The sequence below is a fragment of the Felis catus genome, chromosome B1 (genome assembly GCF_018350175.1).
Source record: "Felis catus isolate Fca126 chromosome B1, F.catus_Fca126_mat1.0, whole genome shotgun sequence".
Taxonomy (NCBI): Eukaryota; Metazoa; Chordata; class Mammalia; order Carnivora; family Felidae; genus Felis; species Felis catus.
Window position 1 is genome coordinate 173110904 of NC_058371.1, and position 576716 is coordinate 173687619.

The 576716-nt window shown below is 43.9% G+C and overlaps 2 protein-coding genes, 5 long non-coding RNA genes and 1 pseudogene across 17 annotated transcripts; 2 read left to right on the top strand and 6 right to left on the bottom strand.

The window, feature by feature from the left end:
* Positions 1 to 98275: 98275 nt before the first annotated feature.
* LOC109499373 lies at positions 98276 to 98756 on the bottom strand (annotated as a pseudogene).
* Positions 98757 to 180012: 81256 nt separating this feature from the next.
* On the bottom strand, positions 180013 to 188571 carry LOC109499214. Of its 2 annotated transcripts, XR_002741905.2 has the most exons (4): positions 188377 to 188571; positions 185426 to 185521; positions 180883 to 181089; positions 180013 to 180196 (listed from the first exon to the last, which is right to left on the bottom strand). It is a non-coding gene; the product is annotated as an uncharacterized LOC109499214 (long non-coding RNA). The 2 variants fall into 2 exon arrangements; XR_002156427.3 differs by lacking the exon at positions 180883 to 181089 and having other exon boundaries at positions 188377 to 188566.
* A 95-nt stretch (positions 188572 to 188666) lies between these two features.
* LOC109499213 lies at positions 188667 to 193252 on the top strand. Its single transcript, XR_002156426.3, has 3 exons — positions 188667 to 189791; positions 192221 to 192551; positions 192758 to 193252. It is a non-coding gene; the product is annotated as an uncharacterized LOC109499213 (long non-coding RNA).
* Positions 193253 to 213358: 20106 nt separating this feature from the next.
* Positions 213359 to 239871, bottom strand: LOC102900581. Of its 3 annotated transcripts, XR_006597144.1 has the most exons (7): positions 239143 to 239788; positions 237095 to 237554; positions 226265 to 232552; positions 225797 to 225969; positions 223154 to 223920; positions 218783 to 218854; positions 213359 to 213670 (listed from the first exon to the last, which is right to left on the bottom strand). It is a non-coding gene; the product is annotated as an uncharacterized LOC102900581 (long non-coding RNA). The 3 variants fall into 3 exon arrangements; XR_006597145.1 differs by lacking the exons at positions 218783 to 218854; positions 239143 to 239788 and adding an exon at positions 239796 to 239871; XR_006597143.1 differs by lacking the exon at positions 218783 to 218854.
* A 1470-nt stretch (positions 239872 to 241341) lies between these two features.
* Positions 241342 to 251937, bottom strand: LOC109499216. The gene is made up of 2 exons (XR_002156431.2): positions 249076 to 251937; positions 241342 to 241621 (listed from the first exon to the last, which is right to left on the bottom strand). It is a non-coding gene; the product is annotated as an uncharacterized LOC109499216 (long non-coding RNA).
* Positions 251938 to 256089: 4152 nt separating this feature from the next.
* TBC1D1 (TBC1 domain family member 1) lies at positions 256090 to 482664 on the bottom strand. Of its 8 annotated transcripts, none has more exons than XM_023253205.2 (22): positions 482527 to 482664; positions 472710 to 473217; positions 375217 to 375735; positions 372281 to 372370; positions 368845 to 368949; positions 367728 to 367860; positions 361554 to 361645; positions 354941 to 355051; positions 348911 to 349039; positions 347378 to 347464; positions 343486 to 343727; positions 341323 to 341484; positions 340366 to 340485; positions 339287 to 339426; positions 302436 to 302621; positions 296151 to 296312; positions 290329 to 290487; positions 275945 to 276189; positions 273788 to 273947; positions 266940 to 267109; positions 260241 to 260414; positions 256090 to 256590 (listed from the first exon to the last, which is right to left on the bottom strand). In XM_023253205.2, the coding sequence occupies exons 2-22, from the start codon at positions 473124 to 473126 to the stop codon at positions 256366 to 256368; spliced, it is 3828 nt and encodes a 1275-aa protein (XP_023108973.2). In that variant the 5' UTR covers positions 473127 to 473217; positions 482527 to 482664; the 3' UTR covers positions 256090 to 256365. The 8 variants fall into 8 exon arrangements, with proteins under 8 accessions (XP_023108973.2, XP_023108972.2, XP_023108974.2 ...); XM_023253204.2 differs by having other exon boundaries at positions 343447 to 343727; XM_023253206.2 differs by lacking the exon at positions 340366 to 340485 and having other exon boundaries at positions 343447 to 343727.
* LOC109499218 lies at positions 322256 to 329183 on the top strand. Its single transcript, XR_002156438.3, has 3 exons — positions 322256 to 322451; positions 326446 to 326537; positions 327563 to 329183. It is a non-coding gene; the product is annotated as an uncharacterized LOC109499218 (long non-coding RNA).
* Positions 482665 to 518160: 35496 nt separating the features above from the next.
* Positions 518161 to 557306, bottom strand: PGM2 (phosphoglucomutase 2). Its single transcript, XM_019829651.2, has 14 exons — positions 557150 to 557306; positions 551946 to 552113; positions 547405 to 547511; positions 543609 to 543693; positions 541590 to 541673; positions 541261 to 541454; positions 537136 to 537325; positions 535840 to 535937; positions 534559 to 534739; positions 534377 to 534470; positions 532802 to 532931; positions 531525 to 531714; positions 525588 to 525721; positions 518161 to 519545 (listed from the first exon to the last, which is right to left on the bottom strand). The coding sequence occupies exons 1-14, from the start codon at positions 557198 to 557200 to the stop codon at positions 519443 to 519445; spliced, it is 1809 nt and encodes a 602-aa protein (XP_019685210.1). The 5' UTR covers positions 557201 to 557306; the 3' UTR covers positions 518161 to 519442.
* Positions 557307 to 576716: the final 19410 nt, after the last annotated feature.

A 576716-nucleotide genomic window follows, 5' to 3' on the forward strand; every position in this document is an offset into this window, starting at 1 on the left:
ACTAGGAAAAGTGGTTGATGCCGCAAGAGCAAGAGAAATGGATCTTTCTAGAGTGGAGTTGTCTTTATATTTTCTTTAGGTAAAATCAGAAAAGTGTTACCCAGAGGCATTACATCCGGTCTTGTTAGACACCAACTCTCTATTAAATTGGTTAGTTGTGGAGAGAGGCATTACCATCCGAAACAGTTTTTGAAGGGGGGTTCATTTTCCACTTTCCATTTACCTATTTCTTGAAGCTAATGAAATACATTGTACTTATATCATTGCAGGATCAAACAGAGCATCATTTTTTGGGAACATAGAACAGTGAAGGGATCATAGGATTTTAAAATCTAGCTCCAGGGGTGCCTGGGAGGCTCAGTTTTTTGTTTTTGTTTTTTTTAATGTTTATTTATTTCTGAGAGAGAGAGAGAGAGAGAGACAGAGACAGAGACAGCATGAGCAGGGGAGGGGCAGAGAGAGGGAGACACAGAATCCGAAGCAGGCTCCAGGCTCTATGCTGTCAGCATAGAGCCCGATGCGGGGCTCGAACTCACAAACTGCAAGATCATGACCTGAGTCAAGGTCAGACGCTCAACCGACTGAGCTGCCCAGGTGCCCCAAGAGTCCCATTCTTGATTTCGACTCAGGTCATGATCTCACGGTTTGAGCCTCACATTGGGCTCCTGCTGACAGCATGGAACCCGCTTGGGATTCTCTCTCTCTCTCTCTCTCTCTCTCTCTCACCCCCCATATATATAAATAAATAAATATATATAAATATATATATATATTTATATATAAATATATATTTATATATAATATAAATTATATATATTATATATTATGTATTATATATAATATATAATATATAATAATTATATATAATATATAATATAATATATTATATATTATAAATACATATAAATTTATATAAATTTATATAAATATAAATAAATAAATAAACTTTAAAATCTAGCTCTAGATCTTGCCAAGTTTAAACTTCTAATTTTTTAAAGTGAGAAAACTCAGACCCAGAGGGGCTGAATGACTGACTAAAAATGAGTCAGCAAGTAAGCTGCAGGACCAGGTCAGAACCCAAGAGACCTCGTTCCCGCTCCATTACTTCAAGTGCATCTTTGTCAGAGATTCATTTCGGCCATGGGTGGACTCCCATTCCCTTGTGGGAATTTGTAAAAGAGAATTTAAGCCACAATCACACTAAAGACAGAGGATTTATACTGAGGATGCACCCACTATGCTCATCTCTTAAAACACTTTGTAAGGACTGGGATGCTGGCAGAAAGTCCTGTTAACAAGACCTGGTCATTTCTGAGAAAAGCAGAAATCCTTAGAGGGGCAGCCATAATCCCTTTGACTGAGAACACCAAGGGGACCCAAGAGCCAGCCCTGAAACCTTGATATTTAAAGCAGTTGTCCGCAGACATAATGCCTTTAGTTTGATCAAAGAGCCAGGCCACACAATCCCCAAGAGCAGGAAGGCTGACAAGGGTGGGGGGAGGGTCCTTTGTCCTGGAGGCCTGGAATCCGGATGGGATGCCTTGGCAGGCAGGGCTCCTGGCTTTGCAGGGAGAGCTGAGGCCCGGCCTGTCCCCCGAATTCCTCCCCTTGCCCTCCGATGAAGAAATCAGCCGGATCCTTGCCCTCTCCCCACCCTTAGTCTCTGTCCATTTTCAGCAACACGGAAATAAAAACAATCTCCCCAGCCCCATGGGCTTTGCTGGAACTTTCCTTGTTTGATTCTGCAATCAGAAAAGGTAAGCGCCCCAGTTTAACTCTTCGAGTCTTTCTCCCAGTGTGTGGTTTCCTACACAAATATTTCATGTATCGTGCAGGTCACATTCTTGACCTTGTTGTTTCAGGTGCCTGATAATTCTGGGCTGATGACAGCCCAGGGAGCACACTGGTCACCGCTCCCCCATCCGCCCGGTTCCCCTTTCCTCCTGTCCCCTGGCAGCTTTCCCTGGGCCCATTTTGTCCCTATTAATTGCTTTCCCCTGCAGCCTTTCCCTATCAAAGCGCTTGCTCTGAAGGCTTACACTTGAGATTCCTGCCCCTGGTGCCCTTGGCTCGTTCATTATTTAATTTTTCTTTCAGTCCCCTGCCTGTCAGGCAATGTCTGCACACTGTGATTGTTTTCATTTTTGGAAGTCTCCAAACACAGATTGCAGCCTTGGAGATAAGCTTTAAAAAAAAAAAAAATTTATAATGCTCTTCAGTACATGTGAGCATGTGTGCACCCACACTCAACCCCTCCCCCCCCCCCAGCACACAAATGAGTCAAAAAACGTATTCTTTGGATGCACCCACACTCTTAGAAACACAGAATTTTAGTGATGAAAAGGCTTTATGCCCTGCCCTTTGGCCCTGACAGCAAGACTACTGTTAATGGTCTCCTGCTTAGCAAGTAGTTGGAAAGACTACTTACTTTCTTCCAGTCAGTCAAACAGATATATATAGAAAGTATCTTCTCGAGGCCTCTCAGCATTATACTAAGCTGGCTGAAGGCACTTTAGAGATCCAGTCTAGTTGAGGGAAGGCATTATCATAGAATGAGGCGACGCTATCTGATAGCTGACAAAGGTCTGGTGACACAGTAAAGCATTCAGAAGAGTCAGGAAAGATGAGACTAGATTGGACCTCTGGGCAGGAGTGACATTTGGATTCAGGAAAGTTCTTTCTCTGACTTTTTTAATTCCTTCTTTTTTTTTTTTTTTTTTTGTTTCTGTTTTGTTTTGTAACCAACTTCAGATACGTTCTAAATCTAAACTTTAGATATGTTCGACATTGCCATGGGCCGACCTGTGTCCCCTCAAAACTCCTATGTCAAAGTCCTAACCCCCAGGATCTCAGAATGTGACTGTATCTGAGGTAGGGCTGTTGTTGTTAATTTTTTTGTCTTTTGAGAGAGATAGCATGAGTGGGGGACAGGCAGAGAGAGAGGGAGGGAGAGAATCTCAGGCAGGCTCCGCTGCGGCAGCAGTGAGCCCCACGCGGGGCTTGAACTCAGGAACCGCGAAATCATGACCTGAGCTGAAGTCGGATGTTCAACCGACTGAGCCACCCAGGCACGGCTGGAGGTGGGGTCTTTAAAGAAGTAATTAAAATTAAAATTAGTGTGGGCCTCAGTCCACTATGACTGGTTATAAGAAGAGGAAATTTAGACACAGACATGTACAGAGGGAAGATCTTATGAGGGAGAAGATGGCCTTCTGCCAGCCAAAGAGGGAGGGCTGAAAGGCCACGCCAACACCTAGATCTTAGACTTCTGGACTTCCAGAACTGTGAACAAATAGATTTCTGCTGTGTAAGCCACGGTCTGTGGTACTTGGTTACGACAGTCTTAGCAAACCAATACAAACATTGATATTGCAAGATGGTGTTAGTTGTAGGTGGACAGTAAACTTAATCAGAAAGTAAGTTCTGGGCAGAGAGTGGCTCTTCTGCCCCTATGTGGGCTCCCAGGCACTTATTTCTTGTTTGTTTCATGCGTTTTCTGGGCACATACTTCACACAGGAGCTGTGCTAGGCCAATGAACAGACACTCAGAGGCAGATGACCAGGTCTAGATTCCAGATGAGATTAGTGACTGAAACTGGCAGTGGGCGGATGTTGGTGAGGGGTCCCCAAGGCAATCTCCAGGTATCCTGAGCAGAGACCTATATTTGTTTGCCTGACAAGCTTTTACAATTTTAAAGAATTATTTGCCACACTTCAAAATTGGGAAGCATCCCCAAAAGCTGCATGTCCTGATTCTCTTGAACAATTAGAAGTCCTAGCAACAGAGACCTATATTCCTGCGTGAAAGAGATTGGTTAGAGCCGAATGGTCACTAGTTTCTTTCGAGGGGCGCTATGTTCTCCATTTCCTACACCCCACACAGCCCTCTCCACTCATTTATGCTACTTGCCCAACCATTTCAAGCATCTGAGTTTGCAACCCCCGGTGTAGATCAGTGTGTGTCAAACTATAGGTCGTGGTCCATTTGTAAGTAATGAAATCGGTGTAGTGGATAACCTACACTGATAAAAAAAAAAGGGGGGGGGGAGGTGGTGAGAGAGAAGGAGGAGGAGGAAGGGGAAGAGGAGGAAATAGAAACTATTAGAATATATCACCTGTACTAAGGGTTAGTGCTATTTTCTGAAACCTTTGTTTCAATCGCATTTGTGTGTGTTTGTACTAGGTTACAATGTAAAATATCTTTCCTCCTATGAGTTGCAAGGAAAGCGTTTGAAAGCCAAGACTAATGAAAATTTCAATAATCCAACCTTTTTTTGTCAAGCATTTAGCTGGCCACGTTTGCTTACTATTTTTGTTTTGTTTTCCCTTAAATAATCTGGGAGGTAGGAGGGGTATTTGTTAAACACAATCACAGAATTCATACAAACATGATAATATGAATGCCTGTAGAAGATCCATAATAAAGGATTAAAGCACCTAATTGAAATGAAAGACGAGGCATATCTTCTTGGTGTTCCTAAGACCTATGGTCCGCCAGACTGCATAGTTGTATGATTTTAAGTCAGATCATATTAAATAATAATTGGATTAGTTACCTAGGTCATCTCGGGCAACTAACACTCTAGATGAACACTGTTCAATAGAACTTTCTCTGATGATGGAAAAACTCTATATCTGCTGTGTTCAATATAGGAACCCCTAACCGTGTGTGCCTCTTTAGTATTGGAAGTGTTGCCAATGTGACTGATGGTCTGGATTTTTAATTTTGATTGTAATTAATTTAATTGCAAAAAGTTAATTAATTATTAATTAATTACTACCCATATGTTTAAGTTTCATTAATTTAAACATATGGGTAGTATGTGCCATATTGGACAGCAGGGCTCTAGACTCTAGAACGAGGATCTTGACAAATCCTGTTTCTGCGCTAGAAATGCCCACTGGTCTGATGGAATCATCTTAGGCACCGCACACCAAAGAGTGTAGAAGGCTAATCGTCTGCTAGATACAGTTTACGTTTCTTAGTCGAGCTTATTGCTGTAGACAAATGATCCAACTTCCAAATGTGGGCTGTCTAAATTCTCATCCTCACTGATTTTGGGGTTGTTTTTTTTTTTTTTTTCAAATGAAAAATTGCTTAAGGCAGATTGTGTGATTTTGAACTATAATGGGTTAAAAACTATGGTACCTGTTAATAATTATCATCGTAATGATAAATGTAAGAAAAATAGTAACGAGAAGAGGAGTCATGTTTCAAGTGCTGACTACATGTCCGGTGCTGTGCTAAGCATTTTGTATACCTGGTCCCACTTAGGCACGCTCATCCTATGAGATGGGAGGTATTATCCTATATGGTGAAACCGATGCTTGTAAAGGTTAAGTAACTTGCAAGGTCACTCAGGTAGTGAGGGAATGAGCTGGAATGTGAATCCAGTTCTGTCTGGCTGCGAACCACCCTGGTGTCCTGGAGGGTGCTAAGCAGTTGTTTTTCTTCCATCAGCCCATTATTTCCTTGGTAAAAACTGGGCTGAGGTGAATTATCAACATCAGTGCTAGGACGAGGGCCTCATTCCTGTGATTCTGAGGTGCATCTTCTCTGCTGCAACCCCCTTATCATAGATTCTGCTGTGGCCACATTGTAGGAATGTGCCTGTATGCTTCACGGGAGCCTAAGAATTTTTTATTTGGGGGACCCTTTCCTCCATAACGGTACAAGTTATATCTTGCTCTGCTGGTGTAAAGGCAAGCGTATTCATATTCTATATTAAACCATTGTCTTCTACCTACACATTCTTTTTGCTCTTCCTTTTCTGGTTTTAAGAGCAATTGGGACACTATCCTGAGCCCTATAGTAGGCAGAATAATGGCCTCCTAAGACGTCCACATCCTAATCTCCAGAACCTCGACTGTGTCACTTTATATGGCCACATGAACCTGGCAGATGTGATTACATTAAGAACCTTGAAATGGGCAGAGTAGCCTGGACTATTCGAGTGAGCTCAGTAGAGTCCCAGGGGTCCTTAAAGGAGAATCAGAGAAGGAGATGTGATGGCAGAAGCAGAATGCATTGGATTATGAATAAGACCCAGGTGGCTTCGAAGAGGAGGAGGGTCACAGCTAAGGGATGCAGGTGGCCTGGTGAGTAGTGCCTGGCACCATCCGTGTGTAATGAAGGGAAGACAGAAATCAGGAGAATTCTCTTCACGCTTCCGAGGAATCATAGGATTAAAGGTGGCCGTGAATTCCAGCTCAACTACTGAGTGGCCCCATTTCCTCCTAAATAGTCTGCCATCAATGTCTACCCATTTTTTCCCCAGAATGCCCAGCATCAGTGAAATTGTTGGCTAGCCCTGTTTGCTTTCACCAGCGTTTGTGATTCTGATGCTCTGAAGGGTCTACATTTGGAAGAAGTTGAGCAGCATCTGGGAAAGGTGCCTGAATAAAAGAAACAGGGAAGAAGAATTGAAAAGTGACAACTCATAAACAGGCCTGAAGATGTCAAGAGAAAGGGGAATCAAAAAAAGAGAGACAGACTATAAAAATGAAAGAAGGTGTTCACAGAAAAGAAGAAGGAAGGAAGGAAGGAAGGAAGGAAGGAAGGAAGGAAGAAGGAAGAAGGAAAGAAGGAAAGAAGGAAGGAAGGAGGAAGGAAGGAGGAAGGAAGGAAGGAAGGAGGAAGGAAGGAGGAAGGAAGGAGGAAGGAAGGAAGGAAGGAAAGAAGGAAGGAGGAAGGAAGGAGGAAGGAAGGAAGGGAGGAGAAAGGAAGGAAGAAGGAAGGAAGGAAGGAAGGAAGGAAGGAAGGAAGGAAGGAAGGAAGGAAGGAGGAAGGAAGGAAGAAGGAAGGAAGGAAGGAAGGAAGGAAGGAAGGAAGGAAGGAAAGAAAGAAGGAAGGAGGAAGGAAGGAAGGAAGGAATCTGAGATTTGAAGGGACCCAGGAGAAAAGGTAAGGAAAAAAGGGAGATAAAAAGCAAAACCAGTCATGGGCCTAAGAGTAACCTTGCTTTTTTTCGTAATTGATTCTGAGTACAGAGCTGAACTTTGCAAGCCAGAGGCCATCTGCAACCATCAATCCGAGCCCCATGCTGCTGCCATGGTCAGTGGGATTTGCACACGTGGGACAATGGCAGAATGCAGCCTGAGAAACGAAGAGGTTCCCATATGGTCAGAGGCTGCATTTTTCTCTGCTCTCCTTACACAAAGCTGCTATTGACATCAAAGTGGCTCCCTATGACCCGTGCTGTTCTCTGCCCAAGCTCAGAGGCTCCCGTTTCAGTCTCAGGCCATTTTTGCAATTGTCTGAACCACTTACTTTTAGGGGAGTGGACCCTATGCCCAAATTTGTACATAATGTCTGTGTTTTCATGGATGGGGGTCATCATTTAGCTTAATGTCTATAGCCAGTTGTTTCCAGGGGACTTTTCACCTCTTAATGTCCCTTGGTAAAGAATTTGAAAAAGAACAAAGGGAGATACTTCTTTTAAAAAATAATATCAACATATATGTATATATTGAATGTGAATGTATTGAATATGGAAGCATATTTTGTGGGTTTACACACGTGCGCACACACACACATGCATATAACCACATGATGCTTCCATTTCAGTTCCTAGGAAACCGAGAACAAAGCATGATGGCGTGTGTTTCAATAATCCGGATTTTTCTCTTTTGTTTCTATTTTTATATTTTAAATGAGTACCTCTCACAATGAGAGGCATTCCTTAGCTCTCAAGATGATTGAGTGAGGCGGCCCTCAGATGGGCCCCGCTTGTGGTTTTTAATTGTACCCATTTCAGCTGACTTCTGCACGTACAAGCACTCATCTTTTAAGAGTTACCCGGAGAACATTTTAAGCAAATTTTGTCCGTGTGCTTTTGAATTGTCCTCCCCAAATTGTGTTTGCTACATTGACACTCCCCAGGGTTTTGGGGTTTTTAACTTACTGGTTCTTTCTTCCATGCCTGACGTTGGGTGGTCTCTCAGCCATGGCTGGCCTTTAAGTATCACCGACAGTCCTGTTTTATGTTCTTCACACAGTTCCCTTTTCCATGTTGGCTTAGGGACTGAGATATTATTCCTTGTTGTTTCTCCTTCTCCTTCTTCTTCTTCTTCTTCTTCTTCTTCTTCTTCTTCTTCTTCTTCTTCCCTCCTCCTCCTCCTCCTCCTCCTTCTTCTTTTAACAGTTCATTCTTGGGGTGCCTGGGTGGCTCAGTTGGCTGACTGTCCAACCCTTGGTTTCAGCTCAGATCATGATCTCATGGTTTGTGAGTTCAAGCCCCACATCGGGTGAGCTCAAGCACCACATGGGGTGAACGTGAGCCCCACTTCAGATGAACACAAGCCCCTCTTTGGGTGAGCCCCACTTCTCTCTCTCTCCCTCTCTCTCTCCTCCCTCTGCACCTCCTGGGATTCTCTCTCTCTCTCTCTCTCTCTCTGCTCCTCACTCACTTGCACCCTCCCCGCCAAAAGAATAAAATAAAATAAAATTTGTTTCTGTTTCTCCTACCCTCAAAAGTTGATATGTTTTAGTCTTCTCTTAGACAATGTATTCAACAGTACTTACAGTGTACTGATCCTGTACAAGGTTTTGGTGCTCAGTGATCCCCAAATATTGATTAATTCAATACACAGGGCAACCCCAGGAGGACGGTGCTGTGAGTCTTCATATTTTGAAGTTGAGGAAATGGTGGCAGAGAGGTGAGTCACTTGATGAAGTCACACCTCTGGCAAGGAGCGTCGAGATTCAAACCCAGACAATTAGGTCCCGTCTTCAAGCTCTTAACCATTACCCCAGAAAAAAAATGGAGCATGGATTTCTTGCATTAAGACCCCTCTGATGAGTTGATTCAGTGCTTGCAAGACTAACCCAATTTTGTTTCTGTTTACATTTGACTCAAGTGATTTGTTTTGTTTTGTTTTCAAAGCACGTTATAAAAAGTATTACAATTTATAACCAATGCAGAGTCCTGGAATCCTGCTCAGGTATTTTATTTACATCTTTCCCTTTTTTAGGCAAAGTCAGGTGGGCTGCGTTCCTTATTCTGGGAAATCTGACGGCATATGTGCCCCTTTTCATCATTTACTGCCTTTACCCCCCTCTGGTAACTTTTCATGAGTTTTTCCATCAACATGCAAAGCCTGATTTATGTTTTGAGAGCCACACCCTTTTCAACAAAACACACACAGATGCCATACATAAATGAAAGGTGACCTTTACCCATGAAAAGAATTTTGATGAATCGCAGGAAGTAATATACTGTGCAGGGAAAAATAGTCTTCTGATCTTTTTTTTTTCCAATATAAATCACTTCCCATGAAGAACAATCGGAGTCTAACGAGGTTCGTTAACTGTAGACTACAAAGACCCCCAACTATGGGAGAATAATTCCACTTGTGCTGGTCTCTGATTTACTCCTAAGAGGGGGGTGTGCATATTGGGGAGACAGGAGGAGGTTGAGGGCTCTTGGAACGAACGACTAAAGGCATTTAGATTAGTCAATTAATATTTCTTAGTTACAGAACATGAGTTTGGAGTCTCCATAGCAATGTTTTCAAACTATGGACTGGGACCCATTAGTGCCCTCTGAGATCAATATGGAAAGAAATGGAAAAATAAAAAAGTAGAGGAGAAGAGAAAACATCAGCAGGCATGACACAGAGTAAAGACAGAGAGTGTTTTGTGAAATTTTCCTAAATGTATGTTTAGTTGCGTACTAAGTTGCAATGTAAAATGTATCTCTTACTATGTACTCCATTCCAAAAAAAGTTTGTAAAACACTGCTCTGTGGAACAGAACCAACCACAGGCATCGCCTCCACCTTCTGAGAACTTAAAGTGCAAGCCAAAATGGTAACTCTTGAGGTTCTAAAAATATTAGGGGAATTTTATACTGGTGATTCTCCAGGGAGTACTAAGAGGGATCAGTGGAGGGATCAACTGTAATGGGAATAAGTGCCATTGCTTGTTAATGAGAGTGCATTTCTGAGGTGAGGTCAAGAATTCTGGAGAGAAAGAGGTCAGAGTCTATGGAGATGTGAAGCCATTCGTTGTTCCAACATCACAGGCTGGGAGAAGACCCATGTAGCGAATGGCTGATGAAGGCACATCGTGAAAAAGTCCTCCTGGAGGAGAGAAGGAACAGATATACGGGAGAGAACAGGGTGAGGAGAATGGACGAGATGCCTGTTGGTCAAAGCAGAACCATGAATGTGTGTGTTTGACTGTTCTGGCATTTAAAACCTTAAGACATTCCTATAGAAGTTGGGATTTTCAGTTTCTCTAGAGAAATCAGAAGACCTGGCATCTCTTGAGTCTGCAGGCATGCGTGACAACACTTGGCTGGAGGAACAAGCACGGTCTCCCTCTTGGGATGGCCACTGGCACGTTTGGCCCTTTAAATTAAATTACAAGCTCAGTACCTCAGTTACAGTAGCCACATTTCGAATGTCCAATAGCTACATGTAGCTAGTGCCTGCCATATTGGACAGTACAGGTTTAGACCATTTTCATCATCACAGAAAGTTCCATTGGACGGTGTTGCTATTTTAGATCCTGTGTCTCACTGGTTATACTGCTTTCTCACTCAGGGCCAGCCCCACTGCTCTATGTTACCTGGCTCACTTTTTAGGCATTTCCTCTTGCAGCTCCCATAATACAGTGCTTATGGTAGGTTGGCTGAAAAGCTCTGTGATTTCATCTTGGGAATTGAAACCTATCTCAGTTGACCACAGACTCACTGAAGTATCTTGAATTGAGTGTGTGTGAGAGTGTGTGTGTGTGTGTGTGTGTGTGTGTGTTTTCTTTGCAAAGTAAAGAGTGACATGAGAATTACAGAGACTGTGCAAATGGTGTCTTAAAAAGTTATCAGAATAGAAGAAAAATGGGTTCCAGTTCGAGTTCTTCACTACAGGGAACAAGTATAGAGAAATAAATCCATTTCCTGTTCTCTACAACTACGGCATCCCCTGGGGTGAACAGGACAGAACCAAAGGGACCAAATCTGATGAGAGGAACTAACAGCAAAGCAATGGAGAACTTTCCAGATAAAAGTTACTATCCTGTTAGGATAGGTTAGGTGACTTCTGACTCTACCCACATATCACAGAACATACAGAAGAACTGACAACGATTGGGTTTATTTGATCAATGAGGGAAGCCATTTAGGACAAATCAGATTTGAGAGAATCATTCTGCTTGAATCATCTGACACTTCCAAATTAGTCAGATAAGCATAAATATCATTTGTGCAGGCATAGTCATTAAATATTCATCTTTGAGCTCAGGAAAACATCATATGTGTGCACATGTGTGCGCGCACACACACACATGCAAACACACTTTTGATTTCTAAGAGCAAGGGTGCCTGGGTGGCTAGGTCAGTTAAGCATCTGACTTTGGCTCAGATCATGATCTCATGGCTTGTGAATTCAAGCCCTGCACCAGGCTCTGTGCTGACAGCTCAGAGCCTGGAGCCTGCTTTGGATTCTGTGTCTTTGTCTCTCTCTGCCCAACCCCCCCTCTCCCCGCTCACACTCTGTCTCTCTCTCTCTCAAAAATAAATAAATATTAAAAAATTTAATTTCCAAGAGTATAATGCGGTTCCTAGGAACCTAAGAGGGAAGCAGAGTGCTCTTAGAGTCATTACAGGTTAACAAATTGGGGGGCCATGCTGTATTTTAGCAAATTTTAAGTGTTGTTTCTTCTGTCTTGGTTAACTTGCCATGCCATAATCTCTTTTGCCATAGAAACGTATGGAAAATACGAAAGGATCCTAAAAGAATTCTCTTGGCAGCGAGAAAATTTTGTTTCTCAACCTGCATTTGTTCATTGTCGTCACTACCTACCTTTCTCCAGGTTCACATATGAAAATAATTATTCCTCACTTCAGGAAGTCTGTTTTTAAAAAGCCAGTTTGGCTTCAAAGGATCCAGCACCCTTAATAGGGTCAGCCAGCTCAGGAGACAGCTGGACAGGAGCCCTGGCCTGGGGGTAATCTGTACTTTCCTGGGCTGTTAGCTCCTTGTGCTAGAGTCCTGGGAATAGGGGCTGAGCTGACAGGGTACCTATACATGTCTGTCCCTGAGAGCTGAGAATAGGCTCGCAGGGGAATAAAGTCCCTGGGGACAGTTCTTTCACTCCTTCCTTGAGTCAAAGCCAAGTGCTTTGACACCAGACCTTTTCCAGACATGGTAGAAAGGGCCCAGGTCAGGGTCAAGGCAGCAGCCTTCTTGCCCCTGATGTGTGACCTTAGGCAGGTCTTTTAGCATCTAAGAGGTACTGATTGCTCCGGAGTATGGAGGATTCCAAGTGGATTAGTCTCCCTTTTGATAATTACAAAAATCTCATGTTCTTCTTATTGGGTCTACATTAGTCACTGCAAAATCGATCTCTATCCTAAAACATTAAGAGAAGTAAGATCAGTGTTATGCTTGGGTGAATAAAACAGAAAACATCCACATTTGTACACATAATAGGAGTTAAGCCTACTGAATAGCCCTATAACAGCGCTTCTCAAATTGTACTAGGTGGAAGAATCATTTGGGGGCAAGAGGGACTCATTTAAAATTCAGATTCCTGGGTCTCTCCTCAAGAGATTCTATAGTCGGTTTGAGGTGGTGCTGGGAATCTGCATTAACAATCACATCAGGCGATTCCGAGTCCAGAGGAGATATTTTGGGAAGTCCTGGCCTTGGCTCTAGGTTTCCAGACGGGTAGCAACCACATCTGTCTTGTTCCGCATAGCACCCCAGTACGCCCAGTGCAGCACAGGGCACTCAACGTTGGTCATATGCCTTCTTAATTTAATCCCTCCAAATACTTTCTTGTAACACCCAAGAAGAATATGTCAAGCTTCTTTGTGGTAGCAAATATTTGAATCCGATTAAATGTTCAGCAGTGAAGATGTAGCTGGCACATTGTATTTGCTCAATAAATATTAGTTTAAGGAATAGATGATTCTCTATTACACAATGATTAGAATTGCTTTTCATTTTCCAATATGAAATTATGTGCTCTGAAATGCTGGCTGCTTTGGAAGGGTGAAGCTGGTCTCCATCCCAGGCCCAAAACGAGTGAGAATGCTGGATGCGTTTGCTCGCTAAAATGTCTTCCCATCAGGAGTGTCTGAGTGGCTTAGTCGGTCGAGCCTCTGACTCTTGATTTGGCTCAGGCCATGATCGCATGGTTCATAAGATTGAGCCCTGGTAGGGCTCTACACTGAGCATTGAGCATGGAGCTTGTGATTCTCTCTCTCTCCCTCTCTTCCCTTCCTCTGTTGGTGTGTATGTGCTCTCTCTCTCTTTCAAAATAAATAAATAAACTTAAAAAAAAACCCAACTGTCTCCCCATCAAAGGTGGTGGTTAAGGGATTTAAGAGCAGAATCTCAATGAGTCTTAAAGTAATGGCTCAGCCTTCTCACTTTCAGAAAGCATAGCTTGGGAACAAGGCATCGATCTTCCCTTTACTCCTCCATTTCTACTCCCACTCCAGTGGCCTTCCCCAAATCACTCCAGCTGGCACCTGTCCTCACACACTGTGAAACTCATTAATAAAAACTGTCCAGGGCCACCTGGGTGGCTCAGTTGGTTGAACAGATGTTCTTGATTAGGTCATGATCCCAGGGTCATGGGATCAAGCCCTGCATTGGGCTCCATGCTGAGTGTGGAGCTTGCTTGAGATTCTCTCTCTCTCTCTGCCCCACCCCTGCTCATGTTTTTTCTCTCTCTCTGTCTAAAATAGTATTTAAAAATTAATTAAAAAAAAGAAAGAAAATAAAAAAAACTGTCCCAATAGGCATAATCAGCAATCCCTGTGCCACCCTTCCTCTGAGATCATATACCACATTCATTGTCAAAACCCACTGATCCATCCAATCACCGCCCCCCCCCCCCAACACACACATGCACAAGGAGGCAATTATGGCTTCTCTGTGTTCCTAGCACAAAGCACAGTGCCTAGTGAAGGATGGGGGAAAGGCAAGGTGGGGGCAACCTGTAGGCTAAAGGGCTGGGAGTGACTGGGCCACTACTCCCTGGTCAGCCGCTCTTCTTTCTTCAGACTCAAAGGACACCTCCTCAGAGAGGTCGTCACTGCCCCTGAACTAAATTTGCCCGCTTTTATTATTCTCCCAGAACACTCATTCTTTTCCATCATAGCACATAACAATGGGTGATTATAGGTTTATTGGTTTCCCTTGTTTTTTATCTGCTTCTTCAACTAGATTGTAAACTCCATGGGGACAAAGCCATGTCTGTTCTATGCTTCCTCCAGAATCTCAAAAAAAAAGCTCCTAAGTGCTCAATACATGTTTACTGAATGAATGTTTAAATGGATGGATGGATGGATGGATGGATGGATGGATGAATGAATGAAAAATACACCAAATGATTTCCTTAGGCTATTATTATAGACCTCACTCAGGGCAGAAAGTCTCGATTGCCCCAGGTCTCACTTCCCCTTCACCTTCCACCCACTTCTCATAGCTGGGAGGGGAGTCCCATAACAGGTCAGAGTGACAGCTCTGATTGATTATTTCCCAGAGGCACCTGCCAGTTGACAAAATTAAAGTATTTACTGACTGACACAGGGTCTTAAAAAAAGACACTGTGACCCTCTGTAGATGGAGATTATTTTATCCTGATAATTCATTTTTAATGAATAAATCATATTAATGGCTCTCATTTTTGAGCATTTACTCTAGGTCAAGTACATAATGATATCCAGTCTTCAAGAAGCATATGTACCAAGCATTTTAAATGTATTACTTGATTTAGGCTTTATAAAACCTATGACAGTTACTATCATTATCTTCCTTCACATTACAGCTAAAACTGAGCTTGGATCAGTTGAGTCTTTTGCCCAAGGTCATACAAGTAGTAAGTGGTCAAATGGGATCATTTCTCTCTGTCTGACCCCAAATCCATGATCCATTCCCTTCTTTCTACTCTTAAATCTGCTCTAAGGAGGAGGAAGAGGTACACTCTTCCCCAGATGGAAATGATGAGTGGTAGAGGGGAGGGATGGACAGAAAAGGAAACAAATATAGGGCAGGTCCTACTTTGCATCAGGCACAATGTGATTCTCATGGGCAGAAATTATAACCTCCCAGGGTGCCTGGGTGGCTCAGTCGGTTAAGTGTCTGACTTCGGCTCAGGTCGTGATCTCGCGGTTTGTGAGTTCGAGCCCGCGTTGGGCTCTGTGCCGACAGCCCAGAACCTGGAGCTGCTTTGGATTCTGTGTCTCCCTCTCTCTCCGCCCCTCCCCCCACTCTTTCTCAAAAATAAATAAAGACATTTCAAAAATTAAAAAGAAAGAAAGGAAGGAATGAAGGAAGGAAGAAAGAAATTATAATCTCCCTTTAGGAGAGGAAAACAAGCCTCAGACAGAAGACACAGTTCAAAGGCTTTCGTTTGAACAGGCCTTCCTCAGCTCTGCTTTCGCACTTGGGTCTCCCCAAACATGAATTGCTCTGCCTAACTCAGGTCTCAGACACTTTAGGGACAATGCTGGGCCTAAATCTTCTTGTCCCTGGCATCCTTGCCTTGACAGGAACACCCTGCAGCAGTGTGGCCGGGTAATCAACACTGCTCAGCCAAGTGACGGAAAATAGTACAATTCTGAGTCTGTCTTTAGTCTAGAGTAAATTCCTTATTGTGTGTCACGGAAAGTTGCTGTTATCCAAACATGTTCCAAAATATACAGCCTCGGTGATGCTTTTATTTATCAGACACCATGGAGGTGAAGCATCTGCTGTTAGTTACAGGGGACAAATGATACTTGTTTTGCTGCTACGTTTGAAGCATTACAGTATGGAAGTTAAAGAAAAGAATAAAGTACGGAAATTTTACATCTTTTCTCCCTCCCTTTTTCCTTCCCTCCCTCCATCCCATCCTTCCTCTCTTCCTTTTTTTCTTTTAAAGATAACATTAAAAGTTAGGTGTCGTTTGCAGAATAATTTTTTTAAATGATTACTTATTTATTTTTGAGAGAGAGGGTGAGCAGGGGAGGGGCAGAAAAAGAGACAGAGAAAATCTCAAGCAGGCTCTGCACTGTCAGTGCAGAGCCCAGCATGGGGCTCGAACTCACGAACCATGAGATCATGAGCTGGGCCAAAACCAAGAGTCAGATACTTAACCGACTGAGCCACTCAGGCGCCCCTGCAGAATATTTTAACTTTGAACCCTCTTGACCTATTGAAAGTAGTCATTATGAAATTATTGATTCAACCGTATACTGATAGAATTTTCGACAAGAGCTTTTGTAGAACATCATTCTGGATGCATGTATTTATTACCAGGGGATTTGGCCCAGTGCCTAAGGTAGAGTTCTCAATGTGTCCCAGCGCTGTTTTAAAAAGTTCTGTCTTAGTCATTAGGGCTGCTGTAACAAAATACCACAGACTGAGTGGCTGGTAAACAATAAACATTTACGTCTCACAGCTCTGGAGGCTGGTAATCCAAGACCAAGGAGCTGGCCAATTCAGTGTCTGGTGAGGTTCACTTCCAGGTGCATGGACAGCCTCCTTCTCATTGAGACCTCACCTGACAGAAGGGGAGGGAGAGCTCTCTGGGGTCTCTTTCCTAAGGGCACTAATCCCATTCCCGAGGGCTCCCCCCTCACAACCTAATCCCCTCCCAAAGGCCCCTCCTCCAAATACCATCACATGCAAGATTCGGTTTCAACATCTGAATTGTGTAGGGACACAACTTTCAGTCTAGAGCAAGTTCCTTCTCAATAATGGAACTTTTCAATGTATCCTCAGAAAGTCCAATTTGCAGGTTGGGGATCTTATCCATTGCTCAAATATTTTTTTGGATCTCAGAGAGAACAGTGCAAGAGAAACAGCAGGAAAGGTAGACCACCCAGACCTGCTGTCCCTGCACACCTCACCTTCAGCCCCGCCCCCAAACACACTTCCTACGTTGCTGCTCTGCCCTAAGGACACGGAATCCATGGGCCAGTTTTCTGTCTTACAGGCTTAATCTGGGAGCAAGGGACCACATGACCTTCCTTAGCAGCTAGGAAGGGAGATAAAGAGGGAAACAGAAACACATCTATTTTAATAACGTCTATTTTACAAAACGTTCACACCCATTTCACATGAACACTAATCAAAGCATGCAAAAGATCATGGCACGTCGTGTCTGAGGATAATATGTGTTAGAATAGACCCGATTTCCATAATTCTAACATGCTGTAGTCACCATCAGATGAAATACAGCTATGAAATTGAAAGTGCTATTTGATGTGTGAAAGTTCTAAAACTAGACTGCGGGTGGAAGAAGATAATTTTTAGAGTTTTGATAAGAGGGTAGAAATACAAAAATTCTCTTGAAATTTATTAACAATTTAGGAGACATAGTAGGACAAGCAGCCAAAACTTTGCGCGATCGCTAAGAGACAAAAACAAAGGTCTTTCAAGACGGTACTATATCCCCAGAACAGTGCCCACCACGTGGTAGGGCCTGAATATAGGCTTACCGAATACTTTTTTTTTTTTTTTTTTTTTTTTTTTTTTTTTTTTTTTAGCCCAAGCTGAGGCAGACAGCAGGAGAGAAAGGGCAGAGCCGCCCGGGGACCAGATTCCATGACAACCCAGAAGGAAGGCCACTCAGATAGCTAGACCCCAGAGGAAAGGTGGCTGTGGTAGTTTCCTAGGGCTGTCACCACAAAGTACCACAATGTGGGTGACTTAAAAAAACAGAGTTATTGCCTCATAGTCGTGGAGGTTAGAAGTCCAAAACTGAGGTGAGAGCAGGGCCATGCTCCGTCTGAAACCTACAGGGGGATCCTTCCTTGCCAGTTTCTAGCTGCAGCTGCGCAACTCCAATCTCTGCCTTTGTCGTCACGTGGTGTCCTCCCCGTGTGTCTTTATGTCTCCATGTGGCTGTCTTATTCACAAAAGCCAAAGGTGGAAGCAACTCAAACGTCCATGTCCATCAAGGGATGAACCTAAAAACAACATGTGGTAAATACATACATGTAATCTTACCTAGTCTTAAAAAGGAAGAACATTCTGAGGGAACCCGGGTAGGTCAGTCAGTTAAGTTTCAGACTCTTGGTTTCAGCTCAGGTCACCATCGCCTGGTTTCGTGAGTTCGAGCCCCACGTCAGGCTCTGCACCAACAGCATGGAGCCTGCTTGAGGTTCTCCCTTTCTCTCTGCCCCTTCTCTGCTCACACTCTCTCTGTCTCTCTCAAAAATAAACAAATAAACTTAAAAAAAAAAGAAGTAAAGGGGAGAACATTCTGAAACACGCTACAATACCGGTGAACCTTGGAGACATTTTGCCAACTGAAACAAGTCATTCGCAAAAGCACAAATACCGCGTGATTCCACTTCCGTGAGGCATCAGTCAAATTCATAGAGACTGAACATAGAATAGTAGTGGCAGGGGCTGGTGAGAGGAGGAATGGAGAGTTAGTGTTGAATGGGTACAGAGCTTCAGCTGGGGAAGATGAAAAGGTTCTAAAGATGGCTGGTGGTGACGGTTGCACAGCAATGTGAACCTACACTTAAAAGTGGTAAACTTTATGTTATATATTTTTTTAAAGATTTATTTATTTTTGAGAGAGAGACAGAGACAGATTCAGAGAGAGAGCATGAGCAAGGGAGGGGCAGAGAGAGAGAGAGAGGGAGAGGGAAGATCCAAAGTGGGCTCCATGCTGACAGCAGCAAGCCCAACACAGGGCTCAAACTGATGAACCATGAGACCATGACCTGAGCCGAAGTCAGATGCTCTACTGACTGAGCCACCCAGGTGCCCCTATATTACATATTTTTTAGCACAATAAAACATACCGAAAAGAGGATTCCGCAGAAGGATCATTGAGGGCAAAGAATAGATTAAAAGAGACCCATGAAAGTGCTCTTATGAAGTGAGCAAAAGCACCAGGGCACCTGGATGGCTCAGTTGGTTACGCATCTGACTCAGCTCAGCTCAGGTCATGATCTCACGATTTGTGGGTTCAAGCCCCACTACTTGGGATCCTCTTTCTCCCTCTCTTTCTGCCCCTCCTCCATTCACTCACTCTAGCGCAGTCTCTCCCTCTCTCAAAAATAAATACACTTTAAAATAATATTTAAAAAAAAAGAAGTAAGGAAAAGTGCAGCCAAAAGGGAGAGCTAAATGGTAGCACGTTACTCTAGTTGGGAGCTTAAGAGCTCTCAGAGGCCTTTCTCACACACTGACTCACAGTGTTTCCCCAGCAGGTCATTATTGCCAGAAAAGGAAATCGTTTTTGTAAAGAATGCATTTCATAGGCCGTTATGCACGTATGTAGACCCTAAATTCTCTGGAAGTTGAAGGACATGACTTTTAAGATCCCTCTATTCTCAGAGATTCTAGGTAATGTGATTAGGTAAGTGGCATTGGGCAAAAGCTGGGTCAGTCATGGTTAATGGAAAGATCCCAGTACTTCCATCAAAGTCCTGGTTTGGGTCTGGACAGCGGTTTCTCTGCCTTTAATGACCTCAAGTTTCTCTTCTGTAAAAGTGGGTTAATAATTCTCAACTTCCTGGTGATTATAGCGATGCAATGAAATATTATATATAAAAGCAACTTGTAACAATTCAAGGTGCAATTTATTAGACCTTATTTGAGACCGTTCATAATTCACCTTAAAGAATCAGGATATAGGAGTGCCTGGGTGGCTCAGACCGTTAAGTGTCCAACTCTTGCTTTTGGCTCAGGTCATGATCTCACAGTTTGTGAGTTTGAACCCCTCATGGGTCTCTGCGCTGACAGTGTGGAGCCTGCTTGGGATTCTCTCTCTCCTTGTCTCTCTCTGCCCCTCCCCTGCTCTCTCTCTCTCAAATAAATAAACTTAAAGAAATATTTTTTTTTTTTAGAAAAAGGTCAAGATAGCTAGTAATAATTAGCAAGGAGACTAACTTCATTTAGTGATTTTAATGCCATAATGCTTAGCTCTCCACCCAGAACTCAAATCTCACATTAGGATGTTTAGATATTCTCACAATTTTCTGGCTTTATCCTTCTTGTATGCCATAGATCTACAGTAGCTTTTTACACTATATGGGCCAATAAAATGTTCTTGTTTTGCAAGAACAGCACAAAGAACTTTTTTCCAGAACCATTTGAGAATGAGCTGCCAATACAATGTCCCATCACCTTTGATACTTTAATGTGATTTGCCTCCGCAAAAGGACACGTTCCTACATAATCATAACACAACCATAAATATCAGAAAATTAACACTGACATATCACTACCCTCGAATCCTCAGACCCACTCTGGTTTTACCAATTATCTCAATAATGTCTTTTATAGCAGAAGGATCCCATCCATGATCACATATTACATTGAATTGTCATGTCTCTGTAGCCATCTTCAATTTAAAACTGTCCCCTAGTCTTTCCTTCACTTTAGTGACCTTAATATTTTTAATTTTAATATTTTTTATATTTTAATATTTTTAAATATTAAATATTTTAGTATTTTTAAACAATGGGTCATGCACCAAACGCTGCCTAGTCACTCATTTGGGGGAATAGTATTTTATCAGAACATAATCACATACATTCATTGTCTATGGCTGTTTTTTGTGCTACAACAGCAGACTTGAGTAGTTGTGACAGAGACCATATGCTCTGCAAAATCTAAAATATTTATTACCAGTCTCATTACAAAAAATCACTGTCAATGCCTGTGCTAAACGGTACTAGAAGGCAAGGAAAAGAAATGTAAGGAGTAAATACTGAAAAGGAAGAGACTGATTTTAATGTATTTTACTGCTTACATAGACGGTCGTAAGCAGTCTATAAAGTAACTACTAGAATTAATAAGTGAATTTAGCAAAGTTGCAGAATATAAGGCTAGTATAATAAAGTCAATTTTGTTTTTCCGTATTCAACAAACAATAGGAAATTATATTTTAAAATATCATTAAAGTAACATTGGAAAACATAAAATACTTAGAAATAAATTAATGAAATAGGTGCATGTTCTCTGCATTAAAAGCAAAAAGAATATTGCTGAGAGAGACTAAGGAAGATAAAATAAATAGAAAGAAATTCCCTGTTCATGTTTACATACTGGAGGACTCAAAACTGATACAATGTTAACACTCCCTAAATTGACTTTAGACTTAATGCCATCCCAGTGAGTATCCGACGAAGATACTTTTTAGAAATCAACAAGCTTATTCTAAAATGCATATGAGAATGCAAAGGATCTAGAGTAGCCAAAAATACCTTGAAAAAGAAAACCCAAGTTAGATGTCTTACATCACATGATTTGAAGATTGTGATTTCAAGACTGTAACCACCCTACAAGATGGCCCCCAATGATCCCCACTTCCTGGTATTAGTTCCTTGTAGAGTCACTTCCCACATGATATCAGGGTTGGGCTGGCAGCCAAAAGAATATGGCAAAAGTGGTGACATTTTGCTTCCTAGATTAAGTTATAAAAACATTGTAAAACCTCTCTGTCTCTGGTCACTCGTTCTAAGGAAAGTCAGTCATTCTGTCATGAACAATGCTATGGAGAGGACTGTATAGTGAGGAACTGAAACCCAAGCCCAACAGCCAGCAAGAAACTGAGGCTTCGCTTCCAACAGTCAACAGCTGCATTAGTGACCTTGGAGGCAAATCCTCCAGCCTTAGCCCAGATTTCAGATGACTTCAAGCCCGGCTAGACGGAACCACCCAGCTTAGTTGCTCTCAGATCCTCAACTCTCAGAAACCGTGTGAAGTAATTGTTTTACGCTGCCAAATCTGGGGATATTTTGTTATGCAGAAATAGCTAATGAATATAAAAACTTACATTTAACTTATGGTACTCAAGACACTGGTATTGATGTAAAGATTAACAAATAGATCAATGGAACACAATAGAATCCAGAAATAGACCCACATGTGTAGTCAATTGATATTGGACAAAGGCACCAATATAATTCAAAGAGGATACTCTTTCCAAAAAGTGATAGAAGATCCCTTTTCATACCAACCTCCAAAAGTAATTCAAGGTAGAACATAGATAATATGTCTGGATAGGCAAAGATTTCTTAGGATGATGGATGAATGGATAAAGAAAGAGTGATAGATATATATATATATATATATATATATATATATATATCAATATATATCACAATGGAATATTATTTGGCCATGAGGAGGAAAGAACTTCTGTCATTTGAGACAATGTGAATGAATCTTGAGGGCATTGGTGAGATAAGGCAGACAAAGACATATACCATATGATCTCGTTTATATGTAGAATTTTTAAAAGTTGAATTACTAGAAACAGAGAGTTGAATGATGATTACCAGGGACTGAGGATGGGGAGCAAATGAAGAAATGTTGGTCAAAGGGTACAAACTTCCAGCTATAAGACGAATAAGTTCTGGGGATCTAATGCATAGCACAGTGATTGTAGTCAGCAATACTATATTATATACGTGAAAATTGCTAAGAGAGAAGATCGTAAATGTTCTCACCACAAAAAAGAAAAGGTAATTCTGTGAGGTTAGGGAGGTGCTAACTAGCCCTACAGTGGTAATTATCTTGAAATATGTGTGTGTCAAGTCATTGCGTGTACACCTTAAACGTACAGAATATTATGTCGATTATATTTCAGCGAAGCTGGAAAGAAACTCCACATGTGTCCACAAAAAGAAAGGTTTGTACAAGAATAGTTATAACTTTATCATCATGACAAAAGCCTGGTAACAAGCTAAATGTCCCTGAATACTTGCTGTGGATAAGCAAATTGCAATATATTCATACAAAGGAATACTACTCAGCAATAGAAACAAACACGCTACTGATATATACAACAAAATGATAAATCTTAAAAACATTACGTTTCATCAAAGAAGCTAGACACGGAAGAGTACATACAGTATAATTCCAGTTACATGAAAAGCTACGGGCAAAACTAAGCTACAATGATGGAGATCAGAATAGCAATTGCCTCTAGATGAGGGGTAATTGATGGAAAGGGATGGCAGAAAATTTCCTGGGGGATAAAAATGTTCTATATATCCACAAGAGTGGTTACATTTGTCAAAAATTCACTCAACTGTACACTTAGAACCTGAGCGTCTTATTGCATGTAAATAACCATGTAAAAAATAAATGGGAATGCTTTAGACAGAGCCTGCACCTTCTAGATCCCGGCTATTTATAGTGTAGCAAATATGTTCATTGGTTTACGCAGGTCCTGAGAAAGACCTAGAAATCAGGGAGAGGGTGTGGAAGAGATTCATAGAGGAGAAGGATGCTGTGGCAAAGGGAGCCCCTCAAATGGAAAAGAAACACAAACGAAAGAAGTTGAATATTCTCTTGGCATTGGGTCTTACACGACCTTGGACTATTTCCCCTTGCCCATACATCTTCTCTTTAAGGTGAAATTTCAGACTCTTCAAGGGCATTGATGTGCTTTATAAGCCTTTACATTTCCCAAAGCTCCTAGCACTATTTTATGCGGACAGGGTTTGGAAACTATCATAGAAAGAGAAAGACAGACAGAGAGAGCTGTGATTTCGAATATTTTCCAATGGGTTGTACATGACTTTCCTGGAATGGCTGCAATGACATCAAAACCAAGACTGTTCTTTGTTTCCCAGAGTCTAGCACAGTGTCTGGCCCACAGCATAGTGTATTTTTGTCGACTCACTGACGTGTACACTAGAGAGAAAAATAAATAATCTTCTCCCAAAGCCTTTTTGTCCGTCCCCATCTCTCCCAATCTCCCAGCTGTGGAAATCTTTAAATATGCTTTTTTGTTGTTTTACAGCCGTTTGCATTTAAATTGGGCGTGTCACTCTCACATTTTATTAGCTATTCCTCATACCAGCCCTGTGAGGTTAGTGCTGTTATCTGCGCCTTCCAGGCGAGGGCACTGAGAGGTGAAGCAATTTGCCTGGGTCGGATAGCACGGGGAGCCCCGGGAAGAAGAGGGATTTGCGTGCACAGGCTCCACCTTCCAGCCTGCTTAGCGAGTCCGCAGAGCCCTTTGGCTTTGAACCTGATAATGAAATGTGGATTTTCTGTACTGCACTTTGAAAATCATGTTAAAGTCATTAATTCCTAACGAAAGAGTTAGGATTGTAATTCTTTGGCCTGATTATTTTTCCTGAGAAGATTTTTTAAGATACTTCACTGGGCTGCCTAGACCCAAGGTCCTGGAAATGACTCACTCTATCCAAAGCTTCACACCGTTACTTCCTGTCCAAGTACTGCACCGCTCAGATGTCCCTCTCCCTCCTGTAGAGCCCACCCATACAGCATAACACTTAAACAATATTTTAATTGGAGTAAAATAAATCTATCGAGTCGGAAGGGGATTTAGGGTTTATCCAATTAAGAAAAAATTAATGTGGTCCATGAACTTCCCTAAATATAAAATGTATGTAAAGTCATACCTATGGATGGATATGGCTTTTTTTTTTTTTTTTGCTTTTTTTCTGAGAAAGTCAGGCTTTCAGATAGTTCTCCTTAGAAGTGGGTATGTCCCTAACAGATTGGGAAACTGAAGCTCAGCGAGTTTAAGGAACGTGACTTCAGCATCACACAGAGAGGGGACGGCAATGCTGGATCCAGAATTTTAGTCTTCCGGTAAGACAGCAGGGCTGTTATCTTGGTTCCTGGAACATACATTTAGTTAGAAGAATTACACCCACAGGCTCTTTAATGCATATACTTTGTTCTAAAGAATTGGTTTGCCCAAAATGGTATCCTTCATCAAGAGAAAACCACTTGTCTGGCTTTTCCTTCACGTGCATAAATGGATTCCCCTGGAGGACACTGGGCCGAGGGAGCTCAGGCTTGCTGTGTCCTTTCCCTTAATGGCAGGAGGGGACATCAGCATTCCCAGAATTCCCCCGTCTGATAACTCTGCCAATATGATTAACAATACAAGCATTGCATCACCCACTAACTCCCTGTGTGATGTTAGATGATTCAATTAAGACAAGTGGTTTTCAACCTTGGCTGTACTTTAGATTCACCCAGGGGGAGCTTTTAAAAATCCCCATGCCCATGTCTGGGCTGCACCCTGGACCAATTAAATCCAAATCTCTGGAGGAAGGGCTTTTTCAAGGGTATTTTTTTGAGCTCCTCAAGTGGTTGCGATATGTGGCCAAAGTTTGAAAACCACTAATGGAAGCAAGAGGGGGGAAAAATCATATTGATTAGGCACCTATTATGAACCGGTGTTTTACCTACATGCTAGCCCATTTACTCCTCCCTGGCTCAGAGAGGCAGTAGAACTTTCCTAAAAATCACACAGCTGGAAAGCGGCAAAGTCCAGTTTTCATCAGAGACACAGATGGTTTCCTGAATGCTCTCAGTAAACCACAGATTTAGTGGCGATTAAATGTGGCAACATCTATGAAGCACCTGGCACCTAGTGGGTGGGCCTGAATTATCTCTGTCTCCATTTTTCAGCCTATTTGTTTATCTAGAATGTTCCTCCTGGCCCATACTATGATTTCACACCTCCAAGACTTTAGTGTAGGGAGTGTGGTGTTAACCCTGCAGCTATGCAGTTATTTGCCTTCTTTATACATAAACCATGTTAGATTGTAATTTCATTGTATAGGGCTGTTAGGTTTTAGGGAACTTAAATTTGGGGGTTATATAACTGAAAATATGTCTCACCTATTACATGCATTTTATAGATGACCTTAGTTTTATGTATTTTAATGTTCTGTAGCCATTACTTCTCTCTCTTGTCATTACGGAATGGGAGGATTCCTCATTTAACTGATGGGAAGTTGAAACCTGATGAAACCAGGTCATCTATCCATCCAGCACTGTTTCCATCAGACTGGAGCAAGTGGCTGTGCCCTAGTAATTCTGAAGGTTTTCCCTTTCAACTAGTCTATTTGTGAGGCTCACAAATTATTTAAAAATAATTTCTAAGTTGATAATTTCTGAGTCAATAATTTCTGAGTTGATGGCATTCAGTCAAATAGGGCAATGGATGGAGGGGAGGGGCTTCAAGACAGGATGCCTCCTTAGGGTAGGACCAGTGTTGGCTTCTTCCAAGGAGGGAGGTAATGACCATGTCCAGAATATCTCGGTGTGCTGACAGGTACTGAAGGGTTTGACTAAAGCCATTAACAGTTATAATAGCTCATGTTGATAGCAGCCGCTTACTGGAGGCATTGTCCTAGGTGCTCTGTGGTGAGTGAGATGGCCAGTGTTCAAACCCAGGCAGTCTGAATCCAGAGTCTAGTTTCTAATTCCATGCTACACTCTGGGAGCCACCAGGGGGCTGGGGACTCTCACCGAGGGAGGGGTCTGTGTCGGTCTCAGAAGAGACATGTGGCTGGCCACGGCCATGGCTTTATTCCTTGTCCCCCTCTTCCTCCAAATCACCATCCATCAACCCCCTTCTGAGACAGAAGGAAACTCAGGAGTCAGAGAGACCCCTCGTGGAAGGGAAAAGAGGGGAGGAAACGAATAGCTGTATCTTTTTCTCACTTTATTCTCTTATTCATCAAGCCTTCATCGAGTGCCGCCTGTGCATCTCACACGGTTTCAGTTCTTTGTATATATTAACTCACAGAGGCTGAGTCCCTTGCCAAGGTCCACTGCTCTAAAGGGGAGGGATGAGATGTGAACCCTCACTGTGCATTTATTTGTTGCCATTTATGCTGGTCTGGGTCCTGCCCAAATATTTTACAATATCTCTATGTTTATATTTATTTTTATATTATATTATATAATAATATGTTTGGTCTTTGTCTTAATAATGGAACCCCTAGACGCTACGGCAAGGAAGTTTTACTATGTCACTAGCTAACCACTATCACACTATTTTGCATTTCCATAAAGAGCCAAGTAACTTCCAAGTCAGAAGGAGGTGGATGGGGTGGGGGCTGTGTTCAAACACAGACTGGGCAGGGGCTCTGTCTCTCAAAACAGGAACTCTGAGGTTATCCTGTTCATTGACACGGAGCTGGCAAAAGCAGAGACAGCATGTAGACTGAATGCATGTGAGAGGTTTTCATGGGCCAGGCCTGGAAGTCATGCTCAGCACCTCTGCTCAAACTCCATTAGCTGGAACTCAGTCATATGCCCAAACCCTAGAGCAAGGGAGTCTAGACAATGTGCCCCGCTGTGTACCCAAGAAGAAATTGGTTTTTCTCCTTTCCTTTTCTTTCTTTTGTTTTGTGTTTTGCTCTGTTTTTGTAGTTTGTCACTGTTGTGTTATGGTCACTGGTTTGAGGGCCGAGTTGCCAACGGAAAAAAACGTAAGAAGAAGAATCTTTTGGAGTGACCCATGTACAGTGCTAATTCTAAGTGTGAAAACAATAATAACGTATTTTTATTGTGCACCTACAGTGTGCCAAACTGTACGAAGCCCTTTACCTGCCTGGCTGCATTGAATTTGATAGCAACCTTGCACATGGGGTTTAACGTGTATCAAGAGTTGGTTGCAGAATGATACAGTTCTGCTCCTCTAACGGTAATAAAGAGCAAATGTGTCCCTGAAGGGCCGTTTCTCCACCCTTCTTTTCCTTATTGTGTGTCCCAGAGATTGATTTCCATGGATGACTCATCCAGGCCTTCTTGTTTTCTGGCTTCCAGTTGCGTTTGGCCAATGGGAGTCACCAGCAGGGGATCAGAGTTGGGTGCATAGCTGTGTCCTGTCTGCTCCTTGGCAGTGGCTGTGCTCCTCTAGGGATGGCCACAGCTTCTGCGAGGCAGCCACCCTCCTGTGGCTATAGATATCACCAGGTTCCCATAAGAGGTCTCTCTCTCTGCCCCTTCAGGCCTGGCTTCCTGCCATTGATAATCCCTTGGCGCTTCATCAACCCGTGACTGGTCCCTTAAACCTCCCCACACTCCTGTAAATTGTTCCTTCCATGGAGTCTTCAGTTATCCCTTGGAGAGTTCCATCTCTTTCCTACTGATTCCTGGCTGATTCAACTAGGACTTAAGAACTTATATAGCTCTCACCCCACCCCACCCCTTTTTTTAAACTATATTTATTATAGTGGTTGTATTGGAATCAAAAACACCTATTTATGAAGCCCAGTTTGATCAGTTACTAGTTGTGTGATCTTGAGCAAGTTACTTAATCCCTCTGAGCTATTGTTCACTCATCTATAAAACAAAAGATAATGGATTTGTGAAGATTAAAAGAAACAACATATGTAGGGGCGCCTGGGTGGCTCAGTCGGTTAAGCGGCCGACTTCGGCTCAGGTCATGATCTCACGGTCCGTGAGTTCGAGCCCTGCGTCGGGCTCTGTGCTGAGAGCTCAGAGCCTGGAGCCTGTTTCGGATTCTGTGTCTCCCTCTCTCTGACCCTCCCCCGTTCATGCTCTGTCTCTCTCCGTCTCAAAAATAAATGTTAAAAAAAAATTTTTTTTTAAAAAGAAACAACATATGTAAACCACTTAACCCAGTGTTTGGTTGAAAATAAATAATTAATAGAATTGGAAATGGCAAGTGATGTCATGGAAATATGTCCAACTCACTAATTAAATGATTAAATTAATCTGCATATTGTCTATTAAACTGACATATTTTTAAAAGATGATCACTACCAGTATGGACAATGATGTGAAGGAAAGGTACACACTTCAAGTGAAAGCATAAAATTTGATAAAACTTCTGAAGGGCATTTTATCTTAGGTATATAAAGCCTACATACAAAATGTATGTTTTCTCTGAACCAGCAATCCACAGCAATTTTAGGAACTTATTCTAAGGAAATAATCCCAAGGTATTAGTCAGACAAAAATGCATCTACATAGTCACACCATTATTGCTTACAACAGCTGGAAATTGGAAATAACAAGTGTTCAGCAATAGGAAATTGGTTAAATAAACTTTGGAACATCGATATAGTGACCAGTAGGTTATGATTGATAATTATTAATATGGATTAATGATTAATATAGAAAGATGGGCATTGCACATTGGTAAGTAAAAGAATCAGTTACAAGAGATTGCTCATAGAGCTTTATTCCATATTTTTGTAAATCTACAAAAAGAGGAAAAATGGAAAAGATATATATTGAAATAATATTTTAGTTATTTCTGGATGATAGGGTTATTTGTGATATCCCCCTCTTTTTTTTTTTTTCTGTATTTTCTAACTTTTACACAATGACCATTGCACAGAACATTGAGTAGATAGGATTGTCTTGCGAAATAAAGCATTTTACAGACAAGTGACAAGTGACAAGTGACAGAAATCCAAATATATATGAATAGTGGTTCAGCAGCTCAACAGGGCCTTGTCTGAAATTTGCACGGCTACGTCTTTGTGGCCTTAAAGTGGCTACTGTCTCTCCAGTCATCACATGTGCATTCCAAGAAGAAAAGGGGACCAGAAGCACCAGAGCCTGTCTCAGGAAAACAAGAGCTTTCCCAGGAACTCCATAACAGGGTTAGTTAGAAATGGCCGGATTTGTGGGGCGCCTGGGTGGCGCAGTCGGTTAAGCGTCCGACTCCAGCCAGGTCACGATCTCGCGGTCTGTGAGTTCGAGCCCTGCGTCGGGCTCTGGGCTGATGGCTCTGGCTGATGGCTCGGAGCCTGGAGCCTGTTTCCGATTCTGTGTCTCCCTCTCTCTCTGCCCTTCCCCCATTCATGCTCTGTCTCTCTCTGTCCCAAAAATAAATAAACATTGAAAAAAAAGAAATGGCCGGATTTGTGTCCTATGACCATCCCTAGCTGGAAAATGGAAGGGAGAAGGGGCTGGGAAGTAGGGTTGAGCCAGCCCTTTTATAATGTCTGCCACAAACACATATTGCATTTGTGATATATATATATATATATATATATATATATATACATAAAAGTGATCGAAATTTTAAAACAAGTTACAGTTAACCCTGGAACAACATGGGTTTGAACTGCATGGGTCCACTTCTACATGGGTTTTGTATCGATAAATAGAATACAGTACTGTAAATAAATGTACTTTCTCTTATGATTTGCTTAATATTTTCTTTTCTCTAGCTTACTTTATTGTAAGAATACAGCATATAACACATAAAGCATACAAATACGTGTTAATCAGCTGTTTATATTATCAATAAATCTTCCGGTCAACAGTGGGATTTAGTAGTTAAGTTTTCGAGAAGTCAGGTTATACATGGCTTTTCAACTGTGCAGAGAGAGTCGGTGCCCCTACCCCCTGCGTTGTTCAAGGATCAACTGTGTTTCTTTTTTTTTTTTTTTCTTGATTACTGCAATGGTCCCCTCCTTTGCTGCCTTCCCATCCACACAGGCTGCAACAGTCAGCAAATCCATGTTCACAAAGGGGCAGGGGATGGCGGTGGGGCGGGAAGGAAGAAGGCGGGAGAGCTGAGTGAGGCTGCTCCCTAGGAGGCAGAGGGGGTGGAGAGGTGGGCCTGGGAAACTGGCTTGTTGCTTGCTCAGCTCACCTCACCCAGGTATCTCTGGTCTAAGGCCGTGGCCACGCAAAGCTTATCAAAAGAGACTTTTGCAACTTCAGTGCTTCTGGCCCTGCTGTTATTTTATAGAGAGTGCAGAACCTGGTATTTCATCTGGCTTGCTTTGGTCTCAGCAGGCCTTTCCTGGGAAAGAACATGCCCATGATCTGCACTGAGGGAATGGACCCGATTACCTGCACTTGGATCCTGGCTGTGCCACTTACCTGCTCTGTGACTTTGGATCAGTTACTGAAGCTATCTATGTTTCTGCTTCCTCAACTGTAAAATGGAATGATGATAGTATACATTTCATAGGGTGGTTGTGAAAGACTAGATGAGTCAGTATCTGTCAAGTGCTTGGAATGTGCCTATCCTATGGTCAGTGCTATAGAAGTACTTAATTAAAATACATATTTATTAAAAGTAAATAAATATGAGAAAGGTAGAAACAGCCACAGCTGTCTGGGCCCTGTTTGTTTGAGGTCACATCTTACTTGACATAAATCTGAGAAACCTAAAGCTACAAAGAAGGGCTGAATTTTTGTTGTTGTTCCCTGCTGGCTGTCCCATGTGGTCTCAGAGGTGGGAAACGAGAACCCAAGGGAAGCTAAGAGCCACGAAACACCTACTGGGTGGCAGGAACACCCCGAAAGCTTTATGTGTAGCAAGCAGCCCATTTAAATCTTATAAGGCAGGGACTATCCTGCCCTCACTTTACAGATGGTGAAACTGAACCTCAGCGGGCTAAAGTAGGTTGGCCACAGTCCCATGCCTACGAGTGGTGGGGCTGGGATTCAACCCTAGGTGTGTGCATCTCCAAAGCCTGCATATTCCACACTAGAATAAGGTTTATGCAGGGAACTTCCCTGTACATGATTCTAAAATCATGATATTTACATCATGATATTTACATGATATTTACATCAATCCCTGGCCTAAAGATACTTAAGCAGTTTTTATTTATAAGGCATACTTATTTATAACAAATACTTCTGTAAAATGCTTTATTTCGCTATATTTAATTTGGTAAGTTTGAATCTTCATGTTGTATTTTCTGACAATATATACTGCATCTCTTTTGTTCAAAAAATAAATTCCAGGCCTGAAACTTAGCTAAAATTCTTTTTTGGGGAGGAGGGGGAATGTTGGAGATCCTCCCCCCCACCCCCACCCCACCCCCCACCCCCACCTTTCTTGTTTGTTTGTTTGCTTGTTTTTGGAAGGGTGGAATACAGGATCTAAATACAGGACGTGTCTTTCTAAAATAGCTGAAGTTCAGTAGCCCTTACTAGCACTAAGTGACCGTTGTGTTGCCAAGTCTGGGCATATTGTCTTGAAGATCAAAGCCTGGCTTAAGCCAGCTGAAATCTTCAATAATTAACATCATGAGTATCTCTCAGGTCCAAATTCCTCTGTGAGTAGCCCAGAATTCCTCTCTGCTCTCTGATCTGTCCATACCACCTTTGCAAATGCCAGCTCCAAAGAGACACAATGTCCAAAGACATTACGCAGTGGTTTTATTCTTGACTGCAATCAAGTCCAAGCAAAGTGCAAACGTTCAGACACTTCCTTGTTCTTTCCCTTTAAGAAAAAAAAAAATCACTAAGCCCCACCCAACCCCACCCTTAGCTTCTAAAGTTCTGGAGTCAGTGGTGCAAGCAAGAGATAGAGCCAAGATAAAGAGAATTAAAAACAAAATGGGCTTTTTTTTTTTTTTTGAAACTTCTGTTCCCAGCTCTTGCACTGCCCCACCCCACCCCACCCAAGGGACTCTCCTTGGCTCTGGGCCAGTTCTAGGCAGGGTGAGATCTGTCCAGGTCAGCCCACACTGCCCTCAGAGGGGAATTAACCCTTTCAGAAGAAGCCAGTGTGCTAACTTCCAAGGGCTCCACCTTCCGGCTGCAGGTGCTAATCTTTCCCCTTTTTATGCTCTTGGCTTCACAATGGTTGTCATTCTCCTGCCTGGGGCTCAGAGGGTGCAAACAGCCCAGAAGCAGCCCTGAGGAAGCTCTGAAGTGCTCCTCTTGCAGGTAGAGGCCGCTGGCCAGAGTCAGGAGAGGGGAGACAGGGAGAGAGATTGGGTGAAATATTAGCTTCGGCCTTTTGGATCCAGTCCAGTGTCTTACAATTATTTCTTTATGTGCTTTGGTCCTGGGCTTATTTGGCATGGGACAGGCATCCATTAGAAGATTTCACAATGATTTGCCATGTTACAGTTCTAAACAGATGTGAACTCGTCACCAAAGGAAATTTATGTTTTACCATCTTTCCCCCCACCTCTCCCTGGGGGGCTGCAGGGAAAAGCACTCCAAGCGAATTAATCAAAATGACTAGGTAATGCTCTAAAAATAATAAACGTTGTTGTAGCCTGGATCTCTTTCAAGTTGGAGCTCATTTTGTGAGCTTCAAGATCCATACGTCAAATCACACGTATATATTTTTTATTCGAGTGAAGTGGGTTATCGCATAGGGATAGGTAAGTTATTAAGACACATAAATGCAATTACTCTCATAACACTGGCCTGCATTTTAGCTGAGTTAATTAAGCAACTTGGTCAAGGCAGGGGCAAGGGTTAGGTGTCTTAATGATTCCCTAGCTTGTCTCCATAAGTCAGCTATGCAAATTAGGACAGACTACAGGTTTTGGGCTCTGAAATCAGGGCTGGGCAGAAACTAAGGTGCAGAGTTAGAATTAGAACCAGAAGGGAAAATATATGTTTGGTCTCCTTGGGCTTCTCTCATGTGCTAACAATAGATGTATTATTGCTACATGAAGGCAGGAGGTCTAGAAATCTTTAAAACTGCTTGAAAATTTGGTGGATAATAATGAAAAAACAAAAAAGCTAGCAATTATTATCCCATTTTCAAAATACCTTCCAGAGATCAGCTCTTTGAAAAGAAACTTGTAGCTGGGTCCTGAGTTTTCAAGGCCTTCATCCACCATTAGAATGAGATTAGATAAAGCTCAGGGTGAGGTGAAGAAGGGAAATCCTGGACAAAAAAGGAAAGCATTGATGATCCAAGTAGATTCTTTCCGTATTTTAACTGATACAGTTATCTGATTTTCAGTTGGTCTCTTTCCCCAGTATATGTCCCAAATATCCAAGGCAAGGTGTTCTTTGAAGAGCTGGAACCAAATCACCCACGGCCCTTGATGATAAGTTATCCACATCAGGCAGGGCTGCTAGGCCAGTGTAATTGTGGGAAAAACAGAGGCAGGGACTGCCCGCTTTACCGGGTATGCCTTTTGTCTCCAAATCTGAGCCCTGCTGTTATTAGCCTAAATTACAAGGATATTTCCAACCTACGAAATCTCATCCAGCCTCAGAATGCTTCTTAGGTAATTCCCACGTCTCCGTTCTCTTCAAACTCTCCGAAGGTTGATTGCACTGTTACTAATCCCAGCCCACTTTAGCCAGCCTCCATTAATCATGGCTGGCAGGAGAGACTAGAGGGTCATGGGTAATTGAATTCCAGCCAACCTTCAAACCTAATTTAAGTCAACCCTTTGACCTTTTTCCTAACCAAATCTGCTGCTACAGCTAGTAAATAAATATTGTTTTTAAATTAGAAGAAGCCTTTCTTGAATGCCTACTATGTGTTAGCTTTGTGAGGGATGCCTGCATTATGTCACTTCATTCATTCATTTTGTCAAAACTTCAGTCGGAACCCAGACAAGAAATTAACAGATAGTGGAGATGAGCGTAAAGGTCATCTTGGGGTCAGTCCAAGGGGGGGACATGTGTGCTTTGCAGACACTCTGACTTCCTATCTTTGAAAGAAGATAAATCTTTAGCACTGATGGGGAGCCTGAAGCCCCTTGCACACAGGAAAATGGAATGATAACTACTTCCCTTCTCTCAAGGAGAAGCCATGTAGGGTGTCTGGAGTCCAAAGACCTCCATTCAAGTCCTTCTTCCACCGTGAAGACATGTAACGTCAGGCATGCTACTTAACCTCCCTGGGCCTGTGGGTTCTTATCTGTGATAAGGAGCGGGGTGAGTGCATGGGGGTGTGAGGGGCGGTATTAGGACACTAACCCAGCAAGGCTATCATGAGGATTTGGGGATTAAGTGATATGATGTGGAGGGAAGCGCCTTGTAAACTATAAGGCTCCTCCCACATAGGACGTTACTGCTAATTACTCTCACACATTCTCTGTTAAAACTGCCAGCTAGCCATGGGGCCTGTAAAACACAGGCCTTCAGATCAAAGGCTTAGGCAGACAGTAAACACTCTTACTTTAAATAGTGGGAGTTTCAGTGGAATTGATCATCAAATCGTCTTCATTTATTTTCTTTGGTGAATCTCTGGGTCTCCATCGTGCCCACTAAGTGTATACGTGATCTGGATTTTGTTGCCAGAATGCTTTTCTGGCATTTCCAAGTCTCCAGAGACCATCCCCCAGTCCCCCACATCTTTCTCACCCTCGAACAGTTAAAAGCCAGCTCACCGGTGACTCGTCGTGTTCAACTATCACCAACCCTTGAATCCATAATACAGCTAGCACTAAATGCTACAGATGACATTCGCGGCAGCCATACTGTTTTAAGAACGATGAGTCAAGGATGTGCCGAGGTTTGTTCAGGAAAAGAGATGAATGTGAGAGAGTAATTTACTTTCTCTTTTTAATTCTAAAATGATACGAGGCCTCTAAGATTTCACAAGCACCAGAGGACCCTGAACTGCCCGGAGAGGCTGGGTTTAAGTGGCAACGTTAATGGAATTATGCGTTGAATGCTGGATGGCTGTCTGCTGGCGAGAGATAATTACCCAGGCAAAGATGAGGTATCGTTGGAAGATAAATAAACTCCGAAACAGAGACCTCAGTGTTTATTTTCCATGCTGCAGTGTAATCTCCTCCACCATGTAACTTCATCAGCATCGCTGCTAACCCCAGGCCACGCAATTTCTCTTAAACAAAATTAAATAACCTGAACATACATGCAGCTGTAAACACAGTCGTGGGAGGTGTGGGTTGGCATGTTTTTGCCGCCGTAGTCAGTGGCAAAGATTCTCTTTTTACCTCAGCCTTCTCCTCCGTGTGATAAAAATGGGAGTGACTTTGGGGTGCCTGGGCGGCTCAGTCAGTTAAGTGTCTGACTTCATCTCAGGTCATGATCTCAACGGTTCGTGAGGTCAAGCCCCGCGTTGGGCTCTGTGCTGACAGCACAAAACCTGCTTGGGATTCTCTTTCTCCCTCCCTCTCTGCCCCTCCCCTGCTAGTTCTCTCTCTCTCTCTCTCTCTCTCTCAAAATAAATAAACTTAAAAAAAAAAATGAGAGCGACATTTGTCAAATGCTCACTGGGGCCCTGCCCTGAGCGAAGCATTTTCTATACAAGGTCTTATGTCATTTTCATGTACAATTCCGGGAGCAAAGTGCTAGTGGAGGAGACTGGGGTGTTCCAGGAGTTCCGTAAGTTGCCCAAGGTCACACCACTCGTGAGCAGTGACTGAGGTTTTAAGCCCTCGCAGACCAGCTCTAGCTGTTCACAGGAAATCCCTGGAACTTGTATCCACCCCCATCTAGAGTCTGGACTTCTTGACTTTCCAGATGAGTCGCAGTTTTATTACCTCTACAGCTGCCCCTGCTATCTTTCTTGGAAAGGCTGCCAAATGTCCCATCCGGCTCTCAGTCCAGCTCTGTATTTGTTTAATTGAGGAGGTACTTGCATTCAACCCATGTGGTCAAGCCTGAGCTTTGTAACTTATCCCCAAAGGCCCTCAGGTTGGCCAAGTTCCCTGCCTTCTTTCCTCCAATCTGGAAGCAACCACTTCTCCTCCCTCTAGGTTCTCTCCCTTGAAACTCATTATTATGGAAAGAAGATACAGAAAACCTGAAAGAATCAGTGTACATCTATCTGCCTAGCTTCCACCGAATTTGACAACTGCTAACGTTTTGCCATGTTTGATTTACCAATCAATCAACCTCTCCGTCTTCTTTTCTTTCTGAACCATTGGGAAGTTTGTTTCATGATACTTCAGCCCTAAATGCTTCATTCAGCATGCATCTTTTTCAAATGTGGAACATCCCTACATGACCACATCACCGTGATCAGACCTGAGAAAATTGGTACCTCTAAAATCTCTTGACATCATCTATAATCTGGTCCGATGATACATTTCTTAACCATTCTCCAACTGTCTTTTATAGCTGTTTTTTTTTTAATCACGTTTCATGCATTGGGTTGGTAGTGATATCTCTTTAATTACTTGTAATCTAGAAATGCTCTCCTCCCCATTTTTTTTTTTTTTTACCCCCCTCTACCACATTTAGATTTTAAAGAATCCTTCTAGTTTCTGGACAGTGGAAATGTTTCCTATTCTTAGTGGTCTTCACAGGTTTCTACCTTGGACTCTCAGCCAGCTGTTAGTAAGATGGCAGCCCTAGGTTTCCACATGGGAGGGTCTGAGAGGGAGCGAGATCTGGTTATAAGCATGGGGTGTGTGTGTGAGAGAGAGGACTTTCATGAAACAACAACACTCAGGGGGAAAAAAAAAAAAAACCTTAAATTGTTGATTTATTTGACATGGCTGCTGCCCTGACAAAGAGGTTGTCCGTACTGCAGGAGAGGTGATAAATGGTAACAGTGAGTGTTACAGACTCGAAGCAAACTGCCTAGATTCACACCTCAGCTTTGCTGCTTACAAGCTGGATGACTTTGAATAAGTCACTTCACCCCTCTGTCATTCAGTGTTTTTACTTATAGAATGACGGTGAATATTCTAACAGTAATAGAATCCAATTCACAGAATTGTGCTGAAAGGAATCGGTAAGCACAAAAGAGTAAGAATACAGCTTGGAATGGAATATTATCCATAAATGGTACTGTTATCCTTCTTGGTATTCTTCTCCCACCTTCTATCAACATCCTTCTCCAGTCACTTCCTGGAACTGCAGCCTCCAGCATTTCTGGCTGCCTGATAGCTTTGCCCTTGCCTTTTACGCTATGTTCAATTTATTCTGTTGACCTGGGGAACTTCTAGTTTGCCTTCAACCTCATCCTCTTTCTTCTGTCTCTAATTCCCCGTTGGGTTTATTTTCTCCAGTCAAGTTATTTTAAGAATATCCATTTGATTCTTTCTTTTTCTCCTATTATCTTGTGTGTCTGGAATAACTTCCTTCCTCTTTACTCTAAGGCATAGATTATCTTTTGATTTAAGATGCAATCCCATCTGTTGTTTCTAGTCCAGGGACACGTCTTTGCTTAAGTAAACAACAAAGCTTCTTGGTTGCCATTCATTCATTCATCCATCCATCATTCAGCCAGTCATTCAATATACTGGACACTGGCTAGCCACTGGGGATACTAGTGAACTCATATCCTGCCACTAGCAGTGAACTAGATGTGGTCCTGGTGTGAAAAATGAGCCAATTACTCAAAATGAATTTGAACTACATTTAAGACAGGTTGAACCAGGTAGCTCTGGAACCTCCCGGTACCCTGACCACATATGAAAATTCTAGGAGAATGACTGTAAGAATGTTAATGGATCCCTTTCTCCTATGGATCCTGGAATTCCTACCATGAGAGCACCACTACAGTAGCTCTAGCTGCTTCCTGTTTTTCTAAAAGTCCTTTAAACATTTCTAGAATAATTTAAAGCTGTGGCTGTCACTGCCTGTTTCCACAAAAGTGCATGTATTTTATTTGAATAACTGTCATAGCACAAATTGGTCATCTGAAGAATGGGGATAATAATACCTACCTTGGGGCACCTGGGTGGCTCAGTCAGTTGAGCATCTGACTTTGTCTCAGGTCATGATCTTAGGGTTCATGAGCTGTCAGCACAAAATCCACTTTGGATCCTGTGCCCGCTCTCTCTCTGCCCCTCCCTCACTCAAGCTCTTTCTCTCTCAAAAATAACAGTAATAATAATACCTACTTTACAGGATGGGGTAAACATTATATGAGTTAATATTAGTAAAATACATATAATGCAGCATGAATTCATATGTTTGATAAACAAAAACTGCTGTGAGATCATTATGGAGTCAAAAGACATTAAGACTCAGAGCAGGTAAGATTTGAAGAAGGTAAGGAAGGAAAGGTAGGAAGGATGAGGCCTGACTCAAGCAGCAAATAAAGGCAGGAAGCACTTGAAGAAGTTATAGAGAGGTCAGAGGAAAGGTCAAAAATTAACTTTGACTACTTTACAAATTGAAATCTATAAAGTGACCTCATGTACTTCCTTTATTTTGAGTTACGGACTCTGACCGACAAACACTAGAGCAAATATGTCATTTGCTGTGTATTGGAAGAGAAACTTGTTGGGAGAGACAATTCTCCACGGGTGTCTCGAGTTTTACATATCTTGTGAGCAGGGACAGTAACCACCTTTGTTTGGGAATATCCTTTCAAGGATTTTTTTTTTCCCCAAGGATGCCTTCATAGTGAACACCCTTGGAAGATAGAAATAGTCTCTCTTTCCAGAGCAAAGGGCAGAATGCATACTACCGTAATAAAATGTTCAGGTTTTCTAAACTCAGATTCCTCTTAGGTAATGAAATTTCCTCTGTGTATAGGGTCACCTGGCCCTTTTCTCATCACTTTGTAGAAATTGGAGGTCAGGAAGCTCACACAAATGCTGATGTGCTGGCTGCTGCTATGGCTGTGAGTAATAAACTGTCCTTTGTCTCTGACCTGGGAGTCTTATGTCTTCTACCAGCTTTCATGAAACTGCGGCAGGCTAATTTGTTAGTTTGTGAGTAAGGTAAAACCTCAGACCCTTCTTGACACAACTGTAACAGTCTGAGTCCTTCTATTCTCACAGTCGCCTGCTGGGGCAAGCAGTCCTGCTGTTCCTTGAGAGTGGTGGCCAAGTTCTATACCATCAAGATCCTGATGTTTGGACAGGAAATGCAGGTGGACAAAAGGCAGGCAACTTGTTGGCTATCTAGTGGTCCATGAGGCGGTCTACCATGCAAGTTTTGTCCATGGGTGGCAATAATGACTAACTGAACCAACTAGATCCTCTGTCTCAGGAATTTGAACTCAGGATACAGAGAATCTGCCAGTTATCGTAGTGGAGGTTACCATGGACTGACCTACAGAGGCAGAAACAAAGAGTAGCAGAGGTCGGCTAATGGTGGATCACTAGAATAGTGATGAAATTCTGTCAGCCAGGGGACATGGGGAAAAAACATTTGTAAGGCTTCTCTGTAATCTCCACCCTGTAGAAGTCTTCAGGAGCCCTGACCTCAAGATTGCTCTGTGTCTTAGTCTGTTTGGGCTGCTATAACAAAATGCTGTCAACTGTGTGGCTTGTAAACAAGAGAAATTTCTCACAGTTCTAGAAGCCAGGAAATCTGAGATCAAAGCCCCAGCAGATTCAGTGTCGGATGAGAACCAGTTTCCACATTGACAGCCATCTTCTCACTGGAACCTCACCTGTCAGAAGAAGTAAGCTAGCTCTCTTTTCTAAGGGCACTAACCCCAATTAGGAGGTTCTGCCTTCATGAGCTAATCACCTCCCAAAGGCCTTCCCTTCTAATACCACAGTTTTAAGGGTCAGGATTTCAACACAGGAATTTTCGAGGGAGACAGCATTCAGACCTCACTCTGCCTCTTGCCTTCCTCTTAGTGAGGCGTGATTGCTCAATGATTTTCTTTAACGCCTGGCAAAGAGGGTAAGAGAGTGGTCTCTTTTCCTCATGTCTTTGTCTTTTCTTATAAGAAAGCAAGGGAGATCTCACTATCATATAATAGAATTATTACTGCCTCCCCACACCCTTCATTCTCTTCCTTACCCAGGCCAGGATACTACCTAGAAATGGTAACTCTATTCTTTTTCCTCTTCCCAATGTCCCCACCCTCTCCTTACCCCAGTTCCTCCATAACCTAAGCTCATGTCCCATTTCAATAAGAAGGGCAGATTGTACATTTGACCTCCTGCCAAATGTGCCCATTTGTGATCGTAGGCTTGTAAAAAGGAAAGCATGAGGGTTTCTTGCCTTGATGGCTTCCTTCTCCCTTTCTGACCTAACAAAGCATTCCTGTTCAGTCACTCTCTGGTGGATGTGGGCTTATAATGTCCCCATTTGCTGTCTTTGTTCTTTTTTCTTTGTGCCCTAATCCTTCTCAGTATTGTCTGGTCCTCTCTAAGCCTACTGTGCCCCCTGCATTAATGGGAAGTGCATCTCAGCACCTGGTTCAGCAACCAGCACTCGATAATTACACACTCCCAGGCTCTTTTACTCCACCCTTCTTTCTTGATATAATCCTAACCCTTCTCTCCCATACTCCCTGCATCCCTTTTTACTCTTAAAGTGCATCTAGGAAGAATCTAGAAGAAGACAATAAATCAAAAACGAAAATCCATTGAATGCAGCATAATTTTATTTTCTTTTTTTAAGCATAATTTTATTTTCTTTCTATGCAAACAATGAAGCTACATAATGTGCTTTTTTGCAAATGGTTTTGCAGATGACAGTGATAATCTAATAAGTGTTTGTGGGACAAATAATTGTATTTCACAGCCTTCTACTCAGTGAACATTCAAAGTCTTGCAAAGCAATCTCTACCACCAACATTCTGCACAGAATTAGTTATGGGTGATGAAGTTTGGATCTGTTGTACAGAATTTGGGCAACTGATATTGACACACCGCTATGGAATAACATTTCTTTTTCAAGTAGTATTGTTGAAGTATGAGTCAGCTGAGTGAGTTTGGGCAGATACTAGGTGACAACTAGTATCAAATAGATACAAATGCATGTGACACACTCTCTGGGGGACTGATGCAGACCTAGTCTGTAGGGACCATGTTCTCAATGTCCAGTGGCAAGGTCTGGGTCTCTGGACCATAAGCAAGACCCAACCCACTAGAGGTCAGAAATTATCATTTACAAAACAAAAAATAAACCAAAAAGCCACAAACAAATTTTTAAAAATTACTCATATTATGTGTGAACATTGTAGGAACATTAGAAAATACAGTTAGGAGATTAATAAAGAAAAGAATATCTATGATTTCACTGCCAAAATCTAATCACTGTTAACATGTTGATGTATATCTAGTTTTATTCTCAATATGTATGCCTACTTTATACACACACATACATCCACACACAAATGGGAGCACATTACAAATTCTCCTGTACATTCTTTTGAGTTTTTGCTTAGTGTCCCATGAACAAAAATTATGTATCAACAGTGAAATTTTAAATGGCTACATAGTATTCCATTAACTAACCTACTACCTATTGATCAGTTAGGTTGTTTTCAATTTGTCACTATTATAAATAATGCTGTAATGAACATCCTTGTAGATACATCTTTGAACATTTGTCTGATTTGAGATAACTTTCTAAACAGGAAATTTCTAGGGGCACCTGGGTGGCTCAGTCAGTTGAGCATGTGACTCTTGATTTCAGCTCAGGTCATGATCCCAGGGTCATGGGATGGAGCCTCCCATTGGTCTCTGTACTGAGCATGGAGCCTGCTTAAGATTTTCTCTCTCTCTCTCTCTCTCTCTCTCTCTCTTTTTCCCCCTTTGCCCCTCTTTCTCATTCATGTGGTGTCTCTCTCAAAAACAAATACATATATATGTATATATATAATAATACATAAAATAAAAAGGAAATTTCTAGCTCAAGTAGTATGCATATATTTACAGCTTAAATACATATTCAACCATAGCTTCCAGAAAGTTTCAATAAATTTATAGTCAGCCAGCAGTCAGACTGGATTTTTTAAATCAAATTAAATTAAATTAATTAATTTGTTTGTTTCCTTTTTTAAAGTAATCTCTGTGCTCAACATGGGGCTTGAACTCGCCACCCTGAGACCAAGAGGCACATGTTCTACCAACTGAGCCAACCACGTGCCCCCAGGTTGGACTTTTGAGCAAATTTTTCATGACTAGCTAAAGTCTAAGAAGGTCTTTGAGAATCACTTGCTGCTAAAAATTACAAATGGCTTGATATATGTGCAAAGTTGAAAATACCTTGTTTACACAAGAATCTTTGATGCTGTGACCTAGGTCAGTTCTACCATAAAGAAAAAGAATATCCTTGTCTACATGGACATAATATATATTGCTGAAAGCAGCCAAAACCCAACAGTTTTCAAACTCTTAAAGAGGTAAACACAGTGCAAGAATACTTAGCCAGAAAAAATAAGCTATCAAAGGGAAGCGTATTCACTTTTTTCTTCTCGTGGGAGTGTATTCATTTTTCATTGTTGCATAACAAATTACTACGAACTTGGTGAATTCAAACAACACATATTTGTGATCTCACGGTCTATGTAGACCATGAGTCTGGGCACAGCTTAGCGGGGTCTTCCAAAAATCTGCAATCAAGATGTCAGCCAGGGCTGGCTTCTTATCTGGAGGCTCAGCTAAGAAAAGATGTACTTCCATGCTCATTCCAATTGTTGGTATTATTTCTTTTCTTGCAGCTGTCAGACTCACAGGAGCTTGATTCTTCAAAGCCAGCAAGGAGAGCAAGACCCTAGATTGTATCTGCTAGCAAGATGGTCTTTCATAATGTCATGTTAGTCATGGGAGTGACATTCCATCAACCATACTATATAACATCATTTTTAGAGTGGCATCCCACCATTTTTTGCCATATTCTATCAGAAGCAACTCATAGGTCTTAACTACCTCCTCCTTGAAAACCTTGAAGTTCCTCCTTCAAGGGGAGGAGATTATACAAGGGCATGAACACCGGGAGCCAGGGATCATGGGGGCCACCTTAGAGTATGTTTGCCATAGTAAACAACTCTGAAATCTCTCCCCTTACACTGCTTTTCACATGAGTAATCAAGGGAGCCAAAGACTCAGGAAAATGTAAAATATGAAACTCATTGACCTAAAAATATTCCTCTTGTTTCAACTGGAGGTGAATAACACAGCATTCTGTAAACATTAGTTGGCCTGAGATAAATGTGGCGTCTTCAAAGGTGCACCCTGGAACATATGTTTTATGTTTTCCTGGGAATTCAGTTCTACATCCCTATGACTAAGTTATTTTCTTTCAATTTTGTCTTGTGGAATGAGGTGGCTTATTCCCAAACCCATGTCATGGTGACCACAGTTGAGACATTTTCCATGTGAAATTATGCTAGCTATTCTTGTGTCTCTAATTACTATGTCTCCCCCAAGACCTAGCCATGAGTCTCCACAACACTTAAAAAAAAATGTTCCAAATACAAAAGGAGGTAGGCTGTTAAATAGATTCTTTGAAAGAGTAATATGAATTACGTTATTAAAAATGAGCACGAGGGGTGCCTGGGTGGCTCAGTCAGTTAAGCATCTGACTTCAGCTCAGGTCATGATCTCACAGTTCGTGAGTTCGAGCCCCACATCAGGCTCTGTGCTGACAGCTCAGAGCCTGGAGCCTGCTTCAGATTCTGTGTCTCCCTCTCTCTCTGACCCTCCCCTGCTCATGCTCTGTCTCTCTCTCTCTCGCTCTCTCTCTCAAAACTAAATAAACATTTTAAATTAAATTTTTTTCAACGTTTTTTATTTATTTTGGGGACAGAGAGAGACAGAGCATGAAGGGGGGAGGGGCAGAGAGAGAGGGAGACACAGAATCGGAAACAGGCTCCAGGCTCCGAGCCATCAGCCCAGAGCCTGACGCGGGGCTCGAACTCCCGGACCGCGAGATCGTGACCTGGCTGAAGTCGGACGCTCAACCGACTGCGCCACCCAGGCGCCCCTAAACATTTAAAAAAATTAAAAGATGAGCATGAAAGGAGTTCTCTATGTCCATATTTTTATCTTCCTTTTTAAACTCCAAAGGGAGTTTATATTCTATGTTTCATACCTTCTTTTTACTCCCATTAATTATTGCCTTAATTGTGGGGTGCTTGAGTGGCTCAGTCAGTAAAGCATCCGACTTTGGCTCAGGTCATGATCTCATGGTCCACGGGTTTGAGCCCTGCATCAGGCTCTGTGCTGACAGCTCAGAGCCTGGAGCCTGCATCAGATTCTGTGTCCTCGCCCCTCTCTTTGCCCTTTCCCCCGCTCATGCTCTGTCTTGCTCTGTCTCTCAAAAATAAATAAATGTTAAAAAAATTTTTAAAAAATTATTGCCTTAATTGTAAAGCAGCTGTAATGCAACATTTTCTTAGGAAAACATTGTACATTTAACGTATCTTCTTATCCCTACTCAGAATTAACATTTGAGATTGCATCAAAACCTGGGGCAGGAAAGAGAGGAAGGGAAGGGAAGGGAAGGGAAGGGAAGGGAAGGGAAGGGAAGAAAATTCCTGTTAAAGCCCCTGATTCTTAGTCCCCTTGTCTTCCGAAGACTGGCTCCCTTCCTAGACCTACCTTTAGAGAAACACAGAGCCTGACAGTCCATGGGTGAGAATAATAAATGACTGGGGAAGAGTGTGAGCTTCAGTCAGTTAATGAATACTGGGGGGATTTCTCTAAGGCTTCATTAATCAAATCATTTCTTCAAAGGGATCAAAAGTTCAACATCGGGTGCCCACTGAAGGTGGTGTTGCTGGAAGAGCCCAGTTCAGTGTGTAGTGCTCAGAGCCGGTCCTCTCCTTCACTGCTTAGCTTCTTGCCCCGGCCCTATTCTCTAGGGAAAGGAAAAACTTTGCAGTCAGATTGGCCAAAGACTAGCTGATAAGAAAGGAGAAGTATGTTCCCAGGGGGCTGGGGGCAGGAGCATGGATCTGGCGGGGACTGTGTTTTGGGAATTGAGCTTTTCGTGGGTTGGTAAGACGAGAAAAAAACAAAGGAGGGAAACAGAATGCCCTTGGATAACAGGGTTTGGGGGACTAGGAGATCGGGTGGGGGAGGAAGATAGAGCGTAGGGCAGGGCAGGAGGTTTTAGTAACAGTTGCTCCAGACCTTATATTGGACCCCCCCTTAAATGTTAGAGGGAAGTGTTAATGAAGACTAGTGTTCCTTTTTAGGCTGGGCTTCTGTGTTACATGATTCTGATCCCTGCCCCACCCCTGCTCACAAGCATGTGTTATTTATAAGTAAGCATGTATTAGCATGATCCATCCATGATCCTACCCTGTATTTCCTAGGGCTGCCGTAACAAAGGACCACAAGCTGGGTAGCTTGAAACAACAGAAATGTATTCTCTCACAGTTCTGGAAGCCAGAAGTCCAAAAGCAAAATGTCAGCAGGGCCGTGTTCCCTCTAAAACCTGTAAGAGAATACTTCCTTGACTTTTCCTAGCTTCTGGTGGTTGCCGGAAATCCTTGGCATTCCTTGGCGTGCAGACACATCATTCCATTCTCCGCCTCTGTCATCACATGTGGGGTGTGTGTGTGTGTGTGTGTGTGTGTGTGTGTGTGTGGTGTTCTGTGTGTCAGCCCCTCTTATTATAAAAACACCGGTCATATTAGTTTAGGGAGTACTAACCCAGTATGACATCATCTTAACTAATTACATCTGCAAAGGCACTATTTTCAAATAAACAACACATTCTGAGGTTCTGGGTGAATGTGAATTTTGGAGGGACACTCTGACGCAGGACAAAGCAGAACTTAGAGAAATGCACACCCATACAATTGAAACTATTAGCCAATTAAATTTGGTTTTTATGCTCTATTTAGTTAGACTTAGAAACAAAGCCAGTGAAATTCTGCTTGGGGAAGGAATCTTCTGAAAACTTCAACTTCTCTAGTCCTTTCTTAGCCAGCAGACCTCGCCTCAAGCAATGTGTATACCTTCCTGCTGGCTCTGTTCTCCATATCACCTCTTTCCTATATATCCTGCACACACACACACACACACACACACACACACACACATACCACTGCTAGAAGGAGAAGGGGGACCCGGATGGTTGTCTGTCTATACTTGCCTCCTCCAGCACCTGCAGACAAAGCACTTTGCTTCCTGTTTTGGAGAAGTAGGATGCTCTCCCAATGGGTGTTCAGCAGCACACAGAGGTAGGGTCCCTGAAATGTATGTATTGTAGGGTTGGTGAGAAGCTGGGAGGCCTGGAGGACCAGGGGCCACTGGGCAATCTTGCTGTGGGGGCACAGGGAGATGGAAAAGGTGCAGTGACGTTGGAATCAGTCACTGCTCCAGTAAATGACTCCTCATCACCTTAGCTGAAGAGGTCTCCCGGGGCCCTTAGTCACTCACGGCCAGAAGATGTCTTAGGTCCAAGTTTGCCCAAACAGGGACCTCTGTGATTCAGGACGGGTCGAGTTCAATCTCAGACGCTCACACCAGCCTCAGATGTGCAAAGAAAACATAGCTTCTTAACTTTCAGTAACTGACCGAATTGTCCTTAAGTGTCCCCTGATCCCCACACCACTGACTAATGAGGGGTGTGGGTAGAACCGAATTTTAGTCCAATCTGTTAGACTCAGGCTATTCCAGTAAGCAATCTCTTTTGAGTGAGTCAGTTTTTCCAATTTACATCACTCTCACTGTTTCTCTTCAAGATGGTATCTGGGCGGGAAGCTCAAAGACTTTGGGCCACTGGGGGAGAGGGAGGCTGCTAGAGTTGTGCTAGTCCAGAGCTACAAGCTAGTTGGCATCTGGAGGGGTGCTTGGTCTATTAGCCCAGACTGCTCAGAGGAAGTTCACTGCTCAAGTGTGCGGCTGGGGCCCTTGTAGCCTGTGGTCTCCTGGCTTGGATGGACTCAAGGTCCTTCCTGCTGACTCAGCCCCCTGCAGCCCTCCCTGGCACTCTAGCTGGGACTTCCTCTCAGGCCCCAGTTGGGCGGCAGGGGTGGGGTGGGGAGCAACCCTGTCCCAGCATGGCCACTATCCCCTCTGTGGTCAGGGGACAGGTAGACAGTGCCTTATGTCTCCAGTCACCCCATTCTGAGCAGTTCCTGCTGTCTTTAATTATTCTTAGCTATAGCATCTGCTCAGGATCAAGGCAGGAGCCTGAGAATGACACAAAGGAGAGACTGTCATCCCCTCTGATCCACAGGTTTGCTTTCCAAGGTTTCAGTCCGGAAGCAGACCATCATTTTCTGAGGAGGTGCTATCGGGAGGTCAAGAGTAGCTAATGCTACACCATTCACCTCACTTCATCTCATCAGGTAGGCATTTTATCTCACATCCTCACAAGGAGGGTGAGCGCAGCACAGTGAGGTATTTAGGGAAAGAAACCACGTTCACACAACTTTAATTGCAGCATATTGTTATCATTGTTCTCTTTTATTATTGGTTATCATAGTTAATCTCTTACTGCGCCTAATTTATGCATTAAACTTTACCACGGGTAGGTATGCATAGGAAAACATACAGTATATTTAGGGTTTGGTGCTATCAGGAGTTTCAGGCATCCGCTGGGGGTCTTGGAAGGTGTCCCCCGTGAATAAGGGGGGGACTACTGCACACAGCCCTGGCTAGCTCATCGCTCTGAACCGTGAGGGAGGGCAGAGACTGGTGATGGAGGAAAGGCTTAAATATAAACAGGAAAACAGCAAGCATCAACCCAATCCCAGTGTCACTGTTTGAAAACGGTGCCCATAATATTGGGAGTGGGCTGAAGGTGCAGGTGGCAGTGCACAGATGATCAGGAAGTAAGCAGTAAGCTCTAGACCAGTGCTACCAGACAGAACTTTCTGCAATGACGGTCGCGTTCTGTACGGTCAGCTATGGTGGCCACCGGCAGCAAGCATGTGGCTCAAGGCTATCGAGCACTTGAAATGTGGTTAGGGCTACTGAGGATCTGAATATTTAATTTAATTTTAATTCACTTAAAATTAAACTTAAACAGCCACATGCGGCAGGTAACTACCATATTGGACAGTACAGCACTATCCCTTGACTTTTATGTGTCCCGAACCCCTTTAGGACCCTGGGGAAGCCCATGGACTCCTTCTTGGACGGATGTATAAAGTGTATAGGATTATAAGAAAAACTAATCAGTTGAATATTTATACCGCTATTTAATTTGATTTAAAAATTTTTAATTGTGTAATTTAAAAATTGGCAATACAGTGCTCTATACCCTTATTTTATTAATACATTACATATCAATCTAGCAGTGAGTATAATCATAATTTTGAAGCAGTCATGAGCATAAGCAATAATTTGAGATATCTAATACAATGTAATGTGGTATGAAAATATCTCTGATTTATGTTTGTGATAAGGTCACAGGTGCCGCCAATGCTACTATGCCCTGGGTTCAGTTAGGAGTTAGTGAAAACAAACATGTAACCTTTTCCCACCAAAGTTCACAACCCCCCTGAATTTTCTTCAGAGACCTGTTGGGGAGACATGGACCCAGGCTAAAAATCCCTGCCGTAGACTTTTGTAAACAAGACAGATTGATAAGTAAGGTTAGTGCAGTCAAGAAATATTTCTGGGATGCCTACTATATGCCAGGTACTGTTCTAGACTCTTGGGTTGGAGTTTTCAATAAGTTTGTATTTCCATGAAGGAGAAAGATAATGAATCGATAATCATAATTTCAGATGATAGTAAATGCTATGAAGAAAATACGGCAAAGTGATCTGACAGAAAGTGACTCGGAGGGACATGGCTATTTTTGATAAGCGCAGTCTTGAGAAAGTGACATTTGAGTTGTGGCTTGAAGGAAAGGATGCAGCTATGCAAAACCTGGAGACAGAGAAACTTCTGAGCTTGGGAATAATAAACATAAAGGCCCCAAAGCCAAAAGGAGGTGGTGTGATAGGAAGAGTGTAATCAGCAACAAAGAGAGAACCATCAAAATGAGATCAGAGGGAGGGTCCATGTCAGTGCTGGAATTGGTGAGTTGTCATATCTGGGCAGGGTATTTAGATTTTATTCCCAGTCCACTTAGTATAAAAGGTGAGTTACATGACCGTCTTGGTAAAGAATGAGTTAGGGGCACCTGGGTGGCTCAGTCGGTTAAGCGCCCGACTTCAGGTCATGTCATGATCTCCTGGTTTGTGAGTTCGAGCCCTGCGTCAGGCTCTGTGCTGACAGCTCAGAACCTGGAGTCTGCTTTAGATTCTGTGCCTCCTTCTCTCTCTGCTCCTCTCCTGCTTGCACTGTCTCTCTCTCTATCTCTCTCAAAAATAAATAAATATTAAAAAAAAAAAAAGATGGGGAAATGGAAGCAAGGAGTTTTACTGAGATGGAAGAGTGGGAGGGAGGTAGATTTGGGGCAGGATCAAGACTTATATTTTAGTTTTATCAATGCCTTTTAGGTATCAAAGTAGAAAAGATTGGATATATGAATTTGAAGCTCAGTGGAGAACTCAAGATTTGTGCTATAAATGTTGGATTCATCATCACAAAGATGGTACTTAAGCCATGGGATTGAGATGAACCAACAACAGTGTTTGTTTGGACAGAAAAGAAAGGGCTGGGTCTGAACCCTAGGGAAATCAAGTATTTAGGATTCTTTTATTATTATTATTTTTATTATTATTATTATTATTTATTGTGTACCCTTTTTTGGCCTCTACTTTCAGGTTACTTTATTTTTCCAAAGGCAATAAAGTCCCTCCAACCCAAATAGCTTCTCTGCTGATCCTGTAAATTGATTATGGGTTAAAATGATGACCTCACCAAAGCTTCTGATTAAGTACAACTTCCCTGTTTGCCAGGACCCCTCACCACATATTTCTACAACTAACATCACAATGATGCTTCCATGGGCGTTTGCCATTCCTTTTTGGAGTCCATCATCTTTGACTCTCCTTCCTACATCAGAAGAATTCCCACTTCATGAGTCCACTCTTCTTCTAGAGATTTCCCAAAGTGTAGGCAGGTGATGTGGTTTTTGCCAATCAGATATGCCCATCCCCGACTTTGACCAGGAAGCTGGAGAGGCAAGTGACAGATCCTGAACCCAATCCATTCCGGAGAAGGTAGTTGCAGCCACATTCACTCCAGAATCAGGAGAAGCAGAAGTCCCAACGGTGTGTCCGGTGTCCTAGCAGTGTCAGTGATGCAAACTATAGAGTCTTTGCACAGGGAGGAGTAGAAGCATTTCCACTGGAGCTGTCTATGGAGTCATGGAACATTCTTTCTTAGAGCACATTCTCCATGCCTGGCTTGCTGGCCATCCTGGAGATTCTATGAGCTACTTCATATTCTTTAATAAACACTTTTTTTGCTAAGCCAGTGTTGATGTTTGGGTTTCCCAGGAAACCGACAGAGATTTGTGTGCAGGAGATTTTTGGGTGGAGTGGCCTCAGAATCAACATCTGTGAAGGGCGAGGGATGTAGTCTAGGGTAGTGGAAGAGCCTGAACTGTGTTGTTACAGTAGAATCCTCATCTGATCCCAAGGGAGCTATAGAGCTAGGGAGTCCTTTAGGGTTGCCCTGAATTGAGCCAAAGGGACTGAGTTGGTTTTTTTGTTTTGTTTTGTTTTGCTTTTGTTTTTCCCCGCCTCTTTCATTGCCCCATCTTCAGACACAGCCTGCACCAAGGAGGGATATGTCCCTGGGTAAGGTGATCCTCAGATTGACAGCCACTCCTGGGCTAGCGATGGAGCAGAAACCTGTCAACCTCCATTACTCCCAGTCTCCACAACAAACTTTACAGTTTGCAAATCTCTTCCTGCCCTCACATCAAATAATAACCTGTTCATTTTCTTCATAGTTTGAGTGAGAAAAATGAAACTCTGAAATATCAAAAGAACTGTTAAAAAGTGGTGGAGGTCAAACTCAACCCCCAGTCTTATGATTCCAAATCCTGTTTTATTTTTGCCTGCACCATATGGAAGGTTGCAGAGAACAGACAAACCCTCAGGAATTGGCAAACTATCCACGAGCCAGAGGAGAGCCTGGGTAGCTTCAAAATGTTGAGGCATATCACTTTTGGAGCTTTCCTCGGGAACTCTGAGATTTAGCTAGGATTTGAGACAGTGGAGTCTGGTTGAAACCACTATTTGTGAAGGAGTCTTACCTTAGACTCCCCTGCAAAAAGCCACTAAACAGCAACCAGAGCACCATGCTGGTTATTACTTGTTGACATGAGGCATCTATTCCTACCTTCACTTATGTGAGGTGACCTCCTGGGGTCTGAAAGGCATCTGGGGTTCTGGGTGAGATTAAGTTCTACTTGCGAAATGCACTTTGACGACATCTGGAAGGCAGAAGAGAGATGGAGACTGTTTTCCTACAACCAGGATGGCAGACAAGCAAGCACCAAGAGAAATAAATAGAGGAGGCCATACTCCACGCCCGCTGCCAGGTCACCAGTGGCAGAAACAAAGATGGCGGTAGCAGCGGCAGTTTCCAGACTTCTGCCTTGTAGCCACAGCGGTTGGTCTTAAAACCAAAAGGTCCCCTGATTTCTACTCCTCCACCCCTTCCAAAGATTTTGTAAGCACTTAATTTCCAATTCAGTATTAAACCAAACTCTTTCTGTTTGAAATGCTTACAATGACTTTCTTCTTCCTGTGCAAAACCTGATACAGCACCCCAAGAGTGAAGCCAGGGTCACTGACTCGGCTTTCCACACCCATACACATGACACAACTGGAGAAAAATGTTCTTTACCTGGAGAGCAGCACAGAGAGTAACACTGAACCAAATCCCTAAATGCTCGATGATTCCTCCAGGGAAACCAGTGACAATGGGCCAATTGGAAGTTTCTTGTTGGAGTAGATGGGCTTAGAGTCTTGCCTTGCTGTCTGGATTGTACTACGTCATAACCTTTGCAACTATGACGCTTGGTGCCAGGACAGAACTATCCAACACCAAGGAGCAGTAAGTCATGAAATCTTTCCAGGTAGGTAGAAGCCTTGCTGGTGCATCATGTTGACAAATACTTTTCTAGTAAAGCAGATGTGCAAGAGCCCACAACTGTTGGTGATTAGCTACATGTCAGCCACAATTGAAGGTACCAAAGGCAGAACATACAATGACGAAAAAAGAGCACTTTGTGGACTCTAAGATCCCCTGCCCCCAAGGAATGGGAAGTAGCAGTGGACTTTGGATATTGAGTCATGTGGATTCATAGACATGAAAAGCAGAGACGCTTTTCAAACAAAATGCCAATTGTAGAAGAGGACAGAACCGATGGTGGAGAGTCTTTGCCCCCACAAATGCAGGTGTGAAATAGATATTCAATGACAGCCTGCCCACACGTACAGAGCCTGGGACAAGGAAGGTGAGGTGCTATGAAACCATTGGTTGAATGATACACAGTATAAGAAGGGATTAAGGTAATGTGCAGGCACCTTCAATTTTTAATAAGAATCACTAAAAAATCCAGTTTGTACTTCATATGGCTATTTCCATGTTCTGGGAAACAGCTGGTCCCACTTTATTCCTGTGGGTACAGTGAGTTCTAGTAAATCCTGTGTAATAGATGTATTCATATGCTCCATCCTTTTAACAATCTTCTTAATTAGGGTGCTGTCCTTTTAAGCAAAACATTTATATAGTGACTTTATTGCATTTGGATACAGTGTTAGCTTCAATAGACAATATAATTTTATGAGTTTTTTTTAAAAAATTGCTTTACAGTGAAGGGAATTTATTTTATCAGCAGTATGGAGTTATTCCCATGGGTATTTAAGAGCCATTGGTGGTGGTTTGGCCACTTGTTAACGTCTGTGAATGTCAAAGTTTTTATCTATAAAATGGGAACAATATCTTTCTTGCCTATTTCATGGAGTAATTGTGAACAAATAAAACCTTATACATCAAAGGACTTTATAATGCATCAAGAGTTACATGCATTTCAAGCATTATTATCCTCCCAATGGAAGCTCTTGACCTCACACTCCATGTGGAAATGGCGCTGGTGCTTGAGATTTAGAGGCATTAGGGTACATTTAGACGGTCAGGGCCATGGAGAGCAGGAAGAGCTTGGATTGTTTGGAAAAGATGACAGAGGATAAGCAGAGCTGAGAGCTTCAGGCGTCTAGGGAGTGAGGGACAAAGGACAGATGTAAAGTTAGCTGTTAGCTATGAATACCCACTGACAGTCTGATACCTGTCTGTTATATGTTGTTTTCCAGGCCTCCACACAGATGTTTCCAGCCTCACCCCAGATATTCTTAATCACATGAGAGGTCAAACGAACAACTCTTCATTTAAGTAAATGAGTGCTCTGGAAAATCCTCTTGGTACCCTAGAGCACTAAGGTTCCATTCACCGGGATCAGATGTCCTCATCTCCCATTAAATGTACATAAAAATGGAACTTGACTGACATTAGATTTTAGCTACCTATACCCAAAAAGATATATCCTGCACAGTGTAATTTTCAAATTTGAAAGACAAAGATTCATGAAGTAGGCGCTGCTGTCTTTGGAATGATACTACATCACCAGGACTCCAATATCAGTCCGTATCATTTTTCTTTACCATTATGCATCATAGAACCAAAGGAATATTAGCCACCTTTCAAATCATGGAGTGCAATCCACTGTGTCATCCATGACACATGCAATAAGAAAATATAATTATTTCAAGCCCAGTTGTTTTTCCAACTTCTTTTAAGCATATCAAAGTTTCGAGGTATCCTCAAGCAGACCAGGCAGTGGTAGCAGAGTACAAAGATCACTGGGCATGGATTCAGAAAACATAAATTTGAATCTGATTCTAACATTTCATAGCTAGACAAGTTTGAGCAAGTTACTCTATCCCTCTGAGCCTCAGTTTGCCAAGTTCTTAAAAATCAACATCACAGGGCAAGGAGCAAATGAGATAATATGGACAAAAGAGCTTTGAAAAAAAATTATATGTTGACTCGTTGGTTAGATGCTATGATAATGGACAGATATTCTCATTTATTGGTATCCATTGATACTGGAAAATCTCAAATATATTATCACCTCAAACACTGATTTGCACACTTCTTTTTTTTTTAGTTTTTATTTATTTCTTTAGACAAAAAGAGACAGAGCATGAACGAGGGAGGGGCAGAGAGAGAGAGGAAGACACAGAATCTGAAGCAGGCTCCAGGCTCCCAGCTGTCAGCACAGAGCCTGATGCAGGGCTCAAACTCATGAACCATGAGATCACGACCTGAGCCGAAGTCAGAGGCTTAACCAACTGAGCCACGCAGGCGCCTCTGACTTGCACATTTCTTAACTGCACATCAAGGTTGGGAGCTATCCTTTCCTTCTTGGCTTCCTTCTCCTCCTCTCTAGTTTTAATATTTTATTTAACTGTGGCCATGCCCTCCTTGGCTGACCTCTCCATTCACAATCAAAGCACAGAGTCTCACTGCCAATTTCAAGTCCATCCAACTACTGTCTAGAGATACAGGATTTTATATCTTCCAAAATGACCCGGAGATCTAAGTCACAGGAAGAGTAAAGGGAAATGTGGATTAATCCTGGAGCTCTGAATGAATAAGAGGACGTGCCAAGGCTATAGAAAAATGTAAAAGCCAAATGATTTTTCACTACTGCCTAACTGATTCTGAGGGTCTGTTTGCCTATGCAAGTCTAAAACTGAATACCAAGCTATTTCTTTTAATTTAGTGGAGAGTGAAGGAAATATTAATCTACTGATAAATCTGGAAAAGTAAGTAGAAAAATATGGGAGAACATATTTTCTATCAAATGAAACCTACTACCAGCTAAGGATCTGTTGGTGTTTGTAGGGAACCACTAGTCAACACCACTTTGTCTTGCCCTTATTTGGAACCAACTGAGAGATAAAACAGAAGGTTAGGGCAGGTAGAGAACCAAAACATCACCTTTATTACTGACGATACTAATATTAAGAATGTAGCTAAAAACTAAAAATAAGTGGACTTCCTAATACTTTCTAATATTTAAGAGCATGCCTTATACGTACAAGTATATGAGCTTCTTCCCCTGCAGGCTTACGGCTTGTCTGAGAGCAATGGTGACTTATGCTCTCTGCAGTTGGGCTTTCTCCCCAAGGAAGGAGTTCAGGAATGAATTTCCGGTCCCTCCTTTCAAACTCATCCTGAGGAAGAATAAGGAATAGGGAGCAGAGAAAACCCAAGAATGTTATGCCAGTGGAAGTCCCTCCTTATGGACAGAAATAACAACTCTGGAAAAGAAGCATTCCTCTACAACAGAGCAACCATTCTTTCAGCCTGAAAGCAAATTTCTCTAAGAAGAGTTAACTCTGAAATCCACAGTATCACATAATTGTGCTTCTTGAAGATGATGACTCGGCTGAAACATCCATATTTTAAGAATACTTATATGTTGCAAAATATTTGGCTGCCACATGTTTCATCTGCCTTCTTACAGTGCATTCTCCTCTAGGCTATCTACCCTGCTAATTATAAAATCATCCATCAACTCAAGTCTAGGAAGGCAAGAAAGAGTTGAAGAGCAGTTGGAAATAGAGGGATTGAGCAATGGCTGGTTTCCAGATCACAGAGTCAACACTATGAAACGCTTTGCAAGATGGCATATTTTTTTTCCCTCCCTCAGCCTGGATTACTTCTCAGTGTTCCTGATTCTGCTGGCAGGAGTCCTGTTGAATTCAGGAAAACCATATGAAACCCATCCCGGGTGTTGCCAAAATAAATTGTTAATCATATCAGATGTAGCACCAAAGAGTGTTCCATCATAGTCAATTTTCTGTTTTGTAACTGTTTCCCTTGGCTTCATTCAGGATCTGCCAGGAGGAAAGGAAGCCCATATTGTACATGCCACATCTCGTTATCTGCTGGAGAGAGGACAATAGGTAATGCTCAGGGGGTCAGGGTACGGGTACCCCTAACACTAATGAGAGATGTTTGTTACAGCTCAATTTCAAATATCCCTCTGGAAATGTAAAGAGTTTGGGATCTTCTACAATATCCATTACAGCTTGAAAGTATGAGAATCTCGTGAAGTTGCAATTTTCACAGAATGGGGATAATCGACAGGATTTGTGCAGGCATGTTTCAAAAATGGCTTCCTAACATGCAAAAGCTGTATATTTCCACTATCTGGTTCAATTAAATGGAGCGACGCTACTGGGCACTTGGTTATCTGGAGTGTTGTTCATTTCTCAATCATAGGAGAAGGAAAGAAGCAAATGATAACCAGGAGAGCAAGATTCCGATTTTTTTTTTTTTAAATAGAGCAAAAGCAAAATAATTCAGCAACAACTAAAATCTGTCCTCGGGTAGATACACTGACACATGTAGCCTAATCATAATAGATCCTTGGGAAACAGATTGAATTCCTTTGAACGGAATCTGCACCCACTCCACATTTGTAGTATTCTACAGGTGTTCACATTAGTGAGCTAGAGGGCTATGCAGTTCTTAAATGTTAATTATGGCATAGGACCTTTGTACAGCGTGCCCTTGAGCAACAGGGGGTTAGGGGTGTCAACTCCCTGCACGGCAAAAAATCCACGTGTAATTTTGCCTCCCCAAAGACTTAATTAGTAATAGCCTGTTGACCGGAAACCTCACCGATAACATAAACAATTGATTAACATATATTTTGTATGTTATTTGTATTCTATCCTGCATTCTTAAATAAAATAATATCTAAGCTTATTGGAAGACCCCAGATTTGGAGATAGGACACGTGGAGATGATCAGCCATTGCATGAGTAGGAATTTATTTAGCAAAACTCAAAGAAAAATGCACCCCAGCAAAGCAGTGTGGATACCGTTTCGCTGTACTTTCAACATGAAACTTCCAAATCTGAAGTGTCAGTCCTCCAGCTGGGCTTCTAATAACGGTGTTCCCAAGTATGGATGGGTTGCAGGAAGTAGACATATTTTGTGAAGAAGTTAAAAGTAAGAATTCTAAGGGGTGGGTTACTTCTTATTATCACCATGTGTCAGATAACTCTCACAATTTGAGAGAGAAATCCATTTCCTCAAAGAAGTATTTTATTGGTCTAAATTCTAGAAGAGTGCCGCTATTACTGTTGAGTTTAATCATAGACAGGAAGCCTCAGTTAACACGTTTTGTTATTTAGCCTTTAAATAACATTGTGCGTAGAAGTTAATTTGTAGAACTCACAGTGATGCAGTTGCCCCTGACATACCAGATGCAGTTCATACACTGTGTGTTTTGAAAGTAAGTTCCTAGTGGCTCCCAGTAATTGTACCTCACTTCCGATGGCATCCTTTCTTCCGTGCTTGTGATACAAAGTTTATGAAAAGAAAAATTTCACACAAACAGTGTTGTTACTTATTTCATTTCATGATTTTCCCTAAAAATAATTTTGGGGGAGGGAGCGTTACGAAATGACCCACTTTGGGTGTCAAATACATGAGGTACACCACTGTGGTCTAGGCAAAAATACACAGTTGTTTCTACTCTTTGAGAAAGTACAAAAAGTGATCAAAGGGAGTAAAACTAGTGATTTATTTGTGGATGAATATATGTGAATATATGTGAAGGAATAAATCCAACTTCCATTATACAAAGTCTTTTTTTTTTTTAAGTAGTCTTCGTGTCCAGCACAGAGCCCAATGTGGAACTTGAACTCACGACCCCGAGATCAAGATCTGAGCTGACATCGAGTCAAGTGCTTAGCTGACTGAGCCATCCAGGTGCCCCTCATTATACAAAGATTTGATGTAGCTTTTTAAAAAAGGCCTACATTAAAATAGCAAAATGCAAAATTATAGGAAATATAAGTTAAAGAGACAGACTAGGGTGAAGTACAGGGGAACATATATGCATCCTGTAAAGTCTTCTTGATTGCTAATATTAAGCTTTTCCTTTAGTTCTGAGCTACCTAGCGGTCAAAGATAATAGGCAAGAGGAAACAAACATATTCCACCAGCCTTTGACCGACGTAATATAAAATAACAGAAACAGAAGGTGCACTAGTCAGAAGTATTCAGTAAGCAAGTATGTTCCTTGAGGTCCCAGGAGTCATCATTTGTGATCACAACTAAGGATAATTTTATGTTAATTAATGAATAATTACAATACAATGGCATAAATGTTGCCACTCATACAGAATGGTCTGCTATCCCGGGAAGGTTGCTAACTTGACTGCCCACGTGACAAGAAACAGAGAAGGGCATGCAAATGAACAGAATAGCTTATGCAGAGATGCAGAGGAATAAAAGGGCATGTGAGTTTGAAAAGCACAAGCACTTCAGCGTGACCGGAATGAAGCACATAATTCAGGCCGTGCAACACTCAGCTTTGGAATGACGGTAACATAGGCAAACCTTAGCCTATCTGGCTATGGTCAGATCTGGCTCCTATACTGTTTTTGTACATAAAGTTTTATTGGAACACAGCCACGGCCATTCTTTTACATATCGTTTCGGGCTGCTTTCTCATTCATTACTACCACAAGGTTGAGTAGTGGAGACAGACCACAGAGCCAACTTAAAATATTTACCATCTGGCCCTTTAGAGAAAAAGTCTGCCAACCTCTGATGGAGAACATACTAAGGAGCTTGAATTTTATCTTATAGTTTCAAGGGAAACAGTGAAAGGTTTTTAAAAGTTGGGAGAACTAACAAGGTGCCCTTGGCAAGTTTACTTTACAAATACTAACCTCAGCGCCTTAAAGGTAAAAATGATTTGACGTGTCACTGAGCCCATACACCTCAGGGAAGCCCATTTCATGGCAGAGTACATCCGGGGTCTCAAGAGTCACCTGTGTATACAGATCTGTTTTAGGTAATGAAATCTTGAATCGCTGACTTCCCAAGCAGGACAGATTTTGGATGTTCTAAGATTCTAACCAAGAGCAAGTTGTCCAGCAGAGTCAGTTGAGACAGACTCCAGGCAACAGTGAACAGAAGGGTCAGAAGTAAAGCGAGTAGCTGAGACATTTTATTTGCTTAAAGGAGTCATTCCGTGTGGCATCCCTGTGTTCACGAAGCATATAGCAGAGACGTGAGAAGTCTGGGCTCTAGAATTAGCTGCTGGGTCAAAGCCTGGCTATGGCCACTTAGCAGCCATGTGGCTTTGAGGCAAGGCTCGGTTTCCTTGTCTGGCAAATGGGACTATAAAAGCACCAACCCTATAATAAGGTCATTGTGAAGATTAATGAATTATACAGTTCCTGTCACACAGTAAGCAATCAATAAATGTGCATCATTCCCATTACTAGAAGCATTCTTAGATGGATTTAATCCTGACTTTAAACATGACATGATATATATATATATATATATATATATATATACATATATGATGTATATGATATGCATTATATATTACACTATTTTACATCATACCACACCACCTTTCACGCACATTTGCAAGTAAAATGAGAGATTCTCTTCAGTTCCAGCTACTTGGCAGCTATAGGAACAGGAAGTAGATACAACCCCATCCCCCACACTCAGAATGGAAGAGAAAACTGATATTTGAAAATAAATTAATCATGTTTTTTGATCCAAGACCCAGCTCCCAGTGTTTCTTAGTTATTATATTAGTTTCTTACAGCTTCCAGAAAAATTACCAAAATTTTAAGAAAATGGAAATGTATCATCTTGCAGTTCAAGAGGCTGGAAGTCTGAAATCAAGATATTGGCTGGGGCCCTCTGAAGGCTCTAAGGGAGGATCCTTCCTGCTTCTTCCAGTGTCGGGTGGCTCTTGGCAATCTGTGACATTCCTTGGCTTGTAGCTGCCTCACTCCAGTCTCTGCCTTAGTGGTCGCGTGGGCTTCTTCCCTGTGTGTGCATCTCTGTGTCTTCCCAAGGCCTTCGCACGAGAACACCTGCCATGGGATTAGGGCCCCTCCTAATCCACTGTGTCCTCATTTTAACTTAACACATTATATGTGCAAAGACCCTGATTCCAGATAGACTCACATTCTGAGGTTCCAGGTGGAAAGGAATTTTAGGAGATACAATCGAACCCCGTACAGCTATTTATAGTCATATTTTCCCAACTGCAGCTTCCGGTCAGCGCTACCTTTTATGTACCAGTCCTCTGACATTGGCACTCTGTCCCTCTCACTCTTTACTACCCCTTGAAGCATAGTCACCTCTGCAAAAAGAAACCTTCAGAAGTCAGCTCCTTCACTGTTTTACGTATCTGTTGGCAAAGCAGAACACAAGTAGATAATTCTCTGCCTTGGGCCTTTGCGTTGTCATTTGGAACACTTCCTATTGGAAAAGGCGATATTTTCGCTTAGAAAACACATTTCAAGTTGCAAACAATCAATTTACAAGCTATGTTTAGGATTGGGGCCAGCTTAAAGTTGGGGAAAGCCTGCATTGTTAATAAGACACCACGCAAGGCTTTGGACTATCATCAGAGCCACAGTAGGCGTCCAGCTTTAGTGTAATCCCCGTGGAGCATGATGTCTGTTGGATTTTTAAGAAACGAATGTCATTGTCGAATATAAACACTTTATTTGGGGCAGGATCATATAAAGAGTAGTCCATTATTAGACAGGATTCTGACTAACATGCAAAGAAGTTAAGTATTAGATTTCTCAGTATGAGTTCTTCTAAAATCAGAGCCTGGGACAAGGTCTTGGGTCCAGGTAGTTTATTTGGGAGATGACCCTGGGATGTGAGAGTGAGGGAGCGAAGAGAGTAAGAGAGACAGAAGGAAAAGCCAAGATTAAATGCACAGTGGACGTCTCTGCGGCGTGCAATGGAGCTTTGGCCCTCAAGGACTTTGGAAGATTGTAGAGAACACTTCCCAAATCCTCTTCTTGAAAGACCAGGCTGAAACATCCTCTAGCTCTTTCTCACCATCAAATGAAGACTGCCTCTAGGCATTTAATCTTTTACACTCCTTAGTACCTACTTGGGAGAAGGTGTTGGGGCAGAACTTGCTTAAAACAGGTGCTGGCAGGGTGGCTCAGTTGGTTGAGTGTCTGACTTTGGCTCAGGTCATGATCGCATGGTTTGTGAGTTCAAGCTCCACGCTGGGCTCACTGCTGTCCCTGCAGAGCCTGTTTTGGATCCCCTGTCCCTCTCTCTCTGCCCCTCACCTGCTCACGCTCACTCACTCTCTGTCTCTCTCCCTCCCTCTCTCTCTCTCTCAAAAATGAATAAATGTTTAAAAAAAAAAAACAGGTGCCGACAGTATATAATGGGATATAACTCATATGTAACTGTCCACCACAGCTGTGGCTTCAATCAGAGGTGAGCCAAGGGAAAGTGACACAGGCACCAGAAACATCTGCCATGTGAGAATTCCTTCTTTTCATCATGGATATGACCTTCACTGTGATCATCAACTGAAAGTTAACTGCGCTATGAATTAGGAATGGTATATTATACCTTCCTTTTACAAGTGAAATATAATTAAGGTATTGTAATCTGAACACAATTGGTGTAAGGTATCAGCTAAGATGCTTTTGACTGCAAACGCAAGAAGACCCAAGCCAAGAGCACAGTAAGAGAAGGACGGAGTCTGATATGGCATCCCGTGCTATGAGATATTAAACCTTCTAGCCACAGAGAGCTAGCAGGGATCCTTCTGCAGGTTGAACACTCTGGTGAATCATTCGTCCGTATCTTGGATTTTGAGGCAGTCAGATGTTCAGGTTCCCAAACTGTCAGGCTGTAAATCACACTTAGACTCTGCTCAGGCACTCAAAACTATAAAGTGCTTGGGGAAGAGGCTCTACCTTATTCCTCTTCATGTCCGTCCATCTCTCACAATGCCCTGCACACACAAGGTGCATAGGAAACGGTGGCTGATTATTTGATGATATACAAACACAATTTAATGTTCTGAGCAGATTATGTCCTCATAAATTGTTAATAGACAAAGAAGATTGACTAGGAAGCAGTTTCCTCCCAGCTATGGAAGAAGAAGAAGGGGCCACTGGACACCATTGACATATAGAAGCGTTTTCTTTTTCTTTTTTTTTTTTTATTAAAAGAATTTTTTTAAAAGTTTTATTTATTTCTGAGACAGAGAGAGACAGAGCGTGAGCAGGGGAGGGGCAGAGAGAGAGGGAGACACACAATCCGAAGCAGGCTCCAGGCTCTGAGCTGTCAGCACAGAGCCTGATGCGGGACTCGAACTCACAGACGGCGAGATCATGACCTGAGCCGAAGTTGGACGCTCAACCGACTGAGCCACCCAGGCGCCCCTAGAAGTGTTTTCAACACTCCACAGGTGATAAGTAGAGCCGTTTCTTACCACCTCCCCCAGCTCCTGCCACACCCCTTGGAACACTGATTTTTAAACTCTTCACCAATTTTCCCAGATCCTTTTCCTTTCACTCCACCCGTATTCCACGAGCAGCCCAGCATTTTTCCTAGTTAGAATCAGTGCAAAATTACGTGCATGGAATTCTAGAAGAGGCTCTTTGTCACCAGTGTTGATATGGCTAGCATTTTTCTTACAAGAATCAGACCCGTGAGAAGATATTATGTTGCTGTGACGTCTCTTTGATGGTCTTGCCCATCATGGAGAAGGGAGCAAACAGCCTACTTAACATTCTGCAATGGGTGGTTCTTTCAAATGCAGTTAGTTTCACACGATATTTATCTGTTCTTGCATTTGCTAAAGGACAAGATAGCCTGTTAGTTCATTGTGTCTCCTCCACCTTTTAAACCACAATGAGTGTTTTAGCAGGAAAAGAGCTGAACCTCACTTTCTTCTGCAGATTGTATAATTGGAAAGCAATAAATTTAAAGTTCCAAAAGGAACAGAATAAAGAAAGTGTCAAACAATAACTTACTCTAATTAATAACCATTTATGTCTCCCATTTGGTAAAGTGCTTCGCAAATGTAATCACCTTTTAGTTTAAAGTACTCTATTCATTTTGTGAGTAGAATATGATTTCATTTGTGAGAATGAGAATTAGATATGACTTTTAATCTACCTGGAGCTACTTAGTACTAAGAGCTATTTAACAGGAGTTCTATAAATTATAGCAGTATTGTGAAAAGTTAATTTGCTAGAGTAGTTTAAAATCTAATATCACCATAGAAGCTAACTTTTTACTTATTTTTAATCAGTAGATGGTTAAAGTTGGAGGACAAAAGCATATATATACATACACAGTATTAAAACTGTTGCAGTGTTTAAAGGTCTCAAGTGTTAGCCCTATTTTTGAAAGTCAGGTCTTTAGTTGTGACTTGATTTTTCATGACTTATTGTTTTAAGTAACATGCTGTTCTAGTTAGAACCAGTATAGAATCATTGAGTTCCAACCATAAAAAATTTCTAAAGATACTGCAAAAACTAATAATATCACATTAATTGCACTAAATGTTTAGTACCTGTCTTACTAGGGACAAACATCATTTTCTGGAAAGCTTAGTGATTTTTTTCCCTACATCCTACTGGCTTGTAGAGATCTTTGAAATCTGTTTTTAAGAGATGTGTGCTATGTGGGAGTTGAGAAGACATAACACTCTATGTGCTGAAGCAATAATATATGAGATGTCTTTGTAAGCTTTGATTAGATTTTCACTACTACTGTGGTCCAATTGGAAGGAAAGAGAATAGTGGCCTTATTCCCTCCAACATTTTACAGTGAAAAATTTCAAATATACAGAGCAAATTGAAAAGGTATATATATATATATATATATATATATATATATATACACACTATATATATATATATGTATTCACTATATATACATGTATATATAGTATACCTCTAGAGGCTACAATTAGTATTTTGCTATATTTGGCTTACCACATAGTTATCCACCTATTAATTTCTCTATTTGCCCATCATTCCAGTTTATTTTTTAATAAAAATCAAAGTAAGTTGCAAATATCAGTACACTTCTTTCTCAGTACTTCAGCATGCATATAATTAGGTAGAGCTCTATATTTATTTACAGTTCTTTGAGAGGTTTTCTGGGTAAAATTTATGTATTTTTACATACATAAGTCTTAAGTGTTTCATTTGGTAAGTTTTGACAAGTACCTGTACCTGGATATCCAAATAGTTATCATAATATAGAGCTTTACCATCACTCCAGAAAGTTCCCTCTTATCCCTTTCCAGCCAATCCCTGCACCTACTCCCCCACTCCCAAGCAATCTCCATTTGGATGATTTTCACCATAGACTCATGTTCTCTTTTCTAGAACTTTATACAAACAGAATCATCTAGTACATGTTTTTCTGTGTAAGACTTCTTTCACTCACATAATGTTTCTGAGATTTATCCATATTGCTGCCTATCAAGTGGTCTGTTTTCTTTTTATTATGTTGTGGTATTTCTCTGTATGAATATAACAGTTTTATTTATCTGTTTGGTTGCTGGACATTTAGGTTGTTTTCCAGTGTGGAGCTATTATGGATATAGCTGCTCGTGCATGGTTTTTGTGTTGCTGTAGACAGGTGCTTTCATTTTTCTTGGGCCGCTAGAACTTCCGGAAAGGAATATCTCTTTGATTTTTAGTATCTTTAATTTTAGCCAATGAGACCTACAGAACTTTCAGGTAGTAAATCTGTATTGTTTTAAGCCACTAAGTTTGAGGTGCTCTGTTATCGCAGCTGTAAAACACTAATATAGATCTTGGTACTGTGAGTGGAGGTGTTGCTATAATAAATACCTGAAAATATGGAAATGGCTTCAGAATTGAACAATAGCCAGAGGCTGGAAGCATTTTTGATAGGAAAACTTTGGTTGCTTTGACAAGATTGTTAGTGGAAATATGGATGTTAAAGACTGCCGGTGAGGGCTCAGAGGAAGTGAGGACTATGGTAGAGAAAACATAAATTACCTTGAGAATACCTACACTGTGGGGAACAGATTGTTGGCAGAAATATGACTTCCAAGGCGCTGCTGAGGAGGGTTTTGGAGGAATATATTATTGAAAACTAGAGGACAGGGACTCTTTATTACATATGTGGTAGAGATTATGTCCCACGGTTATGTGAAAAGTAGAACTTAGAATTGATGAAATTGTATTTCACTTGATGAGCTTTCCAAGCAGAGTGTTGAAGGTTTCTTCTTGATATTATTAGTAAAATGTGAGAGGAAAGAGACAAAGTGAGGGCAAAACTGGTAACAAAAAAAAATTAAAAGGAACCAGGATGTGGTGATTTGGGAAATTCTCGGCTTACTGAGATTGTAAAAGATACTAAATATAAGAGATTCACTATCAGGAAAGCATGCTGTAGAGATAAATGGAGGATGTGGCAAGACAACTTTTGCTAATACCTCAGAAGAAGTGAAAGGTCTGAGTATTTAATCATACAAATGCTTTTTGAAGACAGTAAGTGTGTGACTCATAGATCTCCTCAACCATCAGAAACAAAAGTAGATATGGGTTATCTAGAAAAGATCTGTGGAAGAAGGGCTTGTGTAATGGACTTAATCTCTGTGACAGACACAAGAGACCCACAGCATTTTTGAGAAAGTTATATGAGCAGACACTATGTCATTCTGGACTGGAAGGGGCAGAGAAAATATGGAATGAGACAGTTGTGAGAAGGACCTGATGTACCTATACTAGCTTGACAGAGAGAGAGGGAGACCAAAGCAGGCTCCAGGCTCTGAGCTGTCAGCACAGAGCCCAAGGTGGACTCAAACCCACAAACTGAGAGATCATGACCTGAGCCAAAGTTGGAAGCTTAACTGACTGAGGCACACAGGCACCCTGGAAAATTAGTATCTTAACAATATTCAATTTTCTGGTCCATGAACATGGTATATCTTTCTGTTTATTTAGATCTTCTTGAATTATTCCCAGCAGTATTTTTTTAGTTTTTCACGGCAGATCTTATATATCTTACCAAATTTATTCTTAGGAATATTTTCTGAAACTATTGGAAATGGAATTTTAAATGGTTTTATTTTCACTTGTGTGCTTTTTTTTTTTAATGTTTATTTATTTTGGGGGGAGAGGAGCAGAGAGAGAGGAAGACACAGAATCCGAAGCTGTCAGCACAGAGCCCAATGTGGGACTCAAACCCATGACGAACTGCGAGATCATGACCTGAGCTGAAGTCAGACACTTAACCAACTGAGCCACCCAGCCACCCATCACTTGTGTGCTTTTTAAATTTTTATTTATTTATTAGATAGAAGAGAGAGTGCATGTGTGAGAGAGTGGGGAAGGGGAAGAGAAAGAGAGAGAGAGAGGATCTTAAGCAGGCTCCACACCCAGAGCAGAGCCCAAGATGGTACTCAATCCTGTGAAAGGATCATGATCCCAGCCAAAATTGAGTCAGTTGGTGAACTGAGCCATCCAGGCACCTCAATTGTGTGCTTTTGAATGCATAAAATTACATTAGTTTTTTTATATTGGTACAAATCCCTGTAACTCTGCTAAATTCACCTGTTAGTTCTAGTAGTTATTTTGTAGATTCTTGAATATTCGATTGTGAACATTCAGGTCATCTACAAACATAACCGGCTCGACTGCTTCCTTTCTGATCCTTATGTGTCTTTTTCTTTCTTTCTTTCTTTCTTTCTTTCTTTCTTTCTTTCTTTCTTTTTTCATTGCATTACTGCATTGGATTTAACATCCAGTACTATGTTGATTCAAAATTGTAAAACCAAAAATTCTTGCCTTGTTGCTGATCTTAGGGAAAAGTTTTTAGTACTTAAACAACAGGTATAAAACTACTTATAGGTTCTTTTGTAGGTGTCTGTTATCTGACTGAAGAAGTTCTCTTCTATTCCTAATTTTCTGAGACTTTTTATCATGCATCAGTGTGACTTTTGCCAAATGGTTTTTCTGCACCTATTGGTTTTTTTCTTCTTTGTTCTGTTAATGTAGTGAATTACATTGATCTAAATCAATCTGGCATTCCTGGAGTAAACCCAACTTGATTTGTGACAGTAGATTTTTTGTATCAATTTGACTGGACTTAGGGATGACAAAAGACCTGGTAAAACATTATTTTTGTGTGTGTCTGTGAAGGATTTTCTGGGACAGATTGGCATTTGAACTGATGAACTGAGTCAAGCAGATGGCCCTTCCCACTGTGAGTGAGTGTACATCATCCAATCCACTGAGCCCTGAATACAACAAAAAAGGGGACATCAGTGCTCCTGGTTCTTAAGCTTTTGGACTCAGATCAAGACTTACACCATCAACCTCCCTAATTCTCAGGCCTTCAGACTCAGATTGAATGATGTCAGTTTTCCTGGTTCTCTGGCTTGCAGAGTGCAGATTGTGGGACTTCTCAGCTTCCATAACCATGAGTCAATTCCTGTAATAAATACCTTCTTGTATATAGCTACATATATCCTATTAGTTCTGTTTCTCTGGAGAACCTTGACTCTTAAACATGGTCATAATGTAATATTATATTTAATATAAAATATATTTCTGAATTGACTTTGTCAACATTCTGTTAAGAAAGTTCATGTAGGATATTTGTCAGTATTTTTATTTCTAATGTTTTTATCAGATTTTGGTATCATAGGATGCTAGTCTCATTAAACAAGCTTTTGGAGAAAGCTTATCTGAGACTGATGTTCCTCAATCCTATCTTAAGATTCCTTAACTATTTGATAGAACTCACCGGCAAAATTACGTGGTTCTAGAGGCTTCTTTGGGTAAAGATTTTAGATAAAATTTCAGCTTCTCCAATAGACATAGGACTATTCAGATTTTCTGTTTTATCTTATGTCAGTTTGGGAAAGCTACTTCTCTTAAGTTTTTTTTCTTTTTTAAGTTGTCAAATTTATTGCAAAGTTTTCTCTGAAATATTCCTTTTATTCTTTTGTTTGTAGGCTCTTTACTGTTTCTTCCCTCTTTAGTTCCTGATCAATTTGTTAATGATTTTTATTATAATCATTATAATACATTATAGAAATTATAGAAATGGCAGTCAGTTATAAGGGGCGGAGAAAATGGAGATGCTGCATAGTCCAGAATGCTGAGGCTTACGGGTGGGCTAAGAGCTGACACGTATTGCTTCCCAGAACATTTTTGCTAGAGTCTCATACAGAGAAACATGTATGGTATATAAAATCATACATCTATTTCACTATTTCACAGCACTTTTTCATTTATCAATCCATGGGTAATAATGCCTGAGCACACAACATATGTGGGGTGGCAGGGGGAGAATTTAACCAAAATATATCATTATAGCATCAAGGTTAGGCAGTGTATCCTAGTGGTTAAGAGCTAAGACTTTGGAAACCAGACAAACTTGTGCTCACATCCTGCTTTCAGTGCCTGCTAGCTGGGGCCTTTAAACAATTTACCTTATTTTGGGGTCCATAGGTGGCTCAGTCATTGAGCGTATGATTCTTGATTTGGGCTCGGGTCATGATCTCACTGTTTGTGGGTTCAAGCCCCATGTCAGCCTCTGTGCTGACAGCGTGGAGCCTGCTTGCAATTCTCTTTGTTTCTCTGCCCCTCCCTCATGCTCTCTCTCTCTCTCTCTCTCTCTCAATTTCTCTCTCAAAATAAATAAATAAACATTTGAAAAGAAATGCAATTTACCTTATTTTTCCAAGCATCTGATGTTTCTAGGATTAAATAAGATATTACACATAAAGCATTACATGCAATTATGGAGTCAGTGTGTTCAAAAAATTTTTAGCTATTATTTCAGTTATAACCTGGTCAGATTTAATCTTAGATAACAGGGTGGTTTATTTGTGTGTGTGTTTTTCTCCTGTTGCATTGTCTCAAGATTTTTACTTCCTGTCCTAAACTTTGTAAAATGCTGTTCAGAATTATTTTACCAGTATTGTGGCTGTAAATTATCTCCAGAGAAAGTTTTGACATCAAATGGAGTGTTGTCCTAGATTGATTGATTTCTGTACCATTTTCCTTTGCATAGTTCTTTGGGGATAAAAGGGTATTAGCCAAGACTTTTTCCATGTGTTCTTGAAAATTATCTAGTCCAAAAAAGACATTAAAATATAACCCCAAGCAAACAGGAAACTGGCTTTTTCTTTTGGGAACTTAGTCAAAAGCCAACTTTTTGTGGTTTATGTGAAGGTTCCTCTAACAAAGTTCAGAAATTCATCTTACATTTGCAGTCTCTTATTTTCCTCTTTTTCTAGGCTACCTGCAAAGATACCACTCCTTCTTTTATGTTACAGAAGCTAACTACAGAGAAATCTGTGCAGACTTTTTTTTTTCCTGGTGTTTTTTCCTTCTTCTTACAAAACAAAGCTTTTTGTTTTTTACTTTTCCTTCGGAGTTGAAGACAATCCCATAGAAATACCAGACAGCCACACTGGCTTCAGGCAACTATAAATAATTTCCCTGTCCACAACCAAATACAAGTACCTGGCATGTTGTTTATATAGCCTATTAATCATTACTTAGTCAAGGGAAATGTCAAGCAATGGGCAAGCCTGGACAGAAGAGGAGTCTTTTGTAGAGAGTCGCTTTTGGCTTATTATATAACTACCTATATTTTATAGCCATCGCATTTTAGGATAAGACTGTTGAGCTATCCTTTGAAGACATGGTAATTTTTTTCCTATCCAAAAGTGACACAGATGGGCAATTTTATTTGGAGGAAAAAGAGAACTTGATGGGCATACACATCTACTCATTTTCCTCATTGCAAGTCCTTTAAATATATACATTGATACATTTTCATATGACTATAACCTGGGTGTGTTTATTGTGTTCTGTTTTTCACTTGCTACTACTTTCTATCTGCATTTCCATGTAGTGATGCTGATTGTACATTTGCCGTCATTGACTAAGGAGCATTCTATCGTGGTAAGATAATTTGGTGTGCTTAACTATTCTGTCATTGAGAATTTGGATGGTTTCTAATTCACTAGCTACTCTAAAACATATTGGGCAGTAAGGAATTGACCGTCCTCCCTCTTTTTGGAGATTATTTCCAAGTGTATTATAAACAGTCTTGTGTATCATATTAAAGCTTTTGGGGGGGGGGTGATCAGAAGGAAAGCTTTATTCTGAGATAATTCTTAGTTATCAAATTTTACTTCAGATATTCGAGTAACTGTACTTTTTATGATCACATTCCATATTTTTTTCTACTTATGAGATATCTTAGAATCATAAAGTCAAAATAAGAACTTTGGAAAAACTTAACCAAAAAAGATTTATTATGCACTTATTATACACTGGGAATTATGTTAATCTAAGCCCTTTCACCTTTTATAAATGAGGAAAATGAGACCAGAAACGCTGAGATTGAAATGCTAGTACTTTGGTCTTGTATTTGAATTTGACTTGCTGTATTTCAAAAGTTTTACCTTTAATTATTACCTGTAATTATGCCATTGTATTGTCTTAGGGCTCCATAAAGTAAAAGGGGATACATTCACTGTCTTTTGTTTTATTTTGTTATGTTTTACAGATCAAATGTGAAAAACTTATCGAACTGATCCAAAGTCACAGAGTTAATTCTTGGTCAAGCTAGGATATATTTTACTGACTTCTCTCCCATGATTCTGTCCTTAAGACTATGCAAATCTTCCAAAAGTAAAAAGATAAGCCAGTTCACATATATGGGAATGTAACTTGAATGCTACTTTTTATAACTGTATTATAAACCCTTAGTCTTCCCAGTACAGGATCCAATCATTTTCAAATACCAGATCATTAAATACATTATTTCCTAATAGATAAGTGAGCAAAGACTATAATTTAAAAATTCATTTCAAAACGTATTTATTGAATGACTTTTAAAAAAAAATTTTTTTTTTTAATGTTTATTTATTTTTGAGACAGAGAGAGACAGAGCATGAACGAGGGAGGGCAGAGGGAGAGGGAGACACAGAATCGGAAGCAGGCTCCAGGCTCTGAGCCATCAGCCCAGAGCCTGACGCGGGGCTCGAACTCACGGACCGCGAGATCGTGACCTGGCTGAAGTCGGACCCTTAACCGACTGCGCCACCCAGGCGCCCCAACGAATGACTTTTAGATGTCAGGTACCCTTCTCAGTGCTAGAGATTCAGTAACAGGCAAAATAGAGTCCCTTCTCTTGTGGCCAATAGATATTGAATTAAAATGTTCAACTTTATTGATGTTCAAATGTATACGTAATTGTAAACAGTAATTGTGTAGTTTTTATTATTGTTGTATCAAATCAGGTCTTTAAAACTAAAAGAGAAAATGCTCAAGATCTGCAGGTTCGTATGAAACTAACACTGTCATACAAGCTCCTATAAGAGGAACTGTGATAATAGAATCCCTTTCTGGGAAAGACATTTTGCAATATATAGAGCCTTTGAAATTACACTTTTTGATTCAAAAGTCTCACTTCTGGAAATCTTTCCTAACAGAAGTCCACGCACAAAGATGTTCATTTCGGAGTTATTTATAATAGTTTTTTTTTTTTAAGGGAAGTATAACAATGAAAACAATGAGAACAATATGGACAATAGTGTAAAACATAGGCTTTCATATATAGTAATTATAAACAGTTTGGGTAGAACAAAAAGACTATATAAAATGACATATTTAGTATAATCTAGAAAGAGAAATGCCAAAATGATAACAAAATTGTGGATGGCTTACTTTTCTCCCATGACCTGTTCTGGTACTTTCCAGATTTCGACAGCAAGATTTTGCTACTTTTATAATCAGAAGAAAACTGCAGCACATCTGCCCCCCAAATAACGTGTTGGCCACAGATATATTTGTCTTCGTGGATACACAACACTGAAAATGCCCATGGGAGGCGAGTATCAGAGGATGGATGAGTAATGTGTTTTATTTTTCTCAATTGTTATCTTGTTTTATATTTAACTCCGAATAGCTCCTCTTATCTTCTTTGTGCTGCTTACATATCACAGGGTTTCCAAAAGACAATTTAAAAATTAACGTTAGATTGAAATTTCATCCTCTTGCCTTAGAGACTAGATTCGAGCCCACATTTGGTACATATTTGGGGACTCAAAGTCAAGGATCTTGGGGCAACTAGAATCATTCTCTTATTCAGTAAGGGTGGAAATTCAAATTCTGGCAAAAGGGCTCAAGAAAACCTGCTGGAAGGCTCAGGAGGAGATTTCTTCATTCGGCCTCATCTTTCCATAGCTTTTCTTTTTTTTTTTTTTTTTTTTTTTTCTGGACAGAGAGAGACAGAGCATGAACGGGGGAGGAGCAGAGAGAGAGGGAGACACAGAATCGGAAACAGGCTCCAGGCTCTGAGCCATCAGCCCAGAGCCCGACGCGGGGCTCGAACTCACAGACCGCGAGATGGTGACCTGGCTGAAGCCGGACGCTTAACCGACTGCGCCACCCAGGCGCCCCTCTCCATAGCTTTTCCATGAGCTGCTTGTGGGTTTATTCCGGACAGAATGCTCAGAGCTTGCAAAGGCAATGTCAGCTCAAGAGTTAAGTCCGCCTGGGCCAGGAGAGTGCCGGGGAGGGATCTAAGGAGCTGGGGGCACGGGAGGGGGTGGGGAATAAGCAGTGAGGGGATTGTGATGCTGACCAGCTGTTCCCAGGGCCTTGAGAGATTTCCGATGACCTGACCCTCCTCTCCTCCAGTCGCGTCTGCTTGTCCTGATGCCAGATGCCATGTGGCTGTTAGGATCAGTGATTTAAGTGGAATGAAACCGTGGAACAAATCTTAGCGACGGATAGAACTCTCACCAAGTATCAATTTGGTGCTGATCCATGCTAAATCCTTAAAGAAAAATCCTCTGTAAGCCACTGTATGTTTAATATTGCCATTTAGTTGGAAAAATTGCTAGGAAAGCCTAGCTCTGAAAGATTTAGATTATATATGTTTATTTCTTTTATTATTAATACATGTTTATATGTGTGCCTGCATTACTTAACAACTACGTTTAGAACAAAATATTACGCGATGCTACGTCATGTTGTGTTACATTATGTGGTACTGAATAACACCGTCAAGGTGAAACTAATTCAGAATGCCCAAGTATTTTCCAAAAGAAAATAGTCAATTCAACTCAGGACCCTGACAATGTACAAAAAGCTCTGTGCCTCGCATCAGGTAAGTTCTACTGAAATGTTTGTATTCCATTGAGAATGCTCTGGAAAGTGGGGCAGGGGGCCATGGGACACTGTGCAAAAACTTGGCAAACACTCTGGACCGGCTAACCCACTGCGGAGTTTGAGGAAGACGGTTACTCTCCACCTCTGCGTCTCAGTTTCTGTTATCTGTAAGATGAGGGCATTGAATGAGGAGACCTCAAAGTCCCCTTTCAGCAATCTGGCACAGGATTGATGTGCTGAGCTCCCAGGAATCCAGGCATATCCATACTGTTTACCAAAGAAAGGAACTTCAGGACCTAGACTCCACTCTGCCTCCGTTCCGGGCCTCTAACTAAGCATGTGCTGTGATTACGGAAGTGTGTGTGTCCATGACTTCAGGCAGATACACATGTCCCAAGGGATAAGAATAGTAAGACACAAGGGAGGGACAGGAACCAGAGAGAAAAAGATGGTTCTGGCATCGTAGGCAGGGTCAAACCTCGTGGGATAGAAACACAGTACTGAGGAAGCAATCCTGAGTGTGACCACTCCCTCTCTGTAGCCAGAGCCAGAAGCCCCTACCCGGGGAGCCCCGCCTCTGTCATCTCTTATCAAGGACCACTGAAATGTGCTCTCACTTAAAGCAACCGATCCCTTTTATCCTCCACAACTCTGAAGCGGGGTCAGGATGAGAACAGCCTCCAGGGTGCAGAAGGGACCCTTGAAACCTCAGTGACAAAATACAGGTAGCCTTACAATGCCTACGACAATAGAGTTATTCCTTTGTTTAATCAGCCCTTGTCGGGCATCTTTCTATTGCCAGGAAGGTGTTGGGGACGGAAGCATGAAGAAGACATAGTCCCTGCCCCCAAAGATATACACACATAACCATCAACTGGCTTCTCAATTCTATAAAACTTACAACATGCAGAGTCATCACAGATATGACCATATAGCACCCACAGTGTTGTTTTCTTAGGTCCGTACAAACGCCTCCTGATAATTGCCTTTCAGTCTGAAGGCCACTCTTCTCCACTCTGTTTTGCGATGCCGCATCTGGGTGCCTGCAAACCACCTTTCTGCTCAGCCGGGCGGCCCCATGTGAGGTCCCGCCAACAGGAGGGCTGAGGGCGCCACAAGGTGGAGGGAGGAGGAGAGTTGCTCCTTCCTGTCTGCTCCCTGCTCCTGGGCGGGTTGCCTCAGCCGAGGCAATTCCTTCCCATCACAGAGGCTGAATCTAATCCACACTTTGCAAACACTTAGAACCCACCTTATGGTATCCTCCTCAAAGACACCACCAAGGGGCTGGCTTCTCAGAGTCTGGGCCCCAGACTCTTAAGCTCAGAGCTGCCAGCAACGGGCAAGGAGCATCCACTCTGCAGAGGCCCAGGTACACCGCATGGCCTTGGCCAGTTCTCTCAATTTCTAAGATTTGCAAATAATTACAATCTCCGCCCTTTGTTTCCTCAGCCCTGGGGTATAACAGTGCTTCCTATGGTTGCTACCTCCTTGCCACCTTAGCAGTTCCCTGATTAACCTGCTAGTTTCCTAGTGAACAGCTTCTAATAAGGGGTCTGGCGTCTGTCTCCTGATAAGACCCGGACCGAGAAGGCTCCCAGGCTAAACCTGGAGACAGTGTAGAGTCATGGAAAATGGCATGAGCTTTGGAGTTAGCCAGACCTGGATTTGAATTCTGGCTCTTGTAATCTATGGCTTTTTGACCTGGAACAGCTACCTAATTTCTTCCAGCCTTATTTGCTGGTAATAAAGAGATGGGATTTCCAGCTGTTGGGAGGGTAGCTGCCTTGCTTGGCACAAACGTCCTGCTCGGTGGTTAACAGCCAATATGATCACCAGATTGTTTGCTTCTAAGGCCAAGGCCTAGGTCTTGTACAGTTTATCCTTCCCGCGGTGGGGGGGGGGGGGTATCGTAAATGTATTTCTTTAATATATGCTTAATAAGAATCTGTTGCATGGGGGGGGGGTCAGTGCTTAAGATAATTATGGTTCAGTGGAGTAATTAACTTTTAACTTTTCTAACACGAAACCCATTGTGGCAGTCAGATTTTGTCTTGAAGTTATGGTTAAAACCTTTTTTACGTTATTATTTTTTTTAATTTTTTTTTTTTTAATGTTTGTGTATTTTTTGAGAGAGAGAGAGAGACGGAGACAGAGTGCAAGCTGGGGAGGAACAGAGAGAGAGGGAGACACAGAATCTGAAGCAGGTTCGAGGCCCTGTATCAGCACAGAGCCCGACGTGGGGCTCAAACTCACAAACCATGAGATCACGACCTGAGCCGAAGTCGGATGCTTAGCCGACGGAGCCACCCAAGCGCCCCTTTATGTTATTATTTTATTTTTTAACTTTTTTTCCAACGTTTTTATTTATTTTTCGGACAGAGAGAGACAGAGCATGAACGGGGGAGGGGCAGAGAGAGAGGGAGACACAGAATCGGAAACAGGCTCCAGGCTCTGAGCCATCAGCCCAGAGCCTGACGCAGGGCTCGAACTCACGGACCGCGAGATCGTGACGTGGCTGAAGTTGGACGCTTAACCGACTGCACCACCCAGGCGCCCCAATGTTATTATTTTAAAATGAGGAGCCATGAGGTTACCTGGAGGATGAAATAAGAAAATCCATGGCATTCTTCTACCAGCCTGGCAAACCTTCTCGGAGCCTGGATGAGGGGATGTGGGAACCCACCGTGTCTTCAGAAAGAAGCCAAATTGGGTGGGTGAGTGACCCGGTTGTGGCTCTTTCCAGCAATACGGCAGACGCCGTTTTATGTTTTGCTTCACAGTACACTTCACGAAGAGAAAAGATTGCCACTGCTTTTATACACCCGGTGACATCTCTCCTGAGTGGTGAATTCAGGACTCTAATGAGCAAGGTCCAAGGGTCCTGGGCCTTCGCTAGTCAACGTGGCTAAAAGTCATTCCACACAGAGGGGAGAACAAAGCGTCTGTTCTTTTTAGCACGACAGAGAGATAGACACCCAATCTGGGTGACGGCTGTGTACACAGGAGGAGGAGGAGGAAGTCAGCAGTGCTTTCTTGTTTCCTATTTAGGATTATGCAGGGCTGGGCCCGATAAAGGTATTTGTGTCTGAGTCTGGAGGGAATACTGTCCAGCCCGAGACTTTCCCCTTCCAAAAGACCTGAATGGGGATGTGCAAGAACTCGGTTCATTCCAGAACCTTTCCTACCCACAAAAGCCTAAAACCTTCTACGAGGAGAAAGACCGCTCCATGAGATCCAAAGCCATTCATTTCTTCAACAGACCACGGACCTTACAGCTAAGCAGGGAGGAAGGTTTGAGAGAGTCAGAGCTCACCGTCCTCTTGAGATGGCTTTCCTAGCCCCAAAGTAGCTGTTTGTTTCTCTGTGGAAGGGCGGTGACTTCTACACACAAGAAAAGAGACCAGCAGTTTGCAGGTGGAGCCAGAGAACCAATCATTCTGTTTTCAGAAGACTTTTCTTGTCTCCATACCTGCTTGGTTGAGGGGCCTCCCAGGAGCCTTTTCTGAACATGCTCCCTTTTCAACCAGGCAAGGACTTCCGGCAGGCATCATAACGAACACCGAGGCCCATTTTGGACTGTGTGCAGGCCCTATGTCTAAGGAGGGTAGAAGGGAAAAGAGAGAGGCAGAGAGAGAGAGAGAGAGAGGAGGGTGGGGAAATCATTCAGAAACAAAAGTGCTATCAGGCTGTGAGAGCCAGCCCTTTGTAGAGACATTGCTACCACATAGGCTAAGATTATTTCTTTCTGAAATTAATTAAATTTTCTTAAATGATTTCTTAATTAATCATCCCCCAGATTCAAGGTGAAGTACTTGAATTATCTGCAGAAAGCACGTGGGGGAATAAATCTTGGTTACCTGAGAGGAGAAAAAGCTTTGAACCCACCTCAGGTCTCTAAGATTCATTAGGTTGGGAGTGTTGGTCACCTTTGCTGTGCTGATTAGGTGCAAGCCTGAGGTTTGTCCTCTGGCAGACTCTGGGCCAGCGGTGATTCACTAGGACCCCAGGCAGAGGTGGCCTCTTTAAATGAGCCAGGGCCAGGGTGTGAGGTGGCAGCCTGGGGAGGCCACATACCAGCCTAGATTCAAGGCAAGTGTCTCCAGGCGAGGGGGAACGAGAGAGAGAGAACATCTAGCTAATGACTATGCCTCAGGCAAGTTCAAGGACAGCTGGTTGAAGGCTGGGCAAGGCTCGGTGTCCCGGGTGCCCTTTCAATTGAGACTTCATGTCCTCGATCTCTGTGTTGTCCGAGCCCAGGCAGTCCTCTGCTGGGCGTGAGTTATCTCAGGACACTCAATCTGTGCTTCTTCTCCCAGCCATTTCGTTACCTTGTGGTTTCTTTCTCTCCTTGGTTTTCAGCCACACTTATTTTGACAAAAAATGTTAACTCTTTCTTATCTGACATAAGGTGTGAAGGGTATGCCTGCATCTTAGCTAGGAAAAAGAAAAAGAAAGAAAGCATTTACGGCCTAAGCATGACGAATGTATCATCCAACTTCTTTATCCTCTGTCCTTGGTGGGCGGGTCATACAGGCTTAGGAGCCAGCCGTTGGGTCCCAATTTCTTCTTTGTTAATAGCTGTGTGACCTTAGGCAAGTTAACCTCTCCGAGCCCCAATTTCCTCCTCTATTAGATGAGGATATCAATCCCATCCAACTCACAGGATTAAATGATAATAAGGATCAAGTAAGTTAGGATTGTGGTAGACACCACTCCATGTCTACCTAAATACCTATTTCCTCTTTCTTCTCTAGGCATGGAGTTTTCCCTGGGCACATGGCAGCCTGGAATAAAGAGTACGTTTCTAAGGATCCCTGGAGCTAGGTGCTCCATTCAACTGACTTCTGGCCAAGGAGTTCCACATGGAAAAGTGGTGGTCAACTTCTAGGGAAGGTCCTTGAATTGGAAAAGAAATGCCTTCTCGCCCACTTCTTTCTCTTGCTGGTTAGAATGTGGAAGTGATGGTGAGAGCTCAAGCAGTTCTCTTGGCACCAGGAGGCAGCACACAAAAGACGGTGGAAAAGCAACAGGAAAGAAACCTGGACTCTTGTGAAGTTTGAGAAGACCACTATACGGCCCTTAAACTGCCTATCTCTGGATTCGTTACAAGAGAAAGGAATGAACTAACCTTTGAGGGAGTTTTCAGTTACTCGTTAGTGAACTTAAATCTACCTAAGTCTAGGGGCGCCTGGGTGGCTCAGTCAGTTGAGCGTACGACTCAGGCTCAGGTCATGGTCTCGCAGTTCGTGAGTTCGAGCCCCTCGTCGGGCTCTGTGCTGACAGCTCAGAGCCTGGAGCCTGCTTCAGATTCTGGGTCTTCCTCTCTCTCTCTGCCCTTCCCCTGCTCACACTCTGTTGATCTCTGTCTCAAAAAATAAACATTTAAAAAAAACTCGAACTGAGTCTGTGCGACATGCAGAGCGCTTAGCACAGTGTAGGTAAAATCTTACCATTTTTCTGCTTTAAGGAAATACATATCAAAGATCTCAAAAACACAGACATAAAACAGAAGGACCAAGAGGGCCAAAAAGGGAATATTGGCTCACGCCTTCCTGGCCTTGGTGCCACTCTGGAGCTATGTGAGTGGGACAAGAAATACAGCCTTTTCTAGGCAGAGGCTATGGGCCACTAGGGCAAGAGGGATCACCTAGCCTCCTGGCCTCAACTTGCTCACCCTGCTAAGCCTCTCCTGCAAGCAGCAATGGATCTGAAGAAGAAAAAGGAGAAAAATAGCCCCTGAGAAGCACGCAAACTTTGAAAGTTAATAGACCTGGGTTGGTCTCCTGGCTTCTCCTCCATTAGCTGTGTGACTTTGGGCTACTTATGACCTCTCTGAGCCCCAGTCTTCTCCTGTTACAGTGGAAGATGGGCTAACACTGGCCCCGCAGTGCTGTTGTAAGACTCAAAGAAAATATTAGTCAAGGTCTGAATATAGTGCCCGTCATAAGGTAAGAATTTGGTAAATGCTTAGAAACGAAACGTGAACTTCATCTTGTACCATCCCCGGCCCTGGCCCCAGGCTTCCTCCAGACCCATTCACTAACTGCCCCCGGCAGAGATTGTCTTTTCCCCATGCTGTGCCTGTGCTTACTCTGTGGAGGCCCACAGCCCCCCTCTGGCTCTCCCTCTCTTTTGCAACTTTTCAGGGCAGTTCTAGGCCTTCCTTGACTTCCAGCTCTGGGTAATCTCTGTGCCTCTCCTCTGAATGGTACCAGCATTTGATGGCCAACCACTCAACATTTACTGCCTTGTTTTGGTATTTAATTTTGAAGTGCTCCTCTCATATGCTCCTCTCATGGCCAGCCTCGCCATATGCCCTTCAAGGATGTGGATCATGCCTTTTCCAAACTTCGTGTCCCTTCAGCCCTTAAGTCAGTACCAAGTGCAGACTTCAGTGAATACTTGCTGAACAAGGAAACCAAATCCAATTATCGAGACCCCTCTCATTTGTTTTTCAGAATATTTTTTGAACCTATGTGCCTACTGCTTTTCTATGTTCCTCAAAGCACTTTGACGATGGTGTCTTTCTGTAATGTTATCAGGAGTTCAGTTAACTCTGCACAGCAATCAAACTTAGGTCTGACCACACAGATTGCTTTGCCGACCTTGATCAGTCATTGGACATAAAGGGAGAGGACTTCATTTAGGAGAAATCCATTACTCCAACCAAAATAACCAATCAAAAATGTTTCATGGGTGGTGAGTCAATACCACTATTTGGAATTTAATTTGTCTTTTGAAAGAGGAATATTGTAAGATAATCCAACACTATTATTTTGAATATGAGAATGCATTTGTCTTTTTTTTGTTTTTTGTTTTGTTTTTTTTTAATTCTCATTATTTAGACTTGTTTATTATAAAATAAGATTTTAAAAATCATGCAAAACAATACAGAATTTAAGGAGAATATACTTGTCACCACCACCCAGGTAAAAAAACAAAAAACAAAAATCCACCCCCCGGCCCCCTGTGTAACTTTTCACAAACCCAACTCCCTCCTATCCTCCCAAATTAATCACTATTCTAGCTTTTATATTAATAACTTTCTTTCATTACTTTATAGTTTTCACCTCTCAGCTGAATCACTAGATTTTTACAGTTTAGTCATATGTCTCTCACTTTTGTGGATGTTTTCTTAATAAGTTGGTCTAATATATCAGCTTTAACTTTATTTATTTTTGTGTGTGTGTCTCAAGTTTATAATTCTTTTTTTTAATTTAATTTATTTTTTTAATTTACATCCAAATTAGTTAGCATATAGTGCAACAATGATTTCAAGAGTAGATTCCTTAATGCCCCTACCCATTTAGCTCCTCCCCGCCTCCCACAACCCATTCAGTAACCCTCTGTTTGTTCTCCATATTTAAGAGTCTCTTATGTTTTGTCCCCCTCCCTGTTTTTATATTATTTTTGCTTCCCTTCCCTTATGTTCAACCACTTTGTATCTTAAAGTCCTCATATGAGTGAAGTCATATGATATTTGTCTTTCTCTGACTAATTTCGCTTAGCATAATACCCTCCAGTTCCATCCACGTAGTTGCAAATGGCAAGATTTCATTCTCTTTGATTGCCGAGTAATACTCTATTGTATATATATCCCACATCTTCTTTATCCATTCATCCATCGATGGACATCTGGGCTCTTTCCATACTTTGGCTATTGTTGATAGTGCTGCTATAAACATGGGGGTGCATGTGTCCCTTTGGAACAGCACACCTGTATCCCTTGGATAAATGCCTAGTAGTGCAATTTCTGGGTCATAGAGTAGTTCTGTTTTTAATTTTTTTGAGGAACCTCCAAAAATTTTTTGGAGGTTTTCTGGAGAGTGGCTGTACCAGTTTGCATTCCCAGCATTTGTCTTTTTCAACAGATATGTTGGACTTGTTTTATGTACTTGTGCTTAATTTGCCTGCTGCCCCCCCCCACCCCCACCCCACTGCCGACCATGCCTCCAGGAAATGAACACAACAGCAATAGCACTGACTTGGTAGCCTCTAGAGTGGATGTTCTCCCCAGGGGAGGATGCACTGCCTTCCTCCAAGCAAGCTAGAAAAGTCCACAGGGGTGAGGTCATTCTAGCTGAGTAGCAGGTCAAAAATACCAGAAAATTCTAGTGCCATCGCTGCTGCTTTTCAGTAGGTAATTTGAAAGCATCACTTGGGGATGCTTATTAAAAAAAAAAACATCACTGGGGGATGCTTATAAAAATATAAATTCCCTGGTTTCTAACCCCACTCCCTACTCCCAGTGATTCAGTAGGTCTATGGTAGGACCCAGGAATCTGCATTCTTACCAAAACCTCAAGTGATTTTGATGCAGAAGGCGGGCACACAGACCACACTTGAGAGACACGGCTTTAAAGGAAAGATGCGTCATTTTTATGGGATCCAGGAATACCTTCCCTCTTGCAGTCTCTCTACTTTAGATGTGGCAATAATAAAGTAATAAGGATTAATAGTGTGAGTTAATATGTAGACAGAGCAATCGTGTGAGGATAATTTTGGAAAGATGGGTGGCCGGCCCTTCTAAGAGAACTCACACTAAAGGGTAGGTCAAAGTGCTTTTTGCGGGGGTAGGGGCAGGTCCTGGTAGTGCTCCCAAACTGTGGAAGAGAGAAGTACAGTGGCCACCAGCTGTTCTGGGAGAGTGAGTCATCCGCCTATGTGGCAGAAACCACGGCTAGTGGAATGACTCCCTGGGCTGTGGGGCCCTGGGGGAGGTGATGTCTGTGGTTGGAGAGCACAGTGCATTCCAGAGGGGAACCAGACCTCCTGCACAGATGCCAATCTGTGCTGTCAGTCACCTTGGCAGCGATGAAGGAGGGAGAGGGAGGGGCGCAGGAACGGTCTCAGCAAGACCACAGAGGCACTATTTAGTCACTGGTATTAAAAGCCCTGTGTTCACTGTCCCTGGGCTCACCCTTGCCTCCTCCTTTTCCTCACCCCTAAATCCAATTACTAAATCTGGTCTGCTTCATGCTTTAATGTCATCTACCTAGCCCCTTTGCCACTGCCTTTGTCGCCATACCCCTTCTACATATTCCCACTGCCATGACCCGAGCTCGAGCTCCCCATCACTTCTCCCTTGGACCCCTTGTCCTGCCTTCCGGTCCCCCATCTCTGATCCATCCCACAGACAGCCACCACCCCCTTGTCTCCAAACCCAGAAATCCAAGCACATCATCCCCTTACTTAAAATCCACAGCTTCCCACAGCTCAGTGGTTCTTAGACCCCAGCGCACATCAGAACCACCTGGAGGGCTTGTTAGAACACAGTAAGGGGCCTCCTCTGGAATGTTCCTCACCCTTCCGCAGGTCCCTCTTCCCCCCCTCCCACCCCACCAAAAGTCCTGACCCTGCAGGTCTCTGTGAAGCCTTCTCCATCTCCTCTCCCTCATCCTGACCTCCCCTCCACCACCACCGCATCATTATCATCCGCAACACGCACTGAGTGCTTACTATGGTTCAGCTCAGTGAATCCTCTCAGGGAAAAAAAAAAAAAAACAACACACACACAGAACATGCCATGGTTATCGTTATTCTTCCCATAGTATAAAGATATTGAAACTGAAGCTCCGATAGATTCAGAAACTTGACCCAGCCACACAGCTCATCAATGCTGGAGCCGGGATTCAGTCCCAGCAGCTTGAGCCCCAACCCCTGCAAGTACTGACTCCTGCAGGTGGATTGAAGCTGTCTCTGTCCCATTTTCTCAGAGCACTCTTTCGGTCACAGACATGCGTAAACACACATGCAAGGAAACGTGAGGATTCGTGCTAGACTGCGAGTTATCCAAGGAAGGATCTTCACCTTTGTTTCCTATGCCTGGCATAGTGGGTTCTCAATCAAGAGTGATTAAATACATGAATTACTGGGGCACCTGGGTGGTTCAGTCGGTTGAGCATCCAACTCTTGACTTTGGCACAGGTCATGATCTCACCGTTCCTGGGTTTGAGCCCCAGGTGGGAATCTACGCTGACGGCGTGGAGCCTGCTTGGGATTCTCTTTCCCTCCCTCTCTGTCTGCCCCTCCCCTGCTCACTCTCTCTCAAAATAAATAAATAAACGTTAGTACATAAACAAACAAATAAATATATAAATTACTTGAATGAGGGTGCTTGCAAATGTTGATTCCCTAATTGACCATGAGAAGTAAGAAACATTCTAGAAGATTATCTAAATTCCTTATGCTATACCAAGTTAACATACAGGCATCATTTTGTATTGAGGATACATAGGTATCATTATGGTGAGAACTATAAATGAGGCATGGGTATCACTTCATATTAGGGGAAACCTGGACAAGAATGGAGACCCAAAGAACTTTAGTAGCCTATACCCTCAGTGGGCCGCCATTTTGTCCATTTTCATTTTGGTTGCCCTAATTACACCTTTTTAAACTTATTCACAACGAAGGGAGTTTTTATGTTCAGAACAACATGCAGGCAGAGATGCCCACATGGTAGTTTTACAGGAAATTTTGTTTATTTTTTCTACTGCTCTAGAAAGATACCTTAGGAAGTCAACATTTGAAACCAAGAGAAAGAAAAAAATACAGAAGCAAGTGCATTAGAGTACAAATTTCACGTGCATTTGTAACCAAGACCAAAACAATGTTTTCTGTAAATAACCCCCATTCACAACAGAAAATCAATTATCTTCTATATATACAAATCCAAAGCGGAGGCAAGCGTCGACTTTTGCTTCTTCTATCTTTCACTGGAAAGGAAACTGTTGCCAGCCAACCCTCAGGGTATCTCCCCTGCTGCAACTTTTCTCTCCCAGGTTAAGAAATTATAGTTTGGGTCCAGAAAGGGAAAAAGAGAGGATGCTACACCCCAGAAGAAAACCAGCCTGTCAGCATGCAGAGCTATTCCAGAAGGCGCGCAGGCCTCAGAACTCACTCCCAACCTCACTCTGGGCTTAGGGTCATGCAATGCCAAAGGTATTTGTTTTTTTTTCCATCTGACTTCAAGGCCCTTGTCAAAATGTACAATAAGTTAACAGGCTCTGTCGAAGCGAGTGCCTTGTAAAGGCACCTGAAAACCAAGCCAGCCACCTGCACTGTTTTGGAAGGCAGAAATATCGTGAAAAGAAAAAAAAAAAAAAAAAAAAGGCACACATCTCCCCCCTCTGCAATGTACGTTCTAATTCTCTTGCCACGGGCCCTACAAATTCTTGTCTTCTCAGGACCCAGGACAACCCATCGTCTGGGCCTCTGTGTTTTCTCCCCTGACACAGAGACAAAGCTTCAAGGGCCTTCTCTGACTTGCAGAGGCCTAGAGCTGGGGGGCCTTCCCAGTGACAATGTGGAGACCAAGTTTACTCCCTTTGACCCTGTAGGCATAGAGGTGACTAATTTCTACAACATCCTGAGGCTGATTTTTCCCACCCCACGAATCAGTAAGTACAAACCTTGCAGAGAAGGCTGGAGTTCTAAGCATTAGGCTTTGGGGGGGTGGGGGTGGGGGGGGTAGTGGGGAAGGGGGGCTTTTCCAACCCGGGCCTGTTAAGGACACATGATCTCAGACATTTCCTGCCTGAGCCCCAGTGGCTTCCCTCCTCTTACACACATGCTCCCCCTAATGTCTGTCACTGACAATGCACCCCCTGGGTACAAGAGAAGCAGGAACACCCTGGCCTGGCCCTGGAAATAGCCATGTTGTAAGACCGCCCAGGAGCTGCCAAAAAATGAAACAGCAGGGCCTTAAGAACTGTTCCATTGCTCTGCTGAAGGGCCTAAGTGAAGTCGTTGTTTTTGTTTTGTTTTGTTTTACATTTCAGAAATAAACTCTGTAATTAAAATTGAACAAATAAATCCTTCAGAATAGAATTTTGCCAGGTAAATCAAAGTTCCGCTTTCCCCTAAGAGTTAAGCAAGCGAAAGGAACTTTAAATTTGGATTCAGAAGCGGGGAGTCAGATTCGGGTTCCTGCTCCTATAGTTGATGAGTGACCTTGAACATTTTAACCCTTTCAAGCCTCAGTCTTCTGCATCTCTAATTCGGGCATAAGGATATTGCTTATCCCCTCGTGCTGTTGTAGAAAGTAAACGAAAGGAGCTGAACATGTGAGGAAAGTGTTTTATAACACGGAAATTTAATGCGAGTTATTATTTCTTTCCCTTCCAATCCAACACACCCATATACACATACCCCTTTTCCGAACATCTAAGTGGAAATGGTAGTCCTGGCGACCTAACACCCCCCAACTCTGAAAAAAAGGAAGTAGGGCAAGGAATACTCAGTCACAAACAGGAAGTAACAGAAATGCCACCAGAAAAATTGGCACAGGCCAAAAAAAACAAAACAAAACTAAACAGTCCTGGGTTAAGTTTTAAAGACCAAGTTAGATTTAGTTAATGATTTCAGGTGTTGCCAGCCTGGCTCAACCCCTCAAAAGAGGGGGTTTAGACATGATTAGGTAATTCTCTCGACCTCCATTTGACCTCACAAGTGGGAATTCGCACTGGGCATTTTAGGATATCTGCAGTTGGTAGGTTCCTGCCTTTTTAAATGTAGGTCTCTCCTCCTTTTCCCCTGTGGCAATAGGAGGGGCCCAGCTTGGGGCCCCGAGGAGCTGGGTCTCCGCCTTCCCCACACCTCCTCCTCCTCCTCCGGGAGCCGCCCTGCAGCTCCGCTCAGATTACCGCCTCCCTTCCTGGCTTCCAGAACTTGCCACATTGTAGGTTGGCTTCTTGAGGGAATGTGAGAAAAGCACTCCAGTGATGACCTGGCATAAAGAGGTTTCACGGTTCTGGGGATTATGTCACCCTTTCCTTCCAAATTTTTGTTAAAAGGAGACAAAATCCTGGATATCTTTCTAGGGGGGCAAAAAAAAAAACCAAAAAACAAAAAACCCTACAGGGAAACCTATCAACGTGTCAGGACACATTGTATTCTTTATTTTCTTGTTTTTCCTGTCTCACTCTTGAAACCTCTTCCAGGTGGGGCGCCTGGGTGGCTCAGTCGGTTAAGCGTCCGACTTCGGCTCAGGTCATGATCTCACGGTCCGTGAGTTCGAGCCCCGGGTCGGGCTCTGGGCTGACAGCTCAGAGCCTGGAGCCTGTTTCAGATTCTGTGTCTCCCTCTTTCTCTGACCCTCCCCTGTTCATGCTCTGTCTCTCTCTGTCTCAAAAATAAATAAATGTTTAAAACAAAAAAAAGAAAGAAACCTCTTCCAGGAATCTTACCACCTTCCTCACCTCTTCCTTAATGTTGTGTTCTTAGGATAGGGAAGTGAGAGAATTAGAAGCCTAAACATTTTAAGCTGTCGCTGAGCATTCTTACTACTTCCTACTCGTCATTTGTTCACAGGACCAGAGTTCCTTTTCTGGCCCAGATGAAGCGACTACTTTATGTCTCCCTTTGCCTCCACCTTTTTTTTTTTTTAATATAATTTCTTTTAAGTTTATGTATTTTGAGAAAGATAGAGGGAGGGGTGGAGAGAGAATCCCACACTGTCAGCACAGAGCCGGACGCAGGGCTCGATCTCATGAACCGCGAGATCATGACCTGAGCTGAAATCAAGAGTAGGACGCTTAACCAACTGAGCCACCCAGGCAGCCCTCCCTCTTATTTATGAAACAGCCCCTCCAACTGTTAACAAATTCCTTGGTGGGAGTGAGAGCCAGAAAAAAAAAAACCCTCATCCATCCTTTGAGTGACTCTAGTCTTTGGACAGTGCCATCGAGACACGCACGAATATTGGAAAATTTGTACCAGGTCTCTTTTTGGGCTTTGTAGGTTTTGCAGTGGCTTTACTTGTACGTGGTCGAGTGGATACTATACTGTCAAGATGACGGTGATGGTGCTTTCAGAGTATTTTCACCTGGGAGCCACGGGAAAACCTAAGAGCACCGAGAGGGGGTGGAATTAAGCTGGAGTTGCATATAAAGAGTTGAGGAACAGAAAGGTTAAGTGATTCGCCCAAGGCCACTCAGGTTTCCTATGAAGTCCAAGCTATGAGGTCAAAGTCTTCCAAATCCTACTCTCGCATTTAATGCCCATTCTGGCGTTATCACCAACATGTTCTACAGGTTCTCACTTATGCCAAACAAAAACAGACTGTCACCATTTTAAAATATAGGGTAAGGTAAGCACTTAAAGGAAGATCATGTTTAACAAATTACATAGGGTATATTTCAGAAACAAAAGTGGGGCTCTGGGGGCCTTTTCAGTAGTGCCTTTTTTAAATTAAAAATTTATTTTTAATGGGTAATTCATGCATAAGATCCAAAAGTCAGAATTCTTATTGAATCATTATATTGTACACCTGAAACTGATACAACACTGTATGGTAATTATATCTCAATGAAAAAACGTTTTCTACAAAGAGCAAAAGTCAGGGGCGCCTGGCTGGCTCAGTTGGTTAAGTGTCTGACTTTGGCTCAGGTCGTGATCTTGCGGTTCAGATCATCAGGCTCTGTGCTGATGGCTCAGAGCCTGGAGCCTGCTTCAGGTTCTGTGTCTCCTCTCTCTGCCCCTCTCCCACTCATGCTCTCTCTTTCTCTCTCAAAAATAAACACTTAAAATTTTAAAAAATAAATGAACAAAATAACAAGAACAAAAGTCAGAATTCCAAAGCACAGTATACCTGAGATGTCACTACCTCCTGCCCCTTCATCCCTCTTCTCCACTTCCTTCTCTCCTTTGTTGGTGATCATTCTTATTTTGTCTTCTCACCTATGTTTCCTTATGAAAATACAAATAAATGCAAGTGTGTATTCATGTTATTTTCAACACAATCTCCAAGTAAGGTTCTTCCACCAAAGGAACTTTCACATCTTTTCCATTGTCACCAGGCACTGAAGACCGAAGGAGGTCAAACCCAGGTCACTCCCAGGAGAGGAAGACCAGGGACTATCTGTGAGTAGAAACACCAGGCTGAAACATGAGTAATGGAAGGTCTGGTGTAGGTCAGACCACCTGGGCCACAGCTTCTCTGGACTGAGGGAAGGACTCCAGTCAGACCAACAAATGTAGACTGTCTCCCCAGCCCCACTAGTCATGGGCTTACAATGGTTCTTCATGAGGAGGGACTGGAGACAGAGCTGAGACCCCCAAGATTCTCCACACCATTGGTCAGACAGGCCCTGAGGAGACAGCTGAGGGGTACATCACAGAATTATTTATTGTTGCTTGTATTGATTTGCTACGGTCGCCATAATGAAGTACCACAGACTGGGTGGCTTAAACAACAGAAAGGAATTGTCTCACAGTCCTGGAGGCCAGAAGTCTGGGATCAAGGTGTCTGCAGCATTGCTTTCTTCTGCAGACTGTGAGGGAGGGATCTGTTCCAGGCCCCTCTCTTCTTGGCTTGTGGGTGGCCATCTTCTCCGTCTCTTCATGTTGTCTTTCTTCCTTCGTATGTCTGTCGGTGTCCAAATTTCACTTTCTGTAAGGACGCCAGTCATACTGGATTAGGGCCGACCCGAACAACCTCATTTACACTTGATTACCTTTTCAGGGGTGCCAGGGTGACTCAGTCGGTTAAGTGAAGGATTCTTGATTTCAGCTCAGATCATAATCTCATGGCTTGTGAGTTCAAGTCCTGCATCAGGATCCATGCTGACAATGTGGAACCTGCTTGGGATTCTCTCTTTCTGCCCCTATCATACTTATGCTCTGTCTCTGTCTCTGTCTCTGTCTCTCTGTCTCTCTCAAAAGTAAATAAATAAACATGTAAAATAAAATTAGAAAAATAAACTTGATTACCTTTGTAAAACCCTATGTGCAAATACGGTCACATTCTGAGGAATTGGGGATTAGCACCCCAATATATCTTTTTTTTTAAGTTTAAAGAATTTATTTAAATTAAAGCTTGCCCCTTATGGTCAGCGTTAATAGTAACACACATTTTGGGTGTTTGGGGTTTTTTTAGCCTTTTAAATGAAAATATCAAAAGCAAGATTTTATTTATTTATTGAGCATAGCACCACTTACTGTTCATTAATAAAGATTTCTGATGTTGAACGTGAACAACTTGAAAAAGCATAGTCTACATTTTTTTATTCTCATGGTATTTACCTGGGACCATAAAGTTTTAGAGAAGATTGTTCTCTTTTTTTTTTCCCCTCTTATTTTTTTGGTAGTAAAATACACATACCATAAAAGTTACCGTCTTAACCGTTTTTAAGTGTCGATTCAGTGGTATTAAATACATTCATCTTATTGTATAACCATAACCTCCTTGCATTTCCAGAACTTTCCATTTTGTAAAACTGAAACTCTATACCCCCTAGACCTCTATAGCTTCCTTCCCCCAGCCCTGGTGACCACCATTCTACTACTGCTCTAAGTACCTCACATAAATGGAATCATACACTATTTATCTTTTGTGACTGGCTTATTTCACTTAGCATAATATCCTAAAATTTCATCCATATTGGAGCATATTGCTGAACATGTTGAATAATATTTTTTAAGGCTGAATAATATTCTACTGTGTGTGTGTGCGTGTGTGTGTGCACTACATTTTGCTTATCCTTTTTCCTGCTGATGGACTCTTGGGTTGTTTCCATGTTTTAAACATTGTAAATAATGCTGCAATGAACCTAGGTGCTCAAATATCTCTTTAAGACCCTGCTTTCAATTCTTTTTTTTTTTTTAACATTTATTTATTTTTGAGACAGAGAGAGACACACAGCATGAACGGGGGAGGGACAGAGAGAGAGGGAAACACAGAATCGGAAGCAGGCTCCAGGCTCTGAGCCATCAGCCCAGCCCACGACGCGGGGCTCAAACTCGCAGACCTGAGCTGAAGTGACCTGAGCTGAAGTCGGACGCTCAACCGACTGAGCCACCCAGGCCCCCCGACCCTGCTTTCAATTCTTTTGGGTATATACCCAGAAGTAAAATTGCTGGCCCATATGGTAATTCTATTTTTAAATTTTTGAAACTATTTTAGCAACAGCTGTACCATTTCACATTCCCACCAACAGTGCATAAGAGTTCCAATTTCTCCACATCTTCACCAACACTTATTATTTTCTTTCTTTCTTTCTTTCTTTCTTTCTTTCTTTCTTTCTTTCTTTTTGATAGCAACTGTCTTGATGAGTATGAGGTAGTCTCACTAAGTTTTCATTTGAATTTCCCTGATGATGAGTGATGAGCATCTTTTCACATGCTTATTATCCAATTGTATATCTTCTTTGGAGAAATGTCTATTCAAGTCTTTTGCCCATTTTTGAATTGGTTGTTTGTTTTTGTTGTTGTTGTTAAGCTTTAGGAGTTTGCTATATGTTCTGGATATAAATCCCTTATCAGATTCCAACTTACCTTTTTTGTGGGACACAATTCAGTGTGTAGCATTATTTTTCAGATGTACAAGTGTCCTCTCCATTTCCAGAAGTGCTGGGGCCTCACGTTCCCATTCCTCAATTGAGAACAAAGCCATACAGAGGAAGTGTTGCATTGCTTGGGCATACTATGGAAAGTGGGAGGCAGTTTGAAACCCCCCGCTTCATAATACGTTGCACATATACTTTATGTATACTAAGTCTAACGTGGCTCTCATTATGGAGAATGGATTCTGTTATTTTCAACAAGTCCTTTGTCTTTATAAAGTCCAAGGCAGAAAAAAATTTCTCCAACTATTGTGCTACAGACCAAACTCCCTCACCACCCTCTCCCCCCTCAGAGACACACCTGACTACTGATGCTGAGACCCCGACACTCAAATTACACAAAATCACATGATCCTTTTACTCAGAGGCAGATTTTTCTCTACCTACACTTCGGAAGATACACTAAAGTAAAAGTTTTATCACTAGAGCTGGGCTTTGGGTGTTGTGGTTGTTAATCATTTCACCTTTGTTTCAGTTAAGTCTGGCCTGACATCTTTGCTGAAACACTGTGACAAACACTTTGGACCCAGGACTTGGCACGACCGGGTGTGGCTTGGCCCACCCCTTGTCAGGCAGGTGAAAACAGCCAAGCTCAGTTCAAACATGCTCGAGGGATTCAGCACCTGGAAATCCCCACAAAGCTAATTCTATTCCAGATCTTTCTCAATACCCAGAGGAGGGAGCACAAGGGCTATTTGTCTTTACAAGTTTCCCAGCCTGCAGTTTTATAGTTTGGGAGGTTGGGGTGGGGAATGGTGTGGGGGAGTGGGGGGAGAGGAAAGGGATGGGTAGGAATGCATATTTATTAGCTTGGGGTCTCAAGTCAGGAAGTAGATCTGATGCCTTAGGGGAGCCCAGTGACTAAATGTCATGCTCTGTGTTCTGAGGGATGATAACAGGAACTAGATGAACCCCAGGCCCTGGGTGCCTACATCAACCCCCCGGCAAGCTCAGACCAAGGGCCTATTTTCCACAGGGCTATTACCTTCATGATTCTGGCCTCTTGTTGCTTCTCATTATTCTTATTTTCCACATTTCTTGGGTTCCATCCTTGTTTTGCATGTTTCTTGGGCTCCTTCCAATGCTGAGTAATGATTCAGAGCCAAAAGCTTTGAGGTGTTAGCTGCCACTCCACAGAGGAGGGTAACTAGGAGCTCCAGGCACCAAACAATGGGCCCCCACCTGACCCGCGGCCTCATGGCTCAAGGCACCTCTAATGAGGGGTTGGGCGTAGCCAGCGCAGAGCAATGTTTTCTTCGACAGGACTAGGGAGAAGCCAGGATATTCCTAACTGAACCTCCATCACTGGTCTTTCTGGGGAAGTTCTCCTACTGCACACGCAAAATGTGACCCTCCGTAGGCCATTGCTCTTCCTCCTCTCTTCTCCCTGGTCCATCCCATCCCAGGTTCCTCTCTGGAAGAGTCTTAGCCCCAGATTGCCTTAGCGTGAAGGAGAGACCCGAAATCAGGAAGGGCGTAACACAGCGTTTCCTCTTGTGTGACTCTGGTCTGTGCCACACCCACCGGACACAGTGCTGGCCTGAGCTCCTGACGGTGGACCCCAGAGCCGGTGTGGGAATTCAGCAGGTCCGAAAGCAGGCCTTACGTGAGGTGCCAGGCACACGACTGAGCTCTCAAAGCGCATTGTGCAAAATGATGGCAATGATAAAGACGGTAACAACAGCCAACAAGTGCCGAGCGCCGTCTGTGTGCCAAGTGTTGTTCAATTTAGTCCTCACAATGATCCCATGAGGCAGGTACTATCACTGTTTCCATTTTACCAGTGAGGAAACTGCCACAGAGAGGTCCTAGATTGGACAGTTAATACAAAAGCAGAGCCAGCCAGGACTTCAACCCCCAGCAGTCCAGCTCCGGACTTGCACTCTTTTTTTTTTTAAGATTATTTATTTATTTTGAGAGAGAGAGAGAGAGGGAGGAGGGAGAGAAAGAATCCCAAGCAGGCTCCACACTGTCAGCACAGATCCTGACGTGGGGCTTGATCTTACGACCCTGAGATCATGACCTGAGCCAAAATCAAGAGTCTGATGCTTAACCGACTGAGCCACCCAGGAGCCCGTGGAGTTAGCACTCTTAATTACCACGGCTTGCCCACACTGCCAGAAGGACACAGAGCCGAGACAGGATGGGCACCTCCCTTTCTGCCCGTCACTACACCCTCCCCGAGTAGGAGTGTGGAGGTTGAGGAGGTGGAGTGAGGATGTAACTGCATCCTTACTCATCCTTCTCCATCCCAAGTTTCTGCCTGCGTCCTGAAGCTTTGAGCTCTTGTTCCAGGTGACAGGAAGCTACCAGAAACAGAGCCAGAGAGTGAGTGGGCAGGTGAGGAAATCAGAAACCTCCACCTGCCAATTCAGGAATCCGTCCAACATGCCTTATGGAACTGACACCTGGCCACCCAGGTAAAGTGTCCAGATGCCCCGGGCAAAGGGAAGTGAACACAAGAGGAAGTTAGAGTTTCCAGAAAGGTGAACAAGGAGGAGTAGAGAAAATAAAGAGGGCCAAGATGTGATAGAAACAGGCTGGAATCAGATGCTCTCTCAATTGAAAGGAGCCATAGAGATGAATTAGTCCAAAACTCTTATTTTATTAATAATGACAGCTAACATTGAAAGGGCACTAGTGCTTTCCTTGTGTCTACAACAATCCTATGAGGCAGGTGATATTGTTGTCCTCATGGAGAAACTGAGTCAAAGGTTAATTGGCCCAATAATAGGTAGAACCAGGCAACCCTCCCTCTTTCCAGAGCCCACATTCTGTTGCACTCTTTAAGTTTTCATGATGAACCATTCCAAACATACACAAAATCAGAGAGACTATTATAATGAACTCCCATGAATCCTTTGAACAGTTGCAGTAATTATCAACACAAGATAGATCTTGTCTCATCATCTATCCCCCGTCCACTCTTCCTCTACTAGATTATTTGGAAGTAAATCTCATACATATTGTTTCTGTATCATACCATCCTTCCATTATCTGTGAATACTTTGATATTTAAAATCTCTAAGAAAAAAAGGACTCTTTATTTCTTATTTTTAGAGACAGAGTGTGTGAAAGTGGGGGAGGGGGCAGAGAGAAGGTGGGGAGGGAGAGAGAGAGAGAGAGAGAGAGAGAGAGAGAGAGAGAATCTTAAGCAAGCTCTACATTCAGTGAGGAGCCCAATGCAAGGCTCAATCCTACGACCCTGGAATCATGACTTGGGCTGAAATCAAGAGTGTCTGACTAAAAGAAGTGACTAAAAGGACTAAAAAAGAACTTTCTTGACATAATTGTAATGATAGTGTTATATTTAAGGAAAATACCAATAATTACTTGATATCAAATATCCAAACACTTTTCAAATATCTCAGATTGTCCCATAAATGTATTCTGACAGTTGGTTCACGTGCATGGGAACCAAAAATAGTCCACACATTGCATTTGGTTAATAAGTCTCTTAAATCTCTAATATTTAAGGTCCTTTCTCTCCCCTGTCATCCTTTTGTTGAAGAAATGAAGCCGTTCACCCTGTAAAATTGCTCACATTTTGGATTTTGCTGTTGTGTCATTTAATATGTTCCTCTATCCCCTGTATTTCCTGTAAACTGGTAGTTCGATCTAGTTGTTTGATTCAATTCACATTTAATAGTTTGGAAAAGATACTTCATAGGTGGCACACAGAGTCAAGTCCCCCGTGCTTACATCCACTTGATGAAGAGTCAAGCCCAGCTCACAAAGCTAATGACGGGACGGGGACAGGACCTGGGTCTCCTGACTCTAGGCCTCTGCCCCGCTACTCTACTGCGGGGCTTGGATCTGGCCTTTTCTCCTGGAATGGAAGGATGGTTTGGCTGTCATGTAGCCCTCCTCCTCTTCTGACTCCCTCTGTGACAGAAGCCAAGAGGTGCAGCGGGGAAGTCCAAACCTTTTTTTGGCAGATGGCAACATTTTAATTTTAAACAGATGGTGGCAGGGAGGGGTCTCCCCCAGCCTGGGTGGGGCTATGCACCTTCTGCTTTTGCCAGAGGACTAGAAGCTCGAGAGCCAGGACTCTGGCACAGAACGCCCTGCTTCTTCCCTCTCTCTCCCTTCCAATATCGAGAACCAATTGACCCGAGTGAGTGCTGACAGGAACATTTCATCCATTTGACTCACTGTGCATGCTCGCAGTGCTGGATGCCTAAGAGAGGGGTAGACTTCAACTTGGGAGACCAGGAGAGAAGTCGCTCACGAAGGTGCATTTCAGAAGGGGGGGGGGGGAGTTGGGGGGATCCCCCCATTCCTGCTACACTGACGTGCAAGTGCCAGAACCAAGACTGTGGAACAAAGAGAAACAAAACTATCCCCATCACAAAGGAAGAAACCCGCTGTGTACCAAAAATTGGGGCAGTGGGGAAGCAGGGGGGTAGGGGGGAAGTGGCTTAAATGCACAGTGACAGTGTGAGTTCACGTTTACCGAGCACTTCGAACATGCCAGGCACTTTGTGTGCAGGACCTCATTTAATCTTCACAACGGTGCAAGGCAGAAGGTAGGAGTTTTAATTACCTGCATCCGAGGAGGAGGAACAGATCATGCAGATATGACTAGTGAAGGCAGAATTCAACCGCACATTTTTCTGACTTAGTTTCTGTGGCTTAACCATCAGGCTGCAAGATCAGCTACATTAAGATAGCTATTTGCGAGGGGGTAACCATGTGGAAGGGGGGCTTTAGCGGGCTTTAGGAGTGAGTGGCTCAGGCAGTGCACACTGGGGTCCCCAGCCTTTGGGGACCAGTCACCTTACGTTTTAACACTGGTGTCCGGAATCCACAAAGCAAATTTCACAGAAGGATGGAAAGTTCCACAAGGAGCTGAGGGTGGGGAAGCAATAGTTAAGCACTCTCCAGCTCCCTCTCTTGTCAAGTTTAAGGCTCCTAACTGGGAAGGATTATCAGGGTCACATCTGGCACACACAAAGCCTTGGTGTGAATTCGAAAGTGACACCTCCTGTGGGTGGATGAATTGCATAGCCTGCCCCCCTCCGGGAGGCCCCTCCTCCAGGGGTGACATCTGCAGAAGGGCTTAGCGCTGGGCAGGGCGGCCGTGGGTCCGGTTTCAGCCACGGTCACCTGGCAGCCACACTGGAGAGGGGGCAGCGGGGCCCTGAGAGGTCAGTTGTTTCCCCTCCCAGCACCTTGACACTCCTCAAGCCCAGGTCACACTTGCTGAAGCTGTTAACCATCTTTTGGTGGTTGTTTCACGTGACTGTGGTCTCAAGTCAGCTCAGAAGAGGGCAGAACCCAATTACTAGATTACTCAAAGTGCTGGGTGGGGTGTTTTTTTTTTCTTTTCTTTTTTTTCCCACCACAATGAAGGCTGTGGCAGTCACATTCCCCACCTCCCTGCCCAACCCCCCCCCCCCCCCCCCCCCCCCCCCCCCCGCCCCACCAGTTTGACTTCCAAGGCCAGGCTGACGCTTTCGCACATGGCCGCCCAGAGATTGTGACCGTATTATTCCGTCTCTTATTAATAGAGCCAGCCGATTCTTTTTCAGCCATTCAACAAATGGCTTATTTTCGTCACTGGATTTTGTAAAAGAACATGAACAAATATTTGGCCATCTATGAACATTTTTTGTAAACCGTGCTAAAGTCTCAAGGTAAATATGAATCAGTATAAACCACTGAGAAATAGGTTTGGTCATAACTTGGATACGGTCATCCCGCTTTTGGAAATTTATAGTAAAGAAGTGTAAGCGCAAAAGGAAAACAGAAACTTCTGTTCGCAAAGATATTCACGGCTGTATTATTTATAATAGGGGAAGACTGGAAATCACCCAATCTTTATCAGAGAGCATGTAAGTTGGTAAATTATGGTACATACCAGGGTAGAGCCTGTTTGAGATTCTCTCTCCCGCCCCCTCTACCCCTCCGCCCCTCTCCCCTGCTCCAGCTCTCCCTGTTTAAAATAAAAAAATAAATAAATAAAAGAGAGCGAGAACTTGTATTTGTTAAATGATACGAAATGCCTATGTTGTTAGGTTTGTGGGAAAATAAAAGGAAACAAATCAATATGAAGTATGATCACAAGTATATCAGACAATCTTAAAAAAATTCAGGATGATATACTGAAAGCAGTCTTAATAGATTTAATGATAATACTAACATTTGTTGAGTTTTTGCTGCGTGCCAGGTACTGTTCTAAGTGATTTACATACGTTAATTCAGTTTATCCTTGTAGCAACACCTGAGGTAAATGCAATTATTATGGCCCTCATTTCATAGATGCGGGGACTGAGGCAAAGCCAAGTAATGTGCCCAGGTCATGTAGCAAACCAGGTAAAAGCAGAAGATGAATCCAGGAAACCTTAATAACCATGCCTTCTAGCTGTAGATCAGCTAATTGAAAAAGAATAATATGGAGACATATCATTAAAGGCAATATATACAATAGAGTGAACCTGGAACATTCTAGTCAATGTGGAAAGCAAGGAAGCTACCGAAACTGAAAGTGGTGTCAAAAGGACTCAAGAGCCAAATGGAAGCGTTTCCCTTGGCTGCACTGGATGGAAACACATCAATTTTTATTGCATTGTATTTATTTTAAAGATTGTATTTTGAGCTTACGCCAAACGTGGGGCTGACACAACCCCAAGAACAAGAGTCATATGCTCTACTAAGCCAGCCAGGCACCCCAATATTTTAAACCTAGAGGTTTAAAATCACTTGTAAAAAAGAACCTGCCTGGTTACCTTTAGAAGAAGATTGTGCTTCTAGATATGACTCCCAGTTTATAAGAAATACGGAAGACAGGAAAATGTCTTCAACGATTCTGGGAGTGGGGGGAGGGGAGGCGGGGCAGCATGGAATCAGCAAAATCCATACTGTGGGAAACTATAGGACACAGGATCTGCTTTCTTCAACACATAAATTGCAAGGAGAAAAGGGTAGTTTACAATTAAAGATAGTAATTGCAATGATCTTATCTGGATCCTATTTGGAGGAAAAATTCCTGCGACAATCAAGGAAATTCAAATAGTGCCTGGATATTTGATTGAGTTAAGAGATCATTGTCCATTTTTCAGGTGTGATGATGGTATTCTAGTTACACTTTTAAAAAGAAGTCCTTGGGGCACCTGGGTGGCTCAGTTAGTTAAGAGACCAACTCTTGATTTCGGCTCACGTCATGATCTTGCAATTTGTGAGTTCGAGCCATGTGTCGGGCTCTGGGCTGACAGTGTGGGTGACACATGCATGCACTCTCTCTCTCTCCCTCTCTGTCTCTCAAAAAAAACTTAAATCTTTAAACATAAAAAAATTTTTAAAAAGGAGTCCTTTTCTTTTAGAGATGCACTTTGCAATATTTGTGGATGAAAATATGATTTCTAGGATTCGCTTTAATATATTCCAAGAGCAGGAGGGAGTGAATGGGGGGTAGATGCACTAGAGATTGGCCATGAGTTGGTCAATGTTGAACCTGAGTGAGGGGTACATGGAACTCATCCTAGTCGTCTCTCTACTTTTATACAGGTGTTAATAATTCTGTAATAAACAATTTTCATGGTTCAAACATAGCTTAATTTTGTTCTTATTTAAAACCTTTAAATCTTTCACTGTAAAATTGAGGGCCAGAGGAAGGCAGTGGCTACTGGCATGTGCTAAGGGCCACACCACCTGCATTTGAATGGAGCAACTCTCTTTCCGGTTGGGTCATCTAGAGTAGGGAACTTTGCGTTGCTCTATCTCAGGAAAATGGGGATAACAGTACTACCTCCTTACTCCTTCATCGAGTTCTTATGACAACGAAATGAGTAAAATGTTTCCAGGGTCTAAACAATCCATGACACATATTAAGCACTATATGGATTTACTATTTGTATTGGGGTTTTGTTTTTGGTTTTGGTTTCTGACACAAAGTTGGCTTTAAATATTTCTTTGGGGAAGAGGACCCCACACTACTACTCAATTAAGAGAAACATTTTTACAGTCTTGAGGTCGTTACTTTTTTACGTTTATCATGCTGTGAATTCATAGAGTGTGGGTTCCAGCAGCTCAGGCTCCTTTCCATGAGTTCTCAGGAAGTGTGCTTCTCCAGGTGGGGCAGGCTGGAGTTTCAGTTGAACCTTAGTACCTTCCTCCTTGGCTTCCTTCTTTTTCTGATCATTTTCCTTCACAGGCTTCAGGAAGCTATCTCGACTCTTTGAGCACTTAATATGCTCAGCATGTACATTAATTCTCTTGGCAAGAATCTTGCCCTTAACTTATTTGTTTACAATAATGCCAACAGCATGCTGGGTAACATTGTAGACTCTTCCAGTTTTGCCATGGTAACATTTGGGGCTGTCCTTTTTGAACAGTGCCCATTCCCTTGATGTCCACAATATCACCTTTCTTGTAGATTCGCATGGACGTGGCCAAAGGAACAACTCCACGTTTTCTGAAAAGCCTGGAGAACATACAGCGAGTACCTCTCCTCTTTCCCTTTGTCTTGGTCATTTTGGTGAATTACCGGAAGACGGCGGTTCCTGGGTTTCTTTCTTTCTTTCTTTCTTTTTTTTTTTTTGCCTTCAGACATAAGTTTCCTGATAAGAGTGTCTCTAGTCATTTTGTGTTGTCTACCCATAGTTCTAACTTTCATCCCACTTTGGATCACCAGCTCCATTTCTAACACGAACTAACAATTCTGGTACTGATTCTGACATGTGGGCTCCCCCCCACCCCCACATCCAAGCAATTCTCTGACACTAGCTGGGTGTCCTGCAATTCAACTCAATTCAGACACCATCTACCTGGAGATGGTGTCAGATTCCTACAAGACTGCCCCCTCCCGCAAAGACACACCTTCAGATGCTGATCACAAGTCCACATTGTCACCTGTGCTTCTGACCCACTGGCTATAGATCAGAGGTTCTCATGACCCCCTCCCTGGGTTCAGTTAATTTGCTAGAGCCTCTCACCGAACTCAAGAAACCAGCTTACTTACTAGATTGTTGGTTTATTATAAAAGGTTGTGCTCTAGGAAAAGCCCAATGGAAGCGGTACATAAGGCACGGTATGGGGAAAGGGCACAGACTTTCCGTGATCCATGGAAGCACCAATTTCCCTGAATATCCATGTTTTCAACCAGCCCATAAGCTCTCGGAAACTTCTCCTTTGGGGTTTTAAGGGAGGTTTCATTACTTAGGTATGATTGATTGGATCATTGATCATTGGCCACTGGTGGCCCAGCTCACCTTCCACCTCACCTCCTCTCCCCTCCCAGGAAGCCGGGGACTGATGGCCCAGTTGGTTCTCTCAGCCAGCCCCCATCCTTAGGTGCTTTCTGAAAGTTACCTCATTAACATAACAAAAGATTCCTTTAGCACTCTCATCTCTTAGAAAATTCCAGGGGTTTTAGGAGGGCTGTTCCAGAAATAGACAAAGACTAAATATACATGTCTTATTATAAATCACAATATCACAATACCCACCTACTCAGTCTCTCACTCTTAATGCATCAGCTGCAATTTTCCAGGTTTTAAAAGTGGAGCAAAACTTAAAGACGCTCGTGAAGCAATCTGAGGGCAATCCTGCTAGATTTTAGCAATGAACTTTCAGTCTTTTATAGTTGTTTGCTCACTCCGAATCTGACAGTTTTTTTGGTTTTTGGTTTTTGGTTGTTTTGTTTTGTTTTGTTTTGTTCTTTCGGTGTGCCTCACCTTTATCAAGTCTTTCCGAAGCAACCTGATTTTCATAAGAATGTTCCTTCTGCGACATTTTTCATCATTTCCATAATTCCTAATTACATTGTAACTTTTCGACTGCAACCTTTTAAATTGTGTCTGGGGGCAAACAAACTGACTATTGGCAAGCAGACATCACAACTGGTGGAAGAAGGGCCCAGGTACATGCTGAGAATGCCAATGGCCTGTGTTAAGCTTGCTGAAAGCAGCAGATAGATGATGCTTTACAGAGAGAGTGGAGGCTGCATCAGTTAACCTAGGGGGCTGGTTAAGTGGAGGTTAGCCAGGGGAACCTGTGTACTCAAGTCAACAGTGGTTGCCTATGGGGGGTGATTTGTCTTAACGATGAACATGTATTATCACTCTTGTCCACCAAAGAAAAAATCCAACCTTTCGTATGTTGGAAACGACAGTAAAAAAAAGTTTTTTTTTAACATTTATTTATTTTTTTCAGAGGCACAGAGAGACAGAGCACGCGTGGGGGAGGGGCAGAGAGAGAGTGAGACACAGAATCCGAAACAGCCTCCATCCAGGCTCTGAGCTGCCAGTGCAGAGCCAGAAGCTGGGGGGGGGGGGGGGGGGGGGGGGGGGGAGGGGGGGGCTTGAACTCCCAGATTGGGGGGATCGACCGAACCACCCAGCCACCCCATCTTTGAAGCTACTTTTTAAAGTAAACCCATTCGCAGGGGACTAGGGTGCAAAGAAAATGTGTCGTGAATATCGCTAATTCATACACCCTTGTGTGCAAACAATGGGTTGCTGGATCCTATAGAACCCTAGGGTCTGAGCATGAGCAATCATGGTCGTCACTTGATGCAGGGACAATGTATATAGTGAGTGCTGCTACAACACAGCGCGCTTCCTAAATGCCACAGCAGTCAGGCTTCATCCTAAGAAGGTTCACACACTAATATTCACATGCTAGTTTCATTTTGACTCGAAAGTTACACAGAAACCAAATGATCAAATCTGCATTTCCTTCTCAATCTATATGCAAATAGTGAAGCAGGGATTCCCCTGGTCGCTGGCATTCCGTAACAAAAAGGGTTCCGGACAGCCTCAAGCTCTGCCCTGACACAGATCTAGGCTAGCTGAATGGACACTGGCTGTGCTTTGCCAGCTGAATGGACACTGGCTGTGCTTTGCCCGATTTCACAGACCTCGCTGCGAGTTTGTTCTGCCGCGACATCCCATTGGTTACTTTGCTCTCTGATCAACTGTTAATTCTCACAGTCCTCCTTGAACAGGAGAGAGGAAGTGAGAGAGGTGTGTAGGTCCTGCTACATTCATTTACATCACTGGACAGAGGGGGAAGCCAAAGTTACAAGTCAGATCTGTTTTTATCACACTGGGGCATTCCACATCTCTCCTTTGACTTGGAGATTTATGGTAGGGGCACTTCGTGGCCTGTATTTGCAAGAAAACTATTTGGAGGAAGCTCATCCCATTGCAGTGACAATTTCGAGTACAGGCACAGAATCTTCTGTTCCTGTCCCTTGGCACTCACCTCCTGCTTCTAGAAATCTGGGCCTTGAGTCCTTTCAGAAGAGTCCCACCACTTACCAATTGTGCAGACCAAACTGAAAGACTCTTGTCCCCAGATTCCTTAAATGTAATGATGTCACTCACAGATAATACATTCAAAAGCAATCCCATTCCCATTCAATCAGGGAATGTGTTTCCTTGTAACACACGACGGCAAGGTCAAACAAGATGAAATACACAGGGGCTCCCCTGAAGAATCGGCCCCAACCCAACATTTCCCGGACCCTATTATTACTGCACCTCATTCTGTTATTCTTTGGATTGCTAGCAGGTCACTCTTTCATAAACTTAACCAACTGAGCTGCCCAGGGACCCCTACTCTTTCATAAACTGAAAACCTGCTGGCATTATCCAAAATAACTCCAAACCACAAATATTTACCTAACATTGGATTCATGTAGTCGCTTCACAGCTATTTAAAGATCACCAACAGTTTAAGCAAGATGCATGAGAGCTAGGCTCAGAAAAGAGAGATTACCATGGGGGTGCCATTTCTGAAGTTAAGGAAAAATAGTCTCTGATTATGCAATCAGATACTCTTGAAATTAAATTATTGTTATTATCACAAGACTCTACATGTATAATCATATTGTGTGTGCGTGTGTGTGCGTGTGTGAATTTCTGCAATACAGAGATCTAGTTAAAGGCAATCTAAAGTCATAAAAACGTGGAATATCACTATGGTTTCTTTGGACTCTAGAAGCAAGAAAGAATCCAACAGAACCCAAATATGTGAGTTGCTTTAAGCCAAAGCCTGAAAAAAGTCATACATTTATCGCGAATATACCACTAAGTAAGGAGGACTCACTTTTCTCTGATGTCCAATAACATGTTCCCTTAAGTTTACACCAGCAGCCTCCTCAAAGGTCATCGGACTTCTGCTAACAGTCTCTTCAAAATCCCTTAGATCTTCACTTAACACTCTTCTCAAAATCCTTTTGACTTCTACCCTCGGATCAGTTCCAAAGCTTTCTCATGTTTTAGATTTTTGTTATAGCAACACCTTACTTCCAAGTACAAAAAAACCTGTATTGGTTACTATTTCTTCATAACAAATTACCCTGAGATGAATGGCTTAAAGCAACAAGAAATATTCATTTAAAAAAGAATTCACATAGTCTGTGGGTCAGGAATTTGGAAAGAGCTTAGCGGAGTATTTCTGGCTTGGGATCTCTGTGAGGTTGTAGTCAAGAGGCTGGCCAAAGCTGCAGGCCTATGAAGGCCTGACTGGGGCTGGGAAATCCGCTTCCAAGATGACTCACTCATATGGCTGACAAAATGGTGTTGGTGGTTGGATGGAGAACTCAGTTATTTGCCATGTGACCTATTTCATAGGGCATTTGACATTGCCTCTGATTTCCCCCAGAGACAATGATCCAAGATAGCATGGTGGAAACTGTACTAGCTTGTATAATCTATTCCCAGAAGCCACACATCATCACGTAGTCTATTGATCACACAGACTAACCTTGATACATGTGAGAGGGAGACTATACAAGGGCATGACTAGTAAGAGATAAGGATCATTGGGGCATACATTGGAGACTAGCTTCCACCGTATACACCTTTAATTCACGTGTTTATGTATCTTAATTGTGACATTCCACTACATTTTTCAGCACGGAGTTATTGTCTATTATGCTGTTCTTGGTGCTAAAAAGTACTCATTTCCAAAGCCTGCAAAAATCCCTACTCTCGTGAATCTTAAATTGTAACGTGAGGACAAAAACAACAATCAAATAAAGTGTATGTCAGTTGATAACGAGTGCTCTGAAGGGAAATCGAAGCAGGGCAAGAGGACTGAGATTGCAAGGGGTGGGGTGGAGGACGGCACTTTAAATAGGATGGTCAGAGAAGTTCCCTTGAGAAGGTGACCTTTGATAAAAGAATGTGAAGGCAGAGAGGGAGTGGTATCTGGGGGAAGAGCCTTCCAGGACAAGGAGACAGAACACACAAAGACATTGCCGGGAGTGGGGGTGAGGGTGGGGGTGGGGAGGGACAGCCTCTTTGGGTTGTTGGAGGAACAGCAAAGGAGCCTGTGGGCCCAGAGCAGAGTGAACAAGTGTGAGAGTAGTGATGATGAAGTTAGAGATGGTGGGAAAGGATAGGCTTCATAGGCAATTGGAGGGACTTTGGCTTTAATGCCAAGTGATTTGGGAAGCCTTGAAGAGTTTGGAGCAAAAAAGTGACGTGGTTGGAATCAAGCATCAACAGGATCACTCTGGTTACTGTGCTGAGAAGAGACTAAGGAGGGACAAGAGACAGAGAGTTGAGTGATGACAATAATAAAGTAGAGAGGTTATGGAGGCTTGGACCAGAAGGGTGATGGAGGCTGTGAGGTTGGCAGATTATATTTCCAAGGAATTGCCAATGGGATGTGCTGATGATGCCATATGGAATATGAGAAAAGAAGAGCAGTCAGTTGTGAGCTTGAGGCTTGGCCTGAGCAAGATGAATAACGGGGCTGCCTTTTACTAAGATGGGAAAAGCAATAGGAGGAGTAGATTGGAAGGTGAGCATTATGAATTATGAGTTCTGTCTTGGACATATTTCCTTTGAGATGTCTGTTAGACACCCAAGTGGAAAAGTTGACTAGGCAATTGGATATACAAGTCTGGAAATGGAGGGAACAAGTGTAGTTAGAGATAAGATCCCCAGATTAAATCATAATCATTAATTATGTTAACAGGTTGGGCAGAAGAAGAGAAATAAACAAAAGCAACTCACAGATGCAGCCAGGGAGGTAGGAGAGAAACCAACCTAATACGATGCTCTGGAGGCAAAATGAAAACAGGAACCTGTTTTGTCAAGTGTTACACTGATAAGCCACATAAGATGCAGACTGAGAATTGACCACTTTTTTTTTACCCCCAAAATGGGAGTGTAAATAGACAACTTTTAAAATGGCGTGATGTTCTGCATTCCCATGTATATGAGTGTTTTTATATATACTTAAATTGTACAGTGGTAAAAAATACATATAACTATATACACACAAACATACCCAGGCTTATGATTATTTATAAATATTTCCTCAGCGTATTCAGTGAACCTAAATCATATACTTCTTACTATAGGCTAAAGTGGTCTTTGTCAACTGTTAACCCTGGCCCACGTAATCATCACCCACCCCTAAGCAAACTGTGCTTCTTCGAAAGAATAAAACAATCAAATTTGAGGGCACCAGGAAATGAATCAGCAGAATACTCTCTGTAGGAAACTAAGCTAAGGATGTGGCCAAGAAAGTTAAAGGTGACTTTTTACTGGAGTATTTCGGGTATTAAATCACCAACCTTATGCATGGTTCGGAAGGTAATGTCTGTAACAATAGGCAAACCAGCATGGACATTTTAATGCATCCATCCCGTCATGAGTTAAAGGCTGGAATAAATGTGATGAAACAAATATTAAGCTGGCTTAGTGTAGCCCTTCACTTAGAATGTGTGCCAAATGACATATATGGCCTACAATGTGTGGCTATTAATTCACAAGATTGGATTTTTTTAAAAAAACTCAGAATTTAGATAGTCTCAGTTTTGTCCTTCAAAAGAAAAATTATATACTGATTCCACCAGTGCAAATATTTAACAACTGGCATAGCAAAGGTACCAACCAACCAATCAAAAGAGACACTCAACCAATAAAAATGGCTGCCCAACCAATCAGAACATCGGGAGGTTGTAAGCCCCCTGTGCATCCATTGTGGGGCAGTTTGGCTGTGATATCTGCCACCGTTGCCAAGAAATTTGTAGAAACTCTCCATCTCGTGCCTTAGATGCATTTATGACTCAAGCCAGAATGTCAGTCGTGATATGTATTATAGTTAGCCATAGCTTTTGATTCTCAACAGTAATTCCCCACTCGATCATAAACTCAGTTCACTAGAACTGGCCCCAAGTGGTCTGGGATCTTTCTAAATTCATTCCAAAGAATGTTCACAGGCAATGCAAGCGAGTCTGGAAGAGAGGTTCCACTGGCGTACAGATTCTGTTGGGGGTTTGCTCTTCCCCGTGCTCCCTTCTTTCTCCCTGCCAGAGACGAAGCTTGGAAGTTAGGTTGAGTGGGGAGGGTCATCAGTCAAGATTTTCCATGAGTGAATCACCAAAATGGAGAGATAAAGCCCATAATTCAGAGAGATAGGACATGCATCCCTCCAAGGGACCTAGTGAAGAAAATGAGGGCAGATCAGTTTCTCAAGAGCATGCCTAGGATGATTGCAACAGAAATTACTGCAGTGTGTCTTTAAAATGCAGATTCTTGGGCCCCGCTCCTGACCTAATGAATCAGAATCTCTAGAAGCAAGACTGGGATCTGAATTTTACACCTGCTCTCCATGTGAACCTTATGGAGGCTGAAGTTTGAGAACCACTGAGTTCATGCAGTAAAACTGGGAAGAGAAATGACCCAAGGAGAGACCTACTGGCTGAGTCAGGTGGAGCTGAACTCCCGGCCCCCATAGCAGGGGCAGTGTGGGGATCCAGCATTGCTTTCCAAGTAGCTTCTGAAAGCAGAAGGCAGGAACGAAAAGAACATTTTACAGCAGCTTTTCAAGGAAGGATAAAAGTGTATCTAACACCACCCTTTCTTTACTCCTACTTTGTTTATTTACTTATTTTACCTGAAATGTGAAACGAAAAGACGATTGTGCATGGGAATGAGCTGGAAGGCATATTACGAGCTGTCTCAGTAGATCACCATGGGTATTACAGAGGATGACAGTAGAGACTTTCCTAAGAGGTCACCAACGTAGCATCCAGATAGTCTGCGTCTACCAAGAGACGGATAACAATGTTCTGAGCTCCCTTTTGTAGCCCTATAGACGTGTGACACAGAATGCCTGCCCTCTGCTGTAGACCTAATGCTTACAACTCCCCCCAAATTATATGTTAAATACTAATGCCCAGTGTGATGGTATTTGGGGGTGTGGCCTTTCGAAGTGATTGGTTCTTTTTTTTTTTAATTTTTTTTTTTAACGTTTATTTATTTTTGAGACAGAGAGAGACAGAGCATGAACGGGGGAGGGGCAGAGAGAGAGGGAGACACAGAATCGGAAGCAGGCTCCAGGCTCTGAGCCATCAGCCCAGAGCCCGAAGTGGGGCTCGAACTCAGGGACCGCGAGATCGTGACCTGAGCTGAAGTCGGACGCCTAACCGACTGAGCCACCCAGGCGCCCCTCGAAGTGATTGGTTCTTAAGGGGGAGCTCTAGTGAATGGAATTGGTGCCTTTATAAAAGCGACTTCAGAGGGCTACCTTGCCCCCTTGTACCATGTGAGGTTATAGCAAAAAGATAGCCATCTATGAACCAGGAAGTGGGCTCTCACCAAACACCAAATGTGACAGCACCTTGATCTTCCCAGGCTCCAGAACGGTGAGAAATAAATGTGTGTTGTTTATAAGCCACCCAGTCTACGATATGCTCTTACAGCAGCCCAAGCGGACGAAGATATGCTGCTTTTCAGAAAACTATAACCCTTCTGTGTGAACTTAAATTATTGATGAAAGTGATATTCTACAAAGAAAGAGTGTGGGGCAGAAAACAAGACCTCTAAGAGGTTTTCAGAGACCTGGACCCCTTTCATGTCTGGAAATTTCAGAATATTAAAAAAATAAATAACAAAAACTTAAGGCCAAACAGGGTTACAGAAACTTTGATGTCCTAAATATACACATGTGACAAATTAACTTTCAACAGCAAAAAAAAAAAAATTAATAGTAAATGACCCAATATAATTGTTCATACAATATCAGAATTTATTTTAAAACTATTCATTTATATGGGCGCCTGGATGGCTCAGTGGATTAAACGTCTGATTTCTCTGCTGTCAGCATAGAGCTCACTTTGGATCCCATGTCCTCCCTCTCTCTGCCCCTTCTGTGCCCAGGGTCTCTCTCTCTCTCTGTCTCTTTCAAAAATAAGTAAACATTAAAAAAAAAAAGTACGTATTCATTCATGATGCATCGAAAATACCATGGTTTGGTTACGCAGTAGCAGAACACAGATTTAAAGTTACATGAACAAGTCTAGATCCATCAATGTGTTGCTTTGACTGTATACGTTATGACCTCACTTGAGGGTAAAGTACAAACACTAGAATAAATGTCTCCGGTGAATCGCGGTCCGGGCCAATGCCCCAACACTTGCCTTTTAATATGGCCTGGTAGTGATGAGTTCTCTGGGCCTAACGGATGCTTGGGACACCATCTAGACATGTGACCTTGGGCATTTCATTTATGCTCTGTTACATGCGTTTCCCAATCTGTACAATGAGGGAAGATGATTTCTTTCCAGCTCTATGCGTCTATTATAGCTTCATCTCTTCTAGCCTGTTTACTATGCATTTCTACAGTACTTCTCATCTGGTACCAAGAGGGTAAGTTGCTAGAATTTCCTTGGTGCCAGTCAACTGTGTAAAAAGCTCTCTCGTTCCTTTTCTTATCCTTCAATTCAGCCTCTTGCTCTGAGTTCTTTTCTTTACCAGCGGGCCAGCTCTTTAATAAACATTTCACGAGCTGTCTCAATAATTAACAAGTAATTAACAAGAAGGCCTTCCTGCTAGGGGTTGACGCTTTCAAAGAGAAATGAGCAGGAAAGTTGCTTTGCTTTCTGTGTTCACAAGGTCCTGCCATTGTCATTGTAATATGCTGGAGATTGTGGTTCCTGAATAGTGTGAACAATCTCATTAAAGGTCTCTGCTGGCACAATCAATTCCCTGTCAGAGGACCATATCGATCCTCAAGAACTGTCAGTGAGCTCCAGGCTGCTTGTAAAAAATTGACAACCGGAAGTGTGGTTCAGTTTGGGCTATTTATTTCTGGGAGAAACCTGTGTAATCATATGGAATCTAAGTGGCTCCCTCGGTTGCCCTGGCAGGCTGGAAACACTGACTGGCGGTTTTCCGTCAAAAGTTTTCGCAGGATGTCCTTTCCGGATACAGAGGCATGCGAAGTGCCTGCCAGTTACTCCGTCCCCTTCTAACGTGCCTCTGAATGTCCACGATGTCCGCCTTCTTGAAATTCCTCCATTTGCAAGCCTCGTGTCATGTGCTCATGCTTCCCTGGCCGCAGCTGACAGGACCAGGAAGGAGCACCTGACTGAAAGGAGCCTACCTATCCAGTGATGGACGAGATAAGCCTCGTACCGGAGCTTCGCCTGGCCCAAGTGCCGAGTACTTGGAGGGTGGACGGAGGGTGTGCTGTGCTGGAGGGTGGTTTGGACAAGAGAGAGAAAACGGTGTAGTTGCTGGTGGTAGAAACAATGGAAGCAGAGAAAAAAGCACGACTGGTAAAAATGAAGAAGAACGACTCAAAGTAAAGCAGAGGCTTGGCATCTAGAAATGGGGAGTCCTGATAGTGTTGATGGTCATGTCTACAGTTGGTCACGGGCAGATATGGATGGCCCCACTTCCCATAGTGGCTTCTTATAAAGCCTATATGTTTGTAATCTTGAAATGCTGTGCCTGGAGATGTAAGGAAGGATGTCGTCTGTGGCACTGTTTATCAAAACAAAGAGTTATAAAACAATTTAGCTGTATTATCATGAAAATGGTTGAATAAACAGTAGTCCATCCATATTATTGATTTCTACACATCTATTTTTCAAAGTTGGGTTGATCTACAGGTACTAAGAGGTAGTGATTTACAAACTATATTAAGTAAAAGAAGACGATATCATAAAGTCAACTTCAATAAAAGTAAAACGTACACATTTGTACTTTCACAAGTATACGTATATGAACATGTAGAAAATGGTCTGGAAGGATATACCCTAAACTTAACTATGAGCAAATCTGGAGAAGAAAGAAGGATAGTAGTATGGGGTGTAAGGCAAGACAGAATTTTTTTTTACTATATATTTTGTATTGTTAAATATTTACAGCAAGTATGTATTTTTAGATTTCTTAATACAACAGTTTTTTCATAATAGTTTTTTAATGTTTATTTATGTATTTTGAGAGAGAGAGAATAAGCATGAGCAGGGGAGAGGCAGAGAGAGGGAGAGAGAGAATCCCAAGCAGGCTTCATGCTGACAGCACAGAGCCTGACGTGGACTCAATCCCACGAACCCCAAGATCTTGATCTGAGCTGAAACCAAGAGCTGGGCGCTTAACTGACTGAGCCATCCAGGCATCCCTATAATAGTTTTTAAATAAATTTTATTAATGTATTGATCTCTCTCCCAGTTCTGCCATAGGCAGCTATTTGTCTCAGGAAGGTTTAGGATTATTGCAGTGTGTATTCAAGAAAGCCCGTGCAGGTTTTGACATTGAAAAGAAATGTAATGGCCAAGACAATACTCTTTAAAGTCAGTTTGAAATCCTTTAACTCCCAATACATACCAGGTTTGAGCTTGGAAGATTCTAATCTATAGTTTTTTCCTAATGCAGAGACAATATTCCTACTTATGAACCAGGATAGGGAGAAAAAAGAGAAACGGTGAAAGAGAAAATAGGTGAGAGCCAACAGCTCAGGAAAGAAAATTCAAGATGAGCATGGAATGCTTTAGAAGCACTTGGACCATCTTGGAGATATTGCAGGAGAGGGTGGATGACAACTTCTCCAGGCCTAATGCAAGGAGGTTGTACACTGTGAGTCCAAGACTCTGTTTCTGGTCCCCCACAACAAAGGAGCCCTTGTGTCCTTGAGAGGGGACCCAAAGCATCTGAGTAGATGAGGGGCCAGCAAAGCCATAGGGTTGGAGGAGATGTTGCAGTGTAGAGTGACAAATGACCAAGCTATAGGCTACAGCAGAGGGATCAGCATGGTAGGATCAGGATGCCACACGGAACCCTACTCACAGTCACCAGTCTGGGGAGATGGTCTGTCCAGAGGACAGAGACAGTTCTCCACCATCCCCCATTCTGGGGAAGGGAAAGGAAAGGGCACACTCTGAAAGGGACTTATCCCAGGGCATGGTTTTATCCTGAAGAGACTTTTTACACCACTCCAGATGATACCCAACTGAATTTGGAATAGACTGTTTAAGTGGGAAGGACACTGTTTAAACCAGAAGAGATTGGAATATTGTTTATGGCAAGTCTGAATTTTCCTGGATATTCTGAGGGGTGAGACTTATGAAGAGCTATGAGCAGTGCTAAAGGAAAAGAAGCACATTTTCTTTGCACATTTCAGTTGTGACTAGAAAATTTTGTGACTGCTACATTTATATATATTTTTGACTTAAATTTACAGCCACTCTGAAGGTTATTCTAATTGGTAGTCTCCCTTCCTTCCTTCCTCCCTTCCTTCCTTCCTCCCTTCCTTCCTTCCTCCCTTCCTTCCTCCCTTCCTTCCCTCTTATCTTTCCTTCTTTCCTTTCATTCTTTTTTTTCTATTTGAGGTTTGATTTATTTTATTTTATTTAAATCCAAGTCAGTTAACATACAGTGTAGTAATGGTTTCATGAGTAGAATTTAGTGACTCATCACTTACATGTAACACCCTTGTGTTGCTCATCCCAACAAGTGCCTTCCTTAATGCCCATCGCCTATCTAGCCCTTCCCCGCACCCAACACCCCTCCAGCAACCCTCAGTTTGTTCTCCATAGTTAAGAGTCTCTATGGTTTGCCTCCCTCTCTGCTTTCATCTTATTTTTCCTTCCCTTTCCCTATGTTCATCAGTTTTGTTTCTTAAATTCCACACATGAGTGAAATCATATGATATTTATCTTTCTCTGACTGACTTATTTCACTTAGCATAATACACTCTAGTTCCATCCATGTTGTTGTAGATGGTAAGACTTCATTCTTTTTGATCTCTGAGTAATATTCCATTGTATCTATATACCACATCTTCTTTATCCATTCATCAGTCAATAGCCATTCAGGCTGTCTCCATACTTTGGCTATTGTTGATAGTGATGCTATAAATATTGGGGTGCAAGTGCCCCTTCAAATCAGCATTTTTGTATTCTTTCATTCTTTAAAGTTTTTCATTTCTTTTTTTTTATTTTATCAATCTCTATCCCAGCATTTTAAAGTAAGCCAACTTGTTTATAACTTTTCTTTTTTCAATTGTCTGGGATTCCTCCCCTGCCCCCCCTTTCCATTTCTAATGTTCTTGAACAGGGTCATTTATCTCTACTGGAAAACTATTTCTGACCCAAGAAATAGTATGAGTCCAAAATGGCATAGAAATTAAATTCCATCACAAAAAAAAAATGGGGAAAAAAATGTCCAAGTTCATTTTGGATTTTAAGTTGAATATATTTCCTTTTCTTTTCTTTCTTTTTTTTTTAAATTTTTTTTTTCAACGTTTTTTATTTATTTTTGGGACAGAGAGAGACAGAGCATGAACGGGGGAGGGGCAGAGAGAGAGGGAGACACAGAATCGGAAACAGGCTCCAGGCTCCGAGCCATCAGCCCAGAGCCTGACGCGGGGCTCGAACTCACGGGCCGCGAGATCGTGACCTGGCTGAAGTCGGATGTTTAACCGACTGCGCCACCCAGGCGCCCCTTTCCTTTTCTTTTTGATGGACTATTAGATAGTTTCTGAAGGAAAAAAAATGTACACACACATACATATACACACGCACAGATTTCTGGTAACCTTATTACTGCAGAATTTGATCTGTAATAATATAAATGAATATGATAGTGTCAAGTCTTAAGATATTTCTTTGAGAGAAGTATATCTTCTGCAAGGAAGTAAAAAGTTAAGAGCAGAATATGCATCAAATATTCAGAAATAAATTAGAGCAGAATCGTTATTTTATGCCTGGAACCATTAAGTGATAAAAAGACTCTGGATCTAGAGTCACGAGATGGGTTCCAATCTTTTTCCGTCCATCAATTAGAAGTGTGCAATTGGGCTAGTCATTTGATCTTCCTGAGTTTCAATGTCATCACCAGAAAATGGAGAAAACACCATGCAATCCGTCATCCCATAGGGTCATTATGACTGAGAATGAAGTGAAACCATGCACATGTAGGAACTCTGAAATGATGGGCTGATGATGGTGATGACCGCCATAATCATCTGAGACATTCACTTATGATAGTGCAAGATGTGTGTTGGAGGTGGAGGGTGGAGCCTGCATTTTACGCCTTTATAGCGATTTCCCCACTTTTCTCCTTCAAAATTCTGTGACTATTCTGTAACATTTAACGCTGTCTCTAGATAATTTTGGAACACTGGTATGACAGTGACAATATAGTCAGCGAATAAATTACTTGGCTAAGTGGAGTCAGGTCACCAACTTCTACTCTTACTTTTCACCGCATGGACTCATCACCTTGTTTTCACAGACCAACTAGGAAGAGTCAGAAGAAGAGAGGTAACTTTTATTGAGTGCTTGCTGGGTGCCAGGCTTTTTATGTACATCACTTCATTTAATATTCACAGCAAGATGGGCATTATTTCCATCTTACCGTTGAGGAAACTGAGGCTTAGAGAGACTTGGTCAAGATCACAGAGATAGTAGTGAGTAGAGGCGCCACCTCGCAAACCTGGGGCTGACCGTAACACCTGTGCTTTTCTCCCACCACAACACTGTCTGCCCAATTGCCCAGCAACTGACATCCGGGCAAATCTTCATTTTCAACTGCAACAGAAGACAGAGACGACACACGATGGCTGAAATCTCAAGTGCGAATAGGTTAGTGCTTTCACCCTCTTCTTTCAACCTTAACTAATAACAAGTAATAAACTTAACTATCGATTTTCTCTTTCTGTCCTCTGCTGTTCAAAATCCTTCTCGAATTTTGGTGAGAGGAGCCAACAAGTCATGAAACAGACTTGTGAAAGCAGGAGGAAGCTGGGGACTGTCCTCCATTTGAACTGCAGTCCCCAAGTAACCAAGGATTGATTGAATAATTGGGGTAAAAAGCCAATCGGTACACAATTTGTAAATACCCAGAACCCTCCATGGCTGACATTAGGCTAGTCGTTTTATTCCTGGGGTCCCAAGATAACTGGGTTTCCACAAAGGAATAAGACAAGGAGCAGTCATAAATTCTTTTCAAGATTTTAACAAATTTAGGGGCACCTGGGTGGCTCAATTGGTTAAGCATCCAATGTTGGCTCAGGTCACAATCTCATGGTTCGTGGGTTGGAGCCCCACGTAGGGCTTTGTGTTAGCAGCTCAGAGCCTGTAGCCTGCTTTAGATTCTGTGTCTCCCTCTCTCTGCCCCTCCCCCACTTGTGCTCTCTCTCTCTCTCTCTCTCTCTCTCAAAAATAAACATTTTAAAAAAGATTTTAACAAATCTATTATAATTCACATATCTTAATATGAATAAGGCGACACAAACGTCTAAGTATCTTTACTTTGGGCTAGAGCTCAAGACAAACCCATATGAAATAACTACCATTACCTCCAACCTAATCAGAACAACAGCAAAAACAAATATTTACTGAGCACTTTCTCTGTGCTGGGCACTTTGAACTCACTGTCTCATCTGATACTCAAAACAACTCAGTAAAAGAGATAGCATTATTCCCCTCTCACAGATGAGGAAACAGGCACAGAGAGGTTAGGTGCCTTGCCTAGGGTGACACAGCTAATAAGTGTAAAAGCTGATGTTCACTGGTTACGATTAGTTATGGCCTGGTGATCACAACCAATGTTTGGCAGATGTCCATGTCTTTGGTAAGAAACATGGGAGGGAAAGGAAGCATTTGTTTTTACTTAGTCAAGGTCAAGGAGTAAGGACAAACAGTGCTTCGTGGGAAAAAGTTTGGGAAGAGCTGAGTTATACCATTCTGGAAACGACAGTCATTCTGGGGGGCACATAGGATCCGAAGTTTGTCTTGGGCACCTGGAAATTTGGCTTCATTGGTTTTGGAGGAGATCGCCAAAGGTGATGCTAGACAACTTAACGTTGAGATGAGTATCATGTCCAGAAAGGGCACACACACACACACACACACACACACACACACCTAAATTGGTTTCACTAAAGATGAAACAGGGTTGTGTTGCCTCAGTCATGAGGCTATTCTGTTGCTGCTATAACTACTCAGACTTCTCTTTACACACCTGTGAGAGAGACCTCACACATATCACAACTATTCAGTGCAGCTCTAGATCCCGTTTGATGAGAAGCAGTATAGTCGACTGTAGACAGAACGGTCTTGGGAGCCAGACCACCTGCGTTCAAATCCAGACTCCTTACTGGCTGCGTGACCTCGGACAAGTTACTCAGACTTCTTGCCTCAGTTTCCTTATCTGTACCACTGGGATAACAAACCTAATGCCGATCTGCTAAGGTCCTTGTAGGAATGAAAACGGTTGGAATTTGTCTAGCACCTCAAACAGCACCTGGTACGTGGGAAACACTGGTAGGTGGCAGCTAATATTAGCATTGCGGGAAGAAGTCTATGGACACAGTAAAGAAATCTGTGTCTGGCTTTTGAATAAAGTAAAAAATGTTTTTTCAAAAAGTCAGGATAATGGTTACTACTAGGTGGATGGAAGAGCTTGCTGTCAGAAAGGGCAGCTGGGAAGTCTCTGGAGCAGATAACATTTTGTTTTCTTGACCTGGGTAGTAATTACACAAGTATTCATCTCACAAAAATTTGTGAAACTTTTCTTGAGGTTCGTGCACTTTTCTGCATGTTTTTTTTTCCTAAATGTCCCATTAGAAAAAGGTCAACTAGAGGAAGGGAAAGGAAGGAGGAGGAAGAGGGAGGAAGGGGGGGGAGGGGAGGGGGAGGAAAGGCAAGGGGAAGCTCCGTGGAGTGTGACTTCCCCGACACGAAGCACTTTTGCAGCCAATGGCCATTTCACAGAAAATCTAAGGCAAGATCTGTTTTGTTTTTTTTTAATTTTTTTTCTTGTGATGAGAACTTTTTTTTAAATTTTATTTTTTTTAATTTACAGCCAAATTAGTTAGCATATAGTGCAACAATGATTTCAGGAACAGATTCCTTAATGCCCCTTACCCATTTAGCCCATCCCCCCCTCTCACAACCCCTCCAGGGACCCTCTGTTTGTTCTCCATATTTAAGAGTCTCTTATGCTTTGTCCCCTCCCTGTTTTTATATTATTTTTGTTTCCCTTCCGTTATGTTCATCTGTTTTGCTGAGAACTTTTTTTTTCTAACGTTTTATTCATTTTTGAGAGACAGGCAGAGCGTGAGCAGGGGAGGGGCAGAGGGAGAGGGAGACACAGAATTCAAAGCAGGCTCCAGGCTCTGAGCTGTCAGTGCAGAGCCCGATGTGGGGCTCGATCCCACGAACCATGAGATCATAACCTGAGCCGAAATCAAGAGTCGGATGCTCAACCGACTGAGCCACCCAGGTGCCCCAAGATCTGTTTTTAATTCCGGCTTTCCAGGCAAGAAAACCCTGGCGTGGAGGGTGGGTGAGTAACATCTCATTCAAAGTACATGAATAGCTGAGTTGAACAGCAGTTCCTCAGGGACTAAATCCTAATCATCTGCTCACTGACGGATCTGCAGGAAGCAGGTGAGTCCAGGCAGGGACTACCAGCTGGATGTCGTGAGTCCAGCTTTAAAACCAGACAGTGAGTGCGCGCCCTCCATGAATCACTGTGACCTCTCCAGAGGAGTCAAGGTCTAGAAGAGAGCTAGACGCACAGCACTCGAGCGGAGGTTTTAGAGAGTCTTTTTGTGGAGCATCAAAGAGGAATCATGAGTGTGAGGACGTCTAGACGGCCAACTTGTAGGTGAGGAGACCTGACGTGGTGGCAGGCCTGGAAAATTATCTTGACACCCTGTTGGTCAGCAGAACTGGCTGCGGTGGGCTTCTGGAGTGGGCGGTGCTTCCCCTGACGTCACTGCAGAGGGCGGGGGGAGCGATTCGGGTAGGGAGCAGTGACACTTTATGAGGATGATTATCCTCAGCTCCAGGAAAGAAACTCCTGGAAAACTCCCACTGTCCATTACCATCCTGGCAGAGACAGAGGCGCTGCAGAAGTGCTAGGTCCGGCTGAATAGCGACGGCATTTAGAACTGAAGGAATCATACAGACCAACTCCTTTTACGAGGAAGGATGGTCGGAGGCTGGCAAAGCAAAGGCGCTTCCTCTAAATTACTTAATTAAGTAGAGGCAGAGCCAGAAGCAGACTACAAATTTCCCGCTCTGGGGAAAACTAAAAAGGGCAGTGACTGGGGCGCCTGGATGGCTCAGTCTGTTAAGCGTCTGACTTTGATCTTGCAGTTTGTGGGTTCGAGCCCCGCGTCGGGCTCTGTGCTGACAGCTCAGAGCCTGGAGCCTGCTTTGAATTCTGTGTCTCCCTCTCTCTCTGCCCCTCCCCCACTCATGCTCTGTCTCTCTCTCAAAAATAAAGAAACATTAAAAAAAAATTAAAAAGGGCAGTGATTACTTTTAATGAAATAGCCTTGCTCAAAAACTTGAAAGAAGAATGTTAAAGATATTTGCAGAGGCTCCATTAGGCCATAAGTCTCCGAAATAAAACTCACCGGCTCTAAAATAAAAACATCACATGCAGTGGCACGGCGGGTCTAAGAAAAAGCCCCGATTCATCCCCCACCTCCACCGCCCAACCCTGATTTTAAGAGTGCCACCTAATAGGCTTCGAGAGAGAAGCAGTGAGCAAGATAGAGGAAGCCCTGTCCTTGATCAGCTCACAGCTCCCAGAGGGACAAGAGGGAGGGAGGAAGGGAAGGATGGAGGGAAGAAAAGAGAGAGAGATTAAACTAATAATCATATAAAAATGGAGCGTTTTGAAGAGAAAGCCCTGGCCGCTAGATGAGCATGTACCAGATGGATTACACTGGAGGATGAGGAAGTTTGCTCTTGGCTTCCTTTCCCATCCCCAGGTCTCAAGTATAGAACATTCTCTTACAATACCACATCCTAGAAACAAGAGACCGATCCTCAGGGTATTATAGCCTTGAGCTCTTAGAGAAAACTGACCGGATAACCCTAAACCCCACAGCTCACTTTCAAGGAAAAACAGTTTCTAATATCTAGCACACAAGTTACTCTGTCCTTTTAATACCAATGCGGAGATGTTCCTTGGAATGTAGGCCTCATAGGGCGAGGGTCTTCAGTCTCGTTCACCACTCTGACCTTGGCACGTGGGAGACATCTGGAACACAGGAGGTGCTCGGGCACTACTTTGCAGAACGGATCAGCAAGCTATCAGGAAGAATTCCCCTGCTCTGATCGGATGTCAGAAAACCTAAAGCTAGGAATGAAACCACTCGTTATGTGTCAGGAAACCAAAAGAAACCAGGGAGAGTCCAATGGAAATCGGGCTATTATCAAATAGCCACTCGGAAACTAGCCAGCAGCCATTTTGTCATTTACCATGCAGGCCAGGCTGTAAGCTCTGTCTGGCAAGTCGAGTCAGTCTGCCAGAAGCCCTATAGCCAAGGGCTCCCCGTGCCTGTGGAAAGAAGCCATGAGTAGGACCTGGAAATTTCCAAGCTCGGGGATGAAGACACCTGAACAAAGGGTGAGGGGTCCAGGGAGGAAGCGGCCCTATGATGTTGCAGGCACTGACACCAGAGAGGCAGGAATGCACATACAATCCCAACCCTTGTGGAGTTTACAGCCTACGAGGGAGACGGATACTGTAGATAATGTGGACAGGGTCAGATGATGACAACTGTGACCAGTGCCACAGGGAAAGAGCACTGGAGGCGCCGGGGGTAGGGGTCTCACAGGGGTCCTCCCCCGTGTGTTTGTAGGGGAAGATTAGAGCAGGCTTGCCTGTGGAAGTGACATTTAAGCTGAAAGCTGAAGGTTAGTAGAAATTAGTAGGTGAGTAGGCAGGCAAAGTGACGGGAACAACTTGGCCTTGGCTTGAACCAAGAAAGCTTTGGGCATGTTTGCAGATCAGCAAAAAGCGTGGTGGTCAGAGTATCGTGAGCAAGAGGCAGAAGCCAAATGCGCAACGACATTCAGGGCACCGTAAGAAACAATGGGAAACCATGGCAGGGTTCAAGGAGAGGGGATGGGGGGAGCTCACCTACCAGATTTTTCCTTCCAATTGTCATCCTGTCCCTATGCCTAGCTTGGGACTACGAATTAGAGATGCAAAGAGGAATATGACACCATATTGCCCCCAGGGGCCCACACACCACTGTGGAATACAGATGAAAACACAATCTAGGATGGGACATGGACTAATTCAATCCTTCCCACACTTTGGCGTACATCAAAACCCCATGGAGGGCTTGTTAAAACATAAACTGCTGGGCCCTGTCCCCAGAGTTCTGATTTCACACTTTGGGGGCGAGGCTTGAGAATTTGCATTCTTTTTTTTTTTTTTTTTAATGTTTATTTATTTATTTATTTATTTTTTAATTTTTTTTTTAAATGTTTATTTATTTTTGAGACAGAGAGAGACAGAGCATGAACGGGGGAGGGGCAGAGAGAGAGGGAAACAGAATCGGAAGCAGGCTCCAGGCTCTGAGCCATCAGCCCAGAGCCCGACGCGGGGCTCGAACTCACGGACCGCGAGATCGTGACCTGGCTGAAGTCGGACGCTTAACCGACTGCGCCACCCAGGCGCCCCTAATGTTTATTTATTTTTGAGACAGAGAGAGACAGAGCATGAACAGGGGAGGGGCAGAGAGAGAGGGAGACACAGAATCGGAAACAGGCTCCAGGCTCTGAGCTGTCAGCACAGAGCCCGACGCGGGGCTCGAACTCACGGACCGCGAGATCATGACCTGAGCCGAAGTCGGCCGCTTAACCGACTGAGCCACCCAGGCGCCCCGAGAATCTGTATTCGTAACAAGCTTCCAGGTTGACGCTGGTGCTTCCCGGCCTGTGGCCCACACACCGGAGCCCCGGAATGAGCCAAATCCTAGGCATGGAAGTCATTCTGACTGGTGGGGAGGAGGGCTTTTCTGGAAGGATCAGAGCCTGAGCGGAGTTTTAAGGGATGTCATTAGACCAGGCAAAGGAAAGGCTACCCTAGGTATGGGGAAAATTCACGAAGAGGCCAGAAATAGCTTGATTGGGTCTGAGAAACCACCGGTGAAAGAGGGAAGGCTGGCGAGTCCCTGAGTGAGCACAGCAAACAGGGTGACGGGGAGGACGCTGCTGACATCCCCAAGGGAAATTTCGCTGACTCGACCAACCCTGCTTAACAGGCGTCCCCCAACCCCCACCCCGTGGGGAGGACGGAGCATTTCCAGAACTCCAGCCCCGAGCAGAGACAGAGGCTGGCTCTGGGGAGGCTGGGTCTCCCCTCTATTTCTTTGGGAGTCTGAGCAGTATAGCCTGGGGTTAAGGGCAGCTGCGCACCATTGTTTTCTCTCTCTCAGAAAAAGACCCGGGTCTCTTTTCTCAGGTGGCTTAGCTGAGGCCCATAGAAAAGGTTTCTATATTGACTAGGACTCTTGACTCCACCAGCCTGGGAGAAATTAGGTCAGTTTAATCACCGCTGATGTCATAAAAAAGCAGCTCTCTTAATGGGAGCCCTGATGGAGGGTGTGGTAGGGAGGGGAGCTGAGGTCACCATCGGCTGCTAACGAAGGCTCAGGAGGCAGGTGGGTCCATGGGCAGTGCCTGCCTGGGGCCTTTGAAGTTTCATTGGCAGTGTTTTACGACATGTGAGGAGCAAATTGTACCTGCAGGCTGCTGCACTTTGCCCTCCCTGGGGAGGGGCGGTGGAATCCACCCTAATGATGTCTGTCGGGAGATAGGAGCACAGGATCAGAGAGCAAGGAGATGAAGTTGGCCCGTCCCTGCCCTGCAGCGGGGAGCTCTGGGGTCCCCTGCTACGTTTCTCGGGGCTCTCTGCTGCCTTGGCTTGTGTCCCGCTGCAGCTAAGACACCCTCTCAGGGCAGTCCAGTCAAGCCTTCGAAGTGCCTGTGGTCTTCACCAAGAGGAAGAAAGCACTTTTTGTTCCCAACAGCGGCCCCAAGTCCGCGCAAAATCAGGCGGTGGCGGTGACTGGTGGAGGAGTTGTTTGCTTTTGTGGTTTCAAGCGGTGGCATCCAAGCACCTGTGCAGGGACCAGCCGCCTCAGAACTGAGGCACCTGATAAACGTGTGGGTTCCTGACTCCACGGGCCTGGGGTGGAGTCCGCCTTTTTCGAAAGGCGCCCGAGTGAGGCTAATGACCCACCCGGTGTTGAAAGCCTTTGCCCGGAGGTCTAAATGCAGAGGAGACCTTGACCGAAGTGGTGGTCTCTGAGGGGTGTCCACAGCTTGCTGTTCGAGTGCCTCCCCCCGCTCAACAGCCAACAGCATCACCTGGGGGGAGCTCATTCGAAATGCAGAAGGCCAGGTCTTCTGAAGGAGAATCTGCTTCTGATGAGCTACCCAGGTGACGTGTATGCACAGCACAGCTTGAGAAGTGCTGGTCTGTGCTCCAACCTCATTCCAGCGGCCTCCACCCTCTCTGTTGCTTACTTGCTGGAGAAGGCCAGGCTGGCCTCAGTGGTGGTGGGTCTCTGAACGAGCTTGCTGATTTCAGCAGCTTTGAGGCCTGGCAGCTCTGGGCGTCAGCTTTGCGGCTTCAAGGTGAATGTTTGCATAGACCAAAACCTGTTGGAGGATTTTTTCCAACAAGGGTCCTGCCCCCCACCCCCCCAGCCCAGTGCTTCAGAAACTTTGAACAGGTGTGTATTTCTCAAAAGGGCGGGGGGGGGGGGGGGGGGAGGAGTTCTGAAACAGAACATCACAGGATGAAGCGTGCTGTGGTTCCGCCTTCTCAAGCATTGTCATGCCCGTGAGTTAAGTGCGGATTCTGATCTAGTAGGTCTGGGATGGGGCTTCAGATACCGCTCCCGTAAGAAGTTGTCTGGTAACACCGCTGCCGTCCACAGACCACACTGGGAGCGTCAAGACTCTAGGAGGCTTGGAGGCGCAGACCTGGGTTTGAGTCCTCTCAGAACTTCCCTTTCCTGATGTCAGAAGAGGTGCCTTACTTAGTTAGCTACCAGGGCTGATAGGCATCACTGTATTAGTGTCCTATTGCTGCTGTAACAAATTGCCACAAACACAGTGGTCTAACACAACACATATTTATTATCTTATAGCTCTGGAGGTCACAAGTCCAGAATGGTCTCCCTGAGATAAAATCAAGCCAGACTGTGCTCCTTCTGGAGAGTCTAGGGGAGAATTTCCTTGCCTTTCACAACTTCTGTAGGCAACCTGCACTCCTTGGCTTGTGGCCCCTTCCTCCATCTTCAAAGCCAACAGTGTAACATTGTCATATCTCCTTCTCTGACTCCAACCCTCCTGCCTCCCTCTTATAAGGACCCTTGGTGAGTACATTGAGCCCACCTGGATAAATCCAAGATATTCTCCCCACCTCAAGATCCTTAACTAAATCACATCTGCAAAGTTCCTTTTGCTTCAGAGGGTGACATAGTCACGGGTTCTAGCGATTTGGACATGAGCATCTTTTCTTTTTTTTTTTTTTAATGATGTTTATTATTTTTGAAAGAGAGAGTGTATGCATGCGAGTTGGGGAGGGGCAGAGAGAGAGGGGACAGAGCATCTGAGGCAGGCTCTGTGTTGACACCAGAGAGCCCAATGCAGGGCTCAGACTCATGAACCATGAGATGGTGACCTGAGCAGAAGTCGGATGCTTGACGAAATGAGCCACCCGTATGCCCAGAGACATCTTTGAGGGGGGTGGGTGTTAATGTGCCTACAACAATCATATGAAACAAGTTAAATGGAGGCAGTCAGCCACATGCCTGGCACATACGTGCTTAATAAGCATCAATCCGCCTGCTTTCTTGCTCAGCCCAAGGCAGAGGTTCTAGAACTTGGGCCGTATCGCCATTCCCTCTACTACTGTGGCAAAGTTTCTGCCTCAGTCAGTCTGGGGTGGGGCCTGCAAGTTTGTATTTCTAAGTCACCAGGTAATATTGATGCTGCTGGTTGTGGCAGAATAGCTTGCATACTGCCAGCCTAGTGGGAAGGAGGTGGGCTCCAGAATCAGGCCAACCCTGATTTGAAACCCGTTCTACCACCTGAGAAATTACTTAAGCACCCTGGGACTCGGTTGTCTCATTTGCAAAGGGCTCTTGCAAGGTTTAAATGTTTCAGGATTTACTGTGGTGGTTTGTATGGCGCAGAGTAATAAATCATTGAGCTATATGCTGTGGATTATTTTCTACCTCTTGTAGGCATGAGATTTTCATGTTATCACGTGGCGTAGGCATGCAGTGGACAGAAAGAGCCCCTATAATTAGTTGAATTGTGTCCCCCAAAACTCATGTGCTGAAGTCCTGACCTCCAGTTCCTCAGAATGTAACTTTCTTCCGGAAATAGAGTCATCGCATATGTCATTAATTAAGGTAAGCTCATTAGTGTGCATCCTAATCCAATATGATGGTGTCCATATAAAAAGGAGAAATTTGGACACAGTCATATACAGAGAGAAGACAATGTGAAGACACAGGGAGAAGAAGGCCATCTACAAGCCAAGGAACTACCAGAAGCTCACAGAACACCTCCCTCAGAGGGAGCGGGGCCCTGCCAACACCTTGATTTTGGACCTGTAGCCTCCGGAACTGTGAGACACTGTTATTGAAGCCACAGTTTGTGGTATTGTGTCACAGAAGCCCCAAGACACTGACACTGCCCCCATCAAAGTCATTTATTGGTGTCTTCACTACTTACTAGAATACCCTAGAGGGGTTTTGGCTCAGGTCATGACCTCACGGTTTGTGGGTTCGAGCCCCGCACTGGGTTCTGTGCTGACAGCGCAGGGCCTTTCCCTCTGCCCCTCCCTTGCTCGTGCTGTCTTTGTCTCTCTCAAAATAAATAAACTTAAAAAAAAAAAAAAAAGAACACCCTAGAGATTTGAATTCCAGAAGGGTCAAGAGCAGAGAGGGACTGCCCCGGGAAATCTGAAAAAGCCCAGTGTCACAGCAAGGCTCCCTGTCTATCTTCCTGAGGCTGCCGTGGACATGCTGGTTTCCCTCACTGTGCTGCTGCAGGCCTGTGGCACCCAGGCCTGTGGGACCCATCAGCTGCGAGGCTGGGCCCTCAGGAACCGGAAACACATCCACACAAGCACCTGCAAGCAGACATTTACGTCAACTTCATTCACAATTGACAAAACTTGGAAACTAAAATGTCCTTCAGGAGGCAGATGGATATATAAGCTGTGATACGTCCAGACGACGGAATAGTATTCAGCACTAAAAACAGATGAATTATCAAGCCGTGAGAAAGCACGGCTTTAGTGGTTGCCAAGGAGGGAGGGGAGGAGCACAGGGGAGTTTTAGGGCAGTGAAACTATTCTATCTGGCACTTTAATGGACGATACATGCCGTTATATATTTGTCAAAGCCATAGAATGTATACCACCAAGAGTGAACTCTAATACAGACTCCGGATTTGGGGTGATAATGATGTGTCAGAATAGGTTCATTCATTCTAATGGATGTACCCCTCTGGTGCAGGATGTAGACAGACGGTGGGGGAGGCTGTGCATGTACGGGGCCAGCGGGCATATGGGATATCTCTGTACTTTCTGCTCTATTTTGCTATGAACATAAAACATCTCTAAAAAATAAATTTTATTAATGAAAAAACTGAAATGAAAACAGGCAACAGGCTGTATTTGGCCTGTGGGCCATAATTTTCCAACACCTGCTTGAACGTATCTACTGATTCCCACCACTGAGACCTGCAATTTTGCTTCAGACTTCCTTTGGCAGTCCACGCGGCCAACATGCACCCCAGGCAAATGGTTACCAACATAAGTTAGAAATCTATGACCACAGCGGGCAGCACAGGGACGTTGGATGGGATCCAGCAGCTCCCTCCCACCTAGAAGCAAGAATTCCTGGTCTTAAGGACATGTGATAAAAGTGGGCCTTCAGACTGTGCAGAAAAATCAGGGTCGTAGGCTCCCAGTAGGCAGCTGTCTGAGCGTTTCAGCCCCTCCACAAATCCCTGGGCCGCCAGCACTGAGTGAGTCAGTAATGGGTTAACTGCCAAACCCGAAACTAAAGTTTTAGCTCCAGTGCACCTTGAGAATAACAACCTGGGTCTGGATTAACATTCGAGAAAATAACCCCTCAGGAAAGTGTTCTCTAATAAAAGGATCTTATTTCCACTCCACCCTCCACCTTTTTTTTTTTTTTTTTTTTTTTTTTTAAGTCTCAAACAAGCTCAGAAAGCTGTCAAGCTATGAGTGAGTGATGAGTCAGACATTTAACCAAACAAGTTTGCTCTCCTCCTGCTACTCCACACCTGCATCAGGGCTCAGTGGTGAGGGTGTGGCTTGTGAACAGGCAGCAGCCCTGATGTATGAGGTTCTGTGCACACACAGGCAAACAGAGTTCATCCAAATCAAGGAGGTGGCACAGCCACAGCTTTGGCGCCATGTTGTTCAAAGCTTTGACCTGAACTGTGCAATCGCGGACCCTCCTTAAAGTAACTACTTACACCGGGAAAATGCTTACGGCAGTAAGCCAGATGCTAAGACAAAGGAAAGTCCTGGCCTCTGTGCCTTGAGAGGTATGAGGTGTTTGTGGGCTAATGAAGGATTTGTTCTGCTTTCCCTACCTCTTCTGTCAGCGAGGAACAGTCTCCAAGCAGTAAAGCTGAGAGTAAAGAAAAGAGGTTACGTTTACTACGTTATATTAAACCATATTACGTTGAATCCTCACCTTGACTATATGAGGTGGTTATTATTGTCCCCGCTTTACAGATGATAAAAGTAAGGCCCAGACAGATGATGATTGTCCGATGACCCACAGCTAGTAAGCAGCAGAGACAGGGCTGTCCCTGTCTTCTGGGGCACTGCCCCAGCTGGTAAGTGCCACCACTCTGATCTGGAGCAGCTCATGAGAATCCAGAAGTTTCTAGGGAAGTTGGAGGGGGCATGAATGTTGGGTTATATCTCAGAGTAGCTCCACAGTAATTCTGGGGCTCCATATCAAATCCAAGTACTGACACCACCCTCCCACAAATCTAATCTGCTGAGTTGGGCCCTAAGCAAAATGGAATTCTCAGACTCATGTGTGTGGTTACCAGGTTGAATTTGTTGAGTACGGACTGCATAGATTCATCTCACAGATACTGCAGTCAATGAGGTTTTAAATACATATTTCCTATAATTTTATTCATGATTACTCCCAGAGATTTATGCCCAGATAAAAATAAAATACAGCCTATTTACACTGAAGGAATTATAGTCAGTCATATGGGAGAAAATAGAATAAAAGAATGAGGCCCTCCAGTACACTAGAAGCTTTTAAAGGCCCATATGCTTTGACCCAAATTTGTAGATGGCTTACAAAAATGGCCCCAGTTCTCTGCCTTCCCCGTATCCAAGTCCTTTGCAATGTGACTTTATAATGCTCCCATCTGAGGGTGGAGTCTGTTTTCCTAGTCTTTGAATCTGGGCTGGGTTTGTGACTTTCTTTAGCCAATAGAATGTACCAGAATTTATGGTGTGCTGATTTCAAGTGTGGCACACTCTGCTTGCTCTGTCCAGTCATCAGGTGACAAGCTGGGGCCATCCTTCTAGAGGATGAGACCACGTGAAGCACAGACGACCTGTCCTAGCTGATTCCACCTAAAATAAGCTGGCCTCCACCCCATCTAGCAGATCACTGCAGATGTGTGATTCAGGTCAGTCTAGATAGTAAGAACCACCTAGATGAAGCTGAGACCGAACTGAGCTAAACAAATGATGGCTGTTTTAAGTCCCTAAGTTTTGGGCTGGTTCGTTTTTGCGACAGTTATATAACATACTCAATAACTTTTTGATAGAAATCCCTCCTAGTAACAGAAACTCTAACAAAAAACGTACATATGGAAAAGCTCGTCTCAGTGTTAATTGTAACAGCAAAACAACGGACACAAACAACGGACACAAATCAAAGATGGGAAAATGTGAGGGTCAATAGGGACTTTTCCTGCAATGAACTAAATTCATGAGTTCATAATGATAACGCTTTTTGAAAATCCACTGTTCCTGTTAGCAGATACTAGGAAACCGGCTTATTTTCAAATAACTACTAAATAAAGAATAAAACATTTATCTTGTCCTTTCCTTATGAAATGTCCTTCAGGGTACCAAAGAGTTGATGGGAAGTTTATAGAATTATTCCAGCTGATACATGAAAAAAATTAAAATACCAATATTTTGGAACTCCTAACAAATGAATGGATCTAGGCATTTGTGAGGCTGACGCCACAAAAGGAGACAAGCAGACCCCATGTGCTCCCTTATGGAAGTTCACACCACCATTGGGGAAGTAGTCTTACCAAAAGAATTGAATCTGAATCTGATAGGCCCTCTAGATCTGCTTGCCAATGTCCTGAAAATATGGGGGAAACAGGAACCTGTCAAGCGACACTGTAGAAATGCAATCAGCGAGAGACATTCTCCAGGAGAGATGAACCTGTTTCTTCAACAAATAAGTTGCAAAGAAAAGAAAAATAGAGAAAGAAGATGGAGAGGGAGTTTGTAGATCAAAAGAGGCTTTAAGGATTTATCAACCAATTTCAATAACAATAATAATAAAGAACTACGATCAAATTACTATTACTGTTTGAAGAAAGAAATCGCACAAGTTGTCCTTTACTGGGAATCTGCTACGTGCTTCAGCATCAATCAAAGCACCAGACTTTCAGTAGGTCATTTACTCCTTTTCTTTTTTTTAAGTTTATTTTGAGAGCGAGCGAGCGAGCGAGGGCATGAGCAGGGGAGGGGCAAAGAGGGAGAGAGAGAGAGAATCTCAAGCAGACTCTGCACTGTCAGCTCAGAGTCCAACATGGGGCTCTAACTCATGAACTGCAAGATCATGACCTGAGCTGAAACAGACGGTCAGATGGACGCTGAACAGACGGAGCCACCCAGGCGCCCCAGCTCATTTACTTCTCACAGCAACGCCAGAGATAGCAGCTGTCTCCTTTTCAGTGAGGCCCCCGAGACCTGAAGGTTTTTTCTGAAGGCCATTCAACCGCTCAGGCACCAAAACTTGGGCTCACTATAGTACATGCTCATTTAGCTCACTTGCTGTTATAGCAAAGCATTGGCTGCGGCCAAAATGCTTAACAGTGTGGAAACATTTGGTACATTGTGGCAGATTCTCTCGGGGAATTACTGTGGAGGAATTTAGGGTGATAATGATAAAGACTTGGTAGCAACTTGGGAGTATGTTTATGATGAAGCAATCACAAAATTTCACATATGTCCCAGTTTCCACATTTTGAAAAAATGCATAGGACCAAGTACTGAAAGAGAGCAGGTTCAAATGACAGACATATTGCCTTGAGGTGATAAGATGAGTAAATTTTAGGGGCGCCTGGGTGGCGCAGTCGGTTAAGCGTCCGACTTCAGCCAGGTCACGATCTCGCCGTCCGTGAGTTCGAGCCCCGCGTCGGGCTCTGGGCTGATGGCTCAGAGCCTGGAGCCTGTTTCCGATTCTGTGTCTCCCTCTCTCTCTGCCCCTCCCCCGTTCATGCTCTGTCTCTCTCTGTCCCAAAAATAAATTAAAAAAAACGTTGAAAAAAAAATAAAAAAAAAAAAGATGAGTAAATTTTATTTTGACTTTGGAGTTTGTTCTTCAGTGCTGTTCGTTTGTTTACGATACGTCGACCTTCAGAGAATGTTTTCTGGCCCATGTTTTATTTCTTCAGGATTCCATTTCCTGTTGAGATAGTACATTAGTTTCCTGCTGTCACTGTGACAAATTGCCACAAATGTAGTGGCTTAAGACAACACATATTTGTTTTCTTACAGTTCTGGAGGTCCAAGTCCGAAGTACATTCCGCTGGGCTAACATCAAGGCATCACCAGGCCTGTGTTCCTCTTGAAAGCTCCAGGGGAGACTTTGTTTCCTTGCCTTTTCCGGCTTCTAGTGGTTGCTCACATTCCTTGGCTCATGGCTCCTTCCTCCGTATTATGACATAATGGCACATTTCCTTCTCTGACTCTAACCTCCTGCCTCTCTTTGTGACTATGTTGAGCCTACCTGTTATCCAAAATAATCTCCCCGTCTCGAGGCCCTTAACTTAATCACATCTGCAAAGTCCCTTTTGCTGCATAGGATAACATAGTCCAAAGTTCCAGGGATTAGGACATGGGCATCTTTGGGATACCGTATTTCACCTACCACAGGTAGACCATGTCACCATCTGCTCTGTGCTCACATTGTGCAGGGTACTGCGTTCTTGCACGATGTCAACCAGGTCTTAACCAAACAGGAGAACTGAACAGAGGAAAAAGTAGGCAACTGGCTGGAGGGCAGATGAGTGGCCAGTGAGCATCCCAGAGCAGTGTGGAATCCTGGGGTCACAACCAGTGCGCAGAGTCCGTGCTTCCTGGAAAGCAGCAGGAATGGGGCTGGGGACAGGTTTGGTATTCACCCAAGAGTAGGCCAATTCCCATCAGGGGTTTGGGAGCCCTGCTCAGGTCAGCTGATGCTGGGCAGTTAAAAACAAACAAACCAAAAAAAAAAAAAAAAACCCCACAGTTTTCTGTAACTACAGGTGTCACAACATAAAGGGTTCTTGGAATCAGGAGTATGAAGCAGGAACTGGGGGCTCTTGCAGTTGGGAGTGACTGGTAGGAACCTGAAGAGAGTCCCTGAATGCTTGAAGCTTAGCAAGTGGGGGCCTGGGAATGCCAGGTTCCCATACTCATACCAGTGCAAAGGGAGAGATGTGGCAATAACCCCAATGTCAACATAATGGGGTATCTGGGGGGCAGTAAAATTGTCCAACCCCATTCTCCATGCATGGTAGCACGCATGCCTCCAAATCCTCTGGGGATTCTTGGTGTTAGAAAAGGGTCCTCTGGGGGCCCCCTGGGTGTCTCGGTGGGTTAAGCATCTGACTTCGCCTCAGGTCCTGATCCCGCTGTTCATGAGTTCGAGCCCCGCGTCTTCGGATTCTGTGTCTTCCTCTCTCTCTCTGCCCCTCCTCCACTAGTGCTCGGTCTCTCTCTCAAAAATAAATAAAACTTCAAATAAAAAAGAAAAGATTTCTCTGGGTCTTCTCTTTTTCCCATTTCTGAGCTCATTCCCCCTGAGTGAGTCCAGTGAACGAGTGCCTTGCTATTGTCCATAGGCTGCGCGTGCCAGGGCACACATCTTCTCTCCCTCAATTTCTCCAAAAACACCGCTCACACAAGGCTCAAATTTGAGGCTAAGAATTATGGCACCAAAACTCTAAACGTCTTCAAGTTGAACAATGGATCTTCCTATTCTTGCTATCAATCTATCTCAACACCAGTGAATCCCTGCCACGTGTCTTTGTGCCCTCAATCTTGCTTTAGACTCCCTTATCCTCTGTTCTCCCACCACCACCCTTTGATTTCCCCTCACCTTTGAACTCAGTTCTCCGCACTTTTTGACGCGGATGAATTCACGTCTACGTCCCCCAGCCACTGCATCACTGAAGGTTCACTGCTGTGCCTGGGCAGTCCACTCCAGGTGCTACCCTCTCAGCAGCATCAAAGAACTAGAAATCAGCTTTGAAATGTGATTTTTCTTTCTATCTCCTTCTGTCTCTGTGACAGAAAGGGAGCAGTGTACAGGTAGATTCTCTGTCTGAATGTATGTGGTATCCCATAGGTGCTTTGGGTTTTAAAATTTCAATTTTCCTCCTCACATTATTTAGACAGCAAGGTAAGGAAAGCCTCATTTTAGGGACCACAATACCCAATTTCCAGTCCCAACACTGCCAAGCGACCTTGAGTAAGTCACTTCACTTCCCTGAGACTCAGTTTCCTCACTGGTAAAGGGCCGCAGTTAGGTTTCACAGAATTGTTGTGATGCTTAAATAAGAAAATATGTGGGATCATTTAAGAGTGGAAGGGGGCTCCTGGGTGACTCCTTCCACTGAGGGTCCAACTTTTGGTTTTGACTCTGCTCGTGATCTCGTAGTTCATGAGTTCAAGCCCCACATCAGGCTTTACGCTGACAGCATGGAGCCTGCTTGGGATTCTCTCTCTCTCTCTCTCTCTCTCTCTGTCTCTCTGTAAAACAAAATTTAAAAAAAGAGTGGTAAAAGACTACAGATGAATGGAGGATTGTTAGTGTCTTTAGCAAGGAAACTACTGTTTATGCAGTTGGTGATCAGCCAATAGGGTAAGTGGTTGGTTGATTGGTTGGTTTTCCCACACTGTGCCTCAGAGATCTGAGTGACAAGAAAACCCAAAATGAGTTGACGAAATGGCCAGTTCAGCCCCTGCTAATTTGAGAGTCAGGCTGTCCTGCTGCCAGGTACAGATAGGCCACCCACACGTACAGGGTAATGGGGCGGCTGTGGGTGGTCCTGAGAGGCTACTGGCATTTTCTGTAATTTCAGAGAAAAAGAAGAGGGTGACAGTGTCACCAGCTGGACCCATGTGGGGGCTGAGGTCATGGGACTTGGCCAGGCTTTCTTTACACTCTTTCATGTCAAAGCCAAACACAGGCTGGTAAAATACAAGGTGATGTTCCCTTTTGGTTTTGGGTCACTGTTCATTAACAGCTGAAAATTATAGTGTTGCCTGTAACTTAGCAACACCAACCTCCAAGATTCCCTGACTCTTTTATTATTGTTTCAGTCTTTTTGTTTGTTTTTGCTTTTAATCGATTGGTGTTTAACTAAAGCAAGTTGTTGATGATGCAAGAGCTTCTATGAGACGCTTCTTAAAATAAAGGATCGCGATCTTGGCCAACTAAGTCTGGGAAATAGATCATTTCTATTCAAGAACCATATTGTGCATTTGCATTTTCGAGCTCCTAAGAAGTCCTGGAGTAAAGAGGTCAGTGTTTTGCAAATTTATCCTCTCATTCAACTCTATTATTTCTAAAGAGTACTTCTTCGCATCCAGTAGAGATCATTTCCAAACAGGATGAATTGAGGAATGCTGCTTTTGGTAGACACTTCTGTGTGCCTGCCGGTCTATTCTCACCCTTCTGACTGCCCTGTGCTTGAAGAGGCTAACTTGTCTGAACTGTATCAGGAGTCTTTTGCCTTCTGACTCTTAGCTGGGTCCAACCAATGGGAGGAGACACGAGAGTAGGCAGAGAGTGAGGTCAAGGTATTGGTTTCCCTCATCCATTCCTCTCAAGGATGCTGCCTATTGCCACTTGAAAGAAAGTCACAGTGGCCCTTGTACATAATTATTGCCTCCAGGTTCTAGTAACCAGTTCTTCTTGCTCCTTCAGGCCAAGGGCGGTGCCTACCCCACAGTGTTGCTAATCCCAGGTTCCTGCTCCATCTCTTAAGTCTGTTTCCCTTGACTCTGTCCATACCTTGGTAAACTGTCCCTTTGATGTGGGATGGGAGGGAGGGGAGGTTGGGTGATGGGCATTGAGGAGGGCACCTGTTGTGATGAGCACTGGGTGTTGTATGGAAACCAATTTGACAATAAATTTCATATTTAAAAAAAAGCCACTTTCTCAATTACTCCATTTGCATATATCACCCTTTCCTGCCAGGCCCCTGACTAATGTATGGCTTTCAATCCATGGGGGGCTAACAAAAAGCCTAACACAGTAACACAAGAGAAATATTTTAAAAGCTAGTTAATAGCCAATTGCAATTACTGTCTTATAAGATATGCAAAACAGAGCATAGACTGCCAGTGTGATGTTTAGATCTCTGAAATGGCTCTGCCTGATGTCACTGGGCCATCAGTTCCTACCCTGACTCATCATGAATTACAATCTCATAGACTTGAAAGGGCTTTGACAGGCGAGGCCAAGTCCATCAGTACCTAGGCATATCCTCAGCTATTGACAAAGACCTCTGGTTCCTTTTAGGATATTCAGATTTCTGGGGCGCCTGGGTGGCGCAGTCGGTTGAGCGTCCGACTTCAGCCAGGTCACGATCTCGCGGTCCGGGAGTTCGAGCCCCGCGTCAGGCTCTGGGCTGATGGCTCAGAGCCTGGAGCCTGTTTCCGATTCTGTGTCTCCCTCTCTCTCTGCCCCTCCCCCGTTCATGCTCTGTCTCTCTCTGTCCCAAAAATAAGTAAACGTTGAAAAAAAATTTAAAAAAAAAAAGCAAATTCAATAGATAGATCTCTTGTCTTCTGTTGGTAATCAAATATGTACTAATAACTAGTGAGTGCAAGCATGGGATGTGCTAGAACCAGGGGGCCGGGTGGGAGGAGGAATAGAAACAAATGAAAATGATGGTCTCTTCCCTTGAGGAATTTACAGTATCAATAAAAGAAAATTTATACTCTCAACATTTGAGCCCCGTCATATAAAGCTTAAAAAATGATTATTACAAACAGTATAACATTATACCTAATGTAGGTATAAATAAAAATATTTATATTTTGTTCATTGTTGAGGCTAGATTTTGAGTGTATGTCTGTCTACGTGCATGCAAAAAAAAAATGAGCAGGTTTAGAAGTCGTATGGAATAAGGAAAGGAATATGACTTTTAGAGTTCATTATTTGGGTTCATTTTCATGACTATAGATAAATAATTTCATCCTTCTAAAACTGCCTCATCTGAGAAATAAATAAAATAGATGAAATAGACCAGGCACAGCTATCAGGAAGATTTGATGGTGTAAGAAAAAACAAAAGAGCCTAGGCTGAGCTGGTCCTTTGGAGACCCTTATGAAATATCAATTCCCTTCTCTTCCTTCAGAAAAAAAAATAGGCCTTAAAATCTATTTCTGACTTGTCTATAAAGACTTTGTGGGGGTGAGACTTTTAAAGGATTTTGAGTGTACAAGGGAGAGGCCAACAGAAATCATGACCCCTTCAGGTACTGCCAGAAGGAGATATCAGCATTGGAAAAAAAAAAAAATTGGCCACATAAAAGTTGTGCTGTTCATTCTGTTGCCTCTACAGAGAATTAAACAAGTCCAGAGAATGCTCTCTTTTCGAAAGGTATTTCTAAAAAAGTAGTCCCATAACCTACCTAGCTAATATGTTCAAGAGCCACTCAAATTTTGTCTGTAAACTCTTACATTCAAGCACTTCTATGTGCAACACAGCTTTCTGACCTGCAGTTTAGCTTCGCTGCCCTTCCCCCAATCCTCTGCTCCCCGAGACAGCATAAGTCACTTACACGTCTTACGGTGTTCTCCATTTCCTTTTACACCATCATCTGAACCTCTTTTTTCCAGTCTTTGAGAAAGTGTTATGTAAGTGCCAGACTAACACAGGAAGGAGACTTTGGAAAAAAATTCAATTTGAGCCTGAAGGTACCTTAAACCCAGGGAAACTAAAACTCAGCTGGAGAAGAACTGCCCACTTTGTTTAGAAGAGCTGGAAAGCCTCCAAAGCCAATTCACACATCTTCCATGAATGTGTGTGTGTGTGTGTGTGTGTGTGTGTACAGGACTTTTGTGAACTGCTTGCTTCCTCAAGGACCGTATCCCCTGAAACAGCCTAAGAATCAGCCAACTGGCGAGTGACCTCTGATGACTGCAAATACTGTCATACCCAGAGCTTCAAGCATAAAAAGAGGCAACAATTCATCCCCAAACCACAACATAGTTTATTTAGCAGGAAGAGACAGGGCCACTCTGTAAACTGGCAAGAGACTGAGGAAGAGCTGGCAGTAAAGGTCTTCCTTGTTTGTTTCCTGGGGCTGTGCCCTGTAGCCCATGGTAATTAGGGGACAGGGTGGGGTCCTCTGGCCTGAAAATGATAGGAAAGGTGCTGCCCTAATTACTGGATTTTATTGGGATGATACTTGAGGTGTGGCTATTACCAACTGGTGAAGTTCATTAACTAGACCTCATAAATGGCAAGCTAGGGCTCTAAAGGGAAATGGCAGCAATATACACTGCCCTGAAGCATTGAAGTAGGATGTCATTCGAAGACCAGGTCCAAATGGCCATTTTAAATGCAGAGATGTATTTGGTGTTTTTTGCAATGAAACCATTTTTGGAAGAAGATACCCCTGAGTGCATGCCCCTCATTTGTATATCCAGTGAGCCTTGAGCACCAGGATATAGGCAGATGGAATCCTGGCCTCATGGAGTTTACTGTAATTGCCCATTGAATTGCCCATCTGCCCTGCCTGGTGTAAAACGTGGCAGTTACCATGACCGGGAAAGTGTAGGGTACCCTGAAATCACATGGCAAGGACAACTACTGGAATTAGGAAGGTTATGAGAAGCTTCCCTGAACAGGTGACATCCCAACGCAGACCCGAGGTGGGGCAGTGTATCCAAACCAAAAGATAAGGATGGCGGTCCCACCCACCTCGGCATGATTCATCACATGGGTGCTTCTCAAACTTTGATGAGTATCCATATCACAAGAGGATCTTACCTAAATGTAGGTTCAGATTCAATCGATCTTGGGGACCCTGAGATTCTGCACTTCTAAAAAGCTCCCAGTGATGCTACTGCTCCAAGAATTACTCTCTGAGTAGCAACGTGCTAGATGAACTTCTGAAGTACTCAGCTTCTCTTTGCCTTAGTTTTCTGGTCTGTAAAATGGGCCTCTAGGGGTTGGAGAAACATGAATAAGGGTCCATCTGTAGCATATTTTGACCTGATGACACTACTGCCCATATACTTGCTGATTGAATAATTGTGTGTGTGTGTGTGCGCGCACGTTGTGCATGCTTGTGCAGCCCTTGCTCGTGTGTTTCAAGTTGCCGAAGAGACTTGCCAAACTGCTTTTTCTTATATTTTGTCAGTATTTTCTTCACCTGGTTTAAAAAAAAATTTTTTTAAATCATTTCCTATTTCAGGTTTTGTACTATTATTAGCCAGACATCAGATCCTAAAGTAGAATCCATTATACAAAGGAACTGAATTATTTAAAATGTTAAACTTCTTCAAATAAAACTTTGAAAGTTGTTGGTATCTTGTAATTTCAGAGGTTAACTGATATACTGATACCTGTCATAATCCATGAGCAAAGGCAGGGACTATGTATGGTGATTGCACGACCAAGTGACAAGGATTTGCTCTCATACAGCCTTCTTGCTATAATTAGCTTTCAGGTTAAACAGCGTATCATTCATCTCAAAATTGCAAAATTTGTACTTGCGATCAAACAGATGTTAAATTCAGGGGCTTCAGGACTAACTATGAAATTTCACCAGTTGTACCTTGACACCTTGGTTTCCTACAGCATCTCACCGAGAGCCTGAGTCAGGGTGTGAAGGGAATTTTTACGAAAGCATCCATGACTCAGGAAAACCAAAATGTAGGCTGGGTTCATCTCAGATATGAGAGTGATAACAAAACGTAAGCAAATTCAGGCCAAACAAACTTAGTCACTTTTTGAAGGGAAATTATATATTCCATTGATGGGCTTACTAAAACTGTTTCCTGTGAGAATACCTTGTTAGTATCATTCTTTTCTTACCTTTATTATCTTTTTAAAAACTCCCAGTTTCTCAGGCATCTGGGTGGCTCCTTCGGTTGAGTGTCAGTCTTTGGCTCAGGTCATGATCTCATGGTTTGTGAGTTCGAGCCTCACATTGGGCTTGCTGCTATCAGTGTGGAACCCGCTTCGGATCCTCTGTCCCCCTCTGTCTCCCCCTCCCCCACTCACGCTCTTTGTCTTTCACAAAAATAAATATTTAAAACAAAAAACTCCCAGTTCCTAATTTCTGCCTAATTGCTCCTTCCATCACATGCCTCCTCAGAATTATTTCTTAATGATTGTGTCGTATGAGGATGAGAACATGTTTTATGTAGTTCAATGAGAAGACATCATCAGCTCCTTATTTATCCATCCTCTACTATGCACTAGATACCCTTCCGGACCCTGAGCAACCAGTGGTGAGTAAAACAGATGTGTGTTCTGCCTTCTTGGACTTTTATCTAGTCGAGGAAGGCAGAGACCATGCAAGTAAACAAACAAATACATGACTTGAACAATGTGCTCTGAAGGAAGTAAACAGGGTTCAGCGCTCGAGAACAACCGAGCAGGGGGAGAGATCTGATTTATAAGGACGGGCAGAAAGGGTCTTGCTCAGGTTGTAGCATCAAAACCTGAACTGAAGAATGAATAGAAGCCGCTGTGCAAAAGTCAGGGGATGTGTTCTCGACAAGGGAACAGCGTGTGTAAAGGCCTGGAGTGTTCAAGAAACGGCTTAATATGCACTACTTAATATCCAAGACCAGCTTCCTGAGAGGCTAACGTTCTCTGCAGGAAAACAGTCAAAAAGTAATATGTGGAGTTACTCTACAGAGGGAGTTATGTGATGTGGTGATTCACAGCATAAACCCTGAAGGCATCCTAACTCCTAACTCCACTATTCACTCGCCACGTATCCTTGCACAAAATCATTCAATGTCCCCACACCTCAGTTTCCGCATCTGTGATACAGAGACTATTAATAGCCCCCCACCTCGTAGGGTTGTTGTGAGAACGAAAGGGTGAACAAGTTCATACTTTTCTGGCACGTGGTAAGTGCTTTGTAAGTGTTAGTTCTTATTAGGACGTAGGAGACGTGGGGTGGGTGCTATGAAAACACAGGGGCAAGAAAAAGAATTTCCACTGGGGATATCAATGGTGTGGACCTCAAAAAAACAAAAAAAAAGCCAGTTATCATTTACCAACAAAACGAATTTTTTCAGGAATAGCAGAGGAATTGCTATTTGGGGCAAGCAAAGATGACAAATCCCGAGGCAATCCAGAGGAAGAGGAGAGGAGCTTGCTTTTCTAGGGGAAAGGAGGAAGCGGGGAGGGGCTATTTTGCTGAGCTCCCGCTGGCTGGGCTGTTGCTGAGCAAAGAGAAATCCTTCCTCCTCTTGCTGTAGTATGCAAACAGGCTTCTTCCTGCTGGGGAGTTGGGGATGTGCTTCCTCAGGCAAGCTGTAGTTTGCCAGGGCTCCCGCTTCAGGCTTTCCTGGCTCCATTTTGAATGAAGTTTTTAAGTTGTTTTCTTCTTTAGAGAGAGAAAGAGAGAGAGCTAGCGGGGGAGGAGGGCAGAGGGAGAGAGAGAGAATCTCACGCAGGCTCCACGCTCAGCACAGAGTCCCACAGGCTCGATCCCACAACCCTGGGATCATGATCTGAGCCGAAATCAAGAGTCTGACGCTCGACCGACTGAGCCCCCCAGGAGCCCCTTAAGTAAGATTTTTAAAATTTATTTTCATAGTAGAGAAAAACATGGTCGAGATAGCTTTTGAACTGCCTTTTGCAGGATGGAGAGAACTTCACTCTCTAGAGGTGGTGAAAGCAGAACTGGCCACCCGTGGACTTTTTTCAGCTCCTCTCTTCCCTCATCTTTCACAACCAACTGACCATCAAGTCCTTTCCCCAGTCACCCACCACGGCTTCCGTTCAAGCTTAGTGAGTCTTCAAGTCTGGACCACGGCAATGGCAATTGCTTCCTCTCCGGCCTCATCGTCACGCACACGCCCCGAGGTGCACTTAGCACACCGGTCTACGGAACCTGCCCACGGGTGTGCTCGTCTTCCCCTTGAAGACTGGGCCTGCGCCCTCAGTTTCTTTCTAATGACTGCCTGTTGAACTGAATTGCTGTCTGCTCTTGTCCCCTTCTTTGTCCGTCAGAATCCAATCAGGATAACAGAAACCTTTCTAGGTATTTCTGAAAGTGGGAACTGAACACAGGGAATTGGTTTGCAATCGACAGAAGAGCTGGGAGGCCCAACAGGAGGTTTTAGGCGATTCAAAGATTAGCCTCTGCAGGCAGTTGCAGGTTCCTAGGGTGGGGAGACGGGTTGGCCAGAGTCTGAGGCTCTGTGACCAGCACTGGAAACAGCTGGAGCTGGAATGGTTGGGGAAATGCGGCCTCTAAAGGAGCCCCGCCAGAGAGGGAAGGAGTGAAGGTATCCTGGCTTCTCCCCCATTTGCTCCCCTAAATGTGATCAGAACAGCCCCTCACCATCTACAGGATAAAGACCAGACTCTGAAGGGAGTGTATCTGAGAGGCTGCTCAGAGAGGATCTCTGAGAACTCAGCCCTCCGCACCCCAGGGTAAGACCCCAGCAAGGGAAGGGGTGATCGCTCTCCTGCACCCCCCCCCCACCCCGGGGGGAGTGGAGCTGAGTGTGCTTGAGCACCTGAAGCTGGTCCCCTCTGGAATACTCTCCACCGTTATCACAACAAAAATAGGAAACATTCAAATGAATATTCGAATCACACTTGATGCCTTTCAGAAGACTTGTCTGAGGCTACTGGAAGGTGCGATGTTGGTGTGAGCTCAGAACTGCCCAGTGACAAGGAGGTCCTTAGAACATGGGGCCCCTTATTCCTGCTTGTTCCCACCAGCCCCGTGGGCTGGCCTGGGGTCTCCAACCTCTGAGAGTCCTTGAAATCAGCACAGGGCTCTCTGAGGGTTTTTCAGTACACAAAATCAGAAATCACGCAGGAGGGGGTGCCTGGGTGGCTCAGTCAGTTAAGCATTCGATTTCAGCTCAGGTCATGGTCTCATGGCTCATGGGTTCAAGCCCCGCATCGGGCTCTGTGCTGACATCTCGGAGCCTGGATCCTGCTTCGGATTCTGTGTCTCCCTCTCTCTCTGTCCCTCCCCCACTCTCTCTATGTCTCTCTCCCTCTCTCTCTCAAAAATAAATTAAAAAAAAATTTTTAAAGCAGTCACACACGAACATAAGTTTGTATACTGAATTCAGTGTGAAGCTGATTTTTTTTATTGAACTTCAGTCCCCTTAGCTTGGTAACTAAAATTATTCTGTGAGAAAAATGAATTATTAATAAATAAATTCAGTTTATTTAGTGAAAAAAAAGTAAGCTCCAACCCATGGGAGGTGAAGAGGGCAGGAGAAGAGAGAGGGCAAGGCCTGGGAACTATGATAGGATACTTTTATGGGACCCCCTTCCTCTATACGCAGCCCTTCGAAAAGTCCTTTTCTGCTTAGTTTCTGGGCTAGAATTTTTCTATTAAGAGGGGGCAGGATGAATTTAGAAGGGAGGCTGTGAAATGGAAGTAACATAGAGCCTAAAAATAAACTTACGGAAACTGGTGCAAACTCTCTGCAGGGCAAATTGGTAACACTTATATAAATATCCCTAAAAATGGGCCTTTCCTTTGAACCAGCAAGGTCATTCCCAGGAATTTATCCTAAAGAAATAAATCATGGTTGTCCACCAATATGCACCTAAGAATGCTTATTGCAGGACCACTTACGAAAGCGACAAATTACAAATAACCTAAATGTCCAATAGCAGAGAATTTGTCCAATCATCTGTGGTACGTTTGTACAATGGAATCCCACGTGGCCAGGGGAAAGGACGGTGTAGGGGAAAAGGGTCATGCCAACATGTTGAGAAACCAAACTGAGCTATAAAACTTCATATAAAAAATGTCTATACCTCAAGCTGTTAACACTGACCGTCTGTAGGAGCTATAATTATAGGTGATTAATTTTTTTTTCTCGCTTATTTATGTTCTAAACTTTCTACACTCAATGTGGTTCGGCTCTCTTTTTCTTTTAATTTTAAGTGCACCTATTAACGTTATGGTAAAGGTGGATAATTCCTTTTAATCGGGTTTCATGAGGTATATTTTAGATATACAGAAACATTCCTAAATTAATTTTGGTACGTAATCCTATAAACTTTTAAAAAAAAATGTTTTGTTTCTTTTTTTTGAGAGAAAGAGAGCACGAGTGCACGAGTGGGGGTGGGGCAGAGAAAGAAGGAGAATCCCAAGCAGGCTCCACACTCAGCACCCAGCCCGATGCACGGCTGGATCTCACGACCATGAGGTCATGACCTGAGCCGAAATCGAGAGTCAGACTTAACCCACTGAGCCACCCAGGCGCCCCTATGATCCTGTAACTTTTGACAAACACATACAACCCAATCAAAGTATAAGTTTCCCATCAGCCCAAATAAGTTCCCTTGAGTCTCTCTCATAAATCCTTTCTTCGCCCTCAATCACTGATCTGTTTCTCTCACGTATGTGGAATCATGTCATGCGTAACCTTTTGGGCCTGGCCTCTTGAGCTCAACATCAAACTTTTAAAATTAATTCGTACTTTTGCATAAATCAATAGTTCATGCTATGGATACACCACAATCTGTACATCCACTCACGAGTTGAGGCACGTCTGGGTTGTTTGTAGTTTGGGGCTATTATGAATAAAGCGGCTATATTTTCATTCAGGGCTTGGTATGGACATATGTTTTCATACGTATTATATAAATACTTAGATGTGGGATTGCTGCGTCATATGTAAGTATATGTTTAGTTTCAGAAGAAGTTGCCAAACCCTTTTGCAAAGTGGCTTCACTGTCCCCAGCCTCACCAGCGCTTGGTATTGCCAGATTTGTTTATTTTTCAAAAACCATTCTGATAAGAATATAGGGGTATTTTATGCTTTTAATTTGCATTTCTTTCATGACTAATGCTATTGGGTGTTCTTTCATGTGTTTATTTGAATCTGTATCTCTTCTCTGGTGCAGTTCATTCAAATCTTCCACTCATTTTTGGAGGGATTGTCTTCTTATTCCTGAGTTACAAGTCTTATTTGTTCGAGACATAAATCCCTTAGCAATATGTGATTGGTAAATATTTTCTCCCAGTTTGTGGCTCATTTCTTAACAGTATTTTTTGAATAGCAGAGGTTCTTCATCTTGATGAAGCCCAACTTATTCATTCTTTATGAATTGTGCCTTTCTATGGAATCTAAGAAATCTTTTCTGTGCCAAGGTCACCAAGATTTTCTCCTGTGTTTTCTTCTAGAGCTTTATAGCCTCAGGTGTTACATTCAGGTCTCTGATCATGTATGGATTGCAAATATTTTCTCTCAATGTGTGTCCTGTTTTTCCTTGTTCATCACATCTTTTGATGAAAAGAACTATTTAATTTTGATGAAGTGAAATTAACAAACTTTTTGATTTGCGCGAATGTTGTTACTTTTATATTTTAAAAAAACAAAACATTTTTTCTGTTTCTCTCTTCCCTTCCCTCTCTGTCCCCCTCCTCTCCTTTTTTCTTCTTTCCTTTTCTCCCTCCCTCCTTCCTTCTCTAGCCAAGAAAAGCCTGGGAGATGCACAGAGCGTAAGGTAATGGTCAATGAAAGCCCAGCTCTTCTTGAGGGGCTGTGCACACTGGCTTTCAAGACATAAGTCAAAAGCATATGAAAGGTACATGAGCAAACAGGGGGGGAAAAATCACAGAAAGATGCAAATTGCAGCCTTGGGATTAAGGGGATTATTAAACTCACACACTTCATAACCAATCTTCAAAAACGAGGTGGGCACGCATTTTTCCTCTTGTGTCTCAAAATTCAAACAAAATGGGGATTGCTCTGTAGAAATAAGTGGACACAAATAAACTTACTGTTACTTGGTTTTGAAGGGCGTATTTCATCACTTTCAATCCAAAAATTTGTGGAAGTTAATTGAAACCCCAGTCAGTATAACCCATTTTCCAGGGTAATGGAGTGTTTGGACAGGTATCTTATTTCAAGAATCAAATAAGGCCAGAGCTACTCCACAAGTGTTTTATAACCTGTAAGAATTCAAGTTCCTAAACTGACCTCCATTTTACAGAGTGTTTCATATGAGTTAAGGGGATATATATTTTAAAAATATGAAAAGTATAATGTGTCTGAACAAAAATACTTGAAATCAATAATGAAATGGCTGAAAAACCAAAATGGGGGGGGGGGAGATCTTTTATCTCTAGGATATCATTCAAACAGAAAAACTCAAGGTCAAATGTAATTTTTTACAGCACTCCTATTTCAGGAACCACACAGCATCCCCCTCTCTCCCCACCCTGGTCTCAGACTTGGGATTGGCAAAAACAACAGGGTCTTGAAAGGAAATTAACTTCCAACTCCCTTTCCATTGTAAATAGAAATCTCCATGTGTAAACAGAAATTGCCTTAGTCCCCTTGGACAAACAAAAAAATCAAGACACCTAAGTATAAGGAGGCAAATGGTTTTGCGAGCATTGGTGCCAAGGCTCTGAACCAACATCTACTTCTATTGGGCTGCACGCCCTGGTCCTTAGAAATAGAGAGTGAAGGAAAGAGGAAAGGGAGAGTCAGTGACATTAAATAGGTTCACCAAATCAATAAAGTGCAACACAGTTTGCTCCCTGCTTCTCTAAGGAACTTTTGGAGTCCTAGGAAGTGATGCAATGTATGACAATCCACATTTCTTCTCAGTGTCTGAAACAGATCTTCAGACAGGACGTGAGCCAGATACAGAGGCATGTGGAGGCATCGGGGCTGTATGATGACTAGTCCGTATAGATGTTTTAATGGCAGGTCTCTAAGTATTTTTGCAGGACAAAGGCATAGTCCAGGCTTTCCTTGAAAGTCCATTGTCCTCTCAGCTGTCTTTTGGCGCTTGGCATTTTCTGCTTTGAGTTACAGTTCGTTGTCCTCATGGAAATGCCTTTCTCCTCCTGGCTAAATCTTAAGTTCCCAGAGGGCAGGAGCCCCCACAGTACAGCATGTGAAGTCTTGTATACAACAGGAATACAGTAAGTATTTACAGATTGATATCCACTGATATAAATGTGAAGAGCATATACAGATTTTTTAAGTGACTGAAATATTTTCAGACAACTCTTTGAAGAACAATACAAAATATCTGGACTCTTTCCATGGCGGATTTGGTTTTTACACAGAATTTAAAAATTTGAGTGCCTTTTGCAATATCATCTCATCACATGTGTAACTTCCAGTATCCTTTACAATCCTGTAAGTCTAAGCAAAAACCAGTTTGAATGTTTATATCTCCAACCATCCTTAAATGCACAGAAAAGGCATTACTAAACCTGATGTGTCCATATACACAAAATGGTTAGAAGAGTGCTTTGTGTATACGTATGTGTGTGTTCACAATTATTACGGAAGGTACCTGTGGCAGATTGGATTATAGGCTCTTCTCTCTATCCCTGTAATGAAATTACATGTCTGTAATCTTCCATCTGGCTTTGCTGTATCTCCCAGAGTAGCCAAGAGGACAATGTAAAAGTGTGTGTGTGTGTGTGTGTGTGTGTGTGTGTGCAAAATCTCCCCAGATAACTTTGGGCTTTATGACTTACTTTAACCAGTGACATGTTACAACATGTATCGCAAGCAGAGGCTTTAAATATACTTTTTTGGTTTGGCTTGGGCTCTTAACTTTCCAAACCCAACACTGAGAAGTTTTTGTCTCTGGTAGCTGCTCATCTAACAATGACAGATTTGGGAAATAGACTTAAGCCCCAACTAAGATAAAGTCACCCAGTCAACCCACAGACCCGTGACCCAAAGATCACTGAGAAAAATAAGTACTTGATGCTATAAGCCACTAAGAGTTTTCGAGTTGTTTGTCACATACCATTAACACAATGGAAACTGACTAATACCTGTTTTTCAAAGAAAAGGACATGGTCACAGTATTGAGATATATATATATGACATAGAGGGAACATCCTTTCTTCTCAAGTTTAGGCATTCGTTCATTCAACAAATTCTTAATAAGCACTTACTGTGTTCCAGACATGACAACAGAGATTTAAAGTGAATACTATGAGGAGAAAAGGGACCCATATAAGAGCAGAAGGTTGTTTTAGTTGTTTTTCTTCACATCATGACTGGGTGTCCAGGTCATTCTCTTCCATGCCTTTCTCCAAACACCTGAACCCTCATAACCACCGCACACGCAGCCTTTTCATCTCCCTAAGGGCTGCCTGCCATTTTCCCTGGGCTGGGAGATCTCCAGCTGAGGACAGAGGCTCCACAGTCTCCTGTCTCTTCCCATGTGAATGCATTTGCCTGTCACATAAGCCTAGTTTGGGGAACCACAGGACACTTGGGCATGGCACGCCCCAAGTACTGCCTACTGTCCTGCCTGCTGGGCACATCTCAACATCCACACTGCCATATCTCCCTCCAGCCCGTAGCCCCACGATTACTGAAATGTCTCACAAATTTAGCTCTTAAGAGCCAAAGGATCTCTCAACATTCAGCCTGTGGTTTTGTTGTGGTTGTGTTGTTGTTGATGTTTTTAGCTCATTTCCCTCAGCGGGCTTAGAGTGCCCAAGAAACCCTTGAGAAGGCCACATCATGGACATGAGAACAGAGAGAAAAATTTTGGAGGGTTGTTGTTTGTTCCTCATAGACGTGGGTCCCAATGCCTTCTGACTGTAAAATCTGCGTGAAGCACAGACTTCGAAGAATATTAGCAGGGATGAAGAGAGGCATTAGGGAATCAAAGGGGATCAATTTATCAGAGAGACATAACAATCCTAAATATGTACGCATCTAGCAACAGAACTCCAAAATATATAGAGTGAATATCAATAGAACAGAAAGGAGAAATAGGCAGATCTTCAATTAGAGTCGGAGATTTCAACACTCCTCTCCCAGTAATCAATTGAACAAGCAGACAGAAAATCAGTAAGGCTCAGAGACCTAACACCATTATCAATTAACTTGACCTAATCAACATTTGTAGACGACTCCAAAATGACAGCATATACTGCTAGGAATTCTCTCTCTCCCACTCTCTCCCTCTCTCTGCCCCTCCCCTGCTCGTTCTCTCTGTCTCTCTCTCAAAATAAATAGACTTAAAACAAAAACCATTTGAACTAACACGCGAGTTTAACAAGGTCACAGTATATGAGATCAATATACAGAAATCAATGGTATATCCATATACTAGCAATAAATAATGCAAAATTGAGTTTCAAAAAATATTATTTACAATGGCACCAAAATACAAAATACTTAAGGATAAATCTGGTAAGTTACAAATATTGCTGAAAGTAATTTAAGAAGACCTAAATAACAAGTACATGATACTGTGTCCAAGGGTCAAAAGACTCAATTTTGTTAAGAAGTCCGTTCTGCTCAAGTTGATCTACAGATTCAACACAATTCCATTCTAAATGGCAGCAGGCTTTTTTTTTTTTTGGTTGAAACTGACAAACTGATTCTAAAATGTACAGTGAGGTGCAAAGAATGGGGAATAGCCAAAGCAGATTTTAAAAAGAACAAAGTTGGAGGGCTAACATTACTTGATTTCATGACATTATAGAACTACAACAGTCAAGACCAGTGGTATTAAAATCATAGTAGGGAAATACATCAGTATAACAGTAACAGAATGTCCAGAAATAGATGCATGTATATAAGGATAACTGACTTTGACAAATGTACAATAGTAATTCAGTTGAGAAAGGGTAGTGTTTTCAACAAATGCAAATTTTCTTTATGCAAAAACAGCAACTTCAATAAACGCCTTGTACAATATACAAAAATTAACTCAAAATTGCTCTTCGACATAATTGTAAAACCTGAAGCCATGAAAATATGGGAGAAACATCTTTGTGACTTTAGAAATCTTAGGCAAAAATTTTTTAGTTACAACACCAAAAGCAGAATCCATTAAAAAAAAACACTGATAAATTGGATTTCATCAAAATAAAAAGTTTCTGCTGTTCAAGAGACACTGCTCAGAGAATAAAAAGACAAATCACAAACTGGGACAAAAATATTTGCCAAGTCTATATAGGTTAGAGGACGTATGTCCAGTAAATCCAAATAATTCTCAAAATTCAATATGAAGAAAATGAAAGTCCAATTTTAGAAAGTGGACAAAGGGTTTAAACTGACGCTTTACCAAGAGGGGCATCAAAATGGCAAGGAAGCACATGAAAAGACGCTCAACATCATTAGTAGTCAGGGAAACAAAAATGAAAACCATAAGAAGGTGCCACTTCACATCTCTTAGAATGTAAAGAATAAAATAACTGTCGATATCAGGTGCTGGTAGAACTCTCATTGGCCACTGGCAGGCATACAAAGTGTGCAGCACTTTGGAAAAGAGTATGGTAGTTCCTTCTAAGGTTACTTACCAGGGGCGCCTGGGTGGCTCGGTCAGTTAAACGTCCAACCCTTGGTTTTGGCTCAGGTCATGATCTCATGGTTTGTGGGATTTCAGGGGATTGAGTCCTGAGCCGGGCTCTGTGCTGACAGCTTTGAGCCTGCTTGGGATTCTCTCTCTCTCTCTCTCTCTCTCTCTCTCTCTCCTCCTCTCCCACTCCCGTGCACACACACTCTCTCTTTCACTCAAAAATAAGCTTTATATGTTTAATTGTTTTTATTTTTAAAAAGATCTTAAAGCATTTTTTAAAGTTTATTTATTTATTTTGAGAGTGACAGAGACACTGCACGCAGGGGAGGGGCAGACAGAGAGGGAGAGAGAGAATCCCCAGCAGGCTCCACACTGTTGGCACAGAGCCCCATGCAGGGCTCCAACTCATGAAACCATAAGATCATGACCTGAGCCAAAACCCAGAGTCAGTTGCTTAAGCAACTTAGCCACCCAGATGCCCCAATAAATAAAACTTAAAAAAAAATAATAAAAGTTACTTACTATATACTTGCCTGATGTCTGAAGATATCACTTTTAGGTATTTTCCCAGAGCAAAAAAAGCGTATGTATGTGAATATTCACAGCAGCTTTATTTTAATAGTCAAAGACTTGAGCCCACAGATACGTCAGTCGGTATGTAAACTATTTGCGATGTATCCATGCAATGCTAATATAAAGAGCCCACTACTGACACGTACAAAAGTTACTGATACGTGAAGCAGTTACTGATAAATCTCCACTGCATTACGCCGAGTGACTAACGCCAGATTCAAAGGCTGCACCCTATATTTTCTATTTGCGTGATGCCACAGATTGAAAGTTTGTGTCTACAAAATTCATGCGTTAAATCAGAACCTGCAATGTGATGGTATTTGTAGGTGGAGCCTTGGGGAGGCGATTAGGGCATGAGGGCACTTTCATAAATGGGATTAGTGCCCTTATAAACGAGGCCCCAGAGGGGAGAGCTCCCTTGCCCCTTCTGCCGTGTGAGGACACAGTGAAAAGAACAGGAAGCGGGCTTTCACCAGACGCCGAATCTGCTGGTGCCTCAGCCGTGGGCTTCCGAGTTTCTTGGACTATGCAAGGCAAATTTCTGTTCTTTTTACGCTCCCCGGTTTATGGTATATTTGCTATAAGAGCCCTGAAAGGACTGAGACATATGATGATCTGAAAAAAAGCAAACTGATCCAGGAGCAAAACCCAGAGCCATGGTTGCTGGAGTAAGGTGGGGAGAGGGGCACGAAGGAGCTCTTGTGGCGTGATGGAGACGTTCTGGGTCCGTGTTGTGGGGCGTGACCATGTGCGGCTGTCAGAACTAACAGGGCTGTAAACCTTGAGAACTGCCCTCGGAAGGTCTGTTGGTGGGACCGTCCTCACACCTGTGTTCCCTGGGCGCCCTTCCACGTGGTGCAGGGAAAAGAGCACATGCTGGGACCCCAGTGTCAGCTCTGTCATCAAACGGCTGTGTGGCCTTGGCCGAGTCACTGGCTCTGCCCGTCTGATTTCTTCTCTGTAAAATGCCTCAGTGGGACCGTAAATCCCCAGCTCAGTCCAGCTCTAAATTTCTACGATTTCCCTCCCCACCAGGCTCTTTCCTTCAGTGAGAAAGAGTAGCCTTAGTAGGTCAACACCTACCAGCGTAGCACTAGAATTTTAAGTGCTCTTACAGACCTCAGCTCTTTGGCCCTCGCAAAATCCTGGGAAGTCATCCCTATTTTATTGCTTAAGAACTAAAACCCAGAAAGACTAATTTACCCAGTCATGAAGTTCTCACAAAAGGCAGGGCCCCTAACTCTCCTCTCCTAGTGAGTTGCCTTGTCTCAACTATAGGTGGGGCCAACTGTTATGCTCCAGATCTTTCTAGGGGTCTCTCTGTTCGCCATCGGGTTTGAGGATCTCATGAAAATCATTTATGTAGCCCAGCCGTTTTCTAGTCAGAAAAGCAAGAAAATGGACTAAAATTAAACCAGCATTTATATACTGTGAGAAAGAGTGGTCCATGGATCCGAAGTAGGACCTGCTGTTGCCGGCCCCAGTGCCTTGTTAATGGGAAATCCTGCAATAACGCTAATGCTCAGCAACGCTGAATGTTCAGTGTGTGCCAGGCAGTGTTTGAAATGTCGTGTGTGTGTTATCCCATTTAATCTTCCCAACCACCAACAGGGTCACCACAGTTAACCCCATTTCATACTTGGAGAGCTGAGCTCAGAGAGGCTTAACCCGTGCCCCCCCGGCCCGTTCCCTTCCTACTGTCCATCAGCTAAATGTTCATTTTTTAAGATCACAGGAAGATCTACTCTACGGGCAAAATAAACAAAGATAGAGAAAGACTGGAAAAGGGAGGGAGGGAACAAGAAAGAGCAGGAAGGCTGGCGGGCCGAGGGCAGATACGGATTAAAACAAAGTGAGATTAAGATGAGTCTATCAAGGCAGGTGGTGATCGCCTAAGAGGCTCACGAGGGGCCCGGGAACAGAGCAAAGGAGGAGGAGGCAAAGGGCTATGGGGGCCCCAGCACCGCATCCCCCCGCCCCCAACACTCACACACACACACTCACACACACATTTACACATACATTCAACACACACATACATCCACACACACATCCACACACATTTACACATCCATCCACACATACACTCACACACATTCATACACGTGCACACATGCGTGTACACACGTGTGATACACACATATACACACACACACCCTAAGACCCTGGCCTCCCTGACCTTCCTGCCTGCATCCTTCACATCTGACTGCCCTGGCTTGTCTCAACTTGCGTGTTTATTTAACTTAAGGCCTGCTTTTAAGGGCTCTCCAAGAGCAGTGGGGGAAACAACTCTTTAAAGAGAACTTAGTGGTCAGAAAGGAGCCAAGATTAACAGCTCGGAGGGATGCAGCAGCCTAGGAAGCCAGCAAAACCCTGGAGGCAGCCTCCCTCCGTTTCTACCCACCCCCATCCCACAACTGCCCAGGGCACCCCTCCCTCCTTCTCGTCCTGTCTCTGCAGTGGGTGGTGGTAACCCCTAACGCCCCAGGCTTTTCCTGTCATACTTGATTTTTGGGTTGAGAAAGTTTTTTCAGATAGTATCTCCAGCAAACTCAGAGCACGAGTCATTATAAAGAAGTCTCTGGGGGTGCCTGGGTAGCTCAGTCGGTTAAGCGTCCCACTTTGGCTCAGGTCATGATCTCACGGTTTGTGGGCTGGAGCCCCACTTCGGGCTCTGTGCTGACAGTGTAGAGCCTGCTTGGGATTCTCTGTCTCCCTCTCTCTCTGCCCCTCCTCTCTCTCTCTCAAAACAAATAAATAAACTTAAAATATATATATTTTTTAAAAAGTGTCTGGAGGCAGGGAGCTGGCATGTTCCCTCTCCCCCCCCCCCCCCCCCCCCCCCCCGCCACCCCATGCCACCTCCTGGGCTGTGTGGCCAGTGTTAGGCACCTAGAGAGGCTATCTGAGTATAGAGAAAGGAGTAAATCATGATCAGGAGACCTGGTGTAGGGGAGGAAAATTTCCTTTCTTCCCTTTTAGGTTCTTTGAATGGTCTAATAATTCAGTTGACATAAAACAGATTAACAGGAGGGGGAAAAGCCTAATGCTAATTTTGTCTTTACAGAGCTCAGAGCTCGGACAAATATGAGATTCAAAGGAGCGACCAAAGCAGGCACCTTTTATACCTTTTAGACAAAGAAACAGTACATTTGTGAACGAGACAGAGAAGTTTGGGGTAGTGAATTAGTGAAGTCAGAGCGTGGGTTTATACAGCTTTCTCAGCCCTGCATCCCCTATCCGTGGTGATAAGGATGTCTCTACTTCCTGGTACAGGGAGGGTACCTTTCACGTGGGAGATTTATTTCCCGCTTTCAGGGGAACAAAGGCGGGTCAGAGTGTCCTTCCTGCACTGGTTGTTTCTTAAGTAACTTTAAAAGAATCACACTGCCAAAGTGGCATATTTTGGGCCTCCCCTGAAGACCAGAAGTTCCCTCCTCTGAAACTTCCCTGGAAGGTTTACATATTAAAAGCTGATGTCTGTGGAGAGCAGAATCAGGCTAGTAGCTGAGTCATAGATTGTTCTAGATCTCATTGAATCAGTCTCAGTCCCTTCGAACAGTTGTGACTCATTGCAGGAGGCAGTGATGCAGCTGGCTTCCCAAGGTTAGGCCTGTATTGCACAGGCAATCAGGTATTTAAAAGAGACACTTCCAGGGGCGCCTGGGTGCATCAGTGGGTTACGCTTCCGACTTTGGCTCAGGTCATGATCCACCGTTTGTGAGTTCAAGCCCCGCACCGACTCTGCGCTGACAGCTGGGAGCCTGGAGCCTGCTTTGGATTCTGTGTCTCCCTCTCTCTCTGCCCCCCCCCAACCTCCCCCTCCCCCCGCTTGCACTCTGGCTCTCTCTCTCTCAAAAATAAAGTAAACACTAAAAGAAATGAAAAGAAACATCTCTGTGCAAACAAAAGAAAAACAGTGGTTAATTATTGAAGCAAACTCTAAACCAGTTTCTGAATTCTGAGGGTAGCTAGTCAAGATTTCTAAATGCCAGGCTGGAAGCATCTTTAGATAGAGTGAGGGCAGATCGTGGCAATCTGACAGATTTTCCTGGTTTGCAGTTTGAATGTCTCTCGTGATCTTTCTGAGTGGCTCACACAGCAACAGGCATGAAGACTGTTTCTCTCTATATGAGCTGTTGTGGTAATTTTCTGATGTTTGTAACATGTTGTATAATTTTAGCTTGTGTGATGGCTTTGTGGGGAGAAAAGCAGTTTTAGTTTTCAATGATTCGAAGTCAGAAGGGTGGGAGAAAAACTGGAAATATTAGTTTGGAGCGATGTAGCCAGATATTGGAGAAAACTAGAAGAATTCAGGACCTAGTCCACGTTACAGGTAAAACACAAAACCTCAAAGATAATGAACAGGACTAAAATTTTTTTTTTTTAATTTTTTTTTTCAACGTTTATTTATTTTTGGGACAGAGAGAGACAGAGCATGAATGGGCGAGGGGCAGAGAGAGAGGGAGACACAGAATAGGAAACAGGCTCCAGGTTCTGAGCCATCAGCCCAGAGCCCGACGCGGGGCTCGAACTCACAGACCGCAAGATCGTGACCTGGCTGAAGTCGGACGCTTAACCGACTGCGCCACCCAGGCGCCCCAAACAGGACTAAAATTTGATATCCATAAGATTTCTTCTAGATTTTTGCTGAAACATAATGTTTCTGTCTACAGTTCACCCCATTTCTATCCTTGCTAATTAAAGTAAGACACATGTCTGCAAAGTAAGTCTCAACAAACTTAGCTTGATTATTTACTAAGTGCAGCAAGAAAAGTGCTTGACCATATAGAATCTGTTAATCTGCTTTGCTGGCTCTTTCTACACAGGATCTCAGATTGGACTTTTGAAAGCTTTTTGAGGCTAAGAGGCCAGGCCAAGGACTTGCCACCACACCTCTAGACTGGGGTTCATTTCTCTCTTTTTAAGTCCCCAAAATATCCTGAGCTGCTTCTACCTGCCAAGAAGGAAGTAACCTCCCTTGCTCACTAGTAAGGCTGCTGGTAGGCCTGTAAGCAAGGTAGCAGACTGATTTTTTTTTTCCCCCCAAGGGGCTTTATTGGCTTCATAAAGTCAATCTTAGATCCTTAAAGCCATCTGGTCATGTCTGAGTCTTTGTAGATCTCCCTCAAATATGACCTTCCAGTCAAAGCCTTGGTAATATAAAACCAATGTTTCCCCACTGTGTCCTGTTACAAGAACAACAGGTTTTGTAAACTTATGTAAATAACTATAGTGCCATGAAATTAAGATTACTCATTGAGAGTTTCTGAATTCTAGGGGGTGGAGGGGATCAGGTGGGGAGAAAAAGATAAATGTTTCCTCTTTGTTCACTAAGGTATATTTTATCAAATTGCTCTAAGTGGTAACTTAAGAGAAAAGAGGAAAATTTTTGTAATCTGAAAAGCAAAACATTAAAAAATCAGCTAAGTTTTTTTAAAAAAAAAAGTCACAAAGGGGCGCCTGGGTGGCGCAGTCGGTTAAGCGTCCGACTTCAGCCAGGTCACGATCTCGCGGTCCGGGAGTTCGAGCCCCGCGTCGGGCTCTGGGCTAATGGCTCGGAGCCTGGAGCCTGTTTCCGATTCTGTGTCTCCCTCTCTCTCTGCCCCTCCCCCGTTCATGCTCTGTCTCTCTCTGTCCCAAAAATAAATAAACGTTGAAAAAAAAATTTAAAAAAAAAAAAGTCATAAAAATTATAATCATCCTTCTCAGTTTATTCAGTCCCTTGTAACTAATATTTGTTTTGCTCGAATCCAGTTTTTCCATTAGTTCTGGAAAGTCTCATCAGGTTCAGGTTTTTTAAATATATATTAAAGTTATCAGAAACCTGTATTCTAAAGTACTCTCCACGAGTCTACTTGAGGATGAAGCATTTCGCAAACACTTTTGCAAAAGCATCAGTGAGAAACAGAACTGTATGTAAATGATGAAAGACCTAAAAATGTCCATAATTAAAGATCTGGTGAGGGTTCATTACAAGCAATTGACAAGGAACGTAACATTTTGAGATAAATCTGGAATGATGACTGATTACATAATACCAGGACATACTAGATTTCTAGGAATTTCATGCAATTTGTAGAACATCTGTAACATACACCTGTACCATACAACACGAGGAAGACTTAGCATTACTTTTTATTTGACATTTCCCATGTTTGAGGTACCAAATAAGCCTAACTACTGTAGCCTCTCCCTTTTCATAAGAAGAGAACACACATTTTTTGAGATGTTCCAGGGATCCTCAGAAATATCACAAAGTTAGTTCAAGGTCAAAAAGACTTAATTGGAGAAGTTGATTTGGGGGAAGTTCGTCAAAAATATCAAAGAGGTTTTGAAACATTTGGTCCAATAGGAATCGTAGGTCACTGTGAAGCAATATTGAGTTATCCATTTAACCACAGTGACAATGAAAGACTTCACAGGCAAATACAGAAAGTTAAATAGTTATAAAAAAAAAAACAAAAAACCCTTAGCTCTTTTCATAGAGAAAACTCAGATTTCTTAAATAATTCAAGACCCTGATAAAGACACAGGAAATTATTTTACCAAGATACCGAAGTTTTGTTCTTTAGGCAAATTACTTTTCAAAGTAAAGAAAGATGTTTCCAGGAATGGCACGTATGCATGTGAATAAGCACAGTGTACTTCGCTGAATGAATATGTTTACCAAAAAGTGCTTCATTGAAAATACTCTAAAAACACATGCAAAAACTTTGTTTCTAAGGCTTTTGGTTGAATATGAGCATATGTGCAGTCCTATTTCATTGAAAAATATGTTTACCACACTCAGGTACATAGAATAGTCTCTGTAGGTCACATGAACAAAATATGTTTTTAAGAGTTAGAGACAGGGGTGCCTGGGTGGCGCAGTCGGTTAAGCGTCCGACTTCAGCCAGGTCACGATCTCGCGGTCTGTGAGTTCGAGCCCCGCGTCCGGCTCTGGGCTGATGGCTCGGAGCCTGGAGCCTGTTTCCGGTTCTGTGTCTCCCTCTCTCTCTGACCCTCCTCCGTTCATGCTCTGTCTCTCTCTGTCCCAAAAATAAAAAAAATTAAAAAATAAAAACGTTGAAAAAAAATTAAAAAAAAAAAAGAGTGAGGGGGGAGGGGGGAGGGGGGGAGGGGGGAGGGGGAGGGGGGGAGGGGGAGGGGGGGAGGGGGGAGGGGGGAGGGGGGAGGGGGAGGGGGAGGGGGAGGGGGAGGGGGAGGGGGGAGGGGGGAGGGGGGAGGGGGGAGGGGGGAGGGGAAACGGAAGGGGAAGGGAGGGAAAGGGAAGGAAAATCTTTTATAATATCTTATAAACAGCAGATCAGTAGTCCAAGAAAACTTTGTGCTTTTAACAGACAGAAAAATCAAATTCTAATTTCGTACCAGCTTATTTTTGATATTAAATTTTCGTTAACTTAATTAAATTTGTTCTAATCTTAGCCAGTTTGACTACACATGAAAATTTCTTTCCAAAGATTCATTTTCCACCAACTTTCTACAACTTTATTTATGCATTCAGATTTTGTCCTATGTTTTTCCTCTTTTCCATTTTGAAATAATTAGCCTCTCTTTAGGACAGAATTATTTGATTTCCCCTTAACAAAATACATTTCCATTCCTCATACTTTTTTTTTTATAACTGAAAACACACAACCTGCTTTCTTGGCACTTAAAGACGTTTCCCTTATTATTTCCGGTGGCTTTAATTATATATATTAGAATTTTTAACCCTTAAAAAACTTAATTTTTTAGTAAAAATAAAGAAGTAAACAATTAACAACTGTCCTTTATATAAGTATTCTGTGTCTTAACACATTTACAAATCCTTTTTGTGATTTCTAGAAATATGTTTTCTCACATTAAATGTTTCAGTATAGCTCAGGACGTGTTTACAATTGGACCTCCTTGTCTTTAGTTTGTCTGTAAAAGGAAGCCTGGGTTTATTAATTAATGTGTAGTATTTTATCTTATTTGGAAAGGATCTAGATAATAAAATTCTATCAATTAATTTAGCAAAAGTCCTAACAGTGGAGGTTACCAAAATGATTTGGGTAACTATTTTTAAGTACATATACCATAAAACAATCACTATAAAAAAAAAATCACTTAAAAACTATTATCTCGGGGCGCCTGGGTGGCGCAGTTGGTTAAGCGTCCGACTTCAGCCAGGTCACGATCTCGCAGTCCGTGAGTTCGAGCCCCGCATCAGGCTCTGGGCTGATGGCTCGGAGCCTGGAGCCTGTTTCAGATTCTGTGTCTCCCTCTCTCTCTGCCCCTCCCCCGTTCGTGCTCTGTCTCTCTGTCCCAAAAATAAATAAACGTTGAAAAAAAAAATTAAAAAAAAAAAAAAACTATTATCTCCCCTACATCTCCTTAATTTGTTCTTAACAAACATAGGTTACTCATGAAAATTTCATGAAATGTTAAAGTGGTTAGCCATCATCTTAAGTTCTTTTTCTTGCTGACAGATTTTGTCACAGAGATAGCACAAGATTATTTTACTTTAAGTAAACCTATGTAGAATAAAAGTATTATACATAATGCTACTCACTCTAAAGACATATCTGTATTAATTAAACCAACAAACTTGAACAAGCTTTTATTTACCAAAACTTATCCTAGATCATGTGAACTTGAAAAACATTTAGGTTAGTTTCTACTATATTTCTGAAATTTAAAAATTCTAATTTAGGGGAGCTTGGATGACTCAGTCAGTTAAGCACATGACTCTTGATTTCAGCTCAGGTCATGATCTCACAGTTCATGAGATCAAGCCCCAAGTCAAGCCCTGCACTGACAGCACAGAACCTGTTTGGGATTCTCTCTCCTTCTCCTCCTCCTCCTCCTCCTCCTCCTCCTCCTCCTCTCTGTCCCTTCCCTACTCCTGCATGCTCTCTCTCTCAGAATAAACATTTTTTAAAAAAATAAAAATAATTCACAAGCACTTACATTTAAGCCAATTAAATTGAACTCTTTACAGATTACTTTCACAATACCATTCAGAGGTAGAGAAATATCATGTCTAAAATGCACATACATAAACATACAAAAACATACAGACAGACACAAACAGACATCTCCTAGCTTTAATTCCAAGACTTTAGCCATGAATCAGGTAGAATGTAAAACTCATTAGCTTAAAAATAACTATGTCTCTGGCAGAAGGAACAAGTTAAGGTTACCCACTTAAAGGGTTTGGGGTTTATTATTATTATTGTTGTTGTTGTTTGCTAATATTTGTGGAGAAGACTTTTAAGATTTGTACTTGTCCTAGACAAGTAATCGTCCAGAGGCTGGGGGCAGGAGGGCCTATCTAGCAGTTTGTAATTTTATTTTTTCGTAAGTTTTTATTTTAATTCCAGTTAGTTAACATATAGTGTTATATTAGTTTCAGGTGCACAATATAGTGATTCAATAGTTCCATCCATCACCCTGTGTTCATCACGACAAGTGCACTCCTTAATCCCCATCACCTATTTAACCTATCCCCTATCCACCTCCTCTCTGGTAACCATCAGATTGTTCTCTATCATTGAGAGTCTGTTTCTTGCTTTCTCTCTTATTTTTTTCTCCCCTTGCTTGTTTGTTTTCTTTCAGCAATTCCTCACATGACTGAAATCATATGGTAATGCAATCTCTATCAAAGTACCAAAGCATTTTTCACAGAGCTAGAACAAACAATCCTAAAATTTGTATGGAACCACAAAAGATCTGAATCGCCAAAGCAATCTTGAAGAAGCAAAGCAAAGCTGGAGGCAACACAATTCTGGACTTCAAGTTATACTGGAAAGCTGTAGTGATCAAACCAGTATGGTTCCGGTACAAAAACAGACACATAGATCAATGGAACGGAATAGAAAATCCAGAAACAAACCCACAATTATATGGTCAAATAACCTTCGACAAAGCAGGAAAGAATATGCGATGGGAAAAAGTCTCTTCAAATGGTGCTGGGAAAACTGGACAGCAACATGCAAAAGAATGAAACTGGGCCACTTCTTACACTAGACACAAAAATAAATTCAAAATGGATGAAAGAACTAAATGTGAGACCTGAAGCCAAAAAATCCTAGAAGAGAACACTGGCAGTAACTTCTTTGATGCTGGTCTTGGCAACTTCTTTCTAATTTGTCTCCTAAGAGGAGGGAAACACAAAATCAAAAATAAACTATTGAGACTACATCAAAATGAAAAGCTTCTGCACAGTAAAGGAAACAATCAAGAAAACTAAAAGGCAACCTGCAGAATGGGAGAAGATATTTGCAAATGACGTCTCCGAGAAAGGATTAGTATCCAAAATATATAAAGAACTTATATAACTCAACACCCAAAAAAACAAATAGCAGTTTGTATTTTTAAAAGGCTTTTCTCCCCTCTTTTGCTTTTTTTTTTTCTTCATCCTCCAGTAAATTTTGGTTACCTCCTGGGGTGTTTCTAAACCCCAGGTTCGAAAGACCTGGTAAGATTTACATCTTTAAGGGACAGAGAAAGAATGTGTACCTGCGCCTAAAGATTAAGCTGGAGTGTTTTGTATAAATCTTGTAGGGAAAGAAAAGCTAAAACACGCAGACTGGGTGTTTAAGGAATTTTCTAGGGAAGGTGGAGGAATTTGGGGAGCTAAGGGAATTTGCTGAGGAGATGAGACCAAATTTAAGAAAGGGAATTTATGTTGGCTCTGCCCTTTAATTTTGCTTTAAGTTTAATGTCAGTTCTTTCATCTTGTTAAGAGGATCCCTAAGGCTAGCTGTCTTACTTCTCTGTACCTACTTTTTAAAATTTGCTCTTTCCATAGGTACCAATAAGATCATTGTTTAGGATGAGAGCTCTCTATAGAAAATAGTTCAAATATAGAAATTTTTCCAATTCAGAAGATCCATCATCTTCCCATTAAGGAGGTGGATCTATTCATTTCAATAGTGACTCAAACCAATATGCCTTTTTATGGCTCAACCTAGGATATACGAGGCATCCCAAAGGACAGTGCAAAAGATGCAGTCCCCACAAGATCCAGAAAGTTCTAGAGTTAGCCTAAGAAAGCAAAGGTGTGTGTGGTGAAAATGGTGTCTTCAGTCTCTCATGAGAACATAAGACGCCTCTTAGACCCACGAATCTGTGACACCAGACAGGCACTACTGGGACAAGACTTTTCCAGGACTAACAAGTCGATGAAGGCTGAGATGACACAGGCCTCTTATGGACTGGGACCCCTTATGAGAAAGTGCCCTGAAAGCTGTCACAGCCGGACAAAGAGAGTAGTGCCTGGGACTGTGTGTCTAAGAAACCCAGTCTATTCAACTGGCCATCAGAGGCACACCACCATGTGCACCTTCCAGATGGCTGAGGCCAGAGGGAATATTCTCACTTGTCACATGGCCAAGCTCTCAAGCCATAGAACAAAACAAAAGGAAAACCGTATCCAGGTTTTTTTTTCTTTTTTTTTTTTTAATGTGTATTTATTTTTGAGAGAGAGTGGAGAAGGGCAGAGGGAGAGGGAGACACAGAATCCGAAGTAGGCTCCAGGCTCTGAGCTGTCAGCATTAAAGCCCAACACAGGGCTGGAACCCACGAACCATGAGATCATGACCTGAGCCAAAGTTGGATGCTTAACCAACTGAGCCACCCAGGCGCCCCAGGTTTTCTTCTACACAGGGAACCCACAGCAAAGTTTATCTCAACAGACACCAGCCTGGTGAGAACTGAGACCTCACCCAACTCGAACAGACTTAGAGAGCCTATGCCTGCATCCTACCCTAAGGTTTTCCTCCTTATGACAAATGGCACAAAAGACAGAGGCAAGGGAAAACAATGGCCCTCTCTGGGAGGAACGAGATGGACAGAAATCAAGAGTACTCATACCAAACCTTGACCGGATTCACTATACCCAAAGAATTAGCTCCCACAAAAATCTTCTCCTGGTAATCCTCGTAAATTAAAAAAAAAAAAAAAAGACTCTTGCCAGCCACTCTTGTGTATATCAGACTCTGCAGGCAGAGACCCGGAAGGCTGATGTGGCAAAAAGGTAATTCTTACCTTCTGCCGGCTCTGGTCCCAGGTCCCGGGATCTCTCAGCCACCGAAGCCACAGAACAAGCCTTGTTCAGCCGGCGAAGTGCTCCGCATTGGGCATGAAAACCAAAGGGGAGGAAAGTTTTTCCTTTCTTCCTTTCTAGATTCTTTGGCTGGTCTAATTTTTTTTTTTTAATTTTTTTTTTCCAACGTTTATTTATTTTTGGGACAGAGAGAGACAGAGCATGAACGGGGGAGGGGCAGAGAGAGAGGGAGACACAGAATCGGAAACAGGCTCCAGGCTCTGAGCCATCAGCCCAGAGCCTGACGCGGGGCTCGAACTCATGGACCGCGAGATCGCGACCTGAGCTGAAGTCGGACGCCCAACCGACTGCGCCACCCAGGCGCCCCTGGCTGGTCTAATTAAATTGACACAAGAGAGATCAACGGAAGAAAACATAAATATTAATTCCATACATATGGGAGCTCATAGAAATATGAGACTCAAAGAAGTAACCAAAACAGACAGCTTTTATACCTTTTAGACCAAGAAATAATGCATTTGTGATGAACTGACAAGAGAAAGAAGTTTGGGCTCGGGGTCGTAAATCAGTGAAGTAACAGAGTTTGTTTATATGCCTTCTTGGCCCTGAATTCCCTGTCTCTGGTGATAAGAATGTCTCCTTACCTCCAACTACAGGCAAGGCACCTTTCACATGTGAGATTTATTTCTTTGCGTTCAGGAGGGCAAAGGAGGGTCAGAGTGTCCTTCCTGCATTGGCTTTTCTTAAGTAACTTTAATTCAAAATAATCAATATGCCAAAGCACCATATTTTGGGGCTGCCTGCCCCGAATCTCATCACGGGGTTCCAGCTCCAGCTTTGTCACTGTCTAGCAATGTGATCGTGCCACTCAGCTTCTAGGGACTCATACTCCTTATCTGCCTGAGAGTGACATCTGTCTTGCCCACCTCACAGCGAGGTTGAGGGAAAAAAATGAGATAAGGCATGCGAACATACCTTCCACAAATGAGCTGATGATAGGTACCCGGCAAAGCTTTTGCTGATTGACTGACTGCCTGAGTGATTGCTAATGCCTTGGGGGACAAGGCCTCCTTGCTTTTTTTAAAACCCTTTTCACCAGAAGCTAAGGGATAATGGATATAGTCTTCAGGGGCAAAGACATTATTACAAGCATCAAACTGGTTTGGTTGTGTTTTGGCCAAAGACTTTCCTACTCACTCCCTCCTCTTACAGAATTCCTGACCCACTTAACGTGACATGTCTGTGATGGAGTCTCTAATTAAAGACTTGCAAGAAAGATAAAAAGTCATTACATCTCATTTTAGGAAGCACTCACATTACTTAGGGTTTCCAGTGAGAAGCCCCAGGGAACGTCTGCCTTCTGAGACTTGGCAAACTTACCAGCTTTCCTGGACTCTCCTACACTTGGCCACCAAGATGCACGCAGTACGAGGCTCTAAGAGCCCCATCAGCAACCCTGCTGGGTACAGTGAGCCTAGTTCCAGGCTTCAGAAGTAGCTAAGAGAGGAAAATAAAGATCCACCAGTGTTCTGGTCCGTGTGGAAAGAGCAGGCACATCACTTCCAGGGAATATGCATCAAGACACTGCAGTAAAATAGAGGAGGAGAGAGAAGAGGAGCCCTTGTGGCCATGTTTGGCCTGTGCCTTACAAGGATAACATGGTGTTGATGGAGGCTAGAATTGGGAGTGGGGCTGAGCCAGGGAGGCGGAGTGGGGGCAGGGAGACGAGTCAGGAAGCTATGGGTAGTATTCAGTGGAAAGATGATAATGGTGTAGACCAAAGTCCACAGTGAAGAAGGGAGAAGGGGTTGGGTTGGTGTCCATCTCAAAGATCCTTTGGAGCCCTGGGCACTCTGACAGCTCTAGGGTGCCAGGCACGCTGTGAAATGTTCTCCTTTTAGGATCAGGAACAAGACAAGGTATATTCACTTTTGCCACTTAGTCAACATTGTACTGGAGATCAGAGCCAGGGTAGTAAGGCAAAAAGAAAAAGAGCAAAAGGAAAGAAGGACATGCATTAACAATAGAAAAGAAGTAAACTGTCTGTATTTGGAGACAACATGATCCTGTATGTAAAACAAAAAAAAAATCCTAAAGATTCTATTTATTAAAAAAAAAAAAATAGAGGGGTGCCTGGGTGCCTCAGTCGGTTGAGCGTCCAACTTTGGCTCAGGTCATGATCTCATGTTCATGAGTATGAGCCCCGCATTGGGCTCAGTGCTGACAGCTCAGAACCTGGAGCCTGTTTCAGATTCGGTGTCTCCCTCTCTCTCTACCCCCCCCCCCACTCATGCTCTGTCTCTCTCTGTCTCAAAAATAAATATAAATAGGGGCGCCTGGGTGGCGCAGTCGGTTAAGCGTCCGACTTCAGCCAGGTCACAATCTCGCGGTCCGTGAGTTCGAGCCCCGCGTCAGGCTCTGGGCTGATGGCTCAGAGCCTGGAGCCTGTTTCCGATTCTGTGTCTCCCTCTCTCTCTGCCCCTCCCCTGTTCATGCTCTGTCTCTCTCTGTCTCAAAAATAAATATAAAATATTAAAAAATTTTTCTTTAAATAACTAGAACTAATAATGAGTTCAACAAGGTTGCAGGATAAAAAATCAATATAAAAATATTTGTATATACTAGCAAAAAACAATTCACAATTAAGGTAAATCAATTTACAATAGCATCAATATATAATATATTATGAGATAGTTTTAGGAAAATATAGGTAAGGCTTGTTCAGTGAGAACTATAAAAACCCTTGCTGAGAAAAATCAAAGCAAAAATAAAAATGTAGGCATATGTTATGTTTATGCATTCCAAGGCCCAATAGTGTTCAATTGCCAATTCCCTCTAAACTGAGCCATGGATTCAACAATATGCCAATCAATATCCTAACAGCCATTTTTAAATAGGAATTGATAAGCTAATTTTAAAATTTATATATAAACGCAAAAGATCTAGAGTAACCAAGAGGACTTTTAAGAGAAGAACAAAGTTAGAGGCACTACAGGATTTTGAGGCTTACTATAAAGCTACAGTAATCAAGAGAGCCTGGTTTTGGCATAAGAATAGGTATGTAGATCAATGCAACAGAATAGGCATCCATAAATAAACCCACACAGATACGGTCAATTGATTTTCAACAATGATTTCCTACCCTGGAAAGAACAGTGCTTTAAACCCATAATGTTGGAAAAGCTGAATAGTCATATGGGAAAAAGGAACCTTGACCTGTAATTACACCACACCCCCAAATTAACTGGAAATGCTACTAGATGCTCAAAGTATAAAACCTCCAGAAGAAAACATGGGAGAAAATCTTTCTAATTCTAGTGTAGCCAAAGATTTCTTAGATAGGACCCAAACGCATGAATCACAAGAGAGGAAAAAAATGATAAATTGGACCCCAGCAAAATTAAAACCTTTTGCTCCTCAATTACAACATCAATGAAAAGGCAAGCCAGAGATGGGAAGAAAATGTTACAATACGTACTTCTGACAAAGGACCTGACTCCAGAATATAAAGAACTTCAAAACGAAATAGTGAGGAAATAAACAACCCAATAAAAAATGGGCAATAGATTTAACACTTGACTGAAGAAGATATACCAAAAAACGCCATGCCTTTTTCAATCCTGCTAACGAGTGCATTGTCCTCCAAGTACGTGCGCACATGCGCGCGCACACTCACACATGCACCTGCACGCACACGGCACACACACGCACACGCGCACACACGCACACACATGCACACCCTTCTTTCCTTGACTGCTAAAAGTTCACTTGTTCTTCAAGGCCCAGGTTAAATGCCCCTTTACTTCAGTCATCCTCAAGGGCTTTCTTTTCCTTGCTGTTACATGTTACATTTTACTATGATTGTCTGTTTCAGAATCTGTTTCCTCCACTTGGATACGAACCCCTTAAAGAGAAGATCATGTCTTCATCTTGTTACCTCCACCACCTCCCACGAGACCTGGAGCAGAGCAGACGCCCAATAAATGTTTGTAAATGGAGAGGAAAAACCTTTCTTCCTTATTTCCTGGACTGCGAATTACATCCTGGCCTCCTCATTTCTCTTAAATTAGGCAGGCTATCTAGGGCAATTGGGAATCTTAGAGCCATGAAATCATAGCATTTTAGAGCTCAGAGGACCTCAGATGTTCACAAATTTGTGTCCTGCAAACCTGAGGAGGTTCCTCAGAAGCCATCTGCAAGGACTGAGGGATATTTCTCTGTCACTCCATTTTAAAATCCCCTTCTAACATCCAGATGGCCAACAGGCACATGAAAAGATGCTCAACGTCACTCCTCATCAGGGAAATACAAATCAAAACCACACTGAGATACCACCTCACGTCAGTCAGAGTGGCTAAAATGAACAAATCAGGAGACTATAGATGCCGGAGAGGATGTGGAGAAATGGGAACCCTCTTGCACTGCTGGTGGGAATGCAAATTGGTGCAGCCGCTCTGGAAAAGTGTGGAGGTTCCTCAAAAAATTAAAAATAGATCTACCCTATGACCCAGCAATAGCACTGCTAGGAATTTACCCAAGGGATACAGGAGTGCTGATGCATAGGGGCACGTGTACCCCAGTGTTTATAGCAGCACTTTCAACAATAGCCAAATTATGGAAAGAGCCTAAATGTCCATCAACTGATGAATGGATAAAGAAATTGTGGTTTATATACACAATGGAGTACTACGTGGCAATGAGAAAGAATGAAATATGGCCCTTTGTAGCAACGTGGATGGAACTGGAAGATATTATGCTAAGTGAAATAAGTCAGGCAGAGAAAGACAGATACCATATGTTTTTCACTCATATGTAGACCCTGAGAAACTTAAGAGGAGACCATGGGGGAGGGGGGAAAATAGTTACAGAGAGAAAGGGAGGCAAACCATAAGAGATTCTTAAATACTGAGAACAAACTGAGGGTTGATGGGGGGTGGGAGGGAGGGGAGGGTGGGTGATGGGCACTGAGGAGGGCACCTGTTGGGATGAGCACTGGGTGTTGTATGGAAACCAACTTGACAATAAATTATATTTAATATTAAAAAAAAGAAAAAAAGAAGAATTTTAAAAAATAAATAAAATAAAATCCCCTTCTATTAGAAATTCAGATCCTGCCAAGGTTTTGCTTTCATATCTGGTCCTAGAGTGGGCCTCTGGCGTGTCTGACTAATGTCTATGATCCTTTTCAGTCCTGACAGTCTATTAATAGATATACCCCCACCCCATTCCCCTCCTGCAATTGACTTTGGTATGATATTTATTCAAAGCCGAGTAATAAATAGTGCATGTGCCAAATGATACTTCCCCTTGAAGTTCAGTAAGCCACGATCTTCTATTGGTTTCACACACACTCCTCAGTGCCACCATAAAACACACGATGACCTCCTTTGTGCTGCAAAGCAACCCCCTCAGTCCTCTGCCCTCTAAGCATCTCTGCACATCTGACTCTATCCCACCTTACTGATTTGGGTATAGCGCCAGGCAGCTAACCGGCTGTAGGAGGGGCAAGAAAGGCCTCTCTGTGGGTTTGAAAAAATAATTTGTTTTCACACCACAAAGTAATGTATGTCCATTGTAAAAACAGGTCGTTTGGATAAGAAAAAAGAAAAAAAAAAGCGAAAATACTCTTAATACTATCTTTTTTAGAGTTAATCACTTTTAATCATTTCAGAGATCCCTCCAATCTTCCACGCGTGTGTCTACAACCAAAATGAGACCAAAGTGTTGTAGAATCTGTTTTTTTTCCACTCTAAACTACACATTGAACATATTCCAAAGTCATTAAAATTTTTCTATAACATCTACTCGCATTTAGCAAAATTTCTTTCAGCAATCCCCTACCATTGGACATAGGTTGCTTCTCATTTGGAGTCATAACAAATTCTACAGTGAACATCCTTGTACCTATACTGCTAAGAATCACCCCGATTGTTTCTTTAGGATGAATTCCTTAACGCAGAATTCTGGGTCAACGTGTATGTAAAAAGTCTGAAACAACTCTTTTATTCTTATTCCATGGGAGACCATCTTTTAATTTAGATTTTGTGAGAGGCCTTCATCAGCACGTACAACTCTTCTGGAACTTAGCTTTGTGCAGGTTCCTGGTTAATGAAATGATTTTGGTTATTAACTCATGGTTGCCAACTTGCAAATATGTATGTGCTATAAATGAATCACCCACCACAGATTTTCCCTTCTCCCAGCAGTCTCCAGCGGGTCGGCGTTTCCAGCAGCCTGTTTCTCTAGTAGTCCTGGTTGCTCACATCTCAACCTTCCTGTTTTCTGCCTCCTAGAAGATGTGTGTGCTTTGAATCATGCTGGCCCCAGATCTCTCAATGTCATTGGCCCATATTCTCTCTTTTAAGGCCAGGGGCATTTTCCACTGGGAAGTCTGTCATGAGTTTCTCTCTGCCAGAGTTTGTAACACCTTATAATTTGGTCACCCCGGCCAATTTCATCAAGGTGTTTATACCTATGGATCATTAATATTACATGGGCCCCACCTAAGCTGACCTCCCTGGCCCCACCCAGGGCTCCACCCTGTGTCAGTTTCATCCTGTATTCCATGACACTTGTGTGCTTTCTAATTTCTATCCCAAGTGATCACACATGGACTGAAGAAGCCGGACCCCATGGTCAGACCACATAGTGCCTTCAGTGGTGACCACACCTGGGAACTTGAAGACTCCACCTCACATTTTATTTTCCCCAAGGTCTTAATGACCCCCCACCCCCAACCCCGAGCTGGAAACCTTCCTTGTACCTTTCCATCTGCATGTTCTACCCTTCTCCAGCTTGCTCTATACTTCAGGAGGCTGACCTATAGGGGCTGCCTCAGTAGACTCCACAGCCCTCTGACATCCACTTGGGATCAGCCAACAGGGAGCACTATAGGGGATGTGGGGGGAGGGAGGAGTGTGAGGTCAGGCCAACCATTCAATGAGCTCTCGCCCTTAGAGCTCTTGCCAAGTCCTTCCACCAAAGGTCACTGCCTTACCTGGCAATCTCTCCATATTATCCCACCCACGCCTTCTCCTTGCCCTTTCAGTCCCAGGAGTGGTGGGAACCCTTTTGTACCACCCTCAGGCTTCCAACCCATCCCTGTGGCTTCCCTTCACCTTGCCCATCTCTTGCAAATAGTCCCTATTAAACTCTTCTCAACTTACCCAATATGAGAGTGCCATTTGTTCTTTACTAGGACGCCGACTGATAGAATATGCCTGGGCTAACACTCCTAATGGCACTGGGCTGGGTGTGGCAATGACACCAAATCCCCTCTGGAGTTGAGCCTGTCATCCTTCTCTCAGATCCATAAACGCTCAGCACTTTCGGAGTGCTCACGTTTTTTTAATATGAAAGAATTTTGACATTCTCTTAACAAGAGCTACTGCAGGTGTTCTAGCATTTACCATTTGTTCATTTAACAAATATCTCTTGAGCACCTCCTACAACGCGCCAGACCCTGAGCTAGACACCACACACACATCTGTGAGCAAAGCGGACGTGCTCAGTGCTGGCGCTGTGAAACCAGCAACCCGGAATGTTCTGCAGAGGAATTGCTTCCTGCAGAGAGACGCCTTTTGCTAGATGTTTTACAACCAGCTGAAGCCTAGTGCCTTTTCCTTCTGGGTTCATACCTAACATTTCCAGATATCTGAAAAGAGCTTCGGGACAGGAAGGTAACACGACCCAACAAAAGGAAGACTTTGGAGGGGAGGAGGGCCTCAGCATCCTTGTAATCGAGGTTTGCCTTGAGCACCCGTGAAGCTGATCGATCAGGTCTTGTCACCTTCCCGCCATCTGCCCTGCCTCTGCTTTTCCCGTGCCTGCCTCATTCTCACCCCTCACCCACCTAGCCTGTTAGGCAAGGTGTGCGTGTCCCAAAATGCTCCCAGCCATCGTCCCAGACCCTCTTTCTTCTTGCTGACTTGGTCTCACTCCCAGCCCACGTCCTTCTAGAGACGAAACATTGCACTTAGCCGCCTTTACCACCACTGCCCTGCGCCTGTGAAACTGGCGTCTCTTCTCAGCCTTCCAGGTCTTTGACTCTTGTTTATTTCCAGGGAGTCTGACTTGGCACATCCTTCTGGCGGTCCACACCCCGCACTGCCACTCCGTGCGTGCTGGTCCCTTGAGGCCCAGCTCCCACCATGAGCTCTGGACCCTCCTTTCCACTAACCCCCAAGCCCCAGAGTTCTTTTTCCAGTCAATCCCCTCTTAATTTCTCATCTTCGAAGACTGCAAAAAAACCCAGTCCTCCTTCTTTTCTTTCTTCTCCGCTCTCCCTCTGTGCCTTCTCTCCTTTCTCCTCTCTACATTTTTCCACATTCTCTACATTTTGCCTCTCACTCTTCCCAAGAAGGAATTCCTTGCTTTGAAGAACAGATATTCTCCTGGAGGTTGAAAGTAAGTAAAGTTTAAAACATTCAAAATTCTGTCAACATGTTTAAAATAATGATGTTGATGTTGATGTTGTTGTTGTTGATGATGATGGTGGTGATGATGATAATAGCTTTCAATTACTATGTTTTCTTCATTCCAAGCATGGTACTAAGAACTTTATAGGCATCAGCCAATTTAATCCTTACAGGAGCCCTTGAAGTAAGTACTGTCATTCTGCCTAGTTTACAGGCAAAGAAACAGAGGCTGAGAGAGGTGCCGTGACTTGCCCAAGGTCACACTGCAAATGGTAGAGCTGGGACTCCAACGCAGGCCAGCCCCGTTCCAAATTCCAAACTCCAACCTCCTCGCCTTCCCCACTGCACTAAAGGGATCGTGTTCTAACTTCTCATGAAAGGAGCAAGCTTCTGCCACAGAAATACCCCTCTCCAGCTTCCCATTTTAAGTTTAAACTTTTCTGTAATGAGCTTCCCTGGGCAAGCCACACCCATCCTCCTTACTGGGTGGGGGAAGCCTCACCAGGTGAAACCTTCTATTTACTCCCCATCCAAGGCCCGCTGCTGCGCGCTGGGTGTGGCAGCTGGGTGGGGAGCCACCCAAACCACCTCCTTACATCTGCTCACCCACAAGTAGTCTCAAGGATCACACTGGCTGCAGATTCTGCCCTCCTGACCACACAGGTCAGCAGCGAACACTCAACCCTGATGAGGATTAAAGCTTCCAATGACATATAGCCTCCATACCATCTGTGTTTCTAAAAGCAACAACTTTCTCCACAATACAGACAGAGAAAGGCCATGCACCTAGTTAAACGGAGCCACGGTGGTCCAATCACGCATTCAGCAAATTCCTAGAGGGGTGCCTGGGTGGCTCAGTCGGTTAAGCATCTGACTTCGGTTCGGGTCATGATCTTGTGGTTCATGAGTTCGAGCCCCACGTCAGGTTCTGTGCGGACAGCCTGGAGCCTGCTTCGGATTCTGTGTCTCCCTCTCTCTCTGCTCCTCCCCCACTCATGCTCTCCCTCTCTCTCTCTCTCAAAACTAAATAAACATTTTAAAAACATGTACAGAGTGTCACCAATGTGCCAGGCAAAGAGCAAGGTATGCGGATCTCTCTTCCAGGAATTTATACTTCCATCAGTAGAAGGAATAAAATATTCTAAGTGTCCCTGTGGCAGACTGAATTTATAATTTATCAGATATTCCACTCTCCTCTCTCACTCCCCCCGATTTGGGGCTTCACTATGTAAAACACTTAGGCCAGTGCAATGCAGGCAGAAGTGATAACATGCCAGTTTCAAGTGAACCCTTAAAGAGGCATTGCAAATATCTGCCAGCTGCCTTGAACACCTGCCTTCCAACATGGCCGATATGGGGCTGTGTTCCTTCAGCCTGGGTCTCAGAACAAGAAGATATATGGGAGCAGCCCTAAGCCATAGCACCAACTCGTAGCCACTGACAAATTACATGAACAGACAGTATATATTTGTTACTGAAGGCCATTGAAACTTTGAGGTTGTTTGTTCTACCGTATTATCACAACAAGAACTGAGTAATGCACTCCATACACAACTATATTCCAAACCTATCTTCTGGCATTTATCTTGCTTTCTGAATCAAAATCTGTATCATCCTATAGGTGTTAAGTTTCACTCATCCATCCAAGGTATTTGCAGAACTACGACTCAGGTGCGGGAAGCTGTCTCAACAAAATGTATTGATCTAGTCGTCATATTAAAGTACCTGTAGAAATCCCATATACCCAACGCCAGCCCTTATACAGAGGCTATTGTTAATCACTGCTACCCACAGCCACTTTGTTTTCTGTTGGTGATTATCAATTTCTAAAGTTAACATCAACCACATCAAGGGCAAGCACTTGTTGAAATATTCTAAAGGCCCCAAATGAGTTTAAGGTTTATAACCCAAGACCAAGGCAAGTCAGGAAGACATAAAAACTAGCAATGTGTCTTTAGAGGCTTCTCTGGTCACCATAAGGTGCACCGTAGGTGTTTAATCATGTTTTTTTAATATCCTTTAGTTCAACAAATATTTATTGAATACATCCTCTGTGTAAGGGACTGGAATGCAGAGGGGAGAAGGCTCCTACCATCAACTCACTAGCTTGCCATCTCATGGAAAGAATGCATACTCACATAACTCTAATTAAAGACAACACATAAAAAGTATTTTGAGAAAAGTGACAGAAATTTGCTAGGGGTCTATTTAAAAAAAGAAAAGGATTGTATCTAATCAGAAGGGGGTGGAAAAAAAGCATCTCAAGCAGAAGGAACAAAGACGCAGAGGCTGGGTGGAACAGAATATGAAATGTGGAGAGATATAATGGAAAGATTAGTGAAGGCCAATGGTGAACAGCTTCCAATGCCAGGCCACTGAGTTTATTGTCCAACCCAAGAATGACTGAACACTTAATTAAATCCATCACATCTGTGTTGACCACACCCTTCACCAGGCCCAGAGTTTGGATTTTTCTGAGAATGTCAAGTCACTAACAGCTTGAACCACCACAAAAACAACTAGAGGTAAAAGATGTTGTTGAATATGACAACAAGATGGTTTCCATGACTACAACCAAGCACTACAGAAGCACTATAAACAGGCTGTGTATTTGGGGAAAGAGGAGAAAGAACTCCTTAGCAATGGGTACATTTGCAAGTATTTTCATGCTCTAGACTACGGTCTGTACTGGATGGGTAAAGAGGGATTGAGTAGTCCAGTGGACTGTCATGAACCTCACCGCTGATGTTGACAATGGAGGTCTTGCCTCTCCCACAAGAAGCACCCCTGTAGACCTCAGATGGCACGGCAGAGCCCTACCCACCCCATCCCCTTCCCATGCCCACACATTTTCCCCAGGCTGTGCCTGGCCTCTGGTCTCACCTGCCCCACCTAATTACAACCATGACTCTGACTGGCCAGAAAATACATCACTATCAGTCATTTACGAAACAGAACGAAGACATTCAGGTACTACTAAGCTCGAGGCTGGACTCGGCTGAGCTGATCTAGCGCCATCTGTGGTCTTCTAGCATGTTGCTCCCACACCCTGTTGAAATGACCTGTTCACGGGCCCAACTTCCCCCAGGTCCGTAAACTGTGGACGGATAGGGCCATGTCTTTTTACCTTTATGCCCAGTAGACAACACGTGTTAAATAATAGCAACAGCTTTTCCATGTATTAAATGCTCTCTCTTCACCCACACTTGACATATTATCTTGTTGAATCCTTCCAACAATCCAACCTTATAGGGTAAGCATTATGATCACCATCTTACAAACAAGGAGCTCGAAACTCAGAAAGGTTAAGTCATTTTTCCAAGATCACACAGCTAGGCAGTAGAACAGCAAGATCCATCTGGGTATAAGGCTCTTTTTTTTTTTTCCTCAGCTAAGATAGCAGAAAAAGTGATTGATTGCACACATGTTGCATTCAACCAAACATGAAAACAGAATTAGTCCCAAAAGTCACAGGTCCAGGGCAAGGGACAAAAAAAGGACTATTTGGTATGAGCAAGGCAGATCTCCCCCAAAGGTAGTTGTTGTAATCGGATGGTAAGGGGTGTTCTAGATCCATTGAATCAAACTCTAGAAAGTAGGCATGTGGTCCAACAATTAGCACCAGCGTCCCTTGTCTCTGGCTTCCTTATTTCTGCTCCTGTGGCTTCCACGGGGTCACAAGGTTTACTTGGACCTCTGCCTCATCTTTCTTCTGTTACTCTCAGCCTGAGCATTCATTTCTTCCTCCACTTGGCTTTCATGGTGCAAAGGTTTCCAAGAAGATGGCGCTAAGGCCGAGAGTGAGTGTAAGGCCCTTCTTAGACAAGAAGGTTTATATGCATTGAACCGAACTGACAGCAATGTTTCTGGAATAGTAAGACTTATAGTGTCCTTACTAGCCGAACCTTTTCAGAGAAAGCTTCCTTCCTACTCAGGAAGTTCACCCGAGGCTGATGTTTGGCAGAGACACGCAGGGCCTTTGTTTATTGTCTTCTAACTCTGCTGAAAACTGAATTTGCATCTCTGGCTGAGTTGTAGGGAGTGTACAAGAGTCGCTCTGTAACTCTTTCATGGGGGTCACATGTGCCAGGTCAGGTGAGACCTTCCCCAAGAAAGCCAAGGGCAGGGGTCTGGACAAGTGACAGGGACTTGCAGACCAGCAGACGGGCCTCACACACCCACTGGATGCCGAGCGGTGGCCTCAGCCACGTGCGCACGTTCACAGGACAGCACTATTGGGAGACGGGGCAGGAGCTGGCTCTGGACAGAAGCTCAGAGCACTGGCTGGAGGCTAACGGGGACTGGAGTTAAGCATATTGGCCTGCTCAAGCTCACGTGAGTATTCAAAAGGTCATTTGTCTCAGGGAAGTCTTTTTTAATCCACTGAAAAACGAATCCACAACCCTTCCAGATTTTTCCAAGAAAGAAAATTGGGCTTCTGTCACTGCCGGATGATGAGCAACATGTGTTTTGTTCAGGACCACGTTCCACAGTCCAGTGTCCAGATGCATCACGAGGCCTGAAAGCCGGGTGGACTGGCGCGCTGACCCCGGGGCAGGAGCCAGAGATAAAGATTGTGACTCCAGGCTCTTACCTTGAGCTTGGGGAAACCGAGCAGGCATCCGCCCCTGCTGACAGCAGCCCTGACCATCTGGTTCATCGGGATGAAATTATTTTTGTTTGCAGCCGCACCCACGGCTCCACCTCAAGAAATAACAGGTGGCAGCACCAAATCTGGTTTGAACCCTGCCAAAAGGCGTGCACCCAGAGCGCAGGTCTGCAGCCGGACCCAAGGGAGCAAAACTTCTATGGAAATCCAGGAGGGAACAGGCGAAGTCTGGAACAAAGGGAGGAGCTATCAGGCCCAGAAGCATCTCCTTCTCTCCCTACATGGAGACCGGTTAGGAACTAGCGAATGATTTACAGCTAGACTATTTATAAAAAGGAGCACATTAACTTTCTGGATCATTCATCCACAATAAATTAAGAAAACTTAGTTGAAATGCAAGCTTCCAGAAGGCTTACACTACATAGCAGGCAGTGGGTTAATAACGGCAACTTTTTTTTAAACTTTGCCTAAATTCAGACGTTAACTGAAGAAATCAGCCCTCTTCAATTAAAGGCCGGTGTTTCCACAGACAAGTCTGAAGCTCATTAAAATCAGAAGAGCCGTTCAGAGTCAGGACTTAACTAATCAGAAAGGGAAGAGCAAGGTGCCTTTTTCTCCCCTCTGGTTCCCTCATCCTGAAAAGCAAAGGAAGGTTGCAAGTCAGGTCACTTATTTGCAAATGATCTTGTTTTAAGAATGCAGGATGAATGTTAAGATGATTAATTTAGCAACACATTGGAAAGAACTTTGTGAGTTTTGCTGAGTTAAACTGTTTTCAATTAACATCGTTTCTCAACTGCACTAATTTGGAGACCGGCTTGGAGTCTTTATCTTTCTTTTCCCAACAGCACCTGCTTCTCGTGCCTATTTCATTAACAATTATGAGTCCAAAATCCATTGACTCATATGAAATGTCAAGGGGGGAAATTGGGACCAGCAGGGTGACCCTGGTGTGTGGAATGTGTTCCCAACCTTAGAATAACCAATTACAGAGACGTCATGCTGGGGATATCCTCGACTCTACCTGTAAGGTGTTCAAGCCACATCAGAAGGGAGGACAGATCTCTCAAGACTAGAACTGACATTCATCCTGTCTGCCCTGATACGACCGCACTCCTGCCTACGGCTGTACAGTGCACGGCCCACACAACCATACAATGCAGGTCTGGGTATAGCCTCACCAACTGTTTCTGTCTGGAATCTTTCTGATTAGCTTGTGCCATTGTGGGTTGTTAAACATTACAAATATCACTATGTCAAGGCCCAAGACCCTGCTGGTTACAGAGGCTCAGTCACTGGGGTAAGTTTTGTTCATTCTCCCTTTCCCACTTAGGCCTTACTTAAAATATCTTCTGCCAGTTTTGGGGCGTGGGAATGTATACCGTCAGTATTTAATCTACATACAATCACTTAATCTCCCTGTTTTGGCCATGGTGCCCATCTACCTGGTATCTCTCAACCAGAGACCTTCTGTTTTTTCACAAAATAAACTTCCAAACATCTTCCAGAGGCATGGACAGGAGGAAGGTGAGCTAGAGATCCAGTAGCTTCTCAAATACATTCACCCTTCTTCCTATATAAGCTCCCCCTTCACGCACAGTTCCAGAAGTATCTACGCCTTTTGTACAGGTTCCTTTCCTCACTTCCCTCGCTGCCATTTTGGGTTATGGTTTTTTCCAATCTGTTAAGTCAGTTATTATGTGCCCACCTATCGTTTAATTTCCAAAATTGTGTTGCTGCTGTCTCCTCTCCTGTTCTCCCCGTCCTTGGGAGTTTTGTGGGGTTTTTGAAGTCTTTTCTGTAATTTCAGTTGGATTTAGAGAGAGAGCTAACTTAGATAAGTATGTTTAATTGACCATCTGAACATGAAGCCAGAATATATTCAGTTTTTAGGTCTAGCTACACATCCCAGATTTCCCAATAAGATTGTTAGTCATTGGTTCTCTGAAATAATTTTTAAGAGTTTTTAAAAATTATTGTTGTTATCGCTGTTATTGTTGTTGTTTAAGAAAATCCAAAACACTTGCAATACACATGAGAGTTCCTAAACCATTGGCCAAAACTGTTTGGAACTTCATGAGAACATTAGCTCTTCTTTGTGGTATCCAGAATAGACTGTAAATCTCTTCACTGGAGAATATGGGTCATATTATGATTGGAGCCAGCAGTGAGGATGTTTGGCCAGGCTCAAATACGGAATAGTTATTCATCCCGACGTAGTTGGAAACAATGGGATGTTACACACACTGGTATGTCAATGGCAGGAGTAACTGATCTACCACAAGAAAATACTAACTTGAGTAGCCATTAAAGTTGTCTCATTCTCTTGAGAAAATAATACAAAATAATCCAACCATTCCTTGTAGAAAAGAGAAGGACTTAACTCAGAGGTGGGTTTGCTCTTCCGTATGCTCCTTGGCCTTTTTACTCATTTCTTCAACCCCAATAGCTGTCACGGGAGAGTGCATCCTATTATACCCATCCAGAGTGTCCCTCTCTGGACCTCATGCAGTTGGTTCATTCAGCCAAGATTAAATGAGTCCCTACCAGGTGCTAGGCACAGTTCTAGGTAAAGCAAACAAGAGAAAGTCCCTTCTTCACAGAGCTTTTATTCAAGTGGGTGGTAAAACAATGTCCTTGACAAATGCATACGTAATACCTGTGAAGGACTAAGAAGAAATTTAAGGAGAGCAAGGAACAGTGACGAGAAAGGTGTGCCATTTGGGAGAGAGCGCATAGGGATGTCCTCTCTGATGAAATGATTTGAGTTGTTGGAGGAAGAGCATTCTAAGTATAAAGTGGGACCTGAGGCGGGTGCACAGCCAGCACATCTAAGAAACAGCAAGGAGGTCTGTGTGGAGGTGCGAATGACAGGAGATGAAATCAGGAAGGTGGGAGGGTGGATCACGAAAGATTTTAAAGGCAACGGGAAAAGGTTCTCATTTTATCCTAAGAGATTTAGGAAAGCACTGGAAGGTTTTGAGCAGGGAATGCCATGATTGAGCCATCGGTCTGCCTGCTGAGAAGAGGCCATAGAGGTGGGGCAAGGACAGAAGCAGGTAAGTCAGTCGGATGCCATTGCAAGAATCCAAGCAAAAGATGCTGGCGGCTCAAAGCCAGAAAGGAACAGTAGAGGTGGCGAGAGGTGACTGGGTGAATTAAGAATATATTCTGAAAGTACCGTTGATACACTGGATGTAGAGTTTGAAAGCAAGAGACGTGTCCATATTGACTGTAAGATAACTGGCCTCGATGGCTGAGGGCTGGATCCAACATTCATGGAAACAGGACAGTTAGGAGAAAAAGCAGGGGTGCACGGGGCACAGTGGAGAGTTTGGTGTGGGACGTATCAATCGTAAGACACCTACCAGACATCCGTGGGAAGATGTTACATAGACAGTTGGATCTAGGAATCTGGCATTCGGGTGAAAGATACAAAACAGGCACAGAGAGTGCCCCCCTTCCCCCCCTTCAGAGGTCTGAGCTAAAGGAGGAAGGAAGTATTCAGGGGGCAGCAGGACTTAGTCCACAATAGGGTCCAGAAGCTTCCTCTAAGGTAGGTTTTCAGAAGAAAGTGTAGACAAACTGAAACTTCAGTCAGGATCAACAAACAGGAAATCTGGCTTAGAGGACCCCAGAATAGAGAAAGAAGAGTGAAAGCATAACATGACCCATATTCTCCAGTGAAGAGACTGACCGCATACTCTGGACACCACAAAGAAGATCCGATGTTCTCATGAGGTTCCAAACAGTTCTGGCCAATGGTGTAGGAACTCTGATTTGTATTGCAAATGTCTTGGATTTTCCTGACCAATAACAATAACAGCAATAATAATAATAGTTTTTAAAAATTCTTAAAGATTATTTCAGAGAACCAATGACTATGTGTTTCTGCCACTGATCGCCCACCTTACAGAATTCAGAGCCCCAGGGGAAGAGGAAGCCCGACCCCCTCCGAGCCCCAGCTCCTCTCACTTCCTCCTCCTGGGTAAGCACATTCCTAGCTTCTCTGCGGCCACAGGGTGTGGCTCTGTGGCGGGCAGGTACCTGAGATGTCTTCTAAGATTTACTTACCTTTTCCTGTGTATTCATCTAACTACATAATTCTTTTATTTTCTTTTCTTTTTCTCAGAATTTCCAGATCATCCTTTTCTTTACACCATAAATATTTTTTGAATATATACCTTCAGGTACATACCCACCTGTATGCAAAACCTATGCTGGGCCTGGGGTGCCTGAGTGGCTCAGTCAGTTAAGCATCTGACTCTTGATTTTGGCTCAGGTCATGAGCTTGAGCCCTGCATCGAGTTCTGTGCTGACAGTGCAGAGCCTGCTTGGGATTCTCTCTCTCTCTCTCTCTCTCTCTCTCTCTCTCTCTCTCTCCCCCTCCCCTCCCCAAATAAATAAATAAATAAACTTAAAAAAAAAAAAAAAGCCAGGCTGGGCACTGCAGAAATACAAAAACATACAAACTTCAGAGATGTGGATAAATGACAGCAATGGAAAAACACTGTTTCAAGGAAGCTTCAAACAAAGTACAGCAGGAGTTTTAGAAGAGGAAAGATTCCTGGCTGGGATGGTCAGCACAGACTTCTCCGAGGGAGCGTGCCCTGTAAGCTGGGCTTTAAGACATGAGTGCATACCCCTTTAGAGAAGATGGAGGGAGAGGAAAGCCATCTAGGTGAGGACAGAGCATATAGCAGGGGGCTTTATACTAACACTCCCCAGCCTTTTAAATTCATGCTTTCTTGGCTGCAGGTCCCTGGTTATTTGGGGTACAATCTTGCAACGTGTGGATAAATAAATCCTGGAGACCTGGTGCACACATTACTGAATACAGACAACAGTATTGTATTATGATCATCCAATTGGCCGAGAGATTAGATCTTAATTATTCCCAGCACAAAAAAAGAAATGGTCATTACGTGAGGCGAGAGAGGTGTTGACTATGGCTACAATGGCAATCATAGTACAATACATAAATGTATCAAAACAACATGTTGTACACCTAAAATTTATATAACGTTACATGTCAGATAATACTCCAGGATCCATTCTTTCTCTTTTCTTTCTCTCTTTCTTTCTTTCTTTCTTTCTTTCTTTCTTTCTTTCTTTCTTTCTTTTTTTTCTTTCAATAAACATAAAAAATCCACATCCTCCTTTAATGTTATTTGGATCGCAAAATAAATTAAACATCAACACTTAAAACAAATTGAAGTAATTAAATAAAACAAAGTCCCCCCCTCCAACTTTCTCTCTCTCTCCCTCTCTCTCTCTCTGTCTCTGTCTCTTCCCCCCTCAACAATATACCCACCCAATTCTTATTAAAGGAACAAATAATGTGAAGGTGACCCTTTCCAAAACGGGAAAACTATGAACATCCTCCCTACCTCCCCATGGCATCACTGGCCCTTAAAAAACAAAAAACATAAAACAAAAAAACCACACACACACACACACACACACACAATCTCAGGGAGTGCTGTGAAAACAACCGCGGTGGGGGGTGCGGGGTGTTGCTGGGCTCAACACAGTTTCTGGCAGGAGGAGGGGGTTCCCCAGAAACCGAAAATCAGAGTTTTCATTTTATTGCTCAAATTTGAGCCGACTAAACCTGGCAAGAGTACATCTACAGACCACCTCTTGCTCCATCAAGTATGGAGAGAGCTTGAAGACTAACAACTACATACTTGCTGTAAGAAGAGCAGACATTTTTTAAGAAAGGCCTGATTCATTAGAAGTGCACAGTGGTCATGTTAGTTCTAGATTTGGTGAGCGATGCATCACCAAAGGGACTTTTATATGAAACACTGAAAGGTCCCGCGGTGACAAGCCTCGGTCACGGGGCAAACAGAGACCGACAGAATTCTTCCTCCAGAGGGACGGAAGGCAGGGCCCCCCATCCCTGCTCTCCGGGAAAAGGCCTGCCCATCACAGACCTCTCTCCCTACAAAGTGAAACAGAGGGCACTAGGATTCCAGCACCCAAATACATACAGGGCTCGTTGATATGTGAAATGGTTAACGGGAAGTGCAAATGCCCTGGGTCATATGGGTTAATTCAGAAAGAAAACACATGCAATCATGCCATTAATCATTGGCTTGAAATCTTAACTCCCACGACGGGCTCAATTCTTAGACTTTCTTCTAAAGAACAGTAATAAAGGAGAGGGGAGCCAGATTGAGCCCCTAGCAGTTTTTTAATCAGAAAAGAGTGCCTGAGCCATGAGATTTAACATCGGCAATGAAGCTTCATGAGCTAAGTAAGAGCACTGGCCTGCTGTATCTCCCTAAAACCCTATCTTCCATAATGGAAGATAGTTGGAAGAAAGTGGGAATTGCATTGCACAAAGGCGGCTGATTCTGTTACAAAGTTCACAGAAGTTCACACTGAACTTGGCAGGCCAGGGCAGGGAGCTTTGGCGATTCCACAGATTTGGATTTCAGTTCTCTAAATCTGCCCTCGGGATTCCATTCTCCAGAGGATAGGTTGGCAGCAGGAAGGCCCTTCTGTGACTGATTAGCTGCTGTACCTTATTTACAATTTGCAGGGTATTACTCCAGGGAAGGAAAGACAGTTCCGTGGAAGTAAGTAAAGTCTCATGTGGTTTGACGTTTTCTGCTAACCTCATAAGCCCCTCCCCTCCTAACCCCATTATTTTTTGGAGCCCATATGAAGAAAACTTACGAAGAGCTGGGTTTGGAGGATGTCACCGGATGAGACATAATTTTGGGTGTTTGTTTGTTTCTCAAAAATATCACCTTTGTCCTCTAACCCTCCCAACACGTGGGAAGGACAGCCTGGAAAATAAAAAGAAGGACGGGAGAGGGGTACAACGTCGGGTACAATCTGTTGCTCTAAATAGACACTAAGTAAATATTTGAGTCTACAACCACAAGGTCTGGTCATTTCTTCCATGACCTGAGGGCACTTTCTAATCATCAGATCAAAAACAGGGTTGGGTCGGTTTCCAACAGAGTAAAATCTAAGATTTTCCACTCTTTGATTCTTATGTAGCTTTCTATTCTTATCTCTCAGTATATCTTCCTCCCCCAATTTTGTCACCCCTCCCGACACTCACCCACAGCCCTCCCTACCTGCCTGCTCCCCACCTGCCTGCCCACCAGCCAACCGTCTCCCAACGTACACGCGTGAGCCCTAATGCACATGCACACACACACTTCATCTCAAGCACTGACTGAGAACCTCCAATGTGCCAGATACAGAGCTAAAATCCTCCCAATAATGGGGCGCCTGGGTGGCGCAGTCGGTTAAGCGTCCGACTTCAACCAGGTCACGATCTCGCGGTCGGTGAGTTCGAGCCCCGTGTCGGGCTCTGGGCTGATGGCTCAGAGCCTGGAGCCTGTTTCCGATTCTGTGTCTCCCTCTCTCTCTGCCCCTCCCCTGTTCATGCTCTGTCTCTCTCTGTCCCAAAAATAAATAAAAAACGTTGAAAAAAAAATTTAAAAAAAAATAAAATAAAATCCTCCCAATAAACCTAAAAGCTAGGTATTTTTTAATGCCCCCACATTGCAGGTGAAGAAACGGCCTCAGAGAGATTAAGCGACTTGCCTAAGGTCACACCACTGGGAAGGATTGTAGACGTGGGGCTAGAACCCAGGTTTCCTGACTTGTGAGTAAAAACATTACCTCTGTTGGGGCACCTGGGTGGCTCAGTTAAGCGTCCGACCTCACCTCAGGTCACGATCTCATGGTTTGTGAGTTTGAGCCCCGCATCAGGCTCTGCACTGACAGTGAGGAGTCTGCTTGAGATTCTCTCGCTCCCTCTCTCCCTGCCCCTGTCCTGTTCACTCTCTTTCTCTCAAAATATATAAATAAACTTAAAAAAAAAAAAACTTTAAAAGAAACCATTACCTCTGTTACCTGCCCACAACTCCCACAAATCTGCCTGTTCAAATATAGTATTTGCTTTTTTATTAACACATCATGCGAGGATGATTTTCCCATAATCCCATTGAACCCTCTCCTCTCTCTCCTACCTTCCCTTTGTACTTTGATTTGAGCTGTAGTAGGGCATTTAACGATATCAATTTTATGTCAAAGTTAATACATCTCTGCCTCCCTAAGGCCATCCAGCACCGACTAAAGCCCATGCACGTGTGGGTCTCCGGTGAGACCCGCCATTATGCCCTGCACACAGCAGGTGCTTAAAATAGTGCTGACTCTACCAGAAGAAAAGAATTCCTGAACCCCTTCAGCAATGTGAACATAACCACAGAGAATGGGAAAACCTCAGTTGTCACTATTTTTTATTTTAGATATGTCTCCTTTCTCTTAAGCAAGAGCCAGTGCTAATCAGCAGCGCCCCGATCCCAGCAAGCCCATGCGGAGATAGACAGCAGAGTCCCGGAATTCTCCGTGTCTTCACGGTCTCTCCTCTCCAACTCTTCCTCTTTGCTTGGTTTGTCTTTGTAATCTAGAACATCAGCAAATACATTTCATAAGGTCAATTATTACATCAATAACCGAGGCCTGGCCACAGGACAACTCCCCAATGAACTTTATTCACCTCAACTCACTGGAGTGGCTAAGAAATGACCTTAAAAATGATATACTGGGAAGCAAACAAACAAAAATAATGAATATATATACTAATAAATTTATCGTACAAAGGATAGAAAGCGAAATAGAGGAAGAGAGGCAGGGAACTTATGTCAAAAGGCTGTGTGGCCCGAGGTTAGTGTTATAGGTTTTTGGAGTTACACTGAGTTTGAATCAAAGCTCTACAATTTTTTAGCCATGTAACTTTGGATGAAGTCTTTCATTTCTCTATGCCTCAGTTCTCTCCTCTAAAAAGTAGAGAAAATACCAGCTCCAATCTTTTATGAGGGTGAAATACAATATTACATGCTAAGTGCTTAGAATAGTGCCTGTAACAGAGTAAGTTTTCACCCTGACCCAGAATTTTACATGGTTATGACCACAACACTGTAACAGTTGTGTCTATGGAATCTGGGAAATGCACAGGTCTTGGAGTTAGAAGACCTGATTTAAATTTCCGCTCTGCCCTTCAACAAGCTGTGTGATCTTGGGCCAATCCTGTCCCTCTCTGAGTTTTAATTTCCTCACCCACACTTGGGTTTCTCATCTCTCAAGTCCTACCCTATTTCTGGGGGAAGAGGAAGACGCTTCCTTGTCAGTCTGTCCTCCCTCCTTCAGGTCTCTCCCTGGGCTCTGGGTCATTCTGCAGTGACGGTATCAGTCGTCCTCCCTGGATATGGCACAGGTATGATCTCATCCTACTGGTCAATTCTTGCTGGATGGTCCTTTAGCCAGAAGCCGATTCACTAGCCATCGTCAGAGCTGAGTCTACCCAATCATAAGCAGAACGTCCTCGCTTCATTATCCATTATCCAGGTTAAGGGACCTTAGTGTAAGTCCCTCTCACACAATGGCTCTGGGGACTCTTTGCTAGGACCTATAATCCCAAGGTTGACAAACACCTTTCAGACTGAGACTGGAAACCAAAAGGATGTTGAAAAATAAAAGATAAACACATTTAACTATGTAAATAAACACCCTTATACATCTGTGGGCAAAAAAAAAAAAGCCACAAATAAAATTAGTAGAAAAATAATAGATTTGGGATAAAATATAACACAAGTAACAGACTAAAGATTAATATCTATAAGATAAAAAGAGCATTGACAAATTGGCCAAAAAAAAAAAAAAACAATTCAGAAAAATACACAAAAGATAGTAAATACGGGATTCAGAAAAGAGCTCATCCAAATAGCAAAATTATTTAAATTAATTACGGTTGGGAAATGCAAATGTATGCAACAATGAGATATCGCTTTACTCCTATTATACGCCAAAAGGTTTTTAAATTGAAAGCATCAAATGAATACAAATGGAGTAAAAACTCAGGGATGCACTGAAGAGGGTCCTCTCACATATTGTTGATAGAAGTGGAAATTGTCACAGCCTTTTGGAAACAATCTGACAATGTCTATTAAAATGTAATAAATATCACATACCCTTCTACCCTTCAATTTCACTCCTGGGAATCTATCCCATAAACATAAAACTGCTGGTACAAAGGACATGTTCACAAGAATATTTATTATAGCCTTGTTTGTAGTGACAAAACCGGAAATAATGCCCATCAGTAGGGGAATGATCCAATAAATTATGTATATCCACACAAAACGAGATTTTTATAACCATTAAGAGAATGAGTTAGAGCTATACCAGTTGGCTTAGAGGGATTTCCATGAAGCATTATTAAGTGAAAAACACAAGTGTGTATAATATGAACCCATTCTTGTAGAATAAATAACGGCAAATTTTCACTTGTATGATTACATGGGCATGGAGAAAAATCTGGAAGAACACATCCTGGGCCATAACATGTTTTATCGGGTGGAGACTGAGGTCCAGGGATGATGAACAAGGAGAAATACGGAGGAACTTGAGGGGAAAATCAAGCAAAAAATGACAAGGAACAACAACAATAAAAAAGACTACAGGCTATGCTCACACTTATGAAAACTTATGTTCGTGTGTATGTATAAAGAAACTGTTTATTAGCTAAAAGTATATAATTGAAAAAACAATGGGCAGCCCTTGATCATTTTTGCTTCATCTTCAGGGAGAAGCCTGCCCTGTGAAGCTGGTGTAGAATGGGTCCCTCCTATGCATGTGGTAGCAGCCAGGACATCTCAGAGCTCGGGAGACTGACAGGGATTTTATTCTACACCCACCTCTCCTCCTGTTCCTTCTCCCCGGTGCCACTCCCCTGCCTTTCCAAAGAAACAGAGACAGTGTGAATATAATATGGCCTGTTAGTGAGGTAGTAAAGGACCATCAACATGGGCCCTAAAAAAGGTTATTTGGTGTTTGGAGGTACATTTTGAAGTATTTAAAGCCACCTTAGAAAAGCCACACAAGACCCAAGGATCAGATGCACCCCCTGGAATTTGAAGCCAGAAACCTGGGAGCAAAAGACAGGAGACTCGGGGAAGGAAGGAGCAGAATGTCTTCTAGTTCTTGAGACAGAGGAGATTAGACACCCCCAGCCAGCCGCCTACTGAAGACGGCTAACGTGCGTAACAAACACTTCACATTTTATCGCTGTTAAGGGTATCGCTGGGCTGCTAAGAAAAGACGTTCTCAGAAGCCAGAAATAACGTAAAAGTGAGAATTTAGGGGTGGCGCCTGGGTGGCTCAGTTGGTTAAGCGTCTGACTTTGGCTCAAGTCATGATCTCACGGTTTGGTTTGTAGGTTCGAGCCCCCCCATCAGGCTCTGCACTGAGTGTGGAGTCTGCTTGGAATTCTCTCTCTTTCCTTCTCCCTCTGCCCCTCCCCCATTCATACGTTCTCAAAAATAAATAAATAAACTTAAAAAAAAATAAAGTAAAAGTGAGAATTCCGATAGGTAATCCACTTTGCTTTCGGGGGTGTAAGCCAAACCCTGGTGTTGAATTTCTGTTTTGACACTGAAAACTCAAAGCCTCAGTCTCATCCGGAGAAAGAAGTGTAGAGGGTCCCCCCTTGTAGATCTCTAAGAGCAACACTGTCATTATTAGGGTAAATGGGAAATAAACTTATCCCACAGAAGAGGAAATAATATTAAGAACAGAATTAATAAATACAAATACAAACATACAACAGAGAGGATCAATAAATCCAAAATAATTCTTTGAAAAGTGTTCTGAAGTTGACAAGCCTCTGATAATACTGATCAAAGAGGGAAAAAAAAGAAAAATCATTTTTTAAAATCATATTATGGGGGCGCCTGGGTGGCTCGGATGACTCTTGGTTTTGGCTCAGGTCATGATCTCCTGGTTTGTGAGTTCAAGCCCCACATCCAGAATTCTCTCTGCCTGAAATTCTCTCTCTCTCTCTCTCTCTGCCCCTTCCCCACTCGAATTTTTCTCTCTCTCAAAATAAATAAACTTTAAAAAACAAAATAAAATCACATTATGAATGAAAAAGTAATTGCTGCAGATAGTAAAAATAGATTATTCTACATAGATTTGTGCCAAGGAATTATAAACAGGTAAAAGAAGAAAATTCTTAGGGAAAAAAAAGTACCAAGATGTTATCAAAAAAATAAAACCTAATGATTTGATGAAAAATTTAAAAATCAAATCCATAGTTAAAAATGTTCCCGCTAAATAAACATACCATTCCAGTCTTGGATAAATTCTTCCACAAAATAGGAAAATACGTAACTCTTTTCACTTTAGGAGGCTGGCATAACCCATACCAACCATCAAGGATAGTCTGGAAAAGGAAAACTACTCATAGATGATTTTACTCATAAACGCTGACACAAAATCACCAACAAGGCACCAGCAAATCAAATCCACTTATAAATAATAAAAAAGACAACACGACAGGATGAACTGACTGTATAACGGTTCAAACGGGAAAGAGCTCCTGATCGTCTTAATAGATGCAGAAAAGCATTCTACAAAATTCAGCATCTATCATGGTAAGAAATAGTTGCTACACTACAAAAAGAAGAAAGTATTCTTCTTAAAACCTACCCCACACATAATAGTAAATGGTGAGTGCAGAGAACGCAGGGACCAAAAGCATTCCCTTGCGGATGGGGAACAGTCAACAGCTACCGCCACTTGTACTGGGCATCACGCTGGAGATCCTGGCCGGCAGGACAAGCCGAGGGAGGAGCCACAAGAGAGAATCTCCTGAGGACCCACCCGAGGCTGACTTTGTGGAAAAACGGGTTACAGGAGCAGGGAAAGTTCCAAGATATCTTCTGCATGCTGCGTAAATTCAAGTCCTGCTACTCGTAAGGCTTTGGGACACAGAGTGGCATTTTTGGAGGGACATGCATGGAAGGCCCAGTGCCTGGTCCATATTACAGGTCAATTAAAAATTAATATTGGGAAGAGCAAAAGGCTGTTGGAAATTGTCGAGGGGCGCTTGGGTGGCTCGGTCAGTTGATCTGACTTCAGCTCAGGTCATGAGCTCACAGTTCGTGGGTTCGAGCCCCGCATCGGGCTCTGGTGCTGACAGCGTGGAACCTGGTTGGGGTTCTTTCTCTCTCCTCTCTCTCTGCCCCTCCCCTGCACATGGGCACGCACTCTCTCTCAAAATACACAAATAAACTTTAAAAAATGTATATATGTATGTATTGCATGCTTATACATGTGTATGTATCTGTATTAGTGAAATACATATAAATCTCTCTCACTATATACCAATTTCTCCCCAGAAACTTGGTGCATTTCTCAGAGAGACAGGGAAGAAAAACACTTTGAAATTTTATATTAATGCTCTGTGCTGACAGCATGGAGCCTGCTTCAGACTCTCTGTCTCCCTCTCTCCCTGCCCCTGCCCTGCTCGCACCCTCTCTCTCTCTCAAAAATAAACATTAAAAAAAAAAAAGAAGAAGAAGAAGAAGAGAAATTGTTGAAATGTCATACCATATCCCGCCTTAGTGAGTCACAGTGCACAGTAGGATTGAAGCAGCCCTGTGAGTGACTCCAGGAGCCACAAAGCTCGGATTCCCCACTACCCTCCCAGGGGCCAGTGCCTGCCTCACATCCCCTGTAGAGATCACTAAAGACCTGCCCGGACTAGTAGAGATGGAGAGATGGAGACTCCTTTCCTGGAGGAGCTAATTTCTACACACGGTCGCTAGAAACAAAAAATACCAAGCACCCTTACGTGAGATACAACCACTTTTCAAGCAACGACTCCGTTCTCATGGCCGTTCGGTCGGAGACGTTTCCAAGCATCTTCTTAGAGTTTAGGCATCTCTATCTGAAATCACAGGATTCCATCAGGGGAGTAAAAAGTTAGGAGACCCTATTGGCCATAAAACAATTATAAGCTTTTCATGACATAGGAAGATAATGCAAATCAAGTTGCTTTTTTGAAGTTTTTGAAGCGGCATGCCCATATCACTGTCTTACTTTTATGACGGTATTTATTCTACCCCGGGGTCCACTTCAAAAATAGAACTTCCTCTTTCCCCCATCCAAGCTCGTTTTTATCTTTCATCTACAAAAAAAAAAATATTTGCAATTTCTAAAGTTTCTCAATTTTGACAGTCCCCAGACTCTGAACTAAGCAAGGCTTTCTGTAATAATCAGGTTCCCAAGTCAAGGGGGGGATTTTGGTGCTTCCGAAAGCTTAAATTCTGGGGCAGGCTTGAACTTCCTTCCTCTTTCTCTTCTGCGTTTTGCTTCCTTGGTCTTTGCGATTGGGGAAATTTTTTCCTCTCCGAGTCACAGTCTCTTACTGTTAAAAAAAAAAAAAAATCTTACAGCATCACCTTCACATTCCCTTTCTGTTTCTTCTTTCCCAGAGTCCTTCTAGCATTCCAAGGGTGATAATGGAGCGCATGCTAGACCGGAGTCGGGGGATCATTGTTTTACAAGGGTTTCCTTTCTGAGTGTGGAAAAAAAGAGGTTGGGCTGGGTATGAAAGGTCCTGGATTAAAGTCTTCATTTACGTCGTCTTGGGGAGGATATATCCCCTCTGTGGGCCCCAGTTTCCTCCTGGGTAAAGGAAATGTTGGTCTACCGCAGGAATTCCAGAGTCAGGCAGCAAACGTGAAGGAAGGAAGTGCACGGAGTGTCAGAAAAGCGCTGGCGTCCAGAGGCAATAGGGAGAGGTGGGGACTGCGGAGGTCTGGCACAGGCACCTCCTGAAGTGAGGACTTGTTCTCGACTACAGCAACACCATTCAACCACCACAGGAATGTGAGCTCTCTGTTGGCAGACTTCCAACTTCTTAAGAGAGCCCTGAAATGTGGATTTTTATTTAAATTCTTTTGATTTAAAAAAAATTTTTTTTGATGTTTAGTTTTGAGAGAGAGACAGAGAGACAGAGACAGAGCACAAGCGGGGAAGGGGCAGAGAGCTGGAGACACAGAATCTGAAGCAGCCTCTAGGCTCTGAGCTGTCAGCACAGAGCCCGACGTGGGGCTTGAGCTCATGAACTGCGAGATCATGACCTGAGCCAAAGTCAGACGCTTAACCGACTGAGCCACCCAGGCGCCCCTTGATTTTTTTTTTTTTTAATTGCTTGCTCAAAACTTATAAATCATCACAGGTCTTTTTTGAGAAAACTCCTAGAGTCTCTTTTATGTCTAACGTCATAGGATCCTAAGTTCTGCCACGGAACTTTCCGAGAGTCTCCTACATTCCTCCCTCCAGTTTTTGCAAGTCTTCTTGGAGCTTTGTGTTGGGGCACCTAGGCCCCTGGGGCTTTCCTTCAGATTTCGGAATGTCTACCTCATTCTCAGGGGAGGAGCATTTTGGAGCTAGGATTTCCTCACAGACAGGATTCTCCTAAGTCTGATTTCTGGTCTTGGGGTAAGCAAAGGACGAGCCGGCACTGAGAGTTCTGCCTCGAGACCAGCCTCCCCTCTCGGAACGGGCCAGCGGGACTGTTGGCCAGGGAACTAGGCGAGTCTCTTCCCACCTACAACCCCTTTTTGAGAAGTGGAGTCTCTCCTCCCTTATCTGAAATGGGAGGGTTGCTGGAGTGTGAGCTTCCTCACCAATCCATTCGCCTTCTTGGATGCTGGGATTCTTGGTCTCTCCCTGCTCCATTTTCTCACCGGCCACTAATCCTGCCCAAACGACCCTACACTGTGCAGCTCACCGCCAAAAAACCACCCAGCAGTGTCTGCTTGGTCTGACTAGCCCCCATTCCCCGCTCCTGTTTGGTTCCTGAGAGCCACAAAGGCCCTCCTCTGGCCAACATTTCTTAGCTACTTAGGCTCCGTTTATCCTCAGAGTAGCTCCCACACAAACACTGACTTTCCTCCGCGTCCGGTCCCTCCAGCAGTACTGCACGTAAGGAGATAATACGACAAAGTGGCTACGAGCCTAAGCTTTAAATACAGAGTTCCTGGGTTCAAAACCATAAGGGCAAACAATCCTACAGCTGCCATTTACTGGCTTTGTGGTCTCAGTCACATGGCTTCAAATGTCTGAACCCAATTTCTCCATCGGTGAAACGTATACAGTAAAGCATACCTGTGGTGGTTAACTTTATACGTCAACTTGGCTGCCCAAAGTGCCCGGATACGTAGTCAAACACTACTCTGGATGTGTCTGTGAGGGTGTTTTTGGATGACGTTACCATTTAAGTCAATAGAGTTTGAGATCACCCTCTGTAATGTCGGTGGGCCTGACCCGATCAGGCAAAGAACCGAACAGAACGAAAAGACTCACCTCCCCCGAGCAAGAGTTATTTCTGCCAGGAAAATGCATTCAGACTTCAACCACAACATCAACTCTTCCCAAGGCAGCCTGCAGGCCCACTCTATAGATTTGGTGCTTGCCAGCACATGGACTAATCCCTTAAAAACTCTCTCTCTCACATATATATATATATATTATATATAATTTATATTTTAAATGTAAATTATATATATATATATATGAGAGAGAGAGAGAGATACACATAGCACATATATATGTTATATAACACTCTATGTGCTGTGTGTATATAGACATTATTACATATATTATATATGGACATTTATTTATTGTATCTTATCTATTGTATGTATATTGTATCAGACATAAAAGTCCACCTCTATCCATATTGTATCGTATCTACATTTGTATTGTATATTGTAACTATATCTATATACACACAGTTCTGTTGGGGCTGTTTCTCTGAAGAACCCTGACGGATACATATGAATTCTTAAAAGGATAACATGAGATAAGGTTTATAAAAGCTGAATTACATAGTGCCTGGTATGCACAAATCTCTCCATAAGTGGTAAAAAGAGACAAATGATTCTAGCTGGCTCCATTTCTTCCCTCTTTCTCTCCACCCCCACAAGCCCAGGGCCCCAGCTGCTGGCAGCCTCACCCCTGCACTGTTATCTCATAGGCTACAGGTGATGTAAGACTTGGCTTTAGGCAGGAGGAGGATACGATGACATGCCACCCTGCCCACAATATTCTGGGAGCAAAGTCACCTATTTCAGAGCCACGCGTTCAGGTGTTACTGCGGGGTTCCTGCAGGTTTGGGATTATGATGGCCACATCATCTAGCACCTTCTGAAACTAGAAGAGCCCCAGGTCAGCCTACTCAAAGGCCACAAGGAGTCAGATCAGCCATGTGTGACAAGAGATCCAAATCCCAAACTCTCTCCAGATATCCAGACTCCCCGACCGGCCTACCAACCGTCCGGCAAGCAAAAACTATCACAGTATGTGCTAAATCAACAAACCGTAAGAGGAAGCAAGGAAGATAGAAATGCATCTTCGGAAAGAGGAGCCCTTCTACGTTCTTACTGCCCTTTATTTACTTAGGGTCTGGACACCTGGCCCTGCTGGGAATCAGCCAGACCAAATAGCATCCCTGCACTCAGCGGCTTTGCTGTCTCCACCAGAGACCCCGTTAGACTGGAGGAGCCTCTGAAAACTTGCCCTTCTCCGGGCAAGCTGCTTACTGGGAGCGGCAGCTATAGATTTCTGCCCCAATTGTTTTTGGCTCGGACAGCCTATGCTTTTACAAACAGACCCTGACCGCTCTGAAGTCATTTCTGTCCTGGATCTCCATCCCAGGCCACCGTATTGTTTTCATTTCCTGTGCTTCTGCACTTCCTTACCATAACATTATCGCACATTCCCGGCGCCGCTGGGCGGCAGGCGGGCTGATACACCATCATTTGGCATCAGTCGAAATTGTTCCATAGAACTTCTAATCACGGGTCCCTTAAGGCGCCCTGCAGGAGCTTACAGCAACTCGGGAGCGAATGTCACAGGAATGCAAAGCCTGACGTGAGACATGGTATATATTTCCAAGATAGGCTGCCTTCTATTGAAGTTGGCTGGTGAGGAATCCTACGTGCCCAGCAAGGAATCGGGAAGTGGAATGTACACAGTGAGGTGCATATGGAATCCCCAACCTCCCTTTTACCCAGGCCTCATAAGTGAGATAAGTTACCAGACCCCAAGGGCAGATGGCCACCGTCCTGACAGCGCTACAGATCTTTCCCCTTCTTGGGCAAGCTGCCCCAACTACCTGCTCCACAACGGTATACAGCACCAAACAGGTGAAACCCATAGCCCTTAGTTTATCTCAGGCCTCTCTGATTATAAGATTTCAGACACTTTATTTAAAATTTTTTTTCAATGTTTTTTATTTATTTTTGGGACAGAGAGAGACAGAGCATGAACAGGGGAGGGGCAGAGAGAGAGGGAGACACAGAACCGGAAACAGGCTCCAGGCTCCGAGCCATCAGCCCGGAGCCTGACGCAGGGCTCGAACTCACGGACCGCGAGATCGTGACCTGGCTGAAGTCGGACGCTTAACCGACTGTGCCACCCAGGCGCCCCAGGATTTCAGACACTTTAAATTGGGGGTGGGGGGTGGCTAATGGTGATTATAAAACATCATTCGTCAAAAGGCACATTCTTATTTCAGAAATGTTAAAAAATGGGAGAGAGGGTTCTAAAATGGATAAAATACAATATTAAAGACCTGGGAGTATTTTAGCAGACGAGTGATTTGTTTGGGGTACAAGGCATATCTATTCTATCATCTTATATCATTGGTAATGTTGATGGCTGCAAAAAATCAGAGTAATATATTACATTTTCATCATGTTTTATACTTTATAACATGTGAAAAGACTTCGTGGTCCTTCATCCTTCCAAGAGAAATCCTGAAGTGCCAACCTGATTTTCCTCCTCTATCCAGAAAGAATTCTTTTGTACTGGGAGAGGAGCTAAGTGCATCCACATAAGGAAAGAAAGGAGGGTGTGGAGAGGGGCAAAAAATAATAACACACAGTAGAGAAAGGGGAGGGTTTGGGGGCGGGGGGACTTGAACCGAGAGCGTGAAATATGTATGTGTGAAGAAGGGATTTTCTGTTTATTGTGTGCTTAGCTCTGCTTTGCTGTCCTTCCGGAGACGTGAGGAGGGAGCGGAATTCCTTTTTAATTACTTTTGGCCATTGTACTGTGCTTCGTAATTAAGTGTGATACCATTTTTAGAGTGACCACTTGGATCCAGGTTTTTAAGGGGAATCATTGACGTTGTAATATGGCAGGGCAAATATCATTTGGTGAAGTATTTAAAGTATTTAAAGCATAGTTATAAAAATGCTATAGTTAATCAATTTTCACTGAGTAAATGCATAATTCTCCATATATTCAGGATGGTGGAAGGGGCAATGCCACTTGAGAGATGCAGCAAAACGTCCCGCTTCAATGAAGCTATGACAACTAAATTGAATAACTGTTCAAATGTTTGAACCGAATGGTCAACTGGCTTTGCGAATTGTTCCCCAAATTTAGTATATCTGTAGGTAGCCAATCATGACATTGTTAAAATTACTATTAAAAAGACGTGTGCCTTCGTCAATTCCACACCTGAGTGTTTACCGAAGAGAAACGAGAACCTGTGTATGTCCACACAAAGACTTGTATGCAAATGTCCGTAGCAACAGTATTCACAAGAGCCAAAAAGTGGGCCCAATCCCAATGTCCCTCACTGAGTGGCAGGATAAACAAAAGGTGGTACGTCCATACAATGGGTTCTGTTCGGCAATAAGAAGCAACAGAATACTGATACATGCTACCACAAAGAGAAAACACAGATACGTTATGCTAAGTGAAAAAAAAAATACACAAAAAAACTATTCCATTTACATGAAATATGTAGAAAAGGTAAACCTGAGGCGACAGGAGGTACATTAGGGGTTGCCTAGAGTTGGGGTTGGGAAAAATGGCCATGAGAGATATCATGGGGCGATGGAAATGTGCTTAAGCTGGATCATGGTGATGGTTACATAGCTCTGTTCATGTACTAAAATCACTGAATTTGTGCACTGAAAATGGACACATTTTATGGTATGTAAATTATATCTTAATAAAGTTGATAAAAGAAAAACAAAAGGAGGAGGAGGAAGTGTGCCATTTACAATGAAACTCAAAGAGATTAATTAGGAAGTGGGGAGAAGTGGGTGAAAGTGGCCCATGTGTACAGGAGGGATTGTTGGCTGTAGGGTTAGAGTGAAGGACACATAGTGAAAGCTACAATGCAGGAAATAGGTGCTACGGTATGTATTTGATGTTAATAATGGAGGAGGGAAAGTGATTAACAGAAAGGCAAAGTGTTGAGTGCTAGGCTAGAGGACCACCACCAAGTTTTGACGCCTGTTAATGTAAATTCAGGAGATCAGAAGTTGGTATTAAGTCCATCATCAGAAACTTAACCTGTAGGTAAGATGAGGGTACGTAGCTTCTGGCCATCGCATTTTGCTAGTAAAGTCTCAGCATAGGAAGCTTTTGGTAAATTATTATCTACTATTGTACAAAAGAAACCAATCAACTTGACAATCTATTGTTCCGGGAGAGTTCAGTTATTGCCCTAGGTAAGTACTTGGTATTTGGATGTAGTCCAAAATATTATTGCTTTGAAAATACTTAATTTGTTTCTACTTTTACGATGTATAAAATCATTTGTCTTGTTTTACAGTACAGTTTTATGGTGCCAAACGAGTAAACTTCTGTTGATGAAAACTTCAAAAACCAAAAGGAACACCTGTTCCTGGTAAGGATTAAAACAAACAGAAGGGAGTATTAAATTCTAGGCAAACAGTAGCTTCCTTGTATCACCCAGAAGACAGAGGGACTCAGAAAGACAAAATGCAACACCGAGAAAGAAATTCACAAAGGCGTCTCTGCCTACAGTTTCTGCACATTCCTCTACCTTGCCCTTCTTCTCCCCTCTACCAAACAGCCCAGGAGGTAAAGGAAAGGAGATGAGTTACTCAATCTACTTGCCTACCTGGATGATTCTAAAAAGGGTAAGTTCCAATCTTTTGCAATATGAGAAGGTCCCAGGAGGTATAGCAGAATAAACATGGCTAACCACATGTGGGCATTCTCCAGAGAAACCAAAATCTCCTCAAGTCTCCTGAATTACTGAAGCCAGGTCTTAAGTCCAGAAAGGGTGAGAGTATGGTGCCAGTAATTGGCAAGACTCTTAAGCTCGTGTCTTTCCATGCTCCAGGTACCCCTGAACCAGACCAGGAGGTGGTAGCTTTATGAGAGTGGGGGCCAAGTTCACATTCTTGTTCAGCTCCCGTGAGATGAACTTACTAGTTGTCTGGAGGAGACCATGCTGGGGAGAAGAATGTCATCTCTGCCAAAGAGCAAGACAGTGGTCTACTGGCACTGATCTTGAACCCGGGGGTGATGCTGAGTGGCCTTCCCATGGCAGTTGGTACACCAGATCTCTCTCCCAACTTGTGCTTGTATTTTTTTTTAATGTTGCTATTAATTTTCTCTTGTTTGTTTTGGTCCATTTTAAAGAGTATAGAATTTGAAATCAGAAAAACCAGGATATAAACCTGGGTGCTCTGCAGTATTGTGTTGAATGGTCTTGGGGAATTTATGTAAGCCCTGAGCCTCATCTAAAATGAGAATAATTGTAGCCAAATTATGGAAAAAGCCTAAATGTCCATCAACTGATGAATGGATAAAGAAGATGTGGTTGATATATACAATGGAATACTACTAGGCAATGAGAAAGAATGAAACCTGGCCATTCGTAGCAACGTGGATGGAACTGGAGAGTGTTATGCTAAGTGAAATAAGTCAGGCAGAGAAAGACAGATACCATATGTTTTCATTCATATGTGGATCCTGAGAAACTTAACAGAAGACCATGGGGGAGGGGAAGGGGGAAAAAAAAGTTATAGAAACGGAGGGAGGGAGGCAAAGCATAAGAGACTCTTAAATACAGAGAACAAACTGAAGGTTGATGGGGGTGGGAAGGAGGGGAGAGTGGGTGATGGGCTTTGAGGAGGGCAACTGTTGGGATGAGCACCGGGTGTTGTATGGAAACCAATCTGACAATAAATTATATTTAATACAAAAAATTACTTCAAATTTAAAAATAAATAAGTTAATTAATTAGTTAATTAATTGAAAAATGAGAATAATTGGTCATACCTACCACTGAAAGTTGTTTAGAGACTTAAATAAGATCATTCTTTAGAGAAGGGCTTTGTAAGGTGCTGTATATGTACATTATTATTTTCGAAACTTTGACCCTCGCTTTTTTGGGTGTTAGCTACTCCCCCTTTGTTTTTGCCACCCACGAATGTTATAAACCAACCTCCTGTATCTTCATCTAAGTTGTTCAAAAAGACACAAAGGAGGGTGGGAAGGGGTGAGGGGAGCGAGGTGGGGGAGGACCCGGACAGGACTGACTGAGGACAGAGTTCTATTGTTCAATGCCAGCAGCCTCCCTCAAGCTGTCACTAATCAGCACATCTGATTAATGACAGCAAAATTTTTTAACCAGCCAAGAACTAATCTATTTGTCCTAAATCAGCCTGTGTTTCCCAATCTTCTCAAAGAGATCATGAAAGGATTTGTCAAACCCCTTAAAATCCAGGACGCTACCCTCATGACCCTCCCTTGATCTGCCTGTCCAGCTTTTTCACAAAGGAAATCAGATTTGCTACACCAGGTTCATCCTTCCTGAGCTCGTGCTACCCCCACGCATCCTGTAGAAATCCCCACAGGCCACTTGTTCTAAATTTGTTCTAGAATGTTCCAGGGAGGTATCTCTCCTTGGGGTGATAGGCCTTGGGAGAATCCTGATGGCATGCCAGGTTAGTAAGGAGAGAAGGGCGTCAGGTGCCTATCTTTGTCTGGGAGCCACACGCAAGGCAGTGCGGGTGAGCAGCAGGAACGTACGTGGGCATTCACACAAGGAGTCTGCAAAGCCACACCTGAAGTGACCGCAATCAAAGGCCTGGGGAATAGGTAAATTGAGAATTAAGGTGGTCAGGCATGACAGAGCAGCACCTGATCGCAGGAGTATAAAACCAAGACTGGAAGCAGAAGGGATTGACTGAACGTTACCCACCCAAGCTGAGGCATGAGGACGCTCAGATGAATTCACCGAACTCCTACCAGTGCCTGGCCTGATTTATTAGCCCAACCACAGGCTTTTACCCTAGAGTATTTTATAGGACATCCATCCAGGACACAAACAGAAACTCAAGCTTATGTACAGTTTCTCCCACCTCCTGAAAATTCATCCATTGGGGTGTGTCTGCCTTCCGGCCCTTTCTCCATCAGCCGCGGCTTTTGCAACATTCCTAGCAGCTCCTCCTCCATCATAGCTGCTGGTTGTTTCAATAGAATTGAGTCAGGGCTAAGAATATGGGCTTCGGTGCCTGATAGACCTGGACGTATGTCCCCACGAGGCTGTTTACTTCAGTGAGAACTAACCAACTTGAGCCTAAATTTTCTTGTTGAAAAAATAAGGATAACAGTAATCCCACCAAATGGAGTCTTTGTGAGGCTTCCACAAAATCACGTATTTAAAGCGCACGGCACGGCCCCCGTATACCATGTAGGCTCCACGCGCGTTCGTATGGCCAACCACACCTTTACTCCCCTTGGTTCACTCCTCTCAGGATCAATACCCTTTGCCATGTGACTCGCAGTTCTCCCCACCAGAGATGGTGTGTATCTTCCGTCTCATTGGCGTTGACCTTGGCTGCCTGTGACTCGCTTTAGCCACTGGAATGTGGGCAGAAGGAACGATGTGCCTCTTCTGAGTCTAAGCCTTACACGTCGTATCATATAGTTCTCATCCTGTCGTGCTCTGCCATGACCGAGGGAAGGATATGCCCCAGAAGGCCTACTGGTACCTGGGTAATGCTAAACACACGGAGCAAAGTTGGACCCAATGCATAGCTTGAAGCCACGTCTAGCAGAGCTCAGCCTAGATCAGCCAAACCCTAGCCAGCCCACAAGCACACGAACAAGAAATAAGTGCTCATTTTTGTCCACCACAGGGTTTTGAAATGGTTTTTAAAGCGGCATTATTGTGGCAATAATTTATACTTACCTTGTCCAAGGCTTGGCAACTTAAGCGAATTTAAAGCAGTTAAAGGGTTCATTTCTCTTTTACTCCATTTCCTGCCAAGCCTCAATATAATAGAAAGAGAATGGGTTCTGGGCCCAGAGAGACTTAATTCCTATCTAGCTTCCTGAGTAACCCAGGACAGGTCATTTAACCTCCCTGGACTTGATTCTTCATCTGTTAAAAGGGGAATGAGAATACCAGCCCCTGTTAGTGTGAGGGCTAAATGGCATAATTTATGTCACACATGTGGACACGGCAAGGGTTCTCAAGAAAGGTGAATAACTCTCCTCTTTTCTTTATAAGTTTATTGTGCTTTGGAGAGCCTCATGTCCAGACCTGGACAGAGCAGAAAGAAGTGAACAGAGTTTGGACGCCCCTCCCAGAACACAGGGGTTGAGGCATTTGGCTTTGTCTCAGACTTGGGTTTGTTCATTCACATTTTTGTGGCTCTGTCGTGTGCCAGGCACTGGGAATCTGGTGGCCAATAAGACCAATGAAGGCACGACTCTCATGGAGCTTACATCTTAGAAGAGATCGAAATAGATAACAAGTAAGAAAACAATAAATAAACTACACAATTCCAAGCAGGAAAAAGTGCCATGACCTAAATACAAAAGGACGATGTGATAGACAGTGACAGAGTCGGGACCAGTGGTCAGGCCGACCTCACTGAGCCAGTGACAGTCTCTGCTTTCCAAATAGCAGAAATAGTCCTTTCTAGCCCTTCTCGCTCCACACTTACTCAGAGAAGCTCTTGTCGTCAACACTTTAGCAAGTTACATTTTTTCTTTCCTTAACCACCTGCCACCCTTGGTATAGATCCAAGTTAAGTCTTTCTAAATTCATGCTTGATCGTGTGTTCTTCCTTCCTCCTTCTGTGCATGTCTGGATTCTGTAAGTTACCTTAGGCAGCCACACCCACCTTTTTAGACACCCTCCTTTTCTTCCTCACTGGCACCATTTTTGGTGTCTTACATAGCAGAGGCTCTGTTTGGAAAGGCTCTCACCTTGTCATGTCATCTGCCCTTAAAAAACCTTGCCCGGAGCTTATCTTTGAAATCTTCTCCTCTGTCGCCAACAATATTTGACCGTCGCCCCAAGTCCCCATCTTGGCTCACAAGAACTCCAGGTTAAGTGAGAAGATCACCTAAATTATCCCAGCTCACGTCCGCTTCAGCCTTGTTTGCGGCCAGAGGAGGGGCTCACGCAGGCAGTATCCCTCACGCCTGGTGGATGAACTTGTCAGCAACATGTGCCAATAACTTAGTAGATGCTTCTTCTGCCTTTAGCAAACTGAATTTCCAGCTGTTATCTTGAGTAGACTGGTGATTCGGAAAATGTATTGGTCATACGCATGACCCAAGTAGCTTGTCAAAAATACTGATTCTGATCCACTAGGCCCAATGCCAGGCCCAAAACTTCTGCATTTCGAACACACTCCAGGTGCTGTTTGTGCTGCTGATTAGCAGAGCACATTTTGAATAGGTAGTTTCAACCCTAAATTATCTCTGCCTCGAGGTACCTCTACCTGGAAAGTAGTCTGAGACACATGCCCAGGGCAGTATTTCTTCTCTTTGATATTCTGCCTTAATTCCAGGGCCTCACTCCCCAGTTTCCTCCCTTCTACATAGTGTTCTCTACAATCATGTTGATTTTCCCAGTTTGCTGTCCAGACAAGGGGTACATCTTATTAGGGCAGGGAAGAACAGGATAGAAGATCTGTCATCATTGTTCAAAGAACATAAAATGACCCCCTGAAAATTAAAGGAGAAAAATTGACAGATAAAACCCTAAAACCACATTCAAGGGGAAAAGTCATCCATTTATATAACCAGAAGAACAACAGTGAGAAAGTACCTGGTAATTTTTAAGAAAAATTAAAAAAAAATTTTTTTTAATTAAAAAAAGTTTTTTAATTTTAAATTAAAAAAAAGTAGGAGAAAAAAGATCATGAAAAATACTCATTCAATTGTTCATTCATTCATTCATTCATTCATCCATTCAATTCACCTAATACTTGAGCAACTATTCTGTGCCAGGCTTTTCCCGGTGCTGGGTATGGTTGTTGAAAATGACAGAATCCATCCCTTTCCTGGTGGAGCTGACATCCTGCGGAAAAAGATAGCAAGGCAGCAGACAAATAGACACATAATTACAAATAATGCTTGACTACAAAGGAAATAAGGTGTTAACCCCCTCCCCCTGCACTACTGTGCAGACAGTGGTGAGGGGCCTCCCTCAGAAAACCATGTTCAAGCTGAGAGTCCAAAGATGAGGAGCAGCGGGACCTGTGAAGAGTCAGATTGGAGGCGGAGGGAAGAAAGATCACTTCAAGGAGAAGGAACAGCATCTGCGACGGCCCTGGGGCGGGAAAGAATCTAGTGGGTCTGAGGAACTGAAATGAGTCTGTCTGGCTGGAGCCTAGCACGGTGGGTGGGGAGAGCGGCAGCAGAGGAAGTTGAAAGGGTGCTTTATAGTCTCGGACATTGACACCCATGGACTAACCATGGCTGGTAAGCAAAATGAACTTGAAAGCTTAGTACAAGAGAGTAAATCTGGATGGGACTTGTTTACACAAATATTCCCAGAGTGTCTACTTGTCCCAGGATTGGTATATGGAAATAGATGGTAGATTAAACAGAAGAAAAGGATCTGATCGAAAGGAATGGGCAAGACCATCGATCACTGTTGAGAAAGCTGTTGATTTACTTGGGTAGATATGAACCCAAGAAGGGAATTTGGTAGAGAGTGTTGGGTGGGGGGTGGCAGACGTCACTGTAACCTTGGATTGGACTGGCCTTGGATCATGGAAGCAAGAAGAGGCTAAACATACTGCACATGCTTGTGTGTATGTGTGTGTGAATGTGTGTGTGTGTGTGTGTGTGAGAGAGAGAGAGAGTTTAAAAATATATATCAATGATATTAAAGAAAACCCTCTATAATCTCACCAAGCTCACCTAACCTCTTCCACTTTTGCCACATCTTTCTAGCACTTGTTGGCACGCATAAGTGGCCCACTTACTACATCCATCACACGGGTACCATGTTGTCATCCCTAATTGTCACTACAACACACGCTGATATGCAAATGCAGCTCCTCCAATGCTCCGTGTTTCTGTGGTCTCCACAATTATATTTTAAGGGTTAGTCCAGATTTTTTTTTAAAGAGAAAACAATTCTCTTCTCCTGTGGTGGTTGTGAGGCCAAGTTTTGGAGTCCGACAGGCCTGGAGTCAAACCCTCGCTTTGACAATTTACTATCTGGGCAACTTTGGTGAAACTGGCCTCTTGAAACGGCAGTCTTGTCGCCCATAAAAAGGAACGGTGACCCTTAGCTCCCAGAATTGCTATAAGAATTGCGATATTGGATAGAAATTGAACATGGAGATGGGTCCATGGTGGTAAATGGAAGCTGTTTTATTAATAGCACCATTTTTATTATTCTCTTTGAGAAATTTCAGACAGGATATAGCACAGCACAGAGGAACTCTCAAGAGAGTAAATTTCATCTAAGTTTCACAGCAACAGACAAGACCAGTTGTCCCCTTCGGGGTTTAGGGGAAGGTCTTTTCTCCAGATTAGGTCAGGCATTCACGCCACTCATTTCTGCTGCCCGCCCCATCTCTCTGCACCTGGTTTCCCTCCCAAACAGGGATTTACCTGACCTAATCCCACGGCTTTTCCTCAGGGTCCACATGTCACCATCCTTTGTAAAAACCACATTAATATGTTAGGGACACCAAAGCATTCATCAGTCCCCCAAAGCAAAAACATTTACCAAAGCTTGCCTGGCCAGGCTAAAAGAATTGGTGCAGCTTAGAAGAGCAGATCCTTTATAGACAGAAAGCACTGCCCCACCTGCCTCTGCCCCACCCCCCGCCCACCCTGTGCGTGTTCCCTGCTTATTATATTTTCTTCCTAAAGGCCACTGTCCCAGATCAACCCTTAAGCCGAATTTAAGTGTGAGTGCTCTTCACAAAGCACCCAAAGGTATTTGCTACCCCACATAAAGACATCAAGTTCTGTGTGTGTGTGTAAAATAGTCAATATGCCACTTATTACTTCTGTAGGAAGGAAAAAAATGAGTCCGTATAATTCTTTTCAGCAAACCAATTATTAAGCACGCATTCATCTGACCACTTTTTATGGAGCACTTTTATGTGTTAGATGCTGAAAAGGATATAAATACTAATCAGGCATAAAAGCCACTTCTGGACGCTGACAGCTTAGTAAGAGAGCCAACATACGTGTCCGACATGTATGTACAGATGTGTATGTATGTGTAAGGGCATGTATTAATGTGTGTGTGTAAATACACACGTACAAAGAATATGCAAAGTGCCAGAGGATAGGTTCAGATAAAGTTCTGTGACTGTTCAGGTGGGGACCCATTCATCCCAGCTGAGGCCTGCCCTCACCACCCTATTTCATACCACAGTCTGCCCCACCTCACACGCTTCCCGCCTCCCTTCTCCTGCTCTCCCTGCTTTCCCAGGGAACTTATTGCCACATTACTTATTTATTGTTTTTTATCTGTCATCCCCGCTAGAATGTAAGGTCTCTCCTTAAGGGACGGAGATTTTTGCGTTTTGATGTATCCCAAGTGCCTAGACTAGAGCCTGGCACACGATAAGCACTCGATAAATTTCCCTACCTGCAGGGCAGGCAGGACAGGTGAGATGAGAAACAACCATCCATCCATCCACCCATTTAATAGGCATCTATCAAGTTTCTTCGCTATGCCAAGCATCATCTTAAGGTGCTGGAGATGTAAAGAAAAAGAACTTTCTGTCCCCTCCAGGGGCTGGCAATCTGGACAGAGGGCAAGGGCTTCCTGCTTAGATAAACAGTGCGAGCAAAGACTCCAGAGGCACAACCGCTGGGGCCCTGTTCAAGAGAAGGTGCAAAATGGGTGTGATGGGGACATCCTGGGAATAAAGCTGAAGAGGGACTGTGGGCACCAAGCCCAGACTGCATAGAACCCCTGGCTGAGCAGTCCATGCTGACAGCTGGACCCTCACAAGGCTCAGAGATTACGCCTCATTTTTAAACAACCCCCTTCGTTACAGACATAAGACTCCATCACAGCCAAATAAATCAGACTTAATCCGAGAGGTGGAAAGTCAAACGGCAGTAATGCGCAGAGCCCTCTTCCTTGCAGCCCATCTATTTTCATGCTTCACGCTTTGCCTGTTTCCAAGTCACAGAGGAATGGGGTCACGTAGGCAGGCCCGTGCAGAGCACCCCCAGGCTGTTTCCAACGTTGCACAGACTATTCCAGCCAGGACAGGGGAAGGCCAGGTGGGGTGAACACACCTGCTTTGCCCTCTGATTGCCAGGCTACCTTGGAGGAAGAAGGATTCCTTCTTCTAGCAGCATGGCTGACACTCCAAGACACCCGGATGGCTCCCCTAGCTCATGCCTCAGGATCACCAGCAGTCAGGATCAGTTGCGGGACCTTGCTGAGTGCTGAGCTCAGAGCCAGGCACTAGGAAAGGTCATATACGTGGTAGAAGAGTCGGGAAGAGCTCATGTGTGACCCCAAGGAGGGAGAGAGGAGATACTATAAAAATAAATGCTTAGAGGCATCATTAGATTGGATGGCTGTTCTGAGCTCTGGAAAAAAAGAGCATATAAAAATAATTCTGTTATAAACTGACTCTTTCCTATATATAGCAAATACAAATAATCATCCATTTCCCCAGTTCATCTGTTTTGTGAGTTCCTGTTTTTAAATGGTGGTTAAAAACTCAGCCACAAGCAGAAGTTCTAGTGACAGCCACAGAGGAATGTCCAGCCATCAAGGTGACCCGGAGGTCCCTGCAGGGGAGGTGGGATGTTGGGGGTGGGGGGGTCTGTTGCAGGAACCGGATGATTCATCCCCAGGGAAAATCAGGCCACTTGGGCAAAACCGAAAGCATGCATTCCAGGTCACTGCTGCTGGCTTTTCCGTCCTATTCCCCGGCAGACTGGAGGATGCTGCAGGGAGTGAATCCCAAGTTACTCTGCAGACGTCCCTACCCTTTACCCTTTGCCCCTGCCCTGGCGTCTCTTAACAGCCTCACCAAAAACTGCCCGCCATCAACAGTAGGGAGAAACCACCTACGTTATGTGAATATAAAAGCATATGAAGAATACAGATCTCCAGGTGATTACATGGTCCCGGGTCGGACGTGTTGCTGCCCAGGGTGCCTTTGCCCAGGAGTACAAGTGTGAGTGAGAAAAGCCAGTTTCTCTCCCCGTAAGCAGCTCAGCCAAGGAAGTGAGCCTCTATCAGACATCAACACTGATAAAGTTCTGGCTGCTAGGAATGCATGGAGGGAGGGGTCAGGCAGATGTGAGGACTCACTCTTCCAAGTTGCTAAGAGATTCCAAGCTGAGTCTTGTCAGGAAATGCTACCTGGTGTTAAGCCTTGTAACTCTACCCGAGGAGCCTCTTTTCCCATTTCTTTTTAATTGTTTCCTGCCTCTGTCCAGGGGAGCGATTTAAGTCACTCTGATTCCCCACTAACAGCCTACTGGATGACAACAGACCAGAAAAGAGAAGACATTCCAGAAATAGAAAACCACTGTGAAAAATAACTGCCCAGAGCTTCATTAAGCCTTAAGAAATAGGACCACTCCCCGGTAATCTCATTGTTCAGAACATAAGGGAATCCACGGTAGCAGTGGAATATATTTTCGGTGGTGTTCCGGCTGTCATTCTTCCAGCAGGCATGCACCGAATGGCACTGACAATAGCTAATAGCTGACACTTAATACCTGCTTACAGACCAGGTACTGAGTACTGACTTAGTACTGACTTAGGATGTATTATCTAATTTAATCCTCCCATTCATCTATGAGTGTCTTGCTGTTATGACTCCCAATTTATGACCAAGAATAATGAAGGCACTGAGAGGCTAAGTAATTTCCCCAAGATCACAGAGCTAAATCACAGAAAGCCAGGACTAGACCTAGTTTAGGCCCCAGGTTTAGGTACTGTATTTCTCGGCCCCTACGAGAGATGTCCAAAAAAGATTGTGCAACCTGCCCTGAAAATTCATTCCAGGCTTGCCCTCAGAAAGTCCCTTCCAGGGAATTTGAATTTCTCTTCTTCTGTTACAGTCCATTTCCTCTTGCTCAGCTCCAAGGGGAGCTGCAGAATTAGGCATGGCAGCTTCTGAGAAGTGGAAGGGGAAGGGGCAGGGCTGGTCCTAGAGCAGGCACTGAAGGGAGAGATGTGTTCCTCACGCCCAGGACTGGAACACCTGCGGTGGGGACCCCTGCAGTGGGGGCCCGCCTGCGGTGGGGGGGGGTCGCCTGCGGTGGGGGCCCCTGCGTTGGGGGTCGCCTGCAGCCCTCGGGAGCCCTGGTTACATCCTGGTGGAAGCCCGCGCTCCTCCCACCGTTGAAGAGCAAAGGTTCATTTGCCTGCCGAGAAGTCAGAATTTGGCCTCTGATGCAACATGTCTGGCATTTTGTCAAGCGCTCCGTGCTCATGGAGAAGGGCAGAGAGTGCTTTTGTATACATTCTTAGAAGAGGCCCTTAGAAAAACTGCGTTTTCTGGGGCCTCAGAACCCCTACAAACCTGGGGACTCAGTCCTAGTCATCACCAGTTAGCACCAAGACACTAAACAACCCTCGAGCAAAAACCCTCCCCCGCAAAACTAGAGCATGCCCACAGGGCTTGTTCAAACACCGCCCCCCCCCCCCACCCCCGTTGTGTCCTCCAGCACCATCCCGCTGGTGCCGTAGGTCTGGGAGGGAGCCCCAGCGGCTTCACTTCTAGCAAGTTCCCAGGTGACGCTCTTGGTCTGGGGGCCCTACTTTGTGTCTCCAGAGATTACGCTGTAGAGTTCTGGGTGCCAGGTTAGTACCAGCAAACGCATTCCTATGACTCACAGCTGAAAACACAATTCCAGCACAACGTGGTCTTTCAAATCCCAGAGGCACAAACATGCGAGAAGTGAGAGGTAGAGGGGGTGAACAGGTTGAGCCCGAGCTGAATGACACTTCAGAATACACGTCTCACGGACAGGGGACTGAGGGAAGCTGAAAGGACTTGCAGAGAAAGGCTTGTTGATAGTCTTTCCACTTCATTCCTAACTGTCCCAAAGTTGGTCTGGGCAAAGTCGGCCCTGCCCTGTGCAGCCCAGACCTGCCCGAGGTGTTCTCTTCTGCCTCAGGAGAGTAAATTTACCTCCCAACCACAAATGGCTGCATTTGCGTTCTCTTGCCTTGGGAAAGACAGGGACATGTGCCCGCCTTGCCCTACCAGTTCATTAACATACCCTTCATCAGGTCCCTGTTGGGGATCTGAGATTTCAGTATAAATACCCAAAAGGAAGGGACCCTGCCCATCATTACACTTCTAGAAAGCCTGAGGTCAAGACCTAGAAAATAGAGTGGGGGCCTAACACAGTCTACTGAGGGAGTCAACCTTCTGGTTTTGGGTTTTTTTGTTTTTTTTTTTTAGTGTTTATTTATTTTTCAGAGAGAGAGAGAGACCCAGCATGAGTAGGGGAGGGGCATAGAAGAGGGAGACACAGAATGTGAAGCAGGCTCCAGGCTCTGAGCTGTCAGCCCAGAGTCCCACAGGGGGCTCAAACCTACGAATCTCAAGATCATGACCTGAGCCGAAGTCTGAGGCCTAATGGACTGAGAGCCACACAGGCTCCCCCAACCTTCTCTTGATGTATCCAAAGTGGCTTCATCCCTATTATTCCTCTGAATGGGAATCCCTTCCTCCTTGACCTCATGGTGAGCTCCTGGTCTGCCTTCAACACTCATCTCAGGGCTGCTTTGGGAGGCGCCACACCGCACGCACACTTCCATATTGTTTATGCACCTGAGTGGCAGCAGAGAGATGATCAACCTCTAGATATTCCCAGCCTGTGCTCTCCTTCCTTAGTGGCTAAAAAGACCCTTCCCGCTTGGTTGCTACTGTTCTGTCACTCTCCAGGGATAGAGGTCTCCCTTGCCAGAATCTTACTTTTCCGTGGTACAGACCCAAAGGCTCAGACAGAAAAATGAAGAGACAGAAGGAAAGAAGAAGGTTTCGAAGAGACGAGAGGCATGTGGACTAGGGACAGAAAGATGTTTTCTCAAAGGTAGGAAAGGAAACTGGCGTGGGTCAGGGCACTTTTCTGGTGGGGTGGGGGTGGGGTTGAAGAAAGAGTGCCCCGAGGAGGCTCAGGCTGCGAGCAGGTGGACAGAGAAGGGAAGAGGTTGTATCAGGGTAGCTCAGGAATCCATATGGATTCCATTTACAGAACTTGAAAATACAAGTAAAGGACTTATGTTATTCTGAAATACCTCTTGGTCACTGGGACCCTCTTTCTCTGACACGGGGGCCGGACCGAGTGGATTACGCTTTTATCCGGTTCCACCCTCGTGCTTCTCGGGTCTTCCGCTCTACCGTTCCCAGCATGTGGCCCAGAGCCTGGTGCGTGTGAGATGCTCAGAAAAAGTTAGGTTTTTTTCCTCCTTTCTTCCCTTCTGTCAACCTTGAGCAGCCCATCAGGCTGAAATGACGGCAGAATGGAGGATGGGCTGACAGGACGAGTCGGGGGAGAGAGGCAAATCGAACATGGCGCTAAGTCTGCCTGGACTGAGTACCAGCAGCACAGTGCTGATCTTGGCTGGGGGCCCACCATTTACCAGCCCCCTCCTGGCCTCTGGGGTATGGCTAATTAAAGACATGATTACTCATTTCATTCCCAAGTCGCTATTTAAGGAAGTAGAATCATGCCATTCCTATAAGGCCTCTGACCCTAACTAGAGGCAAACAGTGCCAGGGCTTGTGCAAGTGGCTGTAAGTACAGAGCTGTTCAAAGAGCCTGGGAGGAGGGAGGAGGGAGCAGGCCCTACAGCTGGGCCAGCTGCTGGATTGCCCCCCCCCAATGTCCTCCTCTCTCCCTCCCGCCAAGGGGTCAGGATCTAGTGACAATCCCTCCCCGAGCCCCCTGCCAGGGCAACTCCTATGTTTTCTGAACACAGTCAGAGTCACACAGCTGACTCAGAAAAAAAAAAAAAAAAAAAAAAAAAAAAACCCAAAACACTAACAATCTCCTTTTGTATTTTAAGTAGCAGCAACTTGGAGCATTTGAGATTCTTCAGTTGTTTTTTAAGAAATCAAAAAAAAAAAAAAAAAAAAAAAACATTGCTTTTAATCAACAAACTCTTTAATCAACAAACTCTCACCGCTCTCTGTCAGGCCCAGTGCAAAGCACTGGGAAAAGAAGTGAATCAAAATCATTCCTGCCCTCAAAGGGTATCCAGTCTTAAAGATGAAATACATACATGAACAAGTAAGTTACACTAACACGGAATAAGTACAAAGGTAGAGATACAGACTCTGCACGATACAGAGAAAGTGGTGCTAACGGGTAGGGAAAAAAGGTGTGCCGGAGGATGAGAGACCCGATGGGGTTTTGAGGCAAAAATAGGAGTTCATCTTACCAACTTACCAGCCTAGTAAGGGAAGAGCAACCCCGGCAGGGGAAAGCATATTAAAAGTGATTGAAATCATAGAAAAACAGGTTGAACTCCCTTGTTTCAATGGGTTTCAAACTTGTCTAACAAATAATTAATTGCTAACTGTAGATTGACATAACTGAGGGGTATTCTGAAGCATCTAGTACAAACATGAAATCTCTTTTTTTTATGACTTTTTAAAATTTTACTTATTTTTGAGAGACAGAGACAGACCAAGAATCCCAAGCAGGCTTTGCACTGTCAGCACAGAGCCCGACAAGGGGCTTGAACTCACGAAGCGTGAAATCATGACCTGAGCCAAAATCAAGAGTTGGACGCTTAACTGACTAAGCCACCTAGGCGTCCCTGAATTTTTTTTTTTTATCAAAATATAATTGACTTATAACATTAGATTAGTTTCAGGTAGCATGAAATTTCTTAGATATTTATTTTCATTTTTTAAAACTGTATACTTTGTGTAGTATGGTTTGTAACAGTCTCACATGTTTTGATATTAAAATAATGTTTTCAACTTTCGGTCAGTAAGATTGACTTTCCAAACATACACTGTCAAATAAAATTTATCCTCCATGGAAAAAGAAGCTTCCTGTTGACCTTTTGGGTTGAGAGAAAGGCAGTCTTTATCCAGCCTAACAACTACAAAGACTAAAAGATGATCAGAGGGGCGCCTGGGTGGCTCAGTTGGTTAAGTGTCCCACTTCGGCTCAGGTCATGATCTCATGGTCCATGAGTTCAAGCCCCACGTGAGGCTCTGTGCTGACAGCTTAGAGCCTGGAGCCTGCTTCAGATTCTGTGTCTCCCTCTCCCTCTCGCTCTCTCTGCCCCTCCCCCACGCACACTCCATCTCTCTCTTCCTCAAAAAAATAAGTAAACATTAAAAAAATATTTTTCAAAGATGGTTGGAGACTAGAGCTTTGAATACACAAGTGATTTTTCATACTCATATTTATGCCTGTTGACTGAGTTTGACCACAGTTACAGTGTCTTCCAAAAACTCTTCTTCAAGTAAGTTTGTCCTACTTCCCTTTCTGTCTGCCATGGCTGTCTGCCATGTTGATTGACTTGAGGAAAATACCAGAGGAGGAAAAGCCACTGGGAACCAGTCAGCAATGACAGAGCAGACAAAGTGGATTCTCTCCAAAAAAAATCAGGATTTAGAGCAACCCCAGGCTGAATTTGCATTGATCGCCAATTAGATGCAGGCCACCATTTGAGGTTTAAAATTTTTTTTAAATGGTGTTTATTTTTGAAACAGAGAGAGGCAGAGTGCGAGCAGGGGAGGGGCAGAGAGACAGGGAGACACAGAATCCGAAGCAGGCTCCAGGCTCTGAGCTGTCAGCACAGAGCCCAACTCGGGGCTTAAACCCAAGATGAGATCATGACCTGAGCCGAAGTCGACACTTAACCCACCGAGCCACCCAGGCGCCCCCGCCATTGGAGGTTTTAAAATGCCACCTCAGGTGAAAGGTAATGATTCCCTAATCCCCATGCCAGGTTAACACTCCAGACCAATTAAGCCAGAGTGGCGTCCAGGCGTTAGAATTTATTAAACCTCTAGGGTGATTCCAATGTGCCACCAGTTTGCGAATCAGTGGGCCGGATCCTGGTGGTTCTCAACCTTGGCCACACATTACAATCACCTGAGGGGGTTTTTATACATGTGGTGGAGGAGTCCAGTCTCCAGCCCAGTAGATCAGAATCTCTGCGGCTTGGGTGTGGGTATCCACGTGGCCCTTAAACCTGGGGAGGAAGTCAGCACCCCCTAGCTCTGTATTCTGGGGCAACTTCCTTGCAATCTCCTAAGTCCTATGTGGATGCCTGGACCCACAGGGGCTGTCGGGGCTGTCCCCTGGGTGCCCCGAGCAGGGACCAGGAGACAGATGCTCTCAGAGCTCAATGTCTCATGTTTTTGTCGTTGCCAGGACGCCTGTGGCCTGAGTGGTTCCAGGACGGAAGCCTGGGTCACTCCTGCCTGATGCACTGGCTGCCAGTGGTGCTAACACCTGATGGGGGGGGACAACTCCCATCAAACATGCAGCATGGTTGGGGCTCTGGTTTACCCGCCATCCACCCTTATCGAGTTGCATGTGTGGGCCCCACATGCGTGGTTCTTGCCCCGCCCCGTTCAGACCGTTGGGTCCACAGCACGGAGGGGTATGGGCAGCAAGCCTGGCCCTGTGAGCCCCCCCCCCACCGCCCCCCGGCTGACACATAGGATGAACCACCACCCCAGGGCAGGGTCCGCAGGTGGCTTTCCAGGCTGTTCCTCCTCGATGCCAAAGGAGGCTGCTGGTCAGATTCCTCTCTTTGTCTCCTGCTGGTAGTGACCTCGTGCCGTCCCTGTCTTCAGCCACGCCTGATGACGGTGGATGTTTTTTTGCGGGAATGGGACAGTTCTGCTCACTCTTGCCGCAGGCCATTACCCTCTGGGCTGGTGGCCCTGTGCAGCCAGGCTGTGGTCCCCACTGAAAGAGATCACATTCCAGGAAGGCGATGATCACCACCCAAAGGGTTCAGAACACCGTGGAAGATAATTTAACATTTGTGCTGGAAAATTGCCAATGACAAATTTAACGTCACCAAAGAGAAATGTTAGCCTTCACACTTTCTTGCGTACGGGGGAACACCTGTGTTTCGTGCTTATCGTCAAGAGGGAAGCAGGGGTCCAGCCTTCGAGAGGGTCAAGGTGGGGCCGGAATCTTCACCCGAAATGCTATGACGCGACAGCTTGCCAGTCAGAAAGGAGCAACCTTAAATGGTGTTAAGGATCTATTCCATTTCAGGGGCGCCTGGGTGGTGCAGTCGGTTAAGCGTCCGACTTCAGCCAGGTCACGATCTCGCGGTCCGTGGGTTCGAGCCCCGCGTCGGGCTGTGGGCTGATGGCTCAGAGCCTGGAGCCTGTTTCCGATTCTGTGTCTCCCTCTCTCTCTGCCCCTCCCCCGTTCATGCTCTGTCTCTCTCTGTCCCAAAAAATAAATAAACGTTGAAAAAAAAAATTAAAAAAAAAAAAAAAGGATCTATTCCATTTCAATACAGATTGGCTTCGAGGAGCCCCGGCATTGGGATGACAGTGCTGTTCTCTTCCAATGCTGGGAGGCATGCAGTTACCCAGGAATGCGGTGTTAGACAACGTAAAGAACGAGAAAAAAAGGGGGTCTGGACCCTACAAAGAATCTTCGGGTGCAATGACTGGACACTGATAATTAATACCTAAAGTAGTTCTTCAACCCATAATTCTCATTTTTCTTCAGTAGATCACTATGCCTCATGTGGGCCTATGAATTTTATAATACATTTTGTAATCGACTTGTTTTATACCCGACAATAAACATATAAATAGCTTTTCTGTACCTATTATTCTAATATTTTTTAATAAATCACTCACGTGGGCCCATGAGTTTTGCAATATTTTTTAAAGTTTATTTATTTATTTTGAGAGAGAGACAGTGCGAGTCAGGGAGGGGCAGAGAGAGAGAGGGAGAGAGAGAAAATCCCAAGCAGGGCTCTGTGCTGCCAGCACAGAGCCCAAAGCGGAGCTTGAACTCACAAAACCATGAGATCGGGACTTGAGCCCAAACCAAAAATCAGACGCTTAACTGACTGAACCATCCAGGCGCTCCCGCAATATGTTTTATAATCAACTTGTCTCATAGACAGGAGCCCCACCAAACAGTATTTTCCCAGGCTTTTCACGTGTTACGGGAGATCCTGTTGGGTATCTGGTTTTGCTGGTTTTTTTTTTTAATTTTTTTTAATGTTTATTTATTATTGAGAGACAGACACAGAGTGTGAGCAGGGGAGGGGTAGAGAGAGGGGGAGACACAGAATCTGAAGCAGGCTCCAGGCTCTGAACTGTGAGCACAGAGCCTGACGTGGGGCTCAAACTCACAAAATGCGGGATCGTGACCTGAGCCGAAGTCAGTTGCCTCACCAACTGAGCCACCCAGGCACCCCTCATTTTGCTGTTTTTTTTTTTTGTTTTTTGTTTTTTTTCAAAAGCTTCCCAGGTGATTCCAAGTTTGCACCCAGGGCTGAGAGTTCCTGCACCGGAAGCAAGCGGGTGAATGCACGCCCACACCTCTGATTCCAGCCAGCAGTGGGGAGGTGCCTCAGGTGGACTTAGAGGTTGAACTGTGCCCCCCACCTCCCTCCCCGACCAGAATTCATTTGCTGAAGTCCTAACCCCTTGCACTTCAAAATGTGGCCTCAATTGGAAATACGGTCACTGCAGATATAATTAGTTAAGATGAGGTCATACCAGAGTAGGGTGGGCCCCTAAAGCAGTATGACCGGTGCCCTTATAAAAAGGGGAAATTTGGACACAGTCCCACACACAGGGAGAGCATCATGTGAACATGGAGGCAGAGATCGGGGTGATGCATCTATAATGCAGGGAACACCAAGGATTGCCAACACACCGCCAGAAGTCAGGGGAGAGGCCAGGATGAGATCCTTCCCTCAGCATCCACAGCAGGACCCAAGTCCGCTGACACCTTGATCTCGGACCTCCAGCCCACAGTTTGTGGGACTTTGTTCCAGTAGCCCTAGCAAGCCCACACAGGGAGTTTCCTCCAAAACAGCAAACAGAAGTTCCATACACAAATGTTCCAAGTGGACTTTAAAACAAACAAAAAACCAGAATCTCTCTAGGTAGCGAAATTGCTGGAAAGCTTTGGAAACGATTTGGAAACTCAAAGAAATCATTTTGTTTTGTTTAACGGGGCTCACACTGCCGCAGGAAGCATCGTAAATCTCAGTGACCATCCTGACCAGCTGATAGCTACTGAGAAAGTAACTGGTTTGTGTCCATTCCTGCACTCAGTTCTCTCCCTTGCTCATTTCAGCCGGTCAGCAGCAGGACAGGTAATTGAATTAAATCACCTAGCAACTGCGATGCTCTCCTTTTTCGTATCAAAGGAGCCTTTCTCTTTAATCGATTAAAAATCTGAGGTCTCCCTGGCAAGGAGAAAATTCTTAGAATTAGAAGTTGGCCAGGAGCTGGATTCGTAGGGACAGTTTCCAGATACAAAAGGAAGCTTCAGGGGGGCCTTAATCAGGCCCCCCTAGAGGAACCCACGGGGTGGCCCAGGGGTTCCTGGACAACAGTGGCTTGTACACCTCCCACCAGCTGCTGAGTCCCTCAAGGGAGAGGACTTTGTCCCTCACTTCTCATCCCAAACCCAATCTTCACGGCCGTTCTACTGAATTCTCCTGCCTAACCCTTTCCTGGGCACAGAGATGGATCTTCTTTGCCCAATTCCTATGCAGGGACCAGGATAAACAGAGCTCACAGATTGCAGGGATGCAGTGAGAGGGCAGGAAATGAGCATCTCAGCTCGGCCACTCACAGTAGTTTTCAGGGTCACGCATGCCAGACAAAAAGACAAATGGAAATTTAATTAGGGTCAGTGAAAGGAGAATGGGTATTGAACTTAGCCATGAATTTTTCTTTTCGAAGATGTAAATAGAACCTCAGAGTGGAGTCCTTTGGCTCTTTTGAGTTATGGAGATGGTTCTCTAATTGAAGAGTTGGGACACACTCATCTTCCTATATAAGACATAAGCAGATGTAGGGAGCTTTAGATAAGGTTCTTTCAAAAAGAATAAATAAATGCAAAAGAAAGACATTACTAGCTTTCATCTTGACACTTTTCTTAGGTCCCCTCCTGCCCTAGGATTTTTCAGTGGGTAGACGTAGAGGGAAAAAAAAAAAAATTCAAACATGAAATAACATGAAATTGCTCAGTTTCAAGTCGGCTTATTTCCTGGCTCTCTGGTGAGTTGCCTGCCCAGTCAACTACTTGTCCTCTAGAGCCTTAGAAATGCCCTCGTTCAAATTTGTTCAAAGAGTTCGAACACCTAGTACCATCCAGGTGGAGCCCTTGTTCCCGCATGGACCCCGACTGCAGAGAGGAAGCTCGGCCTCCTAGAAAGAGCTTCCATTCCAAAGTCCCAGATGTGAACCCCAGGTCCTTCCCTTGTGCAGGTGATGAAGGATGGGAGTGTCTTCACAACCTCCTTGTGGGCATTCAGCGGCAGAAGAATAAATAAAGCACCGAACAGAGCTCTGATGCGCTCTCATGGGTACTCAACAGAAGGGCCTCCACTCCACTCTGCCCTGCAGCTCAGCGGATTCTTACCCTCCTCTCCCGTCCACATGGATAAGGAGGGGGGATGGGGCCAGTGTTCTCTACTCCCCCTACCCGGAAGCCAGGCTCCTGTGCCGTGCCTTCTAAAGAGGGAGCCAGGGCTGATACGAGACTGGCCCTCTCCATCTCAGGGAGTCCGCGTGCTGGACCTTATTTCCACTCAGTAAACAAGTGTTGAGCACAGACCGCCTGTTGACCCAATGCTAGGGCCTGAGAATGAAGCAATGAAAAATAGTGGGCCCTTTCCTCCAGCCTCAACACGTCAAAACGTCTCTCAATACATCCACTTCCCTAAGAGATTGTGGTCATTTCATATTTTATTATACTACTTTAGCTTATTTTTATTTTAATAAAAAAAGATTTATGTGCAGAAGAAAAACATTATTGGGGTGCCTGGGTGGCTTAGTCGGTTAAGTGTCCAACGTCAGCTCAGGTCATGATCTCACCGTTCATGAGTTCGAGCCCCACATCAAGCTCTGTGCTGACAGAGCAGAGCCTGCTTGGATCCTCTCTCTCCCTCTCTGTCTGCCCCTCCCCCACTCTCTCTCTCTTTCTCAAAAATAAATAAACATTAAAGAATGTTTTAAATAATAAATAAATAATGTGTACCTTTTTTAAAAAATGGAAAACATTATTTTTTCCTCTCTTTTAATCCATAAACCTCAATGACATTTAAGACTGAATTAATTTCTTTTTTTTTTGGAATATTTTTAAAGTTTTTATGTATTTATTTTGAGAGAGACGGGGCGCGGAGGGGCAGAGAAAGAGGGAGAGAGACAATCCCAAGCAGGCTCCCAGCTGCCAGCACAGGGTCCGATGTGGCACTTGAACTCACGAATGGGGAGATCACAACCTGAGCCGAAACCAAGAGTTGGACACTCAACCAACTGAGCCACCCAGGTACCCCAAGACTGAATTAATTTCTGATAATATAAACAGGAAGTGACTGTCTTTTCAAAGTTACTAAACAAATAAAGCCAACCATATTTCCACTGGAATATTTGACAACACATTTTTTTAAGTCTGAGAGAAGAACTCATTCTCTGACTAATTAAAACCCATTTAACGTAATAAAGTAGACACTCTAAGGACCTCCTTTAATAGAGAAAACTTTATTAATCTGAGATGAGCTACAATACGAATTTAGAGGAAATAAAGTCCATTTCTGGAGAGAAAACCAAACATCGCTAAGTGGGAACATAGCCACACTGGCTCCCCAGTCGACTCCACGCCATTTGACAGGTAGCTGTCTTCTCCGGTTAGGAACCAAAAGCCAAATTCCCTCCACCGATGGCTGGTGATGTTTTTCCTCCGGGAAGGCAGATTTGCTCCTCTGCCGTCTCTCGCAACCAAGTCAGGCTGATCTGATGTTCTGACACTTCCTCTCTCACCCAACAGCTTCCCACTGAAAAGTGAGACCGTTCTGGTCAACTAGGTTTGTTCGTGGCAGCAGAGGGAGCTCGTCGCAGAACGAGAGTGGCACGGTCTGTCCTCCCAAGGGAGAGGACACAGCACACCATTCTCTCTCCCAGAACCCCCGGAAGTGTGGTCACCACAAGAGTGGCTCCTAACCTGGGTTACGGGGCCTCTGAGTAACAACATGCTTCTCAGAAGATCACGTGTATGTGTTATGGATGATGTAGCCGCACAACTCCAGCCATGAATACATCTCTACGTTTTCAAAAGAGAAGCTTGAACTGAGGTCAAAAAAGACTTCCCTAGAGTCTCGAGGTTTCGAAGGAACTTGTCTTAATTAGTAGATCAAAGTGGTTTGTATTTAACACATCAAATAGACAGATGAGAGGCCATTAGACAGATGGTAGATAGGCAGCCAGACAGATGATAGATGGATTGATTTAGAAGTCAGATAGACCTAAGTTTAAACCAATTACTGTCAGAAGGAGCCTTGATAAGGTACTAAGTCTCGCTAAACCTACATTTCCTTGTCTGTAAAATGGACTCAGTTACTTCTCCAGGTGGTATTAAGGCATAAATGAAACAGTGGGTGCAAAGTGCTTAGTGAAGTGACTGACACAAAGTGAGCCTCGATAAACAGGAACCATTCTGCAACAATGCGCAGCTTAAGCGGGGCCAGTCACCCGGTGGCCAGACGTTCCCCTGGTCGCCAAGGGTGAGACAGTTTTGCCAGGGAACCCAGCTTGATTTCCTGGTTCAAAAATCACACCTGTGAAACTCAATCCAGGTGGGAACTTCTTCTGGTTGACTCTGCTAAAGCCATGGTTCATTATCAAGTTATTTCTCCGGGTCACTCTGAGGTCATCTCTTAATCAATAACAGCCAGAGGGAGGGGGGGCCGCGGCGGGGAGGGGGGGCACAAAATCTAGCCGTTCAGGCTTTGCCTAGAAGTCCATCATAGCACCTCTCTTTTGTTGAACATTTTCTGGGTACCAGGCACCATGTCCAAGGCCTCCTGCACATCAGTTTATTTGATCTTCTAATGATCCCCGGGGGGAGGGGGGGGCGGCTACAGTGATCCCCATTTAAAGATGAAGAATTTCAGGCTTGCAAAGTCCAGTTATCTGTCCAAGATCACAGCTAGCGGGTGGTGGAGCCAGCATCAGAGCTCTTCCCACCAGGCTTTGCTTCACAGAAAACCATTAATCCCCCTTTTCTCTCCCATGTCACGTGTGTTTATACTGCACAGGAGAACAAAAGATGGTTTAAAATTCTCGTTTTTCTCACCTGCTGAAAAGCAGTCCGGCCTATTGTTACTAATCAGGCTGTACCTGGCTCCCGGCTCTCCAGGCGATCCCTCCAATCCTCTTCATATGGCCTCTCCACTTACCCTCATTCCTGCTCCGGATTCTTTCTGGCCTTTCAGAAAACAACTGGCAACAGTTTAGCAACTAGTTTAAATCTCTTTAGCTTGGCTAAGAATCCCCATTGCAGGGGCACCTGGATGGAGCAAAGCAAGAGTGCCACCTGGTGGCATATTTGGGTCACTGCCAACAATATTCCTTGGACAAAGGTGGGCTCGCTGTCGGGCTGCAGGTACAGGGGGACGGACCAGCGTTCACGCTGTCTGGGAACCACTCCTAGACAACTACAAGAAACAACTCACCACTGTCTAGGCACTAACTTCATGAAACTCAAAGTCTTACTCAAATACAAGTTTGGGACTTTAAAGGCATGCATTTCTTGGTTCCAGAGCCTAGGGCTGGGATTAAGGTGAGGTAGGAGGCATCCCATCCATGCAAGGGTTGCATCTCATCTGCATTTAAAATTTTGAAATCCTTGGGACGCCTGGGTGGCTCAGTTGGTTGTGTCTGACTTCGGCTCAGGTCATGATCTCACAGTCTGTGAGTTCAAGCTCCACGTCTGGCTCTGTGCTGACAGCTCAGAGCCTGGAGCCTGCTTCGGATTCTGTGTATGTCTCTCTCTCTCTCTCTCTCTCTCTCTCTCTCTCTCTGCCCCACCTGCACTCATGCTCTGTCTCTCTCTCTCTCTCAAAACTAAATAAGCATTAAAAAAATTGAAAAAAAATTTTTTTTGAAATTCTTTTCATCGTGGATGTTTGCATTAATTTTGACCTTTTAAAAGTGCATTAAAATATGTTATCTTAATTACTGAGTTTTGGGCACTCCCCCCTGACATCATGCACCCATGGAAAACTCCTCTTGCTTCACCCTAGTATGGGGCTGCTGAGGTCCTCTGACAAAGGATTGTTTCCTTTCAAAGCTCTGTCGGTACCTGAGCTACAACAGCTCCTGTGGTCTCCTTGCTCATCTGCCTTTGTTCTATCCCATCTGAGAATGGCCTTGGCATCACCACCATCCCTCCTACCCAATTCGCCAACTCAAGTCAAAAGAAAGTACCCAGACGGGGACACACTTCAGTGTAATTGCTGGGGAGCCTGACAAAACACATTTGCTGTTCACTGACCTCCGCCCATCACCGACCTCTGCCTGTCACCGACCTCAGTCCATCTCTGACCTCCACAGATCACTGCTCGTGAGTGGGCAGCTAACTTGCCTCCCTGCTTTTGCCAGGTCCCAGACCACTGGGCTGCAAGTCTGAGCAAAGTGCACTTGTCTACACTGCATGCCAGCCCAGGGTCTGCCTTGGGGTGTCGCTTTCTCAAGAATGTCCAAGCTGAATGCCCACATCAGGTCAGATAGCCACAAAACTCAGCGTCTGCACTGGGTCACGCCAGTCCCCTGATCCATGGCTCAAGGCTAGGAGGGAAGTTCTTTACCTGGAACATATGAGTGGGTTGGGAGGGGGGGGGGATGATTCTGGAAACGCCTGAAAATTTACAGAAATGATGTGTATTTTCTGGGGAGATGATTTATCACTTTCTTCCCATTCTCCGAGGAGCCCTTGACCCCACAGAACGTAAGAATCACAGCCGTCTCCATAAAGTCTTCAGGCTCCATCAAGGGTCTGTGTGAAAAATACAAGCGATCTCTCCATGCCTGACCTGGTAACAAGTGTCAGCGGCCCCATCTGTGGTATTTAAACAGTTGGGAGAGTCTGAGAAGGGCCGGAATGGTCTTCAAAATTCAGAGGAAGGAAAAATTCCTTTTCCTCGATAAACTGGAATCTCAGGTGGATACTGAGAACTGGAGAGTCGCCACTGCCTTCTCTGCCTTTCCCTCCCTGAAAGATCTTTCGGCCTTGCCATCGTTCTCCGGCAAAGTTCTTTTGCAAGATCTAGGCTTCCCTCTGGAATACTCTTCCACGCTTTTGGCATCCTTCACTCATCCTTTCCGTTGAGCTATCTCGACATTTCTAAACAGGGCTGGGCACCTTACACTCCTGTTACCACGCAGATGACTTTTCTGGGTTTATTTGTGTATTTACCTATCCTGCCCATAAGACTGTGATCCCAGGAGGGCAGGAGCCCAATCTTACTCATTTCTGCATCCCCAGCACCTAGCACAGAATCAATGTGTGGGGGGAAAAAAAAAAGTTACGTGGATGAATAAACAAACAGATCCATGGATGAATGAATGAATGAATGAATGCACAGCTCCCCACCCTCCCCACCCCCGCACATACACACCCCCATGCCTTCGTTTCCCAGATGAGGCATGTGAGGCAGGGAGGGACATTAGCATGCCAGTGAGACCGAGCCCCCAGGGCCTCCCCACGGGAGCCGCACCCACGCCAGCTGCAGCTGCGCGCTGAGATCATGCAGAACCCCGAGCCACTCGGCGGCCACCTTGCCTTGTCTTTCCTTCTTGTTGCTGCTCCTTGGCTCAGCGCGCACAGTAGGGAGACGCTGACCCAGGGAAATCAGAGGCAAGCAGGCGGTTGCCGGCAGGTGCCAGCTGCCCCCCCTCGGCGGGGTCTGGGAAACCGGAATCTTCTCTGTGACTCTCTGTCATTACCACAGTGAGGACCACAGTGAGAAACGATTTGACTCTCTCAAACTTTCTTCAACAGCAGGACACAGAGAGCTGAACCTCATGCCCAGAAATGCATCGTCCATGAACCTAAAACAGCCAGTTTTACTTCGCTTCCTTCCCCCCCGGAATTAGATTCGGGAGAAGTCGGATAAAATCTCCGGCCGGGCGGCCCCAAGCGCTGCTTGTCCCAAACACATTGCAGAGACTGGGAAGAGAGCTGGAGGAGGGTGGCCTACCCAGCTGGCCTTGTTCCTGCTCTCAAGTGGGGGGTGGGGGTGGGGGGGAAGCCTCTGAGGAAATTCGTGGGCCCCAACACAGCTGTGGTCGTTACTGAATCATTAGATTTGCCACAAACAAGATAAAAATTTCAAACAACAAAGAGGACTTTTCCGTGGTCGGCTGAACGGGGTTTCTCATTGTGTTTTGGTTCCTTCTGGCTCCCTCACACCCTGACTGCCTTTGCCAGAAAGCCACAGGAGCCCCTGTTCCTCCAGCAGGCCTGAGGGGGGGCGAAGGATTTTTGGTTTTTAAATGTAGGTAAATCCGGAAAAGACTCGGGTTTTGAGTCATTGTTTTGTGAGCAGCAGTTGGACCTCCTCTTGCCCACTTCTCAGAATTAGAGGCCTCCTCTCTGAGGGACACAAAAGCCCAAACAGGAAAAGAGAAGACTATCCCAAATTCATAGCTAGGAAAAGGGAAGTCACTTCGCTGTTTGTCCTCAAATGTACACCCTATTCAGATTCTCCACCTCTTCCAGATGTCGGGGAGAAATAAGCCACTTGTCCCTGATCCCACAGTTTTCTCTTCTGTGTGTGTCTTACCTGTCACCCTAGACTTCAGACCTCTCTCTGTTCCCTTTCATACCTACTAAGTGCATAATAAATATTATTGTCTGATCAAAAGCCTGAAGCCAAATTAAAGCCGAGAGCATTTTTATAAAATATGAATTATTTAGAAAGTGTTACTAGAGGCCAAGCCCTTTATATCATATTTTAATGCTCACTGAAGTCCTGTAGGGGTGGGTGTTTTTTTGTTTTACAGATGAGAAAACTGAGCCTGGGAAGGCTTCTGGGAGTGCAAGGTGCTTCTCAGTGGTGGGGGGTTGAACTCCGGGACAGTCTCACTGGCAAAGCTATGCTCCTCACCTCTTTGGACTTCCCAGCATTTCAGCGGATGACCCAGGAAAGCTTTCACTTATTGGGCACAGTAACCAGGACCTAAGGGACCAGGACACGGTGTAAAACACGGCAGGACTCAGAGCAGAAAAAGGTTCACTAGCATCCAAATCGTTAATGCTTTCCCAGACAGAATGACAGGGACTGCCCAGGCCAAGCCCTCATCTCCCAAATCCCACCCTTGCCCCCTAACCATGGCCAGCTCTTCTCTCCCAACCACCCTCGGTGAGTATCAGGAGTAATGTCCTTTGTCTCCTCCCCTAACTAGCCCTGGGCTGGAGCGTGGCACAGTATGGTGGTTCTGAGTATGTGTGTAACTGCGGACCTTTGCCCCAGTCATGCTCGTAGCCAATATCCCTGAATCGATCCCAATACTCCTTGCTACAGAAGACAGATCAGAACTCAGAATCATTCTCAATACAGCATTCCAGACAAACACTACCGATCCATCAGCGTTGTTCTGAGATTAAGCCTGTTTGTCATTATTGGCATAGCAAGTGATCAGTGGAATTTAATTTCCATTCCCTTCTACCCTTCCTGCCTTCCTTCCTCAGTGTTTCTGGGATGGGTAGAGGGATGGATGGATGGATGGTTGGGGAAATGGATGGATGGATGGATGGATGGATGGATGGATGGATAGAGGAAGAGAGGGAGGGAAATAGGAATGGATGGATGGATGGATGGATGGATGGATAGATGGATGGATGGAAGAAGGGATGGATGGATGAAGGGATGGATGGATGGAGAAATGGAGGGAGGGAAGGAAGAAAGGAGGGAAGGATAGAGGAAGGGAGGGAGGTAAATAGGGAGGGAGGGAGGGAGGGAGGGAGGGAGGGAGGGATGGAAGGAGGGAGGGAAGGGTAGAGGAAGAGAGGGAGGGAAATAGGGAGGAATGGATGGATGGATGGATGGATGGATGGATGGAAGGATGGATGGAAGAAGGGATGGATGGATGAAGGGATGGATGGATGGAGAAATGGAGGGAGGGAAGGAAGAAAGGAGGGAAGGATAGAGGCTGGAAGGGAGGGAAATAGGGAGGGAGGGAGAGAGGGATGGATGGATGGATGGTTGGATGGCTGGATGGAAATTAAGTTCTCCCCTTACACAGGAGCTCTGGTTGGCACCACTCCTAATTCTGCTGACTCCACTCAGTGCCAGTGCTTCCTTGACAAAACTTGCTCTTAGCATGTGGCATTTGTTATAGGAACTGGTGAGATTCCTGGGTCATTCTGAGGCCATGGAGGATCTTCAGCGTCAGCACTTTGTTTCTCACTCAGTCTCATTTCCTCCCCCTCTAACATATGCCTGAGCTTAAAAACATCCACTCACCCCATACTTCCTTCTTCTTTTTAAAGCTCAAGCTGACAAGAGAAATTTCTTCTCCCACTCACCACTTTTTTTTGTATACAGAGAAGAAAAAATACAATTCCACTGTGGGGTGCATAGGAATTGCCAATGATTAAAAACTTTTCTGTCTCTTTGGAACCATCATCACCCTTAACCTATACCATTAGTTGCCTAGAGGTTCTGAATCATCCCATGATTTAGTTATGCATGGGGAAGCATGTTTTTCCAGGGCCTTTTAAGAAGCTTTGGCTTTTGGTTTTGAACCAATCAAGTTATGGTGATAACAGAATATTCTTTCCCTAGCAAAATACCACGTAGTGTTCAAGAGGAAGAACATGTTAAGAAACTTTTATTCAAGTCACTTTGAAGAGGAATAAAATAGCTCTTATAAAGCAACATTTTTGAGATTTGAGTACAAGTAAATCAGAAGCATATGGATTGTGTGCTGTGAAAACATACTTTTGTTTCCCTGGGAAGGAAAAAAAAATACTTGGAAAAAATATATTTTATAAAATGGCATATATTAGAAAATAGCTGGAGATTTTTAAGAAAACCAAAATGTAGCAGGAATGGTCCAGCTCTAGTTATTAATATCCTGGAACCAGCTGGGGAGTAAAATTAGGTGGTGAAATTATTGTAGCATTCTTATTCTGAGCTGGAAAGGACACATTTCTCATATCTTTCTCACAAAAGAAAAATGATATACTGAGACCTAGGAGATGAGGCTTTGTGTTTTTCCTTTGTTTTGATATCAGTTCTGATAATAATTCTTATCACTGAACTCATAGACTAGGTAAGAGTGTGTAGGTAGGGGGGCGCCTGGGTGGCTCAATTGGTTAAGCATCCGACTCTCAGTTTCGGCTCAGGTCATGATCTCGTGGTTTCGTGGGTTCGAGCCCTGCCTTTGGCTGTGCACTGACAGTGCGGAGCCTGCTTGAGAGTCTCCCTCTCTCTCTCCCTCTCTCTCTGGTCCTCCCCTACTCATACCATCTCTGTCTCTTTCAAAATAAACTTAAAAAAAAAAAAAAAGAGTGTGGAGGTAGATATGGGGTCCCAGAGTCAGACTGTTGCCGCAAATCATGGCTCTACCCCATTAGACATGGGACCTCCACAATCCATTCACCTCTTTCTATGCCCTTGTTTTGTCATCTGGAAAGTGAGACAAAGACAATGACGATGATGACAATGAATTACTACACTTACTATCTGGGAAAGCACTTGGAATAAATGTCTGATGCACAGAAAAGTTCTCAGTAAATGTTGGCTCATATTATTTGTCTTCTTGCCTAGAATGCTCTGCCACTAGATAACTCTATGGTCCAGTCATGCACTTCAAAACCTGACAAACCTTTAGGTAGACTGAGGAAAAAAAAAAAAGAAAGAAAATGAAATGCAAGTGGTGACATTACAATCAACTTGAAAGAAATAACAATTATGAGGAAAGAATACAGTGAACAACTGCACCCCAGCAAATCAGATAATCTACATGAAATAGCAAATTCTTAGAAACACACCAATTACCTAAATTGACTCAAGAAGAAATAGAAACCACAACAGACCTATTACAAGTAAAGAGAGTGAATCGGTAATCAAAACCTCCCATTGGAAGAAAGTTCAGGACCAGATGTCTTCACAGGTGAATTCTACTAAATATTTAAAGAAAATTTAATACCAATCCTTCTCAATCTCCTCCAAAATATGGTAGAGGGGAACACTTCCTAACCCATCGCATGACGACAGTGTTCTTCTGATACCAAAATTAGTCCCACAGTTCTTTCAGAACTCTGCCCTCCCCTTCCATATAACTATAGTCTCACCTCCTCCCATACACATATGCATTCCCTCACCTCAACTTATTTTTCATCATAGCTCTTATCACTACATGATATATACTTATTTTCCTATTGATTGATTGATTCTCTTCTCTCACTAGAATGTGGGAGTTCCATCAGAGCATGGAATGTTTTTTTCCACGGAATAACTTCTTAGGCATGAATTTTCCACGCCTAAGATAGTGCCTACCGCATAATAAGGGCCTATAAAAATGTGTTGGGTACATATATTGTCTAACCATTCTTTTACTGAAAGAAAATAAAGAGAAATCTAGAGAGGACCTGGGTATTGCAGAACTCCAAGATCTAGCTGACTAGAAGAAAATTCGCCTTCAGAAGCAGATAACCAAGAAAGTGTTATGTCAGGAAAACAAAGGGAAATGAGATTTCTGAAAAGCAGGGACCAGTCAGCAGTGTCAATAATGCTGAGAAATCAAGTACAATAAGAACCAAAATGTCCACTGGATTGAGCTGCAGATTATTGGCCACCTTCGTGAGAATCATTTGGGAGGTGTCATAAGGCTAGAAGACAGAAGCCAGGTAACTTTGAGCAGTAGATGAAGGAGGCAGCCCATTCTGATAAGATTTTAAAGAAGTTTTTCTATTAATGAAAGAAGACACAGAGATAAGGAAGCTGCTAGAAAGGGCAGGTGTCAAGTGAGGATATTGTCTTTAAGTGGGAAAGATCTGTAAATGTCTAAAAGCACATGGAAGGAACCCAGTTGAGGAGAAAAGAAGTTGAAAATACAAGAGAAGGCAAGGTTCCTGGAAGGAAAGGTATGGGAGGCAGACCATAGGACTGGCTTTAGCAAGGACCAACCTCTCCTACACTCTCAGACTGCAGGAAGGCAAGACCCGGAGAGCCCCTTTGACTTACCCACCAGCCCAACCAGGACCCAGGTCTCCAGTGTTCTTTTTACTATGCAGTTTTTTCTCTTGCTCAAATTAGAATGTTCAATGAGACGTGAGGAGGAGAGGGGATTAGAAATCAAAACTGGTAAATAAAAAATGCCTACTACAATACATTTTGTCATTGAAGACTTTCTTAGGGAGGGTGCTTCTTCCCACTCAGGAGCTCTTTCCCCAGCAGCATGAACCCCATTAGCAGAGTATCTCCCTGGAGCCCTTCTTCACCCCTCCCCTGGACAGCAGAGGGACTTACCTAATTGAGGAATCTGTGAGAAGAAACCAAGCATGCACAGCCCAGCCCCTTCCTGTCTCTTCTTCCTTTTAGGAAATAGCAGAGAAAACATGCTCTAGATGGCTGTCAAACCCATGGCAAGCACAGCAGTAAAGCTCTCCACGCTTCCCGTGTGTGGAGGCCAGCAGTGGTCTGCTTCTGCCTCTGACCAGATCAGCTGGTGCAGCCAGCATGTGGACTCACAATTAGGAAGTCCATTTGGCCACAGATATATTCCACTTTCTCCAATGTCAGCTTTATCAATAGGAAAGATGTTATTTTGGTGTCTCTCTGCCTCTCTCCTTTGTCTTTTTTTTTTTTTCCAGTGGGTTCAGAAAAAGATGAGAAGGAAGGGAACTAATTATTCCAACAAAAATTAAACTATTCAAATCGGCATGTGAAACTTCATTCTTGAAATCATTCTTTTTAAGACAGAAGGACCAAAAAATCATAAGACACAATATGACTATTTACTGATATGATTTAAATAGTGAAAGTGCATTCTTTTCAAGGAAGAACACCCCAAAAGGAGAACATGAGGGCCTGATATTTCATAGATGTGTAAAACCCAAAGGATCTGCTTGCTTAATTCATCTGGATCGAAGTACAAAATCACAGTTGATTGTTTGACTCTTTCCAGGATTCCACTGTTTTCTGTCTGGAAACAGCCACGGCCACATCCACAATTCCAAACTTGAGAAAATGACCCAGAATTCTCACAACATGTGAAGAGCACAGCGATGACCATCCTGTGAGGGTGGGAGAGAAACGTGCCAAAGTACATTCTTTGTTGATGAGAAAAAATTCACTGACAATTGTAAAATTAGGTGTTTGGCACCATATTTAGCCATGGAGCCAGTTTTCAACTCACTTCTCTCCAACTTTTTCAGTGCCAAAGAGTTGCTCCTAATAATCATCTCAAAAATAGTCACTGTCACCTTCTCCAATTACTTCAGTCTCCATATTTCAAATTGAAAAATATTGGCCTTGACTGAACAACTTCTCCCAAGTTGCTATTTGGAAATTTACCAGATAAGCTTTAGGTCTATCAGTGAAGACCAAGATTAGCAGCAAAATCCCTCTTGCAATTTTGCTTGAAAGCTATTTTAAGAAACAAAGGGGCTAGGGATTATTCAATGACTTTAAGGCACATCAGAATCTGTGGGAGGTTTGAAGTCGAGGGTGGGAATGTGGGCAGGACTAAGGGAGCTGGTAAAGGCAAGGTTGAAGGAGACACAGCAAAACTCAGAGCAGAAGCATATGGTCTACACTCCATCCAGGTCCTGCAGTGAACAGCCTCCAATCATCTTACATCCTTGCAACAGTTGTTTGAATTCAAAGCTCCCAGAGAGAGGATCTGACCACTTTGATTTATAAGAGCAGGCACTTCCCTCCACCATCTGCCCTCCCCAAAGCAGCCCATGGTGGGAAGCTCCCTAAAAGACAGAAGGAGTACAATTGGAATGGTAGGATTGGGTGCTGGACAAGCGACCCCCATACTTGGGCCCCATGGGGAAGTCCGGTGAGCATCAGTTCGGTGGTTTGATTCAGCCATGATGGTTTATTGCATGGTGATCCTGAGAGCCCTCATTCATCCAAACACGATTCAGTACATGTGATTAAGTCCTTCTGAGTAGAGATACATCGGTGAACAAAACAGACACAGTCCCTGCCTTGATAGAGTTCACAGCCTTCTCAAATCATCCACTTTGACTTATAGGCCACTGAGCCACCCTCATTGTTAGAAGCTCACAGTTGCCATAAAACAATCCCATCCAAACCCTAGCCCTGGTCTGACAGAAAGTCTGGGTCGGAAGGACACCACTGCACAGACTTGACATACTAAGGACTGATATTCTGAGCTCAACTCATCTGCAAATTGAAAAATGAGCTTGAGCTCGGTGTGGACACAAGGAAATGCAGAATGTGACCATGTCACAGGGGACTGATCACCAGCAGGTGACCCTGAGGGGTCAGCAGACAGCAGCATAGCTTGCTGGAAACTTTGTACCTAGTGATATTAGTACATGTTAGTTCAAACAAACGTTTCCATTTTGGTAGATTATTTTGTAAAACTGCTAATTTTACATTCGAAGAATGCACTGAACTACCTAAAGTGTGTAGTGTGTGTGTGTGTGTGTGTGTGTGTGTGTGCACGCGTGTACATGTGTTCACTAGAAAGTATAAAAAAGCGTTCAAATTTTTTCCCTTGTTTTTCATGGTGACATCTGGGCATCCATGGTGGTCAATGTCATGGAAAACTCGGGAGCTTCCGGATCTAATACTCTCAGTTATTGATCTGTGTTCATGGCCTTGGAGAAGTTTCCTAACTTTGCTGAAGTTTGTTTCCTCATCTATAATATTAGAATAATACTATCTGTCCTTTGTCATGCACTGACCATGTGCCAGGCACTATGCTGAAAATTTTTAAAGATTTTTCCCCAAATCCCTTTTGCTTACTTTTTACTTATACTGATTTTGCAAACGAAGAATCAGACATAGAACAGTTAAGTAATTTGCCTAAGATCATGGAGCTGATAAGTGTAGGAGAGGTAAGTTTTTAATCCGGGTGTGTCTGACCCCAGAGCCCATATTCCCCAACACCTCATTCTACGACTTTCTTACTGGGTGCTTTTGGTAGGACAGGATCAGATCAGGTGACCAAAACCCTCAAAATTCTCCTCCACAATCATCAGCGACTCGAGCTCCTTCTCGTTGCTTTACCATGCTCAACAAGTGGTTTCCACCTCATGGTCTAAGAAGGCTGTTCACATCCAGCCATCACATCCACGTTCCAACTGGCATAGAAAAGAAGAGACAAAACGGGGCATGTTTCTTCCTGTTTAGGACACTTCCTCAGAACCGCACAGAACACTTCTGCTTCCAACACAATGACCTCATGGGCACACGTAGCCACAGGGGAGGCTGGGCTATGTGGTCTTCTTGTAGGAATTCATGTGCCTCGTTTAAAGAAAAAAAAAATGTATAATTATATTATTAAGGAAGAAAGGAAAGGAGAGCACTGGAGGACAATCTTTGGTGCACAGGATAATGGAAATGATGAGGGAGAACGTAAAAGAAGCACCAGCTCACCGCCTGGCACGTAGCAGGTGCCTGAACGTAATGCCATCACTTATTACGGTTGACCTCCATCTGGCATCCTGCAGGACCCCAGCAGAAAATCACAGATTCGAACCGTGAAGGAAAGGTCACAGGAAAAGGGTAGGAGAAGGAACTACTGTTTTAAATCACCATCGTATTACGGATCGGGCCTCGTTTCCCACACGAAAGCGCCGCCTCCGCCCATCTGCGGCAGCCTGAGGACCGCGTGGAAGGTCATCACGAGAAGGCGCTTCAGCAACCGTCCCTGGCGGCATCCGTGCCCACCACGTGAGCCGCGGGGTGATGCTATCACAGGTGACCGCCGGTAAGTAATTTCTACCGCAACGGTTCATGGAAATGCAGTTTTCATTACAGTAAGAAAATTGAAATCTCAGCCAGCCTCTGTGGGTTGCATCTGGCCCATTCCTCATTTCTCCTAAGATTGCGTGTTGTTTTCATTCCCCTCCTGATTAGCCTTTATCATGAAGGGTAGAGGGGGAGCAAGGTGATTGAAATCCCCAGGAAATCTCCACCTCACACCGCCATTCAGCAATCTTCCTCAACCATCCAGATACCAGGGCTCTGATCAAGTGGGAAAGGGCCATTTTTTAATTTGAGGTGGAGATATTATCTAGTAGGGAAGGTTCCAGATGGCTGGACTGAATTGAAGTGACAGACAGGCAACCAGTGTGGAAGGGGGAAGAGGAAAGGGAGAGAGGGAGGAAGAGGGAAAATGGCGGCACTGAGGGCCCCAAGTCAGCGAAAAGCTCTCAAATGCACCGGACGACTTCCCTTGGGTGGGAGGCATTTGGGGCATGGATACTATGAATGCCTTTCCACACAAAGTATGTTCTCGACTCGGTTTGCCTCTTGCTCTTTGAATTGCAAATGATCTGTGGCTGCACAAAATTTCTCCTTTGTTGGAAAGACGTTAACTAAACATGCTGCAGGCTTGCTCCTTCAGAAGCCCCTTTCGTCTCAATTCAGGGTGGCCGTCCCCCAGCTCCTAATCTCTCACGCCCCGTGTCCTTTCCTGTCACTGCCGGCTCCTTCTTTGCAGCTCATCTTTTTGTGCGCCACCCACTCGGCAGAGTAAGCAAGGAGCTAATAGATTCGCAGCAAAGAGAACATCTGCTTAGCCACGCGAGTCAAAGCGCGTAATTTCGTAATTTTGTTGAGAAAGCAAAAGGGCACTTAGACATCCTCCCCTTGGCAGAGGCCCACCCAGTTTCAGGTTTTATCTCTTCCCTGTTTTTTCCTGTTACTGCTCATCATATGACCAAATGGGTCCTGGCTGCCATTTTCTTAGCCCCAAACTGATACTCTATCAACCACGTGCAAGTAATTTCCAGAAGAGTGACTACGGTAAAAATCAGGGAGGAGGAAAAGTTTGATTTCAGCAGAGAGCCGGACTCAAAGTTTTCCCATAACCCACACATGTTCAAGCCATGACCAATTCAGCATGGAGTAGTGACGGGGAGATTCATCTACGCCATCGTGGAGAGCTGTCTGATTGCTCAAGATGTTCACAGGAGGGAAACTGCCTTGCCCCTTATTTTGTTTACTCATTCACGCATCTTCGGATTCTTCTTTCCCGGACTCTGTTAGCAGATCCGTGTTTTGCCATGGCTGACAGAAGTTCATAGGCACTGGAGCTACATTTATCTGTTAGTCTCTTGGAGGGCATGCTGTCCCTGCTTGCAGGCAAACTGGGATTCTGGAATGATCTGGGGATCATTTCACTGGTCAGTGGGTTCACGTTCCCTCTCCAAGCCTGGAAGCTTCCTTGTCCCCATTCTTACTCTCGAATATTATTTCATTTGCACCTGTGTACGCGGGAGACCTTTGAGCCTGGAGATGGCTGGACTGCCAGGAAACTGACAGAGTCCGACTTACCCTCATCTTTTCCTTTCGCGTCTCCGACTCCAGCGGCACCACAAGGTGTCCTTCAAGATCTCAAACACAGCGCTGCTCCCTGCTCCCTGGTCTTCTGCAAATGGGCCGGCACTGCCAGAGGACAGACGGTGGACCAAGGAAGGAAAGGCTCACAGGTTATGGATTTCAGAGCAATGAGGAACCTCAGAGACCGTCCATGCCTGTCACTTTACGGAGAGGAGTGCCACGGTCAAGGCTGCGCACAAAGCCACGGCAGAGCCAGGCCAAGAGATGGAAACTCCAGCTTCTGATTCGGGGCTCTCTTCGCTGTGCCTGGTGTGCCTGCTGTAATGCTGGCTGATGGCACTCCCCAGACCCAAGAGTTCCCAACACTGTATGAAGACACCAAAGAGATGTAAAAAGTGGAACCGTTGACAGAGAGAAAGAGGCAGAAACTTCTTTTTATTTATGGCCAGCTGGTGTTTCTGTTGGCCTACTCACGATGGGAGAATTGAATGGATCTGAAGGACGGGAGGACAGCAAAAGAAACGAAGCAAGGGGGTCAGAAGAACATGCCAAGGCGACTGGCCGCGTAAGCAGTGGAAGCGACCCGCACGGGTCCAAATCCCAGCTCTCTCCCTAGCTGTGTTGCTTAACCTCTCTGCACCTCAGTTTCCTCAGCTGTAAAATGGACATCATAGTACTGTCTGCACTGTAAGTCTTTTCGTGGAAGGTTCTCAGGACAGTACCGGACACATAGCTGGCCACGGTTATATTCATTCCCAGGGAAGGAAGCGTGAGGCACAGCCACGAGAAAAACACAAGGTGTCTGTCAGGCAGACTGCAAATGAACCCCTCTCCCCGTTTCTGGCAGTGTTGCTCGGAGAAAGTACAGTGTGATGCCAAGGGCCTGCGTTCGAAAAATGGTATGAGTGTGACGCTAAAACGGAGAGGTCTCGAAACACCGTGGCTTACAGAACAAAGAGGGTTATTTGTCCGTCAAGGCACAATCCTGATGTGAACTGTGCAGGTCACTGGAGGAGCTCTGTTTCTTTGTGATCATTCGGGAACCATGGTTTTTTCCAAGCGGTGACTCTGCCAACCCCTCCGTGTTCTTGTCAAACCGAATCAGCCCCATATCCAGATTTTAGCCAGCAGGTAGAAAGGGGGTGTGGGGAGGAGGCGTACCCATCATCTTAAGGCTCAAGCCACAACGTAGCACCTTGATGTCTGCTCACCTTTAACTTGCAAGAATTTTGTCATATGGTCACATCACCCCGACTGCAAGGGAGGCTGGGGACAGAGTCTAGCTGTGCAGTCACCAACCCAGAGAGGAGGGGAGAGACACCCACGTTCAAATCCAGTTCTCGTGATTACTGATGGCGTTTAGGGGCGAGTTACGGAAACGCTTCCTACCTCTTCTTGCTCTCTCCTTTAACCGGTTCTCTAGTGTCAATCACCCTTCGATTCTACAAGTATTTCTTGAGCACCTACTATGTGCCGGACACTGTTCTAAGTCCAGAGGACACAGCTTTGAACAAGACAGACCAAGCCGCCTTCGCTTTGAAGCAGATTCACTATAAAGCTAATGAGGAGACTTCCAGGGACTTTTTCTTTTCATTCCAAATCAATATTCATTTTCATGCTGAATTTTATAGTCTTTTCTTAAAATTGTTTTTCTCTAAGTTTATTTATTTATTTGAGAGAGAGAAAGGGGGCACAAGGGGAGGAAGGCAGAGAGGGAGGGAGACAGAATCCCAAGCAGGCTCCTGTCAGTGCACAGAGCCCGACGTGGGGCTCGATCTCACAAACCATGAATCAGGACCTGAGCCGAAACCAAGAGTGAAAACCTCTCTTTTTACTGAGATCTCTCGTTAGGATTGTAAAAGAAACGATAGACACCTAGGTCTTGAGACATTTTAATGATCATTTTGTCAGAACTTAAATACGCTCGAGACTTTTCAGGGCTACTTGTATCCACACTGTCCAGGCTTCTCCATGCCCTAGGTCCCAACTAGCCTTTTCTTACCTCCTACCCTGAACACCTACATGCAATTCCTTATCCTAGAATGAGTTCTTAAGTCACAGAATTTTAGGGTGAGAAGGAACCTTGGTGTTGGTGAGTCCATTCCAGAGATATTACCGACCGGCCCTGAGACTCGCGGTGAGTTTACGGTCAAGCTAAGGGAAAGCCTCAATCTCTGCATTCCTAGGTCTGTAATCAAAATCAGTGACAGATGAAAGGTGCCTGCAGTGTTTTGTGACAGCAGAACTTAAGGCAGAAGTTGTTAAATAAACACTCACGGACGTGGCCTGCCAGATCCACCCACGTCGTAGGTGGTTATGAGCGTTCACTGAGATAACACATGTTAAAGCACACGGAACGGCGTGAGAGACATTTAAACGTCAGTGGCGGATACTACTTTGGTGGCAGAGCAAGGGGAGTGTCCCAAGACCAGATGTGGTCCCCGTGGGAACAGGCGCAGGTGTGGGGCACTGTGGGGTGGTCTTGGGGCCTGTAGGCATGAACAGAAGACCTCAGCAGAAAGGGGCTGGCCGTTATACCTCCGGAATCCCAGGAGCTGGGGAAGGAGTCATATGAGACCACCCAGAGGGATAGAGACCTTCAGCCTGGGTCAAGGGAACCACAGGAGACGGGGGGCCCAGCTGGAGGCCTCTGCAGAGCCCGTGACAGGGCCAGCTTTAATCATCTGCCAGGCCACCCCATGGAGGCCAGCTGCCGGCCCAAAGGGCTTAGGCCACCCAGCCACGTGAGAACGATCTTATTCCCTTACCTCTCCCCTTTCTGGGCTTCATTCCAAGCACGGAGGGAAGCAGCAGCTAGCAAGGGGGAGGAGGTGAGCAGAGGGGGAGGCGAGGAGAAGGGCCATGCCCCCTTTCCCAGGGCAGGCTTCCAGGATGAGGCGGGTCTGAGCCAAGGGAGAAGAAAAGATTTCAGGCTAAATCAGTTTCAGAGTTTTAACTATTACCTGGGACTTAGAATGTTAAGGTCCGAAGGCAGGCTACTTCTTTGCAACTCAAAGGCGTGTTGTATTATCTGAGCACGACAGCAAGTTCACTGGCCCAAGTCATCATTGGAGGGAGGGGGCTGCCGCCGCCATCGAATAAAATTGAAGGAGACAATGGGGGCCCCCACAAAACTTGGATCTGCCCCTACTGCTCCCAGGGGCGAGAGATGATAGACAGATGGAGAGAGAGAGACAGAGGGGAAGAGTTCCATTTGGTTCACAAGCCCTGTTTCATGCTCTTGCAGTGAGCCAGTTATACACGATTTTAATTTGACAGTCATTCCGGCTGTGTCAAAAACATGCAATGCTATTTCCTAAATCGTCACTGTCTTTTTAAAAAAAAAAAAATGTTTATTTATTTTTGAGAGACAGAGGGAGACAGAGGCTCTGAAGCGGGCTCTCCACCAACAGCCGCGATCCTCCCCATGCAGGGCTCGAACTCACAAACTGCGAGATCATGACCTGAGCCGAAGTCGGCTGCTCCACCAACTGAGCCACCTGGGGCACCCCCTAAATCGTCACTTTCTGCCAATAAGAAAGCGCATTTTTATTCCACTCTAGTGTGCTCGCTCATGAGTTAAAAGTAGTTTTTGGACTCCCTTTTAAACTTCCTGATTGCACACGATAGTTTTATCGTCTATAATCCTTTCACTCACTGAAGCCTCAGGGATATATATCATGGAGGCCATGTTGCTCTGAACATGGCATGAGCTCAAAATTGCAGTCACTGACTCCTCGTGTCTCCAGGCCACGGAGTCCCACACGGTGTTTTCATGTTCCTTGAGGCCTTCCCCATCACTCTCTCCTGACAGATTACATGTAGTCAGGTCATTCATTCATTCATTCATTCATTATTTATTGGATTGGGTACCCCCTTTATGCCCAACACCCTGTGGGGTGCTGGAGATAAAAAGCTGACAGCTGACCAGCACACAGACCCTGCCCTCGAGGCACACACCATCTACTATTTCATGATTCACTGGGTATTGAATGATTGTGATAACAGGTGATAAGGACCACGCTGGCATTATAGACAAGGTGCAGTGGCAATGGGTCAGATCAGTTTCACAAAAGAGAACAGCATCGGGCTAGAAGGATCAGTAAGACTCTTCCAGGCGGAGGAACCCCTTGCATGAGTCAGGATGGCCTAAGTTATGCCATGGTAACAAAATGACCCTGAAGCCTTGGTAGCTAAATATAACTAAGATTTATTTTTCACTCGAGTCACGTCCAAGGCCGGTCAGCTGGTTCGGGGGTGGGTAGGAGGAGTAACAGGCAAGGCTCTGCTCTACACAGTCCTCTGAGGCCCGAAACAAGCAGAGTCCATACGCTCTAATAGCCCTACCATCCAGAACATGTGGCTTCCAAGCTGGCCCTGCAGGGAACAGAAAGCTGGAAGGTAACACATCGAAGGTGAATTCCTCAGCACAGAGGTGACAGAGATAATTTCCATTCCCACTCATTGGCCAGAACTAATCACCTGTTTCATCAGGTTGTGAACTGTACAGGGCCACGTGGCTGTTCTGTGAGTGTGGCAAACGTCTCCGCTACAAGCTCAAAGACAGGAAACCATTTCCTACGTTTAGGAAACCGAATAGTTCAAAATGATTAGAGAAGAGAGTGCAGACAGGCAGTAGCAAAAGTTGAGTTAAGAAAGGTAGGGGGAATGGGGCGCCTGGGTGGCGCAGTCGGTTAAGCGTCCGACTTCAGCCAGGTCACGATCTCGCGGTCTGTGAGTTCGAGCCCCGCGTCGGGCTCTGGGCTGATGGCTCAGAGCCTGGAGCCTGTTTCCGATTCTGTGTCTCCCTCTCTCTCTGCCCCTCCCCCGTTCATGCTCTGTCTCTCTCTGTCCCAAAAATAAATAAAAAAACGTTGAAAAAAAAAATTTAAAAAAAAAAAAAAAGAAAGGTAGGGGGAAGGGGCACCCGGGTGGCTCATCTGGTTAAGCGACAGACTCTTGACTGTGGCTCGGGTCATGATCTCACGGTTTGTGAGTTCGAGCCCTGCATCAGGCTCAGCACTGACAATGCAGAGCCTGCTTGGGATTCTCTCTCTCTGCCTCTCTCTGCCCCTCCCCCACTCGTGCTTTCTCTCTCTCTCCCTCTCTCTCTCTTTCTCTCAAAATAAATATATAAACTTAAAAAAAAAAAAAGGTAGGGGTAAGATGATGGAATCTTACCTTGCGTAAGAGTTTGGACCACCGTATGTGCAAAGCAAAGCTTTTGAAGAGTTTTAAACATAGTATCACAGTCATTTTGCATTTTAAGTGCATCCCTCATGAAGCAGCATGCAGGATGAATTAGAAAAGGATTGAGACAGGAGATGGAAAGACCAGTTTGATTCCCACAATTGTCCGGGTTAAAGATGATGGAGGAACTAAAATAGAGTCACTGGGAATGAATATGAAAAACGTTAAAGAGACAGTCAGTAGAACTTCATGACTGATTCAATATGGAAGAAGGAGAAAAATAAGATGACTTTCTATTCTGCTCTAGATGAATCTCGGTGCCACCCGTTAAGATAAGGAATACAGGAGGATGAATGGGCTTGGGGGGAAAGACACTGAGGGTGATTTGGGACCTGAATTTGAGTTACATAATGTGTTTGTTATGAGCTGAATTATGTCTCTCAAAAATATATGCTTGGGGCGCCTGGGTGGCTCAGTAGGCTAAGTGTCTGATTGTTGATTTCAGCTCAGGTCATGATCTCACGGTTCGTGACACTGAGCCCTAAGTCGAGCTCCATGCTATCAGCGTGGGCCTGCTTGGGATTCTCTCCTTCTTTCTCTGCCCCCCACCCCCACCGCTCTCTCTCTCAAAATAAATAAACTTCAAAATAATCAAATAAAAACTTTAAAAAAAGATATGTTCAGTGGGGCACCTGGGTGGCTCAGTCAGTTAAGCATCCAACTCTTGATTTCGGCTCAGGTCGTGATCTCAAAGTTCATGAGTTTGAGTCCTGCGTTGGGCTCTCTGCTGACAGTATGGAGCCTACTTGGGATTCTCTCTCTCTCTCTCTCTCTCTCTCTCTCTGCCTCTCCCTCTCTCTCCAAATCAATAAACTTAAAAAAATTTTTTTAAATATGTTCAGGTCAACCCTCCCCCCCCAAAAGCTCAAAATGTGATCTTATTTAGAAATAGGGTAGTTATAGATCTAATTGGTTACTATTAGGATGAGGTTATCTGGAGGAGAGTAAACCCGTCATCTAATGTGACTGGTGTCCTTATAAGAAGACAGCTAGGTGACCACGGAGGTAGAGATTGGTGTGATGTACCTACAAGCCACGAAACACCAAGGATTGCCAGAAAACATCAAAATCTACAAGAGGCAAGGAAAGACTCTCCTCTGTGTTTTAGAGAGAGCGTGGCCCTGGCAACACCTTGATTTTTGACTTCTAGCTTCCAGAACTGTGAGAAAATAAACTCCTGTTGCTTTAAGCAGTTTGTGGTACTTTGTTACAGCATCCCCAACAAAGGGATACAGGCATCCAGGGGGAGCTGTCCAGTTGACAGTATGGGTGAGGGCAGGCCCGTCTTCTGAAAGCCCAATGTGGGGTTACTAAGCAACACGGAGTAGGCTGGGGCACATGCTGGAGGGGCTTTCTCTTGCCCAGGGAGGCGAGGAAAGGGAAATGGGGAGGGAAGCATCACAATGAAGATGACGTTAGAAGAGGGCTTTGGAGGAGAAGTTGGGATGTTTCTCTCCTAGCTGATGACAAACTCCCGGGAGCCAAGTCTACGTATCTGACAAGTATCTGACAAACATTTATTGAACACTCTTGCGATGGGCTCTGTGCTAGGCTCTGAGAGTATAATGAAGAGGGAACAGGCACAGACCCAATCTTCATGCAATTATAATTTACTGGGGGAGACAGACTAACGCCCGTCAGTATCAAATAACCACCCAGAAAAACATACAGGCACCCACTCTGGTTAAGTGATATGAAACACATCACCAAGTGTTAAGAGAACGTATTTCAAGGAAGTTGTTTAAGCCTGGAGGCTGTGAAAGGCTTTCTGAGGAAGCGAGGTTTGAACTGAGATTTGAAGTAAAGGAGTTAATTTTACATGAAGAGGGAAAGGGAGGGGTGAGTCCAGGCAAAGGTTCTGGAGCCAGAGGGGAGGCTCGTGCAGATTTGAGGATCTGAAAGAGAGGCAAGGTCACTGCAGCACAGAAAGGAGGGGGCGCTGACCCTGAGAGGAGGCAGTAGCCTGGAGAATGGAGGGAAGTGAAAAAGCCAGTCAATGACTTTCAGCAGGGATCCAGAGAGACAAGATGAAATTTTTGTTTTTGTTTTAATTTTAAAGATCACCTTGATGAGAACAGTTGGAGAAAGTCAAGAATGGAGGTAAACAGGGGCACCTGGCTGGCTCAGTCAGAGGAGCATGTGACCCTTGATCTTGGGATCATGAGTTCAAGACCCACACTGGGTAGAGGGGTAACTTAGAAATAAATACATGGGGCGCCTGGGTGGCTCAGTCGGTTAAGCGTCCGACTTCGGCTCACGTCATGATCTCACGACTTGTGAGTTCGAGCCCCACGTCGGGCTCTGGGCTGACAGCTCAGAGCCTGAAGCCTGCTTTGGATTCTGTGTCTCCCTCTCTCTCTGCCCACCCTTGCTTGTGCTCTGTCACTCTCTAAAAAAAAATAAACTAAAAAAAAAAAACAAACAAACAAACAAATAAACTTTAGGGGCACCTGGGTGGCTCAGTTGGTTAAGCGTCCAACTTCGGCTCAGGTCATATCTCCCAGTTCATGGGTTCAAGCCCTGAGTCGGGCTCTGTACTGACAGCCCAGACCTGGAGGCTGCTTTGGATTCTGTCTCCTTTTCTCTGCCCCTCGCTTGCTTGTGCTCTGTCACTCTCTAAAAAAAAATAAATAAACTAAAAGAAAGAAAGAAAGAAAGAAAGGAAGGAAGGAAGGAAGGAAGGAAGGAAGGAAGGAAGGAAGGAAGGAAGGAAGGAAGGAAGAAAGAAAGAAAGAAAGAAAGAAAGAAAGAAAGAAAGAAAGAAAGAAAGAAAGAGGAAACTTTAGGGGCACCTGGGTGGCTCAGTTGGTTAAGCGTCCAACTTCGGCTCAGGTCATATCTCCCAGTTTGTGGGTTCAAGCCCTGAGTCGGGCTCTGTACTGACAGCTCAGACCTGGAGGCTGCTTTGGATTCTGTCTCCTTTTCTCTGCCCCTCGCTTGCTCGTTCTCTGTCTCTCTCTCAAAAATAAATTGAAAAAAAAAAACATTTTGAAAAAAGAAATAGACTTTTAAAAATATTTTTTAAAAAAAGAATGAAAGCAAATAGAACTATTCAGAAAGTACTGTACCGGTCCAGCTCAGAGAGCACGTTGGCTTGAGCAACGCAGCAGCAGAGGAGATAGAGGATTTAAGTGTTTCTCTAAGCACTCAAGGGAAAAATGAATGAATGAATGAATGAATGAATGAATGAATGAATGAAATCAACTGTCTGTATCTGCAGCTATTCCACACTCTTCTCTGTCTTCAGGTTTCAAAATACTGTCTCTCTGAACAGTGACATTGATGCCTCGGTGCAAAACATCGTGACATCTGATAAAGGCTTAGTCTATGAAGAGGAAATTAAATGGTGCTCTGAGGAGACGGTGATACTCCTTCCAGTTGGGAAGAGGGGGCCCAGAGAAGAGAGAATAAGAGGTTTGACCCCTGAAGATCTTCACAGGTCACAGGGGCCCCGAGACAAGGACCTATCTGAAGGGCCTAAGGCACCTGCCAGCCACTAGGCTTTCTCTCCTCTGATCTTCCCTAAGGAGCATGACTCACAGGCCCTGTGTACAGAAGGGACGTACCGTACAATCGAGCTCTCCCAAGGCACCCTGCTAGGCAGCATTATCACTCGGAAAGAGGTTTCGCGCTTCTGTAGTTAAGATTTTCCTCCGCTGTTGCACTTACCCTGAGACCCGGGGAGAATGAAGTCTGGACCGTGGCCTTCACATTACACAGGAGGGTGTGCTTCTTCCCGGGGCCTGGCACATACCTGCAGTTCTCCTGAGCATCAGCTCTCTAGCTCCTGAAGGAGGCAGAGCTGTAGTCCTAGGAGCCAAGAGACTTGGCCCACTTTTGCAACTTGGGATGCGTTGAGTTCAAATAATTCGCTTGTTTGGGTACCTAATTAGATTTAAGATGCTGTACTAGGTGGGTCTTGAGTTCATTTTCCTTCTCCATCATGCCAAGGAAGGGCGGAGTTCAGAGGCATGAAAGGCAGTCAGCCGTCTTTGAAAATCCATAGTGTCTCACAGTTGATAGAATCTAAAGGGTATTGGGATATTGCTTCGAATCTTTCCTTCTTATTCTTGTTTAATAGATGCTGGAATGGACTCTCCGGAAACAAAGAAAAACCAGACTCTGAAATCTAAAGAACAAACTGATGGTTACCATAAAGGGGAGGTGGGTGGGGGCGATGGGTGAAATAGATGAAGGGGATTAAGAAAACACTCATCATGATGAGCACTGAGAAATGTAGAGAACTATTGAATCACTATATCGTACACCTGAAACTAATATAACACTGTATGTTAATTATACTCGAATAAAAAAATAACCAAATTAAGGCAATGTTTTCATCCTAATTTAACCATGTGGGAGCTACTTATGAAATGATACAAATGACTGAATATTATCTAGTAATGACATCATATCCACATTTACACCCAAATTCCAATGACTCCGAGCTCCCCTTGCCAAACAGAAGGACCTGAGCCCCTCTTTGAACCCTCCCTGTTATTTCCAGGCGATTCTGAAGGGGCCTCAGTGTCTTGGCCACAGGAGCCACACAGAGCTCTCCATCGGGTTTTTCTTCAGTGAGTCACCATCGTTGGGGGCCACCAAACAGAGCCGTAAAGAGACCGCCCATTGCTGGCAGTGCTGAGACCGCCTCCCCAGCTCTGTTGGACAGCTTGCCATTTGGGTGCTGAGGCCTAAGCCCAGAGTCTCCCAGTCTTTCGTGAGGGCAGTCCCGTTAGACGATGGCTCCTACCCATCTCCTTGGAGAACGCTCAAGCCTGATTCCAAGGAGGGTTGAGGACAAAGGCCATGACATCCCTCTCTCGCCATCCCTGTTCTTTCTGTGGGGCTCCCTGCACACCCCAGGCCTGTGTCTCCCCCATTCAGTCACACAAGCCCCAGGCACATCCACGGAAATCCAAAGAACTCCCTCCGCTGACTGCATCAGAACCTCCTCTCCTGCCTGCCCGGACACACACACACACACACACACACACACACACACTCACACACACACACACGCAAATTAATATATGTACAGAAAAGGAGCCAAAAGGTCACACATCAAGGAGTTTTCACAATAGCAATGATCCCCGGAGGGTGAGTGTTGTTTGGGTGTTTCTCATTTTTTGTCTGCTGACATAACCCCTTACTCTGCTTCTTTGTCATTATTTTACCTTGTGATGCTTTCATTATGTATTGATATGCATTCTACATTTTATTATCTAATACTTTCATTTTTAAAAATCACTTCAGATATTAACATTTGGCTGATACCTGGAAACCCTCCAGTTTATTTTTGGTCTTCCTATAAGTCGCTTGCAAGCCTTCAGGAACTGTTCTTTGAGCGTTTATCTGGCTCTGTGTCTCAACCTAATACGGAAGCTGGCGAGAGCTGGCATCTGTGCGCCCTCACTGTGTGCCAGGCTCCGTGCCAAATGCTTTCCGTGCATTGAACCAAGCCACCCGCCCGAGAACTCTGGGCGGGCACTGTAACCCCCACTAACACTGATGAGGACACAGCTCTTTAGAGCCAACATAAACCACAAGGCAGCACAGGATGGATGCCAGATGCGTGGTGCAGAGCCCCAAATCCTACAGGAGACAAGAGGCCCAGAGCCCTTCGGCGGGGAATCTGGTTAGGGCGCTAGTCCGGGGGGGCTTCCCGAGGCGTTGGCCAGCCGGATCTCCCCCTCCCAGGGCAGTCCTCTCCTTACCCCAAACCCCAGCGTCCTGGAAGAAACAGACGAGGGCTGGGTCCTCTGTGGAACCTCACCCGCTCCCACCCACAGGCTCTCGCGGAAAGTCAGCAAAACTCGGCCAGCCCACTTCAGAGCGGCCGCGGTCCTACCACGCCCGCCCCACCCAACCTCCTGCAAGAGCTTAAGTCAACAGGCGCCGAAAATCAGACGGCCATCTTGGGATAAGGGGAGGAAAAAAGTCCCCAGCAGCTGCCGCCTAATTGGCGTTCGAAAAGGGAGAGGCTTCCAAGTGCAGAAATGAATTAAATGAGCTTTTTTCCCCTTCAGGGTGGAGTACCAGCTCCACGTCTCCACCCGAGTCACACCCTAGCTGCGGCTATTTATAAGATCTAAGTGCCAGATGGAACCTGCCAGGGCGAAACAGAAAACAGAGGGCCGGACGAAAGGCAGAGGCCCCGCGAGCCCCGAGGGGAGCAAAGCCTGAGTGAGCGGCGGGGGGGACCGCAGGGCGAGGGTGCGGAGGCAGCGGGTGCCTCCGCCGCCCCTCTCACCCAAGCGGCACTGCCCCAGCCGGCAGGAAATTGGGAGTGCGGGCTGTTGGATGCTTCTCCTACATTCCACAGCCTGGGGCCCAGGGCCGGGTGCTGGGCAGGGACTCCGGGCTGTACCTGTTGGATCAGGAGCAGACAGCAGAGTCCAGGAAAGCCCGCCCGGCCAGCGGCCAGCTGCGGGGCGGGGCGAGGCGGGGCGGGCCGCTGGGGTGGGGCCCAGGTCCCAGCAGAGGCTGGAACACCGTGGAGCTTGGTGCTCAGAGTGCAGAGGCAGGGGCAGGGGGCAAGTCCTGGCTTCCCCTCTTACCTGGCATGACCTCATGCCTGTTAGGAACCCCTGGACGACTCTTATTTGGGAAACGCTGGCAGTAATTAAACCAACTGAGTAGGATTGTTGAGAAAACCAAACAGGGCTGAGGAAAGTGCGGCAGCACTGAAACAGCCGCTGTCACTCTTGGACTTTTCGCCCAGATGCAAAAATGCTTCCGTGTTAGCCACTGTCTGGACCAGTGACTTGCAGGGCAAACTCAGGGCCCTCTCCTCCCGGAGGGCTGAAGGGCTTGGAGACAGATCACATCCCAGCTTCCCAGTTCCATGTGCTGTGGGTGACCGAAGGCTGGCCTGAGCACACAAGTCACCTGAAACAGGCACCTGATGAGATCCAGGTGGCTTCCTCCTGCCCCTGCCCACTGGTCTGCTAGGGAGTTAGAATAGTTCCCCCCCCCCCACTCCCCCAAACATAAAGCTCTTTCCTCCTCCTCTGGTGAAATCCTCTCCTCCGCTCCCCCATTCAGGAACTTTCCTGACCCTCAGACCACCCTGGAGTTCCTTCCAGAATTTCTAGTGTGGCGTCATCCTGTGGGAATGGAATGCAGACCATGCCGGTCATTTTAAGTTTTCTAGTAGCCATGTGAATAAAAGTAAAAGAAACAGGGGGGCCCTGGGTGGCTCAGTTGGTTGAGTGTTCAACTCTTGATCTCAGCTCAGGTCTTGATCCAAGGGTTCAGGCCCCACATTGGGCTCTGCACTGGACACAAAGCCTACTGAAAGAAAAGAAAAGAAAGGAAAGGAAAAGAAAAGAGAAAGGAAAAGAAAAAAGAAAAGAGGGAAAGAAAGATGAGAGAAAGAGAGAGAAAGAAAGGTGATAGAAAGGAAGGAAGGAAGAGAAATAAGAAAGAGAAAAAAAGAAAGAGAGAAAGACCATAGAGAGACAGAAAGATGATAGAAAGAAAAGAAAGAGGGAAGAGAGAGAAAAAAGATGATAGAAACAGAAGGAAGGAAGGAAGGAAGGAAGGAAGGAAGGAAGGAAGGAAGGAAGGAAGGAAGGAAGGAAGGAAGGAAAGAAAGAAAGAAAGAAAGAAAAAGAAAGAAAGAAAGAAAGAAAGAAAGAAAAAGGGAAAAAGAAGAGAGGTGCCTGGGTGGGTCAGTCGGTTAAGCATCTGACTCTTCATTTCGGCTCAGGTCATGATCTCACGGTTCATGAGATCAAACCCCACATCAGGCTCTGTAGTGACAGCATGGAGCCCGCTTGGGATTCTCTCTCTCCCTCTCTGTCCCTCCCCTACTTGAGCATGCTCTTTCTCTCCCTCTCTCTGTCTAAATAAACATTTTTTTTTTAAAAAAGCTTTAAAAAAAAGTAAAAAGCAACAAATGATGAAGTTCATTTAATATATTTTATTTAACCCCGTATATAAAAAATAGCATCATTTCAAAATGTGATCAATATAAACATTATGAGACATTTTACATTCTCTTTTTATGCTGAGCGCCCGAAGTCCGCTGTGTATTTTATACTTATCTCCATGCACAGTAGCTACGTTTCAAGTGCTCAGTCTGCACACGTGGCCAGTGGTGCCTGGATCGCACAGCACAGTCCCAGAGTGCCGGCTGGATTTGCCGTGGAATTGTTTGGCGTGGTCTCCAGCTCAGGTCTTCGATGGCGTCTGGAGAAGAGCAGGGTGTTAATGCCAGTGTGGGGAGGCTGGCAAGAGAGCCGGCAGTCAGAGATGGCATCAGAGACAGGACGTCAAGGCTCCAAGCGTCATGCTTCTCTTCTGTCTTCTCCTGGAGCCCCTGACAGTGTGGGTATTAGTGTCAGGGTGGGGATGGGTCATGGACACTGTGAACAAAACATAAAAGCCACTGGCCCCCCAGAGATCTGGAGGGCAATGGGACCCCGGGACTTCTGCTTTCAGAGGACATGGTTTCTGCACCTCCCTCCAAGTTCACAGCTGGAGTGAGGCTTTTGGCTGAGACCAGGCTGTCACAGTTGGGGAATAAAGGGATCTGATGAGGGAAGAAGCCGAAAGAGGAAAGATTGAAAGGGGAGAATCTTTGAACCACCAGCTGTAGGAAGAGTGACAGCCTTTACACACAGCCTCAAAATCTGGAAAAGCTTCTTTGGCTTCCAAAGTGTCCGAAACAGTGTTAGGTCTGTGGCCTTTGAAGGCTCTGTGTGCTTCTGTACGAGGAATAGTTTCCAAACACGTTAGATGAAAAATAATTTCTTTTTGTGCTCTGAGGACCTGAGCTCACTGAGGTCTGATCCTACCGGTGAATATGGAGGAAGGCCCTCCCTGAGGGGGAAGCTGCCCCAGCATCAGCTGTGCTCACCCCATTAAACCACAGGATTATGGTGCTTGTGCTTGCCTTGTGCAGAAAATGCTAGAACCTTCTAGAAGACTCTGAATGGGACCAAGATGGGACTTTGTGGCTGGTGCCTGCTAGTCCTGAAGCCACAGAGGTGACCACGCATGGGTTTGCACAGGTCCCCACCCACCTAGGGCCTTCCCAAGCCTCGGGTTGGCCTCGTTTTCTGACGCATTCACTCCTCTCTGTTACTGCCCATCATGTAGACTGCCAAGCTAGTTACTGAGAGGATCTGGAATCTGGGGAGTAAGAAAAATCACCATCTATGCTGCAGGGAAGATTATGGGGACAGTCTGAACCAAATGATCTCTTCTGGCCAACCTGGCCTCAGTGCAGCCCAGCCCTCACAGAGGCACCAGTTGTCCCAGAATCGAGCCAGTGGGCAAAGGTGGGGGGGGGGGGGCGGGGAGGTGTCCCCGATTTTGTCTGGGATACTTCTATGTCCATCCAAAGATGACCACATGGACACCTTGTCCCAGAAAATGTAATTTCCCAGAGAAATTGCCACAGCACACACCCTTGAAAATTAATTTGCTTTCTTCTTATCACCGTAAAATCTCAAACATTAAAATGTTCAGGAAATGAGATTCTTCCGATAACTGGCCTCTTCTGATCAACAGGAAGCTGTTTTTATTTTAACCAGCGATGCTGAAAATCTCTGCCTCGTGGACCAGGGCCTGGCCTGCTTGTAATCACACAGGACCCTGCTGGGCTGCGGGGCACGGTGAATCCAGACGCATGGGCTGTCGGCCTACAACACATAAGCCACCGCGTCAAAGCTGGTTCCGGGCCTGCGGCTGGCGTCTTGTTTCTGTCTGGTTTTAACCAGACCCCTTAGATGAACTCATTTTCTTGTAGTACATCCCCTTTCCCTAAACTCAAAGCATAAAAATTCTATTTTGAGGGTTCAAGTTAACCAGCTTCCACTTGAGAAATGGCTCTCGTTGGAGCAAAATGTCTGGCTCCCATCTAGGGTCTGACCATATTTTGACTATGAGGTGACTTTAGCATTCACTTGGCAAGGGCATTTCCATTTGGCTCCCCATGAAGTCACAGAAATTCTGGTTATTTCTGTAGTGTGCTATTGCCTGGTTTATTTATAAGAACCATCCATTGGGGCTGAGCTGTTCTGTGTCTGGAGGCACTTATATTATCACAGTTATGAAATGTTTATTTTCTTAGATCAGCTTAAGCTGATACAGCACTTTTGGGCCATTAAGAATCTTGTAAATCAAGATAGTTTAGATAGGGGACGATTTTTCTGATGGGGGCTAAATCAGCTGAATCAATGCCTCTCCCTTGATTGGACTCTTACATTAAATGGGTGTGACTATCACATGTTCCTTTGAGAAATAGTGTTGCCTAGTTAGGAAGATTTACTGCCAGCCCACTTTGTTTCTTCTGGCTCACACCCCAGCTGGGAAATGTAGCTTCCAGGACCTGGGTTGATGAGGCCGCCCCAGTGAGGCAGAGGAACCAGTGATGAATATTTCAGGGCCATGATTTGCAAAAACATTGGACACAAGAAGCCCAAAGAAAATATTCCACATTAATGAGGGTTGAACCGACTCGCGAATTTAGAACTTAAACCCAAAACTCTATTTGAAGAGCCATCTGGCAGTGCCTATCAAAAACGGAAGATTTCACTTGTTCAGCAAAGATTTAAGCGCCTCTTCTGTGCCAGGAGCTGTTCCAGGATATAAAAGTGAAGAAGACAGGCCTTGCCCTCATAAACCTTGCTTTCCTGTGACAGGGGCAAAGAGAGAAGCAAATAAATATGCAACATGCTGCTGACAGCACCGACATGGACAGGGGAAAGTGGGGTAAGGGGAGAAAGACCAGAGGGGCAAGTGGGGCAGAGGAGGGGGGTTACCCGTCGGGGTGGCCGGGGCCAGCCACTCTGAGGAGGAACATTTGAGCTGGGACCAGAACCAAGTGAGAGAACAAGCCAAGTGACTGGGAGAGGAGCTTCCGAGGCAGAGGGAACAGGGAACACAAATGCCACGCGGGGAGGGTGCTGGCCGCAGAGCAGAGAGCTGGGTGTGTCTAGGGAAGAGCAAGTGAGGGGACAGGAGAGAAGGGAGATGACAGAGAGCTGGGGTGGGGTGCAGATCGCGTCGTGCCTTCCAGCAAACTGTCCTCAACATCCACCCTCTCTCCCTCCTTTTAGCCCCCCACCCCCCCGGCTGTCTTCTCGGGGCTCATGAACGGTGTGCTGGAACTCACATCTTCCAGTCTCTCATGCAACTGGGTGTGGCTTCTCTGTGGGGTTCTCGCCAACGGGCTGTGAGTGGAAATGATTTCTGCTACTTCTGCTACTTCTTGGTTGGGCAGTCACAGGGTGGGCTTTTATCCCTTCCTTCTGGCGGCACCCAGGGCAGGTGCTGGTGAGCCCACCTTGTCCATGAGGACAAGGGGAAGGCCCCACACGGAAGGTCCCCGGGGCAAGGTTCATCAAGTGTGGTCCTAGACCTGCCACATCAGCATCCCCTGGAAACTTATAGAAATGCAAATTGTGGGGCCCCACTCCAGACCTACTGAATTAGAAACTTTGGGGGTGGGGCCCAGCAATCTGTGTTCTAACAAACCTCCAGGGGATTCTAATGCAGTCAGGTTTCAAAACCACTCTACCCTAGAGCAGAGTTTCTCAACATCAGCAGCGTTGACCCTGGGTCGATAATTCTTTGTCGTGAGGGCTGTTTTTCATACTATAGGACATTTAGTCGCGACTCTGTCCTCTACCCACTAGAAGACAGAGGCACGTACCCCCCTCTCCCTCAGGCTTTTACAACCTAAAATGCTTCCACAAACACTCACATACACGTTTCCTGTGACACACATATTAATTTTTGGAAGAATAAATGATAAAATAGTAAGAGTGATTACCCTTAGGTTGTAGCACGTGAGTAGAGGGGACTTTGGAGGACTTTGCTTTTATTTTGTATGTTTCTGTTGTGTGCTTTTACCACAGCGACGACGTGGGGAAATGTTTTGGAAGGACCACGTATTGGAAAAATGGACACAAGGTTTCAATTCTTAGACGCCAGCTGGGTGTCCTACAATTCACTTGATTTAGAACTATCGACCTGGAAATAGTGTCAGATCCCATAGATTAAGGGCTCGATCCCACAAGACCATCCCCCCCTCTCCTCCATCCTCCTTCAGATGCCCATCACACATTCAGGTTGTCACTGTGCTTCTGACCTGTTGGCTGTAGATCAAAGTTCTCATGACCCCCTCCTTGGTGTCAGTTAATTTGCCAGAGCCACTCACAGAACTTAGGAAACCAGTTTTAGTTTGCTTACTACTGGTTTATTACAAAAGGCTATATATAAATCAGGATCAGCCAGGTGGGAGAGATGGGAAAGGTGTAGGGAGGGGGCGTGGAGCTCCCATGATCTTCTCTGGGCATGCCACTCTTCCAGAATCTCCATGTGTCCACCAACCCAGAAACTCTCTGAACCCTGTCCTTCAGGGTTTTTATAGAGGCTTCTTTTCATAGGTATGATTGATGAAATCATTGGCCATTGGTGACTGATCCAACCTGAGGAGGAGGCCTCTTCCCTCCCAGGAGGTCAGGGGGTGGGACCTAAAGTTCCAATTCTCTAATCACATGGTTGGCTCCAGTGGCAACAGCCAGTCTCAGGTGCTTTCCAAAAGTCACCTCATTAACATAACACATGACACCTTTATTGCTCCCAACACAGGAAGTTCCAATGGTCTGAGGAGTTCTGTGCCAGGAAGCCGGATGAAGGAAAAAATCTATGTATTTCTTATTATAAATCACAATATCACGTCTCCTATAAGACTTAGCATCCTTAACACATGCTAACCGAGTTTTAATCTCCCAGAGGAGCAAAATCCAAAATGGTGTGTGCCCCAGAGCACTTTGGGATGCTGCTTCCTGGAGCCCTCCAAATCTAGGAAACAGTTAAAAGTCTGGCCACGGCCACAGAAAAATTTATTCCAGGCATCTTGCTGGAATGGGCCTGCTCCTTCTATGTTAAGAAATATGCCTTGAGATATGACAGTTCTTTGAGGCAACTCTTGGCTGTCTCTAAGCGATTCTCTCTCAAGAAAAAGCCGCACAGGTACTCTGGGTGTCTGTGGTCTGTACCACCCCTTGTGGCTGAACAACCTGCAAGTCCTCCAGGAGCTGGAGGAGGGGGGACGTGTTTGGGTTCCACTGCTGGAAACATGTTTTCACCCTCTCCACCCCATTCCCACGTGGCCTGGGACAGGTGCATGTCTGTCCATGTTCCCTGGAACAGGGCCAATTGTCTGCCTTGCAGGGTCCCACCCCCTACTTTTTTGCCTTCTTCTATTCCCTCAAATGTGTTGAGACAGATTTTTCTTCTCCCCCTCACCTGCCCTTTTTCAGAGAATGGGGAAGGAATGAGGGAGAGGGGTTTAAATTTTAAATCCTGGTGATCCGTTCATTCTTAATCTTCTTTACTATTTACCCAAAACCTCCTCAGGCACATAGCACAGCTAGAGACCGAGCAGAAACACTGGAAGTTAACTGAGCCCACCCTTCCACTCTAACCCACCAAAAATGGCCATCATTCTACGGTTGCAATAGATCAAATCCTGACGGTGTCTTTCCTCATTAAATGAATTAATATTCACCTAAAGGGCTCCTAATAGTGCCCGGCAATATGGTGACTGCTCTCTTTTAGCTATTATATCATCATATTCTACACTCATATATCATCATATTCTACATTTCTATTTGTCCCTAGAATTATTTAGATTGTCAACGAACAAGTTTATATCATGAATGAGGTACAAAGAGATAAGCAAGTGGCATGAGCCACAAAGTATGGGAGGTCTTCATGGCAATTGGCAAGTGAGAATAAAAGACCACGAAGAAAGAGACAATAGATCACTAAGAAAAAAAGAGACTCTCTTCGCAGCCTTGTTTCAACCACAGGTGTCTCCCACTTGGTCCATTGAGATTTTCTCCCCCGACACAAGTGGTTCTCAAGCTTTAGCAGGCATCAGAATTCCCCAGAAAGATTTCCAAAAAGACTGCCAGCTCCACCCTCTACAGTTTCTAAATTAGTAGATTGGGGTAGAGCCTGAGAATTTACATTTTTAACAAGTTGTCGGATGACACCGATGCTATTGGTCTGGGGATTACGCTCTGGGACCCACTGCCCTGCACATGAACTTAGAACCTGACGTTTAAAAGTGCATTTTGCTCAAATCAGGTCATGGGTCCAGCTTGTCAACATCAATGAGAGTCTGTCATGTCATTCACTGCATTTGCTTTGTGGCATCCATGCATCTGACAGGTTATGCCCCCTTGGTCCTTCTGTAGGTCACTGAGACAAATGTGGACCGGGCAGGCTAAGGACAAAATCCAGATAGGGTGATTAAACCCTTGGCTTTTAGTCTCCCTTCAAGCCATATAATCACAGCAGTAGTTCTCAATTTTGGTTAAACTTTAAAATCAGAGGGGAGCTTAAAAAGCAAAAACAAAACAAAACACAATGCCCATGCCCCACCTCAGAGAGGCTGAGTTTGTCAACCTGGAGTACCCACAGGCACCGGTACTTGAAAAAGAAAAAAAAAAAAAAAATCTCCAAAGTGTAACCAGGGCTGAGAACGACCATCTAGAGGTCTTACTGGTTTAATGGGTTGAATCAACCTAATTGAACTGTCCTCTGTCCATGTAACTTTAAGTTATTTAAGCTTTAATAAGTTAAATAAGCTTTAACTTATTTAAGCTATTGTGAGATGTTAAAAGCTTTGCTGGTATCAAGGTATGTTTTCCTACAGCTTTCCCTCTTATAGTCAGTCATCACAATTTAAAAAAATACACAAAATTATATTGGCCTAGTATGACATGGTCTTAGGGAATCATACTAATTTTAAAGATCATCTTTTAAATATGTTTACAATCTGATGAGGAATTTTGGCTGGGGTCAATTTCAAGCTCGCAGGATTGGATCCATTTAGTTATATAATCGTAAGGGAATGATAGCTACATATGTATTGCTTAACTTTGTCTCAGTGACAGTGCTCAGTATTCTTCATAAATATTCAAATAATCCTACAAGATAGCTATTATTGTTTCTAGTTTACAGATATGGAAGGGGGGTTGGATTCCAGCTGACTCTGGGGCCTGTACTCTTAACCGCTACATGTTGTTTCTATTTATATTTTCCAGGCTCCATCTTGTTCCTCAAACGCTTTACAATGACTTACAAAGATATTAGCAATATGAGAAAGCATGAAATAACTGGAGTAAAGTAAGACTGGAGTAAAGGGTCAAAAATGAGTCACGGGTCAGAACAAAATGCTTGCACATTTGCTAACGGGAGGGTCACCGATTTGGCTTTGAGTGTGCTGGAAATGTCAATGTGATGCTCAGTCGCACAGCTGACAATGGATTACACACAAACAGTGCTCAGGGGACAAACCTGAGAAGCCCTGGGGCTCTTTAAAGAAGACACTGAGGATTAAAGGAAGGTCTGCAAGAATAATCTCATGATTCAGGCAGACAAGAGCTTCGCAGGTCTCAACAAACCATAATTTACACCATCCGCTTCCTCCCTTCTTAAAAAAAAAAGGGGAGAGGGTATTATGGCTACTTTTAGAATTCTACAAAGATTTCTGCATTCCTGTTTCCAGCACTTCATCCACCATCCTCCACTCGTTCCGAGAGAATATTGCAATTGAGCAATTCTTTGCTCACATTTCCTCAGTACCCCGGAATGTGATGTGGGCAGTCAGGATTTACCTTTGGAGAGTTCCACAGCCTCTTGATTCACCTTCCCTTTGGGGCTTTCATGCCATGAAATCACACCTGACTCTAAGGAGTGTCTTCTCCCCACGAGTTTCCCCTTGCTGATCATCCCGGCATGAAGCCAATATGGCCGTGTCCACAGGCTGTGAGATCTGCAATGAGATGAGCACGAACTGAAATAAAGAGGTCACTCTGTCAGGTAGGCGTCCATCGCGATGCCATTTCACCAATTCATTCCTCCTTGTAGCTCAATGCAAAGTCAAGAATAGCAGATCCCCCTGGGGCACTTGAAACAGCCAGTGGATGGGACCAATATTTTATCATTTATCTTTATGGGACTACAGAGTAATGGGATTTTTATCTTGAAAAATATTGGTATTTCCTTGCCATCTGAAAAAGAGGTGGTATTCAAAGGGTGTTGGGGGGCACCTGGGTGGCTCAGTCGGTTAAGCGTCCAACTTGGTTTCTGCTCAGGTCATGACCTCATGGTCTGTGGGTTCAGTCAAACCCTGCATGAGGCTCTGCACTGACAGCGTGAAGCCTGCTTGGGATTCTCTCTCTCTCTTCCTCCCTCTCTCTTTGCCCTTCCCCCATGCATGTGGGTGTACCTGTACACATTTGTACTCTCTCTCAAAATAAATAAACTTAAAAAAAAAAAAGTGTGTTGGGATTTTAAGAAAGAGATCTCTTGGTACAAGATGCAAGGTTAGGAGAGAATTCTGTATCGTTTGGAAAGTACTCTTCCATCTTCTAACATCAAGCTGCCCAGAACACTCTCACCCACCTGCTCCTCAGCTCCGTCCTTTTCGGACCCTCTAGATCTCACCTTGAATACCAGCTCCTCAGCGGAGCCTACTCTGACCACTCTATGTGGGCAGCTGCCACGCCGTAATCGATTTTTATTTATTTTAATTACCTATCTCCCCAGCTAAACAAAAGCTCAGTGATGGCAGACACTTACCTTGTCGTCCCAGGACCTTAATCAGAGTGACCATAGGAGGGGAAACCACAACCATTTGCTGGGAAGAGTGAAGGTAGGCAAGCAAGGGAGGTATCAGGGTTGCAGAGGTGGGGCCTGAGAGGCAGGCCGGTCCAATTGTCTTCACTGTGGGAAGACAGCAGATGAAAGTGATCCTGGGAATGATCACAGAAGCATATGGGGGAAAAGAGAAGGATCCCGAGTGAAAAAGTTCCTTTTGTCCTTTCTAATAACCAAGCCATTTAGATGATTGGAGCATATGAAACTTAGCAATAAAGTTGACTGCCATGTACCTCAAAGGAAGGAAAATGGATCATGTCATATCCTTGGTAGCAAGTACAGGAAGACCTAAGGTGGGCAGACATTTGATGACATTAAACAGACCCCCCCACCCCCACCTCAAGCAAGCTTGCCTCTACTTCCCTCATATGCTACGTCATCATCTGCAGATTCCTCAAGATGGCGCCTCGGGATGTCATCCTGGAGGGTGCTGAGAGCCAAAGCCAGAGTTGAACAGTAATCAGAGTCAGCTTCTCCAATAGTTGGAAGAAATGAGAAACACAGGGTTTTAGGAATAAGAGATGTCAACGGGAGCGGGAAGAAGACACCCAAAGTCGGTCAACACAGAAATTGGTCAACATAGATCTAAATATGGAATAAGACAAAGACAGTGGCAGAAGGAAATAGCCAGAAGGGTGAGGAAAAGCAGAGGAATCCGACCGGGCGAAAGATTGTCAGAAAGTTGTTCCCCCTCACCCTGTCAGATTGTCCAGGCTATCTTGGTGGTTCTGAGGAAAGGGCACTGCGGCAATAAAGTGCGGTGAGTCACTGGCGCTATTTTTAATGCTCGCCATTCAGCTCCTCTCTGCTCCCCTCCACAACCTCTGGGATCCCGAGGGGCTGCGGGAAAGGGGCGGGCAGTGAGACCATGTGTCTACAGCAGGCAGCAGGCAGGAGAGCAGGCAGCTAGCTACAGAGTTGCACACCAGAACCTACTCCACCCTTGCACCATTACTGAGGGCAGTGGGCTCCAAGTGGGGGAACCAAGGCAAGACTACAGACAAGTCCTGTGGAAAGGGCCTTTCAGAAAAGGATGTTTGGAAGTGTTGCCGGGCTTAGGTCAGCTCTTGGCCAAGAACCATGTAAACGTTGCTCAAACAGTCTTGGAGATGCTTTTATAACTTGCTCAAAACTTTCCAAGTGAAGAGTTTGAGTGCTTTAAAGTCCTTGGTTAAAAAACATAAAATTTGTAACATGTTTCAATTAGTTTGCATTAGTCTGCCATGAGAGAAGATGGAATGGAAATTTACTAGCCGGATTTCAACAAACACCTTTGCATAATCGGTGAATAAAAGTGAATTAACGAGCATCATGACTTAATGTGACCAGCAGTGCCCTTCCTCCACTTAGAATTTGGAAGCCATCTTTTTTCCACCCTCGACACTGCATTAAAACCGACAACCAGGGGCGCCCGGGTGGCTCAGTCAGTTAAGCGTCCAATTTAGGCTCAGGTCATGATCTCACGGTTCGTGAGTTTGAGCCTCGTGTTGGGCTCTCTGCTTCAGTGCAGAGCCTGCTTCAGATCTTCTCTCCCCCTCTCTCTGCCCTTCCCCTGCTTGTGTGTGCTGTCTCTCAAAAAATAAACATAAAAAAAAATAATAATAAAACCAACAAAGTGGGCTGAACTTGGAAGCTAACATTACTGCATTACTGAATCACAATCTTAAAGCCATATTTGAAATGACCAGGTGTTCATTGCTTTCCTTAGAAACACTGGATATCAACATCTTAATCATTAATATTTTTAAACTATTTTGTTTCACCTCATTTAAAATTTCTATTTTATGGGGCGCCTGGGTGGCGCAGTCGGTTAAGCGTCCGACTTCAGCCAGGTCACGATCTCGCGGTCCGTGAGTTCGAGCCCCGCGTCAGGCTCTGGGCTGATGGCTCAGAGCCTGGAGCCTGTTTCCGATTCTGTGTCTCCCTCTCTCTCTGCCCCTCCCCCGTTCGTGCTCTGTCTCTCTCTGTCCCCAAAATAAATAAACGTTGAAAAAAAAATTAAAAAAAATTTCTATTTTATTATAAAACTTTCTAACATACAAAATGTTTTACTATGCATATAGTGGTGTAAATTCAAACTTTCCCAGTAAGGGTTTACAACCAACATAGTTGGTTACTCAGTTTAGAGATATACAGGCAGATAGTATGCAGTCTGGAGACCAAGGATATTCATCTTTTGTTACCAGTTTCAAATTGTCCAAAGAACAGTCCCTTGTGGCCGTTCCACAGCTCTTCCAATTCCCTAATTGTTCTAATCCTTTCCAAAGATGGCAGTGAAACCCTTTACATAACTGGTAAGTTTCACTTCTATAAAACCAAAGGCAATTCTCTGTTGTTTTAAAAACGTTACAATGCAAGGTTTTTCAAAAGTCTGAAGATAAAAAAGAAATGACTATTGGGAGCAAACACTCTTAGACGCTGGTGAAGGAGGATTCCTCAGCCTACAAGCCCACAGACAGGAGTGAGCTGGAGAACTCCCCTCACCCAACCCCCTTGGTTTTAACTCATGAAAAATCAAGGCCCCCTGAAGACCCTGCATCTTAGGAGAGAACCTGATTTGGGCTCCTAACTAATACAGATCATCCTCGTGAAAATGAAGCAGATCTGGGGCGCCTGGGTGGCTCAGTCGGTTAAGCGTCCGACTTCGGCTCAGGTCATGATCTCACAGTTCGTGAGTTCGAGCCCTGCGTCGGGCTCTGTGCTGACAGCTCAGAGCCTGGAGCCTGCTTCACATTCTGTCTCCCTCTCTCTCTGCCCCTTCTCTGCTCATGCTGTGTCTCTGTCTCAAAAATATACAAACATTAAAAAAAAAAAAAAAAAAAAGAAAAGAAAATGAAGATCTTTGCGGCTCCGGCTCTTGCTTGATGTCACCAGAAACGATTCCCAGAAACCACTGGAATTAAAGGTGTTGACTATGAAGCAGTCAGGAGACTGGGGATCCATTCTGATCCTGCAGCTGACAATGAGGTGATTTTGAAAACCTCTCTTCACCTCACGTAGTTTTTTCCTCTATGAGGTGAAAAGTGGTTTTCTAGTATGAAGTAGAAGCTTCCCTCTGGCTTTCTCAGGCCAAGATTATTTTGAGCTATTCCAAACCTTTACAGCAGTGTCAGTGGCAGACAATGTGGCCTGTAAATTATTTTATACCACACAGACTTTCTGGATCTTAATCCGTAGGACCATTTGGTAACACTTGACAGAGGCCAGCAGATGAAGGGGGTGGCCGTCCCGGATGCCAGCAGTGGTCTGCTGTACTTTTTAGTCTCCCGAGATGACACCACCAGTGACTTCCACAGTCACAATCAACCTATGAATCTGAACTCTATGGATCACTAATCATAGATACTTGGATGGAGGGCCTTTGTAAAATGCCCACACATACATGCGATCTTTCGAATCAGGTGGATTCCACAATTAACTGTGGCAGTTTATACCAGGTCAACTTGGTTAAGCCCGAGCTACCTTTTCCAGGGCCCCCTTCCCTAGTGGTTCTAAGTCAGACACGGCTTAAAGGCATGCATGTGTGAGATCTGGAAGGCAGAAGTGAAGCGAGGGCCATTTTTCTCTGAAGGTCATCATAGTTAAAAGTGACAGACAGACACAGGGGTGCCTGGCAGTCTTCTGCTCCACCTCTGCTTCTCAAGTGTTGACCTTGGGTGTTGACCTAGAGTGGCCCCAGGCCCATACTAGACACCTGCCTGCAGATACAGCCATTCCTCGTGTGGCAGAAGAGAGCCCCAGAGAGCTCCCGCGTGCCACCTTGGCCAGGCCCAGTCTGACACCCGAGTGCGTGTTGCTTTTCTCAGATGGACCAACTGGTGACCCCCCTGATTCAAGTACCTCCCTCTGCACCTTCTTTTCTCCAGCTCCGCACACAGCAGTGTTTGGTGGGATTCCTGTAACGATCCTGTAGCCCATGGAGCTTGGGGCAACTCTTCTTTCCTGATTCACCAACCAAACCGAACGACGGACACTGTTTTTCTAACCATATGTAACTCCTAAGAGCCACCTGAGACTGAGTGCTCTATAAATCGTGTGTTTCTGAGGGCTCACGATGCCCCAAGTCCAAGAGAACATAAATGGCATCAAAAGAAAGACAACCTTCAAGTACACACATGTAAGCATCTAGCTGGGTGTTGGGGAAAAACAGAACATGACATTTACTTGGTTTAAGAATTTGCTTCCACAAATCCTCACGCGGTAACGTGAATTGGCTCTGCAGATGTTTCTGGCTGAGACTCTGTCCAATCTGTATCCACAGGCCTGTGTTCTGTCTGCCCAGTGCAATCTCACAACAGCACTGGCTGGCACCTGCAACTCATTCCTGTTCCTGTTACTACTCACGCTGGTGTAGAGGTGCTACAATATAACGAGCACTTGGTTCACAATACTGGAAAACAAAAGAGGCCAATACCAAAACCTCAAATGATTTCACTTCCGGTTAGGTGATCATTCCCACTTTGACCCACTGGTGCTCACCAGGCATTTTTTCGCCCAGGCTGAAAAGCAAAAATCCAAAGTTTACAAATAAAACAGACAAAGCGTGGGCATGGATTTATTGTTGTCTTGTTTTTTATTGAATGCAGAGTCCATGTTTTTGAGGAATAAGACGTCCAAAATTCAACATTATTAAATATTTGAACAATAAAATATGTGGAAAGAAGCCCTCAAATGTTAACTCCTCGAAGTTCTATCTGGTGGAATGACTTGGGACAGAGGCTCCTGGGCTGGTCATCTTGGTTTGTGAGGAGAACTGCTATCCCTTGATACGGGAACAGGACAGTCCCCAGTGTCAGCCAACTGTTAGGCACTGGGGACAGCATGTTTGTCACCCTTTGAGATGTCTGGGGAGATCTACGATGATCTCCAATATGAAAATCCTTCCTTTCACCTCAGGCTTAAAGAGACGCCTACCACTGAGAGAGTCACTAGAAGCCTCTGTGGACTAGAAGGGGTAGAAGGGCTACGATGCCAAAGACCAGAGTGACCCTGCCCTCCCAAAGGGATAATGTGTCCACAGAGCTCCTCTCTCACCTGACAGCCCGTTCTGAGAGCGCTTGTGAAGAGGCCTCGCACGGTGACCAGATGAAGCCATGCCAACCGTGAGCGGTCTCTGCTTGTTGAAGGCACAGGGCCCTCATCATCCCGAGGGAAGGGACTGTGAGTTACATTCAAAACACACCTCTGGGGTGCCTGGGTGGCTCAGTCAGTTAAGCGTCCAGGTTCTGTGTCTCCCTCTCTCTCTGCCCCTCCCCTGCTCATGCTCTGTCTCAAAAATAAATGAAAACATTAAACAAAAAAAATTAAAAAAACACACCTCCTACCTCTGGAAAACTTCTCTCAGCTGCCATGTATTTGATTACAATTTTGGGCTGATTGCTTTTTTGAAAGTCCCAGAATCTCTGGCACCCATGAAAATCCCGACGTGCCCAGCTACTCCTGCAGGGTATACGATTCCCAAGGGTGGAGACTCAGAGGGACACACAGCTGCACTGTATCATACAACAGCAAAAATAAATACACGGCTATAAATGGCGATGAAAACCCGCAAAGAAATAAACATCTCAGAGTCTACAAATGCAGGCCGCTCGCTAGTAACACTTGGTTTGAGCCTAAAAACTGGTGATCTGCCCATAAAACATTTATCTATAGTGACTTGATACTTAAGAACGAAGCAAAAAGTGAAAACAAATTTTTTTAAAAGGCAAACTTCATTAAATACCAAGGACAGTGATAAATTCAAGATGTCCTAATGGTTATCTGGGGCTTCCATAGCCAGGACAGACAAGGGCGAGCCACACAGCCCGCCGGTGACGTGGAGGCTGCAGGCCCACGAACCTGCTGTGGAAGAGCGACGGGCCCACATCTGTGTCAGAGGACTCCTCTCCAGCCCTTCCTTCCGGCTCGTGAACTTCACAGCACTAAATGCTCTCTGCAAGCACAGTGATACTGAAAGAGGAAACAACACAGAAACAGAAAGGTGCATTTATTCACATCCATGCCATCTAAACCTACCGGGTACAGTAATCAGGACTGGAGAAGGACGAAATACAACCTAAACGACAACAGAAACACCGGGACATCCATCCCCATGACTTGCAAGTTTTAGTTCAGGCCAGTCTGCAGGCTGGCAAGCCAGTCTCCTCCCTGAGAAGCACGCGTCGTGCCTCGTTCTCTCCCTCCAGCATCTTCTGTCCCTCTCAGTTAAGGCCTGGACAGTGTTGGGGCAGGGCCACAGTGTCTCCTCAGGAGCCGTCTCCTGTGCGGTCAGTCCCAGTGGGCCCGGGCCATGTGAGGTCAGGCTCCGGGCCGCTTGGCTCTGTGGCCGTCTGCCTCCGAAGCTCCCCCACCACCTGCAGCAGGGCGGCCCGCTCCAGCTCCAGGGCGAGGGTGGCCTGCTTCAGCTTGCTTTCGCTGCTCAGAAGCTTCTCAACGGTGGCCTCCAGGCTCTGGATCCTACTGTTTGCCACCTGGGGAACAGAAGAACAGAATGTGGACTGTCCAGTGATAACATGAGGGGATCCACCGAATGCTCTGCTGTCTGGCCTTGGGGACACCTCAGAGGCCTATTTGGACAGAGATAAGTCTATGTGTTTGTCATCAGTTCTTCTGGGCACACAGGAAAACTACATTTCCCAGGTCCCCTTGCAGGAAGCCTGGGCCACTCTGCGAGCCTCCAGCATTTTCTTCCCCTGCTGTGGTGACTCTGAGACGGTGGCTTCACGGCGCAAAGGGAGCCTGATCCCCATCACTGATGATAGGGAAGACGGTCTGATATGGGCAAAGAACGCTTCGTGAACAAGAGGTGGAGTTTCGGGGACAAAAAGACTCCTGCTGTGCCAAGCCACTGAGATGTCGAGCTTTCTTTATTACTGCAGCACGGCCTGGCCTATTTGTACGGATACACATACTCATACGTAGACCGATTTCACCCTGATGATCAAACGGTTTCCATGTGAAGGCCCCAGCAGCACCAGTCCTTGAATCCAAAACCCTGTCTTCCTGACAGGAACCAGACACCAGCACATCCAGGAACACGGGCATTTCCCCCAGAACACGTGCGGAGCGCTCAGAAGGTCCGAGCATCTGTTACAAGGTCTCACTGACCGGTCAGCACCACCAAGATCAGCGGTGTCCTCACTCGCACCCAGTCTGCATCCTCGGCACCTGGCACCCAGTGTCAGCGAGGCAGAACTTCCCAGGTGCTTCTAACTACTGTCCCTCCTCTTCCCAGTCCAGCAGGGCCGGCTTCTCCGGCACTGAGGGGCTTCCTGAGAAAACCACAGGAAGTCCGGCCTTCACCTGCTGCCGTCCCCGAGGCCTTCCCGGCCCACCCCTCAGCTCACAGCTACATCCTGCCGTGCTCAGGTCACGAGGTCCCTAAGCTGCTGCTCTCAGCCCAGCCCCGCACACGCTCCCGTTTATTTTGGGTGGGGAAAATGGCACATGTATTTTTTTTTTTCTCTCATTTTCAAAACAAGGGAAACAGGTTTTTGAACAAGACAGCACTTGTGCCAGACAGACAACTCACGACTCAAAGTCTAGCTCTGGCTGTGCCGCTGAAACAGTCAAAATAGAAAGGAGAAAGGACTGAGAGCCTAAGTCTGTCTGCTTACTGAGCAGGTGCTCACGCTCAGGGCGCACCTGCAAGGAGTACTCTGCGATCCTCACATTCCCACCCAAAGTCAAGGCCTGGGACAGGTCCACCTTGTTCTTCAGGCCCACGGCATTCCCAAGTGTGCCACCCAGTTAGCGGTGAGCGGTTCCGCCTGACCCTTTATGTTCTACGTGAATGTCGGTCTCCTCAGTGAGACTGAAACACTTTCATGGAAGGAAGCACGTCTCTTCCTGCACATGGGTCTGGCCTCCCACAGCACCTACTTCACTGGCACTCGATGACTCATAGCGGCCTAGTATAACAAACGTGCGTCCATTATCATCTGGCACCATTTGTATATTAACGCAATCGTCTTGTATGTGCTGCTGGACAAAGCGGGTTGAACTCTTTGCTCTCCAGCAGCTAGATAACATCAAATGTTTACCAAGAAAATAAATGGGACCTTGGTATGTCTGGAAACTATATGAACAGAGCAAAGCTAGAAAACAGGTCAATTTTGATACTCTGGCAAAAAACCCCAAAGATTTATGGTCAAAAACTATTATACTGAACACCTATCCACACCTATGCTTGGACTCTGAAAACTGTTTAAAAAAAAAAAAAAGGAAAGGAGGTGCGAGTCTTACAGAGTATGTGTAGTCTGGCTGCACGACAGTAAACCCACGTGACTCACACATGGCAACGGGAAAACGATCTTCAAGCACCCCCAAACACCGCAATCCCTGCCCCAACTCTTGGACGGCAGCGTCTTCTGAACCTTGGTGGCCCTGGCACGCCAGCAAGGCAAGGACCCCAAATGCTGGGGGGCGGGCACCTCTGCAGTCTTGAATGATACCCCCAGAAGCGCAGAGCCACTTGCTCAAAGAAAGACCATTCCAAGGAGGGTGTCAGGCATGACAGCCTGATGCCTTTCTTGAGGAATTTAGAGATCTCAACAACTTTTCACAGCTTCCTCTTGTCACGAAAGGGGTATAGTATCACAGAGGCAAGGTGAAATTACGTGCACCCTTCACCACAAAAAAGATCACATGGGCATTAGCCCAATAAACTGAATCTTTTTATTTCCGTGCTGCCTATCTTAAGGAGCCGAATGCTTCAAATGCAAATCTGAGCTTTGTCAGAAACATTCCAGCAGGTTCTATTTCAGAGACATACTGTTTGTTTGGAAGTCACTTAAAATCACCACTTCAGCTGCAGACCATTACAGGCCAGATAAGGCTCTTTATCCCCTGGAGCCTCCCGTCAGGTTACAGCTGAGACACCCTGGAGACACTGTATGCAAGCACATTTTTGGTTAGGACATCTCAGTCTTAGGGGGAGAAAAAGCAGCCAAATTTCAGAATGTGCCTGGTAGTTAGGACTGGTTTCCCTAAAGCATTTTTCTTTGTTCCTCTACAGTAAATAGCCACCGGGGTCTCCTGGGGTAAATCCCTGCTGGGAGGAATGCATTTTGGACAAGGGTTGATTTATTAAGCTCTCAAACGCTGGCCTTTCTCATATCACTGCCAAGCCTGTGTCTGCAAAGCGGCAACTTTCTATGGAGAAAAATAAGAGGCTTAGGTCAGGATGGAAAGCTTATTATAAGGACAGCCCAGGAACACCATAAGGTACACACTTTGGGGAAAAATATGTATTTGCCTTTCCAACAGCTCAAAAAAATTTTAAAATAACCCCCCCCCAACAATTCCTTAGTATTAATAGCATTACCACCCATTTATGGCTCTAAAAAAGTACACCATGTGGTTACTTTGTCCCATTTGATTGGTAAAGGGGCTGTGCTAAGCAGTTAGGGATTCCGTCTATGTCGTACAGATGAGGGAATCGGGACACAGCAGGTCAGCAGTGCGTGCCTTGTGGCAGTCTGGGCAGGCACAACACTGGACCTAGCAAGAGCTGGCTTTCTGGACTGCAACCCCTGGCCTGGCCCATTTCACCCTTCTGTACGCATCGTCTGTTTGCCTTTCCGCCGTATGTCCTCATGCACATTTATCCATGCTAAAATGGAAGCTTCTAGAGGGAAGAACAGTGTCCTTCATTAATCCAATACTTGAAGTACGGACTCCCAAATCATGACCACATGCTCTGGTTTATTTTGTAGGTAGATTTCTGCGTTACTGCTCTCCACGACCTAGCTGGTTTCACTCACAGAAGCCCAAGCCTTTCTCTGGTTATTACTCAAAGCACAATCGCTGGCATTCAGCGAAGAGTCCCTCGGCATCCTGGACCCAAGGTCGTCGCTGTCCCTCTCTCCTAAAAGGATCAAGCGCAGAGACAGCCTCTCAGAAAGTTCCAGGACTGTCTGACCCCAGCACAGGATAATCTGTCTGCTTCCTAATAAAAAGCCCCAATTCTCCTGGGGTACCTTTGATCCCAACTATAAACAGACCAGGGGAGGGAGAGAGGTCCTGTGGTCGTGGGAAAACCCAGCCGGCTGGTGCTTTGGCGCGCTAATGATCTACCGTGCTTTCCAGGCTCAGGAAGCTGCTTTATACACGTGCTCACCTGCAGTTGCTCCAGTAGGTCAAGGTTCTGTTTGCGCAAGCTGCTGTTGGTCTTCTCTAATTTGTCCATTCTTTGGTTGTCACTGAGAGGAGAGGAATCGATAAGTTCTTCTTGAAGCACATGGTACTCGACTTCATAGGCTTGTAACTGCTTAGAGATATCCATCTCAAACACCTGTAATACACAAAAAAGTCATCAGGCACTGAAAATGAGAAAAATACACGTGCACACACATGCAACCATGTCGACAAGCATCCACTAAGTACCCACTCTATGCCTGGTTCTTACGATTAGTCATTAAAAAAAAAAAAAAAGGAAAACCCTCTGCATTAGTAAGGTAACAATTTTACTTGGGAAGAAAAAATAAAAGCAGCATTTAGAAATAAACCCAAGGTAACAACAAGTGTGGGTCTCTGATACTCATTTTCCAGAAGCCAAAACTTTATTTTTCACAAGGCTTATAAAAATATATTTTTAGTTCTTATTTCAGTACTTATTTCCTTTTTCTCTGAAAATTCTATTATGTTAGATACGTCAGCTATGGGTCAAAGAGAGAGGAAAAAAACAAAACAAAAGAATCATAGCCCTATTTGCCCAGTCACCGAGTCAAAGTTTAATTATAGTTCAGTTGGGTTTTTTAGAGTTACAAGAACAGCTAAGTAATGGAACTGTTTACTAAAAAACCCTCCTTTGCACACAAGATATGCAGAAATGAGCCAAACCCCAAATGCCGCCCACACAGATGAGTGCATGTGAAACACTGCCTTCCTGCCTAGAATAGTGACAGTGATCAAAACACACCCGTGTGAACAGCAGCCCCAAAGTGCGCAAGTGAGTTGTTCAAGTTTGTACTTTCTCTTGATGAGTGAGCTGCATGGAAGCTGGGCTCAAGAGGGGGTCAGGAGGCAGACGCTGCGGCCGCCCAAGGCGCGTCCTCTCTTCCCAGCCTTTGCTGTGGGATCGCCCCACGGGCCGTGCCTCTCAGCACACAAGTGACGTTCCAACATGACTGTGTGTGCAGCTCTGAGCCTTTAGTCACGTTGGGACCACAGATGGCCAGCACCATCAGAACACACATTTAGAGGACAAAGTTAGACTTTAGAAGGGCACAAAAGGACTCTTCACTGTCTTTCCTTAAGAAACGCCAACATAGTTAAAATCAATGAAAACTCATTTCCCCTGATGGCACCCTATCAGCATTCAAACACAGATGAATCCTACCTTCCCTGAAAGCAATTTTCAAAATCTAGGTTTACTTTCACACCATTCCCAACAATCTTCTCTTCCTTGTGATTTAGTTTTTTAGCTTCCTGTTTTTCAGTTTAATTCAGTGGACAGTACCAATTAGGCACAAAAGTCATTCTATGCTGAGAAACTAATACACGGCGTGTTCGTGGCATGTATGTGTGTGAAAGTCTGCTGCGCTGGTCGGAGTCTCTGTTGTCCCTCAGAGTACCTGTGAGGTCAGCAGGGATTACCGTCTCTATGTTACAGTCAAGAAAACGGACCCAGCCCCTTGAAGCAGGGCTCCACTGGCGACGCCCTGAATGACCTCTCCCGGCCTCAGTTCCTGGCCTCTGACATGGGGGTTGACAGCACCCACCTCCCGGCATCGCTGCGGGAGTTACGTGAGACAACTCGTGGAGGTGCCCGGCACATGCTGGTAAGGTGAGCAGGTGCTGGCTTAGCTAAGGAAGCTGCTTCCACATGCTTCACATTCAACCCTGTGCTTCAGCAAAATCGCAAAGGATGCCACATCACGGAACCTCTGAATAGCTCAGAGTAAAAACCACAAACATTAAAACCGAGATTGCTGTGGCACTGTGTATAATTATAAATATGAGGCAGAATAAATGTCATACCCACACTTTTTTTCTTCCACAGATTTTTAAATGAGCTACTAATCTGGAAAACCTGGGAACAAAACCTGTGGCCTTTAATGCAGATTGACGACCTGCTAAGGTTAATGGCTCTCAGCTGGGCCCAAAGCTGTAAACTCTTTCAGGACTCCATCAATCCCCAGGAGCCATCCTGGGTCGTAATCACTGCCGCTTAACTGCACCATTATCTCCTGGCGGCTGAAACACTCAGAGCCCTTGATTCTGCAGTTCCGCCCTAGAATTGATCTCAAACCATGGCAGTGTGTGACTGGTGGAGAAAGGAGAGCCCAGGTCCTCGAATAGTGCTTTTTCAAGTTGCTCTAGATTCTGCATTTCTGTAATTACCAATGGCTTCGTTATTCTACGTGCTCAACATGTCATAACCACATGGACCCATTCATCAAGCACTGGATATCTAGTTACTCGCAAAGTTTCTGTTGTTTTAAATGACAACCCTGAACATCCTTGTACATATGGCTTTTCCCATATTTTGGATTATTTCCTAAGGATACATTCCAAGAAATGGGATTACTGAGTCAAAGGGTATGAATATTTTACCGGCTTGTGATACACATTGCCAAATTGCTTCCCAAATGGGAATCGTCAACGCACAATGCCATTAACAACATACCAATGTGCCAGATACAGTGTGCCCTCCGCACTGGCTACTGGCCTTAAAATTTTTCATTTTGTTAATCTAGTAGGTAGAGCGTTACATGTTTTTTAAATTATGCATGACGCGAAATATTTTCGCAGATATTTGCTTATTAGATGTATCTCCTTTTTAGTGAATTGTCTGTTTATGTTCTTGGCTCATTTGCTATTGGAGACCCAGCGAGTTTCTCTTTGCAGTCTATGGACACTCGGTAGAATGAAGCCATTAACCCTGATGTCTGCAGAACCAGCCACATACTTTCCACCTTCCCCACCTCCAGAACCCTTCACTCCCCACAGCTGTCTGTCTGTCCGTCTCAGTGGCATACCAAGGGCTGGAGGGTGGGGCAGTGTGCCCGGTATCGGCAGTCAGGGAGTACAGTGCCTGTAGTGAATTTAAAAATAATAAACCCAACTAAAAACCGGTCTGCTTTTTATTATCACCACATGCAAGCAATTCTTAACAATACCAGTGGTAAAATATTCCTCCTCACTGTACCCCACCCTTTTGGTATGGCACTGATTGGCCTTTTAAAAAGTACTCATTTTCAACAGTAAACTGCCCAAGCGGTGAAGGCCCCTCCCGGTGCAGAAGGGGCGGCCTCAACACGGTGATTTTGAGGAGCGTCTTCTGAACAAAAGGGACCTTGTTAAGATTCTGGTTTCTATCCTACAAGCTCAACTAGAACAGGGAATTGTCTAGTGTGTTTTTAATGAAGTTGCCCATAGCAGAGCTTTTCAAATGTTCCAGTGTGTGTGAATACCCTGGGGATCTTGTTAAAATGCAGATTCTGACTCAGCAGGTCTGGGGTGAGGCCCCAGATTCTGCGTTTCTAACAAGTTCCTACATGATACAATGACACACAGTGCTGGTCTGGGGCCACACTGTGAATGTAGCCCAAAGGATGTTGAAAACAGGCTGTTTGCTCTGTCTCCCAAAGTCCCTCTCCAACTCTGTTGTTCTTCCCTGCACGGCAATGAGGCTGCAAAGGCAGACGGCACTCACCGTGACAAGCATACAAACCGGACCTCCTCCTCTTCGCTTCTGTTTATCCCCAGGGTTTCCCCCTTCTTGGGTCAGAGGATTTTTATAGCTCACATATGACAGACGGTTAAGTTACACTGAGGAACTGCCACAGAGACTTTAGAGACCCTTGTCCTTCTGCCCTGGACACTGTCCACTCTGGACCTGCCCTGCCGTGGCTGGTCCCCGCCAACCCAAACTAAGCCAAAGCTACAGAACCCTATCCTTAGCGGCCTTCCCCACCATGTCCCGGACGCAGGCTGCATCCCAGGGGCTCAAGCTGAGGCCACCTGTAGAAAAGGTATGTAATGAGATGGAGCCATTAGCCATCACAGAGGACCACCCAGACTCTTCCCATTCGTACACAGGACCGAATGCTCTGTCATGTGCAGTGAATAGGTCTTTCACTTCCACTCTGTGGACCTCCAAGATTTGAGCTTGGGGGTCCTCTGAGGCTGCAGGAGTCACACTGTACCTCAGGCCTCATCTCTGCGTAGGATTTGAAACCAGAGCACCCTCTGGAGGTGAGGGGCAGTGAGCTGCCTGGCATTCTAACAGCTTCCCGTCAAGACTTCTGGCAGGTTGAAAATCTGGGCCCAGAAACAGATTTTGTGTTGTCTGCCCTGCTGCTCCCAATCCCCAAGCACCCTCCCCTTCAAAGCTCACTGCAGAGGCATCTAGAATTTCTATTCTCACTCCCCTGCCTGTGATCAGGCATCAGCAAAGTGCGGCCTGTGGACTGCATATGTCCCACTGCATGTTTTCATAAAGTTTTATTGCAACATAGTCACTTCATTCATGTACATATTATCTGGTTGACTTTGTGCCTCAAAGACAGAGTGACTAGTGACTGCAACAGAGACCTTCTGGCTCACAAAGCCCGAAAGACTCCCTACATGGCCCACGACAGAAAATGTGTGACCTCTGTTCTTAGCTGATTCTTCGGGCCCAGTTGAATTCAACTCCCCCAATTCTCAATCAGCAATGTTCACTCCACCAGCTCGAGGCCCAGCTCCCATAAGCCCTTGCACAGGCACTACTGTGGCTCTTACCACACTTGAAATTACTGGATTACATGTTTATTTTCTGCACAGGATGGGCTCTGGTGTCAGAGACACCTCACATTCTTGGCTTTGCCACTGTATACAGAGCATTGGGCATGTTACTCTTTCTATGCCCAGTTTCCCCACCTATAAAAATGGGGATTATAAAACATGCCCCAGGGTTGTCAAGGAGTCAACAGAATAAAGGATGCCAAGTTCAAGACAGTTGCCTAGAACGTATCTCTCACACTCACACACACACACACACACACACACACAGACAGACACACACACACACACACTGTTCTCTCTCCATGCTATGTCCATTTCTATTCTTTCAACATTTAGAGAGAACTTGATACTGTGAATAAATATTCTTTACAGAAAAGGAGGAAAAATGGGATTCTTTTCTGGGGCTCAATATCTAGGAGGTAAACTGAATGTCAGTTGAGACTGCCTGTCTTAGAGCCAGGAGCCAGGTGCAAAGTGAAGGCATTCACTGGCACAGACTTTAGGTAGCCGAGGCTTTATGCCCCAGCAGCCATAAAGTAGACATATATGCAATGAAAGCTCTAACAGGGAGTCCGTCCGTGCACATGAATGCCAAAAGTTAAAGAATCAAAAGAGCTGAGAATTCAGTATTAACACACTGGTGACATAGAGAAAAATTCTGTAATTAAATGACACCCGGAGACACTTGGCGGTGTTGAGTAGCTACTAAACCACCTGGAGGCAAGAGAAACCCTCCCGTCCTGCTTTGCGGCAGGGCGACTGTGGGCCAGTGAGTTTACCTCTCCAGGCCCTGAGATCCTCATGGGTTAAGTCCATCTATCCTCTCAGGAATTTGGTCATGATTAAATGAGATCATGTGTATATGTAGATTCACACAGAATCTGGCAGAAAGTAGGGCCCGAACAAGCCAAAGCTATTCACATGGAGAGAAACGTGCCAGGGAAGCAAAATACAGAGAGATGCAGAGCCTATCAATTAACTAAAAACGGAAATGCAGAGTGGAAAGGCAGGGAGTGCCCTCTCACACAGGCCCAGGAAACGTGTGGAGACCCAGAGCCACACGGCTGCCACCTGCCCCCACCCCCACCCCAGGTCAGGACTGCTGCTTTCTCAGTGCTCAACAATGAAGGAGGAGCAGCCAATGAGACCACAAACACGCCGTGTGGGTGCAATCCACTGGGGTCGCAGCATTTCTCTGGGACTATCAGACATCCTCAGAATAAAGATTTGTTTAAAAAAATAGCTTTGTTTCACTACTTGTTTTTACCTGACTGCTCTATGTTTTCATCGTATTTTGAGCAGGTGAGATAAGTTCTAGGCTTAGAAGGGGCCTGACTATTGGCCCTGATGCAGAAATCCCTTCCAGAGCATTTTCTAAGCCATCCGGCCTCTGGACACTTCCAGTGGTGATGTACCCTCTGCCAAACAGCTCAGTCCTTCAGAGTCAACAATCATTACTAGTAGATTCTTCTTTATACACAGTCAAAATCTGCTCCCGCCCCTAGTCCAGACCGTTTAACAACTGGCCTTGGTGTAATTCTGGCCCAATCCACCCTCACCTCATGGTTCGGCTATCTACAACAAGTGCTGAGGTCACAGATGGGCAGCTGACTTCTATCTTAAAAACCACATCATGGAACAAACTTCTAGAATATATATTCTCTATCACAATTTTGCTATCAAAGGGTTGTTTTTAGAGAATTCCAAATAATACCACGCAGCAGAAAAAATCAAAGCATGCATAAGAGCCTACAGTGAATAGCACATGTGTTTCAGAAGAACAAACAACTAGGGGTGAAACCTCTAGATTACAAGAAACTACTGGTGGCTTGCGGTTATTGCACCTGAACACCGTCACCGTCACCGTGTTTCCATGTGGCGTACCCCCGTCACATTCACGCACCGCATCACTGAACACACATCCGGCTATGTGTTTCGTATGTGTACACATGTGTTTCCCACATGCCGGGCATCACACAAGATACTGCCCAGGATACAAAGTGGTAGGAAATAGGTCCCGATCAAAAGAAAATTAAGCTCTCCATATCCAGGATGGCTTAAGCCTGAAGGTCGGATCGAATCATACCTGACTGATGGTCTTTTCCATTTGCACCAAGCCCAGGTTGGGAAGGGTGTTTTTTATAAAGTCAACTATGGTTTCTAGGTTTTCATGTTGCAGAATCAAGGGCTTATGGCTTCCCAACAGACTTAATGCCACTTTAAATATGACCTCTGATCCCTGAAGAAAGATCATATCTGGGGAAACACAGAAATGCAGAAAGTTAAAGCAGACCAGTTTCTGATGAACTAACATTGCATTTTCTTTTCCACACATCAGAGCAGGATGGTGGGAAACGTAAGTCCAAATTGCAAACTTTATTTCCTTTTTAAGTGCCTGATATTTCAGATAAGGTTGTCAAGACAATATTGCAAATAATAGAAGAAATATAAATAAACATACTGCTAAGATTTTGTCATAGGTTAAGATAAATCTTTTTTGTTGTTGTTCTAAAAACATGTTAAATTCAAACATGCTTCAGAAGTTAAACTGAGAAAAAGAAAACTTTTTATCACTCTTTTTCTAGAAATGCTCTGGATTTTAAAGGAGTTACTAAAACACATTTTTATGGGTAAAACTGAAAGATTTTTAGATATAAAACATGAGAAATTTTTAAAAATGCTCCTCTTTCCTGTTTTGAAATAAAGAATTAAAAGATCTCTAAAATCTATAAAATGTCTGCAGAGTTGCAAAAGTACATTATTAAATACTTGCAATACACTACATTTTAGCATAATAATGGAGTGAAAACCATCTTTGTTCACAGAAACTCAAAGAACTTTGTCAGAGTTATTTTCTAGTTCTTGTCATAGCTTTTTCTTAGAACAGCTGGCACATGTTAGCAACCCCTACATGGGCTGTACATGGTGCGAGGGAGGGCAAGTGGCCCGGGGAACTGGGCGAGCAGCCAGTCCAGGCCTGGCGCCCCCTCCTCAAGAGCTGAAGCCACTCGAGAAAGAGTCAAATTGTTCTGAGAATAAAACATACAGCCCTACCAACGAACTGTTCGGTGACTATATTCAGGCAAGTTATCTAACAACTGGAGTTAACAATACAAGAAAAAAATACAACTTTAATGATGAGAGCCAAAAATCTAATTAAAGGCCACCTGTCAATTTGGGGGGCGGAGGGTGGTGGTGCTGCAGGACAATGGAAGAGACAAAGAAGTTGTCCATCCCATCAAGTTGGGGAAGGCATTAGCAGGTGAGAGGAGGAGTCCCCAGCCTCGCTGGGTGTCTCTAGGTGGCTCAGTGCGATAGCACAAAAAAGCCATCAAGAAACAGGAGAGGCTGGAAGCTGCCGCACACACAGGGAAGATGTCTGAATCGGAGAGGTCTGTGCACAGGGCACACCTAGGTGCCAGCCGGCCGGGTGAGCCCTGGAGATGCTCTGTGACCTTCACCGAGGCCTCAACTGCAGAAGCAGACTCGGTGCCAGGGTGCGTGCCACCCGCCGAGGTCCGCCCCGCTCTCTCACAGAGCTCAGAGGCACACTGTTTCCACAAACATCGCAGTGCTCATGGCTCGGGAGGCCCCAGGAAGCTGGAAAGGACGGAGGGCTGCCTCCTTCTTAGGTGTGGCTGTAGAGGCTGGGAAGATAAATTAGCGAACTGATGGGATCTTTGAAATGTGAGCTTCTCAGGGGAAGTATTATGGGTATCGAGACCACCCTGTGGAAGAATATTCTTGTGAAATGTCTGCTTTACAAAATACACAGTCTAACCGTGTAATTCACCACTATAGAAAATAAAAAAGATCTAAAATAGCACAATAACTGAGATGTATTTTTAAACAGAAATGACATTTCCCCCAAAACAAAACAAGGTAAAGGTGAAGCTTCTGTGGTTTAGCCAACGAGACCTCCTTTCAATATATCAACATTTATAGCCGAACAAAAATTGACAGCATCTATCAGAATACCAAGCCATTCTGTGCAAGGTCCTAGAAAAGGACTATGGCACCGGACCAAATGCCACAGCTTAGTGCCTTTAGTCTCTGAGAGACGCGTACCTTAAAGTTAGATAGAGTGCTGCATCTAAGCCAATTAAGATACATAATTATTGGTGAAGTTTTAGGACCATTATCAAATATGCAATCAATATCAGCAATCTTTTTTCCTTTAATGTTTATTTATTTTGAGAGAGTGAGCAAGTGAGCACGAGCAGGGGAGGGGCAGAGAGAGAGGGAGAATCCCAAGCAGGCTTTGCACTGTGAGCGCAGAGCCCGATGTAGGACTCCATCCCACAAACCATTAGATCATGACCTCAACCGAAGAGACTCTCAACCGGCTGAGCCCCCCAGGTGCCCCATATCTGTGGTCTCTTAAGGTTGACATCGGGTCTTCCAAATTTTGTTCTCCTAGGATCTTGGTTTTTATAACAAATCTACTTAGGAGAGTGCTCCCTAGCATTATAAACTTAGACTTTTCTGGACTATATGAAGAAAACAAAGCAAAACAAAAAGTTGGGGGAGGCACTTTTTTAAAACATTTTTTAATGTTTATTTATTTTTGAGAGAGAGAGAGAGAGAGGGAGAGAGTGGAACGAGTGGGGGAGGGGCAGAGAGAGGGGAGTCAGAGGATCCAAAAGCAGGCTCTGTGCTGACAGCAGACAGCCCGATGCAAGGCTGGAACTCATGATCCTTGAGATCATGACCTGAGCCGAAGTCAGACACTCAGCTGACTGAGCCAACCAGGCACCCCCCCAAATTAAATAATTTTTAAATAACAGTAAAGAATTACTTTCATTTTTGTTCATCTTCCAATCTTTACATATTTACATTCTGGAAATTTTTATTTTTATTATTATTATTTTTAAAATATTTATTTATTCATTTAATTTATTTATTTAGAGAGACAGACAGCATGAGCAGAGGAGGGACAGAGAGGGAGACACAGAATCCAAAGCAGGCTCCAGGCTCCGAGACGTCAGCCAGAGCCCAACACAGGACTTGAACTCACTGACCGTGAGATCAGTTGGTTTAACCAACTGAGCCACCCAGGCACCCCCATTCTGGAAATTTCAAACAAAAAAAAAATCCAAAAACAATAATCTCCTTGAAAAGTGAATTAATTTCCTGCATCTGAAAATCGGTGCTCAAGAAAGTGAGCTGTGAGAGCCACCCAGCAGCCCCACAGAAGCCCCGCTCACCACACTGCAGCCAACTTCCCTTCTCTCCTGTTTCGAGCCACCCAGAAGCAGGCAAAGGGTTTTATCGGGCAGGAAGTAAAGGGGGCCTGAATTTCGGCTGACTCCACCACTTTGCCAATTATTCGTGGAGAACAAGGCAAATAGCTACTACTTTCCTTTGAAGACACTTCCCTGTTATTGTGTTAACATGTGTTGGAACTCTATTTGAAACCCCCCGTGATATAAAGATGCAGGTTCCTACAGGGGGAAACCATCAATGCAAAGCGTGTGGCCAGTAAGCCAACTTCTCCTGCATTTCTTTTCCAGCCACCTTTGTCTTTTGGTCAAGGGCAATCCCTCTCCTTGACTTTCCCCTGGGAGCCTGGAGTCCTCCAGGTATGAGAGCCCTACCTTCCTCCCAGGACCAGGTGGGGGGAAAATGAAGGATGACGGCAGACACAGTACAAGCAGATTTGACAAAAACTCACTTCCTTAACTCTGTGTCATGTTCCCTGGGGAGCTTTTTTTTTCCTGGCCATTTAAACCATCTTGTTTTCCTAAATCTATCTTAGTCCTAAAGCCTCTCTGAGTCCTTCCCTGTAGTACAGGTGGCTTCTGTGTTTTTTGTTTTTTTTTTTTTGCAAACCCTTCATTTTTACACTCCCACCTCCTCCCTCATCTACTTGGCAGTGTCTCCCTCAGCAAACACCAGGAGCTGAGCACCACAGCCGCCGCCTCCAGCAGGCGCGAGCCGGTCCTGTTTCTCAGATTTTTTTTTTTTTTTTTTTTTTTTTTTTACAAAGGTAGATGTGATTTGAAGGTGAACAGAGTAAACAGCTCTCCCAAGCCCCCTCTACACCCAAACTGGAAACATACAGGAGGAGGCTATTTTACCTTATGGGACACCCCATCAGAAGACAGACATTCAGGAAGTGTGATTACCATGTGAAGGTTCAGGCACATGCATCGCTGGCTGGTGTGCCTCCAAAGAGCATATACTTAATGTGAAGCAACCTGTTAATTAACATACGAGCTATGCTGTCCGCAAGCTGAGAATCCTGTACTTACATATGAAATGGTGAATAGTTGACAAAGGTCCATTTGTTTTTATGGTTTATTCAGGCCTAAAGGCTTACAATGAAATGGGCTTCAGGCCAAAAAAGACTAGAGCATATGAATGGCAGGTTTGGGCAATTAAAACTAAGCTATCGAGCGTCACAGAGCTAAACAAACACGGTTTAAGTCGCCGACCGAAGCTAAGTACAGAAGTGGTTTCTAAAAAACCTTTCTATGGAACCTACTAATAATAAAACGGTTTGGTTTTAAGTACTGATAAATGGAACAGACTGTGCAAAACAAAAACAAAAACCCCAACAGTTGTTGCAAAATGACATAACACAGTCCTGCCTCAAGTTCCCACTTCCTAACTACAATCTGGGGAGCCTCAGCCAGCCGGACATGCACCCACTTAGTACGGCAGGGGTCTGTGGGATCCAGGAGTTACAGACACTGGCATCATTATGCATAATGTATAAGAGCCTCTGAGACTCACCACTGATTACGTAATATAAATACCCTGCTTTTGATGGCTTTAGCTTCTAATTTATGAAGTCGTCAGAATGAGCTTTAGAGATGCGAATATTCTCCAGTGGGAGGGCTGTTTCCGAATCGGTTTGTTTGCTGTCCTCTTACCTAAGCAGCCTAAAGGAAGACTTTTCCAGACACAGTTCTCTGGCCAGGGTACCCCAGAACTACATGCAAGTGGGGGTGCAGGGCGGTGGGGGAAGAACTCAGTGCTGACCCTCCCATCCAAATCCCCTTGGCGGAATGCAACGGTTTCTCACAAGTGGTGTAATTCGGTTCTTGAGCTATTTTCAAACCATTAACATCAACTCTCCCCACCCCCACTCCCACCTATTTCAATCTTCACTCCTCTCCTGTTTGAAAAAATCAGGAGAAAAACTAAAGTGCACTAATGATTTTCTTTTAAGTTCCAGAGTAAGAAAAGTAAAAAGAAAATATAGACATTTTGGGCAAGAAACACTACAGCCTACAGCTAGAGATCGTATGGTTTCGGTGACTCTTTCATTAGTAAACTAAGCAGACAATTCTGAGGTGTTTTTTTTTTTTTTTTAACTGAGGCTTTTAATTATCTTCTTTTTAAACTATGGTATAAATATAAATAGTTCATGAAATCTCACTAATGATTTATTTAACCAGGAGAGTTGGTTTTTTTTTTTTTTTTTTTTAGTATCTCTTTTGTTCCAATGATTTTTTTTTAAGGGACATAAAATAAGAATCAGTTTGGGGAGGGAGTTATGCAAAAGGGGATGCAGGTAGAAAATATTTTCAGAACATGGATTCTTCTAGTAAAGCCAAATGGTAAAGTCTTTAGAAGTCCTTGTGGATAGGAGTAAGAATAAAAATCTAGTACCCTGGGGAAAAGAGGAGCAAAGACCAACTCAATGCCTAACGATGTTAAAAAGCAAATTTCAGGCATCTAGAATTTGCATCTACAAGTTGTCTTTCCCAAGCATGCCAAAGGAGTGCTCTCGCAATGTTTTTGGACATTCCCTTTGAGATGGTCTCTAATTCTAGAAGCAAATCTGAAAGAGTATGAGAAGACTACAGATTTTTAAGCTATCAAGTGACTGAACATCAGTGACACTTTATTTTTTATAATTTTTTAAAAGTTTTATTTATTTTTGAGAGAGAGAGAGAGGAGGGGAGGGGCAGAGAGAGGGAGGCAGAGGATCTGCAGTGAGCTCCGTGAGCTGATAGCTGAGAGCCTGATGTGGGGCTCGAACGCACGAACCATGAGATCATGACGTAGGATGCTTAACCGACTGAGTCACCCACGCGCACATCAGTGACACTTTTAAAACACTCGATGTGTGAGGATTATCAATTTTTTAATAACCTCCACAGTAAGAGAAGAAAATTAAAAAGAACCTGAATTCTCAAAATAGTTCTTTCACTCTGAGGCAGGGAAAACCCAGTGTCTGAGAGCTGCCCAGGCTCACAGGGGTCACTGGGCTCCTGAGCCTGAGCAGATGTGATTATTACCCCTGCCATCTCAAGGCCACTTGGAGACTTTGCATGTGAATAACCGTTTAACTTTGACAGAGACAATCTTCTCAAAAAGTAAATCAAGAAAGTAGGAGACGTTTGAAATGTGAGCTGCCTGCGGTCCCAGTGGGCACAGTGGTGAAGGGCTGGGGGCTCTGGGAAGATGAGGCGGGGGCCACGTGAGGTGCAGCAGGGAGGGGTTTCCACAGTGAGTGGACAAAGGAAATGCAGAGCCAAGGGCAGGGAAGAAGAGACATGGGAGGAAGAGATGCCAAGGGAATGTAGAAAAGAACAGGAGCCCAGAAGTCATGGGACAAAAAGTTTCAAGGAGCCATCAACGAACAGAACCGCAGGTCAGAGAGGTTGCGGAAGATGATTCACGAGAGACACACGCCTGGAATACAAGCATGGGGCTCCCTGGCCACGTCTTTAAGACGTCTGCTCTGGGGACGGCTGGCAGTGAGAAGAGTGGGTCTAAACCCCACCAGGTAAGTATCAGAGGTGAAGCAGGTCTTGCAATCCACAAAACCCAACGCTGACTAGATTCAGAGCATCAAATCACCCCATTCTTGTAGAAGATGCAGGTATACAAATGACGAGACTCCCCACAGGACAAGACTAAATGTTTCCCATCTGACAGGAGAAGGCTGGTTCGGGCAAACAGATTACACACACTTACCGAAGACTCTGGCTACAAATCCCAGAGGGAACTGTGAGGCAAACACGGTGAGAAACCAGGGGGCGGCATAGAGGCTCGGGCCGATCTCATGCTCCTCGAGGTGATTGTAGAGGTCTCTGTGGTAATCGTGAAGAAGCCTCGAGAGCTGGTACATCTGGATCTGCAGGGACACACATGCACAGGTGTCACAATCAGATTCCTGCTACGTGTGTTCAGTTACTCATCCCACCCAGGCTGTGAGAGATTTATCACGGTGTCAAACACTCTATTTGGATTGTGATAACCACTGATCTCCACTACTCTTATCCAACAGGCACGTCCTGGGTGCCCAGTGCCTGCGAGGTCCTGGCCAGGTGTGGCCCAGCACACTTACACCCGGGCTCCTCCTACCACTGCCTTTCTTTCTACCGTTCCCTGTGTTCCTTGGCTAAGAGAATCAAAACATCTGTCTGCTGGGAACATTTCAAACTCTCTTATAAATATACATTCCTAGCAAAACTCAAACCCAGGGGAATCCGAAAGGTAAAGCCAGCCTCTCTGCTAAGAGCAAAGGGGGGCACATGATGGCACTGTGGAAAGGCTCTATTACACCCGCTCACTTAGTAAATTCGCTCTAGACCCCGACTGCCCCTTGAAATATACACAGATCCCAGGCAAGTTAAAATAGGAAGACAAGTGTTTATCTCAAGATGGAGAAAATAACTTTTCCAAAGGGTCCCCTCTTCAGAGACTGCTGTGGTTCTGGCAGGAAGCCCATGATGGGTCCCACGGCTCACAGGGGTCCTAGCGTCAGCCCAGATTTCTGCAGTCCGTGATGGCTGAGCCCAAAGAAACAATCTGGAAAGGGTCAGAACCCCAATGAGATGCTATAGGTTGGACACATACTTTCCAAACTGGCAAAAACAAGTGTTTCCAGAGGCCCAGACCACACAGCCGTCTTCAGTAGTAGCTGTGGCTTTTTTGGATCGAAAGGAATCGAGTTACTAAGGCCCCCAGCCCAAAGATGGCCGTGTGCTACAATGCTAAATTAACTTGAAAATTCTGCTCTCTCAGATGGGAGATGCGCCTATATTGAAGCTAATGGGGAGCACACAGAAAGAACCTGACTGTAGCTGTGGGCAGTCTCCTGTGGGTCCAAATTTTTTAGTGAAATAGCTTTGTTTTGTGGGGATTTTATGTTCACGTGGTTCGTATTCACAGGTGGAGGCGAAAGCATTTTTAAGCACCCAATTTGGTGCTCTCAAAGAGTCCTTGGCTCTCACGTATCCTGTCCAAAAAATACTTTCTAAGGCTCTGATATCCGAGAACTTGCTGGTAAGTGAACGTGTATGCATGTGCTCCAACGTTTTGGAATAGTCCCGCAGCAGGGCCCGGAGCTCTCCCTGCCTCTGAAAGGTTGCAGTGGCAGCACTCACACACACCGCTGTTTGGTTTTCTTTTGCTCTGGCCTGCCCCCTGCCACTTGTCCATTCAACAAATACCGACCGGGTGCCTACTTCATCCCAGGCACTGTTCTAGGAACTAGGGATGAAGCTCCAAGACAGGTAAGATCCCTCCCTTCTCATGGTATGTTTTAAGAGAAGTCAGAAGATACACAGGTCAACAAGTAAGGAAACAAGATAGATACTTTCAGGCAGAGAGTGTTTCATGGCAAAAGAAACGAGGCGGCATAACACGGTACACGTGCCTGGGGAGGGATGAAGTGCGGGACACGACATCAGGTGGTCAGGAAGAGCTTCTAGCAGGATTCGGTATTTGAGCTGAAGCCTGGGTGTGCTGAGGGGGATCCCTGGCAGAGGAAGTGGCTGACACAGTGGGAGGCAGAAATCAGATCCCCCGAAGGGGGTGTGATGGAGGGTAAAGGGAGGGCCCGGAGTCAGACAGGGCCGGCTTTAAACCCCAACTCCGCCACTCGCTAGCTGGGTAACCTGAGCCTCAGTCTTCCCATCTATAAATTGAGCTGATGAATAGCGTCTCCCTGAGGGCTGCTGAGGGGAGAAGGGCAATATGAAACGCCTAGCACACGGGCAGTGGCCGGCAACGACAGCTACTCCGGTGTTAATGGACGGTGGGGAAAGTTCCTCACAGAGACCCGGAAAGGGATCGTAAACATTTTTGGCATTTGTCTCCGGCATACGCATAAGGAGCGCTCTCTACCTGTAAAATAATCATGTCCGGCCGGTACTGTTTCCGCAGTCCCATTTCAAACATCAGGAACTTGAGCATGTGAAATGCCTCTTCCTCACCCATGTGAAGCAGCAAGATGCCCGCTACAAAGCTGAGACCCTGGCAGTACCCCACTTCCTGGTCGAGAAGCGAGTAGGCCTTCAGAATGTTGTAAAGTGAGAGCTGGCCCGCCCCCAGCTGCGCCGAGAAGTAGGGATGTGTTGGAAAGGTTCGCCCTGCAAAAATAACACACGTTAGTTATAATAATCAACAAAAAGAAAAGAAAGAAAAGAAAGCAAGCTTATTGAACCAGAAATCCGATGTGCTTAACAGATCTTTGGAAGGTGGATTACAAACCAGCTCTGTCAACAAGAGTAGGTGGTTGCTCTTAGAGTAACGTTAGCAATTAAAAAATCGGCAATGATCCGTGCCTTCTTTGACGGTGCTTCCGGTGAAAGAAATGAGAACCACCTTTGGTCCTGCAGTTATCTGGATTTCAATGTACAACAAAAAGAAAACTGTCGATCCTCTGAACGTACCTCTACTCTCACGAGGAGGGGACAGCTGTGGCTCTGTTACCAGCTTGTCCCACCTCACCCACCTGCAGCCACAGGCCTCGCCTTTCTATGGACACGCCCCGACCAGCTTTTCCATGTTCTGCCTGCAAATGCTTCACGCCACATGCATATTTCTGTACTCTTAAACCACAAGCAGCGCTTTGAAACAGACCGAGAAGCAGCAGGTGTTTTCTTTTACACAAAACAGTTACCTTCCAGAAAGAAAAAGAAAAAAAAAAAAACAAAAAAACAACCCAAACCCTCAACATCCTGATTATTTTCATAAAAAGCTGGTATTCAGATAAGGTTTAAGGACTTCTTTTGTCCCGTAGGCTTTTGTGGCTGATACCTGTCAAATACCACCTCACCACCCTCCTTCTGGAATGCGCATGACAGGGAAATGTGCCCCCAGGGAGAAAAGTACTTGCTTGAGAGAGGAAACGTCTAGAGCCAAGTCTAGAGCCAAGCCGAGGGCCGACCTTGGACCCAGGTGAGAATTACAGCCTCGTCTGGATCAGTAAAGGCAGAAGGTGCACCTAGGCCACAAGTTCATTGTTCACCTTATTTAGCCTCAGCAAAGGGAGGATGCATTTATGTGTTCTTCCTCAGGCTCATGAGAAAGCACTTAACTAATCCAGATCGGGTTGTCTGAACTTGACTTAAGAGGACAGCCGCGGCCTAACTACTTTCCTGATCTCTTGTCCTGCATTCATTCAGTGCCTGCTCTACCTCTTCCCCCAACAAATCGTCCCCAAACACACCCGGAACACGTCACCTCCCACTGCTGGGAAGCAATCAATAGCCCCCAGTGCTCAAAGAACAAATCCTACCCCCCCAGCCTGGGAGCTCTGCACACCTCCTCACCTACTCTCCCTGCCTCATCCTCTACTCCAGGGCATGGCCGGGGAGCAGGGAGAGGGTGTTCGGAGGCTCTGAACCTCCCTGGGCTGCGCGCAGCCCTGCAAGTGTGTGTGAGAGCATGAGAGGGTGTACTATGCCTCCTGTGCATTTTCCTAGTCTACAGCATGTAACAACTGTGGTGACAGGCACACATGTAATTAAAATTTTTCCTTCAGCCATATTAAAAAGCAACAGGTAAAATTAATTTTAAGACTGTTTGTTTAACCCAACATAAACAAATGTTATTTCAACAGGTAATCAATACACAAATGACTGAGACATTCTGCATTCCTTTTTTTCATACGAAGCCTCTGAAACCAAGTTGTACTCCTTGTACTGACAGCACATCTCAGTTTGGAGCTGCTGTATTGCAAGTGCTCAGTAACGCACGTGCCCGTTGTATTGACAGCGTGAGTGTATCGCTTCCCCTGGATTCTCAAAGGGATCAGGGCAAAAGTAGACAGGAAGCTCTTCACTCCGTTTCCCCCACCTGCTTCGAAGCAGACGGGGCTCTTCCCACCTCTGCGTATCTTGCGCATGCCCCTGCCCCTGCCCCAGCCCAGCATGCACCCCTCCCTCCAACCTCCTCTGGGTCTCAAACAGGTACAGGAGGCGGAACACACAGACCTCATGTGACGTGCAGGAACGCCAGGGAAGATCGGTCACCTTTCAATCTGTCCGTGCTGGCGCTTCTGCTAGTCGGGCTGCCCTCTCGTGTTAGATGCTACCCCTCACAGAAACGAGAGCCAGCACTAAATGGCCTGTGTGTAGAGGGGGCATTTTTAAACTTACTTTTATGATCACAGTTGACATACAGTGTTATATCAGTTTCAGGTGTACAGATTTGACAATTCTGTACCTTACTCAATATTCAACACGGGAAGTGTAGTCACCAGACGACGTTATTACAGTACTGACTACCTTTCCTGTGCTGTACTTTTCATCTCTGTGACTTGTTTCATAACTGGACATTTATACCCCTTCTGAATCCCCTTCACCTATTTCACCCACCCTGACACCCCTCGCCTCTAGCAAACACTGGTGTCTTTGTATTTATGAGTCGGTTTCTGGGTTTTTTTTTTGTTTGCTCATTTTTGTTTTTTTGGTTCCATATGTAAGTGAAAGCATGTGGTCTTTGTCTTTCTCTGTCTTATCTCAGTTAACATTATACCCTCTGGGTCCATCCATGTTGTAAATGGCAAGATCCTAGTCTTTTTTATCGCTGAATAATATTCCATGTACATATACCACGTATTTATCCATTCATCTATCAATGGTGGACATTTCTCATTTAATCCTTGCAAAGACTCCTACTAAGATGAGCCCAGCAAGCCAGGGAGTGACTTCTGGCAATTAGAGCACGCAACAATTATCAGATTTGGGGCAGGGCATTCACGGGCATTGTGTCCTGTGTGATCGCAATGGCTGTGTGCTTAGAAGGGTCTCGTGCTGGGTTTAATGCTCTGCTGTTCCACTGTCTTGAAATTCTTAATAATTTTTGGATTAAATGCGATTCTGCATTTTCATTTCGCAACGGGCCCTGCAAACTGTACACCCTGTTTGAGGCAGGCGGCCCCCTAGGAAGCTTCAGGGATTGCTCCAGCCGCCTTCCCCGCAGCTTTGCCACCAAACAGTATGTTACGAGAAAGCAAACCTTAGGCCAAATTCCGCCCAACACATGACCTTTATCAGCACGCTGACGTGAAAAAAAGAACCACATGAGAACTTCTCATGCTCTATCTTCAGGCTTCCAACAAGCACCTCTTGGAAAAGGTTCAGCTGGAGGAGGGTCCCGGGACAGTCTGACGGCAGAGCCAGGCCACCAATGGTGTCACACCGAGGCTCCATGGAGCGCAGGACCCAAAGGGCGTTGGCCCTAAGCTCTGCTCCGCAGTTGCTGGTGGCAAGGCCTGAACACTTTCTGATCAACTACAGATCTGGAATGTTATCCAATTTCACCAAGAAAAACTTCCACGTAGCATCTCCTCTGCTAAGAACAAGCCCTCAGATGCACACTTGGATAGCATCTGAAGCACATATGCAAACACCTCTGGACTGTGGGTCTCTGACTTAGGAAACTTCAAAAAGCCATCCACACACTCTATGTGGGGACAGGACTTATCTTAGAAGCCCATACATCACAATGATAATACTCCATGGAGCGTTTTACCACCACGCAGACAGTAACATTACACGCATTTTACTGAGAAAAACGCGGTGGGTGAAGGCCCTTCAGTAAAATCACCCAGCTATTAAGTGGCCAACCGAGGATCTGAACTCCGGTCCCTAACTCCGGAGACAGAGTTCTCACACCATAGATGTCAAAGGAAAAGGTATGGGAATCGGGGAAAAATAGCTATTACCACGCACAGCGTCCCCAGCTCACAGCACGAGCTGCCAGGACAGCCAAAGTCCTGCCTTCCTTTTTTTCATGGAGACTTCGAGTCCTCTGCCGCCTCAGCAAAGCATTCCCCTGGGGAGTCCCAGCTCCTCCAACTCGGTTAGTGTTTTCTGCTTTACTTCTCACTCAGCACTTTCACACAGTCCCTTGTACCAGGCACTGTTGTCTCCATTTGTTCCAGCTGTGTGACCTTGGGCACTCGGTGGATCCCTGAGAGCCTCCCCTTCTCGCCCGGAAGGAGGGAGTGTGACTGCACTCGCTGGGGCTGCCGTGAGGATTAGACACAAGAGGGTGTGCGTGCCTGCTGTGACGCCACACATAGCTGGCACCGAATAAATACCCGCCACGGGGGCGTGATGCCCCACGTGACCACCGAGCCTGGGTTCTGACGACGACGGTTATTCATGGGAAAGGTCTGTTCAAGCAGCAGCACACGTTAGGCTTGCTTCGTGCACCAAAGAACACGCAAGCTAGATGTGGGCTTTCCAAAGTCCTCATGTGAGCACGCTAACAGAATCCTTCCCCCAGCCCAGCCTCGGTGCTCTCCTGGGGACAGGAACTGTGCCACAGAACTGAAAGATGCATTTTTTTTTTTTTTTTTTTTTTTTTTTTTTTTGCCCTTAAGAGACTCACAGTCTGGTAGGGGAAAAAAAGGGGGGGATAAATCCAGAAAAGTCAATATTCAGTGACCACAGGTCTTACACAGGGTGCTGAGGACGGGAGGTCGTGGCCCTGCCTTCATGAGGCTGTCACCTGAGAGAGACGATGTCACATGACTGAAGATACTAGCGGTTCTCTGCCATCGCATGGGGACAGCGAGCACTGGAAGGACAGGCACAGAAGGACAGTTTATAGAGATGAGCCCGAAAGCCAAGAGGCCTGGCCCAGGCCCAGGCCAGGAGTCCAGGAAGGCTGTTTGGAGGAAGTGACCAAGCAGGGGAAACAGGTGTGAACCAAGCAGCCCGGTGGGGAAAGCACGCAGGCAGCAGCGATCACACAAGCAGGACCCCCAGGTCTGGGGTCGGCCCATCAGGAGAGAGGACGGGAGAGTTAAGAGCAGGGCCTGTAAGCAAAGGGCTTGGAAAGCAGGCTTAGCCCATGGGCCGTGTGAGGGCCATGGAGTCAGCAGGTCACTGAAGGGTCAGAGACATGATTCCTCGCTAAAGAAAACTCCAGGAGCCGGCCTGCAAAACAACCCAGGGCAGGCAAGGGCCAGAGGACGTCAGCCCGGACACGAGCCAGGGAGTGGTCACAGGCCCTTACCCGGGAGAGCAGTGGTGGGGCAGTGTGACCAGCACTGGACTCTGGACTTACTCTCGGGACAGGCTTAGACTGAGGAGAGAGCGGAGAGCAGGCTGCGGCATTTCTAGCCTGGGAAACCAGGTGAGTCATCAAAATGAAGAACTAATCAGGAAGAGCAGACAGGGTAGAGGGTGGGGCAAATTCCTATTGGGACCTATAAAGCTTGGAGAACCTCATAAATGGAACCAACTCAGTATAGTTCTCCAGTCGCTCAACCAAAACCCTTGAAGGAAATGCATTTCACAATTCAGAGTCTGAATTTTAGAAAGGTGACACATCGGTTGTACGTTACGTAACTCTAGCAAGCGGGGCTGAGGATCGCAGCGTCATCACACTTACGATACTGCAGCGATACTAATGCAAAGCCACACTAAGGAGAACAGCAAAGTCTGTGAAAGGCCTCATGGCAGTTTGAGTCAAACTTTGCCTCCAAAGAGTCCAGGACTCATGACGTTCTGCCAAAAAAGGAGTTACAGAAAAACTTTTGGTTTTCATCAGCCTTTTGGGTTTTGGAATTACAGATCTAGGACTATAGACCTGTGTTAATTTCTATCACAATTTACAACAAATTAGGTGAGAAAATACATCACAGAATATTTTTAAGAGAAAGTACCCTTCTGCTTCCAAATGCTTGAATTTGGCTTAGCAAGCACTATTCACTATTCAACCCCGGAGGACTCACTTTTAAAAATGTTTTTAAATTTATTTATTTATTTATTTATTTATTTATTTATTTATTTATTTATTTATTTATTTATTGAGAGAGAGAGAGAGAGAGAGAGAGAGAGAGAGAGAGAGAGAGAGAAAATATATCCCAAGCAGTCCCCACACTATTTGCAAAGAGCACAACATGGGGCTCAATCTCATGAACCGTGAAATCATGACCTGAGCCAAAATCAAGAGTCAGACACTTACTGACTGAGCCACACAGGTTCCCCTGGAGGACTCACTTTTGTGAAAGTGAAAACAGGGTAATTACCCATACAGAAGGGACCAGGTAGGAAGTAGAAAGCTAGGGGCCACTTGTGAGGAACAATGAGGTTTTATTTTAGGCCCTCGGAAACTTCACAAAAAGGGAAGGAAAGGAAAGGTAACACGTGTGTGGGGCAGGGTGCACGTCTTGGACCGGGACGGACAGAACTTGGTTCTCAGGCTCAGTCTTAATTCACCCATGCAACCTCAACAAGAGGTGTTATCCTTCCCATTTTTAATAGTGGAGGAAAAAACAAAACAATACAACCACAATGTAGAACTTAGCTGAGTGTCTTACATAAAACATGACAGATGAGCTCTGATGAATGGAGAGAAAATGTTCCTATGTGGATCTGTCCACGAAGCAGCGTGGTCAAGTGCAGAGGAGTAGCCCACAATTCCAACCGCAGCATGTGTAGCTCGGAATGGACCACCAAACCCGTCTGACACACATTTTCCTTTTCTTTAAAGGGCAGAACGCATACTTTGTGGGGCTGGGAGTACACACACGTTCAATGCCCCACACAAGTGGGTGCAATTAATGGTGCTCAAGCATGGGCAATGGTCCTCAGATCTGCCACACGGAAAACATACAAAAACCCAGCTTCCAACCAAGACAGGAGGGGGAAAAAAAAAAAAAAAAGCATACACACAACAGCTCTGTAGCAAAAATGCACAACTTCTCTTTCAAGGTAGAGGCACAACTTTTTCTCTACTGACTATGAGGTTCCATCTAAGTTTGAAAACCTCATGTTCTAACAAACTTCTGAGGCAAAGTACAGGCCTAGCAACTGATTTCCATGGAATTTAGAATTTCATCAACACGTGGAACTGAACGCTGATAACAATTCCAAATAAAAATAGGAATAAACAGCATCACCATCTAGATTCACCAAAACACCAGTGAGCCCCAAACTTCCAGATCTTCAGGAATTACCCAGACTGGTCTAGTCTCCCATGTTGCAGTGTCAGAAGCTGTCACTGATTTTCTTTATGCAAGAAACCTGTCCACACAAACCTGACTGAGCTGCAACAAACGTCCCAGTGTTCCCAATGCCATTCCCAATGCCATTTCCTGTCTCACAGCGTCTGGGACTAGGCACAGCAAGAGAGGCCCCCGCACCGACTCCTAAGTAGGGACAGTCACAAGCTTCTGGTCTTAAGCTCTTGACTAAAGGGACAAGAAGAAGGACTGCCCATCTGACTTCGTAGTGCAGTCTATGTACTGAATTCTATTTGGGGGGACGCTGTTTCCCTACATTACATGTTTCTAGGTCAATAGTTCTCAATGTATGGTTGGTCTTTCGAGGGTCCATGTGGTCCTTCCTCCCTTTTCCAGCTCTATATCTATCTATGCAAGGTTGGCTTTGTCTCCATGTATTTCAAACAACATAAACGCAACAGATTGAATGCAGAAACAAAAATGAGAATCAGTTAATTAATCCAGACGTTAAAAAGTAAAACAGTGCCTCCAAATTTCTTTTATTTTGGAAAATGCATTGTTCATAATGGTATGTTTATAGGTATGTGTTTATCATGGTTCTTTTAAAAGAACACTGCAGCTCACCCACGCTCTTGAGTACACACCCAGGAGAGGGAGGGAAGGGAGGAGGCGAGCCTGGTGAACAGAAAATGGACCAGGCCGATTCAAAACGTTCCTGGAGAATCTGCATCTGCATTCACGTAATCCGGTACTGAGTGCTGCAACCCTCCAACCCCATTTAGAAGGTACTAAGTCAGTGCCAGGAAAGAGCCCTGCATTTTATAAAGACCACGAATCTGCATGTCAATCTGCCGCTGGTGACTGGAGTCTTGGGCAGTGCACACATCAGGACTTGTTTAGCCCCTTGGACCTCACTGCTCACTACGCACATTATTAACTACAAGTAAAATGCTGCTTACCATGCATGTTTGTTCAAAGTCTGTGCAGATTCTAGAAGAAGGGTCTGACTCAGTGAGAAGGGTAGAAGCTGCACCCGCCTGCCCGCCCACCCACCTGCCCGCCCACCCGCCTGCCCAGGAACAGCATACTGAGCACTGAAAGAAAGACTCCGGCTTGGGAAAAGTACCTTGCTCCTGCCAACCCTGAGGGAAACGGGGTAAAAACTGTGAAGCCCTTCCTTCCTGCACATGCATCAGGCTACGGTACCTGCCTCTTTAAACACCATTTTATCATCTGCTACGAAGTAGAGAAACGTAGGCCTTCAGATTTCTCTCTAGGGCAGGGTGTCCCTCACATATAGAGCGAGGAGACTGCTGAGTGGCCAGAGTCAAATATGAATAGAAAGAAACTCCTTATTTGTATTAAAAAGACATGGAATGATTTTGTGTCTCATACATCTATGTGGTGACGCGTGCTGCAAAGACCTGGAAGGAGACCCACAATTCAGACGTATTTCTAAATGACCTACAACTTAAGTTCACATAGTGCTCAACAGTCTAAGTGTTGACCCTGCTAAGGGATGGTTTTCCAGGATGAATCTTTCCTTCTCTGTCACTTTGAGGGTGAAGATGGGCTTTCTCCCAGCAGTTTCCAAACACTAATGACATCTGAATCACCCAAGCACTTGTAAACATGCACACTCCCAGCCCTCATCTAGAAAAGTCTTCTTCAGTGGCCCATCGGGGACGGTGACCTCAGGAATGTGTGTTTCTCACAAGGCCTTCAAGGGATCCTCAGGTGACCCGTGCCTGGTTCCGGGAGAAATACCATTCCAGTGTCAAGAGTGTCCTGCCCGAGTCTCTCCACAGCCCACTTGACTTAATCCTGGGGAGACCCATGAGCCCCTCAGCATTGGTTTACTTCGCTGCAGCTGCTACGGGAGGCCAGTGGTCTCTCACACACCAGGCCACCTGCAAAGTTATTCGGTCTGCAATTGACAAACAAGTTTCTTTCTTTGCTGCTTCCACGAGGGACCTGGTGACTCCTGCGTCTCCAGGGGGTGGTACTGGCAAACCAGCACTCTGATGTGACTCTCTGCCTCTCAGCTTCCTCATCTGCACAAGGAACAGTAACCCTAACAACTGAATGATCTCCAAGGCTCCTTCCCTGATGACAGCTGTGATCCCAAGGTCTTCTGAAATGGTCGCGTTTTAGCTCTGAGCCGAATTTGAGAAATACTGGAGAAAAGATATGCTCTCCGCAACTCCTCACAATTTTAATGAAATAATTTGGTCATCGGTTGTTTCGTGTTGGTCTTCCCCGCTAGAATGTGTCTTTCTGAGAAGGCATGGAATGTACCAGGTGCTCAAGAAGCATCTGTGGAATGACTGCTGAATGACACGGGGGCAGAGTGGGGAGAGTGCATACAGAGTGCATCTTCTGTATGCAGATTATTTTTAGGAAACATTTGGCTGGGTCCAGTGACCGTTGGAACTGGCTCCTCCCGTGTCTGTGCACATCTCTGCTAAATTCCACAATCAGTGACCTCAAGTGGGTGGCTTAAAATTAGCCCATTTACACTGTGGAAATCTGCATATTCTATCATCAGGCCTCCTTTTGAGGGGCTTGGGGGAGCTGTTTGCCAGCACACCGGTGACTGGCTTGAAGAATAGAGGGAGACATGAAGCCACCCCGCTGTATCACATCCACATTTAGTCCTGTCACTCTGAGGTTCAAGAGTGATCAATATGCTATTTCGGGGATCAATACGTTCCCATAATGTGGTCTTGATAATACCAGAGCCAAGGACAGACCTGCTGAAATTATGCATGTAGCCGTTGGTGCTGTGACTGTTGAGCTGTGACTGTTCATCTGACCTCCATCCTGCCCAAGTCCCCAACTGGACACAGAGGAGTGTTACATAGCAAGACTGCTATGCAACAAATTCTAGCTACTTTTCTGGGTTTTGCCATTAACGCTTTTTAGCTTCTCACACAGGACTTCAACCCAAAAATGAAACGGCTACCAGCACCCATCCTCTGCTAACGAACAACCCCATCTCCTACCCAAAGCGCACAGCACTCAGTTTTTGTGGCATGGCCAAGTGAGGCAAATACCAAACAGGGAGGGAGAAGGGAAAACCCTGTCTGCCCTTCTATATTTAGTCTTCTTAAACACTCTCGGCTCATCCTTCACTCTGGAGGCTCTTCTCCTCCTCATCTTTTATGGATTCTAAAAAAGCAAGGAGAAAATTCTTTTTTATAACACTTGGATTACAGCTCCTTTTCTTCAAGATACCAGGCAGGCTTTACACCTTTGGTTACAATATGTTAAGTGGAAGCAAAAATCAGTACGCCAGCTCCCATGCTGGATCGTGGACCCCACCATGTCCGTGGATACCTGCTTTGCCTCTCGCTGCAGCGCGGGTATGGCTAACCCCGTGTAGGTGTCACTGATGAAGGGTCTCTGGAAGTCCATCAGGGGCACCTGGGTGGCTCAGTTGGTTAAGCGTCTGACTCTTGATTTCAGCTCAGGTCATGATCTCATGGTTGGTGGGACTGAGCCCCATGTTGGGCTCTGTGCTGAGAGCATGGAGACGGCTTGGGATATTCTCTCTCTCTCTCTCTCTCTCTCTCTCTCTCTCTCTCTCAAAAAAAAAAAAAAAGACTCGAAGTCCCTCAAAAATACTATTACTGGTCACCAAAGACTCACTAGACCTCTGTGGAGTATATAAGCTATGCCACCGCTTTACTAACCTATAGAACACAGATTAATAAAACAAGTAATTGATGTGGGGGAGGATCAGGAGCAGTTTCTATCTGTGTTCTCGGATTACCTGTTCACATTTTGTTCTGGCTAAATCCCTCCTATCAGGGGAGAGGATGGAGAGCCTCGTAGGTGCACGTTCTGAGTGCTGAAAGGTATCCAGGCTGGGATGCCAGGGACAGGAGCCCTGAAATGGTAGAAGACCGAGGAAGGGAGCGTGAAGGGGGTCTCCAGCTAGCTGCTCACTGTCACCGGCAGCTTTTAAGTGTGGCTGTGACCAGAGTGAGAGGCACAGCCAGAAGGCAGGATGTTGGTTGTCATGTGGTCTACTCAGTAGGGAGAGCCAGAGAAGAGAAAAGCTGCAATTACCTGGGGGCAGCATGAATTACTGTAGGTGGAACCAGGCTTAAGAGGCTGGGGCAGGTTCCTGAACTAAGAATGATTCGCTAAGCATCCTCTGCTCTATTTTCCCTGGGCTGGGTGTGGTCATCCCTAAGGTGGGGAAGCTGTGTTGGCAGGTGGGAGGCAGATCCAAGAAAGACAGAAGCTACAGAGTGTCCTGGAAGGGACACGATACAGACACTAAGATGACCTAGGTTCCAGAACTTTCTTCCGAGCAGCTTGTAACTGGGACAAAGCACACTACCTCTCTGGGCTTCGTTTATCATCTCTAAAGTGGAAATAATATGTGTCCACATTCACATAGGGTTGTGTAAAGTTGAAACCCGACAAGGTTAAGCAATATGTTTTATAAACTATGAAACTGCCTGACTACCTATTATTCTTACTCTTTGCAGGGAAAAATCTTATAAAAATCTGGTTACATTAGCAGCCCATTTCAGAAAATAAAGCAAGCGGCAGGAAAACAAAAACCCATGAAGTTCCAAAATACCCCAATCAACAGGCATTCTGTTGTGGCCAGGATAAAGATGCCGCCTTCCAGGAAAAACTGAAATACGGATTTGTTTTGGGGCAGCACCGCACACCTTTACTAGGCCTCGCGTTAGCCACAGTGCAGACTAAATAGAGAGTATAGACTAAACAACTAGGTGGGCACACGCTGCCCCTTGGTGAGGAGTGAGGGAGAAGCAGTGGCAAAGTCTGCTAGAACTCCCACGTGAGCGCTCCCTGAAACCCGACTGAGCAGAGCCCGTGGGCTGCACGCCGGGGCCCACCGCTGGGTGGTCTTCCCAGCTCAAGTCAGGAGAGCAGTCTGGCTCTGGAAGGCTCCCTGGATAAAACCCGGAGACAAGCACAGAGGTTTCTTGAAGACGCACTGCTGGAAAGAGCTTTTTCAGGCCTCGGGCGTGCATTCGGAGGGCCCGCAGTAGAGGCCAGGCCAGGACTGGGAAAGAGGTGAGGCGGAGAGGCAACCAGTGCGGTCGGGGAGGGTGGCTGCAGCCGGCCTCTGGGGGTGCGAGGGGGTGCTGGGAGACAGGCAGGGACCAGAGGATGTGAGTGCAGCCTGGCCCTGCCCGTGAACGAGAAAAGGCAGCGTCTCAACTCTCACGAGCCCAGTGATGACCGGAGGACAGGCTGCAGTGGGCTCACAGCAGGGGCGGCACCCCCACCCCAGGCCCTTGAGCTGACCTGGCCTTCTCTTTCCCATCTGCAGAAAAGTGAGTACAGGAGAGCACCAGGAGACAGAGAAGGGAACATCTTTACTGAAGAAGGGAGAACATGGTCCTGCCTCCTCCTCCCACCCCACCGTGGAGTGGGGGGCAGATGCAGAAAACGGCTGTGCCTCCCACCCCCTTCCACCTCCTACTCTCGATTTATTTTTCACTTCATTTCACGTGATAGGAACACAGTGTCATTTTTCTGTTACTCATCACATCAGCAAACACAGCTGCCAGGTCACGAAACTGCTTTCCTTGGGGTCAGTGGGCCAAACGGGCTCCAGCCCCACGCCTTGTACACTGTCCCCACGGAGTCATCATGGTCCGTCAGCATCACCCTTCACCCGGCCAGCCATTTCCACGGGAACACATGGGGATCCTGGGCTCAGAGGGCCTCAGGACAGAGGGGCCTTACTGTGGCACACAGCCACAGCGGGGTGAGGTCCTGTCAGTTAACTGTGTGTCTGTGGTCAAGAGCGGACCTCTCTGTGCCTCAGTTTCCTCATTTCTTAAGAGGATACGGGGCCCATTTCCCAGGGCCGTTACGGGGGTCATGTGAGAGTGGCATGCCAGTGTGGTGGCTCCTGTTCAGCAGCTCAGACTTCTCAGCACCTACTACGTGACAGGCTCTGTCCCAGGAGCTGGGGGTAGGAAGGTACATCAGCCCCAGTCCAGCCCACAGAGCACGGCATTAGACAGAGAAGGGCAGTAGGAAGGCGCTGCCCATTCACTGAGGACACTGGCTGGGGAGGGAGGGGTAGAGGGCACAGGCCCTGCAGCCACACTGCTCAGCAGCACACCAGCTGTGTTACTTTAAGCAAGTTACTTAAGGTCTCTCAGTGTTTCAATCTTCTCAACTCTCAACAGAGATAGAACAATAGGTAGCTGGTCCTGGTGTGAAAACTAAAGAAGGCGAGTTAAGTAACTTTACACAGCATTTGGCTCAAGGTAAAGTTACATAGTAGCTTTAAGTAACAATGGTAATTGGAACAATAATGAATGTGTAAGTATCATGGAGCGGGACAGAGAGGCTTAGCAGCAGCACCTCGTCGTCTGAAGGCACAGTTTCTCAGGGGTGACATCTGAGCTCGGACCTAATGAAGAACTTTTATGCAGTTGACCTTTTAATCTGCTCTGTGGCCAGACAGATAAGACTCGATGCTGTCTGATCTAGATCACACCCCAGATTACTGGGAAATATCCTTGCCTCCCGACTGCTGCACGGCCACTGCGGGGCCCAAAGCACAGACGGACCCTCGGGCGCCCTTGGTGGCAGCAGCAGCCGGGATGGACGTTCTGGAAGCAGGACCATGTCCTCTAAAAGCCACAGGGCCGAGCTCCTGCCACGTGGGGCCAGAAGAGGATGCACCCCACCTGCACCCACGGCCACGGACAGGTCAGGGGCCCTTTCATATACCACAGCTACATCCCAATTCCACGACTCCTTCACCGGGGCACCTGCGGATACAGCCAATACACTGTGTCCGTCTTAGCATTTTTAACACTGTTCAAGAGACCAGGTGCCACCCCGTTTCCAAAACAAAATGGCCCACAACCCACCCACAAACTGCTTTCCACAATTTTTCTCGTAAGTGCTGTTTGTAATTAGTAAAGACCAGGGGGAGGCTCCTGTGATTAGACCAAGCCTTGGTATGGACACTTCTGTTTTCCAGGACGTTCCTTCGGTTGACGATAAAACTGCCTATCAGTATCTGAATTACTGAACTGAACGATGATCACGAGCAGAGCCTTCGTGCGGAGTGGAGTCAACAACAGAGAGAGACACTTTTTATACACTTTCAAGTACATGACTCCAGGCAGCTGTGATTACTCCAGGGATTTTCCAATTGAACGTCTCAGCAGTAAATTTTGATTGCTAAACCTAAAGGCGGATCACTAAATAACTCAGACAGTCTCTCCAGACTTTTCAAGTGAGTGGACCTTCCATTTTCGTGTCGAACCAAATGCAGACTTACCGAGGTCAATAAGAATCGCGTGCTGTTGGGAGGTGAGCCGTTTCAAGAGTTCTTTGTATGGCGTGTCCTTTGGCTGCTGCTTACTGGGAAACTGGTGTTTGAGGTGGTGCTGCTCTGCTAGGAATTTCCAGATCTCCCCCCGGTGATGACGTGGCACACCTTCAGGAGAAGGGGCAGGAAACAGAGAGATTTTATGCTCAGAGTATGACATAATAATAAAAATGAGTTAGGTTTCACTCCACTGACAACCTCTTGTTTCATACGAATTAGCAGTGTCGAAAGGGAAAGGAAACAACTAAAATTTTGTCCTACCTGCTCCCCTTCCTTCCTTCCTCCACACCCCCGTCCTCCCCACCCCTCTGCTGGCCCCTCGCACTTTCCTTACGGCTTTCAAATATATATGATGTTCGGACTGTGCTACACTTGGGGGGGGGGGTGGATAAGCTGATGAATACAAGCCCCCATCTGGTGCCAATTAATGTTCGAGGGAAAGACTCCCAGGCGTGTAAAACTACAATGCAAAAGGTTGTCTCATACGAGGGTTCAGACGAAGGATGGCAAGATTTCACAGAATCCTTCACTTGTGCCAAGATGTAAGACTGTGGGAAGGGTAAGGGAGAGAGAAGACACGTCGGAGGAAGAAAACTCTCCGTGTTTCTCTGCCTCAGGTGCAGGACGCATGTGTGGTGGGGGCAGGTGGCAGTGGGAAGGGGGAAGGGATTTATTAGAGGCGAAGTAAAAGGCAAGCTACCTGCACTTTATGTGGCAGCTCTGGGGAACCCCGGAATGTTTTTGAGCTGGGGAGGGGGCAGCCTAATTGGGGAATACAGATTAGACACCGTCTACAAGGTGGGCTAAGAAAGGGACAAGAGGCCGGACTGGCCGCCGTCCACACAAACGTGCCTCGGGCAGCATTCAACTGGGACGGGAAAACAAGAAAAGCCACCCGAGAGCCTCTATTCCACGTTTTCAGTACAACTGATTTGACTACGCAACGTGATTAAAAATGTCCTCTGAAACTAGGAGAAGTTCTCTTAAAGCCAATGACGTCATTTAAGGCAAACTTTGCAGGAATATTGACGGTTTTGATTCAGAACTTTTTGGTTCACCATTAAGCTGTTACAAGGCCCGAATGTAGAAATGGGGAGACAAGGGAGCCTGCAGAGTAAGACACCAGATCTGTCTCGTCTCTGACAGGAGTCCTCTGGAGAGAAAAGGAGCCTCTGATTGAGGGACTGAGGTCTCCTTCCTTCCACGAAAAAATGGGACCGCTTTGAACACTTTCCTGCTCATCAGAGCGTCTGCCCAGGAAGACAGTTTTCCTGGTTTTCCACTGGCCACATCGGACGGAAGTCTGTACCCTTGGCAAGACAGCAGCGGCAGGTTAGACCAGCACGAGGTTGCCAGGTGCTGTCGCCATCCTAAGTACTGCGTCGTCGTCGTCCCCACGACCCACTGAGGGACACTGGATGATGACCCTTCCTGGTAAAGACAAGCTGAAGCCCACAGGAACAGGTCCCTCAGCCGAGATCACCCAGCTGGGTAGGAGCAGAGCAGAGGGAGGGACTGTCGTCTCTGTCAGAGCAGTCAGCAAGCTGCTACTCGGGTGGGGACCAGAGAACATATATTTTGTGTTCTTGCCTGGTGGTTAATAATGAAATCATCATTTGTGGATCTGAACCAGATAGTGGTCAATTTCATTTATTACCAGATCCACAAGGAACTATTTAGAACAATCACTCAGCCATCTCCTAGAAATATCCTGGGTACGGTAAGCAATTTGACTTTTCCCTTACACAGCCCAGTTGTAAAAGAAAACAAAAAAGGCGAGCCTGTGGGAGAAATACAGGGCCACACTTCACTGTGACCACAACTCACACCCTCTCTAAATGCTGGTCTTGGCATTAATCTCATGATCCTGTGTAGTGGGTTGAATGGTGGCCCCCAAAGATGTGTGTCTGCATTCTAACCCCTGGAACCTGTGAACATGATTTGGAAAAAGAGTCTTTGTAGACATAATTAAGGTCTGAAAATGAGATCAGCATCCTTATGATGCAAGTGGGCCCTCTATCCAATGACGTGTGTCATTACAAGAGACACAGAGAAGACGAGAAGAGCAGGCAATGTGATCATGGAGACAGCACAGTGACGCAGCCACAAGCCAAGGGATGCCCAGTGCGTCCCTGCCCACACCCTGACCCCAGACTTCTAGCCTCCAGGAGTGTGAGAAGAAAATTTCTGTTTTAGCCATCAATTTTGTAATAATTTGTTACGGAAGCAACAGGAAACTAACACACCCTGACATCTGCCTTTTTAGATTACTGCATTCCTCTCTCCCTGCTTCGAAGAATATCATTGTGTGTGCGTGTGTGTGTGTGTGTGTGTGTGTGTGTGTGTACACACACGTACACAAGCCCTTAACATTTCAAACTATAATAGAAGTAAATGTGGCCTGAAAAACAGTCACCATGTTAAGTGATTTATAGTGGGGCTTTTTCACAAACTATTATTTTCAAACTGGGATATTTTCCCAAGGTATGAGATAACCAATTTCCTCTTATTACTAAATCATTCCCATTATCTTATCAGACATTTATTTTTTGGAAGAAGAGAATATCGCTTGTGTCATTGGACAGTACCACATATTCTCGTATTTAAGAGAGCTTAGGTTTTGTGATTTAAAAACAAAGAGTCATGCGAATTGGAGCCAATGTTTTTGCTGAGCAGGACTGGAACAGCCTTCCCCATGCTCAGTTTTGCCTCCACTCGTACCCTGGGCCTGCAGGCAGGGTTCCGGGTGGACAGGAGGCCACTCTCCCCCTGAATATAAACACCTTTTTATTTTTACTGACTTCAAGAGTAATTTGTGCTCACCACTTAAAAAAAAAAAGCCCTTCTAAAAATGCAAAAGGTATAAAGAAAGTGAAAAACCACTCACTCATAACTAGAGTGAACACATAATTCACCACGCCAAAGCAGGAAGCATTTGAAAGCAGAGAGAAAGGCTATTTATTATTTCCCTGGGACAAGCTGTAAACCAGGGCTGTGCCAGGTAAACCGGATGTATGGTCATCCTATTACTCGGATATGTGCAATTGTGTCATGCATGTGTCACACACTATGTGCATACAGAAATATACAACTGTACATGAGACCATACAGTATTTTTTTTCATTTACTTATCTCACACATCTCTTACACCAGTAAATACAAATCTACTGTGTCATTTTTGAGGACTATGGCAAAGGGCAGTCACATGGCAGGAGTTTCTGGTTCTGTTTTAGCTACTGGCTACACAACGCCATAATATGCATTCTTCCTACTGCAGTACATTTTTGACTGGTTAATTTCTAGAACAGGTTTCTACATGTGGCATTGCTGGATCACAGGTAAGCAGTGTTTGCATCTGGCCTTGAACCGCCAACTGCTGAGGTGCCCTCTTCGCAATCTCAATCCTAGAAAAGTATACTCCGGTTCACAAAGCTCTACCTTGCTATCTTCAGTGAAATCATTTAAACCCAAACTAAGCTTTGAGTTATTTAAAGCTCTACAGAATTATTCTTCCTTCTCCTAAGCTGACACACTAATCCTGTTGCTCTGATCCAATTTTAACTTGGAAGGCTTATAAATCCCTTTTTCCATCACTTAGGGGTCCTCAGACCATTAAGAGGAAGGGCCTCATCACCCACACAGGGACTATCTTCTCTTTCAAAGTCTCTGTAGTAACTTGGCCTCTACCTAAGAGGCCAAAGGGGTGGTTCTGACCCCCCCCCCCTTAATCTCGTTTTTTATTCTGAGCTACAAGATGGACTGTGGGCATTTGTTTGCAGTCATTACATCTTATGTGTTAAAACCAGCCGAATAACTGAAAAAGCCCCTTGTGCAGTAAGAAATAGAGTTTCCGCCACAGAAGGTATGATATGACCATGTCAGTGGACACAAGAGGGTTAGCCTCAGCTCATCTCAGTTTACAAACTGTATAATCACCTATCCCAAAGTTCACTACACAGGTTCCAGATGCCTGGAGTGTTTCCATCAGTTCCCTCTTGTCAAATACATAACGAAAACCAGTATCTCCAGGTGCCGGTTTCTAAGAAACTCAAACATTCAGAACAGCTGTTACAGACCCATGCGATTTACCTTTTGTACAAGCAAAGCCACCTGAAGACCATCATATAGTCAATAGTGAAAAGGGAAAGAACAGAGTCCTTCTTTTCTCTGCTTTCTCCCTTTTCCAAATGGCAATCTGGGGCCCCTTGGTGCAATGGTAAGCCTCCAGCAATCACTAGGGGCAAAAGAACGTGAGAACTGGAAGAGAGTTGTGAGACCCTCTGCAGGGTCTATGCCTCTCACTCTAGCTGCCAGAAGGCTGGAGCCCAAGAGGGCGAGGATACCTGCCAAAGGTCACATGGGAAGCCGCTGGCCAATTAAGAGTCTGAGTCCTCATCACCTGCCACACTTCTGCTCTCTGAGGAGAGCACTGCCGAGGCAGGTCCAACCACAGGTAGTGCTGTGTGGTGGTGAGAACTCCAGGAGATGGGTGTGTGAACAGGCCCTGGGCCCATTACAACAGAGTCATGTTTCCTTATCCATAGAAAGGGGAAAGTTGTAACTAGCAGTCACTACATATTATTACTGAAAGTGACACAGTCAAGCTCAGATAAAGGTTAAATAATGCCCACAGACTACAGTAGGAGTAAATGCTTTGGCCCACTCACTCTCTTGAGATAAGTAACACTGTGTAACTTCTTCCGCTGAGCTGCTAACAAAGTCCACAGAAGAAAACTAAGCTTCATACATATTTGAACTGCTTTGTCTGAATTCTTGGTTATTCTTGACTAAACTGACCAGAACTTGATAACCACTAAAATTAGACTCCAAAGGTCTCTGATCTTGCCAGCAGATGCTAATATACATTTATTTAAAAGAAATGGTTGTTTAACTTGAACACTAATAATCATCAAAGTTAAGCTGCAAAATGGAGCTACTCAAACGATTTGTGAAGAACCAGTTTTTGTTTTCTTTTAAAATGTTCCAATCCACTGCTGATACTTTTATAAAATACAGTAAAAATGAATTTATATAAAAATGAAACAGAAAAAAAAGACTGATAAAAGACAAGTCCACTTTTTTTTTTTTTTTTTTTTTTGATCACCCTTGTCAAATTACTGGAAAAGTTTCTAAATGTTTAGTCCCAAGTCCTATTCTTAGGCCAGTAGCAGTGTGGACTGGCACGCTGTCAGTACACCACACTAAAAACCCACAAACACCGCCTACCCACCCGGGCCCTCCAGGGTAGCAGGGATGTGCAGTGTGCTTCCAGGTATCAGCTTTTTTACTGCTCACAGCAATCACTGTCACCGCCCACACCTCACAAACAGGGAAAGTGGAACTCAGAGAGGCTAAGTCACTCGCCTAAGATCACCTGGCAAATCAGTAGGGCTGGGATCTAAACCTGGGACGACCTGTCCGAAGTCTGTGCATAAAACTGTGTTGTTTCCCTAGAGAAGCCATGCAATCAGTTTTTGCTTTACCATCTAACTTAGGTATGTCATCATTACCCAGTTTGTAGGCAACTAAGCCCTGTTTTCCTATCTTCTTCCTGCTTCCTAGGCTTCTGGGCATTTTAATTAATTAAGAGGAATCATGAAAGGTGATGAAACTCACACAAATTAAGATATGTGGAAAGAGACTACAGAAAGGTGTGGTAACTACGAGAGAAACAGCCACCAAAATTGGGCTTTAATGTTTTTTTATTCCATACCTCTTCCCAACATCAATGGGAGGTAAGGATGGTGGGATGGATTCCCCATAAAGCTTACCTTGCCCAACAGCCGAATGCATTTTTTCCATGTCAAACTTAATTTTTGATCTTCCTGGCGTGCTAAGCATCTTTTCCCACACTGTGGTCACTTCTTTAAGACAAGGAGTGATTTCTTCATAATCAAGCTTTAGGCGCTTGTTCAGCAAATCGCTTTCAGAGGCTAGAAGAGATCATGCAAGAGTGTTAGAGAATGCTATGGCTACAAGTCTTCATTTCCTAGCATCTAGCATCGCTACTGGAATGGTGAGCAGTTACAGCCAAGCTGACAGGTCCAGACTAAAGTCACTGTTCCTGCACCACCTCATTTTCCTTACCTTAGAAAAAGCTGAGTATGCCTAGTAGGTGTCCTTGATTTATTTCTCTGACCCCTGCACAACGCCCCGCCCTGCCCCAAGAAACCTGTTGGCTCCACTACTAAAATATATCCCATACCTGTCCAGTTCTATCAATCTTCACAGCTACCCTACTAAACTGCAAACATCTTAAGGACAGGAGCTATGTGTTAAGATTCCTGAACCAGGAGAGCCTCTCCAAGGACAGTTCCTCCCTATTTAGAGCCAAACCTTCTTACGTAGCCTCTACCTCGTCATGTTTCTGCTTCCTGCAGCTCAACAGAATAAATCTTTCCTTTCATATGACATCGCCCCAAATGTACTAAGGTAGTTGTTATTTCCCACCAACTTTATTCAGCTTAAACTGCCTTAAGAATTATACCTGGATTACCAAACTGGGGTTGGGCGGGGGGAGAGGCAGGGAATTGATAAAGGAAAAGTTTAAATTGATGATTCTCAGGATTAACTCTGACAACTTCACTCCCACCTAAAACCATGATATTCTATTTCAACACAGTGGTGATGTCGTGAGCCCCCAAATCCATCCCACCTCAGGTCTCAGATCTTGACAACACATAGCATTGCCCAGCTAAATGAGCCAGTACACAGGCCTCTGCAGAGAGGATCAACTGTGGTCTTTATGATAATAATAAACAAATGCTATGTCCTAAGTACTTTATATTCGGCAGCCGTTAATCTTAATGACTCTCTGAGGCAGGGTGCTGGTTGAGAAAACCAAGGCCGAGAGGCTGACCAGCAACTCCCAGGTTCCTGAGCAGGAGGTGGGGCAGGCCTGGGGACCTTGCCCTTCTCCATCACACTATGGGGCTTATGGTTACACATCTTTTTTCTGCGACTAGGCATGTATCCATCAGGGGCCTGAAATGTTTGACAGAACCCAGGGGAACTTTCCAGGCCTAGAGTTTTTTCGAGTGAAAGATTTTCAACACAAATGTGATCTCTTTAACAGATACAGGGCCATTCAGATCTTTTTCTTCTCATTTCAGTTTTGGTAAACTGTACCTCTCATGCAGTTTGTCTATTGCATCTCAACAGTTAAGTTTACTGGCACACAGCCATTCGTAGTCCTAGAGACACTGCTAAGTCAACGCAGACATCACATAAGTGTGTCTTCCCCAAGCCCCCTGAGAGTCCACATGCTCTCCCCGCCCCCAAGTGTGTCCTCCCCCAGCTCCCTGAAGGTCCCGGTGCTCCCCCCACCCCCGCCCCTCCAAGTGTGTCCTCCCCCAGCCCCCTGAAAGTCCACACGCTCTCCCCACCCCCATCCCCACTTGATTCAGGAGTAGAGGAGGGGCCACAGAAGTCGGAGGTGCTGGAGCAGGACCCAAAGTCCCCCTCCCCCCCCCCCATACGTTCCTCCAGGTCCAACCACTACACTGAACTCCAGTGTCTATTATTTTTAAAACGGGAATTACAGCTACCTCATTGAGTTATTCTTGTGAGGATTCAGTGAGATGAAATATACCAAGCATCCAAAAATTTCTGCTAATCAGCAAGTGCTCACAAATTATCAAAAATATAAAGACAAATAAGGAAAGGTCTAAAATGTTGCTTTACAAACTAAGTGCTGATAACATGAAATAAAATATTTTCTTTTTCCGTGTCAGAAATTGAGCAAAGGCTACCTCAGTTAATCTAGTTAACACTACCCTAATGGTAAGACCTTATTCATGTGATGCATGGATTATGTGCTTAATGGACTCGATTACTGCCTTCAAGTACAAATGCAAGAAAAGATGGTGCTGAACACGTCCCTCATCCAGCCTCTCACTTCATGGACACAAAAACTGAAGTTCAGAGCAAGTATAGGGCTTGCCCTAAGTTATTTACTGGCTGGTGGGTAGTCAAGTGACTCCAGGCCTGGTGCTGCCTCTCTCGCGATTTTCTACCTACCATCTTTATTCTTTTCCTTCTCACTTTGAAGAATACATTTTTTTTAAGGTCCCATTAAACCACCTTGTGGCAAAGCAGGTTCAGGACTAGCCTTGCTGGCCAGTGACTGCCAGATAGCACTGGGCTCTCAGTGCCAAGGGACATTTCTCTGACAGTGAGCTCTGCTGTGAGCCTGTCTGGCTGCACTAAAGAGCCCAGCAAGCTATGCAAGGAGCCTTCTCTGAACTCAACAGGACAATAACATCTAGCCAGAAGATTCCGCTGAAAAGGCTTAATCCATGTATTTTACCGTTGGCCTAAGCACCATCCTGCAGTTTGAGTGTCCTAACATTGCGGCCTAAAATCCAGAGCCTCCAAAATGTCCTATTAAGCAACGCGGATGGTACACGCTTGCAACAAATGTCAAAGCTCCCAGACAAGGCCTTTATGTACAAGACCAAACCGTTTAAAATATTAAATAAGGGTCTACAAACCCACGATTGAGTATTTCTGGGGCTATGGGACACTAGGACTACACGAGAGCAAACCTACCCTTACAGAAGATTCATCTAAAACATTTATTACCAACTACCATGAATGTATGAGCCTACTCAGACTTCGGACTAATGACGTTCAGGTCTGATTTATGTCTCTTACACGTGGGCTGTAGCTGCCTGTCCCCAATTCTGCGTCGCTAGCGACTGCCTTCACAAATAAAATGTTCTTCCAACTACCATCACCTCTTTTTTTTTTTTAATTTTTTAAATGTTTTTATTTATTTTTGAGAGACACAGAGAGACAGAGCATGAGTGGGAGAGGGGCAGAGGGAAAGAGAGGGAGACACAGAATCTGAAGCAGACTCCGGGCTCTGAGCTTTGAGCACAGAGCCTGACACGGGGCTCAAACTCATGATCTGCAAGATCATGACCTAAGCCAAAGTTGGCTGCTTAACTGACTGAGCCACCCAGGTGCCCCAATTACCATCATCTCTTAAAACTTTAGTAAGGAAAGGCTAAGAGGCTGGAAGCATCAGTGATTAAGTGACCTCCAAACTTGTAGGGATGTTAGAAGAACCGCAGTCTTTATTTATTTATTTTTTTTAGAACCAACATAATGCGTTTGCTTAACCAGGAAAAACCCTTTAAAAAAATATCAATTACATTTCAGTTAAAATACAAAATTCAATGTGTTATCATACCATTATGCAGATATAGTGTAATACTTTAATCTGAGAATGAAATTTTGAATTACATCAGTCAGTGAGATAAGCAATAGTGTCCTGACCCCAAACCATGGTTGTACTGAACCACACATCCTGTCCTGCATTGGGCTTCTCACATCTTCATTTGTAATAGGGGAGGAATGGCCTTGCAGAGGGACATGGTGGAGACTGCTGGCTTGGGAGACAAGCAATGTATTTTGGTCCCAGAACCATTAAAAGTTATCTGGGGAAATTAGAATTCAGCTTTCAATATAGTCCCGCCTATAAGGGACTGAAGAGAATTTAGATGATGTGGTTTGGTTCCTGCTCAGATGCAATGCTTCCCGAATAGTAACAGATACTTAATCCACATATTCAAAATCTAGGATGGGGCGCCTAGTGGCTCAGTCGGTTAAGCATCTGACTTTAGCTCAGGTCATGATCTCGAGGTCTGTGAGTTTGAGCCCCAAGTCAGGCTCTGACAGCTCAGGAGCCTGGAGTCTGCTTTGGATTCTCTCTCTCTCTCTCTCTCTCTCTCTCTCTCTCTCTCTCTGCCCCTCCCCCACTCATGCTCTGTCTCTGCCTCAAAAATAAATGAACATTAAAAAATTTTTTTTAAATCTAGGAAACAGGCTTAATTAACCATGGAAGAACCTCCTCACACATGTTCTTCTCATTTCTTTCTCAAACAGCATGCAATCTAGCTTAAACACTAGATCAATTACAAGAACCACATCCCACACCCAGCTACAATTTAACTTTCCTTTAAAAAGAAGTTAAACAAACAAACAGTGTAGCAGAATGACTGTCTCTCTAGTACATGGTATACTCCTGGTTGGTTCATGTCAAATCTTGCTTCTGTATTTAATGAGAAAGTTCTGCCCCCATCCCACCCCAACAAAGCTTACAAAATGTTTTTTTAGGCAATTCACGGTCAGGCTCTTATTGATGATGAAGTGTCTCGGCAATATAGGTACCATACTCACAGAAACAGTCAATGCTTTCTGAATTAAACAATTTATTGTGCTTTCACCACAATGGTGAACACATATGTTGAACTTTATAGAGACAAAAAGAGAAATTAATGCAAATAGCAAGAATGCAAGACCTCACAGGATGGACCGCCGCCAGATGGAATGAGGAAGCGGTGGCAAGATGTTGGCAAGGCCCAGTGAGCTTGATGCAACACCTGGCCAGGTGTTCCAGGTCACCTTAGGGAACACTTCCCTGTTCACTCTTGTCTGTAATCATCATTTACACAGCTTCACAGAAGCTTTGCTCTCGTGGCACACTGATCAGTCTCTTCGATGGCAGCCATGACGCCCCCAACGTCCCAAGAAGCCAGCCGGTGCCATGCCCATTTTACAGCTACGCCCTGATCTTCCGTGGCTGTCATTTGCAAGCAGACTGGCCCGGAGAAGTGTCAGGACTTATGGCCTACATGATGAACTGAACTGCCCCTCTGCTTTTCAACAAAGACCCCAACCCAATATATGCATGAATATGAGTCCTGTGCTCCAAAGCAGTCATGTAGCTGATGTACCTTCAGTGATGTGATCACTGTCAAGTCTCTTTCAAGCATCTGCTTTTAGAATTGCCTTCAAGAACACCCAAGAAAATGGTAGAAAAACCAAGTTGGAAGAAATCTTAGCAATCACTGCAGTAAACTCCCCTCACGGTTGCACCCTTTCCCACAGCACCTCGAGGGTCTCTCGGCCTCAAAACTGGGTACAGGGAGATCCCACAGCACCTGTAAGTAGCCCACGCCAAATGCTCAACTACTTTCATATTCAAAGGTCTTATTACTTTGTATCTGACTTCGTGTTTTTGGTCAAAGATGACATGCGCTGGTGGACTATGAACCTTACGAGATTTGGTGCCTTAATAACCTTCAGCTCTATATGCAGACATCAAGATAAAAGACGAACATCTGCGGCCAAGGAGTAAATTCAATGAAATGTGCTCTAACTGCCAAACTGCTCTGGGCCGTGGCGGCACAAGTGAACCGCCCGCACAGCCTCCTTTGGAAAGAGTACGTTCAGATTTCCCCATCAAAATGCCCAGTATTTTATATCCAGTCAGCTCTCTATACTCCAGGACCCACGTTCTTTCCACCATACCACCCACTTCACTTAGCTGCTATGAAGATAATATTTTTTGGTTCAAGCAACAGTAAAGAAAACAGGAAATGAACAAAATCTAAACTTTCAAAGTTCAAGTCGTATTTTGATACTGACATAACCCCAGGCAAGAACTTGGCTGATGTGAGCCTCAGTTTCCTCTTCAGGCTAACACCTGCCTTCTGGAAAGCTGTCGGCAGCATTAAAAGAGTCTGTCTATAAAACATCTCGATCTTGTTCAGTTAGAACTCAGCTAATGCTGAAGCTTCGTCCTCTTTGCTTTAGGTTACCTGCAACCCACTCAAAAGGCACATAGAGTGAGGTTATGAATTTCACTGATTTGTGCAGGATTAGTTCACACCTACCACCCAGCACAGACTGTGGCTGGGGACAAAGTAAGGAGGGAAAGAGAAAACAAAACAAAAAAAACACTCTTCAGAGAGTTGAAGCTTACATTTGAGGGTTGTCTCTTGGAAGATCCAGATGTTATGCCGCAAACGACCATCCAGGAATAATTTAATGCACTGGGTGAGGTTATCATGAAGCCTCCAGAAAGTAAAAAGCACTAACTCCACTTTGAAAAAGTAAACAGATATTTTGTATATATGTATGTATGTTAGAGCATCTTGGTTTGTTTTTTTAAAGATGGCATTCTTATGTGTGATGCGATTCACTTCAGAGCCAAGACAAATTAAGATTATCAGCCCTGTTCGTTCTAAAAAATATGGCAAACCAACCTTGCAGCTTCTGATTTTCCTTCTCCATTCTGAGCAGCAGGATCTGCTGTAGAATAGCCTTTTGCCATAACTCTCGAAGCTCTCGAGATGTCCTTTTCCTCTCCTCTGGGACAGGGCCAGCGGGCCCATCTTCACAAACCGGTTCTAAAGGAGATCGTGGCGGTAGCTCTCCCAGCTCAGAGTAATCTGGGGACAGAAAAGGACATTTCAGAACAGTAAGACTTATATTTAAACATAGTGTCAGATCAGAAAATTCTGCTTGCTCGCATATTATGAAATGGTATCACCAGATTTAAAATTCAAGTTTTAATATGCATTGAAATAAATTGGGTGTGAGCTACAACCATCAAAGTATACATCAAACAGTAAGCAAAAGTTGTAGGAGCTGAAGAAATGTTCAAAGATACCTACTTTCAAAGGTGTAATATTTCTATTTTCTTCTGAGTTAGTGACTGTATTATTGGTAACAGCAAACGCTCTAGAGTGCTCACTCTATACCAGATCGTCCTGGGGGCTTTATGGATACTAGTTTATTTAACACTCAACCACCCTCAAATGTAGCTACTGTAATTATTCAGTTTTAAAGAAAAGCAAACTGAAGCACATTTGACACTTGCCAACTGTCACACAGTCTGGAAGTACAGAGCCAGGACTGGGGGCCCAAGGAGTCTGGCCTCCATGTGCATTCTTAACCACTATGTTACAAGGCTAGGTATTTTGGAAGAAGATGAAAGCATATTTAATAGCCAATAATAACAGTGACCATTAACGGATCCTCTACCAAGTGCTGGGCACCACGCCAGGAGTTTTATACAGACAGACTCATTTAATCCTGATGACAACGCCAGAGGCAGGGATTAATTAGCCTGAAGAGAAAACTAAGGCTCAGCCAAGCAAAGTAACTTGCCCAGGGTCAGGCAGTGAATACACAGGTGTGTTGGGATCGCAACCGATGTCTGCCTGATTTGGAAGTTCACACCTTCTGCTAGATATCTCTATAATTCAGGTTTCCTATGTCACCAGTTTCCAAATTTCTAGTTATTAGTTGAAATCTCTTCACATTTCATGCATGTGTATCTTTCTCAACTGCAGACCCCACTGCTACACAAGGTTATTATAACCCACAGATACCTTACAGACCAGCGGAAAGAACACCCCACCTGCTCACTTTGAAACTAGTGGAGAAGAGCAAAAGCTCCTGTGTGAGCGGACCTCACCTGAGGCGAAGGATTCGTGGGAATGTCAGTCTAAACTGAATCTAAATAAAACCATGGTCTTAATACATGCTGTGAAAAGCCCTTCAGACAACTCAAATCTCACAACCACCCAGATCACAACATTCAGTCTCTTCCAGTGTTCCAGTGCTCCAACACAATGCCACATGATGATTAATTTCCAGAATAGCTGTTAGCGTTGACTTCTCATTATCTTTGGCTAAGGTTGGGTTTGATTTGCTGCTATGAAATCTATGAAATCAAACATAAGCTACAAAACATTTCATTTCCTAAAGTCACTTGTCCATCTTAACTCCTCTTAAAGTTACTAGATTAAAATAATTTATGATAAGCATTAAGAATGCTCTGTGATCTCTGTAAGCATTTAAATACTTATCATCACATTTCTATCTGTTTATTTATGATCCTATTAAACGAATGAATACATTAAAATTCTTCTCTTGGAGGTAGTCTGTGCACATTTGTTCTTATAGAAGGGTGCTCACGTGTAATGGTCAGTATAAAAGCAGGAATCACACTTGTCTGTACAGAATGATCTCAATTTTATAAATATTATGAGAAGCAGTATAGTTCAGTGATTAAAAGGTCAGGCTCTGGAGCCAAGCTGTCTGGGTTTTAATCAAGACTCCACATTTTTTGATTTTGTGATCTTCAAGCTGCTTAACCTCTTTATGCCTCGGTTTCCCAATCTGCCGGGCAGGAATAACAGCACCTCCCTCACAGAACTGTTACAGGGATTGAGTTAGTACATATCACATACACTAACTGAAACAGGGGTGAACACACAGTAAGAATACAGCAAATATTAGCTTTGTTTGCTATTACATAGTCATTAAGGGCACACAAAAAACTATTGGAAGGAAACACATCAAGATTTAGCCACTCAACTGTAAGCTCTAAGAAAGCAAGACAAGGCCACCTTGTCCCTGAGGGTTTCCCTGGCATCCGGCATAGTACCTGACACCCAGCAGGTGCCTGGCACACAGCTATTGACTAAAAGAACAACTAGATGGGTACGACGTCTGGGCGTGCTTACTGTTTTTCTCTGTATTTCCTACATTTGTGACAATGAATAATTTTCATAATTAAAAAACTGAGGAAAAATAATGCAAACCTGTGATGATGTAAATCAGAGATTGAAAAATGTTCTGCAAAACACTCAGAAAACAAACCAATCCCCCCCAACAGCTGTTAGCGTTAGTTGTTCCTGAACACAACATAGCTCAAGCTCTTCCTTTTTCAGAAGGAATTCTAGTCGGTGTTCTTATTTCATCTTATTCTGCAGCCTCAACTCTTCCATTTGAGCTCTTGTCTTCCCTTTTTTCTTTTACCATCTTGGCCGCTGAAACTCCGCTGAACAATGCGGTGGTGATTCAAGTTCTGCTTCGTCTCATATTGAAGGATTTATACGCCCACTGGCTGGCAAGGGTCTTGTTTCCAAAAGGTGATTGCTGGGAGACGGACTCACTGTGGGGCGGGGTGGGGGGGGGCAGGCGGGGCAGGGAGGGGGACAGGCTCACCACACATGATTTCACGTGCACAGAGCAGGCAGCCAGGGACCCACCTGTGTGACGGAGCACGAGGAGCAGTCTAGAAATTCTTTCCCATTCTCAAACCCCGCTAATCAGTCAAGGGCTCATTCGAGTAGCCTCCTGCCTCCAACCTGCCCTCCCCTCTTCAACGCCTTTCTCCTCCGGAGCATCTTGCACAGTCCTACTGACTTTCAGACCCTGCAAGGTAATGAACAGAGCATAGCCCAGGCTGGACTTGATGGAACACGTCTGGGAGTTTCGGCTGTTTGGTCCCCAGGTCCATCAGTCTCTGCCAGTTGGGTTGCTGACAAAAACCAGAGTCTTTCGAAGCTCCAGTGTTTGCTATTTTCTTCTTCCAAAGAAGTAGATCTGCAAGGAGTATAGGCATTGCCTGGCGATGAGGACACGCACTGCCTCCCTGACATGCTCTCCTTGAGCTTAGTTTTCTTATTATCCGTCACGGCTCAGCCTGGTAAGCATTTACCGTTGAGTCCTCAACACAAACACGCACGTCTGGGTCTCACAACCATCTCACGAACCAGGTGACCCTGTCATCCCCATTTTACAGCCAGAATAACTAAGGTGCAGTGGAGTTTTGTAACCTGGGCCAGGCCGCATGGCTGGCAAGAGTCAGCGCCACGATGTGAAGTACAGAACGTTCACCCAGGGCTCTTCTGACTTCCAGATGCGCAAGCATCACATGGGATCTTGCTTGCTAAAACCCAGATTCTGGTTTAGCAGATCTTTGGGGAGGCCGAGAGTTTGCATTTTTCAGAAGGAATTCTAGTCGGTGTTCTTATTTCATCTTATTCTGCAGCCTCAACTCTTCCATTTGAGCTCTTGTCTTCCCTTTTTCTTTTACCATCTTGGCCGCTGAAACTCTGCCGAACAATGCGGTTCAAGTTCCCAGGCGATGCCGCCACCGCTGGCTCTCAGAGCTCCTTCTCCACAAGGCAGCTCTACCCCTGGCCCTCCCTCCCACAGCCCCCTGTACTGGGCACATCAGCTCATCTCCCTTCGCTGCTACCACTAGCAGCTAAAACTTGGTGCAGGCACTGTTGTCATCGACTGTGTGAATCGAGGCGTTCACACATGCCCACGGCTTGTCCCGGCCTCAGCCGGGGTGCCAAGGCCAAGCGCAGCATACAAAGAAAAATGACCAGTCCTAGTGTTAATTCACCTCTGAATTCACGAAATAAAAGCTAATCCACTGTAAAGGTCACCAAATAAACCTAACAGCTGACAGCAGGCTTTTCGCAGCCTCAGCACGATTGACATTTTGGGCTGGATAATTCTTTGTCACGGGGGACTGTTCTGTGCATTTTAGAGGATTTAGCAGGTTCCCTAGGCTCTACACACCAGAGGACAGTAGTATTTGCCCACCCTAGGAGTGACCATCAAAAACGCCCTGACATTGCCAACTGTCACACCTGGGGAGGAGAAGGAAAACAAAATCATCCTCAGCAAGAACTCCATGCAGAGTATAACTCCCCATCACTTAATCCTCTCCTAAACCCGGGGAATGGGTAAAAATATATTCCCCCTCACCCAAATTCTTTTTATGTGGTAACAATTACTGATGTTATAGTTTATAATTAACAATTTTTAAACATATTATCCTTTGTTCTAAATCTGGCCTGTATAATTAATCCTAGTGGGCTGTTTTCTTATCAATGCAAAAAGATCTAGATTTGGGTCAAGGGCATACCTTTCTAACAGTCTTTTCTCATGGGTGCATGCACACATGTGCTTGAGGTACAGTCCATGTGTATTCACATGCATGGGGTTGAGTGGAGTGACAGGGTCAGGGCAAGAATAATATTAAGATGTTGGACAGTCAGCTGAGAGCCTTGTTCTAATAATAAATATGTGCATTATTTTTTTGAAGTTTATTTAGTTTGAGAGAGAGAGAGAGAGAGAGAGAGAGAGAGAGAGAGAGAGAGAGAGAGAAAGCGAGGGAGAGAGAGAATCCCAAGCAGGCTCCTCACTGTCAAAGCAGAGCCCAACACAGGGCTTGATCTCACAAACCATGAGATCATGACCTGAGCCAAAATCAAGAGTCAGACACTTAACTGACTGAACCACCCAGGTGCCCCAGTATGTGCATTATTTTAACTTGGATAATTCCTAAGCCATTTTCACCAGTATTTACTGAATCACTTATATGTACCTGGGATGGGATATGCTAGATGGTCTAAGAGAGGTTCCTTTGATGTTTCTAACATTCTTTAGAACAACACTGGGGATCTGGCTTCCTTTCCTGACCCACACTCTTGCTGACCCGCTGCTGCACAGAGGCTGACAGGGAGGAGTACGGTCGAGGCTGGCCCGGGGGGGCTCTTCCACCCCCAGGCCAGTCTGGCGGTCCCTCTTTGAAAACCTCTGTAAACACTTACACCTTTTGGGTGCCAGTCCCTCAGTACCAAATGTGAGAAATGAGATTCGCCCCTGACTGCCCCAACTGTGGCGCCCACAGGCACTGACAGACATACTTATGAAGCCTGCAAGGCCACAAAACCAAGGGCCACAATAACACACTAGCAAAGGATTACACTTTACTATTTTGACATGTCCTATAATGACAGGATGTAGCATGCTTAAATCAGAGATTTGCAGAAACGATGGGTTTCAATGGGTTCTGAGAATTTCAAAACCAGCTACATTTCAGAGGCCTTGAGAGACAATCACCTCTCCTGAAGTCCTTGCTGTGACCTTCTCAACAGAGTCACAAATATGATTTATGTTGGTGTGTCAATATTTTAGCTGCCAAACTGTTCTCCTGCAACCGCACTGCCACATTCTTTACTCTCTCTCTGCACACAGATGTGTGCGCACCATCGGTATGCACACAGCCGAGGCCGTGACAGGGCAGGGGAGGGGAGAAAGGACCACGCACGCATACAGCCTCGCATCTGCCCAGCTCCCGACTCAGTAAAGCATGGAAGGCAGGGCTCCTCGCTGCTACTTGCAGAAGACGCTGTTGTCGGGCTTGCGCTGCAGCTCTCCTCCTTTTACAGACAGAACATTAAATCACACGTTAAGTGCCTTGTAAGACAGGGGAGCTCCAGGAAGAACATGAAGAGATGGGCCCTTATTCTCCAGTATTCTGGATTTTTCTGTTACCCCGTCAACAGAGCACTTTATAACTCTCTCCGTCTCAAAACTCCTGATCTGCCACACCAAAAGAAAAAGAAATGTTTAAAATTCCAGTGTTTCTGAATCCTCTGTTTTAACAACGTGAATAGGCCTTGGAAATGAGAATTACAACTGAATGTTAAGCCTCTGGAGAAAAGTTAACAACAACAGGGATTAGCGTCTGCAGCATCTGTTGTTACCAACAGCTGAAGAAAACGTCTTAAAAAAACAAAGTAAAAGAACCGTGTAGATTTAAGAAAGGAACAGGCAGTCCTCCATGAATGCTGTCAAACTGTTTACAAAGCACGAGCTGCTTTACCGCTCCTTGGACAGGAGGCAGCTGCCCGGGGGGCAGAGGCTTCCATGTTCCCTGCTCTGCCTGTGCGGGCTGACACAGCAGGTGCACGTGAGACAGTCACCGAACAAAAGAGGTCATTTACCCAAGGCTGCTCTAAACCCTACCATGACTTCTTTGGATATTTTATGGAAAATAGTAACAATAAAAAGGATTTCATCGTTTTCTCCAGTCACATTATATAATGGTCTACCAGTAAGAAAACAGGATTTAAAAAAAAAAAGACAACATTTGAGGTAAAGAAATGTTTCTAAGTTTTTTGCCCCCTGCTACGTGGCAGATATGAATGGGACACAGTCCCTCAAGTTTCAACAGGGTGACTGGGAGAAGTACATGACTGCTAGGAAAGACAGAGAAAGTGTTTGAGAAATTTAGCAAAAGAAATGAATCTCTCCTGTTTGTCAGGTAGAGCGTGAGCTCTGGGGGCACATGTCCGGGAGGCAAATCCTAGCTCCACCACTAACCTAGCTTCTCAACCTCAAACATGTGGTCTGATGCTATACGCCTGTTTCAACTACAAATCTGCATAACGGTGTCTAGGTCTCTGGAGCACTGTGAGCGTTAAATACGTACCTATGCCTGGCACAGAGCAAGCATTCCATAAAATGGCAACCAACATTCTTCCTGCCACCATCATCAGGATCAGCTTTCTGGAAGCGGTGGTGGTTCTTGAAGGACAGGAAAAGTCACACAGGTGGAAAGGACGGGAGCCATTTCAGGCAAACGGGGTGGCAGAAACAACGTGTACAGGTGACCAGCGATTACGCAACCAATGACCCATTTCGGCCAATGAGCAGATGGTGTGTATGTGACAACAAGACAAGAATGGTTGAGCCTAGATTACAGAAAGCATTGGATGGTTAATGTATTAATCAGTAAGGAACCGGGAATCACGGAGGATTTGAGGTTTTTCCAGTTTTTAAGGACAGTGTATTTCATGTATGCATTCTTCAGCAGGGGAAGGTACCACGGCTATCAGGGGATGCACAGCTTAGTGGATCAGAAAAACAAAGGGCTACTGTAAAAAACCATGTGCAAACTGCTGGGGCCGAGGGAGCTCTGAAGACCCAACAGTGAGCCTAACTCTCAGCCTGAGATGCACTGCAGGGGAGGGAGGCTGTGTGCTGAGAAGTCGGGCACACACACATTATAAAAAAGCAGCAGACAAGATATGCAGAAACTAGAAACAGAAGCAAGGATCCTGCAGGCCTCTGGCTCTACACCCTTCCGTATTAACTCTGTGGGGGGAAGTCTCCAAGACTCTATGAAGAGGACTTGGGAGTTGAGGAAGCCAAAAGCCCTGAATGAATCCACCCGCTCAGGAACTGTGAGGACAGCTCCAAGGAGCAGCAGTGAAGGCGGCATGGTGGTAGAAAATCCAGGGAAGAGAGCCAGGTGGAGGGTCCAGGGCTCAAGGCGGACAGGGGGCTCCTCCTGGACAGGCCACCGCACCCCTGGCCGCCCCCTTCCGGGCTGAGCTCTGAGAGCAGAGGCACACAGCACCCAGGTGGCGGGGAGGTGGCAGCGACGAAAGTTAAGGCCCACATAAGCTTGAAAAGAACCAAGAAAATGCTGTAGATGAATTTTTATATTTAATGCAGGAGATAAAATTATCCTTTGAAATAAATAGCATTTGTTTTTGCATCTGCAAGGGGAATGACACGGATACTTTTCAAAGGGGCTGAAGGTCAGGGCTCTTGTTTCTGGATTGAAGTCAATAAGACTATAAAGAGGAACATATATCCAGCCTGTCGGAACACAGAACACTGAGCTTGGTCGTAGTTTGCTCTCTCCTATTACCACTTATAGAACGCTGGATTTCAAATTGTGGTTCTTGCGATTTTCTGAGACCCCTCTGAGTGGAAAAACACCAGCACCAGCACGAAAGGTCAGTGCCAGCCGGAGGGGTGTCCTGGGACTGTCCACCAGCAGCCACTGCATGACGACTGCCCTAGACACCCTTGCTTGCTTCCCGCCTTCTTCTGGACGATGAGGGGGAAACGGTCAAGTTCACAGGAACACAAACTCAGGGCTGAAAGGGGTGCTATGAGATGACTTAGCTCAACAACCCCCTCCCCAGATGGGGAAACTGAGGCTCAAAGACATACAGACTCACATTGTTTTGAGCAGTTACCGTGTGCCAGGCACTGTAAGTACCCAGTGATTTCATCCTCACAACCACCTGGTAAGCGAGGTCTGTTTTTAACCCCCTCAATGGCACGGCCCGAGATACAGAACTGATCAGCTGGTGGAGCCAGGACTAGAACTCAGACTCCAGGGGCTCAACATGCTGGGAATGAATGCAGAGAGCAGAAAGAGAAGGCACCTTATGGCATCAGTGCTGCCACTTACTACCCAGGAAAGAAGCCCCTTGACTCCCTGTGCCTCAGTTTCCTCAACCATAAATCACAAAAAATAACAGCATCCACCTCCCACAGCTTTGTTGCACAGACTAAATGAAAAATCCTTGTGAACACATAACATCGTACTTGGCCAGGGGTAATACTGAATTTCTATTATCAACAGTATCTATTTTACTCTAAACCTGGCAAAATCCTTCTTTTGCTTAGACTTCTCCACAATCAGACTAGGGCTGGGGAAATCCGGTTTCCTGAAGAACAGTGGGGAAGACAGACACTTATTCTATGAGGGAAAGAACAGTGTCGTCCCAGGGGCTCCCCCCAACAATAGGGGGCCCCTGGTCACTGCCTTAGTGTGTCCAGGACCCGTGCATGTGAGGCAGGGAAGCGCTGGAGAGGGATGGCCACCCTTACAATGGCTGGGATGCCCTGTTGGCCTTTCTTTGTCTGGCTGACTCCCTCCTCCTTCAAAGCTCGGCTCCAAGGTCGCACCCTCTGGGGAGACTCCTCCTGCCACTCCCTGCCCTGCCAGACCTTTATGTGGCAAACCTCAGCCGAGCTCCCATAATTCTGAGAATGGCATCCCTGGGGTTGGTGATGACGGTCCTGAGCACAGACAATAAATTCAAGAAGAGCTCAGGGAAGCAGGAGATCAAGCAGCATGGAGCATCTTAGGGAAAGACGAAGCAGAAGGGAAAGAAATAAAAGAGGGACAATCTGGATGGAGGGGACAAGGACACACGTGCACAGAAGGAGAAACAAGCAACTTGCGTGGAACCCACGGTTCTGGTTCAAGTGTCAGCCTCAGCTCTTTCAACAGTTTTAGTCTTAAATTGCAAAAACTATAATAAAATTTTACATAAACTTTATACATCTACACGTGAGTGCAGATACCTGACATGTATACATATAACTTTATTTATAAAGCTTTATAACAAACATTACAAAGAAGGTGTTAATCACTCCAGTGACCAATCTTTTTATCCCAAGAACAATGAAATGAAACCAACCTCTGTCCCCAAGGAAGGAGCAGAGTAGGCCACCGTGACAGGCCAGTGTGAGAAAGGGCCCATAGGAGAATAGCCCACATAGGGTAAAGTGCAGAGGGCCACCATGGAAGACCGACCTCCAGGAGAGATGATCCCAATCTGACCCTTCAAGGGGGTGGGGGAAGGGACAGCGTTGGAGACAGCAGTCAAGCGCTAGGTGCCGAAGCATGACCAGAAAGGTCAACTGCCAGAGCGGGAAGGTCACTCCACGCGAAGGGCAGGAATGAAAACGTCACGACGAATTTGAGAATTTCAGGTAATTCCCCATGCCCCTGGGAAAGTGTGTATGTTGGGGAGGGGGAGTCCACGCAGATGGCAAGAAATGAGTCAGGTCCAAGGGTGAGCGGCCGCCTGTGCTAGTAAGCAATACCGCCATCCTGACACCAGCTCCAGAGAAGTGAAGCTTCTGCTGGGTTCTGTTTCAGAGAGCCAGTGGGCATTTAACGTGGGGAGGCACTCCGCCACCCACACTTAGCCCTCTGATCTCGGCCAGACGGAGCCTTTAAAAAGTGTCAGGCCATCCGACATTCATCACTGACATCCATGACGACTGCCGGCCAAGACCACCTGCTTGGACTTCACTGTGGGTACAGAGGACAAATGTCTCCCCGACCCTTTCTCACAACAGCACACACAGTCACCATCCACAGAATCTAGGCCAGGGGTTCCATCTATGGGACCAGATCTGAGTGTGGTCTCCACAACAGCAGCAACCGTATCATTTGACTGCTTGGCAGAACTGTAAATTCTCGGCCCCACCTTAGACCTATTGGTTCACGATTTCCAGAGTGGGACCCAGTGATCTGGGATTTAACGTCTAGAATTCTACACACATTGAAGGTCAAGGATGTCTGGCCTCTGGCATTCAGCATTTTTTTAGCCACTTAGTTTAAGTTGTACCTTTACCTTAATTGGTGGCTTCACATTATATGACACAAGGAAACGGAGTTACCTTTTAAATAGATTATTTCAAATTAATTAAGGACTCTATCCATTATGGATAACCTGACCATTAAACAAAAATTTTAGATACAACATATCTTGATTTTCAAACGCCAGTCAAACCTCATTTTAACTTTTGTCAAAGGTAATGGTTCAAAATAAAATACCAGTTTCTCAAGAAATGCATTCAGAAAGTCATCCCCCTCCCCCACTGCTGACCCAGATCAACTACCCACACTATTACCGTGATAATAAATTTCCTTCCAGAAAACTTCCAGATATGAACAGAAATAGTCAGAAACATAGGCTGATGAGTCACCCAGCAGAAAGAGAAAAATATACTACTAAAAGCTAAGATCGCGACTTCTCAATTCGTGATATTTGACCATCTGCAGAAAAGCAGCTCATCTGTTTACAGCACGGCTTCCAGCACCTTCTCCCTGTGAGCCTCCCCCAAAGAGGACAGTCCCTGCCCCATGCCCTGCAAGGAAGATGTGCTCAGTCTCGGGTCGGAGGGTGGGGGGGGAGGGGTGCTCTACAACTGTTCCTACTGGAAGCCTGGAGAGGAAATCCCTCCGCCTCCTCCCAACCACAGCACAGGGTACTGGGGGGTCAGAGTTAGACCTGGTACGGGTTAGCGGCTAACTGTGGAAGGAGAGCTCTCCAACTACACCCCGTGGAGCTGACAGCAAAGCCCGTGCAGGGGCCAGGGCAGTGGTGGGGGTGCAGCAGTCTCGGCTCAGCCGCTAAACAACACAGCATCGGCTGAGCGGCCACGGCAACAAACATCTGCTACCCACTGTTCTGGAGGCTGAAAGTCCAAATTCAGGGTGCCGGCACGATCGGGCCCTTGGGGAAGGCCCTCTTCCTGGCTTGCCTCCTTCCTGTCGGGCCCTCACATGGTCTCCTCCTCCTCTCACTTATAAGTAAGCCATTGGTCCCATCACAGAAGTGCGACCCTCACGGCCTCATCTAAACCTAATTGCCTCCCAAAGGCCCCACCTCCAAATAGCAACACATTAAGTACTGGGGGAGTCAACACGTGAATTTTCAGGGGACACATTCAATCCATAGCAGGAGCCAGCGTCTTTCTGAACTACCCCTTCCCTCCAGTTCAGCAGAGCAGTTGGATTTCATGTTTTTAGGGCCTCTAAAAACTTTCCTTTAAAAAGAGTTCAGTCAGGGCCACTGGAGTGACTCAGAAGGTTAAGCCTCCAACTCTTGATTTCGGTTCAGGTTATGATCTCAAGTTCCATTGAGTATGAGCCCTGCATCGGGCTCTGCACTGGCAGCCTGTTTAGGATTCTCTCTCTCTGTGCTAACTCTCTCAAAAACAAACAAATAGAGTTCAGTCAGGGAGCACCTTGGTGGCTCAGTTGGTTAAACGTCTGACTTTGATTTTAGCTCAGGTCATGATCTGGAGGTTTGTGAGATGGAGCCCCTTGTCAAACTACACTGACAGTGTAGAGCCTGCTTAGGACTCTCTCTCTCTCTCTCTCTCTCTCTCTCTCTCTCTCTCTCTCAAAATAAACAAACATTTTTTTAAAAAATTAAAGAGTTCAGTCAGTAGCCAAGAAAAAAGTTTTCAAGGTACAGGTAACAAGGTTTTATTATGACTGGAAGAACAGGATGGGATGGTGTTTTGAGTCTTGATGGACTGGCAAAAGTCAGGACATTTTTTTTTTTTTTTTGCAGGGGGAGGGGAGACCTGGAGGCCAGCAAGGAGGAGCTGCTTGGCAGAGGCACCGAGGCACTCCAGCTCAGAGCCACCCTTCCTCCTGAACCCACAGCACGTGCTACTGACATCAGCGTGGCAACTGGCTTGTGCTGCCAGGTGACCACCTTGTACATTTCATGTCGTGGCACCTCGTATAACCCAGGTCATGGGACAGGGCTTAGAAGTGGACTCCCACTCCCTCACCCAGCCTGCTTCCTTGTCAATGCAGGACAACCTGACTTACCCCCGAAGGAAGAAGACTGCATATAGTACTTCCAACCCAACCTGTTCCAGGGCGCCAACCAGGCACCGAACAAACGTGCCTCCACATCCCCAGACTGCCTGGCGTCCCATTCCGGTGTGTGGGTGATAAGCCCAGTTTCCAGTGAAAGTCACTTGAACACTCGTACGATGATGAAGAAAAACAGAACAATTCCACAGCCTCAGGACATGAGACAAACAATCTGTTGACATAAAATCACAGAAAACAGCTGATCCTGGAACAACGCAGGAGCTGAGGGAATGACGCCCATGCAGTCGAAAATCCACACACAACTTTTGACTCCCTCAAAACTCAACTACTAAGAGGCTGCTGGTGACTGGAAGCCTTACTGATAGCATAAATGGTTGATGTAACACACATTTTGATATCTGTATTATATACTGTATTCTTATGACAAAAAGAGAAAAGAAAGGGTTAAGAAACTCTTAAGGAAGAGAGGATACATTTATAGTACTGTGCTGTATTCCTTGAAAGGAAATCTGAGAAGTGACTGTGTGGTTCAACCCCATATTGGTCAGGGTCAACTGTACATTCAAGGTGAAAAACATTAAAGTTTTGTGAAGGAATCAAAAAATCAAGATACAGTTTCTGCCACACAGACATTTACAATATAAACAGGTGGATTTAATGTATTTAATTTATACCTGAATAATATTTATTAAGTTTGGCATGGAAAAAGACCATTTTATCCCGACAAAGTGGTAGACCCCAAATCGTTGGTGTTTACGGCACAAAAGAGCGTTTCATCACTACAAGACCACAGCAAAACCCTCCGGGGAGGGGTCGGGAAGGCTCTTCCCCTCAGCAGTGCAGCTTTCCAACTCAGAACCTTGAACTTGGCTATATTTGCACTCAGCCCTTCTCCTCCCCTCTTCTCCCTTGGTATCTGTCATGTCTCCCTTACTGTGCTTGCACACCCCTTTATCCAGCCCCAATCCACTTTCAGCCCGATTCTTGGTACAGTGCTTCACATACAGCTGTGCACTCAGAACATTTACACGTTAAATAACACAATAAATCTACCTCAGTGTGCCAGGGGTAGGGACTGCATTTTGCACGCAAATTTTGGACTTCGGTTAAAGCCCGTATCACTGTACCCTGATGATGTGAGATAAAAGTCCGAGGCACATAGAGAAAGGGCCATGCTGAGAGGCAGAGGAAAAGCTGCTGCGGCCGTGCAGACGGGACCCTGAAGGGCAGCAAATGGTGCCCTGAGAAAAGTATGCTAACTTATTACAGGGCAACTGGAAATACCGAAAAATAGGACGGAGGAAGATGAAGACGACTATAATCCCACCTCCCAAAGGTAAGTTCTTTTAATATATTCACGTTTCCCTCGGGTCTTTTCTTGGATATGCGCTGCACATATATAAAAGTGCCTTCTCTCTGCAGGAATTTGATTATAGTTCTGGGTTTTTGTCCGCACGGCACGATCTCTCTTCGGTCCACAACCCGCCTCCCTCTGAAAGCAGCATCACAACGGGGCATGAGCATCTGAAGTGCCTGGCACACACCAAGCAGGAGCAAGACACAGGAGACGGTGCGATCATGACCCCAGCCCCATAGAAAGGGATCAAGGTGGGCAGGCACACTTAGGACTCCCCTCTGGAGAGGAGTATTTGGAGCTATTTAGCCAGAAATAATATAAAATGAGGTCACATCACAGTCCCCTAATGCCCAGAGAAGAGCTGGGAGACCTTTGGTGGGAAGTGGTGGGAACGGGAAGCCCTGTCACGTAAAGCGGCTCAGGAGAGGGACACCTGGGTGGCTCAGTCGGTTAAGCGTCTGCCTTCAGCTCAGGCCAGGATCTCATGGTTCATGGGTTTGAGCCCCGTATCTCTCTGTCTCTGTCTCTCTCTCTCAAAAATAAATAAACTTAAAACAAAACAACATGGGGGGAGGGGGGCGGTGAGTTCAGGAGAGGGGACTGTGGGGATTGTAAGGATGAAATCTATGACCAAAGAGGCAGAAGAGAGGAAGGAAAGGTCCCAGAGGCACACACAGGTGACCTGCACAGGCAGCAAGGAAACCTCGATGGGGCTTTGCACGCAGGACAGCCCTGCAGGAGGACTGTGACTTAGCCCCAGCTACAAACTTTGCTGCCCTCCCCTCCCCTCCTCCTCTCGTGCATCTGTGGCTAAAAACTCGAACCCCACCCATCCCATTACACAATGCTTATCTGGATATGATCTAAGGTCAGACTCCATGAAAGGAAGCCCATGACTTAAAAGTTAGGAAATACTTTTGTGCTTCGCTGGGGAGAGGGGATGGGGAAGTCCACACTGTGAAACAAGAAGTTTACGGCAGCGACCCTGGTTCTTCCCCCGACTTGACACAGTGCTCAGTGGGCTATATGTGGAAATGTGACCTTTCCACCTGGAAAACCCCAGCCTCGCAGCCTTCCTTATAAGGGCCCCTATCCTGAAGGAAGCCAGCTCAGAAAGCAGCACTCTTTTCGGGTGTCCATGACTGCTGGGAAGCTGGGAAGCTTGGGCTTTTGCAGTGTAAAACTTTGGGCTTTGTCCTCCATGAGAAAATGGAAACAAACTGTGTGATCGCTGAGACGGCTTCCATCTCTTAGAAGTCAGTACCTTGATGTTCATTCAAAACCTTAACAGACTTCAACCAATCTGGTTTATGAGTTAAAGTGGATGTGTCAAGTTCGAATGTTCTCTGAAAACTGTTTCTGTAGTAAGCAAATTTTTTAAACATTACCAGAGCTGAGTTCACCCCAAAAACTCATTAAAGAAGTAACGTTTCCTTTTGAAAGTCTCTCCCGACCATAACTGAACATGGCACATCCCAGGATTCTGAGCTTCCATTTGGAATTCATAAGAAGTAAGAGGTATTATGTGTGCACGGGACAAAACAAATGTGAAATATTGGCTGCTCTGACTGAAACGAACGAAAGTAATTTGCTAAAGACTCACATATCTCCACTCTCAAGGATGGACACTTTTCTAAACATCTTGGCACAACACAGGATACCAGGTGCTGTGCACACGGCCCCAAAGCGGCATCTTAAATTCCGAAGAATGTCAGCACAGCGGGAATTGACCCTCGGAGAGCCTGGGAACCGTGTGCTTAGCCGGCCAGGTCTCAGCTCTCTGCACTTGTCAACCCCTGGACATCTGGAAAGCTGCTGGGATGATTTTAAAGAGTGCAACATCTAGGACATTTCTTGGCAATAATTCTGGTCTTTTGTCTCTCCCCATTAAGGGACTGAAGAGAAACCACTCCCTGTGTCTGTCAGCACTCTTGGCCTCCGTGTGGCTTTTCTACCTGTGAATCCAGAGCACGGTGTGGCTCGGCAAGGTGGGTCCTGTCGCCACAGGTGTGCACCTGGGGTGGGGCGGGAGCAGGACCCAGGTTCCTCTGGCTGTGACTTCAAGTGATGACATACACTCTGCCGACAAGCTGAAGCTATTGTGCAAACCACCGGCACCCTGCCCAGGAGGCTCACAGAGGTTCTTTTTGGCAACGTGCATGTCCTCTATATGCCCGAGTCTCTGATTGCCCAAGAACATCCCTTTGCTTGTCCTACAGTCCAGTGATGATAAAAGGGAAGGTGGGGGGGGATGGAATGAAAGGATGGCTGCCGTCTGTGGTGGGGACTGAGAAGGCAGCTGTTTCTGTTTCCTTCGAAAACCTATTAGGAACAGACTGTCTACGCTCTTTCATGTAGCCTCCGTCTCTTTGATACTTTCTCTCTGGTTGTCCTAACATCCCGGATTCCATGAGGTGGGTGCTATGACCACACCCGAGAGACAGCAGAGGACTCTGTGGCAAGTGCCCTTGGCTAACGGCTCATAAATGGAGGAGACAGGACTTAAGCCCAGACCCAGTCTGACCTAAAGATCCATACTCTTCAACTCAACAACAACAAAAGAACAAACAACTCCATTACAAAATAGGCAAAGGACCTGAAAAGACATTTCTCCAAAAATGATCTACGAATGTCCAATAAGCATATGAAAGGATGCTCGCCACCACTATTCATTAAAGGAATGCAAATCAAAGCCGCAATAGAGATATCACCTTTTACCCATTAGGGTGGCCACTTTAAGAAACCCCAGAACACAACTACTGGTGAGGATGTGGAGAAGCTGGGGCACTTGTGAGTGCTAGTAGGAATGTCAGTGGGGCAGCTGCTGTAGAGCAGTCCGGCAGCTCCTCCCAATTACAAATAGGATGACCACGTGATCCCATGATTCCAGCTGTAGGTACGTATGGAAAGGAACTGAAAGCAAGATCTCAGGCAGTTACTTGCGCACCCATGTTCACTGCATCATTATTCACAACAGCCAAAAGGTAGAAACAACCCAAATATCCACTGACATGTGAATAAACAAAATGTCGTACACACACACACACACACACACACACACACACACACACACACACACACACACACACAGGAATATTATCCAGCCTTAAAAAGGAAGGAAATCCGGTCACATGCTGGATGAAACTTGAGGGCACAATATTAAGTGAAATAAGCCATCACAAAAAGACAAATACCATACCGATTCCACTTACACGAAGTAGCTAAGGTAGTCAAACTCCTAGAAAACAGAAAGTAGAATGGTGGTTGGCGGGGAAGGAGGGGGGGGGCGATGAGTTAGTGTTTAATGGGTATCGAGTTTCAGTTTTAGTTCTGCAGAACCACTGCACAAAAATGTAAATTTACTTAACACTACTGAGCTATACCCTTAAAAATGGTGAAGATGGTAAATTTTATGTTTTTTTTACAACTAAAAATTTTTAAATATTTTTTAAAATCCATGCTGTTAACCAAAATGCTGCACACTGATTCTCCAGTTGATCGTGCCTTTCTGCAACTCTGCAGGACCCTTTTCCTCTCAAGCAGCCAGAAGCCGAAGCCATTTGCAAAAATATTCATTACAAAGGGAGCTATCAACTAGCACCGAATTTCAGTCTATTTCTCCTCATGACAAAGAAAAACGAGGACCACAGGTTGGAATGAGGCGATGAAAAAAGCTCCAAGGGCCCATTTTTAAAACTCTGGCAACTCAGAAAAGGTGGGTGTGCAAGGGAAAGAGTCTTGATGTAGATGAAGATCTGACATTCCAGGATATCCTCCCAAAGGTCACTCCAATTCAAAACATGAAGTCAGAACACTCCCAAGCTCTGTCTTTCTGCCATACAAACACGTGTCTCTCCCTGGGTCTGAGGTTTTCCAAGGCCATGCACTTTTGCCTTATTCGGGCCTGAGCTTTCATTCATTATGCAATGCTGCCTCTCATGGAAGGGGACAGTTACTGCCCACCCCATGTTACAAAGGAGGAGACTGAGATAAGGCAGCAGGCCCAAAGTCCCAGGGTTGGGAGGGGGGGCAGCGCTGGCACTCCACACCCAGACCCACCCACCTCCACGCCCCTAAGCACCTGCTGCCTTGCGGTTGGCCAACACTGGGTATTCCTAAATACAATGCAGATGAAGGCCCTGTGGGTTATATGGTCCTTGAGATCCAGTCTTCTCATCTGTAAAATGAGGCACTGGGTAAAGAATCCCTTTTCTTTCTAACATGCAAAGCTCCAGATCACCTAAGTTGTCCACTATATCCAAGAGACTTTACTGAGCTCCACAGACTCAGGGTACCATAATAGGAGCATGAAACAGAGGTATTTAACATGGGAAAAAGCCTTGAACCCCAACATCCAAGTCCACCATCTTGGGCAAGAACCAATACAGATATACGTGCCAAAGACTACGGAGACAGACTTGTACTATCCCCAAAATTATGAAGTAGCAAAAGGATGATTATGAAACCATTTCTGACCCACAGCAGGTAAAACGGTTACCGGTTACAACCAAAGGAGTTATTGTGACACACTGAGGGCAGGACAACCAGGCACTGTGGCGGAGAACCAGTTTATGTTAATATGGGCAACCAGAAAAGGCAAAAAGCCTCCAGGGCTTTTTTGAGAAGCATCCAGGGGCAATGACCTGGGTCATTATACCACTAAAAATAGACACCATGTGTTGGTAAAACTGGACAGCCACACGCAAAGGATGAAACCAGGGGCGCCTGGGTGGCTCATTTGGTTAAGTGTCTGACTTCGGCTCAGGTCATGATCTCACACTTCCGAACTTCGAGCCCCATGTCAGGCTCTCTGCTGTCAGCACAGAGCCCGCTTTAGATCCTCTGTCTCCCTCTTCTCTGTCTCTTCCTCACTCGTGCTCACTCACACACTCTCTCTCTCTCTGTCTCAAAAATAAACATTTAAAAAGGATGAAAGTAGGGGTGACTGGGTGGCTCAGTGGGTCGGGCATCTGACTTCGGCTCAGGTCATGATCTCGCAGTTGGTGGGTCTGAGCCCTGCGTTGGGCTCTGTGCTGGCAGCTCAGAGCCTGAAGCCTCCTTCGAATTCTGTGTCTCCTCCTCTCTCTGCCCCTCCCATGCTCATGCTCTGTCTCGCTCTCTCTCTCAATAAATAAACGTTAAAAAAAATTTTTTTTTAAAGGATGAAAGTAGACCACTTTCTTACACCATATACAAAAATTAACTTGAATGGATTAAAGACTTGAATGTAACACTTGAAACCATAAGATTCTCAGAAGAAAACTTAGGCAGTAAGCTCCTTGACATTGGTCTTGGCGATATTTTTCTGGCTCTGACTCCAAAGAAGAGGCAAACAAAAGCAAAAACAAACAAATGGGATGGCATCAAAATAAAAAGCTTCTGTACCGTGAAGGAAACTGTTATCAAAACGAAGAGGCAACCTACTGAACCAGAGAAGATATTCGCAAATCACATATCCAACAAGGTGTTAACACTCAAAATACAGAAAAAACTCATACAACCTAACAACAGAACACACAATCCAATGAAAAAATAGGCAGAAGGGCGCCTGTGTGGCTCAGTCAGTTAAGTGGCCGACTTTATTCAGCTCAGGTCACCATCTCCCAGTCTGTGAGTTTGAGCCCCACATTGGGCTCTGTGCTGACAGTTCAGAGCCTGGAGCCTGCTTCTAATTCTGTGTCTCCCTCTCTCTCTGTCTCTCCCCTGCTTGTTCTCTGCCTCTGTCTCTCTCAAAAATAATAAACATTAAATTTTTTTTTTAAAAAATAGGCAGAGGATCTAAAAAGACAATTTTCTAAAGATGACATACACATGGCCAAGGGGGACATGCAAAGATGCTCAACGTCACTAATCACCATGGAAATGTAAATCGTCACAATGAGCTATCACCTCACAGAAGTTAGAAGGGTTCTTAAGAAGACAAAAAATAAAAAGTACTGATGAAGGTGTGGAGGAAAGGGATCCCTCAGTACACTGTTGGTGGGAATATAAGCTGGTGCAGCCACTATGGAAAAAGCATATGGAGGTTCTTCAAAAAGTTAAAAATAGAACTACCCTACGGTCCAGCTCTTCCACTTCTAGGTACTTATCTAAAGAATACAAAAACACTCATTTGAAAAGAGATGTGCTCCTATGTTCATAGTAGCATTATTTACAATAGCCATGAAAAGGAAACAACCTAAGTGTCCACTGATAGATGAAGGAATATGGAGTAGGTGGTACATGCACACAGTGGAATACTACTCAGCCATAAAAAAGAATGAAATCTTGCCATTTCTGACAACATGGATGAACCCTGAGGGTACTATGTTAAGTGAAATAAGTCAGAAGAAGAGAAACAGAATGACTTCACTCATATGGAATCTAAAACCAACCAACCAACCAACCAACCAACCAACCAACCAACCAACCAAACCAGACTTCCAGAGTGATGGTTATCAGAAGGGAAGGAGGCTGGGGTGGGCAAAATGGGCAAAGGGGGCAAGTGTATGGTGACGGATGGTAACCAAACTTTTGGCAGTGATCACTTTGTAATGCATACAGACACCGAATTATATTCACCAAATGGATCTTGTTCTTTCCCTTTCCTTTTCTTTTTGGGATCAGGCTTCCCCCCGCCCCCCCTTATTTCCAGGTTGGGAGGGGGGGTGGAGTGAAGAAAGGGAAACAAACCACAAGAGACTCTTAACAACAGAGAACAAACTGAGAGTTGCTGGAGGGAAGTGGGCAGGAGGATGGGCTAGATGGGTGATTCAAGGATTAAGGAGGGCACTAGTGATGAGCACTGGGTGTTGCACATTACATGATGAATCACTGAATTCTACTCCTAAAACCAACAGTGCACTGTATGTTAACTAAAATATTAAAAAATAAATAAATAAAAGTAAAAATAAGATGAAATTTAAAAAAAGACACCATGATACGTTTGCTTTTTCTATTATCACTGATGTGACTTCTTCAGAAACAATAAAACATACTGTCGGGAACCTTAGAATGACTTCAACCAGAGTTTAAACTTTAACAAACTATGTTCATTTAGAAACAGAACATACTGACTTGGACTAATCTATCAATTACAATTCAAAGAAAAAAGGCTTTTAGTTGTACAGCCAGAGCAATCCACGAAGACAAAATGTAGGATCTTTGAAGCTACAGAGAAAAAGGTTCCATGGGCTTTTAACTTTCTTAACTTTCATTTATTTTTTAATTAATGTTCAAACCATTCTCTGAAACAATAAGCATAACGTATTGCAATTTTATTTCTGCTGGAACCAGAGAAATTTGGAATCTCAAAGATCATTATGCATCAAAGTGCTTTGAGACAACTGTGCAACTCTCTTGGGACGGCGAGCAGGTGGCGAGTGGCCCTCAGGAGGCAAAGGCATCTGAGACACCAAAGATGACAGTGGCTGGAGGGCAACACGAACACCCTTCAAAGATGGGTTATGAGGCGCCTGGGTGGCTCAGTCAGTTAAGCTCAGGTCACGATCTGACAGTCCGTAGGTTTGAGCCCCACACTGGGCTCTGTCGACAGCTCAGAGCCTGGAGCCTGCTTTGGATTCTGTCTCCCTCTCTCTCTGCCCCTCCCCCGCTCACTCGCTCACTCTTGCTCTCTCTCTCACTCTCTCTCTCTCTAAAAAAAATAAATAAACATTAAAAAAAAAGAAGGGCTGTATCTCTTTTAGGCTAGATTTCTCCAAATTAAGGCTGTCATTTTATTACTAGTTATGCCAAGTTTAATAATTCCATAAAAGAAAAAGGAGAGGGAAAAAAAAAATCACCAAATGAGCATCTGTAGTTCAAGTCCACGAGAGAGAAATGATTTTATAACCAGGCCCATTTCCAATGAATCTGAACACTTGTTACTATCATGATTTGTGACAGGAATGTGTTTCCATTATAACCCTCTATGAGACTAAATATATTTTAAACATCTTTTTTTTAAATGTGTATTTATTTTTTAGGGGGGTGGGGGAGGGAGAGAGAAAGAGAATCTGAAGCAGGCTCTGCGCTGCCAGCGAGGAGCCCAATGAGGGGCTCGATCTCACGACCACAAGATCATGACCTGAGCTGAAATCCAAGGGCGCTTAACCTACTGAGCCACCCAGGCACCCTCAGCAGAGGAATTTTTGACAGAAGGTCACCAACTTCTTTCCAAGTGCTTCTAGTAATAAGAAATATACCTGCCAGACACAATTTCACCTACTTCCAGACAGCCATCAACTGTAAAAAAGCTAGTGAGTTCCAGTCGGTTTCATGGTTCTCCCTTTGGCTGGTAAACAACATAGTTAACAAGAATACACGGATTTGTGGTAGCTGCAGGCTATGCCTCCCCTCCCAGCGCAGGCCCCACCCTCTTCCCTCCCGGCTGGATACAAACTTGAGTAGGTCCCCTCTGCCATGCTGGCACCACGCCTCTCTCCCATCCCTCCTTGGAGGAGCCTCCGTGAGTTGGGCCAATCAGCTCCCAAAGGTCTGGGGGTAAAGCAGATTGGCAGTTAGGTGACTGGATGCCTCTGGAGCTAAGAGGTCATACAGACGTGGAGGCTGGTGTGACCCTACAGAGTGACGAGCCAGCTGGGAAAGCTGGTGTGTAGAATAAAGAGGAAACCAGACGAAAGAAGAAAAATTACATGGCCCCAAAGAGAGGGAGCCAGAGAGACTTCCTTGGTTCCTTACAACTTCTAGTTTCCAGCGCTTGCCCTTATTTTGATTTCTAAAAGCCTCCTTCTGATTAAGCTTGCTTGACTCATTTTCTGTTTCTTGCAACAAAACCATCATTGACTGACTGAGGCTCATCTGTTTCCTGAGCATTCCCTGAGCGCCGCCTATACGCAGTGGGCATCTGAGGACAGCTGAGCGCTGCAAACAACTTCCTCTCTCAAGAAACTAGAAGCTGGTGGATCGGCAAGAATAGAACATAATTAGGGAGAGCAGGTTGGTGATAATCAGGGCTGGTTTCACGGACGCAGAAGCGAATGCAGCTATGACAACCAAGAGTCGAGTCCTTACCACCGACTGCCTATATGACCTTACGGAGGTCCCTTTCCTTCTCTGAGTCTCCGTTTCTTCATCTCTAAATGAGAAATTTGAAACGTGACTTTCAAAGTCCGCATGTGCTTTTATGATTCCTTAAAAGCAGTGGTCTCAATACCTCTTACATATCCAGTAACAATATTTTTAGAAGCCATGTTGGTTGTGGAATGTCTATAACCCCTGCCCAAAGTTTACAATTTCAGTTAGAAGACGACACAACACAAGCACCAACCTCAACGCTGCACTTGCGGTTCTGAGCGATGGAGTCAGGGCAAAATGAGCCCTCAAAGAGCTCATCATCTAGGGCAGTCAAGTGCAGGCAAGAGAATTTGACGGAGGGAAATGTCCTAAAGCCAGCCACTGGCCACATGTGGCTCTAGAGCACTTGAAGTGGGGCTAGAGTGAGGAACTAAATTTTGTACCGTATTTAAGGGCAATTAGTCGACATTTAAGGTTAACCAGCTTTATGTGGCTAGTGGCAATTACCAGCACAGATCTAGAGGTCCAGATAGATAACCCGAACACAAAGTAGCTCTCCAGCAGGGACAAGCAAGCATCAGGGAAGGAGAGGCTGATTATGTCCGAGAGAAAGAGGAAGAGACAGGGACACTGAAGTGGCCTGGAAGGAGTAGGAGAGTCTATCAGTGCTGATGTGCAGTATGTTGGGTGCAGAGGGGACAAGAGAGTGAGAGGAGCATTCTGGGCGAAGGACACCATCCATGAAAAATCATGGCTGCAAGAAGCACAGCACATGAGTGAGCAGTGAAGCACTGTGCACGGGCAGTGCCACAGTCGCCCTGGCTCCCCACCCCATACCCATTCTCCCCTTCGTCCTTACAACAGGGGATATTGCATAAGGTAGCAACATGCTCAGGCATAATTCAACGTCTCCCGGCCTCCCTTGTGGTGATGAGTGGCCCCTGACACAGTTCAGATAATGAGACCAAGTGGGGCTCTACTTGGGATTTCTGCAACAGCCTTGCTCTCTTGATATAGAGGGATCACCTTTTTCCTCCTTGTTGGTTCCCTCTTCACTCAGCTTGGAAACACAGGGGAAGCTGAAGGTGGGGCAGCCATCTTGTGACCATGAGCCATGCAGGAGGATGAAACAGGAAGGATCCCAGATCACTGGTAAGATCATGGAGCCAGTGAACTAGCCTTGTTCTAACTTACCCATACTGCTTTTGTGTGTATGTGTGTGTGAAAAAAATCAGTCCCTCCTCAGTTATGCCAGAGTAGCAAGATTTCTAATACATTCGGTCAGACAGTCCCTAAATGACAATCAATGGCACCGAGAAGTGAGGAGCTAAAAAAAATGTGCAACTGGCAGGGCAGAGAAATCGGGCAGTAGGAGATGAGGAGGAGCCCCCAACAAATGAATGGCAGCCCAGTGACTTTACTACGAGCCAGTAAAACCTCTGGTCTAACTGTACGCACCCGGTTCTGCACTGGGACCTACACCTGATATGACACACTGCAGTGTTGGGAATAGTGGAAGAAAAGTTCCAGAATGCAATACGTACAGATTTCTCTAGGGGAGAATGATGAACACGTTTTGCAAACAGTAATAGGAAGAAAGACCACTTTGTTAAGACCACCTCCGACCCCTAAGTTCCTCAGTCTGAAGCCTTGCAAGGCTGAACAAGTCAACTGCCTCCATGACCCGCCCCAGCCCCAGCACCCCAGCACAAGGCCAGGGCCAGGAAGAAAAAGAAAAACTTCCCCTCAGTAACTGTTTGGGGAAAGGTGACGCTGCAAAAAAAAAAAAAAACAAAAACAAAAAACAAAAAACAAACAAAAAAAAATCTAAAACCCGAACCCACTGAGGTAAGACTACAATCTCTCATCACCAGAACTGTCCTTAGTCAAAAGTTCTCAAGCTAACACACCTGGTCAGGAAATGAACCATAATACTTCAACTTCCTGTGAAAAACCTATGCTCTCTCAAGTACAAAATGCACAGTTTAGTACTACAAATTATTTTCAGAATTATAGACCATAATGTAGCATTTCTAGATCAATAAGTGAGGTTTAAAATCTTGTCAGTATCCATTCCGCAAACATTTTCATTCATACGAAAGTCATAAAACAAATTTACTTGAGGAAAAAAATCCATTTAGAAAGTATTTTAATGCGTCCTTTGGCTTTATTTCCAGATTTTACAAAATCAAGAACTCACCAAGTGTGCCAACAGCTGTAATTCTGGAGCAGCCAGCTCATGTCCAGTGGGGACGAACGGCTTTGCCACCTCTAGGAGATACGCGTCCCTTCATTTAAATAAGTGAGATTAACAGAAACTATTCAACCAGGAAGATTCTAATTCTGTTTTTGAAAAATATGATACAATAATGCCTAAACTGGGTGCTTTATTAGGGGCTAACGGTGAATTTTAGAGTCCTTCCAGACTAAGAATTGCTTTCACCTATCACACACACAGATTTAAGCAAATATTCCTAAAACGCAACGGTTCATCACTGAGTTTAAGAGCCTGGATTTAGAACCGACACGGCTTGCTTCGTAGCTGTGTGAACCAAGTGCCGTGGGCGCTGTGGCCATATTGCCCAGCATTTCCAGCCTCACCTCCCAGGTAGCGGGCAGTGCCACCTACAGCACAGTCACTGTGAGAATTACCACCCAGCTGCGTAAGAATGCAAACACCACGTGTTTAATACACGATAAGGAGAATTATAATGGCTAGTATTAATATTTGATTACCTTTATAGCAAAAAAAAAAAAAGGATCTGTTGACTGTTTCATAATCTGCCATTGAACACATTTCTAATTCTCAATCTTCTCTTCATTTTACTAAGAACCACTGAGGGCTTTTTTGGTTGGAGTTTAAATCAGAATAGGATGAACCCTTGCCTATCAACCACTACACTGTGAGATTCGGAGGGCTTCTAAGTGTGGTTACTAAACCCACAGCATTGGCATCACCTGGGAACCCGTAAAAAACGCAAATTCTCAGGCTCCCCCAAGAACTACATCTCCGGAACCAGAAGTGTTAGACCTGAGCAACAGTAATGTGTGTTGAGTCCTCCAAGGGGGTCTTGAGCACGTTCATTTTGAGAACAGCTAAAGGAAATGTAGTCTTGGGTCAATACCACTAACCTGTGGCCCTCTGATGGCTCCTGGGAGGGGATGATAGAGGCTCCCCTGATCCCTCACCTTTCCAGGTGCTGCTGGGGGCAACACCAGAGTCCCCCACACCCTCTCACTCAGCCTGAAGCAGAAGAAAGGTTAACAAGGCCAGCCAGGAGAGAAGCCTGCTCCTGGGGCATCAAATCCCACTGGCCCCCACTGGCCCCCACTGGCCTAACAATCCTAACGGTCAGAATCACAGGTGACAACTCAAAGCCCCTCCCAGAGGAGGACGGGTTCACACCAGCTCATCCATAAAAACCCTTACCATGCATCCACACAAAAACACAACCCTGAATGTTCACAGCAGCACTGTTGCTAACAGCCAACAGGTGGGAAGAACCCAAACACCCCCCGCCCCCAGCTGGTAAGCAGACAAACAAAATGTGGCGCATCCATACAAGGGAATATTAATGGACCATGAAAAGGAACGAAGCACTAATATGTACTACAACACGATGAACCTTGAGAACACGCTAAGTGAAAAAAGCCACAAAGGACCACGGAGCATGTGATTCCACATCTATGACACGTTCCCAACAGGCAGTCTAGAGACACAGAAAACAGATGAGCAGTTGTCTCAGGTTTGAAGGAGGCGTGGGACGCATGGAAGTGGCAGCCATGGGCTTCCTTCTGGGCGGACTAAAACGTTTTAAAATTAGATGGTGCTAATGGTTGTACAACTCCATGAGTGTAGGGATAAAAACGATGAATTGTACACTTTAAATGGGTGAATTGTACAGTATGTGAATTATAGTGCAATAAAGCTGTTTTTTAGACAAAGCAAACCCTTCCTGCCAAATGCGTCCTCAGGGCTAAGCTAACCTGCCTGGGAGAGCTGTCCAGGTCACACGAACAGGCCGTAGGGTAAACCGCATAACCGTGAGAAGGGCCAAGAGGATTATGAGGGAGGCAGGCACCTCAGGTGCAAGATTCAAGGAAATGCTCATTCTTAGGACTGTGTAGGTGCAGGGCCTGTACCTGCGGGAGCGTGACAGTGAGTGCCTCCTTGAATTTTGCACGCAGCTCACCTGCTTGCCTCACCCTAGTCCTGCCCTGATTTCGAGGCTGTTTCATGTTCAGATAGGTCTACAGATTTTACTCCCCTGGAAGTATTTTCAAACTTCTTACCATTCCCTTGCTCTATAAACTTCAATGGCTCCCTAACACCCACAGATGAAGACTGAAAGGTGACAAATCAAGATCTTCCACTTTGGACTTCAATCCTGCAGGCACACAGGCACAGGCTCTGGAGTCAGATTAGCCCTGAGGGGGGAATCTCTGCCAGCTAGGGTGCTGGAAGCAGGGACTCAGAGCCAGGCCTTCAGACCCCAGGGCCTCCAGTGCCCAGGCCCTTGGCCCTCTGCGTACCACAGCCTTCCTACCAAGCAGCAGAGGCTGAGATGGTATGTTTGTCTCATCAACCTTAGCTCTAGGCTTTGCACCAACTGTTAAGGACCGACTGTTTAAACACCAATGGTTAATTAGGAAAAGCTCTGTCAGAGCTAACTTGCAATTGTTATCATGCACAAAAACAGCAAACTAAGGCAAAATCTTGCCATTCACTATGGCCTCCCAACGTCAGTAATGACGTGCCAAGAAGCACAATAAAGGGGAAAAATTCTAGTAGCTTCAAACTACAGGAATCCATGAACAGTCAGATTTCTGGCTTACAATATTTTATCTTGAACCTGGTCTTTATTCACTACAGAAAAGCAAAGTTATATGGAGAGTAAAGAACCATGGGACTCGAAATCAGATACTATTTTTTTTCTTTCTTATTTTACCCACGCCCTAAAACTCTGTAGAAAAAGAAAAACATCTCAATTTCAGAAGGTGGCTCTCCATTCAAATAAGCTGTAAATGAGCAAGGAAGATACGTACTGTAACAAAAACAAGACCAAAAACAAAATCACAGGGAAGAAAAGGGATTTTTGAGCTTGGAAAGAATGTAGGACCATAAAGACACAGGGAACAACACTGCCACCAAGTGGTGACAGCACCTCAAGTCACCCTCTGAAGTCTAGACCAGTAATAACTGGGACAGCAATCAAAATCCTTTTGGGGAGTTTTGGGGTTTTTTTTTTTTGTTTGTTTTGTTTTTTTGTTTTTAAGAATTCATGCCCAGGCTCCATACGCAACTGACTCGTGAGGTGAGGCAGAATGCAGAGGGGCAGGTGCAACCCATATTTTAAAATCTCCCCAAGTGACTTTGGTGCTCACAGTGAAAGCTAAGAACCAGGGATCGTAACAAAAGGTCATACAGATGTCACGATGATGCTCATATTTTCAGTAAAGTTTTACCTGTAGTCGTTCCGCTTACACGATCCATTAAAATTTACTAATGGTATATAAATTCTTGAAAATTTGGCAATGTACAACACAAATAAATCATAGTTATATATATAGTTTCTATATTTTCACGACATAAAGTAATCATTACAAAGATTTAGATTATATTCCTTAGTCTTGCCATTACTGTTTACATCTAACCCAACAGACTTAAGCTTATCATCAACTAGACACAGCTACAGTCAAACACAAAACTCTTTGAACAGTAGTTTCACTGGACTGTTTATGGGTTTCCAATCAATAAATCTTACCTAGATTAGATGGGTTTTCCTATTTTCTCATTTAAACAAGGCATGCAAAGCCTGATGGCTGCTACTGGTGGTCAAGTCTGTCAACACACAATGTAATCTGAAACGCTTCAACGAAAGGTATCAGACTAACACCAAAATTGTTCCTTTGCACACAGAGGTAATTCAGACGATTTTTCCTGTTTCCAGAGTCGAGAGTTACCTAAAAAACTGTTTCTTTAACACGAAAAAATTATCTCTTGTATGATACACAATGAGGCAAAACCACGCAGTGTTTCTACTACCAAGTACCTGGTCGGAAGTTGACTTTCTGCATTTTTTGCAGGCCTGACAATTAGGTCAGAGCTCACTGCTAAGAAAACACCTGCACGGTCTCTGTGCCCTGGGGGCCACCCAAGACACAATGCATCCCTGGAAACTGAGGTGGCAGGAAAGAGGCAGAGAGCCATATGCTTGGTTTCATTTGGCACGTATCAAATTTGTCTTACCCCTTTTAGCACATGTTTACCACTGCATTTTTCCCACACAAACTCGTTTCTTCTCCAGGCAACACAAACCTCCTCAAAAAATGTCACTGGTGACCCAGATTTCCTGGAGGTCTGAGACTCGTGGGTGACTCCTTAGGGCAGCGTCAGTGGCGCACAATAGCAGGAAGAGGCACGGGAGCCCCCATTCTAGGTCTAGAAGGTTTGGGCTGGATTTCCCGTGGTTGCTCGTTCTAAGCCCTTGCTACCCAGAGTGGACCAGCACCATCAGCATCACTGGGGAGCCTGTTAGGAAGGGAGACCCTCCGGATCCATAGGGACCCCCAGGACCAGAACCTGTCTCTGTACAAACACCTCAGAGGATCCTAAGCACATGAACATTCGAGACCATGTCCAGAGGAAGCCATTCAATATACAGGTTCATTCATGACTTTGCGGGGATGAGAGCAGCTCCCCCGCTTTATCTTCAGTTCAGGCCCGTGGTGGGATCACCCGTGGGAAGGCTCTAAAAATAAGAAGGCTGCCATCCAGACCTCAGCACCACCACCCCCTCAGAACAATTATGTCTGCGCTCAGCTGTGCCCAACAAATTCAGCCCGAAACACTCGCAACCCTCAGCAGCTTTGCCCTGTGGCAGATTTGACGGCATCCCCGTGATACCACATCTGTGGAGTTTATAGTCTACCAAGTGGGGACCTTTTATAAGCTCAGCATCTCACCAACTCCTCAACCAAAGAACTCAGAACACAGAGGAGAGAGCACGTGCTTTCCTGGGGTTTCTGGGGCAGTAGCCATAAGTGGTCACCACAAACTTAAAGCATCACTGAAGAATTTTGCATTAAATTTAAGCAACCAGGCGGCTTTCTGTATTCTATTTTATGACCTACCTGTGTTTGTTTCATTACAAAAACATTTGCCTTGCCAAGTCTTCAAGTACGAATTGGTGGTTCCCCCACTTATGGTTTCCCTTCAATGCATTCATACACCTGACCTGCCTCTCTGAAGTTCAGAATGGAAACCACCCCTCCTAGACTTTGCTAAAGTCAGGCAGGGACTCCTACAAGAATTACAGAAATAAAAGTCTGGGATTTGGGAACATTTGTGCTGGTCCTCCTAGACATGGGTGGGTAAATTTCTAAATAGAAATTGCCTACCTACTCCGGATGGGTCTCCAAAACAAAATTCAGATTCTTGCAACCTAATTATTTCACAGATATTTTGTATATAGACAGTGAAACACCCTGAGTAAATGGCAGGCTGATATTGTTGGAGGCAGCATTTGTCCAGTTCTGTCTCCATCTCTGTCCACACTGCCTTTGTAGTTTCCTCTCTTTTAGCACTATAGTTAGTTAGAGCCACATTCCTCACTAACACCCAACTTCTCCAGGTTTTAGCCCATGTATTAAAAAATGAGAACCCCAAAGTTACAGGAAATTCTATTTCTCCTTCCCTTGTATCCTTAACACTATGCAAACGGTTTGTAAGTCACTGGTGCTTTGTTAGTGTTTTGTAAGTGGGATGAAATGGGCAGGACGGTACAAATATCTGCCTCACTTTTTCAGCTCGAAAAAAAGGCTAAAAAGGTTTCCTGTCCATTTAAGTTTGCACTGCCAGAATAAAACACAAAATAGTCACAGGCGGTCACTCTGAGCATCTGAAACATTTTAAAAGGCACCATTCAGGGCTCCCTGCAGACACATTTTTATGTTTGCCATACCCAAGTCAGGGAATGAGCTCACAGTGATCACCTGCTGCAGACAGCCGGGCTGCCCACGGGCCCAGCCCCCAGGGAAAGGCAGGAACAGAGGCCACAAGCCACCTCTAGCAACACACAGTCTGCGGGGACAGTCTATCCAAAGCAGCAACCTTGGGGCTGTAAGGTGTCTGAGGAGCTGGAGGAGTCCCAGCTGCAAGAGAACACACAGAGAGCTACAAGGGGTCCAAGCAGAAAGTGGTGGCATCGCTGTACCCCAAAGATGGGGAGCAGACAGTGGCAGAGGATGAAGATGCCTTATCTGGGAGAAGAAAATTCACAGACATATACTGAGAAATCTCTCCCCGCCCCCTGTATACTCCAGACCCAATATGGACATGGAAGAAGAGACGGCTGACCAAAGGCGAGTTCATACATTAAAAGACTCAGAAACATGTGGGTGCCCCGTGGACAGACAGGGAGACCCGTGGAGAGACAGAATAGATGTCCAGGGCAGGTGTCTGCAGAGGAGCTCACTCCCGAAGAGGGGGCATACCCAGGAGTGATGCTGTGCATCCCCGACCGCAGCCAGGCTTGTGTGCAGTTCACAGCATGAGCTTTGGGGCATAGACCCACGTGCTCCAGTCCTGCCTCTGTCTCCCACTAGCTCTGCGGTTTGGGGAAAGTGATTTAAGCCACTCCAAGCATCTGCTCCCTCATCTGTGAAACAGGTGTAATAAAAATGCCAACCTTCATAAGGTTGACTGGGAATGAAATAATTCATATAAAGCACTTGCCATTGATGACGGCATAAGTGATTATTATTATACCAATTCAGAGTCCTAAATGCTTTTATCTTCTCTTTCCTCTCTTCCTCTTTCATATAAAGTACCTACAATACAACCCAAAAATTCATACAGTATTTAATTCTAAAAAAAGAACATAAAGGACAAGTTCCTATAGAGGAGGAAGGGAGAGGCTGGTAAGAAATCACTAATGAACAAGTACTAAGTTTGTAAAAATCTTTTTTTTAAAAGCAATTTACTTGCCTTCCTTTAAAAGTCATCAAACCCACAAGGGCTAGAGAAACCAATGATAGAAATCATGAATAGGTGACTGCCAAAGCACTCTACAAGGAGATAAGTGCTCCGGGAAAGTCAGGATAAGGAGGTCAGGAATGTCTGGTGGTAGGAGCGGAAGGTGCAGTGTGAAAGAGTGGCCAGGAGAGGCCTTGTTGAAAAGCTAATGTTAAGCAACGATCTGAAGCAGAGGAGGGAGTGAATCACGAGAATATCGGGGAAGAGCATTCCAGACCGAGGGAACAGCTATGCAAAGTCCTCAGGTGGGGCATGGGTGGCAAGAGTGAGGGGCCCCCGCCGAAGCCTCCATCAGAGCAACCAGGTGGCCAATGTATCGTGGCGCTCACCTGGCATTGCATGGGGGCCTCTCAGGACCCTTCCTGCAGGAGAGGGCGGAAAATGGACAGTCGCTCCATAGCTGGGGAAGACTCAGTGATGAGTATGGACTGGGCAGGCAGGGCAGGAGCAGCGTGCACACAGGGCTCTGCTGTGTTCAGTACTTAAAAGCCCAGAGGGCATGGCCCGCCAACTTCACATTGCTCTGAACAACGTACTCATCACGAGAATCAAGCTTCAGAACCATCCCAAAAGGAGGACCTGAGTGGCTCCATCGCCAGCCTAGCAGCACAGAGCCCGCTTAAGATCCTCTGTCCCTCCTCCACTTGAGCACACGCACTCTCTCTCAAAAAATAAATAAAACGTTAAAAAAAAAAAAAAGAATTAAAGAAAAAATTTCCAAAAGGACTGGCCAAAACCAGTGCTCTAGCACTTCACAGGTACAAGGTGCTTGGGAAACAGCTTATTAAAAAAAACCTCTTTCGAGTGCACCGAGAGAAATCAGCCCAATTTTTAAATAACAGCTAATGCCCCAAAGGACAAGATCTAGTAAGAGCCAGGAATGTGAGTCAATTACTTAAAGCAGAAACAGATTCTGTAGGGGAGGCCACATTAAGAAAACACTGAATGGCCACTCAAAGGAAGGAGGAGGCGCAGGGGAGGGCCTGGCCGAGCCAGCAGGAGCCCCCGGGGGGTGCAGGGCCCCGCAGCAGGGGCAGTGTGCGCTCAGAGGACAGGACTCGGGCTGGACAGGACTCAGCAGTCACCCGTATGAGCACCAAGGAATGAGGGCAGTTAGGCTGGGGAAGAGCTGTAGAGGAAGCGGTGGTCTCCATGACCCCCTACCATCTGAAGAACAGGAAGTACAAGTATGTTCCGTGTGGCCGCAGAGGCCAGGGATGGAAGGACAGGGAACAGGATGTGGCTCAATCCAAGAAGTTCATCTGAAAATCCAGAACTGTTCTAAAACAGGGCAGGCTGCCATGGCCTTACTACGCTCCCAGCCACCCAGCACCAAGAGTTTTAAACCCATTACTGTTGCACATTTCAATACATTAAATACATCACCACAGGCCTGTCTCCACAATCCCCGTGAGGCACAGCCACTACGATACTGGGGCGCTATTTTGAAACCTCGAAATCCCACTGCTGGTGTTACTGCTGTTCTGTTGTTTCAGCCACAAATCACAGCTCAGCGCCCCCTCCTGGGTCTCCCTCCAGTCCCTGACCCTTCTTCCCCGCCCTCCCCAACCCCTCACAGGGCGCTGCGAGGACCTGGGGGGAAGAGAGCTCAGTGGTGGGTGGGCCTCTCCATTGAGGCAGGGGAAGAGGGAGGCAAGGCCATCCCGCTCACGCTGGCAGTTAAGAGAAATCCAAACCCCTGCCATTCGGCAAGGCAGCTCCCCCAGGGGCTCCACGCAGCAGGAAGGCCCCACGGCGCCCCCATGTGGAGGGGCTGAGGCAGGAGAAGCAGGGGGCCCAGAGTACCAGAGGGACCTTCCACACCACAGGAGGGAAGTTTACACTGGAAACCTTCGCTTCACTGATTTTCTTTCTAATCTACGAATTCTGAAAGCACCTGGGTGGCTCAGTCAGTTAAGCATCCAACTCTTGATCTCAGCTCAGGTCATGATCTCACGGTTCGTGAGACTGAGGCCCGCGTAGGGCTCTGCGCTGACAGCATGAAGCCTGCTTGGGATTCTCTCTCTCCCTCTCTACCCCTCCCCTACTCATACTCATGCACTCTGGCTCTCTCTCAGAATAAACGAACATTTTAAAAAACTGTCAGTAGAAACATCATGCTCCCTCACATCAGTCAGTGTGGTAACAGGCATAATTAATCCTGTATCACAGGGGAGAAGTTTCAACAGCTTCCAGTTCACGGCTCTTAAGGGGAAAAGCTGGGATTTAAGTGAGGCCACTTTGCTCCAGCCCTCAGAAGACGTCCTTCAATGAGCTCTAAATTCCTTCCCTAAGTGCACCTTCACGGCCACCCCAGGCCCTCCCATGCTGACAGGGGAGGTCTCTGCTCTCCAGCAATTTGCGAGCGACCCTCAGCGGCCTGCCAGGTGGACTTTCAGGTACTCCTGAGCACTGTGTCCAGTGGGGGTGATGAAAAATACCATCTGAGAGCATCAGCCCTGTTCTCAGGTCCTGGAAGACCATGCTGCCCAGGCTTCGGGGTACTGGGGGAATCCGCTCAGCATTCCAGCCTCTGGCGGAACAATCCATCGTCCCATCCATTCACTACAAACTTTTGCCCAACAGTGTTGGCTAGCCCAGAATTCATCAAGGAACCCTGTCAACTGCAAACGCCACAAACAAGAATGCAGTTTGGGGTGAAACATCCGTTTCGTACAGTATCTCCAGGCTTAACCAATTAAAAACAGAAGCTTCCAAAAAGAGAAGCTGGACACCCACGGCGGGGCTGGTGCTTCTACCTGCTGGGCCACACAAGGCCCATGTTCTCCTGTGCTGCCCATGGCTCATTCCACTCGCCCATTTGACCTTGGGGTCCCCCCAGAGAAGCAAACATTTGCCAGCACTGACTAACCTTCTGACTCCAGTTCCTCAGACCCCGACTGGGAGACACCAGTGTCCATCTGGGAACTCGCCACACTTCCTCACACAGGCAGAGAGCAAGCAGTCCCAGGGCGGGGCTTGCAGAGCTCAGTGCATTTCCTCAGCGGTCAAAGCGCCCACGAGGAGTACAGGCCCCTAGGCTGCGCACTTTACAAGCCTGGTGTTTTCTACAGCTACCAGCCCAGCAGACCCCTTTGGCTCAGAAACGTATAGAGGGAACTAGGTCACACCATCTGGCTGTTGGACTTTACCAGACAATCTACAAAAATGAAAATGAACCCTTTCAACCTTCTAAACCGATACACACTGAAATAACTCCATTTAATGACTTAAAAAAAATCTCACTGCATTTATAAGGCCAGTCTTTCCAGCGTTCCTTTAATCTTGCTCCTGCTGGGAAACAACAGTATAGGAAGCTTAACACCAGTGCTCCAATCTCAATAACAGTTAACAAAAATAACTGTATCACTTCACATTTGTATGTCTTTAGGTTTCCAAAGTACTTTTGCACTTATAGTTTATTGTCATCCCATGAGCCTGGAAAAGCCATTTTATGACTCAAGTGAAGTTATAGGATTTATATCACAAAGCTGACAGAGCCCAAACCAGGCTCTTGTTTAATTTGGCAAAGGAGGGGCGCCTAAGTGGCTCAGTTGGTTAAATGTCCGACTCTTGATTTCAGTTCAGGTCATGATCTCATGGTTCATGAAATCGAGCCCCGTGTCAGGCTCTGTGCTGAGAGTGTAGAGCTGGCCTAGGATTCTCTCTCCTTCTCTCTCTGCTCCTCCCTAACTTGCATGTGCACTCTTTCTCTCTCTCTCTCTCTCTCAAAATAAACTTCAAAAAAAATTAGCAGAGAATGTGTTTTTTAAATTACATATTAAGGAGAGCTCTGAGGTGAGGGTAGGGGAAGGAGGAAGAGTGGGAAGCAGCAAGAAAGAGGGCAGAGGGCAAGGGGCATGAGGAGTGGGCAGGGGTCCTCCCCCAGGGCAGCAGTGTGGAAAGTACTCTGGAAACTCTCAGGGCAGCCTGTGCTGCTTCTTAACAGATGCACAGAAGTGCATCAAGGGACAAGAATGAATCTGTGCTACACGTGGTCTGAGAAACTCAAGTAATCTTTGAAAGTCTACTGTTTTGCTTTGCTTTTCTAAAGAAAACAAAAGCTTTCTGATTAAAGAACATTACAGAAAAGAAATACCTGCTGTTGAAAAATCTGGGTCGAAAAAAAGCTTTAAGTTTAGAACTGGATTTAAACTCGTTTTTTACATTGTAACTCAACACAGGAAGGCCCAGAGACAGACAGTCCCAGCACACTCTGCCTGGGAGACACAGGCGGAATGGGAAGGCACAAGACGGTCTTCCCCCGACTCCAGACCGAGGGGCAGCAACGGAAGAGGCACGGAGGTTCCGAGGGGAACCAGAGCACCGGGTCGGGGAGCACCCCTGCAGCCAGGCTGTGCTAAACCGACACTCGGACTGCAGCCAGGGAACGCGGGGGCAAGGGAAGGAGGCAAGTGGGGCATCAAGGACTTCCACCTGCAGCTAAGCAGTCACCACAGCTCACAGATCAGACATCCTGACCCATCTGCCACAGCCATATGCTCACCATCCAGAAACACTGCTACCACTGAGAGAACCGGTTGAGACTTTCTTGAGTCTTCTGAAAACAGGGTCGAGACCCTCCACATCCCCACGTGCCCCGGGTGAGCGGTCGGCGCAGCTCAGCAGAGGCGCCCTTTTCCACACAAGGTGCCGCAAGCTGCCGGGTCCGCTCACAGGCTTCCCTGGAACCTGAGGATCCCCTGCAAACAGCGGCAGGCCTTGTCATTTGAGCTTCTTAGCGAGGCAGCTTTAAACTCGGGAGAATTCTGACTTGAAATCTCACTTCAGCTCTCCTTTCACCGAACGCACTGCTGTGACGCACGCCAGCATCCACCCGGTTTGTTTCCAGGGTGTACGGTACCTTCGTATCTGCTGGGAGAATCGCACGCTTTCTGTGGGGTCGCCACTCGGAGGAATATCTGCTGCCGCCAGGAGTGTCTCCGCGTCTTCACGGGGGTCCCGCAGACATCGCCTAGGTGGTTAGCTTTGGAGTCAAAGTCCCTGAAAGCACAAGATGATGGCTTTATGACTGACGGGGAGATATAATCGGCTATTTTAGCTTGACTTTTTGTTCTTAAACAAAACACTACATTATAAATTATCTTCGTATAAGAGGACATAATCAGATAATCACGGACGTTGAATCAAGCCCACAGGGGGTCAACGCTCCGAAGGCACTGCTTTCTCAGAGGATGCATTTCATGAAAAGAGCAAGATTACATGCCCTTAATTCATTTCCCCTGTAAAAGGCATTAAGAAATACGCTCCACAGATCATTAGCTTCCCATTTCCTTTCTTGGTGCCACTTGAGAAAAGAGAAAGTACTGACAGGGGCACTGGCACCAGGACCACCTTCCCCCCTGGGCTGCGGATGGGAGTGTTTTCTCGGCACAGGTGTGTACCTCCACAGATGGCCACAAACATGAGTAAAGTTCAATTACACAAGCCAATCCAGGCAGCGATTACACGGTTACTTGACAACGACAACAAAATGTTTATATTTTTAAAAGTACAAAAAAAGTATGTTTATCAACACAACACTTGTAGTCTAGTCAGTGATTTTCTTCCCCTTTGCAGGATACCGTGGGGAGCCTGGTGACTTCCACCTGCAGCTAAGCAGTCACCATAGCTCACAGATCAGACATCCTGACTCATCTGCCGCAGCCATATGCTCACCATCCAGAAACACTGCTACCACTGAGAGAACCGGTTGAGACTTTCTTGAGCCTTCCGAAACAATGCATTAATAAACTAGTCCTAGTCAAAACTGGAGAACAAGTTGACTTTTTTTCAAGTGACATTCGGTAAGAAAGCATAAGAAAGAAGATAACAATCCTTTAGCTAAAATGATTTAAGTGTCAAAAAACCAGCTGAAAAATCCCTGTATATCAATAGTTCAACACTTGTACCCAGGCTTGATATATCTAAATTAAACCCTACCTTTTTGCGCTCATAAAATCAGAGGTGTTATTTTCATCTACAGGAGCCAGAAATTTTAGAAAGTTTGGCACAGAGGAAGAAGAACGAAGTTTTTTCCGCAGGGCATTACGGTAGGAGATGCTGAGAGTTTGGTTGCGAAGAGAGTTTAGGATAAAGAGATACAAACACAAAAAGTATAAAATATAAGCTTCAAAATAAACACTTCAGTTCTCACGCTAAGAAAATTAAATCAGGTAAGAAATTTAAGTTTACAAATGAAATTTAACTTTTGTATTCAGTCAATGAAATTCTATTGAAATGAGTGGAATCTACGAGTGCCTTTGAGAACCTCAGTCCATTCAGCCATGCGCGTGGATAAGCTCTAGAGACCTGCTGTACGACACAGTGCCTGTGGTTAGCAATGCTGGGCTGTGCACTCTAAAAATGCACTAAGAGCATCTCATGTTAAGCATTCTTACCAGAATACAATAAAACGTAAAAAATCAGTCCATCTCCCAAAATGACTTTTCCTTTCAACTGGAAAAAAATAACTTTCCTAATTTAATGATGAAGTTTCTGATTTGGCACAAACCCCAGTACATACGATCAAATGCGGGTGCTGATTGTGTGTGTGTGTGTGTGTGTGTGTGTGTCTATGTGTGTATAGCAGGGCAGGGTAGGTGAAAATAAGTATATATGAAATGGCTTGACATCAAGACCTGGTAATAGTAACTAATCCATGGTAAATTAAGTAATCCATGGTAAATTAAGTCAGTTCGGATGACAGACTGAAAATAAAATCAAAAACAGACCAGCACGCGCGCGCGCGGGCGCACACACACACACACACACACACACACACACACACACAGATGCAGTGGCCCCGGGTTCTCTCCCGCATGCCATGCAGCTCATCCTCTCTGTGTGAACCTCCCGGGAAGACAAACCACACTGAACTTGCCGTGTGAGTGTGCTCACCTCTTTGGCACAGCATTCCCACTTTGTTCTCCGCTCGAGCTATGCTTTAGGTACTTAAAAAAATTTGGCGAGGAGGCAGAGGGGTTAAGACGAGGTGGAGGAGCAGGAGCTGAAGACTGACCTGAGCAACTTTTAGACTCGCCAACGGGTGGATGATTCACACTAAATAGCAATTAGAGAGAAAGCAGGGCGATTAGCGGGAAGAGGAGGGGACACCGGTGGGTGGGGCGGCGGGGGGGGGGGGGGGGGACAGACGGGCAGACACAGAGGGATCAGGCAAGAACGGCCTAGGCTGCCGGTGTCCCCATATGTAAACACCAGCTGTCACGGAGCCAGAGGGCTGCTCTTCACTTCTCTTCTGAGTCCACTGTCTCGTTGGCAAAGGTAGTTCTCAGTTTAAAAAGAAAAAAAAAAAAAAAAAAAGGAGCATTCTTGACCATTCCTCACAAATGTGCGCACCCAACAGTACTTTTTCCTCTGTTCCCTTTTGAGGAACTGACAGCAATTTTTTTTTTGTTTGTTTTTTATTTAAACCAAAAGCAAAGGAAAGCAAAACAAACTCCAGAGTTTTTAAAATACATTTCTCTTTAAAATGAACAATAACTGGCCTTGAGTTCAGTGTCTCATTTCTCGTGTGTAAATGAGGGAAGAGTTCACAAGGGAGCAGAAAGCAAAACGGGTCTGCTGTGGGGGGGCGGGGGGAGGCGGGCACTTCTCCATCGTCTCCTCACCTCTGGCCAGCAAGACGCATCAGGAAGCTGCATTCTTGGGGGAGCAGGGAAATGTACTGTCAGGGACACACATTTCCTACCACCTCGGCTCGTGTGAAAACTGCAGGCTTAGCAAGAGAACTAGGAATCTCTGGACAAGGATGTTTCCATGATCACTGAAAATGCCAGAAAGAGGGCTGGGAAGGCAGCAGGGGGCAGAAGTAATGGATGGGTATACAGGGTTTTAAGAAGATGACAAGAACCCCATACACCCTCCAACTATGCTTGTCTCTAAAATGTCCTATGTTAAATACTACCTTCTGCTGTGCCTCCTGCTTTGGGGTCATATATGCAGCCAAGTTCTCAAAAACCATCATAACTATTCTCAATGGCCGACTGGAAAAAAGCCGAGAGACTCTGCTACGTCCTTCAAATACTGTTTCATTTCTGTACTCATAACATTTCAAACACCTCTGTACAGACCTGACTCTGAATTACCCGTGCATGACCCTCACGGACACACGTCAGTCCAGGGAGGGCAGCAACTACATGTAGGTGTGGCCCTTACATATATTATGAAGTGAAGGATTTTAAAAGATTTTTAGTATTTAAAGATTTTTAAACTCTATGACCGTCTATGGTCTCTGACAGTTACAGGGTCAAATTAATTGCCAAGGGACCCCAGAAGGAACCAGGAGAATTTCTACTACCACATTGCTTACCCATCTCTATCACCAGGAAATTCGAAACACTCATGACAGCCAAATTATTGAAATTAGTAAATCTGGTTAGCAAAATCTAGAACTCTCCCACGGAAGATTTCAGAAAGCCTCTGTTCCAATTGTGTCACCCACAGAAGCTAAGCGAATTTGCCCAGGTCACAAGGCCTGCCTGGTCGGGACAGAGCGACACCCAGAACCCAACACCGTGGGTCTGCAGAGGCTTCCACACCGCCTCTCGCGCTCTGCTGGGAACTGAACGCTGCCTCTCCCTCCCACCACAGAAATGTTCCAGGTTTACAAATGAGTGGACTCACCTGCTCGCCCCTTGGCCGTTTTCCGTCACAGCCAGCAGCTAAGCTCCAGTACTCCTGCCTCTCACGGTGCTGGAGCCGTGATTACTATGCGCTTAGAGGGCCATTTCTGCTCCGTTTTTACCTGCTTCCTCCTGATCCCTGTACTTGCTACTTGAACAAGTAATAAGGGTCTCTTGCGTCTACACGTTTCCCATGGGAGGAAGGTGGGGGAGGAACAGAACACGCCTTCAGGCTTTGGCTTTTTAAGCCAAGAGCAGAACCTGACTCAAGTCTCTCTCTCACCCAATAAACATACCTGGGCTGCACATACCTGGCTAATAACAGATATGCCCCAGCTATTTTTGTAAAAACAGATTTACATTTTTAAACAAATCTTACTTTCGTTCATGAGGCGTCTCTGTGCTCACTGAGTGATACCTCATAAGTTTCCTCTGGGCGACCCCTGGAGACCCCTGTGCCGGTTCTGGAGGCTCCTCGCATTGCACAGGGAAGTGACTCAGGGTGTTCGCCCGCCTTCTGAAGCCCTGCTGGGGCGTCAGTGGGGCAGGCTCTTCAGCGGGCCGGCTCTCCGAGTCACTGGACAGGTCATCCGAGGAGCCGAGGAGCCTGAAGGAGCTGTCAGAGGCGGGCACGGCCTCTCTGTCACACCCAGATGGCTCCTGGTGGCGGGGGGACAGCAGGTCAGACACATCACAGGGAATCTGTGAGACTTACAAACCTCTCATCCCAGTGGCAGGAAAACATTTTGATACATAAGCACATCTGACTATAATGCCACCTAGAGGCCACCAAAAATAGAAGGAAATGAAGGCCCATTAAGTGCCAGCTCATCAGAGACAAAATGTTATTAGGCTGCTGGACCACTAGGGAGACTGCCCCAATGCAAGCTGACGGAGGGACTGTTGTGAGCAAAGCTGTAAATAATCCCGTCTCCCTGTAAAAGACTCTACTGTGCTTTCAAGAAGCATGTGGAGTCTTGTAGAACTTGTCTGCCCAGTTTAAACAAATCAAGAAGTTCTTTATCTCTGCCGAGTATGTGTATTTTATACCTGCATTTTAAGGCTCTCTGATTTTGATCTAATGTTGACATTCAACTTGGTAATCCTGAGGTTAAAAACTATATCCTATATTATTCTCACAATATGAAAAATCTCTCCTTAGGCACTTCTTGCCACGATTCAGAGCAAATCATTTAACTTCTTTCTGTACCTAAATTTTTCTCATCTATAAAAGGGTAGAATGAAGATTTATCTCACTGGGTTTCAAGAGGTAAGCAAGATAATATAAGTGAGAGTTTGCTATAAAATGTTATACAAATATAAGTTACTGTACCAGGAATTCAGTGGATCTGCTGAGTGGGTAACTCACACATCTATTGGGAATCATGACAATATTTTAATACCATTGTCTTTCAAGATTCGTACTTTTTCAAAGAGATGAACTACTACTCAGGCAATCCTACACTTAGTGCGGCACCCAAGACATGGTTGGTGGCCAATATATTCTTTTCCAGTCAAAAAATGTAAAATAAGGGGAGGTATGCCAGTTTGCCCCTGAGGAAATTGCTAGAAGAGATAAATAAATCAACATGAAAAAAGTAAAATGAAATGAATGCATGTCATGATGGACTGGAGAATCTAAATTCTATGTGTTCACTTGATATACAGTGGCGTACCTTTCAAATGGTAGGCACTAAAGATTTTCATTTTTAGAAATATGTTTATTGAGGGGAGAGATTATATACACTTAATTCTCAAGGAAATAGATAGGAAAAACTTAATTCCCAACATACTATGAAATATTAATTACCTTTAAACATGGCAGAAATTTTCTATTCTTTAAGACCCTGTAGTTCCAAAGATCCTTTTAAGGATTTAGAATTTTGTCTAAGGGGCACCTGGGTGGCTCAGTCGGTTAAGCGGCCGACTTCGGCTCAGGTCATGATCTCGCGGTCCGTGAGTTAGAGCCCCACATCGGGCTCTGTGCTGACAGCTCAGAGCCTGGAGCCTATTTCAGATTCTGTGTCTCCCTCTCTCTGACCCTCCCCCGTTCATGCTCTGTCTCTCTCTGCTTCAAAAATAAACAAACGTTAAAAAAAAAATTTAAAAAAATAATAAAATTTTGTCTAAGACAATACATCATAGCAAACAATCTCCATTATGCAAGGCTGTTCATCTCAACTTTTATTAATATCCCTCCAAATTACAGGAAAGAGCTAATCCTCAGCTTAATCTTACACCTAAAAGGGCTACTCGGATGTTCCTCAACTCTTAGATGATCAATTTCTGGGTTAAGATCCAATTACATAAAAAAAGTATCTTTACAATAGTTTCTCAATCTCAGGATAAAAAAAGATGTAAAGAAGTACACCTAAAGATCCTCCCACACACAACTCAAACAGGTGGCTTCTGAAAGTTGTGTTTCTCTTAAGATTACCTAGAAATTCAAGTTACATGTGTGTTCCTAGATCTGGGCTTTGGAGAAGAATACAAAACAAACAATAAGACTTGCTGGAAAAGTCACTGGAGTGACATGAACGTCTCGGTTATCTTTACTTGCACCGGTCTGGAATGCTGCTCCCTGTCCACTGCCACAGGTAGAATGCCTATACTTGAAAATGAAATTCAAAAGCACCACTGCTCCTGCTCCCGTGCTTTCTGTGCTTCCGTTGATCAAAATAACTTCCCTTCCACTTGTTCCCGGGACTGCTAAGTAACCACCCTGTCTTATTCGAAACTCTCAGGGCTCCTACTATATTCTGCTTGATGCTGGTGTTGAGTATCTGTCATCTCCCAGATAAGTTCCTCAGGGCAGGGGCTTTGTCCCACTCCTCTGTATACAGCAGATAAACCATACCATTTCCAAACTTGAAATAAACTGTGGGGTAGAACCAGTATGTGGTGGATGGAGGTCAGATGATGCTCTGTCCCACTAGATTTTAACTCAGAAAATCATATTCAGAAGACTGGTGTCTAGGGCCTCGCTCCCCAGCGGGGAGAGCGGTGCACAGACCTCGGAGCTTGTCAGAAATGCAGCATCTCAGGCCCCACACAGGTCTACTGAATCAGAATCTGAATCTGCATTTTCACCAGAACCCCATTAAAGGTGCACCTGAGAATCTGAGAAGCACCCTTTCAAGGCAGTGTTTCTCAAGTAATAGACTTTTTGTCCCAAGCAATAGACATTTTTAAAGTAAAAAAACAACTGAAAATAACATTATGTATCAGGTTGTCTACAGCTAATATTGTTTTGTGAAATTTTAATTTTGGGTATAAGTGTGTATGTATGTTTGTGAATCATTTTGCTACATTAAATGAGTTTCTTGCTGTTGGCTATGGTCTAAAAACTTTGAAAGCCACATGCCCAGGAGGAAACTCAGAAGAACTTAAGAGTTCCTGTGGTCAGGAGCTGGCCTCCACAAAACTTCCCTCTCATTTGCATCTGTCAGAGCTCTGGTAGCAGAAGGAAAGCTGGCCTCCCTAGCACAAACCCCAATTTCACTTTCTGGTGGTTAAAAAAGCTGAAAATGCTTAAATGTCTAGAAAGTAAGAAATTAACACAAGGACAGAGACACAGGTTTGTTGCTGAACAGAACCACAGGCTTGCTCACTATCACAAAGCCATGCTTGGTGACAGACGCGAGGGGTGGAGCTCAGCTATTTATGAAAACAGTAGTATCTCATTATAATCACAGAGCTAACCCAAGGGTAAAGTTCGTTCAGGAATTCAGGTTCCATGTTTCATGGAACTCCCAGACCCACTCTTGAGGTGTTCCCAATTTCAATTATTTTCAACACAGGGAAAGAAGTCCATTGGCTGCATTGTGATAAATTATCTCTTAATGGTCTAAAATTGACATCTTGTTGGGGCGCCTGGGTGGCTCAGTCCATTAAGCGTCCGACTTCAGCTCATGTCCTGATCTCGCGGTTTGTGAGTTTGAGACCCGCTCAGCCTCTGTGCTGATGGCTCAGAGCCTGGAGCCTGCTTCAGATTCTGTGTCTCCCTCTCTCTCTGCTCCTCCCCCGCCTGCACTCTGTCTCCTCTCTTTCAAAAATAAACACTAAAAAGGATTAAAATAAAATATAATAAAATTGTCATCTTGCTTCTTTGCTTACAGAATGGCCATCTGCTTTGTTATGTGAAACTTCTAAGTTACAGAATTGCAAGACCAGCCCTCCCCCTGCACCCAGAAGTCTGCAGGCACCAAACTTTTCATGATTAAAGACAGGAGGCTTCCTTCATTCCCTTTGTAGGCTCTGCAGGTGACAGATGAGCATGAACCATGTCACATAGAGGGAAATGCGCTTACTTTGCTGGTGTTACTTAATGTGCTAGACAAGGAGCTGTCCAGATCCAGACTGGCAGAATGTTCCTGTAGGCCTCTGGCTTTATTACCCTACAAAAAGAAAAGCAGTCAAGTTACATAAAGAAAAGCAGTCAAGTTACGCTCCCTTAGGCTTTTGCAAAGGCATCAGCTAGAAGCAGCGTGGTCTAGCTAAGCATCTCAGGAAAAATGCATCTAGTGAGAAATGCTGCTGAGCACATACGTGCATGAAGATAACCAACACTGCTGTCTTTTTTTTTTTTCTTAACAACACATCAACCTAAATGTTCTTGAGCACCTCGCGGATTAGTCATTTGGCAGGGACGATGGGCAGGAAGAAGAGAGAATCTGTGAAGAAAAGCAAGCGCTAGAGCAAGCACACTCAACACCTCTCTCCCGAGTCACGAGCTGTCACAACCTGCCTGCTGTATGACAATCAGACAACATTCTACTTGGGGGGCTCCCAAAGGTGGCCACCTGGTTTTGTAAATGGATGTTTTTGAGTTATCTCTAAGGATGCTGCAAAGTGCTCAGAAATATCTTCAAACAAAATAAAATTCAGTTTTCTTTCAAAAACAAGTATGACTTAAATGGATTGTGTCATGAAATTAAAAAAACGAAAACAGAAACAAAACTGTAAGATACTGCAAGCTCCAGAATGGTGTGAAATGTTGAAAGAAAATCAAACTCTGCTTTCTCAGGAGTGCCGTGAAAGGTTATCTGCACCCGTTGGGGTGGGGAACACAGCAGGTAATTTCTCCCACATTGGTGTATACGTATACTTCGTTCTTCCTGTAGAGCTGCAGTCTGCAAACTTTTCTGTTTTAAAGAGCCACACAATGAATCTCTTATCTTAGGCTTTGTGGCAACTACTCAACTCTGCACAAAAGCAAACTAAGGAAACAGGTAAATGAATGGATGTGGCTGGGTTCCAAAACTTTATTTACAAAAACAGGAGGTGGGTGGCGTTTGGCCCAAGAGCCACAGTTCACTGACCCGCCACAGAGAGTTCCAGACACATACCAGCAGCAGCCGATGGTAAATGGTTTTCTAGGCTGTGCCTGGTGGCACTAGGGAGAACTGGACCCACACTTTACCGTACTCTGTGCCCTTCACAGAGGCCGGCCAATGAAGAACATCCTTTTGGGAAACAAAAAATACCGTGGAGTATAAGAGAATTGGTTTTAACCTAAACCAAGTTAAAAACTGTCGGTAACATTGCTGTAAGACGGAGAAGACATTAAAAAGCTTTTACCCTCCTAGATTTTATAGCAAACACTCATGGCACAAAAGCAAAGATTTAAGGGGCGCCTATCTGGCTCAGTGGGTAGAACATGTGACTTGATCTTGGGGTCAAGTTTGAGCCCCACGCTGGGTGTACAAATTACTTACTTACTTACTTACTAAATAAATAAATAAACAAACAAACAAAATTTTATTTAAAAAGGCAAAGAACTGAATCTTATGTTCTCTTTAAAAGTGATTTTCACTTAAATTAGGAGAGATTATGCTACTTACCCGGGACAAAATACTTTCTAAAGACTCTGTTAAAGATCTCTTTGCTTTGTTTTTCAGCATATCCAGCCTCAGTCGAGCGGCACTAGGTGGTAACTCACTTCCAATATTCTCCGCTGCAATCTGTGATGTCTAAAAAGTGAAACCATGAAAAGTAAGTCACTTACAGCTTCCTTCCTTCCTTCCTTCCTTCCTTCCTTCCTTCCTTCCTTCCTTCCCTCCCTCCCTCCCTCCCTCCCTCCTTCCTTCCTTCCTTCCTTCCTTCCCTCCCTCCCTCCCTCCCTCCCTCCCTCCCTCCCTCCTGGAATGATAAGTCTTTTTTTATCATTCCAGGATGCATCTTTTTGCCCCCAGGCCATGATTCTGATCCTGTGCCCTCATCTGCTCCTCCACAGCATGGCTGCAGGTCCAGGAACTAGTTTGCCTCGAAGAGTTGCTCTGGCCGCTCCAAATGAAAGGACGTAAGGTGCTTGGAAACCACTCAATTAACAAAGTTCGAGAGCTCAGGCTCTGCGGTCAGATCAGAGACGTGTCACTCACTAACTGGCCTTGTACAAGTTACTTTCTCTCTCCTAGCCTTCGTTTCTAGAATCCTCTGTCAACTCAGACCCACCTGAAGATCTAATCATAATGCTGTGTTGTGAGATTAAAACAGGTAAATCATATAAAGCATTGAGCAGAGTTTCTGGTACAAAGGTGGCCATTATTAGCTCTTCAAAGTACATTATAATTTATCTTTGGGGGCATCTCAGAGGTTGAAACAAAATAAATTTTATCAACTGAAGAATCCACTCCATCACCCTAAATTAATCCCCTCGTTGGTTTCTGTGGAGCTCTGTCTCCTCCACTTCTTCCTCTCTCCCTCCTAACTGTGTCTGTCACCCTTTCCCTCGGTGCCCAAGCTTGTCCTCCTAACTGACCACAAGATGAAGCTGACAACGTAATGGCATTTGGATGCCAACCGCTAAATGAGGTTTAATGTCACTCATTAACAAAGAGATATATTTAAAAAAAAAAAAAAACTACAAAAAACCTCTACATTAAATTGCTTCCTACCTCTATGGAGTCTTGCCGGATTGCTTTCTGCTAGACAATGATTTTTTTTTTTTTTTAAGAAAACCACATGAACGAGCCCATCCTCCAATACTCTAAACTCCGACCATTCTTTGTTGTTACACATTCAAAGCATGCAGCAAAGTGTACAGACTAATACAACAAATCCCACCCCCACCCCCAGCTCTGGCCAAGTGAACATGCAGGTGTCGAGAAGAGTGAGGAGCGCGGGCTCTGGAGCTCTGCCCAGGTGAGATGGTCCTCTGCCGCTTCCTAGCTCTGTGGCCTTGGACAGGTAATTACCCGCTGCCCCCTCGGGTCATCCACCTGCAGACTGAGGACACACAGGGAGCTCTCCTCACAGAGTGCTCACGAGCATTAGATGAATTAATGCACATGAGAGCACTCAGAACATGCCTGATACTCTGTAAATGTCAGCAATCATGATTATTAGCTAGTGTTTTCTACGTCTAATAGAAAACATGACAGACATCTCTGAAGCCTCCTGGAGCCACTCTCCATTTTTCATCTGCACAAATAAGCCCTCTCCTGAGTCTGGTGTCCGTCAATTCATTTTTTATAACTTTATATATACATATGTATCCATAAAACATATATGATGGTTTACATATAGTGGAAGCTTTACATGAATGTATCATCCTGTACATACTCTTCCATAATGACCTTTTCTCTTTCAAAGCTGTTTTTGAGATTTATCCACGTTGACAAATGTTCTTTGATTCACTCACTTTAGTCAGAGTGTAGCAGTTCACCGTATGACAACACAATGCGTTCATGTTCCTGTGGTTAAACAGATTCCCTTCTGTTTTTACAAAGGAGACTGCGCTTCTCTCTCTTGAACAGAGCTCCTTACCACTCAGGTGAAAGGTTTTGCAAGGGAAGTACTTAGAATATGTCCTTGCTGGGTCTCTACGTCTGTGTGTCTTCACATGTACCAGATACTGTCAAATTTTTCTCCCCTAAATGGTACTAATTCATAGTCCCAGTACATGAGAGTTCACTTTTACATGGTATTGTGGGATTTTTTAATTTCCACCGACTTGGCGGATAGAGATGGTCTCTTAATTTGTTTTCCCCTGATTCCTATGTCATCAAGCATTTTTTTTATTTTATTCAGTTATTTGCTGGTCAAAGACTTCATGTCTTGTTTCAAACAATGAAATCCTAATTCACCTATGACTGCCACGTTTTTCATGAGGCATAAATGAGAAAGAAAGGTTCTAATAAGAGCTACCTTTTGGCTTTGTCTACTCATCAGCGTTTTACTTCCGTAAGAATTAGAATGTGCATTAAAAGAGTGACGACCAGCTTAGGACTTCCCTCAGGGGAGACCATCACTTATCTTTGTGTTTTCACAGGGTATACTGAGCACGCTCTGGACACTTCATGCTTGCTCGCCGAAGAATGAGTGAATGAGCAGTGAGCACCAGGCAGGCCCATGGGAAACACGTGCCTGAGGGAACAGACCCCCTCACCCAATAGTGACTAAGTGCCCCCCAAACATGAGGCACCACGGGCAGGTGCCTGACTCACTACAGCTGGTCCTGTGCGATCATTTACCAAGAAGGAGCCTGTCCACACTTGAGGCAGCCTCCAGTGCAAAGGGAGGGAGCCACACAGGACCCTCAGGGGCCTGTCCTGGACTCACCGCCGGTCCTCTCACACGGCCCAACCCACGACAGATGGGCGAGCTCTGTGCACGAGAGTCTGGAGCCAAGTTTTAAATTCTGCGGCTACACTAAGTTCTCAGGTCAGAACCCACCAACCTGTGGCGCCACAACGTACCTACTAGCGGCCTTATTCATGACAACTAGCACCTAGAAGGGGCTTGAGCGTCCGTCAAAAGGAGGATGGACAAAAGCCGTCGTGTTGGCACAAGGAAGGAAAGGGAAGCGCTGACGCGCACAACAACGTGGATGACGAGCAGGGACATCAGGTGAAGTGGAAGAAGCCAGAAACAATAAAGCACGTACTGTATGAGTCCATCCATTAAAGTCCTACAACAGGCAAAATTAGTCTACGGTAAAAATAATCAAAACCATGGTTGTCTGCAGGGAGGAGTAGTGAGGACTAGAAAAGAGGTCCGGGGGTACATTCTGCCATCCACCTTGATGGGAGTCTGGGCCACCTCAACGTATGAAGACCTCAAAACTCCACAAATGGTACACTCAAGATCTGTGCAACTTACAAGATCTAAATCTCCAAAAACTTGTGAACAAATACTGAGTACAGTTAAAAATGTAGCTACGGGCTAAGGTATTTGGGAATAAAGAGTACTAATATCAGAAATTTACTTTAAAAGTCATCAAAACCAAGGTGATATAATAGATAGACATACGGGAAAGTAAATATTACAAAATGCTACAAACGGTATAATCTGGATGGTGGGTATGTGAATGTTCACTGTTTCTTTCAACTTTCCTGCATGTCTGAAATCTTTCAAAATAAAATGTCAGAAAAAACTCTACTGGAAAACGGACCCGGGCAAATCAGTGAGTACTTATAGAACATTTAACTTTGTTAGGTAAGCTCCTAAAAAGCATCATGATTATGATAGTGTCCTCGGACCTCAGACACAATGGCTCCGCCATTCCCTAACACGCTGCTTGACTTCTGTTCCCACGTCCCCATCCCTAACAACGGTATTAGACCACCCGCCTCAAAAGAGCTAAAGAAGAAATGGAATCATTCATGCAAAAAATTAGAACCTTGTCTGGTACATGGCAAACATTCATTAAGTGTCAGATGAGTGAATACTGTAAGTTTTTTGCACCAGCTCTATATATACAAGTGGAAATAATATGTTCATCGACTAAAATGCAACACCTTCTAACTTTATTATTTTACAGGTCTTTGCCCAAACTGATTCTACTTTTTCCATAAGAACAAAATCTCATTCAGTTTGTTTTCTATTTTATGAAACCGAGTCCTCTGGCAGCTCTCCAACACTATCACTTTAGTCACTGAAAAGCACGAACAGATCACTGGCTCTAACGAAGTGCAGCCTTGAGCCTGTGCTCAGTGTCTCTCTCTGTCCACTTTTGAAGACCGGTGGTCAGAGAAGTTCATTGTCAAAGCCATGGTTCTACTCCTCTCTAGGTTAAGTCATGACATGTTTTCAAAGGGTGTGGGGATTTTTAGGTGCAACAAGAATGTAATGAAATCCATGTAGTTAAAGTACTCCGTAGCATAAAGAGACCAGGAATGTCCTGGTAAATCTCAGAGCTTCATCTGATTCATCTAAAAGCAGCTGCTGTTCTGAAAAGCCTGATCCTCAGAGCCCAAAAGGGTGTCCGGTCTGGGGGAGACCCAACCACAACTGGGAATCGGGGCAACATCTTTACAGGCACAGATGTGAGGGCATGGGATAACAGAATGTTCAGAATCCTCTACACAAAGTGCTGACAGTTCTGCTTTTTATATTAAATTCTCTGATGTTTCCAAATGGAAATAAAATTAATTACATGTCTCCTCTGCACTCAACTATGCCCAAATCAAAAAGACACTACTCTGTTCCCTAAATATGAGTCTGTACTTAGGTCAAAACTTTCCATCCACCATAAATGCTTCATTCCCCTCTAGCAGTTATAAATTATTTCAAAATTATCAATTTCCTGTTGGAACAAGTTAGGGAAAAACTATAAATGGCACCAAAAAAAAAAAAAAAAAAAAAAAAAGGAATGAAAGCAAGATGAGAAATAGGTTGAAAAAAAGTAGAGAATTAACTGTGAGCTTAGGCTGGGTGCCCACCCGAGTGAACCGGAGGGGCACAGAACTCCCAAGACTTCCCGTTTTGGGAAGGGAGGAGTGTCAACACACGAAGACCAGACACACACGCACAGTGCACTGGTGTTGGGGTCCCTGCCAAGAGATGCTACAGTCGGCCGAGGAGATTAAAAACAATGTCAGACACTGTACATAAGCCCTGTGAGCTCAGGAAAGGTACCTGATTGCCAGAGCCAACTGGAAGGTAGAAATCTGGGGACAGCTGCCATGTGTGGGTCCACGTGAAACTGCATCACAGTTAGGGTGCCACAAAGGCAGGGGTGTCATAGGGAAGAGGGCAAGGGAGGGGGCAGGCCACTGAGCCTTAAAGCGCCTTTCGGACGTGTCGGTTAAGTGCTTGTTTTTTTTAAAAAGCAATATACTTTTGGGAAATGAAGGATGTTTTGAACATCCTGCAGTGATTTTTCTCTAGATTTTCTGGCTCACAAGGGACTTTAATACAAAATGTACATCTGAAGCTATAACAGTTATCAGGAATTGACTTACATAGAGTCCAAAAGACATAGGAAAATGGTCTGGGGCACCATGTGTACGGAATCCCAGACTTGGAGCGCTTCAAAGACAGAGACCTGCAGGTAGCCCCAGCTTCTGACCCAGCACCCCGACACAGAAAAGCTAAACGATGCTTGTGGCCAGGAGAGGAAGGCAGGCAGATTCTGGACCTCCCTCACGTGAAATGGAATCAATGCAAGTTCTAGATCTGAAGAGCACACACGCCAGGATCTCTAACGTCATAACCTAATTTGTCAGAAGTGTTCTCCCTGCATTCACGTAGCATTTATGTCACAAAGACCCTCCAGGGACTTTACAGGATTCTGAAGGCGACCCTGCAACGTCATTCCCATTTTGCCAGGGAGAAAGGGGAGGTGACAGAGACTGGCTCCCTCCCTGCAGGTCAAGTAGCCTGTTGTAGCAGTACCTACTCTTAAATTTCATCCCGGAAGCTCTACACCAGCACTCCTGTGGAGGCGCCTGCCCCACTCCCACCACAAGGCCGACACCTCCTCTAAGCACGGTCTCGGTATTCCCAAATTTCCCTCATATGTGCAAGAAATAAAAATAAGATACAGGGAAAAAAAAAGTTTCAGAACGTGAGAAAAAACCTCAAGATTTTGTTTTACACAGCATCCTGGTAAAATTAAAAGAAGAGGGAAAAAAAAAAAAAAGCCATACCTGCTTTATCTCCCCAACATGGGTGTGAACTTTTTGTTTCTCTTCATATAAACACCTCAGGAAAGAAATAATCAATTCATTCTCTCGCTGCTCATTCCTTGGTCGCAATTTCTTTAAAAAAAAAACAAACCAATATATCACATTTATTTTTAACTGTTAACAAAACTGCTAAACCATGCCTTTGAAAATACAGCTTCCTCCCATCCATCAATGGGTGCTTTTACCCAGTCATCTCACCAGGGGGCACCAATGATCCTAAGCTAGACAGGGAGACACTTCCTAAAAAGAACAATGGAGCCAGTGAGCCCGATTCACTTTTGACCTCTGATGTCCTCATACCGAAAATAAATATTTCACATCGGACAGAGGCACAGTGGAAATATTTAAGAAATAAATAGTCTTGAAAACAAGAAAAGAGTAAAAACTGTGTAAACATCCAGAGGTCGGAGCCATAAGGGCTACATGTTCATAAACTTTCATGGTTAGGGAACTGGAAAGGAAAACAGCAACTGTATCCAGGGCCATGGTTCCATATGCATCAAATGTGATGTTCACCGTGAATCACTTCTTGCAAGCCCAACAAGGTGTGAACTTGCACACAGTATTTCATGGCATGGATTTCTTTTTCCCCTTTCTTTTTTAAGAACGTTCTCCCTACACCTTTAATTCTTCGTATAGGTAGTAGCAAAGCACATCGGACTAGAAATCAGGATATGCAGGTTTTGGGTACTGCCTAGAAGTGTGACCACAGGCAAGTGATTAGCTTCCTCATCTGTTCAAATGAAGATTATGCACAAAATAAACTCCAAGGTCCCAAATTCTCTGGATCTGAAATATCTGTGTTCAGTTTTTAAAGACCATCTAATTTAGTGTATTTGTTTCTCTGAATATGAAGAAAAACCTGACTTATTCTGAAGACACACAAAGCATCTAGTCTATAAACCTTGAAAATATGTATTTTTCATAACGACGATTACCATTTTCCCGCTCCTCCTCTCTCCCTCCATCCCAAACTTCTAGCCTGCCCTTCAAAACAAAGTTGGGGTGTAATACATGAATCAAACATACAAGCATCCAGTCTGGGTCAGCTACACTCTTGGCAAACTCCTCCCCAAGTTAACCGAGAAACAATGTTTTTACCCTTTGTGCCATAGCTTTTAGAAGCAAAGGTAACACTAGCCCAGACCTTCTGGTACTCCCTCTTAAGAAAAAGATCATTTAAAATGATAAGTTGTTCCTGTAACTCAAGGAAAAGATAGCAAATGATTAGAAGGGGTTGTTTTCACTGAGGACTTCCTGTTCTTTCAGATTTCAGATTTAAGGATTAAATACCTTGGAAGCTAGCACAGATGCTCTCAATCTCAATTCCAAGTCATGAACCTTCATGTTATGAAGTTGTACATGTTTTACGAATCAACTGGATTTTTCCAAAGAAAGTTCCATCAGATCTTCACCAAAGGAAAGGCACGGTCAAGCACCACAATCAACTTTATACCCCAAGAAGATGACCCATGGTCCATAAGCCCAGGACGCAAGAGGAACTCATTGATTGCCAATGGGAAGGCAAAATGAAACAGCCACTCTGCGAACCAGTTCGACAGCTTCTCATAAAAAACTAAGCATGTTCTTACCATGCAATCCAGCAAATCACACTGCTTAGTATTTACCCAAACGAGATGAAAATTTATGCCCACACTAAAACCTGCACACCAATGTTTATAGCAGCTTTATTACTGCCGAAACTTACAAGCAACCCAGATGTCCTTCAACAGTGAATAAACAAAGTGTGATACATCCATAAAATGGAACACTATTCAGCACTAAAATAAAAAGAGCTATGGAGCCATGAAAAAACACGGAGGAACTTTAAATGCATGTTGTTACGTGAAAGCCAATCTCCAGCACACCGTATGACTACAACTGGATGACATTCTGGGTAAGGCAAAACCATGGAGGCAGCCAAAGACCAGTGGATGCCTGGGGACTGGAGGAGGGGAGGAATGAACTGATGGAGCAAAGGATTTCCAGGGTGGTGAAAAACAATTCTGTATAACCCTGTAATGATGGATACATGCTATTATACATTTGTTAGAACGCACAGAACGTAACAACACTAAAAGTTAACCGTCATGTCAACTAAGGACTTCATTTAATAATAATGTATCCATATGGACTAATCAGTATTAACAAATGTACCACACTAGGACAAGATATTAACAACAGGGAAAACTGGCCTGGGGGTAGGGCTGGGGTGTGAGGGGTCATATGGGAACTCAATATTTTCTACCCACTTCTTCTATAAAACTAAAACTGCTGCAACAAAATAATAATAATAATAATAATATTTTTTTTAGAAAAAGTCCACGAAAGAGGAGCAGACAGGAATTATGAGAAGCCTCTGAACAGACAGCCAAGAAGTGGAACCATTTCTTCTTCCATATCTTTGGTTAAATATTTGAAGCTGTTCTCAACAAGAAAATATATTTTTCTTAGAGAAATTCTGTGCAATAGCTTATATCAAAAGTATCAATAAAGGCTTAAAAATGAGTAAGAAGGAAACTTTTTTCCCTCAAAATACACAAGAATTTGTTCAAAGGGACAGAACATGAGACAGCTGAGCACAATGTACAAACACAGTCACTGCCCATTAAAAACTGAAACCAAGGACCGGAGACTGCGTCCCGGGGCTCGTTAACCACCACAGAGGGAAGCCACTGTTCGCGATGCCCTACAAGGTCAAGAAATAAGTCCTTCCTTAAAATAACTGAAACATGATTATGGGCTACTCTTCTATTGAGTGAAAATGATTAGCAAGGTGCCTGCTCCTTAATACCTCTCATGTGACTTCACCACCCTCCACCGTGGCAAATCATTACTTTCCACAGGTGATTTAATTTTACCAAACTTCATTAGTCAGAGAGACAAGCCTGAGGAAAATGACGGGGACTTGAGCCGGATGACATCACTTTGTAGTCAAAAATTAGCTTAGTTTCGACAAAACCAATCTGCAGTGTCGGAAGTGAGGACAGTAGGTACCTGGGGACAATACTCGGGGGATTCTGAGGGGCTGGAAACGCTCTATGTCTTCATCCTGGTGCCGGCTGCACAGGTGTATTCATCGTAGCACAATTCACTGAAGTACACACACCACCAATTTGTGTTTTTCTACAGTCATATTTCATTAAATACAAAACAACTGTCAAAAATAACCAAGCCAATTCTGCTACATGCTTCTTGACCTTATTTCTACGAGAGGGCCTATGAACTGGTGGTAAAAGTCACTGAATTTCCAACACTCACTAATGAACACCACGATGCTGAGAAAGTCTGTGGTCTTCTGAGGGTACTCCTTAAAATGGTAGTGCTCACTTGGGACGCTACATTCTGACATCTTTTCATAAAGTTATAATCAAATCTTAAATGAAATCATTTTAAAGCCGTGGAAAATCCAAAGAAGTTGATATTCTTTACAAAGTAGAGAAAAAGTTCTTCCATTCCTCTTTAAAACTTGTGAAAAATCATGTTCTTTAATCCATTACTGACATCTCTTGAGTAGGAACCTACTCGACTTACCTACTCAGCATTAACTCAGCCACTCCCTGAAATACACTCACTCAGATGAGAAGACTTGGGCTTTTGAGGCACTTCCCTTCCTTGCCCTACTTCGTCTTGAAAGCCCTCTGGGGGACTGCCTGATCCGGCTCACTCAGCCAGCAGCAGGGCAGCATGGGAAGACGGCAAGACCCCGTGGGCCCCCCCCCCCCCGCTCAGGAAGATATGCGGGAAAATTATACGACCTGTTTCATGAGCTCATAAATTAAAAAGTGGCTCTCCGTGTCATGAGTCTTCTTACAAAGGGTTAACGGGCCAGCACACTCAGGGGGCACAAAGCTCTCTCAGCAGGCTCACGGTCAGCTCCCTGCAGCAGCGACCATCTCCTGCATCACGGCCATTACTGACGGCTTGCTCTTCATGTCCTGCGTGCTCTGCACTTCTTTCTTTGCATTAAGCATTTATTTACAAAAACACTGATTATGTATGCTTTAACAACTACATAATCATGTGCCACTAATTTCAATCGTAATTCCATTGAATTACGAAAATTTGCCCTTGGAGAGTTCTTCAGAAACAAAATTACCCTCCAGGAAAGACGGTACAAAGGAACGTATTAACCACTCTGTTTACAAAAGGGATCCTGACATTGAAAAGCCACCTTTTTTGTTATGATCGTTCTGAAATGTACGATTTTCTTTTTTTTTTTTTTTTTTTTTAAATTTTTTTTTCAACGTTTATTTATTTTTGGGATAGAGAGAGACAGAGCATGAACGGGGGAGGGGCAGAGAGAGAGGGAGACACAGAATCGGAAACAGGCTCCAGGCTCTGAGCCATCAGCCCAGAGCCTGACGCGGGGCTCGAACTCATGGACCGCGAGATCGTGACCTGGCTGAAGTCGGACGCTTAACCGACTGCGCCACCCAGGCGCCCCTGAAATGTACGATTTTCAAACACATTAGCCGGCACTGCTACCTAAAAAGAAATCAATGACTTGGTTTATAAAATGTCATTTCAGAATCAAGAATGGTCATTGGAAATAATTCAATGAAACCTTCAGGCCGTTAGAGGAAGAGATCCATGTCAAATTTGTATCATTCAAGGAAAAGCCACACTTATGACGATGGAGGACATAGTAAGAGCTGACTTTTCACAACAGTGACCTTCCTTTGGTCTTTAAGCTAATCAACTTACAGAGCCTTCTAGAACAACACATGGGGGCCCCAAGATATTAACTACAGGCATTTTTAAAAATAAATAAACCTTGTCTCCACTCGTCTCTAAAATCTCTTTTCCGTATGTACTGGGTATCTAAAAACTGACACGGGCCAAAGAGAATCTCAGAATCACATCCATTAGGAATTTCTCATTGCTGGACAATATTTTATTACCTATGCTGGTTAATTGCACTGTTTTTGGTCAGATGAATCAGCATAGGTAATAAAGTGCTACATGGTGCTGTCTAAATAACAAATAAAACTCACATTGGGGGAGGAATGTGCATCTTCTAAGCTTGCTGCAAAGACATTCCCTGAAGTGGCTTTGATAGCACCAGACCAGCAAGCGGATGGACCAACACCAGAGGAAAAGGCCCGGCTTCCACTGTAAATGCATTAACAATCGGAAGCAAACTGTCCATTATGAATTCCAAGTACAAATCACACTAAGTTTTTCTGAGTACTGTGTACTCAGAACTCTAAAGACCCTTTACGTAAAAACAAGGGTGGCTTAGTCAGTTAAGCGTCAGACTTCAGCTCAGGTCATGATTTCACGGTGCAGAAGTTCAAGCCCCACGTCAGGCTCTGCACTGACATAGCAGATCCTCTGTCCCTCTCTCCCTCCCCCACCCCCCATTCAGTTTCTCTCTCAAAAACAAACATTTAAAAAAAAAACGGCATGTCTCAAGTCGATTCAAAAGAAAACAAAATTTAAAGGCAAGTGGAAATTGTGAAAATTACATTCTAAGCTATTTATGAAAGTAAAAAACCTTCCCGTGCTTTCCTTCTACAAACACGTGCCAGTCCTACCACGGGAGAACAAGGGTGATGAAGAGAATTCTAACGGGATTAAAGAGAAAAAGACAGTCTTCTAACTCTTCACGCTAACAGAAAACAGATCCTGGGCCTGGTGGGTGGAGTCCTGCAGCCAGTGTGGAGACAGACAGAACCTGGAACCCAGAGCTACGGGCCTTCTGGATTGGTTTACTGACTGCTCTGCAAGGCCCTTTCACTCTGCTCCCCACACAAAAATATTTATCCTTTGTTCTGATGTGCCTTCCTCCCTACAAAAGTGCCAGGAAACCATTGAAAATGCCCCTCAGCTAAAGCAGACAGGAAATTTTTGATGAGCTCATTAAAGATTCAGAACGAACACACTACGGGCATGCCAGCACACACAGCACGGTTTCCCGGAGAGACGCCGCATCTACGCACAAGGACAAGAGCGAGTTTCCAGGTTTAACAGAAAACTGACGAGCGGGCTTTTTTTGCATTTTTTTTTTTTTTTTTACAGTTAGGTTTGATATATAGCTCTAAGTAGATAACATCATCTAAATTTGTGTCCAACACTGAGTAAGAGGGGAGGAATGGTTAATGACCAAGTTCACGTACAAAATACTGTCTCTGCCGACTCCCACACTTCGGGGCTGAAACCCCGAGCAGGAAGGGGCTGGCAGGAGTTTCTTGTAGAGCAGAGAAACTCTTGTAGAGCTTGGGGACCAAAGTCCAGGTCTTCTGTCCCCTGGTCTGAGCCTCTTTCCACTCTAGAATTTCCTTTCTTTATTCTGAAATATTTTTAAGGGAGTCCTCTTTCTGGGTTAGTTGCATTCACTGTGGAAACCAAGACCTGGTGTCAGTCTGCCATCTGACCTGCCCCCACCCCCCTCCCTACCTCCCACCCCATCCCCCACCTCTGAGTGGGGCTTAACTTTAAAGCAAGAGGAACTCAGGGCCACTTCCTCAGAGCTGTGACAGCTCTGGTTTGCGATTTTTCATAAGTAACATCTCTCAGGTAAGCTGCTTACCTTTTCCTTCAGTCTAGAAATGAAAAACTGGTACTTTACCTGAACCTCCTCAAAAATAGTTGCTTGCTCCTGATTAGTCAACGTCGTCAGGTGTTTCTGGAGTTCTAGTTTGGTTTTGGAAGAATTCATTCCTATTAAGAAGAGATACAAGAAAACACTCTAAGTACAAGTTCTAAGGCAGAGTAAAACTTCCATACTCGAGCTCTTTATGTTCTGACCCACCTACTTCAAGCTTTTGACATTTTACAGACATTCTACTTGGTAACAATGTTAATGACGCCGATGGGACAACAGACATTTTTTAGCTGAGCCCTCATGTGCCAGGCACTGTCGTAAACATTAGGCCCGTATTATGTAACACTGGAACAATCCGTGAAGAGGATTTAGTTATCCCCATTGTACAGTTAAGAAAACCGTGGGGCGCCTGGGTGGCGCAGTCGGTTAAGCGTCTGACTTCAGCCAGGTCACGATCTCACGGTCCGTGAGTTCGAGCCCCGCGTCAGGCTCTGGGCTGATGGCTCAGAGCCTGGAGCCTGTTTCCGATTCTGTGTCTCCCTCTCTCTCTGCCCCTCCCCCGTTCATGCTCTGTCTCTCTCTGTCCCAAAAATAAATAAAAAATGTTGAAAAAAAAATTTTTTTAAAAATAAAGAAAGAAAGAAAACCGAGACCCAGAGGCTTATATGATTTCCCAAGAAATCCCAAGATTTCCCACGTTGGATTCTACCTTGCATCTGTGTGGTTCCAAATTACTTTTTTCTCCACCAGACCATGTTAACACACCTCACACAATCAGAACCTTGTCCTCAGAAAATAAATTCTTGTGAGTAATTATACATAAACCCTGATGATTCTTCTCAAGGGAAAACAACTACGGTCCGTGTGAAACATTTTCCTCTTCCTTGGTAGACTCCTTCCCAATAAAATGGATTATTCATGTGGCTAACAACTTTCATTTTATCACCACTGCCTTAGTAACAGTCGTAAGACCATCAGATGACCATCACAGAGGATTAGGAGGAAAAGTGACAAAGTCACAATTTCAGTGCCGGTGAGAATCTGATACTTCACAAAGTGCTTTCTCCACACATACATGGCTTAGATTCTATTTTGCCTTTTCTTGGTGCCAGAGATCAATGTCACACATGCTGAGAAGATCTGGAAACAGGCTGACCTAACCACCGTGGGAGAACTGCCGCCCGTTACTTTGATTCCAAGGGCAGCCCTCGCCTCACCCACCTGCTGCAACTCTCTCCCCTCCTCCTGAGGCTGGGCACCCGGCAGGTGCCCGGCCAAGGCCACGCACTCCGGAGAACACTGTGAATGCATCTACACAGCTAAGGATGGCTGGGAGAGGACACCTCTGAAAAGTCAGAAATCAAGCTTCTGTTTTAAGAGGCATCTGCTGAGGTCTAGAGGAGCCAGGCGACTTGTCAAAAGTCAGGAGGCCAATTAGTAGCTGCCCTCCCTCCCGCCCGACCCCCCCACTGCAGCTGGACACAGAGCCCCTCCCCCCCACCACTCCCCCTCCCCCACCGCCTCCCTGCTAACAGCTCTGGTGGAAGCTGTTCCTCAAACTGCAGGGGCTCTCTCAGCTTCCAGGATGTCCTTCCTCCCAGCAACACCACCCCCCCTTTTACTGCCAAGAAAATAGTCTAAAAATAAAAGCCAAGGTTTCTTAAGTGATTGCCACGCCACTATGCTCAACATTACGTGTATTACCTTCCTCAAAATACTCCCTGAAGTGGGTACCATGTTTAGTAATCCCAACGCATAAATGAAGAAACTGAGGCACAGGAAAGTCCAGTATTTTGCCCTGGGCCATCGGCTAGGTCGGGGACAGAGTCAGACTCTGACCCATGTTTTTTGCCTCCACGAGCAACTCTTCAAACTCTCCACTGCCTCCCTTTGCCCAAAGAGTCAAGTTGCTTGACACACAAGTAGCTTCGATACCAAAGTGAATTCAGAGGAAGGTGAGAGTATAGAAAAGACAGATGGGTTTCATCAGGGCACAATTCAGGTGTTCTTCCGGCAAGCTGAGAACACAGAGATGCTTTTACTGTGCTGTAACTACTTAAATGTTGAATCAAAACGGTATTTAAACTTAGGAGTGAAATAAGCAGTCATCACTAACCAAAAGCCCTCCCTGCAGGCCTTGGACACAATGTAAGCATCCTATTTTGGAAAAACGTGGCTTGCCCGATGAGACACTCACACGCAGAGGGAACCCCTGGGCTCCACGAAGAATTCAACTAATTATATGAGAGACTAAGTCCACACTTCTAACAACTGGGCAGCAACACAGACTATTCACATTCGGCAGGTATGAAGAGATGCCTTAACAAGTTTTATCCTTGCCTCCAGGATGCCTCAGTGCATGCCCCACATCAAACCAGAGGTGAAGTTTCTCACGCACGCAGGCCCCGGTGCCTGGCTGTCTACCCCATGTTCAGAGCACACTTTCCACAGGGCTTTTCAACACCTTGCGCTGCCCCGGGTGGTTCCAGCAGCACGAACGTGGCACCCTTGACACGATGCTACAAGGCTTTACCAGGGAAAAGGGACACGAGGAACAACACAGAAACAGGGAACCAGAGTCCAGGGCATTCGAAAGCTACGATCCCCCCTGCCTGGTTGTTAGTGAGGCCACCTTCACACTGCTGACGCAGAAAAGGCTCTTATTAAGGGAGGTCTGATGAATGACTTTGCTTTGCCAGAGGCAAACCTGGACAGCAAAGGAAAACCTCAGTTCAACCTTTTTTCCTTTTCAGTGAACACACAATTCAGTCTAGCAATTCCCAAAACGTTCCGCTCAACTTTAAAATGCACAAAATGCTAGATCCGCACCACTAGGACTTGTGTGGAGTTCCAACCCAGACCCGCTTACACGACGTGAGCGGTGCATCCGCTGTGGTTGGTGTGCACAGCGTACGTATTCTTGTCGAAATCCCGGGGCACAGACTGACGATTTCAACCGATCAAGAAAGCAGCCTTTTAAGTCCTTCTTCTTGTGGCCACGTCACTGGTCCGTGAACAGAGTGCTCGGCCAGAGCCTGACTTCCTATGAGAACTACTCTTACGGGAACCTACAAGGAGCTTTAATAAACCGCTTCATTCTACTTATTAGAACACAATACAGCAAAAAGCACGGGCTTCCAAGTGTTCCTAAAAGCATCTCCCGCCTAAGGATGCCTGTAACGCTGTGTCATCTATACTTAAGAAATGCTTCCCATCAGGGTAGGCACTACACAGCCTCCCAGCCTTCTACCTGTGCTACTGAGGATGTTTTTACATGAGTAGAGTTCTCTGCTTTGCTTGGATTTTATCAGGTAAAAAAAGACGAATTAAATAATAATTCCAACACTACAGGGGCGCCTGGGTGGCGCAGTCGGTTAAGCGTCCCACTTCAACCAGGTCACGATCTCGCGGTCCGTGAGTTCGAGCCCCACGTCGGGCTCTGGGCTGATGGCTCAGAGCCTGGAGCCTGTTTCCAATTCTGTGTCTCCCTCTCTCTCTGCCCCTCCCCCGTTCATGCTCTGTCTCTCTCTGTCCCAAAAAAAAAAAAATAAACGTTGAAAAAAAAAATAATTCCAACACTACAGCAGCAAAATCCCTACCTTGACGGAACTTTTCAGCTCTCACTTTCTGAAAGCTAGGCCAGACCACAGAAAGATTTATCAGGTGGAACTCTGGAATCCTTCCAGCTCCTGCAGATCTCGGTCTGCTTTATCTTCAGGGCCAGAGTCCTTGTTGGCTTCTTAATAAGCTCTCAAGGGACATTTCTGTCATCATTTACCTTATCTTGACAACCACTAAGGGAAGGGTTAGGGATCCTTTCACATGAGATCTCTAGGTAAAGCACAACTTTTCTCATTTCCAGCTCTATTTTGCATAATGTCAGCAAACAGTAGCAACTAGGAAAGCACAGTTGAAAATATTAATCATTTTGATTTATTTTAAAGAGCACCATAAAGTCTGTAAACAAATCTTTGAAACTTAAGATGATAACTGTCAATCCATCTCACTTAAAAAGGGAAGTCAAATACCACTTCACACCCACTGGATGGTTATCCTAAAGAAAGTAACACGCGTGGGCAAGGATGTGCAGAAACTGGAACCCTGTGCACTACTAATGGGAGTGCACGACGGTGCGGCCACTGTGGAAAATACAACAGCGGTTCCTCAAAAAATTAAATGTGTAATTACCATATGATCCAGCAATTCCACATATGGGTATATTCCCAAAAGAATTGAAAGCAGGAACATGAACAGAAACTTGCACACCAACTTGAGAGCAACATCACTCACAACAGCCAAAAGGTGAAAACAACTCAAACGTCTATGGACAGATGAATAGATAAATGTGGTATAAACACAAAATGTATTACTAGTCAGCCTTAAAATGATATAAAATCCTGACACACGCTGCAACGTGAATAAACCTAGGAGACGTTATACTAAATAAGCCAGTCGCCAAAGGAAGCATGAGTCCACTTAGATGACGCACTAGGGCCATCACATTCACAGAGACAGAAGTAGAGTGGTGGTGGCCAGGGACCAGGGGAGGGGCAGAGGGAGTTACACTTCAGTTAATTCTCCACTTGGAAAGATTACAAAGCTCCAGACACCGAAGTCGGCAATGACCACATAACAACGTGGATCTACTCAATGCCACTGAACTGTACGCTTTAAAAAGGCTAAAATGGTCAGTTTTATATCACATGTACTTTCACCACAATTATGCAAAAAGGGAAATGAAATCCAAATAGCAATTGTGTTCTTCTCTACACAAGTAATGCTTATTAGGAGTATTCTAGGGGCGCCTGGGTGGCTCAGTCGGTTGAGTGTCTGATGCTTGATTTTGGCTCAGGTCATGATCCCAGCGTTGTGGGATCAAGCCCCGCGTCAGGCTCTGCGCTGAGTGTGGAGCCTGCTTGGGATTCTCTCTCTCTCCCCCTCCGCCCCTTTTCCCCGGATCATGCTCTCTCTCAAAAATAAAAATAAAACAAAGAAGTATTCTAGAGACATAGGAAATTATCACATCTGTTTTGATGTTTACAAAAACATAGGCCGTTTAAATCCTGTGACTCCCCTCAGAATCGCACACAAAGTTTTAGAAATCCTCCTATAAATGGAAAAAAATGCAAAAGCAAGGAGAGAGGGGAAATGAACCACTTCAATGGCAGGTTCCCTCAGAGGATCATCATCACAGGCTTACCTTGTTCTCTGCCCCTCGCCTCCCCCTCACCGCAGGCCCAGAAATGGAGCATCTCTCTCTTCCCACCTGAGGAAGATTCCCTCTCTTGTTCAGGAAGGGTCTCGTCTGTTCCACTCTGACCCACCTGGCCCTTGTGGCTCTGGATGTGCTGAAACCTCCCCAGCTGCACAAAGCTGGGTCAGCTGGCTCTCCGCCCCCCCCCTACCCCCCCCCCCCCGCCCCCCGGCACAGCCTTCTCCTGGGGTGCAGCTGAGGGGCAGGTAACAGGGAGGGTTTTCCCTCGCAGGAGGACTCCTGGACTCACACACTAGTTTACCCCTACAGTTCACTCACTCTTGATTTACTTCCCCCTAAAATGTGCATATGACCAATCCCCTTTCCTCCCACAATGCGCTAAAGATCAAATTGGTAACAGTGCAAGTTACAGCACCTCGTACAGTGCCTGGCACACCTTAAATGCTCAACAAATATCAGCTGCAAATGGTAACATTTACCACAGTTTCTCCTGACACCAAATTTCTAGAAACTATCGTCCACACTCAGTCCTTTTTACTCTTTCCCTTCGGCTCAACTGCAACCCTCCTTCTGCCCCCTTCACTCCATGAAAACTGTTCTGGCAGAGGTTACTGATGACCTTGTAATTGAAACACTCGGTGGAAATTCTTCAGCTCCTATCTTAACTAGATCTCTTCATAGCAGCCAATAGGGCTGATCACGCACAACCTTGATAAATGCCATGCAGCCGGTAGGCAGCTTCTGGCTCTCTACTCAGAGCCCCTTAGAGGGGCGATGGTAGACAGGGGCGTGGATGTTTATCTTCAAATCCTGAGCACCGAGCACAGGACAGAAGACACCCTCAGCATACTGACAGTTCACCTGCAATCCCTGTAACTAACATGAGCCTCAGGCAGAACCTTTCAAGGAATGCAGATTGCCTAAGGTTTTCCTGGGACCTTTAAGTCCCGAAATGTTAAGGCTTGAAGGGGGCCCCTACTCACCCTCTATCCGCTCACACAGCTTGTGCAGGCCCTGCAAGGGGCAGCCCTCACACAGCTGGGCAGGTGTTTTAGCCGTCTGCTGCACCGCAGCCACAGTGAAAGCCTGCTTCAGGGTCATCATAATCTCATCAACCTGACCAGAGAGAAGATAGCAAAAAGCCCATTTAAGATGAGTGGAGCTGGGGCCCCTGGATGGCACAGTCGGTTGAGCGTCGGACTTTGGCTCAGGTCATGATCTCACAGTTTGTGGGTTCAAGCCCCACATCAGGCTCTGCGCTGACAGCCTGGAGCCTGCTTCAGATTTTGTCTCTCCCTCTGCCCCTCCCCTGTTCACGCTGTCTCTCAAAAATAAACAACAACAACAAAAAGATGAGTGGGGCTGAGGGGTGCCTGGGTGGCTCAGCTGGTTAAGCCTCCCACTTGGCTCAGGGCATGATCTCATAGTTAGTGATTTGGAGCCTCACGTCAGGTTCTGTGATGACATTGCAGAGCCTGCTTGGGATTCTCTCTTTCTCTGCTCCTCCTCCGCAGGGAGGGAGGGATAGATGGATGGATGGATGGAAGGATGAATGAATGAATAAATAAAGACATAACTTAAAAAATAAATAAACTCAAAATAAATAAATAACTTAAAAAAAAAGATGAGTGGGCTGAGATTTCAGGACTCTGCAAAGACTGAGTATTTGAAGATTTGGGGGGGACCACTAATCACTGACAAACATAGTCATTATCATAATATCTGCTAGGATTATAGTCTTAAAAACACTACCTAGATGTTCAAAATGCTTAAATGAGCTAAGGTAAAAACTAAAATCATAAATTAAATACTGACAAAAAAGCCAACTCCTCTGGACCAAAAATCCAAAATGACATTTTTTAATGCTGGGCCAGAGGGCAAAGTGAGCAGATTCCACAAAAACAATGAAAATTGAAGACACATGCCCAAATAAGTCTTGTATGTATACTAGCTAATTGTTGAATAGTCATGATGAATAACTGAAGCCAAATAATGACACGCTGATGAAGCTATATGGTTTGCTGAGGGAAGAAAGAAATCAGTGAGGTTGAAATTCCACATGAATAAGGTTTCCAGGGGAGAACTCTCAGTCACACTTACCAGAGCCTCATTTGTGCACTGAAACACGTAACAGACGAAATGAAAGCCTCCGCCCCCTGAAGCCTCTCGGCAGATAAACCCGAAATGGTCCACATGTCTAATACCCTGTTGAAGGCAAGGAAAAGAGGAAGGAACATTGAGCTGTATCCACAAGATGCACAACTGTCAGAGGGCAACTTAAGACTGACACAGCACAGTCTGACTGACCGGAGCACTATAAAATTAGTTTCTCAGATTTTCTGAAGCACAGTTGATACCAAACGTTACATTAGTGTCAGGTGTACGATGCAGGAATTGGATCAGTCTGCATGTTATGCTATGCTCACCACCAGTGTAGCTACCATCTGTCACCATCCAGTGCGATTAGGATACCCCTGACTATACTCCCTAAGCTGTACCTTCCATGCCTGGGACTTATGCATTCCACAACCGAAAGCCTGTATCCCCGACTCCTCTCCCCTCTGGCAATCATCAGTTTGTTCTCTGCATATTTGGGTCTAGTTCTGCTTTTTGTCTACTCATTTGTTTTTCAGATTCCACATATAAGTCAAGTCATGTGGTATTTGTTTTTCTTGGACTTATTTCCCTCAGCATAATACCCTCTAGGTCCATCCATGTTGTCACAAATGGCAACAGCTCCATCCTTTTCATTGCTGTGTAATATTCCTGTGTGTGTGTGTGTGTGTGTGTGTGTGTACACACATCTTCTTTATCCATTCATTTATGTGCACTTGGATTGCTTCCATATCTTAGCTACTATATAAATAAAGCTGCAATAAAAATAGGAATACACCTATCTTTTTGAATTAGTGTTTTTGTTTCTTTGGATAAATACCCAGTAATGGAATTACTGGATCACATGGTAGTTCTATTTTTAATGTTTTGAGGAACCTCCATACTGTTTTCCACCATGGCTGCACCAATTTACATTCCCACCAGCAGGGTACCAAGGGTTTCTTTTTGTCCACATCCTTGCCAACACTTGTTTCTTGTCTTTTTTATTTTAGCCATTCTAACAGGTGTAAGGGGATAACTCACTGAGATTCTGATTTGCATTTCCCTGATGACTGTGATACTGAGCATCTTTTCATGTGCCTGTTGGATCTCTGTATATCTTCTTTGGGAAAATGTCTATTCAGCTCCTCTGCCTGTTTTTCAATTAGATTATTTGTTTTTCTGGTGTTGAGTTGTGTTAAGTATTTTACCTATTTTGCATATTAACTCCTCACAGGACATATCATTTGCAAATATCGTCTCTCATTCAGTAAGCTGCTTTTTTCATTTTGTTGTTGGTCTCCCTCTCTATGTAAAATCTTTTTATTTTGGTTTAATGCCAAAAGTTTATTTTTGCTTTTGTTTCTCTTGCTGGAGGAGATACCTGGAAAATTCTGCAATAGCCAATGTCAAAGAAATTACTGCCTATGTTTTCTTCTAGGAGTTTCATGGTTTCATGCCTCACATTTGGGGCCTTTGTTCCATTTTGAGTTTATTTTTGTGTATCGTATAAGCAAGTGGTCCAGTGTCCTTCTCTTGCATGTAGCTGTCCAGTTCTCCCAGGGCCACTGTTGAGCAGATGGCCTTTTCCCCACTGTATACTCTTGCCTCCTTTGTCACAGACTAATTGACCATACGATTATGGGTTTATTTCTGGGCTTTCTATTCTGTTTCACTGATCCATGGGTCCATTTTTGTGCCAGGACCATACTGTTTTGATTACTACAAGTCTGTAGTCTGTCTTAATATCTGGAATTGTGATACCTCCAGCTTTGTTGTTCTCAAGATTGCCTTGGCTATTTGGGGCCTTTGGTGGTTCCAGACGATTTTCTCAGATATTTTAAATATCTAAAAACATCTCTCAAATATGAACATTAACAGTGTTCTCCTAAAATGTTATTCTGATTACCCCTATAATACAAGAACAACTGAAAACCAGAGTTTTTACTGTTCATTTTAGTACTAAAAGGAAGTGCAGAAAAGTGGACACAGAAAGAGGAGAACTTTTCTTAGGTATTAAAGAAAAACTACTTCAAAAATCCAAAGTAGATAAGAGATTAATGAAGAAACACAACTACATGCGCACACACACACATGCAAACACAGTCACAGAGGTTAAAAAAAAAGTTTTAACACACATTTGTACTCCTAAAACACAAGTACTTCACCGGTATTAAGAATGAGTCACAAAGCGTACACACAGAGAGTAGAAAGGCTTTTAAATGTAAGGTATTAAGGCCAGGGTTGTACGCTATTGTTTCTCAAGAGCTCTTCTGAATAAATATGTAAACTTGTTTTGAAAGTATCAGCTAAGACGCACCTTGATACAGATAAGACCTAGAGCATAATTATTAATACGTGAGTATCTCCAGAAAGCACCAGCATGCAGAGATACAAGTGCTATGAACTTGAAGTTCGGGTCGTCATATAAACTTGTAAGCTGCACCCTTTAGGAAATAATAAAACTGTTATACGAAAAAACAAACCTTAAACATTAACATTTCAATAGAAATAGCAGCAAATTGAGATTAAATTCTGTGGATAATCTCAGGCTGAACATTTTCCAATAAATGGGCAATCACTGACGTATCTCAATCAATGCTCCCCAACAGCAAGGTAAACACATGCCAGGCATTAATTCTCTGGGGAAGAGGATTTGGAAAAATTTATTTTGCAAATGGTTCCCTATCCAACTACAAAAGGAACATTCTTTATTTTCACATTTTGGGAAAAGGGTTCGAAAGAGAAATTTTTTTAATGTAGATCATGTTATAAATCAGCAATGAGATTTTTGTTACATCTAGTTATGAGAAAATGGAAGTGAGGAAATGAGAAGCCAGACTTTTTAAAAAATAGCCAAACAATGACTTTAAATGACCTCATATTTGTTAAGAAGATCCTGAGTACAACTGACATAGCTTATGATAACTGATTCTCCAGAATCTCTCTATGAAACACGCCTAGGGAGACTATCAGGAAAGAATCAAGTAGGCATTGTATTCTGAGGAAAACATCCTTAAAGATAATCACTAATTCAAAGAAGAAGAAATAATGACTGGCACCCAAAAGAAGTGAAGAATTTTTATACAGTAGAAATGAGCACCTATTTAAAAACACTTACATGTATATATATGAATACATATAGTAAAACACGCACCACACATCTGGAAATTGTGACTACAGAACGTTACCACCAATAATTGAAAAAAGAAAAGTAGATGTATTCTCTCCAGATTACCGTTGCTGACAGCAAACTTAACTTCAAAATTATGTAAATTTTGCCTTAATACACCAAATTGAAGAAGAAATGCAAGATCACAAATCAAGTACACCCAGAAAGTGTACATCTTGCAACCTTTTAGCACTTCTGTTGAATGACAGATAATAAAAGAATTCATTAAAAATTCAAACGCCAATGAACCAATAACCCATCTCCATTTACCTGAGAGCAAAAGGATATTTCCTTAAAGTTTTTCTCCAATGCTATTTTTTTGGTGTCAGGACTGATGAGGTAAACTTCAGACTGGCCAATCTTAAAAGACAAAAAAAAGAAACCAGTTTTTCATGAAAATTGAACTCAAATTTATCATACAAACATTCTCGTGTTGTGACCTATGGAAATGCAGAAGAAGAGGGGCAAGCTCTTCTAAGGTTCAAGTTCATTGCAAGTTCACTGCAGAGGATGACCAGCTCCCGGGGCTCCGGTTTACCCTGGGGCTTTCAGGCAGCACCTCACATGTGTGAGTACATCCACCTGTGTAAGGCAGCGGTCTTCTTTTTTTTAATGTTTATTTATATTTGAGAGAAACAGAGAGAGAGAGAGGCAGAGCATGAGTGGGGGAGGGGCAGAGAGAGAGGGAGACACAGAATCGGAAGCAGGCTCCAGGCTCTGAACTGTCGGCACAGAGCCCGACGCGGGGCTTGAACTCACAAACCGTGAGATCCTGACCTGAGCCGAAGTCGGACGCTTAGCTGACTGAGCCACCCAGGCGCCCCTAAAACAGTCTTCTTTGAGATGAAAGAACCAAATATCCAAAAGTTAGCAACCAAACCTCAGATGCCACATCTCCCCTTTGTAAGAAGTGAGGTGTCTATAAAAGCGAATCTTCCAGAAAGGGTTCTCTTTTGAAACTTCCAAAACACTTTCTAATGACATTTTTTTTTTAACTGCAAAGTCTTTTAGAATTACTGTTAAAATAAGCTACCATGGTTGAGTACATACTATTTGTTAGGCGTTCAAATACCACTTACTTGACTTTTTAAAGTTAGAGCATTAGGGCCTCCTGGGTGGCTCAGTTGGTTAAGCATCTGACTTAGTCTCAGGTCAGGATTAGGATCCTCAGGTTAGGATTCTCTCTCTCCCTGTCTCCCTCTGCCCCTCCACAGTTCACTCACGCACACGCTCGCGCGCGCTCTCTCTCTCAAAATAAATAAATAAACTTAAACAAATTAAAAAAAATAAAGTTAGAGTATTAGCATATGTTAACACTGCCTTACAGCTTTGGGTCAGCACAATAAACGCCATTATAGCAGAGGACTATGTTGCCACAACCCATCCCTGCCTCAAGGGCCTTCTCATTTGCTGCTCCCTGAATTCACGATACTCCTACTAGAAGAGTATCTAGTTGGCCACACTGAACCTCTGCTCAGTGGAAAATCACTTCCTCCAAGCAGCCTTCCTGGAATCCTCAGATATTCTCACAGCATCCTCCACTTCTTTCTCCTTTGTGGCATTTATCACAACTGTAATGAAGCCATTACTTGTACAATCGGTTGTCAGTCCCCCTTACTGGAATCTAACTTCCGTGTGGGCAGAGACCATGCCTGCCCTATTCACTGCTGTGACTTCTAGCATTCTGAAAGGGACCCTACACACAGCAGTCACACACTAAGTACTTGAAAATACATGCGCTGAGTAGCTTTCACAATGACACCACTATCTTTTTAAATACAGATCACAGACTAAAATGCAAAAGCCTGAATGCCAACATAGCTCTTTTCAGTACACTGGTTAACAATGAAAACAGCCCTATTTACCCACTGACACATCGTCTTCATCTTAAACCTGCTTACATCCAACAACCCATTAGCCTAAGTGGCAGCCTCCTTACCTGTCGGCCATCTCACTGCGCTGAGTTAGGCACAAAAACATTACACTTATGGTAATTTTGCTCTCACTAGAATATCAGCCGTGACATTCTAGAAGGGGGCTGAGAACAATCAGTTCCCTGTACCATCAGAGGCCAGCTCCCTGCTGGGACAGCCCCAAGTCCCGTCAGCTCAGACCCAGAGACTCCCAAGGAGGGCAAGCCCATACAGAAGAGCCCAGAGCAGCACGGAACCCAGGAATCCCAAGCCGAGGACAGCTTCCCTATCCATTTCCTTTTCTGGTACTTGACTATTAGTTTACCAAACCTCTTCTAGAAAACAAGGGAGTAAGCAGTTGGCTAAACTATTATTTCAGTTCGGGTATAAATTTTAAATATCATGTTCTCCCCAAACCAATTACGCTGATTAACAAAGGATAAATATTTTATAATTTAACAGAAACAGTAAAGAGGGAGTAATTTCCAATTAAAAGATTTTGTTGAAATATATTTCTTGAAATTAACATAGATTTTTTAAAAATCCTTTTGGAGTCTCTTACATGTGTCACCTGTTCCTTCCATTGAAAAGGTACCTTTCAACCAAGAGGGTGGGGAGTGGGTAGAGATAAGAACATACCAGTCGGTTAAGCGTTCGATTTTGGCTCAGGTCATGATCTCATGGTTCATGAGTTCAAGCCCTACACTGGGCTCTGTGCTGGTGGTGCAGAGCCTGCTTGGGATTCTCTCTCTCTCCCCGCCTCTCTGTCTCTCTCTCTGTCTCTCTCTCTCTCTCTGCTCTTTCCCCACTTGTGCTCTCTCTCTCAAACTTAAAACAAAAAAATGATTGATTCTCTTTAGGTTTCCAACTATAATTTTATATGTATCTTTTTTAATGTTTGTTTTGAGAGAGAGAGAGAGAGAGAGAGAGAGAGAGAGAGAGAGAGAGCGCACAGAGGAGGGGCAGAGAGAGAGGGAGACATAGAATCCGAAGCAGGCTCTGAGCCGTCAGCACAGTGCCGGACATGGGGCTCGAACTCACAAAATGTGAGATCATGACCTGAGCCAAAATGAGATGCTCAACCAACTGAGCCACCCAGGCGCCCCTCCAACGATGATTTTAAAGGTCTAAAACTAAAGGATTTTATCCTGAGAAAAGGATTATTTGCTCTAAAATTAGATAGATTCACACATAAATCCAAAAGCAATTTACTAAGAATCCATTCTCCATAAAGATTTCTTTTGAACGTGTATCTCACACTGGAGATGAGCCCGGGGCTTGATGATATTTTACCGTGAAGAGCATAGTTCGATTTTCCTCAATATCTGTCGGCTGCACAATATTGTGTCCGCTAATTAGGTGGTTCTCAATGTCGTTTTCCTCAAAGGACCTGAAGAGACTACTACTTCGAAGGCTTCCATCTTGAAATTCCTTCTTAAAGGCCAAAGAGCGCAGGCCGGGCTGGGAGAAGGATTTGCGCATGGGCCTCCCGCCCTGCTCCCCATTCCCCACCGGCTGGAGCACAGATCGGAACTTATCCGTGAAGGAAAGCCCTCCCACAGGATTTGGGGTTTCAGAATCCTGGGAGACCAAGTCAAATTCGGCTTTCCTGCTGCAGCTGAAGTGATTGAACTTCTCGATGCACTCGTCGATCAGGGCCGGAGGGGCCTTCTTGTGAGCCACTGTCACCCGGCCACAGAAGAGCACCTCAAACTTCTTGGCAAACGTCTCATCGAACTCAGACGGGCAATGCAGCTCCTCCTGGCGGGCAATCTTCCCGGCCTGTCGGATGGAGCTGATGATCTCAGGCACCTGCCAAGAAAGGAAGAGTGTTACTTGGAACATGCTGTAGTAGGTATGCCCACGCTGGTGTGCACGCACGTGTGTGTACACACACACACACACACACACACACACACACACACACACACACACATGGCAGGAATATGTGAGGAACCAACGCTATGCTCTCCACAACCCCTCCACTGCATACTCCATGGTACCGACGTAGGATCCATGGGGAATCCGGGACTTTCCGGAAATGTCTTCCCACGAGACGCACAACTTTCAGAGAGGAAAAGAGGAACAATACTGAGGAAGCACCTCTTATGTGCGAGGGCCTATGCTAGGGGACTGACATGCCCACAACACTCCACAAGGTTGAGTGACGAGCCCACGGACACACAACCCAGTGTGGCCGTGGAGTCAAACATGGCTTAGTCCCTCTTCCAAGCCACCCTGCGCAACCTCTGCGGCAGCTGTCACCTCCCAAAGAGATCTGTCTCCGATGTGGTTCCACCAAAACGTTCTCCTGCATTTCAGGGCGGTAGACCTTGGAGTGACTTCCGCAATAAATGGGTGGGATGACCATGACAAGTGAGGACGGCAATTATCTTATCAAGTACTTCTTCAAATCACAACGCCGTTATTTTCTTCAAAGACAGCTGACAATGTACTACTCGGTCCCATACTTCCTCACAGTTGAGCAGTGCTGACTGCAGAGCTAGAAGGTTTTAACCAAGGAGTGAGTAACCAAGGCTGTATCATTATCACGGCAACACACTGGGGCCTCTTCCCACGGAGACTCCAAGCCTCTGGGTTCAGTGCAGAGTCACGATCAAGAGAACGAACAAAAGGGTCTCATGTGCTATCATCATTCCTACGGCAACATCCTCTCATCGTGAGCTGCCAGCAAGAGCCTTCAAAGCAGCAGCAGATATAAATCTGCGACCACAGTAAGCACCTGTGTGGTCACTTAGATGAAGTACGGCCACGACACTAACACAAGACGGGCATGAATTCAATCTTGCTAAGGAAGGACCTAGTTTTTGTTATGACCTAAACCCCAAAGCAATTTTTTTCCCTTTTTTCTATGTAAGAAAATTCAATTTAAGACCCAATACCCATAGGCTCAATGTCTTCCAACAACATTATAGAGGAAAGAACAGCAACAACAAAAAGCCTGTGACAAGTCAGGTCAAAGATCAGCACATACAATAAAGGGAGATACCTGCAGGTTTAGAACGTATGCTTATATCCCGTAAGGCCCAATGGCTCCAAAGACTTTTCTTTGTGATTTCATATCAAACACATCTTAAAGACGGAATCTCTGCCATAAAGATTATGATATACTCTTCCAAGGTATTTTATCATGCAAGGAGTTCAAATATATCTAGGTATATTCTATATTTTAAAAATTGATTCCTGAAGCATAAGAGCCAAACAATACTAAATAAGCCAACACTGCAGCATATGTCAAGCCTCTATTTGCACCGAGTATGTGCTTGTGCTGTAGCACAGGCCACTACTGCCAAATCGCATAGCACACGGAAGCCTGGAGACGGTTAATGTGAAAGATGACAGGACTGGGAGGGAGGAAGCCCAGGTTCCATTCACACCTTTGCCAACGTGTCACTACAGGCCCTTGGCAAAAACTGCCTCAGTTTCTCTCAAAACAAACAAACAAACAAACAAACAAAGCTTATAAGATTTTTCAGGCAAAGTTATTTTGGCAAAGAATTTTCAAAGGAAAACAGCCAATTCCTGCAGTAAAAAAACCTCGCCGCATTTCTGAGCAAGTGTATGAAATTATTTTGTCAGGAGTCACATGAATCTTTCCCATTGTTAAACTTACTCTCTGAACAGAAAAGTCAAAGCTTACACGGCCTTCTGAGGCTTGTTAGAATAACTTCATTTCTGTACGCTGGACCTTCCATTGCCTCTGAGGTGGTGGCGTTTTTCATTATATAATCAAAGGACAGAGAAAATGTGTGAAGTCTCATGAACTTACGGTGACTCGGTAGCAATCAACACAGACACAAGTAAGACACCGAGTGGAGAGCCTGACAGGGGTCCCTCACTTCACAAGCTCAGAAGAGGCTGAGGAACTCATCACAACCTCGGTCAGGGTTGAGGCTGTGGAAATTTTTCCCACCGCCATTCGCTCCTACACAGTAATCACCATCCTCTCGAGGCGGGCTTTAAGTCCAGGACCAGAGCCCTCCTCCTTGCTCCGGTGAGTTGCAATACGAGTATGAAGGAGAGGACTGGGTTAAAAAGAATCACTGTGATCCTGACAAGAGCCTAACCATCTCAGAATATTTGACAGAATACTGTCAAACATAATACAGCATAATACAGCAATATATTGTGAACACTTACAAATTGAATGTTTCAAAATCACCGTAAGTAAGATAGGAGACTTTTTAAATAAAAAATGGGCTCCACTTGTGTGTAAGTTTGTAAATCCGTGGTTCACTTTACCAGAACAGGCCTGGAGCACCGCTTTTCGAGAAATGAAGGCACAACATCCACTTGCGATGAATCATGAATTCTCCATCCTTTGTGACTCTGTCTTGGACCCACCTACACTGTTAATTGTTACAGGAGGGAACTGAGTCATGTACCTCATTTTACTTCCAAGCCTTTTTCTAGGTATCACTTGACGCCAGGAGGTAGGGGTCCAGAAGCAAGCCAGTCCTGCCCAGGCAGGGAGTGGGGCCCAAGGATCTTTAGCCAGAACGTGTACAGTCCTGAGATGGGGTCTGCTGGGGGCCTGAACGCAGATGGGAGTCGAGACCAAGGCCGGGTAAAGGATTCTGGAAGACCGCACACACGAGAATCGGCAGCTATCTGGGTGGGGGAGTTGAGGGCATGAAAGACAGCAGGTGGCTTGGAGAGACTGCCTCAGGCTGCGAACACAGGAGGAGGTTGAAGGAGACAGGAGGAGCTTGGCTTCCGTACAGGCTCAGTGACAGCAGGAGGGCTTGAGAGTAAAGGCATCTAGTGGGCAGTTGGGCAAGTGGGCCTGGAGTCCAAGACAGGACACGTAGACTGGGACGTCAACGGCTCACGTACAAGCGGTGGCTGACACCCTGGGAACAGAAAAAGGGGAAGCAAAGGAAGAAGGCAAGGATGGGACCGTAGGCTACACGGATGTCTCAGATGCAAAGAAACTGAGGGAGTGAAGGCAGAGGAGGAGAAAGGGAAGCCGTCAAGGATGACATCGGAGATGTCAACCGAGGGAGAGGAGGCCGTGGAGAGTCAGCAGTGGCTGGGGATACGTAAAAGTAAATAAAGGGGGGATGCCAATTCTAACCCCCAAAATAAACAAACTTAACTGAAAAGGGTCTCAAGGTAAAACTTCAGGCTATCAGAACATATACTTCAAATTACAATATTGACCGCAAACACAGTGACCCTTTCAGGGCAAATACATCAGGCCAGTGGGGTTTACTTCCATTGATACAATCTAAAAAATACTTTTTTTAGCATAGCCACAGCTGTAATATCTACGTCATTTCTGACCACAGATCAGCATCAGAGTAAATCAAAACTAACTACAGTAAAAACAAGAATCTGAAAAGCATCATACTGCAATAAATTCAATAATGGTTTGAGATTTTATTTCCTTTTACACTGGGAATCACAACAACAAAAAAAAGTTAATTAAAATGATTCCCCAACAATGAAAAAAAAGGCCCTGTTTAGATATAAAATTTCTTAAACTGCTCTTCTGTCAGCCTATTTGAGTTTATACTAAAGCTCCTTCTTAAAGTAAATCTGCACCTTATTTCACAACCACAACAACTTTCTCCTGAATTCACAGTAACAAATGCAGAATTCACACGGTAACACTACATATATATATGGTTTCTGCAGCAGGCTTAAGGGAGTATTGTTTTAGAAGTCACCAGAAAACCATAGTATAAGACAGTTAAGAAACATTCACTTCCATAAATAAAGTCCTCATTTAAACATTTGGGTCAACTGTTTTGGTAAGGATTTAGGGATTTTAAAGGATGATAAACACATAGCAAGTGTAATTTTATTCACAAGGACTTAGGAAAGAGCTTCTAAAACAATATTTGGAATGAAAAATCATTTTACGTTACATTTATACCTGGTGTTTTGCTGCCAACTAGTAAACAAATAAGTATTAACTGAATCTGAAGAAGCCCATATTTGTGTTTAAAATTCTAGCAATTTTTCCTATTATTTAACATTAAATCCTTCCCAAACTGCAAAAATACAGCAGGCCACACTGTGCTTTGTCTCTTGGATGAAATGTTCTCTCACTGCAAAAAGTTAAAACAACATGCTAAGGGAAAATTATTCTGCATAATTATTTTCCAGAAGGAACAGACTTGTGTTTCAATTTTGTCGGTAATGAGTGTTTTTTTTGTATTTGTTGGTCAGAAAGAAGGTAAATAGGGGAAGAAAACTAAATTAAACCAAGTATTTCCTCTAGCATATATGCCTTGAATTTTATACAAAATACTTAAGAAAATATCTTCTTACGAGTGCTCATTACTTAAATTATTTAAAGAGAATAAAACACCTGTCTCACACCATCCAGATAAGACACATGTGAACACTCATATTGTCCAACAGCTTGGCCTGTTGAGACTAGAGTCAACACAGAGATGTGAATACACTCCAACAGTGAATAAGACAGGACTCCTCCTGACCTGAGAGGCTCACAGTCTAGGAAATAAGAGACACTCTAAATATATGATCTCCAGTACAATGTGACAGATGCTAGTATACAAACATGAGCAAAGCGGCTGAATGTGTGCTAGACAAGGCCGGTCCTGAGTAGAGGCCTCTCTTATCTGCCTGTCGGTCATGGAGCCTCACGGTGAAGGCCCCTGCTCCTGCTTTGTGCTTACAATTAGCCCAAAGGTCAGACTCATGGGTTCGGTCTTCCTGAGAGATCAGACTTGCTCATTAGCTGACTGAGGAAGCAGCTGGCACGTAAGAAATGCTAATGACCGATGGCCCCTAACACGGGGCCACCCACCTCATTCATCCCATCCTTCTGTCCTTTGGGTCTTGATCTTTCCTCCTGTGTAAAACAGAAGTAGTATTCAGCTTCTCTAGTTCTGAAATGGCAAACTGGACAAACTCTTAACTTTCAAACCCCATGAAAAGAAGTCTCTGCAAACACAAAACCCAGCATCCTACTCCAAAATAATCATTTGAAAGGTTCACTACAACCTTTTGACCAAACCAACAAGTTTCTACAAATGTTTAAAACAATGAGACAAAAACCAACATAAGTGATTTAATGGCTGCGGGGGCTGAGGAAAGACGGTGGAAAAGGTAAGCAAGGAAGAGTAAGTGAAGGGATCACTGTTAGATTGTGAAATTATTTTGTAAATTTTCTAAAACGATATTTAAAAGTCTTGATTGGCTAGCATAAATACTGGTAGATCATTGTGGTAAATCACTGAATGCTCAACTTGGGGAACAGAAGGCCTCAAAATCCAGTCCTCTTCAGCTGATGCATTGGTTCTCAACTCAGGATTTAAAAAAAAAACAAAACAAAAAAACAATGTCTAGATCCACCCCAGCCTGGATGAAGCAGCCTGTTTGGAGGTGGGGCCCCGGCACCTGCAGTGTTCAGAAGCACCGGGCAGCTCTGATGGGCAGAATCCCTGATGTATCTGTCACCGTCCTTCCTCATGTCCCAAGGTAAGGAATGCTCGCTCCTCACCCTGTCCCCCGCACCATCATACCCAAAACCTATGGACTATTAAGGTCCTAGGGGAGCTGTGTGCTTTAGCAGCACTGAAGCAGACTACCAGCACAGCCCCATATCATGCTTGTAGCAGACATGAACAAACTAGTGAAGACAAACAAACAAAAAAATTGCCACACAGATATTTGACCAGCCATTTATACCATTTAAGGACGAATTTGATTTGCAAATAAATTCACCACATCTCCAAGGTCTCAGCTCTTTAAATGCATATGTGTTAATGTCCTATAAGAAATGCTACTCTATAATTCTGATCAAAGTTTACTAAATCTCTCAAAGATTAAGAAACACTCACAAATATAATAAACTAGCAGTTAATCACAGCAATCACCCAATGTTAATATGTATGTCACATAATCTTTGAAAAGGGACACTGAGATCCCTTTTCTACAAGGCAGGGACTATAAACATGTAAATGTACTGAGAGAAAACATTAAACAAAGCTCCGGTTCCTTCTCCAGGATGAATGCCACAATCAGTTTTTATAAATGATGCCCTTTGGAAATTCTGCCACTGACAAGATCATGAATAAAGGAACATTTGGTCATATAGTGTATATTTATAAACAAAACAGCAAAATCAGCTAGAGGACCGGGCACCACTACAGTTTGCTTCTACCTAAAATCATCCACGACCAAATACATTGAACTTATTAAAACTGATTTTCAAGCTAGCAAGTGCCCATGTATTGTCTTTTCATGTCCAAATCAATCTTAGATGAAACACTTACAGGAGATATGGACCCTCTACCAGGCAACAGACCCACGAGCCTTTCCACCTGTTCCCATTTATACCTCAAAACAAAAGTCCTTGAGAATCTCAGGACAGTTAAAAGCAGTTAAAGCCCTAGTGCAGGAGCCGATACCCCAGCCCAGGGCACCCCAAGCATAGATGCATCCTGACTCACCAACAGATGAGTGCAAGGATGGTCACAGCATTACTAACGGTCAAAAACTAGAGACAAAACATTGCCCAGCTACAGCAATGACAAATATGCTATATTCATATAATCAAAAACATGTAGAGGGAGAATGAACAAGCTATTCTATGTGTAACAACATAGGCAAATATTCACAATGGTCATGTTGAGTGAAAACAACAGGTATAACAGAAGCACATGGCAGAATTTCACTTTTGCAAAATTTCAAAAACAGGCAAAACTAAACTATGAAGACAGAGGACAGGATAGTGATTATCTCTAGAGGAGTGACAAGGAGTGGGCCTGTGGGCTTCTGGACTATTCGGTTTCTTCATCCAGGTGCTGACTGTACAAGATTTTTCAAACTTTGAAGGCCCCAAGTATATGACTTATGTATAATTCTGTTCATATAACATCAATGGAATTTTATGAAAAAATAGTATTTTCACAAGCACAATAGAATTTGATTGAGAAAGGGTAAAAAAACTAGCCCAAAGTTACCCTGCTAATGAGCTGAAGAGTCAGGACAGCACCTGCCTGATGCCAAGACACATCCTCTTACTACCCAAGACTTCGTTCTCAATTCAAAAAGACTTCCCAGTTCCTGCAGTGGTCCACATGTTTTTTTGTTTTTGTTTTTGTTTTTTTTTGCTTTGGGAGTTTGTTTTGCCTACATAGAATCCAGTGCCCTCTCCCCTAATAATAAGTAGTACCTTGACTCCCTCTCATTCCCACGTTTAGGTCCCAGTCCCACCTCATGAGTGGACTGGCAACCCCAGACTAAACCAACCAGCATATTCTATCACCCCACCCCACCATATAATTAGTTCAGGGTTGGTCACCCAATCCAGACCAGGACTAGGCCCACGCATTTTAAGGAACTGGTATGAAAAAAACAAAAACAAAAACAAAAACATGCTGTGGCTCTAGACCAGTGGTTCTCCAATCAGGGGCAATTCTACCCACCACAAGCCCCCCAGGAGACATTTGGCAATGTCTGGAGACACTGGTTTGTCACAACCGGAGGGTAACATAACCGGCACCTGATAGGTAGAGGCCAGGGATGCTGCTGTGCATCCTACCAGGCACAGGACAGCCCCACAACAAGGAACTATCCTCCCCCAAATGAAGTATTGCCCAGGTTGAGGAATCCTGCTTTTGGACTTAGAATTCTGAGGACTAAGCCTGGAATTGCTGGTGCCATCACAAGTAGAGCCATGCTAGACAGTTCCAGAGGAGGTGAAACAGACAAGGAGGCAGAAAATGCAAGAGAGAATGATGGTTCTGATGTTTGAGGACCTGGATCCAGCCATACCTGAAGCAATCCACTGGGATTCTTATGACAATAAATTTTAGATTATGCCATTTTACACTGGGTGTCTGTCATCCGCAACTAAGAGTCCTGTTCACACTCCTACCAGATAAAAATCTATGCCAAATTCTATGGTGAATACAAGGATGAATCACATAGATCCTATTCTTCAGGGAACCTACAATCTAGACAGAGGGGATAAAAAATACACAAATGACCAAACTGAGTAGAACACCAACACTACAGGAGAGGTGCTAAGGAGGGTAGGAAGATAGAGAAATGCAAATTCTCAGTACGGAGTGCACTTCAAATTATTAAGAGCAAATAGGAAGATTTAAAGCTGAAGCTTTACCAAATTCTTTACCAAATATTTACCAAAATTCTGCCCTTAGAATAAAAGCAGCCACCAAAGACGCTCAGGGAGTCCAACTGACTCATTTTTTTCTCTATAAAAAAAGGGAATATATAAAATTTTAGATCACATCAAAAAATGTTCAGAAAGAGCCGAAGTAGGTTTCACGTGTGAATGACTTGATTACACATGACTCCCATGCCTCTCCACGCCCTGCCATGCTGAATGAGAAAGGACTGCAATCATATGGGATACACAAAAGGACCATAAACAGGACCAAAAAAGAGAAATTTACAAGGTATGCACACATGTATTACACGGAGGTCTTCATATATAACACACAAAAGGACCAGAAACAGGACCGAAAAAGAGGAGAAATTTACAAAGTATGCACATACGTATTACACGGAGGTCTAAGTGAGCCACTGGGAGATCAGCAGGCTCCTACTGAGAAAAAGGAACAGAGAAGAGGAACACCTTGCACCTTCCAAGGGCTGAGGGCAGGGCTAGGCCCCATCGCCGACCTGGCCAGGCTGAGGTGTGAAAGGGCCAACCTCAAAAACCATGAAAAACCACTTCTCAGTAATAATTTTTTTTTTTTAATAATTTTTTTTTCAAAGTTTATTTTATTTTTGGGACAGAGAGAGACAGAGCATGAACGGGGGAGGGGCAGAGAGAGAGGGAGACACAGAATCGGAAACAGGCTCCAGGCTCTGAGCCATCAGCCCAGAGCCTGATGCGGGGCTCGAACTCACGGACCACGTGATCGTGACCTGGCTGAAGTCGGACGCTTAACCGACTGCACCACCCAGGCGCCCCTACAGCCTCCTTTTTAAACACAGCAGCAGGATGTATTCTGCAGTCATCTTTTATTTCCAGTAAGTTTAATACACATCCATGTAAAAGCAAATACAGCAACACTTAAAGTTGCCCGTATAATCCCAAACCCAGAAATATCCACAGTTAACAGCTTGTTTTTTTTCTGACAGGAGGTGGTTCTTTGAGCATGCTGAATGCTAATTTCCTTTACCAAAAACAAACAAACAAACAAACAAACGTGAGCACAGGATCAGTGTTCTGCAACTAACTTCTACCGTCATGGACATATTGCACTGACATGCCATCCCTCAGAGAAGCATCTCATTCCTTTCTGATAACTTCAGCATCAATTCCATTCACTGCAAACGCTGTACACACAGAAACACACGCAAATTTAAACCTACTCAGGATCCAATTCCAATGCCCCTCTGTCAGCTGTCACAAACTCTGCTCAATAATACGTCATTTTGGCAAACGTGTGATGAACATCCCAACCTCTGCATAAACTGCCTGGAGCTCTAGCTGTTGTTTGAGTAGCTGGGTGTTTGTGTGCATGTTGTGAGCGGGAGGTGAGTGGGGGCGCAGGAGAGGTGGAAACGATGAGAAGGAACCCAGTGTTGCTTACTAGACCAGAGAGAAGCATTCCACTGGAGGGAAAGGGCTCTTTAGGAGTAGAAAGCGAAACAGAATAACCCCTAAAAAGACAGAGATAAACTCTCACAGCTGCAGGTCACAAGGCTGAGGAGAGAGTCAGCCCTAACTCCTGCCCCAGCTGCAGCCATGCACCTGCTACACTGCCAGATCCTAAGGGCAATTCTGTAAGTGGAATGCTGAAATAGGGCCCCCCAACCTCGGCAGCTTCAGGTGCATGTCTCGGCAGGTCACCCACTTCTTAGAACCTCGGACTCTTCTTCTATCACAATGAGGTATTGCCAGCTAATTGGAGGTTGTTTGGAGGATAAAATTAAACAATGAATGGAACAGCTGTTAGTATAAAGCCTGGCACATATTCACTCCCAATAATTGCTAGCCGTTGCCATGTTTACAAAGAAAAGGTCAGCTCCCCATGAAAGTGACAGTACCTGAGGAGCCCGAGCCACTTGAAGCAGCCCTGGGGTTTGAAGCCCCAGCTGGACAGTAAGAGAAGTACAGGACCACTGAGACACCAGACACCTGAGCAAAGACGCCACCTTGGAAGTGAGGGTGCCTCGCTGCCCCACAGGAAGCCAGGCAGACAAACAGCCCAGCGGAGCCCTCCCAAATCCCTTACCCACAAAATCGCATGCATAATAAATGGTTGTATTAAGCCAATTGAAAAAATTTTTAACTAAAGCAACAGTACCTAAAGGAAATGGGCTTGCTATTATGCCAAGGGCCTTTCAGTACAGAGCTGACGAAGATTTATTCTATACCAGCCAGCAACAGATAATGCCAAACACATTAAAAATTTGATCATCTTTCCAAACATCCAGTAGGCAACACAACTCTCCCCCACCTCACCCCACCCTCCAACCTTCCAGCAATCCCACATGTGTAAGAGCAGGAATGCTCTGATTCAAATGGAGGTGAAAAAGCACAACACTCCCTTCCCCTCCTTTAGCCAGACCTGAGGGAGCACAACAACCCACAGGAACAGCGTGGAAACTGCTACCTACAAAACACACAGGTCTGTGGGTGGCAAGCAGTTTTTCTGGCGTTCAGGACAGGCCTGCAAACTTCGGAGCATAGGACACCAAATGCCTGAATGTCTGCTCCAAGAGTGAATTATTGTCTGTTTTGCTCACTGATGCAGCCCAAAGTGCCTGGGATGGTGCCTGGCACAGAGCAAGTACTCAATAAATGCTTAATGTATGGTGGCAATTGAAAATAAAAATTTAGGGACTTCAAGGTTTTAAAGTGATAAGAACTATCTCAAGCAGATCTTAGAAGAGAACCATGATAACTCTGTAATATCTCTAACACGATGTACGAGCGTATGCATGCAACAAGTATTTGCAGAGGACAAATGCTGCAAAAATAGTAAACCGGAAACAGCAGGACTAAGTCCTTTTGGATCATAAGATTTTTCTAGACAGCTGAAGGCCAATCCCTTTAAACGCCTAAGCTATTTTTATTTTCAGATGGGAATTTTCAGATGGGAATCATTGAATGCATTTCTTTTCAAAGACCACAGAGAATGAAGTTTAACCTTTCGTTGCTGCGATGAGCTATGTGTATGGCACGAGGGCTGTAGTCGTGCTGAGCTGTGAACTGCCATGGGCTAAAGCAACAGGCAAGACTGTAATGGGATTAGTAGGCGTCTTGGGTGAGAGCCGGCACCCCAGCTTTCCATCAACATCTCACATTCCCAACTCACCTCCCAAAGCCAATGCTGGCAGGCTCTTCTCTCAAATGCATTCACCCTGAAGGAGAGGCTCCTAAATTTCTGTCTTGACCGCATGGTGAAGCCTATGGGCCCTTCTCAGAAAAAAAGTTTTTACATGTACAAAATAGAACACAAGGGAATACAAAAGAACTTAATTACACTAAAAGGGAATAATCCAAATAATTATGATATAGTATGTGTTTATTCCCATATTTGACAAGATCTAGAGGCAAGTTGAATAAATGCTGTAATTCAAAGTAATGATAAGCATCCAGAGTATTTTTTAGAAATGTGTAACTATTATAATGCCATATAAAAATAACTGGTTTTGTCGATGTTACCATCACAGGACCTGCTAACGCTACTGGATCTGATGACTGTGTTAATAATTGAATAAAATATTAAATTTTAGTTAGAAAGAAGTTAGTAAAAATAAAGATGTAATTTTTTCCCCAGTTCATGGACAGCCTCCCCTCAGATCCCAGGTTAAGGGCTCTTGGACTACTGGAAGCCCAGCGGGTAAGGGAAACCAGCTACCTACAACTAACTCAAAGACAAGATCACCACCACCACCAGGCATCTGTCTCGGGGCTGTAGTGTGTTTGCACTGTATATATGAATAATGCAACAACACCAGCACGCCATTCCAGTGCAAACATAAATCCAACTGGCGATGGGGAAGCTCCACCAGAAGCCATAGCCATCAGAATCTACAAAGAGAAACTAAAACGGCAAGGGGCCATCAATACGGAAAGCAAATTCTAACTGGGTAAAACTCAAGTGTCCATAGTTAGAGTTACAGAATTAATTTCTACATAATGTACATTCTTCATCAGTATAAAAAGATTACAACTCTTTTCAAAGATTACCCAGATCCAATTTAAGTCTAATGTGATTTACTGCCCAGCTAGTCCCTGAATATGACAATTCAGTTTAATATCAGATGGAAAATTATTTTCTACTCTAAATTTTATATTATCCCTACCATTGGGAGAAGAGGGAAAATGTGACAAATGCCTCTGAATCCTCATTTCAGGAAGCTTATTTGGGCTGCAGCTCACATGTGACAACCTCAGACAGGCAGAGAAGCCTTTATTCTAGAATGTCCTTCCATCCACTCTCCACTACCATCTGCCCATTCTTCTAGATCCAGTTCAAACCTCTCCTCTGCTCCATTCCCCAGGTTCCCATGGCACCTGGCCCTCTACTGTCACCTAGGTCACAACACTGAGTCTGTCTCCCACACCACACTTTGGTTAGGGGGTGGAAGGGTGTCTAACTCATCATGTGGACCCTGCAGACCTTGTCCGAGCATTTACTTAACACACAACTTGAATACAAGAGGCAAATAAATGGCAGTTTTCTGTTTCTCCACCTTAATGTGCAAAGTGGATACTGCAATACTAATTAAACTCAATTTAAATATATTTACTTGAAAATACACCAAAGTGCTGTAGGTGAACTCTAAACTGAAATGAAACAATAAGGGCTTTATTTTCTAGCCTTACCTAAAATCAGGTAGAGAAAGTATGACCCCAGTATTTTATATAACCAACTGCACACTGTCAGAAGGAAAAACCAAACTTCTGACACCTCCACTTACATGGAGTTAATACAGCATCTCAGGCACCACCACCACCTATGGGGGCTAACTGCCAGACACCGTGCTTTACACAGATACTCTCACTGAATGCTCACCCCAAGCCTCTGAGAAAAACATTTCTGTTTTACAGAAAGGCAGACTCTTCTGGATGGGATCTATGCCAGTGCTGGGGCTGCACACCAATGTGGCACCGTCTGGGGACGGAGACATGACACTCTGTAGGAAGCAAGGTGAGGGAGGCCGTGGGAGCAACAGGAGCCTCACTCAGCAGGTGAACAGAGCAGAGGCACCCACTGCTGGAGGGGCAGCGGGGCAGGAGGCGGGTCAGAGATGCGGCCCAAAGGAGCCACCCTGAACCCGGCTAGCCCAGGCCAGCCCGCAAGCTCCAGGGCCCGGCAGGTGGGGCTGGGCCCGTGTGCCCTCCAGGGGACCACAGGGCCCTGTGAGGGAGGTGGCTTGGGGGGACAGAGCTGGAGGGGAGGACAACGGGCAGAAGGATGCTGAGGGAGTTACCCAGGGCCCGCCCCATCCCCATGATAAATACCCCCCCCCCCCATGATATGTGATGAAGAACCCAGGAGGGAGAAGCACCCGCCTCCTGGTGGCAGTGGCTGCGCTCTGGCTGCACACGTGCAAGAAGAGGGGAAATGGACCACATCCAGAAGGTAATACTGGGAGAGCTGAGACCAAGCAGATCCATCCACCCACAGACTCAGAAACCCCCAGAAATCTGAGCAGCGATTACAATCCAGTATTTATTCACGAGTTCTCGCTCTTTTCAAGGACGTTTTCTAGCCCAACCAACAGTGGGAAGGGTGCGGGCCACAAAGCCGGGTGTGCCTGCGGCTCAGCCAGGGTCCCCACCCACTGACCCTCAGTCCCCGGGGCACTCTGGCCACAAGTTCCCACAGGCTGAACAAAATGCAGCGTGTGTTCAAGAGCTGCTATGTCTACTTATTTCCAGCCAAAGAGATAACACAATTTAAAAAGATCTGGAAGGGGCTGCTGTGGTCTGTAGTCTCTGGGTAGCAGGAATGCGGTGGTTTGTTACCTTTGCTTATCAGTAGGTTATTGTTCTACAATTTTCATGTACTGTATTGCTTTGGTAATCTTAAAGGTTATTTTTCACTTTTTAATTTTTTTTAAGTTTGTTTATTTTGAGAGACAGAGACAGCACAGGTGGGGAAGGGGCAGAGAGAGGGAGACGGAATCCCAAGCAGGCTCCCCACTGTCAGCACAGAACCTGACCTGGCTCTAACCCAGGAAACCCTGAAGTCATGACCTCAGCTGAAACTGAGAGTCCACAATTAACCAACTGAGCCGCCCAGGTGCCCCTATTTTTCATTTTTTAAAAAGTACATTTTTCTTAAACTTTAAGGAATTTTAGAGATTATGGTCTACTGTTATTAGGTGAGGCCTTCCAGAGACGAAATGATTTAGAGTGGAAAAAAATCTTTAAATATATGATGAAAAATTATTTCAACAGTACAAGTGAAATGGCATACAATTCTAAGTGGCCCCAAATGCTTCAACTATATTAACATACAAAAAGTCTTTAAGTCATGAAATACAATCTGAAAAACAAACATCAACGTCTATAGAAACTAAAAACTTTAGATGGCAGTCTAAAAAGCAATATTCAGAAGACTGTCCTTTTATATGCCTAGGTGATTACTTAAGACAAAAATTTTAGTTTAAATCAAAATTGCGTTAATAGTAAGAACTGGTCTATTTTATGAAGCTGACAGTTCAAACTTGAGTTTAGATAACCATTAACCTTGTGAACCAGATAAAAATTCTTGCTACTTCCTAGGAACCGCAGTAAAATGAATGTAATTCAAATTATGACATTTGTGGATACAGTACAAATCACCTTGACAACAGTATTAATTTTTTTTAAACACAAAGTTTTTGATAGCACAGGGCTACCCCTCACATTTACAGTGCCTTTTTTCTTAATGTTTATTCTTGAGAGAGAGAGAGAGAGAGAGAGAGAGAGAGCGCGCGAGCGAGCATGAGTGGGGGAGAGGCAGAGAGAGGGAGACACAGAATCTAAAGATCCAGGCTCTGAGCTGTCAGCACAGAGCCCAACACGGGGTTTGAACTTGTGAGATCATGATCTGAGTTAAAGTCAGACGCTTAACTGACTGAGCCACCCAGGTGCCCCTACGGTGCCTTTAAAAAGGCACCATTCAAATTATTCAAAGCCAAATCTCTGTCCTCCTCCACCTCTCATCCGAAAGCCCATGTGTGGTAGACTTCAGTAAGCCAGGTATGGGCTGGATCTCAGGCTCTGCCCTTCTGCAGTATGTAACTTGCACAACCATACACAGCAGTCTAGTCATAGCCCTATCACCAGCATCGGGGAGGTCCATCGTAATTGCCAAGCAAATGTTAGAAATTTAAAGTCACTAATGCATGACTGCCAGACCCAATCACAATCTGGTGTATCATAAATAAATCAGTTATTTACAGTTTTTAAACATACCACACTAGCTTTTAGAACACTGATTACATTCTTGAATAAAACCTATCACATATGTTCTAAAACCCTGAACTTCATTCAGATCAGTGGTGGAAAACAGGACTTTTCTCTCAACTCATTTTACCATGAAATAAACTCTCTTCACCAAGGAGTGGTTCCTTTCCTTGTATCTTGATCAACAGGCAAATCAGAACTTTGGCCAGTAAAGGATATTAGTTAGAAATGGTCTAATCTACTTTCCATTTAACATATTTTCACCTTGTAAAATACCAACAATACTATTTGTTGCTCCTTGGCTTTCTCGGAAGTTATAAACGTGGATAACGTCAATAAATGTTTACAAAACTCAGATTGTATCCCAGCAAAATACCGCAAAAGGAGAGTACATGTTTAACACTTTCTTCCTGCTTTAAAGAGATGAAGGAAATCAATAAAACAAACACACAAGACAAAAAAGAGAGAGTAAAATTGCACACAGAATAAAGCAGCCCAGGCCTGAATTCATAACCAGTGGATGTTAGCCCTCGGCTCACATTTCTCACCCTCCCTGACTCACCCTACCCTCCTGGAGTGTGAAAAAGAAAATCTGATCTTGTCCTAGCACCTCACCAAATGTCCACGCCAGTGTCCCTAAGGCGGTTTACTCAGGTGTCATAGTGAAGGGAATGAACTGCAGTGCCCTCAAAATCACTTCCAGTTCCAAAATTCTACTATTCTATAAAAATAAATTAGAATATAGAATGAAAACCAAAAAATCCCAACATCAAGAACATATGTAAAGTCTGTAGTATTTGTTAATTGCAAAACTAAACAAAAATCCCCAAATACCTCAGGCAGGTAAGTAAGTATCCGTGGGTCAGACCCAGCTTGCCAAAAGTTCATGTGAAAAAGATTTAAGGATTTTAGTTGATCATAAGCCCAGGATAATCCAGCAGAATGGCCTGGATACCAAAAGAATGAAAAGGAACAAAAAGCCTACAGCATTAGGAGAAATGTCATCTTTCCATTAAGAGGGGAGTCATAGCCTCACCATCCTCCCGCAGACTGGGCCACACTGAGGTTTCATTTTCGGTTTTAGCAGACTCTAAAAGCAGCAGCAGTAAGAGTCACTAGGTACCTGAAATTCCATGAATGGAGACCAGGGCTTTCAGTGTGGGAAGGGGAAGACGCGAAGCAGGTCACTGCCTTTACAAATCTGTCGCAGGTTAGAGGCATTAGTGCCCTCCCACCATAAAGGGGAAGGGAAAGGGGTGAGACACAAGGCGAGGAAGATTTCTGCTCAGAATATAAAAATCTTTCAGTTAGAGCTATGTGCGATGATATGGATACTGAGCATCCCTGGAGAAGACTTGAACACAGACAGAGGGGGCAAGTCCCCAGTGCTCAGAGTCAGACTTTCAATTCCTCGAGTCTAGGGCCTTATTTAAAGACAGGCACCTGCTTCCACCTTTGAGGTTGTGCTGAGTAGTCAGTGGTTCCCACCAAGCAGGAGTTTGAAAGCACAGTTCCTTCTCAGGCTCAGCCTCCCTCACGTGTGGGGGTGGGGGCTGACTTCATCTTCATGAGAGGAGATATTTTACAATCAGGAACATTCCTAGAGAGCCAACACTGAAACCAAGGCTGACAAGAGATAAAGACAGGCTGCTCCAGCCAAGAGCTGCTGCTAGGAATGTATTCAAAGCTCCGTTGTTTTTCCCATGCCAAGGGAATGGCTAATGTGTGTCGAGAAGCTTCAGTGACTTGCTAAAACTTAACTCTGCTCTACTGCAGATTAATTCTACAATCAAGGAACAAGAATTCCACCTACCCAGTGGGAACTGTCGTCTCTGAATCCTGGTATTTTCAAAAGTGAGACTTCATCTTGATTTACAAGAGGAAAAGAATAAAAATAAGCCCTAAAGGAAGGAATGGGGTAATGAAATCTTCTTGATGTAATTAGCTCCTTCAGAAGTATTTAGTGAAATGCACTTCCATTTCTCAGATATCCTGGGGACAACTCCATATGGTCTTCTACTTTTCTCTCTACTCTCTATCTCTCTCCAGGGATCTCAAACCACTGCCCCAAAACCAACAAAGATAATTTCTTAATCTACATTTTAGCTCTGAATTCTTTCCTCAACTTGACTCAAATTTTCAATTACCCCTAAGGATCCCCAGACTTCAGGCACCATGACGTTAAAGCATCCAAACCAAGCTCATGTCTTTGCCCTAAAATAGGCCCCTCTCTTTACTAACCCTAACCCTAACCCAAATGCCTTCCAGGTAACCAGTTTGGGGAAGTGTCTTCCACTCTTCTCTCTACTCCCTCTACCTGCCATCAGCCATCAGAGTGTGTGTTCTATCACTATGAGCCCCAAACCTCAAGCGTTGGCCAAAGCCTGTATGCACCCCCAAGGACCTGCCAGGCCACAGCAGGAGCCCCAACGCTCAGCTCTGCCCAGCCTCTCCCAGGACAGATGCCCATCCATCCCCCTCCCCACAGACAGCCCTGATGGCATCAGCCTACCACTCACAAACCTGCCAGGGCTTCTCTCTAATCTCTACCAAATACCAACACTGTGGCCAGGCCTTTAGAACCCTCCATGGGGAGGCCCTGATCATCTCCTCCCGTGAGTTCACCGAGGATGGGGGGCATGGGGGTTCATGCAACTCCACTCAAACCTATCCTGGGCTTCTGCTCATTTGGATTTCTACCTCATGCCTTGGCTTAATGAAGCTTCTTCCATCTCAATGTTCTCATCCCCTGGATGGGACCCTCAAACCATGTACTCAACATATTCAATTCTATCAGGAAACAAAGCCTCACAGAGCCGAAATGACTGGCATCTGGTCATCAGGCTGGGCAGAACTGGACCACCCCATTCAGGACTCTTTTTCTAGGCCACACCAGGTCCCCATGATCTGTTTTTAACTAGGAGGAAATAAAGTCTTTGGTTTGAAATTTCCTTATTAGACTAAAGCCTCTAAGCCCATTAAATTAAAAAATAAACACACACACACACACACACACACACACACACACACAAACCCAAAAACAAAACAACAGAGCACCAGCTAGTGCCCACATTTCTAGTCTCTGAGACTCACAAGCTTTATTCGGTTTGCAGTTTCACGTTTAACAGCAGGCACTGTGTGTGAAAATGAAGGCTTTGGTGCCCATTCTGGGGTCTGCATGAAGGGCTTTGAGGGAAGACTTATCCTCTCCCCCACATACAAGGGCCAAGTAGGCTCCCCTGCCTCTATTTATTCAATCAGGATCAAAGCAAAAAATTATTAGATCTAAAAAGCCCCCAAAATCTGCAGAGAGGTACTCCAGGGCCCTGTAGACCTCCTTAACACCCACATCCAAACTACATTACTGGCTTCCAAACTGAAAACTACTTTTTTTTTTTTTTTTTTTTTTAGAAAGACAACATTCAAGTTAAAAGTGTACAATGAGTCCTGACTATCCCTGCTGATTAAAAACAACAATGAGATTGTCAGGTGGGATTTACTGTGTGTGGAAAATTACTTCCGTGTACCAAAGGCTACTCAGAGGTTTTACATTTCCCTCAGCCCGCTTTATTGCAGGCCTATGGTGTAAGCACCTTCGAACACAGTCTTCACCTCCACAAGGGCACGAATCACATCTTTCTCCCCTTGCATCCGTGTCCAAGTGCCCGGCACAGAGAAGATGCGCAATTAATGTATCATAACCAACAACGAACTTGAAGAAGCTGAATTTCTTGGCCAAGATGTCTGGAAGTAGCACAAGACTACCCAAAATGGTGTGGCGACTTCAAAACAATTAATACAGACCTGTATGCTCTGGTGGTCTAGCACACTGAACTCCCTCCTCAGGGGAAAACAGCCGGAGATCCCAATCTCAGCTAGTTTCAACACTACCGAAATAATGACATCAAACCTTAGTATGATGCTCTTTCGGCTAACAAATCCTGGGTGGTACAGACTCAAAGAGCTGCTTTTACTAAAACTGCAGTGTAATATAAATTCCTAGATAGTTCCTTCACATATCTTCAAATAAGGGCAGAGAATCCCTCACATTCACCTAGAAATTCAGTAATATGACTATTTCTGGAACTGCAAGAGAGTTATAACCCCTGTACAAGTATTGGCAGTATTTCATACTCATACAATTAATGAATAATCAATGCACAAAGGGCCACAAAGTTATTACTCACAATCAGGCTTTTGGTTTGTGTTTCTAAAGTCAATTTTTACAATGAAACCGCTAATATTTTAACTTTGGAAACTTACACATAAAAGAAAAAAACCTGACACAATAGTGACCTTCACAATAGACCTATGTAAATATCTCTAAGCAAATATTGTCTCACAGATCTTACAGTTTATTTTCACCTAATGACTGATTTCCTCCGGGTCCACCCTGTAGAAAGAACTTCCGCAAAATACCATTCGGCCAATTCTCTGCCTTCGGCAGGCCTACAATTATGAACTCTGCTAAACAAATAAACTTCCTTCCTATTTTTAAAGTTTTCCAAAACTGGAGAATCTACATCTTTAGTTGGCACACTATTTCCTGGACTTACAGCCCAGGCAGTGAAGAAACTCTTCACAGTATTTTGAGAGAGAAAAAGGACCTCAGAAGTAGCCAGTCAGCTGCCCCCCACCTCTATTTTAGGGAAGGAGAAATCAAGGCAAAGTTGTGACCTTCATCAAGGTCACACGGAGGGGACGGCGGGGGGGGGAGGGGGGTTGGTGGCAGAGGCCTGTGTAATTCTCTCTGCCCCATTTTCCCCTTATCTGATCTGTGACCTGACAAAAGCATTTTGCTCCTGTTCCATACTACTAAACCAAGGCTTATGTTTAATTCATGAAGAATGTGATACAACAGAAAGAACCTAAATATCATAGCGAGTACAAGGTGACACAAAGAACTCTGGGCTAAAAAGTCAGAACACCTTAATCTTAGATGGGACTTAGGGAGAGCCACGTCACCTCTGGAGGGCTCAATTTCTCATCTTCAAACAGGGGGGAACAGAACTAAGCAACCACAAATGTCATCTCCACCTCTGACTTCAAATGATGAGGATGGCGATGTTTCACCCCTAGTAAGTGCTTAATCTGAGCCAGGCATTGTTCTAAGTACACGATGTGGGTAAATCCTCCGCAGCCTGGAGGACAGCTACCATCCCCATTTGTGGATGAACACATTCTTCCTTACAGAGAAGGGACTTGTCTGCGGTCACACCTCCACTGGTAAAGGTGGAGAAGGGCTCTATCTGTCCCAGGCCAGTAGCTCCACAGGACCTCTCTTCCTTATCAGAGGCGGACAATCTAAGATGATTGGCCCAACCTGCAGTAATACAGACATAGAGTCCAAATTGAGAACAATTACAACAATCATTCAACACAATGTTCTCATTTTACAGATGAAGGACTGAAGTATAACTTGAAGTATAAGTCAGGAAATTTAATGGAAATGTACACCCAACCCTCTTCCTAGGTAAGCTTATCCTAAAAACTGCTTCAACAGTTTACATCACTTACATCATCTCATTTGACGCCCAAACATGACCACCTGATGGCAAAGGGCAGTGATCACCACTCCCATGGCATCTAGCCACAGTTAAACAGCAAACTCGGGGCAAACCGAGACCTCCAACTCCAGCCTTTAACTTCCAGTCTTGTGTATATTCTAAGCTTGAAAAAAATGTCCACTGTGATAAGATTCTCTGGACAGCCTATTCAAAATAGTCTCTAAACACAAAGAGAACTTCCCAGAGAGGCTGAAAACATGGTGTTTTGAGGAGAATATCAGATAATAAGTGATAATACTCTAAAGTCCACCACTTGACAAGAAAATTAAAAATCAAGCTATGGTCACCTCAAAGCTGACCTCTTTCGGTCTGTCATTTAATTGCCCCTAGCCTCTCTGCCAATCTTGACCCATGTTCAATCTTTCTGCCAGTGATTTTCCTCTTATTTCCTATTGTCTTCCCTCTCTAACCAAGAACATCATGAAATTCAGGCCTTTAAAAAATTTGTTCTGCATCTCATGTAACTTCAATCTTATACACCTATTTTTATTTACTTTTTTTATTAAGTTTATTTTTTTTAGAGAGAGACAGAGACAACATGAGTGGGGGAGAGGCAGAGACAAGGGAGAAGAGAGAGAATCCCAAGCAGGCTTGACACCCATCAGCACAGAGCTAGAAGCGGGGCTCAAACTCATGAAACCGTGAGATCATGACCTGAGCCTAAACCGAGAGTCAGACCCTTAGTCAGACCCTTAACCGATGGAGCCACCCAGGTGCCCCTTATACACTTATTTTTAAAAGCAAGTTAGCTGTACATTATATGCCTCTCATCTAAGGAGGAAGAAAAATTCAAATCCTTGGTGTGACAAAATATTTTAAGTTCTGACCAACTCTGTTCCATATCTTGAACATGTGCTGTAATCCCTTTATTACAGAGATCTCACAGGTATAACAGATAAAATGTGAATTTACAGCCAAACAATTCAAGCATTAATCTTAACAGCTCTGACAAATTACCTAACCTCTCTGAACTTCAGCTTCTTCATACTATTTCCCCAAAGTAAAAGGAGGAGGAAATAACACCCCTACTCCACGATGATTTAGAAGGGGACTACTCCCAACACAACAGCTGGCACATATTAAGTGCTCAAAAACGCAATCATCTCTTCCTTTCTATGGCTGCATTAACACTAATGTAGTCTTCTCCCCTGTTAATTCCGCTTTGCAAATGATGTTTCTCTGAACAAAGTCAATCCCCCGTATTAGAGAAGAGACCTATTATACGCACCTACACTCTCTCCCACAGGACGCCCTCCAGGAAACAGAGCACTAAGTGAATCAGCAGGTCACTGGAGCCCAGCACCAGGGAGCTGTGTCACCACACTGGACTTGGGCAACTTCCACTCTCTTCAAATCCTCAGGCCCTGGGTTCTTCCTACCCACAGTTCACACAACTGGGCCAGCCTCCCAGGCCGTGGAGGATTTAGAACACCCTTCACAAGTCAGAGGATCTCCACCCACTCCAGCAGACTGCTTACCTTCACACTTCCTTTGTCCATTCCTCTGTGGGTACTGGGACCTACTGTGAAATACACATCTAAAGACTCGGTGATTAAATAAGGTATTCTAAAATACAATATATTGACAGACATACATACTTTTGATTTTAGCAAAATACTTTAAGGACAAAAGTGCGAACAAATCGGCAGGGCAACATCAACAAGGTGTGCAAAATCCAGGGGTCCAAGATCTTGGGTTTAAGTTCTGCCACAATGAGCTATGTGATCTTGTTCAAACTAAGTTACTTCCTGGCTCTGGATCTCGGCTTCCTCATGGAGAAAAGGGAAGACGGAATAATATTCTGGTTGCAACAGAATGACCACCTCACCAGCCTCCATTACTGACAGGGGTGTGTAAGCCCTAGGGCATGCCAGGGTGAAGGAAGAGGGCTGCTCTTATTTCAGAACCTCCTGTATCTGGGCATTTGTTTAAAGTGACTGCCTTCCCCAAGGTTAAAAATCATTGGTTTCAAAAACAGGCAACAGAGTTGGAAAGCAACCCTGAATGATTCCAAGACATGCTGGAAAACTACCACAAGCATATCCTAGCAATTCTTTTTCATAATCCCCCACACATCAATGACCTACGCCTCAATCATCTTTCCTTAAAGACTTACTTCAGACCTCATATCCTCTAAAACATCTCCCCGAATCCCCAGCCGAGTGACTCCCTGTGCACACATCTGTACTGTTACATTAAATTACCTTCACAGGTGGACCTCTCTCTGCTAGGCTGCAAGCGGCTCTAAGGCTGGGCCTGTCTCTGGGTCCACGTGCCTAAGCCACTCTTGCACAAAAACCACTGACAAACTGCAAACTCGACCATGTTTCAAAGAGTTTATACTTGCAGATGATCTTCACAATTTCCTATGCAATTTTGACATTGTTCAGTTTTAGAACAGGATCTTTAAAAAGATTAATCCAGACTACATTATTATTTTATAGGCGAGAAAGGCTCCAAATTAACTCAGCTAAGCTCAACCAAAGTAAATGAACAAGGCCTAGAAGTCTAATCATTATAACACACAACCAACATAAAAATAATTTGCAAACGAAGTACATAAAAACTAAGGAAATCCGGGGTGCCGGGGTGACTCAGTCAGTGGAGCATCCGACTCTTGATTTCAGCTCAGGTCATGATCTCACAGTTTGGGAGATTAAGCCTCCTGAGTCGGAACACCATCCATACTGTCAGCAAGGACTAGGTCTCTCTCTCCCTCTCTCTCTGTCCCTCCCCCATCCACACACTCTGCCTCTCTCAAAATAAATAAACGTTAAAAAGAAAAAAAATCTAAGGAAATTCTTTTCCATCATGTCTTTCTTTTAAATCTAAAAAAATGTCAGTTGGTGATTCATTCTACCAACAGCAAAGTCAGAAGCAATAGAAATAATGGGAAAATTAAAGCTACTTAAGTATACATACACAAATATAACCATTTAAATTTTTGTCTTTCTATAACCTTTGTATGTGTACCTGAATACCACCATATATTATGAAGTAAAATTCAAAAGGAAAATTTTTTATTTCTACTGCCTAAAAGTTAACAATCAAAAGGAAGGGGGGCCTCTACATTATGCCATCAGGGGAATGCAAATTAAAGCAACCAAGATACCATTACACACCTGTTAGAATGGCCACAATCTGGAACAATAACAACACCAAATGTTAAACGAAGATACGGAGCAACAAGAACTGCCATTCACTGCTGGTGGGAAGGCAAAAATGGTACCCCCGTCTGGAAGACAGGTTGGCAGCGTTTTACAAAACTAAACATACGCTTACCATATAATCCAGCAATCACTCTCCTTGTGATGTTTACCGAAGGGAGCTGAAAACTTACGGCTGTCTGTACATAAACCTGCACAAAAATGTTTACAGCTTTATTCACAACTGCCAAAACTTGGAAGCAGCTAAGACGTACTCTGGACAATGGAATACTGTTCAGAGCTAAAAAGAAATAAGCAATCTAGCCGTGAAAAGATACAGAAGAAACTTAAATGTACGTTACTACATGTGTGAAAGAAGCCAATGTGAAATGGATGCATTTCATGATTCCAATTATAGGACATTCTGGAATGGGCAAAACTATAAAGATCTGTGATTGACAGGGATTGGGGAGAGAGGACAAGATGTGTTAAAAGTCAGATCACAGTGGTTTTTTAGGGCAGTGAAGTTATTCTGTATGATAGTTAAAACACATACCATTATACATTTGTCCAGACACACAGAATGTCCAACACCAAGAATAAACTATAGCATAATCTTGGACTTTAGGAGATAATGTGTCAATGCAGGTGCATCAGCTCTAACAAGTGGTTGGGGATACTGATAATAGGAAAGGCTATGCATGTGTGGGATCAGAGTATATGGGAACTCTCTGTACCTTCTGCTCAATTTTGCTGTGAACCTAAAAATTGCTTTTAAATATGGAAGTCCAGGAGCACCAAGGTGGTTCAGTCAGTTGAGTGTCTGACTCTTTGATTTTGGCTCAGGTCATGATCCCAGGGTTGTGGGATGGAGCCTTGTGTGGGGCTCTGTGCTGACTGTGGAGCCTGCTTAGGATTCTCTCCCCGCCACCACTCTGCCCCCTATATACTCTCTAAAAAAATAATAATAAGTCTATTTAAAAAAAGAAGGGGCGCCTGGGTAGCTCAGTCAGTTGAGCGTCTGACTTCGACTCAGGTTATGATCTCACAGTTTGTGAGTTCGAGCCCCACAACCAACTCGCTGCTATCAGCACAGAGCCTAGAGCCTGCTTTGGATTCTGTGTCTCCCTCTCTCTGCCCCTCCCCTGCTCATGCTCTGTCTCTCTCTCTCAAAAAATAAACATTAAAAAAAAAATTTTTTTTTAAGAGAAAAGATAGGAGGGCAATGGAGTCAATTTTTCAACGATAATCTGATTCCTAGTCTATTATAATATCCTAATGGTCTTTGAGGCAAAGTTCAATACACTGAAAAAGATGAAAGGCCAAAGTATTTTTTAAATCTGATAAAATGAATAGTTAACACATAAAATGTTGAAATTTTTAAAAAGTACAAGAGTACGCAGTGCAAATTTTTCCTTCCACTCCTATTTGCCAGACACTTTATTTCAAGGTTAATTCTTTTTGTTGTTTTATTTCATGGGATTCTATTTCCACTACTATCCTCCCAGATACAAGTGACTAATCTGAAATCCTGGCATTTATTCCAACAACTGTAAGCAACTCCAGTGTCTAACGGTAGGTATAACAGACAACTTGGCTACAAAGTGTGGTCCCCAGGCCAGCAGCATCAGCATTACCGGGGAGCCCGTGAGAAATGCAGAATCCTGGGTTCCATCTAGACCCACTAGAGCAGAACTATATTTTAACAAGATGCCCAAGTGATTGGTATGCACTGGTATGTAAGGCAACACCACGCCTGTTTTCATAGAGTCTACAGGCTAGTGAAGGAGACAAAATAACCACAACACAAGGCATCATACAGACTGGACTATGTGGCTACAAGAGTTTGGGGAAAGATCAGCTTTGGTCCCTAGGGGGTCCCCACTGCCATCAGGATAAAATGCCAGCCCTGGGTCTGTATGCCATGTGCCCTCTGGCCACTGCCCACCTGTCCAGTTTCATCCTCTACAGATCCCTACAACACATTCTGCAGCCAGCCTGACCATCCTGGGGCTGAGGTTCCTCCACTGTGGCTCCAGGGCTCCGTGCCTGCTGCTCCGGCCATTTGGCAGGGCGTGCGCACCCCCCCCCCCCCCCCCCGGAACTCCTCCGCCTGCTTCAGGCCGGAGCAGCAGCCACTCCCTACAGCCACCCCCCCCACCCAGTCCCGCACCCCCATAGCTAGTGGTCTACCCTCCTCTACCAAGAGGAGCTACCACAAGGCAGAGGAAATGCCTTAGGGGCTATTTTTTTCTATATATTCACCTCCCCTTTGATATATTCATCCAAGGAATGAATGAACAATCACAGATGTTTCAGGGAGGTAGTGAAAGATGCAAAGGGTTTAGAGAGTCAGAAATGGAAGACCAAGGCAGAGACATACACTGGTTAAGATCAGTTTAGCGAATTTGTTTAGCGGGGGGGGGGGGGGGGGGGGGGGGGGGGGGGGGAACCTGTTTTTTGTCATTATGAGATCCACTCTGGGCTCACTATTCTGCTGTGGATGAGGCGGGATTCTATTCCTGCTTTTCTCCATTCCCTTTTAATAAAACCAACCTGTGCCCAAGGTACTGTCACTGTGAACAACCAGAGCTCCCAAAGAGGGGCTCCTGCCCCCAGCAGACAAACGAACCCCACAGGAGCCCGGCCAAAGCCTTGGTCGGGGCAACGACACCAGCTTCACTTAGCAGAGGCAGCAAATGTTTCAAATTCAAGGAATGGTCTGACTCTGACAAGGAGGTCTTCCCTCTTTATTAAACTCAAACATCCACTAATTAAACGTAATAGAAGTCTACCAAAGGAAAAACATTTTATAGTTTTAAGGAATCCATCACATTAACCTAGGACAAGCCAACACCGAGCCGACTATACCCAAGAAAGCAGACCTGCCCCCTCATAGCCACTGGCTTCCTTACAGGAAGGCCACCCTGTGCCAGTGAACAGGCAAGCCCGACTGGTCAGAGGCACCCAAGGTGGGCTGGGCTGGGCCGGGCTGCAGGAAACCACAAAGGTAAACAAGCAAGGCCCGCATCGGGACACAAGTGGGCCTCAAAGCCCTGGTAAGCCGCAGCTAACCAAGGACAAGCTGCATTCCACACAGAAGCAAGGAGTTTCTCATCATTTGCTCCAAGATCAGACGAACAAGCTCATTTCAGAAGATAAAGAACAATTAGGCATCCACAGGCGTCCTTTCCCTACTACAGAAGCTACCACTATGGCCGCCCTCTGCTTCCGTCTGAAGCGTACCTTAGCCTATGTCACCCCTCTGGTTAACGCCCCCTAAATGCCTCCCACTGCGCTTAAACGCAGATGCAAACCCCATTCTGTGCTTACAGAGCCCTAAAGGGCCCGGGCCTGGTTACCGCTCTCCCACTGGGCCCCAGCTCACTGTATTCCAGTCACTCCTGCCTTCTTCCCACTGCTTTAACGAGCCCACCTGGGCCACCCCCAGGCTTGGTACCTGCTGTCCCCTCTGCCTGGAATGTGCTCAGCACCCTCACTCCCCAGATGAACTGCTACCTCCTTGCCACCCCAGCCCCTAGTCACTCTCTACCAGACCACGTTGCTTACTTTTCTCCCCAGCACTTAGTACCATCTGGAATGGCCTTGTTTACCTATGTGCTTGCTGCTCTGCAGTCTCTCCCACCTCTTATTCGAGCTCCATGAAAACGGGAGACAGGTCTGCCTCAGTCACTGCTAAACCCTCAACTCCTCAAACAGTACCTGGCACATACTACATGTTCAATAAATATCTGTGTTGAACACATTTGTTAAATGACTTGCTGAATGAATAATAGGTACACCCCTAGGTTTTCAGCAAGGCCAAAATATGAAAAACCTGGTTTCACATAAAATATTAATTAGTGACTATTTTACAGAAGGATTCCTTACCTAATGTAGTTTTAAATATCTGGCTTATAGAGTTTCAGCGTGCACGTTTTTGTTTTTTTGTTTTTTTTTTTTGAGATTTTATTTTAAAGTAATCTCTATACCCAACGTGGAGCTCGAACTCACAACCCTAAGATCAGTAGTCACATGCTCTACCCGCTGAGCCAGCCAGGCAACCCCAGTGTGCACACTTTTTAAAGGATAAACTTATGGTCACCTGGGTGGCTCAGTCAGTTAAATGTCTGACACTTCGTTTCGGCTCAGGTCATGATCTCATTGTTCATGAGTTCCAGCCCCGTGCTGTGCTCTATGCTGACAGTGCAGAGCCTGCTTGAGATTCTCTGTCTCTCTCCTCCTCTCTCTCTCTGTATATGCTCTCTCTCTCTCTCTCTCTCTCTCTCTCTCTCTCTCTCTCTCAGCATCAATAAACTTTAAAAAAAAAAAAAGATTAAAAATAAAAAGGATAAACCTATTGTGCAAACTGAACTCACTCCTCCAGGGTATGAACAGTACCTGGTACACAGAAGGTACCCAATAAACATCCCCTGCATAATGAGCACTGGGAAATAACACAAGGCATGAACTATATGAAACTGCATATATGAATTCGAGAACACAGCAAATCCGGATATATTTAGGTCCCATTTTCCATGTTATCTGACAGAGTAACACATACATTTAAAACCCACTACTTTGAGACACTAGCAATAATCTTAGCCATTACCTTTACAGGCAGGTGCAAATTCAGATAAATTCAGAAAATTACCCGACAGTTCTGCAGTTTTCGCTAGCTGCTGCATGGGAGACACAGAAGCAGTGAGCAGAAACACTCAAAACTGCCAGGTTGTTGAGGACATCTGTGGGTTTAGTATAAACATCACAATTCTTGAGAAATTAGGTTTTCTTTGTAATCTACATAAAAACTCTTGTGCCCCAATGAAAGACTAATCAAGAAACCACACCTCTATAAAACCTGCCCCACTGGTAATACAATGCACACCTGCACCCCTGCTCCATGTCATGTCCAATTTAACAGAAAGTACGTCTTAATTTTTCCTTCCTTAACATAAAATTCTTCCCTGTTTGGGCTGTATTCCTATACCATGAAACTGCTCACTCCACATATTCAATATTCATACAATATTAATGCAGCACCCAAGAAAAACAAAGTCCCGTTCAGGTATCCACCTGCATCAAGTGATGTCTACTCCCCTTCTCTTTCCCTACCAGGTATTGAGCCACAGTCTGCAAAGGTCAAGACAGAAAAGTAATTAGATGTGCAAGTGTTTGTGTGAAGAGTGTGTTCATAGTCAGCTGTGTATTCTTGAAGAGTCATTCTAAAATCAAATATAAATGTACTCTGGGATTATACACATTATCTTATTTGCAGCTCTTGTTTCTGCTTTTAAAACATTCCCTGGTTTATAATGCCAACTGTGTTAATGCCTTATCTCTTAACAGTAAACCAAAGAGGTTCCAAAGAAACTCACTCTTACAATCTATAACCCCAAGAAATGATTTCAGATAGTTTCACATTCTAAAAACTCACAACATATCGTCTATAAGAATCAATTTCAGGATGCAATTTATGAGAGTACACCATGTAGAAGACATGAAACATAAAATAGCTACACTTTCTGCTGACAACTGATAAATTTGCTCCAGAAACATTTCACAGTTTTGCTGTTGTTCTGTAGTTTAAATAACTCTGGAATAACACGATTCAGAATTTACAGGAAGTTACAATATACAGTTCATTTACATCACCTTTTCAAAAGTACTGCCTGTTGGAGAAAGCTGACAATCCTTGTAAAAGTCCTTAATGTTTTAAGTAAAGCTTTAGTCTGGTGTTTTCACTATCATCTCATAGGTCAACGTGAACAAAAGTCCGCCTCACTCCTATAGTGAAAAGCATCTTTATTAAATGTTTTGGAAAAGTAAACAAAACTATAAAACAGTACCAGGAATAAGTTTGTTGATAGGTTTTTCTTTTTGGTTTTTGTTGTTGTTGCCGTTGTTGTTTTAGATTTACTTCTTACCAATTTTGGAGTAAAAAAATATATAGTAAGTTTTTGTTTTGTTTTTTGTTTTTTTGGTTAGTCTCCCTTTGGCCTTGTGGTACAAAGTCAAACAGTATAAAAGGTGGACTCGAATCCTCAACCTAAAATAAATAAAATATAATCAGACAACACACCCTGAATTACTTTTTAAACTACGTAACATTTTTTTTTAATTTAGCATTATTTATAAAAGCCAATAAGGTATCACTTCAAACCAAAAAATCTGGACTTTATCATTCTTTTATTCAGCACAAAACTACAAGGGCTCAAAACTTTGTTGAAAGTCATTTCATTTTATCACAGCTGTGTTTCAGGAAGTGAAAATTCTGGTGGGAATGAGAAGATAGGATACAGTGCCTAATAACTAATCTGGTTTCTGTGTCTCCATTTTATTACCACTTAAATGACAGGCAAAGCCTTATGTGGCTCACAAACAGGTATTTATTTATAAAACCAGCACTCTAAAAGCACTACATAACTAGAAGATATAACAACCACCTAATTATTATTTGTAAAGGGTCACATAATGGCTAACAGATTCTCTCAATAAGAGTTTATTACTCAACCTGTCAAACTCCAAGAGTGAGCCCTGCTACGGACTAAGAGGAATCCCTGGAGTGTGAGAAAGGTGCCCAGTTGTCCTGCCGGCCTTTTAGAAGATGAGAGGGATCCATCACTCAAAAACACCTAAACGGCTGGTACTCCGCCAGGGTATTAAAATAATTCTATGTTCGCAAACTGGTGGGAACTCTAGAAATCTACTCCCAACCCTTCGTTTTAGCGATAGTGAAATTGGCAGGGGTTTGCAACGCTCAGTTATTCTGAAGGCGCTAATGTTCTGAAAATAAAACTTTATGGAAATAGAAGGTAAACATTTTGCATTCAAAACTCAGGCCACCGAACCCTCTGAAATCAGGGAGTTTAAAACAAAGGACGGACACCCTCCGTGTGCACCAAGTCCAGCTTTTCGGCATCCTCGGCGCCCTAACCCAGGCAAACAAGCACAAGCCGGTGGCAAGGAGGATGCCACCCAAGCTCCCGCCGCGGGGGAAACACCCGGCGGAGAATCCGCGGCGCGTGGTGGGCTGCGGGGGAAGAGAGGCAGCCGGCCGCCAGGTGCGGACACCTGGGTCCGGCGCCGAGCCTCGCTCTCCCCACCCGTCAAATGGGCGTGACGCCACCTAGCCCGTTAGGCCAACTAATGAATGAGAACCGCCGGGGAAACGACCCCAGCCGCGCCCGCCACTCTCCGGTCGCTGTCCCCAGTCAGCGGGGAGGCCCCCGCCGCCGGCGGTCTCGGCACGGTCAGACCCCCCCACCCCCCGCCGCAGGCGCTCCTCCCGCGCTCCGGACCCCCCGCGGCTCGACGGTTACAAACGTCCCCAGAACCGCGCCCGCCGGGACGCCGGCTCCCAGAGCCGTCCGCTACGGTAACGGGCGCCGGCCCGACGCTGCCCCGACGCCGCCTACCTTGGCCACCCAGCTGAACAATGGTGACATCGCGGGCCGGGAGGCGGCTCCTCGCCCGTCGCTCCCGCTCACTCCCGCCGCCGGCCCGTGGGACGGCGGACAGCCGGGGGCGGGCTCAGGGCGCGGCGGGGCGCGGGCATGGCTCCGGCGGCGGCGGCGGCGGCGGCGGCGGCGGGCTCCTCCCCGCTCGTCACTGCTTGGAGAGGTCGCGCCCGCAGGGCTGCCCGGGCGGCCGAGAAAGGGAAGTGGGTGGGGAGAGCGCGGGGAAGGGGAGGGGACGGAGGGGGAGGGGACGGAGCGCGGCCGACCCCGCCCACCCCCACCCCCCCACGCTGGGCTCGCGGCGGGAAGTTGGGACGCGCGGGGGTCGCGCACCTCCCGGCTGTCCCCGGCTGCGCAGCTCCGGGAGGAGGAAACCCACACGCCTCGGACGTCCCTTTCGCACAACTTTCGGAGAACCGGGAAGTCCTCTCGCTCAGGTTGGATACGAGCCCAGAGTTGAGAAAGCCCGCCCAACTTAACCGGGGTTGCCCCCACCCCCACAGCGTTTCTTTCTAAGCGCTCGAGATGGCGGGTAACAAAAGGACTAGTGTTTCCCTAGCCCCTAATACCTTTATATAATCAAAGGTGGTTTTCTTGGAGTCAGGAAACTAAGCTATTGAGACTCGGGGTGGGGGTAGGAAACGAAGCTCCTGCCAGCCGGCAGGTTTCAGCCACGTGAGAAATGGTGACTTCACCGGTTTTCTTCTCTCCCAAGGCAAGACGATAAGACAGTGTAGTCAGTTTATAGCTACAAAGGTTAAAGCTGAGTTTCTAACTCAAGACACCCCAGAGTTCCACATTGGAAGAAAAAAACAAAAAGTGCAAAGGTCTAGTAGCCAGCGTGTAAATGTAAGTCATGTTGAGCCACTCACTGTGTGAATCAGGCCAAATAGCAACCCCAGACCGAGAACTGTGCTTCTCTTTCCTTTTGTCATATTGTGCATTATTTTCATGATAGGCCAATAGAACATTTTATTCAAACGGTTTGGACGGTCTCCAAACGTCTGGCATCTGAGTCAGGTGGGTATATTATCCATTGCTGTGTAACAAATTATCCCAAAACTGAGAAGCTTAAAACACCGGTTTCTGGGGGTCCGAAATCCAGAGCATCTTAGCTGGGTGCTCTGGCTCAGGTCTCTCTTGTTGAGTTCAAGCCTTAGGTGGGGCCGAGGCCACCCCAAAACTGGAGTGGGACTGAAGGATCCCCTTCCAAGCTCACTCCCATAGTTTGTTCCATACAGGCTGTTGCACTCAGGCCTTCGGTTTCTTTTCTTTCTTTTTTTTTTTTTTTAATGTTTATTTATTTTGAGAGAGAGAGAGAGACAGACAGACAGACAGTGTTAGCAGAGGTGGGGCAGGGAGAGAGGGAGACACAGCATCTGAAGCAGGCTCCAGGCTCTGAGCTGTCAGCACAGAGCCTGACATGGGGCTTGAACTGGTGAACCGGCTTATGACCTGAGCCAAAGTCAGACACTCAACTGACTGAGCCACCCAGGTGCCCCAAGGGCTTGGGTTTCTTGCTGCATCATGTGGTCCTCCCCATAGGGCTGCTCATAAAATGTCAGTTCGCATCCCCCCAAGTACAAATGATCTGAGAAACAGCATGTGTCCAAGAAGGAAATCAGTTGTTTTAGAAACTGATCTCGGAAGTGACAGCCCAAAACTTCCACTGTATTTTCTTCATTAAATGTAAGGAAATGAGTCCACACACAAGACAAGGGGTATTACACACGGGTATGACTGCCAAGAAGAGAGGATCATGGGGGTGAGGGACATGTCATCCTCTTGTTTCTCCTTCCAGATAGAGTGCATGGGGAAAGCCAAGAGTGACAGCATTCTAACAGAGCCTACCTGGGTAAAAAAGGTCCTAAGAGCATCTTAAGGAAGTGCTGTTCCTTCATTCTTTTAAACAGTGATTATTATTCCCTAAGAAATTAGGAGCTAGGGCACCTGGCTGGCTCAGTTGGAAGAGCATGCAACTCTTGATCTTGGGGTTGTGAGTTTGAGCCCCACATTGTGGGTAGAGTTTACTTAAAAAAAAAAATCAGGGTACCTGACTGGCTCAGTTGGAAGAGCATGCTGCTCTTAATCTCAGGGTCATGAGTTCAAGCCCCACATTGGGTGTAGAGATTACTAAAAAAAGAAAAAAATGAAAAAAATGAAAAGCTAGAAAAAGGGAGTGCATTGGCAGCCATTTAACCAAATCCTTCCCTGTTATCAAAGCACTTCCTCCAAATACAAGAGATTGAGTCTGACAAGTCCATTACACCAAGAGCCCTTCTGTCCTCCACAACCTTGCTACTCAAAGAACCAGCAGCCTAGACACCATCTGGCAAGTTGTTAGAAATGCAGAATCTCAGGCTCTGCCCTAATCCAGACCTACGGAGTCAGAACTTTGATTTTACCTTGATTCCATATGTCTAGTGTGCACGTTCAAGTTTGGGATGCACTAGTATGTGAGAATCATTGACGTGAGGCTTAAAATGGGTTTCTGGCCAACAGCCCCTAGAGAGAACAGCTAAAATTGTCTGGTGTCCTGGGAATGGTATGCACTAGCTCAGGTAGAGAGAGACCTGGAAGATTCCTAGGCAGCAACACAGTTTGATGGGACTGGATGGGCAGCTGAGGACCAGGTGGGACAAGCTGGGCCCATGACAGTCATCACCATACTCTGTCACTCCAATCTCCAGACTGAGCTCTATGAAAATACCCCAGAATTTAGAAGCAACTCTAGGGTTGAAAGGACAAAAGGAACCTGAAATTGATGAAACAAACCTGAGCTACTTCTGACCAAGATAAATTTTCTGCAAGTTGGGCACGAGATCTAAAAGAAATTAGATTAAATTTAGGAGATAAAATCATACACTTCTTGCAAAAAAAGAAAAAGTCAGACCAAATCCTGGATGTAACACTTACAACGGGAAAGTGTGCTGGCAGGTGAAAAAAGGGACATCAAGTCTTCATTGTTTCAACCTGGATCCAATTCTCCAACTATGCACTTCTGGGTGGAGGCTTCTCAGAACCTGGTTTGGACTTGCCTAAAGCTTATATATCCTTTAGACACACAGAGGTCTCCCTCTGCCCCAGATCTCTGCCTGATCCTTGACTGGGCAAAATCACTCATTTCATGGGAATATGGGAACATAAGGGCCTTTCCATTGAATAGACTTGATAGACCGTAAAATGCAGAGCTCTGCATATAGTTTAAGAAATAGAGGAGAAAGTTCTTATTTTAATTCACTGCCAGCATGGAGCTTGCCAGTCACACTGCAAGAAAAAATTCTATTATAATTTGGAATTTCACAAAAGGGAAACCATTAACATCAGACAAGCTACTGGTTCCAAATTCAAATAAAACAATTTTCATTAAAACACCACCATCTGAAAAAAAAGTATCCTTCCCCCCCCCCCCCAAGAAACTGTATATTCCCACAGGGAAGGACTATAGATATCCCAGGCACTGGTTTGTTGTTGTTGTTTTAAATGTTTATTTTTGAGAGAAAGAGCAGGGGAGGGGCAGAGAGAGAAGGACAGAGGACCCAAAGCCGGATCTGTGCTGACAGCAGAGAGGGCAATGCTGGGCTTGAACTCACAAACCATGAGATCATGACCTGAGCTCAGAAGCTTAACCGACTAAACCCCCAAGGTGCTCCCAGGCATTGGTTACTTTTAACAGCTCCCTGGTGATTGTCTCTCCGTCAGAATTGAGAACCCCTATGACAGACGAATCATTACTCAAAGGTGCTGATGATTCCCAGCCCTATCTATCACAGTTACCTGTGGTGCCTGGTGGGGGGGGGGGGGGGGAGAAGGGCAGATAAATTGGGGGTAGGGTCAGATCCTCAGAGATGTCAAAGGGCAGGCAGCTCACATAAATGTGTGAAGAAAGCCAGGTGTGAGACAATTAGGACTGAATGAGCTGTGGCATCTTGGAGAAGGGACACCCAATTATTAACTCCACCCAGCCAAGCAAAAATGGGTCACCCAAATGAATTCAGCCAGAGGTCAATACTGGTGTTGACCTTTAGCTTTGCTGAAAGCTTGGAAGAACATGTGTGTCCCACGTCGGATGTAGAGATTACTTGCATGAATGAATTGAATAAATAACAATTTTAAAAAATATATATCCAAATAGGACTTCTGAGATCTAAACAAATGATTTATAGAAAATCCAAGACTGTTTTTTTTTTTCTTTAATGTTTATTTTATATATTTTGAGAGAGTGCAGGCAGGGGAAGGGCAGAGAGAATCCCAAGCAGGTTCTGTGCTTTTAGCACAGAGCCCCACTTAGGGCTTGATCCCACAAACCCCCAGATCATGACCTGAGCCAAGATGACAAGTTGAACACTTAACTGCCTGAGCCATCCAGCACCCCTATTTTTTTTTCAAGACTGCTAAGTAACTTTTTTTTTTAATATTTATTTTTGAAGGAGAGAGACAGAGTGAACACAAGCGGGGGAAGCGCTGGGGTGGGGTGGGGGGTGTGTAGACAGTAGACAGAGGATCTGAAGCAGGCTCCACGCTGACAGCAGCGAGCTAGGAGCCCAACATGGGGGCTCAAACTCAAAAACTGCGAGATCGTGACCTGAGCAGAGGTCAGACGTTCAACCACCTGAGTCACCCAGGTGCCCCTCTAAGTAACTTTAAAAGGATGATTTAATCTCAGTTTTCCTGAGACATTACAGGAGGACTTGAAAAGAGATGGTGGGGGGGAGACCCAGAAACTGGTAGAGTTGCTTCCCTTCTAAGTCTGACCGGAACCCTCCGAAATAACCCCCACACTGCTCCCACTCTTCTGCCATGTACTTCCTTTGAAGAGAAGCAAGAGGCAAGGACCGCAGAGTCTCCTCTGAGAATTCCAGAGGAGGTGAACCTCCTCAGCTGTGCTCCACCAGCTCAGAGGTGGAGGCAGAAAGGGGGAAGCCTACAAAAGCCTGACCTCACTCTGACGACCCATTCCTCCCCCATAAGACCTGGCTAAAAATCGGACAGCCGTAATAGGAGGAAACTCAACTTGGTTTCAAGTGAATCAGAACCACTCGGCAACTATGATCCTGATACCAATGACAATATGGGTTCTCCCCCCGCCCACACACACCATCAAGCAATTCTCTGACACCAGCTGGGTACCCTACAGTTCAGCTCAATTCTGACACCATCAACCTGAAGTTAAGGGCTCAGTCCCACAAGACTGCGGCCCCCACACACACTTCCCATAAGGCAATCACAAGGCCAAGTTGTCACCTGGGCTTCTGACCAGCCGGCCACTCCCATGTGGGTTCTCCCATGCCCCTCCTCGAGTTCAAGTCCTATGTTACAGCGGCTCACAGAACTCAGAACATTTTACTTACTAGATAACTGGTTTATTATAGAAGGCTGTAACTCAGGAACAGCCCGACGTCAGAGAGGCCTAGGGCAAAGTGTGGAGAAAGTGCACTCGCATACTCTCTGAGAGTGCCAGTGTCCTGCCATCTCTAAGTGTTCACCAAACTCAGAAGCTCTCCGAACCCTGTCATTTGGATTTTTAATGCAGGCCTCATTACTGAAGCATGATCAATTAAATCATTGGCCACTAGTGACGAAACTCAAACTTCAGCCCCTCTCCCTCCCCTCCACCCCCCCAGAGGTCAGGGGGTAGGACTGAATGTCCCTACTCTCTAATCCTGTGGTTGATTCCCTGGCAACCAGTCTCCTTTCTTAGGTGACCAAGGGGCTTCCAAAAGTCTCTTGATTAACATAACAAAAGGACACCTTCATTGCTCTCTCCACGGGAAATTCCAAAGGTTTTAGGAGCTCTGTGCCAGGAAAGGGGACAGAGATCAAATGTATGTTTCTTATTATAAATCACAATATCGCAGCAACTAATCAGGGAGTGTGATTCAGTTCTAGGATATTCATCACCTATTGTGTAAAGCAACGCAAGTCTTGGCAAGGAACAGAAATGTGACAAGGCCTGAATCTTGACCTCAAGGGAGATAGAGGGTGGCCGGTAAGATTGGAAAGGGAACACCATGGGAGAGGCCCAGGTAAAGCTCCACGGAGTTCCCAGAAAAAAAAACGAAAGGTAACTTCAGGCTGCAAAGGAAGCACGAGCTTCCTGGCTGGAAGGTGACAGGACATCTTTTTTTAAGTAATCTCTACACTCAATGAGGGGTTCGAAGTCATGACCCAGAATCAAGAGCCACATGTTCTACTGACTGAGCCAGCCAGGTGCCCCAAGACTCTACAACTTTCACAGATGGTGATGAGGGAGTGGGCTTTCTAGGAAGAAGGATCAGCTGGACAAAAGCGTAAAAAATTGGTGCTTATCTCTGGAAATCAAGCCTTACTAAGATAAGGCAGAAAACAGAGCTCACATTGTAAAAAGAATTTTTAGTAAATTTTAGTTTGGAGGTGTGCAGTTATCCCTGTCTGGCATAAAACTTTGTTTCCAAAAAAAATATTTGCCGAGGGTACTATCAAGTCCAAAAAAATCATGCAACAAAATCCCTCTGTATGAACTGAAAACATATGCCATGAAAAAACTTGCTCATGAATGTTCACAGTACTAGTATTCATAACAGCTCTATAAAATAGAAACAACCCAAGAGTCCATCAACTGATGAATGGAGAAACAAAATGTATCCCACACAATTGTCGTAAAAAGTAGTGTGCTGATACATGCTAGGTGTAAATGGACCTTGAAAACATTACGCTAAGTGAAAGAAGCCAGACACAAAAGAGAACATATTGTATGATTCCATTTACAATATATATCCAGAATAGGCAAATCCATAGAGGCAGAAAGTAGATTCATGGTTTCCAGGAATTGGAAGGAGGGAAAAATGGGGAGTGATTGCTAATGAGTATAGGGTTTCTCTTTGGGATGATGAAAATATTTTGGAATTTTTAGTATATTCACTATACTAAATATACTAAAAAACTTAAATTTCATGGTATGTGAATTCTGTCGCAATTTTTTAAATCCTATGTGACAATGGTTAAATAACTTCAGGTAAGTTAATTCCATGAAGCTTTATATTAATGGAGCCCACGATGTAGAGGGCTAGTTTTAGGATCTTTTTTTTTTTTTTAAGTAATCTCTACACCCAACGTGGGGCTTGAACTTACTACCCCTGGATCAAGAGTCTCATGCTGTACTGACTGAGCCAGCCAGGCAAAGAGGGCTAGTTTTAGGATTAAATGAGATGCAAATGAAGCATTTCAGCCTGAATCCTTGCATATAGTAGGTGCTCAAGAAACATTAGCTATAGTAGTAGTAGCAGTGGTAGGAAGAGTAGTGCCAGCAGGGATTGCTGTTGGTTAATGATGTGATTAATTTTATGTGTCCACTTAAAAGGGCTAAGGGATGCTCAGTTGGCTGGTAAAGATTATTTCTGGACATATCTGTGAAGGCGTCTCTGGAAGAGATTAGCATTTGAATAGGCAGACTGACTAAAGAAGAGAGCTCTCACGCACAGCACATCGGGTTGGTATCATCCAATTGTGGAGGGCAGGAATAGGACAAAAAGCTGAGGAAGGGCAAATTGGTGCTCTCTACTTGAGCTGAGACATTCATCTTGCCTTGCCTGTGGGCATCAGTGCTCTGGTTCTTGTGTCTTCTCCTTCAGACCAGGACTTACACTATCAGCCCCCAAACTCACACCCACTCCACCAGCCTTCCTGGTTCTCCACCTTTGCCGACAGCAGATGGTGGAACGTGTCAGCCTCCATAACCATATGACCCAATTCCTATAATAAATCTCCTCTTACAGGGGCGCCTGGGTGGCACAGTCGGTTGAGCGTCCGACTTCAGCCAGGTCACGATCTCGCGGTCCGTGAGTTCGAGCCCCGCATCGGGCTCTGGGCTGATGGCTCGGAGCCTGGAGCCTGTTTCCGATTCTGTGTCTCCCTCTCTCTCTGCCCCTCCCCCGTTCATGCTCTGTCTCTCTCTGTCCCAAAAATAAATAAACGTTGAAAAAAAAATTAAAAAAAATAAAATAAAAAAAATAAATCTCCTCTTACATATACCTATATCCTATTGGTTCTGTCTCTCTGGAGAACCCTAACATAGTATATGGTACAAATGCAAAAATAAAACAAATGATGGGCTGGAGGTCTCAAGTTCATGACTGAGTTTATAGACAGGACAAACAGTTGAGATCAAAGTGGAGATTGTGTGTTAGCCAAAACTAATTCCAGAATGAGTGGGCCTCCCCAATTCTCAATATTTGCTTCTCCCTTTTTATGAGTTGCTAAGTCTAGCAGCATGACTGCGCTCCATTTGTTACCTTAACTCTAAGGCACACTGTGAATGATTCCAAGTTTCTCTGGTAAATTCGTACAATTCTCGCTGGCCAGAGACTTGGAAGGCACGCACACACTTTCAGGCACCTCAGAAATTCCTACTTCAGCAATAAACCCTGCTCATTCCCACTACCACTATTCCATTCCTCTTCCCACCCATCCCACGCCTTCTGTCTACATCTCTCACTTTCTCTCAAGCACATACATGCAGTCACATTTTAAATCATGCTAAATTCAAAATGGAGTCTTTGGGCGGCAAGCCCAAGCACCCGAAGACCAGCTTCAGAACAAACGATGCTCAATAAATTGGTGAGGGAGGGAAGAGGAAAGATAAATTTGGTGAAGACTTATTTGAAGGTAGATAATAAATTCAGGTTATTAGCTAAAGAACATTCTACTTTAATGCATCCATATCAACGTTTAAATTTAGGTCTCTAATTTTGTTTTGATTTCCGTTATCAGGTTATAGTTTCTTGTTAGCCAGAATAACAGCAAACAGATTTAATAACATTTTTAATGGCTCCAGTCACCTTCAGTACATTTATCAAAAAGCCTTGCAAAATTAAAATCTGGCTGCAGCCCAATTAGAAATCGTAAGACTTTGCAGTGTAAAAAAGTGAGCCATTGAATTGTTAACTCTAGAGAGGACCAGTCTGTGACAGACCCCCTCAAGAGTAAAGTTCACACCAGTTTCTCTCTACCCTCAGCAGTCTTTTTAAAACAAATTCAGTTTATGGCAGATTTATCTCTTCATTAAAAGTAACAATTCATGAAAAGGCTTATGACATTTCTAACCAGCTAAATTAATATATTTGCTATTTTTTAAATGTTTATATTTGAGAGAGAGAGAGAGAGAGAGAGAGACAGTGTGTGAGCGGGGGAGGGACAGAGAGCGAGGGAGACAAAGAATCTGAAGCAGGCTCCAGGCTCTGAGCTGTCAGCACAGAGCCCGACGTGGGGCTCAAACCCATGAACCATGAGATCATGACCTGAGCCAAAGTCTAACATCAACAGACTGAGCCATCCAGGCGCTCCTATATTTGCTATTTTAATATCTGTTCCCACCTCAGTATTTTTGCTTAATATGTATGCTCATTTTGTTCATTTTCTAGTTGGTAAGACATTCCAAAAATAGAAACAATGTTTTTCTAACTTTAGCTCAGTCTATAAAGTTTAAGCAAATAATCTTTTTTCAAAAATACTGTACACACACGTTTCAAAATCATGGAAAAACCCAGCAGCAATTAGCTCATAAAAGAAAACACTGAAAATTTAGTCATAAGATTTTTGACATCCTCACCCTGTGTTATAACTAAACACGGATGCTCAGCTTTAAGCTCAGATATTTTTATTATAATTTATAATAAAAACATTAAAAACACCACCTTGCACAGCATTAATTTCACCAAAAAATAACTTTTTCTAAACTGAAAGTTATGTTTCTCCTAAAAAATGAGACTGAAAAATATTAATTCCCAAAACCATTAGTGAATAAAAACTGGACCAAAAACTCCCCTTTCTCCCTTATTTCATAGATTACAATTTCCTAAAAAAAAAAAAAAAAAAAAAAAAAAGTGGCTTAGTTTACCTCTAGCGTGATTTCCCACTTCTAAAACAATTTCTATTTACCCACTATCATCTAGTTCTTTAAAGTCATCAACTTTGAATCCAGCAATCGTGCTTCTTGGTATTTAGCCGAAGTAGTTGAAAACTTATGTCCATACAAAAACCTGCACACAGATGTTTGTAGCAGCTTTATTTAGTTACCAAAGCCCAGAAGCCACCAAGATGTCGTTCTGTAAGTGAATGGATAAATAAACTGTGGCCCATCCAGATAATAGAATATTATTTAGTGTTAGAAAGAAATGAACTGCCAGACAATGGAAATACATGGAGGAACTGTAAATGCACATTACTGAAGGAAAGAGGCCAATCTGAAAAGGCTACATACTATATAATTCCAGCCATATGACATTCTGGAAAATGTAGAACTATGGAACCAGTGAAAGATCAGTGGTTGTCAAGCGGTTGGGAATGGGAAGAGGGAGATGAATAGGCAGAGCACAGAGGATTTTTAGGGCAGTGAAAATTACTTGTTATGCTGTTATAATGATGGATACATGTCATTCTACATTTTTCCAAACCCACAGAATATACAACACCAAGAGTGAGTCCTGATGTAAACTATGGACTTTGGGTGATCATGTTGTGTCCATACAGATTCACCAGTTGTAATAAATGTATTACCCTGCTGGCGGATGCCGATAATGGCAGAGGCTATTTATGTGTGGAGGCTGGGTGTAGGGGAAATCTCTATACTCTGTGCTCACTTTTTGCTGTGAATCTAAAACTATTCTAGAAAAATGAGGTCTTAAACAAAAGCATCAGGTTTGAAACACAACGGATACCCTTCTTGTAAACGCTCTCTTTTCAAAGCCTAAATTTGTATATGTTGGTATTTTTGGATCACAATAGTTTTGGAACTGCACAGCAAGTACCTAAAAAGCAGAACAATGTCTCTCCCATGTTGGTAACTTGTGCCTGGTACAGAGCCACATACCTCTATAGTCACGCAAAGCAATTCACATCTGTTTCCTCGCTATAGCTTGAGATAGATACCTCCAAAACGTCCACCGAGCCATGTACGCTTGCATTTCACCCAGAGGAGAGTGCTGGTTATGCTCAGTGCAATTTTTAGGTGCACAGAGCAAGCACATTTCCCAGAAGTTGAGACCCAATAGCCACATTCCTGGGTAAATGCCCCTCTCGGAACTTGAAGATAAAGGGTCCCTCTGGGTTCACAGCTTAGCAAAGTAATACGTAGGTTATAAAATAACCCATCTGCCTCCCAGTCTCTATACACAGCTAAAGCAGGTACATAATTGGAAACAATTTCTGCTGGCTTTGACAGGAGGTGTTAGGGACGAGAAGGTACAAGAAGGGAATGGCTTCCCTTTTCCCTTGATGTTCGAGTCTCCTTTGATTTCTCCAATGCTTCTAAGGTAGGGAGGTCTGAGACACTGCCCTCTTCACCTGGGATTTTCCAGACTTGACAGAGGCCATGCTCAGGGTAAAGTGAAGATAAATCAGCCTGATAAGTCAGAGGCGGCTCAGAATTCATCTAAAGTGATCTGATTGATCTGAACACAGTCCTTTCGAGTCTTTCTCTCTGTGGAGGCAACACATCTCCAGAGACCGCCGAGGAGGGACGCAGGGATGGGCGTCCAATGTGCACTGCCAGCTTCTACCTACTCGAGACTGGCTGTGTGATCTCAGGCAGCTCATGTCGCATCTCTGGGCCCATTTCCACCTTGTACATTTCAGAGGTTACACTCAAGATCTCCAAGGTCCCTTCCAAGCTTCCCTTGGGAACGCTATTAAATAAGTGCTAAATTAAATGCCCGTGATGGGTTCGTGCCTGGAAGCCTTAGCTCAGGGTCAAGGCAGAATTAAACAAACCTGCTTACCAATCCCAAGGTCCTGATGTTGCAAGGATGCCAAAGCAGCCCTTGGAACTTTTCAGGAAACCGAGAGTTGGTTCCTTACCTCAGGGGAGAAGCTTGCAAGAATGAGTGCCTACAGCTCCAGTGATAGGGTGGGTCCCCTGCCTCCTGTCTGCAGTACCCCTTCTCCAAGATCAAGGGTCAGGAAGGAGGGAAACGACATCTACTGAACATCTGTTGCATGCCAAGTATTTTCATATATTATCTCATCAATCCTTACAACAACCCCAAAGTCTTGTGGGCCCAACCACTGCCCTGCAAAACTGCAGGGTCAGGACCTCCATCCCAGTGTGTCCAGAAGGTGGGACTCCTGTCCCAGTGGGTCTGGAAGGCAGAGAATCAAGGCCAAGACAATTTTTCTTAAGCCTTAAGATCTGATGGAGTTTTGCCTTGTAGTTTGGATTTTTTTTTTTTTTTTGAATAGGAACATTTATTCTATGCCTGTTTCATCACTGTTTTGGAAGCACATAATTTGTTTGGTTTCACACATTCACAGCTTAGAGAGGAATTTGTCTCCATGTATGTCAGCATGAATCATATCTCCAGTCTCACCCACATCTGATTTAGATGACCTTTAGATGAAATGCTGGACTTTAGATTTTTGAGTTGATGCTGGAGCAAGTGAAGACTTTGGGGGGGTTGGGAATGGAATAATTGTGTTTTGCATGTGAGAAACACATGAATGGGGGGGGGGGGCAGGGACAAAATGCTGTAGGCTTCAGGTTCATAGCCTCCCCAAATTCAGATGTTAACACTGAGTCCTCCGCGTAATGGTAGTTGGAGGTGGGGTCTTTGGAAGTAATTAGGTCGTGAGGGTGGAGCCATGGGGAATAGGATTGGTGTCCACAGAGCCCCTTGCCTCTCCCACCATGTGAGGAGACAGGAGAAGACGGCCATCTATGAACCGGGAAGTGGTCCTCACCAGACACTGGATCTGCCAGCACCTTGATCTTGAATTTCTCAGCCTCCACTGTGAGACATAAATTTCTGTTGTTCACAAGCCACTCGGACTGTGGTGGTTTTTTTACAGTAACCCTAAGGAACTAAGACAGGTAAAAATAATAGTAATAGAACATGATGTGTATTGAGTGCTTACTATCTACCAGACAGTGCTTACAACAGCAAACCTTTGGAAAGCACTCATTACAGGCTGGCCGTTGTTCTGAGCATTTCCAATGTGCACACGGACCAGGATGGCCAGATTTTGGATGGGGAAACTGCAAGGGCAGAACCAGGCTTCAGGCCCAAACACTCTGTCAACTTAACCATTTTATCACGTAGCCCCTAATTATCATCTCAAAAGTCTGCGGCAAAGATACTATTTATTCTATTTGGCAGACAAAGAAGCTTAGGGTCAGAAAGGTAAAATACCTCACCCAAGGTCGAGCCTGGGTAGAGCTGAGGCTCTCTCCACGGTGCAGGAAAGCAAATGGTCCTCAGTGCTATTAACACTGGGCTTCGTGCTCTAAGACTTCAGGGATCTATTCTAGTCAAGAAACGTTCTGAAGACACCCACCACCTTCCAACCAACAGCTGGCTTTGTCGGGGTGGGGGGGGGGGACTTCTGCTTTCGTGGGGCTGGGGGATGAGCCAATGGCAGCTAGGCTACATGGGGGTGGGCTTGAAACAGCAGATTCTAATGAATAATCAAAAGAAAGAGAGAAAGAAAAAGAAAAGGAAGCAAGTCCTCTCTGGGACTGAGGAAGCAGGGCGCTTCCCCGAGGCTACAGCTGGCTGGGGGCTAGTAAGAAGGAAATGAGGCCTCCAGCAGACTCCCCGCTGAGGCCACCCTGGGGACTGGCAAGCCCAACCCAACCGGAACCTGACCAGGGACAAAGCAGGGGCTGGGGCTCCTGGGTGTGGGGCAGGTGGCAGCAGTGATCCTCCCTAGGAAGAGGTGGCCTGGCTAATGGAATGAAAAGACCCTGACCTCACAGTGCCAGAAAATTGGCTGAATGGGGTGTCTCCTGCCAAAGTTTAATGACAGCCTGACTCTTTCAGTTAGAGGAGTCAGTGGGTCTAAGACAAGGTTTCCTCACAGGAAGCAGCCCATCACTCTGTTCCTCCTCTCCAACTGCGATGTTGTGGTACAAGGGCTAAGGGCGGGCCAAGCCAAGCACGGTGCACGCAGATGTTGCTAGAAATGTTGCTATATAGTTTCAATTCATAGCTGATATGCAGTATATGTAGTTGGTGATTTCAGGCATCCACCTGTGGCCCCCTGTGTGCACAGCAGGGAACTTAAACCATGGAAGCATCCATGAATTCTTTGTCTCTTAGTAAGTATCTGTTGTACAACAGTGCACAGCAGTCCCTGGAGATGCTACAGCAAATAAGCCACCTGCCCCCAGAGGCGCGTGCTAGGCTCCAGTGGGCCCGCGCAGCAAGTAAACAGGAAACTGCACAGCCGGGTGAGGAGTGTTGCAAGAAGGAAAAGAGGGTGCTATGAAAGCACGCAGAGAGGGCCTGGAACCCAACACTGCGGCCTGTAAACCCACCCAGAGGGCCTGAGGCTTAAAGATGCACACAAAGTCAAGCAGAAGTTAGCCACAAAAGGAAAAACGAGTGAGATTATCCCTAATCTACAAAAGAGCAGGATCTGATGCTGGACTTTTTATTACATCCAACATTCTTGTTTTCTAAGTTTTGTTTGTTTGTTTTTTTGGTTTTTTTAATTATAAAATATTTCCAGAGGCGCCTGGGTGGCTCAGTCGGTTAAGCATCTGACTTCGGCTCGGGTCATGATCCCGTGGTTCATGAGTTCGAGCCCCATGTCAGGTTCTGTGCTGCCAACTCAGAGCCTGGAGCCTGCTTCAGATGCTTTGTCTCCCTCTCTCTCTGCCCCTCCCCCACTTGCACTCTGTCTCCCTCTCAAAAAGAAACATTTAAAAAAATGTTTTTTTAAAAAGAAAAAAAAAATTCCAAAAAATCAAATAGAATAATATGACAGATACTCATGTACCTTCTACCCAGTTTTAACAGTTTTAAATATTTGCACATAGGTACATAAATGTATTTTTTAAGAGAAATAAAATGTTACTTATAGAGATCTCCCTACAGGCCCAGGAGTACCCACCATCTAGTGCTAGGTCTATCTTCCCTCTCTGTTTTTATATATTAACCCCATGAATAGTAATCCACAAACTATATTAACTTGCATTTTGTGCTTTTCAATTTGTTCCTATATGGTATCACAGTGTATACTATATTTTTGGCAGTTTCTTTTTTATATTCAACATGGTGTATTTTAACTGCTGACTGAAATTCAGTTGTAATAAATTGTATGACTATCCCATATCTGTTCCATTTTTTCTTTAAAGTAGGCTTCACGCCCAGAATGGAGCCCAACATGGGGCTTGAACTCACGACCCTGAGATCAAGACTTGAGTTGAGATCAAGAGTCAGATGCTTAAAAGACTGAGCCACGAAGCGCCCCTACTCCAATTTTCATGGATATAGAATTTTTCCTTTTTTAAAAAAAAACATTTTGGGGGGGCACCTGGGTGGCTTAGTCAGTTGAGCGTCTGACTTTGGCTCAGGTCAGGATCTCGCCGTCTATGAGTTCCAGCCCTGCGTCGGGCTCTGTGCTGACAGCTCGGAGCCTGGGGCCTGCCTCCGATTCTGTTTCTCGCTCACTCTCTACCCCTTCGCCACTCGTGCTCTGTCTCTCTCAAACACTAAATAAACATTGAAAAAAAATTTTTTAATTTTTTTAATGTTTATATTTGAGAGAGAGAGAAAGAGAGATTGAGAGAGACAGTGTGTGAGCGGGGGAGGAGCAGAGAGAGAGGGAGACACAGAATCTGAAGCAGGCTCCAGGCTCTCACCCATCAGCACAGAGCCAGATGCGGGGCTCGAACTCACGAGCTGTTTGAGCCGTGAGATCATGACCTGAGCCGAAGTCAGAGCCTTAACTGACTGAGCCACCCAGGCGCCCCTTTCTGTTTTTTTTTTTTTTTTTTTTAACCATAAGAACAACACCTCTTCCTTGTCTCCTTGTGCACATGTCCACCACACATGCCTAAATGTGGAACTGCCGGACTACAGGTGTCCATATCTTCAACTCTGCTGCACATGGCCATACTCCTCTGAACAATCACTGTGCCAATTTAGACTTACACCCGCGTGCATGGGTTCCTGTTGCTTCACATCCTTGCCAATCCTGATGTTATCAAGCTCTTAAATTTCAACATTCTAATGAGTGTGATGTTATTTTCTTACTTTAATCTGCCCTTGACTGGTTGCTAGACTGTTGCCTATCTTTTCAATGGGGGGCTTGAACTCACAACCCGGAGTAGCTGGCACATGCTACCTACTGAGCCAGGCTGATGCCCCTGGTTTGTATTTTCTTTTTTCTTTTTATTTTTTTTTTAAGTTTATTTATTTATTTTGAGAGAGAGAGGGCACAAGCAGGGTAGGGGCAGAGAGAGGGAGAGGAGAGAGAATCCCAAGCAGGCTCTGCGCTGTTAGCACAGAGCCTTATGGGGGGCTTGGACCCATGAGATCATGACTTGAGCTGAAGGCAGACACTTCACCAACTGAGCCACCCAGGCGCCCCTGGTGTGTGTTTTCTTAATGGTTTCATATCTTCTGCCCTTGGGGATATGCAAAGAGATATCTGAAATGAAGAGTTCATGTTCGTTTCGTGTAGGAGATACCTACGTTAAATGATTAATCACTGCCCTGGAAACGTTGAAAGACCTTCAGAGAAGCTGCGAGCCCCGTTCTGACCACAGGCACACTAAATCAAAGACCAGCTTACTGTTGGATTAGGGTGCTTTTTAAAATATTTTTTTGTCCAATTTGTGGTTTCATTCGTTTGATTTATTTCAGTATAGAATTTGACTTTTTATCATTGTTTATAACAATCCTGAAAAAAAATCTATAATCACATAACAACAAATTGTCATAACGACCAACACCCTCATAACTAAATCCATAGGCTAACAGACTAGAAAGCTATCATCTATCCAAACCTCTTTATTTACAAGTAATGAAGCTGAAGTCTGAGAGACTAAATTATTCATGTTTATTCACTCAACAAATATCTACTGAGCTTCTATACTATGTACCAGGCATTAAGCTAAGAATTTCACATAAATATAAACATTAGACATTAAAACAAAATTTAGACACGTTTGAGGTCTCTAACGACAGCTTCAAGAGGTAAAATCTGAGAAGTTAAACAGCCTGCCTAAGGTTTATGAGTAGAGGAATGAAGGGTTAAGATGCAAAGATTCTGACCCCAGCAATACTTTGTCTTGTCATAAGATACACTAGTGATGCTTGGCCTAAGTTCAAAACACAGAGATATGAACCTTACAGGAGAACAGGGCCCTAGCATTCACACAATATGAGAAGAGATCCAGTTCCTTCATTGAAGAAGGCAATGGATGGGTTGGGGCTTATGCCCACATGTTACAGAAACTCTTCGTTGACCTGTGTGTCCAATGAGCCAAGACAAAGAGTACTTATGTGGAGAACCCACCGTACAGTCAGCTCCAGGGGAAGAGTAAGTACTAGGACATCATGGTGAACAACAGTCATGGTCCCTGTCCCTTATGGGGCTCACAGTCTGGTGGAGCAGACAGACATTAAGCAAGTAAGGAAACCAATGAAATACATAATTACAAAGTGCTAAGTGCTATGAAGGAAGGAACAAGGTAATGTGAGAGAGAAAGTCTTGTGGGCAAGAGACTTACTTTAGAATGTGTAGTCAATAAAGACCTCAATTAATGCTAAAACTGAGACCTGAATGAGGTAGCCATGTCACAAGTCAGGAGAAAAGAACGTGCAAAGGCTCTGAAAATGGAAGGGAAAAAATATCTCTGTGAATACAACAGAGAGAGTGAGTAGAAAGTGGCTCAAGATAAAGCTAGAGACATAAGCAAGGGACAGACCAGCCAAAGCCCTGAAGGCTGTGGTAAGGAGCTGAACTTTACCCTAATTGTAATCGGGAATATTGGTGGGTTTAAGGAAAGGAATCACATGGCTCAATCCTTTATTCTGGTCACTCTGACCACCATATGGAGAATGGAATACTTGGGGAGGATGGGAGGAACAAGAGACCAGTTCTCCAGTTAGGAGGCTATTGTGGTGGCTTGAATTAGGCTGGGGCTTGCAGTGAAAATTACGTAGGAGCTGACGGATTAAAGATATGTTTTGGAAAAAGAACCAACAGGGCTTGCAAAAGGATAGAAAGTATGGTATAAGTCAGACAAAAGAATCAAGAATGACCTCTGGGTTTTAAAAAACATGAGTAAGGAACTGCCTACAATTACTTCTCAAACATTTCATGATTTGTCTTGAGTTTTTAAACTTAATAAACACTCTCCAGTGGGAAGTGTGAGGGGGAGAGAAGGTCACATGATCATGACTCTTCTATAAGGAACTGAATGGCAGCCTGACACTGAGACTTTATCTTTTCTGGAGGTTACTTCTGAGCATCCTTTGACGGGAAAGGAATCTGGAACCCCTGGCCTCTGGCTGCCTCAGATGGTTCTTAAATAGCCACATCCAGTTGGCTTTTTATGGAATAAGACATTCAGAGACATAACTACCACCCACTGTCAGTAGCCACAGCAAACTACTAACATGCATGATAAATACCAACTCTTGATCTAGAAAAATCACTATATCCTGGAATTCATCAACCACAGAGGAACTCCTAAAGCCTCACAGGTCATCTAGATGGACATCAGATGTCTGTGAGTCCAAAAAAGCTTTGTACAGAATCCAAGGCATGGGCATGCGTTGCCTTAAGCAATAAGACGTTAGAAGCAAAATGAGAGTTCATAAATACTATTTAACCATTCAGACATTTTAAGATCAATGTTAGTCCAAGCTGCAAATGTGTTTCCTCTTTTTTCAGCATTCCACTTAACTCTCAATCTTCTCTTGATTACCGCCTTTCACGTCTAGGATCTCCTGAAGGCTTTCATCTGGTTTGTGCTAGACTGGGGAGAAGGCGTGGGAAACTCTTGACCTGACCCTGGCCTCTTCTCTTTTATCCTTTGCTATTTCCTGTCTCCTGTTTCTCTGCAGGAGCAAATCTCGTTCATATATCCTAAAAAGGAGCAAATCTTGTTCACATATTTCAAAAAGTGGGAGCCTTCGCACGGAAGGAGTGTAGAACCAGGGGATAGCGGAAGGGAAATAAGAAGGAACACGATCCACCTTATATTCAAATAGAATGTTCATCATGGTAGAGATCATTGTTGTGATCATGAACTTACATGCCTTGACTGTTGATTTTTCAGGCATTTTGAAATGATCGAAAACCACATAGCTCAAGTGCAGAGCAACCAATAAAGAAAACAGCAGCTGCCTCCATAGCCTTTCCTAATTTATAACGTACTTTTGCATACATGATCTCACTTCCTACTAACCTCCAGTAAATTCAAGTCCTCCCCTTGTGACTAAAGCAGCTGCAAGATGCCAAATATACCTCTTTTACCAGCATTGTTCTGTTGGGAGTAGAAATACACCACACAGTGGTGAGTAGAGTCGTAAGGATCTGCTAGACTCAGTAGTCGTGTCCTGGGCAGTATGAGTACTAATGATGTTTGCCATGGGCACAGGGTCCTGGGGTGTTGTAACAACTGCACACATTTGCCAACCCCACTCCAACCTAGTCCAATATCTTGATGCACAGCAGTAAAGGGTCACTTCTGTTTCTATGTTGAAGGCAGTTTTACCGAGAGTCCTTTCAGTTCAAAGATAAATATGCTTGTTCTCCAAATCATTCCAGGAACTTTAACCGATAGCCATGGGTATGTCTGCATTTAAGTTTGTATGAAAGAAAGAAAAGGAAAAAGAGAAAAGAGAAGAAAAGAAAAATCTGTTTATTTGCAAAAGGACCACCTCAAATACAAAAGGCTGTTCAAATGAGTGACAGAGCCATGATTTGGATCTGGTGTATCACATGATTAATTTAACAGCCACACGGAACTTGTGAATTCAGTTACCATTAGGGGTCAGGCAGTCCATGTAAATATGTAAAATGCCAGGTGGAAGGCACAGAGAGTGGGAAGACTGGCAAAACAGGCCACGCACACCAATCTGCAGGCATTCAATGAATTGCTTTTCTTCTTCTTAAAAAAAAAAAAAATCTGTAGGCACCTGTCTGCAACCTTGCCCCATTATGCCATTAGCAGAAACTATTGCTAATTGCCATCTTCCCAAGTGTTTTGGCACATTCATCCCTTAAATGGGCTAAATGGTACTCTGAATCTGTGCAGAAATAAAGTAAAAAATGTAGTTTAAGTGTCCTAAAGAAGGGATAAACAAAGACTAGTGGGGTGTAGAGATGCGAAAGCAAATCAAATCCAGGAAAGCTTTCTGGAGGAGATGGCATTTGAGCTGAGAGAGATGGAATGCTTCTCATAGATTAAGGAAGAGAAGAACTTCTCCAGATAAAAGAAACAGCAATGAGCGAAAAAGAGGAAAGCTTGGCTATCTCAAGAGAATAAACAGGGCACCTGGCTGGCTCAGCCAGTGGAGGACGCGACCCTTGATCTTGGGGTTGTAAGTTCGAGCCCCACATTGAGTGTAGAGATGACCTAAAACTAAATTCTTTTTTAAGGGATGCCTGGGTGGCTCAGTCAGTTAAGCAACCAACTCTGGCTCAGGCCATGATCTCATGGTTCATGGGTTCGAGCCGCACGTCGGGCTCTGCGCAGACAGCTCAGAGCCTGGAGCCTGCTTCAGATTATGTGTCTCCCTCTCTTTCCCTCTGCCCCTCCCCCACTCATGCTCTGTCTTTCTCTCTCTCTCAAAAATAAGTAAATATTTTTAAAAATTTAAATCTTTTTTTAAAAAGAAGAATAGACAGTTCCATTTTGTTGGAGAATAGGGTACAAAATCTTGGAATTAGGAAAGTATGAAAATCCTCATGGTCAAGGCCCTTGACAGTCAAGCTGAGGAGTTTGGCATTTATTGGTTGGGGTTGGAAGGTGGACAGGTCAGAGAATGGGTTTTCTAGGAGACAAATCTACTATGTTGATCTTACAGACTTTTTTTTACTAACTCTGTGCTCAACGTGGGGCTTGAACTCATGACCCCAAGATCAAGCGTCACATGCTCTGCTGACTGAGCCAGCCAGGCACCCATGATCTAATAGGCTGTTTCTTAAGCATACTTCTTTACTAGACAACTTCAATCTGAAAAATGTCATTATTCTTAGCATATGTTTTTAAAAGTAAACTTGGTCACCATATGAGAAAAGGGGCACAAAACCAGCAGCAAATCCAGCAAATGTGGCCATCTGTTTCTGTGGTTCTGAGTACAGATCAGCAAAAATAGCATTTTTAAAACCACAGAACTATAGCTGAAATCATATCTCCAGTGCAGGATTCCACCAGCGACTACTTAAATTTTTTGGTCTGGCATTTTCAATAAAACATACCATCCACAGGACATCGTGGAAAACCATCATCTGTTGCATTTTTATAAATGCAAGAAAAAAGGAAGGAAGAGAGAAAGGGAGGAAGCGAACAGATATGTAGCTTGTCGGAAATGTAAATCAAATGTCAGAAGTGACCTTTTTAAAAGTAATGACGAAGGAAAAGAAAAACATCAGACAATCTGTTCTGAACTTTTACAAAAGAGCAGTATAGGGTAAAAGAAAAATTGGAATTTGGAGTCAGACAGGCAATGTTGGAATCTCAACTCTCCTCTCCCTTTACTGTATATGCTTGTGATGAGCTAAGTTTTCTCACCTCTAAAAGGATAATATTATTTATTGCTTTAATGGTCGTGAGGGATAAAAGCCTTGCATGGTATCACGTACCACGTATACTCACGTCTTTCCCTCCTGTGGAAAGGAAGGGACATGCCTGCCACCTGAGCCTGCGGCCACGGGTATTATACAAACCCGTGGAATCTAGGAGATTTTATATATCAGATTATGTAATGGATATGTTCTGCTACAGCAATGTGGGAATTTCAAACTACGTGAACAGTGTTCTGTTGCCAGTCGTGACATGCATGTGCCCCTCCTTGATTAAGCCCTAATTGCACATAGCACTCCGATACTTTTTTTTAAAAGTCTGATATTAATATGTATCAGCTTAAAACGGTGCTCAGAGGAATTATTCATGATCACTCCCAGATTAAAGACACTACCCCTCTCTTATCTAAGGAATTCCTACCTGATTCTAGTTCATTAATTAACAACATGCTTTTCATACCACACTGGGTTCCCATGTATCTTTTAAAATATTATTCCAAAATTCAGCACTCATGCTTTTCATCCCAAACTTGCCAGAAAAGGAATCAGATCACCTGACCTGAATGCAAAATGTGTCTGTGTGCCGGGGTGAGAGAGAAATGGAGATGTGTGTGGGTAATGAGTCTCTACAGCTGTCAGAGACCTTGCACATCAGTCAACACATGGTGAAGACTTCACAAACTCAGTCAAGTGAGTGGATTTGCTTTGATTTCCACAGTAAATCAGCACACTTTTTCTGCAGCCCGGATCAACTCAAAACCATCACATTATCTGTGCACATGACAGGGACATGAGTGGTAACAGAAAAACTAAGACTCCAGAGATGGAAGTTTTATTTTATATTATTTCATCTTATTTTATTTTAAGTTTATTGATTTATTGAGAGAAAGAGAGTGCAGGAGGGAGGGGGAGAGAGAGAGGGAGAGAGAGAATCCCAAGCAGCCTCTACCCTGTCATCAGAGAGCCCGATGCAGGGTTCGATCTCACGAACCATGACCTGAGCTGAAATCAAGAGTCAGATGCTTAACCATCTGAGCCACCCTGGTGCCTTCAAGCCACAAGAACTTTAAATCACATACCGTGAAGGTTAAAAATCTGAAAACACTCTGAGCCATCTGAAGACAACACAATCTCAAAAAGCAGCATGAAGATTCAGGAGAAATCATCTAAGGCCACTGGAACCGGAAGCCCCTGGGCTTTGCCGACACCTGGAGCTCAGCACTGCTTTCTAGTTGGGCTTCCCCACCTTTGCCTTCATCTCCTTCAAGGTCTCCTACAGTAATGAGAGTTACTACAGTCAAGGGAAAGGCTCATTATAGCCTGAGGACTCTTGGGCATTAATCTGTAGATTGGTTACACTCACAGAGTGGGGGCCATGGTATAACCCATGTCCATTGTCAACTGAACTTCAGGGTAATTTTCTAAAACCTAAAACTCTTTTTTTTTGAATTTTTTTTTTAACGTTTATTTATTTTTGAGACAAAGAGAGACAGAGCATGAACGGGGGAGGGTCAGAGAGAGAGGGAGACACAGAATCTGAAACAGGCTCCAGGCTCTGAGCAGTCAGCACAGAGCCTGATGCGGGGCTCGAACTCACAGACCGCGAGATCGTGACCTGAGCCGAAGTTGGACGCCCAACCGACTGAGCCACCCAGGAGCCCCTAAAACCTGAAACTCTTAATGACTTACTCCTCTCGGCAAAGACTGTGACCCTTTTCTAGATCTTCAGTGTTTTATGCTCCCGGACAAATACTATCACCACTTTGTAGATCCTAAGCGTTTTACTGAGAGGATACCCTGATCTCTTTAAAATATTTACTTGGACATCTTTTTCAGATATTCTTTTTGCAGTTTGCTAATTTGTGACCATAAGGTCCACATTCCCATCCTTGCTGAGTGATACCGGGACTTGTCTTCTCCACCTGAGTGTTGTGAGGCCCCTTCCCTTGCGGCTGACCATGTAAGACACCCCCTTGCTGGGGGTCACGGGTATACTTAGAATGAGAAAGACCCTGGGGAGCCTGGGTGGCTCAGTCAGTTAAGCGGCAGACTTAGGCTCAGGTCATGACCTCGTGGTCCATGAATTTGAGCCCCTCATTGGGCTCTCTGTGGACAACTTAGAGCCTGGAGCCTGCTTCAGATTCTGTCTCTCCCTCTCTCTGCCCCTCCCTCACTAATGCTCTGTCTCTGTCTCTCTCTCAAAAATAAATAAACATTAAAAATTTAGAATAAGAAAGATCTTGTACTTCTGATATATTGACAATTGGGGTATAGTGGTACCCAGACTCTAGCTGGAGATAATCCCCCTCCTTCCCTCCTACAGTGCAGTCCTTATAACAGCAAGGTTTTATTTTTAAATTCTGAAACTGTGGGGGGGGTTTGTTAATTTTTTTAAATGTTTATTTATTCTTGAGAGAGAGAGACAGAGACAGGGAGCATGTGCACGCAAGCGGGGAGAAGCAGAGAGAGGGAGACAGAATCCGAAGCAGACTCCAGGCTCCGAGCTGTCAGCACAGAGCCCGACGCGGGGCTGGAACTCACGACTGTGAAATCATGACCTGAGCCAAATTTGGATGTTCAACCAACTAAGCCACCCGGGTGCCCCTGAAACCGTGGGGTTTTAATTTTTTCCTTTATTTTTATTTTTTTGAAACTTTAGATTTTTTTTTTAAACTTAAAATTATGGAAATTTTCAAACAGGAAAGTAGAGAGAATATGATAATAAACTCCTAGGTCCCACCACCCACCTTCAACAACTGTCAACTCAGGACCAATCTTGTTTAACTTATATCCACGCCTACTTTCCTCCAACAGATTATTTAAAAAATGATCCATGATGTACTATTTCGTCCATAAATATTTCAGCATATAGCTCTAAAAGATAAAGAGTCTTTGTGCTTTGTGTTGTTTAAAATGATGGATGACAGATTTTCAAATAAGCAAGGTCCAAACTGGGTATAAATGCATACTCTTGGTCAGCCATTTATATGTCTCACATATGATAAATAACATATTTCCATCAATTCAATATAAAGTTTTCCTGCAAAGAGACCATCAAAGCACTTTTCCATGAATAAAAAAAAAAACCAACAACAACAACTTGATAAACTGTGCAAAAGTTACTATGCTTTATAATATCTAAATGCACTATATTAGGCCCTCCACCCTCTCTTACAAAGATTAACCTAAAATCTTAACAACACTTTGTGGTAGGTTCTGTGATAATACCCATTTTACAGATGAAGAAACCAAAGTACAAGGAGGTCAAAGCATTCATTCACCCAGGGCCATTCAGGCACAGAACAGCAGCTCAGACTCACTCCAGAGCCAGTGACCTCTTTACATGGTTTGCCCGTCGAAAGATCATATTGAGTAGCGTTGTCCTGGCTTCTCAGTTTGGTTCCTCCCAAAACAGGCCCTAAGAAAAGGAACTGGGGGCAGGACGTTTGTCTGGTTAGAAATCCCAGGAAGCACAAGTGAGGATGTGCAAGTGACAACACGGGAAAGAAAGACAAGCCCAAAGCGTGTGGTAATGAATGGGTTACCTCTGGGGGCAACTGGGGTTCAACCCCACTGGGGAATCAGAGGAATCACGGAGAACAGGGGTCAGCACACTTCAGCCAGCAGGTCAAATCAGACCCACCACCTCTTTCTGTAAATAAAGTTTAACTGGCCCCTAGCCAGGCTCATTCCCTTAGCACGGTTTCTGGCTGGGCTTTCTGCTGAAAGGGCAGATTTGAATAGTTGCAACAGAGACCGTTTGGCGTGTAAAGTGGGAAATATTTACTATCTGCCCTTAAGAGAAAAACCTTGCTAATTCCTGCTATAGAACATCCGGAAGAAAAAAGGGAAGCAGAGTAGGTATTTACCTCATCAGTTTAGGGTTGCCCTGGGGTCACTAGATCCCCAGCCCTGCAAAGCTGCTCTCAGGCAACCTGAGCTCACCCCTGTGGCTCCTGAGAGAGCCTCATGCTGAGAAGCAGAAAGACGAGGTGGCTAAAATGAGAAGCTATCTGCATACAGCTGCAGGTGAGCTCAGAGGTGGGTCAGAGACCCCTGCCACACATCAACAGCACGTGCTAGGTACAACTTCTCTGGGCCTCAAGGCCTCTTCCACAACAAAAATAATAATCCTAGTTAGCGCAGAGATGAGTGTAAAATTATACTGGAAAACACACTCGCACAATTTTAAAAAGGGCCCAGTAAATGTTGTCACTTATTTTGCAAATAATCTCCCTAAACATTAGTATTAGGAAACACTATCACCGTAACCTATACAGCCTAAGTCTAAATTCTTTACCACGTGGGAAAATATTTCAGAAGAGTCCCTACATATTTTGTTAACCGTAGGGTAAACCAGAAGCCTGCAAATAAACAGGCTTCTGCTTGGATGGTATGTGTGCCCATGATTGATACCTGCCTCTCCCTATATCACTTAAAAATCACCATCAGTTGTTTAAACTGATTGAGAACGACAGCATTATCTATAATCACCAAGAGTAGAAACAGTCCAAATGCCCAACAACTGATGATCAGATAAACGGAATGTGGCTCATTTGTACAGCGGAATATTATTCATCCATGAAAAAGAATGAGGTGTTGACACACGCTACAAGATAGATAAACTGTAAAAACATTATACTACGTGAGGGGTGCCGGGCACAAAAGGCCACACATTGTAGGATTCCATTTATAAGAAATATCCTAAGAGGCAAAACTATAGGGACAGAAAGTAGACTAGTGGTTTCTAGGGATGGGGGGACTGAATGTGGTGAAGGGGAAGACAGAGTGACAGCTGACAGGTACAGAGTTTCTTGTGGGGCTGCCAAAATTGTTAAAAAAAAAAAAACTAGCTTATGCTGGAGCACCTGGGTGGCTCAGTCGGTTAAGGGTCTGACTCTTGATTTCGGTTCAAGTCATGATCTCACACCTCATGGGTTCGAGCCCCGCATCGGGCTCTGCGCTGAGAGTGTGCAGCCTGCTTGGGATTCTCACCTTCTCTCTGCTCCTCCCCCGCTTACACTCTAAATCTCTCTCTCAAAATAAATAAGACATTTAAACATTTTTTAAAAATAAAAAATAAAACTAGCTGATGCAGATTGCACAGCCCTGTGACTATAATAAAAACCACTGAGTTGTATACTTGAAATGGTGAACTTTATGGTGAGTCGAAAACTGAACGAGAAAAGAGAAAAGGCAGGCTCCTGTACACAAGAAAGAGTGCCCACGAGATGCTCTCAGTGGATGTTCTTCCCGTACTCTTTGCTCTCTATTGCCCCTCGCTGCCTCACTGGCGTGTTGCCTCTTGCAGTCTTCTTTCTGGGTCTGCTCATTCTTCTAGCTCTGTCTTCACACTTCTTTTCCTACTATGGGGTTCAGGTCTTGGAGTCGATGGCATTCTGGTCATACTACCAGTTGGCTGCGTGACCTTGGGCAAGTTACTTACCCTCTCTAGGCTTTAGCTTCCTCATCTATAAAACAGATATTCTTTTACTATTGTTTTGGGTTTTTTTTAAATGTTTATTTTTAAGAGAGAGAGAGTGAGCAGGGAAGGGGCAGAGAGAGGGAGACACAGAATCCAAAGCAGGCTCCAGGCTCTGAGCTGTCAGCACAGAGCCCAATGCGGGGCTCAAACTCATGAACCAGGAGATCATGACCCGAGCTGAAGCTGGACGCTTAATCGACTGAGCCACCCAGATGCCCTTCCATGTGCCCCCTTGTAATCCATCCCACCCTCTACCCCATCCGCAAGCAGCCACTGATCTATTTTCTTTGCTAAAGATGAGTTGGCATTTTCTAGAGTTTTACATAAATGGAATTATATAGCATATTCTCTTTTCACTGGGGGTAGGGGACTTGTTTCACTCAGCATAAAAATTTTGAGACTTTCCACATCACCACGTGCATCCTTTTTACTGGTGAGTAACACTCAACTTACTACCTGTTGACGGACATCTGGGTTGTTTTCAGTACCTGGACTCTTTTCCATTTGGGGCTATTCTAGATAGAGCCACTAGGAGCCCTGGTGTTCCAGACTTCCATGGACACGTATTTTCATTTCCGTGGAGAAAACTGTGACTGTACCAAAATTTTGTAATGCTCAGTAGAGCACCTGGCTTCTGGCCCAGAGACTGAAAGGGAAGCCAGAATCAGCACGGCCACAGATTCCAGCCCCAAACCCCCTCTCCAGGCAGCACTGATCCCCTGATGCTGCCACCACAATCATCATCGTGGCCACCGCTGCGAAGCTTGCTTTTTCTGCAGCTGATGCCTCTAATTCTTTTCCTTGGGCAGTTGCTGACCCTTCAATGCCCCAGGCATGGTTTAGCCTCTCTCTGGGGACACAGCAGAATTGTTCACTTCCTGTTCAGACAAAACAAGGGTAGTATTTTAACAGATGCATGTGATACTGAGTTTCCCAATATTTCTTGTCTACTGAGGATTGTTTGTGTAACAGTCAAGAACACCAAGGCAAGGACTAAATTTAATTTCAATTGAAAACATCAAAGTTCATAGCTTGCACCTCTTTTTAAACGTTGCCACTTGACCTGGTACCTTATTTTTTAAAGAGCCAGTGTTTCTTTGTAAAATATTATGGCTTTCTGTCATATTCACCACTGCTTTGCTGTAATTATTTGTTGTAACATGGTATTTTTAAACGAAGACTGTTCTCTGTTATCAACACTCAAAATGGCCCCCAAAAGTGGACTTTTATTTTGGCTGAGATTCCAAACTGGCATTATCTCAATTAACCCACATTTTAAAATCTTAACCCATATCTGCTTACTAGATTCTATCAAGAAGACCTAAAATTTAGCCCGGGTGTAAAACAGAACTGCTACCTGTTTAGGTACTAACACTGCATGAATTTCATACATAAAGGTTTTGGGTGGGAATCCTGAGATCTCATCTAAATCTTAGCAGATCTGCTCCCGTCCATGTGGAAATACCAAATATTACCAAACATTCTTCGGTAGAGAAGCAGCACCTGGCACCATTCAGAAACTACATACGCAACATCTTCCATTGACATAAACCTAGTCATGTGACAAGAGAGCAAAGCAGGCTGGAATAAAGTACTAGATTTGCTTCCAGGCTCTTGAAAGGCCCCATGGGATACCACCCTGGATACTTATTTGGGGGCTAGTCTCACTGATTTGGGTCAGCCACGTGACAACCCGAGACACATTATATCCAACCTCACTTAAGCATATTATTCAGTTTCCAACTTTGTTTCATGTATTTCTTACAAATATGATCTTTTAACAACCAGTTCTGCTTTGTTAAAATTCAACTTGCTTATCTGAGCAACGCTCTGTGTGAAACGGTCTCGAAGAAAAGAGTCTGACGTTTGCACTGCCCAGCCACAGTGGGGCACCTGAGTGCTGCTTCCTGGGTACTACGGACCAGCCAGCCACGAGCACAACAGGAAAAATTAACAGCTACACCCCCAGAATAACTTCACCGGAGGTTAGTTGAAGATGGGTTCATTCTAGAACTTTATTTCTTAAAAATCCCAGCAAAGCATTATTTCAGATAATCTAGAGAACTGTCCACATGAGACATCCTGAATAGGAACTTGTCTCCTTGGCAACAGAAATCAAGTAAGGCAGAGCGAGGACGTTCCCTCCAACAGAATTCAAATTGTGCTCACTCATCAAAGTGACAGATGCCATCACCAGGCACGAGGCTCCAAGCAGCCACTTGATTCCCAAGGAAAAAACATCAGCCAGTAAAGGTTTATATGTAAATTACAAGCACCCAGTAATAGCTATGGAGTCCAGCCCTGTGTGGTTTAAGAAACAATTCTTGGGGCACCTGGGTGGCTCAGTTGGTTGAGCATCTGAGTCTTGATTTCGGCTCAGGTCACGATCTCATGGTTTGTGGGTTAGAGCCTGGCACTGGGCTCCGCCCTAGCAGCGCGGAGCCTATTTGAGATTCTCTCTCTCCCTGTCTCTCTGCCCGCCCCCTGCTCTCTCTCTCAAACAAACATTAAAAGAAACAATTCTTAGCCAAGAACCTTCTTGAAGAAGTGTGTAAGAACATCTTCCCATCTGACAGTGGGGGTTACTTCGTGCAGCAAGATGGAGCTTGGGAAGTAGGGAGGAAACACACATTTTGTACTTTACAAACTTCTGAACTGATTGTGTTTTTAGTAGTGAATGTTTACGATTAAATAATTTAAATGAGAAAATACTTTCCTTGGTTCTCAATTTTTCTGTCCGGTCCTCCCACAGTGAACACTTAAAAGATTTTTTTTAGGCTGCCCTGCACAGAATGTCTCATTTAGGGAGGAATCTCAAACAGGTGGTGACATGGCCCCCTCTGCTGACCGGGGACAAATATTTACTCTCTTCCTCTTTCTGGCAGCCCCTGAGCAGGCAGTCAACCTTGGTTCAGCCTGTCAGGTATTGCTGTCCGGGACTTTGAATCTTGAAGGAGTCAAGTCAGGTCACAGGGTCGGTGAGACCTGACTCACAAGGAGGGCAGTGGCGTTAAGAGTCCAGTGGCTCTACAGCTAACGATCCGTGGTGGCAGGGCCAGGGACAGCCGTGTCTGCCAGCAGCGGTGCCAGTGGCAGCTCCTTAGCAGGCATTCCTGTGATGGGAGCTTGGCCATGGTTCCACCTGCTCACCTCTTCTTGGTTGCTGTTCATTTTTCAAGCTCGATTCTCTGGTCTTTACGTTGATTCTGTTAGTGACCTATGTCCTTCTATTAAATTCCTTTTCTGCTTACATCAGCCACGGTTGGTGCTGGAACCCAAGGACCTTGATCCACAATTTGTTCGTTCATTCATTCATTCATTCATTCATTCAATAAAGTAATTCTTAACTGGCTAATATGTGTTGAACACTGTTCTAGGCACAGGGATTTTGCAGCGAACAAAACAAAAATCCATTCTCTTGAGAAGCTTCTATTCCAGTGGATCTCACTTCTTCCCGACCCTGCTTTCCTTTACCTTTCTCCAGAGGTCTTTTTCACTTTGATACTCTACCTCTAGCCCTAAGCCCAGTTAGCCTTCCTCAGCTTGCCTTGACATTAAGAAAGCAAACACCTTTTCATGTCTTTCTGGCTTTGCTCTTGAGCTCAGGCCAAACCCTAATGTTTGACACCATGAATGGCCATGTACTCTTGTACCATAAACACTTACTAGCCCCTAGACTATTCAAGGCACTCTGCTAGGAGTTGGAAATGTAATGTTGAACCAGTCACTGCCCTTAGAGATCACCGTGTAGGAGCAAAGACAGCTTAAGTAAGCTGTAAGCAGGTGATCTGTGACACAGAAAAGGAAATATGGTGACACAGAAATGCATAATAGGAACATCTTACCTAGTTTAGGCAGGAGCCAGAGGAGGCTTCCTGGGGGAAGTGATGTTTAAGCTGAGATCTGAGGGATGAACTACACAGCCAGCTGAAGAAGAAATAGAGCCCAATAGTCAGCAGGAACAACACACACAGTATTCTAGAAGTAAGAGAGAGCAGGGCGCATTAGAGAAAATGGAAGGGGCTCATTGTGGTAGGGGCATGAAATGTAAGCAGGTGTGAAGGGTGGGATAATGGTTTAGGAGAAACTGGAGAGGCAGACGAAGAATCGTATTAGCGTTCCACAGCTTTATTCTCAATCACAAGCCACGCAAGGGCTTATGCAGAGGGGTCAACAGAAGGGCGTGTCGTCAGATCTGCAAACCGGAAAGATCGCTCGGATCTTGGGTGGAATGAATTGGAGAGGAGAAACATGGAGCCATTGAGATTTTTAAGAGCTCACCAAAGTAGCCCAGAATAGAAGGACTATATCCTGAACTAGTGGGGGTAGGAGAAATGAAAAGCAGCAGAAATATTCAAGGGACATTTATTGGTTACAATCAAGAGGACCTTCTGGTTGGGCTGGAGATGGGGTGAATAAGGAGGGGAAGAAGTCAAGGATGACACCCAGGTGTCTGAGTTGGGTGGGCAGGTGGGCAGGTGGACAGTGGGTCATTAATCAAAAAGAAATGAAATGCTAAAGAGGAAATGACTTCGGTTTGGTCACATTAAAGTGACCAAGGACAGCTGCCTGATTGCAGCTGTGTGTGTGGGTCTGGCTTTCAGCGCAGAGATGTGAGGTAGACAACAGAATCTAGGATCACACAGACAGTCACTCTGACCACAGGAATAGTTGAGATGACACTGAGGTCAGGACAGTCATGGAGTGAACTGTTACTGTTACAAAGCTTCACTGCCCCTCCCTGGGGAAGTTTAGATTTTACCATCTTGTTGATGTCACGTTTGGTCACGTTACTTGTTTGGACCAACGACACGCGAATGGAAATTATGTGTGTCTCCTCCCTTCTGTGCAGCTCTGAGGTCCAGCTCAAGGTCCTCCATGGTCTTTTCCACCTGCTATGACAAGCAACAACATCCCAGACAGAGGCCGCTCAGTCGGTCTGGGTTTCAGAATAAAGACTACAAGCAACCAAGCAATGGTGGTAATTAAGTGTTTATTGTTAGAAGCCTCTGAGATTTGGGGATCACGGGTTATTGTGGCAAAATCAAGCCTACTCTGGCTGATACGGGTGGGGAGAGAAGCAGGTAACCCCGAGGAAAAGCAACATTGAAGGGTCAGCAGGTAAAGTGGAGCCTACAAAGAAAGTCTACTCCTGCCCCAGTCTCTGTAGAAACTTCTGCAGACTAGCCTTTCTCAGACTCCTCTGTGGCATTTCCGTCCTGACAGAAGCAAACCCCTTTTTTTTATCTCTGCTCACTCTGCTCCTTTTCCCTTTGTCAGAAGCCGTTTGCATAAGTTTTCGGGCCTACGGGCACCAACCCTCACAGGGAGCATGCGGGCACAGATGACCGGGGAAGCAACATACCTTCATCCCCTCCCTCCAAATGACAACAGTTTGTACATCTTGTTACTACGAACACGTGTAGAAAGCTCGTCAGGTGGCAGTGTGTCAAACGCTTAACACACTGTCCACTCTGTCCCTCGCAGTCTAAGAGTGATTTGTTTCTCCTCACTTCACAAATGTGAAACTCGGGTTTTAGGACTTTACAGAATGGCCTGAGGAAACACAGCCAGTACCAGGAGGGTTGTCGGTTTGCCGAGTTCTCCAGAGCCTTTATTTTCTATTATTCTGTCTGTGTGTGCACGTGCACATGTGTATAGCTGTAAGCGTCAAAGTTTTCCAATCTTTGGTTAGATGGTAGGTGATATACTGTATTTTTTTAAGGTTATTTATTTATTTTGAAAGAGAGCAAGAGGGGGGGGGAGGGGCAAGGAGAAAGGGAGAGAGAGAATCCCAAGCAGGCTCCGCACCAGCAGGGCGGGGCTCGAACTCACAAACTGTTAAGACCATAACCTGAGCCGAAATCGAGAGTCGGAGGCTTAACCAATTGAGCCACCCGGGCACCCCTATCGTGTGTGTGTTTTTTTAATGGAAGCTCTACGCCTAATGTGGGGCTTGAACTCATGACCCTGAGATAAAGAGTCACATGCTCTACCGACTGAGCCACGCAGGGTCCTCTAATACACCGTGTGTTAACCACCTGGTATCACACCTAGTACAATACAATGTTCCAACAGAAGTTTTACGACTCTGAAATTTATTGAGCTTTAAGTGTATTGAATAAACTTTTTTTTCTCTTTTTTTAATGTTTGTTTATTTTTGAGAGTGTGTACGTGTGTGCACGTGTGCTAGTGGGGGATGGGCAGAGAGAGGAGGGGACAAAAGATCCAGAGCAGGCTCTGTGCTGACTACAGAGAGGCCAACTGGGGGCTCAAACCCATGAGCCGTGAGGTCATGACTCCAACTGAAGTCGGATGCTTAACTGACTGAGCCACCCGGGCGCTCGAATAAACTCTTCTAAAGTTATATTTCATGTGAAAGTGATTTAGGAATTGCTCTGTAAGGGTAGGAGGCCCGGAGTCCTGGGTCCCTGTCCCACCTCTGACATTGCCTAGCAGCACATACCTTCAGGGTTTTATCTGTAAAATGAAGGAATTTGACTTGATGTCTCATCAGAGCCATTCCTGCTCTACACTGCCACAATTCATGAGACATGAAATCTCAAATCAAATCCTTCTTGTAATAACAGCTTTATAAAGTAGATTAATGCTTGCTCATCACGGTTACCAGTATTTGCACTTTTGATGTGCTAGTACCGTTTTCCATCCCGAAAGTTCTGTAAAATTATTTTCCCCAAGTATCAATGAAAACAATAAAAGCTGATTTCATATGACCGCCAATCTAATGAATACATTAAAACGTAACAATTATGGAGCACCAGTGGTAATTCTTATTTTCCCATGTCGATTAAAAGCTCAAAAATGGAAAACATATTGCATATTCTAAGTTTAGTGGGCTCCACAATGTACCATGCCAGGAATCAGTTATAGAGAAGCTATTTCTGTAAAGGGCAAACTCAAGAGGCCCCGTCTTGACCCATCCTGTAGAGATGGCTGGGAGTTGGGTTTCAGAGATCTCACTAAAGATTTCAGACTGTTTATTCTGGCAAAACCCCATGAATGCAATCTTTAGCTGCCACTGGGGAAAAAACAATGACAGATGAGTTTTAAAAGTTTCTCAGATGATTCCAAATTTGTTAGTCAAAATCCTACAAACTGAAGCTGATGAGGGGGAAAATGGAATAGATACAAGGCTTTTATTTATGTTTTTAATGTTTATTCATTTTTGAGACAGAGACAGAGAGAGAGAGAGAGAGAGAGAGAGAGAGAGAGAGCGCATGAGCAGGGGAGGGGTACAGGGAGAGGGGGACAGAGGATCCCAAGCAGGCTTTGCAATGACAGCAGAGAGCCCAATGTGGGGCTCGCACTCATGAACCATGAGATCGTGACCTGAGCCGAAGTTGGATGTTCAACCAACTGAGCTGCTCAGGCACCCCATAAGGCTTTTAGATCCAACTCATTTTTTCACAGTTTATTTCTTTTTTTTTTTTTTTCAACATTTATTTATTTTTGGGACAGAGAGAGACAGAGCATGAACGGGGGAGGGGCAGAGAGAGAGGGAGACACAGAATCGGAAACAGGCTCCAGGCTCCGAGCCATCAGCCCAGAGCCCGACGTGGGGCTCGAACTCCCGGACCGCGAGATCGTGACCTGGCTGAAGTCGGACGCTTAACCGACTGCGCCACCCAGGCGCCCCTCACAGTTTATTTCTTGATTCTGCTCAGATACTACCATTAGGACAAAGGAAGTGAGGTAAGAGGCACAAGGAAGAGTAAATTCTTTTCTACTGAAGGATGAGATTGAGGAACATCTGGTGTGGATGAGGGTGAACAGAAAGGAGAATGAGGACAACAGAAAAGGTTTGGGGGACTGGGGAGAACAAGGCTTCATTCTCATAAATTTGGGGGACAACTGCAAACAAAATACATAAGTACCTATTATGGAGAATGGCACGAAAGAGTACCATGGCAGTGGCCATCACTCTTCTTGTATGGACTCAATCCCAGCAAGTCTCCGGATGCATTCTCTGTCCGTATGCATGTGACAGGTAGAGTACTCAAAGTACAATCCAGTGTGATTTTCTCTACCTGTTGAGGCGAGTTTTTACCTTGTGCACGTACCTTCACTTTTCAACCTTTCATTATAGTTTTACATAATTATTTATTATTTTAATATCTGACAATACTCCTCCAGAAAAATAAAAATACGTATTCATTTCATTCGGTGTCAAATCTTTGGATGCCTAGAGCATCTCAGAAGATGCTTAGAAGTGCTACCTGTCCCCCTAGAAATGTGTTGACTGTAGAGCTCAGCATTTTATTTTAATTTTTTTAATATTTATTTATTTCTGAAAGAGAGGGAGAGCGTGCAACTGGGGGAGGGGCAGAGAGAGAGAGGGAGACACAGAATCCGAAGCAGAAGCCAGGCTCTGAGCTGTCAGCGCAGAGCCCGACACGGGACTCCAACTCACGAACCGCGAGATCATGACCTGAGTCGAAGTCAGACACCTAACCGACTGAGCCACCCAGGCATCCCAAGGCTCAGCATTTTAAAGAAAGATTTAAAGAAATCTTTAAAGAAAGAATTAATAATTAGTTTATCCTACCTTTAAAAAGTTTAATTACTCAAAGTCTCAATTTAATTAGCTAAATACTTGGCACTTATAATTTCACATTAGTTTGAATTAGATCTGATTCTAAGAAATAATTTTATTTAAATTTAACTGAGTGGGGCACCTGGGTGGCTCAGTCGGTCGAGCGTCTGACCCTGGGTTTTGGCTCAGGTCATGATCTCACAGTTCGTGAGTTCGAACTCCACATAGGGTTCTCTGCTTGGGACTCTCTGTGTCTCCCTCTCCCTCTGCCCACTTCTCATTCCCCCTTGGCATGAAGGATTTCCACACTTCACTGTGAGAGGGTTTGGTCAGGACTGTTCCATTACGTTGGCATTTCTGACACCTTATTTGTCTCCCCTCAACATTTTTTTAACACCCTAATTGAGGTATAATCGACAGGCAACAATCTGCATATATTTAACAAACACACGTTGATAAATTCGGGCCTTGCTAACTACCTGCAAAATCATCACCACCATTATGATAATGAACATCTCCATCACTCCTGAAATTTCCTTGTGCCCTTAGTAAACTCTCTCTCTCATTCCTACTTGGCCCAGTTCGCAGGCAAGCATTGAGCACCTTTCTGCCACTACAGAATAGTTTCTACTTCCTAGAATTGTATGTAAATAGAGTAATAGATTATACCCTCTTTTTAACTGGTTTCTTCAGTGTAATGATTTTGAGACCATCGATTTTGTTGCTTGTATCAATAGTTCATTCTTTTTTGTTGCAAAGTAGTATTTCATTGTATGGATATACCACCATGTGTTTATCCATGAACCTGTTGATAACATTCCCTCCACATTTAAAAACCTTTTTTATTGTGAAAAGTAACACACATACAGAAAAGTACAAAAAGCAGCTTATCGAATTATATTAAAATAGACACCTGTATAACTACCAGCCAAGTCAGGACATGAACAAGAACCACCATATGATCCAGTTCTACCTCTAGAAATATATCTGAAGGAAATATAAACACTATGTTGAAGATAGTTGCACATCCATGTTAATAGCATTATTCACAATTGCCAAGACACGGAAACAACTTAGCGTCCATCAGTGGACGAATGGATAAAGAAGTTGTGGTATATCCATACAGTGGAATATTATTTAGCTGCAAAAACTGAGGAGATTCTGCCATTTGGGACAATATGGATGGACACTGAAGGCATCATGCCAAATGAAAGAAATAAGCCAGACAAAGACAAATATTACATGATCTCATTTTATGAGGAATCTAAAGCAAAAGCAAAACAAACTTACAGAAAAAGAGATCAGATTTGTGGTTGGTTGCCAGAGGGGAGGGGAGGGGGACTTGGAAGAAAGTGGTCAAAAGGTACAAAGTTCCAGTTATAGGATAAATAAATAAACGGGATGTAATATATGGCATGATGACTATGGCTAATGCTGTACAGTATATATGTAAGTTAAAAGTGTAAATCTCACCCCAGGAGAAACACTGGTTTTCTTTTTCTTTTTCTATATCTATATGAGATGATGGATATTAACTAAACTTACTGTGGTTATCCTTTCACAACACATGTAAGTCAAATCATTATACCCATTCCCCTTGAACTTATACAGTGCTCTATGTCAATTATATCTCAATAAAACTGCAAAAGAAAAAGAAATGAATGACCATCATCTGCCCAAGATCTCCATATGCCCCCTTCATGATCCCGGCTCCTTCCTTCCCTGGAAAGGTGATGACTCCCGACTTCCGACTACGCACCTTTAAACAATGGGTCAGCTCTTTTTTTCCCCATTTGAAATGTATACGAATGGAATCATACAATGTGCATTTTCCTCAATCTGGCTTCCTCTGATCAGCATTATTTTTTTTAATGTTTATTTATTTATTTTGAGAGAGAGAAAGAGATCGAGAGCGAGCAGGGGAGAGGAAAAGAGAGAAGGAGACAGAGAATCCCAAGCAGGCTCTGCACTATCAGTACAGAGCTCAACACAGGGCTCAAACCCACGAACTGTGAGATCATGATCTGAGCCAAAATCAAGAATCAGACACTTAACTGACTGAGCCACCCAGGCACCTGAGCATTGTTTTTTTAATTAATTCATGTTTTTGCACATAACTGTAGTTGATTCATTTTTGTCACTGTTTAGAAATCCACGGTTTCTCCCTTCTCCTGTGGATGAGTGTTCCCAATTTTTAGTTATTGCAAACTCTGCAGCTATAAACTTTCTGTTCCTGTTTCCTGGCATTAGTGTGCACAAATTCATAGGTATTCTCTTAGTAAGGAAAACTCTGGGTTATGGGGTAGGCAGTAGGTTCACCTTTTGTAATTAAGACCAAACTCTTGTCCAAACTGGTGGCCATCTGCATTTTTCATTCTCTCACTCCTCTTCCTGTTTTGTATTTTTCCATCCCCCCATTCCCACTTTTTTTTTCCCATCTTTTCTATTCTCCCCAAGCGACTTTGGTACATACCCCTAAAAGGTCAATTAATACCATTTAGTTGAATACAACAGACTCATTGACATACTTTATGTTAGGGAGGGTAAGAGAAGACATTTCTTTCCAAATTCCTGTGCATGTCAAGATTCTATTTAGATATCCAAGTTAATATAAGTACAGTTAAACCTTTATTTATACCTAAGTCAAAGATGGTATCTTCTGCACACTGAAAAGGCAACCTTCCCTTTTCTTTAAAGTTTTTTTTTTTTCAACGTTTATTTATTTGTTTTGGGACAGAGAGAGACAGAGCATGAACGGGGGAGGGGCAGAGAGAGAGGGAGACACAGAATCGGAAACAGGCTCCAGGCTCTGAGCCATCAGCCCAGAGCCCGACGCGGGGCTCGAACTCACGGACCGCGAGATCGTGACCTGGCTGAAGTCGGACGCTTAACCGACTGCGCCACCCAGGCGCCCCCAACCTTCCCTTTTCATGTTGAATGCCAGAAAGCTTGGAGCCATACTTACCATCTGCAGCAAGTAGACAGGTCAGTGCTGCTTGAGGTGGTCCTACACAGCCCGTCATAATCGCCTGGAGGCGCGTGTTAGCAATGCAGGGGCCAGAGTTCATGGGGCAAGGCCAAAGAACCTGCATTCTTAACAAATACTCAAATACCCAGGTCAATGCATGCTAAATTTAGAAACCACTGGTATAATATAATGTTATGGTATTGTATTTTAACTTGTCTTTCTGACTCCATAGTTTGTCCTTACTGTGTTTCTTTCCTCTGTCACCCAACTTTTAACACACAGGATATTGTTATATTCCATATATGCTTGTAAATCACCTATGATCATCTCTGATTCAAGAACTGAATTGACAGGGGCGCCCGGGTGGCTCAGTCGGTTGGAGATCTGACTCTTGATTTCAGCTCATGTCATGATCTCTTGGTTCATGAGATGGGGTCCCGTGCCAGGCTCTGTGCTGACAGGGCAGAGCCTGCTTGGGATTGTCTCTTTTTCTCTCTCTCTGCCCCTCCCCTGCTCTCTCTGTCTCTTAATTAATTAATTAATTAATTAATTTAAAAATAACCAAATTGATAGATAAATGCTGGACTAGATATATTGTTCTGGTATCCCTTAACTACAGATACCACTAGTCACTTATGAAATTATCAAAAAAACAAAAATCAAGAAGACACAAATTACTATATGTGGTTTTACACTGAGCCATTTATACTTGCATGACGACAAATTTAAAGCACCAACAGATAAAGGGAGACATCAATGGGCTCAGACTAGCAGTGCAGAAGTAAATTCCTTGTTTCCTACCCACAGTTCCCAAACCCAGACCAGACACCTTTCAGGAAGATCTTGCAACGTTTCAGGGAATGCTGCTCATGGTGTGTATGACCTTGAATTTCAAGAAGTAACCAGTTAAAAAAACAACTACAACAGCGTAAAAAGGGAAATTAAGTGGCCACCACAAATTTTTCAGTTGTAATGATACCCAAATCTGTGAAAGAAAAAATTAGATTGAGGTTGGCTATCTTGTATTTTAGCTCGGCTCCTAGCCACCCACTGCAGAGTACAGGGCATTCCTGCCCAGCGTGGCCAGTTGTCCTTCCTCTGCCTGGAAAAAGAGCCTGGAAAAAAACTGGCACAGGTTGACTGTTTATGGTGCACAGACAAGCTGCAAAATTGAGATCTAAATTTTCTAAACGGTACCCACTGCGAGAGCTGGCTGCCTTACTGCAGTGAGTAAGACAGAAAGTAAAATCCAAACAAACTGTGCAAGAAGCAAAACAGAGCAGAGTATCTGGCCACGGGGGATTACAAAAAGTAACAGAGGAAGAGATTCAACAATCAGATGTCAAAACAACAAACAAACACAAAACCCACTGAGATGTAAAAGAAACATTCAGATTCTTCTTCTTACCCTTACCTTGACTCTGATAACTCTGTTTCCCATCTAAGGCGGAAAACTCCTGGGGTCACTCAAGTATCAAAAGTTTGCAGAATAAAACAGAATTGCAAAAATAAAACAGCTCTCTGTTTTAGAACATTTAAACATTTGGTATTTATCACGGTTGAAATCACAATTAGCTTAGCCAACACATTTAAAAAGTAACACTACACTACAAAAATGCATACCTACATTTTGTCTGACTTCCAAAAGATCCTCATCCAGTATTTTTCATACACTAGCTAATACTTACACAGTAGTAAGTATTACTACTTACCCACCAATTATTACCCACCGATGTGCTAGCCCTATTCTAGCAGTCTACATATCAACTCATTTAATCCTTGCAACAACCCAAGACAGTGGTACTATTTTTATCCTCGTCTAACAGACAAGGAAACTAAGGCACAGAGAAATTCAGTAACTTTCTAAGGTCTTCAAGCTAATAAGTGGCTCTAGAGTGCAGCTTTTAACCACATTTGTCATATATCAATCATGACTGTTTGGGAGAAGGGACAAAAATGGCCTGAATTCAAGCCACCAATATTTTTGAAGCTGCATTAACCAGATAAAAACCTACGGATTTGTGTCTAAGCAGCTCTGCTTCACACTGTATCGCATGTTTCCATAAAATTACATTTCATTTGCATCGTGGCACAATGATTGTTTCTAACACAAAAAATTCATCCACCACGTCTAAGACAATATGATTGCTGGTTTTGCTTTCACACACACATCACTGTGGTAAAGCAAAAACTAATGATGCCTCTTAAAGCTGGAACCACGGATGTGGCCCCTCCAGACCAAAGAAAATACGAGTTAAGTAGTAATATTTGTAAGAGAGACTCCTCAGGAGTAGCTTAAAAGAGAGAAAGACTTGAGACCAAATATCCCTGGTAAATTTAAGAACAGCGACCCAAAGAAGAAACAAAATTTGTTTTAGCAGAAGGAGAGTGAACTAGCTTCAAATGAAAAAAAAAAAAAAATAGAAATGAGGAGAGTTTTATTTATTTTTTTATTTTATTTTTTTTCAACGTTTATTTATTTTTGGGACAGAGAGAGACAGAGCACGAACGGGGAAGGGGCAGAGAGAGAGGGAGACACAGAATCAGAAACAGGCTCCAGGCTCCGAGCCATCAGCCCAGAGCCCGATGCGGGGCTCGAACTCCCGGACCACGAGATCGTGACCTGGACCGCGAGATCGTGACCTGGCTGAAGTCGGACGCTTAACCGACTGCGCCACCCAGGCGCCCCATAATGAGGAGAGTTTTAGATGGAACCATAGCTTTGGAAGATCTCGCTGATGTGTCCCTGACTATATTAGGAGTCTGTGTGAATCTGAATAGCTACTAATAATTACAAAATGATAATTCAAGCACCTGGAGGCAAAGCTACTTCAAGTAAATTCAACCAGGACTTAGAGGAGTTTGTTGAAAATACTAGCCTCTGAAAAAACAGAGCTGGTGGTGGCAGTGGCCAAAGAGAAGGCAGGATTGATGTCCAGATCCAAGTAGCTTTCCGTGGGGACTAGGCTTGGACAGAGCTCAATAAATGCGTGTTGAATCGGGGACCACATTGCCAGGGCTAGAACTGGAGCCGTGTCACCTACATCTAGACGATATACAGCCTCCATGTCCCCAGAAAGAGGCAAGCCTCAAAAAGGCAGAGCCAAGGGGCGCCTGGGTGGCTCAGTTGGTTTAGCATCTGACTTTGGCTCAGGTCATGATCTCACAGTTCCTGGGTTCGAGCCCCACGTGGGGCTCTGTGCTGAGAACTCGGAGCCTGGAGCCTGCTTCCGATTCTTTGTGTCCCTCTCTCTGTGCCCCTCCCCCACTCACATTTTGTCTCTCTCTCAAAAATGAATAAATATTAAAATTTCTTAAAAAAGGCAGAGCCAGGAACATTACATAAAGCTTCAAGTGTTGCATTATTTACAATAGTCAAGATACGGAAGCAACCCAAGTGTCCATCAAGAGATGAATGGATAAAGAAGATGTGTGATATACATACGCACAATGGCCTTATTACTCTAATAAAAAGAACGAGATCCTGCCATTCGCAACAACATGGATGGAGCTGGAGAGTATAATGCTTAGTGAAATAAGTCAGGCAGAAAAAGAAAAATACCATATGATTTCATTCATATGTGGAATTTAAGAAATAAAACAAATGGGGCGCCTGCGTGGCTCAGTCGTTAAGCATCTGACTTCGGCTCAGGTTGTGATTTCAGGTCGTGATTTCACTGTTCGTGAGTTCGAGTCCCACATCAAGTGAGTCCAAGCCCTGCTCCAGGTGAGCCCCTGCTTCTCTCTCTCTCTCTCTCTTGCCTTCTCTCTCTCTCTCTTATTCCCTCCCTCTCTCTCTCTCTGCCCTTGCTCACTTGCGCCGTCTCTCTCTCAGAAAGAAAGGAAGAAAGAAAAAGAAAAAGAGAGAAACAAAAGAAACCAGATTCTTTTCTTTTTAATTTTTTTTAACATTTATTTATTTTTGAGACAGAGAACGAGCAGGGGAGGAACAGAGAGAGGGAGACACAGAATCCGAAGCAGGCTCCGGGCTCTGAGCTGTCAGCACAGAGCCCAACACGGGGCTTGAAGCCACAAACCGTGAGATCATGACCTGAGCTGAAGTCAGTTGCTTAACCCACTGAGCCACCCAGGCGCCCTAGAAACCAGACTCTTAATACAGAGAAGAAATTGGTGGTTGCCAGACGGGAGGTGGATGGGGAATGCAACGAACGAGTACTGAGGAATGTATAGAATTGCTGAATCATTATATTGTACACCTGAAACTAATAGAATACTGTATGTTAATTAGACTTCAATTAAAAAAGAAAAAAAAAGAAAAGACAGAGCCAGGACCATTATGTAGTTTTACGTGTTGCTCACCGAACAAGGGTGCCTGGCCAAGGAAAACAAGTGAAGAGTGAACTCACCACTGCTCCACTGGCCAAGTTGTAGAGCAGGGCTGCCTCCTCTCAGAGGAAAGAAGGGATGACTTTTTCTAATGCGGACAAAGGTGCCATAGGACGTTAGCAGCCCTGAAGAGCAATGCTAAAGCATTAAGGAGGCACAGCAACCTGACCTAAGGGATGGGGGGCTCAGGGTATCCTATAGGGGGCACAAAGGGAAGGAATCTATGTCCTGGGGTATATCCTGTCACCTGTCATTTACATTCTCTCTGCTTCTGGCATTAGAGTTTAGATATTGTTTACTGCTAGAATTCCCCATCTTCTCTAGAAAGGTCTCCCTGTGCATTTTCCTCATGTAGTACCTTTCTTCCCAAGCACACGCATGCCTTTGAAACAGTTTAAAGTTAATGTAGGCAGATTATAGAGCATTTCCTTCTAATGATGATGGATAATCATACAGCCATCGCAGGGCACCATCTGGCAAATTCTGTAGGATGAATGTCCTCCAAACAGAAAGACATAAATCTTCAGTAACTGAATTGAGTAATTTAAACATATTAGAGGTAGATGGGGGGACTTTTAGGGCCAATTTCTCCCTTTAGTTTTACAGAGTAAATGGATACCAAAATACTTTGATCTTTCCTAATAGAGGATAATATAGCATCTTGTTCATTTATTTTAAACTTTCATCAAAAACAATGATCTCCAAATAGCACAATTTTAGGGTAGTTTCTATTTTCCTTGCTATACGTTTCTATTTTTTCCCCCAAACCATCTGCAATGGTCATGTCTCATTTTTTTTTTAACCTCAAGAAACATGTAAATTTGTTTTTAGCTTGTTTCTTTGTTCCCTCCACCTACACACAGGATTGGGTTCACAAAAGCAAGCAGCTGTACATGCTCTGAAAGGGGCTGGCCAAATTGGTCACCAGCTAGGCGAGAATAAAGCCCAGCAATGCAAATGGAGAAGAGAAGACAGCCTCACGAGAGACGGGCCAGGCACCTTCCAGTCTGTGCTATAAGCTGTGGAGTGACTGCCCTTCATCTCGAGTCACTAAAGAGCACCGTGGGCACGATGAACACGCGGCTAGGTCCTCCAGCTTGCAGCCCAGCACCTGGCACTCAGGGTATGACACGTGTTTCCTGGAGGCCTGAAGGGCCGACTTTAGAGCAGCCAAGCATTCTGACATAACAAAGGGGTAGCCTCTGGAGTCCAACACGCATGGCTTGTTCGTGGAAAAGGATGTGTCCTTGGGCATGTTAATTTTCCTGAGCCTCAGTTTCCTCAGCTGTAAAGTAGTAACAATAATAACACTGCCTCATAAAGTCGTTGAGAAACTTAAAGAAAATAATGAGCATAAAATACACAGCACAGCAGCGCCTGGCACAGAGGAAGTGCAGGGTTGACCCAGCAATTTCACTTCTCAGGATAAACCCAAAGAAGTGAAAGCAGGGATTTCAACACACACTTGTATGTCAGTGTGCGTAGCAGCACTGTCCACGATAGTCAAAAGGTGGAATCAACCTAAATGCCCATGAAGTGACGGACAAATAAACAAAATGCGGACTATAACACTCAATGGAATGCATTCAGCCTTAAAGAAATTCTGATACATGCCACAACATGAACTTTAAAAATATTCTGTTAAGTGAAATAAACCAGACACAAAAGGACCAATGTTACAGGATCTCCCTTCTTTAGGATACCTAGAGGGGTGCTTGGATGGCTCAGTCACTTGAGCGTCAGTTGATTTTGGCTCAGGTCATGATCTTGCGGCCTGTGGGTTGGAGCCCCGCTTTGGGCTCTGTGCTGACAGCTCAGAGCCTGGAGCCTGCTTCGGGTTCTGTGTCTCCCTCCCTCCCTCCCTGCCCCTCCCCCACTTGTGCTCTGTCTCTCTCTTCCTCTCAGAGATGGATAAACATTAAAATAAAATAAAATAAAAAAATAAAAAGATACCTAGAATAGGCACATTCACAGAGACACTAAGTAGAATAGAGGTTACCAGGGTCTGGGGAGAAGGGAAATGGGGAGTTACTTTTAATGGGTACAGAGTACATCCTGTTTGGGATGATGAAAAAGTTCTGGAAATGGACGGTGCTGATAGTTGTACAACATAGCGGATGTACTTAATGCCACCAGACTGTAGCCTAATAATGGTTAAAATGATAAATTTTACGTGATACGTGTTTTACCACAATAAAACAGTACAGCATTGATGGTAGGAATTTCTTCTGCCATTATTAATAACAGCAATAATCAGTTCATACCAAGCACAGGCTGCTCATAAACTTACAAACTCTGACTCATAGCACAGTGATGAGAAAAACAGCCCAGGAAAGGGTTTGGGGAGGGGGGAGGGGGGACGGGGCAGGAGCCAGCAAGTGCAGCCTCTTTGAAAAAGCCCAGAGTAAGAGGATAGGTCTGAAGCAAATCCTAGAGAATGCAACCATCAAACCCAGTGGGTCAAGTCAAGACATGGGGCAAAAGAGCTAAAAAAAAAAAAAAAAAAAAAAAAGAAAAGAAAACAAGAAGAGAATTATTAAAGTTCTTGTGGTTGCAACTGCCACCCACAGGGATTAGGCATAAATGGGGACTTTCCTGGCTTGGACACCTGCATCTGAAAGTGCAGGGAGAGCTCCAGCTCCCAGGCAGGCTGGATCCCAGTGCAGAGATGACATCATCAGGGCCCAGCTACCCCATCCATCACTGTGCTGCCTCCATGGTGGCTTCATTCACACAGGCTCTTGCCAGGCAGTGGCCACGTGGTCCCCAGCAGCCCCAGCAGAGAGCTTGTCTTTCCAAGATTGACTCTGACTTGCTTGGCTTGGATCATAAACTCACCCCTGAACCAATCATTGAAGCTAAGGTAACAGAATATGCTAATTAGCCATGGGTCATTCCCAGTGGACCAAAGGAAGAGGCTATTGATAGATTAAGTAATAGAATACTGCCCAGGCAAAAAGAACAAATTCCAATAGTAGGGGACATGAGCGGGAACACAGTGAGGGAAGCTTAGGCAATTAACACAGATGAGGCTGGAGGGTCTTTGGTTTAGTTGCCTACAGGCAAATGGCATTAGAGTGAGGGAAGATGGTTTAAATGTACAGGATCTTAGCTGGCGATGGGTCAAAGCTTCTTTTGTACTGAATGCTAACACGGTTGCCTGAACCTCACCAATGTCCCCACCCTATAATTAGAATCATGCAATGAAAATCAAGAGGCTGGTCTCTGGTGCTAGGACCCTCCAGAGAGGGGTGACATTTGACATAAGGCACTAAGTCTCTCTGAACCTCAGTTTCCTAAGTATCAAAAGGGGGGTTGAATTACAAGGCATCCAGGACCCCATGTGTGTGAGCCTTCACCCTAAGTAACTGTAAATCACTTACAGTATCAACTCAAAAAGTGGGTGAGCATATCAAATACAACGATGTATGTAAAAGCATTTTGTAAGTTACCGAGCCATGCAAATTAGTTGTGGCCATTATTTTTACAGTCAAAAGGTGGGGATGGTAAAAAAAACAAAAACAAAAACAAATGGCATTGAGATAAAAATAGAAAAAGGAAGAAAAATTAGGTCAAGCAGAATGAAAATTTTATCTATCAGTCTGTGTGTGTGTGTGTGTGTGTGTGTGTGTGTGTGTGTGTGTGTATACACACATATTTTTTTCCTGGGTTGGGTTAGAAGTCACAACAGCATCTCAATGTCTTTGATGTGCCATCTTCGATGGCATCTAGCACTGACCTGCTGCTACTCCACTGAAACAAAGGTCCCCCTGTAGGGAGCACCCATAGGGCTACAACTAGGGAACATTTGTCAAGCTATTAGCCATCCAAACTTCATTACTGTTCTTGACATTGCTGTCCTTGTCCTCATTCTTGAAAATCCCTATTGTCTTGGCTGTTGGGATACTGCTTTCTCATGGGCCTCCTGTCTTGATACTCCCTTTCGGACTCCCTTTCCCCTGCCCACCTCCTAAAATACCCACCATGTTCCCCGATGTTCCTTTCTCCTTACTGTTGTCACCCACTCTCATAGTTTTAACTACCATGCACAGGCTCCATTCATGTATCTCCAGTCCTGACTACTTATCTGAGCTTCAGCCCATGGGGTGTCCCTCAAACAACTCCAACACCCCACAAGCCCCAAATGAAAGTCACCACCCTTATTATTCCAATTCCCCATCTCAGCCAGCCACTAAGGCCAAACACCTATTCATTCATCCTCCCTCCTCTTTTTGGCCATTCCCCACCTCACGCTTCCCATGGCTCTGTGCCTTGTATCTTCACCTGGTTCTCATACCTCTTTAAAGATTCAGATTACACATCATCTTCTCCAAGATAGCTTCCTGGAATCCCAGGTGGAGGAGAGTTCATCTAGTGCCGTGGATACAACTGATCCCCACTACCCCTTACCAGGTTTACTGAAGCATCTGTCTGTGACTGTCCTCCAAACTCTCATCCCCCCCCTTTCACGGCCCCTGGACGCTAAGTTCCTCAAGGGCATGGGCAGTTGGTTGGGTTTTGTACCCCTTAGGCCTAGCACAGGGTCTGACATATAGTACATGTTCAGGTAATGTTTCCTGAATGAAATCAATCCGCACCAGTCGTAGCAAAGCTCAATAAGACCATTCTGCTTGTGATGAAAATGATTTGTTAACTTTCAAAAGTCAGTATAGATGGGGCACCTGGGTGGCTCAGTCAGTTAAGCATCTGACTCTTGGTTTCAGCTCAGGTCATGATCTCATGGTTCGTGAGTCTGAGCCCTGTGTTGGGCTCTGCACTGACAGTGCAGAGCCTGCTTGGGATACTCTCTCCCTTCCCCTTCCCCACTCCCCCCACCTTTCTCTCAAAATAAATAAGTAAACTTAAAAAAAAAAAAGTCCGTATAGATAATTTAATGTAATCACTCAGCACTGATAGGAGTCAAAAGAGGAGGAAATTCACATATCTCAACTATGAAACAGATGATATGGCAGATTCTGAATTTACATTATTGTATTTATTTTGAGAAATATGCATTTTTAACTAGTGATCACATTTTGAGTTTCAAATAGGAGTAGATGTTCTTTTCCCAGTATAGTTAACTGTATAGAAACTGTCTGATCAAATTAAAATCTATGGCCTTAAAATTCTTTGGTCTGTTTCTTCTTTTGAACCTTTTATTTCTAAAATGCACATTTCTCATTAAAAAAAGGTGTATGTGTGGGGGGTGAGGAATAAGTCTTCAAGCGTCTAGATAGGAATCATTTTCTTTCACATCTTTTCTCCCTGTTTGACATTTTGTTACAAGTAAAATATCAACTAAAACCTTAAAGGAAAAGTTATTTGACAATTACGTTGAATTATACTAATCAACATTTTTTAAAAGTTATATATATGAAGATGTAATAAGAAATTTTAAAATAGCATATATTGTGTACTTATAAAAATAAAAGCTTCATTTACAATTAGTTGATAGATGAAGTATGCTTTTTGTACATCTGGGTTTTGGATACTGATCAAAAACCGTAGGCTAGCCTTACAAAGAAGACGCCAGAACCACTCCACGATGACATTGGTTTATTCACTATTGAAGACATAAAAGCCAAGAAAGAAAAATATAAAATCTTGTTTAATATAATTTTACTTGCTTCATAAAGCACAAATGGAATATACAGCTTTATCTCCTCTTGTAAAAGTCAGTGGTAGTGACCTCATTTATTATAAGCAATCCTCAGAAAATCCATAATACCGTGGAAGGAGAAAGGCAAGAACAGGTTTCAGAAGTCCAAGTGTCATAAATCAAGCTCTGAGAATGGAAATCACATGGATGTGACATTAACTCACTTGCATGTGCGACTTGTCTCCAGTTGTTTTTCAAAGCTCTGAATCTCATCAAGACATGCCATCGTAATTAAAATGTAATCTCTGGTTTGAAATTTAGCATCACAGAGGTAGCACAGGGCAGCTATGGGCTCCAAGCCATGACTGCTGCTAAGGGGATCACCAAAAACATTTTTTTTTTTTTTGAGGAGGCAGCATAGTTTCTATTAATCTCTATGAATTAACTATTTCTGTTTAGAAGCAGATACAAAGCTGCACAAGGTTTTTGTTGCAGAAAAAACTATATAATAAAAATAGGGAAAGTCTAAATGACTATTCATAAGGGCTGGCTAAATTATGGTACATCCATATATAGACCAGATAAGCAGCAGGGTCCATTCTGTCACTTGAGAGATTAAACAATTGGATCAAAATCTCTTCTCGTGGGGAAAGAGAAGGCCAGCATCCATCGCAAACTCTCCAGGGGGTTCTTGAGTGTCCATGGCTCATTCTGCTCCCTCTGTTCTAGCTTCCAGACCCCAGCAACCACTGGCTCTCTTTCCTGTCCTACCTCCTATTACTCTTATCACTCATCCTTTCCCTGCTCACTTTGTGCAGACAGACCACATAGCCGCTGTCCTTTGATTTCCCCAAATGATACTCACACGACCTCTTTGTGTAGTAGACGCTAATAGCTATTTGGGGATATCAGCAAGCAGAGGCCATGGTGAGAGAGGAGTGAGATATATTACTGCAACATAATACACCACTGCGGCTAACTAAAAACTAATATCTGACCTCCTGTTCTTAGAAGACTTTGGCCATTCCCCCAATTCTTCCACTGAAAATTGGCCTCAGCTTCCCATACTTCGGTGTTGAGGCCTGGCTTTCTCCAAACCCTTTGTGGTTCCTGTCTTGTCTTTTATTATTTTAATTCACTTTATTTTTTCATTGTTCTCGTGTATCTTTTTGTTCCAGCATTACAGAGATATCATTGACATTTAACACTGTGTAAGTTTAAGGTGTACAAGGTATTGATTTGATGCACTTATCTATTGCAAAATGATCACCACCATAGCAAAGCATAGCATCCCATTAGTTAATACCTCCATCTCACCAGATAATTACCATTTCTTTAGGGGTGAGAACATTTAAGTTCTACTCCGTTAGAATCTTTTAAGTACACAACACAGTGTTATTAACTGTAATCACCATGCCATACATTAGATCACTAGAAATTACCTTATAACTGGAAGTTTATACTCTTTGACCCCATTTCCCCATTTCCTCTACGCCCAGCCCCTTATAACCACCATTCTATTGTTTCTATGCTTTTAGCTTTTTAAGTGATATCATATATCATATGGTATTTGTCTTCCTCTGTTTGACTTAATTTCACTTAGCATCATGGCCTCAAGGTCCATCCATGTTGTCACAAATGACAGGACTTCCTTTCTCATAGCTGCATAATATTATATATTATGCATTATATATTATGTGATGCATATTATATATGTAATATTCCATTACATAGTATATATGTATACACACACACACACACAACTCTTTATCAACACATCTCACAACTTCTTCATCCATTTACCCAATGGAGACCTAGTTGTTTCCATGCTGCTTCCGTGCCTTGGCTATTGTGAAGAATCCTGCAATGAACACAGAAGTGCAGACAGCTCTTTGAGATCCTGTTTTTATTCTATATGTGTGTGTGTGTGTGTGTGTATACACATATACATACATATACATACATATATATACATACACACATATGTACATATACACATATGTATACATATATATACATATACATACACACATATATATATGTATGTATATGTATGTATATGTATATATATATATCCAGAAGTAGAATAGCTGGATCCCAGGTAATTCTATTTTTAATTTTTTGGTGAACCTCCATATGTTTTCTATACTGGCCGTGCCAGTTTACATTCCCACTAATAATGTTCAAGGAACCCCTTTTCGCCACATCCTTGCCAACACTAGTTATCTCTTGTCTTTTTGATGATCGCCGTGCTAACAGGTGTGAGGTGACATCTTTAGGATTGTGTTTTGATTTGTACTTCCCTGTACCTTGAGTACTTTTTCATGTTGTTGGCCTTTTGTATGACTTCTTTAGAAAATCGTCTATTCAGTTCCTCTACCCATTTTTTTAATCGAATTGGTTTTTTGCTCTTGAGTTGTAGGAGTTCATTATATTTTCTAGATATTAACCCCTCGTCAGATACGTGATTTGCAAATACTTTCTCCCTGTCCACAGGTTTCCATTTTGTTGTTAGTGGTTTCCTTTGCTGTGCAGAAGCTTTTTAGTTTGATGCGGTCCCAACTGCTTATTTTTGCTTTTGTTGCTCCAAAATCTTGTTTGTTTCTTATGCTAAGCAGATTAGACATCTCTGAGTCACTTGCAGCCCATCCTGTCTATGTTCTCTTTTTATAATGACAATGGCTCATCAAAGCTAACCAAAGATGATGCTGTCACCCAAGAGCGGCTGTGCCACAGTTATGAAACCAACCCTTCCTTTTTCCTTGCTGATACAACTGTGCAATCACTCAAAAGATGTATTTTAACTGCCATGAAAAGTGTCTAAGGTATATCTATATTTATAGTTGTATCTGTGTGTGTATTTATTTCTATATACATATATATATATATATGTAGAGAGACAAAGAGCACAGACTTAAAAAAGAAATGGTCGAAATGAATACATAAATTAATTCCACACAGAAAAAATTTTTATGTAATAAAAAATAATATCAATAAGAATATATGCCAATCTGTTCATATTGGTTTCTCTCTAGGAGGTAGGATTAAGGGGGATCTTTAAATTTTAACACTTTTGTACTATTTTTTTTTTTTTTTACATTTCACATTATTGCCTCTATAATCGGAAAAACTATTCTGGAAAACAAAGACTTATACAAAAAAATGGGCTCAGGTCACTGCTAAAAGGATTTACCTTACACACAAGAAAAAGTTCCTCAGCAATAGGCTGCTCAATATTCATGAAATCTTTCCCACAATAGTGACCAATAAATGCCAAGAAAATTTTGAGTTCATAAAAAGCAAGGATGAGAACTACACAGATTTCACAGAGCTGAGAGCCAATGAATACCATTTTATGAACAAAGACTGGGAGGAAAGAAGCTCCGGAGGGCTGGGGAGAGAGGGACAGTATCTGAGAACAAAATCCTGACTGAACAAAGAGAAATCTGTCCTCATGAGAGAGGAAAGGCGAAACAGGAAAATAAACAAATATGGCTGCACATGGGGTTTCCAGAGGAGATTGGGTGAAAAAATCAAAAACAGAAAGGAGAATCACATCCCCAAGAATGACCACAAAAAGATAACATTCATTCACTCACCCGTCTATTCACTCACTCACTTCATTCATTCATGAAGTTCCCATTATGTGCCAGGCACTGTTCTGGGTGCCCAGGCCTGGCAATGAACAAGATAGGCAGAGGCCCTGTCCTGTTCTCTTAGGAGTTTAGGTAGGTGAGGAGATGGTAAACAAGGAAGCCTATCAACAAACAAGGTAATTTCAGATGCTAATAAGTATTATGAAGACATAAAAAGCAGGTGAAGTCACAGTAATTAGTGTGGGGGTACTTTTAACGGGGTGGCCAGAGGATAAGGTTTAAACCAACTCCATCATGGTCTAGGGAACTAGCAGAATCTTCCAGGCAGAGGCAACAATAAATGCAGTGACCCTGAGTGAAGAATTGGGCTGTCATGTTTTAGGAATACGAACACCAGGGTGGCTGGGGTCCAGACAGCACTGGAAAGAATGTGAGGAACAAGGCCCACATGGTACGCCCCAGCAAGGACACGGGATTCTAGTTTATATATAGGGGAAAGTTACAAGAGAGGTTTTAGGCAGGGAAGTGCCATGAATTCATAGGTTTTCTAAAAGTGCTTCCAGGTTCTCTCTGGATGACTGGCTGGTGGAGAAAGTAGCAAGGACAGAAACAGGGAGAACAGTTAGAAAGTACTACACCAGTCCAGATGAGAGATGATGGGGCCTGGAGCTCAGGGTTAGCAATGGAATCAGAGAAGTGGCAGATTTGGAACAGGTCCTGAATAATTCAAAAGAGAATGTGAAGAAAATTGAAAAAGACAACTAGATTTTGGCTGGAGCGACTGTCATTGCCACATTCAAGCGGCAGAAGGCTGAGGAAGCAACAGGTTGGTGGGGAGGAAAGTCAAGGGTTCTTTTTTAACTAGGTTGAGTTTGAGATGCCTATGCAATAGCCACGTAGACAAGTCAAGTTGGCAGCTGGTTAGACAAGTCTGTAAGTCATCAGCGAGTTGGAAGCAATAGGTTCACTTTTGGGAGTCGGCACCAAACAGGTGATATTTAACACTATGGGACTGGATGAGCTCATCCAGAAAGAGGACCGAAAAGAGAAATGTAGAAGACTGAGACTTGGGGAACATAAAACTGAGAGTTGAGGGGTGCCTGGCTGGCTCAACCAGTAGAGCATGTGGTTCTTGATCTTGGGGTTGTGAGTTCAAGCCCCATATTGGATGTAGAGATTTCTTAAAGATAAAGTATTAAAACAAAACAAAACTCAGAATTGAGAAGCAGAGGAAGAACAAACACAGGGGTCTGGGTGGAAACCACTATTGAAGTGAAAGGGAAACAGAAGGGTATAGTTCTCCAAAAGCCAAGAGAAGAGAGTGTTTCAAGATAGAAGAAATGCTATCTTGCCAACTATGCCAAAAGCTACCGAGAAATTGGATGACAGAAGCAGTGACGGGATCACCAGATCTCAGAAGCTGGAGGTGGCTGGTGACTTGATATGAGCCTTTTTAGCAGAATGATCAGGACAGAAGGCCAATTGGTAAGAGGAGAAAATGGGTGGGTGAAAGTGAAGGCACCACCACGACAGCTCTTAACAAACAGAGCAGAAGGCGCGCCTGGGTGGCTCAGTTGGTTGGGCATCTGACTCTTTCTTGACTTTGGCTCAGGTCATGATCTCACGGTTCATGAGTTCGAGCCCCATGTCAGGTTGTGTGCTGACAGCACAGAGCCTGCTTGAGATTCTCTCTCCCTCTCTCACTCAAAATAAATAAATAAACTTAAAAAAAAAAAAAACCGGAGCAGAAAATTGGGCCAGTAACTGCAGGAAGTTGGATTGGGATATGGGGTCAGTAGAGGGTTTGTTTTTAAGATGGGAGAGAGGAGGATATATATTTTTAGAAGTCTAAGCACAACCAGATCAAAATTTTACTTCTATGTTGCTCTTCTTATCATTCCTTAGGAACCAGGCAGGTCAGCATCAATAGGACAGCAAATCAGAATGTGACTGACTTTCTTGTCCAGGAGAGACCAATAAACTATTAAACTATTAATTTTTCCAGGGCCACCTGGGTCACTCAGTCGGTTAAGCGTCCAACTTCAGTGTGGGTCATGATCTCGCAGTCTATGAGTTTGAGCCCTGCATCAGGTTCTGGGCTGACAGCTCGGAGCCTGGAGCCTGCTTTGGAGTCTGTGTCTCCCTCTCTCTGCCCCTCCCCCACTCACACTCTGTCTCTCTCTCAAAAATAAATAAACATAAAAAAATTTTAAACTATTCATTTTTCCAGAGGGGGAAAATGATCGAAGACATCAACTTGGTTCCACCAGAACAAGTCCCTTCACATCATACTTACGGATCAAGACACTTCTCATTTATTTGTGTGAGTAACCCCTCTGCCCAGTGTGGGGCTCAAACTCAGGACCTGAGATTAAGAGCTGCAAGCTTTGCCGACCGAGCCAGCCAGGCTCCCTGGGTCAAGACATCCTTTGAGCTTTCCGGCTCACTACAGCGATAGCCTCCTCACTGATCGGCTTCATCTCTCATTCCTCCACCCTTCCTCCTCTCCAAAACCTAAAAACAAGCCCAGTCATCTCACTTTCCCTGATCAATGCCTTTAAGTAGCAACCTTCTCAACCCCCTCAGCACGGTATACAAAGCCCCATAAAATCTGTCCCCAGCCTTTCCTCCCAGTCTCATCTCAGACCCTGCAACTTGCAAAATTCTAATCACAGCAGCCCCAGCCACAGCAGGTGCCTCCACATTCCCTTGTCCTGCTGTGACTTGGCACACCCCGTATCCTCTACCTATCGTATCGTCCATTCATCCGATCTACAGATCGTATCGTCCATTCGATCTGTACCCAACTCATTCACCTGGAAAACTCCTAATGGGTCTTTAAAACCTATTCAAATGTCCCATGGAAAATACATTCACTTGGAGTCCTTCCAGAAGACAGAGCTATGACAAACAGACGCTACAGGGAACAACTTCACTGCAATGTAAAATAGATTTAGGAGCCCGTCAGTTGTCTGAAAGGAAAGGTGAACACTGTCAGGACTACATTCCTCGTAAACAGGGGGTGTAGAAACCGGAGGAGGAGCAAGAACTAGACTTGGCAGGTGAACTCTCCTTGGGACAAAATCCATCCACATCCATTGCTCAATACAGACCCTTTAATAATTAGTTGCCTATCGGGACGCCTGGGTGGCTCAGTGGGTTAAGCATCCGATGCTGGCTCAGGTAATGATCTCACCGTCCATGGATTCGAGCCCCATGTCGGGCTCTGTGCCGACAGCTCGGAGCCTAGAGCCTGTTTCCAATTCTGTGTCTCCCTCTCTCTGACCCTCTGCGCTCATACTCTATCTGCCTGTCTGTCTCTCTCTCTCTCAAAAATAAACATTAAAAATAATTTAAACATAATTAGTTGCCTATCATTACTAGGAAGGGCCAAAGATCTGTCTCTTTACAAATGTCTACTGTTCCTACTTCTGCCCTCCAGAGCAATTCATAATTTGTCTATTGCTTTTTGGATATATATGTCAGCTTTTCAAATAACTGCAGGCACTTCCACTAGACCTCCTCCTGATCTCCCCCCATGTTGTCTTCTATAACTTACAGATGTTGCAAACTCCTGGCAGTGCAGCAATCAAAACAGAAAAATATCCTTATACCTCTTGAGGGGGCAATCTTATCTTACTTGATTTTGTACCGGAGCACCCAGCCAAGTACATGACATATTGGGAGCCTTCCAGCGCATGGGTTAATGTTCCATCTGCAACATTTCAAACACCTACATCACTCGACCACAAGAAATCATGGCTTCTGACACACTGCCCGGAACTAAAGCAACTAAGAGTGTTTCTGCAGGACTGGTTGTCAAGAAGTCACATTTAAAGTGCTCGGTCAGACACAGGGTCCCACCTCAGTGATGGCACCACTCGAGGCCGCCTCTTCTCTCACGTGTCCTGTGTCAGCTCCTCCCCAAAGCCTCACCTGCCATCTGGCCTCTTCTGAGGCTCTCAGAGCCAGGCCAGCTCTACACGCGGCCTGCTCTCGTTGTTGGTTCAGGCTCACAGGCAACAATTAGTGGAGCAGATGCCTGAATATTCAGAGGCAGGAAAAGTATTAAAAAGAAGAAGAAGAAGAAGAAGAAGAAGAAGAAGAAGAAGAAGAAGAAGAAGAAAGAAAGAAAGAAAGAAAGAAAGACAAAGTAGAAAGAAGAGATTTCTCTCTTCCAGTATGTCCCATACTCATGGCTCACAGGGCTCTTGTTCATTGCAATACACATCTAGAGTTAAAAATAGATACAGTTTTTCCAAGGGACACACGCACCCCCATGTTTATAGCCATACTATCAACAATAGCCAAAGTAGGGAAAGAGTCCAACTGTCCATTGATAGATGAATGGATAAAGAAGATGTGGGATATATACACAATGGAGTATTACTCAGCAATCAAAAAGAATGAAATCTTGCCATTTGCAACTACGTGGATGGAACTGGAGGGCATTATGCGAAGTGAAGTTGGTCAGTCAGAGAAAGACAAAAATCATATGACTTCACTCATATGAGGACTTTATGAGACAAAACAGATGAACATAAGGGAAGGGAAGCAAAAATAATATAAAAACAGGGAGGGGGACAAAACAGAAGAGACTCCTAAATATGGAGAACAAACTGAGGGTGGCTGGAGGGGTTGTGGGAGGGGGGATGGGCTAAATGGGTAAGGGGCATTAAGGAATCTACTCTTGAAATCATTGTTGCACTAGATGCTAACTAATTTGGATGTAAATTTAAAATTTTTTTTTTCAACGTTTATTTATTTTTGGGACAGAGAGAGACAGAGCATGAACGGGGGAGGGGCAGAGAGAGAGGGAGACACAGAATCGGAAACAGGCTCCAGGCTCTGAGCCATCAGCCCAGAGCCTGACGCGGGGCTCGAACTCACGGACTGCGAGATCGTGACCTGGCTGAAGTCGGACGCTTAACCGACTGCGCCACCCAGGCGCCCCTGGATGTAAATTTTAAAAAATAAAAAAATTAAAAAAAAACTATGATGAGATACCACCTCAAAAAAAATAGATATAGTTTTGAATATGATTTTTTTCAGAAGAACTTTGAGCAAAATTCTATCATTAAAAAAAAGAAGGCAGCAAAGAAAAGGGGGAAACTCTGGAGTCACTCTGATGAATGTTCATATTATTTCTGGAAATACTCCTAGGTAGCTGCCCTAGTCCAGTGCTGACTAGCAGAAAGGGTACAAGCTACATATGTAATTTTAATGTTATTTATTTATGTTGAGAGAGTGTGCATGAGAGAGAGACAGAGAGAGAGAGAGAGAGAGAGAGAGAGAGAGAGAGAGGGAGAGAATCCCAAGCAGGCTCCACACTGTCCGCACAGAGCCCAACCCGGGGCTCAATCTCATGAACTGTGAGATCATGACCTGAGCCCAAACCAAGAGTCAGATGCTGAACTGACTGGGCCTTCCCAGTGCCCCATATGTAATTATAAATTTTCTAGTAGGCATATGAAAGAAAGTAAAAAGAACAGGTGAAATTAATTCTAGTATAATGTTTTGTTTAACCGATGTATTCAAAATATTATCATTTCAACATGTAATCATAATCAATATGGAAAATTATTGAGATATTTCAAGTCCTTTTTTTCAAAGAAAGCCTTGAAATCCACTATGTTCTGACACTTACAGCACATCTCAATTCAGACTAGCCACACTGCAAGGGCTCAAAAGCCACATATGGCTACTGATTACTGCACTGGACAGGAAAGGTCTAGGCTATAAATAAATCCTTTTAAGACACCAGTCAACTTTAGGTTCAAGATACTTGTAAACTCTATTCTTAGGAACAGGTTTATATTAAAAAGTAATTATCAAACTCAAAGCACGTGGCGAAAATGTAAAGCTATCTAAAGTGATATGCGTTGAAAAACAAACAGTTTTTAAAAAATTAAGCATCCCTCACAAGGTGGATGCTTCTGAAGCCCTCAGACTCATTTTTCAAAGTCAAAAATAAATTATGTAATCAATCCCGTGTCATGAACCCAACCCCTCCAACAAATACTTTGGAGTTCATGCAGTCCGGAACACTCTTTTTATAGACGAAAAAGAATCCTTGCCAACCTTTGCACCCAGCAACTGACTTCTGTCTAGCGTGACGGACGGTCAAGTGTTGATTAGCTGACGGATACACTGTTCCAGGCAACCACGCACTGAGTCATAGCTGCCGAGTGGGACCCCAAATGAAACCTTACATAATAAACCAGAAGAGGATTAAAGATGCCTGGCAGGAATTTAACATAGATTAAACAGTCCTCCCAAATCTGCACAACAAAACCTTCTCAGAACCATCCCCTGAGGAGCAAAAAAGACTAATGTCTGAAATTTAGCAATTCTGAAAATCAAATGCAGGAAGGGCAACAGATAGGAATATCTGAAAAGGAATCCTATGTTGAATCATCACCCTCAGGAACAAAACGCTCCAGCTCAGTGTCATAATTTCCATCGTCACTCTAGCAAAGAAAGAAAGTCATGAGCTGGCAAATCCAATAGCCATGCTGGAGACGCGATGGAAGCCGGACTCGACTGAAAATCCTGAAGTCACTGAGGCCGATTTTAAACGATTAACGTGAAACTCCAAGCAGATGGGGAATTATGAAGACAAATCAGTAATGGACAAAATGCAACCAAAACAAAGCTACAGTCAAAAGTCAAATTCCGACAAAGTATTAGACTAAATCATAAAACTCAACCAAAGCAACTCTGGCCCTTTATAGAGGGAACTGAAGTCTCAGTCCTGCTAATCACAGGAAAGAAAATGCAGACCGCCTCTTCACTGAACATGTAACATAAGCTAATCCAGACAGGCTGGGTGAGGTGGCTCTGAAACCCACGGGTTAGTGAGAGAGCCAACATCCTCACAGGGCATCATGGAAGAATACACTGGTTCTTCGCTGGAAATTTTAAAAGGAAATATGTATTGCTCTTAAGTCTGCAAATAGTTAAGTATTCTTAATATTAGTGGTAAGGGAGTCCCATGGGGTTCAGTCTCTGGTATGTGTCACAGTCAAGAAATGCAGTTTAGGGGTACCCGGGTGGCTCAGTTGGTTAAGCGTCTGACTCCGGCTCAGGGTCATGAACTCACAGTTTGTGGGTTCAAGCCCCGTGTCGGGCTCTGGGCTGACAGCCTGGAGCCTGGAGCCTGCTTCAGATTCTGGGTCTCCCTCTCTCTCTCTGCCCCTCCCCTGCTTGTGCTCTGTCTCTCTCTCAAAAAAAAAAAATAGACATGCAGTTTAGATGCCAAAAATCATAGGAAAGGAAACCCATTCTCTCAAAGGACACTGACCTCCTCTCAAATACATCTTCCACAGCAATATTTAATAATGTCTTCTTCTTTTTTTTTTAAGTTTATTTATTTTTGAGGGAGCAAGGGGTAGAGAGAGAGGGAGACCGAGGATCCCAAGCAGGCACCATGCTAAGTGCAGAGCCTGAAGCAGGGCTCGATCTCACAACTGTGAGATCATGACCTGAGTCGAAATCAAGAGTAGGATGCTTAACCCCAATAAAGTCCTCTTCCACAAGCAAACTTCTTTCTAGAAGTCTACTTTTTCTACACTTCTACTTCTATAAGTTCATGCAATTACTCTACCCCCAACCCCATGCTCCCTTCCCACACTTTCCCCCTCCTCCTCACCCATAGAGTTTTAGCACTTTATTACGGGAGATCAACTTGGCCTGTCTCGCAGTAAGAAATAACACTTCCTCTTTGGAAGAGTGAGGAATAAGGCTAGCAAGATTCTGGCAGATTCTCTGAGGCAGGGTAGAGAAGGGGAAGTCCATGAGCACTCCCGCATTAATGATATGTGTCCCATCACAATTATGAAACACCCATGCTGGGCCCAGACAGGACACAGCATCCGGAAGATCAGAATCTGAAGAGAGTCAAGAACAGTGTTTGAAAAGTCAGGAAATAGAGGAGGAAATAGAGGAGGAAAATCAGTCAGAAAAACAAACAAACACACAAGCAAACAAACAAAAAACCAGTGGGCACTCAGCAAAACTGCTCTCATGTACCCAATCACTCACTTACTGTGGGTCCCACACCAGCTGTCCTCTCCCTTCACCTGCACACCAACCTACACTTCTCCATTTATTACCATCTCCATAGTCCCCACCATTCCCCTCTCAAAATCCATTCTTTCTTCCTATTGACATAAAACAGCAACAGACCATTCAGAAGCCCCAGTACTTACACTACCTGTACCTCAGTGATGGAAAGTCTCTTTCAAGGAAGCAGAGTTTTTTCAGCCCATAAATAATGAAAAGGATAGAAATAAAAATATTCTAATGAATGATCTCAAGTAAAACTCAAGTGAGTGGTGAATCTGATGTTCTTCTGAGTACAGATTTTCATAGAAGAGAAAGCTGAAGAACTGGAAGAAAGAATCTCGAGACAATTTTCCTAGACTATGTTTTTTCAAGGGCTGAGACTGGGCAGAACTCTTGATTTCTTTGTGATGTGGAGGGGGAAAGACCTAGCGAGGGTCATCCATTGCAACCACCTGTTTTCCAGACTGGATGTTTTCATTTCCTACCATGGGCCCAATCTCAAAACTATACTTCAACCCAGAACCTATGCCACAGTGTTCACATGTGTTCTGAGGGATGTTATGAAGAAAATGTAATCTATGGCCCAATAAATTTGGTGATTTAATGGACTCATGTACAACTCGAGAGTGAAATAGAAAAGACAGCTTTCCTAAAAGCCTGGTTCTCAGAGTATGGTCTATATAACTCAGTGAACCAATGTCTTCCAAATAATCAATGCGTGATGTTACACAATCATACATTCTTAAAACATTCATTAAAGTACAGGACAGACCAATGGATTTTAAAATAACAAAGTACAAAACTGCTCTGATACAGTTTCAGATATCATATTGCATCTAACCTTTAAGAAATTACCACTTGTCAAATTTTGGTATAGTAGTAAAACACATGGGGGCGCCTGGGTGGCTCAGTCGGTTTAGTGTCCGTCTTCCGTTCAGGTCATGATCTCATGGTTTGTGGGTTCGAGCCCCGCGTCAGGCTCTGTGCTGACAGCTCAGAGCCTGCAGCCTGCTTCGGATTGTGTCTCCCTCTCTCTCTGTCCCTCCTCCGCTCGCACTCTCTCTTTCTCTCTCCCCTCAAAATAATAGAACATTAAAAACATATATCTCCACAATTTTCTAAGAAGGGTATAAAATGTTTTTCCATTTTCCTACCACATATCTGCATGAGGACAAATTTTCTTTATATACTCAACCAAAACAACACATCACAACAGAATGAATGGAGAAGCAGCTGAGAATCCAGTAGTTTGTCTATTAATCCACACAAAAAAGATTTGGGGGGAAAAAAAGAAGTAAAACTATGTCACTCTTATCATTAAATATTTTTGGAAACCATATAGTTTTCACAAAAATAGTATTTTTTTTAAGTTTATTTATTTTGAGAGACAGAGGGATAGAGAGAGCAGAGGAGGGGCAGAAAGAGAGAGAGAATCCCAAGCAGGCTCTGTACTATTAGCACTGAGCCTGATGTGGGGCCTGAACCCACAAAGCCACAAGATCATGACCTAAACCAAAACCAAGAGCCAGACGCTTAACCGACTGAGCCACCCAGGTAGGTACCCCACAAAATTGTTATTTATGCTAACACGTAAGGGGCTTATTACTTTTTACGAAATTAGTTCCTTTATAATTTCTCAGTTTTAATTTCTAACACAGTAGTTATTAATAGAAACCACATTCATCCTCTTTGGGGTCTTCAATAATTTTTTAAGACTGAAACAGGGTCCTCGTATCAAAAAGTTGGACATGCTACCCTAACGCATTTTGATCGCAGAAGCATTTCTCTGTGGAACACGTTGATTATATTCTAATATATATTCATTCTAATATGTATTCATATATATTCATCTTGTGTTCTAAAAATGTTTCCTTCATATGCCTCTTCTCCCTAGACACACTTCAGCAAGCTAATTTATATGCTCTCAAAGGGTTTTCTCTCAAATAGTAGTTTTGTGCTTATGACCCTGGCAGTAAACGCACATATCTCTCCCCTGGCAGGCACAACCGAAAGTGATCTCGTCTGTTTAGAAGAGGCCTTGATCTCAAGAATTATTTCACCGAGCAAATGTTACCAAAAATCACGAGAAACGATGACATAGGTTAACGTGATCCTACAGCAGATAATCCTCTACTATGAGATTCAGTGCCAGAGGTGTCCCAAGAACATAAAAGCTATCAGGCCAGATGGAGAATCAGGGCTAATCTCGCTTGCCATTCAGTTTCCCACAAAAGCGGATCGCTGATTGAGGTACCTCTGGTACAAATTACCCTTTCACAAAAGGAACAGGGTGACAGCAGTCTATTACTCTGAGTACTGGCAATCTGTGTTTGGAAAAATGGGAATGCAAGCCAAAAATAACTCAAGAACTAATTCATATTTCTACCATGGCTTTTCAGAACACGGAGTCAGGCCAGTTGCCTACTTTCAGCAAGACTGGAAGCTCCAATTACGGAATTTAGTTCTAAATCTCTTCTTCCCGTCAGGTACCTGAATGACTGGCCAGAAGCCTGTTCTCAGATGGCTGTAAAAAAATTTGGGAAAGAGTCAAAAGTGTGAAGTGCTGAACAACTCCTCCATGAGAAAACTCTCCCCAAGGAAATTCAGTCCTTATATAGAACTGGCCTGGGGTACAGGCTGTTCAGTCCTTCAATTTACATTCTGGAGTCTGCCCAAATAATAGGAACCGTTAAGTTTATTTATCCCATTTTTAAAGTATCTAGTTTATAAAAATGTTGCTCATGGATGACCAGGATCTTGGGAACTGAAGACACTCATCTCGGTCTCCTTTTTCCCGTTACCTAAGACTTGCAGTGAAATGAGCATATAATCTGCTTCTGGTAAAACTTTCTTCAATGAAAATTTTTTATGGCCGTAAGGGCTAAGGTCCTCTTCTAGCTCATTTGGTCCCCCCAGCAACTCGATGAGATAGACACGATAATTATCCCCATTTTACAGATGAGAAAACAGGCTTGGTGTTGCCTATGGTCACCCAGTTTATAAGTGGCAGATGGGACTGGAATTTGGGCCCCTCTGAACCTCTGTACTGGAATGCATGGACAATAACATTAAATGATTTATTAACAAGGAGATATCCAATTCTGTGGGTAAAATAGCGGATTTAAGCTGCAAATTAGCCTTTATTGACAAAGACCTTCATTACATGCCGGCGTGTTAGGTTCCGTTCTGTCGCCCACCATGACCCGTGCACCGGCCACGTGGTATTTACCAATCGCTCCTTCTGCCTTCCTTCCAAACTGGACTAATACCCTCTTGCATGGTCCCTGGAGCAGCACTCACCGAACGAATGAGTGAAAGAACCAAGGTGTGAACAAACAAAAGTGAATCTCTACAAATCTACTTAGTCACCAAGAATATTAATTTCTAAAGGAAGTTTCTACACTCTGGAGGGTATTCAGAACACCCCCCCCCCAAAAAAACACAAGACAAACAAAAGAAACCACACACAAAACAGAACAAAACAAAACAAAACCCAGTAGGGTGCAGGGAGAAAAACATTAGCATTTCTATTTCTATTTCCTGACATTAAGCACATGACTGACACCGGCCTCCTCATTCGGTGTGCGTGGCAGACAGCCACACAGGGATGCAAGGCCTGCCATGGACACTCCCCAGCTCACGGGGTTAGTCAGCACTGGGGCCCTCACCTGTTTGCTTTCCATAGGCTATACCCAAGTGCAGCTCATGTGGGCCCAACTGAGAAAGCGGCCGTAGGGATTAGATTTTCAATTTTACCTAAACTGACCCTCACGAAAAGGACAAGTGACTTTAAGTGAGTCCTGCACAGGGCCGCAAGACGTAACGACAGCACAAGCTCTAATACACAGGAAGGTTACAGACCTGACGATATTGTTACCATTTCTCATAGGACATTTTTCTCAGCCACGTTGTGAGATATAACAATAACCAGTTGACCAGTTGCCATAAAGTTGGCAAACACACACACACAAAACCTGAAAGTAGCAAAACTTGGATTCATATCCACTATTCTTGTCAACGGTCTTTGCCTAAGTGAACGTGATACCTTAGGAAATTGGCTAATATATCCTTACACAGCTTCTTTTTTTTTTTTTTTAATTATTTATTTCTGAGAGAGCAAGAGAGAGAGAGAGAGAGAGAGAGCGAGAGAGAGCGCTCAGGGGAGGGGCAGAGAGATGGGTGAGAGAGAGAATCCTCAGCAGGCTCTGTGCTGTCAGTGTGGAGCCTGATGCAGGGCTCAAACTCACGAACCATGAGATCATGACCTGAGCCGAAATCAAGAGTCAGACACCTAACCGATGAGTTACCCAGGTGCCCCTACAGCTTCTAAATAAATATATTTTTATTAATAGGGTCAACGATGTGGAGCTCACTGATCTAGAATTTGCTACTCAAACTGCAATCCGCAAAGAAGCAGCATCAGCATCACCTGGCAGCTTGTTAGAAATGCAGTCTTACGGTCAGTCCATCCCAGACCTCCTTGGACCTAACTTTGCATTTTTAACAAGGTCCCAGGCAATTCATGTGCACATTTCTGTTTGAGAAGCACTGCTTTAGAGCACATACCTTAAATGATCTGAAGCCTAACATTTCAGCTCTTATTTATAAGTTGAGACCGAGTTCTCTGTTGAATTTTTTTTTTAATTTTTTTTTCAACGTTTTTTATTTATTTTTGGGACAGAGAGAGACAGAGCATGAGTGGGGGAGGGGCAGAGAGAGAGGGAGACACAGAATCAGAAACAGGCTCCAGGCTCCGAGCCATCAGCCCAGAGCCCGTCACGGGGCTCGAACCCACGGACCGCAAGATCGTGACCTGGCTGAAGTCGGACGCTTAACCGACTGCGCCACCCAGGCACCCCTGAATTTTTGAACTCGTAAATTTATAATTCCTAATATCTGTTATCAAATGTTCTTTAAAACCGCAAAGAAATGATCCCCACAAACGAAAAACCCGGTGAAATAATCTATGTACAACCACCGCGTTATCGTGTTTATCCCAGTCTATGTAAAGTAAGTGTCCTGATCCCCAAACGATGAAAACCCATCTAGCGACCTCTTCATCGTTTTCACCCCCACTTCCACTTACTTTTGTTTGATCGTCGGCCTTGAACACGTAGCAGATACTCTGCTGGCTGCCTGCATTGTCCTTAATCAGACAAGCAAAGTAACTTGGATCGTGGCTGTTGTGGATCAGTTTGTGAACGTGCTGGGGCTTACACTCGAAGATGCTGGAACAGATCAGTGGATCCCACTGTTGACTTCTGCCCGGCTCGGGTTCACATCTCAATCCGGAGGGTGAAACACAAAGCCGGACCTGCTTGGTACCAGGCTCCTTTTTGGAGGACTGCCCGCTGAGCCTGCGCACCTCGGCCACGACCCACGGCAGCATCGGCATGGTGGTCAGAGCGTGCACAGGCAAGGAACCGACCAGCTGCAGGCCGAAGTCCACTGAGGCCTCGTTAGGAAACAGATGTCTCCTCGCCGTGAATGTTATTGGTTCCATTTTGGGAAAGGTCTGGAAGCTCAGCAAAACGTTGCCACTGTTTTCTACTTTAGAACGAGCAATCTACTTTATGTGCTTCTGAGGCAGAATCCTGCGGGAGAAAAATAGAGGCATTAGAATTTAATGAAATCACAGCAATAGCTACTTTCAGAGAGTTATTATTTCAGAAGAACTTAAAAGCCCGAAACCCAAACGCAGGCAGAAACGGATATTAGTACGAACAATCTGCTTTGCCTAGAAAGAGGTGCCCTGAAATTGTGCTTCATATAGAATCTGAGAAGGCCATAACTGTCACACTCAATATGGGTTACAAAGAGCCCACCGGGAAACTCCTGTGAAACGAAAGCCTCATAGAGCCAGCAGAAGCAAGCGGGACAGAAAGCAATACAGTCCTGCTCAGATACTTTTAAACCCTGTTCTATCAACATATATTTCAAGGAATTTTTTTAAAGTAATCTCTATGCCCAATGTGGGGCTCGAACTCAAGCCCCTGAGATCAAGAGTCACATGCTCTATGGACTGAGCCAGCCAGGTGTCCTGAAAAGGAATTTTTTAAAGATAATCAAATTCAGTAGTGGTGATTCTACCCCCAAAGAAAGTAATCTTGAGAGAAAAAATATCAGCTAACCATTATCATAGTCTACTGAACCAGACCAGTTTTCAACAACTGACCTTTTCAATTATGATACCGCTTAAGTTTTAAAGGGCTCTCCCTGACATAGTCCAGAGGTTCTGAACAAGAATTCAAATTCCATTAAAATGTAATTGGTGCCAGTTATGCTCCAAATATCGCCATAAATCTTGTTTCATTTGATTCATGTATTATAAGCCATCATGTGCACACTCTCCTCATCAATAGAAGATGCTGTTTCCAGGGGCGCCTGGATGGCTCAGTCGATTAACCCTCGGACTTCGACTCAGGTCATGATCTCAGTGTTTGTGGGTTCAAGCCCCGTGTCAGGCTCTGTGCTGATAGCTCAGAGCCTGGAACCTGCTTCGGATTCTGTGTGTCCCTCTCTCTCTGCCCCTCCCCCACCTCTCAAAAATAAAGTAAAACATAAAAAAACATTAAAAAAAAAGAAGATGCTGTTTCCAGGAGACCCAAAGTCTCTCACCTGCTTCCCCCCCACCCCCTTACAGGTGATTTTCAACAAACGCATTCGATGTATGCTAACGCCTTCTTGTTCCACTGGTAACAAAATCCTTCTGTATAGAGCTGACTTGTCTACAGGATCTCAATTGTCATCCTTCCTCATCCGCTTGCTGGATCTTCTTCTCTCATGTTCTCCCTGAGCACCTACACACTGCATCTATCTGATTCACCATTGTTGTCCCCAGTGCCTGGCAGTGTCTGGCTCAGAATAGAGTCTCAGCAACATTATAAACAAGTGAATGAAGTCTCCTCCATCTAAAAAAAACCAACAAGAACAACAAAAAACCCACAAAAAACATTTCCCCTTGACCTCAAACCTCCAGCCCCAACTCCTCCTTCCCTACACAACTTTCTTCACAGTAAAGTCTACACTTACTGTCTCCACTTCCTACTGCCCATCTATAATCTGGATTTTGACCAGATGTACCGCCTGTGCATTGAAATTACTCCCATTAAGGTCACCCGTGTCCTTTGGCTGTGAAATCCAAAGGGGCCAAAATAGTCCTTAAGTGTCTTGTCCTTTCTGATGAATTTCTCATTGGGGACCACTCCTTCCTGCTTGAAACCCTTCTGTTTCTCATCTTACTTCTCTGGTTGCTTCTTTTCAGGTTCCTTGATGGCTTTTTCCCCATTTGACTCCATCCCCTCTCCTCATTCCACCTGCTTTCTTTGGACAGTCTTACCTAATGGCTTGGTGTCCACAACCACATTCTAACATTCCTGCTGCTGCTAACAGCTTACTTTTGCAACCCAGGCACATCGCAGGGGTGATCTCATTCCATCTTTACAACAACTTTCATCTCCAACCTTGGCCTCAGTTACAGACTACTAGTATTGCCACCGTTATGACCTGGGTCACTGAGACCTGGAGAGCTTGAGGTGCTCATCACAGGTGGGCGTGGGAGAGTTTGTTCCTGATTCTCCACCCATCCCCTTGAATGCTACACAAGAACATCATCTATCACATATGCATTGATGAGCCCCGTGCGTTTGTCTCCCATTGAACCTCCTTCCTGAGATCCAGATGAGGGCAGGCCATTCAATATTCCTATCTGAATAGTCAAGAGGCCCCTCAACCACAATTTACTATTTTTAAACTGACTCAGTCTCACCTCCCCCCTTCCCAGAACTTCTCTTCCTTCCCATAAACTCTGTCTCTGTAAACAGCATCGCTATTTCATTGGCCAAGCCAAAGGCCAAGGGGTCACTGCTACAGACTGAATGCTGAAATTGTAATCCCCAATGTGATAGTATTTGGAAGTCAGGCCTTTGAGAGGTGATTTGGTCATGAGGCTGAAGCCCTTATAAATGGGATTGGTGCCCTCATAGAGACTCAGAGTGCTCCCTTGCCCCCTTCCACCATGTGAGGAGATAAGAGAAAAGACAGCTATGTATGAGCTAAGAATATTCAATATTCAAATTCTAAGCCTTTTCTGACATAGAACTAAAGTCTATTCTTTTAACTCTATCTCTTTCTATGTGATATATATGCATATACAATGATTGCACTTTTGTAATAGGGTTTGAACACAGTTTGGAGCTAGTTTTTTATGTTAAATGTTCAAAAGTTCAGAAATAAACTCATACTTTAGAGCTCTAACATAGTTCATGGAAATGTATTCCCTTATCTCTTCTCTTTTAAAGTAAACCTTCTGTTGATGAAAACAGACTTGAAGTCCATATAACCCCATAAATGTTTTCTCTCTCTCTTCTTTTTTCTCTCTCTCACCTGGTGAGAGATTAAATGTCTGGCTCGACTTCACTCTTGTAACTGAATCTGGTTCAAGTTCTAACTGTTGACAGCCGCTAATCCCAAGACATGTTTAAAGAAGTACTAGAATTATTACAAAGGAGAGACCTGAGATCTATCAATTAGTGTAGATGAGGCAATTCTTAATATGGTGGCAACAATATACAAAATTATTTTTAGTTTTCTTGTAAGGCAATATACACCTAGTGTAAAAAATGTACACAATGTAGTCATTCCAAACATTTAGTAAATAATCAGTCACCAAATTAGTTCTGCCAAGTCATTGACAAAACTATTTGAATGTTTAAAGTCTTCATTTTTGAACCAGCTATGGCACAGTCTTAGTTTCCCTGTAAAACATAGATTGGTCCTTAATACCATTTGTAAACTACCACATAATAAGTTCTACCCCAGGGAGCACTGGCTGGCTCAGCTGGAAGAGCATGGAACTCTTGATCTCAGGCTCATGAGTTCGAACCCCACATTGGGTGTAGAGATTACTTACATAAATAAAACTTTAAAAAAATAAGTTCTACCCCAGAGATGACAATAATTATTTACAATCAATTCAAATTCTGCTGACAGAAGATTCATGATAACTTAGACTAGGTGAGTAATTGCACTTCTTTTTAATAAAAAGTTCCATGAAACAGATGAACTATTCAAATAATATTAGATCGTGTTTTAAACCATATCAGTCCACATCATTTGCATGCCATGTGACTCTAATTCCCAGATAGAACCATCTATTCTAAGAGGGCTCTCTTGTGCCTCATTGTGCATCGTACCCTCAGTAAGAAATACTATGATCTGTTACTCCAGGGGACTTCTAGTTACGTTTTTGTTCGTAGATTCATATGTAAAAGCTCTATCCCTTACAGAGACCATCTGTATTCTACACCACTCCTACCTACCACAGTCCATAAACATGGTGGGCACCCCAAACACAAAGATACTCTTTTATTAGAACAGTTGTGATAATCTTCTTAGTGAGTCCTAGATCAAATATCCTATATCAAACATCCCATGCACTTAGAATTATAAAATCTGAGAGCTAGGAATGTCCTTTTAAGCTCTTTTAAGCTCTTATATTTGAACTGAGGAAACTTGGTTCTGGAGAAGTTAAGTGGTTTGTCCAAGTTGGGTGACAGAATTAGGACAATCCGATCACTGACTGCCATCCAAGTACTGCAAAGAACCTCAGTTTCCTCATGAAAATGCTTTCAAGCGTGAAGTTGTGAAAGCAAGTCACTTAACCTCCAAGTCTCAAATTTATTCTTGGAAGAGAACGGACCAAGATCATCCTCAAGTTGTCTTCTATCTCTAAAATCTGGTAAATCTAATTTTCACAATGTATAATACCAAATGTCCCGACATTGTGTGGGGATAGAAAGCTGCTTCATCTTCCTGTCAAGAATACAAATGTGGGGGAGGTACATGAAGAAAGAATAGGGTTTATTGATCAGGAAGCGAGCAGAGAGATGGTGGGAGTGAGCAAGCCGCCATCGGGAACGCTCTCTTTTGCCAGCCCCTTTCCATGCCCTCCCAGCAAACCACAGGGGGTATGATGGAGAACTTTCCAGAAGCTAGCAATGGCACCGCCACTGCAGACTCAGCCCCTACCTTCTCAGTGTGCTGGTGGGAGGGGAGGAGGGTGAAGGAGAGGGATAGAGGGAGAGATGTTGAAGCTTCTAGCTCCAAGCCAGGTTAGGAACCAACTAAGACTGGGTAGCTGTCGGAGACTCCTAGGATGGGCAGAGTCCCAGATAGCTATTCATTTCCCCTCCTTACAAATCAGTTGTTTAGTTTTTCTGTTCTTCACCCCAGATAGAGTGGGAACACGGCTGAACAGAATTATTCTGCTACCCAAATACTCTAATCTCATGCAGTAAGATCACTGTGGCGTGGCTCCACTATTTGTCCCCGAATCCCACCCAATTAGAGCAGTGTGCTGCTACCTAGGAATTGCCCTTGGGTTCCAAAGATCTTTTGAGTGGTAGGCGATTTCACAGAGCCACCACACAGAGCTCCTGGAGCTGGCGGATCCAACCTTTTCATCACCAAGGCTGCTCCAGCCCCAGTATGCACCTTTCTAAATTGACACGTAAAGTACTGATGTTTTGAATGACTTCCTTCCTACATAAATCAGAGCCAATTTAAGAGTAGACTAGTCCTTTAGAATGCCATGGCCACTTCTTGTATTCTCTGCTACTTGACGGAAGAGGATGAAGGGGTGAGAGTGGGGGTCCTAGCAGCCTTCAAGAATTATGCATACACTTCCCTCCGGCATGGCTGCTTTAACTTATTCTCCCAATAATAATAATAATAATTGTTAACACATAATAGCACTTACTGTGTGACTGTTAACTGATTTAGCTCTTCCAACAACCCTGGACAATAAAGACGATTAGTATCATATGTAAATAAGGACTCTAATGGACTTTTACCATTATCACCTCCAACTTAAAGAGAAGAGATGAGACAGAAGTTGCTGGCACAGAGAAATAAGGTCAGTTGCCCAAGGTCATACTAGCAACAAGTGGCAGAACCAAGTTTTGAACCCAGATCCTTCCAGTCCAGACTTTGTGCTTGCTCTTAACCACTTTGCTAGAGGAATACTTACTGACCAACCACATCTTCTGGGACATTACATATATGATCTTCTGTATTCTTACAACTCTGAGAAGTATGTTTTATCATCCCCATTTTTTTTTAACGTTTATTTATTTTTGAGACAGAGAGAGACAGAGCATGAACGGGGGAGGGTCAGAGAGAGGGAGACACAGAATATGAAACAGGCTCCAGGCTCTGAGCGGTCAGCACAGAGCCCGACGCGGGGCTCGAACTCACGGACCGCGAGATCATGACCTGAGCCGAAGCCGGTCGCTCAACCGACTGAGCCACCCAGGCGCCCCTATCATCCCCATTTTCTATAAAGATCCCCTGGCTAATGGTGAAGGTAGGATTTGTCTTATGCCCAAATTTCTGTTCTTTGTGATATAAACATCTCTAGAAGGGAATAACTCTAAAATATCTCTCTATCTAAATTTTGCTTGGTCTCATTAATCCAAATCTAATGTCAAAATTATACCTTATGTTATAATATAGGTATTATATACACAAGGTATCATATAATAAGTATACTATAATAATATATTATATAAGGTATGATATAATAATAGCAATAAGTAATATGCATTGTGTGCTCACCATGTATCTGGCACTGTTCTAAGAACTTTACATGTATAAATTCATTAAATTTGACAACAATCTCATAAGTACTTACCTTCTTTGGAAGCTTAGATTTACTGATCATAAATAATGTATTGTTAAATAAGTAGACTCTCTTTTTTCAAGATGTTATTTTTGTAAGATATTATTTTTAAGTAATCTCTATGCCCAACATGGGGCTCAAACTCACAACCCCAAGATCAAGAGTCACATGCTCTTCTGACCGAGTCAGCTAGGTGTTCCAGTACATGCTCTTTTTAAGAGAAAAATACTTCTGCCTGTCACAAAGGAAACAGGCATACTCAAAATTAAACGCCCCTTTATTGGTGCTAAAACGTATTTCCTACATTCTGCACAGCTTTACTGAAACCCAAGTGTCATGATTTTTCATATGGCCCAAATATGACAAATTCTTTTCTAAACATTCAAAACCTGAAAACCGACACTTGCCCTTAAAATCTAAGAACCCATCAAATGGAAATCTCAGCTTGAAAATGTCAAAAATTGTGAAAATAGAAACCTTCATGTCTCTAAAAAAATCTTTTTAACCAGACGTGGGGAATGTGGGGTTGGGAAAGAAAAAATGAAGATAAAAGTTAGCAAAGGCAACGGTAAGGCACCAGGTCTGCTCTGAAAACCTAAATCCTCTGCCATCACCAGGGGGCTACAAACCCAACACTGCTTATCCCCCGAGGGGACTCCCTGTCACTTTAACGAACAGACTCTGATCCTCCAAATTTTAATGTTCAACAAAAGAAAAAGGCTGGAAAACATGTCATATGTTGGGACTAATGTGGCCATTATACTTAAGAAGTGCAGCCCAGCAAACAGGGAAAAGGGTAAAGCAAACCATGCCAACACATAAGCAGACTTAGGTCATCTGGGGAGTGTAAAGAACAGAGGCTGGGGAACTTCGAGACACGTCGCCATGAAAAGAGGAAAAGGGGCCTGAGGGAGTTGTCATTTTGACAAGATAAAATTAAAGGCGTCTTCAAAGACAGAATCCTCTCAAGCAGGCATCCCTACTCCTGGCGCCATAATGATTGGACAAGCTGGCGTGAATGGGGCGCTTGGCGCAGCACTGCTTACCCGTGGTACGTCCTGGAAGGTCCTAGAAGATCTGGCAGAAAGGAGGCGCCCACCCACACCTGGCTCCAACAGGATGTATTGGAGTGTGAGGCAGCCTTTCGGGTCGAGGCTGCCTTTTCGGGAAACGGAGGACAAAGACTGTCTGTCGACAGGCGGATAATCAGGGAGAAGAGGCAAGCTGAGTTTCCTCAGAGTCACTCACTCCTTCCTCATAGCCTCCAGTACTGTGACAAACAATGTCATGGGGAGAAAAGTCATCCCAATACTGATACGATTGCACCCAACCAGAAACGCTATCATGGTGAAAGGGAAATCCCCAGAGCTCTCAGTGGGAAAGACAGTGGTAGACTATGGCAGGAGTCCCATCTGCAAAACTTTAATTTGACGTTAATAAAATCTGTAACTACACCAACGAATTTCCCCCCATTTTACTGGTTTGCAAATGCCTGGACAGATCAATGTAAAGACATTTATTTTAATTATCACCTGATGATTTTATTTACTGATGTGAGCCACACTTAGTCCCTTTTACATCTCCTTGCACTCAATTAATAGTCTCAGGATACTCCTCTTGTGTTCACTTTGGAAAATATCCCCTAAACATTTCACGTGCACCCTTTAATTCACAGCTGTGTCCACAATCCAGGAGCTCATACTATGCCAATGGTTACTTACAGATAAATCTCAGGAGAAAGCCCTTTTTATGGTCTAATTTCCCTGTAACTTGGTGAAAGAAGAAAGAAAGAAAGAAAGAAAGAAAGAAAGAAAGAAAGAAAGAAAGAAAGAAAGAAAGAAAGAAAGAAAGAAAGGGAAACAGGGAGATTCAAGACTGTGATAAGCATTCCATTTCAAACAGTTGTTACAACACCTGTTTGCAAAGCAGTCAATCCTTTTTTATACAAACTGTTTAATGCAATGTTCTTATTCCTTTAGACAATCTTCAGGATTCTCAGGAAAGAGCTGATCATGAGGAACACCTCCGCCCCATGCAAGAGAAGGCATCACAAGTCTAGCTGCTTCGGGGATCCCTAACCCAACAGAGTAATAGAACATGAAGAGCCCGGAAACACAGGAGAGTCATTTAGCAAGGTGGATACCCAGGCTCTTAACCACAGGTCTCCAGTCAGTCTTCCACCCTCTGCCCCTCCCACCCAGAGCAGGCTCTGAAAACATAACAAAACCCAGGGGTGGCTATGCTTCAACTCTTACCAACTGCATCAAAACTGGGAAGGGAATGAGAGTCTGCTTTCCAGAGGAAGGGGTTTCTGTCAAGATCCCTGCAGTTCAGCTTAAGTACAGTGCCAAGAGTTTTGAGGTCTGGATTTGTAGAGATAACGGAGTTTCTTGGCGTGAGCCATTTAAACCAGTTCATCCCAAAATGCTCTTTTAAAGTCTGAGTATATTAATAAGTGCAATCATCCAACCATCTAAAAGGAAGAATGAGACATCTACACATATGCATTAATGTAAAGCATTCTGAAAATTAAACTGTTCGGTGGGAGGAACAATCACCACTTTCGATTTCTTTTCCTTTTTAAGCCACTTTCAGAGAATAACATATTTTAAATAAAATAACAACAACAGGTAAAGCCACCTCTAGGTGGATTTCAAAGGAAACAATCTCTTAAAACAACACCAGTGTGTGCTAAAGTTTGAGGAGCCTCATAATCACAGACCGATCAGGAAGCTGCTAGAAACAATTAAGCAGGGTTTCAAAATGACTGGTACAGGATGTGCCCATAGAAAGAAATGTTGTGCGCTCCGGTGGAGCTGCCAAAGTTACTACTGCAAAGTACCCTGAACTTTTAAAGGATGATATGGGGTCACTGTGACCACTCTCCTCCTAATCCGGTCACCCTACAAACACAACAGCCCCAGAGATATTTGGCGGGAGGGGGTGGATACCGAGCCAGCAGGAGTGAAAGGGGGCAGGAGGAAGGTGCCCGTGGGAGCTCCTGGGTGGTTATGAACTTCAAGGTTTCACTTTCGTACAAGTAGGGGGCGAGGAGGTGGCAATGAACCCCACCCACCCCGGAAGCCCCCCGTGCGGCGAGCACAGCAAGAACGCCCTTGGGCCGCTGAATTCCAGCGTCGCCGGCCGGGGAGCTCAGGCGCTGGGTGCGGGGGGAGGGGGGCGAGATGCCGCGGGCGGTGCGGGAGACCCAGAAAGCACCTACCTGTGCCGCGGCGCGCTCAGAGCCCGGGGCCCCTCCGGGGCGCGCAGGTGCTCGGGGGCGGCGTGGGGCCGGCCTGCGCGGGCGGGGCGCCCATCGTGCCCGACCGGCTGCGCTTTTCCGCCGCGGGGGGCCGGCCGGGACCCCCTCCGCTCGGCTCCCGCCTCTTCTTCACCTGGCTGAGGACCCGGCGGGTCCCGCGGCGGCCGCAGCAACAGGCACCGTGGCGCGGGGGCTGCGCCAGCGGCGGCGGCGGCGGCGGCGGCGGCGGCAGAGGAGGAGGAGGGGGAGGTGTCTGCGCGCGGCTCGCGTTTCCTCCTCCCCGGGCTGGGCGAGCGCGGGGGAGGCGAGGGGAGGGCAGAAGCCGGGATCTCCCAACTCGGTCCCCAGGGACCTGAGAGGGGGACGCGGTGCTCCCTCCCTCCTCTCTGCGCCTTGTGACTCTGCGCGAGCGGCGCGGCCGGGACAGGCGAGTCCCACGCGGGCAACAGCTGCTGCAGTGCGGGTCCGCCGCGGCCTCCCTCCTCTCCGTGCCTCTCCCCTCGGGACGGCCCATCCTCAGCCCGCCAGGCCGGAGGGTGAGGGGCGGGGGTGTCGGGGCGCCGCCCCAGCCAGCCCCGACGCAGGGTCCTGGCCCGCCGTCAGCCTGGGCTCCGGGGACTCGGGGCCCCGCGCGTGATGAAGGCCCTCGCGGCGGGATGTGCGGTCGCACACCCTGTCCTCGGCAGCCTATTTATAGCAGGTGGTGCTGCCCGCCGCTCGCGTCCCGCGGCGCTCTCAGCAGGTGGCACCGCCAGCCCGCCCTTCGCTGCCCCGCGCTAGCGTCGCCTCATCTGCACCCTCGCTTTCACCTCGCGAAATGGACACAGTGAAAACCGCGCGGAGCACAGGAGGGCGGCCAAGCCACCTGGCCCTTCTCCCCATCACCCCTTCTTCCTGTCCCAGGGTTGCACACAAAGGCAAGGAGTGAACCGAGGCAGGGCCATTCTGTGGGGCGCTAGCAGGCGAGACAGGAAAATCAGCGGCTCAGGGAAACAGCGAAGGCTGAAGTGTCGTCGTCCCCCAATGAAACCCCAGTCAGCCCCATTTCTGAACTGCGCGGGTGACGCAGCCGCGCGATACGGCGCCTCTTCCCTCCCGCTGGTCCAGCGCGCGCAAGCACGCGCGCACACACACACTCACTCACAACACCCCTCGCCTCTCCTCTCCTCCCCTCTCTGCACTTGCCCTAGAGTGGGATTCGGGGAAGTTCCCAGCGGCCTTGGGGTGGAAAGAGAGACCCGGGAGATGGAAGACCCGGGGGCGGGGAGTGGTCTCCCAGGATGAGGGGATGGCAGGGCGCAGGGAACCGGCAAACCTTCCAAATTCCTGTCCCAGCAGGTAAATCGGGGCAGTTTCACCGGGGGGGGGGGGGGGGGAAGATCTGAGGGAAGTGGGGGACGTGACATCAACCCCAGCGACAAGTAATCAGGAAACGGGGAGCGGGAAGAGAGTAGGACGCGGCGGGTAAGGCAGCCGCTGAAGGGGGCGGCGGTGGAGAAGCCAGGCGGCCTCTTGCAGGATTGTTTGGGCTCAGTGTAGCTGGAGGCCGACTTTAGGGTAGTGACTGAGAGTTTGGGCTGCAGGGTTGGACTTACCCAATCCCGATTCCACCACTGGGGTGGCTTAGGCAAGCTGCTGGACCTCTATTCTCCATTCTCTTACCTGTGTAATGGGACAGATACACGCTTTGTAGGACCACTGTGAAGATAAAGAGGGAAAGTGCATGTAAAATGCTTAGGACGCTGGTGCGAATGTAGACCTCAACTACTGGCCATCTATACCGTGGCTCCGGAGACAAATAGAAATCCAAGGTTCTCTCCTGGTCCCCAACCCGAGCCGTGTGTTCCTCGAAGTTAACTGAAACTCTTGGAGCCTTTTCGATTAGAACCTGGGATTCCTTGATCCCATTCCTCTGAATGCTCCCATTCAGGGAAGGTATATTTAAGTGGGACACCAAAGTTTTATCCACGGCTTGATTTAAAATTCTCGTAAGAGTGGTAGCAGTTATTTGTAGAGGGGCCAGGCTACTTGGGACACTGTGGTAGGTACTTTGCATATATTGTCTCTGATCCTAACAAATATTCTGCTGTATAGAGATTATTAAATCCTACTTGACTAAGGAGGAAACTAAGAGGTTAATGCCTCATGGTAGCCACAGAGCTAGTAGGTACTGGGACCTCCCAAGATCCAAAGCCACTTGTAACACACTTTCTCTCCTGCCACCGTGTACCTCTCTTGTAGCACTCAGTTCATTCTTTGTTATAGCACAGTTATTTGTGTACTTAGCCTCAATTTTTTTTTAAGAATAGTGAAGAGTACATATAGGCTTTAATACTTTAATGATTAGAACATTTATTGGGTTATGGAAACTATTCTTCATTAGGTTACAAGATGAGGTAAACCAGTTAAGCCATATTGTTGTCTCGTGGATCACACCATGATTATTTCACATCTTTATCTCCAATTCCCTGTACAGTCTCATTCCCTCTCTGCAGCAGCCTTCTGAAGACACCTACTTCCAGAGTGCTGCGATGTCAGGACATTTCACTGACACCCCCAAACTGCCTTTCATACATATCCTGCCAGATGATGGTTGAAACAATGACCTAACAGCCATGCCTGCCAGCCACTGCCCCTGGGAGGTGGGGTCAGGCCAAGACTGGGCACGCACACAGAACATCCTGGATGCTAGAACCCACTCCCGTCCTGCCACTTCACTCCCTTTCCCCTTCCTCACTAGCTCTTTTCACCCCCACTCCATCCACACCCCAGCCCTTTTCACCCCCACTCCATCCACACCCCAGGTCCAGAGGGCAGGAAAACTTAGTCCAGGTGGGGTGCTCATCAGGCCACCAAGGTAGAAAGTGAAGGGGTGCGGGGAGCAGGGGGGTACCTAGACCCAAGTCTCTCATATTATTGAGGCGTGGAGGGGAAACCTTCCTTCCCCCCACCCCACTGCTGAAATCTAGCACATTGCAGCTCAGAGTTACAACTTAGTGGCAAGTTACCATTTGCCCTGACCCCAACCTGGGTTAGGGAAGGGCCGTGGCCTTGTGAGAAGCAGTGATTTCTGTATCACTTTTCCAATTTCCAGGGCCATTTGGTGCCCTTGAAATGATAATGAGGAATTTTATACTTTTAGCTTCCTGGATACAGAACCTCCTTATATGATGTGATTAAGGATTTTCCATTTTTTTTTTTTTTCTGTAAAGCCTTGTCTCAGAGAATGGGGATAGCCTGCCATCAACCTCATTTGCACTCATTTCTAGCAGATCTGGAGAAATAGTTGAAGGGACTTTGGAACTGATGGTGACACCTGGGATAGCAGAATGAAGACTGTCAAACAGGGAAGGGACATCCATGTTGTCCCAGTTAGAGCGGAAAGGCAAGAGCTAACCACCCAGCTTGTACTTGCCAAGTGCAAGGAGCTCCTTGCCCTTGTTGTGCAGTTGCACAACTCCCAGCAGGGCAGGTACAACACCATGCCTGAAGCTGGGGCCACAGGGCCTTGGTGACAGCGACAGAGAGCTCTCTGGCTGCCCAGGAAGGTGTTCTGTTGATAGTGAAGTCACCAGTAACAACACTAAGCAGGGAGTGGGGCTAAACATGGCTGTGACTTTGTTCCAGGCCCTTAATTCTCTTGACTGATGTGACCCAGGAACAGGAGTGTAGAGCTCTTCCCCACGTGGGGCATTTACTGGCCTTTTGGCTCAGTGAGTGAAAACCCTGATGGGAAGGTATCAACATCATGGCTGCCACCATTCCTTGTGTGACAACCTCCACTAGCTCCTGAAATCCTGCCAGGAATCATTCTTGTGGGGCATCCCCTATAGATACTTCCTAATTTAGTCGTTTGCAGCATATTTAATTATTCGTGGTCAAAGGCCAGGAACATTAATATCAACTTTAAGAGGACTGCGGAGCTCTAGACAATGAGCTGTTAATGCCATTAAATCAAGTGGGAAGCCCAGGGGCTGAGAGAAAAAACAGAGGTCACGTTACTTTTGAAAAGGTAAGGGAAGGGGCGCCTGGGTGGCGCAGTTGGTTAAGCGTCCGACTTCAGCCAGGTCACGATCTCGCGGTCCGTGAGTTCGAGCCCCGCGTTGGGCTCTGGGCTGATGGCTCAGAGCCTGGAGCCTGTTTCCGATTCTGTGTCTCCCTCTCTCTCTGCCCCTCCCCCGTTCATGCTCTGTCTCTCTCTGTCCCAAAAATAAATAAACGTTGAAAAAAAAAAAAAAAAGTAAGGGAACCATATACAAATCTAGAATGAAAAAGTCTTTGGTTAATGTAGAAAAGAGAACTTTAATAAAGTTACTCATTATTATTAAATCTATCAGTTGTTTAAATCTTCATAGTTGTTAGGAACCCAAAGGATTATTGCTATGATAAGTTTTCACCTAATTTCCAAAAATGCATAATGAGGTTAAGCATTCTTTATCAGTGGGCCTATTTCCAAAACTGGCACCCATAAAGGCAAGAATTTAAGATTATACTGGATAGAAAGAACCCTAGGACAGTAAGGTGGTTCACTGAGTATGCTTCCTCCCAGAAGTTGGGGGTGACTTTCTGGAGCCTGAGGTGGAGAAGGTCTCTGAGGCAAGTCCAAGGTTGGTGGAAAAGGGTGCAAGATGGAGAAGCAGCATCTAAAACATGGAAAGAGGCAGCAGCAACCCTGGGGCGTCTCCCAAATCCTGCCAACCCGGGCGTAACTATTAGGATGTAAACAATACATTAAGTCATTAGCTTTAAGATATATTCCTCATTGAGGAGAAAATGGATTGAAGTTAAATCAGAGAGCACATTACATTGTCTAGCCTACAGTACTAGAGCCTTATGATTGCTTTCTGAAAGGCACAGGGATGATAAAAACACACTATAGTTAAAAATAAAATAAAATGAGCAGACAACCAGTGTGGATCTCGGAATTTCAGAAATTTAAACAAACAAAAATTGCACTGCATGGCAGACTTGTGCTTACAGTGGATGAGACAACATAAATCTTTGTGGAGTCAGAGCAAAGTGAACTGTATAGAGTAGGTTTCTGCGAAATGTCCAATTTCCTTTTATGGACAAAGCAGATAAAACTCTGGGCACTGGTTCCATTTCCTTTTTCAGCTTCCTCTTCTGGTTGTTAAATCATTACTTTCTTTACGCAAGCAGTGGTTCCATGCAGCTCTCTGACAATATCCAGCCTTTACTTTACTTGGGGTCCCCACTGCTCACCTGAGCTAGTTTTGTGCGTCTGGGTGTCAAGCACCAAGTTAAGCAAGTGTCAGATAGCATATGTCACCTTTTGTGATGACATCTGAATTTGTCTAAAGTCAGTGAGCATTTCTTGGTATAAATTGTAAGAGTTATGGATTTCGGGGATTTTACCCAGACCCGAGTGGGTAAAATGACCAAGCTTCCAACACAGCAAGATCCCCACTTGAGCTAATCCCAAATGCCATTATGACATGGCTGGGACACAATGTGTAATCTCACCCAGGAAATGCAGTAGCTGGCTAACTGGTCTCCCTGCTTTTGTCCTTGCCACCCTGCAGTCTATTTTTAAAACAGCAGCCAAATGAATCTGCTAAAATATTAGTTGGGCCATGTCACTGTTCTACTTTAGAACCCTCCCATGGCTTCCCACGTTTCCCAGAGTAGAAGTCAGTCATTGTAATGGTGTATAAAGCCCTATGGGACCCTCTCACTCCCCTCCTCCCACCCCCACCCCACCACCTCTGTACTTCATTGCCTGCTACCAGCTTTGGGTCACTCTGGACACATTGATCTTGTGGCTCCTCATACGTGCCAAGAATATGCTTGCCCCAGGGCCTTTGATTCGCTATCTTCTCTGCCAGGTGTGTTCTTTCACAGATATCTACATTAGACCTACTTAGTTTACCTTCTTAAGTCTTTTTTTTTTTTTTTTAACATTTATTTATTTTTGAGACAGAGTGAGACAGAGCATGAACAGGGGAGGGGCAGAGAGAGAGGGAGATACAGAATCTGAAACAGGCTCCAGGCTCTGAGCTGTCAGCACAGAGCCCGACGTGGGGCTCGAACTCACGGACCGTGAGATCATGACCTGAGCCGAAGTCGGACGCTTAACCGACCAAGCCACCCAGGCGCCCCAAGTCTTTTTTTTTTTAAATAGTATCTTCTCCATGTGGCCTTCTCTGGCCAAGTTTTTGAAAATAGAAACCACTGCTACCCCTCCCCCCCCCTTCTTATCCCTCTTCCTGATCTGTATTTCTCCATAGCATTTATTGCCCTGGAATATGTTACTTGTGTATCTTTTTTGGCTGTTACTTATGTATCTTATCTGTCCTGTTTCCCCACCCCCCAAACCCATGAGGGCAGAGAATTTTTTCTGCTTTGCTCACTGCTATATCTCCAATGCACAGAATAGAATCTAGCATGTAGTGGACATTCAATAAATAGGTGCTGAATGAATGAATATAATTTGTAACACATGACATTTGTGATTCATTGAGTTCCACATAATACTTCCCTGAAATTAGAAACTTTCAGGGAGGGGAAAGGGGGAAAAAAAAGTTACAGAGAGGGAGGGAGGCAAACCATAAGAGACTCTTAAGGACTGAGAACAAACTGAGGGTTGATGGAGGTGGGAGAAAGGGGAAAGTGGGTGATAGTGGGTGATGGGCATGGAGGAGGGCACTTGTTGGGATGAGCACTGGGTGTTGTATGGAAACCAATTTGACAATAAATTATATTAAAAAAAAGAAAGAAAGAAACTTTCAAGGTTTCCCTCTATTTACTCCTTTGTGCCCTCATCCAGTTTCTCAACTGTCCTAAGAGTTCAGTCCTCCCCTCCAGGTGAGCTGAATGGTAAAGCACATTGTTTAACCATGTTTCACTATCAACATAGGATCTGATTTCCAGATATACTGTAAAAGGGTTGTAAAACCATGGAACAACTGGGAATTCAATGTTTGTCAAAAGTTTGGTTAAGAAAAACACCATTTGGTGAATTGTCTGAAAGATACACCGTCTGATTGGCCCTCTAGAATCTGAATCTGTTCAGATCAGTTTCTATATCAGGTCGATCCAAGCGAAGAGCAGTTTGCCTGGACTGTATCAAAAAAAATTCCTTTCGTTGAATTGCATTTTCACATCCATTTGCCCATATCAAGGGAATACATTTTATAAAAATGCCCTATTCAGTCTGAGGATATTAATACCTAACACAATGTCTTTTTAAGGTGAATCCACGAAAAACAATTCTCTTAGGGTTCTACAAAGAATAACTTTTCTTGAGCAACTGCTTGTATCTTCCTCCTTGCACTAACTAATGCTCTCATTAGTCAGATTAGGGATCTGTTGCTTGGCAAGTACTGAGGCCATTTTGCATATGAAGTCATTGATTCACAAATACGTTTTCTACCCTTTGCCAGCTTGTGTGTTTCATCCATTTGAGACAAAATAATTAACAATGTATAATCTCATAAAACTCAATTAGACTATCTTGTATTCTGAAATCACGTTATTCCCACTTTGTCAGTATTAATAAGAGTCTTTTATGACATAATGGTAAGAGTCAATGGTAGGAGTCTTTGTTGGCCTGTTTTACATTTTAAAATTAATTAATTAATTTATTTTTTATTATTACTTTTGTTATTTAATGCCTTTACCTGGCAAAAAGAATATCATAGCATGCTTTCGTCATTTCCTAGTATTTGGGAAAATTTTACTGGTTCAGAAAATCCAAAGTCTAGGAAGCACTGGCTTTCTACCTTGCTCCCACCTTCATTCAGCCTCACCTATTTTCCCATCTTTTAGTCTTATTTTCTTATTTACTTGTTTTTAAATTTTTTCTTGCCTTGTATGCATGTAAGACACCTTCAAGGGGCACTTGTCTGGCTCAGTCAGTAGAGCACCCAACTCTTGATCTCGGGGTCATGAGTTTCAAGCCCCACATTGGGCATAGAGATTACTTAAAAAATAAATAAAAATCCCAAGGGTTTTTGAATGTAAAAACAAAAGACACTTTCAATCATTTCTTGGATGTGGCAGACATGGATGAATGAATGAATGAATGAATGAACAGGCTTAATCAAAGCAAAGAACATATCAACCTGCTTAGCATGGCCTCTGGCTCCACACTACACCAAACACTCTCATTCATCACCACCCTGAGTATTATCTGCAAGTATACATTGCTTTGTAATTGACATGTCTCATCTTAATTAATCCTCCCAGGAGCCCTCAGAGGGGTTATTTTCCACCTTTCTCTCATTGGCAGAAAACTTGTCAAGGGGGAAATTGGAATTTCATCCTAGATACTCTGCCTCCAAGCCTAATTCTTTTCTTCTATGCCATATTACCGTCTTTTATTTTATTTTTAAAAATTTTTAAGTAGACTTCACACCCACCATGGAGCCCAATGCAGGGCTTGAATTCATGACCCTGAGATCAAGACCTGAGCTGAAATCAAGACTCAGATGCTTAACCAACTAGCCATTCAGGCACCTCTATATTACCACCTTTTGAAACTACTGTTTTTGAGGATGGTAATGTACAGAGGTTTTGTTTTTGTTTTTGTTTTTGTTTTTAAGGAGATTATCAGGAGAGTCTAGTTATTTCCTTGCCTTTCAGCATAACCTTCTTTGTTGTGAGCTGTTCCGTGGGAGGGCTGTGTGTCCCCTTGGCCGCTCTGATCCTTTAGCTTGAGGGAGCATCTCCTAAACTGAATCAAGGTCCCCTTGATCGGCACATATTGAAAAAACGGGCTGTAGGGTAGTCTCCTTCTGATCACTTTTTCTATTGAATCGCCATTCACATTGTGCAACAGCATTATAGTGGGAGCTTGCTTCATTACTTAGTAATTTCCTTTAACAGTGAAGCTGAGCTAGAGACATTTGGCCCTCTTCTCATTTTCCTATTGCTAAATATAAAACATAAGCTGACGGTATCCTATTATTCAAGGGACAGGAGCGTGAGTCCTTGAATGTGAAGCTAAGAGAAAAATTGAAGACGAAAAGATTAAGAAAAAGATAAGATTGAAAATACCAAGCCTCTTAAACAGGCAGGTACATGCTACAAAGGGCTTAGTAGAATCTTTTGACCTGTAGAGTTTTGTTGTTGATCAGCGATTCTTTCCATGGACTTGAGCTAGGCACTGAGGTAATGGAAACACAGAGGAGACCTTGTCCCTGTCCTCAGCACTCTTACACTCTTCTAATTCAGGGTCAACAAATTTTTGCTAAAGGCCCATTCAGTAAATATTTTAGCCTTTGTAGGCTATTTGGTCTCTGTCTCAACCAGCCATTCTGTCACTGAGGGCAGAAGTCACCATAAACAACATACACACACATTTGTGCTGTGTTCTAGTGACTATGGACACTGAAGCTCGAATTGCACACATTTTTGCATATCATGAAATAGTCTTGTTTTTCATTTCTTTTTCCAATAATTTAAAATGTAAAACAACTTCAGCAAACTGAAAAGCTTCTGCACAGCAAAGGAAACCATCAACAAAATGAAAAGGCAACCTATGGCATGGGAGAAAACATTTACACAGATCCAATAAGGGTTAATAGATGCTTCTTTATTCACATATTAAGTAACGAGATCTGGCCACAGGTCTAATAACTACCACGACTTTGAGGTAGTGATGTGTATATATATATGATTTTCTGAGATACGGTGACAACTGAAATGTGACTTCTCCTGATGACAAAGTCATGAGAATGGATAAATTTTTATGGTGTGTTGTTATAAGCATAGGGTCATTGAAGAGAGAATCTTAAGCAGGTTCCATGCTCAGTGCTCAGCGTGGAGCCCGATACGGGGCTCCATCCCACAACCCTGGGATTATGACCTGAGCCGAAATCAAGAGTCAGATGCTTTAGCAACCGAGCCACCAGGTGCCCCCATCAGAGAATCTTTGATCTCAGCTTAAGAGCTCCTGAGAAGTCAAGGAGAATGTGGGCTGGGGAAATTGGGCAATTAGAAGGCCCTCATCTTTGAGAGCACAATTTTTTAAAATTAATTTATTATTTTAAAATTTATATCCAAGTTAGTTAGCATATAGTACAATGATTTTAGGAGTAGATTCCTAAATGCCCCTTACCCATTTAGCCCATCCCCCCACAACAACCCCTCCAGCAACCCTCTGTTTGTTTTAAGAGTCTCTTATGTTTTGTCCTGCTCCCTGTTTTTATATTATTTTTGCTTCCTTTCCCTTATATTCATCTGTTTTGTATCTTAAATTCCTCATGTGAGTGAATTCATATGATATTTATCTTTCTCCGACTAATTTTGCTTAGCATAATACTCTCCAGTTCCATCCACGTAGTTGCAAATGGCAAGACTTCATTCTTTTTGATTGCCGAGTAATACTCCATTGTATATATATACCACATCTTCTTTATCCACTCATCCATCAGTGGACATTTGGACTCTTTCCATACTTTGGCTCTTGTCAATAGTATTGCTAAAACATTGGGGTTCATGAGCCGCTTTGAAACAGCACACCTGTATCCTTTGGATAAATACCTAGTAGTGCAATTGCTGGGTTGTAGGGTAGTTCTATTTTTAATTTTGTGAGGAACCTCTACACTGTTTTCCAGAGTGGCTGCACCTGCTTGCATTGCCACCAACAATGCAAAATAGATCCTCTTTCTCTGCATCCTCGCCAACATCTGTTGTTGCCTGAGTTGTTAATGTTAGCCATTCTGACAGGTGTGAGGTGATATTTCATTGTGGTTTTGATTTGTATTTCCCTGATGATGAGTGATGTGGAGCAGTTTTTCATGTCAGTTGGTCATCTGGGTGTCTTCTTTGGAGAAGTGTCTATTCATGTCTTTTGCCCATTTCTTCACTGGATTATTTGTTTTTTTGGGTGTTGAGTTTGAGAAGTTCTTTATAGATTTTAGATACTAACCGTTTATGTGATATGTCATTTGCAAATATCTTCTCCCATTCTGTAGGTTGCCTTTTAGTTTTGCTGATTGTTTTCTGAACTGTGCAGAAGCTTTTTTTTTTATGAGGTCCCAATAGTTCACTTTTGCTTTTCTTTCCCTTGCCTCCAGAGACGTGTTGAGTAAGGAGTTGATACGGCCAAAGTCAAAGAGGTTTTTGCCTGCTTTCTCCTTGAGGATTTTGATGGCTTCCTGTCTTACATTGAGGTCTCTCATCCATTTCGAGTTTATTTTTGTGTCTGGTGTAAGAAAGTGGTCCAGGTTCATTCTTCTGCATGTTGCTGTCCAGGTTTCCCAGCACAATTTGCTGAAGAGACTGTCTTTATTCCTTTGGATATTCTTTCCTGCTTTGTCAAAGATTAGTTGGCCATACATTTGTGGGTCCATTTCTGGGTTCTCTGTTCTGTTCCATTGATCTGAGTGTCTGTTCTTGTGCCAGTACCATACTGTCCTGATGGTTACAGCTTTGTAATACAGCTTGAAGTTCAGGAATGTGATGCCTCCAGCTTCAGTTTTCTTTTTCAAAATTGCTTTAGCTATTCAGGACATTTTCTGGTTCCATACAAATTTTAGGATTACTTGTTCTAGCTCTGTGAAGAATGCTGGTGTTATTTTGATAGGGATTGCAATGAATATGTAGATTGCTTTGGGTAGTATCCACATTTTAACAATGTTTGTTCTTCCTATCCAGGTGCATGGAATATTTTTCCATTTTTTTGTGCCTTCTTCAATTTCTTTCATGACCTTTCTATAGTTTCCAGTGTATAGATTTTTCACCTCTTTGGTTAGAGTTATTCCTATGTGTTTCATGGGTTTTTTTTGGTGCAGTTGTAAATGGGATTAATTCCTTGATTTTGCTTTCTGTTGCTTCATTATTGGTGTATAGGAATGCAACTGATTTCTGTACATTGCTTTCATGTCCTGTGACTTTGCTGAATTCATGGATCAGTTCTAGCAGTTTTTTGGTGGAATCTTTTGGGTTTTCCAAATGGAGTATCATGTCATCTGTGAAGAGTGAAAGGTTGACTTCCTCCTGGCTGATTTGTATGCCTTTTATTCCTTTGTGTTGTCTGATTGTTGAGGCTAAAACTTCCAATACTATGTTGAGTAACAGTGGCAAGAGTGGACATCCCTGTCTTGTTCCTGACCTTAGGGGGAAAGCTGTCAGTTTTTTCCCACTGAGGATGATATTAGCAGTGGGTCTTTCATATATGGCTTTTATGATCGTGAGGTATGATCCTTCTATCCCTACTTTCTTTTTATCAAGAAGGGTGCTGTATTCCGTCAAATTCTTTCTCTACATCTATTGAGTGGATCTTGTGGTTCTTGTCCTTTCTTTTATTGATGTGATGTATCATATTGATTGTTTTGTGGATATTGAACCAGCCCTGCATCCCAGGTATAAATCCCACTTGGTTGTGGTGAATAATTTTTTTAATGTATTGTTGGATCCAGTTGGCTTGTATCTTATTGAGGATTTTGAGAGCACAATTTTTTTAAAAAAATTTTAAAATCCAGAGCACTTGGATGGTTTAGTCGGTTAAGTGTCTGACTCTTGATTTCAGCTCAGGTCATGATCTCATGGTTTGTGAGTTTGAGCTCCATGTTGATCTATTAGCACGGAGCCTGCTTGAGATTTTCTCTCCCCCTCTCTCTGTCTGTCCTACACTCACATGCTCTCTCTCAAAATAAATAAACAAACATTAAAGAAATTTTTAAAGATTTTTAAATCTTTCAGTAATCTCTACACCCAATGTGACTGCAACTCACAACCCTGAGATCAGGAGTTGCATGGTCTTCTGACTGAGCCAGACTGGCATCCTGAGAACACAGTTGTAATAGAGAGGAGAAGACAGAGGCTACAGTGACATGAATTGACTCAGCAAGGAGAGAGGAATTCTAATTGCCATATGCAAGTCTGTCCTCATCCATGTGGCCTGTTCCACTACTCCTTTAAGAGAAGACTATGCTGGTGTGACAGAGCTCTGTAGTGGAGTTCTTATGATATGGTAGCACCATCACGCAAAACAGGCAAATTAAAAGTGTTCAGATAGAATGTTGTCTGTCATTTGGACTCTGTAAGGAATCTTATTGGAGCATTATATGGGACAAGTGGTTTGGGATAGACTTACTCTCCCCTACGGAGACACTCAGCTGGAGCATGGAAGTTTTCTGTGTGTCTCGCGTCCATGAAATACAGCCAGACCAACACTAAACCATCCTACACACCTAGAAAACTGACTGGAGGATTAACACAACAATCTGCACAACCTGAACCACGGAATTTAGCAGGTACGCGGCGCGGACAAGTGAACTTGGGGAGTGAGAAGGCGCAGGAAGGGAAGTGCTTTTGCGAGTGGAGAGAGGACTGAGAGGGTGGGGTGGGGGGGAGATTGCGGGAAAAGCACCCCTCCCCAAAAGCAGCTGGAGAGAAAGTGGAAAATTGAAAACAGCTGCAGGGACTAGACTAAAAAGGGAGAAAGGAGAAAGGAGAGGGTTTAAATTCCATTAAGACTGTAAACAAGGGGAGCGCAAAGTCTGCAACTTCGCAGCTCGATACCTGGCGGTGCTCTGGTGGGAAGGGCGAATCCCCAGGAGCAGAGTGGGGTCCGGAAGGTTCTCGGGCTACACGGGGAAAAGCGGTTCCACTGCTGGAAGGACATTTGGTAGAGACTGTTGAAGCCACATGGTCCCAGCAGACCCCAGAAAACGGCCACATTCGCTGGTGCTGGAACAAGGTTGTTAAGGGTGAAGCCTGGTGCCAGATGTGTGTTGTGATTTTCCATAATCCCTGAAACGTTGCCGCTACACTATCTCGCAAACTTTTTCTGGGGTGGGCTGGCACCTGGCTGTAGTCTCGGGGCACCAGCAACGGCAGGGTCCAGCAAGCATTCCTGGGTGCAGCTGATATTCAGCCATTGCTCATTCAGCCATTGCTCAGTGAGACCCTCCGGCAGAGGGGCGGAACAGGTCAAAGCCGCAGTCCCTCGGAAGTAAGGGGCCGGGGAAAACAGCTGCATCTGGGACAAAACTCAGGAGAGAGGTACTGCCTCGGGCCTGGTCACAGAGAGTGAAAAAGCGGGGAGTGGACGAGCGCTGAAGACAGAAGGACAGGTGTGCGATTGCTGACCGGGGAGAACAGACTGGGTGGCCAGGTGACGCCATTTTACACTGCTCCCGCGCATACGTATACGCACCTACGAGCCCCGCAACAATCCACCCCAGTAGGCTAGCAGCGCCATCTATTGGAGAGCGGAGCTGTTACACTGAGCCCCGCCCAATGGGGCCAACTTCGCTCTTGAGGAACACAAGCCTCACCGCCAGCTTAATTTATGGACTATAAAGAGCTAAATAGACTGACTTCTAGGGATAAACAAAATAATTTCAGTCCTACTTCAATCTCTTAGCAGGTCCATCTATTCAATTTTCTTTCTTTTTTTTTTTCTCTTTTACACTTCTTTTTCTTGAATACAGAAAGAGAAAAAATTCATTTTTATTTTCAATTTTTATTAAAAATATTTTTCTTTAATTTTATTACTATATTTTTACTTTTATGTAATTTTTCCAAATTCTATTTTACTTCCATCATTTTATTTTAGTCTATTTCAGTGTATTCACCTTTTCAAATTTTCAAATGATCTCCTTTTTTTCTTTTTTCTTTTTTTCTCTTTTTTGTTTCTTTTCTTTTTCTTGAGTGAAGAAAGAGAAAAACTTCATTTTTACTTTCAATTTCTATTAAAAATATTTTCCTTTAATTTTTTTTTACTATATTTTTTGCTTTTATGTAAATTTTTCCAAATCCTATTTTACTTCCATCATTTTATTTTAGTCTACTACAGTGTATTCACTTTTTCAAATTTTCAAACAATTTCTTTTTTCTTTTTTCTTTTTTGTCTTTTTCGTTTCTTTTTCTTAAATATAGAAAAAGAAAAAATTCATTTTTATTTTTAATTTTTATCAAAATATTTTTCTTTACTTTTTTCTACTAAATTCTTTACTTTTGTGTATTTTTTTTCAAATTCTATTTTACTTCCATCATCTCATTTTAGTCTACTTCAGTGTATTCATTTTTTCAAATTCTCAAACGATTTCCTTTGTTTTTCTCCCCCTCCTTTTTTCTCTAATCTGCCAAACCACTTTCAACACCCAGACCAAAACACACCTAGGATCTAGCATCATTTATTCTATTTGTGTGTATATGTGTTTTTAATTTTTTAATTTTAATATTTTTAAAATTTTAATTTTTCTACCTCATTAATTCCTTTTCTCCCTTCAAAATGACAACATGAAGGAAAGCACCCCAAAAGAAAGAGCACAAAGAAATGACAGCCAGGGATTTAACCAACACAGATACAAGCAAGATGTCTAAACCAGAATTTAGAATCACGATAATAAGAAAACTAGCTGGAGTCGAAAATAGATTAGAATCCCTTTCTGCAGAGAAAAAAGAAGTAAAAAATAGCCAGAATGAAATTAAAAATGCTATAACTGAGCAGCAATCACGCATGGATGCAGCGGCGGCAAGGATGGATGAGGCAAAAGAGAGAATCAGCAATATAGAGGACAAACTTATAGAGAATAAAAGAGGCAATTAAGGCAAAAGAGCACAATTTAAGAATTAGAGAAATCAGTGACTCATTAAAAAAGAACAACATCAGAATCATAGGGGTCCCAGAAGAGGAAGAGAGAGAAATAGGGGTAGAAGGGTTATGTGAGCAAATCATAACAGAAAACTTTCCTAACCCGGGGAAAGACACAGACATCAAAATCCAGGAAGCACAGAGGACCCCCATTAGATTCAACAAAAATCAACCATCAATAAGGCATATCATAGTCAAATTCACAAAATACTCAGGCAAGGAGAGAATCATGAAAGCAGCAAGGGGAACAAAGTTCCTAACCTACAAGGGAAGACAGATCAGGTTTGCAGCAGACCTATCCACAGAAGCTTAGCAGTCCAGAAAGGAGTGGCAGGATATATTCAGTGTGCTGAATCAGAAAAATATGCAGCCAAGAATTCTTTACCCAGCAAGGCTGTCATTCAAACATTCAAAATAGAAGGAGAGATAAAAAGTTTCCCAGGCAAACAAAAATTAATGGAGTTTGTGACCACTAAACCAGCCCTGCAAGAAATTTTAAGGGGGACTCTCTGAGGGGAGAAAAGATGAATATATATATATATATATATATATATATATATATACCAAATATATATATAAATACCAAAAGCAACAAAGATTAGAAAGGACCAGAGAACACCACCAGAAACTCCAACTCTACAAGCATCATAATGGCAATAAATTCATATCTTTCAGTACTCATTCTAAATGTCAATGGACTCAATGCTTCAATAAAAAGACATAGGGTAACAGAACGGATAAGAAAACAAGATCCATCTATATGCTGTTTACAAGAGACCCACTTTAGACCTAAAGACACCTTCAGATTGAAAATAAGGGGATGGAGAACCATCTATCGTGCTAATGGTCAAGAAAAGAAAGGCGGAGTACTCATACTTATATCAATCTAGACTTTAAAATATTTAAAGACTATATCAAGGGATGCAGAAGGGCATTATATCATAATCAAGGGGTCTATCCACTAAGAAGACCTAACAATTGTAAACATTTATGTGCCAAATGTGAAAGCACCCAAATATATACACAACATTTAATTAATCACAAACATAAAGAAACTCATTGATAGTAATACCATAATAGTAGGAGACTTCAACACCCTACTCACAGCAAGGGACAGATCATCTAATCAAAAAATCAACAAGGAAACAATGGCTTTGAATGACACACTAGACCAGATGGACTTAACAGATATATTCAGAACATTTCATCCTAAAACAACAGAATATACATTCTTCTCCAGTGCACATGGAATGTTCTCCAGAATAGACCACATATTGGGACACAAATCAGCCCTAAGTAAGTACAAAAAGATCGAGGTCATACCGTGCATATTTTCAAATCACAACACTATGAAACTCGAAATCAACCACAAGAAAAAATTTGGAAAGGTAACAAATACTTGGAGAGACTGAAGAATATCCTACCAAAGAATGAATGGGCTAACCAGAGGTTAAAGAGGGAATTAAAAAGTAGATGGAAGTCAATGAAAATGATAACACCACAACCCAAAACTTCTGAGACATAAGAGGGTCATAAGAGAAAAATATACAGCAATCCAGGCCTTCCTAAAGAAGGAAGAAAAATCTCAGATACACAACCTAACCTTACGCCTTAAGGAGCTGGAAAAAGAACAGCAAATAAAGTCCAAAACCAGCAGAAGACAGGAAATAACAAAGATTAAAGCAGAAATTAATGCTATCGAAACCAAAAACAACAACAACAACAACAACAACAAAACCCAGCAGAACAGATCAATGAAACCAGAAGCTGGTTCTTTGAAAGAATTAACAAAATTGATTAACCACTAGCCAGTTTCATCAAAAAGAAAGAGGAAAGGACCCAAATAAATAAAATCATGAATGAAAGAGGAGAGATCACAAACAACACAGCAGAAATAAAAACAATAATAAGAGAGTATTATGAGCAATTATATGCCAATAAAATGGGCAATCTGGAAGAAATGGACAAATTCCTAGAAACATGTAAACTACCAAAACTGAAACAGGAAGAAATAGAAAATTTGAACCGACCCATAACCAGTAAGGAAATCGCATTAGTAATCAAAAATCTGCCAAAAAACAAGAGTCTAGGGCCAGATGGCTTTCCAGGGGAATTCTACCAAACATTTAAGGAAGAGTTAACACCTATTCTCTTGAAGCTGTTCCAAAAAATAGAAATGGAAGGAAAACTTCCAAACTCTTTCTATGAAGCCAGCATTACCTTGATTCCAAAACCAGACAGAGACCCCACTAAAAAGGAGAACTATAGACCAATTTCCATGATGAACATGGATGCAAAAATCCTCAACAAAATACTAGCTAACCAGCTCCAACAATGCATTAAAAAAATTATTCACCACGACCAAGTGGGATTTATACCTGGGACGCAGGGCTGGTTCAATATCTGCAAAACAATTAACGTGATTCATCACATCAATAAAATAAAGGATAAGAACCGTATGATCCTCTCAATAGATGCAGAGAAAGCATTTGACAAAATGCAGCATCCTTTCTTGATAAAAACCCTCAATAAAGTAGGGATAGAAGGAGCATACCTCAAGATCGAAAGCCATATATGAACGACCCAACACTAATATCATCCTCTAAGGTCAGGAACAAGACAGGGATGTCCACTCTCACCACTGTTATTCAACATAATATTGGAAGTCTTAGCCTCTGCAATCAGACAACACAAAGAAATAAAAGGCATCCAAATTGGCCAGGAGGAGGTCAAACTTTCACTCATCGCAGATGACATGATACTCTATATGGAAAACCCAAAAGATTCCACCAAAAAAACTGCTAGAATTAATTCATGAAATCAGAAAATTTGCAGGATATAAAATCAACGCACAGAAATCGGTTGCATTCCTATACACCAACAATGAAGCGACAGAAGGAGAAATCAAGGAGTCGATCCAGTCTACAGTTGCACACACAAAAAAAACAAAACATAAAATACCTAGGAATAAATCTAACCAAAGAGGTGAAAAATCTATACACTGGAAACTATAGAAAGCTTATGAAATAAATTGAAGAAGACACAAAAAAAATGGAAAAAGATTCCATACTCCTGGATAGGAAGAACAAATATTGTTAAAATGTCGATACTACCAAAGCAATCTACATATTCAATGCAATCCCTGTCAAAATAACACCAGCATTCTTCATAGAGCTAGAACAAATAATCCTAAAATTTGTATGGAACCAGAAAAGACCCTGAATAGCTAAAGCAATCTTGAAAAAGAAAACCAAAGCAGAAGATATCACAATCCCATACTTCAAGCTATACCACAAAGCTGTAACCATCAGGACAGTATGGTCCTGGCACAAAAACAGACACTCAGATCAATGGAACAGAATAGAGAACCCAGAAATGGACCCACAAATGTATGGCCAACTAATCTTTGACAAAGCAGGAAAGAATATCCAAAGGAATAAAGACAGTCTCTTCAGCAAGTGGTGCTGGGAAACCTGGACAGTGACATGCAGAAGAATGAACCTGGACCACTTTCTTACACCATACACAAAAATAAACTCAAAATGGATGAGAGACCTCAATGTAAGACAGGAAGCCATCAAAATCCTCAAGGAGAAAGCAGGCAAAAACCTCTTTGACTTTGGCCATATCAACTCCTTACTCAACACGTCTCTGGAGGCAAGGGAAAGAAAAGCAAAAGTGAACTATTGGGACCTCATAAAAAAAAAAAAAAAGCTTCTGCACAGTTCAGAAAACAATCAGCAAAACTAAAAGGCAACCTACAGAATGGGAGAAGATATTTGCAAATGACATATCACATAAACGGTTAGTATCCAAAATCTATAAAGAACTTCTCAAACTCAACACCCAAAAAACAAATAATCCAGTGAAGAAATGGGCAAAAGACATGAATAGACACTTCTCCAAAGAAGACACCCAGATGACCAACTGACATGAAAAACTGCTCCACATCACTCATCATCAGGGAAATACAAATCAAAACCACAATGAGAGACAGCCTTACACCTGTCAGAATGGCTAATATTAACAACAGATGTTGGCGAGGATGCGGAGAAAGAGGATCTCTTTTGCATTGTTGGTGGCAATGCAAGCTGGTGCAGCCACTCTGGAAAACAGTATGGAGCTTCCTCAAAAAACTAAAAATAGAACTACCCTACGACCCAGAAATTGCACTACTAGGCATTTATTCTAAGGATACAGGTGTGCTGTTTCGAAGGGACACATACACCTCCATGTTTATAGCAGCACTCTCAACAATAGCCGAAGTATGGAAAGAGCCCAAATGTCCATCAATGGATGAATGGATAAAGAAGATGTGGTGTACACACACACACACACACACACACACACACACACACACTGGAGTATTACTCGGCAATCAAAAGAATGAAATCTTGCCATTTGCAACTACGTGGATGGAACTGGAGGGTATTAGGCTAAGTGAAATTGGTCAGTCAGAGAAAGACAAAAATCATATGACTTCACTCATATGAGGACTTTAAGAGACAAAACAGAGGAACATTAGGGAAAGGAAGCAAAAATAATATAAAAACAGGGAGGGGGACAAAACAGAAGAGACTCCTAAATATGGAGAACAAACAGAGGGTTGCTGGAGGGGTTGTGGGAGGGGGGAATGGGCTAAATGGGTAAGGGGCATTAAGGAATCTACTCCTGAAATCATTGTTGCACTATATGCTAACTAATTGGGATGTAAATTTAAAAAAATAAAAAAAAATGAAAATATTAGATGCCTAATAAGAAATAGGAAAAAAAAAAAAAGAAGACACTCAGCTGGCCAGAAGCACTTGCTACTTCCTTATTACCAACTCCATTATTGGGAACAATGATGATTATTTTCATTGAGCTTTTATATTTTCATATTTTTCTAATTATCTACAATAAGTGTGTATTATTTTGTAATGGGAAAAGTCTTTAAGGTTTATCTCTGCTCTTCATTTTGGGATATCTCACCTGTAGGAGACAGTCAGCCTTGTTCCTCAACATTATATTAGAATTTGATGAAGGAAGAAAGGAGGAAAAGGTGGAAGGAAAGAAGAAAGGAAGAAAAGGAAAAATGGGAGGAAGGAAAAGTAAAGAAACTACTAGGTTTCTATACAATTCTCAACCTTAACTAGGCCCCACTACCTGATGGTAATCATTTTATTCATCTCGTATCCGCTCGCCCTGCAAACACTGGAGTGAGCCTCAACCAAGTGCCCCCAAACCCAGCCCAGGGCAGAACTGCCTATCTGAGGCCAGCTCACACTGGCAATCCTCAGGTTGTGCTAATTACATGGCTTTTGCCTTACGTCACTTGGGGGGGGGGGGTGCGGTGGGAGGAGGGTGGTTCTTAAGCAGTAAAAACTAATTTATACAAGTGAGTCACATGTTTTCCGAATCTACAGTTCCTGGCAATTTCCCCATATTCCACAAGTTCTCCAACATTAACACACTCTGTGTTAGGATAATATCTAGAGATGTTCTCAATACCCAGAGAGGTTCTTCTGAGTAACCAGTATTTTTGTGTGTGTCTCATTACCCACCTGGGGCTTCAAATTCCAGTTACTCTTGGCAGGCTACAAAAATCACACCTGGACTCGACACCGCCTACCAATCATCACAACTCACATCGTTCTGTAACCAGTGACAAGACTCCCTCCACAAATCCGTGTTGAATTCCTCTTTGACGTTGCAGAACCACAGAAGCTCCTATAGGTTTGAATGCTCCTTTGAAGAACGACCCCATACCTGTCACAGTGACCAGCATTAGATAACCAAAGATCACTTCCTAGCTTTGTAAATTTAGGCAAATTACTTAAGTGATTTTTTTTTGAATGTTTATTTTTTAGACAGATCGGCAGAGCGTGAGTGGGGGAGGAGCAGAGAGAGAGACGGAGACACAGATTGTGAAGCAGGCTCCAGGCCCCTAGCTAGCAGCCCAGAGCCCAATGCGGGGCTCGAACTCACAAACCTTGAGATCATGACCTGAGCTCAAGTAGGGCGCTTAACTGATTGAGCCACCCAGGTGCCCCTACTTAAGTGACTTCTATTGGTTCTCAATGACCTCACCCATAAGATGGGGATAAAAATAATAGTACTTACCAACAATGTTGTCAACGGGATTAACGAGTTAATAAAGGTAAACTACTTAGAACAGAATCCAGCATGTAGTAAAGCATGCGATTATCATTATTACTCAGGGCTGCAATATGTCTTTACTCTCTTTGGATCTTATCAGCCTTCTTTTCTCTCTGTAGGGGCCCCAAGATGCTAACCTAACACACTGTTTCTCTCAGGTGAAAATTAAGCAAACTCTGATCTTTTGGGTGTTCTTCAGGAATTCCGCAGCTGTGCTGCTCTCAAACAGTATCATGATTACTGTTAAAAAAAAGTTTGAAATTATTTTCTCTTCTAAATGGTCAGGATTTTGCCAGGCAAGCTTATCCAAAGCCTATAACGTTTTATCAAGTTAAAATGTAACAACAATTTGCAAAGATTTCAGAATTCTTTCAAGCCCTGTTCCCCCCAAATGAGATGTTGCCCGGAGCTGGCAGGGTGTGCGGGAAAGGACCGTCCGGGGTGAGAGTCAGTTCGGGTAACATGCAGGCCGGTGCAGGTGTGGAGAAGCCTCACAAAGTGCATATTAGTGCTAGATAAGATATTTGTAAAATGCTCTAAAATATATAGTTGAACTCCAAAGAAAGAAAAAAAAAGCTTCCTAAGTGTTGAAGAAAAGTTTCCTGGGTGAACCGGGAAGTGCAGAGAAACAGCAGCTGAAACATCCATGGCCTCGAGGGCTAGGAGTCTGTCACCCCTCTCTCTCTCCCCCCTCCTCTCTCTCTCTCTCTCTCTCTCTCTCTCTCTCTCTCTCTCTCTCTCTCTCTCACACACACACACACACACACACACACACACACACTGGGGGTCCCAGGCTGGTAGCAGGCAGGGAGTCGGAACTCAGTGGCTTTTGTCCCTCCCGGCCCCCACAAAAAAGTTCTTTGTTTTTAAGTTTTTATTTACGTGATCTCTACACCCAATGTGGGGCTCGAACTCATGACCCCGAGATCAAGAGTTGCATGTTCTTCTCACTGAGGCAGCCAGGAGCCCCAAAAAACTCCTGGATTCTTTTTTCAAATCTCCTGTTCCTCTAAATGGTGTCCTATCTTATCCCTTAGTGTCCAAGAAACCTGAAAGGATGCTCCTCTGTGAGAGGGAACTCAAAACAAAAGTACCCCTGATCCAGGATCAGGGAAGCTGGTAGTTTGCTTGAGATGCTGGGTGAGGGTGGGAGTTGGGGGGAGATAGGGTTGGGGGAGGGTGGGCAGGGGCAGAGGTGAGGAGAACGAGTTCATGACCAGAAATCAAAACTCCAAGCCTGAGTGGATGAAATGTGAATTTATGCTCACAAGTCGTTATAGGAATCCAAAGTTAAAACAAAACAAAAAACAGAAACAAAAAGAAAGAAAAAAAAAAAGGAATCCAAAGCTAATAAAAGTCACATAAAAACTCATCACTAGCATTGTTAGAAGAGTTGCAAATATCTTCTCCCAGATTGTGTGTTGTCTTTTAACTGTTTATTATGGCTTCTATTATACAAAAGTTTTAAATTCTAATGTGGTTGGATCTTTAATGGCTTAGGCTTTTTGTCTTGGTTAAGAAATCCTTCTCTACCATGATATCATAGAGAAGGTCTCGTACAATTTCTTCTAAAATGCTTATTCACATTTAGATTTTAAGTCCAACTGCAATTCACTTTTGGATATGGTTTTGGATATGGCTTGAGGTGCGATCTAACTTTAGCTTTTCCATTTGGATACTAATTGTCCAGAATTTTTCACTCAAAAGTTCTTTCCCTACAGACTTATGATGTCATGTTGGTCATATACCAATTTCTTCTACTTCTACATACATGTGCTCGTTTGTTATTTTTTTTCCATTGGTTTATTTATCTCTCTGCCACATTTACTCAATATTTCTTTACAGTAAATTTTATATTTGGTAGTACGATTCCTCTCTTCTTGTAAACTGAAGAGTCTGAGAATTTATCTCATTTGCGAGCGAGGAAGTTAGCCTGTTGCTGGTCTGTGGATACAACCCCAAGACCTGAGAGGCTGACAGATCAGGGGCAAAGGACTTCAGCACTTACAGTGTAGCAGATAGTGCAAATTTCAGATTCACCTCAGCTACCCTGGTCTCCAAGTCCCATGTGTGACCCAGAAGAGCTGAAATCAGTGCTGCACACATCACCGGGAGGAAAACCAAGGTTAGGAAACCTGAAACTTTGAAGTGGGGGGTAATGCTAGCAAACCTATCCTTCCCTTTATCCAGGGAGAGACATTTCAAAAATATCCTGTACGTCCAACAAATCTGCCCTATGCCCTGGAGGGAGACATTATCTCTGTCTTCCAAGGCAATTTGCCATACAGATGTCCTTGAAATTCGAAAAAAAGCTGTCAGTGCCTGTGTTCAGATGTAGGACCCCAGTGGAGCATTGTCCTCCAGCATCCGTTCTGCTTTGGTATTATTTTGCTTCTTGTGGCCCTTTATTCTTCCATATGAATTCTATTTGATTTTATTTAAATGTTTATTCTTGAGAGAGAGAGTGTGTGTGTGTGCACAAGTTGGGGAGGGGCAGAGAGAGGGAGAGAGAGAGAATACCAAGCAGGCTCCAAGCTGTCAGCACAGAACCCAACTCAGGACTTGAACTCACAAATTGTGAGGTCATGACCTGAGCCCAAGTAAGACACTTAACTGACTGAGCCACCCAGGCACTCCCTTCCATGTGAATTTTAAAGTCAATTTGCATGGGCACCTGGGTGGCTCAGTCAGCTGAGTGTGTGACTTGGGCTTAGGTCATGATCTTGTGGTTTGGTTAGTGAGTTTGAGCCCCACGTCAGGCTCTGCGCTAACAGCCTAGAGCCTGGAGCCTGCTTCGGATTCTGTGTCTCCCTCTCTCTCTGCCCGTCTCCTGCTTGTACTCTGTCTCTTTCTCTCTCTAAAATAAATAAACGCTAAAAAAATTAAATAAATAAATAAAATCAATTTGCATAGTTGTTTTGGATAAACTGTTGCAAGATATAAATCTATACAAATCACTTAAAAATATACTTTTTACAACCAGATATAAATAGTATCTTATAATTAATTAATAACCATAATTATATGCATGCAAAGCAATTAACAGCTTAAAGTGAAACCACAGGGGCTCCTGGCTGGCTCAGTCAGTAAAGCATGCAACTCTTGACCTCAGGGTTCTGGTTCAAGCCCCACTTTGGGTGTAGAGATTACTTAAAAATAAAATCTTAAAAAAATAATATAAATAAAGAGAAACCACAAATTAACAACAAAAATAGTTTAAAAAGGCAACAAAAAAACAACAGTAACTATAGCAACAAAACAGAGAGCCCTGTGGGATCTTGCAGAAGTAAATACAGAATAGCCTTTTAATCACATTTCTCCAAATAGGGCACAAGGGACTCCCTGAAGTTTAAAAACAAAACAAAACACAAAAAATGAACTTCTGTTGAAAATAAAAACAAGCAAATTCACAAACACAAGAAAACCATCTGCTGCAAGAGACAGTCAACAACCCAACAATCTGAAGAAATATCAGAAGAATTTTAGATTATAGAATTATCTGAGAGAATAAAACAAGCATAATGAAAATTTATTTTTTTCCAACGTTTTTTATTTATTTATTTATTTATTTATTTATTTATTTATTTATTTATTTATTTTGGGACAGAGAGAGACAGAGCATGAATGGGGAAGGGGCAGAGAGAGAGGGAGACACAGAATCGGAAACAGGCTCCAGGCTCTGAGCCATCAGCCCAGAGCCTGACGCGGGGCTCGAACTCCCGGACCGCGAGATCGTGACCTGGCTGAAGTCGGACGCTTAACCAACTGCGCCACCCAGGCGCCCCTGAAAATTTATTTTTAAAAACTCATAAAGCAAAAATGGGAGCCCAGAGAATGGAATGGAATAATGAAGAAAAGGAAGCTTTTGTAAATAGATCGAACAGAACTTCTAGGGAAAAAAATAATTGAAAACTGAAACTCAAAGAAGGGTAAAAGAGCAGATTAGGAAGAGCTAACAAGAGATTAGTGAACTGGAGGACAGCTCTGAGGAAATTGCTGAGATAGCAGCTCAGAGATAAAGAAATGGAAAACAATACATGTATTCCTAGAATTATAAGGAAACTACAAATCACCAAGCACAAAAAAAGTCTTACAGGCAAGCAGATAGTGAGCAAAAGATACAATCTCACCTGCATGAAGTTCAAGAACAGGCAAAACTAATCCTATGATGTTAACTATTAGAATAGTGGTTATCTCGGGGTGGTGGGGCGGGAAGGGCGAGAGGGAAGGGTTCCCATTGAAAAGGGCACAAGGGTACCCTTCAGACACTGGAAATGTTTTACACCTTCATGGTAACATGGCTGTATAAATACGCAAGAAGTCACTGAGCTTTACACTTACAATTTTATGAACTTTGTGTATATTATTTCTTAATAAAAGTACTTTTGGGCACCTGGGTGGCTCAGTGGGTTAAGCATCCAACTTCAGCTCAGGTCACGATCACGCGGTTCATGGGTTCAAGTCCCCTGTAGGGCTCTCTGCTGTCAGCGTAGAGCTTGCTTTGGATCCTGTGTTTCCCTCTCTCTCTGCCCCTCCCCATTCTCTCTCTCTCTCAAATATAAATAAACATTTAAAAAAAGAATTTATTAAACAAATAAGTAAATAAAAATAAAAAAATATTTTTAAAAAGGCAATCAGAAAAGAGGGGGAAAATTACCTACAAAGGGATGACAGCTAAATGAACAGAAACACAAATGGCCAAGATATAATTCAATGGTGACTTCAAAGTGCCAGGGAAAATAAACATCAGCTTAGAGTCCTTTACCCAGCAGAGCTATCATTAACAGATGAAGGGGACTAAAGACATCTCCAGGTCAAAACTAAAACAACCTCTAAAATGTGTGCTTTAGCAAGAAGCAAATCACATTAGCAAACAAGGTTAGTGAATATATATAAGCACCAGTTTCAATAATAATTATTTTGAAGGGTTTTCAAAATTAGGTGGGTTATACCGTAGACACACACATGTGCACGCACACAAAAGGACGCGTGACAAGGTTATTCACCGCTGTGTTGTTTGAAACAGCAAATTAGAAAGAACCTCAATATTCATCCATACATTGAAATACTATTTGGCCATTAATTTTTTGAGTATGGCATAGAATAAATGTATTTCCATATGAGTCAGATTTTTCCGACTCATTAACAGCTACAACGTGTCAGTTGGTTATAATGATGAACACGGATTTTTCATAGTTTCATACACTCCATCTACAGGGAAGGAATGAGTAATTGCAAACATTAAAATACAGGGGCACCTGGGTGACTCCTTTGGTAGAGCAGGCTACTCTTGATCTTGGGGTCATGAGTTCAAGCCCCACATTGGGAATAGAGCCTACTTAAAAAAAACACTTTCACAATTGCTCAGTTTAAAAAAAATGCAGGACAGGGGCGCCTGGGTGGCGCAGTCGGTTGAGCGTCTGACTTCAGCCAGGTCACGATCTCGCGATCCGTGAGTTCGAGCCCCGCGTTGGGCTCTGGGCTGATGATGGCTCAGAGCCTGGAGCCTGTTTCAGAGTCTGTGTCTCCCTCTCTCTCTGCTCCTCCCCCGTTCATGCTCTGTCTCTCTCTGTCCCAAAAATAAATAAACGTTGAAAAAAAATTAAAAAAAAAATAAAGAAAAAAAATGCAGGACAGAGTGCACAATGTCCTACCATTTGGGTCAAATCAAAACAAAAGAATCCATCACATAATTGTCTTAGATACAATATCTCTAGAAGAATCAACTTGAAACTGGCAAAGGTGATTGCCTTCATGCAGAGGAAATGACTGGCCATGAATACTGGTAGACTAGAGACATTTCACTCTCTATATGCCCTTTTATACCTTTTGAATTTCCTATCATTTGGATATATTATCTCAGCAAGAATTCAATGTCCTGTGTTGTTTGGGTGGAGACTATAGGTAGTAACTTCAGACATGTTTAAGGAGATATACATGTTAAGATTTTAAGAGTAAACACACACACACACACACACACACAGGGAATTGAACATACAACTAAGATGGCACAGGATACAAAGAGGGATAAAACAAATTATCCTAAGCCTTTAAAAAAAAATGATTTGAAAGTCACATATGTTTCCTTTTCTGTGAACTGTCTTTCCACACATTTGCCCTCTTTTCTATTAGATTGTTGATCCTTTTTGTTACTGATATCCAAGGGCTCTTTGTACATTAGGGAGAGAAGCCCTTTATGATAGAAGTTGTAAATATTTTTGCCCAGTTTGTCACCGATTTTATTTAATGTGGACAGCTTTCAATACTTTCTTTTGAGTCTTAGAAAGGCTTTTCTCACTCTAAGGCTGCAAATGAAACGATCCCATATTTTCTTCCAATGCATCCCTAGGTCCTGCATGAGTTTCCCATTTCCCAGGGCAAACTTTTCTTACAGGCAAGAGGAGTAGTGGATACATCTGCATGTCCGTCCATGGGGCCTAATGTCCTTCGTGTGATTTCTCCTGTAGTTAATAAATTTCTCCTGAAATCTTCAATTTCTCTCTAATCACCCATTAGTGTCCTATATGACCTAGACAATGGAAAAGGGTCAACAGTGAGTTTGAAAAATAATTTGGTTTCATCCCCATCAGAGATAAGGGGATTGAGGTTAAGAGATGTTAAGAAGCATCTCACAGTTAGAAAGTAATGGGGTTGGAATCGAAACTCAGGTAGTTGCTACAGAGTCACAACCTTAACCCCAAAAGTCAGAGTGGGTACAACCTAGAAATACTGATTTTCTTTTCTCTTTAAAAATTGCTGTCAATATCTGGAAAATGAGGGCAGCAAAAAGATAAGTGATTTTCTAAAACACAAATACTAAATGGGTGAATTATGAAACATAGTATATAAATCTGATTTATCCACTGACAGTAATACTTAACACTTTGCAATTTATGGTGTTCTCACAAAGATCACATAATGTTACTCTTTCAACAGCAGGTATTTTAGCTGTTAAAATAACATTTATCCTATAGTAGAATGAGAGGGAAAATGCCGTATGTACAATGTTATTCACTGTTGTTATATCAGCAAAGAACTGGAAACAGCTTAGATGTCCTTCTTCTAACTAAGGGACTGAAAAGCAGAGCAGAACAATGTGCGTATCGTGCTACCATTTGTGAGCAAATGCATATTTCAACTTCTTCATCCATCTGAGTTTCTAAATTCAGAAAATGGTCTGTTCAATATTTGTTTCGTCATTGTTATAGGAAAGACTGTCCCATTTAAGACATACACCTTGGCCACACTCAAGATGTGTTTCATTCACAAGGTCAGTCGATTCAACCGCAACTATACTTCTCTATTCTTTTAGGTGTCCGTTCATCAGCCCGCCTCTGGCTTGTGTGGTGACTGGTGATTCTCAAAGCAGAACAACCCTTTTATCTTAATTTTGGTATTGGTGATAAAGACGATACTGATGATAGAGAACAACATTGACGAAATGCGATGGCTTCACAGACTTCTTTCTTTCAGAATTTCTTTCTTTGTCTTACTTTGTGAAATTTATTTTTGTTGCTTGCTACACAAATGCATACTCTAAGGCAGATTTCATGGCATTGCATAATTTAACAGCTTTCTGTCCAGCATCCTTTCCGCAGCAGGTGCTAAATGCATACTCTCTGAATAGACATAGAATGTAGATCTCAAATGATCTCATTTAAATGCTCATTTAAATCTCTTGATATCTTATACACAAAGATCATGGTTGCAATTCTGGTTGCACACCAGAGTACACACCGTCTGAGGGAAGATGATCATATTTCCTGACTTGTGGATCCATCCACCATGTGGCTGGTCCACTCAAGCAAAGCCTTCATTGGATCTCTTTGTGGATTCTTACACCTCATTCACACTCCTCCCTTTCTTTGTTGGTCTTCATAACTCAATTTTGTTCTTTAACAGGCAAGTAATCTATTGAAAGAAATCACTAAAGGTGTGCCTGGCTGGCTCAGTCGGTAGAGCATGTGACTCTTGGTCTTGGAATCGTGAGTTTAGATCCCATGTTGGGCACTGAGTTTACTTAAAAAAAAAAAAAAAAAGGAAATCACTAAAATCCTTAAGGGGTGTCAACTCACTTTTGTGTGTGTGTGTGTGCCATTGGAGCCCAAGAGAACTGGGGCAGTGCCCCTTCATTCAAGGTTGACATAAGCTGCAAATCCCATCCATGATCGCTTATCAGCAACTCCTGCTCCTTCTGCGGGAGGCTGGCCTCCACCAGTCTTTTGGCATTCTGTGTAATACTGGATACATCAACTCATCCCTCTTCTTCTCCTCCTCCTTCTTCTTTTTCTTCTTCTTCTTCTATTTATTTATTTATTTTGAGAGAGAATGAGAAAGGGGAGGGGCAGAGAGAGAAGGAGAGAGAGGATCGGAAGCAGGCTCCAGGCTCCAAGCTGACAGCAAGAGCCCGGTGCAGGGTTTGAACCCACAAACCATGACATCGTGACCTGAGCCAAAGTCAGACACTTAACTGACTGAGCCACCCAGGAGCCCCAATTCATCCTTCTTCTTAACTAAGCCCCATTGTCATTTCCCTGGTGACTCTTTCATTATGCAGGGCAGAGCAAGGGTCAGGCAAACTGGCTGATGACAGCTAATCCAGGGAACTTGGAAAAAAGATGGTATGAGTAGCACCCCTCTTCCACTTCTGTCAAGTATTCTTGCCAGAAAATCAAATCTGAATCAGCTCATGCCTCTCCATCCTCTATGTCACTTCACAGGAAATGTAAGGCACAGAGAAATATGTGAAATACACCATGATGAGGCAACTAGCAAAATCCAAAATTTGGGAAATCCTACAGGACAAATGATTTGGTCGGTGGAAACAAATTACAAAAAGGAAAAAAAAAAGAGATTAAGGATTTATAGATTAAATTCTGTGTCTCCTTCTCTCTCTGCCCCTCCCCCGTTCATGCTCTGTCTCTCTCTGTCTCAAAAATAAATAAACGTTAAAAAAAAAGATATTGAAGAAAGAATAGAGTAGATAGAGAAAGGAACTGTAAACGTCTTTAGTTGTGACAACAATATAACTATGGGTGTAAGTAAGGAGTCCTATCTTTTATGGTAATATTTACAGATGTAAGGACAGGTCCGGGATTTGCTTCAGAATGGGACATGAGGGGGCTGTGGATGTAAGCAGATTGGCCACGAATGGAAAATTGGCCATGAGTGGAGCTCAGTGATGGATGCTCCAAGGTCCATTGTACTAATTCTCTATGCTGAAGTTCTCCATAATAAGTGTTTAGAAAAAAGATTGGGTTAAAGTCAGACATTCAAGTCACTGAAGGTTCTGGGCAGGTGTTTGAAGCTGAGGTGAGTTGAGTGGATCAGAAGGAGCGCAGCTGGTGACCTGAGTGGGGAAAACTGACTTGGGGCAGAGCTGCACCGAATGCAGTCTGAGACCCCTGAGTAGGAAGGTTTAAGTAGACAGATGGGAACCTAGGGTCGGAGCCTGGAAGAGGTCTGCAGTCCTATACTTAGAACAATTACAGCCACAAGCACAGAGAAGCTTTCAACAGTGCAGAGAATCAGTGATCACACCCTAGGGAATGAACCACCTTAGGGTTCAGAAGGAAAAAAAATAAAAGGAAGTCTGCTGAGCCAACAAGGCAGATAATTAGCCCAAGCCTCCTCCTAAAGTTTCCGTTAGTTGTACTAAATGATAGGAGCACTTATCAGACAGATGAGCTGCATTTCACTCTTGCCGCCCAGAGATTTTCTTTTCATTTTTTCCCCCCCTGGGTAAGAGAAATAACTCAGAATATGTATTTTAAGGACACAATCAGGCTCATTGTCTCTGAACTGCAACCCGAACTTCCCTCTGGGAGTTTCACTGTGCCATTTTGAAATGGTTTCAAGAGCTACTTAGACTTGGAACCGGCTCTTTAGTCTGTGTGCCCAACTCCATTCTGTACCACGTTCGGGCCACATACCTAAGCTGTTTTAACTGGACCCGAATGGGAAGAGACAGAGAAACAGTTCTGTCTTCCACTGTGTATTTTCAAGGACTGACAAAGGGGAGCCAGGTCAAAATAAACCTGGCCCCTGGAACACTGTTCTCCATCCTGGTGCCCATGTTCTGGTCCTGGAGGGTCAGCCCGAGGGTCTCACCTCTCCAGACAGTTGTCTTTCTCCTCCAGTTCATCCCGGTAGTTACTGCACTCTGCTTACAAGAAGTCTATGGAAGTGATGGTATTTTAAATGTTTATTTTTTTTAATGTTTATTTATTTTTGAGAGACAGAGACAGTGTGAGTGAGAAAGGGGCAGAGAGAGGGAGACACAGAATCTGAAGCAGGCTCCAGGCTCCAAGCTGTCAACACAGAGCCTGACACGAGGCTCGAACCTCAGGATCAGGACCTAAGCCCAAGTTGGCGCATAACCAACTGAGCCACCCAGGCGCCCCGGAAGTGACAGTATTTTAAACTTCGATGCTCACCTGCCCTGGAGACACCTTGCTTTCAATGGTTGTCATTCTACACAAATGTGCTTGGAGCAAGGATGGAACAAAGGATGATGCAGGGAAATGAGCTACAAATAGCCTCCCAGAATGAAACCGTTTTGAACAAAAATGTTAGGGATTTGAATTTGGTGGTGTCGAAAAATACAAGTCCAAAAGGGGGCATTACAGAACTGCTTGCCCACAGTTGGGATAGTTCGCTATTTGGTTCCGCACACCCAACCGCGGTGATCTGTGCATGTGTGTATTTCCCCTGCTAGACTAAGTCTGAATTCAGGACAGCAAGTGTGTCACGAGTGTCCAGAGAAGTGGCTGGCTCACAGCAGGATTCCAACGTGACTCAGTGAACATGTGAACGAATGCACAAATAGCTCTGAGGATCCGGTCTTTTAGAACGTAGAAATTATGCAGTAAAACCTTGGATTGCGGGTAACTTGTTCCGTGAGTGTTCTGCAAGACGAGAAAATAATTCTACTAAATTTTGAGAAACAAATGATGTCTTGCAATACAAGTAGTACGTGATACCAAGTGTCACATGATCACAAATGAGCCAATGGTTCTTGATATATGAGTGCTTTGGTTTAGAAGCCTGTTTACAGAACAAATCATGCTCGCAAACCAAGGTTTTACTGTAAATGTGATTTAGAGGCCATCCTTTCAAAATTCCTCCAGAGTAGGACATACACATTTGTTCCATCACTTAAAGCATTTATTTGTTTATTTTTATTTTTTTAAGTTTATTTTCTTAGTAGTCTCTATACCCAACATAGGGCTTGAACCCATGACCCCAAGATCAAGAGTCTCATGCTCTTCTGACTGAGCCATCCAGGCGCCCCAAAGCATTTTAATTTTTAGTCGAGTTTCCAATGTCAGAAAAGAACGGTACTTTCCCATGATAGTATGATGATTGAGGGAAACTGATGAGATAAATGAAAGGCACTCCCATTTTTCCTTAAAGAGTAACAGCTGTTATTTCTGAGCCCACAAAGAAAATAAGAAGTTGGCCTGCATTTCCTCCTGCAACTCAGTCTCTCGGACTAAACTTGGGATCTGTCCTTTCTAGGCACCAAGAGAAAACGATGCCACCACTCCACTCCAATCAGACCGCCTTCCCCAAGCAGGTGTAGGTGTGACAGTGGTCAGTCCCGACCTTCCCCTTAGTCCCCTGCAGAACTTTCCTTGCTCTGCAGGCCACGTGGTGCCTTGCTTGTCCCCAGTTTCAGCACACACCCTTCAGGCTGCGAGGCAAGGCAGGATGTGAACAGGAGGCTGCCTGCCCCTCTTTGCTACCAAGTGTGTCCCCCCCGTCTCCCATGCTGGGTCTTGTAAGAGGACGAGTTAAGCATCCTGCCAAAGAGAATTGTCCATGATTTATTGTTGCTGATAGTGTCCTTTATGTATTTTCCACATCCTCTGAAGACTTGCCGAATGAAATGACCTCAGACATCGTTTAATAAAATCTTCTAATTAAAAAAATTTTTTAATGTTTATTTATTTTTGAGAGAGAGCGTGAGTGGGGGAAGGGCAGAGAGCGAGGGAGACAGAATCTGAAGCAGGCTCCAGGCTCTGAGCTGTCAGCACAGAGTCCGACACGGGGCTCGAACCCACAAACCATGAGATCATGACCTGAGCTGAAGTCGGACGCTTAACCGACTGAGCCACCCAGGCGCCCCTAAAATCTTTTAATTTAAAAACTGACCTGGGGGGCCTTGATGGCTCACTTAATGTCCGACTCTTGATTTCCGATTCTAATGTCCGACTCATGGTTCGTGAGATCGAGCCCTGCGTTGGGCTCTGTGCTCTCAGCCCAGAGCCTGCTTGGGATTCTCTCTCTCTCTCTCTCTCTCTCTCTGCCTTTCCCCTGCTCTCTCTCTCAAGGTAAATAAACATTAAAAAATAATAAGAAAATAAAAACTGAAAATTATCAAAGCCCACGGTCTACATTAGAGTTCACTCTTGGTGTTGTACACTGTATCGATTTGGACAAATGTAGAACACACATCCACCATTAAGATGTATTTTCACTTTCCTTAAAATCCCCTGGGCTCCACTTCTTCACTGCTCCCCTCCCAACCCCTGGCAACCAATGATCTTTTGTCTCCACAGTTTGGTGATAACATACCAGTGTATTCCATCAATTACAGCAAATGCACCACTCTGGTGGGGATGTTGATAATGGGGGAGGCTACTTATGCGGGGGAGCAGGGGGGAGATGGGCTATTTCTACACCTTCTTCTCAGTTTTTCTGTGAACAAAGGATTGCCCTAAAAAAAAAAAAAAAGTCTTTTAAAAGAATAACAAAGTTGAGGGGCGCCCGGGTGGCTCAGTCGGTTAAGCGGCCGACTTCGGCTCAGGTCGTGATCTCGCAGTCCGTGAGTTCAAGCCCCGCATCGGGCTCTGTGCTGACAGCTCAGAGCCTGGAGCCTGTTTCAGATTCTGTGTCTCCCTCTCTCTGACCCTCCCCTGTTCATGCTCTGTTTCTCTCTGTCTCAAACACAAATAAATGTTAAAAAAAAAAAATTAAAAATAAAGAATAACAAAGTTGAGACTTTGAGAGGTTAAGTGGACCAAGGTCACAAAGATGGTTCACAGCAGACCATCATTAGAACCCAGAGGGATCTTATGTTGCAAGTTTTATGCATCACACATTAGGCTACCTGGCATCCCGTAATAACATAAAAAACTCATAAAATAGTGCGCATACATGGTGTGCTATTTCTTTTCTTTAAAAAAATTTTTTAATGTTCATTTATTTATTTTTGAAAGAGACAGAGAGTGAGCGTGAGTGGGTGAAGGGCAGAGAGAGAGGGAGATACAGAACCCAAAGCAGGCTCCAGACTCTGAGCTGTCGGCACAGAGCCCGAGGCAGGGTTGGAACCCAAGAATTGTGAGATGGTGACCTGAGCCGATGTCAGACGTTTAACCAACTGAGTCACCCAGGCACCCCCATGGTGTGTTATTTCTTAGAAATACAAGTGAGAAATAGAGTTGGGGGATCCCCCCCAGGTCCAGTTTAATCAACAGCTCACGTGAGTGGCAGAGAAGTGAGGGTCTGTCCTAAAGTGTACATCTGGGGTGTGTTTTCACCACCCGAAACACCCCCCTCCCCCCCCCACATGCCAGCACCTCTATACTTTTGCCGGTGCTGTGTTCTGTGCCTGGTGGCCCTTCTCCTTCATTCCCAGCTCCTAGCTCCCCAACCCCCAGAAGCAAAGCAGTCATTCACCTCTCTTCCAGGCTTTCTCTGGGCAGAAGGGATCCCCCTCTCGCACTTCTCAACCCTGAGTGCTTTGCAAATGACTCCATTAGAGAATGTGTAAGCCTGACGGTTACTCACTAGCCCCCCAAACTGTGAGCATCATCACAGTAGGGTGATGTATTTCCAGAAACCAACTCCATGATGGGGTATAGTCTACAAGCTCCAAAAACTGTAGAGAGGATACAGACTTTATTTCTAGGGTGCAGTGTGAGACTCCAAAACACTATAAAACAAAAATACATAACAGCTACAATGAAGCCGCTGACAGAATATATCGAATAATACAGATTTAAAAGTTCTGATAGGGCACAAACTATGTATCACTAAGACGTAAAAACATTTTCCCCTTTACTTTAGAAAAAATGCCAATAGGATTGTAATTTTTCATCGTTCTGAAACTTAGTAAGCATTTAGGTTAGTCATAATAATAATGGGGAATCATTTGTTTTAAAAACAGAAAACCACATGAAATATACAAAGTATATAAAGAACGGCTTGGTCCTGACTCATGGGGGCTCAAAGGGAGTAATTCTGGATGGTTTTAAGGCCATTGGTTATGAGAAGAATAGAAGGCACAGGTTAAATATAAACCTGAAAAGGAAATCTAATAGTTTTAGATTTTAATTACATATGATCAAAGCAAAAAAAGCAAAGTCAGGCAAATAGTTAAAGCTTATAGTCTTTGTGCCTCAGTCCCAAAAATTACATTAACTTGTACCAAAGCAAACAACTGTACAATAAAGAACTTTGCAGTTTCAAATAACCAATTTTTAAATTCAAGATTTAAAGAGATAAAATGAAGGTTAGTGTACTGAACAAAGATGATGAGGCTGTTTTTTCCTAGCATGTAAACACTGTACAATGATGGATTATTACAACTAAAAAGTTTTAGATGAAAAATTTTCTCTTTTTAAAGTATCTTTTGCTCCACTTTATAGGTTCCTGTTTTTCCCTAAACATGAACAGGACATTCAATTTGTTTATATATTTTGCTTTATAAGCAATTGATACAAATGTAAATATACATATACCTAAAAAGTGGTTATCCTATGATATGACAGCCCAGAATTTAGTAATTGTATAGGCTTTCTGGTGATTTTAATTATTCATAAAAAGAATGATAGAGAAGACACATTTGTTATTTATTCTAATTAAAGCATATGAATTACAGTACAGTTTTGAAAGTTTGCTATTTTTAAAATCTTCATTTTTTTAATTCAGGAAATGCCCAGGCTTAACCTTTTAATAGGAATTAAATTTAATTGGTTTCTTGGGTTTGGCCATCTTTTCTTTATTCGTCTTAAAGGTAAAAAAAATAGAACAATGAGGAATGTAGGCCTATTAAAAAAATATAAATACTTAGAGCGACCATTTAAATCATTCGGTCCTCAAAAATATTGCTTAATTAATCACCGGTAGCTTGATTGTAATTACGCCCATGGCTGATATATTTCACTCTGACTTTGGTTGCAGGTTGTACTTTTGTGGCTGGAAAAAATGTTCCTCAATAGCACTGACTAGTTCATTGAGTTCCTTCTTCAGCTGCTCAGGATCACTGGAAGATAAGAGGGGAAATTCCAGGTCAGCGGATTATTCCAAAGCATATTTTAAGTTCTCCCTGCATTGGCCAAGTAACACTGAAATTTAACCTTAAGAGGAAGGCTAAATCAGACAAAACAGAACTCCAGCGACTTAAGCATGGGAATGTATCTGTTGACTTGGAAAAAAAAAAAAAAACAAAAACAAACCCATGAGACAATATCCATTATTTCCCCCAAAGGCTTTCCCAAGGTCTCTACTAGAAATAAAATCGTCCCTTTGCATTTCTTACAAGAATTTTTAAGAAGCACAGTTTTTGCCTTGGCATCCCTGTAGGATCTGCAAACTTTGTACCTAACAGTGCGAAGAAAACTTTATAACTTCAATTGTCATTCAATCCTGTTAAACTTTTACCAATGACCCCTCTGTTAAGTTCTCAGTCTCCCAGGATAGGAACGTTCCCGATGCAGTTTGTCTTCAGAATATTGGAAGCTAAGCAGCAGAGAATAGGAGCCTCCTAGTGGGCCTGCTAATCACATACCAGGCACTCAGTTCCCCCAGCTTTTCTCCTTATTCTACCTCCAGGGTCACAACGAAGTATAAGCAAAAATCCAGGGAACTGGTTCCCTCTAAGGAAACCAAACTTTCAAGCATGCGGACAACACTCATTTACATGCAAACAATTGGAAGGTAGATCATGATAAAATGAATTTGTGATTAGACAGGTTTCCAGCAGCCCGTGTTAGGGTCAGGCTCCTAGCACGGTGCGTTTACTGGAAGGACTTTAAACCAAAAAGCTGAATTCAAAAACCAAATCCTTCAATTCTAACTTACATGACTTCATAATCGACTGTCTTTAATATATGCAACTTTATCTAAATGGAAATGGCAATTCTTGTAATTAGCTAAGTTCATTTTTACACTGTGAGAGCTACTCGGTACAACTAAAACAATCCATTTTATTGCAGACATGAATTCTGGCTCTACTACTAGCTGTATGCCCTTCTTAGCCTCTCAGAGGCCCAGATTTCTCATTTGTAAAATTGGGATAAAGACTTTATCTTCTCAAGAGAGTTGTTGTGTAGATTGAGATAAATTATATAAAGCAATTAGCACAGAACCTGGCCCAAAAACCTCAATAAATGTAGCTGTCATTAAAATTATTTTTACCCCCACTGGTAACATACAAGGTAATTATGCTTCATAAATACACATGAATCACATTGGTTGTTATTTCCTTCTCCACAAATGTGTTTTGAAGAAAACAACATTTCTCAGGAAGGCACACAACTAAATAACTACTGTTTTTTTTTTTTAAACAATATACCTAAAATTAAACTCCCCAGTGAATACACAAACACAAATATATAAGTACAGTGTATATCTCCTACTGGTTTTGTTTCTCTGTTAGAAGCTTGCCTGATATAATTGTTACCTAAATTGTGATATTGTAATCCAGTATCCAAGGATTCCAAGTATCCAAGGATTCCAGTATCCAAGGATTCCAGTATCCAAGGAATTCCAAGAATTCCTTAGAACATCCTTAGAGCATCCTTGTTCAGTTGTACTAAGGTCTGCAGCTTCTGTTCAAATGGCTCAGGAAAAAACCCTGCATATACAATACAGGTACAAAACCTGCATATACAATAATATATGTGAGAGATAGCAAATATTGCAAAATGTTAGCGACTGTTTAGGTTAGAGTAGGCTAACTATGGCTGGCAGTCTGCTGACAGCCTGTTTTTATAAATAAAGATTTATTAGAACACAGTCACACCTATTACTTTGTGTGTATTCCTTCTTTCTGCTTTTGAGCAACAGCAGAACTGAGTAGTGGCAACTATATGGCTTGTAAAATCTACAATATTTACTATCTGGCTTTTTACCGAAACTTTGCCAACCCTTGGTCTAGGCGAAAGGTATGTGGGCATTTGTTGAAAATTTCCAACATTTTTGGACAAAAGACATCTACTGATAAAAAAATATTTTGATCAAAAAATTTTTTTAAGCAGAACTTAAACCTGAAAAGGATATTCCATTCTAAAGGATGAGTAGGTTATGGAATTCTATGAATAAATGAAATTGATGATATAAAAGACAGCAATAATATTAAGCTGATCAGACAGTAAGGAAACCTTAGCCATGGCTTTATTGCTCTTCTACGTTAGGTATGCTGGTAACTTGCTTGAGCCCTGATAGCATATCCGTGGACTGACCTAGTGCCCAATGTCCCAATTAGTAAATTAGAACAGCATCTTGATGAATATAATAAAAGGACAATTTTTCTTTTTTTTTTAATTTTTTTTTAACGTTTATTTATTTATTTAAAAAAAATTTTTTTTTTCAACGTTTATTTATTTTTGGGACAGAGAGAGACAGAGCATGAACGGGGGAGGGGCAGAGAGAGAGGGAGACACAGAATCGGAAACAGGCTCCAGGCTCCGAGCCATCAGCCCAGAGCCTGACGCGGGGCTCGAACTCACGGACCGCGAGATCGTGACCTGGCTGAAGTCGGCCGCTCAACCGACTGCGCCACCCAGGCACCCCTAACGTTTATTTATTTTTGAGACAGGGAGAGACAGAGCATGAACAGGGGAGGGTCAGAGAGAGGGAGACACAGAATCCGAAGCAGGCTCCAGGCTCTAAGCTGTCAGCACAGAGCCCGACACGGGGCTCGAACTCACCGACCGCAAGATCATGACCTGAGCTGAAGTCAGCCGCTTAACCGACTGAGCCACCCAGGCGCCCCAAGGACAATTTTTCTAAGTGTGGTCAGGAATTTGTAAACTAATATTTGAATTTAAGTCCACCCAGTAAGCCATGTGAAAAATGTAAAATACCAGATCCTTAAACATTAAATAGTATTGTTATTATAAAGTTTTCCAAATTATTATATCTTCACAGAGAAATGACAAGGAAGGAACTAATATATAGAGAAAATGGATCTTTAAGTTGGACTAATGTCCCTTTTTTTTTTTTCAGAAGAAAGGCATAGAAATATGAAAACATTACGTGAGAATGAGAATTACAAAGAAATGTCTGGAAAAACTCATACCCAATAGAGTAGCAAACAGCTTACTATTTAACACACATAGAAACAGTGATACTTGCACAATATTACAATCAAACCTTGGTAATACAGAATGCTTAGAAAATGGGAAGCTTTATGTGTTTGTTCAAGCTGCTTACTAGCTGAGTTTTTGCCCTTTCAGCACAAAGAGGTTTTGAATGGGAATTTGTAGCAAAATATAGGACACAGTCTATGACTTTTTAAATATATTGGACTATCATGATATTTGAGAGCCATTATTATGACTTTGACTGTTGACCTGGGTCTCTTATTCAGAAGAAGATTCAGGGCCCGTTTGGAAGTGGAATGCTATTTCCCTTATGATAAAGCAGTCAACATTCTGAGTTACCGTGTCCATGTTTTATGTTTTTGTTTTGTTTTAATGTTTCTTTCCTTGCTATCAGCAGTCATTTCTTCCTGTCCGAGGAAAGTCTAACACTAATAATTCTGCCCCCACCTCTCTAATTTGCTACATTTAATCTGCTACTGGCTGGCCAACTGAAAATGCTCAGAAAATTTCCTCTGCTTTTATTTTCACATAGTGCAAATTGGATTCACAAGATCAGAAAAACTCTGCAATGAGCAAGGCTTTGGTTGGGAAACATCAGATCCATGCTCCTGACTACAGTACTGAGCCCTGGAAATGTGACTAGTGGGACTGAATACTGAATTTAAGTTTAATTAACTGACTTTCAAATTTAAAAGCTGAAATTTAGGGGCACCTGGGTGGCTCAATCAGTTGAGCATCTGACTCTGGCTCAGGTCATGATCTTGTGTTCATGGGTTTGAGCCCCGCATCGGGCTCTGTGCTGACAGCTCAGGGCCTGGAGCCTGCTTTGGATTCTGTGTCCTGTGTCTCCCTCTCTCTCTGCCCTTCCCCCGCTCATGCTCTGTCTCTCTCTGTCTCTCAAAAAATAAAATAAAACATTAAAAAAAATAAGAAGCTGCCATTTAATTCAATTATTGGAAAACTGAAGTATGTTTGGAACAACTTAGGTATCCAAATCTATTTTTTCAACGGTAAATTTTATGAACTCTTAATACATTTGACCCTTCAACAGCCTGGGATTTAGGAAATTAGTGACCCCCTCATGCAGCCAAAAATCAATGGATAACTTTTTATACCCCAAAAAGTTCACTATTAATAGCCTCCTTTTGACTGGAAACCATACCATAACATAGACAGTCAATTAACATGTATTTTGTTTGTTACATGCATTCTTGCAATACACTAAAAAAGTTATTAATAGTAAGAGAAAATACATTTATAATATTATACTGTATTTATTTAAAAAATCCATATATTGGGGCGCCTGGGTGGCTCAGTTGGTTGGGCGTCTGACTTCGGTTCAGGTCACGATCTCACGGTGCATGGGTTCAAGCCCTGCGTCAGGCTCTGTGCTGACAGCTCAGAGCCTGGAGCCTGCTTTGAATTCTGTCTCCCTCTCTCTGCCCTTCCCTACTCATGCTCTGTCTCTCTGTGTCTCTCAAAAATAAATAAACATTGAAAAAAAATTTTTAAAAATTCCGCATATAAGTGGACCTTCATAGTTCAAGCCTGTGTTGTTCAAGGGTCAATTGTATGGAACAAGTGTTTCTTAAAAAAATCAAGCATTTTAATTGAGATACATGGTGAGTGTAAAACAGTAAATGGATCTTGAAAATGTGATAAAAAGTAAAATATCTCATTAATTTTATATAAATTATATATGGTATAATAACAATATTTTCATGTTAAGTAAAGTAGAATAAATTACTAAATTAATTTTACCTGTTTATTTTTACTATTTAACTTTTTAAAAAAATATTTATTTTTGACAATGAGAGAGACAGAGTGCAAATGGGGGAGGGGCAGGGAGAGAGGAAGACACAGAATCTGAAGCAGGCTCTAGGCTCTGAGCTGTCAGCACAGAGCCTGATGCGGGGCTCGAACTCATGGTTTGTGAGATCATGCTCTGAGCTGAAGTCAGACGCTCAATTCACTGAGCTATTCAGGTGCCCCTCTTTTCACTACTTAAAAATGTGTCCAGTAGAAAATTTCAAATTGCATTATGTGACTCACATTTTATTTCCATTGCACAGTACTGACTTAATTAGTCTTTAAACAATTTTTCCTGATTCTTTACTTTGAATGGAGAAGTGCTAGTTACCTGGGGGTTAAATGAGTGTGCAGGATCACATTTACACAAGCTAACTACATGCACCATGGTTGTTAAAGTTTAAGATGTTATGGTATTGCAAAGTAAACTCAAACCCTTTACCGAGGTCACAAAAACATGACCCTGAAGCTACCAGACCGTCAGCTTTTTGGAGGCAAGACTCTTTCTGCTATGGTTCTTTATCCTCCCCAGAACCCGGCACAGACTTGTGCACAATAGATACTCAAAGATATTTGTTCAAGGCATGTACAGTGGAATTTAAATTATTGGGGTGCCTGGGTGGCCCAGTCGGTTAAGCAGCCAACTTCGGCTCAGGTCGTGATCTCTCGGTTCATGAGTTCGAATTCCGTGTCGGGCTCTGTGCTGACAGCTCAGAGCCTGGAGCCTACTTCGGGTTCCGTGTCTCCCCCTCTCTCTGCCACTCCCCTGCTCACACACACTCTGTCTCTCAAAAAGACATAAATATTAAAAAAAATTTTTTTTTTAATTATTGTATCAGAGACAAGGAGAAAAAGAGAAAAACTCATTGGTGCTAGTCTCAAATTAAAGTATTAGAAAAAGGAAACTGTATTACTATTACTGAAATCTGGAATGAAATTTTCCCATACAAAGAAAGGTAGGACAGCAATAAGTAAGTAAAAATGAGCTCCTGTGTCCGTGGATGCTCCAAACAGCTGTTAATATCACAGTATTGCTGCAGGCTTTGAAACAACATTCCTAATTAAAGTACATAACACTGGCAAAGCAAAAGGTTTTACTTAGCACTTGTGCAGAACCAATTAGGAACTTTAGGGCACAGCAATCACACGTGCTGCCGTGGATATCATACCTATTTCCAGGGGGGGCACACAGTTCCGAATAGTACTTGATCTTGGGTTCAGTCCCGCTGGTCCGCATGGTGGCCACGCCCCCATTAGCAAAGGTAAAGGTGATCATTTGGCTGCTTTTGCTGGTAGGGAGAACCTAGGAATTAATTTACACGTTATACATTTAAATTGTAACATGAACTGTTCTGGCTCAAATAATAGTTTCCCCCTGTATAGGCAAGAAAATAAATGCCAAGCAAATATACTGGTTTCAGAGAAAAGGATACTTTTGAGGAAATAAAAAAAAAAAAATTCTCGGGGTGCCTGGGTGGCGCAGTCGTTAAGCGTCCGACTTCAGCCAGGTCACGATCTCGCAGTCTGGGAGTTCGAGCCCCGCGTCGGGCTCTGGGCTGATGGCTCAGAGCCTGGAGCCTGTTTCCGATTCTGTGTCTCCCTCTCTCTCTGCCCCTCCCCCGTTCATGCTCTGTCTCTCTCTGTCCCAAAAATAAATAAACGTTGAAAAAAAAATTATTAAAAAAAAAAATTCTTCTTCTGAATTAAATACTAAATAATAATAATCATAAAATGATTTGGGGAATTAAGTAACTTGTATACTTGCATTTTACCTCCCTAGTCTTGTTAATTAAAGCTACTGAAGTTTTTGGGTTTTTTTTAAAGATTTTATTTTATTTTTAAATGTTTATTTATTTGAGAGAGAGAGACAGAGAGTGAGCAGGGGAGGAGCAGAGATAGAAGGAGACGGAGAATCTCAAGCAGGCTCTGCACTGACAGTATGGAGCCAGATGTGGGGCTTGATTTTACGAACTGTGGGATCATAACCTGAGCCGAAATCAAGAGTTGGATGCTTAACTGACTGAGCCACCCAGGTACCCCTAAAGATCTTAAGTAATCTCTAATGTGGGGCTCGTATCTACAACCTAAGATCAAGAGTTCATGCTTTTCCAACTGAGCCAGCCAGGCACCCAAAGCTACTGAAGTTTTACTAACATGGAAACATATCATTTCATGAGAAATTGATTTAAATAGATTGATAATATGTGACCAAAAAACCCACAATAAACTAGACCTTATTTTACTTTGTAAAAAAAAAAAGTTATATAAAGAGATCTTTTTAAATATAACATTTCTGGCAGATGTATTCATAGCTGATCGCTCCCCATACTCAGCTAAAATGATGGAAGTGTGTGTGTGAATATATAAAACACAAGGGCAAAGAGGAAAAGGAAAACAGTAGTTAATTAGGTTGCCAACGAATCCTGGGAGTTACAAAACAGATGAAGGGGCAGAATTGACCTGATGGAACACAGGACAATGACAGCTGAGCACCTGCAAGGAACAAACAAGACCCTGGTCAATGAGCTTTGCAGAACCCTGGCAGAGCTCACTACCTGGAGGCACCAGGCACTGTGAAAGGCAGGTGGGAAACAAAGAAAGGATGTGAAAAGACCTATCAGACCCTCCCAGATTCTCACCCTCTGCCCACACAGTCAGGCAACCACCTTAATAGGAGATGGCTTAATTCTCTGGTATAATTGAACAAGAAAGGCTCAGGAGTTGGGTACACCAGGCACTGGTGTAGAAGGGCAGGATATGGTGAAAACAGAGAGCAACTCAGAGTCAACAACCTGAATACCAGCCGTCCTCCCTCCAGACTCCCAGGCAACTCTCCACCACTGTCACCCACCTTACAGCCTTTAGGCAAGAGATCAGGGTGAGAATTAGGCTTCCCCAGATAGGGAGCCCGCCGTGTAAAAGTTAACTTGGCACCCAATCTCCTGAGAGCAAAGTTTGTCAGTTGACAAGGTTTGCTCATGTACGTAGAACTTCCGATCAGGTTTTGAGTGCCCCCAAATAATGAGGGATTACCAGACTTTGGGAAAAGACAGCTTAAAGACAAAATCCAAAAAACCCAAATAATAATAAAAAAATAACTTGGGAGATATAAAGACAATACAGGAAAAAAAGTCTACATTTTAAAAAGTTATAATGCCTATACTTAAGAGAGATAAAATATTATATACATAAGCAAAATAAAACCATTGGGACTACACCTAAATAAAAAGCTTTTGCACAGCAAAGGAAACCATCAACAAAACAAAGAGGCAACCTACTGAATGAGAGAAGATATTTGCAAATGATATATCTGATAAGCAGTTTATATCGAACATGAATTAAGAACTTACAGAACACCAAAAAACAAACAGATTAAAAATGGGCAGAGTACCTGAATAGACATTTTTCCAAAGACATAAAAATGGCCAACAGACACATGAAAAGATACTCAATATCACTGATCATCAGGAAAATGCAAATCAAAACTGCAATGAGATATTACCTTACACCTATAAGAATGACTAAAATAAAAAAGACAAGAAATAACAAGTGTCAGCAAGGATGTGGAGAAAAAGGAATACTTGTTCATTGGTGGTAGGAAAGTTCATTAGTGCAGCCAATATAAAAAATAATATGGACGTTCTTCAAAAAATTAAAAATAGAATTACCATATGATCCAATGATTCCACTACCGGGTATTTACCCAAAGAAAATGAAAGCACTAATTTGAAAAGATATACGCAGGGGCGCCTGGGTGGTTCAGTCGGTTAAGTGTCCGACTTCGGCTCAGGTCATGATCTCGCCGTCCGTGAGTTCGAGCCCGCATTGGGCTCTGTGCTGATAGCTCAGAGCCTGGAGCCTGCCTCAGATTCTGTGTCTCCCTCTTTCTCTACTCCTCCCCCCACTCACGCTCTGTCTGTCTGTCTCTCTCAAAAATAAATAAAAATTAAAAAAAAAGAAAACATATATGCACCCCAATGTTTATTGCAGCATAAAAATTTAAAAGAAAGAAAAGATATATGCACCCCAATGTTTACAGCAGTATTATTTACAATAGCCAAGATATGGAAGCAGTCCAAGGGTGTATGTGTGTGGACACACACACACACACACACACACACACACACAGGAATATTATTCAGCCTTTAGAAAGAATGAGATGTTGGAGCACCTGCCTGGCTCAGTCAGTACAGCATGTGACTCTTGATCTCGGGGTCGTGAGTTTGAGCCCGATGTTGGGTGTAGAGATTACTTAAGAAAAAAAAAAAAAAAAAGAATGAGACCTTGTCATTTGCAACAACATGGATGGACAACATAGAGGGTATAATGTTAAGTGAATTAAGACAGACAAAGACAAATATTATATAATTTCACTCATATGGGGAATTTAAGGAACAAAACAATGAACTAAGAAAAAGAGAGACAACAACATCAGAAAATATATGCTCTTCACGTACAGAACAAACTGGTGGTTGCCAGAAGGGAGGTGGGTGGGGGATGGATGAAACAGACAAAGTGGGTCACGAGTACATTTACTGTGATGACAGCCAAGTAATGTATAGAACTGTTGAATCATGACATTATTTAAAAAAAGGAAAAATATTATATACATAAAACAAGAATAGGATGTTATTTTTATTTTAAAAATATTTTTATTTAAGTTGGTTCCATACCCAACGTTCAAGAACTCACGACCCTGAGATCAAGAGTCGCATGCTCCACTGAGTCAGCTGGAAACCTCAGGGTGTTATTTTTAATAAGTTGGACAATAAGAGCTAAAATTATGAACAGAAGCACTGAAAATTAATGTTGATGTAATCTCCCAAAAAGTAGGGCAAGAAGATACAGGTGGACAGTAAGAAAGAGAGAAACAAGGAAAGAAGAACATTAGTCCTGGAGAGCCAGCCTCTAACTAAGAACTCAACAAGAAAGGGAGGCCGGAAACTCAGGGCAAGAGAATACTTGGGAAATGACCATGCAGCCCTCTTCTTTGACACAAAATTAAGAAAATTACTCAGAACTGAAAGAAATGACTCCAAAGACCAACAGAGACCCACCGACTACCCAGAAAAATGACTGAAAAAAGACCCATATTAAAGCAAATCACTGAAATTTTAGAACTCAGAGTTTTAGCAGAAAATTCCTGAAATCTTCCCATAGAGAAAAAGCAAGCTGCATGGAAAGGAATGAATCAGTATGGCATCGACATCCCTTTATGTGGCTCACAGCACGCCTCAACTATTTCCTGAAAGATCAGACCCTCCACAGCGGTACTGGGAACTAAAAAATGACAGAGCACTGCTGCTTTCAAAACTGCGAGTCAATCAAATGTGAGGGTAGAATAAGATATTTCCAGATTTAAATGCCTCTCAAAATTTACCTCCTATTCACTTTGTTTAAGGAATCTACTAGAGGATATGATTTAGGAAAACAAATATAGGAAGAAGAAGTCATGGGGTGCAGGAGCAAAGGACCTGACTCGGTAAGTGGTGAAGGACATTCCCAGGATGACGGGTGTGTACTCAACACATAGAGCAGTTGGCCCTGCCCGGATGGAGGGATCAGGACAGAAGCTGCTGGAAACAACACGGAACTGATAAAACAGCACTGGACCATGTGGAAAACCCTACTGAGAGGTATCTGAAGGATGTGAGAAAGACTGGTGATAGTTACATAAAAATCCAAGCACACAAAAGAACAAAGCAACTATTAATTATAGGAAAAATAATTATACAATTTAGGGGAAACTAATCAAAGTACACTACTTAGCTAAGCAGGAAACAATAGTTACTAGTCATAATAATACAAGCAAGGAATCTGATTTCATCAAATGTTGTGGCACATGCGTTTGCGAAGACAGGAGAGAAGGCGGAATAGTGAATGTAAGAAATGTAAGATTTAAGGGGCGCCTGGGTGGCTTGGTCGGTTAAGCGTCCGACTTCAGCTCAGGTCATGATCTCACGGTCCGTGAGTTCGAGCCCCGCGTCGGGCTCTGGGCAGATGGCTTGGAGCCTGGAGCCTGCTTCCCATTCTGTGTCTCCCTCTCTCTCTGCCCCTCCCCCGTTCATGCTCTGTCTCTCTCTGTCTCAAAAATAAATAAAACGTTAAAAAAAAAAATTTAAAAAAATAAAAATAAAAAAAAAAAAGAAATGTAAGATTTAAATCCTTACCTCCATAATAGAAAATTAATAAAGTACAATGCTGAGAAGTCAAAACATCACCATATGAGCACATTATTTAGAAATCTGGTGGTAAGGGTGCCTGGGTGGCTCAGTGGGTTAAGTGTCTGATTTTGGCTCAGGTCATGATCTCACGGTTCATGGGTTCGAGCCCCATGTCGGGCTCAGCACTGACAACGTGGAGTCTGCTTGGGGTTCTCTGTCTCCCTCTCTCTCTGCCCGTTCCCTGCTCGCACTCTGTCTCCCTCTGTCTCTCAAAAATAAATAAACATTGAAAAAAAAAATCTGGTGGTAAATACCAGGAGAAACAACTGAGAGGGAACATGGTTGTCTCAGCATAGCAAAGAGATGGCAGGGGCTGGAGCTGTCATGTTTCATCAGGACTCTTCCAAAAATACTTCTTTTTAAAAAATACATTGTGTGCAGATGAAAATTTTTAAAAAAGGTAACTAACAAGATGTCTAATATCTCATAAGGCTATTCTTACTCTCTTCCTCCTATCTCCTGCCATTAGTTAGCAATACTCTTCGGCCATATCTGAGCCTTCTTTTGACTCCAGTAGAGGATCCACATGATGTGAAGAATGCAAACTCATGCTTTATAGCTAACAGCTCCCAGACATTCAGAGAATAGGGTAAAACTAACCAGGAAGCAAACAACGGTTCTCAAAGTGTGTACCAGTAATATCAGCATCAGCAGGGAACTTGTTAGAAATGCAAATTCTTGGCCTCCGCCTCAGATCTACTCATTCAGAGACACCAGGGTGGGCTGCCCTACTCTTTCTATGTATTTTGATAGCTTATTTATAATAATGCCTGGATGCCTAAAATCAGCTTCAATTAACTCCATGATTCAATAAGTCAAACTATGCCAAGTATAACAGAAGGTAAATAGAGAAGTGTTTAACTGATAAAAGATATTACTTACAGCTTTTTTATCAGGTTGGCTATCATCGTAGCCAGTTGTAAGGTCTCTAATACCAGAAATTGCGAATCTGCCACAAGTTTTTGGATAATTATTCTTCCCATCATAGTTTCTAAGGTTTTCAAATAATTGTTTAATGGTGCCTTGATCATGGCAAATAAAATATGAAGCTTTGGTAATATGGTAGCCATACCTATGGAAACAAACACAAATCATTTTAGCAATTAAATAAAAAATTTATTAGAATAAAATAAGTAAAATACAGCATGGTGATTATATTTAATAATACTGCACTATATGTTTGAAAGTTGCTAAGAGCATAGATCTTACAAGTTCTCATCATAAGAAGAAATATTTGTAATTAAGTGTGGTGCGACTGTTAACTAGATGTACTGTGATGATCATTTTGTAATATATACAGATATTGAAACACTGTATCGCATACCTGAAACTAATGTCAGTTATATCTCAGTTAAGGAAATACAAATATGCAAAATGAGGAACACATAATTCCACACAGTGTACATTTGTCAACCAGTATATTTTAAACCAAATGAAACAAATAGCCATGAGTACCTTCAAAGGAATAATTTAGCATAAAAAAGAGGTACAACAATTAACCCTGGGGATTGCCAAACTGCTGCCTGGCCTTTAGCCTGTATTTGTAAGTAAGAGTCTTACTGCAACGTGTTGCCACGGGCTGCTTTTGCACTTTATAAAGGCAGACCTGGGTCATTGCTCTAAAAACTTAATAGAGATTTCATGAACACCTTTAATCTTTTTTGACATCACACACTTAAAATCACATTCTTCAATTAGCTATTTCTGCAACTGATGCCCTCATTTGTTAAGGATTCGTGCAATCGTGAATGATAATTACCATTACATGGTTAAGTATCAAAAGAAAAGATGATTATTTAGTTTCATAAGAAATAGAATTCATGGGGCACGTGGGTGGCTCAAACGGTTGAGTGTCTGACTTCAGCTCAGGTCATGATCTCATGGTTTGTGAGTTTAAGCCCCGTGTGGAGCTCTGTGCTGACAGCTCAGAGCCTGGAGCCTGCTTTGGATTCTGTATCTCCCTCTCTCTCTGCCCCTCCCCTGCTCATACTCCATCTCTCTCTCTCTCTCTCTCAAAAATAAATAAACATTAAAAAAAGAAAAAGAAATAGAATTCACAACCAAAGAGCATTAGAAAGAATATTAGTATCTCACACGTAGAACCATAAGAAAATATTTAACACTATTACTTCAATTAAACAGAATTAATAGACACTTACTCAACATAGATGGCCTTTAGCTGCTGAGACAAAGTCAAATTCTTGGTTGCTAGAAAGCTAGCCAACTCTGCGCTTATGACAGCGGCACTGACCCCATCTTTGTCCAGAACAAAAGGGCAGCACATATATCCTGCAGAGAAACATGCATCATACACACATGCTTAGGAGTGAGTTCCTTTACAACACTGTACATGCACACACCTATATGCAACTTGCCCATCTCATAAGAGGTTGTACAATACGAATATGTGAATGCTTCCCATTTACCATTTTTTTTAAAAAATTAAAAAAAAAATTAATGTTTATATTTGAGACAGAGAGAGAGACAACCACAGCATGAGTGGGGGAGGGGCAGAGAGAGAAGGAGACACAGAATCCAAAGCAGGCTCCAGGCTCTGAGCTGTCAGCACAGAGTCCGATGCGGGGCTCAAACACGAACCACGAGATCATGACCTGAGCAGAAGTCGGACGCTTAAACAACTAAGCCACCCAGGCGCCCCTCATTTATCATTTTTATATTCAAGAATCCAGGCCAATGTCTAGTGCATAGCAGGCCTTCAAGATGTACTGGTTGAATAACCTATAAGGAGATTCTCCCTCCTAGATCAACTGTTCATTCCCTAGGTCCAGCTCCAACTCCTTCAGCTCACACAAAATAGTTTCCAGGTGCTCTAGTCAATGCTTCTTCTGTCTTCTCTGAATTCCAATAGTTCTTGTGAGTTACATCCTTCACCTTGACACCTAGCCTATGCTCTCTTGTGTGGTTACTAACTAGATCGATGCAAAGTGCTATAGACTGAGGTCAGTGTTCATCCATTGCTTAACTGATATGCAATAAATATTTGAAGAAAACATTTTTTTAATAAAAAGCTATAGAAAGATAAGACTGACATTTGTGACGAAAGGGCAAAAGCTGAGCTATTATTAATTTGTTAAATAATATGTGAGCATCTGTGCTGCAGGGAACAGGTGAATCTTCTTATATAATAAGTATAAGGTATAATAGCTTTTACTAAACATGTAACTAAAATATCCCTCACATAAACATCTGAATTTCAAGTTTCTACACCTAGCTCCCCTTTTTCCTTACGTAAACTGACGAGCGTTTCCCAGTCATTCTGACTTGACTCGGGCTGTCCTTTTGGGTGACAGTCACTTTGATGAAAGCCCTACAACCAGGCCTTGTCTCTTCCTCTGGACAGACGTCTGCCCAGCATTTTTAGAACAGGAGTGAACCATATCAGACCTGGAGATCAACACCACAGTTGAGGAAATACCACAACTCCCCCAAAGACATGATTCCTGAGCTACGAGCATTCATGGGCAGAACATCACTGTTTTCAGTCATCCAGGGAAAGGATTCACTTTCTTATATTAATGGCTTGGCTTTTAAAGAGATATTCTTTTCAGCTGAAAGCATGTCTGAGATGCCAATTTTGGGGTAGGACAGTTCAGTGCTCTTTGAGCGCCGGTGTGTTCCTGTTCTACTGTTAATTTTTTGAACCCAAATCCAAATCCCATTTATTTGCATTCTATATATTAACTAATGCTACAATCACTATTATCGCTTCTTACCGATAGCTTCTTCAAATGCAAATAAGACATTCTTCCCCTGGTCTATTAGCTGTCTGGCTCGGTTTCCCATCCACTTAAAGCCAGTTAGTGTTTCCTAAAGGGATAACCCAAAAGAGAAAGAAATGCCTTAGACCTCCTACAGAGCAAAAGAAATTTAAGAGCGAGTCCCAGAAACACCTTACCTCAAAGTGAAAGCCCTCCTTTAAGGCAATGGCTCGCAAGATTTTGGAGGAGACCGTGCTGGACAACATGTATATGTCTTTGAGGGCACTGTGATCTTGGTTCTTTTCTTTCCAAGAAGTGAAAAGCCACCAGCCCAAGAGGGCCCCCAACTCATTGCCTGAAAACACTCTCCATTCACCGCTGAAAGAAAGAACAACAAATGCATTGCTGTGATCTTAAGACAGACACTGAAGTGACTGGGATGGGACAATTAAGCCAAACGAGGCCCAAAGTGGTTTCTATAAGAGTGTTCTTGTCACTCTTGCTTAAATAACTGCTCGAAAAAGTGTCACTTCACCACAAACATCTGAGCAGCTACTCTGTCTCAATCGGTTTGCTCCAACATCCCATCTTTGAAGAGCGACGACACATAACACGTTTATTTGTCTTTGTCAAAGGGTTTGGCTTTAAAGATGACAGGAATATGCTGCCCCCCCTTCCTCCCCTGCCCCCCACAGGATTATAGTGTGTGAATCTCAATTTTCGGTCTGGTCATTATTGAGGTTCTGGGAGGTCAATATCCTAGTGTGTCTCAAGAGTGAGTTTGCACTAAAATGGTCAGGACACCACAGAACAGACGTGTGATTCATTTTCCTCTCCGTAGTCGGGTGGCTAGCAGTACATCTTGCGTTTTAGCATGTACCACCTTGCTTAACTTTCTAGAAAGTGATTAGAATTAAACCTGCTTGCTCGCTGCTCCCAAAACATCACGTGTGCCGTTTGACCTCCAAAACTGCTTGGACCCTGCTTGCTTTTCATCTTTCCCGTCCACTTACGTCCTATTCCTCTGCACAAACTCTATGGCCAAACTTGTCTTAAACACTGGGTACCCCAGTGCTATTCCTCTCTGGTCCACTCGACCTGAATTCAACGTTTCCTTGAAGGTACAGCTCCTTCAGCAAACCCTTCAGAAAATACTGACCTGTAAATCCAGCACCAAACAAAGTACTTGCCTGCATTAGGAACTGAGTCATTAATTATAAAATTGATGATGAAACGAGAGAAGAGAAATAGTAATTTCAATTCCAAATACACCCTGGGCTGTTTACTCTGCCTTCTGCTCGCCAATCATCGTGTGGGCCCCAGAACTGCATTTTGCTGTATGTTAGAGGTTCAGTGACAGGAAGTTCCGTGAGGTGATGATGTATACAATGAACAGTAAATATTTCCAGGAGCAGTTAACTGCTCAAGATGTCACCCGTTATGTTTGCTACTACATAGGTAATCCCAATCAATTGTACCTGTCCTGCTTTTCTGCCACAGCGAGTCTATCAGCATCCGGGTCGTTTGCTAAAATGATTCTGGCCTTGGTTTTGTCAGCCAAGGCAAAAGATAAGGTCTGAAAAAGTAGGAAAAGAAAAGATTATTTCAGTCAAGAACTGAGCATATTGCCGTCTTTAAAAACATTCAGTTCTTGAGGAAAAAAAAAAAACTTTCCCCAAACGAAGGCTGAGTTTTATTTCTGGAGCTGGTCTTGGCTGATCACGAATTACTTCCTAAGCCAGAGGTCAGATAATGGGAATATCAACACACGACCCACACCTGCCCGTGGGGTTCACCTCACATTTAATAGCGTATGTGTGGCTGGACTGATGTTTCTAGGCCTTGCCAAGTGATCAACCTCAAAACAAACCAAAGTAAGCCAATTTGCTGAATATCACTGTCAACCTTTAAAAAGGCTACAAGCGGGGTGCCAGTGTGGCTCAGTCGGTTGAGCATGTGACTTCAGCTCAGGTCATGATCTCATGGTTCATAGGTTCGAGCCCCACATTGGGCTCTGTGCTGACAGCTCAGAGCCTGGAGCCTGCTTTGTATTCTGCGTCTCCTCCTCTCCCTGCCCCTCCCCTGCTCTTGCTCTGTCTTTCTCTGTTCCTCAAAAATGAGTAAATGTTAAAAAAAATAAATTAAAAAAAAAGGCTAAAGGAACCATAATTTAAATAATTCTGCTTCATATTAGGAAAATTCCAGAATAAAAATATTAAGGAATAAAAAACATGTGATAAATATTCATTCCATTACTGTTTCTTTTTAACATTAAGAAATCAGGGTAAACTAAATTTTAACTTCATTAATTCAATTCAATTTAAAATATCATTTCAATCTCAGCTCTCACATCCTGATGCTAAGATATGTGTTTTGAAGGTTCCTATAAGAAATGGATGACTAATAGATATAAATATTTCTCATGATAAAGTTGGTTTTTTTGTTTAGCACAATGAAAACACATAAAAAGGGGTGCCCTGGGTAGCTCTGTTGGTTAAGTGTTCACTCATGGTTTCGGCTCAGGTCATGGTCTCATGGTTTGTGAGTTCAAGTCCTGTGCCAGGCTCTGTGCTGGCAGCGTGGAGCCTGTTTGGGGATTCTCTCTCTCTCTCTCTCTCTCTCTCTCTCTCTGCCCCCCCCCCCCATTCACTCTCTCTGTCTCTTAAATAAATAAAACTTTACAAAACTAAAAAAAATACATAAAAATTATTTTACTTGATAGTAAGAAGTTTCAATATAAGAGGTAAGTTTTAGGACAAAAAAGATTAGGTTACCAAGACTCCTTTACCCTCTTCAGGATTCGGGTATTTCACTGTTGGGAACTCAGGATCGGGATCTTTCTGTTCAGGAACAGCCTCAGGAGGAGCAAAGTCAAAAGCCTTGAAAGCCGACTGCACAAAGTCATGACCCACGCCGTGGACAGAGGTGTGCACAAACTTCACCTTGGTCTCCCTGTTCACACTCCTGGGATTAAACACATGATGGGAAAGGATAAAATATAGATAAAATATTTAAATAGGGCTTGCAAAACTAGAAACTTTGCTATTAAGGAACCAGATTGCTAAGAAAGGAAGAAATCAATGTAATAAAGATGTACAAGACAACTATCTAATTCCATTTAAAAAAAGAAGCAGGGTGCCTGGGTGGTTCAGACGGTTCAGTGTCCAACTCTTGATTTTGACTCAGGTCATGGCCTCACGGGGTTAAGGGACAGCCTGCATCAGGCTCTGTGCTGACGGCACAGAGCCTGCCTGGGATTCTCTCTCTCCCTCTCCCTCTGCCCCTGCCCTGTGCGTGCTCTCTCTCTCTCTCTCAAAATAAAGAAACATTGAAAAGTTTTCCAAAAGAGCAAAACTTATTCACTCTTTCCCAAATATATACCCTACTCCCAACATATTCATGCCTTAAATTTTACTCTGTAGTTATTTCCAGTAAATCTGATTACTTTCAGAGTCTGTTTTATGCGATAGCTTTTGCACCTAGAGTAGGATTAAAGAAAGAACTCTGGGCTCAGGTTCCAGGAGAGACTCAGCTGCTCATGGGTGCCCACCTGTGGCAGTGCTAGGGCTTCAGTTCCAAGTACTCTTAACTAGCTTCAAAATGGTTTTCAAAATGTCCCTTTTAACAAAATGTGATGGAACATCTTATATAGGGATGTATAAAAATGTTTTTTCTTTGTCAAGTAACAATCCTATTGGTCAAACTGCCTGGCTCCAGAGACTTAAAATAGAATAACAGTAAATATCAAAAGTAAAGGTAATAGAAAGGTAAAAATAAGACTTAGAAAAATTCCAGTGTTCTGACTGCTGGAATCTTAGGTTATTGTCCATTTCTTTTGAAAGTGAATAAATGCACGAGGTCTTCTCTTAAGAAATAAAATGCATCCAGAAAAATAAATATGCTAAAGACTAGTGAGAACAAACCTGAAAAAAATCACTCAGATATTAAAGTGAATTATAAAGCTATCATAATTATAGAAGGGTTTAGAACTAGATATAAAAAGGCAGATTAGAAGAACAGAATAGAGAGCAGAAGTAGATCAAATGTGACATAGAAAATATATATGAGAAGCTTCATCCTTAACATGCTTTGAAGACAGACTCTGAATGTAGGAGCTCTGCCACTTATAAGCTGTGTGATTGTTGGTTATTAACTTAACCTCTCTGTGTCACAAGTTTTTCATCTATAAAATGATAATACACCCGAACTTACCCTCAGTAATTACTGTGAGGATTAAAATGAGATTAAATTAATTAGCACAAGTGAAAGTCCTATAGAAGTTATCTATATAAGCACTCAATTTTTGTTAGAAATTATTTCATAGGGGCGCCTGGGTGTCTCAGTCGGTTAAGCATCGAACTCTTGATTTCAGCTCATGTCATGATCTCAAGGTTCGTGAGTTCAAGCCTCATGTCGGGTTCCGTGCTGAGAGTGCAGGGCCTGCTTGGGGTTCTCCCTCTCCCTCTCTCTGGCCCTCCCCCACTGGTATGCCCTCTTTCTCTCTCAAATAAATAAATAAACTTCAAAAGAAAAAAAAGAAATTATTTGATAAAGGTGATATTTCCAATTAAAAGAGACAGTTTTTTTAATTTCCAATTAAAAAAGAGATTCCTGGGGCGCCTGGGTGGCTCAGTCGGTTGAGCGTCCGACTTCGGCTCAGGTCATGATCTCGCGGTCCGTGAGTTCGAGCCCCGCGTCAAGTTCTGTGCTGACAGCTCAGAGCCTGGAGCCTGTTTCAGATTCTGTGTCTCCCTCTCTCTCTGCCCCTACCCCGTTCATTCTCTGTCTCTCTCTGTCTCAAAAATAAGTAAACGTTAAAAAAATAAATAAATAAATAAAAATAAAACAAATCAATAAAAAAGACAGATTCTTCAATTTAATGCATTGATATAACCACAAAACTTAAAAAAAAAAAAAAAAGCCCCAATCTGCTTTCTTATTTTGTGTCTCAGGCACAATTAAAAATCACCAGTGAAAGAAAAGATTTAAACATTATAAAATGTAAATATGCAAGTCCCAGGGAAAAAAAGGGGATTTTTAAAAATAATCTTGGTGTAGAGAAAGTCTTAAATCTGACATAAAACTCAGAACTCATAAATTAAAAAGTCAACTTTTTAATCAATTTTTTATAAGATTTCATCCAAAAGTTTCAATAAAAAAGTCCAAAGTGACAAGAGCAGAATGGAAAACAATATTTGAAATAAATGAAGACTAGTTTTCTATGTAAGCAAAGAGGTTTCACAGATGCAAAAAATGAATAAATACATAGAAAAATATAGGCTAAATGAATATGAAAAAATAGTTTATTCATACTTAAAGAATCCAAATACAATATTACTTTTTTTTTTTTTAAGAGACAGAGCAGGTGCGCAAGTGCAAGTGGGGGAGGGGCAGAGGGAGAGAGAGAAAGACTGTCAAGTAGGCTCCATGCCCGGTGCAGAGGGCACAGAGCCCGACTCCCGGCAGGCTCTCAGGACCAGGAGATCATGACGTGAGCCAAAATCAAGAGTTGGACGCTTAACTGAGTCACCCAGGCGCCCCCAGGCCCTCCTTTCATCTAGCAGAATAAGAAAGTTGATAATACTCAGTATGGGTAAGATGTGTGGATCATACACTGCTAAGATATACTCGATATATTCCATCATTGTATTTGATATTGTTATGATGACATTGGTAGGAGTGTCCACCAGAATAACATTTCTGGAGAGCAATTTATTAATCATTGCCAACTTTGTAAATGCACGTAATGCACGTACAACGCTGATGCCAGAAATGTCTCCTGTGACGCACACGCACAGGTGCGCACACACAGGTTCTCCAGGAACTGTGCCGAGGCGTGCTGCCGCCAGTGCTCTGAGTAGCAAACAACTCGAGACCCTTACCCTCCAACACGCCGTTTGCAAAATGGTCGCCAGTATTTGAAAATGAGGAGATTTCACATGGAAAATTTAGGTTTCTCCTTTCTCTTACGGAGAACAAATCAGGCGATCTGGCTGCTCTGGACTTCCATTTGCACATGCTAACACCCAGCCTGCAGGGCCACTCCCTTCAGCTGCAACTGGTCCCAGTGGTCCAACAAATACAGTATTAGAGACGGTCTAGAAATTATGCTTCTTTAAAACCAGTGCTTTCTTGCTGGAGGACAGTCAGCAGTGGTGGGACCCACAGCATGCTACAGAAGGACCACACAGTTACTCAGCTGGTCTGCTTCTTACCTAACTGTACGTATCAAGTCTCTGAGCCACCGGGTTAAATCAATGTGTACAGCATCCCTTACAGCAGAGGAGTCAGGACTAGTAGAGGCTGACACAGAAGGTATTCATGACTAACTGGGGGGAGAAAGGCACGGAACAAACTACACGCATGCTATAGTCCTGTTTATGGTTTTGAAACACACTACACATACAATATGCTAGCATATGCACAGAAAATTTCTGGAAAGATACAAAATATCAGTGTTTCCTTTTCCCATGTTTCAGCAAGTTTTTTTTTTTTTACATACATATACACATACACACACTCACATGCATATATACATGTATCTATGATTCTACCACAGAGGTCACTGAAGTACGGCCAATATGTCAGGCACCTGCTTTTGTAAATAATCTTTTTTTTAACCGAGCTATGTTTGTTGTCATTCACTCGTGTTTCATCTATAGCTGCTTTCCTACCACCACAACAGTTGGGTAGTTGTAATAATACAATGGCTCACAGAGCCAACAAAATTTATTATCTGCCCTTTCAAGAAAAATGCCCAACCCCTGACCTACGGCCTCTAAAACCAGATATAGCTACAGAAGATATACCGAGTGAAGAGAAAAAATTCATGAAAACTGATAGAACTTGGCTGAATCACAAATTTCAACTCACTTGAGGTGAATTTACAATCCATTTACCTGTGAAAACAGTATTTTTTCAGGTCTTCAAAGTAGCTCTTATTGATGGAAGCACTTGGGTCATGAAGCAGTGGACTGCCATTAAGTAAAGAATCATCCCAAGCTTGAGGCCATGGCTCTAGATTTTCTTCAATAGCTTGAGAAATCCCTTTGTCATGAGGAGAGGTGATCTGAGCTCCGTTGTCCCAGTAGACCTGGAGGATGTAGGAACATATCCAGATGGCTTAGGGTCAATGGAAATAAAGCCTCTGTTACCTATACCGTAAAGGTATAGGATGCGCATAGAAGGATACAGGTGTGGAGAGAAAAAAAAAAACCAGAATGAATACCTTGTAACCATTATCTTGCTTTGGGTTATGGGAGGCAGTTATCATGATTCCAGCACAGAGTTTCAAATGCAGCACTGTGTAGGGCTGTGCAGGCAGGAAAAAAGAACCGTTTCAAACAAAGAACAGGATATACTTAGTGTGTTTATTGTATATTATTTGTATCAATGTTTCCTTTAATAAACATAAATAACGCATCATTCAATATTTTTGTGCCACACCCAAGTATACTTGCATTTCCCTTAGCGCGAACTCACGGCTCAAAACTCTAGGATGTGCACCCTAACAAGGCATGTGGGGATTTTCCTAGGTGCCTTCTTCTCATTCTGTCTTCCACTTGGTAGAGCGAGACAACTGTTCAAACAAAAAGGTCTAATCTTTCATTTCACATCCTTTTAAGCCTTCTGCTTGGGACAGAAGCGTCTGGATTCAGTTTCTCCCCTCCAATGGCATTCTCTTCTTTCCCATTTGCTTTTAGGAAACGGTGGAGGGAAATGAAGAAATGGAGACTGCTCCTGTAGCTTGCTCACTTATGTCCTACTCCAGGGTTAGAAATCCTTCTCTTGTATTTCTACTCAGCCCCCTACCTTTACAAGACTACTTCTCCAAATGGGGAGAGGGGCTGGCTTAGCCTCCCTGTGATATTGCTTTTGAGACTTCCTACACACAGGCAACCGGAGATTCTAACCATCTGCCCCCCTCCAGCCTCCCAGCAAGCATCTCTGTGGTCATTTGTCCCTTTAGGAGTTATTTTCCATCCCCGAAGCAAAGAAAAAAGGAGAACCACTCTACAGCATGGGGAAATGATCACGACACACTCCTATGATTCGTGTCTGATATAAAAATCATGGCAGTTAACACTTACATAGTACAGAAGCCCAAGGATGCTTGAACACACTGCAATCTTTCCATCAAACCATGAAATCTGAGCTATGTTTGCATGGGACATTGCGTGTGAATTGGCTTATTTACAATCTGGGAGGTGATGCACCTACCTGTCAGCTCACTAGAGAGAGGAAGCACCACACTGTGGGGCTGCCTTCTGTATTTATACGTTCTCTTCTCCACTCCATGTAAATAACTGCATTCTAAGGATGTTGTTGGCTTAATTTCTGAAAATGCATATTCTCAGCATCTGGCCCTGTTCCTAAAAGTTCTAGCTACTTAAAAACAACAGTTGTCATAGTCCCTATTGTCTTTTTCTTTAGGTTCTGCTATATTAAGGATTATATATATATATATATATATATATATATATATATATATATATATAATCTTACTAAAATATGCCAAGCATGCTTCTTGTCCTGGTCATGAATAGCGTTTAGAACGAAACATTTGTATAAAAAGTTGGCGCATCAACTTGTCAAAAATATTCGGGGTAAGGCACAGTTTGAGGTAAATTCAGATTTAGACCCAAGACATTTCCTTTGGGACCCGAGACATTGTGCCAGTGAGAAAAAGAACTACAAATCAAATGAAAACACAGATGGCCAACAAAATATTTTGCTAACTAGCTAAAATATCCTTTTAATGGTAACTAAAGGAAAACCGCACTTAGAAAAAAATCAGTTCTGGGGCACCTGGGTGGCTCAGCTGGCTAAGCGTCCGACTTCAGCTCAAGTCAGGATCTCGCGGCCCACGAGTTTGAGCCCAGCATTGGGCTCTGTGTTGACAGCACAGAGCCTGGAGCCTTCTTCGGATTCTATGTCTCCCTCTCTCTCTGCTCCCCACCTCCTCACACTCGGTCTCTCTCTCTCAAAAATAAATAAAATGTTAAAAATAAAAAAAAATAATAAAAATTTAGAAAAAAGAAAAAAATCAATTCTGACATATTGAAAGTTGAACACCATACAAATATTACTAGAATGTGGGAAAACATATCCAGAGAGATGAGAGAATGTCTGATAAATGCCAAGGGGCTCTTCTGTCACATAAATACCCAAAGCCCAAAGACTAAAATGCAGCCATGTCCCATCCCTGACCCTGTGATAGAAAATTATAAACAAAAGGGATACTTACCACAAAGGGGGTTGGGGTTATATCTGAAAAGAGGTACACAGGAATCCCTTGGGTAATAAATGTGGTTGCAGCAAGTCGGGCAAATCTGGAAATGCAGTGTGATGGGGGAGAAAGGAGAACAGGGCTGTCAGGACTGTGCATGACAGTGAAGCAGGAAATGAATGCCCGCCCTCTTCTTTAGGTTATATTTCCATTGGCATAGAACATTCAAGCTGGAGGAATCTTAGGAGTCGTCTCGTTCCACCCCTTTGTTTGACAGACATGGGACTAAGGCCAAGGAAAGCCAGAGAAGTCATCCCACGTCCAACGGCCACACAGCAGCTAAGCCAGGGCTGAGCCCAGCAGAGGGCAATTCTGCCCCCGTGGGACGTCTGCAGTGTCTGAGACATTTTTGATTGTCACTGGGGACTGGGGTACGTGCTACCAGCAGGCTAGAGGCCAAGGATGTTGCTGCACATCCTATAATGCACACAGCAGTCCCCAACAAAGAATTATCCAGCCCAGTATGAAGTCACATGTCAACAGTGCAGAGGCTGAGAAATCCCAGTCTGAAGTTATCACAATCCAGCATGAGCCACACAGACTAGCATTTGATTAGATGTTCTCATAAAACATAAGGCATATTGACATATGTATGTGAGTGTGCATGTGATGTGTGTGTGTGTGTGTGTATATATATATATATATATATATATATACACACACACACACACACACACACATATATATGGCATATATACATCTTGGCTCCATTCAGTCGTTTAAGAAAAGATTCATTTTTAATTTATTTTATTATTATTATTTTTAATATAATTTATTGTCAAGTTGGCCCTTATACAGTATATATAGTGTGCTCTTGGTTTTGGGGGTAGATTCCCATGATTGATCGCTTACATACAACACCCAGTGCTCATCCTAACAAGTGTCCTCCTCAATGCCCATCACCCATTTTCCCCTCTCCCTGCCCCCCCCCAATCAACCCTCAGTTTGTTCTCTGTATTTAAGAGACTCTTACGGTTTGCCTCCCTCCCTCTCTGTAACTACTTTTCCCCTTCCCTTCCCCCATAGTCTTCTGTTAAGTTTCTCAAATTCCACATATGAGTGAAAACATATGATATCTGTCTTTCTCTGACTGCCTTATTTCACTTAGCATAATACCCTCCAGTTCCAACCGCATTGCTGCAAATGGCAGGATTTCATTCTTTCTCATTGCCAAGTAGTATTCCATTGTATATATGAACCACATCTTCTTTATCCATTCATCAGTTGATGGACATTTAGGCTTTTTCCATAATTTGGCTATTGTTGAAAGTGCTGCTGTAAACATTGGGGTACATGTGCCCCCATGCATTAGCACTCCTGGCTATTTGGATAAATTCCTAGTAGTGCTATTGCTGGATCACAGGGTAGTACTATTTTTAACTTTTTGAGGAACCTCCACACTGTTTTCCTGAGTGCATGAACCAGTTTGCATTCCCACCAACAGTGCAAGAGAGTAAAAGAAGACTTAAATCTTTGACACTGACATTTTTCTCATCTTTCATGGTGGCTAGCTTAGGGCAGGACAGAACTGAGCATTGAATCTTTCTTCCAGCTTGCAGTGAAATATTTTATCACAATAACTGAGCAGTTTTCTTCCAAGGAACTACATTATACCATTACAGGATTAAGCAACCAGATATATATTCATTCTCTCCCCAAGTATTTCTTGAGGACCAGCCTTATCCAACACTCTTCTTGGAGCTGGGTGGGCACAAAGAGATCTCTGTGCTTTAACAACTCAAGCGTTAAAATCCTTAGGATCCACAGAAACACAAAAATGATTTTGACAGTTAAAAAAAAAAAAAAGGCCCCATACACGGAGACTCATAAAAAATAAAACTCAGCAAAAACAATATTAATAAAAGTCTGAATTAAGTCTAAACTTCATTTATTAGAATTGAAGTGACTTGACATGTTTATCATGTGTTCTGGCTGCTTTTAAAGGCGCTGACTTAAAAGGAGCAAGGGAGACACTCAGCATATACGTTACATATACAAACTAAGTTACAAATCTGCACAAGAGAGATCCAATGTGTTCTCTGCATATGCTTGACAGCTACTGTTTATGTTTCCCACCAGATATTTAAAATTGGAAGATTAAAGAATAAGTAAACAGTTCCTTACATAAAATTCTGAGACCAATCATTTCTAGCTCTTTAAGAAGTTTCCATTTACTCATCATGAAGGTTTTACCAGGTATTGGTTTAATATTTATGCTACAAGTTCTAAACATCTTGCATGTTGTAGGTGATCGAGAGCGACCCTGAGCTCCACGCCATCCCATCAAACACTGAGACGTGAACCATAAACTCATATGGCAGTCACTTCAAGGAAATGATATGGCTCCAAGGACAGAGCAAGAGATATCTGTCACTTCACTGATAACGTGAACATGTTTGAAGGATATATCAACCAGAAGCAGGATAGTCAGCCTAAAATGAAGTAATTTCAGAAGCTAAACAGGCACCGTTGGCCATATACGTGCACTGGGTGCGCTCTGGCTGGAGGATGTGACCTGCCCCTGGGGCCAGGAAAGCGCATGCTTATGCCCTAATTCTAACTGTAAATTCACGAAGTGGAAACTGACAAACTGATATTCTGGCTGATACTACATCACTCTCTTACAAACACAGGGCTACAGTTTCTCTCTTGCTTTGTTGACAAAAAACACATTTTTGAGCCTGCAGCTTAAAAGCAAAAATCTTACGTCATTCTGAGTTCAGTCTGGTGGCTGGTGTCATCTCATCTTATGCCCTGGCTATGCTCCCCTCCTCGAAGCTGCACATTGGTTCCCGTCAGTGCTTCTCTCTTAGATTAGAAACTTCTGATGGGCAAAGATTAGGACTCTATGAACTCATCCCGCACTATCTAAAGTTATGGAGACTTTTCATCAATATTAAATATTTGTATGTTCTTCCAACCTCAGAAACTACTAATACTCTTCCTCTGGAGTGACAAAACAATTCATCACAATAGGGGAAGTGATCAAGTAAAAGAGGGAGTCGAGAGCAGCGGTTGGCAATCTGTAGCCCATTTTGTAAATGAAGTTTTATTGGAACACCACCATGCCCACTCAGCATGTATAACCTACGTCTGTGCTTCTGCTCCACGCCAGAGTCGAGTAGTTGTGACAGACTGTGCAGTCCGCAGTGTGTAAAACGTTTACTACTGACCTTTTAGAAGTAAAGTTTGCTGACCGCTGGTGTCAGCTTTGTTACGCTGAAATTGCGGCTCCTTCTCTCACGTCATGATCTCAGAGCACAGAGATAAAAGCACACTTTATAGGCTGTTGCGACAATGAAAGGAGTAAACACCTGAGCGCCTAGTTCATATTCAGCACTCAAATAACTGCTATTCCCCTCATCACCGTCATCATCTGCCTTTGGCTACAAGAGGGTCCCAGCGGTTTGGAAACAATATAAGAATGCAGCTTAAAGCAGGTGTTCAAGAATGGGAAGAAGCTCCTGCGGCTTATGAATAGTGGAGGAAAAAAATGACATAAGAGGAAGAAAGCGAGAGGGAGAAATAATGTTGCCCGTTTAAAAAAATGTCTTTCATTTAGATACATATTAACTTCTAAATTGTCCAAATAATTTCATTCCCTTAAATGAAAAACCAGAATTCTTAAAGTTGCAAGGCAGAACGGACTCCTTTTTGTAGTTAAGCCATGTAGCTGACAAATGAATGCAAAGTGATTAAAAACAAACCCACCAAATACACTACAAAAAAAGGCTTCTTCGAGATCCTTAAATACCTTCTGCTGTTGCCTCCACTTGGTGGATGAGCTCGAGCATCGAAGCTAATCACAACACCTCTTTGCTTCAGGTCACTGAATTGTTTTTCCAGGTATCTGCAAAATCCCTAAAAAATATCCCACGGATAATGAAACACACTGAACAATAAGAAACTAACAGCTTCAGTTATTGTCTAACTGTATGTATCAGGTACTGTGCTAGATACTTAGTATCTATTATCGGTAACCCCCAGATCAGTTTTGCCAAGGAATCCCATTTTATGGATGGGAAAGTTAAGGCTCAGGGAGGCTTGCCGGACACATGAATAGCAGAGCCTGGATTTCTGCCTGGGTCTGGTTGCAGGCAGTATAGTGCAGGGGTTCATGAAACACACAGCATCTGTGGGCTTCATACTCCACTCTGCCACCTATGAGCAAATGACAAATCCCTTAATCGGTTGGTGCCTCAGTTTCCTGTTCTGTTTTCTAGGAAAACAACAGTACCTACCCCAAAGGGCTGTTTTAAGGATTGAATTAATATGCTAAGTGCTGACAGTCCAACACCAAGTAAGCACTATGTGTTTGCTGTTATGAACATCATTTTTATTATTTTCCTTTAAAGTCTATATTCCTCCCTTTACACTACTTCTAAAATGTCTGGGGACAGGGAGGTGTTTCAGATGTTTCAGCCTATTCGGTAACATCAGAAGGTCAAAGAAACTTAATTTGCTTTATAAGCTTTTGGCAAGCATCTGGTCTAAACCTGTTCTACTTGTGATCTTGCTTTCTAGCAAGCCAAACTTTTATGGAGGCCTTATCAGTCTAATTGCATGGCATAGCCAATTATACACATAAAAATTGTGCAGAGTTTGGGCTATTATCATCTGCCTACAATTAATGGAACATGCAATTCCTGTATCTCAGTGTGTGCAATAACCTCACATCGATCTGAAATATGAAAGATTAGAAAACAGTGAACTTTGAACTCAATAGGTTTATATCACTGGACAAAATAGGTTTTATTACAGAACAAATAGAACTCTGGCTGATTGGGTAAGAATATTACTTATTTCACTTCGACTGCAGAAAGTCTTTTTTTTTTTTTTGGTCCCCTCCCTTGAAGGAAGTCTTTTAAAAATAAATATAACTTATTTTTGGTAGGGGAGATACTTCACAGTTTTGTGGCCAGAGCAGTGCCAATTGAGAATACCTTCAGTTTTCCCCCAAAATATTGTGTTGGGCTGATCTTCTGAGTTTGAGTGATATAGGAAATAAGGACACATGTACGTTGGTTTTGTGGGTTTTCCAGAAGGTACTCAGATGCTTCTAAGGCTTCCATCAGCGACAGCACCCTCTCCCCAGCCCCACTCAACCCCTGTCCTATGGCCCCAGTGTTTAAGGGCACAAAAAGCACTCAGTGTAATCCCAGAACCCTCACAGCACCAAACTTCTTTAAAAAAAACTCTGAGGCTGGGGCACCTGGGTGACTCAGTCAGGTGAGTGTCTGACTTCAGCTCTGGTCATGATCTCCTGGGTTCATGAGTTGAAGCCCCACATTGGGCTCGATGCTGTCAGTCTATCAGTGCAGAACCCACTTCGGATCCTCTGTCTTCCTCTCCTTGCCCCTCCCCTGCTTGCATTCTCCCCAAAATAAACAAATATTTAAAAAACAAAAAACAAAAAACACTGGGGCCAGCTGAGACTAAGGATTCGAGAAAATGGCTAAGGGAAGAGGGAAAGTTTATTCTAGAGAGGACTCAGTGTGGGATCAGGGAGGTTTTCAGAACTGAAATGTTATCAAAGGACATAATAAAGGAATTCTGTACGCTTTCAAAATCTCAAACTATGAGTGGTTTGTCCTGGGAATCCTCTTTCTCTGATTTTGAAACCACTCCTAAGACTTTAAAAATGTACCTGCTGATGTCATAAAACTGTCGTACATTTAAACATCCTTGTCTCCCATTATAAATCCAGAGTAGGCTGGATAATCAGGTCAGAGTGGTGGGGACTGTAGAAGAAATTATCACAAGGGGTGGCTGGTTGAATCAGCGGACCTTTAAAGGATCTCCTCATTTCAGTTTTGTGGGATCTTAACAATCACAAGGTCTCCCCTCAGAAGGGGCCAATTCCCCTAGGGGAGGTGATGTGTGAGACAGGGCCTAAGACCTTTCTGAGGATAGATTTCATCATACTCAGAAACTAGATGTAGATGAATATAGGAGAAAAGGCTCTGAGTTCATCTTGAATCCCTTAGAACCCCCTAGCAATTAAGCCTAATGGAGACGTAACCAACTGGACTTTCCAAAGATAGCCATATGGATACATCCCATTCCCTGTGCTCCTCTAATGGGACAGTGACATTCCTCCATTGAGAGGTGGGTATCTATGTGCCCTCTCCTTGAACAGGAACAGCCTTGACGTTCTAACAAACAGAGCATGATGGGAGTGAATTTGTGTGACTTTCAAGGCTAGGTCATAAAAATCAATAGGGTTTCCACCTGTGCACACTCTCTCTGGATGCTGTCACTGGCTGCTCTCCAAGCCATACTGTAAGGAAGCCCGGGGCACACAGAACGTTCCAGCCCCAGCTTAGCTCTCAGCCAAAAGTCAGCAGTAACTGCACACGTGTGCTTGAATGAGCTCGCAGGTGATTCCAGCCTCTAAGCTGGCTCAAGGGATGCCAGGTCCAGCAGAGATGAGCTGTGCCGACTGAACTCCACCTGTATTATAGATGTGTGAGCAAAATAAATGTGGTTGTTGTTCAAAACCGCTATGTTTTGGGCGATTAGTTATACAGCCCTGGTACCTAGAGCAGAGGGTGACTTTCCCGAGAGGCACGATCCCATGCAAACCATAAACTAGAACAGGATTCCCAGGCTCGCTCCATTCTAAGCCTTCCCTCCAAGAAGATCTCAGGGAGCCCTATGGCTTACAGAAATTTGGAGCCAGGGTTCCCATGGCATACGTCCATACCCTTACACAAGACTTCCTTATTTGGGTTTCACTAGAACATGCTCAAGTCTGCCTTTTATGCTGGGAGATACATGTAAGGTACACGTAATCATTAGTCATTTTTTCTAGCCTTTTTACCTTTCAGAATTAAAGTCACCTACATTTTTTTTTTTCTCTCTCTCTCTCTTTTTTTGAGAGAGAGAGAGAACGTGAATGAGTGCACAAATACAAGTGGGGGAAGGGCAGAGGAAAAGGGAGAGAGAGAATCCCAAGCAGGCTACACGTTGTCAGTGCACAGGCCGACACAGGGCTCGATCTCACAAACCAAACCGTGAGATCATGACCTGAGCTGAAATCAAGAGTCGGGTGCTTAACCGACTGAGGCACCCAGGTGCCCCAAAGCCACCTTCATTTTTAAACAAGCATATGTAGTTGAAGAAAGAGAATAATCTGTTCTTCATTTCCCTCATAAGCAAAACTCCGGGTACTCCATGGGAGCTCTTCTGTTTCATCAAAGGATTCATGTCTATTCCTGGCAGTTGGGTGTAGACTCTGACAGTAAAATTCACAAATGAAAGCAAAGGAACTCAGCAGTAATTTCCACCTATACTACAAATTAAAATGAAATAGAATCAGCTCCCGGGTATTCTGGTAGTTAGAAACGTTTTTCAACGCTTGCACCTGCTCCACGATTGCAAAAATTACAAAACCATAAAAGTCATCAGTTTAGCAGGTGGATTGGCACTGGAATGAAAGTTCCATGAGGGAATCTGTCTGTTTGAGTCACACTGTTATATCTCCAAAGCGTGGCACAGAGTAGGCATTCAATAAATCTCTGCTGAATGAAAGGAAGAAAGGAAGGCTGTATGATTTTTTTTAATGTTTTTATTTATTTTTGACAGAGAGAAAGCGCAAGCGGGGAGAAGGCAAAGACAGAGGGGACAGAGGATAGGGAAGCGGGCTCTGCTCTGACAGCAACGAGCCCGATGCTGGGCTCGAACTTATGAACCGTGAGATCATGACCTGAGCCAAAGCCAGACACTCAACCGACTGAGCCACCTAGGCTGTATGAATTTTGTATGAATTTTGAATTTGTATGAGTTTTGTATGAATTTTGAAACAAGTTACCCCTTTAACCAACTGCACAAGCCTTACTTGACTGAGTAAATGTCCCTGTGCCTTGGCAAACCCACAAGACCCGGCCAAAATTAAAACAAATTAGGTCCCTCAAATGCAAAAGGAGCCTGGGGTTATATTAACTGAGGAGGCTTAATGCCTTAGTAGTCTATCTATAGAAGCAAACCAAAGGCCAAGCCTGTAAATGCCTAAAGGTTAAGAAATTAAAACCTAAGGACAGCTAATCACAAACTGCCTGCAAGACATTCCCAAATAAGGCAACCACTCCCAATCCGCGAATTTCCTTGCCTTGCCTCTTCCTCTCCTATGTAAGTCTTTCTTCCAGCCCCTGCCAGTGGGACGCTAACTACTTCCGGTTTGGCACTGACCAATTCAAACAGAAACGAACTCTTAAAACGTTTACCATGCCTCAGTTTTATCTTTTAACGCTGGGGATGTGTTAAGAATGACCAAGGAATATGAAAATGTGGTACCTGTGTAGTCTGGATGATGGTCAAGCCATTCATACGAGAAATTCCTGCTCCCATTGGGGCTCGAAGGCCAGCTGTCCCGAACTCCATTCGGGCCCCAAAGCATTTTTCTAGTTCTTCTTTATTCCCATCTGCAATTAGTTGTTTCACTGACTCCAAAGTTAAAGGATTCTGCAAAACAGAAATGTATACAACAGACACAGCCAGCTGAATAGCAGAATAAAAAATCTGAAATATATATTAAAAAAAAAAACTCACAATGATTGAACCTATAGAGGAATAATGTATATGTCTGAAAAGATACATATATATGTAAATATGTATACATATAATATATATACATACATATATATATATTTGAAGAGCCATATATATATGGCTTCTCAGTTTTGCAATTTGAAATATAAGTTTTTTTATTGTTAAACACAATGTTTCATTAGTTTCAGGTGTACAACACCATGACTCAATTTTTTAAAAATTATAATGTGTGATACTGTGATATGATAAGAAATACTATTTTGGTTTTGTCCCCGGCTCCTAGAACAGAGCTTCTAGAACCCTTGGCATTTCCTGAGAGGCAGGGGTGAGAGTATCTTTTGTTATTCACAATAAGCCCCTACAAACCACACCAGGAGTTTATGCTAATAGAGTGACTCCTGAGGGTGGGGCTGGTTGCCAGGGGAACCAGCTTGGGATTGGTGGGCTCGGAGATTGAGTCCACTCACCAGTGGCCAATGATTCCATCCCGCCTAGGTTAACAGAACCTCCACAAAAACTCTCAGCAACTGGATTCTGAGGCCTTCTAGGCTGGTGCACACTTGGGGTGCTGGGAGGGCAGCATCCCTGGAGAGGGCGTAGAAACTCTGCAGCCCTTCCCACACACCCTACCCTATGCAGCTTTCTCATTTGGCTGTTCCGGAGTTGTATCCTTTATAATAGAACTGGTAATAGTAAGTAAAGTGCTTTCCTGAGGGCTGTGAACGGTTCTGGTAAATTATCAAACCCGAGGAGGGGGTCTCGGGAACCCCTGATTTATCACTGGTTGGCCAGGTGACAACCTGGGGCTCTGGACTGACATCTGAAGTGGGGGTAGTTTTGTGGGATGGAGCCCCTAAGCTCGGAGAGGGAGGTCTGTGCTGACTCTGGGTAGTTAGTGTCGGAATTGAGTTACATTGTAGGATGCCCAGTTGGTATCCGTGGAGAGTTGGAAATTAACTTGCTGTGGAAAAACCACACATTTGGGGTCGGAAGTCGGAAGTGTTGTGAGTATAAGAAAATAGTTTTCTCCTTTATTTTTTTTTTTTAATTCTTTTAATGTTTACTTATTTTTGAGAGAGAGAGAAAGAGTATGAGCAGGGGTGCGGGCGGGGGCAGAGACACAGAATCCGAAGCAGGCTCCAGGCTCCGCTCTGTCAGCACGGAGCCTGATGCAGGGTTCAAACTCACAAACTGTTAGATCATGACCTGAGCAGAAGTCAGACGCTTAACCGACTGAGCTACCCAGGAGCCCCGTTTTCTCCTTTATAATATGTTATTTTTTTTGCCCATCAAGGCAAGTGCTTTTGGAGAAATGGAACGAACACATGGTTTTGGATCTAACACCCAGAATGGAATGCCAGTCACATCATCATGTACCAACTCTGTGTACTTGGGTAGCCTACTTAGCTTCTTGAATTCTCAGTTTCCTCATCTGTAAAATGGGAACAGTCTAGAACCTCCTTTACAAGGTGGTTTGGAGGTATTTTACATCAAATTAATGTAAAACATTTTTCTCTGCTTGGCATTTAGTTCATTTTCTTCCCTAATATCTTCAAATTTTCCCACAGAGTTGTGAGATTATACAATTTAAATCAAAACCTTACTGGAGCACCTGGGTGGCTCAGTCAGTTAAGCGTCCGACTTCAGCTCAGGTCATGATCTCATGACTCCTGGGTTGGAGCCCCGCGATGAAGGGCCTGCTTGGGACTCTGCCTCTCTCCCTCTCTCTCTGCCCCTCCCCCGCTCAAGCTTTTTCTCTCTTTCAAATAAATAAATAAACTTAAAAAAAACTTACTATTGTCATGTCATAATTTGTACAATTCTCTCAAATGTGACGCATGCAGTGGGTGCAAGAGACAAATAACAAAAACCCCAATTCGTCGATGGGGATCCTCAGAGGTTAAGTGACTTGCTTGAACATTGATCTAGTACTTTTTCTATTACATGAACTGTTTCAAATAGATGCTCATATGAACCATTTAAGTTCATTTTACATTGCCCTATTTTCTTTGTACAAGAGTTGCAGAAAATGTTAAGAATGGAGGAAAACGACAATCACATTAATTCCACATCAGGCTTTTAAAATAAGACTTCAGAGGAACAAGAGAGTAAGCACTTTATCTTACAGTCACGATCCAACTAAATGAACCTGCAGCCAAGATATGCCACGCCATTAAAATTTGAAATGCTATTGCAATAAAACCTTTGCTTTCAGGAATGGAGCCCACACTTCCATATTGTTCTACCTTGATTAGGATCAAGTAAAACCCCACCTTTTGGGTTAAGAGCCATAGCCGGTGATCCTAGAGCACCATCTGAGCAACCAGATTGTCAGGTGCCCTCAAGGAAGGGCTCAGATCTGGCACATCAAAGAGGTTCAATAAATATTTGCTGAGTGAATGAGAAAACACAGACTTTAAGGTCACACCCAATATCCAGTGATTCCCCTGTGTACAGGGTAGATTTGGAAAATGCCACCTGGCCTTTGATAGCCATCAAAGACCTAATAGCCTGAGAGAAACCAAAGGAGGCAGAGAGAGAAGAATACAAAGTCAAGAGGGCGGCAGAGATCAGAACCGGCCCTGAGTGTGACTAAAGCTGACAGCTGAGACACAGGGGATGAAGGCACAGTGGAAATGCAGAGGGTGCCTGCCTTGTGCAGTGTGCTGTGTCAGGCCCTCTGCACCAGTGAGGGAGTGGACAGGGTCAGCTATACAACGTGGGGGAATCAGACCAGAGGGCTTGCAGTGCCTTTGGTGGGCAGGATGTTCCCCATCCGGTGTCTGTCTCAAACCAAGGAAGACACTGAGACAGGAAGAAACAAGCAAGAGGAGCCGTAGAAATTAAAAACTAAAAAGGATAACATCCCCTTTGCCTCTACCCAGGGAAGTACTCTCTCTCCATATACAGATACAAGATCTTGCAGAAGTTAGGTTTTGACTTCTTCAAAGAGAATGTTTCATGGGTTTAAAACACAGGATCAATTATGACTTTAAAAGGATTCTACCCACCTCAAGTTACGAAGTTACCACAAATGGAAACATTTTCCCCTCCCTAAAGAATTACCAGGCTGTCTTTCCAGGAAAAGAAAAAGCCACCCAAGGAGTTGCCAATAGCATCCTGGGCGGGATGTGCTCACATTTCAAGTACAGGGGCCCTGGGGAAGGAGGAAGGCCTGGCCCCTGCTGACAGAGCTTACAATCTGCCTTCTTTCACCCTACCAGTATTTTAGGTGTCTGCTAAGACCAGTGCCCTGTGTCAGGCTCTAAAAACCATGTACGTTAGTGGAGGAGTGGACAGGCGGCACGGCTGTATAATTTGCCTGGGCCCAGTGCAAAATGAAAATGTGGGATTCCTTGTTCAACAAGTGAATTTCAAAACAGGGCAGCAGAGGATCGTACCAAGTGCTGGACCCTCCTAGAACAGGGTCGTGCCACCCAACACATGTCCTGCCTTCGAAGTCAGCCCTGGTGGGCCAGACATTAAACAAATACACTTACAAACAAGTTTTTGTGGGGTTGTTTTTTTTTTTTTTTTGGTTTGTTTTTTGTTTTGCTTTGAGCAATGCAGACCAATTAGGGAGACATAATTTATCACTGGTTGCCAGGGAAGGCCCCTCTACATAAATCACATGTAAGTTCAGGCCAGAAACAGGAGTAACAGCTTGAGAAACAAATTCAGCAGAAGAGGAAGGAACATTCCCGGGAAAACAAACAGCTTGCCCCAAGGGGCAAGTAGGAGAGTTAAAGAAGGGAGGAGGTGCTGTCTGCTGCGGGGTCTCTTTGCTCCTGCACCTAAGAGAGTGAACAGGAGAAAAGCTAGCGGTGCTGTGCTCAAGGAGTTCCCTTCTGTCATTCCAACAAAGTCGGAGACCAGAAGAAAACGCCTGAAGCCAGGCGGGCCCAATCAGGAGCACGCACGTTCTCAACCAAGCACCTGGGAGAGGTGGATGGGAATACTGCTCCCTGCAAAGTTCCCAGGAGCAAAAGGAATAGGCTGGACGGAACGATTCTGGGTTTCTGGGGATGCACAGCGTACTTCTAAAGGACGAGCCAGCGGTCCGAGTGACGCGGGCACGCGGGCACGCCCCAATTGGACGCGGCCCCGGAGCCCCGCCGAGTTCAGATCAGCTCGGGCTCGCTCTCCCTCTCCCGAACTTGGAGCCCCAGACGGCCAGAGGGCTGGCTTTGTCCGGGACAACTTTTCCGGGCTTGCCCCGGCTTTGCCACGTGCAGGCCAAACACAAGGAGGCCTGGCCACCCCAGCTTCCTCCTCTTCCGTCTTCCCGCATTTGATGAGAAAAACAACTTAGTCTTTCTGGGTTGCTGCCAAGTCATTTTACTTTATAACCCTGCTCACACCCAGAGGGATTTCCGCCCCAAGTTTTCCTTTGCTTTTCCCGGGGCATCTTTTAAATAACCACTTCGAGTTCAGCCCGGGGGAAAAGTTAGTGACCGCCGCCCTAACCACCTTATACTGGGTGCTTGCTACCCTACCTTCTCTCCGGCTCCCCGGGACGTCATACCTGGGACGGAGGACTGACCTTGCCCCGGCTCTCTGCATACCGCCCCCCTCCCCTTGAATCTGTAAGTAATACAACCAGTGAGTGGCTCTACTTCCTTTGTGTGGATGTATTGCAACCCCGCCTTGCATCAATATGCCCCGGTGGGTTCCACTTCCCCAAAGAGGAAGCCCGGCAGCTGAGGGAGCGAGCTGTGGCCTCAAGGGGGTGTCTCCCTATGACAGGTCGTAGCAGGTCGTAATCTGCATATTCGTAATTCGGTACTCCACCTCCGTTTCTCCACCGGCCGAGGGCCCTGCAGGTGCGAGCGGCCGGAGGGAAGGAAGCTCAGGCACCCGCACTCCCCGCAGGAAAGGTGGGGGCTCCTGGGGCGTGCAGAGGAACCCCACTTCTCCATCCGACGCTCCCACACCCTGTCGTCCCTCACCTTGTCCCATCGCAGCCACCGCGCAGTCTCCTGGTCCAGCCGGGTGTCCATGCCGAGACCGCAGCCTCCCGGAGCCGCCGCCGCTGCCTTCCAGGCGCTGCCAGCAGCCCAGTGGGGAAGGACTGCCCTTCCGGCCTGTCAGGGAGAGGCCCAGGAGGGGCCGGCAGGCGCGGAGGCGGGGCGGGGAGAGGCGGAGGCGGGGCCGGGAGAGGCGGAGGAGGGGCCAGGCCAGAAGGAGGCGGGGCCGGGAGAGGCGGAGGAGGGGCCAGGTCAGGCGGAGGCGGGGCCAGGAGAGGCGAAGGCGGGGCCGAGAGAAGCGGAGGAGGGGCCGGGAGAGGCGGAGGAGGGGCCAGGCCAGGCGGAGGCGGGCCGGGAGAGGCGAAGGCGGGGCCGAGAGAAGCGGAGGAGGGGCCGGGAGAGGCGGAGGCGGGACTGGGAGAACGCGCTGCTGGGAAGGGTGTGTTTTGGAGGAAAGTGATGAACTCAGTCTCCTAGCAGTTTAGCCGAGTGCCTCCGCGTGGACGGGAGTGGGGAGGGGGTGGGGGAGGAGGAGCTGGGCCGGATGAGTGGGTGGTCTGGGAGGGGGCCAGCGTAGTGGAGGGTTGGGGGGGGGAGAGGGGTGTCCGGGGTAGTGGGGGTGGGGAGGCCGTTGCTGAGACCAGGCATGCGAGAAAGTCTTTATCATCATCCTGAAAGTTCCCGAGGTCACCTCCATTCACGCAACAGCTATTCAGTGAGTTCCTAGTGTGCCCAGGCACCTTGTCAGTGCTGGGACCAAGGATGAGTAAACTCAGATAGGAGCATAAAAGTTATGTAGAAATGCTGAGGGTCACAAATAAATGAGAAAATTTTGGAAAAAGAAGAACACAGGGGGAGGATTAACATGACTAGACGGTGGAACAGAATGGAGAGTCCAGAAACAAAATTACACATGTATACACAGCTTATTTCAGAGGTGACACTGTAGAGCAAGGTGAAAGGACTTTTTATTTATTTATTTATTTATTTAATGGTGGTGGTCAACTGGATATCTAGGTAGCAAAAAGGAAAAAGAAACTTGAGCCCCTGCTTCATATCACAAACAAATACTACGCATTCCAGATCAGTTGTAGGTCTAAGTGTGAAAAGTAAAATGAAAATTCTAGAAACTAAGGTAGGAGAACATCTTCATTACTTTGGGATCACTAAACCATGAAGAAGATGCATAGAGTGAGCATGAAAAGGCATGTGCAAGAACGTTTCTAGCAGCATTATCTCTGATAGCCCCAAATTAGAAACAATTTCATGTCCATCAACAATACATTGGATAATACTGTGGTATGGTCACTCAATAATGTAACTAAATTATGATTCATACAACAATGAAAATGAACAACTGTTATACACATTATGAACAAATCTTACAAATACTAGGTTGAAAGAAGCCAGGCCTTCCCTCCCACCTCCCCCCACCCGTCCCCCACCCCCATCCCTCCAAATACTGGACCATTCCATGTATATGCCATGGTAGGATAGGTAAAACTACAGGGAAAGAAAAAAGATCAGTTGGTTACAAGAACTGGGGATAAGGAGAGGGGTTGACTACAAAGGATACAAGGGAATTTGGGGGTGAGGGAACTGTTCTGTATCTTGATTGAGGTTGTGGTAAACACAGCTCTGTTTATGAAAACTCATAGGATTACATGCTCTAAAAGGTAAATTCACTGCACACAAACTCATGGTACATATTTCAATTTTTATAAAGTTTTTTAGAAAGTAATGTTTTTAGAAAGTAATGTTTATTTACTTTTGAGAGAGACAGAATGTGAGCAGGGGAGAGGCAGAGAGAGAGGGAGACACAGAATCTGAAGCAAGCTCCTGGTTCCGAGCTGTCAGCACTGAGCCCACCGCGGGGCTCGAACTCACCGACAGTGAGATTATGACCTGAGCCGAAGTCGGATGACCAACCGACTGAGCCACCCAAATGCCCCGCATATCTCAATTTAAAAAAATCTTAATAATTAAAAACTTTAAAAAGGAGGCAAGGTTAATCAATGGATGTCAGGGGAAGTGGTGACTTTAGGAAGGAGGAGAGTGCCTTCTGGGATGTCCGGACTGTTTTATTGACCCATATAGTGGGTGCCCACATGTGTTCCTTTTGTAATAATTCACTGGGCTGACCTTATGAATTGTACATTTTCTATAGGTTCTATTTCAATTTTAAGAAGAAAACAAATATCCAGGATTTATGATATCTGTTTATAGAGACAGATTAATCATATAATTGTACCAGTTTCTACATAATTACAGACTGATACAATTGTTGGGATGGACACAAAGAAATTCCAGAAGGATGCTCATTAGGGGGCTGTCCTGCTCTGGGAGTCTTCCCTACACACATGTGGAGACATGAGGGAAGGACACGGTTAATGTTGCAGGAGGCGGTCTGGAAAATGCTTTTCAGATAGACCCTGGGAGTGTGGTCCTTCTCCTGAACCAAAAGGCCTGAGAGACTGGAGCATAGGCAAATGACAGTGAAGAAGGATGGGCAGACGGAGTGTCCCCATCTGTCAGGTTGTCTGCACATTGCCCTGCTTGGGGTTGTTTCATTCTCTCCCCCAGACCAACCTTCTTTCCAATCATGCTAGGACAGAAATTGCAGGACCCAGAGAATCAGAGACCAGGCAGTCTCACTTGCCCTTTGTTTCCCTCTCCTATGCCAAAACTCTTCCAGATGGTTGCTTCAGGGGATCTCTGTGTGCAAGGGACTTCCCCAGAGTCTCCTGTAACTGAGATGCCCGAACTGGAAGTCCCTCCAGTTCTGATAATGATGCTGCTGTGACCTGGGGCAGGTGATTCCCACACAGGACCCCAAATAACATTTGTTAGAATAATTGGAGCAGGAACAGTTCGAGCCTCCTTGTTTTGCAGACGAGGGAACAGAGACCCAAAATGTAAGCATCCTTCTCCAAGACACGCAGCTGGTCAGTGACAGAGCCACGATTCACTGCCCAGTCTCCTGACTTTCTTTTTTTTTTTCAATGTTTTTTTTTTTTTTATTTATTTTTGGGACAGAGAGAGACAGAGCATGAACGGGGGAGGGGCAGAGAGAGAGGGAGACACAGAATCGGAAACAGGCTCCAGGCTCCGAGCCATCAGCCCAGAGCCCGACGCGGGGCTCGAACCCACGGACCGCGAGATCGTGACGTGGCTGAAGTCGGACGCCCAACCGACTGCGCCACCCAGGCGCCCCCCAGTCTCCTGACTTTCTAATCCACCGTTTAATCTCCTGTTCCCTCAGCTCATTTCTGCACATGTCCATGGAAGGAAGTTTCATGAACTCTGGTAACCTGTTTCCTTGTGCTAGCAGCCAGCTGTGGTTGGAAAATAAATATTAACCATCTCTGGCATTGATAATGTTGGGTGATGCTTAAAATAATTCGATTTGTTTGTGCGTGTTCTGCTGCTGCCTAAGAGCTATTTCACACGTGGATGCCCTGTTTTCCTTGGAAGCTTTCCCAACTTCCCCAAACACCTTGTCAGTGATTCTAAAACCGACCGTTCCTTTGTATCCAACCCAGGAACAGTTATTCTAAAACTTTCTATTTTGGAAAGTTTAAAATATTTACTAAAATTGACCCCCATGTAACTATCACCAGGCCAACAATGATCATCCATGGCCAGTCTATCCACTCCCCCCTCCTATATATGTTGAAGGATATTCTCGACATCATATCATTTCATCTATAACTATTTTAGCATGTATCTCTAAAAGGTAAGGACACATTAAAAATAACCTCGAAACCATTATCTCACCCAAACTTTTTAAAGTTAAAAATCTCTTGATATCATTAAATGTGCACTTAGTATTCAAATTTTCAAGTATCTAGTAAGTACCTTCACTTTTTGTTTGTTTGCTAACAGTTTGCTTGAATCCGGAGCCAGATAATCTTGCCATTGGTTGGTAAGTCTTTTGTTATCTCTTTTAATCTATAGGTTCTGCCTCTATTTCCTTGCAATTTATTTGTTGAATAAACTGGGTTATTTGTCCTGTAGGGTTTTGCACAATCTGGGTTTTGCTGACTGGAGTCTCTCAGCACCTTCCTCTGTCACCCGTATTTCCTGTAAATTCACTTCTTTATAATCTGCTCTTCAAAATGTCTCCCTCACTAGACTGTGAGCTCCTAGAGGTGTTTTATTTATCTTTGCCTACTAGGAGGCTACCGCTGTAGGTGCCTGGCAAGTGGGTGAAGAAATGGATGAAGTCGGAAGGCTGTGTGTTCTTTCCTCATGTAGGAAAAGGGAAGGCACCAGAGTCAGGGCTGAATCTTGGTTCTCTGGGGAACACTGGGCAAACCACTTAACCTCTCTTGGCCTCAATTTCCTTATTTGTAAAACGAAGCAGTAATAGTGTCCACCTCACTGGGGGGATGTGGGTCTTAAATGAGGAAATACATATAAAATGCTTACTGTAGTGCCTTGCATAGGGTAAGCATTCAACAAGTGTCAGCTATCATTCAAAATACTGCGAACTTGAAATTCTGTATTAGTCACAATAGGCTAGGTCAAGCTGAAGGAATAAGTTAATCCCTAAATCTCAGGGCTTTGTGAAACAAAGATACAATGATTTTTTTTTTTTCTTGTTCATGTTACATGTCCAGAGTAAGTTGGTGGCTGGTATATGCCACACAGTCCCTCAGGGATCAGGATGCTTTCATCTTGTGGTTTCCTTCATCTCAATATGTGGCCTCTGCAGTTACCATGGAAGACAAAAGTGTAGCGGCCACACAATGGCTTTTAAATGCTTCTGCCTGGTAGTGACACATCACTTCGACTCAATGTTTCATTAGCTAAAACACATCATATGAACCCACTTAATTGCAAGAGTGTTGGGATGTATAGACTACCCGTGTGCCCAGGAAGGAGTGTGGATAGGAATGAGCCTTCATAGTCACTTCCACATGCTCTATGTTGCCTGTGATTGAATGTTAGCATGATCGCAAATATCAACGGTTCTGGGAGATTTGCAACAAGCAAGGAGTAATTCTCAGACAGCATTCACTTGAAATTTAGAGCAAATCACTTAATAGAACAGTCTAGTCTCCTCCATACAATAGAATGATCCTTTGTGATAGACATCAGCACGTGTGCCTCTCCTATTTTCAATCCTTCCATGGCCTCATAATGTACTTATCATAAAAAGTATCTTTTACCACGGGCTTCAAAGGTCTACTTAATCTGTCCCTGTCCTCATTTCCTGCCACATTTCTCACTGACTGCAATCAACAGCCATGCTGGCTGTTCTCTGTGCTGACACTTGACCATGTATTATTCTCCCCCAGATATCCTGATGACAATGCTCACATCTAATTCGGGCTTCTACTCAAATATCACCTTATCGGAAGGACTCTTCTCTGTAAAGTGCTGGTAAATGTTTAACTGGCTCTCTGAAATAAAAAAGGAAGAAAGAAAGAAAGAAAGAAAGAAAGAAAGAAAGAAAGAAAGAAAAAGAAAGAAAGAAAGAAAGAAAGAAAGAAAGAAAGAAAGAAAGAAAGAAAGAAAGAGGAAAAAACCATGGTTAGTATTATTTGCCCATTTCCATGGTGTAATTATACCCGCCATGGCTGATTTCAAGCTACCGTGACATCACTAAACACAGAGTTGGGAAGAAAATTTCCAACACACAGATATAATAGATGTAAATAAAGAGCATAGATGATAGTAACAAGTAGAAAAATAAATATAAATGGTGAGTGTTGAGTATTTATTACCTTTGCTTTTATTATAACGTATTTTTTTTTAACGTTCTTTCAACGTTTTATTTTTTTATTTTTGGGACAGAGAGAGACAGAGCATGAACGGGGGAGGGGCAGAGAGAGAGGGAGACACAGAATGGGAAATAGGCTCCAGGCTCCGAGCCATCAGCCCAGAGCCTGACGCGGGGCTTGAACTCCCGGACCGCGAGATCGTGACCTGGCTGAAGTCAGACGCTTAACCGACTGCGCCACCCAGGCGCCCCTATTATAACGTATTTTTACTTATAAGGTTGCACAATTTAATTTATAATAATAGCTGTTTTTAACATCTGACCAGCAAAATTCCTAAAACTTTAATAGTCAGCTCTGATGAAAGTGGTGAGAGCTGTTACCAGCACACCGTTGCCTCTCCCAAAATGGATCTCCCCCACTCTTATCCTACTTTGTTTTTCTTCAAAGTGTTTATCGGTAGCTGCCATGATATTATACATTTGATTTTAATGTTGTCTCTCTACTCTGCTATAATTAAATTCTTTTTTGTCTGAGTCCCCAGCACTTAGGACAGTGTTTGGTTCATAATAGATGTTCAATAAGTATGTGTTGAAGAATGAATCATTGGGTTCCCTTATATTCGTGAAGAAAGAAAAAAGATGGATTATAGTAATAATACAAGTTACTCCCATACAGGCCTTTTCTCTAAAACGAGCCAGCATTTCTGAATTTAAGCAAGAAAATGAAATGCTTGTCACTATTCCCTAGTGCCCCAACTCCAAGGTTGACGAGAGAATGAATAATAATCCGTCAATAGACTTTATCAGTGTACTCATTACTGGCCATAAACCTAAACAGAGCAATTATTTCTGCAGACCAGCTGGAGGTCAAAGGTCTTTCTCAGTGAAAAGATTTAAATATCTGTTATTTATGCCTATTTTCATTAAATAAATTCATGAAACTGCTTAGGTTCCTCTCATTACTTTTTTTAAATAAGTTTATTTATTTTTGAGAGAGAGAGTGAAAGAGAGAGTGCAAGCAGGGGAGGCGCAGAAAGAGAGAGAGAGAGAGAGAGAGAATCCCAAGCAGGCTGGCTCTTGAGGGGCTTGATCTCACGAACTGCGAGATCCTGACCTGAGCAGAGACCAAGAGTCGGAGGCCTAACCTACTGAGCCACTCAGATGCCCCTCTCTGATTACTTATTTTAATAATTGTTTGCACGTGAATCCCCACTGGGCCTTCTGATCATTAGAAATTGAACAGCAGGCCTGGTTTGTGTTCCCTCACCCCAGCTTCTGCTTTCAAAATTTTCACATCTCTTTTTCCTTCTCAGTGGTGCCCGGTCTAGCACACTGCCCTCTACCCCTCACCTCCAACCTGTCACAACGAGATAGATCTCAGGGAAAGAGTGGTTCATTCTCATTAGAACTTGGGTGACCAGTTAAGCATCGCCGTGTCCTTTGGCCTGAGGTATTGGGCTATTTGGCCAGGCGTTGATGAGCCAGCAGACTCAGGAAAGTGCTGTCACCGAACTGCTGCATGTCTTGGTTCCTGCCTCGGTCAGATGCAGAGATGCCCTGACCACATTGTCAGAGTCTGTGAGGGTAAAACTCTCTTAAGAGGTTTGTGTTTAAAAACTCAGGGCGCCTGGGTGGCTCAATCAGTTAAGCGTTCGACTTCAGCTCAGGTCATGATCTTGAGGTTCATGAATTTGAGCCCCCTGTCAGGGGAGCCTGGTTTGGATTCTGTGTCTCCCTCTCTCTCTGCCCCTCCCCTGCTCATGGTCTGTCTCTCTCTGTCTCTCAAAAATAAATAAACCTTAAAAAATTAAAAACAAAAAAAAAGCTCAACACCCTCTAAACACTAACGCTAAAGTGCTAGTACACTCAGCTTGGGACTAAGCCTTAGACTAAAAAATGTATCCATCCCCCTACAAAGTGTTGAATCTAAGAGACTTACTAGGAAGGGAAATTTTGTTTTCTTTTTTCTTTTTTTCCTGAGCACCACATAATTCCTGGTGTTTCTGAGACATTACTGTTTTGTCAACTGAATATTGAGCCTCACTTTTTAAGCCAGGACCCAGAGGATCCACAGTTTCTGTTTGGGTAGCCACTGGGTAAATGGCTGTGCTCCGAATGAAGCCGGCTGATACATTGTGTTTTGCTTTTTTACCCAAATCATTTTGATCTACAATCTTCTCAACTCAGTCTGTTAATTCTACCTGCATTAAAGTGGAACTTAGTTTGTACTTCTTGAACGGATAGCGTTAGAAAGGAGTCCCAAGAGCGTACTGTTAAAAGAAATACTGGTCTCTGATAAATTATCTTGCAAGGACAACCAACAAATCATTATTTAAGGTGGATAATCCAACCTTAAACTCCTTAAGGTACCACTGTTTTGAAGTAAAAAACAAACCATTTTCAACCTGTAAAGTTTCCTATACTAATCACTGTTCAACTTTTCTCAAATCCTCTTTTCTTTCTTAAATCAGTTAAGCTCCCTCACTCTCTCCTGCTCTTGCTCTCTCATTTTCTCTCTCTCTCTCTGTCTTTTCTACCTGTAGAGATTATACTATTTTCATAACCTTGGATTGAGAGTAACTTGTTCTGTGAGCGTTCCAAGACGAGCAAACGTTTCTAATACATTTTAACTTGACAAACGAGAGATGCCTTGCAATACGGGAGTAGGACATGACGCTGAACATCACATGATCGCTGACGCTGATCATGACGTTGGTCGCCTTGATACGTAAGTGCTTTGGATCACAAGCATGTTTCCGGAATGAATTATGCTCGCGAACCAAGGTTCTACTGTAGATCTATATCCACCCCTTACCATACAACATGCAGGGACTTCCTGCTGGAGGAGAAACTTCCCCTCCTCATCACTGTGTTGGGCTTGGCCGTGTGACTTGCTTTGCTCTGTGGAATGTGGGCACATGAGACATGGGTCCCATTTGAAAAACGTTTTAACAGGTGCCACATCTTTCAGGCGGTTCTCTTTCCCTCTGCCACTGAGCCACGTGTCCCAGATGGTGCTGCTGTTCAGTCTGGCTGAAGCAGTCTGGCTTTGACCCAGAGCCACTGCCGTGTAATGTGGCCAAGAGAGACACATTTGCTCCTGTGAACCACGAGGGGTTTAGGGGACCATTCCTTATCACAGCAAAGCTGACTGAGCCATCCCAGAGTGACCTTTACCTGCTCTGAAGAGGACTGAAATAAGGGAATGTTTGGGTTTTAAGTCAGCCTAAGTTTTCCTGTAGCCTACGAAGATAAAACAATTCAGTAAAGGTCCCCAGATCATATGACCTTTCCCCCTGGATCACCTGCTTGATGAGGGACAATCAGGGCTTCCAGCCTCCTCTCAATGGCAAAAACCCCAATTGTTTCTCAGCCAACTCCAGGCACCACGTGCCTTAAATAACTGAAAAGTTTTGCTATTAAATTTTTCATGTTTGGCTTTTCAAAACGTCCTCTGACTAGCACACAGATAAATAGCTTATGCAAAAAAGCACGAATGAATTTTTTTCCACAGTTCTTGAATACTGGTAATGATCACATTCTGAAAAATGCTATGTCCTACTTTGACTTGATGAAATCTTATTAAAATGCGGCTTGACAACTGTAATTTGCTCTAGACAGGCTCCTTCTCAAATTAAAGGCTTAGATAATTATACAGTTGGACATCTAAATAATTAAAGGTTTTCAGTGAATTTTATCATTTCCGAATGTCAAATGTTCCATCGCTTAGCTTTATGTCTTAGCATTCACTTACGTGTTACGTACGCATGTGTGTGTGTGTAATTTTTTATAATTGTTTTAGTAATGCAGGAAAAGTTCCACACTCAGCTTTAAAACTACGTTTTAAAACATTATTGTGTCTCACAAGAATGTGCTAAAACATTGACTGGTTTAGTTTTCTCCGACATTGGTGGTATAAATCTAATACACAGAAGTCTAGATGCAGGAACTGTTATGATGAACAAGAAAAACAGAAAGGTAAACAACCTGAAACCACAGGATCAATCCCATAGATAAGCATTAAGATATAAGTTTTATTAATCGTAAGACCTGGATTGAGACTTTGCACCAAAAATAGCAGGTTGGCTATGTATCTCCTTCTCCTTCTTCTAAAGCCATACCAGGATGCAAAGAAAGGGACATTTTAAGAAGATATAAACCCACACGGACAAAGAGAATGGGAAGAGGTGGGAGACAGCAACAAATTTTGGAGGCTGGGAAGCCATTGGAAGAAAGTAACTGACTTAGCAGCCTTAAGAGCACTGAATCCTCAACTGGTGCAGAAAGCCAGGAACAATCCAGTTCAAAGGCAGAACCCCAAAAGGCTCAGGAATTGGTAGACAAAGATGCTTCCAGAAGTAAAAATGGGGCTAAGAACAGAAAGATCAGTTGAAAGTGTATTTAAGAAGCAGTTAGATCTTGGGCACCTGGGTGGCTCAGTTGGTTGAGCATCCGACTGGATTTTGGCTCAGGTCATGATCCTAGGTTCGTGAGATTGAGCCTCACCTTGGGCTCCATGATGCACATGGAGCCTGCTTAAGATTCTCTCTCGCCTTCTGTCCCTCTCCCCCACGCACGCTCTCTCTTTCACTAAAAAAAATTTTCATTTTAGAAATTATAAAAAAGAAGCAGTTAGATCTCTAGACTTCTTGCCCTTCATGCCAGTGACAATTGTTCCTTTGACACACACACCAGCAGAGGACAGCAGGTTTATACTCTGATGTTTAAATTGAGGGTCTCTTGACTGAGGAATCCCTGATATGGGTTAGGATCAGGTTACCAAAGTGAAAATAGGAAGAATAAGTAAAAATTTATATGCTGAATATTGATACCGCCCCAGGTTTCTTGACAATCCATCTTACCAGAATGGGGTAGAGGTTGGAGATTTATCTGGAGAATATAACCAGTCCAAGGAGAAGGAAGCCCAATGGAATGGGCAGCTAAGTCATCTTACCCTGAAGCCATGTAGTACATCAGACTTCCAACCAGCTCTTTTGTGCTTTACTCTTTTTTTCCCAAAGTTATTATGATTTTATTTTTTAAGATTTTATCATGAAGCAATATCAACACCCAACATGGGGCTCAAACTCACAACCCCAAGATCAAGAGTTGCACGCCTCCACCAACTAAGCCAGCCAGGTGCCCATGTGCTCTACTCCTAAGTATGAGAAGATAGCTAAGAATCACCAGATTTTAAGCATCCTCCAATTTGAGAGACAGAGACAAAATAAAACAAGAGAAAGGAAATAACCTATATGAAAGAGATTATTTGTGGGAAAGAAAATGTGGGGGAAAAATTAGTATCTTGAAAGAGTAATGAAAATTTATTAAGTAATAACCTGATGATTAAAAAAACAAAAGGGGATTTAGAGAATAGAAAATAGTGGAAATTAAAATCATGGAAATTAAAAGCATAATAATAGAAATAAACAATCCTAAAGAATGGTTGAAAGAAAAAGTTAAGGAACTCTCCCAAAAAGTAGACCAAAATACACAAAGGGGGAACATGTAAAGAAATTAGAGTATTTTAGGAATTCCAGAAAAGGAGAGCAGAAAACATGGAGGGAAGGAAATCATCAAAAAAATAACTCAAGAAAATTTCCCAAACATGAGGTTCTAGAATGAATGGCCCACTGAGTACCTGACAAAGTACACCTGGAAAGACCTGCATTAAAACACGGGATAGTGAAGTTCAGAACACTCTGCCCAAATGAGGGAGTGAACCAAATGAGAGGAAGACATGAGATCTGAGGACCAGGTATCTGCAAGAATAAGATGAAAGGTATCCCTAAGGTGATATTGAAGGAAGCCATCTGAGCGACCCCTGTGCAGCTGGCCCGGATGTCAGTGCATGAAGTCTAAGTGCAGGTCAGAAGGCAGCAAGAGATACGGTTTCAAAAGACTGAAGATATATGGGGCTGGGGCTACAATGGGAATCCCTGTACCACCCCCCACCTCAATTTTGTTGTAAATCTAAAACTGCTCTAAAAAATTAAGTCTTTAAAAAAATGGAAAGTGATAAAGTGCCTGACGTATTTGGACGTGCTGGGAGATTTACTCAACTGGAGACAAGATTGGGGACAAATTAGTGATAAGTATTAGAAATTTAAACAAAAAATTTTTTTTCAACGTTTATTTATTTTTGGGACAGAGAGAGACAGAGCATGAACGGGGGAGGGGCAGAGAGAGACGGAGACACAGAATCGGAAACAGGCTCCAGGCTCTGAGCCATCCGCCCAGAGCCTGACGCGGGGCTCGAACTCACGGACCGCGAGATCGTGACCTGGCTGAAGTCGGACGCTTAACCGACTGCGCCACCCAGGCGCCCCTAAACAAAATTTTTTAAAGCATCTAAAACTCTCAAGAGATAAGTGGCACAGGAAAGAAAAATTAATAATCCATGAATTAGCTTTCAATAGTGTTTACATGTTACATGGCCATAAAATGTAAACTCTGAATATTGATCTAACCAAACTTATAACACATTGGAAGGGTGAGATACTGAGGAGAGGGAGAGAGAGAGAGAGAGAGAGAGAGAGTGTATGTGTTAGAAAATGTAAAATCATCATCTCCTATGGTGGGAAATAAGTAAATAATGTTTAAAGTAAAAAAAAAAAAAAATCAACGCTTATTTCTATTAGCATGCTATTTAGAATTATTGAAGAAAATACAAATAACCAGTTAAAAAGAGTTAAATGAACTTGTGTTTTGGAAACGGTGTGGTGATAAAGGCTGCTGCTTTTCATAACAGCCCTTTTAGAATTACGTATAACTCTTTATAGACATAGTAACTTTATTTAATAAAAAATATTGGGGACACCTGGCTGCCTCAGTTAGTAGAGCATGCAAGTCTTGATCTCAGGGTCGTGAGTTCAAGCCCCACAGTGGGTGTGGAGCCTACTTAAAAAAATAAATTAAAAGTATTAAATAAACCAAAAAATCTCTATTGAAGAAGCTTTGAGGTAAAGCCAAATAGGCTGTATGTGAATTTGGCCCACTTGGTTTTCTTTCAAGGACTAAGCTCTGGGACCCCCCCAATCTTCAGAGATGCCTGAGAAGGCACATCCAGAACACCAGAGAGTGTGGTGTCCCAGGAGGTGAGTGAGATAAGTGCTTCTGGAGGGGAATGGTCAATTTTCCTAAATGCCACTGAGAGGAAAGAAGGGAAGTCCAGAAGTTACCACTGGAATAAAGGACACGCAAGATGCAGATATTTGTTTGAGATGTCCAACTGACAAAAAGAAGTTCAGTGATTCTCAAACCAAAATTACCTGGGGACCTTAAAAAAAGCTCCTTTGGGGAACCTGGGTGGCACAGTTGGTTAAGTGGTGAAGCCTCTGACTTGGCTCAGGTCATGATCTCCCGGTTTGTGAGTTCGAGCCTCACATAGGGCTCTGTGCTGACAGTGTGGAGCCTGCTTGGGATTCTCTCACCCTTTCTCTCTCTCTCTCTCAAAATAAATAAATAAACTTAAAAAAAATTCTTTCATTCGCATGGATTTACACTCACACACTTGAACAGTCACAAACACTCCAAACCTGAAGTATAGGTAGAACCATTGGGTTTTATGGCATGGGACTTAGAAATTAGCATTTCATGGGGCCCCTGGGTGGCTCCGTCGGTTGAGCGTCCGACTTCAGCTCAGGTCACAATCTCGTGGTCCGTGAGTTTGAGCCCCAAGTCGGGCTCTGGGCTGATGGCTCAGAGCCTGGAGCCTGCTTCCGATTCTGTGCCTCCCTCTCTCTCTGCCCCTCCCCCGTTCATGCTCTGTCTCTCTCTGTCTCAAAAATAAATGAACGTTAAAAAAAAAAATTAAAAAAAAATTAAAAAAAAAAGAAATTAGCATTTCAAGAAGTCAAAGTTCTGATTCTGGTGGCCAGCAAGGCCTGGGGAACACAGGCCTGGCTAGACTGTATCCAGAACAATAGCTGAGAGTTGGGCATTGGCCACACCCACAAATCCTGCCCTTTCTCAAACTTGAGATATTGTGTTCTCAACAATAATTCCTATATCTGAAGCTTGTGTTAATGTGGGCTTCATATGTAGTATCTTTTTCAGTATCCTGTTTTAAAATATTCATTTTTCCTTAAAGAACGTCAATGGATGGCACTTTGTGAGGAATTTTTCTTCTGGAATGTCACATTATTACAGGTGATGTCTATTCTCATGCACAAGCACACTTGTTATTCAGACCTTGGAGATAGTTTGTGTCTTTTTTTTTAAAAAATATTTTTAAAGATTTTATTTTCAAGTAATCTCTACCCAAGGTGGAGCCCAAATTTATAACCCCCAAATCCAGAGTCGTGTGCTCCACCCACTGAGCCAGCCCGTGCCCCCTTGCAGCCATCTTTGAAGCCACAAAGACTTCCGGTCACAGTAAAACTAAATTCTTTTTCTTGCATTAATGGTTATCTATTTCTTTTTGGCAACCTTATAAAACTCTTCTCTGAAAGTGAAAGTAACTATTTAAAAAAAGCTTTTTTTTTTTTTAAAAAAAAACAACTCTTTTTTGTTATGATAAAATATATATCACATAATATAATATAGTATATATAAATAAAATATATTTTATTTAAAATATATATATAAAATATAATTTTATTTTCCATTTTAACCATTTTTAAGTGTATGATTCTATGGTATTAAATACTTCCCTATTACAAACCATGAGATCATGACCTGAGCAAAAAAAAAAAAAAAAAAAAAATACTTCCCTATTATCATCTGCTACCAGCACCATCCATTGCCAGAATTAAAACAATCCATTTAAAAATGTCTGAAGGTAGTTGTATTACATGCTTAATATCTATTAAAAAATTCAGTGTTGGCCAAGCGAATTAAAATAATACAAATATTAAGAGAAAATTAATAAAATAACTTAAGAGTATCTTGAAATATCTCATTTTCTTCTTTTTTTTCCCCCTACTGTATTACTTTTCTATTGCTGGATAGCGAATTACCCAAGTTTAGCACCTAAAAACAACAAAGATTTTACATTCTTTTTATCATATTAACTTTTTGAAATCTGATGAGTATATTACACTGGATTACATGTCAGTTTGGATTAGATTCATTTTCAGTGCTCAGTAGCTGTGTGTTAACATATTTGCTACATAAGACACATTAGTTATGATGAGGACGGCTTGGACCTGAGCACTCTGTAGCTTATTCTAGATCTCACAAGCAGAAGATTGAAGGATAAATGCACATGCACATGGCATTTGGGCCAGTTACATTCCATTCGTGTTGTACCATTCTGGTTTTATAGGAGGCCCATGAATGGTCTTAGCTAGATGCAATCTCTCTAGATGAAGGAGCTGGGAGCCCCAGGGCATGCATGGCCTTGGTCAAGGCATGGTAGTTTAAGATGTGGTCTAGAAAATATCAACCTTTCAGGGTCTTGTCTACTGACAAACTAAGAAAGTTTATCCAAGGTTAGACAAGATATAGGCAAAATAATTATTCATAGCTTACTGCAACAGCTTAGAATTTTATAAAGTGTTGCAAATGAGTACCACAGCTCATATACGCACAGAACCGTAGCTTCTGTATCTCCATAGCCTATCTAGTTTTCCTGTCCCCATTATGAGAACCTTGAGAATGTTCATGCACTGGCAATGGGAATATAAATTGGTATATTGTAGAGCTACCTTGGAAAACAAGTGTCATTGAAAATATACATACTCCATGCTGTAGCACTTCCAGTTTAGGAATATAATCTACAGCAAAGGTCTGCCAACTTCTTCTGTGAAGACCCAGATAGTAAATATTTTGGACTTTGTGGGCCAAGATATCTCAGTTTGGACTAGACTCATGCCAGGTGCTCAGTAGCTAATATTCAAGATATCACAGCTACTCACCTCTGCTGCTGTAGTTGGAAAGCAGCCATAGACAACATGGAACTGAATGGGTGTGTTCATGTTCCAGTAAAACTTTATTTGTAGACGGTGACATTTGAATTTCATATTGTTTTCACCTATCACAAAATATTTTCCTCTTTCTTTCTTTTTTCAACTGTTTAAAATGTAAAAATGATTCCCACCTTAATGGGCCCATACAAAAACAGGCAGCGGAATTTCCTAGATGAAGTGTTGTACATCTGTAGTGAGAGGCTCTTGCTAAGTTTCCAGCAGTGTCACCTGTAATAGTAACTAAATAAAAAGTGGACCAAAGAAGCATAGACAATGAACAATAGTTTGTGATATAGTCATAGGCTGGAACTCTACGAAGCGCCAAAAATGCATGAAATACAGTTACAGGTATCAGTACAGATAGATCCCAAACATTGAATATTGATCAAAAAAAGCACATCACAAAATAATTCATGCAGTAAGATAGTTACATTAAAGGCAAAAAAAAGGGGGGGGAGGGGGCAAAATTAAGCAATACGTAGGTGATAAAACTATAAAGGAAGCCAAGGAAATTATTAACACATAATTTAAAATAGCAGCTCCCATAGGGATGGAGAAGGATGAAGAAGAGAGAAGCAGAGAAAAGCAGAAGGAACTTCCAAGTTAATGGAATTTTTCTATTTCCTGAGTTCTCATGCCAGGTATGCAAAAGTTCGTTTCCTTCTCACACTTTAAATTACATATACATATACATATACACATGGCCTTGGTCAAGGCATGGTAGTTTAAGATGTGGTCTGGAAAATATCAACCTTCCAGGATCTTGTCTATTGACAAACTTAAACTAAGAAAGTTTATCCAAGGTTAGACAAGATATAGTCAAAATAATTATTAATAGCTTATTATTATTAATTATTAATACACACATACATATACATCCACACTTATTACTAGCAATATAATTTTTTAAAAAGCATTATTACTGATAATTCGGAAGTTAATTTAGTGCTTTACTCCACAGGTTGGTTTACCTGTTAGTTGAGCAAACGGACCTTGGTTTTGTGGGAAAGGGTGCCCTCTTCTGGCAATACGTCCAACGTTGTGAAAGTTTTTTCACAGCAAACGTAGACTTTAAAAAATACCAGACGCTCATAGAATTCCATGACTAAGAGGTACTTTGTGAGGTCTTTCACACCTATTCTTAGCCAGCCTGAAGTATTTTATTTTTAGAAATCTCTAGGGAAGCCTTTTTTCTATTTTTTGTTTAATAATATGGCTTGGCTTAGTTTTTTAAATCATTTCCTTTATGTTCTAATTTCTATTTCTTATCAGTATATGAAATTCCTTAGAGTCCTTTATTGGAAGATCTAAGATACAGCCACAGAAATGCTTACCCTGAGATGCCTCCCCTGGCCTGTGATAACACCAGTCGGTGGGAAAGACTGGGTTTCTTGTCCTTGGCAATAGCTTATATATTCTTGCAAATATTTCAGAATTCTATTTCTATTCAAAGAAGGAAAATCTATTTAGATCTAAAATCTTGTGGGGACTACTCTGGTTTGCTCAAATATTTAGCTTATGCCTCCATTTAATATAGGTACTACACTACAGTTTATAAAAAGGATCTGAACAAAAATTACCATTTAGTCATTAATTACTAAAAATATAGTTGAAGTTGTAACATCAGTAGCTTGGGATTAATAAATCAATTCTTTTGACCCAGCCACTACAATATATTTAAATTTGTTCCTTTGTTAACTCACCGAATAAGCCCTTATTTGTGATTATTATCATTTTAACCTTAAATATAGTATTTATTCTCCCAGATCATCTTATGCCACTATTGTATTGAAAATAATCTTTAAAAAATTCCTTTTTAAACATTATACACTAGTTTGAAAAATTGCAAAACATTTCCTGAGTTATTATCTTTCGTTTCTTTCGTGGCTACCATCAACTGAATTTCTATGAGGGGTTTTACTGGCCGTAAAATGGTTTTAGAAACACGTGTTGAGTAAAAAATGGGTTGTGCTGCTTTTAAAAACATATGCTATTTTCATTATGTGTGGAAGAACGAAAAGTAGATGACAGAAATTAGAATCCTATTGATTTTTTTAATGTTTATTTTTGAGAGAGAGAGAGAGAGAGAGAGAGAGAGAGAGAGAGTCAGGGCACAAGCAGGGAGGGGCAGAGAGAGAGAGACACAGAATCTGAAGCAGGTTCCAGGCCTTCAGCTCAGAGCCGACACAGGGCTCGAACTCAGGGACTGAGAGATCATGACCTGAGCCAAAGCTGGATGCTTAACTGACTGAGCCACCCAGGCACCCCTCAAATCCTATTAATTTTAAAACCAGAAGTGATGTGAAAGTTTATCTTGTCTCTTGTCCCCTACTGAGGACGGCTGCCCTCATCTGAGTAAATTGAGTTCTAACGTGTTCACTTGATTTGTCCCAAATCACACAATTTTACTAATTGAGATAACGCTTTTAACCAGTTTCAAATGGACTTAAGCAGCAGGCTGTTTTTTGATTTCGCGGGCACTTGGCATGCCCAGTGTTATAACATTGGGTAGCTGGGAGGCAGTGTTGTATAGTGGGAAAAAGCTTTCAAGTGAGAGAGATAGAACAGGGAGCTGGCTCTGGCCACTTGGTGGCAGACTGTGGGCAATTTACTAGGGGTCTAAATGGGAATAATAATATATACTGTAAAGTGTTGTCATAGGGCTTAAAAGAGATGCATAGTGGGGCTCCTGGGTGGCTCAGTTGGTTAAGCATCTGACTGTTGATTTCAACCCAGGTCATGATCCCACGGTCATGAGATTGAGCCCCATGTCAGGCTCTGTGCTGATAGAGCAGAGCCTGCTTGGGATTCTCTCTCTCTCTCCCTCTCTCTCTGTCCCTCCCCCGCTCTCTCTCTCTCTCTGTCTCTCAAAAATAAAATAAAATAAGATAAAATAAAATCTTAAAAAAAGAGAGAGAGATGCATAGTGCTTGGAACACAATAGATCTTCAATTAATAGAAGCTGCCGTTATTGCTAGTTGTATATTTCTATTAGCTGTATATTTGTTATTACTATTAGCTATATATTTTATGTGTATCATTAGCTGTATGTTTTTTGTCAGTGGTATTTTTAATGCTTATATGCATTTTTCATCTGAAATCCATCTCCTTAATTACTGCTTATGTGCTTTAATTCTCTATATTTTGCCACAGTCTGAAGCAGAGTGATTTATATCATATTTAATTCTTTGATGCCTCAGTTTCCTCATTTGTCTTAGGAAGGAGGGATTGAAACAAATAATTTGAAAATCCCTTTTAGCCCTAACTCCCCATGTGCCCATCAGTTGGTTTTTTGAATCCCCACATTCCTGATTCTCAGAGGGTTTTCAGGTCTGAATTTCCTACAATAATTCACTCCTGTAAATGAAGCAATGGGAAATACTGGGTTGAGGGGCACCTGGCTGGCTCTGTCAGTTGAGCATACGACTCTTGATCTGGGGTGAGTTCAAGCCCCACATTGGGCATAGAGCCTACTAAAAAAATAATTGGACTGAAAATCATTGTCAAGAGTTTTAAAAAATGATGATGGGAGATATAAATCTGTTTAATAAATGCTGTCAGGCAAGCAGGATAGTAGGGAGAGATATTCATTTGGAGCTGTGCTTCAGATTATTTACTGAAGTAAACCTCAGATGGATCAAAGAGTTAAATATTTAATACCAATCTATTAACGACAAAAAAAAAAAAAAAAACAAAAAAAACAACCCTTGGAAAAATGGATGCCAAATTTAATCCAGCTGTGGAGGAGGGCTAAGTCTTTGATGCTTAAGAAGTATTGGCTAAGACCAGGGATACAATGCATATGATCAAATACGTGAAGTCAGACTAAAATTTGTGTGCATACTAAATACTGAAATGAACAGTGAAAAAAACAAACCGGAGAGAAGAAACAAATGTGACAACAACATCT

Excerpts from the sequence above, each read along its gene's own strand:
- TBC1D1 (XM_023253204.2), bottom strand. The coding sequence starts at position 473,126 with ATGGAACCAATAACATTCACGGCGAGGAGACATCTGTTTCCTAACGAG. Across the intron at positions 372,371-375,216 it reads ATCGAACTATGCTCTTCACG|ATTGGCCAGTCTGAAGTTTA; the intron begins GTAAAATATCAT and ends TTGTCTTTTAAG. Across the intron at positions 347,465-348,910 it reads TAGAAAGTATTTTGTCCCGG|GGTAATAAAGCCAGAGGCCT; the intron begins GTAAGTAGCATA and ends TTCTTTTTGTAG.
- PGM2 (XM_019829651.2), bottom strand. The coding sequence starts at position 557,200 with ATGGACACCCGGCTGGACCAGGAGACTGCGCGGTGGCTGCGATGGGAC. Across the intron at positions 541,455-541,589 it reads AGCAAGATAATGGTTACAAG|GTCTACTGGGACAACGGAGC; the intron begins GTATTCATTCTG and ends TACATCCTCCAG. Across the intron at positions 519,546-525,587 it reads TGTGCCCCCCCTGGAAATAG|TGATCCTGAGCAGCTGAAGA; the intron begins GTATGATATCCA and ends CTTATCTTCCAG.